This window comes from Pelodiscus sinensis, chromosome 2 (assembly GCF_049634645.1).
Source record: "Pelodiscus sinensis isolate JC-2024 chromosome 2, ASM4963464v1, whole genome shotgun sequence".
NCBI lineage: Eukaryota > Metazoa > Chordata > Testudines > Trionychidae > Pelodiscus > Pelodiscus sinensis.
In genome coordinates this window covers 174,328,390-174,892,513 of record NC_134712.1, presented here as the reverse complement: position 1 = coordinate 174,892,513, position 564,124 = coordinate 174,328,390, and the positions used below count along the sequence as shown (strand labels likewise).

The window sequence follows — 564,124 nt, the reverse complement described above, 5'->3', positions numbered from 1 at the left end:
GTGGCTGTGGCAGTTGCTTAAACCCCTGGGTTCTTTTAAATTGATGCTGGAGTCCTGTGCAACATGCTGCAGAGCCTCGGAAGGCACGTTCCTGATGGTGCTTGTGCGGGTGGGGTGGGTGGAGGATCCAGGTGGTTCTGAGGGGGCTACCCTGGCCCCGCCCCTTCTACCTATGATGCAGCCTCTTCCAGGAGTGTGGATCCACCACCACGCACCTTGCATAGGGGCCCGGTGAGTGTTGGCTCATCTGGTGAAGGGGATACTAATGTAATTCCTCTGGATATCTGTCCCTTTGAAGCCATTTCCCCCACCCGTGAGGTCTTTATATTCTAGATCAGACTGGATTCTTCAGGTACCAATAGCAAAATAAAGGATGTTTGAATAAATAGCCTGGTTTTAAACAGGTTTAGGGCTTTTTTCCTGATCCAGCAATGAACAGGACCTGTAGTCCACAGAGGGCCCCAATCCTTAGAGAATTATTGGAAGGACTGGTGTGCTTATTCTGAGCTGAAGCTGTGATGAACTTGAAACTATAAGTTTTTATTGTTATACATTTTGTTCTGTTAGTGCTTTTATCTTACAAGTAAAATAGGATCCTTAGGCAAATTATTCCAGTGTTTAACCAACCTGACAGGAAGTTTTTCCTAATGTCCAACCTCAACCTCCTTTGCTTCAGTTTAAGCCCATTGATGCTTGTCCTATCATCAGAGGCTAAGGAGAATAATCCCCCCCCCCCCCTTGTGACACCCTTTTAGATACCTGAAAACTGCTATCATGTTCCATCTCAGTCTTCTCTTTTCCAAACTAAACAAGCCCAATTTTTTCAGCCTTGCCTCATGTCTCATGTTTTCTAGATCTTTAATAATTTTTGTTGCTCTTCTCTGGAACTTCTCTCATTTCTCCACATCTTTCTCCAAATGTGGTGCCCAGAACTGGACGCAATACTCCAATTGAGGTCTAATGAGCACATAGTAGAGCAGAAGAATCACTTACGACTTTCTCACAACACTCCTGTTAATGCATCCCAGGATCATGTTTGCTTTTTTTGCAACAGTGTCACACTGTTGACTCATATTTAGTTTGTGGTCCACTATGACCCCTAGATGCCTTTCTGCATTACTCCTTCCTAGACAGTCGCTTCCTACTCTGTATGTGTGAAACTGATTGTTCCTTTCTAAGTGGAGTACTTTGCATTTGTCCTTTAGCTATTTCCAATTTAGCCAATTCCAAGAATGAGGTTAAAGAAAAATAGTTTTTTCCCCCAGTGTGAACATTTTGTTCCTAGTGATTTCTTTGGAGTATTCTAGCACTATCATACTTGGAAGTGCAAACTTGATATTGATAGGATAGGGCTAGATGAACAGGAGAGTACCTTTGGCTGTCCCAATAAAAATTGAGCAGATTTTGTTGATTTATAAGTCTCTGAAAAGTATTTGTACATACTCAATAGTTGGTTAGAGGCTTGCTGCTAAAATATCTGAATATTCCCACTGTTCTGAGTATTCTCCAGCGTCCAGGTGCTTCTTTCGAGCTAACAGCAGTGCATACTTGTCACAGCAAGCTGTCACACTGCTATCTTAGGAAGCAAGCACCATTCACCTGTTAAAAAAAATAATTTAACCAAGGTTGCACAAGATCATCCTTGGTAGAGCTGGTACTAGAAACCAGATATCTTATATACCCCACCCAATTCTTATCCACAGAGCCTTTTGAAATGAATGTGATGAATCAACACACTAGCGTGATTGCTACACTTTCTTGGTTAACTTAACGGCAGGAAAATAAGTAAATTTGAGTTTTTGTGTGACCTTTGGAAGATCAATAAAACTCAATTTGCCTCATTTTTCACACCTGTAAAATGGGGATAAGGCACACACATCTTTGTAAAGTACGTTAAAACGAATAAAAAAAAGGGCTATTTTTATTTTATTCTAATAAGATGCTAGTTTTTTGCATTCCAGTGGTAGATAAAATGATTTGTTTTGTGCACTGCCTAGTTGTTTGTTTTGTTTGATGCCAATTAGTTCATTTTATCATCCTTTTATCATTGTGTTCTTTAGTGCTATGGTCAATTCATATACTATTTCATATATAATGAATGTAAGCCCAATAGATTTAAGTTCTACAATTAGAGAAGTATAAGGCTGAGAAGTATTTAGACGCGATGAGTATGTATTAAATATATAAGTGAAGCAGGGCTGGAATGCAAAATCTACTGCCTGAGGCTTGTAAAATTTTAACTTAGCCCTAGGCATAAAAACACTTGACCTGTGTGGGAGATCTAGGAATAACTCTTTACCAGTAAAGTCACAGTTTCGGTGATGTTATGAGAAACTCAATTATGATAGATGACAGTATTATCCAAGATCACAAGACACCTAATTGTAATGGAATGCTGTCCTGTCTTGTGCAAGAGCTCTTGTACAAGAGGGCAGTGTAGACAGGCAACATGAATTTCTTGCGCAAGAAACACCAATGGCTAAAATGGCCATCAGAGCTTTCTTGTGCAAGAGAGCGTCCACACTGCCATAGACGCTCTCGCGTAAAAGCACATGCCAGAGTAGACGTAGCAATACGGAACAAAAAGTCAGTCCCTGTCCCAAGGAATTTACAACCTAATTATAAAACAAGAGGCAACAAAGAAAAGAGCAAGAAAACAATGATACAATCATGCAATGCCTCAGTGTGACACACAGTGGTGGCTACACATTAGTAATCTACAATGCAAGTGTTTTGTAGGCATCATGGCAAAGGACAGTTTTGAGGAAGGATTTGAAAGAAGGTAACGAGGTAGCTTTGTGGATCTTTACGGAGTCGATGTGAGGCAGCATAGGAGAAAGATTGATGGTACTTGTTTGAACATTTTAAAAGTGAGCGGTGGAGGCTGGCATGATGGACTGATTGGAGGTGAGCATCAGTAATGAATGAGAGATGATTGAGTGGGAATAGATTGTAAAAGGCCGTGAAAACTAATACAAGCAGTCTGGATGGAAAGTACTATATAAATGGAAGATGGTGTTATAACCTGGCAGCTTAATGACTGTGTTATCAGTCTATGGATGTAGCCATGGGTCATTAAAGCTCCCATTTGTGGTTCTGTTCTGTGTTCACAAAGGATTTCTAAGTCTCAGTCTTGTCAGGCCACGCAGAATATGTTTTATTTGTGTAAATTAACCTTTTTTGGAGTCTTTCCTAGTCTGCAACCAAATCATCTCACTAAACGAAAAGTATTTCTGTATTTTATCTTCCGGTTTTAGTGACTACAGATGGTTCTGTCTGGAAATCGGTGAAGGGTCATATTTATGTGTGTCAGATGAGAGCTGGTCTTGATAGTTACTGGAAATTTTCAAATGTGAAAGAACTTTTCCATTTGGAAAGATGTTAAGTGCTGTTATCTACAGTAGAGGGCAGTCTGATATCATTTAACTATGAAAACTGCTGCACATTTTCAACTGGTCTTTTTGGCTTGATATGTATAAGGGCAACTTCGTAGGACTTGAAGAGGTAGAAGGAAAGGACTATTGCCTTTAATTAAGCACCACCAAGTTTTATCTAAAATAATGTGTTTTGCTTATGGAAGCTGCCAGATTGATGGCCCTGGAGCATTGCCTGTTTATCCTCAGAACAGATACAGCAGAGGAAATAATGTAAGCTTCCCAGCTCCACTGTAAACATGCACTAGAAGCCTGACCTGGAGCATCATTCTGTGTAGACAAGAGGAATGATCAATCTTCATGCACGTCCTTAGCCTCTGGAAAAGCTCTGAATCCCTCTAACGAGGCTTTAGCAAAACATTTGATGGATTAAGAGCTCAAAAAACTGGAGACTGCTAAAATGGGAAATGCAGTAGTGGTGATGTTGTCAGTGGCAGGGAGGGGAAAGGAGAGTGTTTCAGAAGGAAGTCAGTTTTGGCCACATTTGGTTGTTAGTGAGCCAACCAGGAGGAGCTGGCAGACCAGCAGAGATGTAACAGAAGAGAGGACTATGCAGCACTTTAAAGACTAACAAGATGGTTTATTAGCTGATGAGCATTTGTGGGCCAGACCGATTTCCTCAGATCAAATTGTGGAAGAAAATTGGCATGACCATATTCTTCCACAATTTGATCTGAGGAAGTGGGTGTGGCCCATGAAAGCTCATCACCTAATAAACTATCTTGTTAGTCTTTACAGTGCTGCATAGTCCTCTCTTTTGTTTCAGTAAGACCAGACTAACACGGCTACATCTCTATTACTATTCAGCAGAGATGTAGGATTGTCAGAAGCAAAGAGCATGTTGTCAGTGTAGAGATGTGATCTATTGTGTTCATCTCTCCCTCTGAGACCTTTCCTCCTTTGCCTGTCACTAATGCCATGGTTTCTCACCTACCCATTTGATCCTTCCCCTTCAGATGCTAACTGTGTGTGGCCCTCACTTTTTACACTTACCCCAGTAGCCTCACTCTCTTCTGGCTCTTCACATGTACCCATTTTCCCTCATCTTCAAAATGCTACCAGTGAACATTTATCTCTCTAGCTACAGCTCTATCTCCCTGCTTCCTGGTACTTCTAAATTCACTGAAAAAAACCATTTACAACCATCGTCTCAAATTTCTCTCCTTCCAGTCCATCCTTAAACTGTTTGAATCTCAATTCTGCTTTCCTCAGACCACTGGAATCTTTCCAAATGTAGTTTCTTATTATGTATTACTATTAGACAAAAGGTCTGATATCACCAAAATGAAATTCAGTAAAGAAAAGAACTAGATAAATTCATGGAGGATAGGTCCATCAAAACTTATTAGCCAGAATTGGTAGGAATGATGTCCCTATCCTCTGTTTGTCAGGGGTTGGAAATGGGTGACAGGAGAGGGATCACTTGATGATTATCTGTTCACTACCTCTGGGGCATCTGGCACAGGTCACTGTCAGACAACAGGATATTGGGCTAGATGGACCTTTCGTCTGACCCAAGATAGCCATTCTTATGTTCTTATGGTAGATGACCACATGATGAAGAGTTTTTTTTCTTTATGCACCGCAGCTATTGTTAATTATATTTTTGATAAAACACAGGAAGATGCTTTGGCATCATCTGTCAACTCATTCTCCATTAGTCGGTACCGGATGAATCTCTCTAGTCTGGCATCCTCTGGTACAGCAACATCCATGGTCCAGCGTGATTTTAGTTAGCTGTATGTCCACTTACCATGGGTGTGGCCAAGTTTCTTGCAGTTGCATAAAGTTTGTGTAGAGCCACCAGTCCTGGCTCTCAGTGTTCTGTGCTGTTATTTAGCTACGTAGTAACTAAATAACCAGAATGCTGCTTGCATGTGTGCTATGTTGAGTTCTGCAATTAGCAGACCCCAAGAGAGCCCCCAAAGACCATAAATCAGATAAGGACCGAAGGTTCCCAGCTAGGTTTATTGTGAAGCGAAGTACAGTAATAGTTGTCAGTAGACTCTATTGAACCTCTACACATATCTACCCCATTACAATGGACTCTGCTCAAGCAGTGGGAGGTCCCACAGCCTCTTCAGCTGGACAAAGACAGCCCCTCCAAGATGCCACTTTATATACAGGCATAAACAAGTTACACATCACTCCTGACGTGTCAGGTTACCACCCTGTGATGCTACTTAGATACTACCCATCACTCTGTACCTCATGGTTCAATTAGATCATCTCTGTCTATCATGCTGTCATTTTAGACCCTTTCCTGAACCTGGGTCGGTATCTGTGGGGAGTGTGGGTACCAAGGTATTTTTAACGAGCTGGTGGTACCATCCTTTTGGAATGTGCCTTCAACTTATGACCAGTACCAATTACTGTTCTACACCTATTAACAATTAGTGTGTTACACTCCCAGCCCTGTTCGTGCCAAGCTCTCTGAGCAGGGACCTACTTCTTGCTCACAGCTTAGCTTTCCTTTATTTTAGCCAAATGTTGTCTGTTGCTTGTTAGGCCTCAGGCCACAAACCAGGCCTGTGTTACATGGGCTTTTGTTTCAGGCCCTCATCTTACTACAAGCTCTCATTTACTCCTAAATGTCATCTAAGAGCCCCGTAAGCAATGGAAGTGTTGGTAATGCTGCTAGACAATATTGACCTCCCATGGTTCCACAAATTCTCTGATTTGGCACCGGTCAGGTCTCAAGGGTACTGGACTAGAGAGGTTCAACTTGTAGATGTCTGCAATTATTTAAGGCCCTAAGCACAAAGGGAAATAGATTTACTCAATATTTTCTTTAGCAAATGAGAACACTGTGACTGATTTGCTAGACTGATTTGCTATGTTGGTTTCCAGTGTGTGCATACTGCCAACTTTCACCAGTTTTTTTTCAGTATATTAAAATAAACAACTTTTTTTCAGTGCCTGACCCCCTTTTTTATATACATAGGAAAGAGCCTTTTCATTCCTCTGAACAATTGATAATTTTCTAACACTAGGTGGCATTATATGGAAAGAAATGGCCTGATTATTATTCAGAGTTGTCCAGCACATGCTGCACTGCTGTTAAACCTCTCTCTTGGTAGCATCATCTATTGTGTAAAAAATTTTGAACAGCATTGCTAAGGGTCAAGATGAAATGATACAGGCTTAAAGAAGAAAAATAAAGGCTGTAAAAGGAGATTGTTGGGAAGATAGTAGCAAAACTTGGACACCATCTGTAAATCTATAGAAGCTGTTCAGCAGAATGAGATATTTGGGCTTTGACAACTGCTTTGGTGTGTGTGTGTTTGTGGTGTGTGGGTTTTTTTTTTTTTTTTTTTGCCACTGGCTATTTTAAACACGTGGTACCTCGCCTCAGGATTGTTAGCAGTTATGTGCAGGCACATCTGTGGGAATGTGTATACATAGTGAAATCTCATGGACAAAATAAACCCGATAACCCAGTAGCTCCCCAGCTCACAGAAGAATTATAGATAGTTGAAATACTGATATTCTGTAGTAGTATTCTTGTTTCATCCATTGATAAAGTACCCATATTAGAAGGTAGAACATTTATCTTAATCTCTCTAGAAAAGACAGTTCTTTATATATAAATTGCCGCATCCCCTATGCCATTGCTCTTACATACCCTATGGGCAGGTGTTGGGTGTAGTGCCCTCTACTAATGAGCTTTGTCCACAAAACCTAAGGAAGTGGCCTCACAAAGATCACACCAATGGAAGCTGTTTGATTGATTGCTGCAGGGGTATTCTGCTAGTATTGGGACTTTTATATTACATATCAGAGGGGTAGCCATGTTAGTCAGATGCATCTGAGGAAGTGGGTCTTTGTCCGCGAAACCTTATGCTCCAATACATCTGTTAGTCTATGAGGTGCCATAGGACTCCTTGTCATTTTTATATGACATAGTTACTGAAAAGGGGACGTGGTTGTGATGAATTTTCACTGTGAAGATCCTGGTTTAAGTTTTAGTCTCTAATTGCCAGTATAGGCTGGTAGAATGTTTCTAATACATAGAGCAGGGCATGTACAGAGCAGCCATTGGATCAGAGAAATACAAGTGAAATATTGTCTGTTTTACACACCATCACCATCATTGTGTTCTGCATATCTTTGGATTACCTGAGGCATCTACTCTCTGTGCATGTGTTTGGCTGTAATGCAGCATAAATGTGCTGACATTTAGTATAATCTCAGGAGTTCTTAGCTTCAAACTGAATGTTGCTTGTACTCAGATTGTAAAAAATGGCTATGTAGTAGCAGAAGTTATAAAGGAGAGTCTTGAAGTATTGCTAAACACCAATGATTATCACTTAAAATTATCATAGGTTTCAATAAAGTTACTGTTTAATTTCCTAAGATACTGATAAACACTGTGCTAGAAGGTATGTTACTCAAAATAAGAGCTGCAAGGACCTGGCAGCAGTGGTAAGTGCTGCCAGGACCCTGCACCCACAACCCCATACCTCAGCCCAGAGGCCCCTCCAATACCCATATTCTCAGCACATAAACTAGTTACTAAAGATTGTGATTAACTATTCATGGTCCAAATTCTTATCAGGTGTCTCAGTCAAGAAGACCTTTTCTGCCTTCATACATGTTCTTAGTAATAATCATTATGGTGGTGTTACTGTGCATATTGTGATATGTTTTCCTACACTCAGAATGCAAACAGATATTTTCAGTCAAAATGGTGTTGATTTTCAATCAAGCGCCACAAAACAAAGAACAAGAAAGAACAAAAATCAAGTCTCCAGGGAAAAGCACTCAGTTTGTCTCTTCTTTGATAGTCTGTAGGGACAGCAAACATAAAAATAGTTGCTACTCCTTGCAGACAATAGAGGCCTTACAGATATAAAGGCCTCTATAAAGTAGTATAAAGAAAACGTAGGCATACATTATACAATCATGAGGCATTGCAGGCTACTGAGATGCAGTGTAACAAAGTTTCATGCTTGTAATTCGATTAATGAGTAATGGAGCTAGAAGGAGTAATTCGTGAGTGCAAAGAAATGCCAGTGGATCTGTAGTTTTTAGGAAGTACAAAGTATAGCAATAGACACATGTTCAGGATTCATGTAAGACAGCCCTGATCTTAATTTGAAGCATTACTTGTTCATTGCACATACATTCTAAGACAGAGAGTATGTAACAAGTAGCCAATTATGGAAGAGCAAAGAGACAAAATTTGCTGGCCAGTCTTACTGGTTAAGTTCTATCAAGCTTCCTGATGGGTTGTATGAATGCCAGTTGTAAATGTTGAGTTAGGATACCAAAAAGGACTGACAGCCAATAAAGACAGAGCAATCAAACGTTCTGTTAGTATCTCTAATTTGAAAGCACCAAGTTATTAAATAGAAATCCCAGTAAATGGGCATACACTTTTTGGCATCAGATGTTGTCTTCTAATAAAGTATGGAATCATAGAAGTTTGAGATGGAATATACTTTTTTAGATTATCCTTTCCAGCCTCTACCAGTCCCCTTACAGTATGTTTTGCATATACATTTCTACTGTTTTGTGAAGAAGACTGCGGGTTTCATTTATGTGATGTGCTGTGATAAATGAAGAACAAATCTTGGCATCTACCCACGTCTTTGCTATTTCTCCTCAAGAAAAATGTGATGAAAGCTCTTGCCAAATCCTCAGATTTGCTAACATTGCTTTGTGCTGCTAGAGTAGCACAGAGACCTTAAACCTGCCTTAAGTGGGCAACTAAGGAGTCCTTCAACATGTGAGAATCTTCAATTGGTGTAAAGCTGGTATAACCAGCTTTACAACAGCACCTTATGCTCCTACCAGCTCTCAGAGGAAGTGTTTTGGAGACCAAAGGCGGTGAGACCAGAATGCAGTGTTCTTTGATAATCCTTGCTGGCATAATGGTGTTTGTTGGGGCAGTCCTTAGCCCCTACGTAGTCCTATGATTGAGTGAGTATTACCTCTCCCGCCCCTCAGCTCCATTGCATAGTTGCTCAGTTCAATTGAGTATTGAACCCATAATCTACCATAAACAGGTACATGTAGCCATGATCATGCAGAGCTTTTAAAACTTACAAGAGTGCATTTGCAACTTGCATATAAGCAAGATTCTGCACCGCAGAAAATCTTACATTTTATTTCATAAACATAGGCATCTGCTACTAATTAAAGTAGCAGCATATAATTATACCCTTTCTTATTAGTAGATATGGAGTCTGACAGTTGCTTAGATACAAAATAAGCAACTACAGATTGTCTTTTGCACTTTAACAAGCACAGGGAGCTGGAACAACAGAATTGGAAACTTCTGCATTATCTTCAATAAATGTGCCTAGGGAAAAAATGTTTAATCTCATTGGTAGCTTGTAATTTTAGCTGTAAGTTTGTTCCATTACTTCTTCTCTCTCTTTCCCATAAAATACTACAAACCTAAAAACTCCTACGGAGAGATGAGAACATTTCCTGTGGGGAAACATTAAAAAGAAGGAACATCAGTATGGTTAATGGCCACCACTTTGCTCAGATCCCATCTTCTCATTTCCATAAACATACATTTTTCTTTGTTATTGGCATTTTGAAAGCATTAAAGAGCGAGGCATGTACAGTTACAGCTACCTGCACATAAATCGTAATTTAACAAACTATGTTCTAGCAATTACTATAACATTTAAGAGACAGATACTGCACCAGACTTGTGGTTTTAAGATCTCAGCCAAAACACTGTCATAAGAAGATAAAATAAATCCAGAACCACCCCAACAGAGTCACTGTTAGAGTAATTAATCTTCTGATGAGAACTGCGTTAGGAAGGCACGTTACTGTTGCCCCACAGAATTTAGGTGTACTATATCCTGTGATGTACAGTTGAACAAATGACCTTTTCTTTCCTCACATTCTGTTAATAATCCCCAATTTTTCTTGCTCCAAGAGCTTACAGCTCTGCTGATACAACTGTGATCAGAGTTCCCTTGTTATTAAACTGTAAGGAATGCAACCAGAGTCGTTAATACAGCGATAATCCTCTTGGGCCATATACTTATTTTTCAAGCTCTTGAGAGGGATGCTGCCTGTACACACAGTGCTGTCTGTAATGGAGATTTGTTACCGTAAATCTTTGGAGAAATATATAGCATGCATCTTCAAGACTTTGCATTCTGCAGCACGGTGCAATAGAACTTCAAATTACTTTAGTATCAACTGCTGTAATATTGTAATCACTTGAAAGAATCATGTACTTTATTTTTAAATAAGCTGTTTAAGGGAAGGTTTGATGTCCTCTGCACAATCTTTCCTGCAGAGTGGAGTAAGAGCTGTGAACAAAGAGAACACAATTGCAACGAAGTGCTTCATAGTTTGTGATTCAGGAACGGACCAGTAGGGGGTGCTGTGTGAGCATACAATGAGCATTCTTTTCTGAAGACAGGATTGCCTCTGAGGTTTAGTTTCTGCCAGTTTGGAGAAGTGGAGGTTGAATGGGAAATCTCAAGTTTTCTTTTAATTTGGGCATATCACCATGATCAGAATTTAGGATGATGTTTCATGAAAATCCGAAGATAAAGGTAATAAACAGTAAACTTATTAAATCTGTCTTCTCAATACAGGTATCTTAGGCATTTCTTTATTGTGCTGCAAGCTATAGAACCATGCACCAGTGTAGCATATTGCTTGCTCTGTACAAGGTGATTTGATACAATTATTTTTCAGTTAGCTGGGTGTTTGCCAAGAACTGCTAAATCCTCGATGAGGCCTTTTATGATCATGAATCATTGCTAGAAATGAGTCTGAGGTGCCAAATCCAGATTCTAATTCCTCTAACCTTTCCCAAATTGGGGATATTTGGATATTAGGGTTTTAGCATGGGTCTCTTATTACTGTGCTAACTTGCAGTAATGAGCAACCTGCACTAACTAGCATGATATATTTCAGCTGTGTGGGGCAAATTAGGTTGAAGTCCAGATACATATTAATTAAACCATAGGTTTTTCAAACTGTGTGGCATATTCCCCTGCCTTGGATGGGTTGAGCTTTTACAGCTTAAAACTTAATTTAAAGGGTTCACAGTATTTTAACGAGTTTATTTCCGTGTTGGCTTGCATATCACCAGAGCAGGCAGTGATCTCAGAAACTCTAAGGGGCGGGAGGCCCTTGAGCAGGGGGTTGTTTATTTATTAAGGGTACCTCCTAAAACTATTTGAACTTGGCCCTGTGTTCATGACAGAAGTGTTATAAAAGTTCTGTCTTGGTTTTGATTAGTACAATGGCTCCAAAAGGCCCTCTTCTCCATCTGTGACTTTTTAGTTCGCTGTAATGTACCAATGATCTGTGACAGGTGAAGCAGAACAATAGAGCACCAAGTGGTCTAAATCCTCATTTCCATCTGACCAGCTGCACCATCATATTTCAAAGCTTATGCCATGGCTGTGCAAAAAGCAAAGACAGGGTTCTTCACTTCCCGCACAGCACCGGCAAAGCCCTGATGAGCAGGAACTGTTCTCGTAGTTTGTATCTGATGCAAGCTGGATATCTATTGTTGAGAGGAATTTGCAGGTAGAATCACTCGACTCTCTCATAGCAGTACTGTGCCTAGAGAAGCCAGAGTCTTTTGTGCTCGAGCGGTGTTGCTCAATGAGATTCCGTAAGTGGGGAGAGATGTGTGGGCTGCAAGATGTGTATTTGATCAGTGCCACTCTTATCAACACATCCTTGTGGAGGAAGAGATGCCAGCTTTTGTTAAAGAAACAATTGTGTTACTCTGATTGATGAAATCATTTCTTTGTTCTCTGATAATTAATCCAGTTATCCTGCTATCTCAGATCCTTCTTATTCCCTGTGGAACTCCTTGCCAGAGGATGTGGTGAAGGCTAGGACTTTAACAGGGTTAAAAAAAAGAGCTGGATAGATTCATGGAGGTTAGGTGCATCAATGGCTATTAGCCAGGATGGGTAGGAATGGTGTCCCTAGCCTCTGTTTCTCTGGAGGTGGGTGACAGGGCATCACATGAGGTTTACCTGTTGTGTTCCTTCCCTCTGGGGCATCTGGTATTGGCTACTGTCTGCAGAGAGGATACTGGGCTGGATAGACTGTTGGTCTGACCCAGTATGGCCATTCATATGTTCACATTTGGAAGACAATCATTGAGATGGGTGTGGTGAGTTCATTCCAGAACTACTGGGTCTGTGAGGGCATGACTACACTGCAGTGGAAGTCTGAGCTCAGATGCAGTCTTGAGCCCAACCTCCCCTTCCATCCACCCACAAATCTCTCAGACTTGACTCTACGGTCCCAGGACCCTGAGGGGTATATATGGAAGTTTTGAGCCTGAGTCAAGCTGGGAGCCAGAGTTTGAACCCTATTGCTTTGAAGTGTAGACACAGCTTCTCCATCTTGGGTCCTGAGAGTCTGTCAAAAATACCTCGCAGACCCATGGGCAAGTTTTTTTCTCTCTATCCTAGGAATCATCATTCAACTTCAAGGAAACGGACGCACCCTCCTTGGCATAGTCCAGCAGCTTGGAATGCATTGGAGACAATTTTTTATTTCAGAAGGTTGAAAAAGCTACTGGGGGAACAGTTCTAGATTTGATTTTAACAAATAGGGAGGAACTGGTTGAAAATTTGAAAGTGGAAGGCAGCTTGTGTGAAAGTGATCATGAAATCAGAGTTCATGATTTTAAGGAGTGGTAGAAGGGAGAGCAGCAGAATGAAGGCAATGGATTTCAGAAAGGCAGATTTTAGTAAACTCAGAGAGCTGGTAGCAAGGTCCCATGGGAAGCAAGCCTAAGAGGTTAAACAACTGAAGAGAGTTGGCAGTTTTTCAAAGGGACATTATTAACGGCCCAAAAGCAAACTATTCCACTGCATGGGAAAGATAGAAAGTATGGCAAGAGACCACCTTGGCTTAACCAGGAGATCTTACATGATATAAAAATAAAAAAGGAGTCATATAAAAAGTGGAAATTAGGTCAAATTACAAAGGATGAATATAAGCAAATAATGCAAGTATTAGAAAGGCAAAGGCACAAAATGAGCTCAATCTAGCTAGAAACATAAAGGATAAAAAGAAAACTTTCTACAAATATATTAGAAGCAAGAGGAAGACCAAGGACAAAGTAGGCCCATTGCTCAACGAAGGGGAAGAAACAATAACAAGGAACTTGGAAATGGCAGAGGTGCTTACACAACTTATTTGTTTTGGTTTTCACCAAAAAGATTGATGGTGAAGAGATGCCTAACACAGTGAATGTTGGTGGAAATGGGCTAGGTTTAGAAGTTAAAATAAAAAAAGAACAAGTTAAAAATTACTTAGAAAAGTTAGATGTATTCACCAGGGCCTGATTAAATGCATCCTAGAATATTCAAGGAGCTAATAGAGGAGCTATCATCTTTGAAAAGTCATAGAAGTTGGGAGAGATTCCAGAAGACTGGAAAAGGGCAAATATAGTGCCCATCTATAAAAAGGGAAATAAGAACAACCCAGGAAACCTCAGACTAGTCATCTTAACTTCTGGGCCAGGGAAGATAATGGAGCAGGTAATTAAGGAATTGATCTGCAAACATTGGGAAGATAATAAGGTGATAGGTAACAGCCAGCATGGATTTGTAAAGAACAAATCATGTCAAACCAATTTTATAGCTGTCGTCAGTCAGAGTTTCGGGGCTGTCCTGATGGGTTCCTTATAGGTCCTCTACTCTGTCTGTGATGATAAACTTTCAGTGGCGTGCATACGTAAATGTGCTCCCTTTATGTAAAGTGTTAAACCCCTTGCACTTGGGTCAACACAGTAGATCTCTGAGAGCCCCTGGAAACAATAGATTCAGGCAAGGATGAAACCAGTCGAGCAGGTTTATTGCCAAATGCTATGCATTAACAGTTGTTAGCAGAAAGTCTCAATGCTAAGCCACTGTGCATTCTGCAAGCGTTGGCAATGTACCGACACTTAGCAGGCCTATTGCCAAATGACATACATTAACAGTTGTTAGCAGACAATCGCAAGGCTGAGTCACTGTGCATTCTGTAAGCCTTGGCAATGACGCCCACCTATACAGGTGCCTAATGGATCCTCCCTAAGGTCGGCTGGTACTCACCGTTTGTGGTGCCCTTTTATAGACATATACAAACAACTTAACATCACTTCTTATGTACCAGGTTGCCACTCTCTGTCTCCTGGTTACCACCCCTCACCTTGCACAAGTGGGGCTTCCTTACTATCCTTCATGCTGTCAACTTCGACCTGGTCCTGAACCTAGGTTGGTATGTACATTAGTTTTTGGGGAGTTGGTTGGTACCAAGACATTTCTGCTACTCCCCTCTGGCTTACAATCTGTACCCAGTTCCTCTCTGTATCCTCCATGCTTGACCTAACTTACACAATCATACAATTATCAATAGGGCCTCTTTCTTGGCTTCCGTGTTACTGAACCAGTCTTGCTCGCTAGATTCCAGGCCTGTTGCTGTTTTTATGTTAAAGGCCTTTATTCAGGCCTGCTGACTCCATGTTACCGACCCTCAACTTACTGCAATAGCTCTCTTTAATAGGATAACAAGTCATGTGGATAAGGGAGAAACAGTGGCCATGGTATACCTAGATTTTAGTAAGTATTTGATACAATCTCGCATGATCTTCTTATGAATAACCTAGGGAAATACAACCTAGATGGGGCTACTATAAGGTGGGTGCATAACTGGCTGGATAACCATTATCAGAGAGTAGTTATTAATGGATTACAGTCATGCTGGAAGGGCACAACAAGTGGGGTTCCTCAGGGGTCTGTTCTGGGAATGGTTCTTTTCAATATCTTCATCAACAATTTAGATATTGGCATAGAGAGTACACTTATTAAGTTTTCAGCTGATACCAAGAAAAGAGAAGACCAAGAGGGGATATGATAGTTTTCAGGTATCTAAAAGGGTGTCACAGGGCAGAGGGGGGAAATTGTTCTCCTTGGCCTCTGATGATAGGAGAAGAAGCAGTGGGCTTAAATTGGACATTAGGAAAAACTTCCTAATTGTCAGGGTGCTTAAACACTGGAATAAATTGCCTAGGGAGGTTGTGGAATCTCCATCACTGGAGATATTTAAGAGCAGGTTAAATAGACATCTGTCATGATTCTTGGTCCTGCCATGAGGGCAGGGGACTGGACTAGATGACCTCTCGAGGTCCCTTCCAGTTCTAGGATTCTAAGAGAAACAACAACAGCAGCAGCTCATATTGGGATTGTATTCTTTTATGGCTCCCCTGAGGAGGAGCCTGCAGCAGAGCCTGCAGGAGACATAGAAGGGAAAGAAGCTGCCCCAGAGACTGGTAAGTTTCTACTTCTATTTTAATATTTGTTAACACTGGAAAGAGGCGTTTTCATTCTGTGAACTAAGTCAAAATTTTAGAAACCTCAGTTAGCAGCTAACGGTGGATTGTTTCCCAATGACTTAGCTCCTCTGTGCAGTTCAAAGTGATGACCAGGGAATGGAAACAGTAAAAAAGCCTTGGTTATTAATGTGAAGTCTGTTTGTTGAAGTGAAATTTCTGGAGGAAGTTTGGTTGTGTCCTGGAAGAAGCTTAACCTTTATGTAGTGAATGGTTTGAGAATGGTCCAATAACAGATATTATCGCACCTGCCTTGTCTCTCTCATATCCTGGGATCAACATGGCTAAAAAAAACCCTGCAAAAATTATTTTGCGTCATTTGAATTTTTAAAATTCTATTAAACACTGTCCATTAAAAATTAATACAGCTTATCAATACAGCTTATTTTTAATAGGTAAGTTCTACTGCATTATGGCACAATGGTAACATGAGTGGGCACAACCTTAACTCCCCAAAATCTTAAAAGCAGGGAAATAAGGTAGGGGGAAAGATTTGTGATTTTCTTCTCACCTTCATATTGCCTAAAACACTGTAAATAACACACTCTAGTGCTAACTTCCATCTCCAACAAATCCTAAAAGCAACACTTGCATCTGCTTCATTAAACTTGCCCTCTAATGCAAAACCTTAACAGTTATCTCACCAAGGCTAATGCAGACAAACTTTTCAATGCATGCGATATGTGATAATCAGCTATGCTGATCTGTTGATAGCTCTCTCTCTCTCTCTCTCTCTCTCTCTCTATATATATATATATATATATATATATATATTAGACATGAAATGTCTGTCTGTCTGTCTGTCTGTCTGTTTGTGCAAGAATGCCTCCTAAACAGTAACAGCTAGACCCACCAAATTTGGTAGGCAGTTTACTCTTACCCTACCCTAAAGCAAGATCAGGGTTTGGTTGTGCCAGGAACAGGGGAAATGGGTGTTCCCCCCCCAATGTGAAAAGGGAGGGGCAGAAAGAGGAGGGATGCGATCCTTACACTTACCACTGGGAGCAGCGAGTGGGGATGGGAGACTTCAGAGTGAGCCCTGGGGACAGCCACACCAACATGAGACTGACCGGCTGGGGATGGGGCTCTGCATGTTGACTTCTATGGGTAAGGTTCCCTTCCCCCTTGCAGCTACAGGGTCTGGGCATTACCCCCTCCCCCATGGGGCCTCAGGATTCTCCCCCTCCCCCCTGCTTCCTCATGCACATGAACGACTTCACCTGGAGTGTGGGGATTTCCTTTGAACGGCCCCGCCTCCTTAGGGGAACCCCTCTCCTCCCCCCACACCATTCCTCTCAGGGCCTAGACACTCCCCCTCCCGTGCTGCTCCACACAGGGTCTGGGGATTCCCTCCCCCCACGTGTGCGTCTCCACATGGGGCCTAGGAATGCCCTCCTTCATCCTCCACCCCACATCACTTCTCTCAGGGCCTGGGAATTCCCTTCTGTTCCCCAGGTGTCTCCTCACAGGGCCAGGCCATGCCCTCCCCCGCACACACAGCTCCTCCTTTTAGTTCCTAACAAAACCCAACCACCCATTTCTTGAGTTACATTGCAGAGCAATGCTGGGTAAATCATCTAGTAATTAATATAAAGCATTTGAACATTCCTGATTTTTAATTCCCTCCTCTTATATCTAGACTTATCCCTCTATTACTATACAGCAATTAAATATCTTTTTAAACATCTTACATGTATACCTGGGGATACATATATTGTACACCATAGTTAAAAGTTTAAGACATCCTTGGGATACTGGAATTTCATCCATATTTACCTAAATGTAAAACAATCAACTAAATGTTCATTTTATGCCGAATGTTAGGAAAGTGTTCACCTTACGTATGATACATTTAATGACATTTATTTCAACAAATTGCTTAAATGTGAACAACTTGTATTCACATTGTCACCTCTGGACTTTCAAAAATTGTGAGTTGAGCTGCAAAAATTCATGAAATTAAAAAAAGAATAAATTTGGGTTTTTTATTTGCCTTCTATTTTTGAGTCTTTAAAGTGCACTTGGGCCACATTTTCAAGCATTTATCTGCAGCTATGAGAACTTGAATCTTTCTTCTTTTTTAATGAGATTCTCAGAGCCACCAGACTCCAGAAGTTGTAAGAAAAACAGCAAATATCACAAGATGCTCAGTAACACAGTGAGAGTTTTCAGCCTATGAAATGGAATAGCTGAATAAAAAACCCCACACTTCAAAAAAAGCAATGCCAGTTATAAAAGCTGCAAATGAGTTGGTATATTAGATGTAAATAATTCAACTTCACTTAAAATAAAAAAGACGAATGCACTTTTACTGAGCAAAATACTAGTGAGCCAATTTAAATTATAGCTATGTATCTATGTATGTGTGTTTTCATGCACTCATGTGCAGATGCATTCAAATAACATAGAATTTACTGCTGTGTAGAAGCCCAATATGTGGGCATCACTTATACTCTCGAAACAAGTAATAGAGCATAAGCAGTGACTCATCCTGTTGCTGGTCCTTTGCACAAAGGTGAATTTCACCCATACTGTACAGAAAAAAGCCCCACATTACAGCATATTGATAAGAAATATTTTTGTGTGTGAGGGATATCTTTATGTGGTAAAGTGCTTGTGTATAGTAGTAATTCACAAGAAGATCAGATACTTTATATAGTTAGGATTTCAGTGAACATCATTTTCACTTCAGAAGACTTCATAGTTCTAGTGGCTTTTAAAACCTATTCTTAATTTAGCAACCCTTAACTGCTCCTGCAGGTCTTTTAATATGAAGCTATTCAGCCTACAGAAATTACAGCCTACACTTAAGTGAAATACATTCTTTGAACTGGAAATATTGTAAAGTGTACAGACTATATCAGCTGTGCCTGTGCACTCTCCATGGGAACATTCTTAACATCATTAGGATACATTTAAAAATTGAAATACAGATGGAAAAGCTCTAGTGAACATGCAGAAAGTGCCATCTTTATGCATTAGTAGTTTAAAAATACTGACCCAGTTTTCAGTTTGATTTTTAAGTCTCAAAGGAGGCAAGTTTGAAGTGTTTAGCTTCATCCATCTGAGTAAAAATTTTTGGATCAGAACATGTAGGGAACTTAGGTCCTGATCCTACTATCCGATCCACATGTCTGTGCACCTGCAAAGATTGTGATTGCTGGATGGGCGCCTGAGTCTTTTCCTGTACTTGTGTGACTAAAAAGTGGGTGAAGTAATTTTGTTGCAACTTTTTTTCCCTCAAATCGCTTATGGTTTGAGACCTAGTAATGTTAACACCACACAATATGAGAAAGTTATGAGCACCCTGGAGGAAGAGCTAGAATGAGAGTTCAGTGTTCACTAATGTCCCCAACAGCTAACAGGATTTGGCGCCTAGCTGCCATTTGCGTTGTTGAAATCTCCCTCAGCGCTAATCTAGTGGCTGTGAGCCTTTTAGAGTTAACATAACATGGAAGGACCTGCCAGATGGAGGAGAGATTTCCATTGTTGGTGCTTTATGTAGTCCCTATTTTATTTCTTCTAAGCGTTGAGCTCTTCAAGAAGTTACCTGAAGCTATCTGAATCAGCCATCAGCTGAAGCCCCTGAGAAAGAACTCCAATAGAAATGTGAGAGAGCTAATAAGACCCCTGCCCTTGGAATATATGAATAACTTGGAGACAGTGGCAGATTTAGAATTAGTGGGGCCCTATGTTCAGCTTCATTTTTGGGGCCCCTTGGGGACCCAGCCAAGAAAAAGAACATTCACTCTTCCTGTCCCGCCCATTTTTCATTCTTTATTCTTCATCCTCTTCCTATATTATAAGTAATACAAAGTAAATGAAAATAAAGTGTGGTTCCTTGATTGTTTTTGTAGTCTAACTCCCGCCTCCCCACAAACTACTTGAGGATCTCAGTGGACCACTTAATGATCTTTCCAAATATTGTTTGTACCATTAGCTAACTATTGTACAGTGCATTGGATAAGAGTGCTTTATAAAATAAAATATAATAACCTTTCCTTCCCCGCGCTTCTCCCAAGCCTTCCAGCCCATGTTCACGCTGCTTGTAGCTTCCTGCCAGCTCTCTTGAGGCTGCAGCCTGCAGGGGAGCCTCCCTGCTCTCCTGCCTCCCCACAGCCTTCTTTACAGAGGGACTGACCCCCCCCCACAGAGCGGCAACCCCTTGCTTGGGGGGGTGTGGGTGCTGAAGCAGAGCACGGTATGTTTCATTGTAAATCCACCCCTGCTTGGAGACTGTAGCTATACAGTCGTGTGAGGCCAAACATGAGAGGGAAAGCTGGGGATAGAGGGGAATAAAATTCTAGGGGTTGTTGGTGTGCCATGCTCCCTTATGGAAGTGCAGTAGCCAGAGAAGAATATATAGCCTGGGTGATTTTGAAGGATAAGACCTGTGCATCCATATCTCATTCTCAGTTCAGTCTCCATAGAGTCAACTTCACAACTGGAAATCTTCATGTGCTACGTTTTCACCTTGTCAGTGGGACAGTACTGGCTATGTGAGTTATGCCTCATCATTCAGTTTCTCACTCTGGGCCAGGTTTCTCTTCCAGTCTTTCTGCCCTTCAGACCAGGGACTGCAAAGACTCATGGGAATGAAAATTAAAACTCGACAAGCTTCTCAGAAGGCTGGTTTTAGGGATTTGGTTTGAGTTGTGGACATCCAAAGGGAGCTGGGGACAGTAGAAATGGTATTGCCTTCTTTGATCACATGGTTTTCTCCTCTTCAGGACAACATGGTCAACAGAGTTAAAAAGGAGTTGTGATCATTTCCTCAGGCAGGGGCATCATTAACAGTGGGGACCCCCTTTCCAGACTTGCCTTTGCCATCCAGTGCAAAGCTTAAAGAAGTAAAATGTAATCTACCTCCTACTGTTTAGCTGTATTTATTTCCATGGCCTGCAGCACCACTAATCTCCCTAGAGCATCCAAAGCCATTTATTTTCTATTCTCTGCCTGAGGCCTTGATAGTGCACCCTAGAAGGCTTTGCTCAAAGCCTGGCGGGGTGTTTTGGGGATGTTCCAGGCAGGCAAGGAAAATAAATAGGGAACTTTCACTGTTGAATCCACAGCTGGTGTTTTGGCCTCCTACATCTATGCATATGTTTTCAGTTTTATTAAGCATTCACAGACACATCAGGAACTATCTGGTGGGCATACTTACTCTACATAGTGGAGTCCTTGCTGATTGTATAGTCCTTCTAGGAGCTGTTTGAATGACATCAGCTCTTTTATAAACACAACAGTAAATGTTAACGAGGAGAGTAATTAACCATTGCAACAATTTTCCAAGTGTGACGGTGGATTCATCATCACTGACAATTTTTAGATCAAGATTGGATTTGTTTTCAGAACTATCTGCTCTAGGAATTATGGTGGGGAAGTTCTAAGGCCTATGTTATGCAAGAGGTCAGAGTAGATGACCACAATGGTCCCTTCTGGCTGTGTAATCTATGAATCCATAAAACAACACTACCTTTTTCTTTAAAAAGAATTAGTAATTGAAACTTCTAATGTTTTCTAATAAATTAGGAAAATACATAATGTGCTGATCCAGCTTTATTACTTTTCAAGTCTGAGGTGAACTTGGAAGAAAGAAGGACATGGAAGGAGAACACATTTTTACTCATGCGACTACAGTTGTGGGATATTGTTCAATTCTCTAAATGATTTCTTTGCTTCAGTCTTCACGGCTGAGGACGTTAGGGAGGTTTCCAAATCTGCACCGTCCTTTGTGGGTGATGAATCTGAGGAACTGTCCCGGATTGAAGTGTCATTAGAGGAGGCTTTGGAACAAATAGAAAAACTTAATGGTAACAAATCTCTGGGACTAGATGGCATTCATCCAAGGATTCTAAAAGAACTCAAATGGGAAATTGCTGAACTATTATCTGTGGTTTGTAACCTATCCTTTAAATCGGCTTCCGTACCTAATGGGAGGTAGCCAACGTGACACCAATATTTAGAAAGGGCTCTAGAGGCAATCCTGGCAATTACCGACCGGTAAGTCTAACTTCAGAACTGGGCAAATTAGTCGAAACAATAGTAAAGAATAAAATTGTCAGGCACGTAGAAGAACATAATTTGTTGGACAAAAGTCAACATGGTTTCTGTAAAGGGAAATCAAGTCTTACTAATCTATTAGAGTTCTTTGAAGGGGTTAACAAACATGCAGACAAGGAGGATCCAGTAGATATAGTATACTTAGATTTTCAAAAAGCCTTTGACAAGGTCCCTCACGAAAGGCTCTTGTGTAAATTACATTGCCATGGGATAAGAGGGAAGGTCCTTTCTTGGATTGAGAACTGGTTAAAAGAAAGGAAACAAAGGGTAGGAATAAATGGTAAATTGTCAAAATGGAGAGGGGTAACTAGTGGTGTCCCCCAAGGGTCAGTCCTGGGACCAATCCTTTTCAACTTATTCATAAATGATCTGGAGAAAGGGGTAAGCAGTGAGGTAGTAAAGTTTGCAGATGATACCAAACTGTTTAGGATAGTCAAGACAGAAGCAGACTGTGAGGGACTCCAAAAAGATCTCACCAAACTGAGTGACTGGGCAACAAAATGGCAAATGAAATTTAATGTGGATAAGTGTAAAGTAATGCACATCGGGAAAAATAACCCCAACTATACGTACAGTATGAGGGGGGCTAATTTGGCTACGACAAATCAGGAAAGAGATCTTGGAGTTATTGTGGATAGTTCTCTGAAAACTTCCACACAGTGTGCAGCGGTGGTCAAAAAGGCAAATAGGATGCTAGGAATTATTAAGAAAGGGATAGAAAATAAGACCCAGAATATCTTACTGCCCCTGTATAAAACTATGGTACGCCCACATCTTGAATTCTGTGTACAGATGTGGTCTCCTCACCTCAAAAAAATATTTTGGCCTTGGAAAGGGTTCAGAAAAGGGCAACTAAAATGATTAGGGGTTTGGAATGGGTCCCATATGAAGAGAGGCTAAAGCGACTGGGACTTTTCAGTTTAGAAAAGAGGAGACTGAGAGGGGATATGATAGAGGTATATAAAATCATGAGTGGTGTGGAGAGGGCAGATAAATAAAAGTTATTTATTAGTTCCCATAATAGAAGAACTAGAGGACACCAAATGAAATTAATGGGTAGCAGGTTTAGAACTAATAAAAGAAAGTTCTTCTTTACACAGCGTGTAGTCAACCTGTGGAACTCCTTGCCAGAGGAGGCTGTTAAGGCTAGGACTATAACAGAGTTAAAAGAGAAGCTAGATAATTTCATGGAGGTTAGGTCCATAAAAGGCTATTAGCCAGGGGATAGAAATGGTGTCCCTGGCCTCTGTTCATCAGAGGCTGGAGAGGGATGGCAGGAGACAAATCACTTGATCATTGTCTTCGGTCCACCCTCTCTGGGGCACCTGGTGCTGGCCACTGTCGGCAGACAGGCAACTGGGCTAGATGGACCTTTGGTCTGACCCAGTACGGCTGTTCTTATGTTCTTATGTTCTCTCAGGCTTGTGTCTGGTACGTACGAGCATAACAAGTCTGTCAGAGGAGCTGATACAGATACACTTCTGCTTGTGGCCATAGGTGATTGGGGAAAGTTCAGCTCAAGACTCAGCTAGCTAATTAATTTGATGAATGATGAGTTTTGGGTGGTTAAATGGTCTCAGCCATAGGAAGACTTTACTTCTCCTTGAATTCAACACGCTCATTTATTTAATTGATTGGGTGCTTAACAAATATTCGATCATCTTCCTTGAATTTAGGTAGTGTAGTTTTATGTTTTTACCAGCTTCTGATAATCTTCTTTTAATTTTTTTTTAGATTTCCTTCTGTTGCACTAGCATCAGATGGTTACAGTAGTGGGGGTAATCACGTATATCAGCCACTAGCATTTCAGCTGCTATGCCAGCTAATCTTATTCTGGGTTGATGATATCATGGTTAAAATAGAGTCTGCCTGTGTACAGTAGCTATCCTACTGAGGCTACCAATGATGGAGCTGTAACGGTGAGAATTTGAAGAAAGTTTTTATTGCAAACAAGTTTTAACTTCTTCTCCTGTAGTAGTTTAAATGGACAAACTTCAGGCAAAGTAGTTTTTTTCCAATATCTCTCTCTGAAAAATCAGAGAGAAGAATTTGATGTTTGTCATACTAGTTTGAAATCTTGTAGACCATGTGCTCTTCTGTGCAAGTGACAGTAATTACTCGCATGGAGATATAGCAGGAAATATTTAGTGTATTTTTAAGTTTCTATTCATTCAGCTTAACAGATGAAAAGAAGGAGCCAACAATAGGCCAAGACCCGGCTCTTCATAGATCACCAGCAAGCTCTCTATGGAACACAGTTTGAGGATCTCTATATTAGCTTAGCTTTGACTTCTTGTATGACTTTTTCTTGTAGGTACTTTGGCCCAGATCCCCAGTGATATTTAGGAGCCTAACTCACATTGGTTTCACTGGAAGTTAGGAGTCTAAAAGCTTTTGAGGATCTTTTTTGCCTCTCTTCCCAAAGAAACTGTGATGAATGGGAAGGGCACTACCCTTTTCTGCACATCCCAACCATTCAGTTAACTCAACTTTCTGTAAATTTAGTTAACATTGGGTCCTTGTGTGTCTCCAGGAATGTTAGGGAAGAAGGAAGTATTGGCAGGAAGCTAGGAGAGCCAACGAGGTATACGGGATCTATCGGAAAAGGCTTTCTTTAGCGAAAGATCAGCCTCTAGACTGCCGCTTTTCTCCGACAAAGCTCTGTGCTGAAAAAAAGCGGCGGCCATTTTTATGCTAATGAAGCATAGGATAATTAAATCCCCTCTTCATTAGCAATTTCGACCTGCCTAATCTGCATCTCTCTGCCGGCAGTGGGGTGCAGTGTAGACATACCCCAAGTGTAATAATCCCACTGATGCAGGAGAAAACACAAAAGTTTGATTTGTCAGCTAAATCAATGAGATTTCTTGAGGAGTAAGGTACTATTCAACATGAGTACAGGGAGTAGAATCTGGTCCAAAGTCTCTATGGGTATGTCTACACTACCCTCCTAGTTCGAACTAGGAGGGTAATGTAGGCATACCGCACTTGCTAATGAAGCCCGGGATTTGAATTTCTCGGGCTTCATTAGCATAAGCGGGGAGCCGCCATTTTTAAATCCCCGCTGCTTCAAACCCCGTGTAGCGCGGCTACACGGGGCTCGAACTAGGTAGTTCAGACTAGGGTGCCTATTCCGAACTACCGTTACTCCTCGTACAAGATAGGGACTGTAGGTTTGTTCTTAAGTTGAATCTGTATGTAAGTCGGAACTGGCGTCCAGATTCAGCCGCTGCTGAAACTGATCAGTTTCAACAACGGCTGAATCTGGACGCCAGTTCTGACTTACATACAGATCCAACTTAAGAACCCCAGGCTCCGCGGCTTAGCTCTGCTTTGCTCCGCGTCCCCCTGGTCTGCAGACCAGGGGGACGGGGAGCAAAGCAGAGCAAAGTGGCGGAGCACGCGGGCAGCTGACAGCCCACGCGTCTGGGCTGTCCGCTGCCCGCATATTCCGCTGCTTTGCTTCCTCTCCCTTGTCTGCTGGAGACCAGGAAGAGGGAGGGCCCCGTTCGTAACTGCGGATCTGACATAAGTCGGATCCGCGTAACTCGGGGACTGCCTGTACACTATAAATTAACTAACATGACTCATTCCAGGTTGATTAATTTGTGGCTTCATCCAAGTGCTACTTGGACCTGGTGACTGTGGAGATCCTGGTGTCTGCAGGTGCTCATGCTGATCTTCTTTTATCCCCAGCTGTTCTTCATTTGAGAAATCAAACTTTGTCTCCTGTATCAAACAGCATCTGGGACATCTCAAGTGTTTCAAGTAAATCTTGATGATTTCTCTGGTACCTCAGGCTGTCTGTTTCCATAATAGATGATTGTGGCATTGCTGTAAGATAAGTCTTGCTGTTTTCCAGCTGTCATCTTCTGACCTCAGGTGGACTGGTATCCAGCTGTGAGCCTGGTCAAGGGTTTTGAATGTCTATAATAATGCAATATTTTCCTTTTCCATTTCTTAAGCTATTTGAGTAAGTGTGGTATTTGATTATCTTTGAGAAACTGAAGTCTAGTGGGAATTAAAATCCTAGCTTGACGGTCTATTAACATTTGTGCTGGGGAAGACAGTTCTCCTCTTGGTATATTGAAGATTAAACAGGGCTAGATACAGATCTTTACCGCTAAGTTTAGCTTTCTTAACAATATTTTTCACTCCCTGAGTAGCTCTTTTGGCCATCCTGTTACACTGCAGGTATTTTGGTGACAAGCGTAGTTACTATAGAGATAGGTGCTACGGAAAAACCTCAGACGGAATTAATGTACTCAAACTGATAGATCTTAGTAAATCCTAAAATTCTGTCCTTGAGGACAGACATTCATAGTCAGTGATCAGAACCTCTGGAATACTGCACATGGATGTGGCAATTTGCACTGTACAGCTGTTTCTGTTTGTGAGGTATGGACGAGAGTATTAGTAAATGAGTTTTTCTTTTAGATTCCAACAATTCCCCTACTTAGGTTATGTTATGGTCTGCTTGGGACTTCATGGTCTTGAGTCAACTGTTTTGTTTGTACTTTTTATAAGAGATTACATCTATTCTGTGAGCACGTCCACTAGCTGAGCATTTAGCCCAAGTCAGAAAAATCACTTTCCCCTTTGCTCGTGCTTTCCATTACCTAGGTAGCTACTATGTATTTCAGACCTATCTACTCTAGGAAATGAATCCTTTGATGAAAATGGGTTTGGAAAATGGGCCCTTCTGAGCCAGTATCGAAAATTGGTTTAAGCCTGAGCTAGTATAGACTGGATAATACTGTTACCAATATCAGCTGAGAAAAAATGGAACCAATTCCAGGTCAGTGCTTCTTTATCATTGCTGTTGACTTGCCACCACTCAGAGAAATCTTCCTCACTGAAGCTTTAAAAAATCCAAACTTCTGAAGAAAGCATCTGGTGGTTGGATGGTGATATATGTAGCCAAGCAAAATAGAGAATTTGTTGTATTTGGGGATTGCAGGGGAGGGCTGCTGCGTGAATTTATTTTTCATGGATACATTTCTGTACTACAACAAAAATAAGGAGTTTACTATATGGTAAAAAGGGTTGTATGACTGCATGTTAATTGGGTGCCAAGCCTGCAACCCATATCATTGCCAGTAGACACTGTGGAGTGAAAGACTGAAACACTTGCATTTGTTGCGTGTAACATTTTTTACAATACACACCCCTTAGCCCCTGAGGATCCATCTATAGACCTTATACTGTCATCCACACTACTAGAGGCATAAATAGGGCAAATCCAGAACTAGAGGTGCTTCAGGGGGTAGCTGAGTTAGTCTGTTACAGGAAAACAACAACAAATACTTGTTAACAAAACAGAAGATCTCACTTATAGAACTTTTAAACTGAAGTTCTCCAAGATCTTAAGTGTAAATAATGGCATCACCATTTAACAAATGGGAAACCAAGGCACAGGAGTTAAACATCTTGCCCAAAGCCAAACAGCGTGTCAGTGGTGCGGCTGGAAAAAGAACCAGTCCCTAGCTCCTCTGCACAGTATCCTCCCTGGATTTACCAGTGATTTGGGGATAAACAATGAACAGTCATCAAAAGCATACTTTGATATTGCAGAATTTCATACTGACACTTTTAGAGGGTAAAACAGAGGATCTGAAGATCAATTCATATGGGAAGTGTGTTTTTTCTAGCCCTTTGCTTTTTCTAGCCCTTTCTCATTCCTCTCTCCCCACCCCATTCTCTGAACTGTGAAGGTGTTTGAAGTTTTCTGCATTGTCTGTCATCCCTGAGGATGTGAATCGGCAGCCAGAGGATGGACAGGAAGTTTGTGTTTTGTGGTTTCTTTTTAGGGACATGCCTGTCCGGAGGCAGTTTTCCTTTTTAAGTAGCAGGGGGCCTTAGCAAGTGGAAGAAAGGTGTTCTTGACAAGGCATGATAAAGGACATGTCTGGTGAAAGCAGCTAGGAAGTTCCCCCCTCTCCTATTTAAATGCCTTCAATTGTGTGCTAATGGGGTCTGTGGCAGTGGGAGTCACCTACAAGCATCCCTGGGAAGAAATTGGGCCTTGGAGACAGTTGGAATAAAATATGTGGCTGCCTTAGACTCTTTTTTTCCCCTTATGTCCTCATCTGAATTCAGAAGGGCTGCTTTTCTGTTTTTGACCATAACTACAGAGAGAATCAGCAGCTATCTCTGGTCAGGCCTCATTTACACTGCATATAGAATAATATTAAGTATCGCTATGATATGCCAGAGCTTTAGATAACATAGTTGTGTAACCATGGGGAAATATAGTGGGGTTTGGTTTTTTTTGCAAAATTATTTATTCTATTCTGTTCCGTTCCTTGGATTGTGCCCGTCATCATGGCATCTAAATGCAATTGTTTATTTCCAGAGTTAAAATAAATGAGGAGACTAGCCTCCATTATGAGGTTTTCTCTGTGTTCCTCTGCTCAAAGGAAAAGATTAGGTGGATGTGCTTTCTTTTCCTTTTAAATAAATAAATACACATTATCTACTATGCCATACCCTACTTCATGAGAAAAACAAGGATAGGGAAGTGAAGCCAGAATATGGTGTGGTTCCTCATCACACGTTGGATTGTCTACATTAGGGATTCTTAAATTATTTGACAATTAATTAACTTATGTGAACTAACACTTTTGTATGGGCTGGCTGGATGGCTTGCCCCAGGATACAATTCTTTGCTGCTTACCCTAAATATGCTGTACTAGTTATGGTTTTCTTTGAGTTGAGCCATAGTGTACACCACAAATGGTTGTGTCGGAACAAAAGTTTGTGGAGTTATTGAACTTGAGTTAAATGTCAGACTTGAGTTAAAACACTCTAGTATAGTCATATCCTTAGCTATGGTGGGAGTGATTTCTATCCTTGGGCCATCACCTAAGAAAGATTTGTCACCTGGGCATACAAATTTCATCCTTTCAATAGACAGTTCAATTTGTTTCTGAGGAATGGGGATGTCAAGAGAGAAGTGGTCTTTTTGATATCCTGGCCCCAGAGCATTTAGAGAAAATCTCTTCTTCAGTGCTTAGCTGAACAGTTAGCCATAGTGATCATTTGCCATTTGGTCTGTTCCCGTGCAACCTCAAGGATTTGACAGCCTGGAACAGACTTGATGGACCCATGTAATAAGGAGTCTGTCTCTGGGCCACCTTCATCTCTCGGTTGGTGGGCTTTTATCCTGGATGTTACAAGCTACCCAAAGAACGGCGTTTACTGGAACTTCTTGTAGCATCTGTGAGACATGTCCAAAAAGCATAAGGTGTCATATGCAGAAATGGCCCCAGTAGAATGTAGACTGGAGAAACCACAAACATCTGCATTATAGATGAAGTCATTCCACTCTATGCCCAATGCATGATATCGGCATTTTGTGTGGAAAGCCTCCTACTTTGCCCAGTGTGAGCAGTGTAGCAGCCATGTTTTGCAGCCATATAGCAGGATAGGGAAGATACTGCTCCAATGGAGTCAGAACTTGGTTGTTGTGCTGAAATGATATTGGTTCCATATTAGTTGTAAACCACCAACGGCAGATACTGCAATACCAATTCAATGGAGAATCTTCATATGAGAGTGAGAGGAACAGGTCAATAAAGAACCCAAATAGCAAAAGCTGGAGACTGCTTTGATAGTACCATTACTCAGAGAGAGGAGTTTCAGGTGTACCTGATCCCAGATTTTGTAGCTTTGTCTGTGACTATAAAACACAGAGGCAAATCTCAGTCAACTTGAAAATATGGATTTAGATATTAACTTGATTCAGGGTTCTGAAGGGAGATAGTGAAGAGAATGTAGACTGGCATTTGGGAGTGCTTCTAAACTAAAGAGGTGGAGCAGAGATGTTGCTATTCTGTGTACCATTTCAATTTTTCTCTGGCCTGATGCTCTGAAGTTGATTCAAACAACATTGCAATAATCTGGTTCAGAAGTAACTAGGGCATGCATGATCAAGACCAGGTCATGACCAGTTTTTTTTGTCTTGTAGCCAGAAGTGGTAGGATGCATTTTTCTTGGATGATGGTATGTGTGAGGCAAGAGACAATAAAACATCTGTAGAAACACCTTTGAACTGCAGGGCGTCTTGATTCATTGACATAAGTCTGGGTAATGGAGGTAGTTTGGTGGTGACAAGCTATTTAAAGTGTTTTCCCTCCTCCTTTTAGTTAGGATTTAACTTCAGCCATCTTTTTTTCATTGATGCCATGAGTGATAAATGGCTGTAATCTTTGAACAGATTACCCCAATGTTTTTGGTTCCTGCCTGGCTAATTTGCCCACTTTGTTATGGTATCCCAGGAAGATATTGTGTGACACCTGTGTACGTGATTCATTGCACTTTTATAACATTTCCCAATCTTGAGTGCTTTGAGTACCATTGGGGGACCCTTTAGGATTTCACTTTCTCCCATTAAAGATGACTACAAGACTGTAGGATTCTAACTTTATCAGCCACTGAGCTCAAAGTGAATGAAAGAATTTTCTTCAGGTTCCCATGGCTCTAATCTCAATAGGCTTTGATAATATAACAACCAGGAAAGGGCAGCATGTTGTGATTGACAGTTTAATATTACCTGCCTGCTGTGAAGTACACTGGCCAAACTAGAAAACCACAAAGTAGAAATTGTCTTTTTAACACTGATAAACAGGAAAAAAGTAAGAAAATATTACATCTTAACTGTAGTTTTCTGCTGGGATCAGCAAATCTGGTTAATCTTTGAGCTATTCCTGTTTAATACATCTCCTAGCCTCATAATAATTATTTCTTTAACCCTTAGGTGGTTGATTCTTCAATCTGTGACTGTGAGAAAATTGCTCAGCAGCCTAACAATGCCGGTTTTTACCCATTTTCATTATATGAACCAATTAGCCAAACATATAGTTTAAGTGGTTTTAAACTTATTCATTATGTGCTCAACATTTATTATGAAGGTGGCTTTGTGAACTACTCCACTCCCATTTGTAATAGAGCAGATCGCTTTCCCTGCCATTTGTGGTCATTTAACACCCCTGTAGAATGTACATGGAAAAGTGATATTAGGGGATTAGTGGGCATTTTTTAAAGATATCATTTAATGCAGAATAACATAGAGAGATCCAGAGGCAGTGCCAAAGCTGCCATCCAGCCAATCAGCTTGTTCATGAAATTCCAAGACCAATGGTGGCTAACCTCTGATGTGTTGCTTGCAGAGTTCTCAGTCAGGCCTGACTAAACAGAAAAGAATAAAAAGATCTCATGAGGGCTGTGTCTACACTGCACCCCTTTTCCGGAAAAGGGATGCAGATTAGACAAGTCAGAATTGCAAATGAAGCGGGGGATTTAAATATCCCCCACTTCATTTGTATAAACATGGCTGCTGCTTTTTTCCGGCTCGGGGCTTTGCCGGAGAAAAGAGCCAGTCTAGACGGGGATCTTTCAGAAAATAAAGCCTTTTCCGAAAGGTCCCTTATTCCTCTTAAAATCAGGAATAAGGGATCTTTCAGAAAATGCTTTATTTTCCAAAAGATCCCGTCTAGACTGGCGCTTTTCTCCGGTAAAGCCCCGAGCCGGAAAAAAGCAGCAGCCATGTTTATACAAATGAAGCAGGAGATATTTAAATCCCCCGCTTCATTTGCAATTCCGACTTGTCTAATCTGCATCCCTTTTCCGGAAAAGGGGTGCAGTGTAGACACAGCCAATATGTCTTAATCAGCTGATGACAGAGGCAATATAGCTGCCTACAGCAGTGGTCTCCAACCTTCATACACCCAAGATCACTTTTTAAATGTCAGGGCAAGCCAAGATCTATCCCATCTCTTCCCCCAAACCACACCCCTTCCTAGAGGTCCTGCTTTCTCCATTCCCCTCCTCTCCAACATTTGCTGTCCCCACCCCTTACTCATTCTCACTGGGTTGAGACAGGAGGTGCGGGCTCTGGGGTGGGAAAGAGGGATTTGGGTGTGGGAAGGGGTGAGAGGTGCAAGATCTGGGAGGGAATGTGGATGCAGGAGGAAAGGGAGAGGGAAATGCTGGCTCAGGGAAGGAGCTCCAGGCTGGAGAGTGTTGTGGTCAGGTGGAGGGTTGTGGTGCTGAGCAAGCTACACTCTCGTGGATCTGTGGGTGCAGGAGTTTGGGTTTGAGTATATGAGAGGCTCAGAGGAGGGGCAGTTGGATGTACGATGAGCTCAGGGCACAGGTTTGTGGTGTGTGGTGGTGCAGGAGTGTTGTGACTGGGGATGTGAGAGGCTCAGGGGGTTCAGGTGTATGATGGGCTCAGAGTTAGGATGTAGGGGTGCAGGAGTGTTGTGCTGCAGCCAGATGGGGGCTTGGCTGCAATTGGGGGCTTGTTGGTAAGGTTTCATTTTTAAGTAAAATATTATGTCCAACACAAAATGTTTCAACATTGTCTTTATTAATGGCAGGAGTGGGGAACCAGTTTTGGGTCAGTGGCCACTGACCCAAGGGAAAATCAGTTAGGGACCACACAAGTGAGATTAAAAAACCTCCCTCTAAACCCCACCCCTCAGCCTCACTGATGTAACCCCAACTGAGACACCTCACTCCCCTGGCATTCCAGCCCCATGAGGGGAAGGGTAGGTAGGACTGAGGTTCAGGGCCTCAGGCCAGATTAACTCTTCTGGGTTTCCAAGGTTAGTGGATTTTGTACTCCTGCCCCAGGCTCTGAGGTAGGGCAAAAAATGAGGGATCCAGTGTGTGGGACAGAGCTTCCAGTGAATGGGATAGGAATAGGGGGTGCAGAATCTGGGTAGAAAGTAGGGTACAGGACCAAGCTGGGGGTAGGTGTCTGGCCAGGAAGGAGGGGGCAGGAGCAGGGTGCTGGTGGGTGTCTGGCCAGGGGAGAGGGGGCAGGAGTAGCTTGGCCAGTACCTGGGTATCTCTGGGGTAGGATCTGCAGGCAGCGCTAGAAGAAGCGCATTTGTGCCTCCTTTAAGAAATCCAGCCCCCTCTGGATCCTGCACCACCATCTTAACTACTGCCCCCCCCCCCCCACACACACCTCCCCGGAGCATGGGAAAGGAAAGGAAGACAAGAAAGCCCACGCTGTTGTGGGGAGGGGAGGAGCATGTGCTTTCTTGTCTTCCCGTGTTGCCTTCCTTCCTGAGGCATGCGGGGTGGGGGGAGCAGGAGGATGGGGAGGAAGGCTCTGAGCCAGATCTGGCTTCTCAGGAAGTGTGTGTGCTGCTCCTCCCATTCCCACAACAGTGCATGTGCTTCCTGAGAAGCCGGATCTGGTGCAGAGCCTCAGGACTTCTCCCCCTCCGCCATGCCACAGGAAGCTGGAGCTAGCTCTATTTTTGCAAGGGGTGGGAGGCTGTAGTACCAGCATGAGCTCCTCATTGCAGGTGGGGGGATCAAAGTAGGGGGCTGGGAACACTACCTTGCGATCAACTGGCAGTGCCCCCGCGATCGACCAATCGATTGTGATCAATGGGTTGGTGACCACTGGCCTATAGGTATTGTGCTTGAAAGGTATGAACACCAAAAAGGAGGGGACATAGTTCAGGGTCATCCAAGGGGGTGTTTATCTAGGAGATGTGGGATGAAATTAAGTAATGGATAATTTAGGCAGAATATAGGGGGGAAAAATCCTAACATTGAGGTCTATGAGAAGGTAGAATAGTCTCCAGGGGGGTGCAGTGGAGGCTCCAATGCTTGAGAAGTGTAAAATCCAAACCAGAGAAAGTACTGTAAGACTTTACAATAATAAATGACCAGATTCACCAGTATATTCCATCTGCTTTGTGCTGCTCTGGCAAGCCGAAACTGCTGTAACCCTGGCTTTGCTGGCTCTGTCACTGGAGCAGTACAAAGCAGATGGAGTGTACTGATGAAGCGTGCCAATGAATGATATTTTAGATGATTTATCACTTTCCATGGAAGGATCTAAAAATATTGTACAGAGTCTGAAACTTGCCGAAGGCTATAAAGAAATCTAGAAGGAATTAAGGAATAGAAACCAGATTTTCTGAGGCTCTAGCCTTTGCTCTTACACTTGACACTGGGCCTGATTCGCTAAAATGTTTACTCGGGTTTTATGCCAGCATGGTGTAAAACTGTTATTATTCAGTGGTGAAACAGACCCTTTGACCCTAATGTAAAATCTTGCACTAGGAGGGGGCTACAATTGATATGATTGATAGGCCTATCAATAAAGGCTTATTTTTCCTATAGCACTTTTCATCTCTAGATTCAGAAGTGATTTTCACTATTAATTAAGTTAGACCAGGTGTGGGCAATAATTTTTTGCTGGGGGCCACTTCAAAAATTTCTGAAAATTTTGAAGTGGCCTCAGGCTGCACTGGAAGGGGAGGGGAGAACTCTAACTACAAGGAGGGGGGAACACTTTAAATAGCTTGTCACCACCAAACTTCCCTGCTTTCCCACCCCCAGACCATAATTGGTCTGGGGGTGGGGGAACACTTTTGTCCCCCATCCCCCAGAGGTTCCCCCTATGAGCCCATGCCCCTGGTGGTAGGAGGAGACTTCATGGATGTTCCCCCTTCTGCCCCCAGGCCAATCAGGGTTTGGGGGCAGGGGAGCACACGAAGTCTCCTCCTGCCCTGTCAGGAGCACGCAGCACACTTTCTCCTGCCCCCCAGACCTACTTGGCCTGCGGGCATGGGAGCGGCAGGGCCTCCGTGGGCTGGGTCAGCCTGTTTGGTGGGCCAGAACCAGTCTGCAGAGGCCCTTTTGCCCACCCTGACTTAGACTCAAAGCAGCCCTCTGAATTAGGTAAGAGGTATATAGGAATAACTTCATCCGCCACTGAAATGAAGCTTTCTCCTGTGTGGACTGCAGCAGCTGTTTAATAATTCTCAGGAACTTGACATAACTTAGCTACCTGTAATGATGGTAAACAGTCAGAACATCGTTTCCATGTCTCATTTCAAACAAACAAACAAACAAACAAGGATGTGCCCTTTAGCAGGAGGTACCTTCTAGCAATATGATATTCCTTAGAGAGAGATCTTCCACATACTGAACCATCAGCACCACTTCCTGGAGCACCTAGACCTCTATGGTCCCTCGTGGTCTCTCATTCAGCCTAGCCCTGTGAGATTTGAAAGGATCACAGAATAGTGTGATAGAATAGAATGCTTTCTCTAACTTCTGTGATTCTGTTATTCTAGTCTGATGGGGGCAATGTGATCCAGGTTGCGGGAGAAGAATAATTTGCCTTAATCAGTACACTTGAAATAAACTAAGAAAGAAAGAATAACCCTCACATAAATATTAGTTGGGAAAAAATGCTATTTGCATAAGATGCATTATTAGTGAAGACACCGGACAAACATTGGCAGCTCTTAATTATGTGCACGTTAATGATATATACCACTTTAGCTGAAGGAACATCCTAAGTCTAGTTCCTGTCTTAATTTTTTGCTGTGCTGTTTGAAATGCTAATGAAGCCAGAATTCTCAAAGGTCATAATCTAAATATACTGGGTATTTTTTAATTTAGTTTCAAAACAATTAAAATGAGATTCAGTTCCTAATTTTGCTAACAATGTTAGCTTTTCTGTTAATTACTGTGGGTAGGAATGTGTCCTCAAACTGGTCATTTGCAGAATGGAAAGGCACTTTATTTTCATTTAGATCACTCCTTAGTGTTTTCTTCTTGGGATGTTCCCCCCCCCCCCCCCCCATTGATTGTGTGAAAGAAATGGCAGTGGGTGGGGGGGAGGGGGAAGAAAAGAAAAGTGCAAATTTAGCAGAACCCAGCACTGCATTTTCCAGGAGCCATTTATCATCCTTAGAAAGTTTTGGTTCTTCACAAATAATAAAGAAAAGGGTTGTTAATTGCTATATTCAATTAATTGACAGAATTGTGTCATGAAAGAGGGAAAATTTCTGCATTGCCTTTCCTGGTGACACTTGAAGGTTGTTCTAACCTTTCTGTGGCTGCTAAAATAGGAAATCATCACTTCTCTCTGTTCATTGTTAATCTAGTGGCTGACTTTTTTTTCATTTGTTTTTAAAACTATTAAATGACGGTGAAGTGGCAATTCACGTAAGTGTGAAAAGAGGAAGGTAAAGAATGTTTCCTTTGATTTTTATAATGCCACAGTCTGGCAGGCAGGCAGGCTCCATGTCAGGTTCTCCAAGCCTGGCTCTGCAGGCAGCAAGCAAATCCAGGTGGGACCAGGGAGAGCAAGTGACAGGGTGGAGGGGGACTGAATAACGGAGAGAGGTGGGGGAGAGAAGTGAGCCAGAGGTGGGGCCAGGAGGAGGAGGTTTGGGTGGAACTTCTGGGGAAGGGGCGGGATGGTGATATCCAGTTTTCAGCAATTAGGAAGTTGACAGCTCTAGGCTGAGCAGAACTGCTCATTGCTGGCAGAAACCCCCACACTTAGCCCTTGTATCCGTCTTGGAGCCTGATACTGCAGCCTCCCTCTCCCCACATCAGGTTCCCTCTGCCTGGAACAGGCCTTATCTGCCACCAATGAGCCAGGGCACCTGCAGCCACACACAGAGTCTCCTGGCTCTGGCTGAGCAGGGGCTGCTGGTGGTGAAAAGACGCTCCCCTAAGGCAGCTTTCTTTTGTTAAGAGGGCTATGCCTGCCCTCTGACTGCCATCCCACAGTTCCAGTGTCCGTGGGCCCTTAGACCCTTCAGCTGTCTGGAGGGAGGGGGAGCAGGGAAATGGTGTGGGGGCTGCTCTCAGGCACACCAGCTCCCTACCCAGAGCAGGTGGAGGCCCTGGGGCCCCCTCAGTGACTCAAAGTCCCTGGCCAGCTCTGACTTCTGGCTTGCCTGGGAGTGGGCTTCCCAAGAGGAGAGCAGAGGAGCAGTAGGCACGGACAGTTCCAGGGCTCCTGAGGGGGGCCAAGTTGGCTGACCATTGCCCCACACAATGGTCCATCATTGTACACAAAGACAAAAGAAGTAGGACAGGGAATTAGATTTAAGTTCCAGACTAATGGCCTGACCCTGAAATTGTTCTTCACCTCTAAGATGCTCTACACTTTTGTGTTTTCATCAACTGGAAAAAATTTGATTGTTTAAAAAACTTCTACTTCACTTTAAGGGAAAATGTAGAGTTTTAGCAGATTTGGCATATTTCGTAAACACATGTTTAGAGGATCAGAAGGCATGGAAATGAAAAGGGTAAAGTAATATGGTGTGGACACTTATTTACAAAAAAAAAAAAAAAATCTACTTAACTGAGTCAAGATCCTCTCAGTTTTTTGGCAAAAATCCCTCCATCTTCTTGTCTTCCAAGCTAATTATGGATTTTCATGAGCACACTTTGCTAATCAGGTTTAATGATACTAAACCAACTTCCCATTATTATTTTCTAAGGCTGTGCTGGAGACATGCCACATTAACCCAACAGAACAAAGCACCTAGAGAACAGAAAACACACTGGAGAAACAAAACTCATATTAGGAGCTGTGGGACTAGTCCCTTTTACAATATGGCATATCTAGGGATTTATAAATGAATATAAAACAACAAAAAGCTATAACTGCCCTTGAGGGAGCCTATTACATTAAAGATCAAATTTTGTGGGAGAATTGGTCTTGACTTGATCCTCATCGTTATTGCAATGTCCAATTGAGTAGACTAATAAAATACCAATCCATGTTGTAAAACACTATTACAATACAGGACATTATATTTTTCATAAGGATTTCTATACTTGCATATGTAGTCACCACAGTCTTCCTTGCAACACAGTTACATGGCACCCAGTTACATGAACCAGAACCATTCCATCAGATGGAAAGAAACATGTTAAAGGGCTCAAGGGAAAGCGGACCTCCCCTTGTGGAGTTCCTCTCCTGTCTCTCCATTAGGAGGCACAGTTCCCCAGAGAATAGTGTTAGGTGGAAAGTGTTAATGACAACCATCAAGTAGGTTTTTGATTTGTAAATAGTCACAGGCTGAGTTAGATACAGTAGATGTGTTTTTTAAAGACTTGTTCTTTCTGAATCAATGGAAGAGAAATTAAATGTCTTTAGTGAGAGCTGGAAGAGAGGAGGCTACTGCCCAATGCACTGGACTTCATGGCAAGGCCTGATCAGATGCTAAGCCACATGGTCCAAGTGGGTTCTCTGAGTGCAAACACAAGGGATTGGGGATTTACTGTCAACCTAGGCATAAGCACGAGGGAGGAAGCCAACAGAAAATAAAGAGCCTGCAGCTAGCAAGAGAAGCAGTCATGATTGGAGCCAGAGAGAGTCCTGAGTGAAGCTATGTCTAGAGTGCAGGCTTCTTTCGGAAGAAGTTTTTCTGGAAGAGATCTTCCGGAAAAACTTCTTCCGAAAGAGAGCGTCCACACTGCCAAAGCGCATCGAAAAAGCGATTTGCTTTTTCAAAAGATAGCTTCCACACTGAATGGATGCTATCTCGCATTTCAGCTGTGATTACTATGGATGGAGTGGCCACTAGCCTAGGGCACCTGTGCTTTTTCCTCTTTCCTCTTCTTTCAAAAGAACTCCTTCTTACCCATCCACACACGCCTTTTTCTGAAAGAGCTCTTTCGGAAAAACACTTCTTCCTCGTAGAATGAGGATTACCAATGTTGGAAAAACTCCTCGGTTGTGTCTACATTGGCAAGATTTTGCGTAAAAGCGGCCGCTACTAAAAAGGTGTGTGTGTGTGTGTGTGTGTGTGTGTGTGTGTGTAAAACAGCATTTTTTCTTCTCCATAGTAAAGCTGCATGAAAGCTAAAGTTCAGTTCTAAACTTTTGAAAGAACCATAACATCCTGTTCAGTGGTACAAACATTTCAGAGTTATGGAAAACCTCCATTCCCGAGAGGTTCATGACCCTGAAGCGCCCTGTTCATTCTTTGTAAATAAACAGGATTGCATAAGAATATACCCAATGCTTTCATCATTTGCTCTACCCAACAGAAAAAATCCAGCAAGGAACCAAATTTTAGCTAGCTGGTGAGTCCAAAAAAAGGCAGCAAAAGGAATGGATAGCGGTGGGACACCATTTACTTTCAAGACCTTGTGTTTCTATGCTGACTCTAGACCCCGGCAGCCCCTCTCCTCTGTGTTTGTAAGGAGAACAGCCGTGAGGGAGACGGGGTTGTGTGGAATTATTACATCCTGACATTTTTTAGCTTAGGCTGTACAGGATGAGTGGTGGTGGGAAGTGATTTACATCACCCCTGTCACTCCCACTCTTTCGCTGTCCCTGCCATCTTCTTCCTTGTGCACCCCAGATTGATGGAATGGCTTCCCGAGAGAGAGAGAGAATATGTGAGTGTGTTGGGGGGAGCAATCCAGGGGAAGGGAACGGCACTAAAGCAGATGGTTGTCCTCCCCCTCTTCTCAATTTCTGCATAAGAGTGGGCAGATTCTTGTGCAATCTTGGATGACCTCAGGCAAGAATTGCAACTTACCATTTAAAGGTAATCTGCACAAGACACACAAAAGCACCACTTTTTGATTTTTTTTTATGTACAAATAAAACAAATAAGAAAAAAATCTATTTATTTTTTAACAGTTCATCTACCTTGGAAGTCTCTCTAGATGATAGGGGGTTTGATAGGGATATGAAATCACAGATGCCACATAAAATTAAGTGGTTTAATAGAGATGGGAGTAAATTTTGGTCAGACGGTTAAAACTCTTCTGGATGTTAACATCTTAGTAATGTCTTTTTGAAAAGTTGCTAATGAGATTGTTTGTTTGTTTTTTGTCCTAAAAAATGCCCACCCACCCACCTACCAACTTTTACCCTTGTCTGGATATAGTTTATCAAGGTATCCCCATACCTTGGTTCATATACTCACACTAAAGTCAATGGGAACTTAATCATGAGCTTGGATGTGAATGGAATCAGACTATAATGTATCATACATATATTTATGTACACACATTTACATATATCCCCACATACAGACTATTTTTAATCATGGAAAGTAAATAAAACTATATATGTGATACTATTTGTGTCAGTTATGCCACAAGTCCTACAATTAATTGGACTCTGATCAATAGACTCAAGTAGAATAAGATGAATCATGATAGATAGCATTGTACAAAAATCTTGCATTCAGGAACTTGAAATATAGCAGAAATAACCTACTTCCTCTGCAATTTAGTAAGTTTATTGTACTGTGCGTATGTAATAGGTACTAAGTTGCTATAACTGTAGTAATCTACCAACACTGAACAACTTAAACAAATAGAACTATGCTATAGTATGCCATCAATCTTATCTCAATAGTTTAGAAAAGGAATCCTTTTTCTTTGATAAAAGACCCATTGGTCTTGTGATCTATAAATCATCCTTTCAAAAGAAGCCCTTTGAAATATCAATTCCAAGTATACTCTCAGAATATCATTTTATAACTTTTTTCCAGTGATGGAAGATAATCCTCAAACCCATCAAAAAGGTAAATCCATACCATTTTTCACTGAGTTTCGCAACATTAGCAGAAGCTCTCTAAAGGCCCAGTATTCCATCTCTTTTCTTCTATAGCTTGTGAATTAAGTCAAAAGCATGGTGTCAAAACAGCATTTCTCAAACATGTCAGGAAGGGTGGAGTGATAGAAATGAAAACTGATTCAGATAAAGCAGGGCTCTTTCCACTAGAAAATTCTCAGTCCCTTTCATGTGAACCTGGAACCAATTTATTTTAAGAACTGATTTCCCAGTATTAATGTGCTTTAGGGAATCCTCTAGAATGCTTCTTCTCCAGTCTCTTTCAGAGACCTCATTTATTAAGTCGGTTTTACAGATTCCTTATAGACTGTTAAATATTTGATGTCAGCCTGATGCTTTGGCTTTGCTCACCTGTACCTGAATATTAGTCTGCTCTTCCAATAACAATTCTGTGTAGAAATTAGAGATGGACTGAGGAGTGCTCTCTGGAGTAGATTTTTGGTGGGAGTCAAAGTCTGGATTTGTGGTTGAATCAGAGGTTATTGCTTTGAACCATCACAAGCTAGTTTTGAGACATGGTTGCCCTAAGGGTGAAAACATTAGCTATAAGATCAGTGGATTCAGCCAGATCACTGCTACTTTAGCTGGCAGAAATTGTCAGATCAATAATACATTACTTTTGTCATCTCATCTAGATGCTTCAAGAACAATTATTTTGTGGGGTGGCATCTGTATTCAAATTAAAACAAGGAATTTGTCCCAGTGTTGTAATTTACAATAAACTATCCGCAATCTGACATAATTTGTTTACGAGGCATATTCATTTCCTTTGAAAAATGGAATATGGAAAGCCTCAGTGCTGTAAGGCATCCCATTGTGGGGCCATCTTAGTCATTATGATCTGTATCAGAAACATTTCTTGTTCAAAATTCTGCTATAAGCATACAGGGTTAGACAGTGGGTGACTCTTGAAAGGGAGGGAGAGAGCACAAATAGCTGGATACAAGTATGAGGCTTGCCCAAGACCATAACTCCTAGCAGTGCTGTTGTCTGCTAAAGTGCTGAAGAAGAGAATTGCTGTGTTGGTGGAACTGTACGACACTATTGGCTACCAGTATTTCTTATGGCAAGCATTAAAAATTAGGAGCCAAGTCCTCAAAATCACGAGATTAGCCTAAAACCAATGAGATTTAAAAAAAAGTTGGGATTCTTTTTATTAGTTACTGCTGTTGGTGCATGCAGCCTCCTTGTTTTCCAGCTTCTCTCTGCAACCAGAAAGAATACAAACTTATTTTTGTTAAAATGAAAGTTGAGGTTCTCATGTAATAATCTGCATCTGAGAGCTGGGACTTTATAAAAAACACGCATAATTGTAAATCTCTCAATATAATTGTGAACCTAGGTAACATTACCAGAGCCGTCCCATCCATAGGATGATTCTAGGCAACCACCCCAGGTCTCACACTTGGAGGGACTCCATGGCAGCTGTCCCAATTGTCCCCCAAATCAACATTAGCCCGAGGGCCCAGGGCAGCCTGGTGGATTACCTGGTGGGGCTGGTGCGGGATGGCATTAGGGGACTGATTTCCCCCCCCCCGCAACCTCCTATACTCAACATTGCAACGGCAAGAGCTGTGGGAATTCAGCAGTCTGCTCCACTTTGCCACCATCTTTCAGCTGGGTCAGTCCCCTTCACTGTGGCAGAGGGAAATGGAGCATTCTAGCTCCACCCCTGGCCTGTCTGCTCCACTTCCCCGAGCAATGCAGGGCTTGGAAGAACAGAATGGGCTGCTGGATTGCTCCACTTCCTGTGGCTCCCACCCCTGGGGTGGATGTGCTGCTGTTTCCCCATGCCAGGGCCTCTAGTAATCCCCTAGCTTGCATTTACCAGGGGGCAGTGGCTTCGGGGAAGGAGTGCATTGGAGTGGGGGGTGGCAGAGCAGGGGCAGGAACTAGCAGGATGGGGTGGGTCTTGAGGAAGCGGTGGAGTGGAGATGGGGCAGGGTGGAGCAGGGGTGGAGCAGCGCCTGAGGCAGGAGGGTGTTGTCTTGCACTTGGGGTGAGGTGGGGGTGCTGCCCTGGTCCATGAGCCCCTCTCCACCCAAGGCCACAGCAAGATGGCATTTATAGTTTTCTTCGGCTTGGAGATTATATTTCATCTTTCTCTTTTCTTCCTCTTTTAATTCCTCTTTTGTTTGTTTGGCTTAGTGCAGCAGGATATTTTGTATAGTTTGTGAGATTAAAATGAAGAATTGTATCCAGTTTTACCTTTTCCAGTTATAACACATTAATAAAGATCCTTGACCTTTTAATTTCCTCACAAGAACATCCAAGCACTCTAAATCTATGAAATCATATTTTTAGATGGATTGGAGGGGTCATATGTAATAAACAGTGGATCAAATACTTAGAGGAGTAAACAGTTCTTCATATCTTGTAAATCAGCACTGCTAAATTGTCATGTAACTCTACCAGCCTCATCATAAAATCTGCTTATTAACCTGTATAATGTATGACCTTTTTTAAAAAAACAAACAACCTATTGCAGGCCTGTTATGGAATCACTGCCTTTCTTCTGACCAACAGCTCTACCCATTTTCACTCACTCTAATAAACCCTTCTATATTTTTTCTCTGTCTAATGAAATTCCAGATCATTAGGTGGTATGCAAACTAAGCCATTTGCATGCTACTGATAGATTTTTCACAGTCGTCCCAAAGGTGTAAACCAACAAAACTAGAGTATGATGTCCGCTAGGACACTCTTTTCAATATTTGCTTTTGATGTTTTTATAACCAGCAGTGAAGTGTACTACATTCATGTCAGATTTGCTAGTTATCTGTGGCATGCTGTCTGAGCTACTTATCAAAGGGTTAATTTGCAGGAAGGTAGCACAGTCTGCTGCATAAGATGTGAGAGCTCTTGTACGGAACTGCTGAATGACCTTGGGAAGGTCACTTCTTTTCTTTGTGCCTCTCTCTGTCTGTCAAGCAGGAAGCACAGTGCTTGCTCAGCTTCATCAAATGACTTGAGATGAATGGAGAACAAAGTGTTTATTATTTAGCTTCGAAAAGAGTTTGGCAGCAGTGTCACCTCCTCAGGGTACAATTGAGAGTTTCCTTAGCTGATATAATGCTTGCTCCTGTGCTTTGGTGCTGGTTATAGCGGTCCAGACTATTTCTTGAACCCAGAGCTGATTATGACTTGCTGATCCTCTGTCCTATACAGCTTCAGCTGTGGTGCATCTCCAGACTGCATGGGAACCCTCCCCCACTCCAGCTGGGAACTAGTGGAAAGCAACAGCAGTCTGGGCCCCATTCCTCTCCTCTTCAGAAAGCTTCCTACTCTGGGATTGGTGGTGATGGTAGCAACTGGAGTTCTATTCCAACCAAAAGCTCCATCTTCCTGGGGAAATATCCCAGCCCATCATGCCACCTCATATGGTACAAAGGAATCCTAGCTGGAGCAAGAACTTGTCCATAATTCCTGTGGAAGAATCATAGACACTAGAACTGGAAGGGAACTCAAGAGATCATCAAGTCCAGTCTCCTACCCTCACAGCAGGACCAAGCATCAGCTAGATCATCCTTGACCGGTGTCAGTCTAACCTGCTTTTGAATATCTCCAGTGATCGAGATTCCACAACCTCCCTAGGCAATGTATTCCAGTGTTTAACAACCCTGACAGTTAGGACGTTTTTCCTACTGTCCAACTGTGACGGGAGAGAGGCGCCCTGCACTCCAGTGCCCTTGGAAGCCGCATATGCGGCGGCTGGTGAGCAGGAGCCGGACACTCCAGAGCGAGTGGCGGTGTGCGGGCAGGAGCCGGGCGCGCCGGGATCGGCTGCCCCGTGATTGGCTAGCCGAGACGCCCCAGGAACCAGTGACTGGCGGTGTGCCGACGGCTCCAGGGCGGCAGCCGCGGCAAGGCGCCCGGGCTGGCTGAGGACCCTGTATGACGTCACCCCAGGGGCGGGGCTACCAGGCGGGTACGCTGCCCAGCCGGAAGTAGCCTCATGCACCGGCGGCGGAGCCCCCCCGGGAATAAGCAGCGGGCGGGTTTAAAACGTGGAGGAACAGCGGGAAGGGGGGAGGCCCAGAGAGAGCCCCCCCCCCGCACTGCAACACAGCGGATGGGACCCAAGCCGCGGAGGTAAGCCCCCGCACAGACACGACGGACGAGCAGGGTGAGGAAGTAGCCCAGGGCGGGCAAAGGGAGCCTGCGGGCTGGTGCGTTTCGGCAGACGCCCCGCCAGTCGGACCGGACGCCACAAGTGTTCCGAGTCCTTAGGGCCCTGGGCTGGGATCCGTGAGAGTGAGTGGGCCTGGACCCCCCTCTCCCTGTTACGAGAGTTCAGGAGGCCTCTATCTGAGAAGAGACCCCGTGGGTTAAGACTGTGACTGGCTAAGAATGCCAAATGGTGGTCTACAGGGTGAGGGGAGCACAGTACTGGGGGAGCGAGCACAGTACTGGGGGACCCCGAAAGACTCTTCTACACCAACCTAAACCTTCCTTGCTGCAATTTAAGCCCATTGCTTCTTGTCCTGTCATCAGAGGTTAAGGAGAATAATTTCCCCCCTTTCTCCTTGTAACACTCTCTTAGGTATTTGAAAGTGGCTGTCATAGTCCCCTCTCAGTTTTTTTGTCTCCAAACTAAACACACTCATTTTTTTCAGTCTTCCCTCATAGCTTATGTTTTCTAGACATTTAATCATTTTGTTGCGCTTCTCTGGACCCTCTCTAATTTCTCCACATCTTTCCTGAAATGTTTGCCCAGAACTGGACACAATACCCTAGCTGAGTCCTAATCAGCACAGAGTGGAGAGGAAGAATGACTTCTCATGTCTTGCTCACAAAACTCCTGTTAATGCAGCCCAGAACACTCTCATTAATGCATCCCAGAGGAAACCAGAGGGATTCTCCCCCTTCAGTGTGCCCATCATTTCTGTTAAGTGCATCTGAAATAATCTTGTTTCTAATAAAATCAGTTGTCTCACTAGTGGATGACTAAATGCTATGCTCAACACACTGGAGTAGTCTTGCAGCTTGTGTAGTCATATATATCTATGCAAAATACATGTAAAATTATAGCTATTATGAACTGGTCGAATTTTACACCCTCTTTGCATATAAGTAAATAACTACACGAGGTGCCAGATATTGGAGAATAAAATTCTATTACCAGATACATAATAATCTTCTTCCTGTGTTTCTGTGATAAATGGTCTCTAATTTATTTTCCTCAATTCAGGTTTTTTTTTCCATTCTTTGCCATGGGCTTTTGTTGTTCAAAGATCTTTTTCCAGATCTCAGTTTTCTGCCTTCCTCATGGCTACTTGCTTTTAAATATTCTAAAAACAATGAGTAGTTCTGTGGCATCTTAGGGTATGTCTACACTACCCTCCTATTTCGAAATAGGAGGGTAATGTAGGCATACCGCAATTGCAAATGAAGCCCGGGATTTGAATTTCCTGGGCTTCATTTGCATAAGCGGGGCGCCGCCATTTTTAAATCCCCGCTCGTTCGAACCCCATGCCGCACGGCTACACGCAGCACGAACTAGGTAGTTCGAGCTAGGCTTCCTAGTTCGAACTACCGTTACTCCTCATTCCACAAGAAGTAACCTAGTTCGAACTACCTAGTTCATGCCGCGTGTAGCCGGGCGGCACGGGGTTCGAACGAGCGGGGATTTAAAAATGGCGGCGCCCCGCTTATGCAAATGAAGCCCGGGAAATTCAAATCCCGGGCTTCATTTGCAATTGCGGTATGCCTACATTACCCCGCTAGTTCGAACTAGCGTGGTAGTGTAGACATACCCTTTGAGACTAACAACAATATACATAGTATCATGAGCATTTGTGGGCAAAACTCAATTCATCAGATGATGAGCTGGAGTCTACTCATTGTTTTTAAAGTTACAGACTAACACGTCTGCTCCTTTGAGACTTAAATATCCTAGTTTGCTTCACCATTAGTGCAGATCTCAAAGGTTTGACCATACATTCACCACTTGAATCTAGAAATCAAGACTTTTCAATTAGTAAGGTCCATCAGTAATTCTTTTTGTCTATGGAGTTCATCTTCTTTAGGGGCAGTAGTTGCAGAGCTTCAAATTGGTTATGACTCATCAGATAACCAGGCAGTGTTTGTCTTTCTTTCAATTTGTGTTTCTTTCCCTCCCCCCACAATCTGATTTTGTCTGTTCACTGGATTCAATTTTCTCATGCTTTATAATCTTTTTGATATTCAAACCATTTCATGAGGAATCTGGAAGAGGACAGAACACATCCTCAGAAAGCCCACTTACATGGCTGGGTACATGGGTTATTTTTTCATCTGACAATTTCATAGGAAGCTTCAGGGGGTAGCCAAGTTAGTCTGTAGAGAAAAAAACAACAAATGCTCTGGCAGCACTTTATAGACTAACAAAACATGTAGATGGTATCATGAGCTTTCGAAAGCTCTTGATACCATCTACATGTTTTGTTAGTCTATGAATTTCATCCCAGAAATTCTTCCCTTATACCTTCCTAAGAATGGTATCCTGGTAGATCATGCACCTTCCAAAAGAGCTTAACAGAAAGCTGTCATTCACAATAATTTCTCCCAGGGTGTCTTAAAGTACAGTAGAACAGAATTTGGATCACTTTCAAGTCCATAAAAGCAGTTTCTTAATGCAAAAGTCTGTTCTTGAGAAAAAGAGAAGTGGATTTCATGAAACATAATGGGTCTTTAGCTTCTGTGCTTGCTTTTTTTCTTGAACAAAACCGCTTTACCATGAGACCCTGAGCAATATTTGTAAGGATTGTGCACAAGTTCTGTGTCCTTCTTAGGAGCCACAACTGTCAATTTTTGATCAGCCTTACTTGAAATAATTGGTTATGTCTTCACAGGAACTTAGGAATTACAATATTAGATCAGACCAGTGATCCATATAGTTCACTGTCTGACTGTGACCAGCATGAGATGCCTTAGAAGAAGGTGCAACAAACCCTGTAAGAGACAGTAATGAAATAACCCTCCCAGAGGATATTGTTTCTTGACCTCTGAAGCTTTAAGCATGTAAGGGATAGAGAGGAGGCCCTGTACACCCAATGAAAACAATAAAATATTCAATTTAACCATGGTTGCTCTCACTACATTTTTTTAAATCCTACTTAGTGCTTGGACTCCAGGATTTTGTGGCAATGAGTTTAACAGGTAAATTATGTATTGTGTGCAGTATTATTTGCTTCTATCCATTTTAAATTTGTTGCCTGTCAATTTTGTTCAATAGCTCCTTGTGTATTAGGAAAGAATTGGTCTGAGTTTCTGATTTACGGTTTCTGTTCTAGTCCTTGTTTGACATACCATCCTCATTTTATAAAAACTAATTGGTTACTTTGCATGAAGGAAGCCTAATTCTGTTCTCCCTTCCACTCCAGGAAATCAGGAATAACTTCATTTAAGTTGGTAGAATATTACTGTTGCAAAACTACTCTGCGTGCTGTCAGGATAGGATCAGACTTGCTTCTTCCCAGAGACCAGGACAACTACTCAAACTACATTAATTTCTTGGTTTGGGACCCAGACTTGAAGAAATTGTTTTCTTACTTCTCTTGCTACATGCTTATCTTCAAGCCCTAATGTTAGGGGCTTATCAGAGACTCTTACCAATTATCTTTCAAGGAGCTTTCCCCACTCTGAGGTGGAAAAAGCTCCTGATCCTGTCCAAATATATTTCCTTAAATATCAGTGTCTATGCATTAACACGTTAGCTGTCTGCCTCAGCATGAATCACTGTGTTATAGATGATCTCAATAAGATGCTTATGGTTTTAGTTGTGACATTTGTTCTGCTTAATTGAAATAATTTGAAAACCTTCTAAAATTAGATTTTATTACCCATTAATACCTGGGACATTCCTTCTTCAATTATTTATGTGCCTTACAAGTTATTTCCACATTCCTCCTAAATTTATTGTTATAAAATATGGCTATTTTTGTGTGTTCACATAATAATGTGCCCTTCATCTGAGATGAAATCCTTGTTTTCTTGCTTTCTATAAAAAATATTTCCAAAGTGCTATAGAATGCATAGGGTTTACTTGAAACACATTGGGTCATTTCAATCTCTTTTTTGTATCTGCATTATTCCTTTGCTGCAAGAATAATTTCTATTAAAATGTCTTCCTTCATATTGTAGCCTGCTCATTGTTGTAACTAATCTAATGTTTTGTGCTAGTTGAGTGAACAATGGATTATAAACGCAGCTGTATTGTTCTGATTTAATACACAGGCCGCATTATGTTCTTGTTCCAACTCTCCGAAATCACTGAGGTTTAATGTGTGAAATAGAGCCAGACTGTGCCCAAATAGCTTAGCTTACCAGTAGGTGAGCACTCTAACACAATCTACCTTCTCAAAGAGTTTACATTAGAATTGAAAGTGGAACAAAAGAGAAAACGGAAGCAAGGGTTCATAAATATAACAGCATTCTGCGCTCAGAACCTTCGCTGAAGTCTTATTTTTATCTGCTGAAATGTTGCTTCCTCTGCACACAGCTGTCTTCTGGCCCTCTTATACATTTGATATAACATATAACAACGGCTTTCAATGCTTAAGTAACAGCAAGTCTCAATACTAGCTGGAGCTGTGAAAACTCTGCATTTTCCATTGTTTGAAAGTCACAACAAAATCAAGGCATACTTAACATTTTCAAACATGGGAGCCTAAAGTTGAGTTCCTAAGTCCATATTCAAGTACCTGAGTAGAAGTGGCTTGATTTTTTTTCAAGGAAACACAGCACTCACAAATCCCATTGACGTCACCTTGGAAAAACAGATTTATTTTGGGGCGTCCAAATGTGGATTTAGGAGTGAGATTTTCAACAGCACCTAAATGATCTAAGAGCCCAGGTTCTCCAAATACTAAATTGCTTAAGTGACTGTTGAAAATCCCACTCTTAGAAGCCTAACTTTAGGCATTCAAGTTTGAAAATCTTATGTGCAGGGTCAATTTCTCTAGTTTGCCAGAACTTATGGGCAGTTCCTTGGTTCTTTCATTAAAACCCAATGATATTTTGGTATTGTGTGCTAGGAGATCTCTGATTAGAACTAAGAGCCTTACTGCTGGGTGGGCAATAATGTTGCAGGGATGGCAGCAGCGTAGGACGATGGTTGTGTATGGGAAGAAACAGCATCACCTTCCGTACAAAACTTTCAGGTAGGCCTGCCAACAGTGGGAGGGAAGGGGGCCGTTGTTCTGGGATCTGGGGTTCCTACTAAGGCAGCGGCAGTGGTGGCCAGAGCCACGGGCCCTTTAAGTCCCCATTGGAGTGCTGCACACTCCATGCGACGCTCAAGTTTGGAGGTGGGGTGCACAGCACTCTAAGTGGTGTGAAGAGATGGCTGCCCCAACCCCTTCTCTTCCACCCAAGACCCCGACCCTTCCGGGAACAAGGAGCTGGCCCCTCCTCCAGGATGCTCAGCGGTGGCCCGTGAAGGCTGGCAGCTCCCTTGTTTTCAGGCATGTAAACCAGACTTCACGGGAAGGTGACACATTTTTTTATTTTAATCTAAGAGTTAAGCATTAGTATTCATTAAAAAAAATCTTAGTGCTAATCTTCCTGTTCGTTCTTTTGAAATGTAATAAGTTTAACGTTTTTTTCCTACTCCTATACAAGTTTTTAATATGCCTCCTACACCTCTTTCATTAAACACTCTTTGATTTACTAATGCGTAATATATGCTAGAAATCAGCTTACCTGATTGCTATCCATCATCTGGCATGTATTCTTCTCTTATCCTGCAGAATAGATTTCCAAATAAGTCTTAAATGGGACTAATGTGTGACAGAGGCTGGCATGGGCAGGACTTGTGCGTAGGATGAATTTCACCTAAATTTGTGTTGATACTAAGCAACCATCCTACTTGGAGCCCTGCCCAAGTACCTCAGTTCTTATCTTTCATATCCCCAGTATTTCTGTTACTAGCCTTTCCTGAGATTATCATCTTGTTGTAAGGCCACCAAGGGAGTAGGCTGAGTATACAAACTGATTTGTATTTGTAACCTAAGAGAAGAATCAAACATGCAATCCCAGGGGAGGCGGATTATGGTTTTGTGAGGCCTGGGGCCAGTCAAATGGCTGGAGCAGGTGGGGAAATAGTTGCTCCCATTTTTCTGACCTCTAGGCACAGGCACCTTTGGCCAAGTGGCTAATCCACCCTGAATCCCAGCGTGAAAGGCTAATTAACTAATTTGGTGTGCGCCTCAGCTCATAAAATAGCCTCAGTATAATAATACAAAGAATTCTGGTGTTGTCTTGCTGTGGTGAATCAGAAGGGATTTAACAATAAACTTAGAAATATAAAGCAAATGCATCATACAGTTGTAATGACTGCCATATTGGCAAAATTGAACCAGGCACCTCTGGAATGAAAAGCATTCGTCTCAACAGCTAGAGCAAAAGAAGCAGCATAACCAATAGGGACATGTAACAGATTCACAGTCTTTCTGGACTGGGAACAGATGAGGAATCCTGACTAGTGAGATGCACAGCATTAGTTGTGAAAATTAGTTAAAAAGTTGGTGAAAACAAAAGAGCTGAAATGTAGACTGAAGCCCAGGGGTTGGGGGATAGGATAAAGACACCCCAGCATCAGTGGGAGATTAATTCCACAAAGCAGGTAGGTATCGCATAGGGAAATGATCATCCAAAATTACCCATTTTGGTGATGTTGATGTGAAACTTGCATTGGTTAACTTCATTATGTGATGTGGAGAGTACCAGGAACTAGTGACTCTTTAGAAGTCCTTTCACGTTTAGTTCAAAAAGTGCTTCATGATATTTTTGGTCAGAAGCAATTTGTGTGGGCTTGCCACCCTGCGATTAGAAAATTGTTTCTTTGTGGTCAAATCTCATTGCTAACAAACAAACAAAGCTCAGGTTCATGCTTGTTTTCTCTGGTTTCTATGCTTCTTTATGCATAGGACTAGTGACCAGAGAGCATGACCTCTGCCATGACTTTTCCCAGAGCGCATGGCACAGATTTGAAATGTACAATGAACAACAGCCTGAGTCTGCTGAGAGTCACACAGAGCAAACACGTTACAAAAAGCTTCAACAAAAAATAATTAAGTCACCCAGTGTCAGAATCCAAACTGCCGTCTGCAGTATGATTTGATAAGTGTTAACAAACATAAACAACAAACCAAAATTAGAAATCAAAGAGTTTTAAACAGTCTATGCCCTTGTCTGCATTAGAAAACTGTGCGTTGAAGCACTCTTAAATTGAAAAAAAAAACAGTCTTCCCTTAAGGAGATGCACAAACTTTTCTTATGCAGACAAGGCCAAAGTTTACCTTTACTTCTCATTTGCTTAACTTCCTCTTGGTTCTTCTGGTGTCATGGGTTAATTGGTTCTTTCATCATCATAGGCAATTTGACACCAGATAATTTTACTTATCCTGAATTTTTGCATAAGCCAGGTGGCGCTGTCTGTGGCATTTCAACCACTGGGTCAGTTAAGCCTGCTGAGAACAAGAATCCCTCTGTTTGGCCCATCTGCATTACAGATATTCCATTGGACATTATGTGGTCATAATGCATGACTTATATACCCATTTCATGTCTTGACAAACACACGCAAGCTACCCATCCAGAATTAACACAGAGGACACGTGAGCCACACCACCTTTGACCTCTGTGCTCTTTGAGTTGGGCCATGTCCCATTACGATCTTTGGTTAACATAAGTTATGTGAGCGCTTAGCTACCCCAGTGAGCATATTGCTTGTGCACAGGCATACTTGGCTGCCAGCCCTGGTACTGCATGTGTTCCCCAGGCGTTCTTGCATCCATACAAAGTGCAGTGCACCATGGGGAACTAACCCAGTGTGCCACGTGTTGCTGCCTGGAACATTGCCTTGTGGGACATGTTGGCAATGTGTTGTAGGGAAAAAAGAAGTCACACAGGGATCTCTGGGAGGGTGAGGGTCAAGTTCCCATCCCATAACACCATCCATATCCCATAATTTTTGCATCAGTTCTTTTTTTTAAAAAATCTCACAAACCTGTAAGTCACTTTTGGGTGTCCACCATCTCTGACACGTGCCTGGAACCCACACACTTTTGCACTGTTTCAAGAACATTGAAAATACAGGAGACAGGAACCTCCACTATTTGCAAGCCTAGAGAAAGAATCACGACAGTGGGGGATATGATGGGTTTTTTTGAGCAGAGATTGTTAAAGGACATCATGAAATACTATTCCAGGTTGTTGGTGGTGTTCCCTGAGCAGCTGCAGCAAATGGAATGCTACTTCTAGGCTTGAGAAACAAGCACCGACTGGTGGGAATCACATGGTAATGTACTGCAGAACTTTTGTATGTGGAAGGCCACGATCATGCATCTCTGTGCTTAGCTTGCTCCAGCCTTCCAGCACAGGGACACCAGAAGGAGCCCTGCAGTGGCTGGAGAAGCAAGAGTTAATAGCATACTGGAGGCTTGCAATGTTGGATTGCCACTGATTAGTGGAAAGTCATTTTGGAGTTGGGAAATCCACAGTGGGGGATATTGTCATGCACGTGTGTAGGCTCATTGACAGTCTCCTATAAAGGATTTAGACTGTCAGCAATTTGCAGTAATGGGGGTTCCTGGACTGAGAGGGGCTACATACAGCATGTATTTCCCTATTTGGCACTGTCCACTTGGCCAGGTGAACAGTTAGATATACTTTTTCTATAGCTATGCTGGTGGATCACTGGGGGCACTTTACTGATATCGATGTGCGCTGGTTGGGAATGTTGTTTACATCAGAACGTTATAAGCAGTGGCAGTTTCCCCTGATTGGTAGATTATCATTGCAATACTAAAATGCTCTGAGTGATCAAAAATATGGGGGGTGCGGTAAGAGGGATGGGGCAGCTTCCAGTTTCTGAGATCCCTGTGTGGCAGAGTTCACAATTGGACATTGTGGGACAGCTGCTGGAGGACTGTTGTTAAGATTGACATAGGTCATGCTGTGTTGTGTGCTGTGTTGACCTCAGTAGGTGGACCATGGTTCAGCAGTGGTTGGGAAGATGCTTTCACTGTGGTGCCTTAAAGAGGCACTTAATCTATCACAGAAAAATGTGAGGTAGACATGTGCACAGCTATACTGACACAAAGTGACTAACATTGACCTAACTTTGTAGTGCAGACCAGGCCTTGTGCTACATCCATATCTGTATTTCTTTACCAAGGCCTTGTACTGTGTTTGCATAGGTGTAATTTATGCTCATAAGTGTCAAAACTGTACTCCCAGTAGATGCTTACATTTATGTACTTTAAATGAGTAGCTGGTGAAAGAAAGTGTGAGATGAGTCTAGTGTTCTCTTTAAGCTCTTTATATATTAAAGGAAGTTTTTTCTCCCAGCCTCAACAGAGTCCCCAGAAGAGGAAGAGGCAGCCATGGCCCTGGTCGCTGGGGGGAGAGCTGGGCTTGCTTACCCCGAAAGACAAAGGAGTCGGTGAGTGTAGCGATCAGGGGGCACCGCCTCCTAGTGAGTCCTGAAAGTATATTTGGCCCTAGAAATCATTTATTGGGAAACAAAGGTGCTCTGAAAAGGTTGTGACGCTTCCTTTTCTCCTTCAATGAAAACAATCCCTACTCTTCTTTCCTCTCAATCCCATCTTCAGATTCAGATTTTCCTAGCAATCTGGAAGCAATCTGGAAGTCACTTATACCCATGCATCTACTTTATCAGACTGGTAGTGTATTATATGGTGTAAGTGACTCTATAAAGTGAAAGGCAGGGGAGGGAACAGGCCCCATGTTTCTATGGGAGTGTCTGCAATTTAAAGAGGTTGTTGATTTTGACAGCCTTTTAACTGTCCTTGACCAAATCCACTGTCAAAGGTTAGTGGCAGGTAAGACATCATCTAAAGATATGATTATGTAGGAAGAGATTACAGCACATTACAGGTATCTCACCACTAGCCTGAAAATTGACTTGAAGGTAATGCAGTGTAAAGCCATTACATACAACACCAGAACAGCTAAATGTAATTTTGAAAGTGCCTCTATTTTTACAATAGATTCACCTTCTCATAACGATTTTTTCTTTAAAACCGCAGATAGACCTGAGCTTAGACCCAAACACCTCCAAATCCTGGAAAACAGAGTAATTGTGTATGCAGATAGGAAGTTAGTCATACAAATTACTTAGCTACATGGGCAAATGCTACTTTACACTTGCAAATTTTGATTTTTATATGGGTTGTATGACAGCACATATGCTTTCCCACACGCACTAATTGTTTTTCCTTTTGAAAAACTGACCACTAAAATCTGTCTTGTCTCCTTTGTTTCTGAGGAAAGGATAATTAGGTACACAACATGCCCCCACATAAACATCTACACAGCAGTTAGAACAGCTCCTTAGGGAGATGGGTCTGATGACACAGGAATTGGAGAAGCCCTAACTGGAACTGCCCCCAAATCCTGTAAGAACTGAAGCATGTAACATGATCAAAATACTATATTTCCCTGTTGGCTTATAAAGTAGCCCACAAATAATAGGATAATCAAGTGAAATGTAGGCTTATTAGCCATCTATTTTCACACTCTAGTCAGCTTTAGAGTGTAGTAGAATCTTCTCCTTTGCAGCTTTTTGCATCTGGCACAGCCTGCATTTCTGTATCTCTTTGCCTAGCTGACTTTTTCAATCTCTTTTCAAATCTCATCTAAAAACATAGAATGTTTTCCTTTGTCTATGGTTCAATTCCTCTGCTATTATTTATTATTTAGCTAAGCTGTATGATTTAACTGTGAAGCACTCGCAGATATAAGTTGTGTAAAGGAAATCACGCTAAAGTAAAGTTGTATCAAATATAAAACATTTATTAGGACATGACATAATGCGTGCAGCAGGTGTTATTTGCTTCTAATCCAGCTCAGAGGCAGGACACAATCAGGACCCCTTTTGTGGGGTTATTTATTATGAATGATTTATACAGGTTTGCCAATTACAGTGCAGAAGAACAGAGCTGCAGCTCCTTTTGTCTCATAGCTGTACCTCTCCCCATATAAAACACTTGTCTCTGTCTGTTTAGAGCACTTAGTATTATTGCTTTGAAATGTGCAGGAACATTCTGGCCTTTAGAACTAGTGAAAATTCAGTGTTTGGGGTGCAATAGATTTTGAGGCAAATCATTTGTTCACTATAACTTGTTATGGCAACAATCCCCCTACCTGGAGTAAGTGTTACACACCAAATATCGTACAGTGTGTAAGAGCCCACGGTCAAGATAAATTGTCTTAATAAACTCTTTTGCATTTGGTCAAGAGATGACAATAAACTTTGGTGTGTGTGAATTGGCAGGTGGATCAATAATCTGCTTCCTAAACCACTCAGAATTACATTAAACCACTCAGAAGGAAAAAGCTTATTGCAGTTAATCTCTCACATTAAAGTCAGATGAAGATCCAACTCTGATATACAGAAAGGGGAGTTTCAGGGATATGCCAAATAGTTTGCCAAGAAAAATATTATATTTCTTAATTTATACTTTATTAAGATTTAACTTGACTACACTAGTGAAGAGGGGGAAGCGTTAGGTAAGGAGAGCTTAGGGTGGAACACAGTAGCTGTCTAACAGTTGTTTAGGTAATACAATTAGATTACTTATACAGCAAAACAAAAAGTGATGGGCAAAATCTGATGCTGAATAGTCATGGGCTACGTCTACATTGCGCTCTCTTGCGCAAGAACATATGCAAATGATACGTGGTGATGAATATCGCTGTGCCACATTTGCATACTTAATGAGCCACCATTTTGTGCAAGGGGCTTTTGCGCAAGAAGGAGCAGTCTACACTGCTCCTTCTAGCACAAAAACTCACTCTTGCGCAAGAGCCGTTCTGCCACTTATTTTCAGGTAGAACTGTTCTTATGCAAGAGGGGGTTTTTGCGCAAGAAGGAGCAGTGTAGACTGCTCCTTCTTGTGCAAAAGCCCCTTGCACAAATGGTGGATCATTAAGTATGCAAATGAGGTGTGGCAATATTCATCACCATGCCTCATTTGCATATGTTCTTGCACAAGAGAGCTCAGTGTAGATGTAGCCTTAGTGTAAATAGGCAGTAGCTTCAGTGAGGCTGCACAGGTATAACAGAGGGCCAATTGTAGCCCTTTAAAGCCATTTTATAGCTAAAGAGAGACTGCATTTTAGGCCAAATGCTGATGGAGTTGTGTTATAGGGTGCGGGATATACTAGATATTGAGCACCGCTTCAGCCAATTTAACACTGGCCACTGGCCTGGCCTGTCTTAAGGATGGAAGGGATAGAAAGGTAGGAGAGGAGGCTGAAGGACCATTGTGTCTGCTCTGTACTCAGGACATGCAGAATTTTGTAGGTAGTTGAGGAGTTTATTCAGTTGAATTCTCCATCCCTATATAGCCCTGAAACCTGATGGGCCCTGTTTCTCTGACCACCTGACTTGTTCAGTCTCCATGGGTGATTGGCAGCTGAGGAAGAATCAGCAATATGTGGTGCAGTCCAAGTGGTGCTGAAGGCTGGTGGGGAGAGGCACAGCGTAGTCCGAGTGGTGCATGTATGCTCAATGACCAAGAAACATTCATTTTCCCTGGGGTGAGAATATCATTTAGAACTTGCAGTTAAAAGAAAGTTGAATTAAAAATGTTTGGTGTGGTTGCAGTTTAATTTAACTGTTTTCAATAGATTGGTCAACATTGCCCTGCGTGAGTGCTATCATTGATAGCAGTGATAAAGTCTCAGAGGGATAGCTGTGTTAGTCTGTAACTTTAAAAGAAATGAGTAGTCCAGTGGCACATTAGATACTACATATTTTATAGTCATGAGCTTTTGTGGGCAAAACCCACTTCCTCAGATGAGCTGGAGAAGAATAACAGTAACCCAGAATTTATAACAGAAAAAGAAGGAACAAAGAAGAAAAGGTACCTATCAAGTGTAGGATCTGTGCTAATGAGGCTAATTAAGTGGGCTGGAAGTGTCCCATACATAGCTTTTGATTTAAAAATGAGGTGTTAAAACCAGGGAAGGCTGGTTTATAATGCGACATCCAGTGAATGTCTTTGTTCAAGCCCAGGGAAACAGTGTCAAATTTGCAGATAAATGTCAATTCTTCACTTTCTGTGTAACTGGCTGGTGAAATTCCTTTGTAGAAGAATGTCTACTTTTAAATCCATTAATGAGTACTCAGGCAGGTTAAAATGTTTCCCTACAGGTTAATGTGTGTTACCATTTCTGATGTCTGACTTGTGTCCATTTATCCTTTGTCATAGAAACAAATCAAATGTTATTATGAAATGAATGCTGATTTATTAACCCAAATGATGGCTTATTATTGTGTAGCTAAGAGATTCCATTTCTTCAAGCTTAGCCTTGATTCAGGAAAATACTTAAGTACTGGCTTAAGACCTCTTGAACTCAGTGGTATAGAAGTACTTGCTTTGTGGAATTGAGGCGTTAATCTGCAGGCACATCCTTCCTGATACTGATCTTTCTTTCTTGTCTTTTGGTTTGGTCTGATGTGGTGCAAAATTAACTTTCAAGAAAAATTTCCAGTGGCAGTTTAGATTTCATTAATATCTTTGTTCCCTATCTACCTTCCTTTTTTTAGAGATGATTTTGAGCTCCTGATCTGGATTGAATTTCCACAACATTTGAGGGTGTTTGTATCTTGATTTTTAATTTGGTTTATTGAAAATGTGGCAGTAGTTATAACATTCAGATCTGGCGCTGAAATTCTAAAAAATTCAGAGGTGTTCGGGTCTAGATTTTTGCTTTAATCCCATTTTATAAGTTAAATGACTGACCTTATGATAATTAGGTTACCCCCTACATGTGAAGGTGCCTGGGCTTGATAGCTTTCTTTTTTCACAGTTTTGTTATGTATACCAACAACCAGTGTTCAAAGACTGCTGCATGGGAAATGCTCTCCAATGCCTTCTCAGTCACGCTTCTCTTGTCTGTCACCGTGATCCCAATCGACAGAAACATCTTGCATGAACTCCCCCGTTGCCCAGTGGAAGAGCAGATCACTGCAATGCCTTTTCAGTCCTTTAAACTTTGAATATCTGTATTTCCTTATAGAAAAACAGAAACAAAGTCGCTTTGATTTTTTTTTCTAATGAGAAAACTTAGGCTTTCTATTCACATGCTGAACTATTTTACAAATGCTTTTGTGTTCTTCAATAATTAACAGACCTGTAGAAAACATACGTCCTAGCTGAATTGGCACTGGAGGCTTCAATCCAGTGGGAATGTTTGGGCTGTGTCATGCATGTGATGATGAGCGAGGGGATGAGATGAACATGGGGTCATAATCCCACTTTCTATTCTCATTGATTGGTGAACCAGAGGAGCCACGTGTGGGAGCAAACGTTGGAGCCAGTGAGAAGGTGTAACTGTGGCTGCTTTTCTGAAGGCATGAGGTAAACGTAGAAAGAAATGCATTAGCCAGTCCTGCTGATGCACTTCTTTCTGCACTCTCTCTTATGCAGCAGGAGTTTTGAAACTCACATCATGCTGGATCCTGATCTGTTTTGTAATGCCTCATGATCTTTACCTAGAAATTGCATCTCTGGGTTATGTAAGGAAACACTTGTGGTCTCAATACAATGTGGTTCTCTTAGAAAACACCCTAAATGTCATTGTGTTGCATAAATAAAATGCTAACATGTGGGGTCTTTCATGAGTAGCTAGATTTTCTGCCTTGACATTAGAATTCCTTAATACTAAAATGCAAGGTATTCAAACGTTGTGGAATACGGTATTACTAAAAGCTACCTGGCAAAAAGAAAGCAGGTCTTAAGGACATGGTCTTAACTTTAAATTATGTATAGGGAATGGCATTAGCAGAGTCTGGGACTTGATAATATGCTATAGGCCCTTGCACTTCTAGGTAACCAGGTCAAAACTGGATCAAGTCAATAATAATCGAAAGTCCTTTCCACTTGATGGTTGCTTAGCAGCAGTTGGCAGCCTCTATTTATGCAGCTCTCAATATCACAGAAACTACTTGCAGTAGAGGAACAGAGAGACTGAGGAATGAATGGGTGCAGAGACTATGTGACCCTCTGATGCCTGCAGGTAGTTTCTGTGTATCAGTGCCGAGGCATGCTCAAAAGACAGGTGGGGAAGCTTGTTTAGCTGTTGTCCATGCAGTATCCATTCTGTGAATAAAAGAATTTTGGAGCTCTAAATTCACTTAACTTTTTTAAATACATATATATATATATATATATATATATATATATATATATATATATATATATATATATATATATATATATATATATATATATATATTTAAAAAAGTTATTTAAAATAGAGTGAAAGAACCAACCTCTTTGTTCTTACAGGGATTTGAGCTAGGAACTTTTTGGCATGAACATCCAGGAAGTCTGAGTTAAAGATGGTGAACAAATGGGAAGTCACAGGAGGAAGCATACAATTTTAGTTTTCAAACCTCACTTTTTGGTTGTTACACTAATGTAATGAAAAGATAATTAATGAGCCAAGGTTATTAAACCCTAAAGTTTACTGAGATCTATTGGGATTGCATGAAAAATGTAATTAAATCAAGCTCAGATATCTTAATTTGTAGCTGAAAATGCCTCCTACACAGTTTGATTTTGTCCCCAGTTTTAAACTATCTTGAGAATAGGGTTGTTCATCTTTATTGTTTTGAAAATTACTTTAACATCCATTGTCTGTTCTATTACACCCATAAATACCAGGTCATAAGATTACAGTTCAAGTCAACTCTGTGCCCAAGACGACAGATATGTTGCATCATTATTAAAACTCACATCTGTTGAAATTGTTTAGCTACTAGTGATATGAAGTCAGCAAACAGACATCTACTCTGAACTTTAAAATACCTGATAGTCTACACCTCCAGAACTTCCCATGACTGATTTTTGCTCACCATTAACTGTGTGGGCATAAACAGTGTTCTGAGGTGTCATTTCAGCCTGTTAATGAATTTGGGACTGTGTAAGAGAAAATTCCATTTTTTACAACAACAAATATTCTGTATTTCTCTTTCTTTTTTCTCAATCTTCACCTCAGTTTGGATGAAGAACATTGATCCATCTATTCTAATGTTTACTTCAGGCAGCAGCCTCCTTTTTAACTGCTCCATGTCAACACTTTGGGTCATCCAGAGGAAGGCTTGCAGCAGGAATCACTGGGTGAAATTCTGAGGCCTGTATTATGTGGGATTTCTGGATGGATGATCATAATGATCTCCTTCCTGGTCTTAAAAGCTATTAATCTCTTATGTGTGAAATTCAAGAGTCCCAATTCTCCTCCCTCAGCCCATAAACAACTCCCATTGAAGACATTAGTAGATTCAGATGCCAAAGGCAATAGATGCAACCACAGAAGAAAGTTCTGAGGGATAGGTTTACCAGAAGAGAGAAATTTATTCAAGGTAATATTGACATAATCAGGAGAAAATGAGGATAACTTGCAAGGGCTGGACCTAGGTCAGTTTCTGTTTTCAAGCCAAAAACTTATTTTATTTTTTAAATTTTAAAATGGCTATTTATTGTATAATTGTGCACCGACCCTTTCTATTAATGAAGACTTAAACTTACTTTGTCCTTACATTTGTTCTTTTCCATTTTCTCTACTCTCTATCTTTTCCTATCTTCATGAGACCATTTCCCTTTCAGTACAGGCAGTCCCCGAGTTACGCGGATCCGACTTATGTCGGATCCGCAGTTATGAACGGGGCTTTTCTCGCCCCGGAGGACTGGAGCGGCAGGACGCCGAGATGCGCTGCAGTCCCGCCGCCCCAGTCCTCCGGGGCAAGAAAAACTGCTCCACGTCTCCCTGGTCTTCTGGGGGGGAGCCCCCCCCAGCAGACCAGGGAGACCGGGAGCAAAGCCTTGGAGCATGCCCGCAGCGGGACAGCCCGGGCGCTTGGGCTGTCCCGCTGCGGGCGTGCTCCAAGGCTTTGCTCCCCGTCTCCCTGGTCAGCAGACCAGGGAGACGGAGCAAAGCCGTGGAGGACGCGCGTGGTCCTGCCACCCCCGTCTCCCTGGTCTGCTGGGGGGGCAGCTAGTGCCCCCCCCCCAGAAGACCAGGCTTTTCTTGCCTACGCCTGGGGTAGAGCAGCTGGGGCGCTGCCGGGTTGGTCCCGCAGCGCTGCTCCTCAGCGCTAGTGTACCAACCCAGCAGCACCCCAGGTGCTCTGCCCGAGGCGTCATGATTCAGCCGCTGCTGGTCAGTTTCAGCAGTGGCTGAATCAGGACGCCTGGGGCAGAGCAGCTGGGGTGCTGCTGGGTTGCTCCAGTAGCGCCGAGGAGCAGCGCTACTGGAGCAACCCAGCAGCACCCCAGCTGCTCTGCCCCAGGCGTCCCCAAGTCAGCCGCTGCTGAAACTGACCAGGGGCTGACTACAGGAAGCCCGAGGCAGAGTTGCTCTGCCCCGGGCTTCCTGGAATCAGCCGCTGATCAGTTTCAGCAGTAGCTGACTTGGGGACGCCTGGGTTTCTTAAGTTGAATCCGTATGTAAGTCAGAACTGGCATCCAGATTCAGCCACTGTTGAAACTGATCAGTTTCAGCAGCGGCTGACGCCAGTTCCAGCTTACATACAGATTCAACTTAAGAACAAACCTACAGTCCCTATCTTGTACGTAACCCGGGGACTGCCTGTATCCTTTCAGCACATGCAGAATTTGTTTCTCCATACATCTTCTTTCCTCAACAAATCCACTCACACACACACATATAATATCCCCAATCCCAATCTGTACACACAAAGGACTTGCTACAATGTCTCTTTCCTCCACCTTGCCCCAAAATGTTTGTACACACATCTTCCCATTCCATGCAGTCCCTCCTGCCCTATTCCTCATCCCCCACAGCATATGCAGTTTCCTCTCCCCTAATTTTCTCAGTCCTCTACATGGAGGTTTCATTCTTCTTTCCCCTCCACATCATATGTAATATGCAAATTGTTCCTCTCTCTTTTTCCTCCCCTTCTCACTAGGCCCTCTCTCATCATGGTCTCCTTCTGTTCCCCGCCACTGATTCTTTCCCTCTTTCATTATTCTCTCCTCAGACTGTCTCTCTCCATTTCCCTGAACCTAGAATCTATTCCCCCCTTCCCCAGACTAGGACCTTCTTCCTCCTCCTTTGGCATGTTGTCGCTACTCCCCTTTGCCTTTATCTCTTGGTGGTTTCTATAGTGACATAGTTCTAAATTTTATAGTGACAGAATCCTGGAAAAATTCTCAATTTTTGTCACCACGTTGAGCATCATTGCCTGGGTACGGTCTCCTGTCCAGGGTAGGGACAGCCCAGCATGTAGGGAGTAGGGCAGAGACTCATTGCCTGGAGATTTCACAGCACCTGTGTAACGGGTCAACTCACCAGCATGGCGCCTTCAGCTAGATGACTTGGGGAATTAGTTGGCTGTTCCGGTGAGTGCCTTCCTTCAGGTGGTGTCTCCCTATGTTCTCTCATTAGCATGGCATCCTCTTCAGGACACTGCCCTCCGGCAGTGCCCACTCCAGTCTCTCTCTGCGCCTCCTTCCAGGGTGTGTGTGTGTTGTTGATCTTGCTTGTACAACTCCAGGGTCCTCCTTACTCCCCAGGCCCCCAGTTCTTTCTCCCCGGGAACACCCAGTTCCCCTGGCCTCAGTGCTCCACTGCTAGTCTCCTCTAGCCCCTGCCTCCAGGGCAGACTGCAGTTTGTATCAGCCACTCACCCCAAGCAAAGGGTGTGGACCTGCTACCTCTGCCTACCAGGCTGCCTCTCACAGCCTTGCCTAGCGTGGCTGCCTCTTGCAGCCCCCGAGGCTTCAGGCCTTATGGCCTGGGGCTTCCTTGGCCAGAGCCTCCCCTGCCCTGCCTTCTCTACAGGAAACCTCTTGCTTCCTGGCATTCAGGTCCCTACTGCTCTCCAGCTAGAGCAGCAGGCAGGTCTCTCCAGTCTCCCTCCAGGAGACCCTCTTTATATCCTCCAGCTGGGCCCTCATTAGCTGCCTCAGCTGGGTTCTTCCCTTTCTTTCACTCTCAGCCCCTTAAAAGGCCAGTGCAGGACAAATGCCCTGTCACAACCTGGTAATATTCCATGACAGGGAGGAGCAACATACTCTAGTGAGTGGGTTGCATAAGTGGCCGTCTATCTCACGGTACGGCTACACGGCAGGGCTAAACTCGAAATAAGCTATGCAACTTGAGCTATGTCTATTTGTAGGTAAGCAAAACAACCCCATGAACCTGAGCTCCCAGTGTGATGCTTGTCCCAAAAGGCTAATACAATTCTTGGAAGTACAAGCAAGGGAAAACAAGTAGGAGTAAGGAGGGTGCTTATGTCACTTGTGAAATCTCAGCTGTAATATTGTCTCCAATCTTGGTGTTAAAACTTCAGAAAGGATATTGAAAAGATGGCGTGGCTCATAAAATTGCTACAAGAATGATTTGCTGTCTGGACAACCTCACCTAAAGAAGTTTAATCTATTTATTTTGCCAGTGATAATGTTAAGAGATGACTTCATCACCGTCTACGAGGCCCTACACAAGAGGCTGTTACGGGACAATAGAGGTTCTCTGGAATTTAGCATGGAAAGGCATAACGAGATCCAGTGGGGGCAGGTAGGTGATGCTAGATAAAGTAAAAAGCTGCATGTTTCAGTGTCAACCATAGAAACAAGTTATCAAGAGAACATGCTGGATTCTCCATTACTTGAGATCTCTGAATGATAATGGGAGGGATGTTTATCTAAAAGATAAACTCCAGTTCAACCACAGGCTTGAGTTTCATGCAGGAATTACGGGTGAAATTCTATAGCCTGTGTTATATGTAGATGAAATTATGCCAGCCAAGTTTTTCTCCACAGGGAACCCTTTCAAAGGAGTAGACGAGGGACAGGGCCATGTTTGCCATCTGGAGATAAGTGCCAAGCAGACTCAGAGACCTGTTCTCTTCCCTTCCCTGTTCTCTTCTCTGACACACATGGCCAATGCTGACTTACAGGGTGGTGGGAATGTCTTCTGATTCAAGTATTGGGTTGGGGGGGGGGGGGGAGGAGAAGGAAATGGATGGGTAGGAGGGATAGATCTGTTGGATGAATTAGGAGAGTGGGTGGGTCCTTAAGATTGGCCAGTAAGGCATAAATGGGACCCATGGAGTGAAGTTAATGGGAGTCTTATCCTATGGGAGGAGAACTGGGTGTTAAACAGTGTCATTTTCCATTATTGTAATGTGTGTTTAGGAATGGATTTTATGGACCCATATATAAGATCAATATGGGGTTGAGCTATTTAAATGGATAAAAGAACAGATCAAAGTCTGAGGCCACAGACAGAGCTTATGAGAGAGACACTTTTTGGATGAAGGTGACATGAAGTGTCAGAAGGACCAGTAGTAGGGGACATTTAGTTTCTTTACTGGTTACCTGAAAGAGGAGAAGTGAAATAAGGAGACAAAATTTGCACCAGATACCAATCTGGTAAGAAGAAGTGTCTGACAGTGAGAGTTATATAGCAGACACAGAACCAAAAGAACAAGGCTCAGAGAGAGACTAGTTTAACAACAGATCTGGGCTTTATGAAAATCAGCCAAGAAACACGTTAATCAATGAGATGAGGAAGAACATGGAGATTTAGATACTTCAATTTAATTCGCTGGAGAAGATTCTGTACAAATCTAGTGTAGATTGAGATCTTTGAGATCTTTTTGAACAGTGCTTAAAGATGTATAAACAGAGTTATGAAAAATATATTAAGGCAAATAATTATAGTAGCTTAAATTCTAAAGTTCTTAATTTACTTTTTATTCACTTCTTACTCAGGTGAAATTCTCATTGATTTAAATGAGATTTTTGACCGTAAAAGGTTTTGACCTGATGATTATACTGTTGTAAAAGAATTAATGAGGCCTCATTTGGGACATTGTGCTCAATTCTGGTCATTTTATTATGATAATTTTCCTGAGTAGAAACTGACAAAAGAACTGGATTAATGATTATGATGCTCTAAAGGGAATGGTTCTGATTGTTTTGTTAGGAAAGTGAATGGTTATTACAGGGATGGCGACTATATGAATATAATGGTTTACCCTCAAATGACTCAGGGATGTTGGCAACTTAGTCAAACAGAAAAGCTACAGAAGCAAGGTCTTTGGGAAAGAAGAGGCTAAGAAGGTACCTCTGATATACAGCCTACACTGTTCTGACTGCAATAAAGTGAAAAGTATCTACGTTGCAGGCAAGAGAAACTATTTTGGATTAAGTCACATGCAAAATCAGGCTTAAGAATATAAGAATGGCCATATTGGGTCAGACCAAAAGTCCATCTAGCCTCATATTTTGTCTTCCAACAGAGGCCAAAACCAGAGCTTCAGAAGGAATGAACAGAATGAATCAAATGATCCATCCTCCATCTCCTATTCCCAGCTTCAGGTTGACTGTGTGTTGTATGAAGAAATACTTCCTTTTGTTTATTTTAAAATTGCTGGCTATTAAGTTCATTGGGTGATTCCTAGCTCTTGTGTTAGAAGGAGTAAATAACATTTCCCTATTTCCCTATTTACTTTCTCTACACCGGTCATGATTTGATAGATGTCTATTGTGACGGGGCGGCCCTGCCCTGCACTCAAGCCTAGGGAAACCACCTGGTGCCGGGGGAAACCACCTGGTGCCTATTGGGCATGCTCCCAGGGGAGCCAAGGTACAAAAGGCTGCAGGCCTGCTCAGAAGGGGCAGACTGCAGCCAGAGCTGGAGCTAGCGGCCAACCGCCCGAGTCGCAGACCGGACCGCCAGAGAGGGAGTCGCCAGGCCCGCTGAATGCGCTGCTGCCAGGCCCAAGCCGGGCTCGACCCCAACGACAGAGCCGCCGGCCGACCCCCCCCACGACCCAGGGACCGGACCAGCCACTGTCAACCCCGACGCCGACTTGGGAAGTGCCACGACAGCCACCCGACTCGCGCAGACAGGTGGGGCCGCGACGGGCCGGGGGCCGGGGGTAGGAAGTGACCCAGGGCAGGGAGCCCCTGAGGGCTCGGTGCGTTGCGGGGAGGAACCCGCCACTGATAGGGCCCTGGGTTGGGGCCTGGTGGAGAGGGAGGGCCTGGGCCCCCCACCTCTCCTGCCCAGAACCCCGGTGAGTGGGGGCTCCGCTAAAGGACTAGACCACAAAGCCTGGGTATTAAGGACTAGGCCGAGAGGCCGTATTTCCCCTACTACAGGGGCCGTGTATGCTAAGCCTAGGCCAGTGGGCCGTATTTCCCCTAATAAAGGGGCATTGCACTTGGGGACTAGGCCCGAGTGGTCTGAATTATGCCCCAGATGGGGGCAGCCACCCCGAATGAGAGGGGAGCCCCCCGACACTATCATATCCCCTCTTAGGGCACGTCTACACAGCAGGGCTAAACTTGAAATAAGCTATACAACTTGAGCTACATCAATTGCGTAGCTTAAGTAGAAATAGTTTATTTCAACTTTGGGCACATCTATACAGCACTTATTTCAAAATAGAGCACGCTTCCCCTGACTTTCCTTACTCTTCATACATTGAGTTTTATAGATGTCGGCATAAGAAGCATGTTATTTCATATTTATTTCAAAATAATGGACTTTCTGGGTAGACGTGCACTATATTATTTCAGAATAAATTATATTATTCCATGTAGATATGTCCTTAGTCATTGGTTTTCCAAGCTGTAATGTCCCAGTTCTATTAATCTCTCCTGCTCCATACTCCTTATTTTAGTTGCTCTTTTTGGACCCTTTTCCAATTCCAACATATCTTTTTTTTTTTTGAGCTGGGGTAACTATACCTTCATACAGTATTCTAGATGTGAATGTACCATGGATTTATACGGAGGCACTATGGAATTCAGGCAGAATTTCTCTACACATAGGGCAGTCAGTATTATAAAAGTGCCACTCATGACTCTGTAGTTAAGGCTGAGTTTTGAATTTAAAATGAAGATTCAACTACTTTGTTCCATACAAAAAATGCAGCACATTTTCCTCAGGTTTACAGCATAAATGATTTTCTTGCTAATTTACAAGTAAATCAGTTAATGAGTTAAAATTAATTAAAAATGAGTCATTTAAGAAACATAGCCGCAAGTGTCAAACCATTATTTTGTTGTGAGTGATTTAATAAGAGAATAATGCTAATACTTTATTTCCCATATGGTTAATACTAAATGACTTATGCACTAGCTACAGCTGAAGGATTTTTTTCACATTAATGGTAATTTTTGCTCCTGTGTTTCCTACATGAAAGTTTCTTTTTCAGCAGACTCCAATGAATAATATTCTGTTGTACAGAACTTCAGGAAAAATGACTTTCTTTCAAAAAACACTGCAGGGAGGATACAGGCTGCTCTCAGGAACAAAAAAAAAAGCTATTTCATAATGGCCACCAACACCCATTGCTCCCTTTTCTAGTGAAGCCAAGCTATTTTAAGATAGTGGCACCTGACTGCATATCTGGAAACCAATGTGTGCATGCCTATATGTGTGCAAGGAAATCTGAGGGGGAAACTCGTGTGTATGTGAGAGCCTAGGAATGTAAATATCACAAGCTGGGGGAAACTGTCTAGTATAGTGTCTGCTTTGCACTCTCCCACAGCACCTGGAGTGTATTTTTGAATCTGACCCTAAAAGGTAACCTTTACAAAATTAAAAATTAAAAAATTAAATTTTAATGAAAAATTAAAATTATAGGAGTATGTTAAATAGTTAATAATTTCCCACAGGGAAAGAGGCTTTTTAGCTAGGGGAGACCCCATAGATACAGTAAAAAAAGTGGGTGAAAATATTTTAAAAAACAAGAAGTATAATTCTCATAAGAAGGGATGGTCTTTGGAAGGATTATATTTTATAATGCAAGATGTGCAGGATTGATTAAAAGGAATTAAAAAGTGTTGCAGACAAATGTACAGAATAAAGATTTCAAGGAAGAATATAAGCTGCTAAAAATAAATTGAAAAAAACCCTCTTTCAATGCAAAACCAAATAGTAGCAGTTTTGCAGCACAATTAGTCAGTCAAAGCAGTCAATTAAAATAAATATTGGACAGTCACATAACTTTCTAAAGTTGCTGGCAGCCATTAATTGGAAATGCAGCACACGTTTCTGTGTTTTTTCTTCAGCCTTCACTCTTTGCTATAGTTGCAGTTTCTGTTTCATTAGCTATGGTGTTTTTATTTACTTTTAATCTCCATTTCTCTATGAAGATCATTTGTTGTGCTGGCAGTGCTATTGAAAGCATGACTAATAGTCCCAAGCTTCTCCAGCTTAGAACAGGGCTGGAGAAGAAGACTCAGGAGAAGAGGGGCCCATCTCATCGGCTGTGTCTAGACTGGCAAGTTTTTCCGCAAAATCATCTGCTTTTTGCGGAAAAGCATCCAGCCCAATCTAGATGCGGTTTTCCGAAAATGCTTTTAACGGAAAAGTTTTCCGTTAAAAGCATTTTCGGAAAATCATGCCAGTGTAGACGTAGCCATCATGTTTGGTGCCCTACTCCAAATTCCCACAAATCATTTAACTCCAGGATTTTGGTCTGGTACACCTCTCGCTGAAATTTTTCTAGGACAAAGTACTGATCTTGTAGGAGGCAATTTATCTGTAGCAGCTCCGCATTTCCCCTTGCATTCTAGTTTTCCTGCCATGGTATCACTCACTAGAAATTTTTGAATCAGAATTATGTTGAAGGAAACCTCGCCTGTTGGCAGTTAGAGCTTTGGAATCAGCATCAGGAGAAAAGACTGAAGCTTTTGCTCACCTCCCTTAGGGCTGGAAACTTGAGAGCTGCTGTGAATTTCTGCAACAGTGTATACAAACCATGAGCAAGCACCAAGAACTTTGAAAAGCACTGTATGAATTGCTAAAGGGAATTTTATCCTCACTGGTGAAGGATGACTTGATGTTGTTTATAGAGTAGAAATCTTGGAAAATAATTTTAAAAAACCAAGAAAATTGCATATGTTTAATGTAAAGGAAGATTGAATTATAAGAGGCTATGGGTGATGTTTGCTATTTTTTTCACTGTAGCTGGGGAAAAACAATTGCTATTACTAATGCAATTGAGGTTCTAGATGGGATACCTGGCCAACTTGCTGATATTGCATGCTCAAAGGATTACTCTTTGCATGAAATATTAAGTTTACAATGTGTATTTAAACCAAATGATTTCCACTGATTGACGTATGATTTATAAATGCCCACTTTATTTGCAAATTTTATTTAAATAGGAGTTAACTAAGATCTTAAAATGCTTGACTTAAGATATGTAAATTATTACTATTTATTACTTGTATCATGCTAGAAGTATACAGAGACATAATAAGCGATCATCTCTACCCTGGTGAGTTTACAGTCTAATTAAAGACAAGACTCAACAGGGAAATGTAACAAAAAATGTGAATGCATAAAGGAAGTGAGCTGAAAATAGTAATAAAAACTTGCGTCCACATAGGGTAGCTATGAGCAATTAGATAGTTTTGAGCCAATTAATTTGAAAACAGCAATAACAAATACATTATAAGACAAATATCAGAAGTCCCACTGGATTCTCTATCTAGCCATTGGTCGACAGAAGTGGATCTTGAGGAGGAATTTGAAGGAGGATAGAATTGTGGCTTCACTACAGGATCAAGTTTGTGCATTAATGTGTGCTTGACATGAGCCCCAGACACAAATTTTGTGTCTGCATTCAAATTTCAAACATCCCAAAGGGTGAAGGAGGGAACTGGGGATTTAGACATGGAGGTTTGGTTTTATTGTGACGATAGGGACTTTCTTTGCAAAATTTGGATTTAGTTTGGTGTTTGGATTTTGAACAGCTTCAAAATTTGGGAATGTTTAGATCTTGTTTCCAGACGTGAGACCAGCTCCAACATAAATGTTTGTAAAACTAACACTGGGCTAGATTGTCCCTTTTGTTGCAGCCCTTCTAATCGCGCAAAGGAGCCAGAAAGGAGTTTGAGCTGAACAGCTGGCACAGATCATGGGCCACCAACATCTGAATTGTGTCCCATCTGGCCTGGCATAGAGGGTATGTCAGGGGCAAGAGGTAGAATGCACTGTGCTCCAGCAGTCCCAGCATGACGTAGCCTCCTTTGGTATTGCCTGCTAATGTAAGTTAGAGCAGCTCTGGGGCTGAGGCTGACACAGACTGGCCCAGAGAATCAAGGAGGCACAACTGGCTCCATGATGGGCCTCACCCCTATCTCCTGTACCAAGCAGATCTCGGTGCAGAATTGTATCTGAGCTATTAAGGCTAATGTACCCATCTTTGTTCTCTGTGTATTGTATTCTGAGGGTCCATTTAGTGGAATAAACAGGCAATAACTTAGTTTTATTCAGGGAACATACTCTAGCTCTGCACTAGTGTAACTGAGATCAAGTTACACTAACAAATTGCTAACAAATAAATACAACTATGATATCATTGGTATTACAGAAACCTGGTGTGATGGGACGCACGATTGGAATGTTGGTATGGAAGGGTACGGCTTGCTCACGAAGGACAGACAGGGAAAAAAGGGAGGAGGGGTTGCCTTGTATATTAAAAATGTACACACTTGGACTGAAGTGGAGATGAACGTAGGAGATAGCTGTGTAGAGAGTCTCTGGGTTAAGCTAAAAGGGGTAAAAAATGAGGGTGATGTCATGCTAGGAGTCGACTACAGGCCACTAGCCAGGTGGAAGAGGTGGATGAGGCCTTTTTTAAACAATTAACAAAACTATCCAAAGCCCAAGATTTGGTGGTGATGGGGGACTTCAACTATCCAGACATATGTTGGGAAACTAACACAGCGGGGCACAGGCTTTCCAATAAGTTTCTGGACTGCATTGGAGACAACTTTCTGTTTCAGAAGGTTGAAAAAGCTACCAGAGGAGAAGCTGTTCTGGATTTGATTTTAACAAATAGGGAGGAACTAGTTGAGAACTTGAAAGTGGAAGACAGTATGGGGGACAGTGATCATGAAATAATAGAGTTCATGATCTTAAGGAAAGGTAGAAGGGAGACCAGCACAATTGAGGTAATGGATTTCAGGAAGGCAGATTTTGATAAGCTCAGAGAACTTGTAGGTAAGGTCCCATGGGAAGCAAGACTGAAGGGAAAAACAACTGAGGAGAGTTGGAAGTATTTCAAAGGGACGTTGTTAAGGGCCCAAAAGCAAACAATTCCGCTGTGTAGGAAAGATAGAAAATATGGCAAAAGACCAGCTTGGCTTAACAAGGAGATCTTGCATGATCTCAAAATAAAAAAGGAGTCCTATAAAAAATGGAAACTAGGACAAATAACAAAGGATGAATATAGGCAAGTAACACGGGAATGCAGGGGCAAGATTAGAAAGGCAAAGGCACAAAATGAGATCAAACTAGCTACAGGCATAAAGGGAAACAAGAAGACCTTTTATAAATAAATTAAAAGCAAGAGGAAGACCAAGGACAGAATAGGCCCACTGCATAGTGAGGAGGGAGAAGCAGTAACAGGAAACTTGGAAATGGCGGAGATGCTCAATGACTTCTATGTTTCGGTCTTCACCGAGAAGTCTGGAGGTGTGCCTAACGTAGTGAATACAAGCAGAGAGAGGGTAAGTTTAGAAGATAGGATACACAAAGAACAAATTAAAAATCACTTAGGAAAGTTAGATGTCAGCAAGTCACCAGGTCCTGATGAAATGCATCCCAGGATACTCAAGGAGCTGATAGAGGAGGTATCTGAGCCTTTAGCTATAATCTTTGAAAAGTCATAGAAGACAGGGGAGATTCCAGAAGACTGGAAAAGGGCAAATATTGTGTCCATCTATAAAAAGGGGAATAAGAACAACCCAGGAAACTACAGACCGGTCAGTTTAACGTCTGTCCCAGGGAAGATAATGGAGCAGGTAATTAAGAAAATCATATGCAAACACTTGGAAGGTAATAAAGTGATAGGGAATAGCCAGCATGGGCTTGTGAAGAACAAGTCATGCCAAACTAATCTGATAGCTTTCTTTGATAGGATAACGAGCCTTGTGGATAAGGGAGAAGCGGTGGATGTCATATACCTAGACTTTAGTAAGGCATTTGATACGGTCTCGCATGATATTCTTATTGATAAACTAGGCAAATATAACTTAGATAGGGCCACGATAAGGTGGGTGCATAATTGGCTGGATAACCGTAGTCAGAGAGTTGTTGTTAACGGTGCTAAATCCTGCTGGAAAGGGATAACAAGTGGAGTTCCTTAAGGGTCTGTTTTGGGACCCGTACTGTTCAATATCTTCATCAATGATGTAGATATTGGGATAGAGAGTACGCTTATTAAGTTTGCAAATGATACCAAACTGGGTGGGGTTGCAACTTCTTTGGAGGATAGGGACATAATTCAAAATGACCTTAGCAAGTTAGAGAAATGGTCAGAGGTAAACAGGATGAGGTTTAATAAAGAGAAATGCAAAGTGCTCCACTTAGGAAGGAACAATCAGTTCCATACATACAAGATGGGAAGCGACTGTCTAGGAAGGAGCATGGTGGAAAGGGATCTAGGGGTCACAGTGGACCACAAGTTGAATATGAGTCAACAGTGTGACGCTGTTGCAAAAAAAGCAAATATGATTCTAGGTTGTATCAACAGGTGTGTTGTAAGCAAAACTCGTGAAGTCATTCTGCCGCTCTACTCTGCACTAGTTAGGCCTCAGCTGGAGTACTGTGTCCAGTTCTGGGCGCCACATTTCAAGAAAGATGTGGAGAAATTGGAAAGGGCACAGAGAAGAGAGACAAGAATGATTAAAGGTTTAGAGAACATGACCTATGAAGCCAGGCTTCGTGAACTGGGCTTGTTTAGTTTGGAAAAAAGAAGATTAAGGGGGGACATGATAGCGGTTTTCAAATATCTAAAAGGGTGTCACAAGGGGGAAGGAGAAAATTTGTTCCTCTTGGTTTCTGAGGACAGGACAAGGAGTAATGGGCTTAAAGTGCAGCAGGGGAGGTTTAGATTGGACATTAGGAAAAAATTCCTAACTGTCAGGGTAGTCAAATATTGGAATAAATTGCCAAGGGAGGGGTGGAATCTCCCTCTCTGGAGATATTTAAGAACAGGTTAGATAGACATCTGTCAGGGATGGTGTAGATGGAGCTTGGTCCTGCCTTGAGGGCAGGGGGCTGGACTCGGTGACCTCTCGAGGTCCCTTCCAGTCCTATGATTCTATGATTCTAAGTCTGGGTTGGAGGGAGTAAGCAATGGGTCACATATGCTTTGTGCCTTAGTGTACATCAAGACTGGTTGTGCAACATTTATACCTCCAAGATAGCATGTAAATTAAGGAGTTGCACCATAGTACAGTTTACCACTACTGTATGCATATATGCATTCTTCATTTTTCATGCAGTGATTTAACTGGGTCTGGTGAGGCAATGAATAATTGTCATGCAGTTGTTGTGGATTTTTTCATATTTTTCCTTTGTCTGGAATGTTTTGTTAAAAAAAAAAAAAGAGAGAATGATCTTCATATAGGAATTTGGATGCCAATTGGAACAAAAAATATATTTTCAAAATAAAGCCGCCCATGCAAGGTGATCAGATAATCACTGTTACTTAATTCAGTGCCTATAATCACCAGCTGATTTACCAACTGACCAAATGTTCCTACCTAAATGAAGACATCTTATACCATGGGTGGTGGCGGGTAACATAGGCTGGAGGATGCTATGCCTCCCCAAACAGTCTGGCATGGTCCCACCCACACTCTGCCTCCAGGCCCACTCTCCTCTTGCTTCCTGTTCTGTACAGCTCCAGGCCTTCTGTGCAATGGCCCCAGTTCAGGCTTGACCGCACTTCCCATCCTCCCAGTGCTCCAGGGCTAGGGAGCTTGCTGCCATAGTGCCCACCTTCCTGTCGCTCTGGAGCTGGAGGTGCCGGGGATGCGATAGCCACCCTCCTGGTGCTCTAGGGCTGGTGTGCTAACTTGGGGGCAGGGGCCTGCGGCCATGGTGGGGATCTCTGGGGTCCGGTGGGGCTTCAGGTGGAAAGGGCAGGGCCTTGAGCAGGGGAGGCAGGGGCTGGGGGCTAACCTCCCCCATCTGGTGGTTCTCATGTAGCCATCCCCATACTATGCCCTGAATGCTATTAAACTGTGGTTCTGGCAAATTGTCTGATGGGACAAGTTACTGCAGCAAGGTCCCCTATTAAAAAAAATGAACCCGTTATAGTGTAAACCTGATTGTCAGGATCTGTTTAGCAGAAACTCATGCTTAAATGACATTTATTTATGTCTTCTCAGGTTTTACCAGAGGGCAGCTTCTGTCAACCTAGTTACGTCAGTGTGCACACTACAGCCCTATCCTGCCAATGTAAGTGTCCTACTACGCTGACATCATGACTCCACTTCCACTAGTGGTGCAGGGCTTAGGTTAGTTTATTTAGGGCAACAAAATGTCTGTATAGTAGTTACTTCAGCTATTGGCTGTCTTGTCAATTTCACTGTGAAACTGACAAGAAAGCTGGGAAGCTGGAGTCTTCCTGCTCCCCACCCCCGTCCCCCGCCCTGCTCCCTGCTATTCGCTCAGGGAGTGAGAAGCCAGGGTGACTTCTAACTAGAAGCAGGGAGCCAAGAGCCCGGAGTGGGGAGGCAGCTGGGCTCTAGGAAGGGAACTGTGCACAGTTGAGAGCCCTGGCTCTGAGCTCCTCCCCAATCCCCTTCTCCAGTCAGTGGAAGCTCTCCCTCCCATGGGTTTTACTGTGGTAGCTGTAAATCGACCTAGCAGGGTAAATATGCCCTCTGTGCTTTCCAACTGGCTGCCCCTAGCCTCAGTAATTCTGTTTATCAGAAGGTTTCTGGTGCCCCTGAGGCTTTTGGATAAATGGTATTTATACTGTATTTGAATTATGTTGGTCACTTTCTTTCCTTGTTTGACTTTTCTAAGCTATGTAACCCCACCCCAAAATATGTACAGTTTGCAGTAAAGACAAATGTAAGAGTTGCATTTAAAAATGTTTCAGAGGGCATCTGTTCAAGCAACGGAGGAGATTTACCACCCCTATGCTCCAAACTATAGTTTTTCATCTGAGGAATGTGTATTGATTTTTGTGAGGCTATTTTCATCTTGTGTTCATTTTCTGTTGTTGGGTTTTTTCCCTCCCAGCTTTCTTTGGCAAGCATGTTCAAATGTATTAGTTAAAAAACAACAACAAAAAAGAAAATGAAACTGTAAAAGCCATGAGACCTACCTAAAAATCCTGCCTAGCATCAGTACTGCATTAGTGTAAATCATGATTATGACCAGCAGAATGTTACAGTATTTTTCTTTCTTATCTTACTGGACTATCAATCTATCAATTATGGTTACATAACTCTAAACTATAAGGCTGAACTAGGGACTTAAATGTTTTTCATCAGGTAGTGAATACTTCACATGAATCTACTACACAGAACTTATTTACTTAGGTTACAGAGCCTATGCCAAAACCCTCTTCTGAGAGTATAAGTACTTTTAATCTTTATAGTATTTTACAAACGTTCATTTATTAATTCTCATATCACTCCAGAGAGAGAGAGAGAAACAAATATGATTATATCTGTAATAGACTGAGAAACAGAGATGGAGAGGCTAAGTGACTTTCTGAATGCCACAGAGGGAATCCGTATCAGAGGTAGAATTAGAAGTCAAGAGACTGACAGGTTGTGAAGGCCAGAGTCATGAATTTGTATATTGGCTGATTAAGAGTATCAGGTTTCCGTGAAAAGCCCATATTATTTATATCTTTTTTTGAGAGTCAATATGAACATTTTGTTGCTCTATCTCAAATGCAGTGACATGAGTGCAAGATTCAGTAGAATCAAATTGAGAAGAATGCAGGGTATTTGTTACAGATGTTAGCCTAGAGTTTCCTATAATGACATCTCTATATAAATGATAATTCAACAATTCTATGTTAGAATTATCTGATGGTGACAAAATTTTCAGACTCAAAGGTATGGGGATAATTAGGCCTCTTGTTAATCATTCTGCAGCTTTTTCCTCCTCAATGAAATGAGATTCACACAGATTAATTACTACCTGCTATAAATAAACTCTGAGAACAGCAATCTGCATAGCAGAGGCAGAGGGTAACTGTCATTTAATATATCACAGCTTTCCAGCACCTGTTCTCCCAATGCTGTTACCATGGAAACCACACTTTATAAGGGAAGCTATGCATAATTAGCATGAATCGAGTTCTATATCAATCAGAATAATTCGGAAGAATACTAGGAGCACAAAAGCGAAGGCAGAGCTACTTGTCTCAGTAGGAAGGTATCAGACCTCTGCTGTGTAGTAAATAGGGAGGCAGATAATGCGGGAAATCAGCAGAATTTGCAGTTGTGGGGTTACTGAATTACACAAAAGCAATGTTACTTTCATAAAGAAGAAAACTATGTTTCGTTGAGTTTCATTGTAAACTGTTTAAAAAGGAAGGGCACTGAAAAATGAAAAAAAGATATAAAAACACTCATATACTAGCATTAATGTCCAGACACAAATCAGGAAATTCCAGGAATTTCACTGATAAAGCTGTCAGTTTTGCAACACTGGTGTGACACAGGCATGCTGGTTACTTCCTTGTCCCAATCATCTGACCTGCAACAGGGTTACAAGGATACATAAGGCACAGTTTTCTGACTTGTGCAATATCACAGTCACAGTGTTGTGAACTAAGGATGGAACAACAGCTTTAACTTCATTTGTCTTTGTCAGTTTGTGTCACAAACACAACTTTTAAGAGACGGATTTAATGGATTTTAAAATGTCTTTAAAAATCAAAAGCAGTTTTAAAAATAAGTGGTAGGAGAGTGTGTGCATGTGTGAGAAAGAATGAATCTTCAGTTAATATAGTCTTGGCTCTGAATCTGTTGAACCTTATATAATTTTAATGCAACTGTTACAGTACAGAGGCTGCTTCACAGTCTTTGTGGTAGTACACGAGAATGTCTTTGAATTCTTAAGGGGTCCAATTTGAATGCAAGTGTCAGTGCATAGCATTATATATTCTGTACTAAACATAATAAGCACTAATGATAAGATCCATCAAAAGGAAAAGATGAACAGAAGGAATTTGAGCTCTTATCTTTGTTAGTGTTTCTTGGCATAGGAAATAGTTTCAAATACAAAGGCCAGTACACTAGCAAAAGTTTATCCAGCTAAAGTACCCCCCACTTATATGTAAGATGTCTAGATGTAGTATGCTGTATTGTCTCGACTCTTAAAAGATGTGTCTATTGAAATTACATCAGACCAGAAAGATTTGTAGACCTTGTACAATGGGGCAGTTGAAGTTCTTTCATGAAACCAAAATGTCCTTTGATACTATATAATATGTAGTTCAAGAGTTTACTTTAGATTGAACTAAATGGGAAATGGAATGAAAATCACAAATCGCTTCAGTTTATTTCAATGGACTTTCATTCCATGTTCTGTGAAGGTAAACTCCACTTATCTCAAATATTTTCTTCATCCATAAGCAGATTCCACTCTAAGTGCTGCACTACAAATTGATTAGGTCTCCTCTTCTGTTTAATGAAAGCAGGAGGAGAAGAGAAGTTTGTTGACCAATATAACCCGATAATATGTATTCGCCTCAGCATAAAGCATAAATATTATTATAGTTATGTGGCTTAGTTTGTCCTAAAACTTTACTACACACTTGTTCACTTGTGCTGAGTATCCCATAACAAATTACGTTAGTTGAAGAAAGCTTTGGCTTAAGTAGACGGAAAAGTTGTCAGGTTCAGGACATATATTTTACCATAGCAACATGTCGGGCAAGGCCTGCTGATGGTGGAAGGAGAAAGGGGGCAATTATCATGGGGCCTAGCAATTCAAAAGAGCCCCAGGCTACTGACTGCCACTACCACAGGACTGATGGGGTCCAGAGCTCCGGGCCCTTAAATTGCTGCTGGAGCACCACGTGGTATCCTTCAGATGGCTCTGAGGGCTGCCTAGAGGGTTGGGGGGGGGGCCTGTGTGGCACACTCTGGGTGGCACTGAGGGCTGGGTGCCCCCCAACCCTGCTTCTTCCACCTGAGACTCTTCCCCTTCTGGGAGCATGAAGCTGCTCCCCCCCACTTTGCCCAAGAGCCTGGAAAATCTGTCGTCTTCCCCTCTCCCCCCCCTGCCCCGGGTAGGATGTTACCTGCATGGTTTAGTATCTGGAATACTAATAGCTGAAACAAAGATAAAGGAACAGAACAACAAGTAAAGGAACTGGGGCAAACTGACCAGTTGAATTTGAGTGACTTGTTAAATGAGAGCATGTACTGTGCATAAGGAGAATATAACAATACCGCATCTAATAGTTTCCTGGAGACTGGTATTGTGTAGAATCCTTGCCCTGTACTACATTATTATTGGCTCAGAGCAGAAAACCGGACTGATACTGGTTATTTACGCCCTTGAATATATTTATATTTAATAATGAATCAAAGAGTGGCCAAGCAATTAATGATACCATTTATTCAGAAGTTGTTGCTATTCTTCACCTCCACCCACCCCAGTGGTTGGAGGTGGTGGAGAAAAAAGTTGACATGGTTAGTTTCCACCCATGGAGTGGAGGCTACATCTTGTTTTTTTCCCATGACTATGTCAGATAAAGAGACACTGAAAATGATTCCCCTACCTCTGTGGCAAGGGTTGCAATAATTTTTGATGGGGGGGCCACTCCAAGATTTTGGTAAGTGGTCAAAGGCTTCACTTTTCTATGGAAAGGATGCAGGGTCTGAGTCAGAGGCTGGGTGTAGAAGGAAGCTTGGATTCCAGGACAGGATATGGGGAGTGAGAGGAAGTTTGGATGAAGGAGGGGATTGTGACTTGGGAATGGGGATTGGGATGCAGTTGTCCAGGAGGGGGCTTGGGTGCAGGAAAGGACTCTGGTCTGGAAGAGTAGTGTAGGAGGGGATGCAGTTTCTGGGAAGGAGTTGTGATCTGGAAGAGGGTGGATGCAGAGGGTTTGGGTGGTGACATGGGGCGGAGAGTTGGGGAACGGGTGGGGGTGAGGCACTAGGTGCAGGCTTTGGCTGGGAGGTACTTAAGTGGTTCCTGGCCAGCAGCCCAGCAGGACACCAAAGCAAGACCTTTGCCTGCCGCAATCCCAGGCTGCTAAAAACGGCTGGCTGCTCCCTCCATGTGCCTCTCTGCTCTGTGTGGAAGAGACTACTATGCACAGCCCCCACCCCCAGCCCAATATCTCAGCTCCCATTGGCTGGGTGTGGGGGCAGTACTTGAAGTTCCTTCCCCTGCAAAGGATGCGTGGCAGCCAGGGAACAGCCAGTCATTTCAAGTGGCCTGAGACTACAGCAGGCAGAGAGGCTGCCTTGGGTTTTGTCAGGGTGGGCTGTGGGCTGGATCAAAAGGCTTGTTGGATCAGATCCAGACCTTGAGCCGTATCTTGTCTGCCCTTCGTCTATGGGGGCTAGTATTGTCTCCAGCTTAGAACATGACGGTCAAAGGGTGAGATGGTCCATTATGCCTGATGCTTGTGGGGAGGGGGAGAGAGAATGCCGCAATGAAAAGTTGGATTAAAGCTATAGTGAAGCATTGCTTATAGGGAATCCTCACCATGCCAATTCTGCACCTGTTACAGCTGGAGGGGATAGGGAGCAAGAGCCAAAGGTCATTAATTTTGAAGTCGCTTGAGTACAGTTTCTATGTCAGCATTGGTAATTATGCCACCACTGATCATTTTAGCACTAACATCCAGGTGATATGCCTTTCTCACAATCTCTAACTGCATCTCGTTACTTCCAAATGCCCAAAGTCCTGATTGTCCCCTAAGTAACTACTGGCTTCCCCAGCGCCTCCTCTGATATCTTTTGTATTGGAACCCTTTGAGGAGGAAGCTTAATAACAGCAAAGGTCGGGATTATTCCTTGTCAGTCTTCCATACACCTCACATTCACTTATTTTCTTCCTCCTTTCTCACCTCCTCTTCCCTTGGTGCTTCCTGGGAATTATAGTTTCTGTACTAGAGGCTACAGGAATCACCTAGGAAAAAACTTGCCAACACGAACTGGGGTAGCTTTCTGCCCTAGCTATGTACACAACAGATATATGTTGTCAGTACAGTGACACATAGGTGCTGGAACTAGAGAGGCTCGGGCACTCTCACACCCCCGACTCAAAGTGGTTTCCATCATCTACAGGGTTTACATTTGGTTCAGTATCTCTCAGCACCCCATTTATATACACAGTGTCCTAGCACCCTAGCCACAGCAGGCACCATTTGAGTACTTCAGCCCATTTAAGTCACATTAAGAAACTTTTTAAACTGAATCATCATGTATGGATCTGACATTTATGATCCAATCAATGTGTCTACACAAATTCACTTCATTAACATAATAATACTACCGCTGGTCAATAAAAGTGCTTAATCCTGTAAAATATCCCATTGAACTCTTTAGTACCCCAAACCCAGAAAGCAAAGAACACCACTAAATTATTGATATTTTAAAAAACAGCTCTGTCCAAAAGTTATGACTCGGTTTTAGTATGCTTCAGCCAGTTTCATAAACCTCTTATAATTGGAGTTAACTCTGATTTACAGTGGGGAAACTGAGAGAATTGGGGCCCTTTGTTTCTAGCTTTGCAAAACATTTGGTAATTGTGCTGATATGATAAGTGAAAGAGAACAGGAGTCCTGTGGCACCTTATAGACTAACAGATTTATTGGAGCATACGCTGTGGTGGGCAAAGACCCACTTTGTCTTTGCCCACAAAAGCTTATGCACCAATAAATCGGTTAATCTATAAGATGCCACAGGACTCCTTGTTGCTTTTGCATATTCAGACAAACACGGCTATCCCTCTGATACTTGAAAGAGAACAGTTCAGTAAGAAAAACCCAATGGCTACGTCTACACTGCAGGCTTCTTGCTCAAGAGTTATTTTGTGCAAGAGTGCATCCACACTGCCATGTGCTTTTGCACAAGAGATGTGGTTTTGCACAAGAGCATCCATGGCAGTGTGGACGCTCTCTTGCACAAAAAGCTCTGATGGCCATTTTAGCCTGTTGCCCATCCATGCTGCCTTCTTGCACAAGTACTCTTGCACAGAAGGCTTATTCTTTGTGGGGAGAGGAATAACTCTTGTGCAAGAAGCCTCTTTTCTGATGCTTTACTGTAAATTTACTTGCGCAAGAATGCACGTGTAGTGTAGACGCTCCACAAGTTTTTGCGCAAGAATGCCTGTTCTTGTGCAAAAAGCCTGCAGTGTAGGTGTAGCCAATATGTATGTGAACATAAATGTAGAAGAGAATGTCTCTGCTGCATTAAGACTGAAGGAGAATGTGGAGATGGACAATTAGAAGCCCTTTTGAACCCCGACCAAATTATTCTGTGGTCCAGTAAAGCTGCCTGCTAGATTTTCTCTGTGTGTCTGCTTTTGATGAGAACAGCTATGTATTTTGACCTTGCTATCAAAACCAGAGTGATTTTGATTATGTATAAAGTTGTCTTGAAAAATAACAGTATTTATTTGTGCAAATACCACATGCATATTAGGAGGAAGAGGATAAATAGGAAGTTCTGATGCTTCTGAGCAAAGAACAATATAGCTATAACAAAGATTATTATAAGAGATTTTTTTTAGGGTTTTCTAAAGATGCTAGGTTGACAGTACTGGAAATGGGCACCCTGCATTTATCAACAGAAAAAACCCCACCACGGATTGGGCACATCCTTCTCACCACTCCACCAATGTACTTCACATTGACATGGATGAACCACCACACTGTATGAAAGAATAGTTCATTCTTTCAAAGTCTGGGCTTCTCGTCTGAATCTAGTTGTTGTAGAAAGAACACGTGTATAGTAAGAACTGGATTGAGACCACTAGCTCCTTTCATGCAGGTTACCAGGGGTGGTGAGTTATATGGGCCCATAGTGCCTGTGCTCCAGCAATATTCATGGCCGGTGGTTTGGCTCCACTGACGTTCAGGGCTGGGTCTCTGCCTGTTGCCCCCATTCCCCTGGAACATTGCTGCCTGTGCCTTGGGCAGTGAGTGGCTGCCCTGCCATTCAGCACTGTGCTCTCTCACCAGCTGCTGCTGCAGCTGGCTACAATAAAGGGAGCAGTGCTGGTGGCAGGCTGAGGCAACTGCTGTGCCTGTGGCGGAAAGGAGGCACACACATGATGGCAGATCCACCCTCTTTCTCCCCTAGCATTCACCACAGTGGGAGTAATGGGACATCCCCGGCCTGAGAGGGGCTCTAGGAGCATGTGAAGTGACATTGTTGTGGGACGAGTGTGCTGCTGGTGGTAAGAGTCTTAGGGGGAGTGCTCTCTGGACTCAGCCCCAAGGCATCAGGCCTGCACCCCAAATTCCTCATCTCTATCCCTGCTCCACCTCAGATCCCTTATCCCCATACACTCCAACCCTCTGTCCCAGCCCTGAGCCCCCTCCTGCACTGTGAACCCTTCATCCCTGGCCTTACCTCACAGCCCCACCCCAACCCTCTGCCTGAGCCCTCAGCCCCACCCAATAGTCCACACCCCCAGCCAGAGCCCTTATCCCTCACATCCCAACCCTCCAACCCTTTTCCCTACCCTAAGCTCCCTCCCACCTTCCAGAACCCTTGGGTCTACCCCATTAATTTTGTGATGTGCACCAATAGAGGTGATTTGTCAGACATCACCTCCATATTTGTGCACGTAACAAGATTCATTCTTCACAAGTTGATATTCTAAGTTGGCATTCTTAGTTAAATAAATTTTGCTAACAGTCATGTGCAATATAGGGAAACTGTAAAACACTTACCGCTTCCAGGCCATTTTTACACTTTATATATATATAAAATCAGCTTTCTAGGCAGGTGGGGGAAGCAGAACTTGGACCTGTTCTGGGCACCACCAAAAACTATACAGATCTGCTGCCCTTTCTGGTTTACCTCATAAAACCTCTCAAACAATGATAATCTTTTATGACTATCAACACTGGCCACATTTGAACCCATGAACTCAAGATCAGAGCCTCCTTATCCTATTACCAATCTGTCTGTGCCAGCCAGTGTGCTTGCAACAAAAATTTAATCATAGTCTCTGCCTAAATTTAATATATCTTTTTGAGGAATGGAAGGAACATTCAAAAGTCCATCACACTCTGCCCTTACAGTTATTGCAGCAGACCTGTGTGAAGGTGACAAATCCTTTCCCTTCCTAATTTAGGAAATTAGGTACCAACTCTTCCACAATCTCTCTGCTGCTTTGGAAAGCAACTGCAGGAAAGCAGCCACTGCTGAATGGGGTCATCGGTAGCTCCATACAATTTTTTTTGGTGGAGCTTTCCACTCCTACTTGAGATGGAATGTTGTGGGGGGAGGGTAGAATCCTGTTTTATTAACAATAATGGATGCAGCAGGCAGGCAGAGTTCTAGGAAAGAATCATAGGGTCGGAAGAGACCTCAGGAGGTCATCGAGTCCAACCCCCTGCTAAAAAGAGAACTTTATTTAATATGCAGAGGCCAGCATACTATCTTGGCAGTCCTCTGTTTGTCACATAGTAGATTGGACCCAGAATCCCACGTGCCCCATTAAACTATGTCCCCCTTGAAGCATGAGCCTTTATCTCCAGTTCCACTCACCACATCGCCTCCTCATGTGACTATATGCAACGTGCTGAATCACAACTGCTGACATTTTTTCTTTCCTATTTTCTTTTGACTGCTCTTAATTCCTTCATGTCCAAGGCTGGGAAATGATGGACTTAAATATGAAAAAAATGGGTAAATCACATTCACAGCTGTAAACTTTTACTGAACATCTGGGTATAAATATTGTCCCTGTGTCACCATCCTGCGTATGCCAATATTATACTAGGGTGACTACATTGATTGAAAATTAAAATTGGTGTAGCAGAATAGTGACTCGTACCCGTGATTCATATATTTTGCTATTTAGCCCCTAAACAACTTGCTAAATCTGAGCTCCATCTCCCAAAAGGTTGGAAAAGAATGTGAGCTGAGTTGCACAGACCCCTAAATCCTCACTTGCCACATGCAGCAGGGACACTTTAATTCCTCAGTTTATGGGGTCTGCCCCTAAGAGAAATGTGATGAATCATTATCTTACTTCATTTACATAATTCTTGATTGATGTTATAAAACTTGAAGAAAAAAACCCATAATTAATGATCATTCTAGAATAACTCAGCATTTTATCTCCACCTCTTACTCCCTGCCTTTTATACTTAGGAAGGGGTAGAATTTTTAAGGTAGCAGTGTCTGTTTGACTTACTTCACAAAGTCTTCTGTTATCAAAGTGGGCACACATTGCTCTTTGCTTTTATTGCTAATGCGATGGATTCAAGGTGATTCCCCGTTACAAGCCCCATGCAAGTTATTTACAACCACAGCAGAGAGATCAAAACAATGCTGTGTTAACTAGCTTCCATTGACTTTTCAGGTTTCCAGTAAGAAAAATGTTATTAGCTCACGGTGACCCACATGCTGTGCATTTTGATGCAGATTTTCTTTACACAGTCAGAAGCATAGGAGTCATGGCTTCTGAAGGGGCTTAGATCAATACCTGAAAGTGATGAAGTCATGTCAGCAACAGGATCAGCAGGCAACACATGTGGCCACTGCCCTGTGGTATCTTCCAGAGAGGAAGAGGAAGTGCCTTTATAAAGAGCCTCAACCTGTACATGCATTTAATTAAAGCTTTTGATAAGGCCTACAGTTAGTTAAAATAATAGAGTGTTTCTGGAAGAGTTGGTGACCAATCCCATTTTGTACTGTGATGCGAGCACTAAGCCTTGATGCCCCTACAGGAGGCTGGATGCCTTGCCACACCCAATGCCGGTGAGAGGAGCAGAAGAGAGGTCCTCCAGGCTGGATAGAGTGGCTACCTCCACGGTGGCCAATCGGGGCCCAGCAGACAAGTCTAAAAGAAGCTGCTGGGCTAGGGCCTGACAGTTCCTTATAAGAGCTTGACCTAGATAGATCTATGTACTGACTGGGAGAACAGCAGCACCGTGGACAGCTCCGAGTGAAAGCTGAACTTTAGGCCTGGGTGAGGCCCAGGCCCAGTGGCTGAAGACTAGCTGCAAGCTGACTATGAGAGTTGATAGCACCCTGGACAGGGTCTATTGAGAACCTAGCCTCAGAACCCTGAAATGACCAGACAGAGCAGCATCCTGGGCAAGTGGCCCAGGGAACAAGGAAGTACCAGACAATGGAAACTTGTAGCAGGCACCTGGCCAGGACCCATAAGCCACATCAAGGGGGTAAGAAGAAGCCAGGTCCTAGGCCACATACTGACATTTCCTCTGCCATGGACGGCCAGGCAGAGATCTTACCAGACACACCTTGGCCACAGAGGGGTGCTCATGAGGGTGGACCCCTTTACATATACTTATTGTAGTATTCAGCCAAGTGTTGCTATTCATTATTTGTATTGTGATAGCACCTACAGTCCCCTGCCCCTTATGATTATGTGCTGTATACATAGGTGGTGAGTGAAGGTAGGGCTGGGGGAGGCAAGTAGGCATTCTGGGGGTGGAGTATGGGTGGGGTCAGGCTGACTGTTTGGGAAGGCAATGCCTTCCCATGCCTAGCATATGTGCCACCACTGGCTGTACAGAACAAAGACATGTCCTGTTCTGAAGGGCTTAAAAAATCAAAGTATTTTCCTTCCTTTTATCTTGTGCAACAACCTGAGCAGCTGCTACTATTGCCTGGTTTTTTTTTTTGGTGAATTATAATTTAGGAGTAAATTGTACAGCTCATGAAAATGAGAATAACATTTCCAGCAAGGGCAGAGCACAGCATTGGCAAGCAATGACCAGGGTCCCTCACTTTGCTCTGCTGCTGTGCTTTCAACCTCAGCTGGGACATCCGTTGCTGGATCTGGCTTATTCTGTCATTATCAGAGACATCCAGTCTAACTCAGCAGCAGGACCCAGTAATCTGCTGCCAGGTCCCACTGATCTACCATATTAAACTTCAAAAGGGTTTCTCATGCTTACTTTGCACACTGTGCCGTTGATGTGGCATTGCAAAAATGGCTCAGCTGTGGAAGGGCTTCATCAAAGTTTCGTGTCTGGATTCAGAGAGTTGAACTTTAACCAAACCATGCTTACCATGAAGCATTACCTCTTGATCTGTCTCTTTGTAATGAAATGTGCCAAGACAGCAGCTAGTTCTATAGTTTTCCTTCAGCAAAATCCAGCAAAATGTCTGTACGCAATTTCTGTATTATAGTCCCTATTTATAGCTGCAATTAAAGAAACAAATACCAGGTTATCTTTCTACTTTCATAATTACTTCTTTGAAATAATAACTGCATTCCAGGTGTTTTCTAAAATAAAACCACCTGGGAAATTGATTTCAATTAGAAGTGGGGGAAAAAAAATACAAGCTGAAGTGGAGTTAAAAAAAATAAATACCCGACACGCTTTTCTTGGAGGGTACTTCATTTAGATAATTACATCTCGGCAGTGTGAACGAACCATTGGCAATGGTGCCCTTTAAAGAATGACATTCACGATACATTAATCCGCTGAATTCCAAGGCTGCTTAACAGGTTAAAACACATCTGGAGGCAAAAATACCTGTACATTCTAAACAGGAATAGATAATTTTTTGTTAAGCAGTACAGATGCTTGTTAAGCTGAAGTAGTAGTGTTAGGAAACCTGAGCATATGCATGTAAATACATTTAAAGCAATTACAAGTTTAGAGTGTGTGTATCTGTCTTGGTGTTCAAAAGAAACATGAGTCTATACTCTCAAAAGATGGTAGAGAGTCTACTGGGAACCACACTTACATTTTAATGATCCATTGCAGACATTTCTCCTTTTGTTTTGTATCCCCCTGTATCTCACTCTGCCTACTCTCTTTTTATTGTTTTGTGAACATCATGCAGCCCCCTTTTTTCCCCTAATGCTTGACAGAGGTAGCAGGGGGATGCCATCTGCAGTGAAATATGTGGAAGAGAGCTCATAGAGACCTGCCAGATCTGGCAGCCTTCAGCAGAAAGTCATGCTCATTAAAGCTGCAAGTTTAAAAGTGAACTGCATACTAACTCCTCTCTCATTCTTTAGTTCAAGGCCACCCCGAAGATCCTGCGGCAGAGCTCACAAGAACATACAACAAGGCATAAAAACAAATTATGGAGGTCACAACTTTTCTTACAAATATTTCAAAATACATTTATTGACACTAGTGATGTTAGGAGTTGTCATTAGTAAGATGTGACTGTAGAGGTTTGGGATTTTGGTTCAGAGACGCACCCAAATGTTTATGTGAAACTTCTAAAGCTGGGCTATGAATTTCATATGAGAAAGCTGGTAATGCTACAGAAACACAATTTCTTATGGCCTTGATGTGCTGTAGTCTGGACCATGATTGGAATTGGGTAATAAAGAGAGAATGGCAAAAAATTAAAAATAAATGTGATTCTCTGGTATGTCCTCTCCAGTGAGCTGAGTTTAGTCTTGTTGTCTCAGTCCCAGGGTAAACCACTAACATTTGTGTCCTGGTATAAACATGCATGTAATGTCTAGACCAGCATTTACATTTGCGTTGGTTACTGTGACTAAACTGGCAATTCATTAACTCAAATTTAAATGGGACCACGGACTTAAGTCTAAGGAGTGTGTGTATGTGAGAATCTCATTCAGAGTCATGTGAGTGAGAAACAGAATTCAAAACAGGCAATCCAGTAAAAATACTGTATGTTTGTGTGTGTGAAACATTTCAAATGGGGCTGTGCTTTGACACATGGAGGGGGTAGATACTGTTATATATATGAGAGAGTGAGAGAGAGAGAGAGAGTGTGTTATCTTCCAGGGAAAGATAAAACATTCATCATTATCCAAGTAAAATATACATTCATTTACTTTAGACATATTTTTCATAATTGCTCTTCCTTTCTTTGCTAATAACTGAAGCTATTTGTATTTTCATAGCCTGCCTTTTTCTTCCTCTTTGATCCTGCAGTGAAATCATAGTGCTGGGTTATTTGCGATATTACAATCATTTCCATGGCAACAGACCAATGTCCAAAGCACAGGATCATGACTTCAGAATGGGATCAAGCAGAAGGATATAAAGCCTTATTAAAACACACACTTTGGTCAATAAGAGTAAAGAGAACTCATACCAAAATCCATTAATTTTATTATTCATTTCCCTTGACAAGTTAGCACTAGTGAAAATGAAAGTGCCCCCTTTAAAGGATCATTTGGTTTTTGTTTGTTGGTTTTGATCGTTCAGACTTTGATTTTAATGGTGTTGGGGAGACTTGAACTAAAAGGCAATCCAGCAATGATTAATTCAAGAATTTAAGGGCCTGATTGATTGTGCAGCTTCCCCCGTTATTGAGTCACACTTACACAAGTAGTACTATTAAGATCAATGAGACTGTTTGTAAAAGCACTATTCAATGGGTGGAATTCACACTGGCAAAAATGGGTCACTGTGACAGACTGCTGCTAAGCCAGAGCTCTGTCACTACAGCCTGGCTGAAAAGGCCCATTGAAAACAGCTGAGCAAGCCCAGGCCTGAAGGGCTAATGGAAGCAGCTGTGGGTCTCATTAGCCAGAGGGCTATATAAGGCAGCCAGAGGGGAAGTAAAAAGAAAGGAGCAATGGGAGGAGCCAGGGTGTGGCTGAGTGTGCTTCCCCAGGCAGAAGGAGAGACTGTCTCAGTTTACTGTAGTCTAAAGCTCTGTAAATAGAAGATGGTGGGAAACTGACAATAAAAGGCATGGGTGACTGCACCAGAAAGGGTTTCTGGGGCTATGTCTACATTGGTGGGTTCTTGCACAAGAATAGCCGTTCTTCTGCAAAGCATCCACACTGCCCACCTGCTCTTGTGCAAGAAGATTTACAGTAAAGTATGGGAAGAGAGGGCTTCTTATGCAAGAGCTTCGCTCTTTTCTAACAGGTGTAAGCCCTCTTGTGCAGGAGCTCTTCTGCAAGATGACAGTGTGGACAGGCAACAGTGGTTTCTTGCGCAAGAAAGCCCTATGGCTAAAATGACCATCAGAGCTTTCTTGCTCAAGAGAGTGTCCACACTGTCATGGATGCTCTTGCGCAAAAGATCGCGAAAATAGCGATTGGGGCTTTTTTGTGGAAAAGCGTGTCTAGAGTGGCATGGACGCTTTTCTGCAAAAAGCGCTTTTGTGGAAAAGCGTCCGTGCCAATCTAGACGCTCTGTTCCGAAAATGTTTTTAACAGGAAACTTTTCCGTTAAAAGCATTTGTGGAAAATCATGCCTGTCTAGACATAGCCAAAGTGTATAGCTTGAAATTCAAACACCCATGAACAATATGGACAGTGAGCCTTAAGTACCTTGCCCTGGTTGAAGTTATGAACAATGTTCTTCAAAATCTCTCTTTGTAGAGTTACGTTAAAGAAACAAACCTAACCCAAGAACTGCTGCCTGCCCCTTCCTTTGGAAAAATGAAACAACCCACTTTAGAAAGGGCCTAAAAGCTAGACTGGAGGATTTTTGGTTGTGATCATGGCAGTTATAAAAGTCCCCCCTTCTTGCACAAGAGGCTTGCTCCTCCTTGGACTTATGCAGATGAAAATCAGGAGTAACCACACTCAGATCAGTGGAATGACCCGGGTGTAGTGCTGATGTATGTTAGAGAAGAAACAGGCGACCCAGGAGCAGATGGGGTAAATGGAACTGATGTATTGCCCATGCACGTTTACCTCGAACATTCAACACAATGTCCGAATGGCAACAAATTGGCAAACAAACATACACACTGTTCAGTGCAACCTTCTTCCAAGGCTGCCAGGAGAAAGAGAAATATATGTTTAAAAGATAATGGCAATGCCTATTCTGGCTAGACCCCTTACCCACTGATGTATAGTCATCCCAGACCCCTATTAATTTTTACATATCCCAACAGTGTAAACAAGAAGGAAAGTCAGGCCCTCATTTCAGTGTGTAAAGACAGCAAGTAGGTGTCAGTATCTCATCTCCCATGGATGCATGCAGTGATTTATGCACAGAGCTCCCCATTAGTATCAGGGGAGGGGAGGGAACAGGTATTTACATTATTAAGCAGGGCTTTTTCTCTGATGCCTGAGGCCAGTGAGCATAGGGCATATTACTAATCCTGTTGTGAAGGAGACAGAGGAGAAGAAACGGCACAAAAGGAACAGGAGGGAGAAAACAACAACCTCAAAATGTATGACACGGAATTTTTTTAGTTTTTTAAAGCCAAGGATTGTTTGATAATTGATCTTGTTTAGCAGTTTTGATGCAGTGGTGCAATCGCATTTTTAAAACCGTGGGGGGTAAGAAGACATGAATCCTAGCGCTACAGTTGGGGGCACATAAAGGACAATAAAAAGTTGAGGGTGTGGGAAATGAGCACCCTGCATTGCTCCCTAGTGGTGGTTTGAAATCTGAAGGAGCCTTTGATTACAATCCAGTTTTCAACACAGGAGCATTCTGGAAACACTGCCACAGCTCTTGCTATTTCCTCAAGTTAGTTTCTCTCTCTTTTCCTTTTAATGGAATCAGGGAAGATTAATTTTTGATCTGGCTATTGGGCTCCTGCCTTCACATATATTTAATGTGTCTTCAGACATCAGCATTCTGCCTTTTCCCTCTGAAATGCGAGGAATGAAATGTGAACAGCTTCTCATTGTAACCCAGAGCCAGGAATTGCATCAAACTGGCAAGTGTTAATTATTATTAGGCAGATGCATATAGGCCCAGCACAGAGTCTATAGTCCCTCTATAGTCTCATGCTTCCCATTTCCTTTATTGATTTGCCTGTCTAAATGAGTACTTCTCAGCTCTGTGGGAGTTTTCCAATTAGATAAAAGGCAATTCATGTCACCCTGCTGCCGCACTAGTAACAACCATAACCAAGAGAGCACACTGAGGACTTCTCAGCAGAACAACCTAGTTTAATCAAGGCGACCCCCTTCAGAGCTACCTCATCTGCAGGACATTTCTCTTAATATGCAATCCTTTCTTTATTAGAAGTTTAGAATAATGGGCTGCAGCTAACCTAACAGCTGTGGTTGAGTTTTATAGGCCAACTATATGGTTAGTGGAGAAGATGCATGAGCTTCCCTTCCATAGGCTGTTTTTGGAAAGTGCTGCTTCTCAAATGAGAGAGTGGGTGTTGTGCACACGGCTCAGTGCACTGCTCCAATCAAAGCTGCCAGAGGCATGACCCTTTTTTCAAATTAGAACAAAATGTCTCAGAAGAATGTGGCTGTTGCTAAAGGAACGTTGCTGCCACTGTGAAATCTGCCCCTTTGAATCTGACAACCTGCTAATGCACAGAATCCAAAGGAAGTTGTACTCTGAGTTCTGTATCTTCTGGTGAAGATAGATATAGATTCTGAGTTGTGGTGTGGAAAACGTGTCCTCTCTGATGTTCAGAAATCTTTGAGCATATATATCTATGAGAAAGAGAATGTGTATGTGACAGAGTACTCCTGACGGGGATGGGTAAATGTTCCATTCAGCTTGGGGTTGGGTTCCATTCTGTTAAGCATCAAACAATTCTGCTGCTTTCAGCAGTGAAAGTAACTTAACATTTCTTATAGGTCCTGTCCTATTGCAACCTGGGTCCCTGCCAGCTCTTTAAATAGCTCCCTGCTGGCTTTTGCTGCGCACCAGGGTGCACCTGCTTACTTTCACCTTTGATCCTGATCTAAATCCTTTGAATTTCCTTTCCTACAGGCTCATTTTAACTTCCTCTGCTATGTGCCTTGCCTTCCCAGCTGATCTGACAGCAGCCACACTTGGCACTTGATGACTAATCTTCTTGTCTCTGACAAACTCCCAGCACTCAGTGACCCTGACTTTAATGCACCCAGCCCAGACTCCTGGCAGCATGTGACTCTTCCTCCCTATGAATACATGGAGAGGCTTGAGACATTGTGTAGCCTCCATTCCCAGTAGAGTCCCAGTAATCCTCTTGTCTCACATATCCAAAACTTTGGTATTGCTCCTCAACAGACTTCCAGCACAGTCTCTCTCATTTTGGGCCAACCTGTGGTATTTGCCAGTGGCTGGAGTAGAGTAGAGTGTGGAGTCAATCCATCCCAGTACTCTTAGGTATATGAGACAGCCCAAGTTAAACCATCCTTAGATAATGTGCTAGGAGGAGGATTGGCTATGGCTCGGCTTCATCCTAGCCCCCTTTGGGGAACATTGTGGGAAAAGTTTCCAGGCTTCTATATGCAAGATATGTATAACAGCAGGAGCAATTACCTGTCAATTGTAGTACCCATATTAATGAAGCTAATTAAGTGAGCTGGATCTGCCCCATTCATAGCTTTTGATGTGAAAATGTGAATTTCAAAGGCAGGGGAAATTGGCTTTGTAGTGCTATAACCAGTTAATGTCTTCATTCAAGCCCAGAGTAACAGTGTCAAATTTGTAAATGAATTCCAGTTCCACAGATGCTCTGTAATTTGGTGGTGAAAATCCTTTGTAGAAGGATGGCTACTTTTAAATCCATGACTGAGTGACCAGATAGGTTAAAATGTTTTCCTATAGGTGTATGTATTTTACCATTACTGATATTTGATTTGTTTCTATTTCTCTTTTATTGCAGGGATTGTCTGGTTTTGACGACATATATGGCAGAGGGGTATTGCTAGTACTTGCTGGCATATATCACATTAGAGGCTGTGCAGTTGTATGAGCCCCTGATGTTGTGGCTTATGTGGTTAGGTCCTGTGATAGTGTTGCTTGTATAGATATGTGGACAGAGTTGTCAACGGGCTTTATTGTAGAGATAGGTTTTCTGGGTTTGTGGTTGCTGGTTCGTATTTGCTTCAGGATGGGGAGGGGACTGTCTATAGGTGAGGATTGGCCTGTCTCCCTAGGCCTTTGAGAGTGAGGGATCATTTTCCAGGATAGGTTGGAGATTGTCAATGATGCACTGGAGGGGTTTAATCTCGGGGCTGTAGGTGTTCTGTTGTTTTCTTTGCTGGGCCTGTCTTGAAGTAGTTGACTTCTGGGTACTTGTCTGTCTCTGTCAATCTGTTTCCTCATTTCCCCAAGTGGGTAGAATGTTATATATGTTTAGAGAACATGCTTATTTGGACCCCACTGTGCTTAAGTACTTTCTCAATATCAAGTATATTGCATAAAGACTAGAGGTACACTCATTGCAGGAGTAACGGTAGTTCAAATTAGGAGCTTTAATTCGAACTACCTAGCCCGTGCTGCGTGTAGCTTGTGTAGTTTGAACTGCGTGCTGCGTGTAGTTTGAACTACCGGGCATTTAAAAATGGCGGCACCCGGAAACATGCAAATTAAGTCTGGGATATTTAAATCCTGGGCTTCATTTGCAAGTTCGAATAACTACATTAGCTACCCTCGTTCACCCTTTATGCCAGTGTAAGGTTTGTCATATTTTGGCTTTTTATTGTTAAAGTTGAAGGGCACTGTCATGGGGCAGACACTCACCACCACAGTGCCTCCTGCTGATAGCACTGGGAATTAGCTTGAAAACAGGGCACCTCCCTTTGGTGGGTGTCCCTCCATGTCCTCACTTCATGCTTCAGCTCCAGACCCACGTCATTGTCGGACTGCAGTGTTCTCTTCAGGACACTGCCCACTGGCAGTGCCCACTCCAGTCTCTCTTAGCCCCCTTTTGGGAAGGGGGGGGGTGTTTATCAGTCTCTGCACTTTGGGGTCCTCCCCTCTTAAGGAACCCCCAATTCTCCTAAATCCGCCTTGCCTCAGTGACCCACAGACAGTCTTCATCTAGTCTCTGCCACAGGGGCAAACTGCAGTCTGCAGTGGCCACTCATTGGCAAGGGGGTGTGAACCTGCTGCCTCTTTTTAGCCTGGTTGCCTCCCTGCATTCCAGGACACTCAGGCCTTGAGGACAGGCTGGAGCTTCCCCAGCCCTGCCTGCCTTTCTCTGGCACTGCTCTGTCTACAGCCCTAGTATCCCTAGGCCTTGTCTCAGGCCCTGCAGCCTGCGAGTTAGGTCAGGCCAGGGCTTCCCAGCTGTGCCTGCCTTTCCCCAGCACTGCTCAGTCTCAGGAAGCCCCCAACTTCCCTGGCATTCAGGTTCCTCTGCTCTCCACTTAGAGCAAGAGTGTTTCTCTTCCTCCCTCCTGGAGTCCTTATTTATGCAGCTCCCAGCTGGGCCCTAAGGTCACGTCTACACAGCAGGGCAAAGCTTGAATTAAGCTACGCAACTTGAGCTATGTTAATCGCGTAGCTGTAGTTGAAAATAGCTTAACTAGGCTTTTGGCACTGTCAATGCAGCAGGAAGTCGAAGGGAGAACACTCTTCCTCAGACTTCCCTTACTCCTCGTGAAATGAGGGTTACAGGAGTTGGAGTAAGAAGTCCTCCAGCTCGATGTTATTTCAAAATAAAGGCTTGCAGTGTAGACATGCTCTTTGTTATTTCAGAATAACGTTAGTTATTATGAAATAACGTTGCTGTGTAGCCATAGCCTAATTGGCAATATCAGCCTCAGCTGTGGGCTTTGATTTCAGCCTTTTCTCAGGGCTGTGTTTTTCCCTTAAAGGGGGAGTGTGGGGGTAGAACTCCCATCACAGACACAATAGCTGTAGCATCCCTGCTGCTGGGCTTTCTACTCAGTCTGGTACTGAACAGGCTTTTCTACTCAGAGATGTCAGAAAGTGCAGTACATTCCAAATAGCATGGCATTTCCAGTCTGAGGTGCCTGGCATGCACCATGCCGCAGTAACAGGAGGCTCTGGTTTCTTGAGAGCACAGTGTTTGAGTATGATTCTGCAAACCTGACATGGGTGAGTAAATGTTGCCGAACACGAATAAGGATTGAATAACAATACTGCTTGTTGGCCAGCATCTCTATGTGGGTGTTTGAACAAAGTACCTGCTTAGGCATGTAGGGTTGCCAGGTGTCTGGTATTGACCCAGACAGTCCGGTATTTTCGGCTCCTGGCAGGAAAAAAACAACAAAAAATACTGGACATTTTAGGTATCCGGTATTTTCTGAATTTTTTTTCCCTGCCAGGAGCCAAAAATACCAGACACCTAGCAACCCTACACACACTCAGCAACCGGGCCCAGTCCCTGACTTCCCTCCCGGGCACCCCAGCTCCCTCTGGTCCCTCCACTTATTTGGTTCTGCAGGGGAACTGTCTTCTGGCTCGGATCAGGAAAACAAGATGGTCACTGGCAAAAAGCCTTAAAGGCTTTTCTTAAAGGGGCCATGCTGTTTTATTGTTTTGTTTTTTTGCTTAATAACTCTTGGGGTCCTATTTTTTTTTCCAACAACTTTGGTCTCCTCCTTTATTTCCAACAGATTTTTTTCCCCTGTGTTTTTTTTTTGGGGGGGGGGGGCGGGGAAGTGTTGGGTATTTTTGGTTAAACCATCTGGCAACCCTATAAGGATGAGACATTTCTGATGAGTCATCTGAACACATCCCATGTCCAAATCATCAATGTAAAGGGCTCAGTACTATAGCCTTTACTCATTTGAGTAATCCTCTGAACTTTCCTCTGCTATACTTTGAGGAGAATAATACCATGACAGCTACAGTACAGACCATACACTCAATATTTATTAGACAAAAAAACCAAACAGTTAATGAAGTGCATCTCATTCATTTCTTTTCAATAACAACATCAAGCAATCTGCAGTTTGTCACTGACAGGGCAAATTTTTACAAATTAAGGTGGTGTAAAAACAACCATTATCCTAATCCTAATCCGATTCAATTAGAAACTTTTTAAAACAAACATTCCTCTGCAACATTTGCAACCCACATATTATGGCAATCTGTTAGAGCATGAGACATGGAAAGTGAAACTGACTAATTATTTTCATTGTTCAAATTGAGAGAAGTATAAAAAATAAATATCATAATTAGAGGCTGAAAATTATTTAATTATTGGAGTCTCAAATGTTGTTTCTAATAGAGTCAAGGAAATCTTTTGTTTGAAACAGATATTGAACCATTTTAACTGTATTTTTCACAATCACTTTATCACTGTTTTTTAACCTTAAAAGCAGAAGGCTGGGAACAGGAACAGGAAGTATAAGAGGTGGGCCTTATGGATCAGTTGATCAGGAGCTGCTGAGGAAGATGGGTGGTTGCAGCTAGAGCTGGAAGCAGAATTCCTAGAAGACTTTAGCTGTCTTGAGGAGACTGTCCATGTACCAGGACTGCCTGATATGCCCGATGCCAAGGATTTGTTGTGATTGCCACTTGCAGTATATAGTAGGGAGATGATGAGGCACACCTGACGGGGTCTCTGGGAATCAGCCCAGGGAACCAGCCTACCATATGGCTGTGGAGCTACTGGAAACATAGTGGTATGTTGTAGATGGATTCCCTACTGACCCAGTGGCAGACCGTGCTGCCACTGTTAGGGCTCTGAGCTGGGGGATGCGTGGGGTTAGGTGGGTCTGTCCCCCCCCGTACCCAGCTCCTGGGCTGGACTACTCTCCCTGATTAGTTCAGGAGACCTGTGTTCCTTGGGAACCCCTTACCTGAGAACTCTAGTCAGCTTGCTGGGTGTTCAACCCCTGCTAACACCCTTGACTGTGCTGGAGTCTCTGCTTGGGCCTCCCGGATCACTCACAGCCTTACCCTACCTGTGGGTTGGGGCCAGAGAATACTAATTTCCCCATGTACTTAACCAGTTGTTTCAGGAGGGTATGTAGCAAAGGGGCAGAAATGACAGCAAGGGAGAGGCCCATTTCCATACCCCATCATTGAGGATTTTTAAGAACTGGTTGAACAAAATACCTGCCAGGCATGGTAGGTTTGTTTGGTCCTCCAAGTCTTACATTCTGTGCTTTTATAAAGAGAAGATGTTTAGGTACCACATAATAATAATAATAATAAAAAAATGATCCAGGTTACCTTCTGATTCAGAAATTTGCTCTAGTGTGTGAGGAAGTGAGTGAGGAAGATTAAAGATCAGCATTCAATTAGCAGTTTTATGGATACTACTGTGGATGATAATAAATGGAGGCTTTCAATAGAGATGTGTACATGTTTCGGATCAGGGAAATATTAGAGCATGTGGCATTTCAGACCAGTTGTATAAAGTTCTAAAACTTTTCCATTATTGGACCACAGGGATGATGCATTTTATTTCTGATAGCCAGAGGGAGCTTCAATGGGAAGCTCATATTGAAGATATATTTTATGAGCACAGGCTATGATTTTGGGATGTTTCAGGTTAACGGGAGGATGGGCTTTATGTTAGAATCTAGAGAGCTAGAACAACCTCCTCGCAGGGCCTTATTCTGCTTTTATTCAAGTCAATTGCCAGTGACAGGATCAGATGCATTGAAATTTACTCTGTGCTGCTGAAACACGGGAGGGGAAGAACACAGGCAGCTTCTTCAGATTCGTGAGTAGCTGGGTAGTAATCTCATCCTCTCTGGATTGGGCACAAAAACCTGTAACACCCTGACCCATGAGTCACATTTGCTGTAGCTGAAGGTGAATGCTTCTCTATTTCAGAACAATTCCAAACTGCATCTGTCTGCATAGGTGTGGGAAATGCTACTGGCCCCGCATACCGGATTCTCGGCTGGTTCTGAGCTGCTGGCACTGCATGCTGGGGCTTTTCTCTGCCTCAGCTAGGGGGACAAGGGGGCTCAGCACCCGAAATTTTAAAAACGTTCCCACACCACTGCCTGTCTGCAAAACTCTTAGTGCCCACCCAGATGTATTGCCAAGAGGCACTGGTTCTTCCCTTAAGGGATTCGGAGGCAATAAGCGCACACATTCGGTGAAGGCTTAAAGATTTTATATAAGCAAATATTAGGGTAAAATACAATGCTTAATATTAGACTAAAATACAATGAAGCAAATCTTAGAATAAAATACAATACTTATTAATCCTAAGCAAACCTCAAAATAAAATGCAATGCTTACTAAAACAATTCAATGCTTATTAAGCCTAAGCAAACCTTAGAATAAAATGCAATGCTTATTAAGAAAGTACAATACTTATTAAGCCTAAGCAGATCTCAGAATAAAATGCAATGCCTACATCCCTTCTGCTGCCGGGAACCCCTTGAAGAAGGATAGCAGATGGACCCCAGTGGCCAATGCATAGCACCTTTTGCGGCTTTGGTCTACGCCAAGGTTCCAGTGTTAGGAGTACCCTCAGCACTTATATACTGTTGGATCTACAGTAATCACCCCTGTTTTGAGAACCTAACAAGATCGTTGATACATTGCATATTTTCCCCCACATCCAATAATTAGCTTGTTGATACTTTGCATATTTTCCCAGGCCTAATAATTAGCATTATCAGGTGGGAAACATTCAGCAAAGATAGCTATGTGATCTTCTCAAGTCCCCCTGCACTCCCATACCAGGTGCATGGCTTTGGGACCTGTTCCAGAACTTGTTGAAAGTCAACAGTGCATTCCTACACTGTACCATCCTGAGCAAACAGCTCACTCTTTGAGAATAACAAAAGAATAATAAGAAGTGAAAAGCACAAATGGCTGCCTAGAGCATCCAGGCCTGTAAGAAAATGCAGGCACAAAAGGGAAAGATTGTGGTACACCACCTAATTTCCTCAACCTCACAATTGTCTTCCGCATTTCCACTACACCAGAATACTTTCTGCTGACAGGATAGAACAGGACACATCTACTGGCATCCCCATTCCTCATAGCAGCACTGTCTAGAGCAAGATTTGGCCCATAGAATTTAGTGATGGAAAGAACCTATTAGGTAAGTTAGTTCATGACTGACTAGTTCATGATTGTTTCCTACAGTGTATTTTCCAGTGTTTTGTCTAGTTTGAGACAAGTGATAGGGCTTCTACTCTGTCCCCTGGGAGATATCTTTCAAAGTCTAATACACTTTCGTGTTTGGAGACCTTTCCTGATATGCAGCCTAGATTTTTACTTGTTTAATTACAATTGGTAATTGTAAAATGGCAATGGTAATTATCATAAATGTCTTCAATTGAAAAATACAGGTGCCAAATCGAAATTTAGATGGCACTTTAAAATTCCCACTGAGGGTGGGAAATAGAGCTAGTCAAAATTCAGAATACTCATTCCATGGGAAATTCTAAGATTTTGAAAAATGCTTTTTTACTAATTGGAACAAAAATTGAAAATTGTGTGGTGTAAATAAATAAAATGACATTAAAAATATGAAAATAAAAATACAGAATTCAAATTTTCATTTAGAATTAAAACATTTTTTCAAAATGAAATGACTTCTGTATTTTTTGCATATTTTAAAGTCATTTTATTTTTAAAAATGATTTAACGTCTCAGATTAGTATTGAGTTAAACATTTTATTTTCTTCTTCAAATTGGCTTTTGGTTGATGTTGTTATGGTAAAGTTTGGCACTTGACTTGGTATCAAACGGCCTGCAGAATGTGTCAGTTTTGTGCAATCAGTATTTTCTGATGGAAAAACTATTCCTTCCAAGAATTTCTGACCCTGCCTGGTAGGAAACTTGCTATAGCAAAGTGACAAATAACTGAAAGCTGGTTTTGCGATTGGTGTTGGAATTCCTTCTTGCTGAAAATACATTGATATGTCACTCTGTCTACTGGATACTTATGAGCATAGTTGGGTGGATTTTTTTCCTGTGTATAAGGCATAATCTGAGGCAAGATGAATTTTAGATGCTATTACTGTCATTAGAAATGCAGCACATCTGGTATAGGTTGGCAAGTGCTAATCTTGATAGAGTGCAGCCATTATTTCAGCTCTAGTGCATTTTAATTGTGCTTCTTTTGTCAAACATAGAAACAATTCCAATTTTTGACCAAGGTCTCTGTTTCTTTATATAATATATGCTTGGTCCTGCTGTGGAGGCAAGGCACTGGACTTGATGGCTTCTCGAGGTCCCTTTCAGTTCTAATATTCTATGATTATATACATCAGGAACATAACAAAACAGTTGAGCTATGGCAGCTGATCTGCTCTAGCCAAATGAGCTACATATCTACATATCAGAGTAACTGGATGCAATTTAATCACTGGTGATGTATAGGAGGTCAGACTAGATGATATAATGGTCCTAACTTCTATTTATCAATGTTAATAGCCAAGTATAGAAAATGTGTGTCTGTATTTTTTAAGCATAGGTCTATTATCTGATATTCCAGGATACATTTACTACTCTAGCCCACAACAGTATTTAAAGGAAGGACATACAGTAACAGGAAGGGAAACTAAATAGTGGCCATTCTTCTCCACATCTATAGCTGGGAGGATTTGCAATTCATAGCCAAATCACCATAGTAGAGGACAATTTCAAATGCACAAAAGATGAGTATCAACCTGCACTGCTGAACTGGGGGCTCAAGAGATAGGAATTTCTGAGTTTTTATCTTGACTCTATTGTTTAGTCTCGTAACATCTCTATTGCCTTTTTCCAACTGTACAATAAGGACAATAATACCTCTATCCAATGCAACCTGAGGATTACAATGAAATGCACTCTGTAAGCATATTATGTTATTTTTCCATCTTGAGACTAAATACAAGATAAACTTCTCTTAGAATATTTTTCTGGAACCGTTTTCCTCTTTAGAATGCCTGTGCTTATTATACATTGGTAATTTAAAATAGCAATAGACACAATAGTGCAGTTCCAACAGAGGATTGAAGCTCACTAACTGAGCACTTCTAGTAATAACCACAAAAATGGCTGCTCTCCAATTTCTTGGTATTGTAACCCTCCTGCCAGGTACAGCCAGCAGCAGCCAGGGCCAGTATCTAGGGGTTCCTCCCCAACCGTCCAACACAGAATTGGCTTGAGCCCCCCTCAGTAACCTGGGAAATTCACACACCACCCCTGGGCACCTCTGGGAGGCAATGCTTCCCCATTTGCAAGCACCCAGTCAGCGTGTAGAAAATAACCTTTTAATAAAAAGGAGGGAAGTAACTTGGCATTAATTTGGGAAAACGCCACAGGCATAGTTGATAAACAAAACCATGAGTAACAGTCCCACCGCAAGTAGGTTGAGCAATGTCCTTTTCTTCTTAGGTTCTTAAATCTAGCAACCTGAATGTCCTCTTCACATGCCCAACTCTTCTCTGCATCCCCTCACAGTTGTTGCCCTTGATCAGAGCAGATCTAGAGTTCAGAGGAGCACCTGCAGAGTTCACCTCCCATCCAGAGGTGGCGGGAGGTAAAGAGGCATCTTACTCCACTGGTCATGTGCCATCTGCCTGCCCACTGCTCTCTGCTGCCACCCTGCTGGCTGTTCATCGCATTTCTTCACTGCCACCTGCCATTCACCTCTTGGCAGTGATGTCTGCCCATCAGTCTCAAGTGATTTCAACTCCCACTGATTGCAACTCTTAGCAGGCAGGATGGAAGAAACACAACTCCAATGCAACTCACATGGGAAAGAGGCGCTTAATCAGAAGTCTCAAACTCCCAGCCCACAGGCCATCTATAGCCCAAGCAGTTCCACAGTCTAGCCCAAGTGCAGCTGCTGGCACATAAGTCTCTGTGGGCTGGAGGTGTGCGCCAGTACCCTTCCCCCAACCCCAGTCTCTGCTCTACCCACACTCTACCTCTTCCTGCCCCTGCTTTACCCTTTTCCTCCCCCATTGCACTTCTTCACTCAAACTCCTCCCTGAGGGATGTGGCTTGGGAAATGGTGACAGTGTGGAGCAGGATGCTGAGTTGCTCTGCTTCCTCATGGTTCCTGCTCTTGTGGTGAGCTTGGGCGGGGGACAACTCATGCTGCCAGCTCCAGCCTACCCAGGGTCCCACAGGCTAACCTGAGTATGGGGGATAGCCCCATCCATGGAGCTGTTGGGATGGCCACCGCAGGGCCCGCAAAGTGTAGGGTTCAGGGAGGCTGCCCTGAACCATCCTATGGATGGGACAACTCTGCACGTACTTCCCTTGGGACAAAGGGACGTTCTGGCAGCAGTTCAGAGCTAGCAGCTGGAAGCTGCTCCAGCCCCACTATGTTGCCAGTGGTGGCAGTGTGGGAATAGGACCAGGGGATATGCAGAGTGGAGCCCACAGGCCAGCAGGTAGTACCAGGAATATGCACTGGGGGTGGAGTGGGAGAAATATGCGGAGACCCCCTGCTCCTCTCTGAGGAGCATTTGTGGAGTGGCACTGGCCTTAAGGCAAACTGAGTTTGAGATCTCTACTCTTAATGATGCCTAATTAGCTCTGTTCTTTGGTCAGTGGAGGGCGACAGGTCAAACCAGTCTAGGCAGGGAAAGGTCTGCAGTCTCCTGACCAGAATAATCTTCCCTTACCCTCTCACTCAAAGAGCTCTGAAAGTTGAGCCCCTGCTTAGGAAGGTTCTTTCTCCTAACTTTGAGCCCATCACGTTGGAATAATTTAGCACAGTTCTACTTTTCTGAAGCTCCACGCAATTACAAACATTGGTAACTCCATTTTAGCCATCCCTGCATTTAGCATCATTGCATGGGTGTATTACCTATTCTACCTTTATTGGGTAACAAGAGTAATGAAGATGTAGCATTCCGGGCTTCAGCCCAGGTTAGCCTTGAGTCCCCTGTGCACTTGTACTGTCAGTGCAAAACAAACAGAAGACACCACTAGCTCAGATGTGGTGCACAGCAGGGTACAGTTTGGGAAAGCTCAGATTGTCTCACCATGATCATTTCGTTGTTAGAGAAGCAGAATTCAACCTCCTTTTCCTGAGCGGTCCAGCCATTTTCATGGTGTGGTCATTACTGCATTCCCCACTTGGGGGTTATTTTATAGCAGCTTTTGCCCTGGCCCTGCATGCTTCCTTGGCAACTGGCTCTTTAAAAGTGGAGTGTACCAGGCAGCTGCAGCCCTAGGAGACCATTCTAGGTCTAGGACATTCTAGGACAGTCGCAGGCCTGGAGTCCTTCCCGCAGGACCAATAAGTATTTCAGAAGCTTTTCAGATATATGGTCCTAGCGTCTTTCTCAAGAGGTGGCCCATATTCACAGTACTGATGAAGGATAGGAGGAGGGCTGGGTTGAGTTAAGAACTTTCATCTAAGCCAGAAGGGTGGCAAGTGGCTTAAAAACAGAACAAAAAAAAAAAATCTTGGTAACCAAGTTGTTTTGGGGAATTTATTCCTTCCATGCTAGACACAGAGAATATTATTTCCAATGGGCAGTCAAGTACATCTTAAAGGGATTTATTTGTATTAGGGGAGCTTCTTTGGTTTATCACAACTTATACTTGATCCTATAAGTGGATTGTCTTAAAGTGGTGGTGTGTGCTTACATGCTAGCTTTTTAAAAAACATTCTTTTTAGAAACCATGCTCCATATGCACCACACTCATTTCCATATGCTTTTCCCCTCATCAGGATAACTACTAAAAATGGAACTACCATCTGAAGTCACAATGGCATTTTCTTTTTACATAATTTCCTGTTATATAACCTTGGGCTGAGGAAAATTCTGCCCTGATTTACACCATTGTCATCAGAGGGGAAGCATGAGAAGGAAGTCCAGATACAATAACTGATCCTTTAATCCCCGGAGGAAAGAGCAAGAATGGATGAGCTTTTTTTTTTTAAAGCCACCTGATTCTCATCCCACTTATCCTGCTATAAATCAATAGGCTCACTACTAAGACAATTGATTTACACAACTATAAATGAAATTGGAATCAGATACAAAAATCCTGTTGTCTTGGAAATATCCTCTAGTGAAGGGGAAATGGAGAGAAATGCAGCTCATCTTTGGCATTATCTCAAGTATATCCTAGTTCTGTAACTAACTTGTATGGACATTGCCTAACAATTGGATGGCTTTATGACTAGCTGGCCTGGGATGCCATCACACAGTAGAGATGGCATCCTAGACTATCCAATTATTTTAATGTTTCCCTTCAGATTGGAATGTTATGTTTCACGTAATAACTAACCATATGACATCCAAGTTCCTTCGGTAGGGTTTGAAACAAATTTATAATACCTTAATAAGAAATAGATTGTTAGTACAAAAAGATTTTGTGACTATTGATTTATGTACACTGAATTAAAAAGGCTAAGCAGGGGTCATATAAAATATTCTTTAGAGGATTATTTCATATAGATGACATTTAGGATTTCCTCATAAAGCCAGCTTTGAATCATCAGCAGTTGGTTTGCAGAAATTTCCACTATGCAACATTTCTGTCAGCCCAGAAACTATTCTGTGACTTTCTTTGTGTTTGGCTCCCTTTGGAACTTCATATTTCGAAAAAAATCTTATTTTTTCTGAAGTTTTCAATGAGAATAGTCAAACTAATAAATTCAAGTCACTAACCCACCATTTCTGTACTGCCAGGGTTTTAGACAGGACTATTCTTCCCATATATTCTGGAATAAAAAATGAAACCTGTTTAAACATATTAATAAAAAGAATCATTTTAACTGGGGACACAATTCTTCTTTCAGACTCCATAACAGTCCCGTTGATGTTGGGAGAACAAAATACTGAAGCAGAAAATCACTTTAGACCAGCTGCTGAACTGATCCATTTGTAATTAAGGAATTAAGATCTGCCATGTAGAACTGAGAAATGGCTTAGTACAATGACATTGACCTAAATCAGAAGATAATACTTTTACAATGCTCTGAAAAAGGGAAGTGCTGTGGAAGTCTTAAGTATTTTCATAATTTTATATTCTAATAATAGGTTTTGCTTTCAATGAAACTTAAAAACGAAAAGTTTTCTTCCCTGTCCTATTGACTGTGGAGTCCAAAAGAAAAATTGTTTTAATAAAGTTGGACTTCCGTTATTGGTACAAATGCTTTTTTTGGATTGACATTAACAAAAATTTCTGAAGTTCACTAGCATCTCAGGAACAAAGAGAAGCTGCAGCAGTAGCTAGGGCTAATTGCCAGAGAAGGAAGATACTAACAAGTCTTAGTTTCCTGAATTCTGTTATATAAACCTTATGAAACAGTGTTAATTTCAGGATTCATTTATCCTCTTTATTCAAGGTAGTGCAATATTATTTGGCTGTGATCTGCTTGATTTCTGAGTAAGGTGGAATATCTGGTGGACATTGGTAAAGAAGAGTCATCACTTGAATATTCATCTGTTCACTAATGTTGTCTCTCTCAAATGACATAGACACAGTTGTAATTTTGACCATCTGATGGAGGTCCACATTTGCAATGGACCCAGCACATCCAGGTTTGTCAGGCTTCTGCTTTAGACTGTTCCTAGGAAGAGATTTTTAGTGCTGCTAATAACGTGGGTGAAATTCCACTGGGCACAGCTCTAACAGAGTTTTTTATTTTTTCCTTGAAGCCATATCAGTGCTTTTGGCCCATCTTCTCTCCAGCTGGTGTGGTGGCTGGTATCTTTAGCAGTGTAGTCTCTTTGACAAAAGAGGAGTATCTTCCACGTTGTTACTGTTACAAATCTGTGACATGCGCTGTGCAGCCGTGATGGATATCTGCCATCCTACTCAGATGCAGCAGGTCGGACAGGGTCCAGGATGATCATCTCCTGAAATACAATCTCCAGGATGATCAATCTCCTGATAGAAATGCAGACGTGTTAGTCTGGTCTAGCTGAAACAAAAGACATAGTTCTGTCTTTTGTTCCTGAAATATAGGCATCCCTGTCACCGAAGCCTAAGGAAAATCCTCTATTTGTTCTTTTTGCTCTTTGTAGTCATAGTTTATTTTTTGAGAATGAACTCTGGTATATTATGATATGACAGATCTCCCAACCTTTTCCATTGTGATTCTCTTTTTTTGTATCCTACAGTGCATTCCAGCTTCATATTCAATTACTTTGACCCTGGTCTCTTCTTAGGTGAGCATGCCATTGATGTTCATGCACTTGATTATTTTTTTTACCCCAAACAACCAGCATTTGCACACACTTCAGATTCAATTACACTAAAGCAAACCTTCCTGCTTTGTATATTGTCTTTTTATTGTTCTTTCTCCTTCCTAGTACAACTGCTCTGAATAACCATTCTGACACTCTTGCTATTGAAGTTATTAATAGACCAATGGTAAATGGCTCTCTCTTTAAATAAAAGTGCCATTAACCTTGAGAATACTGTATGTTGGCTGACATTCTTCAATTAATTTTCTTTATGTAATATCTTATTTAAAATCACATTTTCCTTTAACACTTTTTCTGCTTTTAGGAAGGCGTGCATTTGCTGTCACCATCCTATAACTTAAATGCACCATGCACATGTTTTAACTATAGGAAGCTAATAAACAGGCCATAGCACACTGCTTTGCAAAGGACTGGCCTTTAAAACAAAATGTTGACATCTTGGTTTCTGAGCCTAAGCAGGGAGAAAGGTCAATGAGATGACCTTATATATCCCATAGAGCTGTTCATATTCCACAAGTGAGGACAGTGAGACATGTGACATGGTCTCTGGTCCCAACCTAGAAACTGATCTCAGAGACGCTCTCTGTAGTCCAAGGGTTTGCTGTACAACTGGGGCCTTTTTCTCAAGCTATTAGAAATCCCAGTGATGTCAGGCTCTGGGCACTGATGGAAACAGGAGTGGAACAGATTATTTCTCTCTGTGTTCCAGCCTTTTTGTCCCATCTCAATGTAGGGTTGCCAGATGGTTTAAAAAAATAATGGATAAAAATTTGTGGGGAGGGGGGAGGGAGAGAAGCACCGGTATTTTCATTTTCTCAATTTGTTTACTGGAAACAAAGTCCAAATACTGAACTGTCTGGTTCAATACCAGAGACCTGGCAACCCTACCTGAGCGGAGCAAAGAAGCTAGAATCTGTTCACAGCTGCCCACTGGAGAATACACTATCTTAATGTCACCATCACCACCACCACCATAGGAAAAGCCAAGATGGCCAGCTCCTGTGTCAATTCCCCCTCCATCCCAACTTAGACTTTGGCATAGAGTGTATATTGGAGGCAGACACTGAAAGGGGGCGGAGGCGTGTGGTAGTGCACCACAAATTCTTAACTACTGTTGTAAATTAGTTAACGTAGTTAGGGCAGCTGGAGCTTGAAAATCAGGGAGCTGTAATCATCTCTTCTCACATGAAGGCAGACAACTAAAAAGTGATCCCTTTTACAAATACTTGTATACAAATGCTGAAAGTCTAAATACTAAGATCGGTGAACTAGAGTGCCTGGTATTAAATGAGGATGTTAGTAGACTAGGCATCACAGAAACTTGGTGGGATAATGACAATGAATGGAACTTGGTAATACCAGGGTACAAAATATATAGGAATGACAGAATAGCTTGTGCTGGTGGTGAAGTGCCACCTGTGTAAAAATAAGCCTAGAATCAGATACAGTAAAATCTTAAATGAAATAAATAGTACCATAGAACGTCTATCCATAGAAATTCCATGCTTGAGTAATAAGAGTATAGCAGTAGGAATATACTGACTACCTGACCAGGATGGTCGTGATGATTTTGAAATGCTCAGAGTGATTAGCGAGGCGTTAAAACTAGAAAACTCAATAATTATCAGCCAGTTGTAAAGTATAGTAGAAGCAGAAGCCTGCAAAACAATCAGTGGGACCACTGTATGATTCAGAGGAGCATTTGAGGAAGACAAGTTATTGTGGAGAAGCTAAATAAAATCTTTGCCTTATTCTTTACTGCAGCGGTGGTGAGTGATTCCCAAACTCTGCCACCCTGCCTCCACCTGTGACCCCAGCCTTGGCCCCCATACCCTTCCCCTCCCTTCCCAGCCCTGGTGCATGCTTACAGGGGTACGGAGGGACATGACCCTGAAAAGTTTGTGGGCTAGTGGATAAAGAGTATGCAACAACTTCCATATGAGGTGAGATTTAAAAAGATGTAGACTATTCATCTGAGAAAAGAGACAAGTAAATGTGAATATGCTAGGCTAGAGTCTATACAATCATGGATGGTCTGACCTAGTATGGTTGCTCTTATGTTCTCTTCTGTGCTACATGGACCTTGCTCCATATTTTAGGAGCAGATGAAGAGCAACATTAGCTTTGATCCCAAATCCTTAATAGGGACTTTCTTTTGTCGGATGTGACTGCTGCTAATGTTGCCTATAGCCGACAGAAAAACACAGAAGACTGTGCTGGGAATTGGGAAATACTGATTGACCTGAAAGGCAGAAAAAGGAAAGTAAGGAGTTAGTGCTGCTACCCAGGCACAGCTGGTTACTCTAATATCTTGCATGAAGTTGTGACCAGGAACTCCATTCAGGAACCTTTTCTCAGGTTCAGAATTCTGAGCTTATGCCTACACTACTGCAGAAAGTTGACCTAAGGTACGCAACTCCAGCTGTGTGAATAATGTAGCTGGAGTCAACATACCTTAGGTCCAGTTACCGCAGGGTCTAAACTCTCCCAACCACTATTCTTACTCTTCTCATTGGGGATAGAGTACAAGGGGTCAACAGTATAGCGCTTTTCAGTTGATTTGGTGTATTGTCACTAGACTCGCTAAATCGACTACTGGTGGATCGATCTCTGAGCATCAAACCCCGTTATAGTGTAGATGTAGCCCCAGATTCAGAACTAACCTTGATGAATTAGAGGTTACCACATGCCATAGGTCTTCAGCCTTCTCCAGTTTGGTTTGTGAACATTTAAAAATAAATAAGGGAAACATTAGAGAATCCAACCCAAATCAAAATTCCACCAGATGCCTGTTTGTGTGGCTAAAATGGGGATATTACATTTATTTGGGTAAACGGGGACTTTTCAATGTAAATTATACTTGGGTCAGGGTAATGAGTCAATTTAGAATGAGGTTGGACTGTACTATTATCCTCAGAATGATTGACTGTCTGAAAGTTCACAAACCAGGAAGCGTTTCACACCTTTACATAACTTGTTAGGTTTATTTGAATAAAAAACCCACATTTTTTCTCATCATAATTGGCATTTCTGCGTCTCCTGCTGGTGAGACCCATCTTGCTTAAGAAAAAGGTGATATAACTTGTGACACAGTGTAGGAGGAGTTTTCATCATGATTTACTAGAGTAGTTGGACACTTGGATTTAAATATTACACTCATCCTTCCTTACAAGCTAGTACTGATAAATTTAAGGTGCTTGCATTTGTATCTGAGCTGATATGTCATCGATCCCTAGACAGACTCTAAATAAAAATGTGCTTGGGAAATTATGACTGATTAAATGCTAGTATATTAACCAAATTAGTGCTGTATGAATGCACATAGTTTGTTGTATGAATTATGGACATTACCACTGACCTATTGGGGTTGTTTTGGACAGTAGAAATGGCAGCAGTTGATGGAGGAGAGTTCTTGCTTCTATCCCATCTCAGGCTCTGGGTGTTCTAGGATTTAAACCATTGAGGTACAAAAATCAGGACATATGGGATAATCCTGAGCCAATAAAACTGGACAGGTGTGTGTACTGAGCACCTTCACAGATTTCTCTTTATGACTTAGCTGTCCCGCAAGATCAAGATAATTTTATCCTTCCATGATATCAAAGTGTCACTGGACTGGCTGACCAGGCCTTGTTCTCAGCAATACTCTAATTCAAGCCTATGGCACTTTCCTGAAGCTCATAGGGAAACCTGGGCCCACCTTCTACTATGGGTTCCAACCCAGGAACCATACATACCATCATCAGTCAGGGTCTGCACCATCACGAAATCCTGCCACCTTTCCCCTGTGCTGCACCCATTCTACCTCTATCAGGGTTCTTCTCCACTTCCCTCTAGGTAAATCCTTCCTTCAAGGCTTGTGTCCTACGACTCAGCTCTCCTTCTGGGTTCCCACCTTTCCCTCGCAAAGCCCGGAGAGTGACTGCAGGCATCCACACTGAAGCCCCTTCTGCTCTTGTGTCCTGGATGTATATAAACCTGTCTGCTCCTACCCAGCAGGGCTCCATCCAAGCGTTCTCTCTAAGGTGCACACCTGCATGGGTACATACAAAGAATTTGAGGCCCACCTCCTCCTCAGAGCCACTCAATGGCGGCTCAGCTGCTCCAGGGCAGTGCCATGTGGTGGGTGGCTGCCCTGCCCCAGGAGCAGCAGGGCAGCCACCACACGGCCCTGGCCCTAGCTTCAGCCCTTCCCCAGGATTGGAGTTGTGGCCACGTAGCAGGTGGCGGCTGCTCCGGAGGTCATACACCTTGTTAATTATTCCTTGTTTTAGTATTCTTTCTTCTATAACATTTTACAATATATATTTGTTAATTACTTGGGTGCCACAGTGGCACACAACCGTACAAGCGCACATGACCTCAATATTGATGCACAAGAGAACTCACCCCGCTCACAGATGGAAAATCTTAGAGGGAACCCTGCTCCATCCTCAATTAGTGTTTGCCTATCAAGTCTAACTCTTCTTCAGGTGTGACCTACCGTGTTACTCAATTTTCGAGCCACATTTGTTCTTTTCTGATTAGTGTGGTTTGCACATCCTGTCACTGGTGGTAACCTTAGTGTGCTGGATCTCACACAATTGAGGTGATTTTATTGCAGTACTGTTACAGAGCTCCTTTTCCCTTTCCATTTCTGCTCATTCGGGGCCCATCCTAACTCTCGGTGAACTCAGTGAGTCATTCCATTGACTTTGGTGGCATTTGGTTCAGGCCTTTGAACAGGAACTGTTATATCTGAAATGTCCAGACAGAAGTCACCCCTCTGCAATCTGGGTGCTAGGGATACCCTTGCAGTGATATAACTGCTCTCAAGTGGTGACGTTTGCCCCTGTGCAAGATTAGCAGCAATCCTCTAGGAAAAAAAAAACTTAAGTTCCATTTCATCTCTAATTTGAAGGCTTAAGTCAGGTGGGGGGGACCTTTTTTGGGTCAGGGGCCACTGAGCCACCAACAAAAAAAAAATCAGTGAGCAAGTGAGCAAACCCCCCCCCCCCCCCAAACGAACAAAATCCCCTCCTCGCTGATGTGGCCCCTGACTGAGAAGGAGAAAGACATTCCCTTCACACAGCAGAGCCTGGCCGGGGGGGAAGGGAGGAGGAGGGCAGCAGACTAGTAGATTTTGTGTGCTCCAGCCCCATAGTAGGGCAGTGGGGCAGGGGCTGGAGCGCCAATGCAAGCTCCCCAATGCGGGAAGGGGGAGAGCCCTGAGCCTCAGGGGCTGGATCCAGACAAGCTAGGGCCCAAATGCAGACCCTGGGCCCGAGGTTCCGCACCCCTGGCTTAAGTGGAACTTAAGTGTTGCATAGGCCTTTGGAATGGATTTCAGTCATGGTGTACAAGTACTATACTAGAACTGTCCACTTTAGCTTTAAATGCAACAAATATAAAGTTAAGAAATGTATTTGACTTCATAAGCAAACTTTAATCTTCCTGATGAGCACATGCAACATAGGGCAGTACACAAAAGAAAGAACTACCAGGGCAATGCTTAATTGTACTAAATCTCCACATTAATTCATAGTCCAGTGATATATTGCAATAGTCTGATGAAATAAACCACTTGGAAGACCTGGCAAATCTTGAATTGTGTCTTTTTGCTGTTAATATTGCCATATTAAGCGTTATATTACTGTTGCTTAGCACCATGGATTGGATGTCAATAGAATGTCTCTTGATCTGCATCCCTGAGGGGAGAGGAGAAGCACTTTTACATCTTGGTTTTATTTTATTGTTAAAGATGAATGGGCAAGCTTCTGTAAAACTTAGGAGAAATAAGGTCTGTCTCTATAAAAAAGATTTTCCTGGCTGTGCCACAGAATGACATCATCAGGCTCTCTGTAACTTTGTTCCTTGCTGGGGCTATATATTCTGTGTGAATTACTCTAGTTCTGCAGTGTTTTTCCAACAAGAAAGGTGCACTAACTCAAATCCTTTCTAAATGCCAGTGTTCTTTTAACTAAAACATGTGCCTGTATTGGTTCTATCTTCCTTCTTGGCTATCTTTCATATCTATTATTAAATCCCATAGTATCGGGATTTCAGAAACTTAGAAAGGCATGTTTGGCTCACTTGCCAAGAAGGGCAGATGGGATTCCTGGCATCTGCTCATTACTGATTTTTGATTATTCTGACATTATATTATAGCCTTGGCTGTTAAGACTCCCTGTCTACCTCCTTGCTCCAAGCTTTGGTAAACTTGAATTCTGGAACAGCTGGATCCTTTTTGTAAAGCAAAATCTAGGAGTCTCTTGGATCCTAGATTCAGCAATTTCTTCCTGCTGGACTTTCATGTCTGAGTGTGGCAGACAGTATTGGACTTTATAAATCTTTCTTTCCAGTCATGTCTGATAGATCTCCTCCTAGGTCTTCAGAACAGCAATTTGCTTCTGGCGTCTTGCTGGAGACTTCACTAAGGTTTTGTAATCCAAAGTTTAGTAACTTGAGAGAGGGATATGCACTCTGTGAATTGGATTATAAATGTAGGTTGCAAAATTTTCTGCAGTCAGAATCGCAGTGGGAAATAATTGCTTTCAAGGGAAAAAATGAATATAAGAAGATAAATGGGGGCTAGCCATTAATGCCAGTGTAGTCAGCCCATCTGTATGCAGGTCCAGGTTTTCCACTAAAATCAGAGTGAGCACTAAATATGTAGAATTTGTTCCATAATAACAATCGTGATAGACTGACTCCCACATAATATCCACCTTGTCCTTGTTTTAGGATAACAACCATCTGTGTTCCAAACTAAACATGTAACCTATTGATCTAGGTTTAAGCTTTCCTGAAGAAATGGGATGTGTGCTTCTCCTGGATACATTAGAGATGGAAAAGAGCTATTAGATTATCATGCAAGTCCATTTCCCTAGCAATACAGGATAGTTCTCCAGGGAACAATTTCTAGTATATTGCCCAGTTAGCTTTATATACCCTCAGTAATGAGGTTTCCATCACTTCCTTTTGGAAACTATTCCACAGAATAATACATCTGACCATAGGAAATATTTTTGGTTATTCATCTGACATTTTCCCTTTCCAATTCCCCTAATAGAGCTGAGGTGGTATTGACCCATAACCAAGGAAAAAGAAAAAGATCTGGGAATTACCAGGGGACCATACCTGTAAAACTGATCAATTTTTGGCTAGCAAATGGTGCACAGCAACATTGTGAAAGTCGAGCTCACCAGGTGAAATTCTACTGACTGCTCAAACGAGACAAACTACTGGAATGCATGTAAGAGTCAGCACTGATTTCTGACCACTGATTGCTAATCAGGGGCTATTCCCAAGTGTAGAAAAGGTTTCAATTCTATGCCATTCTTCCCTTTGGGCCACTCTAAATAATGTTTGTCAGCTTTGCTCTTAAGCCCCTTTGAACATTTGCAGGCCCTATCTGCCCTTCATCAATTTATACAGATTTAGCTCTTTTAATCTTTCTTCCCAACTCAGTATCTCTAGCACCCTGCTCCTCTTTGAACTCTATCCAATTTGTTGACATGAAAACAAATATAATAATGTCCAGGACTGAAAGCAGTATTGCACATACAGTCACTCTGTAGTCATAGAAAATGGGACTTCTGTCTTCCTTATTTCTAAGATACGGCTATGATAATATCAAATGATAAATTTATATTTTTTCACCGGAATAGCTCAGTTTTTTGGCTCTTTCAACTACTTGATAATGTCAATTTGGACAGTACCTACAGAATGACAGGAAGCCATTCAAAAGCAGGCTGACTAGCTAGAGATATATTATTACCTAACTGGTTCTTACTCAGGAGTTGTAATGAAGTGTGTCTCCTTCAATAGAAAGTCCAGTAAAGCTTTGATGTGAATATAATCTTCAGAAACATTTGCAGAATTTTAAGCTCTCTTTTGGCTGACATCGGTCCTAATGCCCCAGCTCCAACTTAATGAGATAAATTTCATTGTTGGAGCCATGTTAGTTTCAGGATATTAGAGAAAAAAGATGGGTAAAGTGATATCTTCTACTGGACCAACTTGTCTTGGAAGAAGAGCTCTGTATACCTTGATAGTCTGCCTCTTTCACCAGCCGAGGTTGGTGCAATAAGAAATATTATTTCACCCACCATGTCTGTTTGAGACAAATGATAGGGGATAGAACTGTGACAGTGAATGCAGAGGATAAAACAAAGCAAGCATGTTTTAACCCCCCCTCACTACTTTCCTTTTGCTGAAGGCTCCCTTATGAATTCACTGTAAATAGTTGCATCTGATGCAAATAGAAATTCATGGTATAGTTTAGCTTTCCAACCAGGAATGCTCAGTGACCCAGTAGTAAAACCTATTACAGTGAGGCCCGCTGACCAGGGTGAAAGGGGACAGTTGCCCCAGAGCCAGTTACCTGTCCTTAGACCAGCCAAGGTGTAAACTTAGACAAAGGATGAACTGGAGCAGCACTGAAGCTAATTTATTAGTATAGATTCTTAATGGTACAGCAATACTCACACACCGATCACATTTATCCTGGCAGTTTGGAGGCAGGCTGCAAGCGGCCAGAGTTAGTTTCGATTTCACATGTGGCTGAAACTGGCCAAGTGACAGCCTCCCGGAGATTTGACTGCGAGGTGGCGAAATTTCCTGAAGTCCCTTCAGATCCGTGGGAAGGCTCTCCTGCTTCCAATCCTGAATTCAACATGCTATTACAGCTGGTCCTAGAGAACTCCACCTGGTACAGCCATTTAAACACTTTGCAGAATTCTTCCTTAGCCATAAGAGCAACACATGCTGAACTGCCTTATGAGTGGGTGTTTCTCACTCATGCTTCCTCATGCACTCCATTGTTACATATTCATAAGCATGAAAACAATTGCAATGTGGTTTGAGCAAGCATTTAACATCATTGGGGATTTTCCATTACTGTACATAACAGGAACTAGTCAAACTACAGCTAAAAGGGCAAAAAGTATGGTGGGGGAAGGGAAGGGCCCTGGGTCTGGTTACAGGGCTTGGCAATTCAAAGGGGGCCAGGACTCCCAACTGCTGCCACTGCTAAAGCAGCAGTGGAGGCAGCAGTGGAGGCAGCTGAAGCCCAAGTCCTTTAAATTGCCTCCGGAGTGCTATGCTGGGAGCACAGCATGCTCTGGGTGGCTCTAAGGGCTGGTGGGATTAGTGTGGTGCACCCTGGGTGGTATGGAGGTCTGGCTGCCTGAGGCCCTGCCCATTCTGCCAAAGGCCCTGCCCCTTCTGGGAATGTGGAACCACCCTCCCCCCGCCCTGCCCAGAGGCCTGGGAAAGCTGCCAGCACCCCTGATTAATCATTCAGTTATCACATTCCATGCTTGGAAATATGTAAAGTGCTGTTCCTCCAGATCCACCTCCAGCACGGAGTGTCCTGCTCCCCACACTATGCGGCGAGCCAGTCCCTGGTCAGATTGTTAATGAACAGCCTGGCCAGGGACCCCCTTCCTTCCCCCCTGCCTCTGGCTGGGCTGGCACCCAGGGAAACCTCAAAACTCTACGGCCCTGAGGAGTCAAGCCCTGCATGTGCCAAAGCCCCACGCAATCAACCAGTAACAGAGAGCTTATTGATTAAGTTATAGTAATTCCATGAAACGCTGCTGTGTTTCGATGATTTAGAGAAACACTGACCTTTACAGTAGTGAAAAAATAAGCTGGACATTTGGATTTGGTTCTGGGCACATTAAATCTCTCATGGCTGATAGAGACCCAGGACAACTTTGAGACATAACATATCATCTTCACTTAGACATGCATAAAAAAACACAGCAGTATGCTCCCAGTTGAAATAAGTTTCTGATTTTTTTTTTTCTAGTAAATGTTTATCTGTGTCTTTGTGTTTGGAACATATTGGTGTAGCTATGTAGGTAACTGAAACATATGATTTACTAATCTTTTCATGCTGAGAACCACAATTAAAAATAAGTGATTTTTATCTCTGAGATAAAACACACTTCTTTTAAAGTATTATACACACTAGCACCCAGGGGAGGCTGTTATGTCATGTCGAGATGGTTTTCTTCTTTCACTCTCAAAGTTCTCCATCTGCCTATGTTAAAGCAATTGTCTTTCAGAAATGAATGAAGCTATTTCCTGACAAAGAGGCAGTGGAAGAGGAAGAAAAACACAATGTATCAAGCAGTAAAGAAAATTATATAAATATGATCACTTGAAAGAAAGAAACACTAAACTTGCATCAATCGAAAGGCATTTGTGCAAATTGCTCCATAAATATAAACAGCATAGACTGATGTGATAAGTAAAGACATTTAAGACTGAGATGTTTTATATACAACTCTGATGCTAATTGTAGACCAAAAAGATTCTGTTTATAAATGCACTACATTTTTGCTTATAAAATAAAGATACAAATGGCATAGCCTAAAGCTGTTATACTTCTGTACTGGCTTTGAGTGGTTCCTTCTGTCCAGGCTCAGAAGGACACCACTCAGGATATGTCTACATTGCAGAGTTTTTTCAGAAAAATGGCCATTTTTCTGAAAACTTCACTTACATCCACACTGCAATCACATTCTTTTGACAAAAAGTTGAAAGAACGGAGGGTTTTTCTGACAGTGGCAAACCTCTTTCTACAAGGAAGAATGCCTTTTCCAAAAGGGGTGTGTGGAGGCGGAAGAGGGTTTTCTTCCAAAAGAAGAGGCCTCCAGGAAGTAACACGGGTGCCCTGGTGGACACTTTAATCACAACTCTATAGTTCCTGTCTCTGGCAGCTCTTAAAAATGCAGGCACCCTAGACAAGCCTGGTGGCAGGAAGCCAGCCCTGGAGCAGCACCCTGACCACGTGGTTCTCCCTGCCACAGGCCTACTCACCCATGGCCCAGCCACAAGCCCTCTAAGACCTCCCTGACCCTCACAGGGAGCATGACCAGAGCTCCTAGGACTCACCAAGATGTACCAAGTGGTGGGCACCCTCCTGGTCTGAAGTGGAGATCCTGTCTCTCCTTGAGCTATGCGGGGGGGAGGAGGAGGAGACCCTACAGGATCTCCGCTCCAAACGCCGCAATGCAGATATCTATGGCCGGATGGCCAAGTCCTGACAAAGTGTGGACACCCACCCTGGACATTAGATCAGGTCTGGAGTAAGGTGAAGGAGCTCCACCAGGGCTATGCGAGGGCCAGAGAGCACAGCTCACGCTCCAGGGCAGGACCCCACATCTGCCCCTACTACCAGGAGCTCCGAGGTGATCAACTCCAGCCTTAACACACCCATCGTTGCCTGGCCAGAGTTTGGGGAGGAGGACGACAAGGGATGGTGGGAGGAGGAGGAGGAGGACACAGCGATGCTGTCCCTGGAGTCGGTACCCGTGAGCCTGTGATGTGTCGTAAGCATCTCTTGATACTGGGGAGAGATCTTCAGGTGAGTGTTCTCAGTTTGTCACACACACAGGGTGGGGGAGGCGAGTGCAGAGGGGATGGGGTGCAATCATCACTCAGCTTGCTGGGGCTGGACATCATACTGCAGTCCATGCATGTGGAACCACGTGCAGTGTTATTGTGCACCACACAGACTTAACAGGGAGCCCTGAGCATCCCTGTCATCCTGCTCACAGGCTGTGGGGAGGCCCTATACATATCTGGCCCAGGGGGTGGGACAGCCTGCCACCACCAGACACCGCTGGAAGCAGGCTGGGAACAAGAGCACAGACACGACTCCATGTACGCTGAGGAGTGCCGCACACAGCACATGGGCATGCCTGCATGCTTCAGGAACCACCTGCTCTTGCAGACAGCGTAGCTGGGTGTAGGTGTGTGTGCACCACATTGAAGGCCAGGTTGCTCCAGGCCCCTCTCCCACCCATGGGATCCCACTGTGGCTAGACAGTTCCCTTCCCTGCTTGTCATGGGACAGGGGGATGGGAGGGCGGGAAGCGTGGTCCCCTGAGCATCTCGGGGTCCCTGTGAGGCAGGGCCTGCTGTGCAAGCCACACATGGCCTTGCTCATGGGACATCACTGCCCTCGTCTCTGAGGACTGTTGCTTGCTGCTCAAACAGGAGGGCATGGCCTCAGGGGCAGTGTGTGTGCATGGATGACTAACCACCTCTCTCTCTTGTCCTCCATAGCTAGACCAGACATCACCTGAGGGGCGATCCACACAACCTGAGCCAGCCGCCCAACCCAGGGGGAGCTGCAAGTGCAGGAGGGTCCATGAGGACCTCATGAAGGAGCATGTGGCCATCCTGCATGACATGCAGCAAACCCTGGCCTAGAAGGTCCAGGATGATGCCGAGTGGCACAACCACATGTGGGACCAACTTGTGCGGCAGCGTGAAAACTTGTGTGCCACCATCCAGGAAGTGACGGCACACCTGGCTCCTGTCCCCATGCTAGCCCTCCCCACTCCAGCTCCTGCTGCCATGCCTATGCCTCCTCCCCTGGCCCCCTGCCATCCCAGACCCTGCTCCAGCCCCCCATCCTGCCCATCCCCCCCATGATCCCAGGCCCCAGCCACCCTTGAGTTCGCTGAGGTCCCTGGGCTCAAGGTGGCTCTACTAGCCACCCCACATGCCACTCCCAGCCCTGAGCCTCCTCCTTCCCCCCCCCCCCCCAGGTTCTCTGCCCCCTTCCTACCCAGTTACTCTTATTAGGAAAAAATTAACAAGTTTTTGTTGTTCCACTCAAAACTGGTGTCTTTATTGGGAGTACAGGGAAGGAGGGAAGGGAGGGGTTGTGGTGGGAAAGCCATAGGGGGGGCAAGACAATGGTCCCTAATGGGGAGACCCTGGGGAGACTTACTGGGGTCCTTGAGAGAAACTCTCCCTCAGGGCACCAGCCGGTCCCACCTGTCAGAACTGGTATCCGGCCTCTAGAATCATCTCTCTACCGGGGGGTGCAGGTGCAAGGGCATTGCTCCTGCATCCAGGCAGAGGGACTCACTGATGAGCTCGGAGTCAAGCTGGGGAAGGACCATCAAGATGGTCTGCACAAACTACTGCAGAACCTGCAGCTTGGCAGTGTGGGGCCATCGCATGCCCAGAGGCAGCTCCAGCTCCATAGCAAAAAGAATGCTGTGGTGTCCAAAAAACAGGCAACCACGGCATGCACGGCAAGAGCTTTGCTGTCCCTCATCAAGGTAGGCAAGCACACAGCAGAAGCAGAGAAACAGCTGTCCAGGGGGGTCCCTTTAAGCACTCATCTCAGATAGCTTTAGGCAACAGCACCCAGAAGCAACTGCTGACCTAATGCCCTGCCTGAACTAGTTCCAGGTGGCCTTACATGCGAGATAGTGTCCAATCAGTGTTTTGAGAAAGCAGATCACTTCTTTGATGCACTTTTGCAGTGTAGACGCTCTCTTTCGGAAGAAGTTTATCCGGAAGATCTCTTCTGGAAAAGCTTCTTCCGAAAGAAGCCTGCAGTCTAGATGTAGCCTCTGGCTCAACTGTGCCAGCTAGCAAGCCGGGAATAATCAGTTGGGAGGGGCTTTGTCAATGGTGCACAGCCATGGCCCTTTGGGGTGGGGCTGGTAACAGCTGCCTATTACCTCAGCTTCCTCTTTTGGTCAGGTGGTAACCATCTTCAGGCTCTAGCCCTGTGGCTGTGGAAGAGCAGTTAGCAATCTTAAGCTCAGCTTCCTTGGCTGTGGCAGACAGCAAACCAACACAGGCCTTCTGGCCTCAGTTGGGTTGGCTGTGCACTAGGGATGGAGCTGGTGACAGGGATAGGGTGACCCAGGCCCATCCTACTCCACTGAATTCTAGCCCAGGCCCTTCCAAGGATGAGTGATGCTGCCACTTGGTCGGCAGAGACCTCACTATAGCATGCTGACTCAACTCCCAGCACCACAACCAGCTGAAAGTCTGATTTCCCTGGACACCTTCCTACCCTAGTCTGTTCATAGGTCTCTGTCATTCATGAGACCTCCATCTCCATGGGGTTCATAGTGGATGGCAGTCCCAGTAGCTCTTCTAGATATTCAGTGGATGGCAGCAAGGCAGGGATGTCTGCCTCTTTCACTGATTGCATCCCAACTAAGCTGAAGGCCCAGATTCTTCTACTTCCTGCCTTCCCTGCTTCTGGTGCAGGGGGTGGGCTTGGCCTGGCTCCACCCAACATAGGTGGTGGAGAGTTTCCTCCCGGTCAACATCGGAGTTAGGTCCTTCACCTCACCACAACTTTGGTCTTCTTATGACTAAAGGGAATCCAAGCCAAGACTCCAGATCTGAATTGTTTTCAACTTTGGGGGAATGCTGTGGAACAGAGGTGCCAAAGAAGGCCTGAATTTTGCCCTGTTGCTGTAGTCAAATCCTTACCTCTGAACATCTCGAGCTTTGAAATCGCTGCAGTGGAATACTGTGCTCCAGTCTGTTGGGGTGAAGGCCACAAGCACACAATAAAACCAAGAGAAGGGAGAGGCTCCTTGCCTAACTCATGGCTATCCAACATGATCTGTTGTGGTCCCACTGTCAGAGCTAGAGGGAAGCGTACAGAAAAGGCATAGAGGGATCCGCCCTTAAGAAGGACAGACAAGCACAAACAATGCATACGAAAATACTTGAACTACAGAGACTTGTGCTGTCCAGCTTGTGCTGGGCACTATGGAAAGAAGTGGGGAGGTAGCTTGTTGGAGCCCTTTACAGTTCCCTGATTCTTTGCCATGGTGCAGGCTACAGAAGTTTGGGAGTTGCTTTAAATGACACCTGCTAGTATAATGCCCTTTGGGCCCTTCCCTGCTGGCATCAGGCCCTTGTCCTGGGCATTATGGAAAAATGACCTGCTTGCCCATGCTAGGTGTTCCCCAGCAGGTGATGTGTGAGCACAGTGCTGCCTGAGGGGTAAAAGGGGAGCAGCTTGAGACAGAGAATCTTCCCTTCCATCTCCAATTCTAATAGTGAATTTGTGAAATATAATTTTAATAAACTTGCTTTCAATTAAATCGCACATTATGTCTCTTCAACCAGATCTATGTTAGTTTTGCTCCTGGCAATTATGCTTGCATTTCATGGAATGCATGCACAGTGTGTACGTTCAAGCACTTCTGAAATATGGAAGGATAGAAGTGGATGTCTGAAACTGTAGCAAAAGGCCTGCAACCTCAGTGTTGGACAGAACATCATCCTGGCTTTTGGGGCCAAATTCAGTTCTCATTTATACCTAGACCCCACCCCCATTTTAACCTTGCCCCACAGAGAAAACTAAAAAAGGTTCTCAGGTCAATATATGACATTTAGGACTGCATTTTCAAAAGAGTTCAGGGCTAGCTTTACAGGGTCTCAGTATCCATAGCTGGATTCAGATTTTCTAAAGTGCTCAGCATCCCATGTACTGAGCTCTCCAAAAAATCTAGCTCTAGATGGAAAAAAAATTACTGGTGAGTACTTCATAGTGAGCAAGGATGGTCTTGTGCTAGCCTAGGGCTTGTGAGACTTGCATTCAATTCCCTGCTTTGTCACAAATTTCTAACATGACCTCGGCAGGTCATTTAGTTTTACTGTGCCTCTGTTCTCCCCGTCTGTAAAATGGGCATAATGGTGTGTCCCTACCTCACAGGTGTATTCTGGGGATAAATAAGTTAGACCATGAAGGGCTCAGATGGGATTCAAGATAGACAGATAAAATACGTAAGTATTATATGCCTTATGGGCAGGTGACAGATATGTGCATTTGGTGTAAGAAGCTCCTGGCCTTCAGAGTCCATGTAGGGGCTTTGGAGACCAGAGTGGTTGAAATGGAAGAACTACAGGGGGAAAGAGAGGTATGTAAATGAGACTTTCCAGGACACAGTAGAATGGTCACACCTCTGATCTGACAGCCTCAGTGCTGCTGAGAAGGAGGAAAGACTCAGGGAAGGAGAATATTGAACTGGAGCAGAGTGAAATGACCCCATAGATAGGACCCTCCTTCCAAATTATGTCATGGAATCCTCTCACGCTGATGATACCTGTCCTGGAATGGGAACTCCAGTTATTAGGAACAGATAGGTGTTAGTAATGGGGAATTTGATCATTAGAACGCTAGACATCTGGATGTGTGATGATCAGGAAAACCATAGGGTGACTTGTCTACCTGGTGTGAAGGTTGAGGATCTCTGAAGACATCTAGATAGACTTAGAGGTAGGGCTGGGGAGGAGCCAGTCGTGGTATATGTAGGCACAAATGACATAGGGAAGGATAGGGGAGAGATCCTGGAAGCAAAATTTATGTTGCTAGGTAAAAGATTGAATTTCAGGACATCCATGGCAGCATTCTCTGCCATGCTTTCTGTTCCACACGCAGAGCCACTTTAGACAGAATTGCGGGGTCTCAATGCATCAATACATGCTGGTGTAGCAAAAAGGGGCATTCGATGTATTAGGAACTGGGGAAACTTTTGAGAAAGGGGGAATCTATGCTGCAGGGGTAGGGGACATTTATTGGATTGGGGCCGTTGATCCTCAGAAAAATCAGTTGGGGGCCACACACAAGTGAGAAGCATAGAAAACACCAAACCAAATCCCATTGACATGGCCCCTGACTGAGAAGGAGAAAGACACGCCCCACATTCCCCTCTCTCACCAGAGCCTAGTGGGGTACAGGTTAGTAGATTTTATGTGATCCAGCCCCATGGGGAGGCAGCGGGGCTCTGGAGCACCAGTGTGGGTTCCCCAATGCTGGGTGCGGAAGCCCTGAGCCTCGGGAGCTGGATCCAAGCAAGCTCAGGACCATGTCCAGGCCCTGGTTCCCCACCCCTGCTATACAGGAAGGATGAGTTTCACCAAAACCAAAGTGGCACTTAAAATTAAAAAGGTTGTAGAACAGTTTTTAAACTATAGGCTGGGGAAAACTGATGGGTGTGAAGGAGCACATAGTTTGGATAGACCTATTCCTCAGGGGAGGATCTATTAATGAAGATTCTCTATGTCCTAACAAGGAGAAGAAGATGAAAGAGGATAAAATATGAGTAGGATCTGATGAGAAACAGCCAAATGAAAAAAGTCCCATTCAGTTACATAATATAATGACAGCTAAAAAATGACAGGTTTTTGAAGTGCTTATATACATATGCTAGAAATCTAAATAATAAAATAGGTGAATTAGAGTGCCTCATATTAAATGAGGCTATTGATATAGTATAATCACAGAAACTTGGTGGGATGAGAATAAACAATGGGACATAGTAGTACCAGGGTACACAATATATCTGAAAGATAGAACAGGTCATGCTGGTAGGGGAGTGGCACTATATGTAAAAGAAAATGTGGAATCAAATGAAGTAGAAATATTAAATGAACATAATCGTATCATAGAATCACTATGGATAGTAATTCCATGCCCTAATAATAAGTATATAGCACTAGGGATATATTACCAACCACCCAACCAGGATGGTGATAATGACTGCTCAGGGAGATTACAGCGGCTATAAAAATAAAAAAAATCAGTAATAATGGGGGATGTCAACTATCCCCATATTGACTAGGTACATGTCGCCTCAGGACGGGATGCAGAGAGAAACTTTCTTGACATCTTAAATGACTGCTTCTTGGAGCAGCTGGTTCTGGAACCCACAAGAGGAGAGGCAATTCTTGATGTAGTCCTAAATGGAGCACAAGATCTGGTCCAAGAGGTGAATATAGCTGGACTGCTTGGAAATAGTGATCATAATATAATTAAATTTAGCATTTCTGTGGTGGGGAAAATCATTACAGCAGCCCAACAGTATAGAATTTAATTTCAGAAAGGAGACTGCACAAAAATGCGGATGTTAAACAGAAATTAAAATGTACAGTGTCGAAAGTGAAATCCCTGCAAACTGCATGGAAACTTTATAAAGGCACCATAATAGAAGCTCAAATTAAATGTATATCCCAAATTAAAGAACATAGTAAGAGAACCAAAAAAGTGCTACCATGGCTTAATAATGAAGTAAAAGAATCAGTGGGAGCCAAAAAAAATCTTTCCATTTAAAAAGTGGAAGTTAAATCCTAGTTAGGAAAATAGAAAGGAGGATAAACTCTAGCAAATGACATGTAAAAAATCAATTAGGAGGGCCAAAAAAGAATTTGAAGAATAGCTAGTCAAAGATTCAAAAAGTAATAGTTTTTTTATAAGTGCACGAGAAGGAGGAAGCTTGCTGAACAACCAGTGGGGCTAGTGGATGACTGAAATGCTAAAGGAGCACTCAAAGACAATAAAATGTTTTCAAAGAAACTAACTGAATTATTTGCATTGGTCTTCATGGTTGAGGATGTAAGGAAGATCTATCCCTAAGAAAATGTAGAATAAACAGTCTCTTTTTAATGTATGCTATATATATCTAAAATCAAGTATATATAATTATACATTTTTGTCCTCTACTCACCAAGGGTATGTCTAGACTACATGCCTCTGCCGACAGAGGCATGTAAATTAGACATACCGACATAGTCAATGAAGCTGGGATTTAAATATCCCCCGCTCCATTAGAATAAAAATGGCCGCCACGTTGTGCCGGCTCAGCTGTTTGTCGGCACAAAGCGGCAGTCAAGACGGGGATTGGTCAGCAAGGAAAGCCTCTGCCGACCGATCCTGTGGGTGGGCTTAAAGTTTTTTGTGTGCTCCATACAGGCGCACACCTTAGAGGGAATACTGACGGAGACCAACTGTTAGAGACACTGCAATCGACTGGTCGATCATAATCGATGGGTTGGAGACCACTGAACTAAACAGTAATAAGTTCTGAAGGAACTCAAATGTGAAACTGAAGAACTACTAACTATAGTTATAACTTATTATGAAAAACAGTTACTGATAGCTTATGTGATGCCAATTTTTAAAGAGGGCTCCATGGGTGATCCCAGCAATTACAGACCAGAAATATTTGCTTTCAATACCAGGCAAACTGTTTGAAACTATAGTTAATAACAAAATTGTCAGACATACAGATGAACATAATTTGTTGGGCAAGAACCAACATGATTTTTGTAAGGGAAATCATGCCTCACCAATCTACTAGAATTCTTTGAGGGGGTCAACAAGCATGTTGGAAAGCAGGATCCATTGGATATGGTGTCCTTAATTTCTAGAACCTCTTTGACAGGGTGCCTCACCGAAGGCTTTTAAGCAAAGTAATCTGTCATAAGATGAGAGGAGCACCCTTTTATGAATTGGTAACTGCTTAAAAGATAGGTAACAAAGGGTAGGAATAAATGGTCAGTTTTCAGACTAGAGAGAGGTGCTGGGACCAATCCTATTCAACATATTCATAAATGACATGGGGAAAGGAGTGGCAAAATATGCAGATGATACAAAACTACTCAAGATAGTTAAGTCCCAAGCAGACTACAAAAAGCTACAAAAGGATCTCCCAGAACTGGATAACTGGGCAACAAAATGGCAGAAGAAAATAAATGCAAAGTAATGCACAGTGGAAAACACAATCCCAACCATGCATATAAAGTGATGGGATCTGAATTACCTGTTACCGCACAAGAAAAAAAACTTTTGAAATCATTGTGGATAGTTCATTGAAAACGTTCACTCAGTGTGCACTGGCAGTCAAAAAAAAAAAAAAAACAAAAACCCAAACAAACAGAATGTTGGGAATCATTATAAAAGAGATAGAAAATAGTACAGAAAATGTCATAGTGCCTCTTTATAAATCCATGGTACATCCATATTTTGAATGCTGCGTGCAGACGTGGTCACTCTATCTTAAAAATAAACATTCTCCCCCAAAACACCATATATTGGAATTGGAAAAAGTTTTAAAAAAAGCAAATAAAATGATTAGATGTATGGAATGGTTTCTGTATGAGGAGATTAATAACACTGAAACTTTTCAGTTTGGAAAATAGATGATTAAAGGGTATGATTGAAGTCTATAAAATCATGACTGGTATGGAGAAAGTAAATAAGGAAGTGTTATTTACTCCTCATAACACAACAACTAGGGGGCACCAAATAGGCAGCAAAAGGAAGTGGGGTTTTTTTACACAGTGCTCTATCAACATGTGGAACTCCTTTCCAGAGAATATTATGAAGGCCAAAACTATAACACGGATTAGATAAGAATTAGATAAGCTCACAGAAGATAGGTCCATCGATGGCTATTAGTCCAGGAGGGGCAGAGATGGTGTCCCCAGACTATGTTTGCTGGGGATAGGTGACAGGGTATGGATCATTTGATAATTACCTGTTCTGTTCATTACCTCTGGGACACCTGGCATTGGCCAATATCAGAAGGTAGGATACTGGGCTACATGGGCCTTTGGTCATGTTCAGTATGGCCATTCTTGAGTATGGTAAATGTCAAAGATAATGTAGGACTTTTCAGGAGACAATTCCAGGCTCAGAAAGCACACTTTCCTAGGTAGTGTGCAAAGTAACGTGATGAAACTTTCTATCCACTTCAGTGTATGTGTCAAAAGAAACTTTCTGTTGGCCTTTTTTCCAAGTGAGCTTCTGAAAATATATGCCTATACAAGAAGATGCTTTGAAAAGAGTGCTGAATGAGATATAGGCTGAAGCAAATGTAAGGAGACTGTTAGCTCCTTACTAAAACTCAGTGGGAGTTTTTGGTTGGCCAGCTCCCAATACCAAAAGGGGAAGGGTCCATGAGAAATCAGGGCCCTGAGACTGACAGACCCCAGGGACAATGGGAAGAAGCCAACATGCCAGGTCTGCCTGATTGACAGGTTGGACAGGCCAATGGGGGAATTAAGAGGCCAGGTTCCATTCTCCGTGTGTGCTGGGATTTTCTGGGTCTGAGTCAAAGAGCGAGAGAGCTAAGAAGAGTAGCAATGGGTCTAGGCTGCACTGAGGAGCAGACCTGCAGTGACAGAGCTAGAGGCCCATTCAGCCCACAGAGCGCAGACCCTGTGAATAAGTGGGCTGTGCTCATGATACTATCTACATGTTTCGTTAGTCTATAAAGTGCTACCAGACCTTTTGTTGTTTTTGCAGTGACAGAGCCAGACACACACAGCCCAAGGAGTGCAAGCTGTGCTAAGAGGCAGACCTACAGTTACCAGAGCCAAAGGGGTCAGAGGAGCAATGCAAGGAGCTGGAGGCTGGCAAAGCAGCACAGTCTGCAGCTGGGTGTGGTGAGCAGCTGGGACCAGCAAAGGGGGGGAAAGAGGATCTGGGCAGGGAGACACCACCAGCCAAGAGGCCCTGCAGGCCAGACTTGGAGAGGAATTGTAACTCCAACTGGGAGAGGGGTCCTGCCACCTAGAGCCTGAAGTTGCGTGGTCACTGCCAGAGTGAGCATGTCCAACCTGCAGCCCCCCCTGCAGCACAGCCAGGGCCTGAGAGAGAGCCCTGGGACCTATAAGGAACAGACTGTGAACTGTCCTTATACTCTACAGACTGCTGTTTGTGATGTCCCCGTGCTACAAAGCAGGGCTATGTGTTCTCATTTAACCTTTCTCACTTTTTCCTTATTCTTTTCTTTTTAATCAGTTGCTATTTAATAAATTGTATTTGCTTTGAACTGTATGTAATGGTCACTGGGTCAAGAAAGTGTGAAGAGAGCACCCTGGAGTGGGGACAGTCTAGCCCCTGCCCTAAGTAACTACAAGGTCAGGGATTAAGCCCCAGAAAACCTGGGCTCAGCCTTGCTGGGATTTTGAGGACTCTGCTATGCAGGAGAGTGGAAGGGGAGCCCTCAGGATCACAGAGGCCTTTGGGTAAAAGAAGTGGGAGTGGGGACTCAGATCCTTTTGCTGGTCCATTTCACCGGGGTAGTATAAAACCCAGGAAAGTTCCCCACAGTAGCGGGACCATTCCCCTGCTTACACAAAGGAAGGTGAATAAGGAAGAGAAAACGTTTCAAGATGGCAAACTCTTCAAAAATTGTTAAAGCTGGGGCCTGCTTCCTTAAGGATCTAGGTCCAGGTGAATGTGCTTGTGTGTGTGTGTGTGTGTGTGTAATGACATACTAATCACAGCATAATTACTTCATCTAAGCCTATGATCTTGAGAGAAAACCCAGACTACTCTGTCATGCTTGCAAATGGTGTGATTTGGCATCTGTGTGAACTACTTGGCATATCTTAAAATACTCTTTGCATGTCTTATTTTCAAGACTGAAGAGTATGTCCAGGGGCTGAATGGATTCACCAATCTACTTTTCACAACCCAGGAGTATGGTGGTTCCCAGGAAGACTTTTTAGGATCTTTTTAAAATCAATATTCTCTATAAACTACCTATTTTCCCTCTATTTGTGTTTCTTTGCTGTTCCATCCTCCAGTTTTCAACCAGCTTTTTTTGGTCTTCTGTTCTGTTCTTTTTTCAGTTGCCTTGAAGCTCTGATGTCTGACAGTAAACTCCAAAATAATTTAGCTGCTGATCAAATAATGGAGTAGCCAAACAATGTAGGTTTGCTAACTGATTATATGTGATTTTTGCCTACCTACCCACATATGAATATTGGTTAGAAGCTGATCAGAAGTAAAACAATTATATTATTCCTTACTGGCTGCATGTTGTCAGTGCTTTTTTTACATACGACTAAAACCAAACCAAATTGAAAACCTCACATAACAGGTAAAATTTTCCTCTCAGCTCCACATGATGGAGCTCAACTGATTTCTTTTGCTGTCAATGTTGTCAAAACTCCCATTGGGTATGTCTATACTACAAAGTTAATTCGAACTAACGGACTTTAGTTCAAATTAACTTTGATAGGCGCTACACAAGCGCTCCGCTAGTTCGAACTTAATTCGAACTAGCGGAGCGCTTAGTTCGAACTAGGTAAACCTCATTCTACGAGGACTAAGCCTAGTTCGAACTTACTAGTTCGAATTAAGGGGTGTGTAGCCTCTTAATTCGAACTAGTGGGAGGCTAGCCCTCCCCAGCTTTCCCTGCTGGCCACTCTGGCCAACACCAGGGAAACTCGTATGCCCCCCTCCCGGCCCCAGGCCCCCTTAAAGAGGCACGGGCTGGCTACGGTGCCCGTGCTAGGTGCAAGCCTGCCAGCACACAGCTAGCAGACCCTGCACCTGGCACGGCTCGAGCCAGCCACCCAATGCCCCCCAGCCCTCCCCCTCTTCCCGGGACCAGGCTGGTGGCTCCCGGGAGCTTGCCCAGGACCGCAAGAGGCGGGCACCCGCCTGGTCTAGTGTGGACATCGTGGACCTCATCCATGACCTCCGCACTAGGCACAGGAAAGTGGCCGTCTAGGGCACGAGAGCTGCCAGCCTGGCCACCCAGGAGCAGGTGTGCATGAAAATCAAGGTGGTCCACTGAGACCCCTGACCCTGAGCTTACAATGGCCATACGGGGTCAGACCAAAGGTCCATCTAGCCCAGTAGCCTGTCTGCCGACAGCGGCCAACCCTAGGTACCCTGGAGTGGATGGACCGAAGACAGTGACCAAGCCATTTGTCTCATGCCATCCCTCTCCAGCCTTCCACAAACTTTGGGTAGGGACACCACTCCTACCCCCTGGCTAATAGCACTCCATGGACCCAACCTCCATGACTTTATCTCACTTCTCTTTAAACTCTGTTCTAGTTCTAGCCTTCACAGCCTTCTGCAGCCAGGAGTTCCACAGGTTGACTCTTTGCTTTGTGAAGAACAACTTTCTGTTACTAGTTTGAAGCCTGCTACCCATTCCTTTCCTTTGGTGTCCAACTCATTAGTTGGAATTAACTGTTAATCCTCGTCGAATGAAGAGTAACAGTTAATTCAAACTAACGAATTAGTTTGAATTAACGTTTAACTGCCGCGTCTAGCCGTGGGCAGTTAGTTCGGACTAAGGGGGATTTAAAAATGGCGGTGCCCAGGAACATGCAAATGAAGCCCAGGATATTTAAATCCCGGGCTTCATTTGCAACTCTGGTTGCCCTCATTTGCCTACCCAGTTCAAACTAACAAGCTAGTACCCTAACTGCTCAGTGGATCTGAGTTAATTTTCCTGGTAATTAGTTTTTCTACCACTCTTAAAAAATCTTTAAATTCAAATTGCAGCATAAACATACTTCTCTCTATTTGAAGTTCCCACAAACATTATTTACTGGCAGGAAGGATCTGTCCTGAGCAGAGTTTCTAACAGGGTGAGTTGATGCTTCCAAGATTACACTGGAAGAAAGGCAAGGTGTTAGTCACTAAGAAAATCTAAAAGAACTTTTAATTTTTGTTATTCATGGCTCTGGAAGTGATCAAGCCAAGGGCCTGAGTCTAATCTGTGCACCGCTCAGTGATCCCACTGATGTGCAGTTTTTCTTTTCCATGCCGAAAGCCAAAGACAAGATAATATAGGAATGGACCATGCAGTGTGCCAGGAATGAAAAACTGGTTTATAGGTTGAGGAATATGATTTTTTTTTAAATGGAATCTTTTGCTAGATAAAATGGCATAAAATAGACTGCTCCTTTCAATGTAATCCACTGGCAGGATTCTCCAGTTGCTCATGGCTTCTGGCACCATACTGGTGGTTCAAAGCAGTCTAACTCTGTTTAATGGGCCGGCAATCTGTAGCACACAACTATTGTCATAGGGTTGATGACCATGACAAAAGGGAATGACTTGAGATATTGCTGTGCCCATTTGTTAGGATAACCCTGGTGAGTGGTTGGCAACTCAGGTGAAATAGAGTAGTCTTCAGGCTGCACAATTGTGTTCTGGGAACTGGCCTAGCATCCAGTGGCCCCAGGTTCAGGGGCAGGGCTGAAAACGGAATTGCTAGGACCCTGGGCTGAAAGGCGGAGGAGCCAGGGACTTTGGCAGCTATTTAAAGGGCCCTGGGCCCCCAGCCACTACAGCAGCGGCAGGAGCTTGAAGTCCTTTTAAATCAATAGGTGCCTTGGCAGCTTTCACTTTTGCTCCCCTCCTCCACATCAGTGGCCCTGATCAGAGGACTTGAAATATGGCATGATCCACATTATCACTGAGTACAACTTAGCTGCTTTGGAAGAACTTGGCTCCTAATGTTTGTAAAAACAAATCTCTGCTGATATTCTTTGTATGTTAATTTTAATAAAGGATTTTTTTTCAAAGTTGATCATTCTAAAGATAATGCAGCTGGCAGCTCCCACCCTACTGATCAGCCATGTTCTCTGCACCACAACTGTCGCCACAGCACCTCCTCACTCAGTCTCACCACACAGAAATTTGTTGCAATGGTTAACCTCAGTAAAAGAAACAATGGCCTGACTCTTTGCTTAGTTAGATTGGCTTTACATATAGCACAGGGTGTAATCAGACTGAGCAATTGCTTAGGGCTCTGAGCAGTTCAAGGCAGAATCCCCCCCCCCACTAGCTTTTTATTATATGTGTTGAGGGTGTGTGTGTTTGTGCAAAACATACCTGCACAGGGCCACCAGGCGGCTAGTACCATATCTGTTTACACTCCAATGCCAGCTCTGATTCTCATCAGAGTGTGATCAAGAATGAAGTTCATAGGGGTTCAATCTGTAAATCTGGATTATCTCCATTGACTTAACTGGAAATAATACTGGTGTAACTGAGACTGGAATTTGGAAGTCAATGGGTGCCGCAACTTGTGTCTTTTATCTGCAGACAGAACTGGCCCATTATGGCAGCTGTAACAGAAAGTTTTTAAAGGTGTTAAAAATGTATGTTATGGTTGAACTGGGTACCTAAATTTAGATCAGGGGTGGACAATAATTTCTGATGAGTGATCAGGGGCCGCACTTTGCTATGGAGGGGCTGTGGGGTCAGGGATGGAGGTTGGGTGAAGAAGTGAGCTCGGGGTAAGAGATTTGAGTCCAGGAGAGGATGTGAAGTCTGAGAGGTAGTTTAGAGTGAAGGAGGGGGTTGTGACTTGGGACAGGGAATTGGGGTGCAGGGTTTGGGAAGGGGTATGGGTGCAGGAGAGGATTCTGGCCTGATGGAGTGTTATAGAAGCAGGTGTAGGGTCTGGGAGGGAGTTGGTGTGTGGGAGTGGGATGCCAAAGGCAGACTCTGTCCAGGGGGCACCTACCTAAGAAGCTCCCAGCCAGCAGCAGTCTCAAGCAGGCTTCCCTGCCTGCCAGCAGCCCCAGACTGCTCAAAGCAGCTGACAGTTGCATGAGGCTCTATTTGATGTGTGGGGAGGCTTTTGTGTGCTGTTCTCACCCCCAACAAAACCTCTCAGTTTCTATTGGCCAGAAACTGGCCAATGGGAGCTGAGAAAACATGCTAAACTTCCCCCACCCAACCAATAGGAGTTGAGATATTGTGCTGGGAGTGGGGGCAGCACACTAAGCCTCCCTCCCCTGCCTCTAAAATGCAGACTACCACAGGGAGCAGCCAGCCACTTTGAGTGGCATTACTCCATGTCGCAGGGACGGGACATGGGTCGGATTAATAAGCTTGGCTGCCCCTGACTTAGGCTAGGTCTAGACTGCAGAGCTCTGCCGTATCCAGGGAGTGTGTCCGCTTTTTCAGAACAGTTTCTGAAGAAGCAGACGTGTTCTTTTGGCATCCCTTTATACCTCTCAGTGAGAGGAATAAGGGATGTTCCAAAAGAGGAGTTTTTTCTGAAATTTGGCCCCATGTAGATGGGCCAAATTTCAGATAAGCCTCTTCTGGAAAAAAAGGGGTTTGCAATTCGCATATCTTTTTCTGACTTTTCTCTGCAGTGTAGACATAGCCTTAGGTGCTTTCCAAAAGTAATCAGGTGACCAAATATAGATTTAAATACCCAATTTTGAAGGCTGGGTCTTTCATGCAGATGAGAAAGTTCGTTTAGCAGATAGGTCATTGCATTTGCTCCTATACATATAAAACACACAAAGGAAATTACAGACATGTTTGATGGGTGGACATATGTGAGGGGACCAAAGTGGGCAGAGGAAGAGAGATGTGTGGTAAAGAGAAAAAAAGTAAAATAAGGAGCAAGGAATAATAAAGAGTGAGAAGAAAAGCAGCAAGAGAGAAAGATGAAGCAAAAGCATTAATGAAAGTTATTAGGCTTGCATTTATTACCAAATAGGGAAAACTTCAGAATTTTCATAATGGATCTTGGAACTCTTGTTCAGTCAAAACTCTCAGTGGGAATTTTGACTAAGGAAGCACTTTAGAAATAACATATTGACTCTGCTCGTTTGCTAACTGCGTATCTGGCCAGGTGGTGTAAAATCCATTGGCTTTATTAAAAACAGTGAGAATTGCACCTGTGTAACTGTGAGGAAAATTTGGCTCAGTCTCTTGTTACATATATCCTGCTTGTGAATTCTATCCATTTCATTCCTATGGAAAATGCTGAATATGATGGACAACTAACTTCCCCGAGATTAGCATATTTCCTATTGCCATCTAAGGTAAAAGATCATTCCAGCGCCTGAATTTTAGATTCTAGTCAGACGTTCACCTCCCAGCATATGAGTCATTCTCGTTATTATGCAAATATCATCTTTTACCTGAAGGCAAATTCATGCCTCTTAATATTTAAATTCCATCTAGTTTTCATTGATCTCTAAACAACATCACATCTTTGAACTTTTCTTAGCAACATTTTAAGGGACAAAAAGTCTCACTTTTTCCTTCTTCTAATAATGGGATTATTGGCTAATTTCACTGGAGCAAAGAATGTTCTTTCTCTCAGTACAGACAGCTGATGAAATCTCAGTTTAAATGTTAGAAAAATTACAATGTCATTTACATCTAGTTCACGTCCTTAAACAAAGAAATATTCGCTAAAAGACTATAAGCAGATACAAAAACAGCAGCAGAAACACTGTCTTCAGTATTCAATAAAGCCATTCAGCAAATGAGTTAAAATTTAAACTTAAATCAACAGTTTTCTGCAGTTTGTATGATCAAGGTTATAGATATTTTTTCAGAATAAATATTTTATTTTGAAGAGCATATGCTAAGCACTTAGAGCTAATTTCACCTTAAACCTATCTACTGACTTCTAAATGTCATTCTTGGACTATGTAAACAGTTTCAAAGTTGAAGATACTCTTAACTAGTGATGAAAGCAGATGGAATGTCTCTATCGGGTGTCCTTTAGATATCGGTTTGTTAGGTTGATATATCTCTGCCCAGTGCAAAAATAATTGGAGTAAATTTCTCCTTTAGGGAAAATTCAGTAGTTGCAGAAAACTTGTCAGCAGCAAGTCCTCTGCAGATATTAAGATTTTAGTACTAAAAGCAACACTGTGCAAAGGCAGAGATGTCAAAATCTTTTTCTTTTTTAATTATCTGCCTCACAAATGTATCTGCTGGATATGTGGCCCTGAACATCTGCTACTCTTTGACAGTGGCAATGATTTAACTTGTCTTTGGGGAAAAACAGGTTTGTCAAGTATTTATATTTTTGTCATGTCATCACTTTGGCTTTTGTGTATGATGCCATTGAGAGGGCAGCAGTGGCTGTTTTGAAGCTTTTAAAAATACAACGATGTCTCTGGCTATTTTGTTTTGAATCCGAATATGGGAGAATAGCATATAACAGAGAGCCAAGAGTAATAATTAGAAAGATCTGGGTAATAAAGCAAGAATAGATAGTTCTTTAAAATGATAATGACATTTCTTATATGTGCCAGTGCTGTTATGCAAGAACAAGCTTACCCCACAGCAGAAAATTCAAATATAATTTCCAGGTCCTCATTTTTTTTAGTATATTGTGCAATTGGTCTGACCTCATGAGGGATCTGACTATCAGCTTCCTCTGCCAAAGCCTCTCATTGGATCAGTCAGTCAGCCAACCTGAAACCTTCTGGTCTGCCCTTTGCCTGTAACCCTCAAGTTATACTGTCTCCTAATCAGACACCTCCTCCTAGCCAAGCAATCCTCATGTCTATCCCCTGTGAAGTATTTTCAAATCCTAGTTTGGTGTTTTTAATAAGAGTTTTATTTCCACTTATTTTTCTCTTTGACATTTTCACTTGTGTGTCTATAAATTACCTGGTTATTGGACTTTCGAACTCTTGCAGTACAATTGCCAGCTGTAACCTTAAAAAAATCCCTCTCTTAATGGATGTAGTGAAATATATCACAACTTTCTACTTTTAGTACCACTTCTTTTTTTACAAGCTTCTAAGTGAACATAGTGCTCCAAAATGCAGGGAATTTGCTGTAGGATGTAGGCTTGAACCAGACAGAATGGAAGTTGTGACATGAAATCTCTTACAGAACTCTCCCAGTTCCTCCTGCTGCTGTCTTGCAGCACACCCTGTTATTCCAGTCCCGGGCTCTATTTGAGAAGAGGTTGGCAGTTTTGTGGAGTGTGTGACGGGGGGACTCACCCCCGCACTAACGGAGGCAGGGTCCACAGCCCCGGACCCCGCGCGGAAGATCAGTGGGCGCCGGGGAGCCGGCGCAGCGTGGCAGGGCAACCCGCAGAAGCGGGGAAAACGAAAATGGCGGGTGCGCATGCGCCCAATAGGCAGGAGGCTAGCGGGGGGGCTTTAGGACCCAGGGAGACGGCGGCGGCCCCAGGAAGGGCGGGGGCGGGAGAAACGCCGAGCGGGGAGTTTAAAATCAGGGGGAAAAAGACAGGAAGGGGGGAGGCAAGCGGAGAGCAGGGGAGATTCTGCTCTCAGCCTCCTCCGCAGGACGGATCGCCGGACCAGCAGGGGACCCAGCCCGGAGAAGACCCGGAGCGGAGCCGGCCGACGGGGACAACCGAGGCGGCCCGGAGAGGGCGGACGGGGAGCCCTGCGCTAGGAACCGTGCCGGACCAGCCAGCGCCCCGGAGCAGCGGCGCGGTGGACTCGGCGCTCGGAGGAGCCGCCGGGGGAGGCGGCGAGGACGTGAGAGAGAGAGACTGACAGGCGTGGACCGTGGGGACGGCGCATTAGAAGCCGGGGGGCAGGGGCGGATCAGTGTAGCGGCCCTTGAGTTGGACGGGACCTCAAGGCCCCAGCAGGCCACCCGGTTACAGAGTGCTCAAATAGATGTTAACCTAAGACCAGAAAACTTATTTTTGCTTGTGATCTAAATATAAAGACAGATCACCAGCTGATGCCAGTTGACTTCAACTGAGGAATCAGCTTCAGGCAAACAACCATAACCAATATTGCACGGATCCCCTTAGCATAAGACCACACAGTTAAAGCAAATTTTACGGTGGCATCAAGATCTGTGGGCTTGATTTTGCTCTGATTTCCTTCAGTGTAAATCTGATACTTTACTGAAGTCAATGGAGTTTCAGCAATGGAAATGAAATTAGAATTAGGCTCCATATGAGAGGCTTTAATACCATATTTAAATGTGGCTCTGATTTTCACAGCCCTGGGTGACAGATGCAGCAGAAATCTTGTGCATTCATTTCTGAGCTGAGAGCCACGTTATTTTTCAAAGTGACTGAAAATCTCTGGTAATATAAACGATATATTTTGCGTCCTAACACTGTATCCATCTACCACCCAAAATTATTTAGACCCTCAGATTTAATATTCTGTTGGCAACATACTAAAGGAAGATTTCAATATATTTTTGCAAGATTTACTTTTAATACATAAAGATATCAGAGCTTTGTAAGTTATGTTCTTTAGTTCAGCAGTTCTGAAACTTTGGGTCGGGACTCCAAAGTCGGTCGTAGGCCTGTTTTAAGGGGGTCACCTGGGCTGGTGTTAGTCTTGAAGGGTGGGGAAAGGCTGAAACCAAATTCTGAGCCCCACTACCCAAAGCTTAAGCCCTAAAGCTTTGGCTTCAGTTTTTGGCCCTCTTTCCAGGGGCAGTGGCCTTGGACGTGGTCCCTCTGCCTGGAGTCATGTAGCAATTTTTGTTGTCAGAAGGTTGTCGTGGTTCAATGAAGTTTGAGAAACACTGCTTTAGTTTGTGCTCTTAACAATGATGATAGCAAAGTATTTTATTTTTGTCACATACTGGACTGTTATAGTGTCTATGTATCCTTTGATTAATGTTTTGGAACACTGTAGCACAAAATGAGTCCTCCAGCTGACTGTTCAGTTTAACATTATTTTAGTGACTTCTCATTGGGATGCAAGGAAGGTTTTTGCTTATCATATTTTAGTCAGATTCAGTATGATCTTTACTCACTGCAGTTAATTGGCTCTGAAAATGCCTTTGTCTTATTTTTTCCCACCTTCTCTCAGCTGTCAGTAGTTTCCACTTCATTTTTGGGCATAGTTTAACTTTTAATCATTCTCATTTAATTTAATTTTAATCTGGCTTTTGTTGCCACATCTGCTATTGGATCATGGACAAGCCCCCTAACCATGCTGTGCCTCAGTGAATCCATCTTTAAAAAAGGAGATATAAACACTAGAACTGATTATTAAAAGCACTTTGAAGATATAAAGAATTATACAAATACGTATTTTCATTATTAATGCTTAAAAACTGAGAAGGCTAAATGTATTCTTTAACAAAAACTAGTGGGTGATTAAACCATTCATAACAGGCATACTTATTATTTGGATGTGTATGAGAATATATAGAGAATTATTATTTTCAAGAATAGAAAAGACACAAATTGTATTTCATATTAGTGTGAATCAGGGGAAGAGTCTGTTAATGTCTGTGAGGTGCACTAATATAGCAGTGGTAAAAATGAGGCCCAACCTAGGTCTAAAGTCTATACATAATGTTAAAGTTTATTCTTGCCTTCAGATCTGTAATTTTTTCTGGTGACCTTTCAGAGTTTTTCCCCTTGAACTCCTATTAGCTGCATATTTGATGGCATAAAAGGCTGAGTAGGAATTAGAATTTGTTTCTTGGTATTAATTGCTTGAATATGGGTTGCTTTTTTGTCTATTGTCTTTAAAGTTCATTCCTGTTCAAAGTGCGGGCTTTCAGTTACGTTGTGTGAAAGGGCTTTTAGCAGGGGAATGATATTGTTTGTGAATAGGAGGACGCTGGTCTTTGATCAGCAGCTTTTGTGCTTGTTGAACATCCTTGTTCTGTTCTGTATGCTGTGTATGTGCCTGTGGGCTCTTGATCTATGCGAGTGAATTTTGTTCACTGCGATTCTTGTCACAGTATTATGCAAAGCTTGTTAAATTGCAGAAACTTTTTTCCCTCTGTTAGTTTCTCCTATGTTATTCTAGTGACCTCTGGCTGAGGTATAGACTGTATATTCCTTATGTGCTAATGAGCTTTTGTTTATGCCAGAAATTTTGGTTTGTCCTAACCTGTACTCTAAATTTATCTAGGTTACTGCACTATATATTCAGTTTTGCAAACTCTCTGTTTCTTTGCTGTCTGCTTTCCATTACATACACAAATAAATTGATATTGAACTGACAGAAAACTAATAACAGCTGCCCTCCCTTGACAAATATCAAAGTTATCAGGACAAGGGACTGACATTCTCATATAGTGGCAGCCATCCTTGCTGAGTCACAAAGGTTTCTCTGTACTAGACATTTTGATTCCAATTAACTCAAGATAGTTAATATATTGGTAAAAGCTGGTGTGGACATTTCCCAGAGGTGTTGTGTCAACGTGTAAGCTGAGGCATTGTCTTCCCTGCTAAACAAAGGTGTGTTTTTTAACCTTTGGGGAACTAATGTGTATGAGCTATCCTGAGATGAAAACTAGAACAGGTAAAGATTTTTTTGACTTTTTTTTAAAATCTGAAAATGGCAATTTGTTGAAACTGACACTTTTTGTGGAAATGTATCAATTTTGATACATACTTTCATTGGGAAGTTTTCTCAGGTCCAAGGTGGAATTTCTGGTAAAAAAAAAAAAAAAAGAGAGAAAAATGTGAGAGCGCCCAGAATAATCAGCAGTGGTCAGGTGCAAAACCATGCTCTGTGATCTGTGTCTTCCACACCCTGATTGAGTGTGCTCACCATTATTGACTATTCTGGGATCTGTCTGTCTGTTTTTTTCTCTCATTTTTCATGAAAAACTTTGGAAGGTTCTGATGTGTGGGTGTGTGTGAACAAAACCAAATGCTAAAACACTGACATTTTTTCACCAAATGGCACTCCTGCATTCTGGCTAACCCTAGGAAAAACATAACCAAGACAAGGTGCTTTAATTTTACCTTGAGATAAACTAGGGAAGGTCAAACCCAGGCAAGGGCAGAGGGCTCACATTGCCTGGTTTACCTCAGAGTAAAAGTCAAGTGTTTCTTTTCACTTTTTTTTTTAACCTTGAGATAGTCAAGGGATAAAACTCACCTTTTTCTTTTTTAAATAGTGAAGACAAGATCTTAGCCTTGGAACAAGCATACATGTTTGCATCTTGGAACAAATGCTTAGCAAGTATCTATGCTAGCCTTTACACATGTGTTAAGTACCTCATGTTAATTGGCAATACCACTTGAAGTAAAAAAGCTAGGTGCACATATCATTGTTTACCAGCCTCACTTCCTGGCTGCACTGAAGCTGATATTTGCAGTAGAGGATACATTTGCATGTAAAGCGCATTGTTGAAGGTGTTGGTGTCAAACACAGTATCATTACTATTGCTGTCTCAGTATGTTCTCAACAGTACAGCATTACTTGTCAATCAAAATTAAATTGCTACTGTATTTCTATGCAAACTCATTCACAACCAAGCAACCTGAGAAACAGAGTGAGAAAGAGACAAGAATGTTCAAGAATGAAAGCCAACTCCACTACAAAATCAACAAAACCATAGTCGACACAGCGTGCTTACTCTTTTACAGTTAAATAGGCAACTGAGGCAGGAAACAGAATTTCTAACATGCTAAAGGCCTCATTTTAAGAACTTTGTTCACTTAAGCAGAACTTTTCTCTCTCAGTATATGAACTATGAATTGCATTCTGTTTTCAGTTATTCCATCTGAGACAGCATCAATTTTAAACATTAGTTACTCTGGATTCACACTGGTACAACTGAGAGCAGAATTTGGCTCTATATGTAAAATACTAGGATATTGTGAGGATTTTTCTAATTTGAAAATAAGAAGAGATGATAAAATGGGAGGGAAACATGATTTTTTCTCTGAATGAGCTGGCTGAATTATCAAAATCCTACTTTACACTTTTCAGAAATAGTGGACCTGATTCTGATTTCACTTACATCGCTTTTTTTAATTGGTGAAAATGTATTGACTTCAGTAGAGATAATCTTGATTTACAGTTGCATAACTGTGATCAGAACAGGGGCTTTACTTCTTATATTTAGAATTACATATTGATTGAAAAAACACAAATCTCATGTTATGGTTTTTAAAGATCTAGCATTATACAAGTATACATAATTAACAAACAATAAAAATTATTCTACCATAATCATATAATCATAGAATAATAGAACTGGAAGGAATCTTGAGAGGTAATTAAATGCAGTTCCCTGCACTCGTGGCTGGACCAACCACTATCTGGACCAGGATGAGTGCAGGAGTTTGTCTAACTTGCTCTTAAAATCTCCAATGATGGAGATTCCACAAGCTCCCTACACAAATTAATCCAGTGCTTAACCATCCTGACAGTTAGGAATGTCCAACCTAAACTTCCCTTGCTGTACTTTGGGCTCATTGCTTCTTGCCCTATCATTGAAAGGTTATGGAGAATAATTTTTCTCCCTTCTCCTTGTAATAAGCTTTTAGGTACTTGACAACTATTCTCTTTCCTTTCAATCTTCTCTTTTCTAGCCTAAACAAACCCAGTGATTTCTTCCCTCATGGGTCATGTTTTCTAGATTTTTAATAATTTTTATTGCTTTTCTCTTGGCTTTTTCCAGGTTGTCCACATCTTTCCTGAAATGTGGCACCCAGAACTGGATACAATACTCCATCTAACGCCTAATCAATGCTGAGTAATGCAGAAGAATTACTTCTTGTGTCTTGCTTACAAGACTCTTGCTAATATATCCCAGAATTATGTTTGTTTGTTTGTTTGTTTTTTGCAAGAGTTTTACTCTGTTGACTCATGTTTAGCTTGTGGTCTATTATGACCCGCAGGTCACTTTCTGCAGTACTCCTTCCTAGACAGCCATTTTTCATTTTGTGTGTGTGCAACTGATTGTTCATTCCTAAGTGGAGTACTTTGCATTTGTCCCTATTGAACTTCATCCTGTTTGCCTCAGACCATTTCTCCAGTACATCCAGATCATTTTGAATTATAATATGTAATATAAGTAATATATATAAGTAATTTTTAACTTCTGACCTTACCCCATTTTCACTGGCATTGACTAAGTGTCCAATTTTCAACAACCTTCTGGGTGAAAACTAAAACAAAAATGTCATTAAGCATTTCTGCCATTTCCACATTTTCTGTTACTGTTTTTTTTTCCTTTTTATTGAGTAAGGGGCCTATCCTGTCTCTGGTCTTCCTCTTGCTTCTAATATTTTCTTGTTACCCTTTATGTCTCTAGCTACTTTGAGCTCGTTTTGTGCCTTGGCTTTTCTACTTTTGCCCTTACATGTGTTGTTTGTTTTTATTCAAACTTTGTAATTTGACCTAGCTTCCGCTTTTTGTAGGATTCTTTTTTTTTTTCATTTTTATATCATTGAAGATCTCCTGGTTCAGACAGGGTAGTCTTGCACATAATAATACCATTTATGTATCAGTGTATAGGTCAAATCCTCAACTGGTGTAAATCACCACAGTACCAATGACTTCACTGGAGCTATTTTGATTTTGACTGGTTGGGGATCCGTCCATCCATTCATGTTCAAAGTGCTGAACATATGTACAAACAGCCCCACTCTATGTTAAAATCCGAACTATTTTGGAAGCTTTCCATATTTCATCAAGTACATTTAAAATTAAAGCTCGTGTACATATATGAATTCTTCTGAAGTAATGAGGCGGGGTAGGGTGGAATGGGAAGAGAGATCAGATTTGGTCTTGAATGTGGCTGACCCTTGCCTAACTGACTGCATCTATTATTGGAGTAGGATCATGGAGCTCATTCTGCAGTGTTTCCCAGCCATGTGAGCAGTGGGCCCCATTCCTCCTGATTGGCACAGCTTCCAAGAACACACCCCTTTCATTAGGGGACCCAGCTCAAGGACCTTGTTAATTCTTTAAAAGTAAAAACAAATCTCAATGGCATTTAGGTATGTACTTGATTCAATCTTGCCATGTCCCCCGATGCTACATGAGCTTCCCAATGGTGCTCACACAGGTGGTAACCAAGAGTTGTAGTGAGATGGTGACCCTACATTGTCTGACATAATTAGGCAAAATTCTGCTGGCATTTATTCCCATGATGTCTGTGGAGCTACTTCTAATTTTTGCTGGTGTAACTCAGGGCTGGATCTAGCTCTTTCTTTTTGACTTGTTTCACTTTTAATTTAAAGGTTGATTGTTTCTTCTATCTTAGGCTGTGTCTACATTGGCGCGATCTTGCGCCAAAGCGGTCGCTTTTGCGCAAAAACATTTTGCCTGTCTACACTGGCGGGGAGTTCTTGCGCAAGAACACTGAAGTTCTAATGTGTGAAATCAGTGCTTCTTGCACAAGAACTATGATGCTCCTGCTCAGGAATAAGCCCTCTTGCGCAACTGTTCTTGTGCAAGAGGCCAGTATAGACAGGCAACATGAATTTCTTGCGCAAGAAAGCCCGATGGTTAAAATACCAGTGTAGACGCTCTCTTGTGCAAATACTTTAACGCAAGAACTCTTGCGTTAAAGAGTATTTGTGCAAGATCATGCCAATGTAGACATAGCCTTAGTGTTTGGATACATGTTGCTCGGAGCTGACCACATGCAGCTATGTAACATAAACTATAGTCAGGGCTCTGTAACTGTGTGGCAGTGTAGACCAGCGGGGGTGTAATATGCTCATTATTTCAGGCTAACTAATAATCAGTACTTCTATCTGGTTGCCAGTTTTTACATTTGTGCGTTGAGACATCTTGAACAAAATGTTACTGAGAACATTTCTGCAGTGTCTTGCTGACTGAATACAAGGTGCTGCCGAGTTTGCCATCTGCCTGCACGCTCACAGTGGTAATTATATCAGAGTCTCACAAGTGCTGGAACAAGAGGGATGTCAAATGCACTTTCCTTCTTTTTGAAGGTAATTTTCATTTTCTCAGCTCATTTGGAACTGCATATGATTATCAGCTGCAGGTGTGAGAACAGCACACACACACACAAAAAGATGCAGAGAAAGAGAGAAGTCTGAACTCCTAGTGTGGCCAAAGAAGAGCACATATGCTAATCTTGGCAATTTTAAATTAAGTGCCAGGCTGGAAATATTCCTTCATTATTACTGCACTTATTTTTGACTGCTATCTTACGGTCTTTTTTATTAGTCAAATAGCCACAAAAGCATGTGCCTTTGTTTGAACGGAATTTGGAATTATATATATATATATATATATATATATATAATTGGAAAGCTACTGGAAAGTGAATCTGTACCCAATTTCTGTTGTTCTGGTTGCTGCTGTTGCTTGGGTTTTAGTTTCTAAAGATTATAGAGTTAAGAAGGTTGGTGGATAGCAGGGAAGGTGATTTTGTCAGCATGAGACATAACTTAAAATACAGACTACAGGGCTGTAGACAAACAGGATATAGTATAAGGAGGACTGGTAACTGTCATTGCTTTCATTGGGGAAGGGAGATGTCAATATCCTGTATAAATCATCATCCCCTGCTGGTTGATAAGGAAGAGCAGGGAGGTTAATGTAGATAGACAACTCTGATGTCTCTTGACATCACCAAGAGAGTTGTCAGGTGGCCCAAAGAAGAACAGGCAGGCAAGAATTGATCCTCATCTTAGGTAGTATTTGAGGAGCTCTCTGGATTGGAACACTCCCAAACTTTTAGGAAGTTTGGATCTGGATCAACAGCAGAGCCGTATTGCCACAGTAGGCTGATCAAGTCCCTAAACTCTGGGAATGATTAGAATGGGATCAAAATGCTGTGGCTAGAATCCATCTCATGGATGTTGTGGGAAAGAAACTATGTGGGAAGAACCTTGCTGACAGTCCTCTTCCCTAGTTAAGAGTATCAGGTGCCCCAGATATTGAAATGAACTTCTGGAACATCTTTCCCAGCCCATGATCCAGGCGAATTTTCTCTTGATTTAGACTGCAAATGGCCAACCAACATGTACTGTTCAGATACCTTGTCTAGCTTATCTGAACTGAGGGCAATATCTTCTTGCATTGCTGTCAGTGAGTGTTCAGACAGTACTGGCGAGTTGTTGTCATAAGGGAAGACATCTCCACTTGAGGCTTTGTTGGAGTCTGTGGAAGAATGTCTCCCTCCCATAGAGTATGAACCTTCTGACTGCAGCATCTCAGGGCTTGTTGGCTGGGAAGCTTTCCTTCTCAGCAAATAGTCCACAACATCCGGGTCCATCTGTAATAAACTAATTAACACTTCATTTTGAAGGTTGGGGGAACCATGAAAAGGGTTTAATAGTTTTCAATCATCCTTTGTGCAATGGCAATGTTTGCAGTACTCTCCTCAGCTCGAGCTGAACTCTGAGTTCTTTGTCTGTAGACATTTGCTTGTGCAACAGGTTAGGCCCAAATATAATGGCCAGGTTCAGTGATGTCATTTTGTTCCCAGTAACCTCCTAGCCATCTTTGTCTGTGCTGTCTTCTGCATGGCTAGCCACTGTAGAGAGGTACTGCCGGAGTCTGTGTAGGTTGTCACAGTTTCAGGGAAGTAGAAGGTAAATAAGAAGCTGTAAGGTGCTTAGTTGTTCATCTGGCTCTAATAAGAGAGTGTTGATGAAGGTGGTGTAAAGTTCTTTGGTGAGAAGTGGATCTGGCATGTCTCATAGAAATTCCTTTAATAAAGCAGCAACATCTTGGATGCTGTGTTGTTCTTCTAGCACAACATCTACACCTTGGTCAAACTCTTCCCGTAACTGTCTTACTCTCTTTTTTGAGCTTCCAACTCTGAATATTCCCACTGTCTGAAGACCATGTTTTTCTAAATGCTGGCAGCAGCTATCTACAAGCCGAGAAAGTTGTCTGTAAATAGGGGTCAGACTTAGTTTCTTATCCCTTGTCTTTTCTTTCTTGCTTTGAACTTCTGCTGGCAAAAAGAGTTGTAGCGCTTCCAGCAGTTGGGAGTGATTGTCATGAAGATCTGTGATAGAGTCTACAGACATTGCGCCCCTTCTTCTGGCACATGGTGCTGGCTCTGGTGTGTTAGGGGAAGTGGATTCATTTGGAGTTTCCGAGGTCGAGCTAAGAGATGAGTTACTGCTTGAGAATTTTTTGTTCTGTCTTTTAATTCCAAATTGTAATAGAGAGGCTAAAAAGTCTGACACATCCTGCTCTTTTCTGTGAGAATCCTGCTTGAGTTTGTAGGCTCGGTCATTAGCAATCACTTGGGACATGGGCATTCCAAAAGACATGGGATACAAATTCTTTGTCTTTATTTTTTTTCTCCCCTAATGAGTCCTATTTCTTTCTTAAGGATTTTTTTTCCTCTTTTGTCCATCTTGTACCTCTCCCTTTCTGTGACACTTGCAAAAAAATTGACATAAAGGTAGGCCACTGGCTACTGTGCTAGTTGGTTTTCTTTTCTTGTGCTCTCTCTTCTATCTGTCTGTCTTTGGGAATAATAATCTGACAACCTAGGTCACAGTCTTGCTGCAACTGATAAAAAGCTACTTTCTGCAATCGGGCACGTTCCAACTCTGAAAAGCTTTGAAGGGGAACCGACTTCAGCCGAACACTGTGCCCCGACATGCTGTTCCATGTGAAGTCACCCGCGTAATGAAGCGTTGGCTTCCTGTTAAACACCGAGTCTCCCATGGCTGTGGGTGGTCCCCCCCATCTGGCCTGTGGCTGGCCCTTGCTGCCCCTTCCCAGCGCCCCAGCAGCAGTACCCGGGAGCTGCAGCAAGTTCTGGCCACATTTCCGCCCCTGCTTGCGCCGCAGGACCCTAGCAGAGCAGGAGGAGCTGCTGTCCCAGCGCAGCTGCTGGAGGGGAGAGGGGGGTTAATTCCTTCTGCACTTGGGGCTGGCAAGAAAGCAGCTCCTCTGCCCCAGCCAGGCCTCCCCCTGATTTTCCCTGATTGGTCTGTCCTGGGAGGAAGAGATTTTCTCCTTATGAGGTGAGCTGTGGAAGCTGCTGACAAACTGCAAAGATCCCGGGAGAATCCACCGAAGAGAACCAAACCATTCATTTTAAATTTGGGCCCATAGCACTCTCTGTGCAGGGCTGTAAGGAAGTTTTGTAGAAGAGACTTCTCTTGGACATTGCCTTTTGAATCACCCTTAGAGGAAATCTTTACTGTCCAATCTCTGAGTCTTCTCCAATATGAGTATTGCCCCCACCCCATTGCAACCTGCCTGGCCCTGCCTCCTTATTTCCCAGCCCCACAGAACACCTTCTTCGAGTTCTTGGGAAGAAGATGATATTGTGGAGGTGTGGCTGTGAGATTATGTAGTGGGCGAGATGCACACACAAAGGGCCCTTTCCATAAGTGGATTTTGAGGGGGGCACAATTTGGCTCAGAGAGATTCAGGCTTTGCCCCTGGCAACATGTACACTAATGGGATAACATATGCTTAACTGTTGCAAGTAAGGGTGTAGCTACACTACCCAGCTTGTTAGAACTCTTTGCAGGTTTTCAGACCCTGGGTTTGTTAACCTAAGGCTTGAGTATTGACACTCATTTGTAACCCCAGGTTAGCAATGATTGAGTCCTGAGCCCCAACATAGGGATCCAGCATCAACACTGCATTATACAGGTCTGAGTCCAACCATCCCAGGACTGTGCTAGTCCTTTGTTCGTGATGCAGTGAGGGAAAACTTGACTCTCCATCACACTTGACTGTCCAGGGGACAAATAAAGAGGGTCTGTGGGATTGTGGAATATTTTTGGCATACACCCAGTACACAAACCCAGTGGTATCCTGTCTATACTACAAAACAAAAGGGCTGGAACGTTGGGTCCTGGCTTGACTGAGGCTTTCACCCTCCACTTTCCTGGGGTCCTGGAACCTTAATGCCATGTCTTGGTTTAATATAATTTGTGGTGTAGATAGTAAGGGAATTAGACTTGAGCCAGAGTTCAAACCCTGAACATGTGCTGCACTGTAGACATTTTTACATCCCAGATGTGGAGAAATTGGAAAGGGTACAGAGAAGAGCGACAAGAATGATTAAAGGTCTAGAGAACATGACCTATGAAGCCAGGCTTCATGAACTGGGCTTGTTTAGTTTGGAAAAAAGAAGATTAAGGGGGGACATGATAGCGGTTTTCAAATATCTAAAAGGGTGTCACAAGGAGGAAGGAGAAAATTTGTTCCTCTTGGTTTCTGAGGACAGGACAAGGAGTAATGGGCTTAAAGTGCAGCAAGGGAGGTTTAGATTGGACATTAGGAAAAAATTCCTAACTGTCAGGGTGGTCAAATATTGGAATAAATTGCCAAGGGAGGTGGTGGAATCTCCCTCTCTGGAGATATTTAAGAACAGGTTAGATAGACATCTCTCAGGGATGGTGTAGGTGGAGCTTGGTCCTGCCTTGAGGGCGGGGGGCTGGACTCGATGACTTCTTGAGGTCCCTTCCAGTCCTATTATTCTATGATTCTATGATCCCAGCAGCCCGAGAGCTGCAAGCCTGAGTCAGCCAATATGGGCCAGTCAAGAGCATTTTATGACAGTGTAGACATAACCTCTGTGCCTAAATGCTTGCAGATTCAGGGCCTAAGTGATTTGACTAAGTTTATTCAACAGATCTGTGATGGAGGCAGGAAGAGATGCTGACTTTTCTAACTCCTTATTCCATGTCACAACTGAAGTACTACTCTGAAATTACAAATTTATTTTAAGAGCTCCAAATAATTCGGAGACACCCAAAATTCCTTTTTCTTTCAATAGGTGAAACTATTTTAATTCTGAACTTCATTTACCATTCAGTAGTATTTGAATCACATTTTATTTTCTTTCCAAAGTAAGACTATTGCAGCTGATTATTACAGACAAGATTACCAGCTAACAAATGGAAACTGGACCTTTTATTTACTACACGTTGAATCTCTGAAATCAGGGCCTCTGGAAAAGCGGCTGATTTTCCAGAATAACTTGCCAGTGTAGACACAGCCCTTGTGTACACATTTAGGTCAGCATGATGCGTATGTCTGTGAAATGCTACCATTTGGATCTGTTCATATTTTTCACCCACTTTGTAATCATGCAAATGACTATACCGAACGTAAGGTGATGGTGAATTGGGCCCTCTGTCACCACAGAATTTCTGGAACCTGGGACAAGAGTCCAAGTCAAAGAGTGAACCTATATCTCCTGTATGGCAATTGTTATGGACCCACATGGTTGGGTGTCACTCCTCAGCCTTTAAATAGTTCCTTGGAGTTCTTTCAGTGTGACAGACCTACAAAGGGCCCTGCTCTTCTTTTAGGGTTGGCCACGTGGTCACAATGCTTCAGAGACTAAGCCTCCAGCACTCCTGCTTCATACTGTGAGCTCTGCTCAGTGAGTCAATTGGGATACTCTTTTTTTCAGAGAATTTTTGCCTTCTTCCAATTTGATTGCCTCTCTGCCAGTATGTGTAGTGACACTAGGCAACCTTTTCATAAAAAAGTCGGGTTTATTAGCTAACTGGAACATATAATCAGGAAGTCCTTAGGTTAGCACAGAGAAGCAAAGTCAAAGACATAGACCATACTTCCCTGAGCCAAGATGCTATGAGACCATCTTGGTTTCCTCTCCCAGTCTCTCTCTCCCATTCCCAACTGAGTTTTTTTGTCTCTCTAGAAGCCAGCTCTTATCCTAGACATCTGTGTCTTCTCCATCCCTTGGCTTCCTCCTCTTGTGTTCTCATGTTCATCCACTGGAGCTTCCCATTTTTAGGTGTCAGTTGTCTGGTTGGGATTTCCAGTGGCTTTGCCTCCTCTATTAATATGAGTGGGTGTCAGCCAGGCCTTTAACTACTCATTCCTACCCAAACAGACAGATATATGACACAATTACCTCATGTTTCCAGCTCTGTGCCCAAAGCAGATTTTGAATCCTTTTGCATCCACTGGGTAGCAATTCCTAATTAGGTCAGTCCCTGCCATGCAAAGCGTTCATAAAAATATTACAGAAAATTCTCATGTCATCACACTCATGATGAGCCATACTTCTAGGCCACCCAGTTGGCCATAGTTTTTCATGCTTTAAAATAACTAATATGTCTAAACAAGACATATGCTAGAGCTAGATGAGTTTTTTTAATATTATGGGCCTGATCGAAAGCCCATTGAAGTCTATGAAAATACTCCTATTGACTCCAATATGAAGTCCTCTGTGGCTAAGTAACTTCCTATAGACTACCAATGATCCATGGACTAGAGTTTGGGAACCTTCACTGTTTGGTATTCATGATATTAGTTATTATATAATTCTGTCATTATGTACTAGATATTGTGGCTCCCTGTGCTAAGCAGGATAAGATGCCTTGGGCTTTGCAGATTGGCTTCCTGCTGGAGGAGAAATCCATGAGACAGACTCTGGGTAGATAAGCTTCAGAGGGGTAGGCGAGTTAGTCTGTACAGGATAAACTTAAAAAACAACAAATAGTCTGGTAGCACTTAAAAGACTAACAAAATATGTAGATGGTATCATGAGCTTTCGTCATCTGAAGAAGTGGGCTGTGCCCATGAAAGCTCATGATACCATCTACATATTTTGTTAGTCTTTAAAGTGCTACCAGGCTATTTGTTGTTTTTTAAGTTTTTTCTGGGTGTATGCTTAGTGTGACTTTATTTACACATAAGCACCACTTTTAGAACAGAAGTAGTTACAAAGAATACACAGGAATTATCTTTTCAGGCACATAGCCGAAACAAGAACTCCTTTGCAATAATTGATTTTAGTTAGGTTAAGGCAGACAAATCTCTGTTGCTACTTTCCCTCAAAGATCTATCAGAAAAACAACATAACCCCCCCCCCCACCACCACCACCCAAAGTAACACAGCATTGTCTTCCAAGACTAAAAACTGGTCAGATGCTAAAAAACAAAAAGAACGTGTAAGAGCATGTGTAATAACCCCCAGCTGGTGATCCTAATAAAATAGACAACTTCAGATAGAGGTCTAACTGACATTGAGGTAGGCATTAGAGGGGTTGTATCAACAATGTCTGGTGTGATTTTTTTACTTGAGCAAACAATAGAGGACAAATTATTTTATAACTATTTGAAAGCAAATTTAGATTCAGCTGTTTGCTACATTTTTATGTTCACTTTCCATGAACTAATGTGATTATTCACCATAAGAAAATATCAACATGCATATTAATTTGTAAAACAAAACAAAACACCCCCCCTACATTTGCAACCAGTACCTCATTGGCTGATCACCCAAAGAAGGAAACCAAAGCACTTCCCAGAGTACAGGCAGTCCCCGGGTTACGTACAAGATAGGGACTGTAGGTTTGTTCTTAAGTTGAATCTGTATGTAAGTCGGAACTGGCATCCAGATTCAGCCGCTGCTGAAACTGACCAGCGGCTGACTACAAGAAGTCCGAGGCAGAGTTGCTCTGCCCCGGGCTTCCTGAAATCAGCCACTGATCAGTTTCAACAGGCTGAATCTGGATGCCAGTTCTTACATACAGATTAAATTTAAGAACCTCAGGCATCCCCAAGTAAGCTGCTGCTGAAACTGATCAGCGGCTGATTCCAGGAAGCCCGGGGCAGAGCAACTCTGCCTCGGGCTTCCTGTAGTCAGCCGCTGGTCAGTTTCAGTAGCGGCTGACTTGGGGACGCCTGGGGCAGAGCAGCTGGGGTGCTGCTGGGTTGGTCCAGTAGCGCCCAGAGCGGCGCTACGGGACCAATCGGCAGCGCCCCAGCTACTCTACCCCAGGCATCCGGAGAAAAGCCTGGTCTGCTGGGGGGGGGGGGGGAGGGACACTAGCTGCGCCCCCCCCCCCTCCCAGCAGACCAGGGAGACGCGGAGCAGCTTTTCTTGCCCCGGAGGACGCAGGCGGCGGGACCCTGGCGCATCTGGGCGTCCCGCCACTCCCATCCTCCAGGGCGAGAAAAACCCCGTTCGTAACTGCGGATCCGACATAAGTCGGATCTGCGTAACTCGGGGACTGCCTGTACTTGTGAACCATACCAGCAGAATGTCATACCACAGCATAAATTTTGAATTGTATTTTCGATTTGCAGTTGTTGCTTGATCTGCAGACCAAGAATTAATCACTGAAGAAATTTTGAATTATGAATAAATGCTAGAATTCCACAGCCTGTGGACAGCTATTGATAAGAGAAAAAGGTGAAATTAATCAAATAAATTATTCATTATGAATTATTCACCCAACTTTAATTATAACAGCATAGGTAGAAAAATAATTAGGTCTGAACCGTGCTGAGCTGATCCCTCTGATAGATTGTATCTCACATGCACACACAACACATGGAAATGCATCATGAGCACACTTCCTAGGAAATAGTGCCTATTTTAATTATAGCTTCACATAAGACTGATGGGTTTGAAACCCCTTAATCTTATTTTAGTTCAGGCCACTAGATAAACAGGAGTGGTAGCAAATAGTTGTTTGACTTTTTCCTCCCTTCTCATTTAGTTTAATAGCTTTAAAATGTTTTCTTTCTGCATTAGAGAGAGCACTAGACTATTGTGTAACTCAGGAGAAGAGTGTCAAGGAAAAACAAAACCAACCAACTAACCAACCAACCAAAAAAACAAAACAAAAAACAAACAAACACCCAATCCAAATCCTTTAAACCAAAAATCCATACTAAATACCTGCCAAAGACCTCCCATTTCACCAACTACAAAATCTCTCTCTCTCAAAAGCAGTTAGTTATATAAAAATAGTAGCCTATTTCTTTGCCAGCTGTCAAGGCCTCTGTTTCCTTTCTGAGAAGGCAGCATTTATGGATGTTCTTTGATTGACACCCTCCTCAATTCTAAGATGGAGCAGGGAGTGAAAGAAGAATGTAGCATTTCTCTGATGGATACTGAGACCCTAGCAAGAACGTTGCTTAGCAACCTCCATGGTGCTGCATTTTGGAAGAGTGGGGGAGAAAGCAGCATAACATACAAATTAAGGAGAATTTATTAGCTTGCTTTTTAAAAGGTAGCCAGAGTGGAGAACCACTGAGCAATTTTATCTCCAAGTTCCTTAACTGTCTGGTAGGACTGGATCTGGCAAACCTTATGAGATCCACGTGAGCAGTTCCATTGAAGTGGGACTATTCACACGAGCAAGGCATGCACAAGAGAGTAAACAAGATCTAGTCCTCTAGTTGTCACTTTTACCCCCCCCATCTAAAACGGTAAATTCCTTTCCATGTGTTTGGTTCAAAGCAGTTCAGTACTGCATGGTTCTTACTTATATTAAAAAATTTTTGAAAATGAATGGTCCTGAATAGGGATGTTAAATATCATGTTAATTGAATAGTCGATTAATCTCATGAATTCTTATCGGTTACTTGACTATTCTATAGTCCCTAGAAGTGTGGCTGGCAGCCAGTGAACTTCAGTCCCTCTCCCTTGCCACTCCACGCTGCTGCCTCTTTATCAGAGGCAGCAGTGTGGGTTACCAGGAGGGAGCTGGTCCACAAGGGGAGCCAGTTTAAAAACCAGCTCCCCTCATGGATCTGTTGCCCCACACTGCTGCCTGTGATACAGATGCAGGAGCATGGGGTGGCAGCAGCCCTTGTCTGGGGTGGAGGGCTAAGCTCCTGGACCCAACATAAGCAGGAACTGTGCTGGGCTGCCTGCTCACCTGGCTCCCAATACACTTTAAATGCAGAGCTGCAGCAGGGATAGGTCCTGGACCCGGTGTGAGCTGGGCTGCTGGCCAGCCTACTAAAAAATGTACTGGTGTGGGGGAGGGAGTGTACGTAGCCTATAGCATTAACCTATAAGCTTTTGCTTATCAGTTAATCAACTACACTATTACATCCCAAGTCCTGTAGCACCTTAATAACTAACAATAAAATAGAGATAGTATCATGAGCTTTCGTGGGCACAACCGACTTCTTCAGAATTCATGTCATCTGAAGAAGTGGGTTGTGCCCGTATACTATCTATATTTTATTTTTAGTCTCTAAAGTGCTACAGGACCACTTGTTTTTATGTTATTTTTTTTTAAGTTGCAGACTAACATGGCTACTTCTCTGAGACATATTATGTTTATTACCTATAGGTTCACATCCAAAACCATCTTCTAGTTGCTGAAGGCTTGTGAGGGCAACACATCTCACAGCAAGGGCTAGCAGTGCTTATGGTGCTGGGTTGTGGCAAGCCGAGGGTATGAACAGTGAAATGTCATAAACAGTGCTTGTTAGGCTGCTTCTGGAATTTTTTTGCTTCTTGTTGTTTTACTAGATTAACCATGTGAGGGCATTGTTCGGAATAAATGTCAGGTGGAAGTTATTGGTGGAGCAGTAACATAACAGAACTAACATTTATTTGTGTGTGTGATTGCAAGAGAAGGCTCTTTGATGATCTTGTTAAAATCCTACAAAGAAGTAGAAACACTATATTAAAGCATACGTGAATTAGTAATATATTCATGTAATCTGCCTGTGGCAACTTTTGTGGACAGCAAAGAACTAGATGGTCCTAAACACAGTGGAATGGCTATTGGAAATTTAAAATCCTTCATGTTTGGGGATTCATTCCAAGGGTGAGTGGCATCTACAAGTGGCACACTCTTGTATTCATCTTTGTCATAGGTCCCCTCTAACTCAATTTACTCGGCTGCAAAAATGCCCATCATTCAAATATAAATAGCCCAAGCTGCTAGCTTCCTCTGCAGTTAAGTTTTAAAGCAGAATGTGGCCTATATACAGTTAGTATAAAAGTACTGAAAAGTGAGGAGGACAAACAGGAAGGGTGATGGGGAAAGAGGAGGATTATGTGTATGTTACCACTACCTTTGTGTCATTCAGGAATCCTGGCCCTTGGGTTAGGGCGAAACCACATCATATCCTATTAATAAAAATAAAATGATGACAAATAAAACATTCTTAGAAATATATTTACATTAGATTTTTTTTGTCCTCTGAATATATTACACTAGTGACTTTTGCACCATCCTAGCAAAATTTACACTAGAGGGAAATTGCTAGTCATTAATATACAATAAGATTTCTATTTCTTCCTCTTGAATATCAGGTCCCCAAATACCACATACCAGCCCACAGTATGCCAGTGACTCTGGGACTTTATAATGCTAGCAAATTGGAATGTACTCTTAGTGTTTTTTTCCTGGGTTATATGAAATCAATCAGCACTGCAGGAAAGGAAAAAAAACCCAACATCACGTATTAGTCAACATCAAAGCATTACAAAACTCGGATTGCCACATGCTGAATACAAATGTGGTTAGAAGTGCTCAGATATTGCAATCAGATAGCTTTGAATGTCAAATGAAATTAGTTTGGGAATCTGCTAAACCCCTTGTCTTAAAGCACATTGGTACATAAATCCCCTTCTTTTACTTGATTAGTCCAAAAGGCTATAGGGTATATTATTATATAACAGAAAACATGACCAAAGTGTTAGTCATTAGCTTCATTGAATGCAAACTCCCCAGGGTTCTCATTTATTCTAATTCCATATCTTCTGAATGGAAAGCAAGTCATTGCACTTAATAAATAAAAATATACTTTATATCATTCACATTTGTTTATAAATAATTTTTTTTCCAAAAAGATCCCTTGAGAAATTATCATCATCCCTACTAGTTTGCTCAAACTGAATGTGATAGCAAAATAAAAATATAGTTATTACATGCATAATAAATAAGCACTATGGACAAAACTGTTTTTGTTTCCATTAGATGATAAAATCCTTCTTGTTTGACGAACTCTCAGATAATAATAACGTTCAACTCTGAGAGTAGATTTCTTTCTCAACTTAATTAAATCACAGAGGCTCATCCTCAGTCTAACTTTGACAAGCTGCTGCTGCAGCAGCAGAGCCAGCTAATCAAATGTCGCTATAACCTGAGAAAATTATAATGAAAAGTGAAGGCTTTATAGTGCAGAGACATTGATGTGAACACTGGAAGAAACACAAGCTCCAGTTCAGGAAAACATCCGTAAGCATGTGCCTAAGTCTCATTGACACCAATGAGACTTAAATATGAGCTCAAATTTAAGCATGTCTTTAAGTGCTTTTCTGAATTTGTTCCATCATCCTAATGTGTTGCTGCAGTGTAGTATGGAATTCTGGATTCTCATATGCATGCTCTTGTTGGAGAGGTTGCTGCCACCATAACATACCATACCAGAAAAATAGTAATGCAGAATCTTTCATTGCAAATCATTATTTGACAACTTATTAACTGGTCAGTACACACATTAGGGCAGATCTTGTACTGGTGTAAAGTGGCATAGCTCCATTGACTTCTATGGAGTTACATTAGGTTATACCAGACAAAGGTCTCCTCAATGGAAAAGTAGAGGAGACCATATTGAACTCCTTTGAATTTAGTTGCTTAACTTAACCTTGCCAATTGTTCTTTATGAGGTGCAAAAAAAGTCATAAAACAAATAAAGAATAACTCACTTGGGATTTTTTACATGATAGTAGTAAGGGAATACAGTTTTACTAACCTCAAATTCGCTTATAATTTATGCCCTTAGTGTAGCCATATGCTCTTAAACAGTTATTGAGATCCTTCCTAGAGATGGTTACATATCAATATTTGGTTAAACAGTGTCACCTTATTTACTTTAATGGTCTAATTCTATAACCTGTACTTGGGCGAGGGTGCATTACAAAAAAAATTCCAGAACAAATCTGTGAAGACCCTGAAGACTCATTTCTGTCATGATCCCTACAGCATCACACTTGAAAAACCAATTGAGAAGTAATTTACATCATATTTGTATATGTAATTGCTCCTTCTACCCTCTTGGTTTGCTTATATGTCAGTCTTTAGATCATCAGATCTTACGGGGAGAGATAATGGGTTTTGGATGGAAAACACATTTTGAATGCTACTGGATAAAAAACCAACAACCCAATAACCATCCATGCTTGAGAATTGTTTGCAAATACCGGGCCTATATTTATAAAGTATCTGGGATCTTTCTGTATCAGAGGCATTATATATTATCAGTACAATTACTGTTATTACCATAACGTACAATACAAATACAATAAAATACATTATACTCTTCCAGTTTGCAAATAACAGTAACAGGACAGAAGAGAAAATGATAGAATTCAAAGATGAGGCTGGAAAACAGGGAGCTTTTTGGATCTGTCTAAAGATGTGGTTGACTCTCTATTTTACTTCGGTGCATTTGTGCTCAGGAGTCAGCTTTTGTGTGAGAAAAAAATAGAAAGACTAAATCAGCACTTTTCCTTCCACCCAAGTTTTGTGTATATGTTGCAATTAGGGTAACAGATTATACCTCCAATTTTAGAAAATTTTCTGTTTAAATTTGCAAGTACATATACGCCTCTACAATATCTGACATCTGCTCATGCATGCAAATAATTGTTTTGACACTATGACAGTTGCAGAGAATGTTTTTTAATTTTTGAAACATGTCAGACTGGTAATTAGAGTTTAATTCCCATTTGCCAGTGACATAGATTTTTGAGTCAGGCTTTTTCTGTCTTTTCAAATCCATTCTTCCCAGTCCACACTTGACACTTCAAAACACTCAAGGTGTCTCTGTGTGACTCAAGCTTTTTCTTACTCAATAGCCTACCCTCGATTTTCCTTACTACTACAAATCAAATTGTTTCTGGTTGTTTATGGACATTGTAATGGTTTTGAGACTTTTTTTTAAAGAAGGATGGTCTTATGGTTCATACACTGACCTAGTTTTGAGCAGATTTAGATTAGTTTCTGCCATAGAGTTTCTGTATTATTACTAGTCATTTGTATTTCTTTAGCCTCAGGAGAGTAACTAAGCCAGAGCCCTGTGGGTACACACATATAGTAAGAAACATACCCTGCCTCAAAAAGCATACAAACCAATAGATGAGACAGACAAAAGGTGTATATGGGCAAGGGGAGTGGATAAATTAAGTGATTTACTAAAGGTTATCTCTACTTTTAGAATGAAAAGGTTTTGGCAAGGACTGTAATTTACTATACGTTTGCACAGTCCCTATAGCAATGAGGTGGGGCCGTCTGAGCATTGTTAGTATTTTTACTGTGTGAAAATGCTAAATATACACTGCTGCCTCAAATACATTAAATAAGCATTCTTCAAAGGGTGAGGCTGATCCCCTTACTGATCTCTTCCAGGTGCCTTGAGTGAGTGTAGCAATAATCATGCTGCAGAAACAGCCCCTTCTCTACCAGCACCTTCATCTCTAACTAATTCTCCTCTGTCTTTCCCCAGTGCTGGGTTGGCCTCTTATGGGAACTGTATCCCAGAAGGCTTTTCTAGTGCCTGGTTCTCTAACTGTGGCAGAGACAAGCAGCTGAAATTGTTAACAGGCCAACTTGTAAGAGAATGCTGCTGACTGCATGTGCTTGTCTTCCAGCTGGTAAGTGTTCTTAGCTCTTCCTGGGTTTTTGCTTTCTTATTTCAGCAGAACTGATACATCATGACAGGCCCTGTCCTACAAACATTAATGCACCTATGTAACTTCTCATGTGTGCAGTCTTAATAACTCCATACAGGCAAGACTCTGCTAATTTATGGCTCAAAAAGGCCAAAGGAAACTGGTAAAAGTTAGTTCATTTTCCTTTAATTGTTTTCTTAATTAGGACTTAGTAAATGAGGATCCATTGTTTGTGTTAAGAATATTTTGTGGATAGCATTTAAGTGGTTCTGAAATGGAAATGGGCTAGTGTGAAAGGGAAAATAGAAGGGCAATCATAGTTCATGTGTTTTAAAAAGGCCCTGTGGTCCCTGAATATATGTAGGGGTATACACATACTCATGTCATATTCTTCTGGAGAGATTGTTACTCTTTGTGTTTCCCATCAGTAGAAGCCTCCCCATCTCCCCCCCCCCCCCGCAAAAAAAAAATTGCTGGACTTTAAAGAGAATAATCTTAGGACTAAAGTTTCATAAACCTTCCTAAAAACTTACAGCCAATACCATTCTGGGTACTACTTGTAAAACTACAACTTAAAAAGTGCTTCTGAGCGCCCCAATACAGTGTAACCTATTGGTGGATGTGCCTTTTCCCTCTGTGCCTGATTCCCCAGGTGATAGGAGTCTGTAAACTTGGAGCTTTGGATCAAGTTGCAGCAGCTCAGGTTTTAGATCTGTCAGTCCCTTGTTTAATCCTGTGTGTGCTGGTCCGAATGTCTGCTGTCACAATAGCACCTGCATCCAAAGGTTTTGAAATTCTTCATGTATATTCATTGATTAAGCCTCACAACATTCCTGGTATGCTAGGATGTATTATTAATCTTCTTAGCTATTATTACTTAATAAGTGAGGCATAGAGGTAATCTATTAAAACCCTGATCTCTTGACTTCCAATCCTTTGCTATAACAATTAGATAATACTGCTTTTGCTGGAAAAAAAAATCTGTATTGTAGGGTTCATTGTAGTAGGCATCTTATTTCTCTCTCTTTTCCCATGAAAGCTCTGAGGGCTTTCAGAATCGCTTTGTAGAAAAACATACAGATTTCACTCAAAAACATCTCTGACTGACAAGCTTGAGGCTGCATCGATAAAAATCAAATGACCTGGATGCACTTGTGACTAAGCTGGTGTAATAACTGGATAAAGCAACAGTGTCCACCATACTGGTGGTCTCTTTGGAAGAGTTCTGCCTATTACCAATGAGATAAGGTGTCCGGAAGTTCTGAGTAGGAAAAACATAGTTCTCCCAAGAAAGACCCAATCACTGTAGCCACTTCTATCACTTTGTAAAGGTGTCTGCTTGAAAAGTTAACTTGGGAATCTGAAAGGGTTTTAAAGTGCAGGGGGTGTGTGTGTGTGTGTGTGTGTGTGTGTGTGTGTAAAAGAGAAGTAAACAGTGACAGAGGCACATGGCTAGCGTTGTCACCTTTGCTGCTGTGGATGGGTGAGCAGGACAGGAGTTGGGTCAGCCTCTGGCACAATTTAAAGCTGTTTTAAATATGTTTACTCAGGGTTGTACCTGGTTGCCAATGGCTCAAATAAACTGTATTACCAGCTAGAGCAGTGATTAGAAAATACCAGCCCATGAGCCAGACCCGGTTTGACCAGGTTAGTCCCTGGCGGGCAGCTACTGTGGCTGTATTCACCAGTGCCTCTGCAGGTACAAGCGATTGCAACTCCCGTTGACCGCACGTGGTCATTCTCCTCCTATAGGAGCTGAGGGAAGTAGTGTCCCAATCCATGACACTTCCCGCAGCTCCCATTGGTCTGGAGCAGTGAGCCACGGCCAATGGGAAGCTGCAAGCACCTGTACCTGTGGAGGTGCATGTAAATACAGTGGTGGCAGCCCTCCAGGGGCTAACCCACTCCCAGCTAGTGATTCCTGCTATGCTTTATTTCCCACTTAGCCTGCCATACTTCCTCTACAGCTCCTGGCAGATGGGGTTGTCTAGAGCTGATGTTGCCTGCTTTGCTATGTGAGGGAACCCTTCACTTGCAGTTAAGATGGCTTTATGGTCCCTTTGTGACGGGCTCCCTGGCACCATGACAATATAAATAATAATAGATAACAAGATTGTCTGTCTGAGCTTTGCAATATGCACTTACAGAGGCACCAACAAATTCTGTTTTTTAGTCTTGCTAGTTGTAGTCAGCTTCTCAATGCATTAATTTTGTATCTTGTACCATTACAACAGAAAAATGTGAGGGGGGGGGAGGGAGAATACAGAGAGTTTATGGATGTCTTCTCTTTCCAAAAGTTCAACAAAACTCAAAGGCCTAGGAAATAGACAGAATTAGAGCTATGTCCTGTCTCTGTACTGTTCACCCATTCCTTTCCACTGGGTGAACATACTCATTTCATATAGTCATTCTTACCCTTTCCCAGTGACTATTTAAGCATTTCTTACAAAGTTGAATAGCTTTGATAGGAGAGATTCTCTTCCTAGAATGCTTCCTGTAGCACAATGGAGACGGTGCTCACCTAGGAGTCTCAAAGTTCCTCCCCTGAATCAGGCAGAGGAGCGACATGGAGCTGAATTTCCCACATCCCATGTGAGTACCCCAGCCCCTAGGTTATTGGGTGTAAGGGCGAGAAACCCCACCACTGTATTTTGTGCACAGTATCACTGGTAGGTATGTTCTTAGCTGGCCTCTGAGCATTGAGACTGGATCTTGCTGCCGGTGAGGCAGGGCATGGAATACCAGAAGTTGCAGTTAGATGCCCAAATCCTCTGTGTAAATCTACCCCCAAAGAAGAATAGGCTGCATAAACCGAACACCTGCTGCAGGTCTTCAGCTACCATTCCACTCTACCTTTTTCCCCATGCATCACAGGTTTAACATACTCCCACTGGCATACCACAGAGCTGGAAGTATTAGTTCCTTGGATAAGCCATTGAACACTGTGAATGTTCCCACTGTATCACAATTACAGAAATACAGGCACTAAGTGAGTTTATGCTGATCCACTGGGAACATTTTTAGAAAGTTTAATAGCCCTTAAAATTTCTCATTTCTAACCTGTCATGGGGTTGCCTAGAGGCTGCTCATTTTGCTGCACTATAAAGCATGTAGGGAATCAGGAATCTGGCTCAAGACATCATTAAAACCTTCTCTTTAGGCAGTAATAGTCACATGCCATATAGGTCGCTGTGCCCGTTTCTTGCTGCACGTACCGTGGAAACACAGCAGCATATTGCAGGACTTGAAATGCTTCTGATCTAAATAGAAGGGCTTACAGAATCCCATGTAAAGATTATGTGAAATGTTCACCAGAAGGAATAAATAAAACACATCTGATGTTAAAATCTGCACATGCTGCATGTGCAAAAGAGATAAAAATATGGCTTTTGTTAATAACAACATTAGCTATATCATTTGTGATTATAGAAGGTTGAACCCCTGGAACACAAACAGAAGCAATTCCTACTCTTCATAAGCCATGCTTATGACCGCATGTAGAGGACATACTTTGCTGTTACCAAGTTTGCCCATTGTTTTAGGGAATGCTCATTTATTAGGGTTATTCTGCTGAGGGGCGGAGTGTTGATGATTCTATCAGTGTGCTGCTTGTGATTGAACCCTCTCCAACAGAGCTGCACGACCCCAGACAAGAGATGCCGCAGCTGGCAGCAGGGCTGGCGGTAGTACAGCCGCGTGGCCAGAAGGAGCTGAGAGCATGGGACTCTGGTTTCTGGGCACAAAGGGGCCATTTTCCTTTCTGTTGGCCACAGTGGCTTTGGGAATCGAACCTTGCAGAGCCCAGTGTTGATCTGTGGATATCCACATCTGTGGGTAGATATTTGTATCCATGCCGTGCTGTACCGATAAATAATTTATTACTATAATTGGTCTAATAACTGCTGAGCTGGGTGCACGCAGGCCTGGGTTTGTTAGCATCTAGAGCAAGGATTTTCCCATCAGGTAGTGCTTCCCTGCTTTGTGTCCCAGAGTTCAGTGCAGTTCCTGCCTAGGACTTTCTGCTCTCCATTCTGTATGCTAATGGAGATCCCTTTCTGTCCCATCTTTAATGCAAATGTGGCTAGGGGTGTTTCCAGAGGGGTTTGTGTGTCTTTCCCCTCCCTTTTGATGGCTTTTTGTAAGTCTGTCTTCTGAACAGCTTGAGTTCAAGCAGAAGCGGGTGGGGTGGGAGAGGGAGGTCTTTCATGACTCAGGCTGGATACTATGCCTGGGTTCCCCAAGAGGAAAGAGCTGGTAGGTAACACTTCATGCTTGCCTCCCTAGCACAGCTATAAATAGCAGTGTAGTTCTGGCACCAGGAACTGTGTAGGATGCATACTGGAGCCTTAGGGTATGTCACCTACATATCTCTTCACACACCCAAGAAGTGTATCTGATGTCTGCATTGCTGCTGTTAGCAGCATAATGTTCTGTCGCCCTACTCCTGGAGCCTTTCCCTGCTTCAGAGAGACTCCAGTAGCGAGGAAGGTCTCTGGCTGGGAAAGACTCTGCTGGCTCCCTGCTGCACGGAGCTACGCACCCAAGTGTGGCTACAACCTGCATTTCCCTGCAGTGTGGAGCTACACGCGCCTTGTGTGTTGCCAGGAGTGCAGACAAGGTCACAGAAGAAAAGCTCTCAAACAGTTGGAGCTAATTCTAGTCTATTAGCCCCAGCCTCTTGCAGTTTTATCCCGAGAGCTGTTGAGAACTGTGCACTGGAGTCAGCAAAGGACATAAAACATGCTTAATGTAAAACATGAACCATGTCCCTTTCACTTCAGCAGCATTACTCCCGTGTGTAAACTTAAGAGCACTCTTCAGTATTTTGCTGGGTAGGGCTAAAGCATGTATAAGCCTATGATGCATTTATGAAGAAAAAACTTGTCATAGTGTAGTATACATAGATGGAAATTGTGAGACTATTGTACCACTACTCAGTGGTGGAAAGACAGAAAGCTGTCACCTCCCTCAAATTGTGGTGAGTGTAACACTGGTTCACATGGAGCATACCAATTCAACTCTGCAATGCTTCAGAACATTCCATTCCCCTTCATTTGCACCTCCACATCCAGACCCTCTCCACCCCCCGGCTAGCCCAGCTCTTCCCTCTTGTCCTGTGTACCCCACGTACAGGCTTGCTGCCCACCTCCCCCATTCCACCTCCAGCTTAAACCCCACTCCCAGCCCAGTCATGTTCCCCCTCCCGTCCCTGGGCTTTCTGGGTGGGAGTTGCCAACACCATCTGCAGTGGGCAGGAGCGCACTGGTCAGGTGCTCCCGTTAAAGTGGTGGACACACACACACACACCTGCCATGTTGCTTCCCTGACACTACAGATTCTGGCTAGTTCACAGAAGGAGAACAGCCTGGCTCGCTCCTCATGTCCTACCTAAATCCTTGCCCCTCCCTGCTTGATCAAGGCTTCTGTTCGGTCTCTGGAGCTGAGAGAAGTTGCTGCTAGTTGTGGCAGGAGGGTCTGGCAGGTGGAGTGGGGCCTGGGTGCCTCTCAGCCAGGTGGGCAATGCACATCTGGGCCTCATTTCTGTGGCTTCAACTTCACTAATGAGTCCTGCCTAGAGCCACCCGTGCACCTGGACTCTGAGTAAGATGGGCTCCTGTGCACCTGCATGGGCTATTCCTCCACCCCTGCAGCAGGCAGACTAGAGAACTAACCTAAACAACCACTGTTAATGGGAAATCCAACTGCTATTAAGAAAGGCGTTGATTAGCAGATTCAGAAGAGCTGCACGGAAAGGTGGTTACAAACTTCAACACCCCCTCCGTGAGCTGACAACTCGAGAAAGTTCTGTTGCTAGGAGACTGCAACCACAAAGGGTCATGTTAATTCATGTTTTTTATTTTAAACAAGAAATGTTGATTAATGAATAGATTTAACAGATTCCTATGTTCAATCTCTAGTCCTGTATTGATGAAAGATCAAAGTCTGGGGGTACTCTAATTTGTGCTGATGCACCAGTTGGTCAGAGAGAAGACTTTTTTGGGGCAGGGGAGGGGGAGGGGGAACAGTCAGGTTCTGGTTCCCATTGCTTCAAGGAACATTTAATTATTTAGACACAGCAGAATGGCTTCAAAAGGCGAGGTTGAGAGGCCACTGCCCAGTGGTTGAGGTGGTCTCCTGAAAGGGAGGGGGAGCCTTAAGTTCAAGTCTCTGCTCCATGACAGGCAGAGGAGAGAATTGAACCGGGGTCTTTAAGCACTGGCTAATGGTTGTGGGAGGATTCATTTGCTTAAGTCCTTTCACCAGAAAAGCTAATCTGGTTGGTTTAGGCACCTAGCTCCAAGACAGGGCTCACAGCTATGAGTTCCAAATGGAGATGTGCACCTACCTCCCCCTGAGGGATGGAGGGCTTAGGTCAAACCCCTCTCTTCAGTATCTCCTTAATGGATAGTTAGACACTTCCCTGCTCAGTGTGGATTCCATTCTAAGGCACCTAAATCTCCCATGATTTGGATAGGGAGTCTTGGGCACCTAACACAAGGTTACGAATTCTTCCTGGCAGCAGGCACTGCAGAGCTTAGCAGGACAATAGGGCAAAGGGGCTCACCCTTTTGAGAGCACCCCTTTGTGGCTGAGAGCGTATCTGTAAGGTCTCTGCCTGGCTGTTCTCTGGGAGTACAAGTATCCCAGAAAGCTTTCAGGCTGTTGGTCTGGGACCAGGTGGCTTTTTACCCCCCTGTCATGGTTGGTGGTGGGGAGTGGTGGCAAACCCAGGCCCACCTACTCCTCTGGGTCCCAACCCAGGGACACTGTAAGTAGCAGTTGCTTGTTGAGTATCACTGCTAGCTCATTTCCCTGGGTCTCTTCCCCAGGAAGCTGCTTGGTGTAGCCTGGGGGGGGGGGGGGGGGGGGGAGATTTTTTTTTTTTTAAGGTTGAAAGCCACTGACCCACAGAATCAGTTGGGGGCCATGGACAAAAACCTCCTCCCTGCTATGGTGCCTGACTGAGAAGCAGAAAGACACTCCTCACATTCCCCTTGCATACCTGGGGAGGGGCGGCAGCCTAACAGATTTTGTGTGCTCCAGTCCTGAGGTGGGATAGCAGGGGGCTGGAGCATCAGCACAGGCTCCCAAATGCGGGGGATGGGGCTGAGCTGTGGGGTGGGTGGGATCTAGGCAAGCTGGGGTCCGTACTCCTGGTCAAGCCCTTTCTCTCTGGGCTTTGTGGTCAAGTTCTCCCTGGACCCTATCCTGGGTTCTTCAAGGTAGTGGTGTCTGTTCAGGGCTAGTCTTCAGCAGCTGGACCTGAGTTCTGATCAGATTTGAAGTCCAGCTCCCACTTGGAGCTGTCCAAAGTGCTGCCTGTGGCAAGCTCCAGTAAGGAACTGCTAGGTCATGGCCTAGCAGTTTCTTTTATATCAGCCTGCTGGGGCCTGACTGGCTGTAGCAGAAGCAGCAACTCTCTTCTGCTTAGAGGACCTGTTTTCTGCTCTTTTCCCTGGGCTACCCCACCCTGTCATATATAGTCAAATCCCCCTTGTGAATCGCAGCCTACTGACTTTATTCTTCCAATGTAACATTAATGAACTCTCAAAACACTTGCCTGGGCACTCATTAATGGATCTCAAAGATGGATCCATGACTGGATCACAAACACCGTGTTATTTCAAACCAATTTCAAAAGCCAGCTTGACAGGGAAGCTACAGAACTTAATTTCATTTATGAGTTTTGATTCCTACAACAGAAGTCTAAACAAAGACAGTGGCTAGATGGCCTGCTACGTTCCACATCCTAATGACCTAAAAAAACCAAACAAAGGGTACTTAAAGTGGGTACTAAGAATCCATATCAGCTTCATTTAGCACGGGCGCTCTAATTGTCAATTTCTTTCCTGTTTTTCTTCCTTTTTCCTCCCACATCCCTTCTCTGTGCTATTTATTTGAAAACTAGACCCCTTAAACTCCATTCATTGGAAGAAGTGAGTTGTGCCCATGAAAGCTTATGGTACCATCTACATTTTTTTGTTAGGTTCTTGGGTGCTGCAAGACTATTTGGTTTTTTTTGTTTTGTTTTTTTTCATGACACAACAATGTTGAAGACATACACGTGAAAGTGATGAAAACTATTGAAGGCATACATCAGTGGATTGGGAGCTTTGTGAGGCTTTAATAATGTACTCCTTTTGCTATATTTTGACAGCATTAACAATAACTCTAGCAGCCTGCAGACTGCTGTGCCATATAATAAAATAAATACAAATAATAATGGATGTAGTATGACTTTAAACCAAATGCATGTAAATAGAAGGAGGCTTCTAATGCATAGTAAAAGGTTTGGGGAAAAACAGAATGACCACAACATCAGAATAGACTGTGTGGTGAAACTTTGTATTAACCAGAATATAGCTCAGTGAATGAGATGCACAGATATGGAGTGAAAATGATGAACAGTCAGGTATGCATCAGAATTTTTCCCATTCTTTTGTTTTTCCTCAGCTGTCGGCAGTAATCTGGGGAGAAAAAAATCCCTCTTGTGATCTCATTTTCAAACCAATTACTGTACATTCGGTAATGTCACTGCTAAAGCCTCACTGCTAAAGCTCTTAGAATAAGTTTCTGTGCTACTGCAAGCTTCCTTTCTTGAGGGAGGGTTTTGGGAATTCAGCAATGCTCTGCTGTGATGATAGGTACGTGCAATTTCCTGCACCCTTGTAGGATTCCAAGTTCTGGGCTGGATTCTCCTCTCGGAATAGTATAACTCCATTGGCTTTAGTGGAGCTTCTGCTCTTTTTCAGAGATGCAAGTGGGAGGGGAACCAGGCCTTCTCTCCCCTACCCTCCCCCCCTTGTCCCTGCAGTCCTGTACCACTGGAATCTTTCATAGTATGTACAGTAAAACTCCGATAGCCTGGCATCCAACTGTTCAGCACTCCCGATACTCCGGCATCAAAATGCCAAGCGCTCCTGACCAGCTGATTAAAAAGCCTGCCATTCAGCACATGTGCTGGCTGTAACCAGATGGAGCATAAGGTTGTTAAACTGTGCAGCTGTACCAGACCTCCTGCTTCTCCAGCAGATCTGATAATCTGGCACCATTTAGGTCCAAAAGGTGCCGGATTATCGGAAGTCTACTGTATCAGTAAATTCCAGAGTGTTGCCTGCTGCTAATCTGAATCTTTTTTCCGAATTGAAATGAAAATTTGTAATAAAGTTGACTTGGGCCCCTTCCTACTACTTTTACTCATTCAGTCTGAGATGTTATCACTGATTGCAAGTCTGTTTCATCTATATACAAAAAACAGGACTATGTAGCACTTTAAAGATTAACAAGATGGTTTATTTGGTGATGAGCTTTCGTGGGCCAGACCCACTTTCTCAGATCAAATAGTGGAAGAAAATTGTCACAACCATATATACCAAAATCTTCTTCCACTATTTGATCTGAGGAAGTGGGTCTGGCCCATGAAAGCTCATCACCTAATAAACAATCTTGTTAGTCTTTAAAGTGCTACATAGTCCTGTTTTTGTTTCAGCTACAGCAGACTAACACAGCTACATTTCTATCACTCATCTATATACATCTCACTACTTGCAGAGCAGAGATACTATAATCTTATCACAAAAGCAAGTGTTTGGTTTGAGAAGGAAAGAATGTTTATGTTGAACATTTATGCAAACAGAGACTAATCAAGTTATAATTGGCTCTGACTAGCATCCCCATAAGTTACAATGCTGTTGCAGTGGAAAGGCATTCACAAAGGTGTGAAATTCTTTCTTGTGTTTAAAACATGGAAGAAAATTAAAGTAACTTCCAATCTGATTCATAACCTCCAATGCCTTTTTGGCCATAAGGGTATGTTTCTCTCCTTCCACCCCGGCCCCCCAAAAAACAACCTTCCAAACACCCAAAATGATTGGGACAGAAAGTAAATCCAGTAACTGATTGATCATTGTAAGTAGAAAACTGAATTCCACAATTTAATTAAAAAAAAAATAAAAACTATTCCACCATAGCACATTAGTCATCGATTACATTAAATGCTCCTTTCCCTATTAATTACCCACATATGTTTAATATTAGGACACTGTAACCTTTGGAATTGTGGTGTCATGTAGAATAATGCGTGGGATGTACCACTACAGTACTGTTATTAAATAGATATTATGTTATATCTGTATGCACGTGTTAAAGTTACATAGCCAGGGGTGATCTTTGACGATCCTCTCACTGCTCAGATCTTGGATATTCTTTATCTTCTGCTAAAGTATATCTTCAGCTGGGTGAAGGAAACCTAGTCTCCCTCTTTGTGAATTTCTACCTGTATTTTTTTTTCCCTCTGTGTAATTAATTGCAGGTCCGAGTTTTCACCTCCACATTATATCATTTATACCAGCAGTTCAATCACTGGTACTCTGATTTGTGCCGAAAATTCCACTGCAGGTACCCCTCCCCCTTGCTCCCTCTCCCCCCCCCCCCCCCCCCCCCGCAAAAGTCCTTGTAAGAAAAAGAGGCTGCCACTCTTCTGAAAATGTGTCTCAATACCACAAAAGACTAAATCCTGCTATTTGGTTTGGTAATGCAAGATAGAAGGGAAAAAGGAGAGAAGAAAACTGGTTTTAAAAGGGGAAAAAAAATTCCTAACAAACCTTATAATGTGTTACTTGTAGCAATTAGGAGAGAGTTCTTTAAAAAAGCTTTAAAAGCTGTTAAAAATATCAGCATCATTTAAAGCCTTTCCAAGAACCTTCAGTCCTATCTTATCTTACCTTGTTACAACCTTGTCTTGTTCATTTTATGTTGCTGCCCAGACAATGCCCTGGGGTGCTAACACATGCTTAGTTTTGTATCTTCTCTCAATTGGATGCTGCTGCTGACATCAGATACAGATCTGAATGTTTCCTGGAAAGAGAATCCAGTCCTTCCTTTCAAAGATCTGTCTCTATGTCCTGAAGTAGTAGTAATGGCTTTTCATTCTTTAAAAAAAAAAATCTCATTTACTTTGTTTCTTATAGCTTGATGAAGATTTAGCAGCAAGCTGGTGAATCCATGTAGCTCATTTAACAAATGCAGGCTTGGGGAAAACTCAAGGTCATGACTGTTCTGAATAAAAATAGTGACGTAAGAGGTAAAAACTCAATTCTTCTGTTTTTCTAGAAGTTTTAAGCACAAACTTAAAGGGTTAGGACACAAGATGGAGGTGAGTGGGGCGGTTTTCTCCCGGTACCACATGACTATTTGTCCATATCAAAGTACCACCAGATAACTGGGAGGCCATTACTGGGAGAGTGTAGGTAGCGGAGACCAGTGAGGAACTAGCAGCAGGTTATTCCAAATCAGGGTTGCAGTGACTTGTGGAGCTAAAAAGACAAGTATTAACAGGTCTCCCCATGCCTGGCTTTATCTAGTACTCTAAGCCCCATATTTTTCAGTTTCTAAATTTATTCTTTATTGCAAAAGAATAAATGTTAACATTACCTTTAGATTTAGTCATGTCACTTCTGCAAACTTACCTCTCTGAATCACTAACTGAACTCCACAAAAGGATTTTATCTGCTGATAACTTTTCATTTGAGAGATTTAAAGTGCCAGGCGATATTAGCTCTAGTTCGATGAAATCATTAAATTCTCACCTTAAATCTCACATACAGGAAGCTCTCATCAGGGTCACATGAGCAAGCTGATTGTATTAGTCATGCTACAAGAGTGATGTACTCATTCCAGTAAGTTCACTGTATTTATGCTGAAGTATGATATATGATAGGATACTTCAGATTTAACATGATATGGTTTCTTTACTTCAGTGTTTTTTACCAGTTATATTCTCTGTCACTGTAATTTATATCACTTTTGCTCTGCTGTATGCATTCTGTAGTCTATTTTCATCTTCCTTGCTGTGCTATTTTTTTCCCCTACAATAAAGAAGTATGCTCTTGTGTATGTGTATTACAGAAGGAGAGTAGTCTCTCCATAGTTAAACTTTCTCCAATAGACCCCCTTTTAAAAATACCTCCTGTAATTTTTTTTTAAACTAAACCAATTTTATTGAAATTTTACATAGATGTTTTTTCTCTGCAAGATTCAAAGGAAATAAGATAAGGGATTTGTAAATGACATTGAAATGAAATGTTTGAGCACTTTTAGAAGTCTTCTGTCTAATCATAACCCAAAATCATCCAGATAGCTTGACAGAGAGAGATACCTATGGACTTTACACACCTCCTATCTAAATATGTAATTGGTACCATTTGCTACCCTTTTGGGGTTATGTTTATCCATGGATTAGGAATTCTGTATGCCAGTTTGAATTGGCTTTAGGAAATGAGTATCACTAGATTAAAACATTTGTTATTTTATTTCATCCATTTATGATCCTTATCTGTGCACCTCCATAATCTGAATAAAGTTACCGCCACAACTCCCTTGTGAATTAGAGAAATTTTATATTCCTGTTTTATCAATGGTGAACTGACGCTCAGAAAGACTCAATGACTTGGTCAGGGTCTCACGAGAAATCAGTGGTAGAGCCAGGTATAAAGTGCAGGTCTTTTGAATCCCAGTAGAAAGCGCTTCATTTCAGATTTTGGTGGCAAGGAGCAACTTTAATCATGAATCCAGGGGCTGCTTAGGCACTGGAAAACTTTAGGGTGTTTTTTTTTTGTAGGTAATTTGGCCATTTTAGCTGACAGAAGTCCTGTATCTAATCTACTATACAGCTGAGAGAGTCTGTGCGTTTATCTGTTTGTTCAAGAACTCCTCCTAAACAGTAAGAACTAGGACCATCCAATTCAGCATACAGCTTCCTCCTGTCCTAACGTAAAGCAAGGTAAGGGTTTGGTTGTGCTTGGAATGGGATTGTTCTCAGAAAACCATACAGTAAAGAGACAACATCATCAGGCAGGTAAAAGGGCAGGCTGTGTGTGCACCATCCTGCCCCCAGGCTTCCTTTAGGATCAGCAGAGGGGCTGAAATCATCTCCTCCATTCTGGCTGCTTCCTTTCATCAGGGAGTGAGTGGAAAGTGCACAGTTAGCTGCATTCCTCACTCTGTGTGGGGAGCGCAGGAGGCAGATGAACTTGGACCTGTGCCGTGCAGGAGACATGAACCCTTCCCCTAGCTGTGCCTATTTGAGCTGCAGCAGCCACGGAGTGGTGCTTCTCACTTGACCCCAAAGCTGCTGCAGTGAGAGAAGGCTGGAATAGTCCTTTCTCCCTAGGGCAGCCTGCATACTGAACCCCTCATCCCCAGCTCCACGTCAGAACAATGCTTTCAATTAAGCATGTACATTTTCATTTTATTTTCCAAAAAGATAGGAGCCAAACAATGCCAAGTATATCTTCTAATTACTATATAAAAGAAAGTCTAATATTTATTTAATTTTCTATCTCAGCTCCTAATAATACATTCCTACTTCTTGTGCCAAGTCACTTAAGGGACACTACTAGGTTTAAAATTTTAAACCTCTATTCCTTAGTTTGTTACTAAATCTGTGGGGAGAAAGAGAGCGTCTGAGCAGTCTAGTGGACTGAGTAGATTTGAGAATCAGACACCTTTCAGTTTTATTTTCAGATCCGCCACACACTGTTTATATAACACCTTTTATTCAAAGATTGCTAAATGCTTCACAGACCTGAATTATGTCTCATGACACTTTTTTTGTTACAGTAAGCATAATTATCCACACTTATAAATGGGAAAGCTGAAGCCAGAAAGGTTAAATGGCTTGATGCATATGTACATAGCATGAATGCAGGCAAGAGTCAGGAACAGAACCTACATCTCTACTGACTGCATCCTATGCTGAATCTGCCAGACCAAACTCTGCTTATGTAGGTCACTTAACCTTACCAGGTTTCTGTCTTTCCTACACAAAAACATAATTCCCTTAGAGTTGATATTGTTAATATTTAGCAATAACTTAAGGGGGAAAAACACAGTAAATATAGCTAATCCTCCCTCTTGAGTCATTTGGATTCTGATAGTGCCTATAGGCCCCAGCCAACTTTGGGGGGGGGGGGGGCATTATGCAAGGCGCTGTATACAAACGTGGTAGGGGTTGGCACCTTTGACAAAGTTTACAGATTAGTTTTACTCGGTAACGATGATGCTTACCACTTAACTGGTTAACCATTTGCATCCCTAGTCAGGACCATTCTCCTAGGTCAAATAGCTGGTTCCTTTATCTCCTTAGGTGTGGAGAATAAGACTTTGGGTGTTTGCCCCTCCTTTTTATAGTTTCAATCCCTCTTTAAAAACATGACCATCTGAGAAACGAGAGAGGGGTTGTGGAGAAAGGAAACTTCTTGATGCTTCTTTGTCAGGACACAGACCTCTGTCCCTGAAACCCCTTTCTTGCCAAAGAGTGGCTAGTTGGTAGATGATGGCCCATCAGCTTTGTTGACACATGGATGGGGCATCCACTTGTGCTTTGTCTCTGAAAAACTGCTTAGCTGCTCCCCAGACTTATCTGGGAAACACATGTCTGTCATGATTTCCTCTTACTGTTCATTCATTAACATACCATGTTGCTACGTGCATTTTACCAGTATATTGTAGATCAGCAAGTTGAGTTTTCAAATGATCTCACCAGGCATGCCTCATACAAAGAGTCTTATGATGGCGCATAGGATTGGGGACTGCAACCTTTTCAAACCAAAGAGCCAAACTAAATCAAAATTCAGAACAAATTGTCGATGAAGAGCCAGTATAAGAATGGCGATTTGCATGACTGACAATATACAACTTAATATTACTAATAATTGACATGATGATGAATAATAATAACATAAATGAAACATTGTACTTAGGACTTTGCTGCTGCATCTTTTTGCACATTTCTTTGAAGCTTACATCATAACTGGTCAAACTCAGCTTTATGCATGCATTCTGGCTGTCTTCTGTCAATCTTCTGTGCAAATTACCTTTGATGTGATTCAAATGAGAGAGCCTGTTCGCACACAGAGATAGAGCCAAACATTGAGAGCAAGGCCATGCTGACATTCTGCCTGATGTTGTCTGTGACGGGAAATTCTTTTCAAGTTTACAGATTCAGATTATCATCATGCTCCAATTTCTCCATGTCAGTCTATTTGTGCAGTTTTGCTAATTCTGAACCTTGTTGAGCAAGGCATTCTAAATCAGAATTCAGCTTGACAGATTTTCCACCCAGATATCCAACTCCTTGAAATCTATTTCCATTTCCAAATCACTGACTGAGATGCTTGGAATGACTGTCAAAGTTCTTCAATTGATGCTATGGATGCTATATGTGGACAAATCATAAACTTAAAGAAATCACTGTGTTTTTGCAAAAGTAGTCAAAACAAGACTTGAATGCCATCAGGAGCTCAAACAGACCAGGCAACGCTGTTATTTGGATTCTCTCTCTGATATGAATGTTTCATGATTCATAATCTTTTGAAATGTGTGAGTCTGCTTCATCTTGATATCTTTGATGAAGACAGTCAATTTTGACTCAAATCTAAACACTGCCTGCTGCAGAGTCAGGACTGTATTTCCTTGACCTTGTAGCTTAAGGTTTAACTCCATCAAATGACCAGTAAAGTCGATGAGATAGTAAAACTTGAGCAACGAATAGTCTGAAAGCTCACCGTGTTTGACACCATTCATATCCAAAAATGAGTTAATATTGTTAATGCAGGTGGCAAAACATTACACAACTTTGCCACGAGATAACCAGCGAGCATTTCTGTGCATTAGTAGATCTAGGTATTCGGATTCCACTTCCTCAAGCAGCGACTGAAATTGACAACAGTGATCAAGGGCTCGAGAGAGAATCCAATTGACAATGTGAATGACCAGTCACATAATACTGTGAGCAATTTTGTGGAATCAAACTCAGGAAAGTGCCTTCTGATGCACAATGCAATGAAAGTTGAAAAGTGGGTGGGTTAGCTATTCTGACAAAAGAGAAAGGCATCATCTCAGTTTGCCAACAGTGCTAGGTGTACCGTCCATACACAAAGATGCAAGATTATCCAACTCTATTTCTTTCTTGCTTACAAAGTTCATCAGTTTTAAGGATGTCTTTGCCCCTTGTTGAGTTTTTCATTGGTAATATTGCAATCATTTCTTTGTGCACAGCATTTCCACAGATATATTGCCCCAGAATACACAACTATTGTCACATGTCAATTGTCTTGTTCAAAGAAAATGGAAAAGTAAGTAGCTGCACTCAAATTTTGCATTTTGTTCCTTGTGGAGCTGATAAGCCATTTTCACAGGTCTGCCATGAACTGTTTTTGCCAATAAAGGTGTGTCTTGCATTTTCTGTGAATTTTTGTCCTTGTGAAACTATCAAATAGTTCATGACCAGACTTTTAGCATTGCATCTCTTCACATAATCCCCATCAGTGAAAGGCTTCCCCTCTTGAATAATGCTGTATGAGCCTACAAAATTTTCAGAGTTTAACTCCTGTTTTTTGACCATGCCAGTAGGCTATTTTGTCCAACGGGGGGGGTGAGGGGTGTGTGTGTGTGTTGCTGCAGCTCCTTGCAGGCTTTTCCCCATCATCCTTAGGGTATTTTGTAGCAAATGCTTCATGGTGGTGTTTTTGTTTTTTGTCATGAAACTCGGGTTTGTTTGTTTTGTTTTGAGAATACAGGCAGTCCCCGGGTTACATGGATCCGACTTACATCAGATCCCTACTTACAAACGGTGTAAGGCAACCCCACACTAGCTCCCCCCAGCAGACCAGGGAGACGTGAAGCTAGCGCCCCCCCCCCCCCCCAGCAGACCAGGGAGACGCGGAGCGGCTTTTCTCAGCAGACACCTCAGCTTGAGAATAAAGGACTGAGGGAAGTGAGGTGTGGGAGAATAAAACTGAGCTCCGGAGAAATGTTTGGCTACAGTTTCCCCTACAATATGTACCAGTTCCGACTTACATACAAATTCAACTTAAGAACAAACCTACAGTCCCTATCTTGTACGTAACCCGGGGACTGCCTGTAGTCTCTTGCTACAAATGTGGAGATCCAGATCTATGAACAAATACAGTAAAACCTGTGCTATCCAGAACTTTAGCATCCGGAAAACTGTAGAAACCAGCAAATTTTTGACTTTGGGAAAAGCATCCCCCCCACCCCCAAAAAAAGGAAACTGGCCCTTTAAGTGCTCCTCAGGCATGTAGCACATACCTGGGAGAGGGGCGAACGGCAGCTGGAAGCAAGCATCTCAGAGGATCCTGTGTGCCCCCTCCTCCCTCTGGCAGGCTGTCCCCACCATCTCCATCTCTCGCTGGCCCCCAGGCTTCTACTCCTCCCATTCTCCCCCTCCCCCAACCAGGCCACACCCTGCCATTCCTCTCCCCCCCCGCACTCATGGACCCCCTTAGCAGGCCACATCCTGACCTCCACATGGCTCCTTGCCCCCCCCCTGTAAGCCCTGTATGGCTCCTCCCCCACCCCCACCCCCCAGATAACCAGAATTTTTAGGTGACTGGCATGCCAGATAACAGCACAGCTTTTACTATACATACGTGTCTGTCTGCTCTTTTTGAAATGTTGGTACTTGTCATCTTTCTCTCCCCTTCCCCCTGCCATTTTACTGTTAGGGGGTGACCGTGTTCATCATCATGTATGATGATGGAAGGATTTCTTGACCAATCAAATAAAAAGAGAATATACATGACCTCCTCTCCCCCCCCCCCCCCCCCCCCCGTGAGTGGAGAGGATGGATGGTTGTTAAAATGAACAGTTAAAGGTGAAAGAGAGAGAGAGAAAGACCATCTTGACGTGAGTAATTGTGTGTGTGTGTGTGTGTGTGTGTTTTTTTTAATTTTGAATTTTTCATTTTAATCTTAAAAAGTTGTGTATTTTGGGAATGACAAAAGAGCCATATTGGTTCTGTACTGAGCCATAGGTTGCAGACCCCTGATATAGGGTATGAATATAGGGGTGCATTCCATCACAACTTCATCTGCATAAACTCTGATCCCTGGAGAGAGGCCTTCTGCACAGACTGAGAACCAGCACTTGGTGCCTTAGTATCTGGAGCCTAACTGCAAAGCTGTAAGTCAGTTGTGTTCTGACTTTCCAAGCTATCTAGGGGTTAACATGCCAGTTTGCTGTGGTACGTGACCTAGAGACATAGCAACGATACTATGAGGGTGCACAAATTGATGGGGACACAAGAACAGCGTTAAGGCTGTCTGCAGTACCTTAATTTGGAATGACCATGTTTCCCAATGCCTGAATTTTGTCTTTTTAAGTGTAACCTTAACTTGAAATCTCCAGGCTTTTGGGCTTTTCAGCATTTCAATTAAGGCTTTTTCAACATAACTTACTGATAAATGTTTACCATTCCAGCTTCAGCGAGTAGTTGTGCTGGTATAGCTGTATAAAATGTATTGCTCAGGAAAATGAGGGGGCTCATAGCAGGCTAGAGCTAAGCTAACAACGAGCCCTCACATAGCCCCACTAATGCATCTCTAGTCCAGAATTGCAGTTCCCCTGCCATGTTTTGAAGAACAACAAACGCAGTGTACCCTGGCATGTCTTAGCCCATAAATGTAATTCAGAAATATGGGAAACTGTGTTCTGAATCTGATGGCCTTTTTAGTCACAATTACAGAGACAGCATGAGTTAGAAAACATCTACACAAGGACATAGACACTAATCAGACCATTGGATATTTGCACTATTAATCCAAATGTGGATGAGCTTTTTGGCTAACAGTTTTTTCCCTTAAAAGAATGCTAGTGTTATAACACTATTTTAGAGTCTACATAATGGATTGTAATGTGCATCTTTATTGTCACTTTTTAATGATCAGAATATCTCACAGTTTTATATGGGCCCCTATAGACCTAGTGAATATGAATGATGGAAATGTTTTTATTTGGCTGCAGATGAAAACACTTTAGCCTGGAAAAATGGTGTGCTCAAGTGCTTTGAAAATGAAAAAGGGGATGATGAAAGAAGATTAATCCCACCCGAGAGGGAGAGAAGACATTCAACCTCCATCTCACATTTCTCTCATTTAATTCATTTTTTTTCAGGCTCAAACCCTGCAAAGTGCAGAGTCATTCCTCTGGCATGCTGAGTGTCCCTCAGCTCTCACTAACATGAATGTGTATCCAGGGTATTTGGCACCTTGCAGGAGATGCTCAATACTTTATGCTGTTTGGTACTATCCTCAGTAAAATGTCCTGCATTACAAGAAAACATTTGGCCTCATGCTTTAGAACAAACTAGAGAGACACATAGTCAATTAGTCAGAACTCCACAAACAAAGAAAATTTCCAACAGTTTTTGAAGTTACTTCTTGGAGAAAAGTCTCAGTAAATAGGCAGAAAACAGTGTAGCCTGAAGGTCAACCATCTCTGGCATTCTGGATGGAGCCACTCCTATACGATGGTAAATGGGCCTGGTTAAGAAACTAATGGGATAATTTCAGTGGCAGTGAACATGAACTGAATCACTAGCAGTTCCCTGAGTGCTCTGTCCCTAAGCCCTCTGTATAAAGCTAGAGGAAACTTTCCCCTTCATATGAACTTCAGTATTGGTCCAGAAGGAATGCTGGTCCCCTAAGATACATTTGGGGTGTTGTTTCTCCAAGGTGTTGAAGTGGTTTGGGTGAATGGTATAGAGACAAACATTGACTATTCTAACTGGCTCCATTCTGATCATACCCATAACAAGGAAAATTGTGTATGTAATTTTCCAGGCAATAAATTGATACTCTCTCAAAGTTTCTGATTTAGGGAGACTTTTATCTGCAAGAGACGTTGAGTGGGGGGTGTGTGTGTGTGTGTGTGTGTGTGTGTGTGTGTGTGAAAATAGTGTTCCTACTACCAAAAGGCTGGAACAGTACCAGCAGAGAAATGCATCTTGTGCTTTTATTACATATATTTTTAGTGTTAAGTGAGAATTTTGCCACCATCAAAGGTTTTTTGGGGTGTGTGTGTGTGTGCGCGCGCGCGCGTTTGGTTTTTGTGTGTGTGTGAGTGTGTTCAATTAAAAAACAAAACAAATAATTTGAGAGATGAAAATAGCTTTTTTTCCCTCTAATTTAGTAGTGGTGAAAAGCTGCTCTCGGGAGTGGCTTAACTTTAAACGCTTTTAATAGTAGCATATGCTGAGACTTACATCTACGTAAACAGCCCTGTGTTGTTCAGCTCCAGGAGAGTGGCTGTGTTACAAATGACACTGTTTGGAGTGAAGAGAGTTTTTACTAGCTGGCACATCTTTAGTTCCAAAGATATTGTTGCATAAGATCCATGCTTGTCCACTCACCTACTCCATGGAGTATTGGGATTTCATATTGCACAGCTAAACCTCTACCTCTTGCTTGAGAAAATTCAACTTTGGGAGTTTCCAGCGTCTCTTGTGATAGAACTCACATAACACTAAGCATTTTGGCCCTTTAAGGCACTAGTAGTTAAACATAATGCTCCCTTTCTCTCATATACTTTCCCTCCTGTGCTTCTGCCATGCTACACCTTCTAATCACTCCCTGATTTGCATGGGTAGTGAGAACTTCTTTGCCTAAGCAAGTATAAAAATAGACTAGATATAGGTAAACCTGGTAAAACTATCTCTGTACAAACAAATCCTAGACTTAGACAAAGGTCACAGACAACTTCAAAAACATTGAAGTAAGTGTGTCTGTATGATGATTCAGGTCAGAATTTGGCCCAAGTTTGGACTATATTTTAAAATGATTTAGCAATGAGTAAAAAATCAGGTGCCATTTGATTAAGAATTAGCTGACAATTTAACCCACGTAGCCTTTAGTATTGTATTTTCTTTTGTATTTTCAAAGACACAGGTGAGTTACGGTCTATATCAAACTGGAACCCGGCAATGAGAAATTCCTTTGGAAAAATCCCAACCTCAACTAATTTTGCAGATTTGTTTTTGCAAAAGTTTCCCTCTTGCAGTGCGAGGTAATTCTAGTGCTCAGATACTATGATGACTGCCACTGTATAAATGACAATAGATAGATCCTGCTATTCCTAATTAACATTTCTTATTATGTCAGTAATTAATTTTAAAGTCAAGAAGTATAATCTGAGACTCTAATGAAAGATCCACATTCTAGCAAGCAATGAATGTACATATTCATTATATCAGGAAATCAAACTGGAGCAAGAGCCAGTCTATTTGACATTTTGTAAGATGTAAATTGTCCTACTCAATAAACACGAGATTTATGTGAGGATGTGAATGATGCTTGCCTGCAACAAAAATATAATCTCTCTCATGAGGACTAGTTAATGCCAGACATCAATTAAATACAGTTCATTAGAACCACTGGGTAACCTTATTTTTTGTCTGGATTTGGGAAGCTATCATCAAAGGACAGATTGAAGGCCACCTCCGTAATAATCTGCACTTTTTTATTCCTTTCAGCTGATGGGCTAAGTGAAGTAGTACCTAGCTTGTAAAGAAAATAACCTTTTCAGGGAGAGTATATGTGGAAAGAATAATAATAATAGGAAATGATTACATTTGTGGTAGTTGCAACAGGTGTGTGCCCTTAGTTAGCCATGATATTAGTGCTGACATGATAATGGCTGACTGATGCATCAACTTCCCCTTCCCAGGCATGTACCATTGATAGTGTTAGATTTTATAGGATGTTGTCCCTTCATGCTAGATTTCAAGGGGTAGACTTACAAATGCAAATTGGTAAAATTTGTAGAGGCAATAGACAAGGCAGTGAAACCCTCTCTCCCACCCTGCCCAAACCAACTTTCTTTGACCAAAATATTGTTTGAAATTTGTTAGGAAGTTCCTTACTTTAATTTTAGATAGCTTGAGTTTTCATTCCTTTCCTGGTTGTGACCAACTCTTTCCTGCTCACAGTCTTTTTGAACCCAAAGAGTAAGGAACCTGATAATGCTAGCCAAGCAAGATCTCCTTTACCTTAAATACAAGGGGCCGTATCTTTTCGGCTGAGAGATATTTAATTAGCACTAAATGATGTGGTTGGTTAGGCTGCATTGAAAGAGAGAAGTCTTTTATTGAGTATACGGAGGGGCAGTGTAACCTCCTGGGAAGCTTGCATTGTCTGGTAGCAATCCAGCCACCAGCTTGCATTCTGTTGCATCAGACTATGCCCTTTCTGAAATTTGACCCTCTTTCTCCATTCCCTCTCATGCTTTTATAGACCAGGTTCTACCATGGCATCTCAGGTATGTTTAATTTATGCAGTAATTGTGTCTGTGTGGTGTGGTGGTTATTTATTTTTTTCAAGCACCTGGCGTCATTGTAGCACCAGGGTGGGAGAAGAGCACCACTGGATGATACGTTCATGGCATATAGAGAAGTTAGACACAGTATCAATAGCTATATGGAAGGGCAGGGCTGGCAGTTCTGTTCCTTTTTTCCCACTGGGAAGGATGGTAGAGAAAGAAGCAGAATGGACAGCAGCTCCTCTAGCTGCTGTATTGCCTCAAGCCCTCCCACCCCCAGGTAATGGGGGGGGGAATAAAAGAAGAGGTCCGGGGATGAGGTGGGGCAGAGTCACAAGGGGTCACATGCCCCCCCCCCCCCCCCCCCAAGCTGGCATGAGCTTTTTACTTGCACCACTGGCCCCAGAAGATATGACTGGACTGGTGGTGGGAGGTGTGTGTGTGTGTATGTGTGTGTGGGGGGGGGGGGGCTAGGACCTCTCCTCTGTTCAGCTGTAGGCATCCTGTAACAAGAGCAAGGACCAGCACAGACTAGCTTTCCATAGCCATAGTAAGGCACGTTTAATGAAAGCATTCCCACAGTGCCACGCTGAGGTGCTCTGCCTGAGTCTGCCCTGTGATAGTAGAATGCTTCCAGCCTCCTCTGCTAGAGCTCTGTTATCCAACTGCCCATTGCAAAGCTAAAATCTTGCCCATAAGGTGTATATAAAACCAGTCACAGCTTGATGCATAGCCTAATGTGTGTCCAATCTCCAGCAGCACGTATCACCTAATCCTTGCATATATTAGAATTTTTCTGTTTCCGTGGCATTTTAGAGTAGAAATTCATGTTTGATACTGTAAAATGAGAAAAAATTAGCAATGTTGATTTACTGAAGAAATTATTTCCCCTAGGCAACTCATGCCCTCATGTAGGGGGTTCAGTGTTTGGGTTTCTGTTGCTTACCATGCTCCCCAAGTCTTTCAGAATCCTTTATATATATAAATCTGCTTTGCACGCTTTTTTTTAATTAGTAGTAATTGGACAGACAGACAATCACACTTCAAAGGCAAGACATCATCTGTTGAGGTTTTGGGGCAAGAGGGATACACTGGGAATGGCATAAAAGCAACCCTCATGAATACATCAATCAAAACAGAGGTATTTCTAGAAAAAAGTTTTAAATAGTCCTGTTAGCGAACTTCTTGAGCTATACTTGAAGAACTGGCAGTAATATATTTGGCTTCAGAGGTATAAAGTTTTATTGTGTTACCTGCCTTGTCATGCTGTCAGCTCTCCTGGCAAAATCGGTAAGGCCTTGTCTATACTGAAAGATAAAGTTGAATTTATTAAGGTTGATTTTTCTAGCACCTGATTTTGTAAAGTAAAAGGTACATGTCTCTACTGAAAACAAGAATTAGCCATAGTTCAACATAGTGCATCCCCAGTTGGGTGGCTACCATCAGCTTTCAGAGTGATGCACTGTTGGTAGCTATCCCACCGTTTCAGATGCCCCTTTGCCATCTGGGTTTTGTTTCCAGTGTTCCATGAAACAAAAACTGTGCAGCAGATGGTTCTGGGTACGTGTTCTAAGCCTCCCATAATGCAGTCATCGCCTTCTCTCCGCCCCACCCCCCCGTTTGTAAGCAGCCGCAAACCAGTCTTTTCACACCCTATTTTCTTCCTGTTAGGCAGATGCCATAGCAGGGTTAGCATGGAACCCGTCATGGAACAGCAGAGTATTATTGAAATCTGATAAACCATGGCACACCTTATGCTGGAGTATGCCCAGGGCCCACAGGAATGAGAGAGAATCTTGGAGGCCTTCAACGTATTTGTCTATCAGGTACCTGAGTTGAGTGACCGGCAACTGCCAGCGGCATTTGATCCTCTAGACACATGAGACTGGTAGGACTGCTTAGTGATGCAGCTATGGGACGATCAGCAGTGTCTGCGAAACTTTTGCATACATACGGCCATTTTCATGGAAGTTTGTGAATTGTTTTCCTCTCCCCTTGAAGGGCAGACACACCTGAATGAGACCTGCTCTGACAATTGAGGAGTGAGTGTCAATTGCCCTGTGGAAGCTTGCAATGCTGGACAGCTACTGGTTAGTTGGGCATCAATTCAGAGTGGGAAAATTTACAGTGGGGGGGTATAGTGATCTATGCAGCCAAAGCAATCAGTACCCTTCTGCTATGGAGGGGAGTGACTTCAGGGAAACATATAGGACATAGTGGAGGGCTTTGCCTCAGTGGGGTTCCCTATCTCTGGTGGGGTGACAGATGGAGCACCCATCTGCATGTTGACACCTGACCACCTTGCCAAGGAGTACATAAACTGCAAAGGTTACTTCTCAGTAGTGCTGCAGGTGCTGATGGATCACAAGGGCCATTTCACTGACATTAATGTGGGCGGGTCGGGAAAGGGGCATGATACACACATCTTTAGGAACTTCTGTCTCTTGAAAAATCTGCAAGCTGGAACTTTCTTCCCAATCAGGAATTAATATTGAAGACATTAAAAAACATGTAGGTGGTATCATGAGCTTCCGTGGGTAAAATCCACTTCTTCAGATGCTAGACGATTTGTTTTTTTTTTTTTTTTAAAGTTTTTCCGGTTACAGACTAACTCACCTACCCCTCTGAAGCTTTTGAACATTGGAAACATTGAAATGCCAATAGTGATCCTTGATCCTGTGGCTTAGGAAACTGTACAGAAGAAGCCTGGACCACAGTAAGGAGCAGTTCAACTACAGGTTGAGCAAGTGCAGAATAGTGGTAGAATGTGCCTTTAGGCATTTACAGGGAAGGTTTCGCAATCTGGGCAGACCTCAGCAAAAGCAACCTTCCCGTTGTTGTGGCTGCCTGCTGTGTGCACCATAATATCTGTGAGAGTAAGGAGGGAAGTTATATGGCAGGGTGGTGAGACATAGTGCCCAGCCAATAACAAGGAGCAGCTAGATACCAGGGCAATAAGGAGAGCACAATGAGAGGCACTGCAAATCAGAGACTTGGAAACACAGATAGCAATATGACAGGCATGCATGTTGCGCTTAACCAGGTGCCCCTCCATTAAGTGTGATTGCCTGTAAGGTGCCCCCCCACTTCAAGCAATAAAGAGACTGTTCAGAAATCATGCATTTTTATTTTAGGGAGTGCAGCAGAGGCAGAAAGAAGTTCAAGGTGGTAGCTTTGAGGGGGAGCGGAGGAGGGAAATTATGGGTTTTGCTCTGGGATGTTCCTGGGTGTTGAATGTGAGGCTGCTCTTGATCCCTCCTCCCCTCACATTCTGCCTCTTCTGGGAGAGGAGGCTATGGAACTCTGTGCGGAGGGAATGTTGGTCTGCAAGGGCTGAAGGGGGTACCTGTGCGTGTAGCTGTCCTGGAAGACTGCCATGCGGCTTATCCCATCCTCTGTGGCTGTTGAGACTCTTTTCTGGTTCATCACCTCCATTTCCCTGCATGCTCTCTTGACCTCCATTTGCATCTCCTGCAGCAGCATATTCCTCCACTCGCTTAAGTGCTCTCTGTCCAAGTGGACAGATTGGATTTGCTCCTTGAACATGTCATCCTTAGTATAGTTTTGTCTTGGATTTGTGCTAGCTGGCCAGCTGGCAGAGCCAGGGTAGTGTGCAGCATGCTCGCCACTGCACTCACTGTAACAAAAAGTGAAGGGAAGACTTTACAGGAGATACATTATCAAGTGTAAAACCTAATCTCTTAGCACAAAATGAAGGTCTGTCTAAAGACAATGGGGCCATGTTATGTGCAAAGCCACAGTTAACCTTTTAAGCACCGACTGTGCAGCGGGTACACCACAGGTATCTTAGGGGAGCAGCTGGACTCAGTTTGGAGGCAAGCATGGTAAGGGACAGGCTGGGAATCGCGCCCATGGAGGCGAGGGGGTCCAGCCATGGTGGCAAGACAGGGCAGGCTAGGGGCTCATGTGGTGACTATGTGTTGGCATCCCCAGTGTTCCAGGAGAGTGCAACTTTCCCTTTCCGTAGGAGCATGCAGGCAGGAGGTGGGAGCTCAAGCCATGCTTCATTGGAGATGAACAAATGGAGGTTTACTGCAGAGGCATCAGTTAATAGCGTCCCCTACTTCAGCCAGTTTGCCATGCACAATATCAGTCTTCTGCAAATCACACTGAGTGAGAGCAGATTGAATGTGACCATAATCCTGGACCTTATGTGGCAATGCTTTGTGCTGCAATGACACCAGACCACTTACTGCTGGCTTGGTGTGGAAAGGGGTCCCACCATGAAGGATGGAATGAGGCAGGCCTCCCCAGAAACTTTGTAAGAAGGATGAAAGAGTTCCTTTATGGGAGTTTTATGGAGATGTGCAGGGAGGATTCCTCCTTACTCTGCAGACATATTAATAAGCTGTTCTGGGGACCCCCGGCTGTGCAGGCAAAGTGGCTGCCACAGAGCACCCACAATTGCCGTAACACACTTGTAGCATGATTTAAAAATGTGAACTCACCAGAAGTGCCTTCCTCGGAGGTAGTTCCCAGCTGCAAGATATCCTGGGAGGAGGGAATTGTATCCAAAGTAATAAGTCCCAGACTGTCAGTGAGATCGGTTGCCCCACTCGCCTGCTGACCATTCCCCTCCTCCTCCTCTTCCTCATCCATACTGCCCTTCATGCTGCTGCCTGAGGCTGCCAGAGGAGTGTCTTGGAAGGAATTCACTGGCTAGGGTAGCTGGTTGGGCTCCTTAGGATTGCATGCAGGTGCTCACAGAAGCAGCATGTTTGCGGTGATGATCCAGAATGTCCTTTTACCTTCTTTGTCTTCGGTTACAACTGTCTCAGCTCTTTTATTGTCACGCAGGACTGCTGGGCATCCATAGAGGAGAAAGGCTACACCATGCACTTTGTATACACCATGCACTTTGTAATCTTGACATAGATCTTGGAGTTCCTTTTGCTTGTTTGCAGATCTGCAAGAACAGATTCCTCTCCCCACACAGTAATTAGGTCCTGGATCTCCTACTGCTCCATGCTGGTGCTGGTTTATGAGCTTGGACATTCATGGTCAGGTGTGCAGCTGAGCTGTGCTGCCTGCTCTGAAGTCTGCTCACCACACAGGAAATGAAATTGAAATTCAAAATTTCTCAAGGTATTTTCTGTTTGTGGGGCTGCATCTACAGTGGCCAGTTTTATGCAAGAACATATGCAAATGAGGCATGGCTATGAATATTGTGGTTCCTCATTTGCATAATTAATGAGCCACCATTTTTAAGCAAAGGGCTTTTGCACAAGAAGGAGCAGTCTACACTGCTCCTTCTTGTGCAAAAACCCCCTCTTGTGCAACAGCCATTCTGCTGCTGAAGTAGGAATAAGATCCTCCGGAAAAGGGCGCTTTTTCCGGAGGATCGGGGCCAGTGTAGACGCTCTTTTCCGGCTTTTCTAAAAGCCGGAGAAAAGCGGCGGACATTTTTATTTAAATGCCGCGGGGGATATTTAAATCCCCCGCGGATTTCCCTATTACGATAGCTGAAATTAACATGCCACTTCCGGAAAAGGGGCCAGTGTAGACGTAGCCCCTGTGAAAAGCAGGAGTACTGAAATTGACTTTAATGGCTCTTAAGTTTGACAGAATGGGCTTGGTGATGTGGACTTGTTCAGAAAATCGACCAAATGCAATTAAGTTCAACCTAAACTCCCAGTGTAGACCAGATATAAAAGGAACATATTGGATGGTGCTAACCTCAGGAAAATACTTAGCTTGCCCTTTTTTGCAGGGGTTATTCCAATTCAGATTTCTACTGCAGGGCTTTGATGTAACAGGATCGAAGAAGCAAAGCATTTGTGGGTAGATGTTCCCACCTCAGAACAGAAGGAAATGAGCAGTTTATTGATGCTGGATTTTGTGTTTTGCTTTCCCCTCATTTCTGGCAGCTTTCGTGCTGGATGTATCTGATGTTTTTCTGCTTTGTTGGCTGCTGCCTTGATGTGTGAGACCTGTATCCCCCATGCCAATATCATGTCCCTTGTGATAGAGCAGAAACAGTTCAGTTGTAATTAATAAATAGAGAATTCTTTGCTGAAACCAATCCATACAGACTCTATAATTCTCTCTAGCTCTAGCTTCCAGAATAATACAATTCTGTGCTGCCTAGGGTCTCCAGCCAGTCTCCCTCTAACATCTGATTACTTAGTCCATATCTTCTGTATATACAGTACAGTTTAATGACTGCAGACAATATTGCCAACTAGTAAGGTGCAAAATGGGATGGAAAAAGAGTGAAATAGAAGACTGGTTACCCCTTTCCTGCCTCTTATCTTTTTCCCGGATGAATTAAAAAAGATGATCTCACTACAATATCTATCACATCTTTGCTGTGAGGTTGGGGAAAAAATTGCTGATATTTTGTACAGATTACACAGTGTGTTCAATGAACTGCAGATTAGTTAATTTACTGTACTACTGCTGCTACAGTATCTTAAATCATATATCACAGGACTATAGGAAATGTGACCGTATCTCAGAATCTGTTCTTTTAAACGTCTGTTTTTAAATGGCTTTCTCCAGATAGGATCAAATCTTGGGATGGCACAGTTAGCTGATCTCTCTTCTATATACTATGTTTCCACAGAATGCAACTTGTGGTCCTCATCCACTGATGTTTAACTAACTGGTCCATTGCCAATTTTGTAAAATTGCGCTTTTTTTTTTTTTTAAACCATGGTAACAACTGTCACTAAACATATCCTTGTGCACTTAACTTAAATCTAAATATTCCACAATTGGGTTTCAATTTTTATTTTTGAACTTGTATTAAATTCCTCCCTTTCCCAATTATATAATGGATTTGCTCCCTTCCCCAATTATATAATGGATTTGCTATCACAAACATAAAATGACAAGTTGCAGTTATAATACATACCTGAGATAAGACTTGGGGCCCTATTAATGGCCAGCAAGCTTTCTATTTATATACCTCTCACAACACTTACTACTTTCACTCATGCTGAGCTTGTCACTCCCATTGTGCCTCTTCAAAGTTACTCAGCTCATTAATCCCCCCTTCCCTGCCTCCCATGAGGTCTTGGGAAAGAACATGGCTCACCTCCTTTGGTATCTTGAAAAGTGCTAATTTAAAACCCCTGTATTTGTAACAGTTGAATCTGTGCAATTGAAAAAGTACATTATGGTACATTATGGCCATTTGTCATCAGTCTCTGGTGGTCTTTTCACCAGTTCATGTGATTATACTCCTGTAGTATTATGGTTCTTGGCAATGCCTTGGAATGCAGATTAGGAGACTACTAAATTTGGAGGCCTAAGATTCTCACTGAGGGTGCATCTACATAGCACCCTAAACTTGAAATAAGATACACAATTTGCATTATGCTTATTTTTTAAATTTGGAGCATCTACACAGCGCCAAATTTCAGAATAATGTGCTATTTTGCACCATCCCTTATCCCTCATGCAATGATGTTTACCAAGACTGTGAAATAGCATGCCAGTTACAGTAGACTTCCGATAATCCGGCACCCTTGGGACCCAGGTGGTGCCGGATAGTCTGGCATTTCTGATAATCAGGAGGTACTCTGGCAGGGGTGGGTCTCGTTGGAGGGGAAGCGGGAGAGGAGGTGGGGGTGTGCCAAACCCTCCCTCCTGCTGCAGGGAGGCAGAGCCTGCGAGCGGTGGAAGAGGAGAGGCGGCGACAGGCAGGCAGCCGCATTCAGGATGTTCTGATCAGTTACACTCACTCCGGCTGGATCCACAGCCGACATGCAGTTAATGTACCTTTCCTCTCTACTGCCTGGAGGAGGGGGGGCAGGGGAATGTAGGGGTCGGTGGGGGAGGGGGCGGGGGTGTGCCAAAGCAGCCGCAGTCAGGACGTTCTGATCAGAAAGGTACATTAACTGCGTGTCGGCTGTGGATCCAGCCGGAGTGAGTGTAACTGATCAGAACGTCCTGAATGCAGCTGCTTTGGCACACCCTCGCCCCCTCCCCCACCGACCCCTACCTTCCCCTGCCCCCCCTCCTCCAGGCAGTAGAGAGGAAAGGTACATTAACTGCATGTCGGCTGTGGATCCAGCTGCAGTTAATCAATTACACTAACAACTTGAAGCAGCTGCCGGAGCACTTCCGGGTTGCAGTTGGTGCCAGACCATCAGGCGTACCGGACCACTGGATGCCGGACCACCGGAGTTTAACTGTATTTTGAAAAATACTTCACAATAACAGGTGGCTTGTGTAGATGCGGGGTAGCTATTTTGGGATACCTCTGGTATCTGAAATAGCCATGCAGTGTAGACGTACCCTTAGGTTAGCATTTTTTTCACACTTCATTTGCATAATCTCTTCTGATCCGTTTTTGCGCAAGGGGTTTTTGTGCAAAAGCATTCAGTGTGTATGTTTCTGTTTTGCGCAAAAATCCCTTAGAGGCATAAGGATCTTGTGCAAAAAGGTTTTTTTGCACAAAATGGAAATGTTCACACTACATGTTTTTGCACAAAAACAGATCGGACAAGATTATGCAAATGAAGCATGAGAAAATGCTAATCAGTGCTTCATTTGCATTGCCTCTTCTGGCAAAACCCGGGTATCAACTGTGCAAAGAGAACTATGTAAACAGACACATGCCCATCATTCAAACCTGTGTTTGGAGGCACAGAGAACTCTTGTGTGGTTCTCTTTACGAAATCAGAACCTTATGTCCTCCCTTGTAGTAATGAGCAGAGAGAAACCATGCATCCTTTTCTTTTAAAATGAGAGGAACATACAGTGAGTGCAAGAGCAAAGAGACATTCTAGGTAAACAAAAAAGCCACGCATAGAAAACAAGATAAAAGCACCTGTACTGCACAGGTCTGGGTATACTTGATCACCATCCCATACTGTTAGATTTGAGAATAAAAAATTCTTGTAAATAGATATGCCTGTGTTTGATTTTATATGAAAATGTGCAGTGTTAAATCAGCCATGCCTTGTCTTATTTCTTATCCATGCTGGGACCAGATTAGAGGATGCAAGCTGGGTTGTCAAAAATTACATGCAGGATTTTACAAATAGTAAAATAGGGTTCTCTAAGAACATCTGAGCATTCTACAGTAATTGGCTGCAGTGTTATAGTCTGCAATAGCAACCCTGCAATGTTGAGCTCTATTATTGCAGAACACTGCAGCATTTTTGGGCGAGGGAAGTAGTACGTGATGCTGTCAGTGAGACGCAGGCAGTTACTATTGGTACCTTAGTGGGTAGTATCAAACAGCAGGTTTTCACTAGTATCGCTGCCCACATAGCGCTCATGCTTCTTGGTGTCATTTTGTTCTCAAAAGGAAACAGAATGATTGAAGTGTATGACACAGTCGTGATACAGAACTCTCAACATTATTTTTTTTAAAAAGCCCCACTACATATTCAGAATTAAATTAAAATGAAAGACAAAACTGACAGCCAAAAACTTGTCTGAGGTCTCCTTTCTCTTGTTCTAATATATTCAATTTGATACAAAAGAGAGATCCCATTCATTCTGTGCTGAGCTCCAGATGATCACCAGCATTTTTTTCCCTGAAGGCTTTGAACCACGAACATGAATAATATTAGGCCACCTACACATACCTGCTTTTGGTTACACACAGTCAGCTTGGTTCACTTAAATAAGGCTGCACTATGTTACTGAAGATGACATTGAGAGCAGACTGGGGCTACTAACTTCTAAAAGAAGATAGACTGGATAGGACGGGACTGTCAAGGGGAGTTCCACCACTAGGCAACTGGTGAGAATCTTGCCCAATCTGGTAGTGACAGATGTTGGGTGAGTTCTATGAAATAAGATGCTGGTCTCAAGTAGACAGGGATCCATCTTCCTCAAACCGCCAGCACAACTGGAACAAACTCCATTATCATGATAGTAGTATTAGCAAAGGCTAAGGTCTTAATGGGCATAGCATGTGTTCCATCCAGGACAAAACTGAGGAAGAATGGAGTGGCTTGAGTTACCCTTCTCTGTGCCATCCCTGGCTGAATGGAGGACTTTGTCCATTAGGGCTGTTGAACTAGTACCTTCCACATATTACATGGGGAAAAATGAAATTGATATTGGGGCTAGTTCACTAATTTATTTGAAAGATACTATACATGGAATTTCTGCAACTACATACATGGAATTTTTGCAGTAGGTGGTTGGTCCTACCTACCGCAGGTAGGTTTTTGTTTTGAAAACCCCTGTAAAAATAGTTGTATTTTCAGGTTGTCTTCTTCATTGGAAGCCAGCCTAAGATGAAATGTTTTGATGCATTGCTTCAGTAGCCACATTAGATGGATATAGGACTTTTCTTTTTTAACCCCTCTTGTGAATCGCTACCATTGTAGCCCTGTTTAACAATCCTTTCTGTTGAATATAGCAGAGAATCCATGTTTGTACCATGTCTAGTGGTTCTGTTTTGAGTTATAGATACCGAGATTTAATTTTCTTATTGTTTCATATTCTTGAGCAAGCCTGTGTATAAATTCAATGAAGGAGCATTTCATTGTGCTTCTCCAGTGTCTGTAAGGCCAAAATATAGAAGGAGCTGGCTCTGAAAGGCATATTTGGATCTCAAGTGGCAAGCACTTTCCTCCTACGCGGGAAAACTGTGAAAAACTGAGATGCTGGCATGCATAATAATACTCCTGAGGGCTGGAATTTGTTTTATTTTTTTAACCCACACTTCATTTTGGCATTTAGACTAAATACAAAAAAAAAACCCTTCTGACACAGACTATAAAAAACACAGACTAAACACTTCACACTACTTAACTTGCGGTATTTCAAAGTATTCACTTTAGAGCTGCAGTGTTTCAGATAAGTATATGTAGCCCCAGACAGGACTTGAGTCTCATCTCACACAGCTTGTGCCCCCAATGTAACAGTGCTGACTTCAGTGGTACTGCAGATTAAGAGGGACATCAGGCCCTGAATGTTTTTACACATTCTTCTACACCACCATCTCACCATGAACAGGCCAGAGTCTAATATTCTGATTCACATGGAATACACCTTTATTACAGGCCTGAAGCAAAGCCAGTTGAAGTCAATATAAAGATCGCCAGTGATTTCAATGGGATTTGGAGAATGCCCTAAATGAATAATCTCATTTTATGTCAGTAAGACTTCTTATGAGGCAGGATATCACAAAGGGCACTGGGGTCTGGCCTTGTGTAATGCTAAGATAATGGATATGGAGGGTAAGACTAGTTTAAATCCAAGCCTTCAATTATGCAACAGTGGTTGCTTCTTAAACCAACAACAACAGAAGCCCTGAACACTTACTACAGTATTTGAGTTTACTGGGATGTTTCCTATACTCAGGCTAGGGAGAACTGTTCTTGTTTGGCAAATATCATGGTGCAGTGTGTTTGTTGTAGCAATCAGTGTATAAAACAAAAAGATGATAAAAAATCAAATTTAAAAACAAAGTGTAAATAAATTTAAAACTTCTAGCTATGGTTCTACTTCTCCATCCTACACCTGCTTGTCTGGTCCTTTTAATCTCTGCTGCTTCTTAATTGACTCCACCAGAAGTTTAAATCTGCAATGGTATGAGGGTGAGTCCTTTAATATCACAGGCCCATAGCTGAGTACAGACAAAGCAAAAATACAATGTTGTAGGGCTGGAGTGCATCTGATAGCAAGCCTCTCTTCTCTTCTGTTTGGGAACTTCGGGCTCCAGGTATGATGCCTGCTTGCCTCCTGCAGAATTTCAAATAAGTCCCCCGTCACTGGCACTCTCCAGGCTGCTCCTGGGATGTCTCCTCCACCATAGCTTCCGATCATTGCTTTTTCTCCTTTGCTTTTCCCCTCTAAAGCGTTGCCTTCAAAAGGAAGTTCTTAGCTCTTACATTTTGAAAGCTTCCTCAGCAATGTTAACCCAACTGATAGGGTTGAAAGGAGACCTGCCTGACCTCCAGCTTTTAGCTGAAAGATCAAGCTTGTTGCTCTCTTTCCTCTGGCTTCTGGATCTGTCTTTGTGGTCAGCTGTTCATATCTATCTCTGTGTGTGTGGAGGGTGCGGAGGGAAAATCTTCAACACTTGCCTGCCACTAAGGGCTGCTTGACCAGCTGCTGTTGGGCATGGGGGAAGCAGCTAAGTAGCTCAAACATTTTCTCCCTTACCACTTGCAGGGAGCCTTCTGTTTGTCTTTAAGCTCCTTCTCATCCTCTTGGCTGTGCCCCATTGAGCTGTGTTTGCAGCCGCGGAGCTGGGAAGCTGAAAGAATGTTGCTACAGCTGAGAGCGGCACAGCACCAAGAGGTGATGGCAGCAACTTTCTTCCTTCTGCTAGCGATCTTGTGGGGAAAGGGAAAGGAGGAGAAAGAGGGTCGGGGCAGCAGAAAATAATGGCAGAGTCGCAGAGAATAAAAGAGTGGAGGAGGATGGTCTAGGGGTAAGAAACAGAGACCTTGAAGGCAGAGAGAAGGGGAACAGTGGAAGAAGAGAGACATGAGGAAGGAGAATGAAAGAGAAACGAAAGACAGAGATGCCGCTTGTCCCACAGGGTAGGGGATAGGGAACTGGCCCCTGAAATTGCTTATGGGTGTGTGTGAGGGGAATGTGTTTATTGTCAGTGCTTGTAGATGTGGAAAGAAAAATACGTTTGTCTTCCTGTAGGTGAAGGATGTATTTTTTTATGCATATGGGATATCCTCTAGTGTAGTTGAAAGCTTGTTATGGGACTGCTCTCTGGACTCCAAGTAATTTTGCTTCACCCCTTATTTCTCTGCACTCGTTACGGGGTTACACTCATTGCAGAGACACCTCAACTCTTCAGTACTTTCACTTAAAAATTCTAGAGACCTTCTGAATCTGATTAACCACTGCACACAACTGCAGCATGAGCTGGGCGTTTTCCTGAGCCTGGAACCATAGTGAAGGTAGTTTTATCTGCTCTGCCATAGGAGCTGCCATAGTTGCTGTGAAATAAGGCTTAGATGTCAGAGAGAATACAGGAATTGGACTGTTCTACAGTGACCCATGTGCTTGTCCAGCTGATGACAAACCACATGAAAATACTTTTGATACAATTAAGGAGAGGTCTAGTTGAGTCACTTGGAATACAGAAGATAATCATTCTCAGGAATATAAAAACTGCTATACTTGTTCAGATCAGTGGTATCTGACAGTGCACACACCTCAATTCTCTCATGGCAAGTTCAGAAAATACTGAAATAATCATGCATCTGTCCATAGAGATTCTTCCTGACCCACATCAGTTAGCGGTTGTCCTATGCCCTGGAGCATGAAGATTTATATTTCTTATAAACATTGCTTATCCAATCTTATGTAACAGTAGATATTCACTATCTATGTATACATATTTTTTCCTTTCCTTTCCTTTCCTTTCCTTTCCTTTCCTTTCCTTTCCTTTCCTTTCCTTTCCTTTCCTTTCCTTTCCTTTCAACAGAGAGATGTTGCTCCCCAAAGGCTGAAGGCAACGATTTTGCTCTTATTGTTGGTAGATATAAGACTCTGAATGGGAATGATTTAGTTCTTCCATTCTCCTCCCCCTGTACCTGTTTTGGTTGCACAGGTTGGACTTTCCTAGTTTGGTACTGTTGGGACCTGACTGGTCCTGAATGAGGGAGTTTGCTGGACCAGGAAAGGTCAATTCCATCCCTCTGCTGATAGACACTGGCAGAGCCCGGAGCCCCATCAGCAGACCTAGTGGAGCTCCTTTGCCCCCAGACTGCCAGCTCGCAGCTCTGCTGGCCAGTCCGTGCTAATGCAGAGGAGGGCATTCGGCTCTGCTCACCTTAGGGCTGCCACAGCTCTAATACCCAAGGACTTCTGGGACTCCACTGTCCCAGGATGCTGTGGCTGGGCTGTTGTAGCGCTCAGGCACCAACACTTGCCGCAGCTCTGGGGTGCTGGGGCTCCCCTTGCTGGGCTGCTGAACTCCCTTATTCTGGGGCAACCACGGCTTCCCACTCCTGCACTGACAGGGCTCAGAGCATTGGGGCTGCTGCGGTAGCTGTGGCTCTGCTCCTCAGAACCACCAGGGCTCCGCTCTTTGGGGCCATGAGGGCTGCTGCAGCTCTGTTATCCCAGGGCTTCCGGGGACAACCCCACAGCCATCCAGCCATCTGGTCCAAGGGCTCTCTGGTCCAGCAATATCCGTGGTCCTGCCGGACTACAGATGTTGTTGGACCAGAGAGCCCCGGCCAAGAGAGGTTCAGCCTGTACTAACAGTACACCGCCAAATGTAAAATTCTTGCATGATCAACATTCCACTCCCTCTGATTCTTATGAGCGCTGCTTTTTAACACCCAGGAGAAGCTAACTGGATAATGAACACTGCATGACAGCTTTAGAAGACCTGTCTTCTTAGACCCTTATTTTGCAGCTATTATAATACCATTTTTTTTCTTTAGTCCACGTACAACTGTCATGTTTCCACCTACTTGAAATAATGATGTTTCAGCACAGAAACTGCTGATTTTTGTGAGCTTGAAATAGCATTTCCTGAAACACATCCCAAGGGCATGGACATCACATCTCATTTCAGTCATTGGCCTTATGCCATGTCTATGTTGGGGGCATAGTGAACAACATGGCTGGCAATATGCTGGTGTCACATGGTGCTCTTTCTCCAGCCTAATAGTGCTGCTTCCTGGTGATCTCAGTGTCAAAAGGAAACTGTAGTCTAACTGAAGAACACTGACCTTCTGATAGATAAAGCAGCATGGCCTGGAATATGCTGGGCTCATTGCTAATCCTGGGTATTCAAACAGCAATGGCCATTGATGCTTGATACCTTCCATCTTCAGCTAGCAAACAGAATCTGTCCGTTTGTCTTGGACAATGACCAGGCCACAGCAGTTTGTACCTTTTTACTCTCCAGAATTCACTATTCATTCTAGCTCCTAACAAGAAGCTGAAAAACAAGCTAGAGCTTATGCATAACACAAACATTCATCTTCCTCTGTTCACTGCTAGATCCCCTTAAGTGTCCTGATGCCAATCTACAAAGCCTTTAATAAAGCAAGCCCATGTTATTGCAGAGGTAATCTCTTTCCATCTCTTTCACCTACCAGTACAAATATGATGATCTGGGACAGTCTGAATAACAGAGCCCAGATATGAACCTGAAGGAGCCAGAAGAATCTTCTCCACTGTGCAACGCCAAGCCTCTGCAATGCTCGTCCAGTGGAGATCAGGAGGAGTTATGCCCTTCTCACCTTCTGATGAGGTTGCAAGACTGTCCTAATCACTGACAGGTTCCCCCCAAAGTGACAGAATAGAAGAACACTGTGGCAGTGTGTGTAAATTTAGACCCCATTGGTTAAAACAGCGTTGGACAGAGAATGGCTGTTCCTTCCAGTCACATTCCACTGTTTTGTGGTGATAAGCACTTTAGAATTTGGTGGCGAAGGGCTGAGGCATGCCAGTGGGAAGCTGGTCAGCACTGAACAGAATAGTGATGAGAGGCGTGCATGCTCCAGCTGAAAAAATACATGTAAAGAGCACTGCAGGGACATGTACTACCTGGGACCCACAGAGACCCTCTGCCTAGTCATCTTCTGCAAGCTGTGTCTAGACAACACCCTTTTGTTGGAATAAGCTACGCAATTTGTGCTACGCACATTGAGTAGCTTATTCCGAGTCTAAATTGAAAGTTTATTTTGAAAGTTGGTGCTGTCTACACAGCACCAAATTTCAAAATAAAGCACTATTCCGACAAATCCCTTAACCCTCGTGGAACAAGGGTTACAGGGATGCCAGAATAGCGGGCCCACTATTTTGGGAAATAGCAGTAGCTTTTAAAGACCCAGCGTTGCTATTTTGGGATGCTTCCAGAATCTCGAAAGAACAACGCAGTCTAGATGTACCCATAGTCTCCCCAGGAACCCAGACAAACTCTGCTTCACCTACTCTCTTTTCCTCACACCTCAGGCTTGTTGATCCCATAGTATGTAAAGTGCTTTGGTCTGTAAATCTCTGGCATTCATCATGCTTGCTGCAAGGGAAAAAAAAGCATTTTCTAATGTAATCTGTGGTCACATCTAACTTGCCTATTCTCAGCAGATTGTGCGCAGTGAACTTTGCTTATGGGAGATCACATTATCCTCACAGGCACAACCACCTTGGAATCCACCTTACAGTAATACTCTTTTAATAAACTCCATAATAGGTATTCTGAGGAGTGGTCACAAATTGGGTCCTGCAGCAGAGATTAAAAAAGCCGGCCGCCGCTTCAGGTTTTTTTTCTTGTATCTTGTAAAAGCAAAGGAGCGAGTTAGCTTTTTCCCCTTGCATGCTTTATACTCTGTTGGTATTTCTCTGGATCCTCATTTCTCATTGTGTTGAAGTGAACAACTCTGTCCTGGCAGTGAAATCACATTTACAGCGTTTCACAAAAGAAAACATTTGCCCTTATCTGGTTCCTGAAGAAACGAGTCGCCCAAATCATGTTATTTATTGTTGAGGCACTTTTTCACTTGCCCTTTTTTATTCTGGAAAGGGATTTTTTTGCCCACTGTCTCTTCCTCTGTCTCCTTGGCACTGCACAGAAAGAGTGTTCAGAAAGATGCCGTAGTTTGCACTGTTTGTTGGGGTGTGTGTGTTTGTTCTTTTTTTTTACCACTGAAGAAAACAAAGGGAAAATTGAGCAGATTTCATATCACGTACAAAAGAGAATTTGTGTAAATGTCATACAAAAGCAGTAATGCAGCCAACATTCTCAAATATAGAAAACAAAAATGTTACTGGAATCAGCTTCTGAAATGAAAGCATTCTATAAAATGGACTTAACGGAAGAATCTGGCATACCAGCAAAGTTAGTATAGAAAATATTAACACAAATAGCCAATGTGGTTTGTGGGACAAATTGAGACCACCTGTGGCCCAGAGATACTGTATGCCCTAGCAGCGAAGGCATTTTAAGCATGAAAGAACATTACATGCTGGGACCTGTAGTTCTGTAGGCTGCACTGCCATATCTAAGAGTGGGTTTGATTCTGCTCTCATACTGATGTAAATAGTAATAACTCTATTGAAGTCAAATGGAATTACACTGGGGTGAAAAACAGTATAAGAGGGGATTCTGGCCTAGAGGTGGGCCCAAAATGGGCTCAGATACAACTCCAGATTCTCTCTTGTTTGTGATGGGGTCAAAACTGCGATTTGAGCGTGTCCCATTTAAAAAATGGTCTGTCTCCAAAACTAGCTGCAAATGACTGCAAATTTCAATTGACTGACTAAATGTGTGACCCTGTTGTAAAAAAAATATATATGATTCTGGGATGCATTAACAGGAGTGTTGTGAACAAGACATGAGAAGTCATTCTTCTGCTCTACTCTGTACTGATTAGACCTCAGTCGGAGTATTGTGTCAAGTTCTGGGCACCACATTTCGAGAAATTGGAGAAGGCCCAGAGAAGAGCAACAAGAAGGATTAAAGGTCTAGAAAACATGAGCTATGAGGCAAGGCTGAAGGAATTGAGCTGGTTTAATTTGGAAAAGAGAAGACTGAGAAGGGACATGATAGCAGTTTTTAGGTGTCACAGGGAGGGGGGGGAGGAGAACAGATTATAGGACAAGAAGCAATGTGCTTAAACTGCAGCAAGGTAGGCTTAGGTTGGACATTAGGAAAAACTTCCTAATTGTCAGGGTGATTAAACACTGGAATAAATTGCCTAGAGGAGGATGTAGAATCTCCATCACTGGAGGTATTTAAAAACAGGTTAGACAGGCATCTATCAGGTATGATCTAGATGGTGTATGATCCTGCCGTGAGGGCAGGGGACTGGACTTGATCTTTTGAGAGCCCTTCCAGTTCTAGTGTTCTATGATTCAGAATTTTGTTATGGGTCTAACTCGAGTTAAATTTCAGGGCCACTTCAAAATTCTCCATTTCATGCAATGGGTGTGACCTTCTCACTTCTTATAAAGTTGCCAGTATAGTCCTAAAATTAGCAAGTTTTGGGGGCATGTGGGTTAAAATTATAGGCACAAACCAGCAAATCTACATCTCTAAATAGAACCTAGATGGACCAGGAGCTCCAAATTATTTGCCTTCTCTTTTCCACTGTTGATGATGATGGTTCCCTTATGCTATTGTTCCACAGACGATGATGGTTCCTTTATGCTATTGTAGTGCTTTTGTAGACCACCTAAACTTAGCACTTGTTGCAGAGTAGCTGATCCCTTTGCATAGACTGAGCCCATGTCCTGAAAGCATGTGCGCCCAATCCAGCTAATCAAAGAGGGCTGGGCTTATAAAGGGCTGCTAGGAGGCAGGTCGGGAGGAAGGCTTGAGAGGAGGAAAAGTCACAGATGAGTGGAACTAACACCTGTGATAGGTCCATGGGGCAAAGGAAGGGTGCAGTTGATTGCGATAGGGAGCTTACCAGGAGCTGAAGTGCCAGACACACCTGGGAAGGGTAGTCTTGAAGCCTGGGGTTAAGAATGAAGTTGAGACTCTCTTCCATTTTGTGTGTGTGTTAATCTCAGTCAAGGAAGTTAATTTTCATAACAGAGACTAGGCATGGCAGTGCATGCTTTGGAGCTGGGGAGAAGCACTAGTGGCCGCATAGCGCTGAAGTAAAGCTATCCTACAACTTTCTTCTCAGTACACACATCTGAATGATCACATGGCAATAGCAAGGTTTGGCTAAACTCCTTTTGCCTAACTTTAGACTCACTCAAACAACATGATTTGGATTTGTTTTTACTCTCTCCAGTCTTAGCTCTTCTTCATCTTTCACCTTCACTGTACTCTTCCTTCCGTTCACTATAGGCACCTCTCACCATGTTTGCCACCAGAAATACAAACTGAAAAAGGAGTAGAGAGGCATGAACTAATGAAAGATATAAACACTATTGTAAATTGGTGATGTTCCTGTCCTCCTAACACCGTGGTCGCCAACCAGTAGATCGTGAGCTACCGGTAGATCTCAGGGGCTTTAAGAGTAGCTCTTGAGCCCTCTCTGAACTGCGTGCCCCCGCAGTACATTTACATTAGATTTCCTCATTTGAGGAGCAGCTACTCACTGAGCAACAACACAGGTGAGTAGCTGCGAGGAATGGTGGGAGCTGGGAGGTTGGGAGGGCTGAAACACACCGGCCAGCTGACTGTGGCTTTCACAGCTGGAGCTAGGCGCAGCCTCCCTGGGCTCAGCGCAGGGCAGCCGGGCTGGAGGGAAGAGAAGCAACTGCCCGGCCAGCTGGCCATGGTGCTCAGCCAGGGTGCACCATGCTCCACGTGAGCTGGCACAGAGGAGAAGCTACCTGGCCTGCTGGCTGTGGCGTTCAGCCCAGAGGAGGCTGAACCACGCTCCAGCTGATTGGGCGGCTTCCCCTCTGCACCTGCCCACATGGAGCTTGGTGGCACTCTGGCTGAGCACCATGGCCAGTTGGCCGGGCAGCCGCTTCTCTTCCCTCCAGCCCGGCTGCCCTGCGGTCAGTCCAGAGGGAGCGCGGGTCGGAGGCTTCCCTCCATGGCTGGTGTAGGGAACTCCCTGCCCCCAATCTTGTTCCCTCTCCTCTGCCCCAAACTTGTCCCCCACTCTCCTGGCACCCTGTTCCCTCTTCCTTGCCACCCCAACCCCGCTGCAGAAACCTGCCCCCCCCCTGCAGAAACTTGTCCCCCGGCACCCTGCCCCCCCTGCAGAAACCAGTTCCTTCTGGCACCCTGTCTCCTACTACAGAAACCTGTCCCCCTGCTCTCCTCTGCAGAAACCTGTCCCCCCCAGCACCCTGACCCCTGCTGCAGAAACCTTTCCTGGCACCCTGCTCCCTCTCCCCTGCCCCCACTGGCACCCTCCCCAGTACTGTGTCCCCTGCTCCTAAATTACTTTTCTATGGGTCAGTGACCCCTGACTCAAGGCTGGTTCCCTGCCATTCTCATAAATAAAGACAATGCAGAAACTTTTTGTGTTTAACATAGTATTCTATTTAAAAATGAAGCCTGGCCAACAAACCCCCAGTTGGGGCCAAGCCCCCATCTGGCCACAACCACTCCTGCACTCCCCCTTCCCCAGACCCTAGATCTGAGCCTATCAAACACTGGAACCTCATGCCCTCAGCCCCTCACATACCCCAACCCAAATTTCTGTACCCTCACATCTGCAAGTCTGTGGCTTGCTTAGTATCCCAACACTGCCCAGCCTGGAGTCCCCTCCCCGAGCTAGTGTCCCCTTTTCCACCTCCTCCTGCATCCAGATTTCCTCCCAGAGCTTGCACCTCTCACCCCTTCCCACACCCAAATCCCTCATTCCCACCCCAGAGCCTACACATCCTGTCTCAACAGAGCAAGGGTCCAGCTAGACTGCAGGAGTTCTTCAGGATTCTGGAGCTATCCCAGAAAAACTCTTCTGCATCCAGGGTTGCGTTTGTTCTTCCGCTGCTTTAGTGGAAGAGCAAACAGGCTCTTTTGGTTACCCCTATATTCCTCTTTCCACAAGGAATAAGGTGGCTTGCAAAAGAAGGGTTTTTTTTCTGACATTTGGTCCAGTGTAGACAGGCCAAATGTTGGAAAAACCTCTTCCTACAGAATAATAATAATAATAAAAATAAGCAGCAGTATAAGGATTGGGGATAGCAAGTGATGGAGAGGAGGAGAATAGAGAAGGCGGGGCTTCAAGGAAGGGGTGGGGCAGTAGATCTTGGCTTGGTCTGTCATTTAAAAAGTGATCTTGGGTGTAAAAAGATTGGAGACCACTGTCCTAACTCATGGATGTGGACTTTGAGCATTGGCTAAATTCATGCTGTTGTACCACCTTTTCTTTTGAACTTACCTTTATTTGTGATGTAAACAAGTCTTAAGGAAGCAGGAATGTAGTATAGTGATAGAAATGTAGCCGTGTTAGTCTGGGGTAGCTGAAGCAAAATGCAGGACAATGTAGCACTTTAAAGACTAACAAGATGGTTTATTAGATGACGAGCTTTCATCATCATCTAATAAACCATCTTGTTAGTCTTTAAAGTGCTACATTGTCCTGCATTTTGCTTCAGGAATGTAGTGTACTTATAAACATAAACCTTAATTCCAAAGAGCCCTTTTGACTTGGCACAGTGAGCATTTCTACCTTTAGGACCTCTTGCTCTCTCTTGCCTGGGGGAGACTTCCTTTTGGCATCCATGTTTGAGTGTAGCTAATGAGACCCATGTGGTCTAGCTATCGCTGTGTGTCAGCAGAATAGTTCTGCAACCCAACTCCTCCATACAAGATCTTGTGTCCTGACAGTCAGTTATAAGTATATAAATCTGATATAGGGCACCCACTTGTGCCGGCCTGGCTACTGAAGATAAGAAAGTTCTAGCTATAAAACATGACACTAAGCTGCAATTTTTATTTAAATTAAACCTTTTTTGAAAAAAAAAGTGTATTGCAAGAAGTAAAAGGCTCATAATTTAGTTTTGCACACTGCAAGACCCAAACATGTTTAGGATAGCTTATCAAACTTCAGAATCCATGGAGTTTGCCTAGTCCTCCTGATAAGCATTTCTTTCTGAAAAATGTGACACATTTGAAAATGGACTTTTTAAAAGAAAACCTTTTATAAGCTTATTGCTGGGGATGACCATATTAATTAGCTTAGCATTTAATGTCGCTAGAGCTCTTGATCTTCTGAGAGAGGTAAATAAATATAAATTCCATTTTATGGAGCCTAAAGTGAAGCAAAGTAGTTGTGACCTCCGCAAGACTACAGAAAGTGTATATATTAGAGTTAGATGCACAGGAGTTTCTGGCTCCCATTCCTGTGCTCATACAGCTGCACAATTGCTCTGTTTTAATTGTGCTGAAGAGTAGATTGTTAGTGATATAAGCTGTGTTGGAGTACAGAGTAAAAAACTGCCATATTCTTTGTATGATTGTTAAATCAACATTAAAGCAAAGGATTTTTTTGAATGAACATGAACCATTCTGTTTAAATATTAAGCTGTAAAAATGGGTCTTTTGACTGCTGAAACATTAGTAAAGGGGAATGGAAATTTATTTACAGTCTCTTTCATTAAGTTCCCACATTACCTGTATCACAAATTATGACACTTTTTTTTTTAGCAAGCTCATAATCACCAGCAGTATAAGCCAGGGGAGTATTACATACAGTTAATCCACTGTGCTAACCTGTTAAGAGATCTCTGTGCTAGTCATGCCTTTGCATTGTACATGCTCGGTGACTGTGAGAAAGCCACTTTGTGTCAACTTTTCTATGTCTTGACTTCAAGATCCATATAGTGGGTATTATTATATTTACCCACTTTTCTAGAGCCTGCCTCCTACAAACAGTATGAATGGTATGCAACAGATGGGAAAGGTCACATCTGCAGAAGTGTTTGACAAACTGGGGCTTTTCAAAGCCAAATACATCTCTCTGGCTATGTCTACACTGACAGCTTCTTGTGTAAGAACAGCCATTCTTCTGCAAAAACTTGCCGGCTGTCTACACTGCACGAGCATTCTTCCAGAAGTAAATTTACAGTATAGCGTTGTAAAACACGGCTTCTTCCGGAAGAGTTATTCCTCTCCTCATGAGGAATAAGCCCTTTTGTGCAAGAGTTCTTCCAGAAGAGGGCAGTGTAGACAGGCAACATGAATTTCTTGCGCAAGAAGCCCCTATGGTTAAAATGGCCATCAGAGCTTTCTTGCGGAAGAGAGCGTCTACTCTGCCCTGGATGCTCTTGTGCAAAAGCACACGACAGTGTAGACGCTCTCTTGTGGAAGAGTTTTTGCACACGAACTCTTCTGCAAAAGAGTTCTTGCGCAAGAAGCTGCCAGTGTAGACGTAGCTCAGATCTATAAAGTTTTTCTTATTGGGTGACACAACGACGTTGTCATGCTCTCTGGCCACAAAAACGGCCAGAGAGAGTGGGGTAGGCGAGTGTGGTGAGCATGGGGCACAACCTGCTAGTTGATTTTAAATGTCATGTAGCCACTTTTGTAGGGATGTCCTAGTGAATCCTTGTTTAGCTTTTAAGCACAGTATTGTAAATTGCCATGACTCTGCTATTCTCTCCCTTCTGCAATTATTTAAGCTATGACAATGTTAGGTCTTGTTGGAATGAGAAATGTCCTCACTTGTGATTACATATCACTTATGTGCAGAATCTCTCATGTGGTGTTTGGTCTCACCATGCATGTGCATCCTTCACATTGTTGCAATGGGGATTTGAACCATTGTCCCAAGGCAGGAATTATAATATGTAAACCAAAAAGGAGCCTTTGTTCACCTGGGGCTGTGCTGAGCTTTTCACAACTGGAGCTTCCTCACTCTGGATTGCTCACAAGAGTTAAATATGAAAACCAGGTATGGGCAAGTCATCCAAGGGCAAATTTTCAGTCCTGGCCTGTGATTTGCTGTGTGCAACTAACTAGTCCCTCAAAAATGGGACTTAGTCTTAGGCAAAATTTTCTTTTTCAGACTTTATGGTAGGATACCGAAATGCCCAATGCATTGGCTTGAAATGGGATAAATCTCACATAAACTGTTGTGCATATGAAAGTAGGCATGCAAAATAAGAGGCTGGGGAATAAAAATGTGAGTTAGGATTTTGCTTGCATGTAACACAAATGGCATGGTATGCAAGAAAATATTTCACTTATGGATTTATGTTCTGGTGCTACATATAGTGTGTGTGTGTGTGTGTGTGTGTGTGTATATATATTATGCACATATTCTATATACATATATTAGTTGTGGATGAGGATGTTTCACTGAATCTTAAATAATATCTTGAGTGCTGAGAGAGAATGAATCAATTCTTCTGTTGAATATACAGTAGCAGCTAATCAACGTGACAGTTTTTTTTTTTTTTAAAGTAGCATTTGTAGCACATTAGCAAAGCATTATGCACCTCATTATGGACAGACTATAGGAATGCGATGGTGAAAGGACGGCTAATTACCGATGTTCAGACGCAGCACTTCCTACAGATTGGATGGGATAATGAAATTAGTCAAGCATACATGTTGAATCAGCCATCAAAGGTCAAGGAAAAATAAGCAGGACATGTGTGAAACTCTGAATTCAGAAAAGCATGCCGTGCAAATTAATGTCTGCAACTTGGCACTTTGTCAGCGCTTGACAGGCCTTTAACAACCATGTGCATGTGTCTGCATAGGTGTGTTAAACATCCCCATGTGTGAGCAACTGATGGTGGGAATAGGGAGAGATTGTGAAGGAGGCATCTAAACTCCTAACAGGTTTAAAAGAAAACCTAACCAAAGGGACAATGGTCTCTGTCAACCATTTAAACAAAATGTGTAGTCTTTTATTTTTCCTCCTCTCTGAGTTGTGCAGAAAGAGGCAGTATGAAAGGGTGAGACTGGCAAAGGTGTGTGTATGTGATTTCCCAAGAGCTAAACTGCTCCTCTATTTATTTATTTATTTATTTATTTACTTACTTACTTACTTACAGTTCTGCGGACAAAAATCTTTGCTACTTTCAAACCTATGTTCCGATGAAAGAGTTTTTAGGCTAACAGGCTTTGTTACTCTTTTTGTCACTGTGGATCAAGAACTGGCTGCTGGTTTATTTTGATTAGAAACAAAAATCCATAATGTTTTCTAAGTTTTAAAATTATATATCTTGCACATATAATTTTGCATCCTTTCTCAGTAGGATCTCTGCTAATGCAGAGGACTTCTATTTTGTCACAAAGATAGCTTTACAAAACTAAGTTACCATAACAACCAAATGCAGCTTTTAAATCCAGAAACTATGCTCTCCTGCTAGTCTGTTTTTTGTTCTGTTTTGTTTTTACTAATATAAAAAGAGAAGACAGGTGATGTAGATATATACATAGACAGATACACATTCCAGGGCTGGACAGGCTTTGGAGTCACAGTTCGGATTCATTCTGGAGAAATATCCAAAATTTTGCATATATTTGTCCAAAGCCCTTGCATCTGCAGAACTGGTAACAAGAAGAGGAAGAAATTTTGTCTTCACCTGCTCATGTATCAATTGATCTCCCTCTTTTTCCTCATATCCTTTTTGGGAAGCCTTCTAACAGTGCCAACTAGCACCATTACCGGGTTATTGTTTACTTTCTGACTTTGGGAATCCTAATTTTCGTGACTTCATGTGTTACAAGGTCTGACTCAACACTGCCTTGCTCCTTGTGTGATAGTTTATACCAGTGCAAAGTAGGAGTAAAATGCTATCAAATCAGAAAGGCAGCTCTTTATATCTACTTTACATAAAGGCAAACAATCATTCAAGGAGCAAGGCAGTGTGGAGAAGAAAGCCCACACATTTTAATAGTGCATTAGTGTCTGACATATAAGAAGCCTGTGCAACTTTTAAATGAGTTGGATGTATCTATGTTTTATATTCTGATTGATGATAATGTGTCAGAGGAAAAACAGTGAATTACGCTTATACAAAAGTCATGTATGGTTGGCTTTTTCAAATTCTGTAACTTTAGAAACATGCTGGCACCCTAAAAACCAAAAGGACAGGAAATATACAATTTATATACTAGAATCTGTGGTGGCTGAGTAGAGGAAATCCATAAAGTTTGGAACTTCTTTCTGTAATCTACAGAAGGGTAAATTACAGCTACCTCTCAGCTCTCAAAGACATACCTATTCAAATTCTAGGCTTAACTCTTGGGGCTATACAGCTATTTTATGCTCAGTTGTTGGCAGAATTTGACTATGGAGCAAGTATAACTGGCTGGAGGATCACTTCATTATGGGGAAAATGCTTTATAGCACGGAGTCAGTGTATCAACTTCCACAGTATCCCTACTTTTCTGCTGGTGTGGCCCTGTGCTCTCTAATCTCCAGCTGTGATTTCAGCTCTTTGGAGCTGTCCTTAGCCAGTATAATAAAAAGCAGCCTTCAGAGTGCTACATCACATATGAGGTGATAAGCCATGGTACTCAGGAGGCCCAGAATCAAAAGAATTGTATCTGAACAATTTTCCCAGTGGCTTTCCCATAATCTTTGCTCTGTGCTCCATGGCCTTTACTAAGCCTTGTCTATACTTAACCCTCAGAAGACTGATTTTTCCAGGGTTTGATTTAGTGGGTCTAGAAAGGACCTGCTATTCAAGTGCTGATGGTGCCCTCGTTGACCCTGGTAGTCTATGGGGTCGCGAGGTATAAAGGAAATTGACCGGAGAGATTTTCCCATCAACCTCCCATAGTGGGAATTCCATGGAAATTTGACTTAAGACATGTCGACTCCAGCTATGGTATTCACATAGCTGGAGTTGCATATCTTAAGTCGACTTTCTCCCCCAGTGTAGACCTGGCCTGAGAATCTGGACCTATGACTCAAATAAGAAAACACCATATGTACTGACTTCTCAGCTTATTCCTAATGTGTTTACTAAGCAATATGTTAACTTTAGCTTCAAATCTTTTTTGTCTTGAAGAAATACTGCTGGCTGTATTGATAAATAGTCAAATGAAATAACATAAAGGCAAAAAAGCCAAACGAATCACACACAAAGCTCCCTCCCTCCTCACAACTCCATCTGTTCTCCTCAAGGAAATTATTACAGTGTGGGCTCGACTCAGAGCGCTCAGAGAAAACAAGCTGGTACGAGCTATTAGGAAAATAACCCTATTTCGATTTTGAGTCTAAAGGAAGAACCCCCCCCACTCCAATAACCCTCCCCCCATCTCTATTTAGAACACTCACAGATTTTAGAACCAGAGTAATTTTTCTTGTGTGTTTTCTTTTTAAACCTTTCTGATTAAAATCTGTCAGAACTTTAGATGAAAAGCTTTCTGGTGTGTGGTATAATGATTATTTTTTTTGAAGACGCTGAAGGCAGCAGGAGTGAAAACTCTGGGAAAAATTCTGTCCTGAAGGCTAGAGCACTGTACATTGCACACATCCAAGGGTAGCTCTGTTGCCTCTGAAATGCCACTGTGTGTGTGTGTGTGTGTGTGTGTGTGTGTGTGTGTGTGTGAAGTTTTTAGAAAATAAAAGTGCATTGCAAGTATCTGATCTTGCAAACTGATCTGTTATGTGGTGGATCTCTGCACCTTTGTAGTGCCCTTTTGTAGTCAATGATTGAAGTCTACCCAGACAGATTAGTCTGCAGGATTAGAGTTCTAAGTGTCCAGCCCTGAAAAGTGCTGTGCATCCTAACCGCCCATTGAAGTAATGGAACTGAGGGTATTCAGCACCTCACAGGTTTAGGCCCTTGATTTTGTTTCCAGAGTGAAGGGGAATATTGTAACCATATTAATTCTAAGACCTGGTTCCAAGCCAAACAATTGTGCTAGGATACTGTGCTCTTTCAGAGCTCTTGCTAGCATGGGTAGGCACATCCATTTAAAAGTTCATTTGGGTATTACAGATGCTGCAGGTTCTCAGAGTTATATCCTGGGATTAAAATAGGGAACATTACTAGAACTGGTAAACCCACTCTGGTTCTAGGGATATAAGTGAATCCCCTCTACCCAGGCATAACAGGATTTGATTTGGATACAATAAAACCAGATTAAAACTTAAAACAAACCAAGCATTTGGGGGAGCATGAAAGAATGCAGTTAATGTCTTTCCCCATTATGCTGTATTTTGACAAATCCCCCTGTACTACTTGGACCTCTGGGGGAAAGAATCAGAAAGCCTGCAATTCCATGAGGATAGTGGTTCACGCAGTATTTCCAGCTTAGACAGAAGCTGGATGTATCAAATCTTTGAGAGCCTGTGCCTGGGCGATTTTGAGCTCCATTTTGTAGATTGTGAGACATGGGTTAGGTATCATAGAAGACAAGGATTAGAAGAGCACTCAGGAGGTCAGCTAGCCCGCCCCCTTGCTCAAAGTAGGACCAACTCCAACTAAATCATTCCAACCAGAATGTCTGGCCTTAGAAACCTCAGAGAGATTCCACCACCTTCCTAGTGAAAAAGTTTTTCCTACTATCCAATCTAGACCACCCCACACTGCAATTTGAGACCATTGCTCCTTGTTCTGTCATCTGCTACCACTGAAAATAGCCTACTTCTATCCTTTTTAGAATTGACCTTCACATAGTTGAAGACTGCTATCAAATCCCCCCTCACGCTTCTCTCTGTGGACTAAATAAGACCAGTTCCCTCAGCCTCTCTTCATAAGTCATATGCTCCAGCCCCCTAATCATTTTTGTTGCCCACTCTCTCCAATTTGCCCATGTCCTTTCTGTAGTGGGGGGCCCCCAAATTGCATGCCATATTCCAGAAGTGGCCTCACCAGTGCCGAATAAAGGGGAATAATCACTTCCCTCCATCTCCCGACAGTGCTCCTACTAATACAGCCCAATATATTGTTGTCCTTCTTGGCAACAAGGACACACTACTGACTCGTATTCAGTGTCTTGTCCACTGTAATCCCTGGGTGTTTTCCTACAGAACTGCCACCTAGCCAGTTGCTCCCCAGTTTATAGTAATGCATTGGATTCTTCTGCCTTAAGTGCAGGACTCTGCACTGTTCTTGTTCAACCTCATCGGGTCTCTTTTGGCCCACTCTTCCAATTCGTTTACATCACCTTGGATCCTCTCCCTACCCTTGTCTCCCACTTAGTGTCATCTGCAAACTTGCTGAGGGTGCAATCCATCCCATCGTCTGCATCGTTAATGAAGATTTTGAACAAAACTGGACTAAGGATCGACCTCTAAAGCTCTCTGCTTGATACTGGCTGCCAACGAGACATTGAGCTGTTGATCATTGCCTCTTGAGCCTGATGGTCTAACTAGCTTTCTATACACCTTATAGTCCATTTAGCTAAGCCATACTTCTTTAACTTGCTGACAAGAATACTGTGGGAAACCATATGTAAAGTTTTTTACTAAAGTCAAGACATCATATGTCCAGCACTTTCCCCCATATCCACAGAGCCCGTTAGCTCATCTTAGAAGGCAATTAGGTTGGACAGGCATGACATGCCCTTGGTAAATCCATGTTGACTGTTCCTGATTGCCTTCCTCTCCTCTGAGTGTTTCAAAATGGACTCTTTGAGGGCCTGCCCCATGACTTTTCCAGGTACTGACCAGGCGGTTGTTCCCTATATTCACCTTTTTTTTAAAAGATATGTACTGGATTTGCCTTTTTCCAAATCATACAGGAACTTTCCTGATCACCAGTTTTCAAATCACCCCTCTGGCTCTGTAATTGTATCAGCCAACTTGCTCAGAATCCCGGGATGCATTAGATCCAGCCCCACAGGCACATGAATGTCCAGCTTTTTTTTCTCACTTTCCCTAACAACCTTTTTGTTGCTAGCATACCTGGAGAAATCCTCCTTTTTATCCTTCACATCCCTTGCTAACTGCAACTCCAATTGTGCTTTGGCCTTCCCGGTTACACTCTTGCATGTTTGAGCAACATTGTTACAGTCCTCCCTAGTCTTCTCTCCAAGTTCCTACCTCTTGTAAGCTTCCTTACAATGTTCATTGTTTTCTCCACCAGTTAAAAAATAAGGTAGTTCTTCCCTAGTGTCCCTCAAAGAAGAAAGAAATCAATCTGCTCTTTCTGTGGTACTGGAAGAGTTAGAACCATTTTTAATCTATGGCCAGTCATTAAAAAAGATGCTGTTATCAAGCTAATTAAAAAAAATCTAGCAAAAGAATAGACTCCAGCCTTGTACACGGTGTACAATTAACCTTAAATGAGTGAGGAAGAGAAACAGCAAATTAACAAACCAGTGGCTATTATTCAGTTTTTACGCTTAGCTTTCCACTAACTATTAATCAGATGGATTGTTACATGCTTTGGGATGCTTAGCCGACTTGCAGTATCAGCACAAACCAGAATCTCGCCAAGGAGATCACACTGTTTCAGAAAACATCTGAAAGAATTTATAGCTTGTGAATTACAAAAGCAGCTCTAATTAGCCCCGAGAGGCAGTTACATAAGAAACACCAAGAACATTGTCTAGTCATAGCTGCTTCCTTCTCGCGATTTTTATGAGAGATTCTGGTAATGCCTGTTCTTCAACAACTAGAGTCAAGAGACCTTATGGCTAATAGCACTCCTGAGTAAACATTGTTCTGTTTGCAATCCTGCAAGTGTTAACTGTGCTTTAAATCAGAAGATACTACAGTCACTTGGGAAATTTTTAACCCGTCTGTCCCCCCGCCTCCAATGAACTGGTAGTTTAATGGTAATCAGACTTGTCCATCTTTGCTGGATCTTTGCACCTGTTGTGATAGTTGCTTAAAAAATGTATGTGAGGTTTTCAAGGTATCTTTCCCCACCATCCTGCCTCCCAAACTCCAGATGTAGTAATCCTCCTTGGTGCTTTTCTTCTGAGGTCTGATCCTGCACCACTGACAACACATGGAGCTTTGCCATTGAGGAGGGGAGACAGGGAGAGGAACCAATTTTTCTTGGATAATTTCTAGGTCTCACCAGCTCCATTTTAATTCCAGATTTGGCCAGATTTCATTATATTTGGTGGCAAAGGTTCGAGAGGAAATGAACAAACAATATACGGGGAGACTGAACCTGAAAACTTCATACATGTGAATGATCTCATTGAAGGGGATTACTTTCATGAGTTAGGGTCTCAGAATCAGGGCCAATTGTTTGTGTTGCATTCCTATGACTCTCTAATGCCTGTGAAATAAAAGTAATCCTAGGTTTGGTATGTGGACAGTTTTGTGTGTGAGTTCATGTGGGTGAGAAAATACGTAGGTGATGTCTCAGAATTTCTTACTCTGGATATGTCTTAAACATCAATCATTATTGGCATCTTTATTGCCTCTAATAATTATACAAAGCCTATATAAGTCTCAGAGGGGTGGCCGTGTTAGTGTGTATTTGTAAAAACAACAAGGAATCCTGTGGCATCTTAAAGACTTAGGGTATGTCTACACTACCCCGCTAGTTCGAACTAGCGGGGTAATGTAGGCGTACCGCAATTGCAAATGAAGCCCGGGATTTGAATTTCCCGGGCTTCATTTGCATAAGCGGGGCGCCGCCATTTTTAAATCCCTGCTCGTTCGAACCCCGTGCCACGCGGCTACACGCGGCACGAACTAGGTAGTTTGAACTAGGCTTACTAGTATGTAGACATACCCTAATAGATTTGTTTGGGCATACGCTTTTGTTGATCACAACCACTTCATCAGATGTTCTTAAGGTCTATGTAGGCATTCTCCATTAAATGTTGCTAGTTGTCTTTTAAAGTTCCTGGGCTGGTATGCATTGTGTTGCAATACCACACTTGTGTGTGTGGAGGGAGGGGGAGTGGAAAGAGCAGGAGTCTTGTCACAGTGCATCTCCCTGCAAGCAACTTTCCCTCCAGCTCCCATTGGTTGGAAACCGGGAAATGTAGCCAATGAGAGTTGATTGGGGGGGAGTGGCATTGGCAGAGATGGGCAGTGTGCAGAGCCGCATGCCTTCCAGTCTCCATCCTCCGGGGTCACAGGAGCATAGTGGCCCTTTCTGGAAGAGGTATGAGGGTGGGACCTGCCCCAGCCTTGCTGTGCTGCCAATCAGGAGCTGTCAGCAGTAAGTGTTTCCCGGCAGGTGGCTGCATACCAACCTACAGCTCCCTCCTGTAGCCAGAACCCTCTGCCCCAGCTTGATGCCCTAGAGCCTGCACCCAATGTCTCCTCCGGCACCTCAGTCCCTGGCCCCAACCCTGACCCCCCTCTCAGAGCCTGCACCCCGCCCCCTCAGCCTTCTTCCAGAGCTAGCACCCTACACCCCCTTCCTGGATCCCTGCCCCAGCCCTGAGCCCTCTTTCAGAGCCAGCATCCCTTTGGCACTCAAGCCCCATCCTGAGCACCAAGAACCTGGCCCAGTCTGACCTCCATTCTAGAGCCTGCACACATACCCCCTCCTGCACCCCAAACCCTGTCATGTACCCCAAACACTTGCCCAGCCCTGAACCCCTTCTCAGAGCCAACACCCTGTCCCCCGCCTGCACCTCTGGTCCCAGCCTTGACCCTGCTCCCAGAGCCACATCCATACCCCCTCCTGCACCTCAATCCCCTACTCCACCCATGACCCCCTCCCAGTGGGGGAAAGTGGCCATGGAGTGAGTGGGGCACGGCTTCAGGGAAGGAGCAGGCCTTGGGAAGAGGCAGGATAGATCTTGGGCATAAAAAGCTGGGGTCCACTGTTCTAAGCTGTGGTGACTGGCATCCTATCAAAAACTAACTGAATAGCACACATCCTGAGAACATTTCTAAAGATGGGTCAGCTATTCAGAAAAGGGAGCTGCACAGTGGAAATACTCCCCCGTCTCCTCCCATAGCGTCATGGATAGGCTGGTCTCTGACGAGCATAGAACAGATCTGTCTCCAACCACCTATTCCTTTTGAGGTGCTGAGCTCCCCCTCCTCCCACTCCCACTGATTTCCTCAAAGTCAGCATCTCACACCAAGGGCTCTAGGATTCTAAGAAAGCAGCAGATAAATAGCGATACATTCTGCAATGGTCATTCTGCTGCATCAATAGATATCATTAAAAAAACAAACAAACCTTAGAGCAATTGTCTCTGCTGAGGATTTGGTAAAATAAAAGCAACAGAGCATTATGCCAGGATCAGTGTCTCTTACTGTACTAGACAATAAATTACACTGTTTCACATTGATATTTACTTGTCCATAAATGCAGCAGCAAATTTATCTATCAGCAGGAAACCATTATCCTATGACAACATTCTAGTCCAGTGATATTAGTTCTTTCTTCTGTTAGCTACTGGTATTCATCATACTTTGAGTATTGTGCAAATTCATTAGAACAAGCATTCATTGTTTTAAAGAAGCCTCAGATTTGGGCTAGCTCCCTCTCCTGGGTACTGACCAGGCTGCTCTTCAGCCCATGCCAGCAAAGAGTGGATTTCACATGCCTAGAAAGGCATTCCCTGTTATAGTAGCTTTATAATAATTTCATAGCATTAATGAGCATTCACAGGTTGTACAGATTCCCTGAATCATCACAGTGACTAATTCAGGCCTACTGTCTATGGTTTGCAGCCATCATTAAAGGGGAGTTGATGACCTCAGTAGATTGGAAGGTTGCCTAACTCCCAAATAGCCCAATCTGACTATCTCATGCATTATTCCCACACTTTGCTCTTGGAGCACTACTTTACCGGTTCAAGTCAGGGCCTTTTGGGAGTGTTTGGTAGTATTGATAGAGTTAATGGCAACTTTGACAGGAAAAAACTCCATGTTTACCACTTCTTTGAAAAATGCTATATATCTGAGTCTCATGTGGAATACGAACTGCCATTTTTGGGCTTCAAGTTTGTTTCACATGTAATCCAATCCTCGAACTGTGAAAGCAGCTGCCCATTCCCTGGAGGAAACAAAAAGAGAATACTGCATAGTGAACAACTCTCTCTGGCCTCTGGAACCGCAGTTAAAAATAGATCAACTCTGCAGTGCTGTGTTGATTGGCTCAGGGGTTTTCTTAGCTTGGCATATTATGGAATGCAGAGCTGATATTAGCTTCTCCTGTGTGGCTCTGAAGCTGGAATACCCAAGGAAAAATTGATGTGAATTCCAGAGGATTCCCTGACTTAGGGCATGTCTAGACTACCCTCGGCTTCTGAAAGACAATATGCAAATTTGCATATCTTCTTCTGATCCCTTTTTTGGAGTTTTTTTCAGGGGAAAAAAAGAGCAATCTACAGGGGGTTTTTCACACAACTCCCCCCTCTTTTGAAAGAACTCTGTAAACTGCATTTTTGAGGAATAAGGGTTCTTTCAACAACAACAACAACAAAAAAAAAGGGGTGGGGGTTGTGCCAACACCCCTCCCCCCCCCACCTAGATTGCTTTTTTTTCCTGAAAAAACCTTCTCTGAAAAAGGGATCCGTAGAAGATATGCACATTTGGGCCGAATTTTCATATCTTCTTTCGGAAACCAAGGGTAGTGTAGACATGCCAGTTATTTCTTGAGGCTCTTCTAGAAGATAGTTTGGGGTCATTATCCTTTGTTATCATTATTAATCTTCTCTGCCTGGAAGGGAGTGTGTAGAAATTGATAGTGCTCACCATTTGATGGATTAGGCTTCTGTCATTGATGCATCACACGGTCCACCATGGGAGTTTGGCTGAATTTTTCTCTGCCAGCACACCAGTAATCTGTTGCTGAGCAGAGGTGGTGATCTTACAGCAGTCATGTTAATACTGGTAGTGAAAATGGTTAAGGTAAGAAATAATAAATTAACTGAGAGATATTTGAGATGCCTTCAGAACTCCACAGAAAGACTTAAAAGCTGCTTTAGACCTTTCAGCATATTAACCAAGGAGCTTAATGCTCAATGTGCTTAGAGTAACTCAAGTGATGAATTGAGACAATTGTTACCATTTCACAGAGAATCATTTACCGAACCTTTTATCTTCAAGGCAACAGTTCCTTTGAAAGATATTGACTTTTTTCTGCGTTGAAATGGCTGCCATTTATTCAGCTGGTATAGCAGCCTACAGCAGGACTACTCAACTTTGGAAGCCCCACAGGCCACAGTGATACTCACCGCACATGCCGAGGGCTGCAACTTTAGTGTGGTTGCATATACATGCAAATATTTATGCAAATAGCTTCTTTCACACCGACGGGCATGAATACAAAGATTAAGCCTTTAAGTTGTGGTGCTGGACCCAAACGTGGCCAGTGTGAGTCAGTGAGCATGTCTCAGGCTCTGCCCACAAGGCTAAGCAACCAGCATTTCCCACAATGCCCCAGCACTCCCGGTACCTTCTCCCTGGGAGGCTAGAAATGCCGACACCCTGTACCTGTCTGTTCCAGCCAGACCGTCCGCTTGTGCCTTCAGTGCTCAACCTGCCTGGGAGACACCTCGCTGTTGTGGAGCATGTTCCCAAGGGATCTCACCCATGAGTCATGTGTTGAGCCCTGTGTTAACTCAAACCGCACCGCGAGCCACAAACAAATGGGTCGTGGGCTGCATGTGGCCCAGGGGCATGTGTTAAGTAGCCCTGGCCAAGAGGGATTAACAGCAAATGGGAGGGTTGAAATTTGGTTGACTTCTAAACCATGTGATTTGAAAATAGAGTACAGCGTGGTGTGCTTGGTATAGTACAAAGCACAGGGTCCCTGTCCTGCAGAAAGCCTCAGATACCCTGGTGAATGGTGCACTTTAAGAACCTACAAAGATGGAGACAAATACAGCTGGAAGCTGCCCTCCCGTGAATCCACTTCTACACATAGATGGAATGAGGGCTGTGGTAGAGGGCTGCTGACATATGACATGACATATTGCTTATCGTGGTGAGCCAGATTAACTGGGCAGCAAGCAGACCATCTGAGAAGAGGTCACTTGCACTGGATGTGGGTCAGAAGGCTGATTGCCAGGAGCTGTACGATTAGACCTGAGCCTGTGTGTGTGCACATCTTCATACTGTGAATGCCTACGGGCATGAGGAAGATCATATGGTTGAATGGGAGGGGCAAAGAAGGCACTGGTGGGAGTTAGGGAGAGCATACAAAAAGTATGGGCATGAGGCAGGAAGAAAACTGAAAGAAAAGGAGGGAAGGCAATGGGTGAGAGTGAGGGGAAGAAAGATGAGAGTGCCTGGCCAAGGGGAAATAGAGCCGGACAAGAAGGGGGGGGGGGAGGGAGAGGACAATAAGATGGGTTTGTTGGGGTCAGTAACAGGAAGGAAAACAAAGACGGGAAGGGGGGGCAAGATAAGTTTAATCATTCAGATAGGAAAGGTTGCTGACAAATCTTAGGGCCAGCAAAATGGTCTGCAACTATTGAATTGTGAGACTGTCGGTGGGTCAGGAGGGTTACCAATTAATAGTCTAGAGCAAGAGAGGTGGTGGTGTACCTTGAAACCAGAATTCCAGTGTGCTTTACATTGGAGAAGCTCAGGAAGAAAAATGTTTGCAGTCATTTCTATGAATCGTTAGCGATGTTCCTGTCTGTCTTTCCTGTACTGTCACTTGCTTCTCTCTTTAGGGTTCCTTCCCCTTTTGGTGTTTCACTGGCTTGTGGTATGGTCGTGCAATCTTTACTCAAGCACATCTCCCATTAATTCTCAGATTCATGAGTGTTTTGCCAGAGAGCATCTTGAATTCTTACTGCTATGCTCAGGGTATGTCTACACACCAGTGTAAGCCCAGGCTTGTTCACACACTAATAATGTTACTGTAGGTTTAGACTCAGGGTCCCAACACCCAGTAGGATAGAGGGTTTGAGTCCATGTTAAGCTAGGACCTAGGGTCCAAACCCCATTGCTTTCCTGCATGTACGTGGCCCTGGCTTGACTCAGGTCCTAGAAATTCACCAGATGTATCCCAGAGTTCCTAGTGGCAGAGAAGCAGTGCTACAGGCAGCCAATTCAGTGCCTGGCCGCATGCACACTCTCTGCTTCTGATCCCCCTTGCTGCAGTGTGGAGCTTTCCCGGAGCAGGGAGCAAAAGCTGATAGATAGGAAGTGGCTGCCAGCATGTTGGGGGAGGCATAACCCGCCCTCTTCCAGGCCAGGCTAAGCTGGGAGCTCTGCCACTCACCCTCCCTACAGGGCTACCACTTGTTCCCTGTTTTCCCTTTGCTCAGCCCCTCCCCCTGCCCTCTCTGGGGCTGCATGTGCAGAGGCATCCAGGCAGTGTGCACTGTGAGGGTGGTGAGTAGGAGCCAGACCCACAACTTCTCCACGGCCTCCTGGGGGTCCCTGATGCCTGCCTCCTGGAGTTGGGGGGGACAGAGATAAGTGATCCCCTGGGGGGACTCTGGAGCACATTGCCCTCTGTGTCCTGGGGATGTGCTTCACCACTCTGTGGCCAGCAGCCGCCAGGCTGTGGTACGTGTGGTTTTCCTCTGAAATCTGTGTTGTATTTTGAACTTCAAGACAGAGTAATATATGATGAGAGAACAACCAGCCAACCAACCACTCACTCCTTCTCTGAACAGCTCAGGTTACACACTCAGAATTGCCAGGTTTCCTTTGAATAGACCGGGAGACTGAGGTGCTAATTCTCCTCAGAACCAGGGGCATACTCGTGGCCCTGCCAATGTATCTCAACCAAGCAGTGGAGAGCCCAGTTCTCAGATTAGATGGTAGTTCAGTGTAAAGCCTTCTCCAATGGAAGTCATTCTAGTGAGACAGACCCCAGAGAAGATGATAATGCAGTTTACATGCCAATGGCATAGGCAGACGGGGACACTTGGGTGGGCCCTGATTTAGGGTGGACGGGCAATGACAGAAGAGAGGGGCAGGAGCCATCGGAGCCATTTCTCCCCCTTCCAGCCCCTTGGAGGGGGGCAATAGATGCTCTGGCCTGGGGCCCTGAAGAAATGGGGAGCTAAAGAAAAGTGAACCCCCACTGGCACTAAACTCCCCACCTGAGGTAGGGGGCTTGCCCCAATCTGCCCAGCACACCCACTGGGGAGTGGGGTCAGGCCATGGGGGCTTGCCATGCTCTACCCACCTAGTGCTCCTGCTGGAGAATGGGGTCTGGCGGCAGACGCTTGCCCAGCTCCAGTGGGGGAGAGAGGGTCGGGCTGTGAGGACTTGCCCTGCTCTGGCCCTGCTGCTGTAGAGTAGGGGGTTGGAGACATGCAAACCCACATGCCCCAATCCTATTCCCGAGCAAAAGCATGAGGTGGGAGGAGCAGGGCAAGTCCCAGAGCTGACTGGGGATCTTGGCAGGACTGCTGGGTGGGTGGGTGGAGCAGGGCCCAACCCCCTCTCTGGCCCAGGCCCAACCCCCTCTCCCCAGTTGCAGTACTGGAGCTGTGCAAGGCATGCACTGGGGCAGGAGCAGAGCTGGGTCGGGGGTTGGGGAGGGGCTGAAGGGTAAATGAATAGTCCACAGCCCACTCAGTCCCACCTAAGGCTATGCCTCTGTTTTGTGTGTCTTGTGGGCCCCTAAACCCATCATTGGCACCGCCAAAGTGAGGAAACAGGGTGGGCAGTAGAGTTTTCACACCATGCTCCACATTCCTAGGGCTAGAGTATCAATGTTATGGAGCTGAAACAAAAAACAGGACTGTGTAGCACTAACAAGATGCTTTATTAGACGATGAGCTTTCGTGGGCCAGACCCACTTCCTCAGATCAAATAGTGGAAGAAAATTGTCACAACCATATATACCAAAGGATACAATTTAAAAAAAATGAACACATATGAAAAGGACAAATCAAATTTCAGAACAGAAGGGGGATGGAGGGGGAAGGGGGTGAAGTAAATGTCTGTGAGTTAATGATATTAGAGGTGATAATTGGGGAAGCTATCTTTGTAATGGGTAAGACCCCCCACCTCCATCCCCCTTCTGTTCTGAAATTTGATTTGTCCTTTTCATATGTGTTCATTTTTTTTAAAATTGTATCCTTTGGTATATATGGTTGTGACAATTTTCTTCCACTATTTGATCTGAGGAAGTGGGTCTGGACCATGAAAGCTCATCACCTATTAAACCATCTTGTTAAAGTGCTACATAGCCCTGTGTTTTGTTTCAGCTGCACCAGACTAACACGGCTACATTTCTACCACAATGTTATCGAGGGTACTGGGCACTCTAGGATATGGCTACTTTGTCTCAGTTCTTTGCACTGTAGTGTAGATGCCGGAGCCCTAAGTTTGAGCATGAGTCAGACCATTCTTAATTTAGAATTAAAATACAATGTAGACATTCAAGCCCAGGTTCCCTGACTCCAGTCCCACTAACTCTAGGCTTACATTGCTGTGTAGACATTGTGAGAGAAAAATCAAGTAACTTCAATTGTCTCTAAGGATGGACTGTGGAGGAAATCAAAACTCTCTAAAAGAAAACTGATGTAAGGGTTAAAAGTTTTCAAGGTCTCTCTCTCTCTCTCTGCAACAGAGAGAAATCATCTTAACTCTAATCAAGACCCTTACAATGCCTCCTATCTCAGGCAAAATGCAGGACTATGTAGCACTTTAAAGACTAACAAGATGGTTTATTAGATGATGAGCTTTCGTGGGCCAGACCCACTTCCTCAGATCAAATAGTGGAAGAAAATAGTCACAACCATATATACCAAAGGATACAATTAAAAAAAATGAACACATATGAACCTATCTCAGGTTCATGTCTGTCACAAATTGTCATATAAACTCTTATCTTTGTCACAGTTTGCCTTATAGACTCCTCACTCAGGTTATCATGTGCCTTTGTACTGTAAAACTTACTTCTAGAACTTCTGGTGTGGACAGAAACATCTCAGAGTACTTCTGCTGAGACTTTGATATGTTAAAGAAAACAATCAACAACGAAACTGTCTGAACATCCTGTATAAAGGATCCCTGAAACTGTCTCTCAGGGCTGTTGCTGCTCTCAGTCTGGTAGCTGTCAGCTTGCATGCATGCATGCATGCGTAATAAAGTTTTCCTTCTAGATTTCTCTCCTGCCTCACTGCTTTGACCTCCAACCTCGGACCCTTCTGGGGACTCTGTACCCCAGGGAAGCGAGATTTCCCCAACAACATACACTTCAAGTACTACAGATCCATCATTCATCAGATTGTCAATTGGTAATATGCAACTGAATTTTTTGTTCTACCTGCTTTTTTTTTTTTTTAAAGACTGTTGGTAGTAAATTGTAATACTAGCACACAGCATTCAACAACACCAGATCAATTTTGTAAAGGACTTTTGAGATTTACTGATAAAAAGCACAGTGTAAGACCTATATACTAATATTATTTATTTATTAAACATGCTCTAATTAACTCTAATTGAATGGTACTCCCAACATTAAGATCAATTACTATCTACATTTATTTCACTTAACAAATTTGTACCTAATTGTGTTGGCAGTGGGTGAAACACTGTACTTTAATTAATTAAATGTTAGCTATTTGTCAATTCAGATTAAATTGAAAATGACGGCCGCTCAAACTGTAAATACAAACACTAAAACCTTTTTGATCTAACAAACTGATATACAGGAGAACACATCAGAGTGAATTGGCTGGGTTGCATCATAACTTGTAAAACTTTTCAAACTTCTTTGGTACAGGTTGAATCTTTCTAGTCTGGCACTCTCTGCTCATCTGAGGAAGTGGGTGGGTTTTGCCCATGAAAGTGCACGTGCGTTCTCTCTCTCTCTCTCTCTCTCTCTCTCTCTCTCATATATATCTATATAATGTGTGTTAGTCTCTAAGGGTATATCTACACAGCAACGTTATTTCAAAATACTTATTCCATGTCTGCACAGCAGACAGTTATTTTGAAATACTGTCAAGCCTGAAGGACTTCTTATGCCTATTCCTGTAACCCTCATTGGATGAGGAGTTAGGGAAGTTGGAGGAAGTGTGCTCTATTTTGAATTAAGTGCTGTGTAGATGTTCCCAATTTTGAAATAAGCTACATAATTGATGTAGCTCAATTTGCATAGCTTATTTTGAATTAAACCCTGCTGTGTAGACGCATCCTAAGGTGCTAAAGGACTACTGGTTGTTTTTAAAGTTACAGACTAATATGGCTATGGCTCTGAGACTTGTTACACAGAAAGGAGTAAATCCAGCCTTTGAAGATCAAGCTGAAATTGGGGGGAGAGCTTAGTGGTTTGAGCATTGGCCTGCTAAATCCAGGGTTGTGCGTTCCATCCTTGAGGGGGCTGTTCAGGAATCTGGGGCAAATCTGTCAGGGATGGTATTTGGTCCTGCCACGAGGGCAGGGGACTGGACTTGATGCTCTCTCAAGGTCCCTTCTAATTCTATGAGATAGTTATATCTCCATATAAACTCACATGCTCATTATTAAAATCACAAATTCCCCTCCCCCTTTGTTTGGTACTATCTGTATGTGGCTTCTCTTTTGAAAGAGAAATTATATAAATCTTCTGAGCAATAGGAGACCCTAGGAATTTTGATTACTTTCAAAATATTTTGAGAGCTAATAAAAATAGCTAACATGCCATCTCATGTTGATATTTTTTCCCCTTTCCTACAGTAACTACTTTCAGAGCTGGGGTTGTGGGGAGTCCTTCATTGTCACAGGCCTTAGCAATACTGCTCTGGTACTTGTGGCTGTGAAATGCATTTCATGCCTCATCTGTTACCTAAATGAGATGTGAAAGCAATTCACACCTCGTTTACATTTGTGCTGTTTTATAGAACTGGATAGACACAGTTACACTGAAAGTAATGGAATGAGGTCACCTACCCAGTTCTCTCCTTGGATTGAATCCATATGGCCTGATCCTCTCAGTTCACCAAATTGAAAATGAATCTGTGTCTCTGAGGCCAGCTGCAATAAAATACCATCAGTAATTGTCTATATTTTACAAGGGAAGTTGGCTGTTTACTGGAAAGAAAAAGTTAGCTATGCATTTATATTACATATGTGGGAAATGAAGGATTCTGTCTGGATTATAGGTAATGTAATCAATGTGGACAAGCATGAAAAATAACCAGCCTGATTTGGGAGGCTAGAATGAAAAAGCTGAAATGAAAATAGTGTCCACTGGCTACTTGGCATCTCTTTTATGGCTGTGTGTGTGTGTGTGTGTGTGTGTGTGTGTGTGTGTGTGTGTTGGGGTTTAGAAAATTGTAATAAGGCATCTACATTGCAAAGTTTGGCTCAAGATGAGAACAGTTCAAAGTCCAAGATGTATTTGAACCAGAACTCCAGATCCAGAGTCAGCTCGGTCATCTGTACAGATTTAAGCTCGAAAGGCTGGATTCTTCTTTGTCTTGTCCCTTTGCAAAAGGAGCATAGGATGTTAACTGGCTTTGTATACCTCTTTTACGTGCATGTAAATAACTACATAAGACAGGGGAGGATCAAACCCTAAGTTTATAATGGTAAAAACCTTCATTCCTTCTTTCATTTTCAGACACCCAAGTGCTTATTTTAAAAAAGAATGAATGAAAATAAAGTTATTGTGAGGGTCTCATTATAAAATTCTGTTTAAATTAAGAAAAAAGGACTTTTAACCAGAACAAGTGAAGTGTGAATAAATTATACCAAGGCTACATTAAAACTCCCCATAGAAAGTTATAGTGCTGCAAAAGGAGCATTTCATTTAAAAAAATATGCTAATTCTTGTAGTTTGAGAATGATCCCTTCTCCTCTTCTTTAAAAATGAAAGTTTATAACTCTTCCTAGAATCTTCTCAAGCTGGCTGGGGATGAACTTCCTTTTCAATAGTTCATTTCTCTTCAATTTATTTCACGTCATCAGCTAATATAGGCCTAGAATTGAAGCCAGGAAAGAAATACATGGTGCCTTCTAAATCTGACCTCACTGTATACCCCATGGAACAAGGGTGGCAGGCAGGAAATCCTTTTTCTTCCCCTTCGAATGACTCTTACAAATGTTTGGGACAGTCTGTGTTTCTCACTGATCTGGGTCATTTATCTTTTTTTTTTCTTTTTTTCTTTTTTCAGACCATCCCTGGCAAAAGGGGTTGAGATTCTTCTCCAGAATCAAAGATGTTACTAGCTTTTTTGCCTTCCCAAGCCCTCAGGCTACATCTACACTGGCGAGTCTTGTGCAGGAACATATGCAAATGTTTATTTTCAGGCAGAATGGCTCTTGCACAAGAAGGAGCAGTTAGATTGCTCCTTCTTGCGCAAAATGGCAGCTCATTAAGTATGCAAATGAGGCATGGCAATATTCATTGCCGTGCCGCATTTGCATATGTTCTTGCGCAAGACTGGCCAGTGTAGATATAGCCTCAGTGTCTTGAATTGGAGATTTGACTCAGATCCCACTGACATCAGTGGAATCATCCATCGGCTTCACTAGGTATTGGACCAGTTTCAAACCACATTTCCCCTTCTGTATAACAAAACAACAACCAGCCATCCAGATGTAGGTTTGGATCTATAGTAAATGAAACAGACAAACTTAAAACAACCCAACAAAAAACAACAACACGTATCTGAACTGGTAAACTTTTCACAGTGTTGTTTTGGGAACCTCCAAAGTGTACCATGCTGAATGAGACCCATGGTTTGTTTAGTTCATTATCCTGTAGTAGCCAACAGCAAATGTTTCAGAGGAAGATGTGAAAGCTCCATATTGGATAATTTTGTAGTAATGTGTCTGGAAGGGAATTCCTTTCTAACCCCAGGCAGTTAATGGTTGCCTTGTGTTCAAAAGCATGAATACTCGCAGCCTTTATAATTCATGGATAGCATTCTTGATATTCTTGTCAATTTCTAATTCTTGCTTGAGCTCTACAAAGATCTTTGAGTTGATGCTGTCTTGCAGCAGTGACTTCCACAGGTTAATTTTGTGTGTCAGACATGCCTTTGGCCGCATGTTAGGGATTGAACCAGGGACATCCAGGATACATTTAGACTACAGGCTTCTTTCTGAAGAAACCTTTTTCGGAAGAGATCATCTTAAAAAAAACTCTTCCGAAAGAGAGCATCCACACTGCAAAAGTGCATTGAAAAAGCGATTTTCTTTTTCGAAAGAGAGCATCCAGACTGGATGGATGCTCTCTCGCGTGTAAGTGAGATTGCTATGGATGGAATGGCCACCAGGGCACCTGTGCTTTTTCCTCTTTCCTCTTCTCCCGAAAGAACTCCCTCTTCCCCATCTACACACACCTTTTTCTGAAATAACTCTTTTGCAAAAAGGCTTCTTCCTTGTAGAATGAGGATTACCAATGCTGGAAAACCTCTGTTCTTTCAATTTTCTTGCGGAAGAACACAATTGCAGTATGGACGTTTTGTCAGAAAAAGGGCTGGCTTTCTGACCAAACTCTGTAGTGTAGACATACCCCTAGATAGAAAAACATAAGCTGTTACAACTTGAGCTAAGGAAACAAGCCTCTGTAGCTGGCAGTTGTAACTACTCATATCATCTGGATTGGCACAGGGGAACCTATAACACACATACTCACCAATGGTTATTTACATGTGTTTGTAATGAAACTGTCATGAAACCTATTAACAGAATTTTGCTCTGTTACAAATAATTATTTTACTGCCCAGAAATGGTAAAGAATTCCCCTTTTGACTATACGTGGGAAATGCACACAAAGCTCCCTCTTTGTATTTTTATGCTTTATCTGCTGGCATTGTGAAACAATGAAATTACAAGCAGAGGTGTGCACATTCTTGCTGACCTCATCAGTGATACCAGTGCATAAGCAACCAAACAAACAAGACTAGTTTGGCTTAGAATAGAAATGTTACTGGCCAAATGGAAAAGGACCAAATCTGTCACGGAAGAAGTGTTATTTCCAGGCTTCGTAGGGGGTATTGCAAACAGCAGAGAGTAAGAATCAACACAATGAAAACTAAAAATATTGGTTTGCAGCATCAGTGTCCCTTTAATGTTTGCCTGCTTGGTTTGTATTTCAGCTAGCAACTCAACAGCCTGTAGAAAATGTGCACAGCCATAACAGCCAGAAGGCATTTTCTGTGCATGAAATGCGAATTGATTTCCATGCTGGAGGAAAAGATTCATGGTTAGGAGGAGCAATGCTGAGATGACACTGAGAAGCTAAGGAGTTCCCTGACAGCCAGGTTTGGGAAACCGCAGTACCTCCAGTTCAAGTAAAAATGGAGCTGACTAGTGAGGAATTGGAGAGAAAGGATGACAGAGAGGAGGATTGGCAGTTTGTAACCACAAGAGGCAGGAGGGGAAGGTAGCATTCTACATGGTTGAAGACAAGTGAGGATGGGAGGGATGTGGTCTCAAGAGAAGAGAAACAGGAGGAAGTCCATACAGCTAGCAGTTTGAGATTGATAGCAAGCCTTCAGTATTAAAACTATGAAAGATCGTTCTCAAGATCCAGTAAGTCCAATGGAATGGAGAGATGTATCCGGGGGCAGCTGAGCCCAATCTGTTTTTTAAAAAAATCAAGTTTTCCCACAAAGAGTCCTCTAACTATTCAAGGAAGACAAATGATCCTTGCTGGAGAGTCAATATTCAAAGGAATTGAAAGATCATTATGCAAGGAAACGGCAGATAACAGGACCGTGTTCTGCCTTCCTTGAACCAAGACACAAGACGTTACTCTAAGATTGGATAGTCTTTTGAAGTCAGTGGGCAAGGATCCATTGGTAATGGTTCATGTGAGCACTAATGCCACTGTTCATGGGATATCTTGCAGATAATAAATTACTTCAGGGAACCTGGAAGTATGGTGAAGCAGAATGTTAAGAGAATTTTCTCTGAGATTCTTCCTGTCCCATGAGTGGAAAAAATACAGCCTGCAGAAGATTCTGAAAGTGAATTTCTCTCTAAGTGGTGTAGGCTATGTCTACACTACAGAGATTTTTTTAGAAAAAAATGGCCATTTTTCCAAAAAGCTTCACTTACGTACACACTGCAATCGCGTTCTTTAAAAAAAAAATGGAAAGAACAGAAGGGTTTTTCCAACAGTGGTAAACCTCTTTCTACAACAAAGAACTGTTTCAGAAAAAGGCATGTGTGGATGGGGAAGAGGGAGTTCTTTCGAAAGACGAGGAAAGAGGAAAATGCACAGGTGCTCTGGTGGCCACTGCGTCCATAGTAATCAGAGCTTAAATGCGAGATAGCGTCCATTCACTGTGGACGCTATCTTTCGAAAAAGCAGATTGCTTTTTTGATGTGCTTTAGCAGTGTGGACGCTCTCTTTCGGAAGAAATTTTTGTGGAAGATCTCTTCCGGAAAAGCTTCTTGTGAAAGAAGCCTGCAGTCTAGACGTAGTCCCAGGGTGAAGGGCTTTGATTTTGTGGAAGATTGGGCCACCTTCTATGGAGAAAGGTGGATATAGAGTTTGAATGACCTTCATCTTAGTAGAAAGGGAACCAGGCACCTATGGGATGGGCTAACTAGAGTAGTCAGGAGGGTATTGAAATAATAGCAAAATGAGAGGGTAAAAAGGGATGTTGAGAACAAAATTAATCCAGGAACCAAAGAACATGAAGAGAAGAAATTAAAAAGAGGAATGGGAATTGTTCATTTATAAGCATATCTTTGATATAGTATTATTGAAACCTGATGGGATGAGTCCCATAACTGGAATGTTAAAATCAGTGGTTATAGCCTATTTTGGAAGCATTGAGTGGACAAAAGAGGAGGGGTTTGGCTATCTATACAATAATGCACTTACCTGTTTCTGAATCACTGATTGCTCAGAAGAAAATATTGAATGCTTTTGAATCAATGCCTAACAGATAAAGCACAAGCACTAAGTTGATGTCCGCAATGGACTATTAAATCACGCTAAGCACCTTCTTATGCACCTATCTATAATGTGTAGGAAAACAAACCAAAAGCATTGCTTGATCATGGGGGACTTAAATTTGAGTAACACATTCTGGAGGTTTCATGCTGAGAGTATTAAAACATCCTTGGAATTTCTAAACATTATAGTTGACAATTCCTTACTCAGAAGGTGTTACAGCAAATATAGGGGATTTCTTAGACCTTGTCTTAACAGATAATAAGGAACTGATCACATAACTAAAAATTAATAGGAGCTTAGGTACAAGTGTTCACATTTATAATGTGCAAGCAGAATAAACTCCAGAGTAGTGACATCTATACTTGGTGCTTTAATAGAGCCAGTTTCATAAAACTGAAAACAGTTATGAGCCAAATCAGCTGGGAGGAAGAATTTAATCGAAAAATGTGACTAATAATTGGGGAATTTTTTAAGGATGGTTTACTAAATCACTCCAAAGTCAAAATCTCATAATCAAGGAAGGAGGACATGCTGCTTTAAAAAAAAATAGTTGAGAGGAAGTGAAATAAAAATAATATGTTACAAATTATATATGGGAAGTCCAATGATGATAAATATAAATCAGAAATTATAGAAAATTGATAAGGGAAGCAAAGGGACACATGGAAAATCTATGACCAGCAGAATTAAGGGCAATAAGAAATAGTATTTGAAATAATATTAAGAACAAGAAGAATCCCAACAACGGCATTACTAGAAAATAATGTACAATTATTAATAACAATGCAAAGGCAGAATTGTTCAATAAATATCTCTGTTCTATTCCTGTGAAAAGAAAATGTTGTCTACTCATATGGTAAGAACACTTTCTCTTCCACTTCTATCCCTGGAGGATGTCAAACAGAAGCTACTAAAGTTGAGACATTTTTAAAATCAGCAGGTCCAGATAACTTGTAAGAGATATCCAAGAGTTTTAAAACATCAGGCTGAGGACAGTTAGTGATGATTTAAAATAAGTCTTGGAGCACTAGAACAGTTCCAGAACATGGAAGAAAGATAATGTTGTTCCAGCTTAAAAAGGTTAGATGGAATGGCCCAATTTATAGGCCTGCCAGCCTGACATCAATCCCAGAAAAGATCAATAAGAGACTGATACCTTCCTTTCAATTCTTTATTAACTCTGATGTGTAATATAATTAATGCAAATCAGTATGGGTTAATGGAAAACAGATCCTGTCAAACTAACTTGGTATACCTTTGAGCAGATATGCAACCCATCTTGTAAAGAGACTTAGGCTTTTATAAAACTTTTGACATTTTTGATTAACAACTAGAATTATATAAAACTAACATGGCACACATTAAAGGGATTAAAAATCGCTAACAGTTCTCAAAATGTAATTGTAAATGGGAAATTGTCGTAAAGAAGGTATGTTTCCAGTGGAGTCCCTCAGAAATCAGTTTAATATTTTTTTTTATCAAGGACAAAATAATAATTTTCATCACTGACAAAGTTTGCAGAGCACACACAAATTGGGGGAATGGATAATGAAGAGAACGTCACTAATGAAGAGTGATCTGGATCACTGGGTAAACTGGGTGCAAGTAAGCAATATACATTTAAATATGGCTAAATGTAAATGCAGACATCAAAGCACAATAATGTAGTCCAGATTTACCGGATGTGGGATCCTGTTCTAGGAGCAGTGACTCAGAAAAAAGATCCGAGTATGTAAACGTGAGCTCTCAGTTTGACAGGGTAGACTACAGAGCTAATAAGAACTTGGGGTGGGAAATCTGACATAAGTATAGAAAGATGATTTTACCTTTCCAGTTGGCATTGGTGTGATCACAGCTGGAATACTGCATCTGGTTCTGCCGTCTGCAATTCAATAAGGATGTTGACACATTCAAAAGGCTTCAGAGAAGATTCCTAAGATCAACTAAATGATTAGAAAATAGCCTTTATAGTGATAGATGGAGCTCCTGGAATCAATTTCACCTAACAAAGGAAAAGTTGATTACAATTTCTAAGTTTCTACATGGGAAACAAATAGTTAGTAATGACCACTTCAGCCTGGGAGAGACCGGAACACTATGGTGCAATGGCTGGGAGTTGAAGCTGGACAGATTTGGGGTGCCTTTAATGTCTGTGTCCATTAGGGTCTCTCTTATGGGCATCTTCCTATGGGAATAATGCTATATAGGTAGGCTGTGTCTACATTGCATGATTTTGCGCAAAAGCACTCGCTTTTGCGCAAAAACATGCTGCCTGTCTACACTGGCGGGGAGTTCTTGCGCAAGAACACTGACGTTCTAATGTGTGAAATCCGCGCTTCTTGTACAAGAACTATGATGCTCCCACTCAGGAGTAAACCCTCTTGCACAAATGTTCTTGCACAAGAGGCCAGTGTAGACAGGCAACTTGAATTTCTTGCGCAAGAAAGCCCGATGGCTAACATGGCCATCGGAGCTTTCTTGCACAAGAGAGCGTCTACACTGGCACGGATGCTTTTGCACAAAAGCACATGCCAGTATAGATGCTCTCTTGCACAAATACGTTAACGCAAAAACTCTTGCGTTAAAAGTATTTGTGCAAAATCTTGCCAATGTAGACATAGCCACAGTGTTTCTAAGGACATGCCCAGTCTCCTCCTACTTTCCACCTGCCCATGCATCCCTGTCCGTGCATGAGAATTCTGCCCCCGACCAACTCCCAGTGGGAATTAGGTGCCTAAATATCCAGGGAAACTAGGCCTCTGTGTCCAGTGGCTTCTCAAGCACCCACAGTGCTAAATGCAATCATGCATGCACTTACCATTTTCTTTGTAGTGTATATTGTATTCACTTCATTGCTGTTGAAAGAGATGCAAAGGTTTAACACCATGATTTCTCTCCCTTTCCCTTCTGCCTATTTATCTCTCAATTTTTGCTGCTTCTCTTAATAGTTTTCCTTGCAAGGTAAGCCTCCCTGGAAATATTGTTGGAACAGAATGTTCCTTCAATATGAATTAGGAGACATTGTAGAAACAAGCTTCTTGCAGCATTTTCATTGATGTGGAAAATCTGTGAGGACAAATTATAGTGTGTGGATTCACTGGATGTGTTTTCAATGAACCTTGCAGAATGAAAGGGTGGGAGTTTCTAATTTTAAAATGAACTATTTGCCCATCCCTGAAACAACTGAGACCGTCAATGTATTTTGTAGATAAAAAAGGGTCAAAACACATAGATTATTTTTGTAATTCCTAGAAGCTGAGCTCCTACTAAGGTCTGGACTCTAATGGTTTGTACCTTGTATAGCATCATTGACTTATTTCTATACATTTTCTGAACATCAGTGAAGAATACCTGAAGCTCTATGTGTGGCTCGTGAATTAATTATTTTTTTTGCTAATGCATGCCCTTTGTAACCTCAGGGCATGTCTAAACTACGTCCTCTTTTGAAAGAGGAATGTAAATTAGGTAAATAGAAAGTGCAAATGAAGTGTAGATTTAAATAGCCCATGCTTCATTTGCATATTTGCGTCCTAGCGCTTTTTCGAAAAAAGGTTTTTCTAAAGTGATAGCGCAGTCTAGACATGGCTCTTTCGGAAAAAAAAACAACCCTTTTTCAAAAGAATCCATACTCATTTTTTCAGGAGTACGGGTTCTTTTGAAAAAAATCCCCTCTTTCGAAAGAACCGTGTCTAGACTGCGCTATCACTTTAGAAAAACCTTTTTTCGAAAAAGTGCTCGGACACGAATATGCAAATGAAGTGTGGGATATTTAAATCTGTGCTTCATTTGCACTTTTGATTTGCCTAATTTACATTCCTCTTTTGAAAGAGGAATGTAGTCTAGACATAGCCTCATTGACTGTGCAGAACAGTTTATGGTAATAAATCAGTGGAGATACATGGGCGTGTAAGTCAGCTGAGAAGGTGGCCCACTTGCTACAAATTCTTATGAGGTTGATGTGAAGAACGATTTGGAGGTAATAAGAGGGTAATTTTAAGTTAAAACCCAAGATATGGTTCTGAATAAATTCTCTTCGTCACCGGGTTTTACTTCCTTCAGATATTTGTGGTTAGTTACATCTCCTCTTAGTCACTGTTCAGCCAAGCTATATGTATCGAGTTCTTTTAATATAGCCTCCTACAGTATGCTGATCCATTCACAAGTTTCTGAAAAATCTTGTCTTTGAAGTTGTTTCAGTTTGATGTAGTTCACAAAATCAATGCTGGAACAGTTTGTTCATCTTCTCTGCTCTGTTCCACAGTTGTAGTGATTATGTGTATGTAAGCTAGGAAAGACTGTTCAATGTCATGAAGGAATTGGCTTGAGAAAGTTCTTCAGGTGAGAATGAAGGTAAAAAGTAAATAACGACTTTCAAAGTGATGGTGTAAGGTCCAGGATTTGTCTCACCATGCATTTATTTAGAGTACTAGTTGAAGATTTCCATCATCTCTTGGCTTCTATTTGCCAGTTTTCAAGGAGGTTCTCTAGTGGGACCCATGCAACATTGTGGAAGCATTGCTCATGCCAGACTCGCATACCAGGACTTCCAGTCAGTATCAACAGGCAGAGCTGAGATCCACAGAGAGGTACTGAAAAAGCAGACCCATTGATATAAATTCCATGAGCAGCATTCCCACGTGATAGGCTGAGTTGGCAGCTGCAGTGTCATAGGAAGAGTGGACTAGTGAGGAGACAGAAAAGAGGAAGCAGGAGGAGAAAAAGCAGGAAGCGAGATTCCTCTAAAAGAAAACTGTGGAGGGGAAGATGGGCGAGTGACAAAGATTTACAGAAAAGGGGGCCAGGAGGGGGAGAGAGGGAGACCAGTGTGTGGCCCAGTAAAGGAAGAGAACTTGATTACTGAGCTAAGTAATTTTTAATTCTACCTGGGGGAAAGAAGTGTTTTTCTGTGTTGTCTGGTGTAAAGGACAAAAAGATAAGCCTAAATCCTGGGAGAGGATAGGCTTAATTTGCTCCTAGCCTCCCAATGAAGCATTCTATGCCTGACTTCACACACAAGGCTTCTAAAATGACTGAGATAATGTAGTCCCTTGCCTGGTAGTCAGGATTTCCTTCCTAAGTCACCCATTTCAAAGGAGTCACTAAAAGTTTATGCTGCATACTTTTCCCCACAGATCACATTCATTAGGGGTGTGTCTAAACTACATGGCTCAGTCTATGGAGCCATGTAGGTTAGGCTGATCGGCAGAGGGAAACGAAGCCACGATTTAAATAATCGTGGCTTCATTTAAATTTAAATGGCTGCCGTGCTCTGCCGACCAGCAGATGATCAGCTGTTTGTCGGCAGATCTGGGCAGTCTGGACGTGCCACTGTCGACAAGGAAGCCTTTGTTGACCGGTGCAGGTAAGCCTTGTATTGTGTAAACTGAATTACATAGTCAGATAAACACAGAGGCTACGTCTACACTGGCCCCTTTTCCGAAAGGGGCATGCTAATTTTAAACTTCAGAATAGGGAAATCCACGGGGGATTTAAATATCCCCTGCGGGATTTAAATAAAGATGTCCACCGCATTTTTCCGGCTTGTAGATAAGCCGGAAAAAAGCGTCTAGACTGGCCTACTTCAAAGTAGGAATAAGAGATCCTCCGGAATAGGGCTTTATTCCGGAGGATTGGGCCAGTCTAGACGCTTTTTTCCGGCTTATCTACAAGCCGGAGAAAAGCGGCAGACATCTTTATTTAAATCCCCCGCGGATTTCCCTATTCTGAAGTTTAAAATTAGCATGCCCCTTTCGGAAAAGGGGCCAGTGTAGACATAGCCAGAGAGAAAGATCAAGCCATTTCAGCTGGATGATACCAGATACTGCATCACTACCAAAGCCAAAACCATTATGTTGAGAGCTCCTTACAAATTATTATGTAATGGTGGGAACGGATTTGGAGGCACTTAAAACCAATGTTTGCATGGTGCTTCAAGGTACAAGGGTATTCAGGTTCATCTGATGTCTCTCTTTAAATAATCACTTCTCACATCTGTCCTTTCTGGATTTAAAACAGCTGCTTCTTTTAAGTGTCTGCATTTTTAATTATGCAGGGACATGGTTTCTGGCCTCCAAACTCCTATCATTACACCTCAGTGACCTGAATAATATCTCTGGCTACAGAAGTGATAAAGAGTGGATGTGTGTCTGTTGGGCCCTGGTCTCTGAACTGAAGTATTGGAGCTTTCATTTTGTTAGTGTGAAAATCCTCGCTATGCATTCTGTCATTTCTGACCTCGTATTTTGTTACTGGACTGTAATCTCCTCTTGCTTGGATCACCAAAAGCTCTCAGGCCATCTTTGCATCAGGGGAATGTGATACATCACTAGAAGATATCCTCCAAAAGGGACATCATTCCCTGACAAAAGCTTCCCCTTGTCGAATGGACAAAAACATGCAGGTCAGCTACCACCAATGTCCCAAGAGCAGCAGCAGTACACTTACCCAGCATCCTTAGCCAACTTATACAGTATTTCTGGTTAATTAGCCCAGAGAGCAGTTTTATAATTAGCAATTTCCATTTTAACACTGCATAGTGCTGAAGGGCGCAGTTTTCACTTACAGTTCATTCCCGGTTGAACAGTGATAATTTGGCTACTTCTAAATTGTCATGCCTTTTTTATATAGTCCAAAAACATTGTCTGCAATTCATTAGAGTAGAGCTCTGTCCTATTTCATTTAGCCTCCAATGTTAGTTTACCCTGTTCTTCTTGTCCTTCCTCCCCCCCCATCCTTTGTCTGAACACACAAAGTCATAAATCATGAGCTTTTCATATAAATAGGGAGACTCTTAGTCAAGCTTTTAAAAAAATGAGTCAGTGGTGGATTTGGTGTGTTACAGGGACTCCTCCTGTGAAAGGATTAATTAACTTGAGTCTTAGTGTGTATGGAAAACAAGGTCTTGTAACAATGGCTGTGTCTTTGACTTAGTGCCCTAGATAGAGGTTTTCAAAGAGCATCTGCCACTCATCTGTACTCTTCCTATTAAGATTAGTCTTTCCCTTCCTTTCTTTTAGTTTCTCTCTCTTTGTTTTTTGTTATGTTTAGTGGGTTGCAGTGAAAAGCCACATTTTTGTATAATATTTTCAAGAATGTGCCTAGAATATCTTTGTTGGGCAGAATAAGATAGAAAAAATTCTCCTCTTGAAAGCAAGGCCCAACTTATGAGGCTAATAATTGCCTTCTCAGCGAGGCAAATCCTGAAGTCCTTTCTTAGGCAAAGTTAAATTCTGTGGAAGCTTTACCCAAGTCAAGATAGCAGGATCAGGCTCTCTGCTAATGGAAAGCCCAGGTCTAACTTCGTAGGGTACATCTAGACAGCAGGGCTATTTCAGGATACAGAGGTATCCCGAAATAGCTACCCTGCATCTTTTAAAAGTGCCCATTATTTCAAAATATTTTTCGAAATAAAGGGCGTGCTAATTCAGCATCCCTATAACCCTTATTCCATGAGGATTAAGGGATGTGTTGAAATCGTGTGTTATTTTGAAATGCACAAATTGCATATATTATTACGATTGTAATGCAAATTGCATATCTTATTTTGCATTTAGGTTGCTGGGTAGACACACCCATAGCATTTTATTTCTTTTCATAGATTGCATTTCCTGTCATGTCAATTGAATTATTCCTCCTGCTTCCTCAGCTGAAATGTTGCCCAGGGCCAGACTCTGCTGAATCAACTACATGGGTGCATCGCGGGCGAGGGCATAAGGAGCCATTGCCTCCCTTTCACTGCTTTAGTTGCTCAAATATCCGCATATGCACTAGGGATGTAGAATTTTGATTAATTGGCTACTCAAATAATCGATAATTTCCATTGATTATTCCATTTGTCGGGGCGCTCGCTATCCCCACTGTGCCTCTGCCTTTGAAATGCAGCAAGAGCCACTCGGGACCCAGCTGCGCCTCTGTATCCCCGTCCAACCCCCACAAGCTTACACACCATGGAGACAATGCTGGGGGGAACTGGCTTTTAAGCCAGCTCCCTCCAGCACCAGCTCCTGCTCCCCCCCCTTGTTGCCTCTGACATAGTTGACTACTCTTTTTTACACCCTAATATGCAAACACCTGTGCATGTAGCCAATAGATTCTAACCATGGATTCTATCCTCACACTATTATTTATATTAGAGAGGCCTCAATGGAAATCAGGCCTCCATTTGTGCTAGGTACTGTACAAACACTTAATAAAAGATGGTCCATGTCACAAACAGTTTTCGGTCTCAGTAGACAAGCTGGACAAAGGTTGCTGGGGGAATGGTGTGTTCATCTGGATGGAATATAGGAACCCAGTGAGTCAAAGGTGTTAACAGAGCCCTGACGCTGTTCCACATTAAACAGTTTTAAATAAGGTTCAGGGTTTGGTGTAGACATCTCAGCCTACTGAGTACTATGGCAGAGACATTATTAAATATCCCTTTAAACTTTTTATTAAAGATACAGGGTCAAAGCATTTGAAACACCAAGTATTTAAGTAAGTCTTTCCCTTTACCCGCAACACTTGTACCCTTTCCCTTCAGGTGTAGAAAATCTTTCTAAGAAAAAAAACCTCTCCTATTTGATAGCTTCTAGAAGCTATGGCAAGACAAACATGCACAAAAAAGAGGAGACAATAACAGCTAGGATGTCTATCTTAGTATTGACTTTCACTTGCAATCTCACTGCTGGAAAAACACAGGCCTGGCACACTGTCGTGGCAGCTATGCCAAGGCCTAGGGTGGCCAGGTGTCTGGTTTTCGACTGGAACGCCTAGTCAAAAAGGGATCCTGGCAGCTCCAGTCAGCACCACTGACCAGGCCATGAAAAAGCCCAGTTGGAAGTGCAGTGGGGTTAAAGCAGGCTCCCTGCCAGCCCTGTCTCCACGTGACTCCTGGGAAGTGACTGGCAGGCAGGCCCCAGGCCCCTGCGGCTCCTCGGTATTCAAAGGCCAAGGCAGCACCATGTGCTGCTGCTGCTCTGACCACCAGCTCCACACACCTATTGGCCAGGAACTGCAGCCAGTGGGAGTTGTGTGGACAGTGCCTGTGGGAGTGGGCAGCATGCGGAGCCTCCCTGCCCCCACCCCCAGCATCCCTATGCCAATCAACCATTTCCTGGGAGCCACCTTTAAGTGCTGCCTGGACCCTGCACTTCCCCTTTGCCTCGGCTTCTTGTCCCAACCTTCCTGTTCCAATCCTGAGCCCCCTCCTGTGCCCTGAGCCCTTCGGCCTCAACCTGGAGCTCTGCCTGCACCCCAGAGCCTGCACCCCTGCTGCCCTTCCAAATGGGCTTTTAATAACCTGGTCAGCGGTGCTGACTGGAGCTGCCAGGATCCCTTTTTGACCAGATGTTCCAGTCAAAAACCAGACACCTAGCCACCCTAGGCCTTGGCATAGCTGCCACCACAGTGTGCCAGGCCTGTGTTTTTCCAGTAGTGAGATTGCAAGTGAAAGTCAATATCCTCTGTGCTGCCAACACCCAGCCAGAATCCCAACCCCCCTGCTCTATAACCCTTTGCACAAGCCTGGAGCCCTGCCCCACACTCTGAATCACTCATTTCAGTCTCCACTCCAGAGCCTGTACCCCAGCTGGACCCCTCACACTTCCCACCCCACATCCAACCTCCTGCCCCCCTCCTGATCATTCTCCCACTCTCCAAACCCCTCATCACTGGCCACACCCCAGAGCCCACAACCCCAGCCAGAGCCCTCACCCCCTCTAGTATCCCTGCCCATTGCCCCTTCCTGGTGAAACTGATGAAGGGAGAGGGGTATCGAGTAAGGGGGATTGGGCCTTAGGGAGGGGGGAGTGGAGCAAGACAAAAAGGTTTGGTTATGTGCTCTTAGAAAGATGGCAGCGCTATTTAGGGCATTTGGCTCCCTCTCTGGTCACAGGCTCAGAGCATTGCTGGAAAACAGGCAGTCTTGGCTGGCTAAGCCAGGCTCTTATTAGATAGATGAAACAAGGAGAAATACGGTGGGGAAGGAAAAGGATGCAGGAGTTAGAGGCAACATTTCACATCCTTGGTTGCGTTTGGGATTTAATCAGAGCCAGGGGAAGTGGCTATGGCTTCTGGTCCCTCTCTTGGCCCAGTCCGGTCACAACATGTCTCAGGATCAGGGTGACAAAGGCCAAATGGTGTTAGGCTAGAATCCAGGGTCCCCAGGAGAGGAGGAGGGTGGCAGTGGCAGTCATGATGATGAAGCTTGCTCTTTCATTTGCTCTCAATAAGCCAGCGTTGCATTCACTTTGCCTTCTTATTTTCCCCAAGCAGTCTTTTAAAAGGACCTCAAAAGGGAGCAATGGATGCATCAGACCATCAGTATTTGGTCCATAAATTAAGCCAGCAGTGAAAGTAACTTAAAATTTCTTACAGATACTGTGCTATTGCAACCCGGCTCCCTGCTAGCTCTTTAAATAGCTCCCTGCTTGCTTTTGCCATAGCGTAGCCAGCTCTTGTTGGAGCTGTGCACTGGAGTGCACCAGCTTACTTTCACTTCTGAATTAAGCCTCATTTCTGACCCACTAATTTTTGTTCCAGTCCCACACTTCCTTTATCAGCGTCATCTTACTTGAATTATACTAGAAGGGCCTTTGGTTTGTCTGTCTGTCTTCTCTCCCTTTTGCACCTTTCCTCTCAACATTTACAATTTTATTTATATATAAAACTTTTTCACTTTCCTACAGTTGATCTTACAGTTAGGGTAAGTTTTTTGTAGACCTAATTATTACAACAGGAAACAGAGGCATCACGAGGAGAAGTGATTTGTCCATGGTCACAATAGATCCATGGCAAAATTAGGAGCAGAACCCAGGTATCTTAATTCCATTCCTGTGCCCATGTTGCTGCTCTTGTGCCAACACACGTGCTAAAAGCAGAGCGCGGGTTATATTGCTCATTCACCAAAAGCCATGTGTGCTGAGATGTACAGACCTAAAAAAGAAAGTGAAAGGGAATGTAAAATCAATTGTGCCAAAAATCTGTGCCATGATTTTGAACTTCAGTGCATCTGAGATAAAAGATGGAGGCACCTCAGGCGAACGAAAGAACAGCGATGCTGTTCATTACATCTCCAGGCTTTGTTCAGGCGACCACTGCCAGGCCCACTGCCAGGGGTGAATGGGAGGGAGTTGGGTAAAGAGAGCAACTGCCCTGGGGCCTGACAATAAAAAGGGCCTGGAGCTTCTGGTTGCTGCTGCTGCAACCGCAGCCCCGAGTCCTTTAAATTACTGCTGGAGAACCATGTGGCACTCTCTGGGCAGCACTGAGGGCTGCCGCGTCCCATTCCTTCTGCCTGAAGGCCCTCCCCTTCTGGGCATATGGAGCAGACTTCCGCCCCCCCTCCATCTTGCCCAGTGACCCAGTGAGGCTGTCTGCCCCACTGACCACAGCAGATCAGTTGTTTGTTGCAGGAAGGGCTAAAGAAACAAAGGATTGCAGCTAGATAAACAAAGGAGCAATGAGAGTGTGGGAATAAAATAGGAAGCCCATCTTATACATTCAGAGCATCCTCCTCTGCCTCCATCACTTGGGGATATATAATATGAGCGAGAAGACCACTGAGACCTGTGTTCCTCTTCCTGCCCCCCAATAAAACACTTGGGGGGGGGAAACCAACACATATTGAATTACTTTATGCCAAGCTGTTGTGAAAATTTACAATGTTTTGGAGCAAAGAATATGCCTCCATTCCTAGTTGTCTGTGTGATGCCACATTGGGCTGTCGGATAAAGCATCAAGATACAGTAGTGAATCAAAGCCCCTTAAATGAATTGTTTTGTTTTTGCTCATTGCCTGCTATGTGCACCTGTGCTTCCTTCCCTTCTCTGTGTTTGTTTTCTTATTTAATATTCAGCACATCAGGCACAAGAAGATGGGAGGAGAAAATAGATTTTTAATGTCCATTCTGGTGTAACTCTTAAGAGTAGGAGCATACACACTGGAGCCGTGAAGAGACTGGGGAAAAATACACTTAAACTCACATAATAAATGAAGCCAGGGGATGCAGGCTGGCCAGCTTTCAACACAGAGTCTCCCATACTGCACCCAAGTGCACTGCCAGCAACACCACAGATGTACACTGCGTGAACAGATGCAAATGTGCTTCTGAGAAGCAGGGATTTTCTGATGGCTCTGTATCCATGATACACTCACCCCAAGGTGCATGTATACTGCAATGATGTATTTTAGATTCTCGTTGTTACAGCTGCCTGTGGAGCTTTTGTACTGAAGCAGTTGAACATACCTAGAAACTTGTAAAGGAACTCGAGACCATCACGTTGTCTGGAGGTTCACTAAGTTGCACTTACACCAAGTGAAAGTGATGAATGTTGTGGAGGGGAGGAAAGAGGAAGGTTTAAAAAAAAGCATCCTCACTTCATAGCAAACTGATTCTTTTTCTTTGTTTGATGGCATTAAGTGTCTGAACTGAACCAGATTGCTTTTTGGCAGCAGCAACTATCGATACAGCGAATTTGTCCTTCCCAGGGAAAGTTAAAAAACCACATCAGAAATGGTTTTGTCAAAATCCAAGCTCTAAAAGGGAAATGAAATACACACCTATTATCTTTCCTTTGTAATCCCACAGTATTCTACCTAATGGCTCTGAACCTGGCCTGCTGACAGAGGGAGACAAAGGGACAACTGCCCCAGGGCCTGGCAATTCAGAAGGGCCCGGGGCTCCCAGCCACTGCTACTGCAGCAGGGATGGGGGCCAGAGACCTGGGCCCTTTAAATCACTGCTGGAGCCCTGCGCAGAGTGCTCCAGGGGGTGCTGAGGTCTGCTGAGGGAGGCTAGCCTGAGCCCTGCCCCTTTCCCCAAGGCCCAGACTGGTGAAATACCATCTAGCATCAGTGACTGGTAAGGAGACACGTTCAGGTGACTGACAAAAGTGCAGTCCTTACGCTGTCCTGAATTGCAAGGACTAATTCCAGCTAGCAGCCATTGGCCCCTCCTTCTACAAATGGCAGTAGAGTGGCCATAAACAGACTCCTTTCTAAAACACACTTCCTAGAACTCCCCCTTGTGGCAGCATTCTTCTGCCTGAGCCCAGTCTGGCCAGTACCGTAAAGGCACAATCTGATCTCTTATTACTGTAATGCAACAACTAATATATCGCCACACATTCAATAGCCAAACATTTCACTTCTCCATAAAGATTGTGGGCCAATCTTTTGCTGGTATAGAGCAGTGTTACCCCACTAGCCATGCTGATGTTAATAGAACTAATCTGATTCACACCAACTCAGGATTTAAAAATAAAAATAGAATATACTCACTTTTATGATCCCCAAATATGGATATACAGTTTATAAAACCAATATAGACAAAAATGATCAAGACTATTATAGGCTGCAGCTTTGTTTCTATGGAAACATGCTCATTCTCTTATCCCTTTCTTTTTTATGTTAGCCAATTTAACTGCTCTATCCTTTTAATAAAACTCCTCCTCATTAAATGCACAGTTGCAGTTCTTTGTTGAGAAGTGTGGGCCGTGAAGTATCAGCTTTCTCATCTGTTTGCTGAATAAAACCCAGATCCCTAGAAAAGAATGTGGAGGAGGGTGGGGGCAGAGGGAAAAAAATAATTTAAAATAAACCCCTCCATTCTGATAGCCACTACATAAATTGGTAGTAGGTATGCAATCTATAAACAGGTATTTCTTCTTGCCATATTTGTTCCATTGTATTCTTCTGCATTATATCACGTTATGATCTGGCCCCTGGGCATATGACTGGGAGCAAGTTAGAATGGTTTGATATGATGTTAGTTACCAATAAGATTTAAAAGAAGGAGTTAGTGGGCAAGGTGGGTTGAGCTGGCAGTCGAGAGGGAGTTAGAGTTTGCAGCAGCTGTCTCTCACTTTTATTCTTTGATTCTGAGTTGCTCTCTCAGCCCCAGTGATGGGGCTTCCACATTGAGAACTGCTAATAAATAACCCAATTCCCCTTTGAACACCTCCTGCTAATGACCATGGAGGTTTTATTTGCTGTTCCTGAACACTCTGCCCTGTGCCTGGCTCCCTTCCCCAAAGGAAGGCCCCGTGGTTTGTACAATAAACAAACACACAAGCCCCTGGTTTATTGCATCAAAACTGTTCTACCTTCGGGCATCACTTATTCCCATCTGCGCGCTCATTAATTTAATGATGGTTTTTAAACACTAATAACATCCATGCCTATATTGTCACTTGTAGGTACAACCTCATTCTTCCTCCCCTCCCCCCACTGTTCTGTGAGCACTGAGCATTATGTAGCATGCCAGAGATATAGCATTAAGCATATGGCAGGCAGGGAAATACCAGTCACTTATGTAATAGATATTACAACAAATGACAGAAATATTTCCATATTTTAGTATATTTGACATTTGAGTATGATGTCGCTTTTGGGACCTCCTGCCAAGTTACATTACAACAGACTCCACCTACATTTTGTCTTGGTCTCTGAAGTTCATCTCCTAACAGTGCAATTTGTTCCGCACAGGCGGGCCCAGCTCTTCAGTGAGATCTCTCTCTTTTTTTTTTTTTTTGTCAAGCAGCATGTCATCTTGTGGTGGTGTATCAATACTACTAATAAATAATAGCCCTCATGTTGTTGCTTGCATGTGTAGGTGTAGAGCCCTGCAACTCTGCGGATAGACACTTTATATCTGCAGGTATGTGCATCCGTGGCTGTGAGTGCGGATCTTTGTGGCTCATTTTTGCAGATATGGGTGTGGATGTGGACACAACATTTTGTATACACGTAGGACTCTGTATGTGCAAAAATTGTATAGATGGAAGAATGACCATGGAATTCAAACAAAGCTGAGTGCATTGTTTTATTTTTCCTCCCAGCCACTCGGCATCAAGGAGCGCTGTCAATATTGCCCCCTTCTGTGCTTCTCCCATCCTTAAACTTCACCTCACAGTGTCTGACCTCCTGGCCCAAAGAACCTGGCTGTGGCTTCCAAGGGAGATCACCAATGATGCCTTTAAATCAGGGGTTACTAGAGAGCTACACACATCCTTCCTGCAATGCAGTGGGTCTGCTGTAATGAAGCAGTGCCCCAAGCTTGTTGCCTTGATGGTAATGCTGCTTCCATCCCCAAACCAAATCCTTTAGGACACAGATAGCTATGTCTGTTGTGAACAAGATGCAGCCAAGGCTAGGCTCAGGCAACTGGTGTAAGTTTCTATATTGGTTGTGAAGCAGCGGTAAAAACCCTGCATCTGAGTGCTATCAGGGATAGTAAGCCATATTGTCAATTGAAATCCAGACACTTCACTTCAGTCAGACTCTGGCCATAAGGGGCCAGCAGACAGAGGAGTGATGGAACAGAACTCTGCTATGCCTCGCTTCTGCTTATGAATGGTCCAGCTTTTGCTGGGACTAGCCATAGTTGGCTCAGGAATCCCTGGCCACTTCTCCGTGCCCTAATGCTTTTCTCTACCCCACAACAAGTGCTCGAGCCTGGTATGTTTAGCAAGGTGGATGCACCTTCTCTCAGGGCTGGACTGAGACCATTAATTTGTTCCGCATGCTTTAGGCCACTCACAAGTTGTCTGAATGTGACAGCTCAGGCTACGTCTACACTACAGGGTTTTTGCTCAAAAACCCACGGTGTGTCCCCAACAAGCATGTTTTTGAGCAAGAAAAGTACAGTAGAATGGCAGAACAGAGGGCCTTTTGCGGTTTAGGTATACCTTTGCGCAAAAAGGTGTGTGGGGACACTCAAAAGGCGCAAAAAGAGCCAAAGCACAGGTGCTCTGATGGCCATTCTGTTAATGGCCATCAGAGCTTTCTTGCGCAAGAGTGTCTATGCAGTGTGGACACTCTCGTGTGCAAAAGTGCATTGCTTTTGTAGTGTGGACGCGCTTTTGCACAAGAAGTTTTTGTGGAAGATCTCTTCTGCAAAAAGCTTCTTGTGCAAAAAGCCTGCAGTGTAGACTTACCCTCAGTTACTACTGATGTGGTTTGAGTTCAGATTGGGAAAGGCTTTTGTGTCCCAGTGCCAGGGACACGGTGTCTTCTGAGACTGTCAGTCTCCATAGAGATACTGATTTAATTCTGAGGAAAAAAAAGTTCTGTTATTTCTTGGATACCATTTTAGATGGAAAAAAATAGATGATCAAATACATTATTTACATTATTGATCTTGCTCTATATCTATAATTTATCTATATCTATAATGAAAAATTGTTCTCCAATAATCCTAGATCCCCTTTATATTTGACTGACTGACTTACTCCTCGTTTATATCACAATGTTCACTTCACTCATAGGCCTCTCTGTTGAAACAGCCAACATATCTGCCAATATAGATTCATAGATTTTTTTTTTTAAAGGTCAGAAGGGAAAAATTATGATGATCTAGTCTAAGATCCTGCATAACAGAGGCCAGAGAAACTCACTCAGCAATCACTGAAGTAAGGTCATAATTTCTGTTTAAGCTATATTACTTAGAGCCAGTGCTACAGAATTATTCCCATCTGTGATATTGTTTTCTGAGTTATAACCAATTGTCCATCATGAACTAGACTGAATTGGTTAACTTATTTCATATAAACTATTAATCTGGCAGCTATTACAGATCTTGCCTGGATTGTAACCAGCAGCTTTGAGATAAAAAGCCTAACACCGACATTCAGACGCCTAACCCTCCATTTGCGCAAGTAGAGCGTTGCTTTTACAATGATTCTCACATGTAATGTAATTGAGAAAAATTCTGTAGAAAAAGAAACAGTAAATATGGAACCAGTAATTTCATGTAAATGCACGTCTGAGATGAAAGTCCAGAGAAAAGGTTAGTAAACAGCAGGTAAACCTAGGTTAGTAATCATTTGTGTTAACTCCTAAGGAAAATAGATGTATCTTAATTTGATAGACCCTTAGCAGCACACACTGGGTATTAGGGCCCAATCTGTGGCTGTCCTGGGCCCCACTCGTGCTCTGGATTCTGAAAATATTTTGCCACATATGCAAGTTATGAGATGCACGTTTTTGATTTTGCTATCTAATATCCTTGTGCAACACCCTCCCCTCCCTTTTTAATCGCTCCTACCTACAATACAACATCTTTTGTGTCAATCACTTTCTCTCCCCCCAACACCTCATAGCTGGTGTACCCTTTCTGATCCCTCAAAATGTAGAGCATACTTGCCCATAAATAGATTTCATACCAGATCTTCCTGTTTGCAGATATTAGTGGTTGCTGTGTTTTTCTCCCTCAACTTCTGAATCTTTGTGGCCAATCTTCATGATTCTGTCACAAATCTCCTGAAGTTAGATGCTTTGCTTGAATCCCTTATTCCTGGCATTACGATATGTGTGTAGGAGGGGGTAGTCTTCTCTTAATAATAGTAGAGCCCAGTGGTCAGTCCAGCCTGTTACGTGTCATATTCCTCAAAGGGGATGAGAGCCATATCGATATCTATATTTATGGAGCTGCGGGGTATATGGATAGAGAGGAAGTGATCCCAGGAATGAGTGCTTGGGAGGAACCCCTGTCATTCTCTCTTTAAGGGCCTGAAGCCAGGAGCCTTGTAGTGAGGGTGTAGTCGGCAGAGGAAACACATGGGGATGGGAATGTGGAGTCATATGCCTTCCAGATTTCTGCCAGGGTTTACCAGCTAGCTTCCCTCCACATGTGGCAGGAAGGGGCTGCTGAGGGTAGAGGAGGCGACCATTCCTGGGGGTAGGGATTCAAGCTGTTGAGGGAGTGTGATCCTTTATATTGTGCCCCCTCTCAGCAGCTACTAGTAATTTTGGGTGCCTCTCTCCCCCGGCCAAGTGGGATGAGCTGGGAAATGGGGACCAATATAAAAGCTGCCTCCTCACTCATGATAGGGTAGGCACTAGGAGACATCAGTAAGGCTGGGCTACTGTGCACTCTGAAGTCTGAGGGCTAATTAAGAAAGGAGCCAGATGAGGGAGAAGCTGGCAAAGGCCAGACAGCGAGCAGACTCTTCTGGAGAGGAAAAACCAGGAAGGGGGGGGGGTCTAAAAACAAAGCCTATCTCTGTACATGAGTAAGAAGACTCTCCAGAAGGAAAGAGCCAGAGATTGTTAGTGGGGCTGAGCCTTGGATGGTGGCAGACCCTCGGTGTGTATGTGTAAGCTCATATTTACACATATGGCTGTTGTTAACACATGAGACCATTAAGGAAGAGGGATGTTCCTTTGATAAATAGGCTTGTCTGGACTTTACTAGGTGAAGGAAGTGATGTTGGGCAAGGCTCAGCTCATTTTGAGGTGCCATGCCTGGCTGAAAGTGGGTGCACTGTGGCATTACACTGAGAAACAAAAAGCTTCGTGAAAGTCTCTAGCCCTTAGGATGGTGTGGAAAACGTGTAGAAAACCTAAACACTCAAATCACAAGACAAGTTTAAAAAAAACAATGTTTTTATATCTCACGATTTGTAAAACAGTTGCATGATTTTGCGGGTATCAGATTCTTCTTTTTAACACTTGGGGTTGGCCAGTCTGTTGCAAAACAACATTACTGTTGAATATCATTTATTGACTTTCCCTTCTTTTTGGCAATGCTCTATTTTCAGTTTGCCTTCAGTTTTCCCTTAAAAGTGTTGAATAAGGCTTTTAAAAACACCTTTTTAGTCAGTGTTTGAGGGTGGGGAAGCAGAAGGGAGCTAGTGGAAAGAGTTCTACCAGGCTGCTTCTGCTAGAATAGATAAACTTAAAAAAAAGCAACACAATTGTGATGGTATGTCATAAACTGCACTGTTTCTTTCTCTGTTATTTTAACTTCATCATAATTAACTCTGCATGGAGTTAATTATGTTAGATGAGTCTAAGTCTGGTCTCCAGTTTCTGAGCAAACTTTGAATTGAGGGATAGAGATGAATGTTTCCTGCCTCTGTAACCCACCAGTCTTCAAGAGAAATTGATGCCATGCATCCTAAAAATGTTTCCATCAGTCAATAGCGTGACAGCGTTGAGTTATCCCGTTGTACTGACACATACACAAATCTGTTTCTCCATGGGGATTAGAGTGGTAACAGATGCCGCTAGTGTCATTTTTATACAAAGACAACATTCTGGCCCTCCCCACCCAGTAAATGAAGCTTTACAGAGGCAGTAGTTATTTGAAATCAGGCTCAAATGATCAGAGAACAATCGGATGGAGTGTTGAGGAGGGCTAACATTATAGTGTGTCAGGGGACACATCATGCAAGTTATACCCTTAAAGGGCTCTAAGGAAAAGTTTTAATCTCCCCTTGGATGGGTAGAGAGAATTACTAGGCTCATAAGGGAGTTAGGCACCTGACTCACTGGAAAACAATTGGAGTTGGGTGCCAAGTTCCTTTTAGAAATCCCAGCTCCAAATTTCTGCTCCAAATCTGAGCATCCATTAACTTCAATGGAGATTGCTTTCCTACTCCACTAAATTCAATGGAAGAAAGCCTAAGCCCTTGATTAAGATAGAATGTGATGAGGGAGGATAATAATGATAAACTGAGGAGGAGGAGAGAATGACAAGACTTCTAGCAAAGATATAACACAGTTGCTTGGGGCTAGTAAGGCTTAGCCTTTGGAGATTCAGGAATCTTAGGTCTCACAATTAAGGTTTATGCAATTAACAGTATCTGAACTCCCTTTGCTGTGGTGTTTCAGTTGTACTCTGTAGCTTTTACATTCTTCATGTGAATAAAGATAAAAGCTTCAGCTTGTTGTATATTCCAGTGTGCAGTTAGCAATGTCCCCCAGGCAGATAGCAAAGAAGGAGGCTTTTATTACGTCTTTTTTTTCTTGAGTCATCTAAAATATCAGACTGTCTCTAGTCTTACACAGGGGCACAAGAAGAGCGGGCCACAGAATCATGGTGGAAAGGGGGTGCATTCTCTCTGGCTTCTCAGAGAAATTCTGGCCAAGTCAGCTAGAATGGGTGGTTCTTTCTTCACCACTATGCTAAAAGCTGTGGCTTTGTCACAGCCACAATCTCGCCCCAAATTTCCACCAGGTGAGCCATAAAAACAACTTCTTCAGCTTTGCCACTCAGAGACCTTACTCTATCCATTCAGGTCATTACGCTCTCTGCAACTACATAACCCACTTAATTTCCCCTCGGTGATTGCCTTGTAACATACAAAACATCCCTCCAAATTGATTCATTCGGCAGCAAAAAAGCCTCCGTCTATATGTTGAATGATGAGGCAGAATCTGATCTTCTGTTGAATTTCTCATCTCAGTTGAGATGGGAATTGGACAAGGTTGTGAAGGGCAGCAGGTTAATAATGAGTAACTCAAGGAAACTGGCCCCGGGCAGGGAGAAAATAGCCCATCATGTAACTCTTTCACTCTTAACTTTCTGAGTTTTTGGTGTTGCTTTATGTATCACACTGTGGTTCAGTACTTCTTTATGACTCCATAGTTTAATCACCCATTTCCAAATCCCCCACACTGGATATTTTATGATACCTAACCTTCCTACCTGTGGAATACTGTTAATTTTTTTCACTGCATCCACAGCTTCATTAGCTTCAGCATAAGACTTGTTAGCGTGCCGTATGCTTCTGAATTATGATTAAGCTTATAATAATAGCTGAGACATCTGTCCACCCAGAGCAGCAGGTATATCAGCTTGGCTAGTTCCTTTCTCCAGAAGGAGAGCCATAACAATGGGCTAAATGAAAGAAAATGAGGCAGCAACGATAATTGCAACTAACCTTCAACAAGAAAGTCAAGTGTTCTGCTAATAGATACTCACTTCGGAAGATTTTTCTAAAGAGAAGTTGTTAGACAAGGGCTCAGATACTATGGGGAAAAAAGCCATGCAATTATGTGGCTATGCAGAGGCACCAAGAAAAAACAGTGCTAACAAACTAATCTTCATATATTTTATTAGCACAAACACTTTTCACTTTCTTCTTTTATATTATGGTACCAAGAGCATATAGGGGATGTGTGTGCGGGGGGGGGGGGGATGTTACTTGCTTATGGCCATAGGTAGCATTAAGTTCCTGATTCAGAAAATTAACCACATGCCTAACATTAAGCACGTGAGTAGTTCTGTTATCCTGAAGTTAGGTGCATGCTTCAATACTATGCTAGCAGAGCATAGGATGGGAGCCATAACTTTTCTCAGATGGTGTGAATAAAAAAAGGGCAACTACAGACCTACTGAGACAAAAGGAGCGAAGACAGTGAACTGGTGGAAGTGACTAATGCATGAGAGGAAATAACTTTAGTATGGTAAGTAGTGATGGAGATACATTCTTATTTGGGGCTCTATTAACCTGTTTTGCAGGTAACTTAAGACACTCCTTTATAAAGGCATTTAGACAACCCAGTATTTTCCACCATATAAATGAGTTTACTTAAACCGCAAAGTAATAAGCCTGATGGAACCCTGAAACTATTAACACTAAACTCACAGACATTCGGACTATGGTAAAATGCAGGCATCTCTAGGATAAATGCTTACTCTGACAAATCTTACATCACCTGCAATAGCTTAAAACCCTACAGAGAAATAATTCTTTATCAGTGAGCTGAATGTTCAAAGCTACCTCAAATATGTCAGACCATTCTAATCACAGCAGTGAATAGTTTTTCTTTATTACTTTTCTCATCCTTCAAAACAAATCCTATATATTTGAATAATTTTTTTTATATACCTGGCTGAAACAAATGAGTATTTTCTTAAAAATCTGGAGTGTGTCTCTGTGTGTTTATAATGTATTACTTGCTATGACATTAAAGGAAAATGGGTTGTTAAATTAACCTATCAGAAAAGACAGAACAAAGGCACAGATAAGGTGCGTCTGAACAGTCAGTTGCAATAGCCAGGTTTATAGTTGTTATCTCGGGTCACCTCTTCACAGAGTCATTTTACCAAGACTGAGGAGAAAAGAGAGCAAAGGGGGCACTAAGTCATTTCAAGACTCTGGATCTAGGGAAGGGTGGCGGTTGAGTGAGGGTATATCTACGCTGCAATTCTAAACTCATTGTTGACCTATGCCACCTGACTTGGGCTAAGGGGCTGCACAGTTGCAATGTAGTTATTTGGGTTGGTCTGGCACTTGGGCTCCAGGACCCCTACAAGATGGTAGAGTCCCAGATCCCAAACAGTTAATCCCCCCATTAGACTGAGCCAGCTGGCATGGACCGGCTGTGGGTTTTTAAGTGCAGTATAGATGTAACTTGTGTCCAGGCACAGGGAAGAAAAGTCAGTGATCGTTGACCGTGGGAAAGGGGCCCACAGACATACTCAGTTTGTGGTTAGTTGGGGTGTAAATCTACTCTGTAGTATATGGCTGTGCACTATATCTGTGTGGCTCTGTTACTGTTCATTAACAGCTCCCTAGTGTGTTTTGACCTAGATGGCTTTGAAAGGGGATATCAGAGTAAAGTGTACTATGAAATGGTTAGTGCATGGCAGCAGGGCCCACATGGATGCTTAGCATGCTAGAGGCTTACGTGGAGAAGATTTATACCCTGCCTTACTGCAAACAACGTGCTGTGGATGAGCCTGCTATAAACCAGACAGGGTGTTTCTCCTAGCCAGAGTGGGCATTAGCTAGGGCGAGGGGGAGATGCAAAGGATTAAGGTGTAGGTAAGACTCAGGAGTATAGTGATCTTATTATGTGTCCTACCTGCTGGGCACCTTTTGAGGGCACTGAATAAAGAATGCTTTCTTTTGAGACTCTGTTATTGAGTCAATCTACTCAGCTTCCTGGTCGCAGGTCCCTGGAGTGCAGGGTTGCTACTGTCACGGTTCAGGGCAGTTGCTACTGTCACAATTGCACCTATATCCCTCCTCTGCGGTCCTGCCAGGACACCCACTGAGGCTTTCAGCTTCCCAGCTGTCACCTCCTGATGACATGCAGCTCTCCCCCCTGACCAGCATATTTCCAGGCTTTATGGTCCCTTGCCTATATTGTGAATCCCTGAAAAGACCGGCTGCCTCAGCTTTTCCTTCTCTTCAAAGACTGCCAACAGCATAATCACTTGCAGTACGTTATGGCCTAGCTGTCTCTAGGCAAGCACACTTATTCTTAAGGCAGCACTACAGAGAAATCATATTTAAAAACAATAACAGAACCTACAAGCATGTGAATGAGCTCACCAAAGGTGTTCTGACCTCTGCGGGGGAACAGGCCTTCAAAGCCGACCCAGGTTTTTTTTTTTTTTAAGTATAGGGACAGGTTCAAAATGCTTGCACCTCAGAGCAAGCACAGCCATAAATCTGTGTGTTGTACTCTCATGTAGTTGGTGTGTTTGATCTTGGCCTTATGTAACCTAGTGATCAGCAGACACTGGGTTTTTCCTCAGGGTGTAGCTTCCAAGAGATGAAGTCTGGAGATGAAAAGTTGCCTTTTCTTCCTCCCACGTATTTCTTAGGAATGCCATTTTGTTTATCTAGCACATTGTTTCAAAGAGTCCTTGGATGCTCATGAAGAACCCAAAGGTTTACATTCTCTGTATCTCCTAGAGAAGTTACTAACAATAACACCCAAACATTTGCATTTTTACCATTATGAGCTCCTAAGATACTTAAACTGAATACAATGTGATCTGTCCAGGAAATTGCCATATCTGTCCTAGTTACCTGTAATGTACAATAAACTAGGACATCCGGGAAGATGCTGAACCCATAATACTGTACAGCTGGACATGGATACTGAGCCCCCTTACAGATTTCCTGGGATAATTACCTCAGAAAAGGGCTTACAGTGCAAGGGCTTGCAGCTCTCTACAGCAGTTCAATGTGTCCTTGTTAAACATAGTTGGGAAACAAGTGGGGAGCAGCCTAGAAATCCTTTCACAGGATGTTTGGGCCACAGGGTTCCCCTCTGGAGTGAGATACAGGTCACCAGGCCTTTCACTGGAGGGGTGCACTTGAGATGCAGTAAAAGGGTCTGAGGTGTAGTTTGCCCTGGATCCATGATGCTGCTTCTATTTCTTCTGTCCTTTATCAGAAACTACCTGGGATACTCCAGCGGGCTTTCTTTCTGCCAGTCTGATGTCTTTGCATGATGTTCATGCTGCTGCCTGAGGTTTCAGTTTCTCAAATTGGGAATCCAGAAATGTTAAATGTGGCTAACATGACCAGAGGGGAGAGAGAGAGAGAGAGAGAAAAAATAAAGTGAGTGACATGCAAAGTATGTTTAATAGAAGCCCTTGGACCGGAAGCACTAGAAACTAGAGAGCTCACTATTGACACCTGCTGGTAAACAAGAAGGAGCTGATACAGCCTCAACCTGATGAGAAATTCAACAGGACAGTATCTCCAAGGCCAGGGAGAAAGATTTTGTTTTTGCTAGCAGCTAGTGATGAGCAAGGGGAATTGATTTGACTCAGCAGACCTGGGCACGAGAGAGAGAGAGAGCAGGAGTGGAAAGGGAATGCTGCTTATGTCCTGGTGGAACTTCATCTCTAGTGCCAAGAGCTGGTCAACTCTTTTCCCCCTCTGAAGACTTTGTAATGAGAGAGTTTTTGTGAGCAAGACGGCTTTGAGGCAGGCAATAGGGTTCAAAGGGGCTTAGCTGAAGATGCAGAGGGTAGGTCTGCCAATCCACCAGATTAATCTTGAATTGAAGATCACATCATGTTGATGAAACCTCCAGGAATGCGTCCAGCATTCCCAAGTTTATTCTGTATCCATCTTTCCCCCAAGAAAACTTCTCTTTGTATACCACCAGTGGTTGTGCAGGGGAAGTACTCATTTTTGGAGGATATTTGTTTTTTCCAGGTTTCTTGGTAGATACTCAAGAGGACATTATTAAGCTTTTAGAAGGAACCTTTTGATAATGTGACTTAGGTGTAGACAATGTAACCCACACACCTAGTGTGGTTCACTGTCCGTTGTAGTGGCACTTAGACCACTTACAACAAGAGATAAAAATGAGTGAGCTCAACAGTGTAAGCTGAGCACCAGCTGGCTTTATAGTTCAAGCTGTAGAGGCTCCTACACTAAGCTCTCGAGGTCCTAGATTCAAATCTGCTAACACCTCCTGGCAGAGGGGCACCATGCAGGGGTACAGCAATAGAGATTTAAAAATATAAGTGTCTAGAGAAGTTGCTGAGCAGTTTCTGAATTGCTTGTTAGCTCCATTTAGTGGAAAACAAGAGGAAAAGAGTGGCTGCTGAGAGACAGAAGGAGAAGGTTGAAAATGGTGCTGTTTAATGCACAGCCCTGCCCTAGATTGTACACACAGATGTCCTAGATGACCCATAAAAGAACAGAAGAGATCAGTAGTCCCAAAGCAACTTTACTATCAATGCGTGAGCATAAGCTTCTCTGGAAAGGCAAACCATGCTTTTTTGTTTTGTTCCAGACAATTCTTTGTGATGCATAGGGGGAAAATCATCCCAATAACTTTTATTATTTTCATGCAAGGATGTTGCTTGAAGCCATAAGCCTAAGCAAGGAGAGTTCATACTGTTTCATAGGATTTGGACACACTCCTAGATCTGGCTGCTGCATAACTGGAAGAACTGATAAATAGATTTTTTTAATTAAGATGATCTGAACAGCCTTTCCTTCACACACCTAATAATTTCACACAGGAGTCTGCTAGGTCAGGGTCCAGCTCTTTAACTGCCATGTTCCTGATGTAATTGACTTCCTAACGTCATTCCCCAGTTTGTGTCCCAAATAAAGCCTCAAGTCAGCAATCCTACTGTGCTGATTTCAGCAGAGATATGTGAAGGCCCTGGAGTCTGTTCACAAAGTCGTTTGCAAGACTGGGCCAAGGGCAGCTCTTCATTACTCTTAATGATACTGAGGTCTAAATAGTCCTTACTTCTTCAGGGCTTAATGCAAAACCAACAAAGTCAGTGGAAATGCTCAGAGGGAATTATTCACTTCAGTAGGAGGTGGCTGACGCTGATTAAATACATATACGTTTTTGCAATGAAACAGGATTGCTTTAAGGAACATTTATGTAAATGATGAGACTATTGTTTGCCAGGATAGCTTCACTGTGTGTGTTAATAGGTTTCAATAACTACAATCCTATGGGTCACCCTCTGAAATAGGAATTCTTTTCATGTGATACGTTTGATTCCATGTGCTAAATAAGTTTGGAGGGAGCATATCTAGCTTTTGCGGAAGAAGCCATATGTAGCAAGCAGATGACTCTCTTCACTATACACCCACTGACCTGTTCTTAGTGGAATTTTAGCAGGAGGCGTTACAGTCTCCCCCACTCTGTGTGTTTGTATGCAAGTCTCAATCAAATGCAGACAAAATTGCTTGCTATCTATTTCAGGTATTTGTGTGTGTGTGTGTTCAATAAGATGACAATGCTTCAGCAGTGCTTGTGAAACTTCAGATGCAAATATAAACCAGATGCTGCATATGTAGCTGGTGCTAATAAATTAATTTCATTTGTTACCCTGGGAATAACTAATTCTAAGCACTTCTGAGTGTCTGGGTTTCTCCTGCCCATGTCACCACATGGCTTCTCCCAGTTGTGCTCAGAATACAGCAACACACGGCATTGCAACAGAAATCTATGAAACCTGCGTGTGTGCCTTGCCACAGAAGGGTAATAAAAAGATTGGAAGATTCCAGAAGAAATGTGGTGTGTGTATGTGGGAGGAGGGGGATTATGCCCACTCAAATCCAACTGCAAATTTTCTATGTGTGGATACTTTGTCCTTCTGAGTGTCTTAAAAAGTAAAACAAAGCTCCCAGCAATAATGTCATTTTACTGCTTTTTAATAAACTCGTTCTAGAAATATATAAGAAACACCAGATCAGGGGTCAGCAACCTTTTCAAACTAAAGAGCCAAACTACATCAAAATTCAAAATGCCCATTTACATGACTGAAAATAATATTGATAATTGGCATGACGATTAATACTAGCTTATATGAAACATTGTATTCACAGACTTTAATGGGATTTCTGCTGCTGCATCTTTTTGCACATTTCTGTGAAATTTACATCACTGGTCAAATTCAGCTTCATGCATGCATTCAGGCTGTCTTCTGTCTGTTTTGAGCGCAAATTACTCTAGATATGATTCAAATGAAAGAAAGCCTGTTCACACATATAGGTGGAGCTAAATAGTAAAAGCAAGGCCAAGCTGACATTCACAAGGTGTTATGTGGTGGGAAGTTTTTTCCAAGTTTGCAGATTCCAATTATCATCGTGCTCCAATTTCTCCATGTCAGTTCATTTGTGCAGTTTTGCCAATTCTGCACATGATCAAGCAAGTCATTCTAAATCAGAATTCAGTTTAACAAATTTTTACACCCAAATATCCGGCTCCTTGAAATTTGCTATTTCAATTTTCAAATCGCTGACTGAGATGCCTGGAATGACTGTCAAATCCAGTTCTTCAACGGACGCTTTATGTGGATGAATCATAAGCTTAAACAGAACACTGTGTTTGCAAAAGTCAACAAAATGAGACTTGAATGCCATCAGGAGCTTAGAAACAGACCCGGCAAGCTGCTGTAAATTAAGGCTGTTATTTGGATTCTCTCTCTGATACGAATCACGAAACATTCATAATCTTTTGAAATGTGTGAGTCTGCCCATCTTGATATCTTTGATGAAGACAGTCAATTTTGACTGAAATCTAAACACTGCCTGCTGCAGAATCAGGACTGTATTTCATTGCTCTTATCGCTTAAGGTTCAACTCATTCAAATGACCAGTATTGTCGATGAGATACTAAAACTTGAGTGACGAGTAGTCTGAAAGCTCACCATGTTTGACACCTTTCATATCCAAAAATGAGTTAATCTTGTTAATGCAGGTGGCAAAATGTGACAAAACATTGCCACGAGATAACCAGTGAACATTGCTGTGAAGTTGTAGATATGGGTATTTGGATTCTACTTCCTCGAGCAGTGACTGAAATTGACAGTGATTAAGGGCTCGTGAAAGAATAAAATTGACAGTGCAAATGACCATCCCCTTACATTTCTGAGTTTGGTTCCACAAAATTTCACACAAAGTACCTCCTGATGCACACTGCAATGAAAGTTGAAAAGTGGGTGGTTCAGCTGTTCTGAGAAAAGAGTAAGGAATCACCCGAATTTGCTAACAATGCTAGGCGCACCATCTGTACACACAAATGCAAGATTATCCAACTCTCTTTCTTGTTTACAAAGTTCATCACAGTTTTAAGGATGTCTTTGCCCTTTGTGTGCAATCATTTCTTTGTGCACAGCATTTCTACAAATATATTGTCCCAGAATAGACAATTGTTTAATGTCACATATGTCGGCTGTCTTGTCCAAAGCAAATGAAAAGTAAGTAGCTGTACTCAAATTTTGCATTTGTTGCTTGTTAATTTGAAGGGCCATTTTCACAGCTCTGACATGAACTGTTTTTGCTGATAATGGCATGTCTTGAATTTTCTGTAGAATTTTCTGAATGTCAAGATTTTTGTCCTTGTTGTGAAACTCCTCAAAGATATTCATGACCAATTTGTAGCGTTGCATCTCTTCACATAATCCCTGTCAGTAAAACGCTTCCCCTCTTGAATAATGCTGTATGAGCCTGCAAAATTTGTGGAGTTTAAGCTCCCACCTTTTTTTGACCATATCAGCAGGCTATTTTAATGTTTGTTTTTTGTTGCAGCTCCTCACAGGCTTTTTTGTGTGTGTCATCCTCAGTATTTTGTAGCAAATGCTGCATATTTTGTCATGAAATGTTGTTCTAAATTCAATTTTTTTTTTGTTTGAGGACAGTCTCTCACTACAAATAAGATCCAGATTTCTCCACAAATGCGTAGAAGTCTGTCCACTCCTTTTGAAAATTTCAGTACTCATCATCTCTCTTTCTCTTCGCCATTTTTACTGTTAGGGGGTTACAGAGTTCACCGTCATGTATGATGATGGAAAGGTTTCTTGACAAGTCAAATAAGAAGAATATACATAACCCCCAATGAGTGGAAAGAATGGATGGTTGTTAAAATGAACAGTTAGAGATTAAATAGACAAAAAAAGACTAATTACGTTTGACATGAGTAATTACAAGTTTTTACAATTTTGAAATATTTCATTTTAATTAAAGTTTTGTATTTTGGGAATGACAGAAGAAACATATTTGGTTCTTTACTGAGCCATATTTGGATCTAGAGCTGTAGGTTGCAGACCCCTGCCCCAAATGACCTAAGAAATGTAATGGGCACCAATCACAGCCCACCTGAAACAAAAGATTTCAGTGGAAAACAAATAGAAGATCTAGTCCTTCAACAACTTGTCCTGTGGAGCTGCTTGTACGGTTAAATCCCTGAATGCAATGAAGCCAGTGGAATTTTTGCCTTTGACTTTAAGAGCATCAGAATTTTGCAGTATGTAAAATTAAGCTGATGCCTAAGTCACTGCTGAATCAAGGCCTAGCTTTGACTCTGTAGTTGGCAACCACCTGCATCTAGTTACAGATACAGTAAACCACACTATGTCTGTGACCTTGTAGCCATTGGCTATGCGTGCACCCCTTGTTTGAGGAGGCTAGCCCTCTGTCCCATCACTTCTGCCTGAGGCTCTGCCCCCCTCTGCCTCTTCCACCACCCTTCCAACTCTTACCAGATAGCCCGCTGGCACAGACTTGACTTGCAGCTGTGGCACAAAGCAGTCCCGAGCTCAGACCAGTCCACCAGTGCCTAAACCAGTTCAGAGCAGCCCTGACTCATTGCCAGTATGTTTTGGACATCCACTGTTTTGTTTCTATGCACTTGAAACTAACACCTGTTGGTTTGATTTATACCAAACTCACCACTTAAATCTCTTTCAAAATGCTATGAGACACAAAGTGGGTTATCTTTTATTGGGACAACTTTGTTGGTGGGAGTGAGACAAATTTTGGAGCTACACAGAGCTCTTTTTCTAGTCTGGGAAAGGAACTCCCAGCATCACAACAAATTGCAGGGTGAAACAGACTGTTCAAATAAATTGTTAGTCTATATTCTAAAGGACCAGTCAAGGTATAGTGACCTGTTAACATCTCTGCAGTCATAGGACAAAGAAAAAGAGGGGGAGTAGGTATGGACAGATGGTTGTAATAAACTATAAATCTAGCCTCGCTGCTCAGTCTATGATTTTCTAATATCCTGGACGGACATGGTTACAACGACACTGTATACAACAATGGAAGATATTGAATTTAGCCAGAAATTTAGCAAAACATCATCCCCCTCTAAGGTCTTGCATCTCTAATCCTCTGACCACTGCATACCACTCCAACAGGGATTGAACAGACATCAGATGTATGCCCTATTACAACAATCCGTAACCCACTAACCCCCTCTTTGTTTTGTGACTACAGTGTTGTCAGTGGGTGACTCTACCTTGTATGGACCCTTACTATAAGTGCAAACTACTTATGCTAAACAATCAGTGCCACCTTGTATTTTGCTGTGATGCTGGGACCTCGTTTTCTGGAACAGAGGAAGAGCTCTGTGTAGCTCAAAAACGTGTCTGTCTCACTAACAGAAGTTGGACACAATATATCCTTGTATCTCTAATGTCCTGGCTGCACCTTCACTGCATAAAAAATTACTATCAGGCATTGGTCTACAGCAACACCAGCAAAATCAAAGAAAGATAGAATTTCCAGGCTATGTCAATAAACAGCAACAAACAAACAAAATCCATTTTCCAAATCACCTTAACTTTTCTGATTTTTACCAAACTTCTCAGAATAAAATCTCTACACAGGAATGGGGTGCAATATGTAAAATTACAACAAGATAATTTTTCCTTCGGAGAAGTTAGGGAAAATCACTTGAAACCTTGATTTATGATGCAAAAAGTCAAGGGATTGCACTAGTTATTTAGACAGATAATTGTTAGATTCAGAGAGTATTTATAGCTTCATGGTCTTTCATCTGCATGTACCGCCTATCCTGGTAATTTGTCTGAAGTGCAGAAGAAACACTAAGAGTTCTAATGATGCATCTATTAAAAAGTCCCATCTGAAAGAACAGCCTGTGTCAAAATTATTATTATAATATATTATTTGTATTACAGCAGTGCCTAGAGGGCAACTGATTCACAGCTGTTGCAGTAAGAAGTAATGAACATTTATCAACAATACCTCTATCAAATTATGGGAATTTATAGCAGATATTTGCGCACTGGATTATTGGTGAGTTGAAATTTCTTTTCCTCCAGATATTTGCTGTTCTGTCAAGTTATAGTCTGGCATGTTGTGTGTGTCCTGGTCCTGTCATATTACATCATGATATGTCATATGATGATATTAAGAGATTGCATTATCATCCTGTTGATGATTCTGCTCCCCTGGGGAGCATACATTGCAAATACAGCTGCACGAGTTGATACTTCTGAACACCTGGCAGTTCCTGAAGTAGTATTTGCTGAGTAATGTGCTGATGAATACCTGCTGTATAGTGATAGCAAACAGGTCCTTCCTGAAGTGCTAAAAGCTTCTCGAATTGCACGAAGAACGTCAAGGTGTAGGACTCTGGTTACAGTTCTAAATCATGATGATGACACTTCCCATTTTTTCTGCAGCTCTATACTTCCTAACCTTTCATGCATTACAAGAAAATAAGAGGGGTGTGTGTGTGTGTGTGTGTGTGTGTATATATATATATATATATATATATATATATATATATATATAATATTTAGCTGCCTCTGATCTTGTAACTTCATATGTGGTTAGTCACCCATTCTCACAGATTATGAATGTGGCACTTTGAAAACAGTGAAATGAAATTCACAGCTACACCATCACAGCTTGAAACTTTGTAAATGAACATTCATAGCAGGGGCCCTCAATATCCCTTTTATAGATATGACTGCAACTACAATTATATGCTTTTTAACTGCTATTCTGTTGAAAGCCCCAATCTCCATGTTTTCTCTGTGCTGTTCTCTAAGGCATGAGCCTTCTAATTCTAACCGCCCCAAAACTAAAACAAGAGGAAGACGGGCTATGGCATAAGCAGGGAGCCAATGAATATAAGTTATTAAATTATAATATCTGAGTTACAGCATTTTGAAACACATTTCTTAAATATAAAAGTCTTATTTTTGGCATTCCCAACAGCAAAAGGGCATTTAGTTCAAGGGAGCAGCTTTTGTAGCTAAAGGCTTTTATCTCTGAAAAAAAGCAGATCCAAAAAAGAGAATTTGCTGCATTGAAGAAACTACAAGGCAGGGGGGAAGCAGTTCTTTCCCCCTAAACCTTTAATAAGTTTTGTTGACAGGAAGATGACAAGTGTCCCATACCGCTGGACATAGACAGGCTTACAGTGAAACAGGCTATAATAGACAACTCCGAATCCCTAGAGATACAAGACAGTTGAAGTGAATGACACCTCATGTCAACTTATGCCATACCAATATGTGTTTCCTCTGAGTTTTAATTGAGCATATAATCTCATGACATGTTATCCGTCTATAAAATAAGCTTGGTGTTTGTGTGGGGAAAGCCCTACATGGAGATGACTGTGTTTCAGAAAATATCAAATGAATAAAATACAAGGACAATGACAGGTCTAAGGTGTCCTGGGTACAGGATTAGCTGCACCTCTGATTCCTTCATCAGTTTCTCTGAGTGCAGCCCCACAGGTCTGAGGGTTCAGGAAAGGTAAAAACATTGGTTGGAATCTCACCTTTCTGTCATTCTGAGGCAGGCCCTCTGACAGGGGAATAAAGAGGAATGGGGGCAACTGCCCAGCAATTCCAAAGGGTCTATGGCTCCCACCTGCTGCGGCCACTGAGGCCCCACCCGTTCTGTGAGCTTGGAGCTGGCCCCCCCTCCTTGCCCAGGGGCTCAGCGAGTCTGTTAGCCTCAGAGCAGCGAGGCTATGTCTACACTATAGTTAAGCAGATGCAAGTTACACCGAGGCTCAACCAGAAACCGCTAGAATTACAGCACAGCTCTCCTTGTGTCAGTGGACCATGTCCAGAGTTGGTCTGGCCCTGACAGTGAGAACAGTGCACTGTGGCTAGCTATCCCACTATGCAGCTCATCACCGTATGCAGCTAGAAGTTGTGGGAAGGCAGAATGAATCACAGGGTATCATGGGTACAGGCTCAAAGTCAAATGATGCAGTTTTTCCTGTCCCATCATTCCGTGGGCTCCCGAATATTTTTCACCCACCTCAGTATACTGCCTATCCCCAATATCTGCCTGAAGGCAGGAACCCTGCACTGCTCTATAGTCTTATGGTCAGCATTGTGGATACAACAAGGCAGATCATGTATTCTTCCATGAGCTTTGAATCTGTGCAGGAGTCTGTGGTGCTGGCCCTGCTCTGTGCCACAGAAAGAAATAATTCAAGGTTCTTTTTGGCAAACATGGAGCAGCTTCAAACAGTGGAGCATCACTTTTGGACTCATGATACAATCACGGGGGGGGGGGGGGGGGGGAATCTCACCATTATGCAGGCCTGGGATGATGAGCAGTGGTTACAGAACTTTTAGATGTGGAAAACCACTTTCCTGGAACCATGTGCAGAGCTTGCCCTGGCATTGTGGGCCAAGGACACCAAAATGAGAGCTGCCCTCTTGGTGGAGAAACCTGAGGCCATCACTGTGTGGAAACTGGCAACTCCAACGTGCCACTGGCCAGTTGCAAATGAGTTCGGAGGCACGAAGGTCACTGTGGTGGTTGCATTCATGCAAGTGTACAAGGCCGTTAATTGCACCCTGCTATGAAGGACTGTGACTCTGGAAAAGGTGCATGAAATAGCAGATGGCTTTGCAACAAAGGGATTCTCTAACTTCAGTGGGGCATGCCTATCTCAGTTTTGGGCCCAGACCACCTTGTGATGGATTACATCAGTAAAAAGGGGTACTTCTCTATGGTACCATAGGCACTTGTGTATTGCCATGATTTTTACTGATCTCAATTTGGGGTGTTTCAGGAAGGTGCATGACACACACATCTTCAGGTACACTGATCTATACAGAAAGCTGCAAGCAGGGACTTTCTTTCCAGACCAGAAGATTCTAATGCAGGGGCAGAGGGGAGGGGGGGGGGGGCAGAATGTTGGAATGCCATAATGATCCTGGGAGACCCAGTGTACCCCTTACTCCCATGGCTTTTGAAGCCTTACATGGGAAACTGAGATGGCAGCAAGGAGTGCTTCACAAGAGGCTAAGCAGGTGCAGAATGACCATTAAATGTGTGGCTGGCAGATTAAAAACTCACTGGTGCTGCCTCTCTGGCAGGTTAGACAGAGGAGAATATTCCCAAGGTCCTAGCCAATGTTCCCTGTAATGTTTTCCATCTATGGAAGAATTTTTTCATCCATGTACATTTTAAGTGCACTGAGGCATCTCTGAATACGCACCACCAACAGAAACAAACAAACAAAAAGTGCCTTGGGTGCTCTGCTTATCAACTGGCAACATTTCATAGAATCATAGAATCGTAGGACTGGAAGGGACCTCGAGAGGTCATCAAGTCCAGCCCCCCGCCCTCAAGGCGGGACCAAGCTCCGTCTACACCATCCCTGACAGATGTCTATCTAACCTGTTCTTAAATATCTCCAGAGAGGGAGATTCCACCACCTCCCTTGGCAATTTATTCCAATATTTGACCACCCTGACAGTTAGGAATTTTTTCCTAATGTCCAATCTAAACCTCTCTTGCTGCACTTTAAGCCCATTACTCCTTGTCCTGTCCTCAGAAACCAAGAGGAACAAATTTTCTCCTTCTTCCTTCTCCTTCTCCTTCCCTTTTAGATATTTGAAAACCGCTATCATGTCCCCCCTTAATCTTCTTTTTTCCAAACTAAACAAGCCCAGTTCATGAAGCCTGGCTTCATAGATCATGTTCTCTAGACCTTTAATCATTCTTGTCGCTCTTCTCTGTACCCTTTCCAATTTCTCCACATCTTTCTTGAAATGTGGCGCCCAGAACTGGACACAGTACTCCAGCTGAGGCCTAACTAGTGCAGAGTAGAGCGGCAGAATGACTTCACGAGTTTTGCTTACAACACACCTGTTGATACAACCTAGAATCATATTTGCTTTTTTTGCAACAGCATCACACTGTTGACTCATATTCAACTAGTGGTCCACTATGACCCCTAGATCCCTTTCCACCATGCTCCTTCCTGGACAGTCGCTTCCCATCTTGTATGTATGGAACTGATTGTTCCTTCCCAAGTGGAGCACTTTGCATTTCTCTTTATTAAACTTATTTGAAACTCTGCTGAGTGGCCACACAAATGCACAGCTTACCGGGGACACTGGTCATAGCAGCCTACTGTGGGCTGCATCATATTGGCCAAGATAAGGGTGAAAAGTTTACCCAGGGTGCAACATGGAGGCTGATTGCCTGGCAGCTGATTTTGAATGGCCAGATACTAGGGATATTAGAAGAGTACAATGGGGGGAGGGCTATTTAAAATCAAGGCGCCTTTTAGACACCATATTGACAATGAGCTCCAGTAATGAATCTTTCTATAAGCATTCTGCCAGGCCCTGTTAACTTGCTGCCTTGCATGGAAGCATTGATGACCATGATTTGTAGTCTGCAAATGTGCCAGTAGCCCCTGTGTATTCATTTCAGCAGCAACTACCATGTGCAGGAGACCAGTAAAGATGGATTATCTTTTAGAGAGTTTTTTTAATTAAACAGCAGTAACCAACATACAGAAAATGCTTTCTTGAAATGGACATAACAGAGTGGAGCACTCTCTTGGTGGAGGCTTGCAAAGCTGTGTGTGAATCCAGCTATCATTTGGGAAGCTGTCTAGAAGGGGAAAGTGAACGGGGTAGACTGTGCCGAGTTGGAAAGATGCAAGGAATATTTGGGATTTTTATTTTGGCTCTTTATTTTAAATTTTTTATTAATTGTCTCTCTCCATATGCGGCATCAGGATTGGAGTACCACTCAAAACATGTCCTCCTTGCGTATGCTAGCTTGCTTCTTTATCCTTGAAATCCCTAAGGCCACATACGTGGAACCACAATAAACAAAGACTTGAGAGCAATCACACCATTGAATCATCATCATAAAATTACATTTTTTTCTCACCGTCCTTCGTAATCACACAGCTTGGCACACGCCCTACACCTAGTGAGTTCAGCCTCTGGAGGATTCCTGTGCAATCTCGATGTGCATTAGCACCCTTTCCTACAGGTAGCTGCACAGGGGAATGTGAAGCTGGTGCAAACCCAGCTAGACTCGTATAATTCTATCCGTTAATCTACTTTTAGCACGTAACAAAGCAACAGAGAGCTTTAAAACCAAGCAGTATCAACTCATAACAAGCACTTTCCAGAGCTCTCCTGCATCATGCACACAAGACACAGAGTACTGGGTCTGTCTCAGATACTCTAGAGTTGAAAAAAGCATTGGCATGGTATCAGACAACTTGCTATGGTACCAAACAACTCTATCGCTTCTTTCATTTCATCCTCCAATTTCACTTCCTTGTCCATCACTTTGTTATTTGGGTTGAGTATACTGACTGGTGTTACCAGTCCCACCCCTCAAAGTATCAATGGAGGTGGGGGTCTCCCATAAGGAACTGGGCCCGCCCTTAGCGAAGTGGCATATCTTTGGAGCAGCAACAGAGAGATGATTTGACACTCTATGCCTGCCTCAGCTCCTCCATCATCTCATGGCACTGATGTATGTCCTGTTTGTAGCCCTTATCCAGAATGCCATGAGCAATCTTCCATCGGCATCCAAGCTCCTACTGCTGGAGTGGAGCTGGGGCTGCACAGTCTCCTCTCCTCACAGAGCCAGCCAATGAAACCGCTCCAGTGTATTCCACATGGGAGAGTGTTTGCTGCCTGGAGATGGCATAGTCAGCCAGAAAGAGTATCTACATTGACATTGCATCAAACATTTATATGGTTCCTGCTGAGGTGCTTTTGTTACGTTGGCAAAGTAGAAGAGTTACGTTGGCAGGAGGAACGCTGTAGTGTGCACACCTCCACTGCTTTGTTGCCAAAAGCTGAGGTTGGTCAATAAAACTGTAGTGTAGACAAGACCTTAGACTGGTCCTGGGTTACAGTGCTCTGTACATTGATTATGCTGGCCTGACTGGTTTCAGAACCTGTAATTCTTCCCTTTGGGAGTCTGTGACCAATGGTAAATTTAGTGACCATTCTTCCTAAAACCAAAGCATTGTTTCATCTTAACAATAGGATCAAAGCATCATGTAAGAAAAAAAGGATATAAAATAACAAAAGGTTAACAACTCCATGACTGTGAAAGCAGCCTAGGAAGGTCTAGCTTCCTCAGCCCCTCCAGGGGGTTGTGTGGTGTGCTCTCTGCAATGAGCTCCTACTACACACTGTTCCCCCTGTCTAGGGAGAGAGACTTTTATCCAGAACTCTTTTTTCTTTGTTTTCTGGGTGTGATGGGGCAGACAGAGTCTGACCTGCCTGCTGAAGGCCTTTCAGCACCCTGGCCAGCAGCAGGAGCAGTGGAGAGGTCCTCTGAGCAGGGTAGAAGGGCAGCCTGGACTACAGCCAATCAGGTTATGGCGCGCTCACAGATGGGACTGAACCTGTTACACTGGGCTTTGAGCCACTTCCCAAATGCAGTTTGGTGAGCTTCTGGGAGGCTGAGCCAACCTGTTTTGGGGCCAATTGCTCTCCCTTAATGTAACAACATCCTTCAAAGTGTTTGGAGTCATTGTTCTTGTTTGCTTGTTTTTCCAGTAGTCTGCTCTTCAACTAACCTGTACAGTAAATATTCTAATAACCTGGTCAATGTGTAGTATCCATAAATTATTAGAGAGCAGCCCTCCTCCTTTACATAATCACTCTTTCTTTCTTGGGGTTCATATTCTCGGCGTGGCTCATGACTATGAGTGCCTACCTCAGGGTAGATGGTTAAAAATAGGGCAGACACAGGTGTGTTCTCCAGTTAAATTTCACCAAGCCAGTGCTCTCCTGGATCGCTATGACAGTCCTTACCACAGAGTCACAGACAGTCTCCTTAGGCTCTCCCAGACTATCTTGCCACCCAGACAAACTGGACTTGCAATAAATATAAATGGTCACTTACACACAATATTCAGGCTGCTTCCAATACCAAGAGCCTAGTCACTTATGCCAGATCAATTGGTTCCCTAGATCTTACACAAAAATATCACCTGTACCTAGTCCTGTAATAAATTATCTGAAGGTTTATTAACTAGGAAAAAGAAAAAATTGCAGGTTAAAGCAAGCAAATGTACACACAATGAGTTATCCATTCACTCCTAAGAGTGACAGAGTGTCAATTCAAAGTGTCGTTCATAGCAGACACAGTATAGTGTCTGGCCCTGTCAGAGTTCAAACAGCAAAGAGAGATGGAAAATTTTCCTGTGACTTTTATTTCCCTCATTCAACTTCCAAGTGCAAAGGACAAGTTTCCTTGAATGTAACATTTCCAAGATGCGACAGAGCCATTAACCAATCCTTGCAATGTTTCTTGATGGCCCTTTTGTTTTTGGTAATCATTCTGAATGGGTGGGAAGGATGATTCCTGTGCCTGCCTGGCTTCATAAATTCAGAGCAAACATTTTCAAAGTTATAAAGCAGTACTTACCTATGTCTTACAATAGGAAAGACCAACATTACAAGTGAGATTAATGCACACAGCAATTTACAAGCATTTCATAATGTCTAAACACATTCTTGTAAGACTAATAACTCATTTGTGTGTGAAAGTATTTGGAGCAAAATGAACACAGAGATGAACTGGTCTGGTCTCTAGTTATACATTTGCCAGTTCTTAACTAATACCTACAGCATGGGCAAGAGTTGGCTTCTGGCCTGCCAGTGTCACACTTGTGTAATTGGTGTTACAGTACAGACTGGAACAAAATACAGGACTATGTAGCACTTTAAAGACTAACAAGATGGTTTATTAGGTGATGAGCTTTCATGGGCCAGACCCACTTCCTCAGATCAAATAGTGGAAGAAAATAGTCACAACCATATATACCAAAGGATACAATTAAAAAAAAATGACTGGAAGTATGGTTTGTTTGATCATACATGCCTACTGTAGGTATGTCATTGTTACTGAGGAATACATGTAATCAGCTCTGTTGAATACACTAAAATACTAATGAAGGTACTGCTGGACAGTCAGGGGTTCGAGACCTATCCCTATCCCTCTCTCTCTTCTCCCTGACTCATCCGTCATGGATCTTGAATGGCTCCCAGTGGAGCTGATTATTTTTTGCTGTCAGTGAAAAATGTCAAACCAGAGAATTTACCCATGTCTGCATGGCACATTTATTGAGAAGAAGGGTTACATCAAGCACATAGCTCCCACCTTAGACATAGCAGCACATTAGAAACTATACATTCCTTGAAACGAGTCTCTCACAAATATAAACAGTTCCTGTGCTCGCCCCACACAGTGCCTGCCTGGCAAACAGAACAGATAGGAAATGGAAAAAAGTGTTTTACTCAAAATTCAGTGTTTTGAAGTTGTCTCCATATTTAGGGCCTGAAATGGAACCAATTTTGCTCCCCCACACCCCGCAAAAAAAAACCCTTTTGCATTACATTTTTTGTGAGGGGGTGGGATTTTGATTTTTTTTTAAAAAAATGTATCTTCTCTTCTTGTCATTGAGTGCAAAAAAGTAAATTATGTCCAGGTTGATGTCTTTCATTTTGCTTTTTCTGGTTTAAAAATGTGTCCTTGTCCTTTTCCCATTCTGGAACTTTATTAACTTCAGGAACTTTGGAAAACTGTGGAAAACTAACAGAATGGCAATGCTACACATTTTTTTTTCTTTTCCCACTCACTTATTTGTCCAAAGCTGAGGATGTTTATAAAGAGTTTAACTGGGTCTGTGGGTTCCATTGATGTAAATGGGAATTCAGCTCCTTGATGCTTTTCAAAATCCTACACGGCACCTATCAGCATCTTCTGGAACCTGCATACCTTTGGAAATCTGTTCACAAATGACTCTGGCTTCATTCTGGTCCCCATATGTCAAACTACACACCACTACACAGTTTGGCACAGCTGGCAACCTCAGCTCAACAGGTGACTGACACAACTGGGAAAAGCAGGTTGTGCTGCTTGTCAGCACTAGAGTACATAGTCAGCTCAAGACATTGATGTGTTTTGCCAGAGCAATGTGAAGACTAAATTGTTAAATGTGACCTGTAAAAGGAAAAAAACCTTTGTGCCAGGTCCTCCTTTTTTCTGAATCTATATACTATATAAAGAAGGCCTTAAGGGATGGGGGATTTGTTTGCTTTTAAAATCCTGTCTGTTTTTCACCTTACAAATAGCAGCAAGCACATGTTTTGGGTTTTGTTTTTTACTCGACAATTTAAATATGCACTGGGATGGTGAATTCTTTGCACAGGTTTTCTCCTAACTGTGATCATCAACAACAACAAACAACCAACAAATATCAAAGTTTTAAACAGTCAGAATAAAAATGACTTTCTCCTCTCACTAATCAGGTTTCACTTTTGTGGTACTTATATCATCATCTGGCTAGTTCTGCATTTGGGCATAGAATTTTTCAGAATTGATAAGGAATACAATTTTTCCAGGTGTTCAAGGCCCAATAACGAAAGCTGTCATCGAAAAAGGATTTAAAAGGAAATCAGACACACACACAAATATGATATTAAAATGCTGAATTGAATGGGAGTGGTACATCTAACCCGCCTCAACAATTTTGAAATCCGGGCCCTAAGTGATTTAGGAGCCTAAGTTTCATCGACGTTCAATGATCTTTAGGTTCCTTACAGACTGTCATTTTTGAAAATGGAACTTAGCCTAAGTGACTTATCAGAAGGTATGTCTACATGGGAGCGTTATTTCAGAATAACTGATGTTATTCCAAAATAACATAGTCCATGTCTATGCAGCAAGCAGTTATTTTGACATAATGTTGAAATAATGTCGAGCTGGAGGACTTCTTACTCCGACTCCTGTAACCCTCATTTTAGGAGGAGTAAGGAAAGTCAGGGGAAGAGTGCTCTAACTCAGACTTCCTGCTGTGTAGATAGCTTATTTCGGCGTTTGGTGCTATTTCTACATAAGTTGCGTAATTGACTTAGCTCAAGTTGCATAGCTTATTTCAGCTTCAGCCCTGCTGAGTAGACATGCCCCTAAGACATATTTATATTGCAACAAAAGACCCATAGCATGGCTGTGGCTGGCCTGGCTCAGCTGACCTGGGCTGGCAGGGCACAGGCTGCAGGGCTAAGTACTGCAATGTGGTTGCTTGGGTTCAGGCTGGAACCTGAGTGCTGAAGCCCCATGACTGGGGAGGGTCTCTGTGCTCAGACTCCAGTCCAAGTCCAAACATCACACTGCAATTTTTAGTTCTGCAAGCTGAAGTCAATTGATCTAGGCTCTGAGATGTAGAGATTTTGCTGTTTTTTACGGAAGCATAGATGAACTTTTAGCTGCATTTGAAATTTTTACTCAAGACCTTAATTTTGAATGTACAAACTGGAGGGGAAAACAACTTTTAAAATCAAAACCAAAATATTTCAGGCTATCTCTCTATATGTCAAAGAATAAAAAAACCCTCCTCTTCCTCTCTTATTTGCAAGTCACCTTTATGAGGAACTTGAGATTAGGACTGCAGTCCATTAGAAGATCCATGAAGGGAACCAGGATGGAGGGATGGACCAGAATAAAATTCATTGGTAGACTATGCAGATAAATTCCTGACATTTGTGTCCTCTTTGGGGGAAAAAAAAAGTTGCTATTTTTGATTCTTGAAGCACATGATGACACACATCGTTATTTACAAAAAATGTCACAAATGTAATTTTCACTAGCCCATAGTAGTTTTGACAGCCACACAAATAATAATGATTCACCCAGGTACCTACCTAATGTCCCATTCTAAGGATCTTATTTACAGCTTGGACTATATGACAGAGATCCTAGGGTTTTGCAATAGATTCTATTTGCTATGTCTGTGCTGCAGTAGCTTCCAGAATGTGCTTTTGTCTTTATGAATATTCACTTACGTTGACTGGCTTTTCTTCAAATACACATCATGGATTGTTCTGTGTTTCATCATGACAGAATACTGAATCTTCAGTCTGCCAAGGAGTGAATTGCTAATGAAGAACCAAATGCCCTACAGTTTTTACTTCATATTTTCTTTGTCCTTTTATTTTATTTTGTCCTTACAGGAAGGCTTTGTCTACATTGTCTGATCTAAAGTGCTGTCAGTTATAGCGCTGCTCACAGAGCGCAGCAGTGAAATCCCTGATGTGTGTCCACGCAGTTAGCTGCCACCACAGTAGCTTAATTATATTTGAGACACTTGCAGCAGCATTCAGGGTCTTTCTCGACTTCAGAGATATCCCAGGAAAAACTCTGCTGCGTCCAAGGAATGCGCCTGCTCTTCCAAATTTTTTTGGAAGAACAGATGTGTTGTTTCAGCATCCCTGTAAACCTTGTTTTACAAAGGAGAAGAGATGTTCTGAAAAAGGAGTTTTTCCTGATATTTGGCCCAGGGTAGATGGACCAAGTGTTGGAAAAGCCTTTTCCAAAAAAAGAAGTGGAAAAAGCTACACAAATGGCAAAATTGGAAGAACTGTGTAGTCTAGACACAGCCGCAGAGTGGTGCATTCTGGGCTGCTGTCCCACAGAGCACTACTTCCCATTCTGCAGTGGAGGCTTTTGGGAAGGTGAGGCAGGTGTTGCAGGGCATCCTGGGTCCTATCTCACTGCCCTGCGGTGCATAACTTTACAGCCCAGCAACCACAGGGCTTCTGTCACATTTCGTGCCATCTTTCAATGGCTTTTGTGCTGTGTGCTCTGCATCTTCAGTCTGTAGGAATAGATTGCAAACAATTGAAGAAAATGCTGATGGGTTTCACTAATCCATCATGAATGGTAGCCAAGTTATTCCTTAAGCTGCAAAATGATGATGAATAATCAGACACTCTGAGCTTGCACACAGCGAAAATATGACACAAGATTTCTTGTGGCATTTATGGTGGTGCTGACCACAGTGGAATGCCATTTTTGGGCTTGTGAAACAAGCAGTGTGTGATGGGATCATATTGTTATGCAAGCCTGGGATGAGGAGCAGTGGCTGCAGAACTTTTGGATGAGGAAGGCCATTTTCATTGGGCTGTGTGATGAGTGCAAGGATATCAGAATGAGAGCTGCCTTGCTAGTAGAGAAGCATGTGGCAATTATGCTGTTGAAACTGGCTACTCTAGAAATTAATTCATCAATCAGTTTGGAGTGGGAAAGGTGTCCATTGGAGTCCTGTTGTTGGAAGTGTGCAGGACCATCAATTGCATCCTGCTCCAAAAAACAGTGACTCTGGGTGACGTGTGTGAAATTGTGGATGGTTTTGCACAGGGGCTTCCCTAATTGTGGGTGTGGAAGGGAGGAAGGGGGAAAATAGCATGCATATTCCAACTCTGGCAGTGGACTAGTACATTAACTGAAAGGGATATTTCTCTATGCTTCTCCAGGGGGCTTACAGAGGATGAGAAGCTGGATATAAGTCAATAGTGTGCCCTTATAGCCAAGAGGACTAATGGCATATTAGAGTGCATTAGGAGGAGCATTGCCAGCAGATCCAGAAAAGTGATTATTCCCCTTTATTTGGTTTTGGTGAGGCCACATCTGGAGTATTGTGTCCAGTTCTGGGCCCCTCACTACAAAAAGGATGTGGATGCATTGGAAAGGGTCCAGCGAGGGCGACCAAAATGATTAAGGGGCTGGAGCGCATGATCTCTGAGGAGAGACTGGGGGATTTGGGTTTATTTAGTCTGCAGAAGAGAAGAGCGAGGGGGATTTGATAGCAGCCTTCAACTTCCTGAAGGGAGGTTCCGAAGAGGATGGAGAGAGACAGTTCTCAGTAGTGACAGATGGCAGAACAAGGAGCAATGGTCTCAAGTTGTGGTGGGAGAGGTCCAGGTTGGATAGTAGGAAAAACTATTTCACTAGGAGGGTGGTAAAGTGCTGGAATGGGTTACCTAGGGAGGTTTTTAAGCCCTGGTTGGGTTGATTTAGTTGGGATTGGTCCTGCCTTGGGTAGGGGGCTGGACTTGTTGACCTCCTGAGGTCTCTTCCAGCTCGACGAATCTATGTGTGTTAAAGGGGCCACAACCCACAACCGCATTTTTTTTTGTTTTGTTCAACAACTTTGCCCCGGAGTATCGGCACTTTTTTATTTTATTTTACCCTAACTTAAAGCAAAGCCAGGGTTTGATTGTGCAGGCTGGTCTGGAAAGGTGCATGACACACACACCTTTCAGAACACCGGCTTGTTCAGGAAGTTGCAAACGAGGACTCTCTTCCTGTACTTTTCAGGAGGCATAAGGGATCTGTCGAAAAAGGCTTTCTTTCTCAACAGATCCCCCTCTAGTCTGCCACTTTTTGCCAACAAAGTGCTGAGTCGGCAAAACGCAGTGGCCATTTTTATGCAAATTAGGCACGGGGTATTTAAATCCCTGCCTCATTTGCAATGTCGACCTGCCTAATCTGCATCCCTCTGCCGATAGAGGGATGCAGTCTAGACGTACCCCATGTGTCGCCAGGCAGACAGGAAGAGGACTTTCAAAAATCCAAAGGAATGCAAAGGGTGGGCCTGAGGGTTGCTCAACTAAAGGCAGCGTAATAGAGTTCAAAGGGATAACCAGAGATGTGAGAGTGGGCATTGAGGAAGAAGAACCAGAGGCCAGTCACAGCACTATAGTATACCACAGCTCCCACACTGGCACCCCTGCACTGTATCCAGAATCTCTACACTTCTCATCAAGCTTGTTTACTTGATCGCTGCCACTCTGGAGCTAGTGTGCACAGCGGCCAGGTCTATGCTAGGTCTTGAAGGTCAGGATAAGGTGTGCAACTCCAGCTGTGTAAAATTCATAGCTGGAGTCCGCTTGCCTCAACCCGAGGTTGGTGCAGTTTTCATGGAGGGAGGCTGACAGGAGCAAAATGCTTCCATTGGCTTCCCTTACTCCTTGCAACTCTGAGGAGTACAACTGCCGGCCTGAGCTGCCCTCAGTATTTGATTTATGGGTCTTATCTAGACCTGCTAAATTGAATGCCAGAGGAGCAATCGCTGGCACGGCCAGTGAAGACATGCTCTAAGTGCCTTCCCAGTGTGGACATCTCAGGAATTACAGAGCTGGGAGCTGATTTACTAAATGATGAGCCTAAATGATGAGGAAATACATGCACTGTTTCTTTAAATCTATAGTACAAAGCCAGGAAGGAAGTGTCTTGGCAAAGAGTGGCAGAAGAGACAAGTATTGATAGGGATAACACCATTTTCATCATTATAATAAAGACTTCTTATTTAGTGTAAGAAGAAATTGACTCTCTGTGATTCTTTATTATAGTCATATAGCAAATGCAATCATATATATCAGGATCTTCTTAGGTAGGTAATTCCCACATTGATTTAAACAGAAGTTTGCCTTTGTGAAAGCTGCAAAATGAGTACCCGAGTCTCCTTTCATATCAATGCAAGTCAGAATAATCGCCACTGAATTTAGTGGTGTTCTACCAATTTAAAAACAGCATGAGGGGACAGTCAAACCTTGATGTCTCCAATAACTTATATTGAACCAAAAATTTCTGAGCCAAACTCCTCCTTTGACAAAAATGGTTTGAACTGCTTAAGATTCAATATCATAATATGGCCTTCTGTTGACTGCCTTTTATGTATGTAATATATTTTATTATTTCATGAACAATAAAACACTACAAATAAACATCACAGATAAACATCAAAACAGAGCCACTCTACAAAAACAGATGATGCACAGAAAATTAACTCCAGACTTGCATGCAGAAGTTAATTATGTAGGTTTCAGATCTCATCAGACTTACTGGTTAATTGCACTTTCAAGATACAAGGCTATCTCTCTTATCATTTGTTTTAAAAGCATTTTAAGTACTCTAAATGTACACGCTTAAACTTAAAGAAAAACATGCTTGCTGTGTCAAGGGCTAAGCCACCTGTGATAGTTTTGTTCCCATATTATTTAAACAGACCCCATACTAATAAACAAAAACTTACAGCCATACCCTAAACTGGCAAAGCTATTTTAAAGTCAATGGGACTGGACTTTTTTACACCAGTTACCTTTTGAAGTAATGTCACTCTGCACAGGCACCATTGCAATCTGAGAATATTTCAGCTCTAGTGGATTCTGATTGTGTGAGAGCAACAATAGCATTCACCTGAAGTCTACACCAGAAAGTGAATGCTGGAATTAGGCTCCATTCTACACCCTTCCTGAATAACAAAAAAATAACAGCAGTAGCCCAATGACACTACATTCTGCCTGATGAATGTGATATAAAATATTCCTGATCCCTTACCTCTGCCAGAGGAATCATCTCAGTATCCTACTTCAAGCTCTTTTAGGTAAGGACAGTCTTGCATAGAACACTGGACCTCAAGAGGTCACTGAGTCCAGTCCCCTGACCAAGCACCATCTAGATCATCCCTGATAGATGTTTATCTCACCTACTCTTAAATATCTCTAGTGATGGAGATTCCACAACCTCCCTCCTCCTTTATTCTGTCTTGAGCAGTACTGAGAACATTGCCAGTATTTAAATAAGGATGATTTCTACCATGGATAATTGCTGTGTCCTGTCGGGATATTGTGTCTGCTGGTGATTTCTTTCTCTTCTCTCTGGCTAGGTCTAGACTGCAGGCTTCTTTTGGAAGAAGCTTTTCCAGTAGAGATGTTCCAAAAAAACTTCTTCCGAAAGAGAGCGTCTACACAGCCAAAGTACATCGAAAAAGTGATCTGCTTTTTTGAAAGCTAGCGTCCACAGTGAATGGACACTATCTCTCATGTAAACTGTGATTATTATGGATGGAGTGGCCACCTGTGCTTTTTCCTCTTTTCTCTTCTTGTGAAAGAACTCCCTCTTCCCCGTCCAAGAGCACTTTTGGAAAACGGCTTCTTCCTTGTAGAAAGAGGGTTACCAATGTCGGAAAACCCCTCTGTTCTTTCAATTTTTTTTTCTAAATGAACATGATTGCAGTGTGGACGTAAGTGAAGTTTTGTCGGAAAAACGGCTGTTTTTCCAAAAAACTCTTCAGTGTAGACATACCCTCTCTTCTGTTTAGTCTGATGAAGAAATGTTTGTATAACCGTCAAATTTAAAGCCCAGTAAAAGTTTCCTTTGGTGCAATGATCTATGTTAATATTCTCTACTCTACCGCCAGGAAAAGTGGTCTGGTTAGGTTGACATATTTTCCTGCATTTTCAAAATGTTATCTAAGGCGTGTGTGCGTGCGTGTGTGTGTGTGTGTGTGTGTCTCAGCCTTTTCCTTTCTGAGCCTCCCCCATCCCCCACATGCTATACAAATTCCATGGCTCATCTGTACAATTGTTTTACTTCATGTGACAGCCAGGGCCAATATTAGGGGGTAGCAAGTATGGCAGTTGCCTGCAAGGCTGTCCCTACCAGTGCTTATGCCCTATGCTGTCCAGCACTGGCATCCCTGACCCTACAGGGAGAGCAGCTGCCTTATGGTGGGGGACTGCTTGGGCAGAAGCTGTGGGGCGCAAGAGGGTTGCCAACTCTCCCAGACTGGAAACCATTTGCTGCAATGGTATCCGATCTGTCTGGTCCAGGAGAGTTGGCATCCCTGGAGCAGGGCAGGGAGGGTGACTCACCTGATGCCTCCGGGCTGCAGGTGAGTAGTAAAGGCAGCAAAAAGCATGAGTATGGGCCAGAGGATCAGAGAGTGGCCATGCTGCCAGGCAGAGAGCAGTGGTACTTTAAAAGGGAAACATCTGCTTATCTCCAGCTGCTGGCTGTGTGGCTGCCCCTGCTCCACCAGAGACCTCTGGCCCACACTTGCATCACTTGTCATTACCTGCAGAGTGGGAGGCTGGGTGCAGAGCCATCAGGGAGGAGATGATGGCGATGAGAATAGGGGCTGGAGGAGCCCAAGGGAGGGCCTCTGGGGCATGACACTGCTCACAGATGCTTAACATCCCATCTCTCAACATATGCAGCGTAGGGCCCCAAATGCCACAGATTTAGTGGTGCCCTATGTAGCATATGATTAAGGATGGTCCTGATTGTCTGAGTCCCATGACACAAAGGGGCACCATGAATCTCAGTTACTCAGACTTTGTCATCTCTTGGTGGCGGGGCACGCAGCCCTGGGCTTTGGCTTTCTTTCCTGGGTCCCAGCAGGTCTAATGCCCTCTACTTGTTGGCCCCACAGAAGACACCCCCCCCCCCCCCAGTTGAGAACCCTGACTTAAGGGATTTAGCTCTAGGACTCCAATTAAAGTAGCTAGGAACCACTCCGTTCTCTCCCTGAGCATCATTTTAGAAGTGTAGGTGATTGTTTGGGCAATGGATGCTGAAAACAGTGTTTAGTACTTCTCCATTAAACCTCTTCTCAAGTGGTTCCTTCATTTAACTCAGAGGTCTCAGACTCACAGACAGGGAACCATATGTGGCCCAAGCAGTTCCACAATCCAGCCAGCACATGGGTGCTGGCACATGAGTCCCTGCAGTCCTGGGGAGATGTCCATACTCTTTCTCCAAGTCCAGCCCCTGCTCTACCTTCCCCCTCCCATACACTGCTTCCCTCAAGCCCCCTCCCCAAGGGATGTAGCTTTAGAGATTACTGGTGGGGAGCCTGATGTGGGGAGGCAGCAAGGGTAAGGTCCCCCATACTTACTGTGGTGACAGGCATGGCAGAGAAGCAGAGCAATGGGCCATCTCCTGAGCCAGCTTGGTTGCTCCACTTCACTGCGGTGACAGGAAGCTGAGTAACTCAGCCCCAGCATGGGCTGTCTTGGGAGATGATGGTGGAGCAGAGCAGGTTGCTGTGTAGCTCCATTTCCCCATGACTCTTGCTGCCGGGGTGAATGCAGAGGTGTCTGACCCCTGCGGCAGGCCTCCGCTTGCCCAGGGCCCCACGGTCTAACCTGAGAATGGAGGACCATCCTGTCCAAAGGACAGTTGGTATGGCTGCTATGGTGCCAAATTCTGGTTCAAATTCTGATTCCACTATTTTAGATTTCAAACTACTATGGAGAGGGGTCTTCTGGAAAAGTTCTTCTAACAGTGTGTCAGCTTGTAGCTTATAAAGATGTAGCACAACATCAGTATAAACATTATTAATTGGAAGCTTCAACTTTTTTCATGAGTTTTTTGCCTATAATATTTCCTCTCCTTTCCCCCCAAAGGGAGTAGTCAGATAAATGTTTGCAAACTGTGGGGACTCTTTCATTAGCATACTCTGTATTTTTCTGAAATGCAAACTTCTTTATAATGGGATTACAGATGTCTTATTTTATGGGTTTTTTTTTTCATTCAGAATTATTCTGCATTTTTAAAAGGATGAATGTGAGAAAAGAGGATCACTTGTGTCTGGAGGCATGGGCATAAATTCCTTTCCCTAATTTATCTCCACTGAAAAAAAATCGGGATCTCTCTGTGGCTATTCTTAAAAAAGCTCCGGTGTCCCTATATTTAGTTCTGAATACTTCTGAACAGGCCCGCGACAGAGGAGGGCAAAGGTGACAGTTGTCCCAGGCCCTTTTAAATTGCTGCCAGAGTGCTGCTCCATATGCCAGTATCACTAAGGGCTGGGAGAGAGGCATGCAACACTCCAGGCAGCAATAAGGACTGACTACCCTTGTCCCCACCCCTTCCACCCTTGGCCCCGCCCCTCTAAGAATACGAAGCCAGCCCTCCTCGACCTTTCCCAAGGTCCTGTGGAGGCTGTTGCCTCAGAGGCTTCTAAAAGAGAAATCTCTTGGACACATGCAAGGGTTGAGTTTGGATGAGTTTAAGCATGCCAGGAACAGCTGTTTTTGATTTGCAGTAGGGCAATTCATTTGTGCTAGGGTTGAGCCCCAGAACAATGAACTACACAAACCATGGCCACCGAACTGGTACACCTTTTCTCTCAGGTGAGCCATCCTACAGAAATCCTGACAAACTAAGGGACAAATTTCATGCCGCAACTGTTAAAAGAGATATGGGCACTTCTCACAATAAAGCCCCGTTAAACCTCAGTTTACCATTCTCAAACTGATGACCTGGTGGAGAGGTTTAATCGGACTCTAAAGAATATGCTGAAGAAATCTGTAAATAATGACCCTTGTAACTGGGGCTAACTACTGCCCTACTTGATGTTTGCAGTACGGGAGGTACTCCAGGTCTAAATGGGGTTCCCGCCCTTTGAGCTGTTATATGGCTGATGGCCTCAAGGGATCCTGGACCTTCTCAAAGAGACCTGGTAAGAGTAAGCCTCCCAGACCCAAAATGTAATCCAGTGCGCAGTACAGATGCGGGAACGACTGGGAGGAGTGGCCAGATTGAGCAGGGAAAATTTAGGAAGAGCTCAGTTAAACCCAGGCTCGCCATTATAATAAAGGTGCTCAGGAAAGGCTCTGTCAACCTGGAGCCTGGGTCTTGGTGCTGTTACCCAGTTCCGAAAGTAAACTTTTGGCCAAGTGGCAGGGCCCTTATGAAGTTATACGATGAGTGGGTGAGGTGGACTATGAGATCTGCTATCCCCATAAGAAGACGACACAAATCTTTCATGTGAACTTATTAAAATCCTGGAGGTCTATGAACAGGAGGCCCTGTTCATAGACCCCCAGGAAATACCAGAGGACTTAGGCCTCGAAGTAGAACTCCCGGCCAGCCCTGCTGTTGTACCTATGGCAGGCTGCTTACCTCCACAATTGCAATGGCAGGACAGGAACCTGTTGGAGCATTTCAACGATCTGACAGCCAAACCCAAACACAAGACCGGTTGAGTTCCTGAAAAGCTTCAGGGGACCCTAGAGCAAGAGGTTTGGGCACTGTAAGAGCAGGGTGTTATTGAAGAATCCCAAAGTGGTCCTGGTACTTAAACCGGAAGGTGCCATCCGATTTTGTGTGGATTTCAGGACACTGAACGCAGTCTCAGAGTTTGATGCTTATCCCTATGCCCCATGTAGATGAGCTCTTGGTCCAACTTAGGAAAGCATGGGACATCACCACTTTGGACTTAACTAAGGGATGTTGGCAAATACCACTTACAAAGACTCATGAGAAAAAACTGCCTTTGCTACCCTACTAGGACTCTTCCAGTTTGTAACTACGTCCTTCGGACTCCATGGGGCACCAGCTATTTTTCAGCACCTAATGGATCAGGTGCTGTGGGCAGTTCTCAGCAGCCTATTTAGATGATGTGATCATCTTTAGTGAAGACTGGAAATCACACTTAACTCATGTAGCAACTGTTCTGCAGGCACTGAAAGAAACTGGCCTCACAGCGAACCCCAAAGAATGTAAATTTGGCATGCAAGAGACCAGGTATTTGGGATATCTAGAGTGGAATGGGAAGATACAGTCCCTAGAAGACAAAACCCCTGTTCCAACAACAAAAAAGCAGATACAGGCCTTCTTAGGGATGGTCAGTTATTGCTACCAGTTTATTCTGCATTTTACAACTCTGGCAGCTCCATTGTCAGATCTAACCAAAGCTGCTTCACCAAATGCTGTAAATTGGACACCAGAATGCCAAAAGGTGTTTCAAAGTGTAAAAGACATTGTAGGGCACCAACCAGTGTTTCGATGCCCTGATTTTTCTTTGCCATTTATTTTGTACACAATTGCCTTTACAGTAGATTTGGGGGGCTGTACTGTGTCAGAACTTCCAGAGAGCAGAACACCCTAACCTGTATTTGACTAAAAGTGGCACCCAGGGGAGACCAGATACTCCAGCACTGCCCAGTGAATGGCTAAACATTCCTGCTCTGTGGTAGCCCTGTGCTACTACCTCCTGGGAACCCCGTTCCAGCTCATCACAGACCATCCACCTTTGAGGTAGCTACAGGATCTGAAGGACATAAACCCTGGGACTACACGATGGTATCTGGCATTGCAGCCTTTACAGCTGGACATCGCCTGGGGTCCCAACACCGGAATGCAGATTTCTTCTCCCAGGCAGGTGCAATTACTGATTTTGGGGACATGCCCCTACCAAACTTTTCTCCACGGCCTGGGCTCTGACTGGGAGGACAGCAGCACCTCAGCCAGCTCTGAGTGTGAGCTGAACTTTAGACCTGATTAAGACCCAGGTCCAGGGACTGAAGACTAGCCACAACAGGCTATAAAATGCTGCAGAACCTGGAACAGGGCATTGAGAACCCAGCCTCAAAGCCCTGAGAGAGAGAGAGAGAGAGAGAGCAGGGACAGAGCAGCCTCTTGGGGAAGTGGCCCAGGGAGCAATGAAGCATCAGGCACTAGAGACTCTGAGCAGGCAATTGCTACTCACAGAGTACATGGGCCAGGACCCAGAGGTTCTCCCCCCCCCCCCCAGCAGCCACAGCTCGAGGGCAAGAAGATGTCTGATCCCATGCAACAGACTGGAAATCTTTTTGAGAGCATCTTCAACCCTGGAGAAAAACTGGGCCAAAAATTGCATTTGTGCTCTCTGCCACGGAGGGGTGCTCATGGGTCAGTGAATCCTGTACAATGGCATATGCATGAGAATAGGTGTGTTGTGTGGGCATTTACTCATATGTGGGCATATTTTTCCAAATGACAAGGAGCTGTTTTTCTGGGGGTCTAAATGAAAATAATTATGGAGGAACAAAATATAACCTGGATACAATGGGAGCCTGCCTGAGGCAGCCAGTCACAGTTCAAGAAGCTGCCTAACATTTACAGAGATGCCTGTTGGGAAAAGGAACAATGTTTGTCACATTCAGAAGTCCAAATGTGATGCTTTATTTCCTTGGTTGCTGGAAACTCCAGTGATTTCTCTTTCATCTCCCCCTTCCCTATTCATTTCCAGTTATCAATGCCAACCCAACTAAGATCCAGCTTGACATTTGGAACCAAACTTTGATCTTAATAGTAGCATCACAGGGTCTCCGATACCCAGTAGAATGGACAAGTGCACTAATTCTCTCAGCAGCTGTGCTAACCTTAAAAGCCTACCTAGTAGGCACAGTACAATCAAAAACTAATCAGTAAAACCAAGCTGGGATTTGGTGTCAGGGGCCCACAGATGAGAAAAGATGACTGTGCAAATACAGCGTGGCTTTGTGCCTCTCCCTCCCTGAAATCCTTTCTAAATCATTAGTATCTCCACAGAATAGTGATTGGAAGCCAAGGCAAGCCCTGTCAGCCTCTTTGTTAATCCATTTAATTAGTGGGAAAGGACAAACTCCTCTGATCTGAATGCACCTATCCTACTGGCAGGGATTTTTTTCATATTTCATTTTGGATGACTCTTCTCAAAGGTTGCAGGCAAATTGCCTTTTTGCTCAAGAAGCTTTTCCCCAGTAATATCATTTTAAAGTTAGAGGATGGGTGAGAAACACTCATAGTACCCAAAAATTCTTTAGAAAGTGGTGCAAGGGAGGGTAGGAATGACTCGATGTACAACCTGCACAGTCTGCGAGATTCCCTCCCCCTCCCCCCCGCCTGGCTTTGAAAAAAAAAATGGCTGCAACTTGTCACAGAGGAACAGACTGTCAGACATCTGCCTCTTGCCTCATTTATTTATTTATTTAAAAACCGCAGAGAGCCAACTCTCCACCTCAGAGTGCCCCCCGTTCCCTGAACACACCAAATGGTGGCTGTTGGCAGTGTATTGACAGCTCGTTAATGAAGGAATTCTTGACAAAATGACAACCTGTGTGGGATGCGGTGTGAAGCAGAATCCTCCCACAAACCAGTGCTCAGTAATTAGCAGGTGGTGAAAATAGCAACTAACTGCTGCTGAGGAGAAGGGACAAGGGAGGGGTGAAAATCTCCTAAACTAATTATAAAATGCAGTTCATCTTTGCACAGCAGTTCACCTTTGCACAGTTCCTCTTAACCTCCCCCTCTACACACACACACCAGCTTTCAGAGTGTCATTTTTATCAAGCTTTTTTGAAGGGGCTCTGAGGAATCTGCTTTGACAATTTGACCCCCAGTGGAAGTGAGTTGTGTCTGCAGAGAGTCATAGTGAGCTGGATACTAAAGAATCGGAAATGTAAGCAGAGACTGTGTCTGAAAAATGAGACGAGGGGGATTAACATTTTCCCCAGTAGGCTCAAGTCTGGTTCACCTTGGTCCTAGATCTTTCCTTTGCATTGATTTGTGTTCGACCCCTTCATTCAGGAGGCACAGGAATAAACCACAGCCATCTGTGCTAAGTTGCAGCACACTCATGTTAGCTTTAGGTAGCAATGTATAGACTGAACCAGTTCACAAGGCTCATCGGTTACAAAATAGGTTCTGCAAACAGATCCATTTTTGAACAGTGGGTGCTGAATGAAAGCTCAGTACCTGCAGTGACAACTGTTACCTCCACAATCACAGCATCCAGGTGAGCAGGCACCAGTATAACAGCAAAATCCAAACCCAGGCTTTGGATTTACATTTTGCAAACCACCACTATCTTCCTAATGGGCCAAACCAATGTTCATGTTCTTATTGAAAGTAGATCTGGTTTAAAAATATTTAAAAAAATTATTCCACTCTTTCTTGAAATCTTGTACTTGCTTGTTATAAAATAGTGAAGAAACTTTTTAAAAAATTGAAAAAATTCTCACTGAATGGTTCATATTCCCCAAAATATTAATTAACATTTTGGATGGTTGTTTTGGGGGGGGAGAGGGGGTTTCCTCTGCTGTTAGAATTCAATTCCCAATGAAAAAATCAATTGAAAAGCCAAAGTTTGAATGATCAGCATTATTATTTTGCAGTTTGAATTAATTTTCTGTTGGCAATGATGTCTTTCACTGTTTCAGATGCTAACACATTTGTACAGGCTTTGCTGTGGTTTGAGAAATGCAACAGACTGACGTAGAACATTTCTATCCTCTGCTTTTAAAATGAGGAAGGGAGCCCCCTCAATCTTTGAATGGTCCTAAAATAATTTATCGGAATCATATAATGTTCATCACTTTTTTACTTCAGAGAAACACAGTGTTCTAGCTTTTTTTATACTTCATCTATCACTGCTAACTTTTTTTCCTGCTTGTGGCTTTCATAGTCATGGCTGCTCTTTTAAAATATTAGAACAATTACGGATAACTAACTAAATACCCATTGCCTCTTGAGATGGATGCAGCAGATAGATAGCTAGGTTGACTCAGAATCCTCCACACTAGTTCTGTATACTGAATTCTACAAATGTTTTTTGATATGCATGGAAGATTCATGTTGAGAATTATTTGTTACATGAGGTCAAGAATGGACACCGAAGAGAACTTTTTTTGTGATAGAAAGAGTAAAGTCTTCTCTTTAGACTAGATAATATCCTGTGATGTTTCTATAACTTGGTGCACTATTGAGATAAAAGAGGCAAAAACCAGGTCAGAGGCATTTTCTCCTCAAAAGGAGAAGATATAACAGAGCTGTGAAGTAAGAATTTGCAAAAAGATAATCTTATTTTTATGGTGGTATTGGCCTTTATTTACTTATTTATTCTGATTTCAATGGAAAAAGATGTTTTTTGTTTTATGGGTTTTTCTGCAAATGTAAACCTGACTTGCTGAAAGATGGTGACATTACGCAGTCACAGTGGCCAACTTTTATTTGTGAGATGTGTGTGTTTCATATTTGGATATTTATCATATTGGTTAAAGAGAAAGGAATGTGTCGAGGATAATGGTGACATTAAACTTGTGAATTCTCTTATTCGCTCTCAAGAACGTCACTTTGTGTACACAATGTTCAATAATTAACAACAGGGGAGGTGAAAACAAATAGTTTTACAGAGCTATGAGGTTGAGGTCTTGAGGGATGCTCTTGGGTTCCAACCAAGATAATATGTAGGAAGCATAATGAAAAATTGCATGGTGGGATCAAAACATTGAGGGCTAAAGTGCTGGATCCACAGGAAGTGTACATTCTGGCCTTACATAACAGATTTATGATGCAATTGAAAATGTAACCTGAATACCAAGTGACTGATTAACAAGGTTTGTTATATTGCATAATAGTTCAAAAAGGAAGCATTGAAAAGCCAACCACAGTATTTAAAGATGGAATATATTGTTGGGGTCAACCCTGCGTTAACATAGGCACGGACCTGGTGATTTCATATGCTTTTCCCATTGGAAATTTCAATGTGTAGGTATAAAGCCTTCTCCAGTGTTTGAAGGCAATAGGATGCTTTTGTGATATAGCTTGCAGAGTCAGGTCCTTTGCTTGGAGACAAATATGGAGGGCCTCACTGATGTGAGGTTTTTAGTCCTTGGGGGAAGCCAGTGTCTTCACTACTAATATAGCCCAACTTTTCACTTCTGTTGCCTGTTCAGGAAGTAGAACTGGCATCAGTTTGAGGGAAATGCAGAGCAGGTAAGAGGCAACTGCTAGAGAAGGGGACTGGGAATAAGGGGTTGATCCTGTAGAGGACTAATGCTCTGATCCCAATCAGCAAAGCACTTGTGTCTGTGTGCTTTGCAGGATCGGTGTCAGAGCGCTCAAGGACGTTACAGATGGAGCCCACAATAAGGAATGATTCTCATATCCTTCCATTGTGTCATGTTGTCCAGAATCAAGCTGAATTACAGCAGGTAAAATCTAAATATTCACCTGGGCTATGCAGTTGGAGTATTCCCAGTACAGAGATTGGAATGTGTGATCATTGTGGAGTGTTCTGAGGCAATGCCTGTTCATAAGTATGAGATCTGTTCAGCTGTTGTTCAAGAGAAGATTTGTTTTTTTAATGACGCCTCTTAATAAGCCTATTAAAATGTTTAGAAAATATGTGTGTGTTTTGTTTTAGTTGTTCAGACTTTAAGCAGGGCTGTCTGTAGCTCAAGCGGCTGATAAAAGTTTCATATTTTAATTTGAAATTTATGCAACATGTCAACTCCTTTTCTGTAAGGGGAACGGAACTAGGTACAATCCTTTTCAGTTGAATCCTAATACGTTCATTCATGGGCCCACACCCATTGATTTGGTGACACTGGGACGGTAAGTATGGAATGCAGAGGTCTATCTGTGGCTTTTTTTGGCAACAAAAATCTTCTGACACTCAGCCATCAAAATATTTTTCCTTATAGGAAAACATTTACTTTTAGACTAGAAACAGATAAATTGTCTCTGAGTTTGCCCTACTGAATATATTAACATGTAACTAGGCCTGCTGAAGGGGCGGGGTGAGGGGTTCCAAAGGGAGCAACCACCCCAGAGCCTGGCAATTCAAAAGGGCCCGTGGCTTTTGGCCACTGCTGCTACTATGGCAGTGGCCACAACCAGAACCCTGGATGGCACATTCTATTGGTGCTATGGGCTACAGGGGGAAGGCTAGCCCCCAGTCCCACCCTTCAACTGAGACCCCTCCCCTTCCGCTCAAGGCCCCACCCCTTCTGGGAGCACAGCCACATCCCCACCTTGCACGGGGCCCTGGCACTTCCCCCCAAATGTAACAAAGGTCTGACAAATCTTAAATATGTGAGGTCACTAGAATTATGTGCATTGTGTCTATGAAATACTTTGGAACTGTACAGATTGCGTATCCTGTTCTTTATGTGTACAAGTCTGGAGTTATGCTGGTTGATGGATTGGCCCTGATAGAGGAAGATATTTATGTACTAACCTTAGATATAACTATATATGGCCGAGTAGTTCCCCTGAAGTCAATGATGCAATTGATATACTTAGTCATGCATGTGCTTAAGTACTTTCCTGAATACCTAAGTAACTTGTGGTAAACATGGTAAAGCGAAACTGAGGCTCAAAGAGTTGATGGTAAAGAGAAACTGAGGCTCAAAGAGTTGATGTGGTCCTCGGAAGCACTGTAGCCTAGTAGATTAGTCATAAATCTAGCAATTAGGAAACATAATGTGAAATCTTGATCCCACAGAAGTCAATGGCAAAATTTCCATTGACTTCCATGGGGCTAGAATTTCACCCTGGATATTTGTAAGCTTACAGTGATGAGGATTACAAGGCCTGCAAGCATAGTCTGGGATGTGCAAGTGCTATAAAATCCATTGTGTGCTACATAGCTTAGAGAGAGAGAGTCTGTAGCTCATGCTATGGATTTAACATTGTGAAGATGGAGAGGTCCAGTGTGGCTGCTTGAAGCAATCACATTCTAAACTGACGCTGCCATTGTTTCTAAGGTCTACCTTTTGACAGGAGGAATAGCTTCCCCCTTGAGCAAATGTACTGAGCAGTAGCTTTGATTGAGCTAGCATGCTGTGGACACAAGGATGGCAGCATGGGCTAACTGCCAGAGTATATACATGGGGGAGTTGGATGGAATTATACATGGGGCAGCTAGATTGTGCCACCATCTGTGCAGCCATGGCCATGCTGGTGTTTTTAGTGAATTGCTCAATCAAAGTATGATCTGTAAATTACTCTACTGGAAAGGTATAAATGTACCCGGAGATCTGTAGCAGGAATTTAGGATTTTCTCATCCCCAAGTGCAGCAACTTTGAAGATTTTTTAGCGTTAGATTGGTTATAACTGGGATATAAGTATGTTTTTAAAAATCCATATTTCAGAAAATATAAAATCTGAGGATATTCTCAGATGAGAATAGTTGATTAAGATGGCAATTGTATATTTATCAAATTAGAGTAACCGTTTTAGAAACTCAAAATTATAATAAAGCAAACAAAAAATTCACCAAATATTTAAAAGAGAGGCAATCCATAATTTAGGTGCCTTCTCCAAATATTCATCTAGCCTCAGTATCCTTGGCCCAATTTCCCCATCTAATATTCAGATATTTGCCACAAACCACCACTATCTTTAATTAAGTGATCTATCTATAATCTCTGCTTCTGTGGACCAGAGGTACTACCTCTTCTTTCCACCTGGTATCAGTGGCACTGGAACACTTTTAATAGTGCAAGTGCTCAAAGCAAGCTCCTGTACCCCTATCCATAGCCCACCTCCCCAAAGCTGAAGCAGGGCTATGACTCTGGTGGGGGGATCCAGAAAGGAGTAAAGGGGTTGAGGGTGGGCCACAGCTTGGGCAGGCATGAGGCCAACAGCCGGGATCCCCTGTGGGGTCCCAGAAGTGGAGGGTGAAGGTCTAGGAGTAGAATCCTGCATGAAACCTGGGGGTGTTGCAGCAGCCCCCACAACCTTACTTCCCACACCTATGCCTGGTCTGGATGAGGAAGCACCTTACGTGCTTCACATACTGTGCCTCATCCACCATCCTGCAATGGAGCGAGAAACTCTTCACTCTCCCAAAATAGGCCTTAACATTCTACTGTCTTACATGCACAATCCTGAACTGTAAAATCCTTGTTGCCAGAAAGAGGAAGGCAGAGTAGGTACAAGGTATATCATTATTATACAGTGAAGGACTCTAGCAGTGGATTTCCTATGCACTGGAACTGGTTGGTCAGAGGAAATATGGCTCTTGCACTTCACTTCAAATGCTTTTGTTATGCTGGCTCGAAAGATTATATGTAGTTAACATTCTGTTTGCAGCTTGGGTCTCTAAATTTTATATTCATACTAGAAGATCTACCATGCATTCTTGGATCCTTTTTTATTTTTATTTTTTGTTTTTATCATTTAATTTTCATTTTTTGGAAAATAAAATGAAAATGTACATTCTTCATTGAAATCATTGCTCAGAGGTGTGGTTGGGGATGAGGCTGCCCTGGGGGGGCGGGGGGGAGGAAACTACCCCAGCCCTCTCTCACTGCAGAAGCTTGGGGCCAGGTGAGAAGTGCCTCTCCACGGCTGCTGCAGCTCCAGCAGGCAAAGCTAGGGGAGGGGTGCATATCCCCTCGATGGGGCAGGTACAGGTTCGTCTGCCCCCTGCACTTCCCAGCCAGAGTGAGGAATGCAGCGAACTACGCACTTTCTCCGCTCACTCCCTGACAAAGGGGAACAGCCAGCAATATCCCCGTATGAATTGGGAGGAGCTTCAGCCCTCCTTAAAGGGCTGGGGCAGTCCTGGATGAGGGTGGGGGGTGCCCTTCCAGCCAGCCCCTTTCACCTGCCTACTGATTCTTTCTTTTTCCTGTATTCTTTTTCCTGTATGCTTTTCCCATTTCAAGCACATCCCATTTTCCTGGCACAACCAAACCCTTCCCTTACTTTAAGCTATGATAAGAAGAAGCTGCCTACCATATTTGGTGGTCCTAGCTCGTACCATTTAGGAGAGTTCTTGAGCAAACAGAGAGACTCTCTCAAATATATAGTAGATTAGTAAGTGGCATCATTTTCAGAGTGGCGGTGCTTCCACAGCTCTGTGTGGTTGAAGTCAGGGGGATGTGCTGAGCATTCAGCCCTTAAGAAAAGAATGCCACTTAAATGTGGACAGGAGAGCCCAACTTTGTGACCAATTCTGCCTTAATTAAGCTCAGGTACAAGAAGTAACTTTGCAAAAGGTTCTAAACATAATACTCTCCTAAATCTGGTCCTTAGCGCACTGGCTATTTGTTTGGTTCCTGTTGGCCCAGCATCAGCAGCCTGTCACTGAGTTCTCTTTTGTGCAGGCTGCCGACCTGCTTGCTGAACTTGAGCCTGCAATTTGATTCAGTTGAGATCTAATCAGCTGTGTAGACCAGGTAATGAAAAGAGCAGCAATCAATAAACTGGCTGTTTTCTCTGAGCATTCCTGACTCGTGCTGCCGAGGGACACTCTGTGAGTTGGCACCTCTCAATCTGAATGTGGGGGTCTCATTTTTTTTCTATTTCCATTGCATAAATGAGAGCCCACCAGCAGGCCACACTATTTATCCCCCTGCCTGCTCCTGTCTTTGTGCCTGTGTGGATGCCATAGTAGTAGTTTCTCTTTAAAAAAAAAAAAAAAAAAATAGTACGGTCACAATGCTTACAAGGTATGACCAGCTGACAAAGTCGAGGCTGGTGAGGAGCTGAGATCTCTGCTTAATGTACAGTAACTTACTTTTCCCCCTATTTCTCATCATGCCCCCCCTTTTCAGCTCTGTGTAATCCAGAGGGTGAGTTCTTGAGGGCAAGTGTTCACTGCATGCCTGGACAGCACCTAGCACAATGGACCCGGTGCTGCAGTGTAGCTACCAGTAATATGGATGGTAAGAGACCTTTTCATTGCAGTGAAACACACATGTGATGCAGAGGATAAGGCAGCCTCACAAACGTATGCAAGTTAAAATATCTTGGCAAGCTTGACCTCAGAACAATACCATGTTGCAAATATGATTACCTCTTCAAAGCATGATTCACAAATGAAGTACCCGGACAGATCAATAAAATGAGTGTCCTTGTTTTATAAAGTGGTTAAATGAGTTGCTCAAAACCACACAACACCCTTCTGGAAGCACTAGGATTAGAATATAGGAGTTCCTGATTCCAGCTCACTCTGTTTGAAGATCATGCTGCTGGGTCAGATATTTGTTACTATATACTCTCATCCACTTTGTATCTCATCATCTGAACCTTGCAATTGGTTCCTCCAAACTCCGAGGCTGCGTCTAGATTGGCATGATTTTCCGGAAATGCTTTCAACGGAAAAGCTTTCCGTTAAAAGCATTTTCGGAACAGAGCGTCTAGATTGGAACGAACACTTTTTGCGGAAAAGCATCCGTGCCAATCTAGACGTGCTTTTCCGCAAAAAAGCCCCGATCGCCATTTTCGTGATCGGGGCTTTTTTGCAGAAAACAAATCTGAGCTGTCTACACGGGCCCTTTTGCGCAAAAGGGATTTTTGCCTGAACGGGAGCAGAATAGTATTTCCGCAAGAAGCACTGATTTCTTACAGTAGGAAGTCAGTGCTTTTGTGGAAATTCAAGCGGCCAGTGTAGACAGCTGGCAAGTTTTTCTGGAAAAGCGGCTGATTTTCTGGAAAAACTGGCCAGTCTAGACACAGCCCAAGGGTTTTGAGTGTCACCCATTGATAGAGCCCTGCAAATCCATGGATATCTGCTTTATATCCATGGGTATCCATGTTCGCAGATGCCAGTGCAGATATCTGTGACTCATTTTGGTGGCTACAGATGCAGAGACAAAATTTTGTATCTGTGCTGGGCTCCACTCATCATCATTTGTAGATTATTTATGTTTTGGAAAAAGCATGGGCCATGACATCAGTGGGTGTATATCTGTTTTAATCTATTGAAGTGCACATTTTACATTGATTTACACCAGTTGAGGGTCTGGCCCAATATTATCTATGTTTCACTCTGTACCCAACATTTATATAACAGGAAAGGCACCTTTTGCAGAGTCACTGTTATGGTAAAAGTAAGATGAAAAATGTGGAGATGTGGGATGTTTCCTTCACCCTAGTAGCAATGTATTAATAGTCTCAGCATTATTTATTTGTTTATTACTGATGGGTGCATTTATGCAGAGAGAGAGAGTTTACATCAAATAGTTACATTTCCTACCACATGTAGTAACACTATATATATCTTAGTAGGCCAAAATACTCAACTCCAATGCATTTCAGCACTGTGCTGTAGGAATTACAGCATTTTGTGGCGTGCTCATCACTCACCTATGTTTTGGCTCTAGTAAATTATACAGTTGAACCTCTTTATGCCGGCAACCTTGGGAAAAAAGGTATGCTGGATTAAAGATTTTGTCAGGGGGGTCTGGGCGTGAGGGGGATTGGAGTGAGATGCTTACCTAGCACCTCACTCCCGGGACCACACTGTCTCTCCTCCCCATCATCACTCCTAAGCACAACCCCCTGCCACTATGGGAGTGATGGGGTAAAGCTGCCGGGGATGTGCATCACTGCCCTGCCATTCCCCAGCTAAAGGGAAGGAGTAGGGGCAGTGCACAAAGCGCTTCCTCTGCAGGTGTTCCTAGATTAGGATCACCCAGAGTACAGAGGTTCAAGTGTAATATGCAGTTTGTGCCTTGAAATTGCTGTCAGGTGGTACAGTCTAGGTGACATATTTTAACCCACCCTTTAAAAAAAAAAACCCTAAAAAACAAAGTATGAGAGTGATGTGCCATAAAATTTTAAAACCACATCTTAGTTTTTAGGTGAATTATTTGGAATTTGTTCTCCATAGCTATAGCCTGGTGTTGAGGGTGTGGAGTTGTACCATCCCAGAGGATGCACTGGGTTGCATCCTGTCCCCAAGGTACACCTTCGTGAGGTGAATCTTCCTCCTGCTACATGGTCAGTAGTCATAGAATCATAGAATAATAGGACTGGAAGGCTCAAGAGTCAACGAGTCCAGCCCCCCGCCCTCAAGGCAGGACCAGTCCCTGCTGGCTGATGAGTAAGGGGATGGAGCTGTGGTCCTGCCTGCCACTTATCACTCCCTTTCTCCTTTGAAGGCAGTGCCTGCCCATTGGGGAATTAGGGATGGAACAAATCCACTGGAACTCTCTTGAGTGTAGGGAATGGAATTCTACTTGCCCTAATTTTACGTGAGTGGTATAGGTCAGAGAAGACTGTTTTCTCTCCCTGTGTAGCTCTTGCCCTGTGCTCCCACATAAGGGCCAGGCAAAATGTGCTCTTGCCAGTAAGGCTGTGTCTAGACTACATGCCTCTGTCGTCAGAGCCATGTAGATTAGACACATAGGCAAAGGCAAATGAAGCCGCGATTTAAATGATCGCGGCTTCATTTACATTTACATGGCTGCCACGCTGAGCCTTCAAACAGCTGATCAGCTGTTTGTCCGCTCAGCGCGCTAGTCTGGACGCTCCCCTGCCGACATCAAAGCCCTTTGTTGGCAGCCCTGTTATTCCTCGTGGGATGAGGTTTACTGGGGCTGCCAACAAAGGGCTTTGATGTCGGCAGGGGAGCGTCCAGACTAGCGCGCTGAGCGGACAAACAGCTGATTAGCTGTTTGTCGGCTCAGCGTGGCAGCCATGTAAATTTAAATGAAGCCACGATCATTTAAATCGTGGCTTCGTTTGCCTTTGCCAAAACAACAAATCTACATGGCTCCGTCGACGGAGCCATGTAGTTTAGACATACCCTAAGTGTCTATGGGCTTAGACCTGAGGTTAGTACTGCACTGGGCTAGGGTTGTGTGAGGATCGGAGCACGGGAATGTGGGAACATTACCAAATGATCTAATCAATGGCAAATCAATTTTTCTCCATTTATCCACACACATGAAGAATAGTGATGTTCTGGAAAATACGCAGGCACTCTGTGGGCCCATGAGAGAGAGCATTCATTGAAGAAGCGAAGGTGATGTTTCTGTGCAAGCGATTTGTCCTTCAGTAAAGCGAAATTGGGTGTGTGTGTTTAAATATGCTTTCGTTCCCTCTCGCTCTTACATGTGACTGAGCTAATCCCAGACAGCTAGCAGTTTCCTTCTTGTTGCCATAGAAATTACAGAATTGTATACTGGCTGTATCACTCTTAGAGACAATGGGTCTGAATCTCCTTTCAGTCACACTGGCATAAATCCAAAACAATTCCTTTGAAGTCAGCAAAGTATAGAACTGCGATAAATGAGGAGAATAAGCCCCTGTACATTAGGTTGTTGCATGAACAGCTGCAAATTGTGTAATTATTTTTGCAATATTTTGAACTCTGGATCCTTCTGCTACTGGAAGTAATAAATTATATACACTAGCTATCTGCAACATATCAACAGGGTCAATTTTCCAAATATGGGTGTATTATTATTACTACAGTTACTTAGGATTTGTATTACGCTGGCACCTTGGGTTCCAGCAGATATAGGGGGACCGTTCTATAAGGCCTGGTACAAATGCATTGTAAAGACCATCCCTGCTCAGAAGCATTTACAGTCTAAGTAGACAAGACAGATCTATGGTGAGAGAGAGCAAACAGGCACAGAGAGGTGAAGTGATTTGCCCAATATCATGCAACAGCTCAGTGGCAGAGCTGGGATTAGAATTCTCGTCTCCTGACTCCTTGCCCTGCATGTTCTCCATTAGACATCACCCACAAAAATGAGTGTTGTGAAATCAATAATGGCTAGTTAGGGGCTCAGTTAGCCAGTTCACAGATACTGATATCCAGGGGTGCTGACAGCATGCATGGGCACCAGGCTAAGGTTTGTATGGGGGCCTGGCTCCATGCTCCTGGAAGAGGAAGGGCCTTGGATGAAAGGAGTGGAGCCCGGAGTAGCCAGCCCTCTGCATCACCTGGAGCATGCTGCTGTCTCCTCCCCATCCTGTGTTGCCCAGAGCATGTGGCATAGTGCTCCAGCGGCAATTAAAAGAGTCTGGGGCAACTGCCACGTTTCCCCCTCCTCCCTCCAGTGAAACTACTGATATCCAGTTCTCAAAATCAGTGTATGGATCCAAATCCTATGGGGGCATCTCAATTAATGGCATGTGACTGTAACATTCAACTAGATGACTGTGGGTTCCACTGCTGCTGGAATTCATGAATTGGAAGTCTGTTGATTGTACTTACTCTAAGCAAGGAGAGAATTTGTAAAAAGGAAAGTGAAAGAGGGAAAAAAGATTGAGAGGAGTGAGGGAGAGAAATGAGCTGTTGATTGAACTACCTTATATACTTTTATTATGTTGACTGTTACATACCAAATAAGATCAGGGTCCCATTGTGTTCGGTGCTGTACTAAGATAAGTGGGAGAATGTCCCTCCATAGAAGAATTTTCAGTGCATGTAATGGAAGATCCCCAAGAATAAGTGTGATGGGGTTCCTCAAGTTCAAAAAATACCCTTCTTGTTTACACACACAAAGGTCCATGTGTTGTTTCAAATCCAGCTGTTGTACTTACATTTGAACACTTGACCCATAGGGCTCATTCCTGCTCTCTAACCTGTAGCGCATTCAGTAGGTATGATTTTGTCAGGGCTGTTCCCCACTCTGGCATGCTGAGTGCAGAAGGTGGGGGCCTGGACGAGACCTTAAAAAAGTCTATAGAAGCCTCTATAGGCTTCTAAAAGCTCCCCAAGGTTGCAGATTTCCTGGCTTTGGGAAGTAGCTGCCACCGTCAAGTAATTTAATCCCTGATAGCCAGGAAGAAACATTTGGATTTCTCCCCAAAGGTACCCCAAGCTCTTTTGCCACAAGAGAGCTTGAAAAAAAAGAAACAAAAACCACAGAAAACAAACTGTCTCTGATAGCTCACCTCTCAGGCGGGGCAGACACATACACAGACCTCCTGTTATCTTCCAGGACACTAGAATCAAATCGTTGCCTTAAAAAAGGTGATTTGATTGACAAAACAAAAAGGTATACTTGAGAAACCGTACTTGGTTGCTAGGTGTTACAGAGCAATGAAGAAAAGAGCAGATTAAAACATAGAGGGGAAAGAATGGGATCTGTAGCACAGCTCAGGTATGGTGAATGGGGGAGAGAAGGCCCATGGAGTTCACATAGAGAAGTTTAACCAAACAACCAAAACAAAGAAAAATACCCTGATCGTGACTAAACATACATTTCTCTGTCTACTCATGATCTGTATTGATCCATATTTCAAGGCCCAGTTCATTCCCATGTCCAATATTCCTTGTAGGCATAGTAGTTCTCTTTGATGACTTCATATTGCCTCTTCCAGCTCTCAACTTAGAACTCACACAAAGAGAAAGGGCAGCAGGATTTACATTTCAGCACTTTATCCCATCAGCTTTCCGGGCTTTCTGCCAACCCCTTTCCCCGCCTGCTACCTGCGTTTAACCCTTTAGTCACCAGGTGCTGGCCAGGGCTCCGCCTATCCATCACAGATTCCAAGACACCCAGTGTTGTTGTTTACTTGATGGAGGCAAGTCTGAACATTCTGAATGGTATGATCGCTTCTCAGGGCAAAGAAGCTCCAGGTTTGCAAAGAGCAATGTAGAAATGACTTCAGTCATGAGCAGCAGTGATGACCTATCCCTAAGATGAACAGATCCCAAAGGAGTATGGATGACTCAATGACATGGGCACAATCAGAGCAGCATGACAGTAGACAAGACCCATGCATGCAGCTACTACCATGGGAAGCCAAAGGCATTCATGAATAGGCTGAAATCTCTGGGACAAGTTTCACTTCTGTTAGTCAATGACCCCACACTCTGCTGAAGACCTTGCCTGCTAGAATGGATGTGGTGGATTTCAAAAGAGACTCTCCCTCTCTGGGATGCCTGTGCTTCCCTTCCGGGTGTTCTTACTCTTAAAAGGGAACATTTGCCTTCTTGCATCATCCCCCTGTTTCAGAGGTGGTGTATTGGAATACCTGACTGCTTGGGGGATATTTGGTAGGACCCTAGTTCTGTGTTAGTATTTCAGTACCTATTTGCCCATACCTAGGAAAATGGTGCTATAAAATGTGCACATTGGCATTTCTTTTTTAATTAACCAATGGAGGAACTGCCTGTCAGCAGTGCTAATTGTGAATATTAATGGGGTCCAAAGACATTAAGAAGCTGTCTCCCTGTATGAGCTACGTGTTCTGTATCAGCTTTATTGTGAGTGCTGCAGACCTTCACATATGAGCCATCTGTAAACAATACAGCTCCTTGACTCTTTCTATTTATTTGCTGTCAAAGAAAAATTAATCTGACCCATCTGCAGCTGGACTTGTTTAGACAATCTGATTGCCTCACAGATACCAGCCATTCCTGCCCTAGGGATGGCAATCTTTCCACATGCTAATTAACTGAGGACAGAAGAAATCCTCACAACACATTCCCCTCTTTGTGCCTGCAGCTGTAAATTCAGAATTAGGGTAGTTTGTGGTGATATAGTGTTGGGAAGTGTCACAGAAGATTTGCATCTACCACTGATTTTAAAGGAACCATGCACATAACTAGGGACCAGATGCTGAAACAAAACAAACCTGGTTTAACTGTTAAACTTAAGTTGGGGGTGAGTGGTTCCTTGTTTCTGCTGGACAAAAGCAATGGAAGAACGGAGGCTCTGGCGAGTACCTTATTATTTAAATTTCACTCCCCAAATTTGGACCCTGATGCTGGAGTTCTTATGTGATTAGTCAGAGATTAGATGCAATGGTGATGGCTGGGCACCATAGTTCCTTCTAAGGTGCACGCCTGCAGGGCTGAGCACAAAAAATTCCTGCGTGGCAGTTCTAGAAGGTGAGTGGTGCAGTGGGTTTGGTGGCAGCAGGTGGCTGCTCTGGTGGCTGGCTGGGGCCACGTGGTGGAGGGGCTGCTCCGGAGCCTGGGGCTGCTCACAGGTCCAGCTCCAGCCCTTCCCTAGGGCTGGAGTGGTGTTCAGGATTGCACAGTGGCTGCCTAACTGCTCCCTGGGCGGGCCATGTGGTGGATGCCCAAAGCTGGAGCCGGGTTGTGGTGCGGCTGCTCCTGAGGCTGGGACCCCCTGCATCTCTCTTCCTCCCCCTCCCACGTGTCTCAACCCTCAGAGTCCCCCTATTCCTCCCAGGCCTCTGTCCCCCCTCTCCCCACATGTCATTACCCCACCTCCAGCACCTCACTCCCTACAAACTCTGGGTGCTGGCAGTAGCTTCCCTCTGCCCCAGGTGGGGGAATCACAGCCAGCCCTGGGAGGAGCAGTCTGGGGCAGTCCCTGCCTTGCACACAGGCTGCCCAGGGAGCAGCTCTCCCTGGAGGGATGAAGGGGACACATCTCACCTTCTCCCCATGAGGTGGGGGGAGACACTACCTGGGAGGGTCTCTTGGTGAACAGTGTCTCTGGTGGGTACCGCAGTGGCACACATCTGAACAAGTGCACATGACCTCATTGTTGGGGCACAAGACCTAACTCTCTCTGCTCATGGATGGAAAATCTTAGAGGGAATACTGCTGGGTACCGTATAAATACCTCAGATAGATGAAATATATTCTAGTCTAGACTAGAAGTCCTAATGATTTTCAGTTAGACTAACTTTCATGAGTAAGAGTGGGAGGATCAGCCTATAAATAAGTTAGTCTGCTAAAAGGAACAATTTCTATAACTCCATGTATTATATTGCACAGTTTGCATGAGAGAAAAATGGTGATACTCATTCCTAAATAGAGAAGAAACATATATAGTGAATGCAAATAATATAAAGCCTGAGATAATATAAGAAGGGGTAAAGGAAAAGAAAAGTTCTGTGAGAATCTCAGTTTTGCCGACTCTTGTGACTTTTGTCATGAACCTCATGACATTTAACGTTTTCTAGCAAGTTCCATTTCCTGGATTCTTAAAATTATGGGATAATCTCAGATTTTTTAAAATAAAGTTTCTATCCCTTGTGTTTTTGGAGAAAAGCCTCAAAATATGACCTCTAAATGCTCAGAATCCAGAAGTAAAGGGGGGGAAAAAAGTTAGGTTCTTTTAAACCTAATGATTTCCAAGCCAATCTCATGATTTTTATGTCTGACTGATATATATATATTTTTAACCCATGGGGTTGTCAGTGATGAATGAACCCATGGGATTCATTCAGGGTGGGTGAAATTTGCTCTCCCTTGGAATGAGCTACAGGGCTGATCTCCATACCTGGGTTTTCCCACAATGCCTACAAGTCCCCAGTGTACTCCTCCTTCTATCCCCAACCCTCACTTCCTGACAGAATGGTTGTAATATTCTTTCTGCTGCTGCAACCAAATCCCTGAAATGCTCTGCTTTCATCCCTAGTGCCAATTGTAATGCTTCGACAAGAGTAAGCCATGACAAAAGTGTATTCTATGTTTCTAACTTGAAACTATCCTCTTTATTTAGGAATGGCTCTACAATTCTGAATCTGACTTTAGCTATTTTGCTAATAAGTTTCAATTCAGTGTCTCAAGTACTCTGTGCTGAGTATTTTAAAAATAATCATTTTGAAAGGAGTGAGAGCACTTCTACTCAGCAGAGGTACAGCTGAAATAAGCTGTGCAATTGGAGCTACGTCAATTGTGTAGCTTAAGTCGAAATAGCTTATTTCGGCTTTTGGCTGTCTATACACAGCAGGAAATCTGAGTTAGAGCCTTCTTCCTCTGACTTCCCTTACTCCTCGTGAAATGAAGGTTACAGGAATTGGAGTAAAAAATCTTCCAGCTCAACATTATTTCGACATTATGTTGAAATAACTGCTTACTGTGTAGATACGGACTATGTCATTTCAGAATAACATTAGTTATTCTGAAGTAATGCTGCTGTGTAGTCAGCCTGACAGAAGGGAACTGTTTTTGCTTTCAGTTGTGTACCTGTTGGATGTGTGACTCAGATCCAGAGTGTCCAACAGTTTTAAACTGAATTTGCAATTATTTCTGACATTTGTAGTTCCTAGCTTCTCAAGGATGGGTTACTAAACAACTTACTGTTTCCTGGATATGTACTTGTGGGGGATCAGCTGTGTATGTGTAAACAGCAAAGTCAGAATGCTCAGATGAAACCTGTAAAATTACTTGAATGTCTGTGGCAGTGAGCAAGCACTATTTAAATATATCTTACAGTGGCAGCAAAAAGGCAAATCAAGCATAAATCCATTTCCCAATTTATATGAAGAGCACTGTTCCCATATAACACATTTTGATCGCTTTTGTTTAAAATGCAATGAACAGCGACAGTGGCAGAGTAGCACCACAACCAAGTCAGTTAACACAATTCCTTGCAAGAAATCTTACTGTAGAGTGAAAGAATGCAACAAAGAAGGATAGTATTAATCTACTGAAATTACTTAATGCTTCAGCAGCATCACATGGGGCATAAGATACTTTCAGTATAAATAAGGCCCTAAAATAGTTGAATGTATCTCAGACAGAATGAGTGCTACTAACACTGCTATGGTTAGTTAGGAGGTTATGGCAACTTACACTATGACTTTCTGATCCAAGTATCTATTACAGAAAAGAAAACTTAGTGTGTCAGCCTTAACTCTGTCCATTTGAGATGACCGAGATTCAGACTTCTGGAGCGTTTTCATTGCTTGTAGCCACAATTCAGTTCTGGTGTGATTCCTCCAGCAATAAGATAAACCACTGAAAGAAAGTGAGGGGCATATAAAATATGACTTTGTTCCTCTGCATGCAAGACATACCCTTCATTAACTACATCCTTTGTCATGTTTCAGTCCATTTGGTCTTGGGTACGTCTACACAGCAACATTATTTCAAAATAACTAGTGTTATTTTGAAATAACTTAATCCGTGTCTACACAGCAGGCAGTTACTTCAAAATATTGTCAAGCTGGAGGACTTTATACTCTGACTCGTGTAACACTCGTACGAGGAGTAAGGGAAGTCGGAAGAAGAGTGCTCCATTTCAAAATAAGTGCTGTATAGACACTCCCAATTTCAAAATAAGGTACGCAGTTGATGTAGCTCAATTTGTGAAGCTTATTTTGAGTTAAGCCCTGCTGTGTAGACGTACCCTCAGGGTGAAGCTGCCCTTTACTAACACCACAATTACAAAAGCAACAACAGTTTATCCAGTACAGTGCACTATTATGTTGAGGCATCTCAAGGTGCCATACTTTCCCACAGTATTAAAACAAAAATGGCATTCTATAGAAGGTAGTTAATATTTAGTTAAAAAACCTGCAAAAAGATTAAAAAATAAAGTCTTAAATTTAGTATTTATCTAGGGGAAATTTCTGATGTCAATATTAGAGCTGATCAGAAAATACTTTTTTTTTTTTTCATGGAAAATGTCTAATTTTTGGTGAAAATTTTAAAAAAAATATCAGAAAAGGGAAAATTTAAATGTAGAATGGCCACCACTGTGACTCATGGGAATTGTAGTGCAGGTATCTTGTGATCCCATTCTGTGCTATGTTCCTAGCTCTGTGGACTGTGTATTTCTTGCTGTCACATGCTTTCTTCTCTGGCTAAGCTGCTCCTGTGAGTCATAGAAAATGTAGTCCAACTGAAGAGCCAAGTACAGAAAATAAAGTCTGAATCACAGATTTTTGTTTTTCTGGTGGTGGTGGTTGTTTTTTGAGAAAAAAAATATGGATGTCATGTTCTTAGAAGTCTCTGATGGGTCAGTAACTAGTAAATATATAGGAAACAAAGGATAGGAATAAATCGTTTTCACAAGTGGGGTTCCCCAAGGATCTGTACTTGGAATGTGTTTTTCAATGTACTCATCAGCGGTGAAGAACCTGCAATTTATGGATTGGCTTGCCTTGATTTGGCCTTTGAGGCTCTGGGTGAGCTGATGTCAGGTCAGTAAGGTTTTTTATTTGTTGCTTCTGACTTGTGTCTGACTACTGACTGATTTTTCTGTTCGTCAGTGGCCCCTGATCTGAAAAAGGTTCTTCACCCTTGTATACATTATCTGGAATAGGGGGTAGATAATGAAGTTGCAAAGCTTGCTGATGATACTAAATTATTTGAGGTATTTAAGTCCAAAGATGACTGTGAAGAGTTAGAAAGGGATCTCACAAAACTAGGTGACTAGGCAACAAAATGGCAGATGCAATCCAGTGTAGATAAAGGCAAAGTAATACAGATTGGAGAAAATGTAATCCTAGCTACACACAAGAGAATAATGGTGTTTACCATAGCTGTTTCCACCCAAGAAAGATCTTCTAGTCATCATGAATAGTACTCAGTATGCAGTAGCAGGGATAGATAAGGGAGAAAATATCATAATGTAACTATATAAAAAAATCTATTGTATGCTCACGACTTGCACGTGGTATTTGTTTCTATCTTAAAATCGAAATTGAAAAGTTACAGGGAAGGGCAAAAATTATTAGTGGTATCAAACAGCTTTCATATGAGGAGAGATGAAAAAAACTGATCAAATTTAGAAAAGAGGGCATGTACTCGAGGTCTATAAAATCATGAATGATCTGGAGAAAGTGAATACAGAAGTGTTATAGGAACCAAGAGTCTCCTGTGAAAAGAACAGGCAAAAGGTTTAAAGCAAACAAAAGACCTTATTTCTTCAAAAAACACACAGTCTCCTGTGGAACTCATTCCCAGAAGATATTATGAAGGCAAAAAAGAATCAATTAGTGTGAAATACCAGGGTGCAATGCAGACCGAGAAGCTGTGTCACCCCTGCCCTCTAACTTGAGATGTCCTTTACAATGTCTCACTGCTATAGACTCCACCTTGGACTGTTCACAAGCAACCTCCACTATGCAAGTCATTCTAGCTATGCCTGTGTCAGTGCTGCAGCCAGCCAGCAACACCTTGGCTCTTATGAGCCTAGGTTTTATATCAGGGTGACCCCAACACCTTTCACATTTTGCCCCTACATACTTATGTTACTTGTTTATATTCATCCTTTGTGATTTGACCTGTTTTCCACTTTTTGTAGGACTTCCATTTGATTTTTAGACGCTGCCCTCCATTTTTGGACCTATGGATTATGAGTGTAATAATTCTACATCTGTGAAATTCTGACCCTATTGAAGACAGTGCAAAAATGTTGGTTGGCTTCTACAGGGCCATAATTTCATTTCTGATATTCAAGTCCATCCAGGTCCTGGGATATCTAAGGCTATGTCTAGACTGAGGCTTCTTTCGGAAGAAGCTTTTCCGGAAGAGATCTTCCAGAAAAACTTGTTTTGAAAGAGCGCATCTACACAGCAAAAGCACACCAAAAAGGTGATCTGCTTTTTCGAAAGATAGTGTCCACATTGATTGGATGCTATCTTGCATTTAAGTTGTGATTACTATGGATGGAATGGCCACCAGGGCACCAATGTTTTTTCCTGGAAGTTTCTTCTTTCAAACAAACAAACAAAAAAAACACACCCTCTCATCCACACACACCTTTTTCCAAAAGAGCTCTTTCGGCAAGAGGCTTCTTCCTCGTAGAAAGAGGTTTACCACTGTCGGAAAAAACCCTGAGTTCTTTCAGCTTTCTGCTGAAAGAACGCAATTGCAGAATGGACATAAGTGTAGTGTTCCCGGAAAAACAGCTGTTTTTCCTGGAAAACTCTGAAGTTAGACAAACTCTAAGTGGCCTACGCTGTGGGAGCAAAGTTTTGAGTGCAAAACAAATATCTGCTTATACCTGAACTGAATTGTAGCTTGTAGAACCATAGTTTTAAAAAATGAGGCCTTAATGTGCATGAATTGTGTCAACAAAATGCTCATGTGAAGGAGCAAACCCATAATTGTGCAAGCATGCACTTGGAAGAACAAGTATAAGTATTTGTGTATGCATCTTGGTCTACCCAATCACCTATTTGTGTTTGTGTGTGCATATTTTGTGGGCACAGTTTAGGCATCTCGTTTTTTAAAAAAAACTCTCAGGGTATATCTACACTACAGCGTTATTTCAAAATATGTAATTTCGAAATAATTTATTGGATATTCCGAAATAGCATTTGGCTATGTCGAAATAGGGCATCCACACTGAGTGGAAGCTGAATCGCATTTAAGGGCAGCTGGAACCAGGTCCGGCAGGGCATCAGGTCAGGAGTTACTTTGTGTGGCTTCTGCCTGAGGTTATCTGAGGCCTGTGCTTAAAGGGACCCCTCCCCCAGATGGCTGGTTCTCAGGTTTCCCTGCTTGCTTGCCTACCTCAATGAGGGACAGCAAAGCATTTTGTCTCTGCGTGCTCTGGTTGCCCTCACTTGGGACACCACAGTACTCTGTAGCATGGAGCCAGAGCTGCCCCTGGGCACTCTGGTGCTTCTTGTGGACACGTTGCTGTGAGCCCGGCTGCACTTTCTGCAGGCTGCCATCCAGGAGGTCCATTGGGGGGCTGTCAATATCCAGGAGGCCCTGCAGGAGAGCTTCCATCTTGAGGAGCACTAAGAGCTTCCCTGGTCTGCCCCACTGGGGGCTTGAGCCTCATTCCTCCCTCACGTCCTTCCACTTACCCCTCCCTAACCCCCCTTCCTGATGACAAATAAAATACATGTATTTTCATGAACATGAAAACTCTCTTTATTTAAGAAAAGTGTAGGGGGGAATGAAACTCTGGTGAGACTGGGGAAAGGAGGTGGGAAAGGGGAGGAGAGAGAGTGGGAGAGGTGAGGGGGAAACCTGGGAGGAGGGATCTGGAAAGGGGAAGCAAGGAGAAGAAGGGGGAGAGGAAGCTCAGGGTTAGGGGTCTCACCAGACCAACTTGATTTTCATGCAAACCTGCTCCTGGGTTCGCATGTGGCCTTTGGTGGCCAGGCTGGCAGCTATCCTGCCATAGATGGCCATATTCCCCCGTCTAGTGTGGCAATCATGGACATTGGGAGCATCCCCCCCAAAACCTGAATAAGATCCATGATCTCCACCCTGGACCAGGAAGGCACCCACCTTCTCTGGGCCCTGGCAAGCTCCTAGGAGCTGGAAGACTACTCCTAGGGAGCAGTGGAGGGCTGGCTGCCAGTGGCTTGCTGGCTCATGTTTTGGGGCCACTGAGTCAGGGGCAGTGACTGCTGGCTGACTTAGAGTCTACCCCTTCTAAGGGCTCTTGGGAGGTGAGGAGGGAGAAGAGTGTTCTTGGTTGAGGGCAGAGTGGCCACCAGGGCACCCTGGGAAGGGCTGGAGGCCCCCTATTTTGAAATAAGCATCTACACAGCACTTATTTCAAAATAGAAATTTCTAAATAGGCATTATTCCTCATGAAATGAGGTTTACCAAATTTGAAATAAGCTCTCCACTATTTCAATTTAATTTCGAAATAGCGGTTGGCTTGTGTAGACGCTAGTACAGTTATTTCAAAATAACTTTTATGTGTAGACAGGCACCTGTCTACCCAGACCCAGTCAGTCTACCCTGTCTGGCTTCCACCCTAGTGATGCCAATACTGTTTTCTGCTAAATTTGTATTAAACTCTGACTGCTGATGAGCCTGGAGCAAGAGAGTACTATAATGTGATTTTAGTGGAGCAAATAATGAGATGTTTATAAGTGAGGAGCAGCATCTACTGATGCCAACTATCATTATTACTCTATTAATATTGATCTTAAGCCTTTGCATGGGGCAATATAAGTTCTTTAATTAGATCCTGGTTTAAACTTCTAGGCTCTTGAGGGCTTCCTGCTGTGAAAATAGTTATGGGAGGCACCTTGGCAAAAAGGGTCAGTTCAGAATTATTCTCCCACCACCACCAAACTTGTTTTTAGCATGATAACCACTGTTGGAGAACTAGACATGTCTCTCTCAGTAATTTCTGTGACTCACTTCCTTTTTTCCCAGTGAATTCCCTTTCTCTCAGGCTGCTACTCTTGTCAGTCCTGCCTATCCTTCACTATTAGGGAAACTGTGCTTATGTAAATTGGAAACAATGTAGAGTACATATGTATACCATTATTATTTTTTGTCACTGTTCTTCCTTGCAGTCAGTTTCTCCAGTAAATGAGGCAGAAAGCTGTCAGCAGAGGTCTGAGAGAGAGCACAGAGGCAGAGTGGGTGGGAAGGAGAGACAATGTGTTCTGTCACAAAGAAAGAGGTCCTAACTTCTGAGGGAAAGATTCAGGATGAGTCTGTATAATCTCTCCTGGGTACTACTAGCACAGATGACAAAGAGGACAGCTGTTGTGTAGGATGAGAACAGCCAACAAGTATCTGGAAGATTTGTTCCAACAGCAAAATCGACATCCATCCTTTTCTCATTTTCCCAACATCAGAGGCAAAAGAAGAGCATTTTAACTCTGTTTGACTTGCAGTGTCCTGAATTTCTTTGTTGGATGGTGAAGGGGATGGCAAAGGGTCTCACATGTTCTGAGGTGAACTCTTGTCAGAATTTGCCAAAATATTTTTATATTTTTACAGTTTTGTGTTACATTCCTACAGGGCTCTTGACTTAAAATTTAAAGCTTCTATGCAATGACTGTGGGACTAAACAGAGAAAACCATTACCCGAAGCAGTGAGGGTTAATATTTCCATAGTTGCTGGGATTGATGTATTCATTCATATTGCTAGATCAAACTACGTTTAAATTATAGCTGTGCCCCAAGGGCCTAGACACAGTTCAAGACACAGTACACACACCTAGCAATGGGCAGTTCAGAGCTAATCTTGTACTCTAAACAGACAAGACAGAAGAAGTGTGGGAGAAAGGAAATACCATTATCCCTACTCTATGAAGAGACATGGAGAGATTAAGCCTAAATTCATACCGGAAGCCTTTGTCAGGGCTGGCAATTGAACATTTCTGTCTGATCATCCAGGCCAATATTTTAATCACAAGTTCATCTTTCTTCTCAACTTCATACGAATTTCTTTGAACCAGTTTGTGGTATGCAGTGTGCGGGAAATTATTCTTAAATAACCCTGAAATATCTTGACATAAGTGTGTAGCTTCCTCATTCTTCTCCCACTCTTTAATCTCCCACAAACCTATTGTTGATTCAAGGTCAGCTGATTCCTTTACTTATACTGAATAGTTTTATTCCATGGGTCAGCTTCTCAGCTTCTTGAGCATTGCAGAGCTCAATTGACTTCAATAGAGTTAAGCCAATTCATATGAGCTATGGATTTGGCCATACAAGTAGGGCAAGGATTCTTTGATAGGGCTACTTGCTGGAGTACACAGAATGGGAAAAGTTGCCAGAATCTGTCCCTCACCGAATAAAAAAATTGGTGTTTGTAGCCCGAGCCTTCAGTGTTGAACATATGAGCTATCATTTTCAGTGGAATAGATGCATAGGAAACTCAGAGCAAATATCTCCAGTGGACAATGATGAGACACGAGATGGGATACTACAGAGAATTCTTTCCCAGATGTCTGGCTGGTGGGTTTTGGGACTGGGAAGAAATTTTTGCTGGGTCAGAATGGCAGATGCCTGAGGTTTTTTTTCCTCCTTACTCTAGTGGAAGTGGTGGATTCTCTATAACTTGGAGACTTGAAATCATGATTTGAAGACTTTAGTAACTCAGCCAGAGGTTAGGGGTCTGTTATAAGTGTGATGAGGTTCTGTGGCCTGCAATGTGGAGGAGGTTAGACTAAATGATCATGATGGTCCCTTCTGTCTTTAAAGTCTATGAGCTCCAAATGCTGTAAACATGGATCATGTTCTGGTGCAGACTTAAGTGAATATTTAGCACAAAAGAAAACAAACCAATGTATCCAGTAAATTCTGCCTCATTATTTTTGTTTGTGGATATCCTCAAAGAGATCTGTTTCCTCAGATTTATTGGTAATTAGAAATTCTTGATAAAATTGTTTGCAGTTCTTTTTAACTCTGATTTTTTTGCAAACAGTTCTCTGCAAGTGTACAGAATTCCTACTGTGCGGGCTTGTTGTATATTTCAGAAAAGTGCCATGTTGGCAGACAAGTACCATGTGGTCAAATTATCTGCTGGTGTAAATGGAAGACCAGAGAGCTGTGCCAATTTAATCCAGCAGGGAATCTGGCCTGTATTATCTCTGTTCCCTAATTGGATGAATGTGCAAAAACTAAGGAAGTGTGAGAATGGCTCATGATAAAATCAGAGGAAATTTTCCCCAGGTATCTCTTTTCAGTATTCACCTGTCTCTACTCTAGAGAGTTTCTTTAACTCTTGAATGCTCTGGTGAAGATGTCCACCTGAAGTACTTCAGGTAACAAGTATGCAGTATGTGAGAACACCTTTTGCAACTGCAATAACTCCCTGGGCTGACCCAAGTACTAGCAGAACTCAGTGAGCCAACTGGTCATCATCACGTAGCTTCTACCTTGTTCTCTCCCTCTTTCCGAGTTTACTATGGGCTTCTGCTTTCAGATCTAGCATTCAATATATTGTGTGTTGTCTGTAAAATCTCCCATTAGCATGGATTTTCAGTGCTCTCCCGAGCACCCCGGAGAGTGAGATTAAATTTAGATGAGGATGGAGAGCTGAAACTCAGCGGTTGCAATTCCTATTACCCAATTACAAACACAGGTTGGAGAAGTAATCCTGTGTGCTCAGTTCCATCAGGGTCTCAAATGATTTCAAACACACATACAATTTTCTCATTCAGTTGAAGCCTGTCTTATTTCTGCTTGAGTTTCATTTGTTTCTCTGATTTTTAGCACAGGAGCAAAACAGCACTGGGACAATCGTGAAAAATGTTTTGTCTGGGATGCAGTAAAATTGTCTCTCAAATGTGGTCTAATATTACTGTTGGGGGAAATGATCTTGCTGCCATCATACAATATGTATCCCTAGAAGAGTCCAGGCAAGTTTTAGAGCCTCACATTGGAGGATATGTACCAGCTGCCTAAATAACCCAGATTCCTTATTTTGATGGTTTGCCTCAGAGTTTGAGACAACATATTACTAGTTTGAGACAGGCCTGAGCTATAAAGTTTAGACCTAATCCAAAGTTTCCCATGTTCATAGATAATTAGGGTCCAGCAATTTAGTTCAGTCCTGTATTGACAAAGGGGCTAACTGTGACGTTTGGATCTGGAATTTACCTTTCCCTTAAGAATGGGCTGCCCAGACCCTTTTTTATGCACTGAATACTTTATACAGATAAATATTCACATGCAAAAGACTCAGCATTTAAAACCTAACAACATCAGTGCTCAGATATCCTTTTGAGAAGTGTAGTGTTAGATTGTTATGAGCATACTTATTTAAGGCATAATACATATTGCTACAGTAAAAAAAACCAAGAACTTTGGAACAGACTTCTATCTTAGAAGATGTCAGGCTGTCTTTCTGGACACTAGTATATGAGGGTCTTGCCACCATGTTGTGCAAAGTCTTTGAGGCTGCATCTAGAGAGTGGCACTATTTTGGGATACTTCTGGTATCCTGAAATAGTGTTTTCCGTGTCTTTACAGCATGCCCTTTATTTAGAAATAGCTTTCAAAATAACAGGCGCGCTATTCTGATGTCCTCATTCTACAAGGATTGAGAGATGTTTTGGAATAGCTCCGTATTTTGAAATTTGGCGCTACGTAGACAGCGCCACATTACAAAATAAGTTATTTTGAAATTAACTCAATATAAGCTATGCAAATTGCGTAGCTCAAATTGCATAGCTTATTTCAAGCTAAGGGTGCAGTGTAGCTGCACCTTGAATGTGCACTGGCTAAACGTCAGTGTCAGTGATGACTATTTCCATACTTAGGGTATGTCTACACAGCAAGGCTAAATTTGAAATAAGCTATGCAACTTGAGCTGCACTGATTGCGTCTATACAGCAGTTATTTCTAAATAAAGCACTCTTCCCCTGACTTCCCTTACTCCTCATGAAATGTGGTTTATAGAAGTCGGAGTAAGAAGCCTGTTGTTTCAAATTTATTTCGAAATAACAGGATTGCTGTGTAGATGCGCACTCACGTTATTCCGAAATAATGCTGCGGTGTAGACATAGCCTTAGGGAGGCACAAGCACAATGTTAGAATTCTGAGCGTAAGCAAAGGCCAAGAAGCCTTGTTTGGGCTCCATTACTTCCACTTACTAATGATTCTATGGAGCACGGGGCATGGGTAAATGGGGATTCAACTTTTCATGTCATGCGATTTAAGAAGTTGTCTATGGCTAGTAAAGACTGGGTTTATCCAATTGGTTTAAAATACTGAAGGGGTTAATAAGTTTGGACCAGATCCTCAGCCAGCATAAGATGATGTAGCTCCATTGAAGTCAGCAGAGCTATGGTGATTTACAGTTAAGGAGCTCTCACATGTGTTTACCTATATCCACTTGTAGTAAGTGGGGGAGGGGGAGTTAAAACCTGAACTCATGGATATAAAGCATCATTAGAGAATCTCACTATGTATTATTTTTTTACCTTTTGATATAAAATAACAATATGGCGTCTTGTATTTGGGAAACAGATATTCATATATTGTTGCAGAATAAATCTAATATATTATTGGGAAAATAATACAACAATATTTGTATTACAATTTTATTTTAACAACCCTTTTATAAGAGATTTCATAAAATGTCCGTATGTCTGAAAATTAAAAAACAAAACAAACCTCTTCCCCATCAATATGCAAGCTTATCTGGAATATATTCAAAGCCAGGTTCTTCCTCTGTTTTAGACACTACTCAGATTTTTCCTTGTTAACACTTCTCTTTAGACACTTTGGCCAGAATTGAAATACGTTTGCCAGCTCCAAAATAAATGTTGTAATAAATACAGTGGTGGGTGTGTAATCTTCTCTGTCTCTCTTGCGCAGACATGCACACACAGAAATAATTTACCGGTGCTATGAAACAGCTTGTGTTGAAATCCTGGAGGGGGGTAAAGGAGATGTTCTATTAACTAACTGTAATATTGTTATTTTGTGGTAAGTACATCTTTTGCATCTACATGACTTATCTGTGTTAGAACATTTGGGGCTTCTGTTAGTGAGTTTATGGTGCAAAGGGCCTCTGAGCAATAATTTCCTGTGGAATGAACAGGGGAGAACGGTGGGAGGGGAAAACCAACAACAACAGACAAAAACCTCCACAGCATATTTTTCTATTTTTCCCCTCTCTGTTTCCAGTACTTGGCACCATGGGACTCAAATTTTATTACATGTCTTATTGGTATAAACAACAGCCGGATGAATAAGGCGCTCCATTCTACTGAGGAGACTAGGAAGGAATCAAACCCTAAATGGCACAAGAGAGTTTCACTAAGCTGTAAGCTCTTTGTGGTTCAATACACCGTTTTGTCTTGTGAAAAATAAAACTGACAATGATTGTTCTTGACATTTTTATGCATATTCTGAGATAGCTGAATCATAAAACCTTTCAGACATCCACAGGTTGGTTCTTCTCTCACTCAGACTGGTACAAATCAGAAGCAACTTCATTAAATCAGTGGAGTTACACAGCAGTAAAACTAGTGTGACAGCAACATTACGGAACTTTGTGGTAAGTTTTTACATGGAATGAAGAGAGCCTAATACTTTGTGTTCCTCCGGACCTGGATGAAATTTTCCCCCAGCCTTTATATGGTGGAGATAGCAGTGATGCATTTAGTTTTAGTTATAGTTAATGTTGCACAACATTTTTCATTATAAAACTTTTTGCCCATTACTTATAAGTTTGGCAAAAAAATTGGGCTGAAATTTTTCATGCCAGTTAGGTCTCAATCTCAAGCTGAATTCTTCTGAAAAGCTCCAGCTGCATCTGAAAACAAGCGTAGAGGGAAATATGTAGTTTTGCTGATATGAAAAATACAATTCATACCACTGTTTTGTTGAGAATATCTGCTGTCTCTATACTTTGGAACAGGTCCTTGAAATTTTTCGGTGATGGAGGGTAAAGGTGGTTACCCTGACATTAGGAATTTGTTTCTTGTTGCTCCCTGTGAAAATGTTACAAGCCTCCAAAAACTGTCTGTACAATCGTAATTCAGCCCACTTGTGCATATGCTTTATCATAAAGACATTAATTACTTTTACAAACTATTTCTTCCATAGAAATCCTTCCTCATCATTCTTGCTTTTTATCCATCACATTAAATGTGTAGTCCAGCACTTATTTAGCACATACCATCCAAAACCTGTACTGAATGCTAAATTATTAATTTCCTAGTGGCATTTCTATGGTGTTCCCCCATAGTATCTGAGAGCTTCACAAATATTAGTGAATTTATCTTCACAATACCTCTGGGAAATTATGTAATATTGTACCCATTTAAGCAACTGTGGAATTGAGAGACAGAGAGATTGAGGCCAAAATTGTTAAATGTCACTAACTTTTGATATTTGCCTTGAAACATTTAGAGCTGTGGTGTCCAACATGCTAGCCAGCTACTTGGGTGGTTGAGTGCGGCTAGTTGGCTTGAATAGTTCACTTCACAGTGGCTACTGCTTCAGAACTGGTTGGACAGCACAGATTTAGTCTTACTTTTTCTTTTTTTATAGCACTTTTTGTGTTCATCACAACTCCAGTCAACTTCAGCTGTGCCTGTGAGTGCCCAGGAATTCTGCAAATCTGACTGCAGGTCTTTCACATTTGGCACTCAGAAAATGAGAAACTCATAATTAGTGGCACTTGTGATTTGGTTTAAGTGACATGCCTAGCATCACAATGTGGAATTCTATGGCAGAAGAAGGGATAGAGTCAGATCCGAGTATGTGAATAGCTGAATCCTGATTCTTTCTTGAGTTTGGAATGTTAATGATACACATAACAGGAGGACTTGCAACAGCTGCATTTCTTGTGGTTATCAAGGTTGCTGTTATGAATGGGTGGCTTAGACTAGACAAACTAAGACTTATCTACCTTCACTTCTCAAACCTTCATCCAAAACTATATTTCTTTTATTTAATTAGATTTATTTTTTTGTGAGTGTAAAATGTTCATCTAAGTTTCCCCCCTTATTTTCATTGAGTGGGTTTTGTATATTTCTGAGTTTTATCAGATCTTTCCAGCAACTGGTGCTGGAAATCTCAACAGATTAGGCCAGTTTTGCAGATCCAAATAATTTAATATATTTATCTAAGCTTGTGATAAATAGCCAAATTTGAGCTGCTTTTCTGAAACTTCTGAGATTCCCCCATGTGAAATTGTTGTTCTCCTCTGTGGGGTCTTTTATAGGAGCCAACAGACACTACTGTTTTATTTGTTGTTGTTTTTAAAATCAGATGAATGTCCTGTGTGTTGCCATCTTGTAAGCATTCTACTTATGACACTGAAATCAAAGGCAAAACACCCATTGCAGGAACAAGTAACAAAGCAATGTTGTAAAATTATACCTAGTGTGTTCTCTTGGATTCTTGTAAACAGGCATTTAATCCTTGTAAGGCAAAGAACAAAAGGTGTTTTCCTTTGTATAGGCTATGGTATGATTTCAAATTCTCACCCATTTATGAAATTATCTATGTGGACTCTAGGTCAAATTCTATCCTCCATTATATACTTGTTCATGCCTCTCAATTTCAGTGGGTTTCTATTCACATGTGTATAATAGAGGTTAGATCTTGATCCACTGGACTTTGATAGTTTCAGGAAAGTTTGGAACTCAAATGTTCATTGAGGACAGCTATGTATGTATGGGGTGTCTAAGGCTAGGGGTTGGAACTGCACCCATATCCGCATCTACAAAAATCTTCCTCAGAGTTTGCAATAAAAATAAATAATTTTTATGTTTTATGCCTTGTATTTTTCAGAAATGAAGGTGATTTCTGAGAGTAGCAAGTGCTTTTTATTTATTACATACAAGTACCAGGAGTGCTTTTTATTTAGTACATACAGGTACTGCTATTCATTTTGCAAAGTTACATGTCTAATATTCTATTTGAGCAAGTATATCTTGTTTCTCCAATTCTTTATAACTAGTAAAGATTCTTATTGTTTAGAATGAATAAGATTTTTTGTGTGCGCGCCAAGAGAAATCATTACACCTTCTGGATCAATAAGCAACAGGGCCTTAATTAAAGTTGCAGAATGAAGTTGGTTCTAGAAATTAAACTCCTCCAGTACCTAAAAGGGAATAAAATCTGTTTTCACTTGGGTATTGTTACATCATATTATAGCTAAATAAAAGTAGAAGTTAACCTTTGCTTTTAGGGCTTTAGTTTATCCTTCATAGCACTGCTTTACAATGCGCAAAATTCGTGAATTATTGTAAAATTATGTTCAAGTAGCCTAGTATTCGGTTAGTTTAAAATACAATAAAATGTGCACAAGCTGTGAGTATTCTGCAAATTAAGTAAACTCACAGTCTATACAGGATGGAATTGATTCCTTTGATAAGTGTCAGGACAGGTTCCATGCACCACCTAATCCACGTTAAATTCCTAATTTCAGTTATCAGAACAAATCAGCAAAATAACAGGAGCAACATACACATAAAGGGTGTGTCTACATAGCATCCTAAACTTGAAATAAGATACACAACTTGTGGAATGCAATTTATGCGATTTATTTTGAAACTATTTCAAAATAGCTTATTTTGAAATTTGGCCCATCTACCAAGTGCCAAATTGCAAAATAATGCGCTATTTGGAGCCATCCCTTATCCCTCATGCAATGAGGTTTACCGGAATGGCGAAATAGCGTGCCGGTTGTTTAAAAATTTTTTTCAAAATAACGGGAGACTTGTGTAGATGCAGGGTAGCTATTTCAGGGTACCTCTGGTACCCTGAAATAGCAGTGCAATGTAGATGTACCCAAATAGATTAACGTAAGAAGTTAGGAGTATTTCTGTTACTTTGACGTATTCTCCCACCTCAACCCAAACATCCCAGATCCTCAACCCCTCCCCAAAAGCTCTATCAAAAAACGGCTTTTGCAGCAAGCCCAAAAGGTTAACATGTCTGGGCTATTTTGACATAAGTTGCAGAATCAAGGGGACCTCCAGAGAATGCTATGTCATGAGCACCCTCTGCTACTCTGAGCTCCTACCCTGACTGCAGTTGTGACCATCTGACATGGCATATTATTTGTATTACATTTGATGCCTAAAAATATGTCTAGATGGCAAAAAAAAAAATGCAGCAGGGACTCTCAGAGCTTGATTCTATGGAGTTGGGCATGGGTCTTTATGCTGAGACACTGAAAATAGGAATGTAGACATTGCCACCAGGTTGGGGCTTAGAAACCTGGGCAAGGGGGTGGGTCTCAGAGCTTCTCCAGCCTGAGTGACAACATCATGCTGCTAGCCCCGGTCTTGGGCTTGAAGACTCACTGCAGTGAGTTTTTGTTTGTTGTTTGGTTAGTTGGTTGGCTGGTTTGCTATGTAGACATACCTTAATTGCCCAGCTGTGCTTGGTGGGCTGTATGTACACAGAAATGGTTGGCTGTGTGTCTGTGGCCAGCAATATGGCAGTAGATCAGACTAGATGCGTATAATGATCCCACGTGGCCTTAAAGTCTCAGAGTAAGAGAGGGGGCTCTTAGCCTCCATAGGGCATAGCATGGGAAGTAGAAATGAAATGTAGCACGTTGCAGGCAGATGGGTCACTAAGCCAACCCACCCTCCCACCCTTCTAGCCTTGCATTTACACTTCCAGCATTGTTCCTATATATATATATATATATATATATATATATATATATATATATATATATATATATATATATATATATTCCTGTTTCATCAGGCATGATAGAAATATAATGACTGATAAATATATGACATCTTAGAATACTCAGAGCAACTAAGGAGATATCTGAGCCATTAGCGATTATTGGTTGACTGAATCCAATATTTGAAATAAGAGGGATCTTTGAAATCGCTGATACTATTGCAGGAATCCCACAGCAGACAGGCTGTGCATATTAAATATAATTTCTATGGTGGTTTATTTATTATCAGTGAGTCTGTCTGACATGAGTTTCCTTTAGAGAAAATGAAGTGACTTGACACAATGTAACCTGACATAATGTGATGTGATGCTGTAAATAAGAGATGCCATGGATAGATCTAGTGGATAATTTGAGACACCACCTGTGGTATGCATGAGCTGGCAGGCAGCGTACTGTGGTTCACTGACTACTGGATTGCTTTCAGTTAGGCCAGCAAGCTGCCTCCTGAGGCACAGCTCTTCTCCCCCACCCCGGCAGACAATAGACTTCATAACTACTCCATGCACACATTCTTTTGTCTTCTCAGTTTAGGATGGAGGGCTGATGCAAGAGCACAGGTGTTGAATGAGGGAATCATTATACGCAGTCATCCAAGGAAAAGATCTGTCTGTTCACTGACTGTGTTGCTACTGGACCAAATGTAGTTACAATAATGACGGAAATAGCAATAGTAGACTAAGTCAGTTCTTGCTGTCTGACACGATATCTGGAGGGAATGAATCCAGTTCAAGTTTTCCAACACTGCTTAACCTTCAGAGATGAATTTAGGAAGAAGCCTCCAACTACAGCTGACAGCAGCAGCTTCAGTTATATCCCACAGCAGTTGCAGACAAAACAATCTACTATTGCTGAGAGTGCATGGAATAACTGACAAGAACTCCATTAATATTATCTAGCCAAAGGTCAGGCACAGTTAGTAGAGGACTAATTTGTGCTTTTGCTTCAAGCTCTAGCCCAGCTGTGCCAAATTTGGTTGCCAGACTAAACAGCTGCAACCTTTCTCCTTTTGTCTGAAGAGAGCAGGGAGAGATAGGCCTCTTATGGGTATGTCCGTACTGCAGTTAGACATCCAGGGCTGGCATATGCTTGTGGGGTTTGGGTGAAGGGGCTGTTTAAACTGCAGTGTAATATGTTTGGACTTGGCCTGGATCCTGAGCTCTGAGACCCTGCCACCTCCCAGGATCCTAGAACCAGGGGCCTAGTCTGAGCTCAAATGTCTACACTACAATTAAACCAACCAATGAGCCAGAGTCAACTGGCATGGGCCAGCCATGGGATTTTAATTGTAACGTGGACACACCCAGCTCCTCACACTTGAATGGGAGTGTGAAGAAAATAATTGCTCCTTCTTCTCTCAAATAATATGGGGAAAGAGACAAACTGGAGAGTGGGGCAGGAGGTGGGGCCCATCAACAGGGGTAAGCAAGTGGGGTAACTGCCCCGGGGCCTGATGATTCAAAAGAGCCCAAGGCTTCTGGCTACTGCTACGACAGTGGCAGTGCCAGAGCTCCAGGCCCTTTAAATTGACACTGAAGTGTTGCTAATGGCTGGAAGCATCTGGCCGGTGCTGAGGACTGTCCCTCCCACCCCTTCCAGAAATACAGAGCTGGCCCCCCTCACCTTGCTGAAGGACATGACAATTCTTTTGGCCCCTCCGGGAGGCAGGGAAGGTGGTAAGGAGTGGGAAGGAACAGAGACTTGCTTATTCTTCCCCTTTTTGAGGATGGAGTTGAAGAAAGAAAAAAGACTTTTGCCAGGCTTCAAGGTGGAAGTCACTAGTAAACAAAGATAGTGAGTGAGGAAGCTTAGAGGGAAAGAACCCTCTAAGAATTCAGAGGTATAATACTCTTAAGTTCCAGAAGACACACTTAACTCTGGTTAAGAAAATAACAGGGAAATCTCCTGGCTTGGTTTCCTACTGAAGGGAAATTCTGTGATGTGGACAGGAAGCATTTTTCTTTAAAAAAAGAAACTCCAGAGGTAAACACATCCAGGCCACTCCCTCTCCTTCGGGTAACGAAGTCCAGCACCAAAGCCTAGTTCTTAGAGAGAGAAACTGCCTCTGGAGCTTACTCTACTTAGCGTAGCATAGAGAGTAGATTTCCTAGCAGTTGTGCAGTCATTCTTCTCCCTACACAAAAGAATGTACACCTCAAAACTAACTACTCACACAAATATTTCTTTTCCAGTTCTCAGTGCGGATCTTTAATATAAATTCTGCATTTACTTCATAGATGTCGTCTCTATTAATATTAGCATAGCACTAATGCCTTCATCTAAAGCCTACTGAAACTGATGGTAGCCTTTCTCTTGACTTCAGAGGAGTTTGGATTAGGCCCCAAGTGTGTAGTGCGGGACTGTGATTTAAGGGGGATGGACACAGAGTTGGAGGAAGGGTGTCAAGAAACCTCTGACTTCTAATATTGGCTTAGTGTGCAACTTAGGCTGTGTTTACACACTACTACTTATGTCAGTGTAACTTATGTTACTCAGGGGTGTGAATAAAGTCACTTGGAGTGTGAATAAGCCACACCTGAGTGATATAAATGACATCATCCTATGCACCAGTGTGGACACCACAACACTGATGGCTTATTAAGTGGATAGGAGAGCACTCTCCCATTAGCTTAGAGCAGCTACGTAGAGACCTTACAGTGGTGCAGATGCATCGACGCAGCCATGCCACTATAAGCTCTCTAATTTAGACACAGCACGAGTGACCAAAGACAACTCTCTGCACTTCTCTTTCGCCACATTTAAAGTGGGCTAACAGTACATGACTACAATAGTGTAGATCAGTGTTTCTTAAACTGTGTTCCGTGGCACACCAGTGAGCAGTGAGGCAGTCAGAGGTATGCTGGGGAGAACAGAATTCAAAATGGCTGCCCTTAAAGGGGCAGGTGACCTTTTTTCCCTCTAACTTCCTCCCAATCCTTTTTTTCCCTGACCTTTTTTCCCCCTCAATAACTGTCCCCCGCCCCCCCTGACTTTTTTTAAAATTTATTATTGCTCAACAAAAAATCTTTGGTGTTAAGGATTAATGTTTGATGTTCCTCGGTCTTAAAAAGTTTAAGAAACACTGGTGTAGATGAATTAATTTTGGTTTTCATAGCTTTCTGAATATATAAATTGCTCCCATTTAATGGCTGTGTCCCCCCCCCCCCCGCCCGTTGGCTAATCCCTGTAGAGAAAGTGATGAGTTGGCTACAGCCTTTAAACTATGTGGCTAAGGTTCTTTATCTCAGGCAGTCGGGCACATGCCTTCAGAGTCAGAGAGCCTGGGTTTAGTTCCTATTGCCAATAACTCATCCAGGGACTTTGCATTGCATTCCCTAAGAGCTAACCTTTATTGCTGTTCATTGTGCATCAGAGTTTTTTGCTGTTCTCCCTTTGCAAAGTGGTTAAAATCCATTGATATTCCCCTCTTCTGCTTCCTTGGGTCCCTTTAGAGACATATCTGGATATTACATGGGTTTATACATGTTTTTCTGACTCACTGGAGGATAAATACATTGTTTTCAAAGTTGTAATTATCCAAGTGCATTATTAAATAAAACAATAATTATTTCAGTACAAATGTTTTCAAAACCAACAGGCATAAGAGGAATTGAAATGTTCCTGTTTTCCCCCCTCTCTTGCCCAGTGTTGCTTGTGATGTGTGGATTCCTGCCCATATCTCTCAGTGATGCGCATTCATCGTGAACATAACAAATGCTCTACTGTAGGCGGAGATGAGGCAGGCTGGAAACAACTGAGAGGGCAGATCTTTGCCTAGTGTAAATCTGTATAGTTCTGACTCTAATGGAACTAGTTTATTTTACATTGACTGAAGATCTGATCCCTTGGCTCAAGAAAAGACTGAAGAATAATATCTCAGAAAAGCCAGATTCCTTTCTTAACTGCCCTTCCCCCTTCTAGGCTCCTACTTCCCCCAGCTCAGAGATTAATTTAGCCTCTAAGCAAGCTCTGGTCTCTTCTCACCTTACCTGCCGAATCCTTTGCTTGCCCAACCACCATAATTTTGTCTTGCACTTCTTTTTGGCATAACACACTCCATTAAACCCACTTTTATCTGGGCTTTTCTCCAGTTTCTGTCCTTATTAACCCATGGCAAAAGCAGACATCAAAGGAAGCTGGTGCAGTTTCCTGCTTGGCTGCCACATGTTGGAACAGCTGTTGCAGACAGGGTGCCATACGTGAATGTTTCTACTGCAGAGGCAAGCATTTTGCCAAGGGCACATTAGAAGATCTAGAGGACTGCAGTTTGGCCACTGCAGATGAACAAAAAGGGGCAGACCAAAAAGCAATGCTTTTGTTTAATACAGAGGTACATTCATATGCCATGTTGGACTCTGGTAGTTCTTCTGAAGGGTCACATCATACTAACAGGTGGAAAAGATAATAGAACAAGCAGGGGGAACAAATAAATTGGAGATTTTTTTTAAAATGGCAAAAGATCTTTGCCTAAAGCAAATAATAATTTAATACATTAAAATATCAGCTCAACATTACATAGTTATCTTTACAAATGAAAGCTGATGTCCAGCTCTCCTTACTCCTCTTTCCTACTCCTATAACCTTTTTTTTCAGGTAGCTGGCTGACCTAGAGGTGTGTATAGTTCTGGCTTCAAGTTTGGCAGTCATCCAGAGCTCCATAGACTTGACCTTGAATTCAGCTTCTGTTCTGAATTTAACGCCTTTTCCAACATCCCCTGAGGGCTGGCTGGGCTCCCAAGGCTAATCTAGGCCAGCACGGAAGGGGTTTGATATGAGTTGGTATCAACCACACTGTTGGTTTCAGCAGGTTTAGATTCTGATCTGATGCACTCACCTAACCCTGCTTTCGAGGCAGCGAGTGTTACTCCAGGATCAGGATTGATACAGCGCACACAGAGAGAAATTAGATTAAAAACTCTCTGGAAAGTTATAAGGTAATGCTGCTTTTTTTTTTTGTAGAATGCAGAACGAGAACCTCCAAACATGTGGGGACAGGGGAACTGGCTGCTTCCTACAACAACAAGGCAGAACCTCATGTCCTCCACCACTCCCCACTTTTGTATGGTTCTTTTCAGACTGACTAGTGGCTTCTGGCAGTGCTGGCACACTTTGCTACAGTGCCTGCTAGCCTGTAAGTGAAACCAGGGAAATTGTCCTCCCCCCATTAAAAATGATAGCTTGCAGTGCCAACATAGCCCTCCCTCCATTACAGATTCTTTGAGATGTTCATTGAGTCCAGCCTCCGGACGTCTGGATGCTGCTACCTCAGTGAAGGATGAGGCAGCTGCCCTGTGATGGCCTAGTTACTGATCCAGTAAGACCCACATCCAGTCTCTGTATGTGCAGGGATGCATAGGTGTTGTCTAGCAAAGCAAATGCAACCTCCTCTTACCTTCCAGGACTTTTGCACATTGTCTTCTAGCATGTGACTTATTTCTGAATCTTTCCAGGCTTTCCAACTGCTTCATCTCCTATGAGCCTTAAGCCAAAATGGCTGATCTCAGCTGAAGATTTGTTTTGAAAAGCTAGAATTTTCAGTCAGTCTCTATTGATACTGGGCTAATTAAATGAAAAAATGGACGGTTTTGTCAGAGCAGGGAGAAAAGATGGACTAGGTTCTGCTTCTGAATCTGCTACCAATTGCTGTGATGCCTTAACTGAATTGCATGCAGCTACATTTTTCCATAGTGGCTAGTTGCTTTGTGCACTTCAGTTTTTGATTGCCCACCTGAAGAGCCCACACACCTGGTTTCCAGGGAACACCCACAGTTCCAGATGACTGCAGCTGGATTTTTTGGGTGCTCAGCACAACTGAAAATAGGGCCAGTTGTCTCAAAACTGAAGTCTTTCACATCCAAGGCCTCTTTTGAAAATGCTGGCAAAGGGGAGTGACAGACTTGCTAGGCTCCTGGGAAAGGCAGGGAGGCCTGGCTCTGCCCTCAGAAGGGTCAGGGCCTCAGGCGGAAGGGGTGGGGCTGAGGCTGCCAGCTCTCAGTGCCACACAGAGCTCATCGCACAGTGCTCTCACAGCAATTTACAGGGCCCCGGGCTCCGGCTGCTGCCACAGTACCAGCAGTGTCAGCTGGGAGCTCTGGGTTCTTTCGAATCACCAGGCCCTGGGGCAGTTGTCCTCTTTGCCTCCACCCCCATTGGCAGGCCAGTGTTGGCATTTAATCTACCTGCTTGGCAATTTGCTCATGTATCCAATAGATCCAATACTTGCTTCAGAGATTGATTCTGTGGCATAGCTGGAGAGTAACTGGTCTTAAGATCTTTGCCCAGGACATTTTATTAGGAAAGATGAGAGTCTGCACAGAAAATGTGTTATTCCCAAGAATGTAGCACCATATTTGAATCTCCTTCAAGAAATCATAAAAGAGGAGAATGAAAAGAGAGCTGAAGTGGAAATATAAAATAAAAGATTTTCTTTATTCCAATCTTGTAGCAACTGGTCAACAAAAGGACCTGTTACTAGTATAATTAGAAGCTGGAAAACAATAGGATGAAAGAAATCTTGACATTTTTGTCTTACACTATTCTTTATCCTGATTTATGGTTGTAGGGGAGATGAAATAAGACTGTAGTCATGATAGTAATTGTGTGAAATTGTTCTCAAGCAGGATTTAAAAATATCAGTGTAATTAAACTAATTATCCTTTTTTTAAATTCAGGCTGGTGTCACCTATTGTAATTTACACGTTCTGTCACAGAAACAAGTGGAGCTGAAAGTTCATGTGTTTGCTTACTGCTATCCATAAATCTTCTTATTTCTGATGTGCATTAATGAAATGCCTATTGGCCCCTAGCCATGGACTAGTATCTGAGGGTATGTCTACGCTACCCCGCTAGTTCGAACTAGCAGGGTAATGTAGGCATACCGCACTTGCAAATGAAGCCCGGGATTTGAATTTCCCGGGCTTCATTTGCATAAGCGGGGAGCAGCCATTTTTAAAACCCCGCTGGTTCGAACCCCGTGCAGCGCGGCTACAAGGGGCTCGAACTAGGTAGTTCGGACTAGGATTCCTATTCCGAACAACCGGTACACCGAGGTGGAACGAGGTGTACCGGTAGTTCGGAATAGGAATCCTAGTCCGAACTACCTAGTTCGAGTCCCGTGTAGCCGCGCTGCACGGGGTTCGAACCAGCGGGGTTTTAAAAATGGCGGCTCCCCGCTTATGCAAATGAAGCCCGGGAAATTCAAATCCCGGGCTTCATTTGCAAGTGCGGTATGCCTACATTACCCTCCTAGTTCGAACTAGGAGGGTAGTGTAGACATACCCCAACTGTGCTAGGTGCTGTATAAAGAGAGAATCGATGGAGCCTTGCCCTAGAGAACATTTCAGCTTAACTAATGCACACTCCTATCCCCACACAAAAACAGCAAGATAAAGTACCTGATCTAGCTGCCAACTGAAGTCAATTGGAGTTAGCTTGGGTCCTGGGCACATGACATTGGTAGTGCAGTTGAGTTTGAAAGAACAATTGGCTTTGTGATGATGATGGGGAGGGGGGCGGGGTGGACCCAGACTTGCTGGGCCCCTGGGCAAGGTATGGAATGACGACTCCGTGCTACTGAAAGGGGCAGTCCTGAGAACCACCCAGAGAGTGGCCTGTGGCAGTAGCTGGGAGCCCCAAACCCTTTTGAAACCACGGTCTGGGGCAACTGTCAATGGGCCTGGATGGTGAGACCATGGTAGCAAAGGCTTCAGCTTGCTTTCTGAGGCAAAAAATGAGTAGTAATGTTACCGTCTTTTAGCGAATATACCCCGCACCCGAGAATAAACCGCACCCAAATATACCCCATGGTTTTTGTAGTTTGAGTAAAAAAAATCTTGTGTACTCCACGCACAAGTATAACCCGCAGGGTATACAAGACTTTTTTTCAAACTGTGTGGGGGAGAGGGGGCTTCTACGGGGTGGGGAGGGAATTAGCCACCCTCCGGACAGGGGAGCACTCACCCCGCCTGGTTCCCGCGCAGACGCACAACCTCCGGGAGGGGGAGCACTCACCCCCCTGGATCCTGTACGGCTGCACAACCTCCAGGTGGGGAAATGAGAGTGCTCTCTCATCCCTTCCAACAGCTGTGCAGCCTCTAACCTCCGGGTGGGGAGCGCTCATCTCCCGGTTCCTGTGCAGGAGCGCTGCCCCAGCCCCTTCCTGCAGCTGCGCAGGAACCGGGAGATGAGCGCTCCCCTGCCTGGAGGCTGGTGGCTGTGCAGCGGGGGAAGGGGCAGGGGAGCACTCACCACCAGGTGAGTAAAAATATTTGTGTATACCCCGCACCCGAGTATCCCACACGGGGGGGGTGCGGGGTTTGTAAAAACTAATATAACCCGTGGGTTATATTCACCAAAATATGGTAGTTCAAACGAAGGGGTTTGATTCGAACTAACGTTTCCCAGAGCACACTTCCTGGTTCGAATCAGCTGGCGAGTGGAATAGCACACGGGTGAGATTATGCTAATGAAGCGGGGGATATTTAAATCCCCGCTTCATTAGCAATTTCTGTTGGCTACATTTGCATCCCTAGTTCGAGCTAGGGAGCAAGTATAGACATACCCTAAGGAATTAAGAGCCTCATCTATTTGGTCAGCCCCAGACAAAGAGAATGATGGGATTTGTCTCTCTCTTTTGTTATAGTTTAACCTTCATTTTCCAGCAGTGGGTATGATGGACACAAAGTAGAGAGGCAGAACTCAGTTATTCACATTTTAGTTCCATGCTCTTATAGTAAAGGTTTGCCCCTGGTGAGCCAGATGTCTTTTTTTTATATAGGTCTTTTTGTTTAAGACCTAAAACTGTTGGGAAAATATGAATTGAAAGACCTTGGGTTCACAGAAGATTTCTCTATTTTTTGATTGTTAGTGGAAATGAATGTGAATAAAGGTTTAATCAATGTGTATTAACTTGTATGTGCATTGTAAGAAGCAGCTGTATAGCTTTCACATTCCCATAGTTACAAATTTCATCAAAATATGAGAGCAAAAACAGATTCTGCACTGATATATAACATTCCACATCTAACCTAATCCTCCCAATTAGAGCAAAGAAAACATCATAGTTCTTTACATTAAAAATACTTTGCACTTAAGTGATTTGTTCAAGGTTACTTAGAGTTAGTGTAAAAGCAAACCTAGCAGACTCTCTTCTGTAATTAGCAGACAACATGGTTTCACTTTCCTAAACTGACTTTTGCATAAAACTTGAAAAAAGGCATTTTTTTGGTCAGAAAACTGCTAGTCAGTGTGGCTATGTTAGGCGTACCACATAATGAGTATTATGAACATGTTGTTAATAAAATATACATCACATATCTATAATGTATAAATGTTAGGAACTTATGTTAACAGAGTATATAATGCTCTTCCCACAATTGTGTTTACCCATTTCAAATAGTCCACAACACTTTGCAAATCTGAAGTCAGCTTTGGCATTAGAAAATAGGAAGCCTGTCAAAGCCAAGACACATGAATGTGTCTCTCTACAACCAACTGGTTTGGAATGTAATGTCCAAACTGAAAATGAGAGAAGTAAAAACAAAACAAGTTAAGGAACTGTAATAAATGGGTGAGGTGGATTTTAATAATGTAAAATATTACGCCGCTTGTAAAAATCATATACAGGCAGTCCCCGAGTTACGCGGATCCGACTTATGTCGGATCCGCAGTTACGAACGGGGCACTTCCTCTCCCTGGTCTCCAGCAGACCAGGGAGAGGAAGCAAAGCGGTGGAACGCGCGGCCAGCTGACAGCCCAGACGCGTCTGGGCTGTCAGCTGGCTGCGTGCTCCGCTCTGCTCCCCCCCCCCCCCGGTCTGCAGATCAGGGGGAGGGGGAGCAGAGCGGAGCACGCAGCCAGCTGACAGCCCAGACGCGTCTGGGCTGTCAGCTGGCCGTGCGTTCCGCCGCTCTGCTGTGCTCCGCTCTGCTCCCCCTCCCCCTGATCTGCAGACCGGGGGGGGGGGGGAGCAGAGCGGAGCACGCGGCCAGCTGACAGCCCAGACACGTCTGGGCTGTCAGCTGGCCGCGCGTTCTGCCGCTCTGCTCTGATCTGCTCCCCCTCCCCCTGGTCTGCAGACCTGGGGGACGGGGAGCAGAGCAAAGCCGCGGAGCCCGAGGGCAGCAGGATAGCCACGGCGCATCTGGGCTGTCCCACTGCCCGCGTGTTCCGCCGCTGTGCTCCCCGTCCCCCTGGTCTGCAGACCAGGGGGACGGGGAGCAAAGCAGAGCAAAGCCACGGACCCCGAGGGCAGCAGGATAGCTACGGCGCGTATGGGCTGTCCCGCTGCCCCCGTGCTCTGCGGCTTTGCTCCGGACGCCTGTGGTACAGCAGCTGGGGCGCTGCCGGTTGGTCCCGTAGCGCCGCTCTGGGTGCCACTGGACCAACCCAGCAGCACCCCAGCTGCTCTGCCCCAGGTGTCCCCAAGTCAGCAGCTGCTGAAAATGACCAGTGGCTGACTACAGGAAGCCCCTGCCCTGGGCTTCCTGGAATCAGCCGCTGATCAGTTTCAGCAGCAGCTGACTTGGGGATGCCTGGTGTTCTTAAGTTGAATCTGTATGTAAGTCAGAACTGGCGTCCAGATTCAGCCACTGTTGAAACTGATCAGTTTCAGCAGCGGCTGAATCTGGACGCCAGTTCTGACTTACATACAGATTCAACTTAAGAACAAACCTACAGTCCCTATCTTGTACGTAACCCGGGGACTGCCTGTAATAAATACCAGTGATGTATCTTTATTGCAAAACTTCTGTGTAAGGTAAACACGCTGCAAGATAAATTTGCTTTCTAGAAAGAGGCTATGTAAATTGTCATTTGGTACCGTACTGTTTTGTCATTAGAGAATAAATTTGGCTAAATTTGGTAATTTGATCTTAAACATTTTTAAGAGTGATCCTTCAGTGTAGTCAAACAATTGGTTTCACCTTTTAGTCAATAAAATGAATGCATACTTACTTATTTGTGGGTAAGGAGAATGATTATTTTCAATCTTTTTTGACAATTTGATTACTGCCCCTACTATGCGTTTTGCATTTAAAAAAAAATCACTTTTGATCCTCTAGTGTAAGCTTCTACATGCCCATTTTCTAGAACTGGTGACAAATTAAACTATTAATATGTGAAATGCTAAATATGTTTAAATAATGCTAAAGGGACACTGTCAAGAAACTAAGGTACACAAATTGATTAAATGTGAAATTTTAATAAACAACCAAAAATATCCTGAGGGTTTTTTCTTTCTTACATGAGAGGGTTTCATTCTCTCTCATTAAGAAATTGAAAGCCCACATCCTCCTCCAAACACCAGTCATTGGTTCTTCCTGACTCTGCAAGATTTTGCTTAGAATCTGCAAAGCCAGCCTGCACAGATGGTAACTCCCAACTCCATAGTTGCATTAGTGATGCTGATGAAAACCAGTAGGGTCATGTTGTCAGCTTGTGATTTTCATCGCAATTTGATGATAATGGTTTTCTTAAAGATTTGGCTCCTAGAGACGTGGAATTGTGGAATTCTCAAATTTAAAAACAACAATGTTTCTATCTCTTAGACTTGTAGAGGAAAAACTTGAGACTGTGAGGCTTAGAGGCTCAGGGAGCAAATAACAAGAATCTTTCTGAATCAGACAGGTTCCCAAAATTCTAGGTCATACCTCCAAATGGGATAGCAGCAATCACTAGTGTGGGAAGGACACTACACACTCCACACAGCATGATCTCTCATGTAAGGTGGTTTTATTGGACACTTGGTTTTAGCAATTCTATGTTATGATAGAATCATAGAGTACTAGGACTGGAAGGGACCTCGAGAAGTCATTGAGTCCAGTCCCCTGCCCTCATGGAAGGACCCAGTACTGTCTATGCCATCCCTGATGGACATTTATCTAACCTGCTCTTAAATATTTCCAGAGATGGAGATTCTACAATCTCCCTGGGCAATGTATTCCAGTGTTTGACTACCCTGACAGTTAGGAACTTTTTCCTAATGTCCAACCTAAACCTCCCTTGCTGCAGTTTAAACCCATTGCTTTTTGTCCTATCCTCAGAGGCCAAAAAGAAAATTTTTTCTCCCTCCTCCTTGTGACACCCTTTTAGATACCTGAAAACCAAGATCATGTCCCCCCTCAATCTTCTCTTTTCCAAACTAAACAAGCCCAATTCTTTCAGTCTTCCTTCATAGGTCATGTTCTCTGGACCTTTAATCATTCTTGTTGCTCTTCACTGGACCTTCTCCAATTTCTCCACATCTTTCTTGAAATGTGGTGCCTAGAACTGGACACAGTAGTCCAACTGAGACCTAATCAACACAGAGTAAAGAGGAAGAATGACTTCTCGTGTCTTGCTCACAACACACCTGTTAATGCATCCCAGAATCATGTTTGCTTTTTTTGCAACAGCATCACACTGTTGACTCATATTTAACTTGTGGTCCACTATAACCCCTTTCTTCTGTACTCCTTCCTAGACAGTTGCTTCCCATTCTGTATGTGTGAAACTGATTGCTCCTTCCTAAGTGGAGCACTTTGCATTTGTCCTTATTAAATTTCATCCTATTTATCTCAGACCATTTCTCCAATTTGTCCAGATCATTTTGAATTATGACCCTATCCTCCAAAGCAGTTACAGCCCCTCCCATCGTGGTATCATCTGCAAACTTAATAAGCGTACTCTCTATGCCAATATCTAAATCCTTGATGAAGCTATTGAACATAACCAGCCCCAAAACAGACCCCTGTGGAACCTCACTTGTTATACCTTTCCAGCAGGATTGTGAACCATTAATAACTACTCTCCGAGTACGGTTATCCAGCCAGTTATGCACCCACCTTATAGTAGCCCCATCTAAGTTGTATATGCCTAGTTTATTGATAAGAATATCATGAGAGACCATATCAAATGCCTTACTAAAACCTAGGTATACCTCGTCTACTGCTTCTCCCTTATCCACAAGACTCATTATCCTAACAAAGAAAGCTATCAGATTAGTTTGACATGATTTGTTCTTTACAAATCCATGCTTGTGCTGAATGAGAAATGGGTGCTTGCAGTGTGTATTTTGATGAAAACCAGTAGGGTTGCAGGTCTGGATTAGTGTTTGCCAAATGAAAGGGAGAAGAGAAACTAATAAGGGAGAAGTTTCAGAGGGATAGCCATATTAGTCTGTTTCAGCAAAAATAAAGAAGAGCCCTATGGCACCTAAGGATATGTCTACCCTGCGGGACAAAGTCGAATTAAGATACGTAGATGAAGTTGCATTAATTGCGTAGCTGAAGTCGAAGTAACTTAACTCAGCTTTTGGCGCTGTCCACACTGCAGGAAGTCAAAGGAAGAACACTCTTCCTTCGATTTCCCTTACTCCTCATGGAAGCAGGACTACTGGCATCAACAGGAGCACACCTTCAGTTTGAATGAGCTGTCTTAACTCGACTGCTAATTCGAACCCTGGAAGATCGACAGCAGCAGCTTTGATCTTCCTCTGCAGCGTAGACGTACCCTTAAAGACTAACACATTTATTTGGGCAGAAGCTCTGCTATGCTGGAGCTCACTTTGTCATGCATTTATTTAAGTGGGCTCCAGCTCATGAAACCTTATGCCCAAATAAATGTGTTAGTCTTTAAGGTGTCACACAGGACTTCTTGTTGTTTCATATTCCAAACAGGGTGTTGCATGTGGTATAAAGCAAAATGAAAAGTGTCTCTTTACAGCTTTTTGGCATAACACTCAAACCCCAATACTGGTATGCAGGTCTTATTTTGTCTATACACTCCAGCAGACATGATTCAATCAGGTACTGCAGGAATCCTTTGCTTCCTCTGCAGGTCTGGGCCTGGACACCTACATGGAGCCCTACTTACTCCAGCATGGCTTTGAGTTGATGAGGTCTAAGACAGGACATCAGCTGCTGAGTGACCAGACTAGTATCCAAATGATAACTGTGGCTCAGATAAAATCAAATGTGTGAACAAGCAGAATTTATTAAAAGGCGGGGAGGGGCAGAGAAAGTAGCATAAATATAGAGTAAAGTCTCCTTGGAGCTCAGAAGACAACCAGGCATAAGTGAGAGATGACTGCTAAAGCTTGATTTAGTTTAATTTTTGTGGCGTTTTCTTTTTTTCCACCATCCTGCTCCTTAAAAGCAACAACCTGAAGTGATTCAAGTACCTACTGCAGGACTTTTATAGAACAGAATACCCATGCTGCCTCAGTGCCCGCTGGTCAATGATTGCGGCTCCTGTGATTCTTTAAATTAGTCACAGATTGGCTGCTTGTGGCCTAATAGCATCCAGTTGACAGGAAGCTGCTTACAGACTCATTCTCCTTCCTAGGAATAAACTGGGATTATTAGCCTATTATTTTCTTTTCAAGGTGATGGCTTTTATCATGTGCTGTAGAAGAAAAAGAGAAACAAGCTAAACTGGATTAAGGGATTGCTTTTTATACCTAGTATTTTTTTTTGTCTGAACTGTTGTGGAGCTGCAACCATGCTTTTCCACTCTTAATCTTGTCAAGCACTAAAAAAATAAAAATGATAATAAAAAAAGAAACAATTGGCCTCTCTCTCATACTGAGAAAGGATGGAAAAATAGAATGTCATAGCTGATAGAGAAAAAAAGAGCAAAAGCACATTAATTATCTTTCATAAAACACCCAGAGCACATACGGGATGAAAAGATTAATGCTCACTGCAGTGCTGAAATGAAACATTTTAAAGGGACACAGCCTCAGACTCTTGAAGAACAGAAAGAATGGAGTTCCTTTTCATGAGTTCCTTGACCAAGCAAAAGCCAAGCGTATGGAAAGACAGCCATTCTGCCATTGCCTTAAATGTGCAGCTTCCTGGAAATCCTTTCTCCTCTAATTCCTGGTAAATAGAAACAAATGAAATGAAATATTCAGACAATCCTGTTGAAAAAAGAGAAGGATTTGTGGAGCTTTGTGTATTGGAACCCTCCTGAAACCAAAGCTCAAGCTCTTTGGAAGTATCATCCAATTTAGGATGGCGGTGCCATAATTATTCCAGGGCCAAATCATTCGCTATACAGAAGTCAATAGAAACTGCCAGATATTCCTCACTTTGGAAACTCTGGCTATTTATTTACATGCCTAATATGGGTGTGTGCAGTTCCAAATCCCCAAAGTGTCTGAAAAGTTCAAGTCCCGTTGTAAATTGGTAGATGAGATTTTTAAAAATGCTATGGCATGTGACTCCCAGATCATGCAGGCATTTCTGAAAAATCCCACTCTTTCCTAGATTAAACACTCAAATGTGAAAAATCTGGGATTTTTTTTGTAAATCCCAAATTCTTTAAAACCATTCTCCTAATGTACGTATTTCACTATGCTGGTTTTCTTTTTGAAATGGTATTAACATAGAGTAACCACTATGAAGTTCCAAGAAAACCTTTGTTAGTGGTCAAAAACTCACGAGCAAACCATTAGCTGTATATCATAACGGGAAATAAAAGGCCCCAATCCTGCACATGGTGCAGTGTGATTGAGTCCTCCATTGGCTGTGGTTCAGTGCAGGCTCAGAGGCCCACAATTTGTAGGATTGGTGACTAATGTTGTGGGGAAAGATTTCAGTCTCTGCCTAGTCCAAGAATGATTATCATAAGCCACAGCAAACAACACATTTTAAAATGCATGCTAAGTGTGTCCTTTTAGTGGCATTACAATAGAACAGTTAAAGAGCATAGTTCCAAATGCACAAAGGAATACACCAAAGTATGGAATTTTTCACAGGATGGAAATAAATGGATAAACAATAGAAATTACTTATCTGTGCCGTCTTTTAATGTCTCATACAGTTTAGAATTTTTGATTTACCTTTCCACCTTCATTAGAAGCAGCAATTAAAAAGTGGGCAATGAAACTGTTCAGACATAGAAAATTAAATGAAGCTTTGAAGGCATCACTTTAAGCGCCTGTTAAGTTAATTGTCTGTCATCTCTAACTAAAAAAAGAAAAGAAAAGGTGACTCTTTGATGTGCGGCTACAGAACAACGGGAAGGACTATAGAATTCATGTTTTAGCCTCTTGGAACAATGTTTCACTTAATTGTATTTCTGTACATTTAACCCCTTGCTCACAGTGGTGCCGTATACTCGTTTCTCTTCTGCAACACAACAAGAGTTCACAGTTTGATCCAGTAAATCTGACTGGCACAAGCAGGCCTACCTCATAAGCAATGGAGCTCTTCTCCAGTGCAGGACTGATCCCCAGAAGGGAGTCCTTCCAGTCTGTTCTGTGGGTAGTGCATTGCCACTGATTGTCCTGTGCCTTTGCAGCACTGACTCAGAGAGAAGTGTGTCCTGCTGAATTTCTGCCATTTCTTTCTTCAGAGTCCTGAATGAGAACCTCACACCCTCTCCATCCCCTTCATGCTGAGTTAAAGGGCTAAAGAGACATAAGGGGTTGTAAAAGCCCCAGTTCCATCTGAAGGAAGGTTCCCCCAGCCACAGATCCTGGGGAGGAGAGCTGTAAGGCAGTCCTTCTGAGGCCCTTCTCACAGGCCCTAGCATAGAACATTCAGGCTGGTAGAGGCATTTCAAGGAGTGGCAGTGGCCTATAGTTTCATAGAGAATTTGGGTAGCACAATGGCTTGTTGGGGAGCCCCTGGAGGCTGCCATTACAGGCCTTGGCAACCTCTGGAGCAGCACAGGATTGGGAAAGCACAAAGATGGTTGACTGCCTTAATCTGTTTTTCCCTGAGGAGTGAATTCTGCCCCATGTAGTGCAGAATTGTGCCTTGTGAGTCTTCCTTGCAATCCTCTGAGCCAAACCATGATCGAGCCTGACCCTGTCCTCCGTAACTTTTTAAAACAACCTCCAACTGTTTGTGCTGGGGAACCAATCTGATCTCTAATAAAGTGGGCAGGGGTAATGGACCTGAATGATTTCACAGGGTTTAATAAGAAGTACATTAACCTGAAACATAAGAATGGACAAAGCATTATGTTTGTAGCTACAGGGGCCCGAGTCCTGATGACACTGGATTTGGAAATCTGCCTAGAACCACTTGTCAAAACTGTTTCCCATGTTTCAGCACTCTGCATTTTAGACACTCCTTATACAAGTCCTTCCAATTACAGACTCACCACAAACTGTGCTTAAACAATGCAATGTAACTTGCCCCCCACCTCCCCGATAACCAGTGCTAATGCCCAGCTATATATGAGTTGTGGGCATATTCCACACAATCTTTTTGCTTGCCTTTTATTGTTTTATTTTTGTTTCTTCTGTGTTCTCTGTGGTAGTTTCATGTTTTACGACGGGGGGTAGAGTTTTGCTTTGGCTACTGCGAGAGCTAGTTTTTGAGGGCAGCAGTGGTAAAAGCTTTAAGCTATTTATGTGGAGAGGAAAAAAAACTGTGCATATCTCTGTCAAGAAAGCCAACAAAGATGCTGCGTTGTCAAACCAGATGGAGATCACATTAGTGCAGAGCTGAGGGCTCTAGGCGGCTGCCGCCACCATGCTTGCCAAACTGGGCTAAACCACAGGGGGCAGTGCATTGCAACAGGCCAGCTCAGCCACAGCTTGACACCTGAAACAGCAGCTCCACCAGCTTGTTTACGTAGCTGCCAAGCTTTGTGCAACTCCATGGGTGATATCTTATGCAAATTATGGAATGAGCTTGTGTGTATATTTGCAAAATATTTTTCACGTAAAGCATATTCCTTCCGGTTTTTTTAAATGTGAGGATTTAGTACCTCAGTTGGTCCCCATGTCCATAAGCATCATAACCGTCATTGGCAGAATTTGAGTTTTATTTTCTTACAGTTTCAAAAAGAGAATATCAGTGTTTACTTTTAAGCATTTTTTGACTTTTCTCAATTTAAATTTTCATGGTTGTGGGAAATCATGGGGGCTCATTTAGTGACAGTAGTGGTGTGTCTACGCTGCAGCGCTATTTCGGGATACTTTTGGTATCCAGTAATAGCTATTCCATGTATTTTTAATTTTTTTTGAAATATATCAAGCTCGCTATTCTGATATCCCTGTAAATCTTGTTCCACGAGGATTAAGGGATGTTTTGTAATAGCAATTTATTTTGAAATTTGGTGCTGGGTAGACAGCACTAAATAAGCTGTTTTGAAATTAACTAAAAATGCAATCTGTGTAGCTCAAATTGAGTAGCTTATTTTGAGCAACTAGATGTTGAAATTCAAAAAGGTAAAGCTTTGTAACTTAAAATACAAATTGTCAGTATCATATATCAAAATATACCAAACTCTCACACTAATAAAAGTTCTCAAGTGGCAACTTTCTTACTTTACTGTTTATGAATTTGATTATTATTGATAGAAATATTTTAGTCAGTTTGTTTGAGTACAGTGAAATTGATGTTGATCAACATTTAGCAGTACAAAACTAAGCGTTCCAAGCCTAATTATGAAAGTCGTTATCTTGGTATATCCCCTAGCATAGATGCAGTTATACTAGTATAAAAGTGCTGTCATTGTTATTGTTCCTACATGGGAAAAAGCTTGACTGATTTAAGCTCTTCATTACCTGTACAACTAAGTCCACACTAGGAAGGAATTGTACTGATTTACCTCTGTTGTTATAGTTAAATAACACATTTTGTGTGTGTAGGCAAGCCCTGAGCTGAGTTGAAATCAAACTGGTAATCTATAAGTGGAAAACTCTAGAATTCATTAGCAATGCCCGAGATATCCAGAACAATATTAGCACTTTTGAGGAATCTTGAAGAATGAGGCTTGCATAATGGAAAGAGAAGTTTATTAAACCAAGTTCTGACCTGTTTGTATCTGACCCAGGCAGAATTTTGCACACTCTGGAGACACAAGCAAAATATCCTACACACAAGTCTTTGTGTCTAACACATTCAATAAAGTGTTGCTCCTCAGCCCTGTTCCTAGCAGGACACCTTTCACTAGCCACACTTTGAACATTAAAAATACAGTAAAATAAATGCACACAGCATCCAAACTTAGTCATGTCTTATTCTAAGGCTAATTGCCTTGCACATATAAAAGTTATGTGAAGATATTTTTGTAGAAGCCTCTCTCGCTCTCTCTCTCTCTCTCTGTGTGAATGACTCTGTATTAGGGTTTTGTACCTATGCCCATCATATAGTATCTGAGTGCCTTCCATATAAAATCAATAGCCATTTGATTGTGAAAGGTATATGAATGTGAATCCATGTTCTCATGTACGCAAATGAATGAACATGTAAGTATGTATATATGTTACAGTAAGTGCACATGGAAATTATTGTGCACCAAACTTTCCATTTCCATAGTCTTCAAAGGTTGCAGTTTTGTTTTTACAATTAGAACCTTTCTTTGACTTCCCATCCTTTTGAACGTGTAGGATTTCACATGAAACTAGAACACTCGTTTATGCCTCTTTAAATGTGTGGTGGTACATGTGCACAACCTTTAAGTTTTTTTTTTTAATCTAGGAATGTTTTATTGACAGACTCCTATTAAATCAGCCAGCATTTAATATTAATAACATGCCTAATGGCTCCAGGAAACAAACTAATCCATTAGAGTTTTCTTTGTAACAGACTTCCCCTAAAATATACTGAGACTTGTGGTGAGAAAAAGAGCCTAAAAAAGCCTGCTAAGAAAGCTTTTTAACAGCTCATAAATCTAGTACATTGCAGTGCCTCTGGGCACCCCCAGTCTTCCACATCAGAGATGCAAACATTAAGGAAATTAACATTTTTTCTAATATTTTGTTTTCATTTAATAAGTTATTGGTGAGACAATTACAAGAGGCCCCGCACATTTGTTGCAGTCTTGTGTGGTGGTTTAAGATTTCTAAGGCCTTTGAGAGTCCTATGCCAAGATGAATGTAGTTGCAGGGTCAGGACCTAAATCTGTCATGGATCAGTTTTATAGAGTTTTCTGAACTTAAAATGGTTTGAGCTTCAGTTCTGTATCTTTGTGCCTATTTAGATATTGGCAGGATTATTGTGGTCAGGTCGTAAAAAAAAAATGACTATAAAAAACCCCAACAACATTGTAGGGGTCCATATTTAGATATCAATAGACTATAAAAGGAACTAAGGAAACTCTTAAAAACTGCTAATTGGAACCATATGAACTTCTGCCACCTCTCCCCCTCACTTCTGTGTTACCAATTCTCACAATACTGCTGTTTTTTTTCTGAAACATCCTGCCCCGAAATCATGTCCTCATAGGAGACTCTTAAGTTTTATTTAAAAATATAAGTTTCTAGACCTTGTAGTTGTTAAGAAAATGTTAAAAACACAACCCTAACGTCTTAAAAAATTAAACATTTGAAAAACTCATGATTTTAAGTCAATCTCATGATTTCAGAAGACTGACTCATCATATTTGAATGTTTGGGACTGGCAATGGTAAAATTTAGCTACATGGAATGGAGAGTTGGTTGGAATTGTTGGAACCATATATGTGCATCACACAGGAGAAATTGGCCGTGTTTCAATACAACCAAAGATCTGGAATTTTGATCATTTTCATCTCTTCCAAATAATTAACATTGTCAGAATTTAAGGTACATTTTCTTTATGCATATTTTGCCTTTTTATATACGTGTCCTTCACAACAAGCCTATGATAAAACCATGACATAACATGAGAACAGCCATACCTGGGTCAAAGGTCCATCTAGCCCAGTATCCTGTTTTCAAATAATGGCCAATGCCGGGTGCCCCCAGAGGGAATGAACAGAACAGGTAATCAAGTCATCCGTCCCCTGTCACCCATTCCCAGCATCTGGCATCATTCCTGCCCATCCTGGCTAATATCCATTGATGGACCTAACCTCCATGAATGTATCTAGCTCTTCTTGACACAGGTTATAAAGTGATGTCTGCAGTTAACAGTATTAATTTTAAACCTCTCTTGCGACTATATCTTTGCAGGAGACGAGATATGAACAGGACTCTATTTTGAACATAATTTTCAGAGGGAATCTCATTTTACAAACATAAACCTAAATTGGCTATAGTGCAGCTGCTAGGCCAAGCAACTCTGTTGGCCTGTGACCTAGGTCCTGCTAAACAAATAACTGACCAGGGACACAGCCAAAATATATAGCTTTATTCTATGCAGTCATCACCTCCATTGTTCTCAGCATACGAGCTAATGTCAGCGACACTGTAAATTTTACACTAAAACATGAGACAAATCAGGCAATTTGCAAAGTACCGGAAAACATCTGTTGGTGTGAAGTCCACATTAATAATAGCTTAACTGAGCTTATTTTATTTTCATCTCTGTACGATAGAAGGGTAAGGCTGATGCCTCATGTTCTAGCACACAGGATATGGAAGTTAAAATTGGGATTCTCCAAGGGAAGGAGCCTTGTAAGGGTGAGTCAGGAGTTCTGGATTCAATTCCTGGCTTTGTTTCTATTTGTATGACCACGGGCAAATTCCTTCACTTGCCTGTGCTTCTGTTTCTCACCCTATCTGCTGTCATCATTGTCTGTTTAGGACAGTGAGGGGCAAGGTAGGCTAGTGAGGAGGCTGCACAAGTGGCCCTCCTTCATTTCAGTGGGCATCAAGATTGGTACAACCAAGATAGTTTTCTGGGATAGGGTAGTTTTGCTAACTGCACTTCTGTATCTTGAATTTACGGGGTGTGTTGATGGAACTGTAGCAGCGCTTGGATTGGATGCAGAGGGAGCGCATGACTTTCACAACGTTGTGTGCAATCAGCATTCACCTCACTTCATGTGCCCTTGCTTTAACTGTATGTCACTTTTGTAATTCAGGTACAGAAAAAAATAGGTGGACAGAACCCATCAGAATCTGGCAACTCTGTGCATGGGCAACGGTAAACAAAATGTCTTGTGGGCCACACACAAAACTCCAGTGGGCTGCATATAACTCTTGGGCTGCAGGTTGCCACCACTGGTTTAGACTGTAAGTTCTTTGGAGTGAGGACTGTCTCTCAAAATATGTTTGTGTGGTGCCTCACACAGCGGGGTCCCAATCTCCATTGGGGTCCCTAAATGCTACTATAATGTAAAAAGGAAGATTTCAGGGCAAGAAGTCCAACCTGAACAGTATTCTAAAAACAGATTAACATTTTAGAACATAGTTTATATCATAAAACACCACAGCGTGCGCTCACACACACACACACACACGCATGCACGCACACACACACGCACACACAGTTTAATAAAGCTTCATGAAAATCTCATTTCAAGAAAGAGTCATCACTTGAAAAAAAAATTTCCAGTGTCCCAAAACATAATTCAAGCTTCCCAATTTTGAGTCAACACAGCTTGTATAAATGCAGCCTTTTGACATAAAAACAACTTGAAATGCATTGAATTCTGTGAGGCTAGCTATGTCCTTGTGACAGCTACCCACAGTGTACATTGTTCTGGAAATATCTGAAACCTGGCACACAAGGATTAAATCAACCTGGCTTTCTTCTTGGCACCTTCTCCAATCAGGCTCCTACTAAGCACACAATACTGCTGCTGACTACTAACACTCATAATGACACATTTTTCTTGCTGCAGCAGATAAATTTAAAAAAAAAACTCTTCTCAGACTATTTATGGATCTTAATAAGGCCTTTGATGCTGTGAATCATAAAATCTTTTCAGAATGACTTGTTTCAATCAAGCACTTATAGGTTTCTGGCTGTTTTGTACACCTATAGTAATGGCTTTACCATTGGCTTTACTGAATGAAATTAGTGTTCAACTGCTTCAGGTGAAATGGAGGGGTTCCTGGGTCCAAATCTGCAAGATGCAGAGCACCCTCAATGCACACTGAATTCCATTGGAGCTGCAGTTGTTCAGTGCTCTGAATGAGGTGTTCAGTTGTACACAAAGCCTAATATTATTGACATGTTATAAAGAATAATTGAGAATATGAGAACAACTACAGTAGTAATCCTGTAGCCCCTTAGGGTATGTCTACACTACAGCGCTAATTCGAACTAATTTAGTTTGAATTAGTTAATTCGAACTAAGCTAATTCGAACTAACGGATCCAGACTAAAAAACTAGTTTGAATTAGCATTTTGCTAATTCGAACTAGCATGTCCACATTAAGTGGACCCTGAACCGGGGCTAAGGATGGCCGGAAGCAGTGCCAGCAGGGCATCAGAGGAGGACTTAGAGCGTGGAGATGCTGTCTCAGGCTAGCCGAGGGCTGCGCTTAAAGGGTCCCAACCCCCACCACGGACAGACAGTTCTCAGGGGTGCCCCGCTTGCAAAGCAGCCCTGGCTTGGATTGCCTGGACTACCCACACTGGTCACATCACAGCACTCGGCCATCAGTCCTGCTGCACTTGCCGCAGGCTGCCATCTGGGGAGAGGGGGCAATTGGGGGGCTGCAGGAGAGTTTCTGCCCCCAGAAGCCCGCAGAGCCAGCCCAGTCCTCCCCATCGGGGGCTCGTGCCCCATTCCTCCCTCACCTCCTTCCACTTACCCTTCCCTAGCCCCTCTTCTTGATGTACAAAATAAAGATAACGTGTCTTCCAAAATGGAATCTGTCTTTATTGAACAAAACTGGGGGAGACTGGGAAAAGGAGATGGGAGAGGGGAAAAGAGAGGCTAGGAGATGGGAGGGCAACTAAAATGATCAGGGGTTGGGAACAGGTCCCATATGAAGAGAGGCTAAAGAGACTAGGACTTTTCAGTTAGAAAAGAGGAAACGGAGGGGGGACAGGATAGAGGTCTCTAAAAGCAGGAGTTGGGTGGAGAGGGTGCATACAGAAAAGTTCTTCATTAGTTCCCATAAAGAAGGACTAGAGGACACGAAAGGAAAGGAATGGGTAGCAGGCTTCAAACTAGTAACAGAAAGTTGTTCTTCACAAAGCAAAGAGTCAACCTATGGCTCTCCTTGCTGCAGGAGGCTGTGAAGGCTAGAACTAGAACAGAATTTAAAGGGAAGTGAGATCAAGTCATGGAGGTTGGGTCCATGGAGTAGTATTAGCCAGGGAGTAGGAGTGGTGTCCCTGCCCAAGGTTTGTGGAAGGCTGGAGATGGATGGCACGAGACAAATGGCTTGGTCATTGTCTTCAGTCGATCCCCTCCAGGGTACCTAGTGTTGGCTGCTGTTGACAGACAGGCTACTGGGCTAGATGGACCTTTGGTCTGACCCAGTATGGCCATTGTAAGCTCAGGGCTCAGGGTCGGGGTCTCAGTGGACCACTTTGATTTTCATGCAAACCTGCTCCCGGGTAGCCAGGCTGGCAGCTCTCGTGCCCTAGCCGGCCACTCTCCTGTGCCTAGTGCGGAGGTTGTGGATGAGGTCCACGATCTCCGCACTAGACCAGGCGGGCACCTGCCTCTTGCGGACCCGGGCAGGCTCCCGGGAGCTGCCAGCCTGGTCCCGGGAAGAGGCGGAGGGCTGGGTGGCAGCGGGTGGGTGGCTCGATCCGTGCCAGGTGCAGGGTCTGCTGGCTGGGTGCTGGCAGGCTTGTACCTGGCACGGGCACCGTAGCCAGCCCGTGCCCCTTTAAGGGCTCTGGGGCTGGGAGTGGGGCAGACGAGTTTCCCTGGTGGTGCCCAGAGTGGCCACCAGGGAAATCTGGGGAGGGGTAGCCTCCCACTAGTTCGAATTAAGTGGCTACATAGCCTTTAATTCGAACTAGCTAATTCGAACTAGGCGTTAGTCCTCGTAAAATGAAGTTTACCTAGTTCGAATTAAGCGCTCCGCTAGTTCGAATTAAGTTCGAACTAGCGGAGCGCTAGTGTAGCGCCTATCAAAGTTAATTCGAACTAACGTCTGTTAGTTCGAATTAACTTTGTAGTGTAGACATACCCTATGAGAGTAATTAACCATTGAAACAGCTTCTCTAGAACATGGTGGAGTCTCAATTACTTGCAGTCTTTAAATCAAGCTTAGATTTTCTTCAAGAAGATATACTGTAGTTCAAACAGAAGTTATGGGCTTAATGCAGAAGTTACTGCATGAGCTTGTTTGTTCTGTATTATGCAGGTCAGATCTAGTAATGCTAATGGCTTCTTACTGGCCTTAAAATCTATGCATGGAGAAATTCAAAAAGGGAGATTTGTCTTGGGCTCTCAAAGCTTTTGCAAATTTCAAACTATGGACCTAGAGACTTGTCTAAATTCAACATCAGCATGTAGTAAACCAGAGTGTTAGTCTACAGTTTCAAATGCAAGTACATTGAAGCATACTATGGAATGTTTAGAACATCACAGAACTGTCTACATTGGGACAATACTGCACAGCAAACCGGTGTGCTATCGATTGACACCCTGACTTGCCATACATGAACACCCTATATCAGTGTTTCTTAAACTATGTTCCATGGTATACCAGTGTGCTGTGAGACAGTTGAAGGTGTGCCGCGGAGAGCAGAATTCAAAATGGCTGCCCTTAAAGGGGCAGGTAACCTTTTTTTCTGAATAACTTTCCCCCTGACTCTCCCTCCCCTCCCCCAGACTTTTTTTTTTTTTTTTTTGCTCAACAAAAAATCCTTGGTGTTCCTCATAAAAAAAAAATTGTTTGGTGTTCCTTAGTCTTAAAAAGTTTAAAAAACACTGCCCTATATAGACAAGCTCTGCATGCAATACTGTTTTAAGGCCAAGAGGCAGTAAAGACATTTGAAGGAAGATAAATTCCTAAGTGCTTTGGAAAGTGAGAATTAGGCTCCTAAATCAGTTAGGCGTTGTCATGCTGTGTGCAACAATACCCAAATACCTCTAAATATCAGGGCCAAAGTCATTTTTGAAATATGATTTAGCCTACAAAGTCACTGGTGCTTTTGAAAATGTTATCGTGGATCATTAAGCTCTCTGTTTCCCTATCTGTGTATAATCTACCCATGACCCCTCACATGAATGTTTTATGGAATAGCTATTTGTGCAGTCTTAAATAGGTGCTATGCAAAATTGAGGCAATACTGCAAAATTAGTAAATGCAAAGGTATTCTATGAATATGTCTGTGCGGAGATGACCAATGACTGCTGATGGTAAGAGGGGCAGGGTGAAGGCAACTGATTTTAGCAGTGTTACTGAGCATTCTCAGTCCATGTGAACACATGCAGTTTGATCTAAGCAGCAAATTGATGGGGATGCACCCCCCGTCACCTATGTTTCCTTGAATTTTTAAATGACTGCTTCAGGAATGTATGCATCCAGTCTTCAGAGGGGTCACTCTTAATGAATGTTGCTGTGTTCTTGTAGAATAATGTAATTTAAATAATTAAAGAAAAATAACAAGGATCTACTTGTAGTTATTTCTTGAGGAGAAGAATAATCTGAAAGTCATTGGATAAATATTGTTGTGACTTATTTGCTCATCAGTAGACTTGAATATTTTGAGACCTATTTCTTTAGCCTTCTATGTACCATACTGGGTAAAAAAAAATGATGAGAGAGGTTTTCTGTACTGAAACCAAAAAATATTTCTGATTATCACTCTCAATTGAATTTAACGTGTGCTAGTATTTTTACCAACTCTTGCACAGCATTTTAGGTCTAAAGCATTGCAGTTCGTTATCATGAGTGCATCAATAATACACAGTTGTTGTACCCTCAACTTCTTGATGTCATCCCGAAAAGCTACACTGAGGAAAGCTTCTTTCCTTGGGATTCCACATCTTAGTGTATTTTCCTCCTAGAGCTTTAAAAATTAATGTTCATTGTCTCTACACATACTGAAAAAACAGTGGTAAGCAGTAATGCTGAGAACTTCTAATCTACAAAATGCTTTTAAACACATTAGCGAATTAATATTTGCAAAATCCCTGGGAGGTATGTAAGCTTAATTATCTTTATTGTATAATCTGTTGGAATCTGAAACGGTGGGACTCTGGACCCAATACAGCAATCCTTGCTCATCTGAATCAGTCCCAAATTCTAACAAATTGAATTCTTAGGTGACTTGTTAAGGCCACATTGTCAGAGCTAGGCTGAAAAACTCCTGCTTTATAACTCTTCTGTTCTAACAGCCAGTCTTCACACTTGCAGAAGGCCTCTTTCAGACATTAATTTCCTCCTTCTTACTATCCATTTCAGTGCATTAGTACACCCTTTTGGAGCCCAATAGTGAATGAACATGAGTGTAAATAGCTGTTGGCCTTGTTGGTCTGTTGGTCTTTCTTGGTTATTGCTAGTTGATTTTTATTACTTTCCTCTGTAAATCTTGCTTAGGAATTAAGATATATTTAGACTTGGCATATTTATGATGATTTTATGGCTAATATGTTTTTAAACTATTTTATTTAAATTTTCACAGTTGCAAAAATAATGACTTTTAAGCATTTTTTTTCTATTTTTGTCAATCACATTTTTTTCACAGTTGTAAATTATGGGCTGAGATGTCAGACAATAATTATGTAATGACAGACATTTGTATTCCTTTAGTCAAAATGAAGTAACTACGAAAGTGCAAATTGTTAACCTCACATGTCAAAATACACAAAGTAAACATCTTTAAATCAAATTAATAAGTCCTCAAGCAGCACTTTTTCTTTCTTTGCTTATTTATTCATTGGTTTGTGGGTTTGTGTGTTTATGGTGAAATTGACATTTATTGATATTGACTGATAAAAATCTAACACTTTCAAACCTAAATATATATATTAGAAAATAGTGACAGGACAGTGATATTTTAATAGACTCTTGTAAGTAATTTGGTACCTAAAATATTTTAAAACACTTCCACCTTATTCTCCTCCTAGATATAATTAATGACTCTGAAAAAGATTTGGGGCAATGGTGGCTCATCAACTGAACAGGAGTTCCCAGTGTGATGCTATGACAAAAAGGGCTAATTCAATCTTTGGATGCATAATCAGGAGATTGTGAAGGTGGAGCAGAGAGGTTATTTTACTTCTGAATTTGGCACTGGAGGGACCACTGCTGGAATACCATGTCCTGTATTGGAATTGTATAATGGAATTGGAAAAGGTTCAGAAAACGGCAACAAACATGATTAAGGGTACAGAACTGCTTCCATGTGAGGAGAGATGAATAAGACTGGGACTTTTCATCTTGGAAAAGAGATGAAGAAGGTGGGATATAACCAGTAGTGCATGTAGCAGCATGATATTTATAGTCAGTACGATGTACTGGAAAGATATCGAACTATCTCCAGTCCCCCCACAGAGCTGCCTCTTTTCCAGCTCCATCTATATGGAGCCCTACAAGAAAACAGGGCTGGGGAGGGGTGAGAAAGCTGGGTGTAATATGGCAGCCAGAAACGCTGCTGGCATTCTGCTCCTTTCCTTGTGGCTCCTCCCATCAGGGAAAGGAACAGAACGCCCAGGCCTGCTCCACCAGCCCTGTCCATTGGCAGGGGTGACGTTGTACAGAGCTGGGAGAGAGACAGTTCCATGGAAGGGCAGAAGGCCAGGTTGGACTTCTGTTCCTTTCCCTGCTTGCAGAGGCTTCGGAGAAAAGAGCAGAACTGCTAGTACCTCCTCTGTCTGTTGTACCACCCCCAACTCTCTCCCACAGGCAACGTGGGATAGGGAGGGGAGGGGAAGAGCATGGGTGTCCTGGGCTGGGAGCAGGGTGTAGTCACATCAAGGGTCATGTGCAGAGGTCATGTGCTCCCCCTCATTAGCTGGTAGTGTCTTCCCCGGCCATCTTCCTGGTACTGGTAAGACATTTATTTTACTTATACCACTGGATATGATAGAGGTTGATAAAATCATGACTGGTGTGGAGAAAGTAATTAAGGAAATATTTCTAACTCCTTCTAACACAAGAACTAGGGATCACCACATGAAATTAATTAGCAGCAAATTTAAAACAAACAAAAGGAAGTATTTCTTCACACAGCGCACAGTCAACCTGTGGAACTCTTTGCTAGAGGATGTTGTGAAGGCCAAGATTAAACAGGGTTAAGAAAAAAACTAGATACATTCATGAAGGATAGATCTGGGAATGGTTATTAGCCAGGATGGGCAAGGATGGTGTCCCTAGCCTTTGTTTGATCAGGATGGACCACTTGATGATTACCAGTTCAGTTCATTCCCTCTGGGGTACCTGGCAACTGTCAAAAGACAGGATCCTGGGTGAGAAGGACATTTCATCTGTCCTGGTAAGACCGTTCTTAAGTTCGGGTGTCTACAATTCCAGGAACACATATTGATAAAATTGGACGTGGTTCAGAAAAGAACCACAAGAATGGATTAGAGGATTAGAAAAGGATTAGAAAAATATTCCTTATAGTGATTGATAAAAGGAACTTGATCTATTTAGCTTGAAAAAGAGAAGGTTAAGAGGTGACTTGATCATAGTCCACAAGTATCTATATGGGGAACAAATCTTTGATGATAAGCTTTTCAATCTAGCCAAGAAAGGTGTAACAGAATCTAGGGACTGGAAATTGCAACTAGACAAATTCAGACTAGAAAAAAGGTATACATTTTTGAACAGGAAGAATTATTAACCCCTGGAATAATTAACGAAAGGTCCTAATAGATTCTCCATCACCTGCCATTTTAAAATGAAGCTTGGATGTTTTTCTAAAAGATGTGCTCTTTTAGGAATTATTCTGAGGAAGTTCTATGGTCTGTGTTACAGAGGAAGTCAGATTAGATTGGTGGTTCTCAAACTGTGGGTTGGGACCCCCAAATGAGTCATTTTAATGGGGTTGCTAAAACAAGTGTTTGACTTGCTGGTGCTTGGGGCCAACGTTGAAGCCTGAGCCCCACTGGATGGTGGGATGTGGTTTCACCTTCAGTCCTGGGCAGTGGGGCTCAGGTTACAGGCCACCTCCTTGGGGCTGAATTCATTGGGCATCTGCTTTGGCCTCCCATTTGACGTGGTTGGGGCTCAAGCTTCAACTTTCCCTCATGGGGTTATGTAGTTATTTTTGTTGTTAGAAAGGGAGTCACAATACAATGAAGTTGCTGGATTAGATAATCAGAATGGTCCCTTCTGGCCTTGCAATTTATGAACCTATTCCATCCCCTTTTTAGATGCAGGAGGAAGAAAGGAAGTGCTCATTTGCTTGATTATTAGAGTGCTCTCAGTAAACAGTTGCAATATTACAACGCTCCATAGAGAAGAAACCAAAATGGGAATGATGAAACTATTATATTATCACATACAAGGATTTGAGAGCAACAGTCCTTGAACTGTTTGGCTTTTGTAAAAGTAGGAGGGATTTGTGTCCCTCCTAATAATCCTTGTTAACAAATCATGGGCCTTCACAGCTATTCTAGAATATCTACTTAGCATTTTAATATCTGAAGCAATGGAAATATTTTACTTGCCTTATTACACCACAGACAGAGCAAGGAAATTTAACATCCGATTTCATCTTGCCAGAGAAGTGAGTCACCTGGCTTTTTCACCCTGTGTTTCAGAAAAGCAAGTTTACACTTTTATACAGCTGGCTCTGTTTCTGAGTTCACATCATTAGCTAAATTTTTCATCTTGAATCATCTTGAGCAGATGAGTGGCCAGATTTATTATCACAGAAATTAAGAGCTTGATTTGGGATTCTCAGCAAAAAACAAACACATTTTCATTCCACATGTCAGAAGCACTTGCTCACTTGCCTGAGCTTCCTGATGTGACTCTAAGAAGTTCTTTGTAGGTCATTGGCTTGCTTTCCAGTAAAGATGTAAGGTGTCACTACTGCGGTGGTTCCCGAAATAATGAGAATTTCAAATCCTTGTCTTTTTCATGGCAACCACACACAGTGCAGTCCACAAAGGCATCAATTGGACAATGACAAATATAGTTTGCATTAGTTATAGTTTTATTGTGAGGCTTAAGAAGAGTTTGACAGCACTCTGCATGATCAATCCAGAATGTGCTGGGTCCTAGCTGTCTAAAAGTGCTAGCAAGGTGGGGGAAATGAATAGACGGTTTAAATTCTACTTTATTGTAGCACCAGTACATCCAAGGGTTAGTTATTGAAGTTATTGAATCCAAGGGTTAGTCTCTTGCAGCCCATGGTACACTTATTGGACTTCTACTGAGAGTAGGTCCATGCTGCATTTGGAGGTGTGATTGCAGCCTGGTAGATATACCTGCGTTAGCTTTAACAGATAACAATAGTGGTGAAGTTATGGTGGCACAGGCTTTAGCATCAGCTAGCTATGCGAGTACATACTCAGGAGGACCAATGGCCTTGTACAGGCCATGCTAAAGCCTGGGCCACTGAGGCTCCATTTTATTTTTAGCATGCTAGCTATATTAAAGCTTGTGTGAGAATGCCCAGCTGAGTTACAACTCACACCTGTGATTGCAATGTGGAGATACAAATGCTTAGTAGTAATGGATATTCTCCAAAGACCCAGGCGAGAGTCCTAGCCACTGGACTATCCTTCCTCTCTGGCCAGACTCCAGGACAAACAAACAACTAGGAGGATTCTTGCACATTCTCCAAAAGGATGAAGCATTGTTCTAATCTGGCAAAAGACTTCAGGCACCCATTACTCTTAAAGCAACAGGTCAGTGCCAAGTTTTACAAGAAAACTTTTTCTCAGTTCTATGGCCGATCTTTCTAATTTGTATATAGATCAATAGCGGTGTCACCTTATACTCACTACATGCTACCTTTTTGTAAGACGGGTCAGGTTCTATTTTTCTGCTCCTGAACTGTCCACACTCACTGTGCTGGAAGCAACACCTCAATACAGAAATGATTGGGTGAGATGTATTGGTTTGTGTTATGCAAGTGATCACAATGGTCCCCTCAGGCTTGCAAATCTGTGGATTCTCTCTCTCCTTTCTCCAGAACTATTTATAGCCTTGTAGAATTGCTTTCATTAGTAAAGCAATTTCTGCTTTGTTAAAGGAACCTTTTATATGTCATTATGGGAAAGAGAGAAGGGGCAAAAGGTCAATAGAACCAATAACAATAGAATATTTACAGTAAGATTAAATCAATCATTTTTTAAAGTTTTTTCCCCTCTGGAATGATCTAGCTGAAACTGCAGTCAATTAAATTGAATTAGTTCTCAGGAGGGGCAAAGAGAGATTTTAAAGGATGAACCATTCTCGCAAAATGATATTAAATGTTTTAAAATAATGTTCTGATTCTAAAGGGTGTTTATAAATGTCAGAGGTAACGTATCGATTTAAAACCCAGCTGATTCTTCCACAGTGCATGGGAGATGTTACTTAGCTTTAACTAATAGCATTGATTCACAGTGAGGATGATATAGCCAACTTCTGTGTCCAAAAATATCTCTCTTCCAAAAAGAAAAGACAAAAAAAGCTTAGCAGTACTGCCTGCTGCAAAATACCAACAACTGGTCTTCTAATCTTCTGTGACACTAAAACACATGTTGAGGGCTTTGTGAAGAGAATAAATTAATAAAAACAAGAAATCAGCTTTGGAAGCCACCATGCCAACATTGTCTGAGTTTCTAATCAATGAGAGCCTATATTTATCACCGTCTTCTATGATAGCGACTGCAAGGTGCTAAGAGTTTCCAAATATTCATGAAAGGACAACCTCTCATCTAAGGAGCTCACAATCTATGGACATAGACAAGAAGACTGAGGTTAGGGGAATGTTAAGTAGGGTATTTTTATATCATCCATCCTGTGAGATATTCAGTATCTTTAACTCCTGTTTGTGTCATGGGAAATTGAGTTGCTTAGTATATCATAGCTTGACTATGGTATTTCCCACAGTGCTCCGTATGAGTCTGTCTGCTGCCATTGAAATCAATGGTAAAACTCCCACTGACTTCAGTCAGAAAAAAGCTAAACCCACACTGAGCACTTTGGGTGAAATGAGAAGGCAATGTTGTTGTTTTTTAAATTTTCTACTTATTTAAGATGCAAGGACCTGATCTTGCTTCCACTAACGGTAATGTGAGTTTTGCCATAAGCCAGGGAGAATGGGAGCAGGACACAAATTATTAACAAAAAGTGAATAAATAATTAAGGGTGACATGTAAATCAATATAAAATAGTAGAAAATTAGTTGATTTTTCAATATTCAATAATTGGTATGGACATCCTCCCGTGTAAACACTTTCCGGGATGAAGGTTGAAAACAGGGCTTCCTCTTATGAATATGTGAATACTTGGTTGTCTGGGCAGAGGAAAAGATACCTGAGGTATGTACACAGTTGCTACTTCACTCACATGAAAGGTACATTTTTGAGAGGGCAAACATAACACATCAACATAAGAGAGTTTTTCCATTGACACTCTGATAGATCAAAGTGACCCAAGATGATGTCAGTGCAACTCTCTTACATGTGTTGACATTCTATTGGCTTCCAAAGATCCATGACTGTGATTCAATTAGCTTAAAAGGGTTGTTATATTTTTAATGCAGCTGTTTTATATGAAGTTGTTATAATGTTAGTGCTGCTACATTATATCAGTGAAAGATTTTAAAAATGCATTTTTTACAACTTTTTAATAGGACTTTTTTAATAAATGAGAGAGAAATGTAAGTAGCAGCCAATCTTGTAGGCAGAGTCAAAGCACATATACAATGATGAGTAAAAAGAGAACTTGTCAACACAGCAAACAAGAGTGCTTAAAAGGAGGAGAGTTTATGTTTGGTGTAAGAAGTGAGGAATAGTCATCTTAAAATAAAAAAAAAATCTACAGTCAAGAGACAGAATTATAAATATAGGGAGAATGAGCAACCTCATAACAAGTCCTTGCCCATATCTTTAACAAAAATGAACTCTAAATCTTTTTGATTATGGGAAAGCACAACTAAGACTACTGATTAGATTATATACGCCACAAGATGGTCGCTACTCCTACCATTCTCTTCCCCAATTTTAATGTGGATTGCAAGTCTCTCTTGTGGGAAAAGCTAGGTAGTTTGCTACCTATCAGCCAAAATCTAGGTTTGCTGTTCAGAGGAAATTGAAGTTTTACCTCATAATGTATGCTATTACAGTTCATTAAATTGCAGGTATTTATTAAAAGAAACATCTTGCAAACAGTTTTCTACAGAGCTCAGATTCCACATTTCTCTCTCTCTCGCACTCTCTTGTTTACCAGGGACTTTACTCCCTGCCTAGAACTCTTTATAGCAAATAGTCATCTTCTGACTGAATAATATTTTTCAAGGCATCATGTCATATTACACATGGTATCTCTTGTTCTCTGACTCTGAAAGCGAGTCTACACAACAGCGCTACAGTGATACTGTTGTAGGACATCTGGAGAAGATGTGCTATGCTGACAGGAGAGTACTCCATCCTCAGCATTATTATATCACACTGATGAGAAGTGGATTTATGTCAGTGGGAGATCATAACACACAGTGGACAGTGAGAAAATTCCAATGCTTAATGGAGGGAGACTTTTTCACAACCCTGAGGCCAAGTCAACACTAGACCTGGCAGCTTAGCTTAAGGTACGCAACTCCACCTACGTAGAATACTGGAATTGGCTTACCTTCAGCCAAGCTTGGCAGCATCCCCACAGTGGGATGCCAACAGGAGCAAACTCTTTGCAAGAGTGGGAGAACCGGATGATGGTGGGGGTGCCCTCTGAGTTTGATTTAGCCAGCCTTAACTAGACTCACTAAATCAAATTCTGGAAGATTGATCGTGGCAGCATTGATGTTCCACAGAGTGAAGACATGTCTTGTGTGTCATAAGTTAGATTGACTTGGGCTGTAGTGTAGATCTGCCCTGAGTGCCTATTCAGAGAAGAGGTTTATTTTTCTAGCTTCTTCCTTTCCTGCTTTTACTCTCTTTTCTCCATATCCCCTTTTGGTTCTTTTTGGACCAAAGGTTTGTTGAAGAGATTGTTTCCTTTCTCCAGCATAGGACTGAGCAGCGTCAGAGTGAGCTCTATCTTGACAGGAGACCCAATGATGGTGTAATTATCACTTTCTGGGGCTTAACAATCTTTTGTGGGAACTCAGGTATTTATCCTGGAATTTCATTGGAAATTTTGAGCTATTTTTCGCCCTCATACATATGTTAATACATTATTTCACACATTTTCAAGATGCTTTGCAGTTGCAGGGCAAACTTTACATCTCTGGGTGGTGTTTAAATAAATTATCTTCATGGAAAATGTATAAATCTGTTTTTAAAAAGAGTAGTGAATACATTCAGTGTGACATGAATCTGACATCTGCATGGCAAAAAAAAGTGCAAGTGCATTATTCTATTTTTGTTGCAACAGTTCACAAAATATACTTGCAAACACGATTGTTTTAAATTACCATCTTTATTATGGTGTTTCTAAATAAGATTTCCATTTGGCACTTGAGTACCTGAATGTGATATTATGAATGTTTCCCTATCCCCTAATGTAAGGTATATATTTTGAGATCACTTTCATATTCTAATTTTCATCTGTCACTCAAATTTGTAATTCAGCACATTGTTAATTATGCCTGTGTCAAGACACAGATGCATAATGCTACAGTCATCCTCCCTCCCCACCAATCTGATCCTTTGTCTTAGATTTTTGCTAGGGTTTTATTATTCTACTGATTATTTATCACCTAATTTATTGTTTAATCAGGGTATTTGAGATTTCACATTAGAGATGTTTTTAGTAGATCAGCACTTGGGCTTAGAAATATTATATTGTTTTAAAGTTTATTAAAACAATATCTTAAGATACAAAACAGAATCTATGAATATTTAGTGTGTTAAATTATAAAACTTTTATTATTTTTCCAGACCATTTGGAATCCAGGAAATATTAGAAACCTCATTAGAAAGTCTGATCTTAAAGTTTTACAACTAGTTTTCCAGATGAAAGAAATCTGAAAATAAAACTAATCTTTAGTGCATGATCCAAAACCCTTGAAACCAATGAGAGTTTTTCTATTGACTTTAATGGGCTAAAAACCAGGCCCCTTAATTTTAATCATACAATGTTAACTGGATCACCCTTATCCACATGCTAGTTGTCTCCCTCATATAATTCCAATACATTGATGAGACATGAGTTCTCTTTATAAAAGTCATGTATAATGGTTTGAGAGTGCTAAACCAAGCTCTTCTAGTGACTATATCTGGCTAAGGTGTTTATATAGAACCATAGAATCCTAGAAATGCAGGTCTGGAAGACAGCTCAAGAAGTTATCAAGCCAAGACCACTGCGCTGAGGAAAGCCCAAGTATACCTAATTTATCCTGGACAGGCGTTTGTCCAACTTGTTCTTAAAGAACTTAAAAATAAGGAACATAAACACAAAGGTATCCTTCCTCCTCACTGTCTTTGTAGCTATCCATTCACCACACCAGGCAGAACAAAGGAAGCAGCCATTAAACATATGAAGGTGTCCTGGATTAACAAGTTTGGTCAGTAAGATTGCCAAGAGTATGTAGTGAGAAACACTTTACCCTGAATTTAACAGTTTATTAAATTAAGCATTAGTTGTATTTTATCTTTATTTTTCTTGTGACCATTTCTGACTTTTTATGTCTCATTATTTGTACTCACTTGAAAGCTTTGGAGTTAACTTTTTCTAGATATATAATCCAGAGTGTTTGAATTGAAGTGTCTGAGATACTCCATTTGAGGCATCAAAATCTGTGCATATTATTTCCATTGACAAAATAATGGATTTACATAAATTTGTATTTCCACAAAAAAGGGCTGGGCAGTACATGATGTACATTTCTGGGAAAATCTGGCACTGGGAAGTGTGCTGGAGTCACTCTGCAGTATAATTCAGGCTGATAACAGCAGGGAGCAACTGGCACGCTGTCAGTGCATACACATGCAACTGAGAGTGATTTATATGCTAGAGGCTGGTTGTGAGTTGTCCAGGAGTGGAAGCAACAGTAGTAGAAGTTTTTTTCACTTAATCATTTCCCTGACAGTGCACTTATGCACTTTAGTCTCTCCTAGTCTCTGCCTGTGGTGCACACAGCATTCTAGTCTCCTGTGGCTGTACTGCGGTCTGGATTGTTGGGCTGTGTGTGTCAGTGCTGGGAGACATTAGTGGTCTGTGATATGGAGAAGCTAAAGACTAGATGATCTGATGGATCATTCTGGCCTTGAGCTCTGCAACTGTATGGGTTGTCCTGAAGAGGGTGAGAACAAAGGTGACCCAGGGAACAGAGATTAGAATTCATTTTCAAAACCCGAAAGTTTAAAAAACAATTGGACGTGCATATCCCAAAATTAGAGGATTAGATTTTCTAAATGATTATATTCAGGGAATAGTGATCACATCTATTAGTACATGCTCACATGTATTGCATAGATGAAGAATGATTTTATTCCACTCTGGAAACATAGAATTTTCATGATACATTAGGATACATGATACATTTTTTTGCAATGGAATTATTGTCTCTTCTATACATATGATCTGTGATACCTTGAAGGCTGCTTGGAGAGGTTGATAATTAGCTACACCACTTCCTAGAGAAATAGCTGGGAGATTTTTAGAAGCCTTACACAAATGGATTAGGATATTATGCAAATTAGTTTCAGTTAGACTCTAATTTATCTAATTTAATTTAATTATTGAAAAAACTAAATCTTTGAGAACAAAAAAGAGAAACCTGAAAGGAGAAGAAGGAAGGGCAGGAAAGGTGTTGGCATATAGACTGTACCAATTTGATATTGATGGATTTATAGCTGCCATTCATGGAGTAAATGCAGCTCCACGCATTCACCCACCAGGCATAAGTAATGACTTTTTCTATAAGGCTCTAAAACAAGCAGAATTAAAACCTTAGGTCATAGGTGAAATAATTACTTAACTGAATTAAGCTCAGTTGCCAAATAAGGTTATATTCTGTTTTAGAACACCTTATACTCAGCTAAGGGATCCCAGTTCTTACATGAAATTTAGGTTCTAATGTGTTGGTCTCCAACCTTTTTAAACACAAGATTACTTTTTGAATTTAAGTGCATTACAGGATCTACCTCAAGCCCCAAACCCTTGTCCCACCTCCTTTCTGCCCCTTCTCTGAGGCCTGTCACTGCTCATTCCATCCTCTCTCCCTCATTCTCCCTCCCTTTCACCAGGCTGGGGCAGAGGGTTGGGGCGCAGGCTCTGGTCTTGGGCTAAGGGATTTGGAGTGTGAGGGGGTTGAACTGAGCCTGGGACAGGGAGTTGGGGTGCAGGACAGCGCTCAGGGTACAGGCTCAGGCTTGAGGTGCAAGAAGGGCTTCATGATTGGGGCAGGGGATTGGAACTGGACACTGCTTACTACAGGTAGCTCCTGTGTGGTGATACAGAGGGGCTAAGGCAGGCGCACCCTTGCACTGGCCCTGCACCGCTCTCAAAAGCAGCCAGCAAACTCTCTCCATCCCAGACCTTAGCGAATTCAGGGAGTTAATAAGTAAGATCCCATGGAAAGCAAATCTAAGGGAAAAATGTTCAAGAGAGTTGGCAGTTTTTCAGACACACACCATAACAGGCACAAAGGAAAACTGTCCCACACTACATAGAAAAGTTAGGAAGCGTGGCAAAGGACCCACCTGTCTCTTAACAATAAGATCTTCAATGATCTAAAAATAAAAATAAATCTCATAAAAAGTGGAAAGTAGGCCAGATTACAAAGGATGAATATAAACAAATATCACAAATATGTGGGGACAGAATTAGAAAGGCCAAGCCACAAAATGAGCTCAAACATGCTAGAGACATAAAAGGTAACAAGAAACATGAGAAGCAAGGGGAAGACAAAGAATAGGATAGGGTTGTTACACAATGGACAGGGGATAATAACAGAAAATGTAGAAATGGTGATGCTGGCAGTTACAGGTTAGTAATTCTAACGTCAGTACTGGGCAAAGTGATTGAAAGTGTAGTAAAGAACAGAATTGTCAAATACATAATTTGATAAGGAAGAGCCAACATGGATTTTGTAAAGGGCAATCATGCCTCATCAATATACCAGAGTTCTTTGAGGGGGTCAAGAAGCCTGTGGACAAAGGGAGATCCAGTGGATACAGTGTACTTAGATTTCCAGAAAGCCTTTGACAAGGTCCATCACCATAGGCTCTTACGTAAAGTAAGTTGTCATGGGATAAGAAGGAAAGTCCTTTCATGTGCTGATAACTGGTTAAATGATAGGAGACAAAGGGTAGGAATAAATTGTCCGGTAACGAGGGGTGTTCTCAAGAGTGTAGATTGGGACCAATCCTAGTAATCATATTCATTAATAATCTGGAGGCAGGGTAATCAATGAGCTGGCAAAATATGCAAATGATACAAAATTGCTCAAGATAGTTAAGTCCAAGGCAGACTGTAAAGTGTTTCAAAAGGATCTCACAAAATTGTGTGACTGGGCAAAAAAAATGGCAAATGATAAATGCAGAGTAATGTATATTGGAAAATATAATCCCAACTATAAATATAAAATGATAGGGGCCAAATTAGCTGTTGCTACTCAAGAAAAAGATCTCGGAGTCGTCATGGATATGCTTCTGAAAACATCCCTCAATATACAGTCAAAAAAGTGAACAAAATGTTGGGTATCATTAAGAAAGGGATCCATTACAAGACAGAAAACATCATATTGTCTCTCTTAAAATCCTTAGTGTGCCTGCATCTTCAATACTGTGTGCAGAGGTAGTTGTCTCATCTCAAAAAAAAGATATATGAAAATGGAAAAATTTCAGAAAGGGACAACAAAAATGATTGGGGGTATGGAAAGGCTGCCATTTGAGAAGAGATTAATAAGAATGGGACTCTTCAGCTTGAAAAAGAGATGATTGGGAGGCTATGATAGAGGTCTGTAAAATTATGACTGGTGTGGAGAAAGTAAATAAGGAAAAGTTATTTACTTCTTCCCATAAGACACGAATTAGGGGTCAACAAATTAAACATCATTTTACATATTTTAATAAGATGTAAAGTCACCCATATTGATTTATATTTTAACTACAGCTTGCTTTGTATATTTAGAGAGGTAGTTTGTATTGTTGAATATATTCTGTTTAATAAGAAATCAGCCCATAAAACATGTATTAGAGTGATTAAAAGGTCAAATAACATTATTCAGTATTGATTCAATGTGACACTTGTATTATGGTTTAATGCAGGTTAAAGGAAACATTACCAATTGATACGAAGTGGCTAGCTCATCATCAGAATGTTAGGTACCTTGAATACATAGCAGTAGTTATTTTCCCATTATTATCCTCACCCTATATCTAGCATGAGTGCTGAAGATATCACAGGTGCCACTTGTGAAAACTCAGCTACTGTAGCTCTGAACCAGGACCCCTTTCTCTCTGTAGTTTAAGCATTTCTGTTGATACCTGAAAGTTTGAATGCTTGTTTTGAGATGTCCTCCAATAAAGACATGGGTATGGAAGTAAAAGCAATGTCAGGAGCAAGATTAGAGATGTATGGGTGGGGGTTTTGTGCTTGTCCTTAAGCACTATTCCTGGAGCATTAGACTTTTGAAGGCTGTATTCCTGGGTATAATTGTGTATTTGCGGTATGGAGGTTAGGTGGGCTCTGGCTGGTCAGAGGTACTAGATGTTGTGATAGCCATATATATCCAGCAATAAACCAAGACACTAATAAGGAAGATGTAACCAGCCAATGAAAATATTTTATTTTGTTATTTCTGTGTTCTTTCAAAGTATTAAACCTTTAATTTATTCCTTGGCTATTCAAGCAGCTCATCTCAGAATCCTATCTACATGGGTGTGACTTGTAGGAAGGATGGGTCCAAACCAAAGCCATTATCATAACCCTTCCCTATTGCGCTTTGATCATAATCATCTCTGGATTTGAGTTTTCAAAACTGTAGCTAAGCCAATTTGAGGACTTCAAATGGGTGCTGAAGCTTTTGGGGGCTCAGACTCTCCATTATGGAGTGAGGTGGGTGGGAGAGGGACTCTGGTTCGGCCTCATGAACTCTAATTGGAAGAGTCAACATGGTTGCCCGTTTCATTTGTGGAAAGCAACAACCAGCCTTCTTCCACTCTTCCTCTCTCTTTCTGAACACGATTCCTAAAGTGGAGCCTCCTATGGGACATCCCACTACCGACTCCTCAAGGCCTGCAACTGGTCACCCTTAGATGCTAAGCAAGCTTGTGGGAGTGTCCCACAGTCACAGATTTTCAAATATACCTGCGGGGTGATCCATCCTTACCCCAAGCTTCCGCTTCCACTCTGCCCCCTTCCACAGGTATACCCAACCCTTGCCTTTTTCTGCCCCTGCTTGCCCCTTCCACTCTCTTGCAGCACTTCCCGCTGAACAGCTGAAAATTATGAATGTACTGAGTGAGGTGTTATGCCTACCTCTTCCACCTCTCCAAAAATTATCTCACTTTTGCTCATCTCTGTTTGATATAAAGATAAAACTTTTGTGAGTGTAAAATATTATGTTGGATTAGCTAAGAATTCATTCACCCTTTGGAGAGGCTTGGAGCAATGTTTCCTGTTCTTAGGGGATGGAAATTAGGTAACATTAGTAATTTTTTTTTGAGATTTTGACAATCGCTTTCACACAGGGCTGTGTCTCCACCATCTCTGTTGATTTCTCCTGAGGGACTATAGGAAAAGACCATGAACTCAGCCCTCAATTCAATATGCAGTTAGACTTGGGCAATATTTTTTGAAATGAATAATTTATTGGCTCAAAAATGCAATGTTGTGTCTATTGAAAATATTTGCACATTTGACACAACCTCACGTGACCCCAAAACACTTTGTGGGCAACATTTATGAAATTGGAGAATGAGGTAGGCCTTAGAGAAGATAATGAATCTATAGCGTGGTGGCTAGAGTGCACCAGCATTCCACGCCAATGAACTCTGTATTCTTTATACACAGTGGAACAACTTTAACAGCAGAGCCTGTACCACAGTGGAGTGGCAAGAGCACATGCCTGCAACATGGGAGAACCTCCTTCAAATCCCTTCTCCAGATCAGGCTGAGTAGTGATTGAATCTGGTCTCTTCTAGGGATGTTTGCATGTACCTGTTTTCATGATTAACCGATAAGCTTGGGTTCATTGGTTAATCCTAATGGTTACATGCACCCCACCCTTGTGAGAGTTAGGACATTCAGGGAGCTGGCTCTCTGAACATGCCGGCTCCCATGGAACTGCCTCTCCCTCCCGCTCCCTGCTATACCACAGAGGCAGCAGCAGGAGGAGAGCAGGCAGGAGCCAGTGCTTCTGAGGAGAAGGCTTAAAAGCCGGCTCCTTGTGAGCATCGGCTCTCGCCTGCTCCCCGATTGTAAACATGTAACGGCAAAAAATTTCAGCAGTTACACATTTACACAAATACACGTCTTTTAATGTCCCTTGTCTCTTACATCCTGGATAAGTGCTCTGAAAATTGTGATTCCTAATATCCTTTGCTTTTAAGAAAATAAGTTTAAAATGCAAATGAAATGAAATTGCGTTTTTTGCCTGACTTGATATGAACTCTTTTCAGTTCTTTGTCTTGCTGGCAAAACAAATAAGCAAACAAACAAAATTCAGCTTTGTATGTGGGGGTATTGCTATATTGGTCCCATGATATTAGAGAGACAAGGTGGGTGAGGAAATACCTTTTATTGGACCAGTTTGTCAAGAGCTTGTCTGTCTCACTAACACAAGTTGGTCCAATAAAAGATATAACTGATAGAGGAGGTATCTGATAGAGGGAGCTGATAGAGGGAGGTATCTGATAGAGGGAGCTGATAGAGGAGGTATCTGAGCCTTTAGCTATGATCTTTGAAAAATCATGGCAGACAGGGGAGATTCCAGAAGACTGGAAAAGGGCAAATATTGTGCCCATCTATAAAAAGGGAATAAGAACAACCCAGGAAACTACAGACCGGTCAGTTTAACGTCTGTCCCAGGGAAGATAATGGAGCAGGTAATTAAGGAAATCATATGCAAACACTTGGAAGGTAATAAAGTGATAGGGAATAGCCAGCATGGGTTTGTGAAGAACAAGTCATGCCAACTAATCTGATAGCTTTCTTTGATAGGATAACGAGCCTTGTGGATAAGGGAGAAGCGGTGGATGTCATATACCTAGACTTTAGTAAGGCATTTGATACGGTCTCGCATGATATTCTTATTGATAAACTAGGCAAATATAACTTAGATAGGGCCACGATAAGGTGGGTGCATAATTGGCTGGATAACCGTAGTCAGAGAGTTGTTGTTAACGGTTCTAAATCCTGCTGGAAAGGGATAACAAGTGGAGTTCCTCAAGGGTCTGTTTTGGGACCCGTACTGTTCAATATCTTCATCAATGATGTAGATATTGGGATAGAGAGTACGCTTATTAAGTTTGCAGATGATACCAAACTGGGTGGGGTTGCGACTTCTTTGGAGGATAGGGACATAATTCAAAATGACCTTAGCAAGTTAGAGAAATGGTCAGAGGTAAACAGGATGAGGTTTAATAAAGAGAAATGCAAAGTGCTCCACTTAGGAAGGAACAATCAGTTCCATACATACAAGATGGGAAGCGACTGTCTAGGAAGGAGCATGGCGGAAAGGGATCTAGGGGTCATAGTGGACCACAAGTTGAATATGAGTCAACAGTGTGATGCTGTTGCAAAAAAAGCAAATATGATTCTAGGTTGTATCAACAGGTGTGTTGTAAGCAAAACTCGTGAAGTCATTCTGCCACTCTACTCTGCACTAGTTAGGCCTCAGCTGGAGTACTGTGTCCAGTTCTGGGCGCCACATTTCAAGAAAGATGTGGAGAAATTGGAAAGGGTACAGAGAAGAGCGACAAGAATGATTAAAGGTTTATAGAACATGACCTATGAAGCCAGGCTTCATGAACTGGGCTTGTTTAGTTTGGAAAAAAGAAGATTAAGGGGGGACATGATAGCGGTTTTCAAATATCTAAAAGGGTGTCACAAGGAGGAAGGAGAAAAAATTGTTCCTCTTGGTTTCTGAGGACAGGACAAGGAGTAATGGGCTTAAAGTGCAGCAGGGGAGGTTTAGATTAGACATTAGGAAAAAATTCCTAACTGTCAGGGTGGTCAAATATTGGAATAAAGTACCAAGGGAGGTGGTGGAATCTCCCTCTCTGGAGATATTTAAGAACAGGTTGGATAGACATCTGTCAGGGATGGTGTAGACGGAGCTTGGTCCTGCCTTGAGGGCGGGGGGCTGGACTCGATGACCTCTTGAGGTCCCTTCCAGTCCTCTTATTCTATGATTCTATGATAACCTTACCCACCTTGTGTCTCTAAAAATCAGTTGGGCATTTCAGGATGATTTGAAATGATTTCCCCATTTCCTCGCTCAGTTTTATCAGTTGAGCTAGCAAACCAACACATTAGTTTTTGCATAGCTCTATATACAGAATACATACTCAGATACCTGTTCAGTAAAGGGCAATCATTGTAATTGTAATTCAGTAAAGGGCAATCATTGTAAGCGTGTTCTTTTTGTTAGTTACAATCAGCACACCTACCCCAGAGTAATCTCATTTTTATTGGTTGAAATTGCCACCATATCTTTCTGTATGTCTGGATAGTGCCTTTCATAGCTATGTCCGACTAGTCTTTTGGATATACAAATAATGTTCACAGGGAGATATGTAGTGTTGCATGTATGCCATGTGTCGCATGACTAAGTAACATGCATAGATACTGATGTGAGACAACATTGTGCTGTAACTACCACCTGGTCAGTTCCAGATTTGCCAGATCCAGGCATAAATAACACATTTATGTATACAAGTCAGGCATTTGTGCATAAAATGTAGATGCAAGCAAAATATAGCTCTTTGGGCCAGGGGCCATCTCTCATTCAGTACTTCATCTGAATTAATGGGTTCTGATCCTTATTTGGACCTTATAAGAGCTCTTCCCCATCATTCCCTCAGCACATCCATGCAGGAGGCTACAGATACTGAATAGGCTTTGGAGGAGGAATATCTGAATTTCACTGTACACTGGATAACACTGGTAGGAGGCAGCTGAAGTACTAGAGAGAAAGAGTCAGAAGCACTTACAACTATCTTAGTGTTGGCTCATAAGCCACTACTTAGCAACTACTTCCCTTTATCTTGCCCTGTGTGCAAGAAACATTATATCTTACAGTGTTCTGGTGCCTCCTGACTTTACAAGCAGGGCAGTGCATCTCCTCCCTTTCCTCACTATGTTGATGAATTAGCCTTTCAATAACTATCAAGCATTATTTTCTTCCATGGTAAATACTGACCTGTTATACACCCTTTAATCTTTCTTAATCTCTGTTAATATTTACCTTTTCATTCAATACATATTGAAAGCTCAATTCAACCCAATGTCACATTTATAGTTGAACCTCTGCCATTCTGCTCTCTATTTCAGTGAAGTTTGTACCAAGGTGTGTGTGTGTTTCGGGGGGGAGGGAGGAAGGGAGAAGTAAAGCTGCTGTTGAAGTACTAAGTGTTAATGAAAATGGGGTTGATAAGCTCTTTCAGTCCTCCTTCTGTGACTTGATATCTTGTTCCATACCTGTTTACATCTGTGCAAGAGCTGCAACAATAAATCAGTAAACTATGCTTAAAAAAAGAAAAAGAGTTGGACATTTGAGGGGATTAAGCAATGAAAACAAGAAACAGTAAAACCTTGGAGAAGGTATCTAATAGTGGAAACGAAGACATAGGACCCTGTGCAGTAAGGCAGAATGATTTAGGACAAAATGAAGGGACATTGGGGATACAGATAATAGTGGGTCTGGCCTAAAAGAAAAGTAGACTGGAGTCTTGAAAGCAGACAGCAGGACTTTGGAACCCAGAGGAAAAGGGTGCTGGGCAAAGCCAAATTCAAAGAGCCTTCTAGAAGGATTCCTTGTGAGATTCATTCATTAGAGAGACATGTTTAAATGGGTGGCCAGCCTGTGGCTCGAGAGCCACATGCGGAACTTCAGAAGTTAACATGCGGCTCCTTACATAAGTACCAAATCCAGGGCTGGAGCTACAGGTGCCAACTTTCCACTGGTCTGGAGAGTGCTCACTGTTCGACCCCCAGCTCTGCCCTAGGCACTGTCCTCCTCCACCCTTTCCCCTTAGGATCATGCCTCTTCCTACCTTCTCCACTAAGGCTGTCACATCCATGCTTCCTCCCATCCCGTGTCTCCCACTGAGAAAGAGCCGATCACGGTGGGCAGGAGGAAAAGGAGGGGGTAGCCCTGATAGGTGAAGCTACCGTGGGCAGGATGTGCTGAGAGCGGTGGTGGGGAGATGATCTGGGCTGGTGACATAGAACTGTTGCTCTTTGGCAATGTGCATTGGTAAATTCTGGCTCCTTCTCAGGTTTAGATTGGCCACCCCTGTGTTTGAATATTCATGCCAAGAGATGCAAACTTCCTTAGTCATTCCAGAAGTTATTCCTACCTATCTCCAAGTACAGGAAGCAGCCCGACAGGATGTGTCATACCAATTAACGACCCATTTTCTTTTAAGGAAGGTCCTGTTCTTCAGTCCTTTTAATATTGGAGAATTTGTTGACCTATGTTCAAAGTAAAGTGATACTCAGTTATGGTTCTGAAGGCTAGCTTCTTATGGAATCTTCTGTCCAAATGAGAGGATGTGGAATCTGTGAACTAAGCAACTCACCCCACATTGCTGGCAGAGTGGCATGTGTGCCCTGGCACCACATGGGGCAAAAATGGAAGATGAATTAGCTGACCATGGAGCTAATACAATGCGGTGTATTTCAGATACAGACCAATTCATTAACAATGGAGAATCTCCAGCAGCACATGTGTTTACTGTTAAATTTTGAAAGCTTCACCTTCCAAATGCTCAACCCTCATACTTTTCTGGTATCTGCCTAGATCCCTGAACTATCATGACACTTTCTGCTGTGCTAATCTCCAGGGCTGTGTTTAGACTGGCAAGTTTTTCCACAAAATCATCTGCTTTTGCGGAAAAACTTGCCAGCTGTCTACACTGGCCGCTTGAATTTCCGGAAAAGCACTGACTATCTCATGTAAAATCATCAGTGCTTTTCCGGAAAAACTATGCTGCTCCCGTTCGGGCAAAAGTCTTTTTCCGAAAGACTTTTGCGCAAAAGGGCCAGTGTAGACAGCATAGTACTGTTTTCCGCCAAAAAGCCCCGATCGTGAAAAAGGCAATCGGGGCTTTTTTGCGGAAAACCACATCTAGCTTGGCCACGGATGCTTTTCCGCAAAAAGTGCTTTTGCGGAAAAGCATCCTGCCAATCTAGACGCGCTTTTCCGAAAATGCTTTTAACGGAAAACTTTTCCGTTAAAAGCATTTTTGGAAATTCATGCCAGTGTAGACGTAGCCCAGTTGTTTAGCAGCAATGTAGAAAATTTGTGAGAAAGGTGGCTGGTGTAATCAAACCAGGATATATTTTTTTCTTTCCTGTAATCAAATAGACAAATTGCTATGCAGGGTAGCACCACATTATTGCTGGAAAGGCCTGTCCAGCATGCGGTTAAACTAAAACTGGACCATCTGTGCCAGATTTCTCTATGAAATCTTGAGTCACAGAACTGCCACTGCTATGCAATGTGGTCAGGACTGAGGAAATGGAGGTGGTTGGGGGTTCCTGCCACCTGTGCTCATAAGCATTTGTTGAAAACATACTTTGTGGGACCTAAATAAAACTGTTAGGCCCCAGTCTCCCATAGATGTGTGGGTTTCTGTCTATATCCTGGCCTGGTGCAGTGGGGAGACCAGGGGTATGGGTGTTGGAGAGCAGGCCTACCCTGCATTCACCTCACGGCAGCAGCTCTTGTTCTGGCTCTGCACTCTGACCCACTGGCTCTTGATGCTCACAGATTTGCTGTGATGGACCCCTCTGAATTGGGGAGAGGAGGAGGTGCTACCCATCTGACCATCTAAGATGGGGAGGAGGTGAGGGAGGAAAAGTTCACAAGCCCTGTGTAATACTCCAGAGTGAATATGGGAGGCTGATGCTGGGGCCTAAGGGGGTGAGGTGTGTGTGTGTGTGTGTGTGTGTGTAGGGGCAGTCCCTGGGTGAGTCACAGCAACTGGCGCAATTAAAGAAGGGAGAGAGGGGTTGGTGCTGCCAGGAGTAGGGTCATTTGGGATCATTTGAGGTACAGACGGGCATGGGTGTCGGGAGCAACAAAAGGGCCCTGGGGAGAGTAAGGGTTGGTGGAGCAGTGGGGGGATGAGACGGGGGGTGAAGAGGAAGGCAGAGGGGGAGAGCAGATATTTGCAGATGACAGGGGTGTAGCCAAATTCTTAATAGGTGGATTTTTTGGGATTGGGACTGGGGGACTAGGGAAGGGATTGGTGGGGATGTGGAGCTTTGGGGAAAGGAAGCAGGATGATGTTTTAAGAGAGTGTTTATTTGTGAGGTTGTGTGATATAAGTGTAAGCAGAGGCTGAACTGCTGCTTGCGATCAGCCAGCTAAAAGGAGGGGTGGGTGTGCCCGCTACAATTGTTTAGCTTTGCAAGGAAATTAACTGTTAACTGTTGATATGTAAATACAGCTCAGGAGAGAATCCGAGGTGTGGCTATGTAAATCCCATTCAGCCAGGACTGATGGAGGGTCAGTGTTGGAATGGAATGTGGAGAATTGTAAATAATTTGGGACTGTTGTGGGGGTCACTAATCATGCTACCCCTAAATGTGGGAACTGTAAAACATGCCACCAGTGCTTGCAGGAGAGACACCACCATCATGGTAAGAGATCTTGGAGGAACAAGCCTTCCCCCCATCCAGAGTTGAGTGAACAGAGCTGGGGGGGAGGGTTAAAGGGCTTGAGTCAGCCTGCTTCACACCTGCCAGGTGTGAGCTGTAAGACTGGCCCAACCTGCCTTCCCCCTCCCCCCCCCCTTTATTTTAAGGACAGACCTAAAGCAGGCTCCCTGAGGAGTCTTTTCTTTTGCTAGTCTAGTGGAAGCTGGATTCCTTTGCCAGTCCAGCTGGTGGCTAAAGAGTTGAAATCACTGAGAGCTGAAATCACTGGTTTGGCTGAGAGTCAGACCCATTGCAGCCAGTGAAGCGGCGGCGGCCAGCAGAGTGGCTGGTGGGAATCACTGGCTGGTGGTGTAACATGGCCGGTAGGAGCGGCGGCAGGAGAGGAGCAGCGACCAGCGTGGCGCAGAGCAGAGGCAGGCGACCAGCAAAGCGTCTGGTGGCATGGGATGAGACAGTTGGTGGAGCGTGGTGGAGTGTCGTAAGGTGCTCCCTATCTATCCTTCCACCCCCATTTCTACTCAGGTTGGGAGGTGAAACCCTGTGGTTGAACTTAGGGACTCTGGGTGGCATGGAGCAGGGACAGAGACTTTTGGGGAGTCGGACTCTTTGGACTTCAGGTGATTCTTGGCTGGGGTGAGGAGCTTAGCTCATGTTTGGGTTATGAACTCTGTTTGTGGTGTTTCCTCCAAGTTAATGCCGTATGACTTCTCTCTCTGTCTCATTAAATGTTTCTTTCCTACACTCAGACTCAGTGCTTGTGAGTGGGGAAGCATTGCCTCTCAGAGGCACTCAGGGGTGTGTGAATTTCCCAGATTACTGGGTGGTGGCTCGAGCCGGTTCTGTGTAAGATGGACCCCAAGATATTGAACCCAGCCCTGGTTACTGCCAGGCCTACCCAGCAGAAGGGTTACATAAGGGTAGGTTTCTTTGGAGAAAAGTGTTTGTGTAGTGAGAAAGAGGGATAGATGGGGGTGTGACAGGAGGAAGTTTGAGTATATTTGGGGACAAAGGGCTGTGGATTTACATGGAGTGGGAGGGATTGGGGTGAGTTTACCTGGGAATGAGGTAGCAGGGAGGAGTTGGTCTTTTGGCCTTTCTCCATCCCTAAACTTTTCTAATTGTACTTCGATAGAGAGAGTCTTCTGCTGCGTCCTGTACAAGGTATGGAGCCTAGAAGTGCCAAGGAAATAATCCATCAGTTTGAGCTTTCCTTATAGCTACTCATCATTCAGCAACCTATCAGTCATTTCTCGAGCCAGATCACATGTAGATCAGCACTATGGCTTGTTATGCACATTAACTTATCACAGTGTCTATTTGTAAGAATTTCACATTTCTGATGTCTTATGAGAGGTTTGACTTGACTCAATCAGGCTGATCCAACAGGTGGGCCTTGTAGCAGACTCAGAAATGGGAAGGATCCTGTGTATCTGCTGAGTCAAATCCAGCAGTTTGAGAAACTATAAGCCTGCTAGTTTGACCCTAGTGTATGCATAGAATAAATTTTGAAAAAGGAAGTAGTTAAGGATGTAGCTATAAGGAGTAATGGGGATAAGATACAACATGGTTTTACAAAGGGTAGATTGTACCAGACCAACATGCTCTCTTTCTGTGAGAAGATAACTGAGGTTTTAGACAAAAGGAAATGCAGTAGATCTGAGCTACCTGGCTTTCTGTCAGATAGCTGGTACAGTTCCATATGGGAAACTATTAATGAAATTGGAGATGATGGGGATAAACAGGAGACATGAAAGGTGGATAAGGAACTGGTTAAAGGAAGGACAATGATGAGTCATAATAAAAGGTAAATTGTCAGGCTAGAGTGAGGTTACTAGTGGAGTTCCTCAGGGATCCATCTTAGGGATCAATCTTATTTAACTTTTTTATTAATGACTGACATAAAAAGCAAGAATGTGTTAATAAAATTTGTGGATGACACAAAATTGGGAGGTATTGCCAATATGAAGGAGGATAGGAACATCACACAAGATCTGTATCACCTTGAAAACAGGAGCAATAGAAAATGTATGAAATGTAATACAGGTTGGACCTCCCTGGTCCAGCACTCTTGGGACCTGAGCTATCCCGAACCAGGGAGTTTGCCAGTTCAGGGGAGGTCAGTGTTCCCCTGCTGGCTGCTCGCTCCTGGGCTCCTCTCCCTGGGGCTACCTGCCCTGGCCCTCTAATGCTGGCCCAGCTCATGCTGCTGCCTGCAGGCTGCCTCAGCATCCCCTGGGGCTCCCAGCCAGGACCACCCGGCTGCTGCTGCTCCGCTGCCATAGGGTGTTCCGCAGGGTTTCCTGGAAGGGGCCGCCTGGCCACTCACCACTCTGCTAGGGCAGGCCCCACTGCGGCAAGCGATTCCCTGGGGTTTCCCGATGGGGCAGCCCACCTCTGCCATCCCCACTTGGGGTTTCCTGGGGTTCCAGCAGGGGCTGCCTGGCTGCCACTGGCTGTGCTGCTGCCAGAGGTTCCCTGACCAGGCTTCTCACTGCCAACCCCCACTCTGCAGCCTGGGGTGCCTTGGCTGGGGCAAGGGCTCCCCAGCCATGCCTGGCCTAATTGATGTTGGGGGGTTTCCTGGCCAGGTCAAGAGCTCCCCAGCTGCTGTCTGGTGCAGCTACTGTTGGTCCAGCCAGAGCTCCCCAGCTCCCATGGTGTGTCCTACTGCTGGCACCAGTGCTCTTTGGTCAAGCAACATCTGTGGCCCTGCCGGACCATGGATGTTGCCAGATCAAAGAGTCCCAGATTTGGGAGTTTCAGCCGGTAATGCAAAGTGGAAGGTTATGCACTTAAGGACTTACAGGAATTTTTGCTGTAAGCTCAGGACATATCTGTTGGAAGCCATGATGGAGAGGAAAGGATTGGGAGTACTAGCTGATGACAAGATAATTATGAACTGCCAATACGATGCAACCATGGAAAAGGTTAAAGCAATCCTCGGATTCTCGGGGGAGGTATTTCTAGTACACGCCAATAACTCCTCCACCCTGTCCAAAAACACCAGCCAACACAGCCCTGCACCAGGAGCTATGGGGAGGGAGGTATAAGAGTTAGCCATGCCAATTTTATGTTCCTGGGGCCTCCTCCTCTTCTACTTAGCCTTACTGGGGAATTCTCCAGAAGTGAAGCAAAGGGAGCAGTATAAGGCAGAGAATATGCATCGAAGTATAGATCTTGCCGTCTTTATCTTTTCAAAAAGCTTTTTGGTCCTCAGATTGCAAAATCTGGATGTAATTGCTCTATGTGTTTGTACAATGGAACGTGACCTATTTGGGACCTGGAGATACTGCTGTGCTGCAAAGGAACACCATACCTTTAGCTAAGTAATAAAAGATAATTCCTTTATCTACTGGTAATCAGGGGAGCCAACTGTCTTGCCAAGCTCCTAGGCAAGGTGGGGGAACCTGGTTTTATGCTCTCACAAGGAGCGGGGCCTTGGGTGAAAAGGATAGGGCTGGAACTGCCAGTGCTCAGAGCCACCAGGACGGCAGCGTGCCCCACCCACCCCTCAGCACTGCCTGCTGTGTGCCCTGCAGCATTCCAGCAGTGATTTAAAGGGCCTGGATCTCTGTGTACCACCACTGCCTCAGTAGTAGCTATGCCATCCAGTACGCTGACCATACGTCCCAATTTTTTTGGGAGAGTTCTGAATTTAAATACTCTGTCCCAGTGTCCCAGCAAGTAGTAAAATGTCCCAGAAAGCCCCACAGGACATTTCACTACTTGATGAGGACACTGGCTTGCGGGAAGAAGTGGCCAAGAAATGGCTCCATGCCATAGCTCCTCTTGAGGCGGCAGAGCTGCCTCCTCCTCCTCCTCCCCCCCGCAGGGTGCATAGGCAGCTCCATTGGAGCTTTTCTGGTGGGCAGCTGGGCCGGCTTCTGGTGGTGTGCAGCCCCTCCCTGCCTCTGTGGGATCACCTCTTCTACTGTGTGGGGTCCTGGTCTGGAGGCACCACTTCCTCCTCCAGGCTGTTTGTTAGTACAGTGGTTGGATGGGTCCAAGACAAAACCTGGCAGAGCTGCTCCCGGACCTCTGTGCCTGGGAACCCCTGCAGGAGCCACTGCAGGGCAGAGCATGCTCAGGCTCGACAGGTGCCGGGACTGGAGTGGAGGCCGCTCACGGTGCTGTGTTTAGTACTGCGGTCTCGGTTCCTGCAGGTGGCCTTGGCTCCAGCTGTAGTCAAGCAGAAGCCACATGAGGCACATTCCAGCAAGGGCAGCCTCACCAGAGTGGGCCTTATGTAGCTGCTGCTTGGCTCCAGCTGCAGCCAGGGTGCCCACAGGGACTGGGATCATGGTACTAAACAATAGCACCATGGGCGGCTTCTGATCCAGTCCTGGCATACAGTCCCACCCTGGAAGCAGTTAGGGCTTGGGCTTCTGGGGCTGTGACCACGGTACTAAAAATAGCACTGTGGTCCTCACTCCAGCCCCTGCAAACTGCTTTCCATGTTGAAGGCAGAAGGTGAGGAAATGGGCAGCATGAGAACTAAGGGGGAGGTCAGAGTGAGGAGAGAGGTTTTGTGCTGAGAGAAGGGGGGGGGGAGCAGAGTAGGAGAAGATAGGGGAAGGCACCAAAGAGCAGGGTGGAGGAGAGACAAATGCTAGAGGGCTAAGAGGAGACAATGAGGAACAGAGCGGGAGGGGAGAGGAGGTGTGAATGGCAGTGGGAGAAGGGAGGGGATAGTGTGATGCTGGGAGAGGAAAGGGGGGGACAATGGGGGTAAGAGAGGAAGCGGAGAGGGGTTGAAAGGAGGGGTGGGCATGAGGAAGGAAGGGGATGGAGCAAGTCGTGTGAAGGCACAGAGGGGCATGGGGGGAACTAGGGCAGAGGGTGGTGAGAGGATGGGTACTAGGGAGAAAGAGAGAAAGGAGGGCAGGGGCAGTGAGGGAAGGGGGAGGCACCAGGAAGGTGCAGGGGAAAGGAAAAGTGCAGGTGCTAGGGAATTATGGGGGTGAAGCAGAAGGGCAGATACGTGGAGGGGAGGGATGGGCACCAGGGGTTAGAAGAGAGAGGCAGGGCAGGTGAATAGAGGGAGGTGTTAGGAGAGGGGATGGGGAGAGAGAGCCGATGATCAGAGTGGGACTAGAGGAGGGGTGGGCACAGAGGGAAGAGAAGGGCAGGTGCACGGGTCAAGGGGGATGGGGAGAGGGGCAGGTTCCCAAAGGGCTGAGGGGAGTGAGAAGTCAGGAGCCAGGACAGCAGAGGAGGGTGAGGTGTGGGAGGGCAGCAGCAAACACCAGGGAAGCAGATGGGGCAAGGGGAGGATAGGAGAAATGGCAGCGGAGGAAAAAGGGAGAGACTTATAAGATATTTATTAATAACTTGGGTGCCACAGTCGCACACATCCAAACAAGCGCACATGGACTCAATGCTGGTGCACAAGACAAAACTCACTCTGCTCGTGGGAGAAAAATCTTAGAGAGAATACTTCCCTCAGCCTCTCCCTACGACTTACATTGTACTAAGTTGGGTTAATGCAATTGCAGGTTAGTTGCATGGGGGAATTCTATGGGGACCAAACCCATCCTTATTGGTAGAGGACAGTAGGAGGTCACATGTCACCCTTTACTTCTGTTCATGTGTCCATCTTGACCCAAGGAGTACTACCTCCAGGGATGGGACTCTTTGTGCCAGGGGGTATGGTGAACAGAGGTCAGGGGGTGTGGCAATGGGAGTCAGGGATGTGGCTAACATGTCCCTAATTTTGTTTCAGAAAATATGGTCACCATACCGTGCTCCAGGGCAGTTGCTCTGTTTGCTTCCCCCCAGTCAATGGGTCTGTTGGTGATAACATGCCCCTTTATTCTTTGAGGGGCATTTGCTCAAACACCACCTAATACCTATCTCATGTTGTAGTGTGAAACAGGAGCTAGGACCTGGGAAAGCTTGCGATGGGAACATAGCTCCTGAACCCACTCTTTTTGAATATGTTCCTATTTATATGAAGCAAGTTTTCTTTCCTACCTAACTTCTGAAAAGATTCCAGAGTACGATATCTAGTAGAACCCTACTGAAATTCTTTGACCCATAGTAAAACCTTCTATAAAATGAAATATTGCACAAAGAAATCATCACTGGGCTTTCAATATCTCCTACTTTCAGCCCCATGAATGCTACGCTTTCCTAGTAGCAGGAATTAGACACCCTTTGTATTGCTTTAGCTTCATCTGAAATGTCACGTCTTATTAAAAACCTTCCCAGTAGGATTATTGGACTGAATTTACACATTTTAAAAAAGAACACAGTAGTTGACTCTCCAGTCTCCAAGAACAAATCGTTAGCCTGATAATATATTGTTTGGAGAAGTCAATTAGGCTTAAAATAAAAAAGGGAATGGGCAAAATTTTAGTAACAGCTCGGAGATTTAGCCTTTATTGAAATGTGTCAGAATAAAAGAGCAATGAGGGAGCTGGGGATGAGTGAATGTTTGGTATCTGCCTGCACAAAGATTTGGGCCTGATTGAATCAACCCCCTTGTGACCATGACAGACCCATTATGTTTGCTACAGGTTGACTGGTGTAATTGTTTTTTTCAGAGGTTATCAGCATGTTCAATCAAAAAGCTAATATGTGCATTATTGCTTTGCTGGTTTTTAAGCTCTTTTCTCATTATAGACATCAATCTTGATTAAAAGCAGTTCTCCAAATGTTTAGTTCCTTTGACACGAAGTGATTCCTGCCTTTTCTGACTGTTACCAGAGGGAAGATATCTTCATTCAGGTTAATTGCCAGAGCTGGATGTTAAATGCAAATACCGGTGCACTGCTTGAGGTGAAAATTTAAACAACAACAGAACAAAGAGCGGTTGTTAAAAAAGTCCTTAACTTCTGTATTTACCAGAACTGCTCTAGTTCCTTTGGCATCGCAATGTGATAGAGAAAATGGAATGAATGTCATTTGGAAGATGAGAGAGAATGGTGCAGTTTCTTGCTTATAGAATTTCTATTTTCCTAATGTTAAAAAAATGAGCAGCGGAGGACATTAAACAGAGATGAGTATTAAGATACATGAATTATTACATTACAATAAAATAGACGCATGAGACAAATGGTATACAATCATTGTTCACATGTAGGCCGATTCTACACTTAAAACATAGATCAACCTAGCTGCATGGTCCTGGGTGCATGCCCCTAAGCTGACCTTCGCCCTGGTGTTGACACTAAGAATGTTAAGGAATGGGCATTTTCCCAATCGTCTAGTCGATACAATTTGTATCGATTACACAGTTAGTCGATAAGGGGAGGCTCGCTCTGGGACCACTGTGCCAAAACATTTTAAATGTAGTTAGGGCCCCAAGGCTCTTACTACATTTAAAATGTAGAAGCACAGCGGTCCTGGACTGGCACGAGCCGGGACTGCCGGGGCCCAGCTCGCGCGAGGTCCAGTAGCCTCTGTTCATGGCATCAGGGTCTGGCCATGGACAGGGGCTGCTGCTGCCTCTATCAGATGAGGAAGGAGGCAGCACTGGCTTCGGTTCCCCCTCCTCACCACGTCTCATACAGAGGCAGCAAAGGGGGGAGGAGGGGCAGGAAGTGAGTAGTCGCGACTCCACTTGACTACCCAGTTAGCTAAGGCTTATAAAGTAGTTAAGTAGTCAACTACTTGCTTACATCCCTAGCTGACATCATTCTGTTGAGGGAAGAATTAGTTACTGCTTCTTGAAGGGAAAGATTTACTGCAGGGTTAGAAAAAAAAACCTTTTCTGTCATTGTAGCAAGTGTCTTCACTACAGTAGTTCAGTAGCACATAATCTACCACAAGCTGAACCATAAATTGTTCAAACTGTTAATTATCATCCCTTGCACATTTGTACATTGTGAATTAGTTTAATCTCAATTTCTAGCGGTTGCAAGTTGTTTCTTTGTCTGCTGGAATGAAAAATCCTCTTTTATCAGATTTCTGTTCCCCACAGAGCTACTTGCAGACTATGACCAACTCACACCTTAAACTTGTATTTGTCAAGCTTAATAAATTGAGATCTAGGAGTCTTTCATGGTAAAGCTTGTTTTCCAATCCAATGCAGTACTGCAGAAACACACAGCTGCCAGCATTTGTAGTGTAGCCACATCAGAAACAAAAACAAGCCTGCGATCTGAGCAGTGGAGCCATCTCCCTGTGCCTGTGCAGAGCCCTGTTTACTCCAAAGTGAATTTCCATGAGAATCAGGTTGCCAGAGTTGAGGGAACACACCACAAGTTTTAAAGATGGTTTAAAGGACTTCCTTAATCATTCATTCTCATTTCTCTTTTTTTAACCTTCTTCAATTTTTCAATATCCATCTTGAATTGTGGAGATCCACGGGTATTCCATCATTTGTCCTAACAATGGAAAATATAGATGCGTGCAACCTCTCCACTACTATTTAATATTCCTCTGATTGATCTCTTAAGCAAGGGACTAAAACTCCTATATAGCCCCTTCCCGTTGCAATTCTGTTATTTTTGGCAATTTACCATTTTCATCAAGTAAGATACCAATACCACTGATAGGGTTCCTTTTGTTTCTAATATATTTTTTAAAACCTCGCTGTTGTCCTTAACTCTTGTTGCTGTAAATTTCTTAGTCCCTTTGTTTCCCTCATGAATGTTCTACAAATTATAGCTAGTAATTTATATTAATTGCTATCCACTTCCCTTTTCCCATTTGATAGCTGTGCATGTTAATGTATCTATGCCCTGATCCACACTAAGGAGTTAATTTGAAATATCTACCCTTGTTTCAAAGTAACAAGCAGAGCGTCCACACTACCAAGACCATTATTTCGAAATAAGGGGCTGGCTATTTCAAAATAATAACTCCTGTTTTCCATGAGGAATAATGCTTATTTCACAATAGTTATTTCTAAGTGGTAGTGTGGATGTTCCACTACTGCTATTCTGAAATAACTACTCCCCAGAGTCATTCAAAGTAATTATTCCGCCAGTACTTCTTGGGGCTCTTAGTCAAAGTAGTGCGTCCACATTAAGTAGTGCGCCTGCCTCTGAGTAATTTCAAGGCTTCCCTGTAGTGTGCACACTATATTTCAAAATAGTTATTTTGAAATAAATTCCTAATATAGACATGCCCTATATCAATTTCACTTCTAGTTTTCACTTCATCTCTAAGCCAAGTTTGTTTTTAAGCCAGAATGACCTTTCTCCTTTGTGGCTTTTGGATATAAATGATCCTAAACTGATCCCAATTATCATTATTAAATTTCAGTTTAAATTCTTTATTAAAGCTGATTTCATTCATACTTTTTTACTGCTTTGTGAAATTGGCCCTTTTAAAGCACCAAATGTATATATGTTATTTTGTTTGGATTTTATTTTGCTTACACATAAGTGCAATGAATTTGTGATCACTTGAACTTGAGAAACTTAAACCTGTTCCTATTCATTTACGAGAACCCAAAAGCAATCCTCATTTAAACTGAAATAAGACTTGAATATCTTTTTCCACTGGTATATTAAATCAATTGAAGACAATACCCTTAGTTCAACCAATGCAACTCTGAACGTAGACATGCAGATTGTAATGAGATAGCAAGATATAATAAAGTTGTATTTATCCTTTTGATCATTCTTTCACTGTCAGAATGTTCTATAATGTTACTGAACCACATGCTCAGTATTGATCCCAGCTAACCTCAGATTAATAAAAGCGGCAGTAGATATATTTAATTGGATGTTGCCCAAACAATTTTTGTTCTCCTGGTTAAATAATAATTTTTAAAAGTCAATATTCTGAGCTAGGTTTCAACAAAGATATCGACAAACGAGAGACAATCTCACTTAAAATATTGTACTGTTTTGAAAAAATTTACTGTTTCCAGTATTGTTGTTGTTTTTTTAACAATGATGAATTCCATTAAAATGGTAACATTGTATATGAAAGAGTACACATTTTAAAGGGTACATAGTGTACACCTCTGCTTCTTATGCCTCAGTAATTTTTTGTTTTCTGATTAAATTAGTAAACTTTCTTGTACACACATTTGTGCCAAGCACTCTAATATATTTTCATAAACATTTTGTTTTCCTAAGCAGTATATTTTGCTGATCTCACTCACTTCATGGGGTTGTCTTTAGACTTCAATGGATTTATTTAGGTTTTGTATAGCTGTGTATGAGAAGTCTTTCTAATCTTTAACTGCATTTGAGTGATTTCTTGAACGTAACTATTTTAAGGAATCATTAACTGAAAATAATTATTCTTAAAATAGATTTAAGAAAACCCCACGCATGGATCAGAGGTAATCCTGTTTCCTTTTTGTGTATTTTAGTATCGTCTCTTGAATTTTACAGTTAGAAGCCAAAAGTAAGGGAAAATAATACTGGTGGAAACGTTATCATCTCATGGTGGGACCAGTATGTAGCAGACTTAGATTGCCAAGTAACAGATTGTATCTCCCAACAATATTTGCTACTATGGTGAAACTAGAATGTACTTTCTACAAATACAAAGGGGGCCAGTTTGAATATTGTCCAATTTTATACAGGCCTACAATTACATAGATGGTATCTATTTCTTATGAAGGGGAGGCATGACTTTGTAATTTTATATTTTACAATTTTTTGATAGTTTGTTGAGTTTTATTTTTGTTTTATTTTGTTGTTAAATCCATGTAAGCTCCATGTTTTCTGATGCTTTACATTCTTCAGTGCCTTGGCAGGAAACCTAACACCAGGCTAGAGTTTTTCTCTTACTTCAGTTTGTTGCCTCTGTTTTAGTGCCACTTATAATTTGTATCTACAGCCACTTAGTTCCATGCCAGAACTTTAAGGGTCAGAAACTGAGACTGGAAGTTTTAATGTCTTTTTCAGTGATTGCCTATGAGATTGGACAGCAAAGGTGCAGATGTGTGATGTCCTGCTGATCACTGAATTGCTCTCAAAGAGCTGGGAGCATTACCTATGCAATATTCCTTATGCCAGCTGGCGTGGGGAACAGCAGTCCCTTGCTAGGATCAAAACTAGGTCTTTTGTATGGCTGCCAGACTGATCACTGATGCTTGATCATTAGGTCAGTCATACTGTGTTTTCACTAGTTTGCAATCAGGATTTTGAGATGTATAGCAAAATAAAGCCTGCCAATGAGCAAACTCTATGTGGGATATTTCTATTTCCCTTTGCTGTAACTTGGCTAATTTATATTCTATACCTCTGTCATTGAGCACAGTGCCAAAGAGCATACAGGGGGTCCCCTCTCCGACTAGTCTCAGCTAAGAGGCCAATGCTTGGTTGTGAGGGAGCCACTCTCCCCGCTATTGACTCTTGGTATAGAGGTGAAGGCAGAGAGAACGCTGTCCAGCTGCTTGCAACAGCTCCCACTGAAGAAAAAACAAATCACAAAACTAACAATGCAGCAAAGTAAAGGCTTTCTAAATTGAATGTGGAGGCACCCCTATGAATGCTGGTACTCCTCAATTTGTGAGGAGTAAGGGAGGTTGATGGGAGCAAATGCTGTGAAACTGGTGCAAAATAATGAATTAAGGCACATTGACTACATCTACACATTGGAATTTAGCTGAAGTTGTGTATTTTTTAAACAATTAACAAAATCATCCAAAGTGCAGGATTTGGTGGTAATGGGGGACTTCAACTATCCAGACATATGTTGGGAAACTAACATAGCGGGGCACAGACTATCCAATAAGTTCTTGGACTTCATTGAAGACAACTTTTTAATTCAGAAGGTTGAAAAAGCTACTGGGGGGAAGTTGTTCTAGATTTGATTTTAACAAATAGAGAGGAACTGGTAGAGAATTTGAAAGTAGAAGGCAGCTTGGGAGAACGTGATCATGAAATCATAGAGTTCATGATTCTAACGAATGGTAGAAGGGAGAACAGCAAAATAGAGACAATGGATTTCAGGAAGGCAGATTTTGGTAAGCTCAGAGAGCTGGTAGGTAAGGTCCCATGGGAAGCAAGACTAAGGGGAAAAACAACTGAAGAGAGTTGGCAGTTTTTCAAAGGGACATTATTAAGGACCCAAAAGCAAGCTATTCTGCTGCATAGGAAAGATAGAAAGTACAGCAAAAGATTGCCTTGGCTTAACCAGGAGATCTTGCATGATCTAAAAATCAAAAAGGAGTCATACAAAAAATGGAAGCTAGGACAAAACAAAGGATGAATATAAGCAAACAATACAGAAATGCAGGGGCAAGATTAGGAAGGCAAACGCACACAATAAGTTCAAACTAGCTATAGACATAAAGGGAAACAAGAAGACATTCTATAAATATATTACAAGGAAAAGGAAGACCAAGGACAGAATAGGCCCATTGCTCAGTGAGGAGGGAGAAACAGTAACAGGGAACTTGGAAATGGTAGAGATGCTTAATGACTTCTTTGTTTCAGTCTTCACTAAGAAGTCTGATGATGAAGGAAGGCCTAACATAGTGAATGCTTGTGGGAAAGGGGTAGGTTTAGAAGATAAAATAAAAAAGAACAGGTTAAAAATCACTTCCTAGACCTGATGAAATGCATCCTAGAATATTCAGCTGATAAAGTAGGTATCTGAGCCTTTAGCTACCATCTATGAAAAATCATGGAAGATAGGAGAGATTCTAGAAGACTTGAAAAGGGCAAATATAGTGTCCATCTATAAAAAGGGAAATAAGAACAACCCAGGAAATTACAGACCAGTCAGTTTAACTTCTGTGCCAGGAAAGATAATGGAGCAAGTAATAAAGGAATTCATCTGCAAATACCTGGAAGATAATAAGGTGATAGGTAACAGCCAGCATGGATTTGTAAAGGACAAATCATGTCAGACCAAATGGATAGCTTTCTTTGATAGGATGATGAGTCTTGTGGATAAGGGAGAAGCGGTGGTTGTGGGATACCTAGACTTTAGTAAGGCATTTGATACGGTCTCTCATGATATTCTTATCAATAAACTAGGCAAATACAACTTAGATGGGGCTACTATAAGGTGGGTGCATAAATGGCTCGATTACCAGAAGATAGTTATTAACGGTTCACAATCCTGCTGGAAAGTGGGGTATCACGTGGATTTCCTTTTCCGACAGCCAGCATATCCTCTAAGTTTGCAATATTTTGTATTCAGCCACCCTTACATTAGACTTTGAATGTAATTAAATTACATCCTTGCAGCCACCAATTGACGACAACTGTCATGCTAACTTGATCTTTACAATGGAATTTGCTATCCCTACTAATTTTGTAAAAATGTGAACTATGCAGTGGGCACTGGGCTTAGCTGTAAATTCATCACTGCAACTTCATGACATCTGGATTCTCATTGTGTATTTTGCTTTGTCCTTCCCGGTTGTCTCTAGATGCATTCAGTGTGCACAGGGAACTCAGTGTTGATATAAAAAGACACAGAAATTCATAGCTAACTGATATTTATTATGCTTCTTGTCCATTTGTGCTGAATTAGATTGGCCTCCTTGTTTTCTGAGGCAGCAAAACACAAAATGGAAATAAGAAACTACTAAGAACTTATAATTTTGTAACAACCTGCTGTCATATTAAACTACTAAGCTAAAATTTGGTTTACATTCTGAGTTTTTGCTATTACTATGTCAGGGTATGTCTACGCTACCACCCTAGTTCGAACTAGGGTGGTTAATGTAGGCAACCGAAGTTGCAAATGAAGCCTGGGATTTGAATTTCCCGGGCTTCATTCGCATCTTGCTGGGTGCCGCCATTTTTAAAGCCCCGCTAGTTCGGACTCCGTGCCCGCAGCTACACGTGGCACGGACTAGGTAGTTTGGATTAGGCTTCCTAATCCGAACTACCGTTACTCCTCGTGGAACGAGGTATACCAGTAGTTCGGAATAGGAAGCCTAATCCGAACTACCTAGTCCGTGCCGCGTGTAGCCGCGGGAACGGAGTCCGAACTAGCGGGGCTTTAAAAATGGCGGCGCCCGGCAAGATGCAAATGAAGCCCGGGAAATTCAGATCCCGGGCTTCATTTGCAACTTCAGTTGCCTACATTAACCACCCTAGTTCGAACTAGGGTGGTAGTGTAGACATACCCTCAGGATGTAAGTCTTTTGGTATTTTAGGAGTAGGCATTAATAATATTAGTGACATTTTTGACAACTTTTTCATTGAACAAATTCTTATTCAGAGCCACTGAGATATTTCCCAAATTCATGCTGAATTTGCTTTGAGTCTGCTGAAGAAAAACAAAATATTTTGATGTTTCACAGAAAACTCGTAACATTTTTGAGACAAAGTATTTCAACTTTTTATTGTAAAATGATTTTTTTATTTTAAACTAATACTTCAATTTTATTTCAAAAAGGTAAAAATTTAGCTTTTTGCTAAAAAAATCATTTTCAAGCAAAATTCATTTTCAAAAATTTATTTTCATCAGCCATTGAATTGAAAAATGGATTGTTTGCACAGCTCTAAGTTCTGTAAAACACCAAACCATATTTCCCTGTCAGCACTCCTGTGACTGAACTCCTTTGGAAGACTACATTTCCAATAGGGCAATATGGATTTCCTTCTGACCAATCTTTGCATATTCCTTCATGGGAATTTCATGACTCTAGAAGCATCGTAGAAGATATAGACTGGCTAGGCACTAGTGAGAGAATAAAGTGTTCCATCAGCCTGCCTCAGGCCTTGTAAGTGACCTACCTCAAATCACCATTAAAAGACAGATTTTGGAGATGGTCAAACACTTCTGCCACCTTAGTAGCCAATTTTTTCAAAGGGCAAAAATTGACAGCAAGGTCCAGCACAGGATCCAATATGCAAATGCCTCATTTGGTAAATTGCTGTACCACATTCTCATGGACCGTGACCTATGGAGGGACACCAAGATCCATGTCTATAAGATAATTGTTATTTTTATACCCCTTTATGGCTGCAAAACCTCATGACAGCATCACAGCAGTCTGGAGAGGTGTCACCAATGATGCCTTTGGAAGATCCTTTGCATCAAGTGCCAAGATCATTGCACTATCACCAGCATCCTCACTGAAGTCAAAGTCACAAGCATTGAAGCAATGATCCTCATGCACCAGCTCTGCTGGGCTGGGCGTTATGTGCAAATGCCAGACTCTTGCCTCCCAAACAGTGGCATAGCCAGAAGGGACCGACTTTGGGTGGGTGGGTGGGAAATTTTGGGGGGCTGGCTTAAGACCAGTGCCCTGACCCCACTACCAGCTGCAGCACCATGTGGAGCAGGGTAAGCTCCAGTGCCCCGACCCTGATCACCAGCTGGAGCATTGGAGTGGAGCAGGATAAGCCCTGGAGCCTAGACCCCACTCCATGGATAGAGTTGTAGGCAGTCTTGGGGGGTGTGTGTGTGTGTGTGTGTGTGTGTGTGTGTATGCAGGATAAGGATGGGCCTGAAAGCAAAAAGGGTGGACTATGGCCCACTCAAGCCCACCCATGGTAACACCCCTACTCCCAAAACAAGCCCTCTGCTCCCAGCTCACTCATGGTCAAAGGAAATGCTACAAAGACACACTGAATCATGTCTCAAGAAAACTAATGTGGGCATCCCACATTGGGATGAGCAAGCCACCAACCATTGCCACATCTTCCATCAGGCAGTGGCCCACTTTGAGGGAAGCTCCTAGCCCTAGAAGCTCAGGAGAATGAGCGAATGAGAGAGAAAGAGAAGAGGAAGGAAAAAGAAATAACTTTCTCCCAGCAAGCAGTTGGCTCATTGGGAAATGCCTCTACTAACTGCGGGAGGATCTGAGGTTCCAGGTCTGGATTCCTGATTCATCTCAGGACCCTTGTGTAAATCAGTGGTAGAGATCCTCCTCATATTGAGGGATCACCAGTGATGATGCCTCTGAGGGGACGTGGCCCAAAGGGTAAGGAGATATCATGCTCCTGAACTACAGCTCTCTTGGGGTAATGAATATGCTACTATAGGAAAATTTTGAATTTTGCTCAGCTCTACCCTTTGTCTGTAAAAGCTCAAGAAAACAGGGTGATGAGAAAGCAAGTGTGAAAAATCTGGTTTTTTTTTGTGGGGGAGGAGTTGTGTTTATAAGATAAAACCCCCAATATCAGGATGTCTGGTCACCCTGCAAGTAGTATGACCTCTGGCTGCTATCTGATGGGACAATACCAACTTAGCAGCAGAATTGTTTTTCTTAAATAAACTCTTTTTGCAGCATCTTAACACGGATATATTTAGAAGAAAAAGTTATATAAAAGCACATTTTCTTCAGCTTCATACCATATAGTCAAGTGCATAATAGTAACCAAGATCTCCATCATGGTCTTTTGAGTCAGATAAGAACTGATTGTTAGGTGCTCTGTGTCTCACCTTGGGCAATTAACTGTCTGGGCTTATTCTGATCTGACTAGTAAATGGCCACAACACTGATTTTAATAATCCATTATACTAGAATTGGACCACAGGAGAATGCAAAGGCTAAGATTATTTGGTCTAGAAAGGAAAAACGTTGAGAGAATTTAACCGAAGCTCTTAAAAGCTATAAAGAATAGAATGAAACTGAGCAGTTGCTGCCTTTTGCCTTTCTGGTACACTGCAATAAAAATAAAAACCCTGTGGACAGAGCTGTGCAAAGGACAGAAGTTTCATTTTGTGAGGGATATTGAAAGTTGTCTGTCTTATGAATAAGAATGAATACTGAAATTTTCAAAATGCTCAGCAAAGGAAAAATAAAGTAAAAAAAAATATTTTGAGGTCTACCCAAAAGTCTTTTACGTTTGACTTGGTTGTATTCTACTGTAATAAAAATATGTAAAACAGCAAAATGAAGTCATTTCAAAATTTAAAACAAATCAAAATGTTCAGAAATTAAAAACAGGACACTGTTGACAGCATTTTTTCATGGTTTTCTTTCAAAACAAAATTCTGCCAAAATCAGCTCAGTTGCATGAAGCATTTCAATGGACCTGTATACTCTGACAAAATATGGTTTCTGTCAAAGTTTCGTCAAGCATTTCTGTTTAGGGGCCAAGAGTTGCTGAGCATTTGCAGGTTCCAAGGTGTAGCTGCTGAAGGCTGGCACATTTGGTTCATATTGACTATGGACACTAGGAACAAATTTGGAAGCAGTGAAAAGGAATGATACTTAGCAGGTTGTGTAGTCACTTCATGGAAGTTTTCATGGGCCAAATCCAGAAATCCCTGCTCAAGACCCATGAAGATCGATGACAAAGACCTGAATCCACAAATGGACTTGAGATGTTGCAGTGCTCAGCTTTGCAATGTCAAATTGTTCGGTAACTTAAGTCACTGGAATCCTGTGTTTGGTGTTCAGTCTCTCCATACAAACACAGGGAGAGACAGACAGCTAAGAATGAGATTCATAAAACTCAGAATACTAGCCACGTAGCCTAGACAAGAGCAGATGCTGATGAGAGGGTTACCTAAGCACTGCCCCTCTGGGGACTTGGGTACCTAAGTCTGAGCTGAAAGAAGTTGCCTTCCTCTGGTTGGGATCTACAGCCATGAACCCTTCCCTGTATAACTTTTGGTTCAGTGATTAGTGTGCTCTCCTCAGGTGTGGGGGGATCCAGGTTCAGTTCTCTCATCTGTCTGATGGTGAGCAAGGATTTGAACATGGGTCACCCACTTTTCTGGAGTGTGCCTTAATTACTGAGCCTATAGGATATTCAAGTGTGGGGCTCCCTCAGTCTCTCTCCTTGAAGCTTTCCCACTTTGGAGAAGTAACTAGTCATTGAAACAAGAAGGCTCAGGCCTTGGGGGTCTTCCATCTCCCAGGTGAATGCCCTGACCACCAGTTACGAAGTCAATCTCACCCCATCTCTTGGGCCAGTAACTATGATGGGGAAGCTGAGTAAGCCCTCGTCTGCACTAAATCCCGCTGTTGATCTAATCTATGTGACTTCAGCTATGCAAATAGTGTAGCTGAAGCTAACGTACTTCTCATGGCCTGGTATATGTAGTAAGCTCAGCGGGGGCTGCTCTCCCATCAATGCTGGCTCCTCTTCTCATCCTGGCAGAGTGCCAGCATTGAAAGGAGAGCACTTGGCGATCAATTTGTCCCGTCTAAGCAGATGCAATAAATAGATGTCCAGTGGATCAATTGCTGCAGCCTCATTCCCTGGCATAGCGGAGAGAAGCCCTAAGGTGTCTGATGATCTCGTTTGTGCCTGAATGTTGGACAGAGTGCCAACATCCCTTTGTTCGTCGGGGTCGAAGCGGCTAGTGATAGAAGTGAGAACAAGACTGGGGACTTCAGGTTTTTTTATCCCCATAATGGGGCAAATTTCCATTGACTTCATTAATCAGTCCTTAAATAGTTATTTTCCTCCATGGAGTTAACTTGGTGTTTTAAAAAAAAAACCAACAATAACAAATTCCGCCCTTGGCTCTGCCACTGATTTCTATTGACAAGTGCACTTGTTACTGTTGTACATCCTAAAGAAGTTTCCTTGTTAAAGGCTGAAGGTTAACAACTGAACTCAGATTGTCTCCAGTGAAAGAAGCTCAATTTTCTTGAGCTTATTGAAAGCAATCTGCTCCAATGTAACTAATTAGAGTAAAGAATACAAAATGTCAGGCTGGGCCAGCACCATCTCTTGTATTCTCAATTACATGATGCATTTCCATCCTGCAATTTTGTGAAATCATTTAGTTCAGTCTATCTCTTTTCCCCCCCTTTGTAAAAGTAAAGCTTGCCTGAAAATGGAAACTCATGCGCCATAGCCATAAAGCAGGTCTGATATTGCTGGCAATGTAAAGTGCAGGATAGGACAATCAGATTCTAGTTTGTTTCTTGATGGATTGATGGCAATGAGTTGACTCTGAGGTGACTCAAAGAATGCTGAAAACAAGGAGTACAGAACTGGGATCTGTCATGATGACAAATCGTTTGTATTTTTTTAAAGTCATGTTTGTTTCACCGTCACAGATTCTTTGTGCCATGTGTCTTGAGAGAGCAACCATTGAGGGATCATTTTTCTCTCGCATAGATCCATATAGGAGACGATTGCTGCTTCATCACGTAGAAGAAATAGGCCTTAGCTGCAACATTCAGCTCAGGTTAGCTGTTTCTGGAGAGTGGTGGCTAACTTCAGACACCCAGATCTGAAAATGTTGCCTGGAACTTTTAAAGTGGCAATGTGTTGAAAAAGTTTTTCTGTGGAATATAAGAATATATTTGCCTGTGTTTGGCTGAACTCCCCACATAAAGGCCTCCATTTCTCGAGTCTATAGGGAAAACAGTTTCTTTCTTGGGCTATGAAAGCATCTTGAATTTATAACCCTCCTTCCACATCCACATTATTCTGATTTTAAGTAGCATTTCAGCAATCTCTGAGGGAGACATCTCATGATAGGCTCATTACCGGTGTTATCAGGAGCAACTCTGTTTATCTCAAAGATTTGTGCCCATTTATGCCTGCATCCTAAAGATTAGGATGGACTAGAACTCAGCTGGGACTAAAGCATTTTCAGTTGAGAGGATCCAGCTGTGGAACACACATGCTGGGGAGGTTAGCTGAATTTAGAATCTGGCCATCTTTAAGAAACACTGGAAAACTTTCCTGTTTGACAAAAACCTTTCCCGAACAACATCATCCACCTTCTCCCCCCATAATCCCAGCCCTAGAACCTGGTATGGGAAAAGAGGCAGAGAGTACACTGAAGTTCACAATGATAATCTATTTCAGTGGTTCTCAAACTCTGGGTTTTAAGTGGGGTGTCAAGGCTGCTGTTAGAATTGCTGGACTTGGGCTACTGTCCGGGGCTTCATCCTGGGTGGTGGGGCTTAGGTTACATGGCCATGTGATAAGAGGGAAGGTCCTTTCTTGGATTGAGAACTGGTTAAAAGACAGGAAACAAAGGGTAGGAATAAATGGCAAATTTTCAGATTGGAGAGGGGTAACTAGTGGTGTACCCCAAGGGTCAGTCCTGGGACCAATCCTTTTCAACTTATTCATAAATGATCTGGAGAAAGGGGTAAGCAGTGAGGTAGTAAAGTTTGCGGATGATACCAAACTGTTTAGGATAGTCAAGACAGAAGCAGACTGTGAGGGACTCCAAGAAGATCTCACCAAACTGAGTGATTGGGCAGCAAAATGGCAAATGAAATTTAATGTGGATAAGTGTAAAGTAATGCACATTGGGAAAAATAACCCCAACTATATGTACAGTATGATGTGGAGAGGGCCGATAAAGAAAAGTTATTTATTAGTTCCCTAAATAGAAGAACTAGAGGACACCAAATGAAATTAATGGGTAGCAGGTTTAAAACAAATAAAAGGAAGTTCTTCTTCACACAGCGTGTAGTCAACCTGTGGAATTCCTTGCCAGAGGAGGCTGTGAAGGCTAGGACTATAATAGAGTTTAAAGAGAAGCTAGATAATTTCATGGAGGTTAGGTCCATAAAAGGCTATTAGCCAGGGGATAAAATGGTGTCCTTGGCCTCTGTTTGTCAGAGGCTGGAGAGGGATGGCAGGAGACAAATCGCTTGATCATTGTCTTCGGTCCGTCCTCTCTGGGGCACCTGGTGCTGGCCACTGTCGGTAGACAGGATACTGGGCTAGATGGACCTTTGGTCTGACCCAGTACGGCCGTTCTTATGTAGGTTACAAGCCCCACATCTGGGGCTGAAGCTCTTAGGCTTTGGTTTTGCTCACTCCTCTCCAGACCAGGGTAGTGGGGTGCAGTGTTTGGATATATTCCCCTCCCTACCCAGGGTGGCAGAGTTCAGGCAGGCTCAGGCTATGGTCCACTCTCCTGGAGTCATGTAATAATTTTAGTTGTCACAAGGGGGGGTCACAGTGCAATGAAGTTTGAGAGCCCCAGATCTATTTGGCATGCATGGTGCTCTGATACTCTAGTTATAGGCAGGCAACACAATACCCACAGGCAGAGTGAAATGGACCTCATTAGCTTGTTTGTGTCATAATGACTGCTCCCCACTTGCCATGTTCTGTTTCCTCCTTTACAACTACATCATTAACATATTTCAAACCCACCTGAACAGAGAGTGCTAAACTTTAAAACAGACACCAAAAACCAGATGCTTAAAAAAAAAAGCAGCACAGAATATGCAGGGAAAAAATAACTCCAGGGGCTTGATCCAGCTTCTCTTGACAGGTGAAAGTGAGTGCCTGAGAGTAATTAATCAATGTGAACTTTCCAAATGTATCATCGTTAAAACACACCTGTGCCAAACAACTTTGTGCTGATCCTGCTAAAAATGTGCCGTGTGTTCGTTAGCCATGAATATTTCTTATGCCTCATCTGCGGGAGGGTGGAGCGGGTAAGGCCAGGAAGCGTGGGTTGCTCTGATTCATGCTGAGCGACTGCTGTATAACCTTGGCTAAAGATCTAATACGTAGCTGTTCTCTTTTTTCAATCTAAGTTTTCAGTGTGAATGGGGGCTATACATGAGCAGTGCTGCTCTTCCCCCAGCTTTGGGTACCTCTCTGTTTCTGCAAGTGGATTTTAAAAAGAGTTTGATAGAAGGTAGTTTGACATGGTGTAGTGTAGTCACAGCCAAAATTTAATTTTGATCCACTCTGCAATCTGGCCCAATTCCAATGACTATCTCAAGTCATTTAGCTAGATAACTATGGGGAACTCTGTGGGCTAAATACCTCGGCACTTGACCATAGATTAGGTAGCAGTGGCCTGGACCTTCTCAGTGACTGTGTGAAGTTGTATCAATGGTTGTGGTGGATGCTTGGGAGGCACATGCCCAGATGTGTTACCAATTTTGGTTGGACATATTCCTGCAGGGTTCATCACCTGCCATCATCTTTAATTAAAGATTCATCTTGGAGATTCCAGGATAATCCTGGAGGGTAGGCATCCCTGTGCAGGCTTCTCACAAGCAGTTATTGGAGACAGCTTCTCCCCTCTATCTGACTGTGGCCTTAAAAGTCCTCTTTTGTTTATTGTTGGTATTCAGAGCTATGCCCAGTGCCAAGATTTCTTTAGTATAGGGCCTTGTCTGTGGGACTTATGAACTGGCAAAGGTAGCCAGAGTCCAAGTATGGCAATATTCAGTTATTAGCATCAAAGTTTCTGGTTTGTTTGTTTAATCAAGCCTATAATCTAATGTATTTTGTTTTATTTTTTGGTTGCCAGCCAAGATTGAGAGTTCCTGGGCATATGGTGAGGCACCGATTCACTGATTTTATTGTTAAGCTACAGGCTGACTCAGATATTTTGCAATTGTTTTATGAAATGTAAGATATGCTAGGGTATGAATATCTGATAAAATCTAGATGCTGCATCAGCAGCATACATAGTTCATAAAATAACGTTTCTGTATCAAGTGGCATATTCCAAAGCAAGACTGTTTTAGCATGTAGAAATGTTAAAGTTGAAATATCCCCACAATGCTCATGGTCAGGGATTTATAGGGTCTGTGAAATCCTGCAGAGTATCCAGGAAAATCAGCATTACAAATTACAATACACTTCTCCCACAGGTGCTGCACTTTTCAGCTCTCTCGACTGTAGCTTATTTGTTGGAAATGGGTACATTAGATTTTCAATTTCTGAGAGTCAGCAGTAGTTTTGGGTGCTTGCAATTTTGTAAGATTGTCAAAATAAAATATCAGAATTTTAAGCATATAAAGTTGCACTTTTGAATATCTCCAGCCACCTGGCACCAGCAGTAGTAGCAGCTGAAATACAAGGAGCTGCTGCTGCTGCTAAAAAAACAACCAGAGCAATTAACAGTGTAATGTGAACAATGCTGAGAATTTCATACACAGTTTGACAGCACCAGTGCTCTCCTTTGAATGGCAGCTTGTGGTATCATAGACCTTGTTTATAAACTACCCAGTACCATAATATAAAGAAGGACAGGGAGTAATGGATGAATCCCAAAAGTGTTCGGGCACGACTTCACTCGCCGCACCAGAGATTGATGTCCTGCTGTTCGATTTAGCAGGTCTAGTATAGACCCGTAAATAGAATGCTGAGAGCAGCTCCGGCCAGCGCCTGTACTCTTCGCAGTTGTGAGGAGTAAGGGAAACTGACGGGGGTGTTTGCTCCCATCAGCCTTCCATTGTGGAGGTGCTGCCAAGCTCGGCTTAAGGTAAGCTGACTCCAGCAACATGAAATAAGTAGAAGACATGCCTAGCACTTTTGAGGTTCATTCATTACTCCCTGTCCTTGCTTATATTATGGTATTTGGAGCTGCATACCTTAACCTGACCTTCCAGGTCTGGTGTAGACCTGGCCTTAGAAAAGAACAGGTGTCCCAGAGGTGGATGGAGTAGGAGGGTTCTTTATTGCAAATACTCATTCTGTCGTGGACCCCCCAAACTATGGATCTGAGTGAATAACCAATTAACCACAGGTACACCTTTTTATCTTAGTATGTAAATACACTTACTAATTACATCATCCCTTAAGCCCTAATTTACTAATGTGAACACACATATAATGCATAATCATAACCATGTGATTAATATACTTATACCCACTTCTGTTTAATGTTTACAGCTTTTTAGCTGAAGCAAACAGTTTTGCATTATAAACTTTGGCTGTGTCTAGACTGGCAAGTTTTTCCTCAAAATCATCTGCTTTTGCTGAAAAACTTGCCATCTGTCTACACTGGCCGCTTGAATTTCCGCAAGAACTCTGACGATCTCATGTAAAATCATCAGTGTTCTTGCGGAAATACTATTCTGCTCCCGTTCGGGCAAAAGCCCTCTTGTGCAAATCATTTGCACAAGAGGGCCAGTGTAGACAGCATAGTACTGTTTTGCGCAAAAAAGCCTCGATGGCTAAAATGGCGATCGGGACTTTTTTGCGCAAAAGTGCGTCTAGATTGGCACAGATGCTTTTCCACAAAAAGTGCTTTTGCGGAAAAGCGTCCGTGCCAATCTAGACACTCTTTTTCGAAAATGCTTTTAACGGAAAACTTTTCCGTTAATAGCATTTCCGGAAAATCATGCCAGTGTAGACGTAGCCTTCTTGAATCAGCAACTTATTGTGGGAGCTGGGGGGAAGGAGCTGTGACCCTGAATATGTTTCAGAGTGGGTGGGAAGGAATGAGGGGAGGAAGATTACATAGAGATATAGACAAAATATTCATTAGAAGTTATATCCTTGGTACAGCTACATGCTTATCTATCCTGAGCAAGCAGGAAAGGAGGAAAACATGTCTTTAAATCAATAGGGTCAGTGCCTGCTCATGCTATACCCCCATCGCCATTGTAGCGAGTAGTCAGACCCCTTATTTTATTCCTATACACCCCAACAAAGAGGTTAAAAGGTGAGGAGCCATATTAACCCATACAGGTGCCATGAGGTGTAACTGATACCTCCATCTGCCAGTTGGTCTGATACCCCAGAGGCCATTCACCCTGAGAGAGGGCAGGAAGTATTTAATTCACACCGGGAGATTCCTTTGCAAGTTCCCACAATTCTTTGGAAATGTTCACAATATTTACTATTTATTTTTAAAACCTCAGCTCTTAGAGCCAAGTGCTGTGTAAGAATCTCAATCTTCCATAAAGCTAAGCTTCTAACTCTTGGGGGGTATGTCTACACTACCCCGCTAGTTCGAACTAGCGGGGTAATGTATGCATACCGCACTTGCTAATGAAGCCCGGGATTTGAATTTCCCGGGCTTCATTAGCATAAGCGGGGAGCCGCCATTTTTAAATCCCCGCTGCTTCGAACCCCGTGTAGCGCGGCTACACGGGGCTCGAACTAGGTAGTTCGGACTAGGGTGCCTATTCCGAACTACCGTTACTCCTCGTGAAACGAGGTGTACCGGTAGTTCGGAATAGGCACCCTAGTCCGAACTACCTAGTTCGAGCCCCGTGTAGCCGCGCTACACGGGGTTCGAAGCAGCGGGGATTTAAAAATGGCGGCTCCCCGCTTATGCTAATGAAGCCCGGGAAATTCAAATCCCGGGCTTCATTAGCAAGTGCGGTATGCATACATTACCCCGCTAGTTCGAACTAGCGGGGTAGTGTAGACATACCCTGGTTTCTAACAAAGTCTTGGAAACGTGAGCGCTAAAATCTCAAAACCCTGAAGGGAACATTTTCCCCAAACATACTGTTTTTTAAAAAGTCACAATTTTTCAGTCTTTGGGGCACCTCACTCCTCATTAAACCTTGGGTTGGAAATGTTGGATTCCGTTAGCGCTCCAATGGTGGAATTTCTAAGCAAAGGCTATGAATTAAAGCCCTGATATTCTGATCTCAGTGGTTAAGAGACCAAAACAGCAACCAGCATTACCCAAAAATGCTACAGTAGTGTAACTTCATTGTTTCATTTACTATGAACCCTCTATTCATATTTAAATAGTATGATGGAGAAATATTTAGTGGGTGTGTATGTAAATATGTATATAATATTGTATTATTCTCAAAGAAAAAAGACTGACCAAATATTATTGTCTTATCAGCAACAAATGTTTAGTAACATAGTAAATGCACCCAGATAGGCTAATAACTTAGATTGGTTAATAATTAAATCACTGGGTGTGCTGTAAAGTGCCTCAGGAGACACATTAAAGAGTCACTTGTGAGCCTCAATCTGGGTATCACTCAATTAATGTATCTCCATGCCACTCTGTTCATACTCCTCTTTGGTTTGTGTTGCCCATGTTTTGTCATATTGGATGAGGTGCAATGGTGCAAGTCTTGGTTTTCATTTGTGCACTATATCTATATTGTGGATTTGCATTAGTGTATCTACTTTAGAGTAAGACATTCAAGGGCTAAAGGGCAGGTTTATTTAGTACTTTGTTTGGTCCAGATAAGAATACATACATTCAAATTCTTAGCAAAACTAGCCAGGCCTCTTGGGTCTACAGGACCAGTCCAGAAATCCTGAGTGTGTCAGCCACCTTCTTCTTCTTGCTGGGCCAGAAATAGCAGAAAAATCAGTACACTTGGTATCTGAAGATTTCACTTTGATTGTTGGTAGAACCAGGAGGTTCAGAGGACTGAAAAGAAAAAAAAAGGTGAAAGGTCTTGAACATTGACCAAGGAACCTGACTGAAAGAAGATGCTTCCACATGTCCCAGTACCTCACTATATGGTCACTAGACTTGTGAGTAGACATACTTGATGAGTCCCCTATGTTTCCAAGCCAACTGAGTCTGTGTAGAGTCCAGCCTTGTTTCTAGCTCTAGACACACTGCCAGGTTCAGATTCTTAATTGATGCCCTTCCTTAGATGCGGTTTACCACTGTCCAGCCACTCTAGATCCCCAAACCAGTGTCTGAGACTGAGTCCCCCAGTTGCTTATACATGGTTCCACATAGGCTGTGGATTCTCTGGGGTGTGAGTGTAACCCCTTTGGGGACAATGCAATGGTACAGCAAAGAACACAGGCATTGACAAGGACATTCTTGCCCATGTTGACTTTAGTCCGAAAGCACTTGAAGAGGTAAAGATTTCTGAATGTAACACAAGACTCAAGATGTGCTCGCCCCTCATCTGAGTTCATCCTTTCTGTGGGTCCATGGTTTGTCAGAGCAATTCATACTGGGCAGAGTCTGTTCTACCGCTTCCCTCCAGTCCTGCTTATTTGTGGTGATGGTCACATGAGTGGTCTCTCCCCACCACAGAACAGAGCCCTGTTTTTAAATCTGGCCTTTCATTTCCGAGCCATGTGGTCACACTGAGAAGTCCAGATCCACCCGTCATACCTGCCCCCTTTGCAGATCCCTGAGAGCAGAAAGACTTGTTCCATGGGACTGGGTCAGTAGTTGAGAGAATCAAAGGTGATGACTCTAGATTGCATTCTTGATGGCTCTGAGTTCTAGACCTTCAACAAGATGCCAAGCAGGGCAGCTGTCTGATAAGCAGCATAATAGGCTTACCCCATGGCAAATTCAGACTAGTACTCAGTGCACAGTACAAAACCAAATGTGAGTCAGGCTTATCCTGCTCTGTCACACAAGCAAATCAGTGTTGTCCCTAAAGCTTTGCTGCACTTGCCTTTGCTTCACCCTAGAACTTCCTCGTAGGATCTTGCTTCTTCAAGGCCAGGATAAGACATGATGAGGCCCTAAGCTATGTCAAGTTTAAGAAGCCCCATAACATTACCAAAAATTGTGTATTATTCTAATAGAAAGGACAATGAAAATAGAAATAATAACGTTTTAATTTGCATATATACTGGTACATAGGCAAGGATGCAATTAAAAACTAGCAATTTTATTTCTGTATTTAGAGGTGTAACCTGAGGTCCCTGAGATGTATCTTACTTAGCTTGTGCATAAATCTGGCACTGCCCTTCTGCCTAGCTTCTGGTTACAGTTTGAAAATATGGACACATTGGCAGCCTCCATTTTGTAAAATAAACCTCTTCCAAGAAGTCAGTCACTTAGAGCTGGGGCTTTAAAGGCCTCTTTTAGCAGTCCTTATTTCACAGATAAACATTTTTTATGAAAGCAAAAGTTATTTTATTAAAACACATTTTCTCCAAAGAGGAGGGAATTGAGACACCATCTGTCCTGCTCTTGGCTCCCATCCAGCGCCTTCAGACGAAAGCCAAATTAACAGCAGCATTCCGCCCCCTCAGTTCTCAATCTGAGCCTTGCACAGACTCTTTGGGAGAAAATACCGCCTCTGCAAAGACATCTAAAAGATTATTTTTTTAAAGTGTATAACTAGAATAGTTAATTCACAGGCCTTTATGAATTTCTACTTCACCTAATATTTTTATCTGCTCAATTTAAAGGTATCTTAGGGTTTTACACAACCACCCATTGCTGGAGTATCTTAGCACCATCTATATAAAATCAATAACAATAGGGAAGATCCCCCACAGACTTCTTGAAGTCTCTGGGTCTCCTCACTGTTTGGGTATATAAAACAGAATTCTCCTTGGTTTTTGTATGGTTAATTTGTATTGTTTTGAGGTATTATTTGGTTGGCTGGGGGTATCAGAGGAGTTTCAGGGCTTTTATGAAGAAAGGTTTTGTGGCATTTCTTACCGTCAGACTCTGGATTCTCCTAATTCTCTCTGGAGGTTTAGTTTTCATAGAGACCAGCACTGTATCTCAGCACTTTGGTCTAGGCCTTGGGATCAGCATCCACAGAAGTGCAATTGTCTAGGTGGTTAATAGATTTCATACAGTCTTCAGTGTAGCAGGGACTTCATCTGCTAATTGCCTTGAAGATTAGATCCAAAATCTTGACCAGAATGTGAAAGTGATCTTTGAGATAAGACCTAGCCACAAAATACTATCCTCTCCTTTTGAGGAAGTTTTTAATACCTGAAAGGATATAGATGAACAATATATCCAAATTAGTTCTTCTGGCTTAAATAAAAAGGTGTTGTTTTTAAAGGGCCTTAATCATACTAAGACCATACTGGTTCTCAAAGTGTGGCCTGTGACCATCTCAGGTGGGTCATGGGCTCGGAGCTTGCGGAGAGCGTGTTCCAGTGCTCAATCCCTGCAGCCCCCCCCTTTCATGTGGTTGGAGCACCAGTGTTGGCTTCCTGCTGTTGAGGGATGGGGTGAGCCTCATAGGCTAGCTCATGGTGGGGAGGAAGCGGCTCCATGCACTGCCACTGCTGCTCCTCTTCCCCTTGGTGGCTGAAGGAATGGCAGTGCAAGGAACCGCTCACCTGGAGGCTTTTTCCACTGTTCCCTGTGGCTGGAATTTCAGCCAATAGGAGCATCAGGGGCGGTGCCTGGGACCGGTGGGAACAGCCAGACCCCTACCCCATCTCCCTCACACACCCCCTTATCTGACCAGACCCTTCCCCCCAGCCCGCTCCTGCACCTACCTGCTCCTACCTCTCACACAGATTTCACCATCCTACCTCCTTCTTCACCCATTTTGTCATCATGGGTATTTGAGTGGTGATCCACAGAAAGGTTTGCGTTGAGCAGAGTGGGCGATGGGCCAAAAAGTTTGAGAAGCACTGTACTAAGAGATGAAATAATTCCTCCACCTCTGGATTTTCTTTTTCTTTTTTTTTTTTAAATCCCTGGGCCTGAGTCTGTGGTGAATAGATTTGAGGGAGCAGGAGAGAGCTAACATTTGGGTAGTGGTATCAGTGGACATCCAGGTTTGGGTGATGCTGTGTAGGCAAGGTGCCGATGGTAAGATTTATGGATGGTGTAGCGGCTTATCAAGCACATAACTTTCATTGGTCAGTATAAAGTTGAGGTTCTGATGTCTATTTGCTGAATGTAACACATTGGCTGCTTCTGCTTGTGACCACCGTTCCAAACGCTGTCTGGCATTTCCTAAGGTTTATTTCTTCCTGTTCTAAGTTATAGAGGGACACCTATGGGTGGTCAATATTACTGGTAGTGCTGATGGGCTGGGGGTGCTTTGGGTACACAGACAGGACCATAACTACTCAACAATCACAGCAGACTGAATTAAGAATAGTTGTTTTTGACAGTGCATCAGTTGCCCAGGTAATAGCAAGTGTGCTCAACACCATGGACAGTGTTCTGTGGAGAGCATGGAAAGTGGAGTAACAGGTCAGAGGCATTTGGGGAAATAGTGGGATAGGCTGCTTGCATCTGGAGGTGATACTGGCTCCTCTTTTCTTACTGGTGGGAGTGGATGGGTAGCAGAGGATAGGGAGGGGTGCTGCTTCCAGTGTTCAGGTTCAAAACTCTCCTACTTCAGAAGTGTTGGGAGGGAGCTAGGGAGGCAGTGTGCCTCTGGATATCTGCTAGAAGGAGGGTTGGTCTGTCTGCTTTATTCTCTACATTCTATAGATCTCTGCACATATTTCATCCCAGCCTCAACCTCTTCAGATATGGTTCTGCCCTGACAAGTAACTCTGCAGGAGCGGGAATGTGGGGTTCCACATGTATTATGTCTCCACGAGTCAGATCAGATTAAGCTTTTAAAAGTAAAAATATGGCTTTTAAACTCAGCCTGGCATCTCCAAGACAAGGTGAGTTGCTTCCTTCCTGTGTCCCATCCCCAGAAATAAAGATGCTGCTCCAGGAAATTCTGCAACAGCTCTGCTGATGATATATGAACCAAACCAGAATAGAATCACAGTCTCTCTCCATGGCTGTATCTTCTCTGGAGTGCTCAAGGGCTGGGGTTAAGTACAAAATAGTAAAAACGTAGTTTTATAAAAATGACTACTAAGTACAAGTCAAAACTTATTTAATTATTCAGATTGCTTGAGAAGAGATATATGGGAGCACTGTGGAATTGGGAAGTGCAATTGCCGATTTACCTATTCATTTTTTATCCTAATTACACCTTCATGATCTGCCTAGCAGTAACTATTGCACCATGTGACATGTTGGTTAATCAGTGTTACTTTCCGTAAGAGCTCCCATCTAAAATAGTGCTGCAGAATTTCCTATGGTAGCAGTCTGACAGTCTTTCTTTACTGTCAAAAATAAGTCTTTTAAGCACCAAAGAAAGATTGACTGGAGTAAATGCTGATTGTGTCCCCAACAAATGTCCTAATGAGGCACGTTCATAAGACCATCTCAGCTTATCAGGGCTTTGGGACTTCTAATATTTGGTCTTATTTCTTACCAAATTGGGAAAACTGGAAAGTTGCATTTGTCTTCAACCCCTGCCAGAAAGATAAAAAATGCTATGTATAAAAAAATGTATAAAAACTGCTGAAGAGTTCCAGAGTACAACTTCTACTATGGTGTAAAAGTACTATAGTATTATCTAGTAATAGTCTTAAAGTCCATAGCTTGGAATGCTATGCATAATACAGTTACAATAATCTCCTCTAGAGCTGGTAAAGGCAAGGAATTCAGAGGCTATAGAGGAAATGAGTTAACTATTTACCTTGCTGCATTTTTAATATACAGTATGAATAACAAAAAGCCTTGTAAATACTGTAGTTAGATATTCTGCAAACACAATAAATAAGGACTTATATGCTTAGGAAACAACTTATTTGTATTGCTGAAAGCTGACAAACATTGCAAATATTTATGCTGCAACCACAACTTTAATAAGTGTAACCGGCACAATGATCATTTTGAAACTCTGTGAATGATCCAAAACTGCAAAGTATAAACTCATAGGTAATTCCAGTTCAGTACAACTCTTAAAATTCAATACAATTTAATATTTGAAAATTACTGTTTCACACTTAAGGTTTTTTATTGTCTATTTTTTGGGTTCAATCTGCACTTCTCCTCAAGTAACACTCCTAGAGTACATCTATACAGCAGCGTTATTTTGAAATAACACAGTGTGTGTCTACACAACAAGACATTATTTTGAAATAATGTTGAGATGGAGGACTTCTTACTCTGACTTCTGTAACCCTCATTTCACAAGGAGTAAGGGACGTTGAAGGAAAACTGTTCTTCCTTCGACTTCCTGCTGTGTAGACAGCGCCAAAAGCCAAATTAAGCTATTTCGACTTTGGCCATGCAATTGATGTAGCTGAAGTTGTGTATCTTAATTTAACTTTTTCCCTGCTGTGTAGGCATATTCCCAGTGATACTAATTTAATTTGATCTCAAGAAAAAGGGACTATCGCAAACTACCTAAATAAAATATTTTAAATCCTTGAAATAGCAGCCACTTATATGTAGGATTTCAAAGGATAAATGATAGAGCACATTCCTTTTCATTCCAATCAAATATCAAAATACACAAATTAGCTGCTCTTTCCTGCATTCATCACTCAAGGAAAACTCTCCATGTTGCCAGCAGGTGTTTTCCATGAGTAAAAAGTGAAGGACAGGGTCCCTAACGTCAATACTTTGATTATCCTTCTTGGATCTGATCCTGAGATGGACTTAGGAACTGCGGGGTGAGGATGGGGGTTGGGAAACAGCCACACTGGGCCCTTGGGCAAGTTGGGAGGGACTGGCTCCGTGTTCCTGGAAGGGGTGGGGACTTGGGCATAAGGCGGGGGGGGGGGGGAGGAAGAGAGGAAGGGGCTGGAGCAGCCAGTCCTCAGTGCCATCTGGGGTGCGCCACTAGGTGCTCCAGTGGTGATTTAAAGGGTATGGGGCTTCAGGCACCGCTGCTGCAGTAGTAGCAGCAATGGCAGGGTGCCCCAGACCCTTTTTAGCTGGGCCCCAGGGCCGTTGCCCGCTTTAGGCCCCCTCGTCAGGCTGAGCACCTGCAACTCTGATTTACCTCAGAAGGAATTGTGGGTGCTTAGCAGCCATTAGTATCCACATTTTCAAAGGAAAAGGCAAGGAGAAATGTTATTCAGTCAATGTGTTGTATACCTGCAGTTAGATAGTTGCAATGTTCACTGTAGAAAGGCACAGGAACAAAGTGTGTGTGTGTGTGTGTGTGTGTGTGTGTGTGTGTGTGTGTGTGCGCGCGCGCGCGCTGGTGTGTGTGTGTGTGTGTGTGTGCGCGCGCCTTGTCAGTAAATCCTGTTTGGTTTAGCCTGTCTTGTGTGGCTCCCCATTTCTTTGAGTAGCCTAAACTGAAACAATACCTGTGTCCAAAGTATAAGCAAGCTAACAATGGCTTTCACATGGAATAATGTAAGCAATGTGCTGGGAATTTTGAAACTGAAAGCACTGCAGAGAATTGGACTAGGTGGAACAAGTTGGGAGTTATCTGGGGCAGATAAATGGGCTGCAGCTCAGAAAACTGCTCAATGTCTAATGTGTTTTGGGCATAAAGGTAGCAATATCTACAGAGCATGGGTCTCTAATGGCGAGCTCTCAGAAGCAGATAGGCCACAAAGAGCTCATATAGCCTATGGTTTTCCAATGAGAAACACCTCCATGCAAAGGAAAATTTTCTGAGAGAGAAATAAGGGACCTTCTAAAACAACTGATAAGCGAGTGACCCCCACAACAGTTGATAATAAAAGCCTGTGCGTCCACAAATGGGGATGACATGCTGAAGAATAGAATCATAATGGGATCAAACTCAAAAGAAATACCAGAAAAACTACTAATGGAGGAGAATTTAACAGTAAAAAAGCCATTAGAATAGCCAGTCACAACAGACATGCAAAGAGCAAATGAAATACATGATGTGCACATAATAAAGGGAGCACCAGCAGGGCACCCGCCTCATGCAGCAATTAAAAGGGAAGTGTACAATAAAGGCATAGGAACAGTGGGTTTGTAACAGATGTGCATTGCATCATGCAAAGCAAAAAGAATGCCCATCTGTAGGGAAGATATGCACAAAGTACTACAAAGCAAACCATTTTGCAAAAGCACGCAACACAGGCAACCAGAAAAGTGCAGGATATGTAGTGGATGTAACTGAAGGAGGAGTGGCATTTCACAACAATGACACAGCATTCTTTTTGGCTATGTAGGGGGGCAGAGTGGCTGCCCACGGACCTGGAGGAGGAAGAACCCCTCTGGCCACCATGTTGGGCTGAAGCTGACCCTGCCCAGACACCTGGAGGTGGGGCCCAAGCTATAAAAGCCCAGCCAGCAGACCCAGTCAGGGCTGAGCCTGCAAAGGGACCAGAGGCGTGCTCAGGGCTTCTGGCCTGGGAGGCTGGAACTGAGGCCTGGCTAGGGCCTCCTACCTTCCTGGGGCCAGAGGCCAACTACCTGCTTCCTGCATGGGAGGCTGAGGCCTGGCCCAGCCTGCCTACATTCGCCGACCTAGCAGAAAACCCAGAGGGCCAGCCTGATCCCATGCTCCAGCCCCTGCCCAGGTACCGGGAGAAGCAGTTGCTGCTGCCAAGACCAGATGCTCGGCCCAGGACTCCGACAGAGCCTGACCCTGAGGCCTGGCCCAGACGCCTGACGCTGCCTGTACCAAGAGCCCAGCTGAGCCCCACAGACCTGCGAGCCACAGAGGACTGGGCTGGACTGCTGGGACCCCAGTGGGACGAACCTGCCATGGACTCCATGAGCACCCAGCCAGGAGGCCAGGTACCAACTGAGGGGGAGACGGAAAATAGCCCAGGGCTTAGTGGTGGTTGTTAAATGCCCCAAGGCTGGCGAGTTTCGGGCTGGAGACCCCGCTGAGCCTATAGCAGCCTGCACTGCTGCTCCTAGCGGCCTGGGCCGGGGCCCAGTGGAGTGGGTGGGCCTGCGCCCCCCCGCCACCCACCTACCGGGTGGCAGTCTCCCCCCTCCGTGCCACCGCCACAGGTGATTGGCCTGCACCCCTTCTGAACAAGGAGCCCCAAACTTGTGTTTGCTTGTGGCCACACCCTGAACCAGGACCTGGTCTCCCATTGAACTAGACTGTAGTTGTTTGTTGCCCCACCCTGACTGAGGGCCAGAGCCTCCCAATCTTACTGTGACTGTTTGTTTGTTTGCGGCCACGCCCTAAACCAGGGCCTGGCCTCCCTGCTGAACGGAACTGGGTTTGTTTGTTGCCACGCCCTGAACCAAGGGCCTGGCCCATGTATAAACTTACTGTGTTTGTTTGCTGCCATGCCCTGAACCAGGGCCTGGCATATCAGTAAGACTAAGTCGGAGTTGCCCATTGCCACTCCCTGAACCAGGGCTTGGCCTATCCTCAAACGGGGCTTTGTGGACTTGCGGCCCACCCTGGAACCAGGGCTGGGCCTATGTAGATACATAGACTTGGTTGTGTGCTGCCCACCTGAAGGAAGGCCGGGCATGAACTTGGGCTTGCCTTAAAGGGATAGTGTAGTGGGGCGGAGTGGCTGCCCACGGACACAGAAGAAGAGGAACCCCTCCAGGAAGGCAGGCAAGCCAGCTACAGCTAGAATACAGAATGAGGAAAATGATAGCAATGAAGCATAATGAACTATGCTAATGGGTCCAGAAGGCATACCCCACAAAATTGAAAATCGACACTGGGTCTCAGATATCCTGCGCCCCCGAGACAAAATTTATGCAAAGGCTAGTTCATCGTATGACCTATCACTTGTATCAGTGTGACTAGCAGAATATGGAGGGTGTCCATTTCACACAGTGGGGAAAATGCAGTGTTAAATGCTGATACAAAAGAAGCATAGAACTGGAAGGGGACTGACAGCTTTAAAATAATTAAATGTAATAAAAATCCTACTCACAGCGGAATCCATAAAAGCACATCTCACAGCAGAGGGAATTTAGAAAAGATTTCCTGACATGTTTGAAGGCACTGGATGTCTACTAGGCTATTGTAAAATCAAGCCATCTATAAATGCAGCCCCAGCAGCATAAGCAGTGTGATGACTGACATTAAGGCCCATAGTGGAGATGGAATTCTGGTGTATGGAATTATGGATGTAACTGGAAAGATGGAGGAACCATTGGAATGGGTTAGTTTGATGGTTTGCAGTAGAAAAGAAGACTACTGGAGCACTCTGGGGCTGTGTCTCACTAGCACAATCTTGTGCCAAAGTGGCCGCTCTTGTGCAAAAACTTGCTGCCTGTCTACACTGGCTGGGTGTTCTTGTGCAAGTAAACTGACGTTCTACTGTATGAAATCAGGGCTTCTTGCACAAGAACTATGATGCTCCCGCTCAGGAATAAGCCCTCTTGCGCAACTGTTCTTGCACAAGAGGCCAGTGTAGACAGGCAAAATGAATTTCTTGTGCAAGGAAGCCCAATGGTTAAAATGTCCATAAGAGCTTTCTTGCGCAAGAGAGCATCTGCACTGGCATGGATGCTCTTGTGCACAAGCACATCTCTTGTGCAAAAGCACATGCCAGTGTAAACGCTCTCTTCTGGAAGAGTTTTTGCACAAGAGCTCTTCCGCAAAAGTGTTGTTGCGCAAGAAGCTGCCAGTGTAGATGTAGCCTGTGTGTACAAAGACGTTCAAGACCTAAAGAAAGCAATAATGTGTGATATAATTTACAGGCTATCTGTCTAATCCACACACCTAGAGTGCATCTAGATTACAGGGTATTTTAGAAAAACAGCCATTTTTCTGAAAAAACTTCACCTATGTCCACACTGCAATCGTGTTCTTTCGAAAGAAAATCAAAAGAATGCAGGGGTTTTTCTGACACCGGTAAACCTCATTCTATGAGGAAGAACGCCTTTTCCAAAAGATCTAAAGTTTTACACTGTGTGTGGACACAGAAGAGGGAGTTTTTTCGAAAGAAGAGGCCGCCAGGAAAAAGCACAGGTGCCTTGGTGGCCATTCCGCCCATAGTAATCACAGCTTACATGCGAGAAAGCGTCCAATTAGTGTGGATGCTCTCTTTTGAAAAAGCAGATTGCTTTTTTGATGCACTTTTGAAGTGTGGACGCTCTCTTTCGGAAGACTTTTTTTGGAAGATCTCTTCCGAAAAAGTTTCTTTTGAAAGAAGCTTGCAGTCTAGACGTATCTCTAGTGTGGTTTACTGTTCCATATAGTGGCGCACAGATCACGCACAGCGAGAGATAAGAGCAAGGGAGCTCTATAGCCTAAGCTGAGATGCAGCTGGCTTTATATTTCAAGCTGTAGAGACTCCTACACTAAGCTCCAGGGGGTCCCAGATTCAAATCTGCTTGGTGGCAGTAACATCTATAGCAAGTGTTCTCAGTGTGCTAGGCACTTCATCTGCATTCTGGCAGATCAGAAGACAGAAACAAGGTATCAATTTCCAACATGGTTTGGTAGATGGTGCTTCAACAGAATACCCGCTGGTGTATCATCTGCACAGGAGTTAAGAGGAAAAAGTTATACAAACTATTAGAAAGATTGACAGGAGTCAAGGTCATTATTAATGACTTTTGTGTAGCTGGCAGCACCAAAGAGGAACATGACAAAAACTTAATGGCACTACTCACAAGAGGGATTATTCATAAGAACAATTGAAAACTGAATAACAGCAAAATGCAAATCAGCACAGAACAAATAAATTGCTTTGGTCCTATCTTTGAAAAAAGAAAGCATCAGACCTAGTTTAAATAAAATGAAAGAGATACAGCAGTTACAAAAGCATCAACCTTCCTAAAATGATTGGAAACCATACTAGAGATGACAACCTACCTGCCTACCATGATATATACCAAATAGAACTCTCAATTAATCAGTTAACTCATGCAATTAAATCAAATGAAATTAATAATGATTAAAAATTAATAGTGGTTAATTACAGTTTTAATAGCACTGTTAAACAATAGAATCTTTTACAAATGTGCAATTTACAAATGTGGAATTTTTTTTTGTTAGATACCTCTACTCAAAAACAAAAACAGTGTAAAACTTTAGAACCTACAAGTCTTCTCAGTCCTACTTCTTGTTCAGTCAACCACTGAGACAAACAAGTTTGCTTATATTCATAGGGGAAAATGCTGCCTACTTCTCATTTACATCACCTGAAAGTGAGAACAAACATTCACATTGCACTTTTTGTAGTTGGCACTGCAAAGTATTTGTACCAGATAAGCTAAACGCTCATATGTCTCATCATGCTTTGGCTATCATTCCATGCCTATGCTTGTTAAAATGAATAATGCATTAATTAAATTTGTGACTGAATTCTTTGTATGTCTGTTCCTCTGTTTTACCTGCATTCTGCCATATATTTCATGTTACTGGAGTCTCAGATCACAACCGAGTACATATTCACTTTAAGAACACTTTCACTGCAGATTTGACAAAACGCAAAGAAGGTACCAATGTGAGATTTCTAAAGGTAGCTACAGCACGCGACCAGAAGTTTAAGAATCTGAAGTGCCTTCCAAAATCTGAGAGGGATGCGGTGTGGAGAATGCATTGAAAAATCTAAGGGGAAATGTAAACAAGAAGCAGGCAGTATTATCGCCTGCAAATGGAAATACATACTTGAGGAATTGATTGAGCAAGAAGTAGGACTGAAGGGACTTAAATTCTAAAATTTACATTGTTTTATTTTTAAATTCAGTTTTCAGAACATAACTGCATTTGTAAGTTCAATTTTAATAGTAAAGAGAGTGTACTACAGTATTTGTAATACAGGAATTGAAAAATACTATTTTTACAGTGAATATTTAATCAAAAATAAATGTAAAATGAGCATTGTACATTTTATATTTTGTATTTTAATAGAAAGCAATATATCTGAAAACATCGAAAAAGTAGAAAACATCTAAAATATTTAAATAAATGGCATTTTATTATTGTTTAACAGATTAATCATAATTGGTTTTTTAAATTGCTTGATCGAACAATTAAAACGCAATTAATACCAAGATTAGAAGAAATCACAGTACCTCTATTAGAACTGGGGGAAAGAATGCAGTGAGTGGTACTACAGGAATCTGAAGAAGACCTTCTAAACATGAAGGATGCCATAAGCCTCAAAACAAAACTAAAATACTACAAAGAAAACAAGGCAATAACACAACAAGTAGTGCAAGCACCAGTTGGAGCAAGATAACTGTAGGAAGGATCTCAAGTGGTAAAAACATCCAGATTGCTGATGCCAACACACACAAAAATACTTAAATAGAAAAAATATTAGCCATTGTTGCTGGTGCCAGAAATTTATCAGTACCCATATGCCCTCACTGTAACAGTTTAAATAGATCTCTCTCTCTCAGCCCCATACACTGCTCCGCATACACAATACAGAAAATACTCCTGACAAACCTCTAGCTTCTGTACCACCAAGATATCAATGTATGAACTTAAATCTACAAATGTATGATTTGAAAGTGAAAGGGACCATGCACGATAAATTACCTGGAATCTCTATCATTGGTGTTTTTTTAAGAGTAGGTACTTAGTTCTGCCATGAGTGCAGGTGACTGGATTTGATGACCTCTAGAGGTCCCTTCCAGTTCTATGCTTCCATGATTCTAAGGCAGAGGGGGTCATTAACTCCTTTCCAGTCATAGGATAAAAAGTGAGCTTAGCGAGTTACATTGTTGTAATAGGCCAACATCTTTGCTGAGTCCGTGATTTTTAGTGTCTAGCACATTTATGACTTTAAGCTTCCAGGCTCATTTTTTGAAAGTGTAGTAAAGGTTTCTTTAGAAGGTGAGGACTGGTAAGTCAGACATAGAGTGATGGCTTTGTGAAAAGTGTTTACCCACAGGAAACCACATGTCTTCATCTGGATCATTTTTCTGTGTGAAACAGAGGCCATTTTACATCCACTTTACCTTGAATGACTCCTGAGAACAGGGATCATTCAATAAGCAGCCTGCAGGCTGGATGCAGTTCACCAGGGTTAGCCCCTGGCAGGCTTCCACATGCTTTATTTACCTGAGCATCTGCAGGTACAGCCGCTTACAGCTCCAGTTGGCTGCAGCTCACCGTTCCTGGCCAATGGGAGCTGTGGGAAGTGGTGGTGCAGAGCCTAAACAAAGGCAGCACTGTTAAGGTCCTTTAAAATACTGTTGATGGGTAGCTGTTTATTTTAGAGGGCTTAAAGTGTTCACTATGGAAAGTTTGTGATATTCGCATTTATCTGATGTGAGATTAGAATAAATTTATAAACAATGCAGTAGTATTCAGAGAGAGGCGAGATGTTCTCTATTCAGCTGCTTTCCTGTTCTGCCACCTCCTTCCCCACATATAAAAACTAAAAAAAAAAAAAAGGTTTTGTAAATCTGGTGAATGCCAAAACAAGAAAAATAATTTGCTTTAGATAGGGAGAGACTGTGGTAACATTGCTGGGGAATTTAATGGCATTTTCCTCTGAACATAAAGAGGAGAAAAGAAAACTTTGGATTTCTCCTTGACTTTTTGATGGGTAATATTTGGGTTTGTGATTCAGTTGCTTGCCCATCTTCAGTAGGTACAATGTCCCTGTAATATTGGACCACATTCTTTGCTTGTATAAACTGAGAAGGATTCATACAACTTCAGGGGAACTGCATTAGTTTATACCAAACAGTTTGGCCAGTATCAGAGTATGAATAGTCTGCTATGTGGATCCCCTCCTAAAAATGACTTTCTCCAATTAGTCATAAAAAATAGCACTTGAAAGGAACCCTTTTGTCCCCACACTTGCTAGATAGTTATAATGGGTGGACCACAAAAGCTTGTGCTTGTTTTATGCAATCAAATGTAGATGGTTTCTAACTCTTGATGGAGCCAAGGATGAAAATCTTGAGGACAAGTTTTCTTATGAAGTTTTTGTTGTTTTTCCTCATGTGATTGGATAGGAGACACAAAGCACAAAAGGAAGTAAAAATGAGTGGAAATAAAAAGTTGAACTTTTTCAAACTTCACATTGATCTTGGGTCTCTCATTGGCCAGCCAAAAATTGACACACAATCAGGGACCATTTCTCAACATTTTGGCAGCCAAATGGAGCAGCCTGGAGAGGAATAATGTTGGTATCGAACAGGCGTGCAGTCTGGCCCACCGACAAGGTGGGGGCAAAAAGGGTAACTGCCCCAAGACCTAGCAATTTAAAAGTGCCCAGAGCCCTGGGCCTTTACATTGATGCATGAGTGTGGTGCTCTGGGCGGTTCTTAGGGCTGCCTGCGGTGCCACATGGTGTGTTCTAGGGACTGCTGAGACTGTGGGGGTGTGCCATGGTCCCAGAGGCACTGAGGGCCCGTGGGCCCCAGCACAGTCCCGTCCCTTCCACCTGTGGCAGTCCCTACACCTTGCCCAGGGGCCTGCTGAGGCTGTCAGCTCCCTTGCCTGCAGTAAAGCACAGTATAAAGTGGGAGGAGGCATACTGCCCCTGAAGAGGAAAAGTTGGCCAGCATTACTATTGCAAGGCCCTATCGTGTTGGGCTTAGGTTTGTTCGTCAGACAAAACAGAAGAATCACAGGCTACTGCATGAATGTTGTCCCACTACAGATGTATCCCCCCAGCATGTAATCTCCAGGGTTGTTAGACTGGACTGCAGTGTTCACTTCACAAGGTGTTAATGGCAATCTAATCTCTTACCTTCACTTGGAGAGTGAGGTTTGGCAGACTAAACATTCTAATGAAAATCCCAGGAGCTTCCTGTTTACTCCATCTGCCTCCTGGGTGTGTTGGTCTGAGTTTTTCAGATTATTGAACTGACAGCTGACTCTTCCCCATGTCTTTTACCTTTGTTGGGGGCTGCTGGGGAGAGGAAAAAGTAATGCTTTCAGTTCCACATACAGGGCAAGTTAGGCAGACTGGCAGGGTCTCCATGCATGGCATAGAGAGGAGGGAGTTAGATTTATTAGAAACTAGGGAATTTTTATGGAAAGGAAGAGCTTGGACAGAAAGGGAAGGCTCCACTTTAAACCAAAATGGAACTGGATTGCTAAACAAACGGGGGTAGAGGGCACTGTATGACTGAGATACTAAAGGAACACTCAAGGATAAGATGTTTGTGGAGAAACTAAATGAATTTTTTGCATTGGTCTTCATAGCTGAGGATGTGAGGGCGATTCCCAAACCTGAACCATTCTTCTTATGTGAGAAATCTGAGGAACTGTCCCAGACTGAGGTGTCCTTAGAGGAGATTATGGAACAAATTGATAAACTAAACAGTACCAAGTCACCCGAACCAGATGGCATTCACTCAAGAGTTCTGGAGGAACTTAAATATGAAATTGCAGAACTACTAACAATAGTTTGTAACCTATCCTTTATTTAAGCTTCTGTTACAAGATGATTAGATCATAGGTAATATGAGGCCAATTTTTAAAAGGACTCCAGAGGTGACACCAGTGGTTAACAGACCAGTAAGCCTGACTTCAGTACAGGGCAAATCATTTAATTTTTTTTAAATAGTAAATTAACTGAAAAATGAATTTTGGGAGCCCTGAAACTATTCACAAATTCTGGTTAAATATGGCAAATAGTTTTGTCTGAAATCAATTTTTCACCCCAAGAAATTAAAATAGCTCATTTTGAAATGAAATACATTGATTTTTCTTTTTGCAACTATCTTTCATTTTGAAATATAACTGTATGTGAAATGAAAAAGTGAAAACATCCAGGAAAAAACCCCAAAACTAAAACGTTCATTTTGTTTGATAGATTTTCATTTTGGTTGTATTTCAATTGAAAGCTACTTTATTTTAGTTTTTCTTTGAGTGTGAAGAACCAAATTAATCAAGTTTTTGTTAAAAGTTTTTTTTTTCCGGATTTTTTTGGTTCAGCCTGCTTGGCTCCAGTTTAGAGTTCCTTGTTCTTCAGAACTCTGATTGTCATTTACCATCTTTAGTGTAGATAGTTTGGTTTCATTTGCCTTAATGGTGGTTGTTTTTAATTCCCTGAATAATAAAGTACTTACAGATAGCGTCTTAAAATTTTTTTTACAATCTCTCTTAAACCTATTAAATCTCTATATATATTTTAGAAATGAAATGTCTGTCTATCCATCTGTTTTTGCAAGGACTCCTCTTAAATGGTGACATTTAGGGTCACCAAATTTGGTAGGCGTCTTCTTATTACCCAGACTTTAAAGCAGATTTATTACCCAGACTTTAAAGGGTTTGGGTGTGCCAGGAACATGGGAAGTGGTGGGAATGGGTCTTTTCCCCTCATTATGGAAAGCAGGGGCAGAGAGGAGGGATGTGATCCTCACATTCAGCACTGGGGGCAGTAAGCGGGATTAGGACACTGCAAAGTGAGCCCTGGGGACAGTCACACCAACATGAGACTGACCAGTTGGGAATGGGGCTCTGAATGTTGCTGGCCACACCACCTTCTATGAGTAGGGTGCCTTTCCCCACCTGAAGCTACAGGGCCTGGACATTATCCCTCTACTCTGCTATGGAACCTGGGCATTCTCTCCCCTTCCTCCCCACCTGTGGGAGCCTGCACACTCCCCTTCCCCTGCTCTTCCATATGGGCATGTGGACATTTCCCTCCCCCCGCTGTGAGGCTACTATGGGACCTAGCGATTTCCCCCTTCCCAGTACCACTTCACCCAGAGTTTGAGAATTCCCTTTGACTCCCCCCCATGCCTCCTCACGGGGCTGATTCACCCAGGGCCTGGGGATTCATCCTCCCCTCCTCACTGGGTTTGGGGGTTCCCTTCCCTTCCCCCCCTTCCCACACCTCCTCTTTTGGTTTCCCAGCAAAATCCAACCAATCATTTCTTGAGTCGCACACCTGAGCAACGCTGGGTAAATCTGCTAGTGCATTAATAAAGATGAAGAAAACTAAATGCAAGCAGAAAATTGAGATGATTTGTTTTTTGCAGCTAGAGTGAATCATTTGGAATCTACAAACATGTCATTTGGATTGCCCTTTCAGACTGTGAGTGAAATGGTCCAGCACCATGGGAAAGAAGACTCATGGAATGAATGTAGAATATATTTTTGGCCTTGTTAAGTTTTTCTTATACAGAATTCAAAAAATAATTGGATTTTCTTGGGCTAATTTTATTGTGTATCATTTCATTTCTCTTCAGGAGAGATGAAATAAAAGGAAAATTTCCATAACAATAGGACAGATTTAGCTTACAGAACATAAATCACTATGTCCTATTAGCCAATTGTGGACCTTCCTAATTACTAACATTTTGCCTTGTAATGCTAATTGGACAGACTGTCATAAAGTCTGGACTTAAAGTCATATACTTTTCCTCAATTTGGCTTTGTGGCATGTTTGAATATACTTTGAAAACTATATCTGTAAGGGACAAAGGAAGAATAATGACAACTATAAAGATCTCTCTCTCCTTATTGCTTTTACGCTAGGAAACAAAGTATCTTTCATCATGTACCTTAAATGATGTACAATATAATTAACCGATGTACAAATATATTCTGGAATTAGGATCATGTAAAACTTAGTGGTTTGGATTTGTTGAGGGTTTGGCAAATGCCATTTTTAGCATTATGATTCCTGGCCCCCGAGTTTTTTGAATTACAAATTAAATAAAAATCAAAGGGAAAAGTGGCCAAAACACTTATTTTTTTTAATGCTTTCCAAACTGCCCCTTCAGCCATCTTCCCACCCAACAGCCTTCCCATATTCTCCTTTGTCTCCAACTTAGTTGTATCGATTCTGTTACTTTCAGTCTTTGGAACCACATCTGTTCTTTGTGACAATGATTCTGTATCCTGCCTGGCTACCCTGGAACTCTTCCCAACTGCAGATTCTTTGTCCTGGAATCTCCTCAATGTAATGTACCGGCTCTAAGAAAATGTGGTGGAAATTGATCTGTTTCTCTCTCCCTGCTACTCCTGCTAAAAGCCATCCTTTCTCCCTTGCTTCCATGTTTCAGAAAACTTTGGGATCCTCTATCACCCAGGCTTGACATCTTGACATCAGCTTGCCCTTCCCTTTTCCTTATGTCTAGGCTGTCACCAAATCCTGTCAGTGGTTCCTTTACAAAATCTCTAAAATATCTTTTTGTGTTTTCCCCAAAACCATATAAAACTTGCCCAGCCTGTAGTCATCTCAGCTTAAATTTACAAAAGAGATTGAGTTTTGGATACCACCATTTTTAAGTGTCCAACGTGAGATGCTTTTCAGGTCTCTAGTGTCCTGGATTGCTCAGCATCTGGTCTCTGAAAGTCAGGCCTCTTTAAGGAGTTCCCAGTTGAGCATTCAAATCACGAGTTGCTTTTGATATTGCCTCAAGCCTAGTAGTAACTATCTGTATTCCATTTTGCTCCCTTCATGTTCATACAAAGTGCTGCTTCCAACATCATTTTCTTCTGTTGTCTCTTTGGCTGTGTCCAGACTCAGGGGTTTTTTCGAAAAAAGTAGCCTTTTTTCGAAAAAACTTCACCTGCATCTAGACTGCAGCCACGTTCTTTCGAAATTAAATCGAAAGAATGCAGCTTTTCTTTCGATGGCGGTAAACCTAATTCCACGAGGAAGAACGCCTTTTTTCGCCTCTTTTCGAAAAAAGGCGTTCTTGAAAGCAAACGGGGCTTTTTAGAAAGAGAGCATCCAGATTCACTTGCTGCTTTCTTTCGAAAAAGCAGCTTGCTTTTTCGAAAGTTCCATGTGCAGTCTGGACGCTCTCTTTCGAAAGCGGCTTTTTCGAAAGTATCTTTCGAAAAAGCCTCTTTTGAAAGAGGCTTGCAGTCTAGACATAGCCTTTGAATTCCTCCATTGGCATCTTCCAACCTTCGACCTCAAGCTCTCAATGTCTCACGCCCAGCATTAGAAGTCGATGTAACTCGTTCTTTGCTTATATCTCAGCTCACATTTCCTACTACTACTCTTCCCATTGGCCGAGAGGAATTGGCAACCTTTCTGAAATCTCCTTTTGTATTCTTCTTCCACACCATTCTTTATCCCTTTCTCCATGCTACCAAATATGCTCAGAACACCTTTGCTCTTCTTATACTGCAAATAAATGCCCTGTCTTCAACCCCTCTTTAAAATATGCCATACAAGAAGCCTATTAATGTTAAGCCACCATGGAAAGAAGCTTCATATAAACCTAAAACATTCACCTGCACTAGTCAGAAGTAAGACCATTATTTTCTTATTATGTTTATTTTGGACATAAACTATATTATCTATCTTTTGATTTTTAAATCGCATTGGATATGGAAAAATCTTGCATTTCTGTTTTTAATCATATAACACAAACTATTGGTGTTCAATAAATAACTCAAATTAAAAATAAAATACCTTTTTGGGGTGTGTGTGTGTGTGTGTGTGTGTGTGTGTGTGTGTGTGTCTGTTTTGAAACTACGTGAGACGCTTAGGGAATTGGGAAGATTTGCAAGGGAGAATCTCCTAAAAGGCCAGGAAAGGCAGGCTAAGTATTATGACCGAAAACCCAAGCTCTGCGTTTTCGCACCTGGGGACCAAGTGATGTTGTTATTACTGGCTCGCAAGTTGAAACTCTTGGCTAAGTGGCAAGGGCCTTTTGAAGTAGTCAGGCAGGTGGGCCAGGTAGACTATGAAATTCTTTTAGCTGGGGAAATGGCTAAAAACACAGATTTACCACATAAATTTATTAAACAAGTGGGTGCCAAGAGAGGCTTTGTTATTATGCCACAGCCTCCAAAGGCAGAGCTAGGACCTTGGGTGGGGGAGACCACGAGTCAGTCCAGAGTCACCCTGGGGGAAGACCTAGAGCCCCAGCAAAGAGGACAGGTAGGACAACTTTTGCAAGAATTTCCCCATGTAATATCCAATAAGCCTGGCGGACGACGTGAACCAGCTATCATATAGAAACACAGGCGGGGAAAAAGGTGAAGGACCAAATACGACTCCTGCCCAGAAAAATGTGGGAGCTGGTACATAAGAAGTTGCAGGCAATGTTCAAGCTGGGAGTCATAAGAGAGTCTAAAAGTAAGTGTAGGAGTCTCATAGTTTTAGTCCCTAAGCCAGGAAGGGCCATACGGTTCTGCATAGATTTTCCAAAAGATAAAGGCGATCTCGAGATTTGACGCGTACCCTATGCCCCGGGTTGATGAGTTACTTTCGATTAGGTCAGGCCTGGTATATCAGGACCCTAGATTTGACAAAAGGGTACTTGCATATACCATCAACACCTGCCTCAAAAGAAAAAACAGCGTTCTTGACCCCTTTTGGCTTGTACCCGTTTATTACAATGCCCTTCGGGCTACACGGGGCCGTTGTTACTTTTCAGCGATTCATGGATCAGGTACTACAGGGACATTCTTAATACGCTGTGGTGTATACAGACGATATTGTTATATATACTGGGTCATGGACTGAACACTTGAGTCACTTCCGGGCCATCTTAAGGTCCCTCGGGAAAGCTTCCTTAACCGTTAACCCTGGGAAGTGCCATCTGGGAAAGGGGGAGGTCACTTACCTAGGCTACAGCGTGGCGCATGGGAAGCTCAAACCAGTGATAGATAAGATACAGGCATTACAGGAATATCGGGCTCCAGCCACCAAGAAACAAGTATGCTAATTTTTGGGACTGGATGGGTACTACCGGAGATTTGTACCTTGATTTGCAACCCTAGCCACACCATTAACGGATTTAACAAAGAACGTGCAGCCAGAGAAAGTTCGATAGTCAGATGAGTATGAGAGGGCCTTACAGAGCTTGAAAACCTGCCTGACCCAAGCACCTGTTCTTTCATAGCCTGCTTTCACCAAACCTTTTATTTTGCAGACCGATGCATTGGAAGTAGGGTTGGGTGCCATCTTGGCTCAAGGGACTGGAGAGGGAGTGCACCCAGTCCTATATTAAACTTGTTTGACAGACAAAAGCGATACTTGACGATCAAAAAAGAGGCCTTGGCCATAAAGTGGGCAATCGACGCGCTACGCTACTACTTGCTAGGAACACATTTTCATTTAGTTACAGACCATGCTCCGCTGAAATGGTTGAACACCATTAAGGAGACAAATACATGAATTATGTGATGGTACCTCTCCTTACAACCACACAACTTTGATGTGGCACACTGCCCAGGAAAGACACACGGTAACACGGATGATTTTTCACACGTAGTAAGCGAAGAGGATGAGGAAAGATTGACCGAAGGAGGAAATTTAAAGTGGTTTGTGTGTGACAGGGTGAAAAACACTCGCCACTGGGTCGGAGCCACAGCTGAGCGGCGCAGTTGGCGGGCCCTGCCCCCATGCTGAACGGGCGCAAGCTCAAGCCAGTGCCAGGCATTTTAAATGCCAGCAGAGGGAGAGAAAGGGGGAGGAAGGAGGAGTCAGGCCACTGGCGGGAGAAATGCCGGCTTGCTTGATAGAAAGGGGGAATGTTTCCCCCTTACTGATCATGGCCGAGCAGGTTGTGAGTGGCCCAGAAGGGGCTGAGCTCGGGAGAGCAATGGGAGATTGAGCATCGGCCCCTGGAGACAGCCTAACCGCCCAGGCACTGGAAGGACTCCAGAGCAATACCGGGGTGATGGGCTGGAGGAGAGACCGCTCTGGAAAGGTGCCACAAGGGGTGAGCCCGGGTGGGGGTAAGAAGAGGCCCAGGGCGGGCTGAAACATTGAGTGGTTGGCGGTTTCAGGGACTGCCTCCGCCAGCCAGGTAGTGGCAGTTGTCCCTACCTTAAGGGCCCTGGGCCAGGATCCAGAGGAGTGGGAGGGCCTGGGTCTCCCTACTTCCCACCCCATCGAGACGAGAGACTGAGCCTGTGCAGACAGGCAGATTAGTCAGCTACAAGACAAGATATTGTGCATGCCAGGTATATCGGGCCGAACTGAGGACCCAGGGGTGACCAAAGGTGGCCAGGGGATTAGGACTACGGAATATATGGAAGGAAGGACCAAGGAATTGGTCCAGTAGGCCACCTGTAACCTAGGAGCAAACCCTATTAAGACAGGAAGTCGCCCAGGGACGGGGATCATGGGTAAAAGGGCATTGGCCCTGCAGTTCCAATCCTCTCCCCACTGCAGGGCTAGAGAAAAATGGGAACCGGCTCACACTGGGTCACCCCGGATGGGGAGGGTCCCTGGGGTGATTCCCAACACTACCCATTCACAATAATTCTAAACTTCCTGCTCCTTACCCCACCAAATCATGGAACTAACTGCCCGCGGCTACACGAGGTGTAACAGTTAACTCGAACTAAGGACTTAGTTCAAGTTAACGTTTGACTGCTGCATGTAGCCGCGGGCAGTTAGTTCAGACTAAGGGGATTTAAAAATGGTGCCCGGAAAGGAAGATGCAAATAAAGCTTCATTTGCAACTTCGAATGCCTACATTAGCCTCCCTAGTTTGAACTAGGGAGCTAGTGTAGACATAGCCTTAGAGAGAGGTGTGTCCAAAAGCAAGGAGGATGTTGTATGAAATTTCATAGACTCAGTCTGGTTTTGTTTCCTCACAAAAATTTCAGACCACTTTATACCTGCTGTGAGAGTATTTGACAGAATCTCTGCCAGCAGGTGCAGAAGAGTTTATAATTTCCCTGAACACAACTTTGAAAAGAAATAAATGTTGAATTTTATTATATGGCACTTTCTGGAGGGCTGAGGTTTGCCAGTAGACAGGTAGTGCTTTCATCTGATATGAAAGAAGAACAAAGACGACTATTCGCAGACATAAACATAAATGCTCTAATATAAGGTATTTGTTTAAAATAAAATGTTCTATTCCAACCTCATAATTTTCCCCTATGTTATGACCCGTCCTCCAGTAGGCACCATACAACTAACCAGATTCCCCAAGACATTCAAACCTCCCATGCTGAGCTCTTATATCTGAGAGAATTTTCTGAGAAATCTCAAGCAAAAAATTACTAGAAATGTTTCAATTTAAACAATTTTGTTTTCCCTGGGAGGTTTAGAACCCATTTAAAAAAGGGAAAAAAAATGTTGAATTGACACAATGAAATGAATTTTTTTTGTTCTGATTTAAAATGGTTTGGTTTTTGGTTTAAAAATACTGAAATAAAATGACCATTTTTAAGTCAATGTGAAATTAAAATTGCTGATGAGAAATTTCCTTCAGGAAATTAAAAAAAAATTATTTGGAATTGACGTTTTCTTCTGGCAAAGGCAAAAACCAGTGATACAACCAGCCCACTGTGCAATACTGCACACGTGGTATGTGGAGAGCCTGTATTTCTGTCTGTCTGAACCTTCATTGTCCTCTCTGGTTATACTATCGTTGATACCAATGGGATTATAGGACTGATAGGTAAACTGAAATCTTTCAAACTAAGTGCTAATCATTATACAGTGTATGTTTCAATACATTTATTTCATATAATGCTTCCTTTTGTGTGTCTGTACTTGATCGGTCAATATAGCATACAAGTGAGTTAGTCCATTACTTAATTAAATACCACTGTATTCTCATTAATTGCTTTCATTAGTAATACTAATATACTTGTATAGGTGTCTTTTATTTTGACTTATAGACGTGCCTGTTTTTCCATGTATTGTAATTATTTTTTCATACCTACACCCTTTCATAATCATACTTTCTCCGTGCTGGTATAAGGAAATGTAAACAGAGGAGCCAGTTACTGCATACATGGCATATTTGGTCTAGTCAGAAAACAGCAGATAATGAAATAATTGAATTGGACAGCCATGTGAGATGGCCAAGAGCTAGGTTTTCAGTTGTCATTCTCTCTCCTTTCTCTCTTCTTTACTATACTTTGTTCCTGATCCTCTTCTAACACTGATGTAAATAAGGAATAACTCCAGAAGAGTCAATGGAGTTAAACTGATGTAAAACCAGTGTACGTGAAAAGAGAACATCTTTTTCAATTACTGCATATACATTTGAAACAGGCATTTCTTTTGTCAAATCATCCAGTACCCTGAAGATTGGCTGTATCCTTATCTTAGTATATATTTTGCACCTGACTGCCTGCCTGTCTGTCCATCCATCTGAGTGTCCATAGGTTCAAGAACGTCTCCTGAATGGTAAGAGCTAGGAATACCAAATTCAGTATTCAGCTTCCTCTTACCACATCTTAAAGCAAGGTAAGGGTTTGGTCATACAAAGACAATGGGATTAGCCTGGAATTTGATTGTTTCTCATCATTTGGAAAGGGTGGGGGTCTGGTAGAAGGAACAGTTATTCAGCAGATTGACCACAGGGGGGCAGCAAGCGGCCAGAGATGGGGACCAGGACAGCTATAACCCCATTGAAACTACAGGAGGCCTGGGTAGAGAATGGTACAGCTATCTACTATATATTGTCTGATTGTGTGTCTGTTTGTCTGTCTGTCTGTCTCTCCCTCAGCCAGGGAACCTGCACCCCTCACCTGGCCGTGCTTACTGCTGTTGCAGCATCTGCTGCGGTGGGATGAGAGGGCTGGGTTGTCTTCTGTGTCTCTGGGGGCAATTTGCATACTGAACCCCTCATCCCCAGCCCTACCCCAGAACAATGATTTAAACTAAGAAAAACAAAACATATTTAAGTTAAGGACCAGAGCAATGCTGGGTAAATTTTCAAGTCTACTCTATATTTTTTTGAGTGTGTGTCTGTTTAAGAACTCCTCCTAAACAGTAAGAGCTAGGACCACCAAATTTGGTAGGCAGCTTCTTCTTATCATAACTTAAAGCAAGGGAAGGGTTTGGTTGTGGTAGGAAAATGGGATATGCCTGGAATGGGATTGCTTCTAGTAAAATCATGCACAAAACATATAGAATCACCAGGTAGATGACAGGGGCAGGCTGGGGGCACTCCCTCTCCTGGTCTGGAACTGCCTCAGCTCCAAGCCTCCCACCCTCAGGCTACCTTTAAGGAAGGCAGGAGGGGGCTGAAGCTTCCCCCTCCCCCCTCCAGATTATTATGTGGGTGTTGCTGGCTGTTCCTCTTGATCACTGTCAGGGAGAGAGGGGAAAGTGCACAAACTTATTTGAGTTAAGGACCTGAGCAGCACCACATAAATGTGTTAGTTAATCGTATGAGTTACAGTATCTTGAAGAGAATTTAGCTCATTATTAAGCCGAGAAGAACTGACTATTGTGGGAAAGAAAGTGGAATAAAGTGAGGTTGTTAAAGTCAGGTTTGCAAATAGCTGCAGCCAAGCTCAGAATTTGCATTTAACATTTGAACACAGAAGAGCTAATAATAATATCTGTTACAGTGAAACATCTGTTAGACAATCAGAGCTTGAATTAATGGGGAACTCAAAACAATGAGCTAAAGGTTACAAACTAATTAGTTTAATAATTTACTCAACTAGTCTCTCCATAGCTTAGATTGCAACTGGCTTCCACTATAAAATCACTCTTTAAGCACCCATAGATTTTCAGGTTGAGAAATTGGTTTGTTTTGAAAAAAAAAAAAACACTTTATTTACTCTGAAGGCAAAGACAAATATTTGTGCAAAGTTTGAAGAAAATGCATCACACTGTTCTTAGGTTACATGTTATTTAAAAAAAAATACATGGATTTGAAATGTTGACTTATTTCTTTGTGTCTCACTAGGTCAAAAAGACTTGTTATTACTACATATTTTCCATATAGTTAAATCTCCTTGGAAATTCATGCTCCATTGGTTTTTGAGCAGGATAGTTTAGAATTAAATGAAGTGATTTAGACATTTTTACCATTGCCGTTAGAAGAAACAAGATCTGATTATTTGGCCTGAATATAATGTAGCACGCACAATGAGGCCAGATTGTCAAAACAGATGATTATGTTGGGCTCTTTTTGCGTTTTAAAAAAAAAAATCTGACAATAATTTGGGTGTCTAAATGGGAGCTGTTTTCTCTTGCAAATGTGGCCCTGGCATGTGTAAACATGTTGCTCTTTACTAGCCTATTGCAGAAGAGGCCTTTTATAGGTACTAGCTAATAAAGCTCTCTGTCGGTTGTGTGGTAGTCCTCTGGAGCTGTAGCAGCTCAGTTCCAGACCAGGCTCAGTAGATGACTGTGGTTGATGATGGGATGGAGTTAGCCTTTCTGTAGATGAGATTGTATAGCCCTATGAAAAGGTTTCTTTTGCACCTTCTTGTAAACCTCAGGTTTTCAAGTCTTTAAAGTGGTGTGCCTGACAATTAGATAGTTTTAAGAAAACTATCAGAGTGCCTACTTTTTGAGAATAAACTAATTAAGAATGGCTTCATTTGGAAACTTTTGCAAAATGTGTGTCTCCATCTACTCAGTGAAATTACACCTGACCATGAAGTCTGATACACTGAATTTGACAGGGGATCAAGCCAGAGTCAATTTTCAAGCAATAGTTTCACACACAGGAAGATAACACAATTAAAACATTTATTTTTGAACCCTGCATAGCACTCATATAATTATTTCTTCATTTAAAAAAATCGTTAAGTGGATAATAAATATCCCTTCTTTGATCTGCAGCATGAGTTATATATATTTATTATGAGTCTCTCATTTATAGGAGCTTGTGCAAGAGCTCTGTGTGTGAGCCAATTAACAGATAGTATTCTTTTTCATATTGTTGGATCCATGGTTTTCCCAGTACCTAATAACTGTATGATGCTTCCACTGAGAGCTTCTAAATACCTCATTTCACCCTGATGCCTCTGTAGAGAGGATCCCTGGTTTGTTACACAGAGACTAACTTCATTTTCCATGAAAATGGATAGCCAAAGAACCTATTGGTGCTTAGATTCATTTAAGTGTCAATCACAGCCATGTTGGCGCTCCCATATTTAAGATGGTGGTGCCCAAGATGTATGGTATTGTTTCTATTTTCCTTTTTAGACCACCTGACCTGTGGTGTTGTGACACTATCAAAAGAACCGTGCTATAGTCCTGAAGAGAGGATTGTACAGTGTCCCATTAAAATGGTTAATGGTTAACCTAATAATGGCTCTAACATTGTTTGGTCCAATCCACAAACTCTAGAAGACTATTGGCATCAGGAGCCAGTTGTGGTATTGGCATACTAAGCAGCTGCTTAGAGTGGGAGATTTTGCCTAAGGCAGCAAGGCTCTCCAAGCCAAACCTGGGCAGCTCATTGACAGTGTGCCCAGTCACAACTCCACTCATTCACATTTGCCTTATGTTTGCAACCCCTCCTCCCCATCCCTGACCTTTGTCTCATGACAGAGAGGCAGCTTGACCAAACCTGAGTGAGTGGTGCTATGACCTGGAGCTTGTTCCCCACCTTCTGCTTTAACCACAGAAAGCTTCACATGCTCCCCCAGAAAGTTTGATGTGCTTGCTAGACGAGAAACTCTGCTTGAATGGGTAGGTGGGGGGCAGCACATTGAAGTCTGGGGTGGGGTGGCAGGTAGTCTTGGGCAGCCTCTGATTGGCATGCAGCCTGGTGGGATTTTCATTCAGCATCCTAACCCTTGTGTGAGCACCCTTTTTAAAGGGTCTACCTACATAACTCTTCATTTTAGTTTTAGAGGGTCATGCCTCATCATCAAGGTTGAGACACATTAGCAGGGCTGTATGGGGATGGTTACACTGTTGCTGTTCCTGCTATATCTGTTATGTGGGGATGAAGTTCACCCTTGTAGAAAAGGCCCCCACAGGAGCGAGGTACCAATTAAGTCCCTGTCAAATCCTCAGAAGTTGTCCCCAGTTCTCCTCAGATGAAAATAGCTGCTCTTTCTCCAGAGCTGTTCATCTGGCACCTTTCACTAGCACTAAAAATTCTCTCAAAAGGAGAGTTAAAAACAGAAGAAAAAGATTTCAGCTTTATTCCCAGGGGGTTCTTTTTTCCCTTGTTACACATTGTTGCATTTTGATCGTTGCCGCATGGCTCCCAAGATTGTCATACGTGTTAGCTGTCTGCCTCACCAATACCCCTTAATATTAGTCAGCAATGCAGGGAGCAAGGACTTTTAATAATTCTCCTCACTCCAGTTTAGAAAAGAAGCCTGCTTCTATGACACAGAGATTAAAGCTGGTTTCCCCAGCCTTTTCAGAAATGTACACATTGAGCTCAGTGTGATATTTGCTTCGTAGTGGCACCATTCAGTGTTTTGTTCCAGTGCCCTTCCAATTATTACTGTATATTAATTTTGATTAGACAGGAGGCTGCTTTGTGAGTCTTGACTTCCTGCCAGTACAATCAAGTGTGAGCCATGGGAATGAAAAGCAAATGTTACTTTCAAAACCTCTGTGAGGAGTATATTATTTATAATTTATACTAAAAATATATATTTTGAAAGATTAAATATGTCTTTTCTAGTACAGCAGGAATTAAAACAGGACATTTTCCTTACTCTAAACGGGGAGGATCATTTTAAAGTTAAGAACATATGTGTAGAAATTATCCTCTTGATTTCTTTGTTGTTGTTTTCAATATTCCACCTTCGTATTCTGCTAATTTCAGGGCAACTGCTCTTTCTATGAAATGACAGTTGTTGGAAAAATTAGGGGACACAAACCAACCAAAACTACGTGTAAGAATAGCTTAAGTTTTCAAGTGTCTTATCTCATAATGTGCCATAAGAAATTCAGACAGGAATTAAATCAGAAAAATTCCATGGCCTGCGTTATGCTGGTCAGGTTAAATGATTACAATGGTCCCTTCGGGCTTTATAATCTAGGAATCTATGAATTCTGATTGTGAGTTCAGCCTTTGTCTTTTTTTCTCCCTTTATTTTTTTGGTTGAAGTTGTTTCCAGTTCCTCATTCACCTCACACCCTTTTTCTTGTTGAAGACCACTGGCCTGTCACATTATACCCCGGAAAGGCATAAAGGCCAGGCTGCATGTGGTTCAGCCAAACCCCACAAAAATTGGGCTTGTTTCAGGCTTAATTGGTTTGTGAGTGTGTGTTGGGTAGTTTTGGATTATAGCTTGTTGATTGTGGCTTTTTTTTTTATTGGCTCCTGGTAAGAGGGTGAAGAATAAGCAGGGGGAAGAGGGCAAGTGAGGGACAAGCAGGGACAATGGTGGCAAGGGAAGAGAATTCATGGGTTCTAAGCAGGCCCAGCACAGTCCCAGAACCCAGACTGTATGACGGGGAGGTAGTCACATAAAGTGTTTGGGGTTCTTTAGGGATTGGCTGGTTTTGGTCTTGTTTTGAAATGGGAATAGATTGATTTTTGGCTTATTGTGAAAATTGGGCACTTAAATACAGTGTGAAAGTTGGCAGCCCATGCTTTTGAAACCAAACATGTTGACTCTTGTATTGGTTGCTTCAAGGAACAGGAGAGAAATGTCTATTTCCTGTATGAAGGCATGATAAACTGCGGTTATTAATACACCACTACCCCAGCAAAATTAATCATATTACATATAGAAAGTATGTTAAAGAACATGAATGAAGTTGCAAAGTCAGGCATTTGAAAATTAGGAAGTGCCAGATTTATAGGTTCCTCCGCAGCTTTAATTCTCCCTTCTTGTGTGACCTTCGTGTGCACTGAATAAGTCAGAGGCGGGCAATAATATTTGACTGAAATTTCTGAAGTGGCCCCAGTTTGCCCTGGAAAGGGTCGAGCCTCAAGTGGAAGGGGTAGGGCCAGGACACTTATGTGCTTCCCGGCCATAGACCCTGATTCTGAACAGCTGGCCATTCCCTCTAGGAGCCCATGCCCCTGGAGGTGGGAGGAGACTTCGTGCATTCTCCCCCGCCCCCAGGTCAATCAGAGCCTGGAGGCAGGGGAAGCATATAAAGTCTGCCTCCACCCTGCAAGGGAGCGCCATGCTTAGAGTTGCTTGCCAGCTGAGCAGCAGCTGGCGGTTGACTCTAAGTGCTGAGCTCCTTGCAGGGCGGGAGGAGACTTTGCGAGCTTCCCCTACCCTCAGGCCAATCAGGGCCTAGGGCTAAGGGGAGCATGAGAAGTCTCCTTCTGCCCTGCCCCCATCCTGCAAGGAGCATGCTGCACTTCTAAGTGCCACATGCTCCTTGCAGGGCAGGGGCAGGGCAGAAGGAAACTTCTCATGTTCCCCCTCCCCCCTTTCCCAGGCCCTAATCGGCCTGGGGGTGGGGGAGCATGAAGTCTCTTGCTCCCTGTCCTCTGGCGTGTGGCACTTAGTCAACCACCAGGGTTGACTCTAAGTGCCATGTGCTCCCCTGTCCCTAGGCCCTGATTGGCTTGGGGGTGGGGGAGCAGCAGGACCGCCTCGGACTGGATCAACTGGAGGCCCTTTTGCCCACCCCTGGAATAAGGCAAGGGTCACGTGGAAAAACGTGTATGCAATTATGTAATTAGACTGTCATAAAGCCCATGGTTAGCGGGGCTCGAGTTAGTAGATCTGTCAGGGAACCCTGGGGTTGAGCACAGTGGTAGATTAATGTATAGACCAATGGGCACCATGTCCAGGGGCCATGTAGCCAGACAGGAACCCCCCTTGTAACATCCATTTTTGCTTGCCTGGAGCATACAGGGCACACAGAGCAGAAGGCCCAGGCTGTGTGACCGTGAATGGCTGTAAACAGAGATATGCCAATTGCTGACCAAGAGGCTGCCAAGGAGTGTCCTTGACTTAACCTATATTGATACGAACACACATCCGTCCGCGGGGGGAGGAATCTCTCGCCCAGTAAAAAAAAGTCTAGTACTCACAATTTAGTTAACTCTCTTGCAAGTGTAAATTAACTTGTAACTTGCTTGTAAGAACTGGCGCCACAAAACGGACCAGTAGAATTTGGCCTCTTAGATAAGAAAGAGGATATGGGCCCCCAGGGGTATAAAGATGGGTCCAGCAGCACATTTTCTCTGAGTGTCAATCTACCATCTATCTGCTGGTCAGGTTAGGTGTTTGATCTCCCGAGGTTCCAAGGGGACGCCCACCTCGTATTTGTCTTTCCTAGGAATTGAGAGACCGTCCCTGGCCTGACATGCTGGAGTCAAGAGGCACAGAAAGGGGTAAAAATTGTACCTGGATGTGGTCCTTTGCTTAAGTATATATATACATAGCGTTAGAGCGCTTTAAAGATTAAGCTGTCACTTGGTACCATTATTTCTATTTTCTATCTTTACCTTTTTCCTGTAGTCATTTTTAAGACCTATCTATCTATCTATCTATCTATCTATCTATCTATCTATCTATCTATCTATCTATCTATCTATCTATCTATCTATCTATCTATCTATCTATCTATCTATCTATCTATCTATCTATCTATCTATCTATGCTAGCATTTAAGAAATAGAGCAATAGCCATTGTAACCATATGATTTATAAGCTTCTTTAATAAACCTGTAACTGTTTAAGCTTTAACCTGACTCCTTCAGTTGCTGTAATAGAACCAAGCACAATTTAAAAGAACTTCAGGTGGTCATAAAGGGACAGGCATAGGAAGAGCTTGGGCGTTTGGATCTGTGTCACTCCCAGGTGACAGATCCGTTGGGGCACTTTTCAGCCTTCCCTAGGCTGCCCGCTGCGAAGGAACCCCTGTATTCTAGCAGCTAAAATCTAAGGTGTAATAAGCTCTTCCTATATAACGGGGCATCTGTTGGCCTGCTGGCCACCCTCTGCGACGGAACCCCGGTCCTAGCAGTAAAGACATGGACGTTAAACCTTTTCTCGGAAACATACACACACACACTGCCCTGACCGTCGGCTGACAGACCACTGAGGGCGAGCCAGAATATATTTAGACATGGCAGAGCTTCTTGTGCTAGAACTTTGGCCTGGCTCCTGTTCCTCCTCTTCCCTTCAAGGCTCCACCACTTGGCCAAGCCAGAAGCCAGAGCTGGGCCATGATAAGAGCCACCCATGGAGTCCAGGTCACAGTCTGGAGACCTGTACCATCTCTCTCTCTGGGCAGGAGGCTGTGGTGCCCAAGAACAGTCCCCCAGCCTATGAGCCCATCCCTCATCTTATCAGAGGATTGGACTCTACAGCCTTGTGGGGGTTCTGGGCACCTGGGTCTGAACCCTAAGTTAGCACAGTTATTGTGTGAACACTAGAGAGGGGGTTGGCTTGACCTGGACTTACATTTCTGTGTAGATGTACTTATTATATACTGCTTGAGCAAGGCTTCCCTCAAACCATACATCCTCAGCAGGGTTTGAACCCTGAATCTTTAGCATTTCTGCTCAGATCACTGATACTCATGCCAATAAGGACTAATTATGCTTGTTTGGTAGCAAGAGAAGGCTTTTGATCCCAGACTGGGTAGGGTAGGGTGGGGGAGTTGATCAGCTAAGTCCCTCTAAGCTCCCTCCAGCCATGCAGCTGCCCTGTTGAGCCCTGCACAGGAGTTCAGGACTGCAGTGGGGAGAAATGCCTCTCCTAAGCTCCAAAGCTGCCTCAGGTGGAGCAGAGGTACCTCTCACTGCTAGCCCCAAACTGGAGTTGCCGTGTCCAGAGCAGGAGCACCTCTCCCCACTGGCCTCTAATCAGAGCTGCCCCCACCAGGGGAGAGGTGTCTCTATTCTCTGGCCCCAATCTAGAACTGCCACAGCTGGCATCTCCTCCATATTGGTGCACGTAACAAAAGGCATTCCGCACATGGACATAAAGAATTAGAAGGAACACTGTTGTCCATTAGATCCAGATGTTGATCCTGTGGGTAGTTGAGGGGACCCTAGTCTGTCTCTCTTCTAAAACACCCCACCCTCACATCATCTGTCAGGTTCCAGGCATTCTTAGTGCTATGTGTGCTGCTGCTGCTCCTGCATTAGTTGTGGCCGGAGCTTGGGGTGAGAGTGTTTATATTCAGTGGTTATTTTGGAGTGCTGTCAAAACATTCATGAGGTATGCAAAGGTCAGTTAGAAGTGGCAACAATTTCCGTCTCAACAAAACTTGAGAATTTCAAGGGATAAAGCAAAGGCATTTTTCTAGTTCGAGGGCTTTCCCCTTCCAAATTTCAAACTCCAACTGTAAGGTGATTCTTAGAGAAAGGGTGCAAGACTCTTTATAATGGAAAGTATTTAGCCACCTGAATAGAGCGGTTGCTACCAGTTCCCCTTGCAATTAATATTTCATTAGGCCAGAGTTGACTCAGCACCTTGCTGCAAATTGTATATCAGAGTTAGAGACTTTTAGGGGTGATTTTTAAATCTGGGTTGACAAAAGCTGAGATTGCTTAAGAGGAAGCATATGAATGTTCAATAACTCTAGGGAAAGAGGAAGGTATGGAGCATCTAACATTGCTGTCTAGAAATTATCCTAGCCAATTTTTCATTACCATTGATGAAACATCAAATAAGTTTCGGCTAAGCTACACAATATTGAGTTGGTTTAAGGCAAGTAAAAAGAAAGACAGAGAGGATTTGGGTCTACAAATTTTTTTCCCCTCAAAAGATAACATTTAAAGGCATCCTACTGAGAATTCACTGGATCTTATTCTCTCATTGATATTGCTCTTGTACCTGTGAAATTCACTTCACGTCGATGGATTTGTTTCTGATATAAACTAGTGGGAGAGGAGACTTAAACCTAATGCTTTATTTAATAGTTGCAGGAAGTAAATTTTGTTGGATTTTTTTAGATGGCCCCTCTATGTTTTTATTTTCTTTGTAGAATGGCAGCTATCAGTGACCCCTTGTTCTTGCTGAGACTGAAAGCAGAAGAGCTAAAATATTTAAGACAAGTTGCTATGCTTTTTCTGCACAAATAGATTCAGGGAGTTCCTGAAATCTCACAAATGTGTCTGCTCATGAAATGTTGCCTGATCAGCTTTGCAAACTCCAGAGTAGAACGAGTTTACATTTTTGAGATTCTTGAAATTTTGACAAATATCCCCCAAAACTTTTAATTTTTTCCCTCACAAAATAATATTCATCCATTTTTTTTTAATTAGCTCTGCTGAAAAGTAGAGCTGGATGACATTTTTCAGATGAAATGTTTTATGCCAAAAAAATGAAGATTCAGTGTCACTGAAATATTTTGTGAATTGGTGTTTGTTTTCCTGAACTGTTTTGAGCCAAAAAGTTGACTTTTTGCTTCAAAATGTTTTAAAATGTATATTAAAAGCAATCAAAAGCGGCCAAAATGTAAATAAATCATTTTGATATTGGCATAATGAAATGTTTCATTCAAATCAAAATGAATTTTTTTTGTCTTCTCAACTGTCCAAAAAATTGAAAAAATCTAGTTTTTGATTCAACATGAAGCATTTTTGATTCTTTCCCAGTGTCTAGGAATTGCTTACGCCACTGCTCAAGAGTTTTTGATTAAGATTCCGAGCTCTCAGAACTTACGCAACTCAGAACTCCTTAGCTGCTGATGTTCTCTCACTAGAGGCCCACATCTGCATGCATATTACATGTGGCAAATACCATTGACAGACTTGCCATGTCAAAGGCAGTGTGGAGGTGGAGCAGTGCTAGCTAGACCATTGCTTGCTCAGGGTTGGCCCCACAGACACCTGTCTCATCTGAGGGTTGAGACATGAGGCTAAATATGGGTGGTGCTTTGACCCTCATGCACTCGCAATGCCACTCAATTTTGAGCCCAGCCCAATGTCATGATGGAGGGCCAAACCTGAGTAGGCAGTGCAGTGGCCAGCATTCCTCCTCGTTGTAGCTATGGTGGAGCCAGCTCTCTCCCTGCTAGGAGCCTTCCAAGACTCACTTCTACTAGCTCACATCCCCTTTACTCTGCCCACGGGACTCACCCAGCACCAGCCTGATGCCCTGCTGCAAGTGCAAAGAGCTGCAGTGACTGCCTGAAAGAGGAGTGATAGGGAGCCCTGGCTGGTACTAGATGAAAAATTTCTGGGGTGCCCCTGTCATTCACCGGTAATTTACAAACTTCCTTCAGTTGCCTTCTCTTCTGGAACTATGCAAAGCAATCGAAGAGGAAAAGAGCCAAAGATGGCAGAAGATGTTGTGTACTGAGCCTTTAAACAACAATAGGAATCTCATAAGGTAATCAGTAATTTCAGTTCTTTTCCATTCTGTGAGTGATTTGTGTCAATGACATTTCCACTAAGATACAATTGTCACCTGGCAACTACAGAGCCCACCTAATTTCAAAACACACAAATGTACTTAATCTCTCTAAATCCCCACACTGTTCTGGAGACTATCAGATCTGTGTCGCCTGCCTGCTCTTGACTTTTGAGAGATTTATTTTTCCACCGTGGACAGAAGCAGTGAGTTTGATGTAGATATTAGCAGGTGTGTTGAACAAACCCAGAAGAGTGCAGGGTTTTCTTTTAATTTCCTCTAAGCAGCAAGCCTTTCTTTAACGGTATAAATCAATGAAATACTTGACATTGTTCTAATCTTGTCTTATTAACAGATGTCCAGCATTTCCACTCCTCCGCCCATGCCGTTTTATAAGAAGCTAACCTGTGGCCTTTGTGCCTTTTTATTTTTTAAATACAGAGCATGCTAAAATGAAAGCTTGATTGACAGGCTGGTATATGTGCAGCAGCATTTGCACATCTATGCCTACATGCACATATGCAGGCAGAAATCAGGGATCTGCTTGTGCACATCTGGATGGGTGAGAATATAACAGTCATTACCCAGGATTAATTAAAAGAAATAAGGCCTTATGCCTCTGCATCTTGGGCTGACATTCCCTGCCTGGGAGCTGCGAGTACACTCATACCCGTGGTTTAGGCACAGATAAAAATAGGTAATATGCACTGACCTGAGTGAGCTACAACTCATTTGTTCCTAGGAATTCATCTGGGAACAAATGAGTTGTGCACTCGGGGGACTGAAAATCACAGCGTATACATGCACCGATGCTGGAATTGGCAGGAACCAAACAAATGAGGAGCAACAACAACAAAATAACAAAGGGGGCTAGCAAACTCACACACAATTGCATGTAAAAACATTATTCTCACCAAAGAATGAAGAGGGAGGTAATGCTACCGCAATGCTGCTCCACACAATCAATCATACTGAGTAATGGTCATCTTCCCTTTTTCCTGTTCTGGTGGCGATGTAGGGTAAATAGAAACTCTTTTCCCTTAAGTGAAATCTGTGAGCTAACGTGGTAAAAGTGGACTGATTGGGACTTCCCTTTCCCTCACATGTAACAGAATCACAGAAGGGACCTCAAGAGGTCATCAAGTCTAGTCCCCTGCCCTCATGGCTGGACCAAGTACTGTTGAGATCGTCCCTAACAGGTGTCTGTCTAACATGCACTTAAATATCTCCAGTGGTGGAGATTTCACAACCTTCCTAGGCAATTTATTCCAGTGTTTAACCACCCTGACAGTTAGGAAGTTTTTCCTAATGTCCAACCTAAACCTCCCTTGCTGCAGTTTAAGACCATTGCTTCTTGTCCTGTCATCAGAGGCCAAGGAGAACAATTTTTCTCCCTCCTCATTGTGACACCCTTTAGATACTTTAAAACCGCTATCATGTCCCCCCTCAGTCTTTTCCTTTCCAAATTAAACAAGCCCAGTTCTTTCAATCTTCCCTCATAGGTCATGTTTTCTAGACCTTTAATCATTGTTGCTCTTCTCTGGACCTTCTCCAATTTCTCCACATCTTTCTTGAGATGTGGTGCCCAGACCTGCACACAATACTCCAATTGTGGCCTAATCAGCACAGAGTAAGAGCGGTTGCTCACAACAAACCTGCTAATTCATCCCAGAATCATGTTTGCTTTTTTTGTCCAAACTAATCACACCTGGATCCTATCTTGATAAGGAAAAAGTATATGTTCAGTTGTTGACCTAATGTAATTATCTTGTCTGCAAAATGGTGTGTCTTTTATGTCTGTTATATCTACATAACTCTCTTGATGTAAAATTCTAGTAGAGACAAGGTCTAGGGTACTTTTTACCCCAATGTAGCTAGTCAGTGCCAACCCTATCCCATCCCTGGCTAGGCTACAATATAGCCATTTAAATATGTATTATATTTATTAGCCTGTATCGTTATGGGAATATTCAGTCATGGTAACATAACTGAACTAAGCAATTATAAAACACACCTCTTTTTTTTGCCTTAAGCAAGATATATCTCCTGAAGCCAACTAATTTGAGAGTAATAATCTATTCTATGAACTTTCAGCTACTTCTAACCCAATGCATTCACAACTTCCTGTTTGCCCCCATTTAGTTGGAAAGCATCTTTATTTTTGGATAGTCTGCCAGGTATCTGAAAGCTGCATAAACTAAATAAGAAAATAAATGTCAAGAACAATTTTAACCCAACACATGCAAAGTTTTATTGCAGGTCTCATCTAGACAAGTCTGGTTTTCTGGATTGTTTCCCCTGATAATCTCAGCTGCGGTTCTAATAGGTGGGTGCTGTTTTGAGAGATTGACAATAAACCTACCAAAGTGTATGTTGTTATCTCCAAAAATAGCACAAGAGAATCAAGATTTTTGTTATCAGTATGACAAAGTCCTGCTTAATTTCTCTGTTGTGGTGTTTGAAAGGATTATTTGTAACTCTTTTGATGTCATACAAAAGAGTATCCAGTATAAAGCCCTTCTGTCATTCATGGCTGCATATGCATTAACATGTTGGTCATCCTGATTATTCATGGAAATAATAGTAGAGATTTTAAATGTCACCTTCATAAGAGCTTCCTAAATTGCTAGTTCAGTCACTTACATGAAGAGCCCCGTGCTTGTGCATGAAAATGGACCCATGTGTAATGTTTGCAAGCAATTTGAAAGGCACCTTTGAGGTCTTTGCCCTCAATGTGCTTGTAATGTGAATGTATGTCAGAGACAGGGCTTGGTTAAGTAAAAGATATTGATGCTGTTGTTACTATGACCAGTGTATGTGGCAGAGCCTGTCGCATTTTTAGTTCCAGAAACAGATCAGTGAAAAATGTGTCCCTAAGATGACAGGTCTATAAAATATGAAAATTTTCATAAGTTGGCTGGTATTCTCATCTTCCTGGCAGAGAATAATAAAACATATTTGCTAAGGAACTATCTCTTTTAATATATATGATGTCTGTGCACATCAATGCCTTGATTGAGGAAGTGATTGTTTCATTGGTTAACCAGAGTGACTGTGATATCTGGTCCTTTTCCTGCATCTAAATGAACACAAGAAATATCAGTTCTTCGGGAGTACAACTAGAAACATATCTGATTATTGTTGTACATGTGTGGCAACATATGAACCAAGAAGGAAACTGTCTAATTGATATAATGCAGTGGAAGACCAAAAGCTCTTTTATTCTGTGACATATAATACAGTTTAATAGTATGATACAAAAGTATTGCACTACTTGAAGCATTTTGTATGATACGTATACCACAAATTTTTCAAAGCAACTTAGTCCTGTTTTAAAAAAGGATTTAGGCACTTAAAGTCCCATTAACTTTCAATAAGACAGTAGGCGCCTTTCAAAATGTTATCGGAAAATTAGGTAGCAGGAGTATCACTGATAGGGCAGGAATACAGCAGTTAAGAGACACTAGCGCAGCAGGAGTGAGGAACCTTTTTTGGATCGGGGCCCACTGACCCACAGAAAAATCAGTTGAGGGCCACACACAAAAACCCCTCACTGATGTGGCACGCAGCTGAAAAGTAGAAAGACACACCTCACATTCCTGTTGCACACCAGAGCCTAGGGGGTGCAGCCTATTAGATTTTGTGTGTTCCAGCACCCTGGTGGGGCAGCAGTAGGGCTGGAGTGCCAGGAGATTCTCCAGTGCAGGTGAGGGACTCAGAGACTCGGGGGCTGGATCCAGGAAAGCTGGGGGCTGCATCCAGCCTCTGGGCCTGAGGTTCCCCACCCCTGTACTAGCGTTTAGATTTTTTTTTACAAGGTTAGGAATCCTAAACTGTAAAAAAGAGATGGATTTAGAAATGGAATTTGAAATGTATCGGGGCAAATAGAGTGTTTCAGATAGCAAGGGAATTGTGGGAAAAGAGTCTACAAGACCTGCTTACGTAGCCATGGATGGTGAATAACTGTTGGTTTATGTGCAGGGCTGTTTGGGCTCCCTCCCCATCAGTCAGGATGGCAAGCCACGCCCCCTTGCTCATTACAGTCCTTCTGTAATACCTCGATTCTGTGGAGAGTCAGCTCAAGGTTAATGGGGCAGGCCTGCAATCAGGCCAGGCAATGGTAGCAGTCTCTGCCTGGGGCCCACAGCAGGAATTAAGCAGGGACTCTGGCCTCTGAGAGGAAGCCCAAGCCATGTCCCATCGATTAGCCTAAGGCCCTCGTTTAGGGCAGGGCCGCAGTCAAGGCAGAGCTGCAGGGTGGAATGTCATGGAGAGATGGGGGTGACATAGGCCCTCCTACCCCAATGTGCCCTTGCTCAGGGCCCTAACAACAGGGGAGTGGACCGCCACTGGGCCAATGAGGAAATCTGATTATAATGTGCTGGCTGGCTTGTACACCATCACATAGCTGAACCCTATTTAGCTTCCCTGGGATCCATGCAAGGGCACCTGGACCTTGGAGCAGGCATTGACCTCACTCAGGTAAACAGCAAGCAGCAGTCCCAGCAAGTCCTTGCTGTTTGCCAGCTCCAACAGTCCCTCTGGGGCTTGGGCACCCAGGCAGCCTTCATCCAATTCAGCAGCAGAGGTGGTGGTGGTGGGGAGGAGATGTCCTGCTCCTCCTCTAGCAGTTCTCCAATGGAGCTGGAGGACTGGCCTTTTATAGCTCCACTTCCTATTTCTGTCCCACCTCTCTGCTTCTGGCAGGCTGGCTATGAATATCACCAGTGGGATCTATGTCAGCAATGCCCTTCCTCCATGTATATTGGCTAAACTGGAAAGTCTTTACGACAGAGGATCAGTGGACACAAATCAGATATTTGAAATGGTAATACACAGAATCCTTTTGGGGAACATTTCAATTTGCCTGGGCAAAGTGATCCTTACTAATGGATCTCAGAGTGACCATATTATTACAAAGCAATTTCAAAAATCAACTTGAGAGAGAAGCTGCAGAACTTAGTTTCATTTACAAGTTTTACATCTTGAATCGAGGTCTGAACAAAGACCTGAACTGGATGGGCTGCTACATTGCACACACTAATGACATAAAAAGCTAAGCATTGGATACTTAGAGCCTGCTCTATTAGCCTCATTTAGCATGATACTTTGACAATATTTTTTCCCATTTTTTTCCTTCTCTTTCCTTCCCCACCCCTTTTCTTTCTCTGCTATTTATTTGTATCCTGGATCCCTTAACTCCATGCATCTGAAGAAGTGGGTTGTCCCCACGAAAGCTCATGATACCATCTACATTTTTAGGAGCTTCAGGGGGTAGCCGAGTTAGTCTGTTACAGAAAAAAACAACAAATGGTCTGATAGCACTTTAGACTAACAAAACATGTAGATGGTATCATGAGCTTTTGTGGGCACAGTCCACTTCTTCAGGTGACCAGAGTTAGTTAGTCTCTAAGGTGCTGCAAGACTATTAATTATTTTAAAAGTTTTTTTCAGTTACAGACTAACACAGCTACCCCTTTGAAACTTCTGAATATCACAGTTCAGCCAACCTGCGGGCAGACATGGCTTGCTTCCTGTCCATCAAGGTACAAAGCCATTCCCCCTTGCCTAGAGTAAGGAGTAAGGAAAAAGAGATCAAGGAATAAATTGGAAAACAGGTGAAGTGAAAGAGAGGACCAGTCAAGTCCATGAAGACTTGAGAACTAATTCTACTTTTAGTTAATAATAAACCAGAGAAATGCAAACATCAGTGTTATACTGGTGGAAATGGAAACAGAACAAGGCCCTTAGAAAGAAATCATTTTATTGGGTTCTGGGCAGGAAGCCAGTAAAGATTTCTGAGGATAGGATGCTATATTTGCTCTTGTGGGTACCGTAAATCAGTGTTGTCACGGGCAAATTGAAACTTGGGGTGGTATGTTTAAATAGGTTCTCTAATTCTGTTAGCTCTTCTAAATTCATTTTAGATTACATCTTCCATAGTTTGTTCTGCTTTCTATTTACTTCTCAAAGGTTATGTTTACATTTTCTGAAGGATCCTGGGGGGAAATATCCCCCTAGATTCACACTCATTGTCTCAATTTTACTAATGGAGATTTTTCATGTGGATCTGGCATAGAATATGCTCCTTATGAAGGTTAAACCTTTCTGGCTATAGGCGTTGATTTTGCCTTGTGATACTTTCTGGTAAATTCAATGGAAACCACACTGGCAGTAATGGAAATTGAGTTCTTCTTTTTATGAGGTTTTTAAACAATGAAGACCCCTCCAACTATGTACTACCAATGAAAAACCTTGCCCTCTTGTTCAATTAATTAATCTGTAATTTCCCCACATTCAAAATTCTCGTTAAGGAGTCTTCTTTCACACTTACATTGTCTATAGAATCTTATTCTTCCTTGATTTTTTTTCATGGAGTACACAACAGCTAATTAATATAACTCAAAATTCAGAAGTAAGTGGTGTATCTTTTTTTCCTGCCTGGATCTAACACACCTAGAAAAGTTTTTAATAAAAGTCAGAGAAAAATTAATCTTTTTCAGATTTCACGTTATGAAAGTTGGCTATGAGAACCAAGATATTTATCCAAGATTTTATTATGAGAGGGGATTATCTCCAAGTCCAGCAGCATTAAAGCATGATATTCAGCTAGAAACCTTGTTTTTAAAGACATGACACTTATGATTCTGCATTCCCCACAAAGTAACATTCTGGTGAAAATGATCATGTTTTATTCTTTTCCAAAGAGTGCCATAGAAGGAATCTGGGAGCATGCTTTAGGGCACTCACAAGAACAGAGTATGCCAGCTACTTCATTAGCAGATTCTTATGAAGCTGTTCATGGAATTACTTGATTTCTTTTGCTGGATATGAGAAACCTAGAAGTCTTCTTGATGGACAGAATCCTAGAACTGGAAGGGACCTCAACGGTCATGGTGTCCAGTCCCGTGCCCAGAAGTCTGTGCTGAGTTTTTAATGTTGCTGTTCTAAACTTTATCAAAGGCTGATTAGATGTCACTCTTGGGGTACCACATTTCAGATTTCCAGTGCAGGAAAAGGAAGCTGACCTACCAGAAGACTCACGGATTCTGGTAGTTCTGTCCTACAGCATGCACCACAGGAAGTGCCTAGACATGTAGAAGCCTAATCAAGCTATATGACCTAACTTAAGAGAAGCATGGATTGCAGAAGGAGGCGGTCTAGGAAGAAGACAAGTTTCTCTTCTACACAGGAATGGAGGGGGAAGGATTTCATGAAGAAAAAGAAGGAAGAGAAATAGCGGGGTACTTTTTTTGTCTTGTGAGGCAAGACAAAGACTCAATACACTTGTTTGCCTGGGCAACAAAATACATTGGGTGAGCATTCCTATCCAATGAGAGAGGGTTCTTTCCTCAGAGATTTCATGGAGTTGCCAGAAAAAGTTAGTGGAAGATTCCACAGAAATCAAGTTATGGAATACAATGCATTTTTTTCAGTCTTATTATTGTGCTGTAGTTTATCTCTTCCCTACAATGTAAGCTTGGGGCTTAGACTCAAGATTGAGCCCCATCACCTCTTCCATCTACACATATTTCTGTCTGACTCAGGCCTCGGCCCCAGGGTGCAAAAGTGTGGATAGGTTCAAACCCAGGTGTCCTCCATATGCTTTATGAAAATTAGCTTATGAATATGCCTATTTCAATGGTGTCTTGGGCAAAATGCATTATGTATCATATCATTTTTCAGGTTATAATCTGCTGAATGTGTATATTATAGTTCTGGGCATGTATCCTGCTTGCATGTGAAGTTAAGAATATGAAGTGTGAAACTTCTAAATGTGTTAATGAGTCAATAGTGATACTCTGGAAACATAATTAATAGTCTTGTTTTTCCTTTAAGCCTCTATTGTGGTTGGTCCTGCCAGGACATGTGGCCAGGCAACCTGATGAACCATAGAATAGAATCATAGGGTTGGAAGAGACCTCCGGAAGTCATCGAGTCTAGCCCCCTGCCCAAAGCAGGACCAAAGCCAACTAAATCATCCCAGACAGGCCTTTGTCAAGCTGGGACTTATAAACCTCTTGGGGTAGAGATTCTACCATCTCCCTAGGTAACCCATTCCAGTGCTTCACCACCCTCCTAGTGAAATAATTTTTCCTCATATCCAACCTAGACCCCCCCCTTACTGCAACATGAGACCATTGCTCCTCATTCTGCACTCTGTCTCTATTGAGAACAGCCTCTCTCCATTCTATTTGGAACCTCCCTTCAGGTAGGCTATCAAATCCCCCCTCACTCTTCTATAGACTAAACAAGCCTAAATCCCTCAGCCTCTCCTCATAAGTCATGTCCAGCCCCCTAATCATTTATGTTGCCTTCTACTGGACTTTCTCCAGTGCATCCACATCCTTTTTGTAATGGGGAGCCCAGAATTAGACACAGTACTCCAGATGTGGCCTTCCCAGTGCTGAATAAAGAGGAATAATAACTTCTCTAGATCTGAAGGTTCAGGGGGTAGCTGAGTTAGTCTGTACAGAAAAAACAACAACAAATGGTCTGGTAGCACTTTATAGTCTAACAAAACATGTAGCTTCTTCAGATGACCGGAGTTTTGAGTTTAGGATGTACAGACCTGAAATAAATAGGAGAGAAGGTGGCCAGGGATGCGGGGGAGGGGGGAGAGAGATGGAGCGGAGGGTATAGAAAATTCAGGAAGGTAGAGGGAATTAGTAAGTATCTGAAGATTGGGAAGTTAAAACGAAGCAGATAAGAATCAGTCAATTGATAGTATCCTTTGAGTCTACACAAAGAGCTATTTGCACCTTCATTGACTATTAGGTAGATAATGTCTTAACCATCCTTCATCACGATTGAGTCCATTAGCATGAGAATTGAATTTGCGGATGAACTCTAATTCCAATGCTTCTTTTGTGTATCTGGCTAGTAGAATTGGTTTGTGACAAGACAGCCACTTGAAAATCTTTTAAACCGTGATTAGGAAGATTAAAGTGTTCCCCAATAGGTTTCTGTATGTTTCCCTTACGTATATCTGATTTGTGTCCATTGATTCTTTCCCGCAGAGACTGTCCAGTTTGTCCAATATATATATAGCAGTGGGGCATTGCTGGCATTTGATGGCATAGATCAAATTAGTAGATGTGCAGTCAAATGACCTTTTGATTTGGTAGCTTATGTTGTTGGCTCCAATGATAAATTTGCTAGGTATAGATATGTGTGTAGAGTAGGCATTGTGTTTGGTTGCAGGGCTGGGTTCCTGTAAGCATATGATGTGGTTGTGTGGCATGGTTACCGGAAATAATTTGTTTCAGGTTGGAGGGTTGTCTGTAAGTGAAAACAGGCTTTTCTCCCAAAGCTTCTGAGACTGAGGGATCATTTTCCAAGATGGGTTGTAGATTGTGGATAATGTGCTGGAGGGGTCTGAGTTGTAGGCTGTAGGTAATAGCAAGTGGAGTTCTGTTGTTTTCTCTTTTGGTCTGTCTTGAAGTAGTTCATGTCTGGGTACTTTTTTGGCTCTGTCAATTTGTTTTTTCATTTCTCCAGGTGGGTATTTCAGTTTTAGGAATGCTCTATAAAGAGGTATAAAGATCCTCTGTAAAGATCTGCTGGCAGTGCTCCTCCTAATGCATCCTAATATGCCATTAGCCTTCTTGGCTACTCAAGGGCACACTGTTGACTCATATCCAGTTTCTCATCCACTGTAATCCCCAGGTCCTTTTCTGCTGAACTGCGGCTTAGCCAGTCGGTCCCCAGCCTGTAACAATGCTTGGGATTCTTCCGTTCCAAGCGCAGGACTCTGCACTTGTCCTTGTTGAATCTCATCAGATTTCTTTTGGCCCAATCTTCCAATTTGTCTAGGTCACTCTGGACCCTATCCCTATCCTCCAATGTATCTACCTCTTTTCCTAGCTTATTATCTGCAAACTTGCTGAGGGTGCAATCCATCCCCTCATCCAAGTCATTAATAAAGATTTTGAACAATAATGGCCCTAGAACTGACCCTTGGGGCACTCTGCTTTATACCAACCAGACATCGAGCCATTGATCACTATCCATGGAGCCTGACAATCTTGCCAGCTTTCTAGCCACTTACAATCCATTTACTCAATCCATACTTCCTTAACTTGCTGGCAAGTATACTGTGGGTAACTGTATCGAAAGCTTTGCTATAAGTATATTATGTCCACTGACTTCCCCATGTCCACAAAGACAGTTACCTTGTCACAGGTAGGCAATCAGGTAGGCAATCTGGTTGATCAGGCATGACTTGCCCTTGGTGAATCCATGCTGACTGTTCCTGATCACTTTCCTCTCACTTTCCAAGTGCTTCAAAATGAATTTCTTGAGGATCCCCTCCATGATTTTTCCTGGGACTAAGTTAAGGCTGATGGTCTGTAGTTCCCTAGATTGTCCTTCTTCCCTTTTTAAAAGATTGGTTCTTTTTCCAATTATCCAGGACCTCTCTGATCACCACACGTTTTTCATGAGATTTCCACATGTTGGAATAGACCCTGTACTTTTTCACTCAAGGTGAGAAAAGTTTGAATGAGGCACAAAGAATTCTTGCTTGAGCAAAGAGGATATAAAGGTGGGAAACCAAACAATAGAGCAGTTGCCAGATGCCAGGAGACCCCACCACTTATCACCCAACATGCCTGCTAGAAACATTTAAAACTGAACAGGGGAAAGAATTGGGCCCAAGCTAGGAGGCTGCATAGCTTGTGAAATAAATTAGAGCTAATGTTAGGGTAAAAATTTTCATATAACAAGTTTCTTGATCTATTAGGCTTAATTGGCATGTTTAGTTTATTTTGGCTTCATAGCTTAGTTTGATCTGTCTGTTTTCACTAGCAATCACTTAAATTCTACTTTATATTTTAGATAGTTTATCTGTTTGATCAAGAACTCCTTCTAAATAGTAAGAGCTAGGACCACCAAATTTGGTATACAGCTTCCTCTTATCATAACTTAAAGCAAGGTCAGGGTTTGGGTGTGCCAGAAAAATGGGTGTGCCCAGAATGGGTTTGCCTTTCATAAAACTAAACAGAAATGATACACACCAAAGCAAGTACAGTTCTCAACAATAGCATAACTGAACAAATGTTGAAAGAGACTGAACCAAGATGAGCCAGAAAAATAGGATAAACCTGCAACAGGATTACTTCTGAATAAACCTCACAGAAAAGAGATAAAACGGAGAAATTTGGAGTAGTGCTTTGTTTTGGCACAACTAAACCAGTGCTTAAGATTTGAAAACTAGAAGAAAATGTTATTGGAAACCTAATTGACAATAGCCCTTTTTTGTTAATACATAGTGAATGACAGGAGTTTATAGAGATGAAGAAAAAATACAAATGAGGAGATCCCATTTAAAAAAATTCACCCGAAAAATTTTAACAATTGTTTTTTAAAGAAATCTGAAATAAAAATCTAAAATAAAAATAATGTATTCTTGAAAAAAATCAATAATTTTAATTAAGCACGTGTATTTTCCTTTTATTTAAAAAAAAACAACCCTTAATTGTGTTAAGGATCTAAGAAATGCTGAGTAAATCTGCTAGTACTTAAGAAAAACACTTTTGTTTCTTATCAATCCCAGTGTAAATAATTGTTAATGGGGGTGGGAGAAGAGCAACAACTGTGTATAATTCTCATTGGTAAAGAGGGTGAATCTTATGTGGTTTCTCTGCGTAAAACTTTCATAGAGTAAGACAGGTTCATTTGGGGGTTTGGTCCCTGTTGGAGGATTGTGCTCCTGGATGCTGTCAAGACCCTAAACTGAATCCTCCCAGATATGAGCAATTTCAGCTTTTGTGTTACTCTGCTGAAGAGTTACCCCAACTCTGTACCTTTGCTGGGAAGACCAGAGGTTTTGGCACAGAGCGGTGGGTGGCCCCGGAAGGCATGTAGGTATGCTCAGTGGTATGATCAGTGCATTGTATGACAGCCCCAATGGGACCACTGATATCAAACCCATCATACAAGGTTCCTCTGGGACCTGGGCCTAAGCACCATCATTTTGAAATGCAAACACAGCTCGGGCCCAGGCACCCTGAACTTGGGCTCTAAGAGTCTGCCAATACTGTCGCAGAGTCAGGCCAGTGCTATTTGTCCTCTCTGTCCTAAGAGTAGCCAGTTGACTCCCAGGAAATGGAAGCCATCCCCCTTATTCAAGTTCTGCAACTCAGCATTTAACCCTTCCAGTTCATGGAGCTGCAGACACATTCTCCTGCACTTACCATAACGCTGGCAAGTAGAAATCCTTTGCCAAGTGCAACACTTCATGGTTGCAGGAGCACAGTGAGAGTCTGATGACTCTCTGGTGTGAGACTAGTGATAGAAATGTAGCCGTGTTAGTCTGGTGTAGCTGAAGCAAAATGTAGGACAATGTAGCACTTTAAAGACTAACAAGATGGTTTATTAGATGATGAGCTTTCGTGGGCCAGACCCACTTCCTCAGATCAAATAGTGGAAGAAAATAGTCACAACCATATATACCAAAGGATACAATTAAAAAAAAATGAACACATATGAAAAGGACAAATCAAATTTCAGAACAGAAGGGTGATGTGTGTGGGGGGGGGAAGGTAAATGTCTGTGAGCTAATGGTATAGCTCACAGACATTTACTCCTCCCCTCCCCCCCCCCGCATCCCCCTTCTGTTCTGAAATTTGATTTGACCTTTTCATATGTGTTCATTTTTTAATTGTATCCTTTGGTATATATGGTTGTGACTATTTTCTTCCACTATTTGATCTGAGGAAGTGGGTCTGGCCCACGAAAGCTCATCATCTAATAAACCATCTTGTTAGTCTTTAAAGTGCTACGTAGTCCTGTATTTTGTCTCTGGTGTGAGGCAGCAAAAAGCTTTGATTTTTAGCAGAAGCACCAGGAATGAAAGCTTGTCTGACTCATCAACAGAAGCTGATCACTCTGGGACCAACAAGCCCACAACTACTCCGCATTTATAAATACAGTCAATTTAAACTACATGCAGTTCATGGGTGACTAAATAATTTGTCTGAAAAATGGGGAGGGGAATAGGGCAGGAAGGTGTCCATAAGCAATTCAGAAGTGTACTGAGCCAGGGAGGGAAGAATCCAGTGGCATGGCTGTAGAGTTCTTTGAGAATCTGTACTAAAGATCTCAATTGGTTAACACATTACAAAGGCAATTTCTCCTCTCTGAGTATTCAGTTCTCCACATCAAATGCTGTGAATGAGCCACTTCCACTGTGACTTGATTAACTTCATTAACAGAACCAACTTATTCCTTATATATAGCCCTGACACAGGACTCCTCGTGGTTTTTGCAGATACAAATTAACACTAAAGTTCCTCTGAGACTTTTCACCATGCAGGAATATTGTTTATGCTCACTACGGATAAATAAATCACATGCCTGAGCATATCAGAAATCTCTGCCACCACTTCTCACAATGACTTTCCAACCCCAAACTGTTTAGCAAAAAACCAACAACAGTCCAGGGTAGCCAGCTGGGAGATGGTTATAAAAACCCACTTTTGGACCATTGTGGCTACTTTCATGCGTGTCATGACACTGGAGGGTCAGTACACTCTGCCCACACTCTAGAAATACAGGTTTCTTCATGCAAAAGCTCTGAACCCATTGCTGATTATACAAGGTCTGATGTGTTCCCAGTAGTCTAGACTTGTGGCTCTGCCTCAGAAGTAATAGTCTTATTAGGGAGCGTCAGTGGCTATAGAAAGTGCCATGAGCAGCATCAGCAAGTTTGAGTCTTCCCTTCTCCCTTGTTAGCTGCATCAGGTGCCATCAGTGGGCTAGAAGCTCTGCCTGTTTCCTGAAACAGGAGAGAAAACCCAAGCAAGAGACGGTCTTCAGATAGTGACTCCTCCATGTTTCTGGCTTCAGTTGCTGGGAGCATGCAGACTAAAATGACACGTCAGCAGGATGCATTAGTGGGTTTTGACAATTTATTGCAATGTACGGCGTGTACAGGCAAGTTTTCCCACACTGCACTATGAACAAAGTTCTAGAGTGGTCACATTTGGAAGGGGGTGCTAAGTAGTTAATTTGTTAATGCAGGGGCCCCAATTGAATGTGGCTGCTCAAGCCCTGGGCTTTCAAACCTCCAGTCTGCAGACTTGAGTCCCACTATCCCAGAGCTTACCATGCAGTGTCGACATACCCTTAGTCAGCCAGTCACAGTATCTAATGGCCGAGTGCATCACACCCATCCAACCTATAGCTAAAGCATACATTCAGTTGGAACACACCATTATCATTGCTTATAATCACTTCAGTATCTATGGAGAGTGACTTTACCTCTACTCAATCAGTAAACCAAATAAATAAAAACATTGCTAATCCCTAGCCATTGATACAAACATTTTTAACATCAAAGTGATCTCTGTGGCTGAATCTAAAATTCACATAGTCTAACCAAATACTCACATTAAAATTTGCATAATTCAGTTTTTAGAAAATTATTTCAGAAAACAAAATAAAATCAAATGAAGGTGTGGCGAGATGGAGAAGATCAATAGAAATGGACATTCTTCTTTGCACAGGTGAGTTACTGAATGGAATAATTAATGGTAATCAAATAAAGAGGTGCACTCACCAATTTGCATACATGTAATGTATGAATTGAATTGTATCTGGACTGTCACCTTGTCCTCCTGTCAAACTGTTTCTCTGAGAATTTTGTTCACCTACCTTGACTCATCTTTAAGGTACAGGAATATGTGAATTTTCTGACCTGCATGAACTGAGCTGTCTTACATTTTTTATTGATAATCAGTATAGGTATAGCTTCAGTTAAACCCACAGAGAAATCTGCAAGAAACAAACAAAAGGGGCACATAAATATGGTGTTTTTGTTCTGAATTCACAAAGGTTCTTTCATCTACACTTGTAACGATATAAAGGATATAATTTAAACCCCCAACTACAGGAATTTCAGTGTCGAGGAAGAATCGTCGTGCATGTCTTAGCTCTTTGTTACTAGATTATTGCAGCATTTATAGACCCAAATCCTAAACTCTTTACACAAGTATTCTTTTCATTAAGACCAATGAGAGTTTTGGTTTAGTTAGGATTTTTAGATTTGTTCCAGCAACTCATATTAATTGAAGCAGGGACTGGAACCTGGGTGTTTCTTCTCCCTAGTGAGTGTTCTGATCACGAGACTATAGAGAGAGAGAGAGAGTGTGTGTGTGTGTCTCTCTCTCTCTCTCTCCCTCTCTCTCTCTCTCTCTCTTTGGTCCAGTGAGTATTTCATTATTTATACAAAGGGGGAACAGCCTGATCAGGAGATATTGAACAACCCTCTACACAATACCAAATAGTCTGGCAGTTAAGTCCCTACTGGGAGTGGAGATTTGGTCCTGCCTCTTGCATCTCTGGTGAGTGCCCTAATCACTGGGCTGTGAGAATGGCGGGGGAGGTGGCACTAGCACCTCGACCTCCTATTTTTGAATGTCACTGAAAGTCCTCTTGTGGATCTTTAGATTTCCATATCAGGGATATCATTGCCTGCTGAATGCTATCAAATTGTTTTAACATGCTACAGAAAGTGTATTATCTATTAAATTTTAATTAGTTTGTGGAGTAATGTCTTTTGAACCATATTGGTTTCATCTTTACTAAAGTCAATTTTGCTCTTCCATAATAGAAGTGCATCAAGAATAAAGGATTTTGAACTTGCTGCTGGCTGCTATTTTACCTCTGTTGGAGTTTTTAATGAGAGAGAGGTACAGTATTCCATGTGGAGAAAGAAACCTGTGAAATGCTTTGGAAAACTGGGCAATTCAGCCATGTTAGTTAAATCAGGTATTCTTTATTTGCTCTTCTGAAAATAAGAGCCTATCTTCTGTACCGTTGGCCTTTGGGGAGCATGGAAGCACTTTTTTGAAAGAGGAAGGGAATAAAAATGAGATTAAGCCACAGGGAGTTGGGGAAGAGGAGAAAAAAAATCTTGGAATAGCAATGTAAACCAGGAAATATCTTCAGAGCAAGTGCCTCAAGGACAGATTTCTCTTTGTCACATTCTCCTCACATAGGACTCAATATAGCACACATTTCAGCTTTAATAATTCTATTATGTTTAAATAGAGCTAGTCAAATACAGCCATATTATTTTGAGAATCATTAGTTTAACTCTTTACATTAATTGACTGTTATTACACTTTACTGACAGGTGTGATGACTTGTGTGTGTATGTGGCCTTCCTGCTCCTGGTTGTGTTTCCTGGTTCCTGCTCCCTGAACTCAGTCTTCTTAGGTGTGTCTACACTGTACCCTTAGCTCAAAATAAGTTACTCAATTTGAGCTACTCAAATTGCGTAGCTTATTTCGAGTTAATTTCGAAATAGCTTATTTCATGAAACAAGATTTACAGGGATGTCTGAATAGCGAGCCCTTATGTTTCAAAGACATGGAATGGCTATTTTGGGATACCGGAAGTATCCCAAAATAGCACTGCAGTGTAGATGTACCCCTTCAGTCCTTGTTTAAGGCTCTGTGTATGCACACATAGTGTTGGATGTGTGTGGTTATTCAAGGCCTGCTGCTACATATATGTTGTTCAAATGTTGTTGACCTGACTGGTTCATGGTTATTTCATGTTCTGATTGTGAACCTACTTATGTACCTTTCTTTGATTTTGGGTACTGTTTATTGCTATTCTGGGGTATACATTATGGTGATGGGTACTTCTATTCTGCAGTATATGCTGTCTGCATGTCTTAGAACCATACGACTGGAAGGAACCTTGGGAGGTCATCTACTCCAGTCTCCTGCACTCATAGCAGGACCAAGCATCTAGACCAGGGGTGTGTAATAATGTTGATGGGGGGTGGGGGTCACTCCAAGTATCTGGTAAGTGGTTAAAGGCCTGCACTCTTCTATGATATTAATGGAGGTGAGTGCAGAAGGAAGCTTGGGGTAATGGATTGAGGTGGAGGAAGGGGATGTAAGGTCTGGGAGGGAATTTTGGTAAAGGAGGGAGTTGTGACCTGGACAAGGGTGTGTGGGCACAGAGAGGCTGCATCTAGACTGGCAAGTTTTTCCACAAAAGTAAGTGCTTTTGTGGAAAAACTTGTCAGCTGTCTACACTGGCCGCTTGAATTTCCACAAGAACACCGACGCTCTCATGTAAGATTGTGTGTTCTTGTGGAAATACTATGCTCCTCCCGGTCGGGCAAAAGCCCTCTTGCGCAAATGCTTTTGTGCAAGAGGGCCTGTGTAGACAACGTGGTATTGTTTTGCGCAAAAAAGCCCCGATCGCGAAAATGGCGATCGGGGCTTTCTTGCACAAAACCGTGTCTAGATTGGCACGGACACTTTTCCACAAAAAGAGCTTTTGTGGAAACGCATCCATGCCAATCTAGATGCTCTTTTCCGCAAATGCTTTTAACAGAAAAACTTTTCCGTTAAAAACATTTGTGGAAAATCATGCCAGTCTAGACGTAGCCAGAGGGTACAAGGACTTAGGCTGTGATCTAGGGCAGGGGATTAGGGCGCAGGGACTGGGACGGGCTATGGGTGCAGGAGCAGGGTGCAGAGGGTTTGTGTTAGGTCAGGTAGGGGTGCAGGAGAACAAGCAGAGGGTTGGGCGGGGGAAAGGAGGGGTTGAGGTGCCCAAGGTAGGTTTCTCAGCCAGGCTCCCTGCCTTCCATGCCCCCACAAGCTGCAGTGGCCATACATTCTGCTCGGAACCATGCAAGCATGGGGAGAAGGGATATTCTCCTGTTGATCTCGTGCAATGAGAATGCCAGAGAAATTCAATGAAAGGCAAGTCAACTCCAGCTATGCTGTTCTCATAGCTGGAGGTGCAAATCTTAAGTCAACTTTCTCGCATAGTATAGATCTGACCTGAGTGATCAGTCCAGAAGAGTTGCAACAAGCAGTCCTGAATGTGGCTCATGGCCAACATTTGGGAGTTACAAAGATGAAGGAATTCCTCTGTAATTATGCATGATGCCCAGAGCTGCACTCAAACATAGAGTGCCATATGAAGATGCGTTCAGCTTGCACAATGCATAGTTCTTCTGTTCCTCTGTGCCCCCCTTCTCCCCTCCCCCCGCCCGCATTGAATCTTTCCACTATTCCATTTCCTTGGAGATCTGCTGGGCACTATCTCCACGGAAATGGAATAGAGGAGAGATTCCGTGGGACTCGGAAGAAGTGTGTAGCTTGCATACTGGAGGAATGTTGAGATGCACTCTTCCCTATTACATCAAGTCATGATTTATATGACTGTGCCCCTAGGCGCCACTGTATTCATCCTTTACACTCCACTGCAAGAATATTTGTACAAAATGTGCCTTCTCTGTATCATATAAAACATGATTATTAATATAATTGTAAAATCTACATGTTAGTCATATATGAAGTTACGAATTCCCTTTATATGGGTAACTAGAGCATGTTTCAGACTTGACATTAATATATCAAATGGGTCTTTCCTAAACAAAGGAAAGTGGGTGTCCTCAATGTACATGTCAGTAGTAAATGAACCCATTGAGCTAAACTAGAGAGAGTTATCTTGATCCTGAACTCAACAGATGGAGAATTAACATGGTTCCTGCACCTCAGAGAGAGACAGGAAACTGAATGTCCTTTGGGGATATATAGACCAGACAGAGATTCCATCTTCAATCATCACTTTAGGAGACAAAGCAGCCGAGTGATTTGATCTCTGTGATAGGTCTTGGCAAGGCTGGCCAGGAAACGGCTGGAAATGAGACTGAGAGAAACTTTCCTGAAGAAAGACTGAAACAAAAAACAGGACTATGTAGCACTTTAAAGACTAACAAGATGGTTTATTAGGTGATGAACTTTCGTGGGCCATCACCTAATAAACCATCTTGTTATCTTTTAAAGTGCTACATAGTCCTGTTTTTTGTTTCAGCTACACCAGACTAACACGGCTACATTTCTATCACTATTGGACAAAGACTGTATCTTTTTAGATTAAGTTTTAGACTTTTAGATGTGTGTTGTTTTATTTCCTTCTAACCATCCCTACTTTTGTCTTTTACTTGATATCACTTAATCCATTCTCTTTTGTTTAATCAATTTGTTTTGCTTTTATTAAAAATCATCAGTGCTGTGTAAATTCAGTTAAGTGTGTGCATCTAGAAAGCTGACAGGATGGAGTGTTTTACTATCTCAGAAAAGGCAGTGAACCAAATGCTTTCTCTGTGAGGGTCCAGTGAGAGGAACGGCTTTCTGGAGTAAGATGATTTTGGTGCATATTGAGGGCTGGAAAGGTACTAACGTCAACCTAAGAGGATTAAGCAGGTTGAGCCAAGCCAAGATGAAGCTTGTGGGCTGCTGACAAGCTGTTAAGGTTAGAGCTTTAGACCAAAAATGTACCACCATAAAATACAAGATATGGAGTTAAAAAGCAGATGGTGACCAAGTCCCTTACTGGCCTGGGTGAACTCCAGTATGTTACAATGATATTCAGAGTGTACCTCATGAAAATAGTAGCAAAACTATCAGCTCTTCAACTATCCTATCTTCAGCTACAAGTTATCTTTGCTGGCAGGCAGTGTTCATCCAACCCTTTTGCTGTCTTTGGAGCTGACTGATGTGACCAGAAAACATAGGCATTTCAGGAAGTGTATCTATGCAAAACACCAGGTGTTCTGTCTGGACAAGAAGTGTATATTAGATGAGGGTCTGGAAACATTTTTTATACTTATGTGTGATCTTGAAGGCTGTAGGGTATGGAGTGTGGGGAGTTCATTTACGACAGAGAAAACCCTTTGTTAACCAGTGAGATACACTGCCTACTGAAAGGGATGTAGATAGGCAGAAAGAGCATTCTCTTCCCTATCATGATGATACGTAGCCAGTTGGGGAAGTCACACCCCAGCATTAGCATACACCTTTTGAGCAGATTCAGAGGTATCACCTGGACCCTCTGGCCAAGCATTGCAGAACTTTTTTGGGAGAAGATGATATAGAAATGATAACTAGTGTGTCTTACTTTCCTATTTCCTACTCCTGTTTTGTTTCCTGGTTCCTGCTCCTCAAATTCAGTGTTTTTGTTTAAGCCTGGGTATATGCCTCACTGTTGCAAGCCCACTGCTACACATCTGCTACTACACATCTTGCTATCATGTTTTATTCAAACTTTTACTGACGTACTTGGTTCATGGTTACTGCATACTTTGATTGACAACCTACCTATGTGCCTTGCTTTATTTATTTATTTATTTATTTATTTTTAGATTGCTATTCTGGAATGCATCAGAGTATAGCCCCTAAATATTCTTTTATGTCCCACTATTCCTGTTGTAAGTGCGTCTTTGCACTTATCCAGTCAATGAGCAGAAGCAATGTTTTGTGACTTATGTGACCAATCACAACTGAACAACCTATCCTTAACAGTGAACTTGCAGAGAACTATTTCTAATCAGTCCACAGAATTTTTTTTTAAATGACAACAAAAAAAGTGCTGAATACTTCTGAGTAACAGGTAAACGAAAGAGATAGCCATCTGCTTGTGGTTTTTCTGCAAAAGAAAGAAGCTGCATTATTATTTGCCTGATAAATTATTCATTGTGAATTATTTGCCCAGCTGTATGGCTAGACAGAAACAAGAAGTGACAACAAGACTGCTTATTAATAGATTCCCCAATCTATAATAAGAAATTCATATACTGCACTCTTCTTTTTTGTGCTAGGTCGAATAAATTTGAGTCAAATTTTAAAATTACTGGGGAGAATAGTGAGCTTGACACAGGTTAATTTTATACTTGCCATGAGCTCTTGCATCGAAAATAACAGCTTGTGTGGTTGCAGCCACATTTTATATGCCTGTTATGAGATCTCATGACAGGATTGATAGAAACTCATGCTACCATTGTACAATACATGAGAAATTTGAAATTATATCACCTGTTGTTTTCCTTCTCTCTTTTAATAGATTGTACTTGTAATTGATTGTGTAGGAGAAGGTTACACAGTTGAGACACAACCAGTGAAGTAATTAAGAGAATAGAAACCACATCGGGGTGAGGGCTGGAGTTACCCCCATCCTATGCACTGTCAGCCTCACTCCCCTCTTCAAAGTCTCTATTTCAGAAGGATCAATGAATATTTTCACAGGCTGTTTTAAAACTAACTATAGTAGAATCCCTCTAATAAAATCATAGAAATATGAAGCTGGAAGGGACCTCAAGAGTTTGTCAAGTCCAGTCTCCTGTGCTGAGACAGGACCAAATAAACCTAGACCACCCCTAACAGGCGTTTGTCCAATCTACTCTTAAAAATCTCCAGTGATGAGAATTCCACAACCTCCCTCAGAAACCTATTTTAGAACTTAACTGCCCTTCCCATTAGAATGTATTGTAAGCAGGGCAATAATACTTCTATTGTGGGGAACTTTTCCTGTCTTCTGTGCTAGTCCAGGGGAATTGGATACCAAAAGGATCTGAGTCCTTGCTCCCACTCCCTTTGGCCTGCCTGACCTCAAGGAATATCTTCTACTCCTCTGTGTGTCAGAATCCTTGCAGCCCAGACCAGGCTGGTCTCAGGATTCCTGGGGGCTTACCCCTACCCCCCACTTTTGTCATGGTCACTTAGGACAAGGGTTAAGCTGTCCCTACTCTGGGTACTCTCTCCACACCATCCACTTCCCTAATCTGATGATCACTACATTGAGTTCAAACCACATATAATGTATTATAATAAAAAAAAGAGAGAGAGAGAAAATGGAAAAGGGTAAAAGAAACAAGGAACCCCACCCTACAGACACAGAGAATAGCACAAATAGCAATCTCTGGAGTGTAAGCCTATTCCTCTCACAACTCAGTCCTCCCTCCCAGGACCAGAATATGCTGCAGTGATGCCACGGATAAGACACCTGTTCCGGCAGTGGCTAAAGGCCCTCAAGCACTAGGTGAGAGGGACCCTTCTCCACAGTATGGGGCCTCCTGTTGGGTTCACATTCTTCCTTCAAGTCCTGCCTGTAAAGGCACTTGTCTGACAAAGACTCCCCACACTGGGACCTCGCTGCTCAGTATTGACACGTCACTCTCCCTAGATGCTCACCACACTTATTTATAGTGTTACTTTGGCACAGCTGGTACCTGCTATCCCAGCTCTGGTACCACAGCATCCTGCTGTAGGTTAGCTCTGGCTCACTGTTGATGTGGCTGGTCTGATGCTGCTCCAGCTCCTCCACTGTGGCTCCTCTGCTTTCAGTCCAGCTTTGCCTTTTGCGCTGCTTCTTGGGCCCCTCCTTTTTGGCTGCTGCTGTTCTGCCTCCAGTTTTGCTCAGGCTGCTGCTCTCTTTTTAAGCTCTGCCCCAAGGGCAGAGTTTTGAGACGATGGGACGGGGGCACAGCTGTGCACACCAGGACGCAGCTTGCTCTTCATCCTGTTCCCCGGACTATCAGAGAGCAAGGCGTAAGTACTTGCATGCCATGATTTACTCCTCTGCCCTCTCCCTTCACCAGCTAGGTGCGAGTACTTTCTCCTCCCTCCCTGATAGGCCAGGGAACAGGATGAAAAGCAAGCCGCTTCTTGGTGCGCATGGCTGCTGCCCTCCCTCACCCTCACAAAACTCCCCCCTTGCTCTGCCCTACTCTGTCCCATGCAGCTACAGCTCACACAGAGGAGAGTTCATGGGGTCTATGACTCCCTCATTGGGCTGCCTGTTCTATCAGTCAGACTGACTTGGAGCATTGCCCTCTTCCCACTGGCACTGGGGACTTTCAGTCCCAAGATTCTGATTTTGCTTTTCTTTTGGTATTTAGAGATGGCCAACCCCACTCCTCCTCCCCCACCAAAAAAACAGTAAGTTTCAGTAAGGGGCCAACCATTACTGAAAAATTGTTCATAGTCATCTTAACATTGCTGAAAACACTTCTCAGTTTCTCCTTTTTCTCGCAAGACTAAACATACCCAGTTTTTTAATCCTTTCCTTGTAGGTCAGATTTTCTAAATGTTGTATAATTTTTGTCACTTTCCTCTGGAAGTTTATCCATATCTTTCCTAACTTGTGGTTCCTATAGTTGAACACAGCCTAGTAGAGTGGGACAATTACTTCCCATGTCTTTCATATGACACCTCTGTAAATACACCCCAGAAAGATTTAACCTCTTTTGCAACTGCATCACAGTGTTGACCCATATTCAGTTTGTGATCCACTATAAAATCCATATCCCTGGCAGCAGTAAGTTCTCTCAGCTGGCTATTCTGAATTTTGTAGTTGTGCATTTGATTTTTCCTTCCTAAGTGAAGTTTTTTGCACTTGTCTTTGCTGAATTTCATCTTATTGATATCAGACTCGAATTTGCCAAGACTATTCTGAATTCTAATCCTGTCCGTCAAAATCCTTGTAATCCCTTCCAGTTTGGTGACATAAGAACGGCCATACTGGGTCAGATCAAAGGTCCAGCTAGCCCAGTATGCTGTTTGCCGACAGTAGCCAATACCAGATGCCCCAGAGGGAAGGAACACAACAGGTAGTCATCATGTGATCCTTCCTCATTAGATATGTCCTCCCAGTATGACAACAAAGCACCGATAATGACCCTTTGAGTATGTTCTTCCAACCAGTTGTCCTTCCAGCTTATAGTAATTTTATCTAGACATTTTCCTCTTCTTTACTTATTAGGATGTCTTATAAAAAGCCTTACCAAAATCATGATATCTCAAATATACTGCTTCCCCACTACCTGCTAAGCCAGTGTGATGTGGCACCAGTCCACTCTGGGCAACTAAGGGTTAAGGAACAACACTGGACTAAGCAGCCCTGCCCTGCCACACCTGCAAGAGATGCATGGGCTGGAGGAAGAGTTAAAAGGGATCAGAACAGCTCACTTGGAGATAGGCCAGGGAAAAGAAGAGACCTCTAGCTTGTGGCTCCTGAAAAAAGGACAAACAGGATCTGTCCCCTCTATTACTGCCTGAAGGTGCCTCCCTGAGAGAAGGGACTGGCTTCATATATACCCTGTGAGAGATGCATTTGCTCCTTCCACATACTAACCCAGTATACTGACCCCTTCACACTTGCCTGTATAGCCTGCAAATTGTGTACAGTAGGAAGTGGCCCAAGGAGAGCAATCAGCTGCCCCAGCCTTAGGGTTCTTCTGTCACCATCAGCTGCCCCAGACCCAGATCCTGGTGAATTAGAAGGGTCTGGGATCAACTGCCAAAAACCTTTCTGGAGCTCAAAGGCTGTAAGACCTGACCACTAGGCAATGCTCCCCATGAGTGAAGGCCATCTGAGCCAGAAAATCTGTTGAAGAAGGAAATGAGCTTGATTTGTTTTGGACAAATCAATGCTTGCTGCTCCTAATAATCATGAATTTCATGAGGCCCCAATGACTTATATATTTATCTAAATGTTCTTTAATCTGGTCTTTCTGTATTTTGGGTTACATTCCTTTCCCTTTGTTAATATTAATGATATTGAGTATCTAGTCACCATTAACCTTTTAAGTGGAAACTGTTAGGCATTAACAGATCAGCCATCTTGATGTCATCAAAAGCTCTCTTTCCCTGCTAAGTAGAGGATTTACAGTTTCCTTCATCTTTCTCTTACTCCTAGTGTATGTAATGATCATTTTGTTATTGCCTTTTCTGTCCGTGACTAGGTGTAATTATTTTGTACTTGGATTTCCTTAGTTTGTCCCTACATGCTTTGACATTCTTTTGCACATCTCTTTAGCAATTTGTTAATCAACTCTAATATGGCTGTTTCCCAATAACTTTCTAACAGAAAGGTGTCCATAACACATTTCAAGATCTAGCTGGAAATTTTCTTTTGTCATGTTACTTTTCCAAGAATCATAGAACCATAGAGCCGGAAAAGACCTCAGAAGGTCATCAAGTCCAGCCCCCCGCCCCAGGCAGGACCAATCCCAGCTAAATGAACCGAGCCAGGGCTTTGTCAAGCCAAGACTTAAACACTGCTAGGGATGGAGACTCTACTACCTCCCTAGGCAACCCATTCCAGTGCTTCACCACTCTCCTAGTGAAATAGTTTTTCCTAATATCCAACCTGGACCTCTCCCACCACAACTTGAGACCATTGCTCCTTGTTCTGCCATCTGTCACTACTGAGAACAGCCTTTCTCCAGCCTCTTTGGAACCTCTCTTGAGGAAGTTGAAGGCTGCTATCAAATCCCCCCCCTCCCCACTCTTCTCTTATGCAGACTAAACAGACCCAAGTCCCTCAGTCTCTCCTGTTAGGTCATATGCTCCAGTCCCCTAATCATTTTGGTTGTCCTCCGCTGGACCCTCTCCAATGCGTCCACATCCTTTTTGTAGTGGGAGGCCCAGAACTGGACACAATACTCCAGATGTGGCCTCACCAGAGCCGAATAAAGGGGAATAATGACATCTCTGGATCTGCTGGCAATGCTCCTCCTAATGCAACTTAATATGCCATTAGCCTTCTTGGCTACAAGGGCACACTGTTGACTCATATCCAGCTTCTCATCCACTGTAACCCCCAGGTCCTTTTCTGCAGAACTACTACTTAGCCGATTGGTCCCCAGCCTGTAACAATGCTTGGGATTCTTCCGTCCCAAGTGTAGGACTTGTCCTTGTTGAACCTCATCAGATTTCTTGTGGCCGAATCCTCCATTTTGTCTAAGTCACTCTGGACTCTATCTCTGCCCTCAAGCATATCTACCTCTTCCCCTAGCTTAGTATCATCTGCAAACTTGCTGAGGGTGCAATCTGTCTCCTCATTCAGGTAATTAATAAAGATATTGAACAAAACCAGTCCTAGAACCGAACCTTGGGGCACTCTACTAGAAACCGACCGCCATCCTGACATAGATCACTACCCGGTGGGGCCGGCCTTCTAGCCAGCTTTCTATCTATCTTATCATTCATTTATCCAATCCACGTTCCCTTAACTTGCTGGCAAGAATATTGTGGGAGACCGTATCAAAAGCCTTGCTAAAGTCAAGGTATATAACATCCACTTATTTTCCCATGTCCACCGAGCCAGTTACCTCATCATAGAAGGTAATCAGATTGGTCAGGCATGACTTACCCTTTGTGAATTCATGATGACTATTCCTAATCATTTTCCTCTCTTCCAAGTGCCTCAAAATAGATTCCTTAAGGATCCCTTCCATGATTTTTCCAGGAACTGTGGTAAGACTGACCGGCCTCTAGTTCCCTGGATCGTCCTTCTTCCCTTTTTTGAAGATGGGCACTACATTTGCCTTTTTCCAATCATCCGGGATCTCTCCCGATCTCCACGACTTTTCAAAGATAATGGCCAAAGGCTCCTCAATGACATTTGCCATCTTCATCGGTACCCTTGGATGCATTAAGTCCGGACCCATGGATTTGTGTACGTTTAGCTTTTTTAAATAGTTCCTAACCTGTTCTTTACCTACCAAGGGCTGTCGATCTTCATCCCATCTTGTATCACTTAGCGCATTAGTCCGGGAGCTGACCTTGTCCGTGAATACAGAGGCAAAGAAAGCATTGAGTACTTTAGCTTTCCCCACATCATCTGTAACTAGGTTACTTCCTTCATCCAGCAGGGGCCCCATGCCCTCTCTGATCACCTTCTTCTTGTTAACATGCCTGTAGAAACCTTTCTTGCTATTTCACATCCTTTGCCAGTCGCCATTCCAATTGCACTTTTGCCTTCCTGATAACCCCCACCCCCCGGCATTCTCAAGCTATACATTTAAACCCCTCCCTGGTCATTTGTCCAAGTTTCCACTTTTTGTAAGCTTCCTTTTTGTGCTTAAGTTCACCAAGGATTTCCCCTGTAAGCCAATCCAGTCTCCTGTCATGTTTGCCTCTCTTGCTACGCATCGGGATGGTTTCTTTCTGTGCCTTCAATAAGGCTTCTTTAAAATACTGTCAGCTGTCCTGGACTCCTTTCCCCTTCATGTTAGCATCCCGGGGGATTCTGCCCATCAGGTGTCTGAAGGAGTCAAAATCTGCTTTTCTGAAGTCCAAGGTGTGTATTTTACTGTTCTCTTTTCTTCCTTTGGTCAGGATCCTGAAATCTACCATCTCATGATCACTGCTTTCCAGGTTGTCACCCACCTCTACTTCCCCTATTAGTTCCTCCCTGTTTGTGAGCAGAAGGTCAAGCTGCGCACGTGCCCTGGTCGGATCTTTCAGCTCTTGTACCAAGAAGTTATCCCCAATATTCTCCAAAAACTTCCTGGATTGCCTGTGTACTGCTGTATTGGTTTCCCAACAGATGTCAGGGTGATTAAAGTCCCCCACGAGAACCAGGGCCTGCAATCTGAAACCTTCTCTCAGTTGTCCGAAAAAAGCCTCATCTACCTCTTCCACCTGATTCGGTGGCCTGTAGTAGACAACAACCACAACATCACTGCTGTTGTTTGCACCTCTAAACTTAACCCATAGATTCTCAACAGGTTTGTCTCCCTCTATATACTGGAGTTCAGAGCAATCATAGTGCTTTCTTACATATAGTACAACTCCTCCTCCTTTTCTCCCCTGCCTGTTCTTCCTGAACAGTCTGTACCCTTCCATGACAGTGCTCCAGTCATGTGAGTCATCCCACCAAGTCTCTGTTATCCCAATTAAATCATATTTCTTGGACTGGGCCAGGGCCTCCAGTTCTTCCTGTTTGTTGCCCAGGCTTCTTGCATTAGTGTACAAACACCTCAGATAACCAGTTGATCACCCTATCTTCTTCATTCGAATCAGGGGTTCTCCTTTCTTGCTCGTTCCTCTTTGCATTTCTTCCCGGTATCCAAATTTCCCGCTCCCCTCAGGGTTTTGGTCACCATCCCCCAACGAACCTAGTTTAAAGCCCTCCTCACTAGGTTTGCAAGCCTGCCCACGAAGATGCTTCTTCCTCTCTTGGTTAGGTGGATCCCATCTCTTCCTAACAATCCTTGTGCCCAGGACAGAGTCCCATGGTCAAAGAAACCGAAGCCCTGTCTGCAACACCACCTGCGCTACCACGCATTCACTTCTTCAATTGGACGATCTCTGCCCAGTCCTTTCCCTTCAACAGGGAGGATGGATGAGAACACTATTTGCGCTCTGAATTCTTGGATCCTTCTTCCCAGCGCTACATAATCTGCAGTAACCCGCTCAAGGTCATTCTTGGCCGTATCATTAGTTCCCATGTGGAGAAGCAGGAAAGGGTAACGATCCGAAGGTTTGATCAGTTTGGTAAGCCTCTCAGTCACATCCTGAATTAGAGCTCCCGGTAAGCAGCACACCTCTCTAGATTCCATGTCCGGACGACAGATGGATGGCTCAGTCCCTCTTAGGAGGGAGTCCCCGACCACCACCACCCATCATTTTCTTTTGGGGGTGGTGGCCGTGGAACACCCATCCTTAGGACTATGCATCCCGGGCTTTCCAGTAGGTGGTGTTACCTCACGGTTTCTTCTTTGTGAGGTCCCTTCCAAAGCATTCACCACTGCAGAGCCTGTGGAGAGAGCCTGAAAGCGATTACTTACCTCTATAGCATTGGGGGATTCCTGTGCTGGCCTTTTTCTCCTTCTAGAAGTTACATGCTGCCAGTTCTCTTTCTGGTCCCATACTGCCCTCTCCAGCGCTTCTGCCTGCCGTGCTTGCAGGATTAAACGCTGCCTTCTATCGAGGATGTCTTCATCCTCTCTGATCGAGCATAGGGTCCACACTTGGGCCTCCAGTCCTCTAATTTTTTCTTCCAAAATGGCGACCACCTTGCACTTAGTGCAGATTAAATCCGTTCTTTCTTCCAGGAGGAAGACAAATATGGCACACGCTGTGCAGGTAACAACAGCAGACCTATCACCATCCATCCCTGCTGTCCTGTTCGCAAGCTCCTTGGTCACTTGCTCACTGCTTTATAAAGCTCTGGAGTGCCTGAAAGTCCCTCCCCCTACCAAGGCTCAGCCAATCAGCAAAGGCTTTTCCCTCAAGAGTCCTGTATCTGCTTCTCCTTTACCAGGAGAACTCCCACTCGAAACTCCCTGTTAGCAATCACCTAGTTAATGTTCCCTGCTATTACCAGGTCTTGTGATTTGGGTATTTCTGTTTTTCTAGAAATGCTTCATCCACATCCTTCTCCTGATACGGTGGTCTCTAACAGAACCCTACCATGACATAACTTCCATTTTCCTCCCTTTTATTTTTACAAAGACTCTGTCACCTGGCCTGCCTAACATCTTTTTTTGTGCTGCAGAACAAGTGTAGATATCCTTGACACCATCTCAACACCTTCTTCCTTTTTTCTCTGCCTGTCCTTCTGCATAAGTGAGGCCCCTCTATACCTACTTTCCAGTCATGAGATTTATCTCATTAAGTCTCTGTGTTGCAAGCTGTCATAATTTAGCTTGTGCACTATTTCTTCTAGTTCTTCTCCATACCCCTGCATTTGAGCAGATTCCCCCACTGATTTTCCTCTCGTTGTGCCGATTGTACTTTTTTATTCTCCTTCCCTGCCCTCCCGCATCTAGCATTCTCTCAAGTTTGGCTTTTTTAATGCTTACCTGTGGGCTTTTGTCACTGGTCCGCTGAGAACCTACTTTAAAGCCCCTCTTACTCTGCTTGAGATGGTGTGCTAAAAATAGTAGTGTGGGATACTGTGGCATGGAAGCTGGCTCAGGCTAGTCACTTGAGCTTGGAGTCAAGGGATTGGACAGCCTTCAACTTGGACAGCTAACCCAATCCACCAACCAGACCAAAAATGTCCACATGGATTTTTCCAGGGTTCTAGAGCAAGACTGTCAGCCCAGACTAGGTGGCACCATCCCAGATACAGTGTAAACATACTGTATCTCGTACACATAGTTAGAAACTTTGCTACCAATTGCATCCATAGTTCACTGGAAGTTAAAACATGAGAGATTTGTTATCTATAAATTATTCCTGAAGAAATGGAGGCCATTACTGAAAATCTGTCCCTAAAATGTCTGTATTAAGAAACGGACAGAAAGTATGCTGATAAACTGAAATTACTTTAGGTTCTTCAGTGGTTAAATTGTCTCTTGAGGGTTTTTTGAATGGAAGGACTAGATAATAATATTTTCATTATTTAATCGTGTAACCTTTATTGTCAATTATTTTAAATGAAATGTAATGTTGATTATTCATCTGCCTCATGTCAGAGGAGGACATAAAGGGGAACTGTTTGAGGGTGGCATGGGCAAACTCAGAAGATGAACTGAGGAACTATTTTTTGAAAGATCTAGCTGTACTTTTTATCAGATGCTTGAAACAAAATAGAAGTGGATCCCACTGTATGACTCCAACTGGAAATCAGCTAATTAATAATGGCTAGATTGAAGGATAAATCGGAGTAACTTGATACTTATTCACCTTAAAATAGATTATTAATAAAACACATCTATATAATTTTGCATATTTGATTGTATCCTCCTCCCAAATTTTATGTCACATCATCTTAGAGTGAGGTTTTTCAAAAGTACTCATTGCTCAGTATTGGCCTATCACTTCTACTGAAGATAATGGAGGTTTTACTGTTGATAGAACTGTGCTCCCATGAAAATCAATACTGAACACTTCTGCAAATCTCTGTCTTAAATTGTAAGCTATTTGAGATAAAGGCCCCATAACTTTCTAGGTGATTATACTATCCCTTAAGCATTTGGGCCTTTGTGCTAACGGTGAAAATTGTATGTTGCTTCAATATACATATTTACTATCAATAATTATTAACAACAAAATATTTTGTATTGAGCAAGCTGACAATCAGGAATGGTGGTGAAGCAAGTCTTACATGAGAAAAATGTATCACAGCCATAAGTGACTGACATGTGATAAAACTAGACAGAACCAGCGTAAGACTTAAATACGCTCTCAACTAAATTGCTTGATCACTTACTCAGAATTAGTGTTCCCATTAAGCAGTAGTCATTTGTACTAAGTGTTATTAGTGTTGAGCTGATTCCCTGGGAGAAATCCCAATTAAGTAGAGTTATAGTTAGAAATATACTTGACCAGAGTGTGTTGACAAGAACACGTGATACTACTTCACTATTGTAAGAAAGTATTTCAAAATAAATAAAGCGAGTGTTAGATTTGGAATGTTTCTAATGCTGTGTATCACTTTCTGATGTATTTAATCAGTCAGTCATAATTATATGTAAAGTGCCATTTTGTCAGAATTGAACTGATCTTCTACCTGTGTGCTGTTGCGTTAGTCAAGTTTTATAATTTGGATGATACATAATGAAGTTCTCTTGATTACATAGTTTAATAGAAATAAGTTGCATTCTAAAAATCACCAAATAAGCTAGCTTTCACACACTATTACATGCAGGCCTGTCCTTTACATCCCAGGGCTTTGCCTGAGGCCAAAATAGTCTCTAACAATCCATCATTAACTTCTATGACGAGCACGGGGAGTCAGTGATTGTTAGAATTAGCCATGATATACTGCTGTCTTTATAGTGTCATTTAAAAAGTGCTGTTACACCAGATTATGCATCACTGATGAGTAAAGTAAATGACTATGCATAACAGTAAACTGGATCCATAGGTACTTAAAGACAATGCTATGTTGTATTAATTTGGACCCTTACCTAATGTCCTAAATGCCTGCTAGTGCAATCATTCACTCCTGGGTAAGTGTCACATTATATTGCATGAATCGCATAAGTGTTTCTATTTTTGCCTGCAGCCATGTTGCAAATCGCTAGGGGGGAGTCAGAATTTGCAAACAAGCCTGATGAATTGAAAGCAAGCATAGTGTATAGGTGAGTTGTTGCTCTCCTATTCTGATGAATTTAATATGTATGCTTTCATTTTAAAAACATGAAGCTTTTACTTCACAGATTGTAAATCCATTACTGGGCTCATACCACTAATAGCACAATCCATGTTGCTTTGCCCATTTTGTAATGTACTCATTGACTTGATGTATTATACATTGTAGTTAGGACAAAGTATAAACAGTGCACACTTGAAGAGTCTGTCTTTTCATGAACTGGTGAACAGCCGAATGGGTACTTTAAATAAGATAAATATATCCTATGGATATTTTCTAGAAATAACTCTCCCACTAATTCATATCACAATCAAAAGAAATGTGATGGATTTGACAGAAATGGAAGATTTCCTTCAAGGAGAACTGATCAAATGTGATTTGTTAGTTTAATAGCTGCAGCAGTGTATAATTTCTATGTTAGCTTTAATTTCTTCATTATTAGAGCTAGTTGATTATTTTTATTTCAGAATTTGGATGCTGATTTAATTCCATGAAAAGCTCCCCTATTTCAATTTTTCATCCCAATTCAGGATTAAACCAGATGCTAGCATATCAGCATTTCCCACAGGATATAAATTCAGATGATTGCTTATTTCTACATCTCTCTCTTTTTTTTTCTCTCACCAAACATTTTTAAATAGGCAATGTTAGGATGTTCAAACACATTCCCCTAGTCACTAGAAAATTCTGTAATTAGCTAATTGACTGGAAAGTTGTTGGTAAGTCTTTGCCTATGTATTAACATTTATTTTTCCTCCAGAAATTGATGAAGTGTGGTTGAAATTCAGATTGTGTATGAGACATAGATTCTGCTGTATGAACTTTGGTATACAGTGTTATTGCACTAGACCATGTTCCTTCTCATCAGCTTTCTGTTTAGATTCCAAATAGTGACACACAAAAATTACTCTCAATTGATTTATGAGCAAGTTATAAGTTAAACTCAGACTTCATATTGGTTCTGTGAAGATACACTATCTAAACTGCAAGTTGAAACATTTTTAAGCTTGAAAACCATGGACGAAATAGTCAGTAAACTTAATGGCTTTGCAGAGGTGCACCCCTCTGTGTATACCCTGGAGGAATGGTTGCAGAAGGAATGCAGTCTGTTATGTACTCTTTGAAAAGTACCACATGTGCTCTCCCTCACAGGGTATGTCCACACTACAGCACTAATTCGAACTAAATTAATTCGAATTAGTTAATTCGAACTAAGCTAATTCGAACTAGTGCATCTAGACCTAAAAACTAGTTCGAATTAGCATTTTGCTAATTCAAACTAGCATGTCCACATTGAGTGGACCCTGAACCGGGGTTAAGGATGGCTGGAAGCAGTGCCGGCAGGGCATCAGATTAGGACTTAGAGCGTGGAGGTGCTGTCTCAGGCTAGCCGAGGGCTGTGCTTAAAGGGACCCGACCCTCGCCCCGGACAGAGTTCTCAGGGATTCCCCGCTCGCTTGTCTAACTTGATGAGGGACAGCAAAGCAGTCCTGGCTTGGAGTGCCCTGAATGCCCACACTCGGACATCACAGCACTCAGACATCAGCCTGGCTGCACTTGCCGCAGGCTGCCATCCGGAGGGGGGGGTCAATCGAGGGGCTTCAGGAGAGCTTCCACCCCGAGGAGCCCGCAGAGCCAGCCCTGTCCTCCCCATTGGGGGCTCGTACCCCATTCCTCCCTCACCTCCTTCCACTTACCCCTCCCTAGTCCCCCTTCCTCATGTACAAAATAAAGGACACGTGTTCAAAAATAGAAACTCTCTTTATGAACAAAACTGGGGGAGACTGGGAAAAGGAGGTGGGAGAGGGGAAGAGAGAGGGTGGGAGAGGGGAGGGCAACTAAAATGTTCAGGGGTTTGGAACAGGTCCCATATGAAGAGAGGCTAAAGAGACTGGGACTTTTCAGCTTAGAAAAGAGGAGACTGAGGGGGGATATGATAGAGGTCTATAAAAGCATGAGTGGTGTGGAGAGGATGCATAAAGAAAAGTTCTTCATTAGTTCCCATAATAGAAGGACTAGAGGACACCAAATGAAATGAATGGGTAGCAGGCTTCAAACTAATAACAGAAAGTTCTTCTTCACAAAGCAAATAGTCAACCTGTGGAACTCCTTGCTGCAGGAGGCTGTGAAGGCTAGAACTAGAACAGAGTTTAAAGAGAAGTGAGATAAAGTCATGGAGGTTGGGTCCATGGAGTGGTATTAGCCAGGGGGTAGAAATGGTGTCCCTGGCCTCTGTTCATGGAAGGCTGGAGATGGATGGCACGCGACAAATGGCTTGGTCATTGTCTTCAGTCCATCCCCTCCAGGATACCTAGTGTTGGCCGCTGTCGGCAGACAGGCTACTGGGCTAGATGGACCTTTGGTCTGACCCTGTACGGCCATTCTAATCTCAGGGCTCAGGGTCTCACTCGACCACCTTGATTTTCATACAAACCTGCTCCTGGGTGGCCAGGCTGGCAGCTATCCTGCCGTAGACGGCCACTTTCCTGTGCCTAATGTGGAGGTAGTGGATGAGGTCCACGATGTCTGCACTAGACCAGGCGGGCGCTCACCTCCTGCGGCCCCGGGCAGGCTCCTGGGAGCCACCAGCCTGGTCCCGGGAAGAGGCGGAGGGCTGGGTGGCAGCGGGTGGCTGGCTCGATCCGTGCCAGGTGCAGGGTCTGCTTGCTGGGTGCTGGCAGGCTTGCACTTGGCATGGGCACCGTAGCCAGCCCGTGCCCCTTTAAGGGCTCCGGGGCCGGGAGGGGGGCAGAAGAGTTTCCCTGGTAGTGCCCAGAGTGGCTACCAGGGCAAGCTGGGGAGGGTTAGCCTCCCACAAGTTCGAATTAAGTGGCTGCACAGCCCTTAATTCGAACTAGTTAATTCGAACTAGGTGTTAGTCCTCGTGGAATAAGGTTTACCTAGTTCGAATTAAGTGCTCCGCTAGTTCAAATTAAGTTCGAACTAGCGGTTTGCCTGTGTAGCACCTATCAAAGTTAATTCGAACTAACGTCTGTTAGTTCGAATTAACTTTGTAGTGTAGACATACCCACAGTGACTTGCCCCACCAGTTGGTGTGTTTAATGCTGCCAGCAGAACTAGACACTGAGATTTGCCCTCTTAGAGCAAGCAAGAGTTTAAGACTTTGCCCTGCTACAGAGGTACAATTGATAGTGAGGTTCCCGGGAGTCCCCATATTCCCCTCCCCATGAAGTGCCATGCAGAACTGACTGCAGGGTATGGATTTTTTACTGAATGGAGAAGAGAAAATAAAAGTAGGAGAAACAGAAAAAGTGGAAATGCATAAAATCTCTGTAATAGCTTATATAAATCTTTTGGAAATATCTATAGAAGGAAGTTACTTACTTCATGAAATTCATTATTATTCTTATCCATTTGAATTCAAAAGCCCTTAAGCAGATGCTGTATGTTTATGAATGTTTCCAGTCTATTATTTTTGAGGTACATACACTATAGTGCCCTTTCAAATTTGAATGTCACAAATGTGGAATCTGTCCAATGCTCAATATTTAGTCATGAGGAATCCTTCCAGTAGTGGAGAATGACTTTCACAGCAACTGTGATAAAAATGATTGAGTGTTTTTATTTATCCTACACAGTTTTAAAAATTTAAACACAAGCATTAGACCAACCCCGCTCCCAAATCATCTTAGTGAGAGGTTATCTATTTTGTTACAGTTCTAAACATTGCTCTAATGAAAACCTTAATGTACACTAGGGCACATGTTATTTTGCAACAGTGCTTCTTAGGGACAGTAAACACTCCAACACATACAGGTATGTGGTGGATTGTTTATCTTTTTGAAGCATGTCTTGTCATATTGTTATACAGTCAAACCCTTCCATCTTTTACAATGGGTGTATGGGGCTTTGACCTGGCAGAACTTATTTGCTTCTGCCAGGAAATAGGGGAGAACTTTAGCAGCTGTGTTCCAATGCCCCAGAGAACAGAAGTCTTGAGCAAGGCCTGTGGATCCATAACTACGGATAGACTACAGAGAAAGTATACTGGCCAGGAGAGCGAGTTGCAATTGTATAATGGCTTTTCTGCATTCCCCAGACCCATGAAATCCCCTGTGATGGGGTGTATCAACCCTGCACTGAAGCTAATGGAGTTGCCTTGGATAAGCTGACTAAGAGGGCCCCAGTCCCACAGCCATGCTCCAACTGGAGGCTAACTATAAAAGCCTCTGGAGCTGGTCACTCTGGGCTGACTACTGAAGGGGAAGGAGGCACTGAGGGAGCTGAAGGGCAGGAAGCACGGCCCCTGACCAAGCTGTAGCAGCTGGGCCGAGAGGGATTACCAGAGAAGCTGTGGAACTAAAGTGAGAATTCGGGGAAGACATCTGCCACATAATGGTAGGAAGTAGCCCGGGGGCGGCAGGAACTGGTCCCCAAGCACTCAGTGTGTTGCAGTAGGATTCTCTGCTGAGTGAGCAGTGGGCCAAGCCAACAGGTCCCTGGGCTGGGACCCTCTAACTCCTCCATACATACCCCCATGTGGAGGAGTTTTCACTGCATATATGGACTTAGGCCATGGAGCTATATTACCCTGAGTAAAAGGGACTTTACATATGGACTTAGGCCACAGGCCATATTACTCTGATTAGGGGGTCTTGTACATGGACTAAAGCCACTGGGCCAGAAGACCCTGAATAGAAGGTTGTGTGCATAGACTGAGGCCACTAGGCCATGATGCCCTGAATAGGAAGGCATATACTGTGACTGAGGCCACTAGGCCATAATACTTTGAATAGAGGGTTGTGAGTACATACTGAAGCTGGTGAGCCATCCTGTAAATAGACTTGGTGACTTTCAAGTCACTTAATCGAAGTGGATTAGGCTTGAGGGGCCTCCAAGGGTTGGTTGCCCCTGAACATCCCAGCCACTCAGATCTCTTACTTGTACTTCAGTTTGGCCTGTAACAAATGGAACAAGTTGTAGTTGTATAACTTCGGTGGGTTTTTTGTATTTTATGTTTAGGGATATGAAAATCTGATCAGAAGGGAACCTGATGGTGTCCAATGAGATGTACTGACTATACACCAAAAGTCCTGTCACTGCATGTGCGGGAGACCCTCTTGCAAGCCCCTGCTCAGCCAGAGCCTGTATTTCATGGGTAGCAGGCAGGCAGGCAGGCTCCACATCAAGCTGCAACTCCTGTTGCTGCCCCACAGCAGAGGAAGCTCAGATGTGGTGAAGTGGGGATCAGTGAGAGATGGAGAGGATCCAATAATGAAAAAAAAGGAAGATGACCAGTGAATGACTCAGGGAGATGAGTGACTAGAGGACTGGGCCTCAAGGGAAGAGATCGAGCTGGGACAGGGCCTTGAGTTGAAGAGGCAGTAGGGGCAGAACCATAAGGGCAACAGGTAAGGCCATGGAGAAGCAGCTATATAGGGGACAGGTTTTCAGCAGCTAGAAAGTTAACAATCCTATTGTTAGCTACCCAGCTGGCTAACGTCCTCTCTGAAATATACACTTGGAATTCCAAGTGTCTACAGGTTTGGAAATACAGTATCCTAAACTTGCCTAAGCATTTCTATCATTCTTTAAAGGAGATTGAATGAAGCTATTTATTTTGCTGAGGTGAGGTAGCTCCATAATTAATGTTTAATAGTTAAAGTTGAAAAAGTTAGCTAACTAAGCGAATCCGAACATGCATTTTTTTTATAATGGAGCTGCACATATTTAATACATTTAAAAAAAAAAAAGAAAGTGAACACAGAAATAGGTTCTAGAATCTAGATGAGTGACGATTACAACACACTAATATTGGGAATGTCTCAAACGGCTGCTGCAGAAATAGCAGTGGACACAGGCAAAAAATAAGAAAAAAAATGAAATGTGGATCTTTTAAGCGGTCTGTGCCACCCAGAAGCAGTGGAAAACTGGAGTCATAACAGTACAGCACTACTCCTAAAAGTGAGAAAAGATGCTGAAACATAGTTTAGCTTCTTCAAACCCTACTAGGCACAAGGTTTGCCTCTTACTGTGATTGACACACAAGTCTTGCAGGCTTTTCAAGACTGTTCTCAAAACTGAAACTTTTAAACAACTGTGCAAGAGTTCCACATTGTCCTATACCAGCATAAAGAGAAAGAATAAAGTCTATATGGTAACACAGCATTGCCCCATTGTCGCCCTTTTCCCTAGCCAAATAATGATTATTTAAGGCTTTTTTCTATAGGTCTTTCGTCTAAAAGTGTTTGGACTAGTGGATTTTGGGCTCAGTGTCACTGGATATCATGTGATGTTGAAGAGGGATTTGTGTGTATTTGGAAAATAGCTCTTGTACTAAAATGTTTAAAATTTGCCTCTATTCCCCAGTCTTATTTCATCATTTAGATCATCTATATCTTGATTCCCCAGGCTCATCCACAAGGGGGTATGATTCTAAACTGTTTCTTTCCTGTTTATTTTTAATATCCACAGTTCTCATTTTTCCTTTTCAGTTTTAAAATATTAAGACTCTTATGGGACCTCCTTGAAATTGTTCATATTGTTCTCTGGGATCTCAGGGAACAAACTCTTTTGCAGAAAAAATAGGGATGACACTTTTTGGGGGAGAAGTGGAGAACCTGTAATTTTTCAGTATACAAATGAAGACCCTGGTCTTGCAGAAGAAGAAGATTACTCATATGAGTATCTCCATTGGCTTCAATTTATACACATATGTAAATGCTTGCAAGTGGTCATCACCATTTCTTCTAAGCACCCAGTCTTGTTAAAAATGGCTCACCATTTCTCCAATTTCTTCTGACATAATTGGGGTTAGTTAATAATGAATTTAGGAGTCGAAGTGTTAGGTCTTTGTTCTCCCAAAGACAGTTCTTCTTTCTTAGGAATTATTTCTATGAAAACAATATTGAAATATGGCATACTTTCATTATGGGTTATGTTCATTTACATATCTGTGGGGCCTAACATCAATAGTCTGACCTTTGATCCCAACCTGATCTTGAAAGGGTTGTGCTTAGGTATAAACTATAATATATGTGCTTACACTGCTAATGTTAAAGCTCTAAAGCAAATAGGGAAACAAAATATGCACCAGTGTATTCATATTTAAACCAGCTTTGCCTGTTTTAAAGGCCTAATGGAACTAAAGTTAGTTTGTTAGCATGAGTGTTTGACCTAAGGTTATAAGATTTAGCAATATATGCCTTGTGATAACCAAGTCAGCAGTTTAAACTTGAAATAATGGGACTTGTGGAGGATTGTTAGCTATATGTAACCCGCAGGGCCAACAGCCAACGTAGCCCCAGGGCAAGGTGTAGGAGGGGCTCGACTTCACATCCCAGAAGGGGAAGATCCAAGAGAACAAGGGGCAGGGCCAAGGACAGTCTGCCCTTAGCGCTGCCCAGGCTGCGGAGCACTCTCCCTCGGCACTCAGAGCCCTGTGGAGTGGAGTTATGGCAGCAATTCAAAGGGTCCCAGATGTCACCACTGCTGCAGTAGCAGTGGTCTTTGAATCACTGGACCCTGGGGTACTTGCCTCCCATATGTAAACCATGAGGTTAAAACATGTGGTTACCTGTGCTAACACAATATTGATGCGATAGCTTATGTTAGTCATTAGAACCCCAATGATGGTTTCCCAGAACATCACAAATGGACAGGAGGTTCATTGACAATTTGAATATAGTCACCAGATATATGCAGGTGTCCAGGAAAGGAGTGTAAAATCAAGTGTATTTGTCAGTTGTAGTGGGGACACTGGCATGACAGGATGGCAGAAGCTTGCTTGCCACATAGCTACTTACGGTGCTTCCTCCACTTCCTGTTCTTGTCATCTTCACTTCTGATGGTTTCCCTAATATGTGCAATACAAGGGGTCATTTTGCTGTGCTTATTGTGTTCTCCTTACTTTTTTTATAACTGCAATTCTACTTATTTGTATGTAGGAGCTAATAAAGTTTGAATGTTTCTATGTGTGGCTCACCAATCTCATCCTTACTAATCATCTTATGCAGCCACCTGAATAAAGGGCCTGTGGTTATTAACTTGCACATTTTGCACCCAAATCAATCAAGAGGCTACAACCCTGTGTGCACCATAACTACTTGGAGTTTTCACTTTACATCATAGGTTTATTTTACTTCCCATTCTAATAGTTTGTGCCTGTATTTGTGGAATTGTGGTTATTACATTTTAATATTTCTGGGGTTAAAATATTATCTCACATGTAAACATTCATTTTGCTTTGCAGGGAGTAGAGGAAACAAGTGTAGGATAATAACTTTCATTACTACAAGGAGTGCATGGGCATTAGATTCCATTATAGTTACTAACTTGTTAAATTTTAGGCTTAGAAAGGGAGCTTGACATTTGATTATAACAGAATTATCTAGTGAAAAAGGAAAAAAAATCCTTTTAATGAGCACAGTTCTTTGCCCCGTTATACAATGATCAAGACACTTGGCTCTTACTTTTCTAGTGTCATATAACTTTCTGTACTCAGAGTTTAAAGTCTAATTCCACTTATATGGGCATCCAATATTAGAAACTGAAGAACAAAATATACTTCCTCTTCTCACCTTGCAATTCATATCCTATTCATAAGCCCTGTTTTTTCCAGAATAAATTGCTGTTAGTTTACCTAAAATACCCAGCCCCACTCAGATGACTCAGACACCATCTCACCCACTGAGGACTAAATTAAAATCTCATAAATAATGTGTTAGCATACGTGTGTGTTTATTTCCTAGCATTTATTTCTAAATAGTTCTTGTGACTGGATCACAATGCATAGCTGGAGAGTCCCAGCATAGTCTTTTTCTTCACCTTGGACAGAGTTTATATCACGATGGTACTTATCACCGTGAACCACTGGGTCAAGGCATTTAGGATCACCTGAGCAGAGATTATACATCAGCTAGGTAACCTTTGGCTTACTTATATTCTAGTTTTTCTCTCTTCTCATACTACAAGCTTACACCCCCAAACGGTGACACACCTGAGGGGGTGAAAATCTTGCCCAAGTAACAGCAGTGATTTTGTTTACATCTGTTTTGGAAAGCACAGTAATATGTGGTTCAGTCTAAAAAGTGTCTAACCATGCTGATTGTGTTCTACTGATATTTATATGGAATTTACTTTGTAAGAAAAGAGTATTCTCCTTAGCTCCTAATGCTAGCCATCAACTGACCAGGCATCTGAGACTCAAGATGGGTGTTTTCATTTGGCACTTTATCACCAATAATAAGTATTCCATCATGCAAACTCATCAGCAGCTAGTCCTGGACAGCCCCAATATCTTTGCCATCAGTGACACAGGTACACACTTTAAGGATAGAACCTTGCTTTAACGTTTGGCTGCTTTGACTAGTCAAACAAAATGAATCCATTAGGTAGTCAAAATTTTACCCTTAAGGTTCCAAACCTACAGCACTGTCATTGACAATCTGAAGACAATGAGGCTGCATATATGAAAGGGCATGACCTGGTCTGCAGAATCTCTGTTACGAATGATATGTAAAATGGAAATTGGCTGTTAGCTTATCCCAGTGCTTCTTTCAGCTCTAGGTTGAACAAGACTCTTCCACCTCCCTTTTCTCCAGTTCTATGAATGGAGAAAACCCCTTGCTTTCTTGGGCAATAGATCCCACTAATTCACATACCCATTCTTGTAGATCTAGTTTTTTCGTCGTGAGTCCCACTTATTCATTTGCATGGCTGGTAAATCTTTGGCAAAAATTATTGCAACAGGAGGAGGGAAAATCTCGTTTCTACATAGGTTTGTAATACTTCAAAGGTAGCAGACATGAACATCTCCTCATAGCGGAATCTGGAGGCCTGTGTACATTGTACTGTAATCTCAAAATTGCTGTAACTAATTTGACCCAACTCTCTCTTATTGGCAGGGGGGAGAGAGAGCATCTGATATTGTAGAAAACAGTGCAGCTTCTCAGGATATTGAGCCACAGAAACCTAACACTGAAACTTCAATACCAATAAACCCTTTCTGGTGATTAGCAGTTTCACATCAGTGACTGTAATGAGATTCTAAAGTACTCTCTTTCATCAAAATATATCTAACAACTGTCTTCATAAAGCCAGATAATTACATCCAGGTTCATTATCGAAGTATTACATGTTCTTCTCTGCTGCTTTTTTCTTCTACCTGCAACAGTCATATTTGGAGTGTTTTTTTTTCCTTTGGGTTTATTTTAGTCTACTGGCAGAATTTGTTTTCTGAGCATTAGATCTTTTGAGTAGAACTTTCCATTCTTGTTTTTAAACTTAAAAATTTTAGCCCACAAGCTTGAGTGCATAGGAAAATCTTCTCCTAGGTACACAGTAGAGAGGTAGAAGGTTAAATCTCTTACCTTGACCACAAACCCTCAATCAGATAAATGTCCTTACTCATGGCTTGTAGCCTTCATCTTTTCTACTCCAATAGCTTTCAATAGCAATGCAACTTTGGAACTTAGTGTTCTAGAAGAAATTGATACAGAAGGCAACATTTTTGTGATATACTTGCAAGAAGGACTATGTCACAGCAAGAGGCCTTATGAACCTTTTTGCTATCAACATTGGAGGAGTGTCTAATATTTGAGCTTCTTTAATGCATCAAGAGTAGTGGAAAATCAAAAGGAAGTTTAGTGTGGTTAAGCAACCAAAAATTCTGACTACGTGACTAACCTTATCCATATGTCTTTGATATGCAAAACAGAACAGGGAATCAATGCTTTCTTGTGAATACGGTTTGTTGAGCAAATTCTTACAAAATAGTGTTGAAAAGCATAGTTTCATTGAGTTGGAAATTTTCCACAAGCAAAGATAAGGAGGAGGGTCTGGATGATAATTTAACTGTGTGCATGGGGAGGAAAAAACAGACCTTAGAGACATTATGCAGGAAAAAATTGGCAAGATTTAAATGTTACCTATATTTGTGGATCTAGAGAGAGGCCACATCAAAGAGAGCATCCACGTTATGGATCTGAGTGACAAGAGGGATGATAGTATTATCCATGGTGACAAAGAAAGTAGGGAATGGGAAGAGAAAAAAGATAGGAGTAATATTCAGAGCTCTCTTTTTTGTCATGTAAAGTTTACAGTTCCATTCTGGACCAACCTAGCATAATAACTGCTAACAGGTATTGCCTAAAAAATGATGGTCAGAGACCAAGATAAGTGAATAGATCAAAAGAAAACTATAATTATTTTGAATTTAAGAAGTTTTCCATGAATATATTCCCCTGAAAATGCTAGAAAGCTGGCTGTGTAATACACACGGTTCTGGGATGCAAATCATGACTGACATGGACGTGTCATTTCCTCATGGGAGAATGCTAAAACTATTACTTGCATGCGTGTTACCGTGTACATTTTATCCTCAGTATTATTGACTGAGGTGCAGCCTCTGTATATGTATGTGCGCATATAATACTCTATTCCCTTGTATCATTTGTATTCACTATTGCTACTCCACATAGACCACAACAGAGAAGTAATATTAATAGGCAGTTTGCTCTTTCCTGAACTATGAAGATGAAAGGAATTCTTGTGTGGTGAGATGTCGCTGTATTTTTTTCCACTCTGAAATTCCCCTTCCCCCATTCATTGAGGTACTTGAGCACAAACCTAACTTTAAGTATGTGAAGTTAATGAGACTAGGTATGTGTTTAAAATCAGATACATGCTTAAATACTTGATGATTCAGGCTCCATGTGTGTGTAGTCACTGGAACCTCACTCATCTGTCCTCAAAGGGATAAGGAAGCAAATACTTTGAGTTAATGGTGATGGATATGAATAATAAACAAGAAAAAACCCAAGAAAACAGAAGATTCCCTTGTAAAACTTTGTCAGAAAGGAAATGGTGCTCTATTTTAACTCATTCTCTTTTAAAATCTGTCAACTTCTTTTTAAAGCAAGAGTAATTTGTGGTGATGGAAAGATCCTTTTTCTCAAACAGTGCCAGACATCTTTATATTCACCTCATGATTTATTTATTTATTAAGCATGGTGATGGTGGTGGAATTGTGTCCTTTTATCTGGTGGCATCTTAGAAAGGGGAACAGCAGCAAGGAAAACAAGAAGCAAAATGAAATTCTGCTGAACTTAGTGATTCATGAACACTTAGAACATTCCAAAATTTTCATTCACTCTAGATAAGCACTCAGAAGTTTAACTATTGATGGAAATCTATCCATGAACTCTGTTCTGCTAAGCTGAACTAGAAGAATGAGAACAGAGATTTACAGAGTAGTTCTTCTGTTCTGTCTGATTTTGATGCAGATAAGCAGCGCTCAGAAATAATAAAAAAAACTTGGAGAAATAGTATGTCAATACTTTGTCACTACTCCTGTTGGAATTCTGCACCTGTTGCATTTGGAACTATAGTACTGTAGCAGAGTTCCAACAAGAATACTTTGTAACTTTGGCTTGCGTGTGTGTTAAATTTTTTGACTGGATCCTATGCTCCTGCTTATAGTATTGCTATAATGTCTAGGAGCCACCGTCCTCGACCAGGATCCCATTATGCTAAGTGCTATATAAAATCAGAACAAAAAGTTTGTGCCTGGCCTGCCCAAAACTCTTTCATCCATTCTTTAGTTTTTTAAAGTGATAAAGTCCAGATGAACATACTTTGCCTAGCATCAAATTCATTGGTACATACTGGGTTTGGAAATGCTCCTTTGAGCTGAATCTTATCTAACTTTGCTATAGTGTTTATTTGGGCTCAGATTCACAAGGATCATTAGGTTCCTAACTAGGTTCAATTGATCTCAGTGGAAGATAAGAACCTAAAAGGCCTTTGTGAATCTCTGCCTGGGCTTACTCCCACAGTATCTAAGGCTATGACTACACTAGAAAGCTTAGAGCAACATAACTGCACTGATGGAGCTACGCTGCTGTAAGCTCCCTAGTGCAACCACTCTTACGTGATGGGAGAGAGCTTCCCTGTCAGCTTAATTACCTAGCCCCTGGGAGCAGTGGTATGTTGGCAGGAGTAGCTCTCCTGCCAGCATAGCACTGTCCACGTTGGTGCTTAAACCAGCATAAATTATGTCACTCATGGGGCAGCTAATTCATACACCTGAGCAACATAATTTACATCAACGTAAGCCGTGGTGTAGCCATAACGTAAGACTTGAGAACTTGGGCTTACTTTATTTTTTGTTTTTAAAGAAGATCCACAACATTCAAATCATATTTTGAGTTGGCAAAAATGTTTTTAAAAACTCAGGAAGTTTGCAAAACCTCGCCCTCCGCTGGGCTCAGTCACTGTGATCTAATCGGAGTTCTTACAGAAAGTGGCAGATTACTGCCATCAAACTCTTTAATTGCTCCACTATGAGACAAGTGCAGATTTCCACCTGACACCATGCAGAGCACATTACTGTATCCACACAGGTTATTTTTACTTGACACACTGTGTCCTTTTTAACAATAGCATTCCAAAGCAAATTAGCCTTTGTATAAAATGCCAACAGCACTCAAAGGGCACCCTACCCTCCCTGTTCACAGGAGGTGTGGATTATGCACTCATTCTCCCTCTCCACAGTATAGTCAAGTACAGGTTGGGAGGGGGGAAGTTGGACCACTATGACAGACTTGACAGGTGCAGAATCAAGATGCACAAAGCTCCCCAGCCTTACCATCTGGGAGACAGCTTCTCTTCTTTGGCTTTGCTGCTGGGGCATGATCTGCCGGCTGCTAGAAAACTTGGCCTCTTCATCTGTTGTTTGGTTGTAAGGACCTGCTTGTTACCATATGGCTGTGTTTAAAAGAGAGAGAGAAGATTAGGCTGCAAAGCAACTGTAAGAATTTTGTTTAATGCTGTTTTGTGGTAAAAGTGGGTTGTTGGCTTTTCTCTTGCACAGTCATTACAGTTACCGGTATAAGTAGGTGCACCTGTGTCCTTTCAGCCCCTGTCATTTGGCCACAAAGTTGTTTTGCTTTGAATCAGCCACATCTCAGCTTGGCACTATAAAAATCCTGCATATTTTAGGGTGCTTAGAGAGAGGCCTTCCCCCCCACCCTCTTTCTGAGCACTTAAAACCCAGGGTGGAATGGAGTGAAACAGGATTTGCTTTGATGGAGATGTTTTGGAAAGCTCGCCAAGCTAGTTTTATTGATCTGGTGAGTAAACAACAGAGCTTCTGTCCTCTGCAAGTGGCTAATTCCATCATATAACAGAAGAGAATCCTTGTAGCAGCCTCCGCAACAACCAAAAGAGGGTATTTTGCAATATAATAATTCTGTCTGTACGGCTGAAGGAAGACAAATGCTTTCCTTGTTCCCTGTGGAACTAATAAAAAAAGGCAGGTAGAGGAGCCTTGAATAATTATTTAACCATCTTAAATATTTATGAGCTACAGAGTATGGTACATACAATTTAAGATGGGGCTGAAAATTGTAGCATACAGCAACTTATTGCACAGAAGCTAAAAATACTTAATTTTCCCCCTTTAAAATAAAAAACATTGATCCCAGACATGTCTCCAGCTAAGAGAGGGGCAGTACCTATAAATTAGAGAGGAAGAAATAATTTTTCACAGGTATAGACTAAAAAAAACTATTATAAGAACAAAATATTTGCTAAGAGATTATGATACTAATTTTCCATTGTTTTTCTTCTTGCTGAAATCTTTGCCCTGGGCTGAGCCAAAGTCTGGGGGTGTCTGTGCTATTGGTTAGATTTTCAAGTTTTGGCATATGGTTTTTGTGCCATAAAATTATGACTTTATAGCTAGAAGCCCAATTAAGGCTGGGTTAAAGACTTACCCTTCTGTTTCTTCACTGCACTTTGGAGCTGGTGTTCAAAGTATGAAATCTTCCTTGTCTTCCAGACACTATCCTCCACATTCCACTAAGCATTTGCCAAAGCATTCTCTGCTCTGCATATGGCTTCCCAACACACACCCATTAGAGGATGTTTATGGAGAATTTCAGGCTGTTTATAATGTACAATCATTCCAGCCATCAAAACCTTAAAAAATGGGAAAGCTTCTGGCCAGAATAACTTGAATGCTGAATTGTTCAAGGTAAATTGTGAATAATTTACTTCTACTTCCCTTCCCCGCCCCTGCAATTCACATCAGTCTGAGAAAGGAAAAAAAGTTATAGATGAGTGGACCAACAGGGTTATAGTGAAGATACCAATGAAGGGAACTCTCCATTAGTGTAGTAACTGGCAAGGTTTCACACTTTTATCAATGCCAAGTAAGGTATCATTTTAGACTATAGTGTATATCAGAAGCAGTTGATAGCATTCTCAGAAAGCATAAGCTGGTTTTCAGAAAGGGCATGGATGCACAGACCAGATCTTCACTCTGAGACAATAGAACAATCTCAGAGTGGCAACAGCAACTCTACATAAACTTCATAGACCCTGAGGCTATGTCTACACAGAAGCATTATTTTGGAATAACTGATGTTATTCCAAAATACCATAGCCCATGTCTACACTACAAGCAGTTATTTTCACATGTCAAAATGATGTTGAGCTGAAGGACTTCTTACTCCGACTCCTGTAACCCTCGTTTTAGACAGCACCAAAAGCTGAAATAGGCTATTTTGACTGAAGCTACATAATTGATGTATTTTTGGTTTTAGTTCTGCTGTGTAGATGTGCCCTCATGAGAAGGCTTTTGATAGTACCCAAAGGACCAGCCTATCGCACATTCTGCAGGCATATGGAATCACTCTCTATAAATCAACATTGTCAAAATCTTCTGTTCCAACTTTACAGGAGGCATTGATCACAGTGAACTCAGTTTTGAAATTAAAGCAGGAGTTTGCTTTTGTGTGTGTGTGTGTGTGTGTGTGTGTGTGTGTGTGTGTGTGTGTGTGTGTGTGTGTGTGTGTGAGAGAGAGAGAGAAAAATATATGCAGCACTGCCATTAACTGGGTAATGCAGCACAGAAGAGAAGATGGGCCAAAGGCATTAAACAGACACCATTCTTGTCCCTTGATGACCAGGATTTCACAGATGATCTCACTCTCCTATCACATACTCAACACCATATACAAGGAAAAAAACCAACAACTTGACTCAATCCATTCAGCCAGCAAATTGGAATGTAATATCAACCGCAATAAGACAGCTATCATGACGTTTAATGCTGCCTAACCTTTACCAGTATGGATAGAGAATCTTGTTCTCATCAATGTAGAAACATTCACATTGGGCATCATCATCAGCCAGGATGGTGGAACAAGCCAGAACATCCAGAACAGAAACAGTAAAGCTCATTCAGGAGCTATAATACAGTCCGGAAATCATCAAAATAGCACACTGGAACCCAGCTCAGGATTGATCAGAGCGTCATACTTCCAACAGTACTTTGTAGTGCAGCGTGCTAGGGTATGAATTGGCCATATTGTTTTCATTCCAGACATCTGCCTCAGAAACACTCTATATTTTTGTCCAGAATAGTCTCAAACCAAGACTTATTCACACAGTGCAGCCAAGAAGATATGAAGCACCATCATTACCAGGAGGCACGGGAGATGGATTGGTCATGCGCTTGGAATGAAAACCGATATTCCATCACCAGAATAGCAATAACATGGATAACTGAAGGCAAGTGAAAATGAAGCTGCCTGAAAACAAGATGGTGAAGAGCTGTGGAGGCTGAACTGAAAAACCCGGGCACAGCTGGGGGAACAACTGAAGGACTTGCCAGAAACCGATAAGAATGGAGGAGCTTCGTTGCTGCCCTAAATGCAGGTGTCTAGGAATCAAATAAAATTTCACATGTAAAGGACTTCCCGAATCATGTGCTAAGTTTAGGCTAAACTTAGATGTACTGGCCTCTTCTATATAGGATATGTGCTCAAGATGAAATTTCTCAAGAGATTATACTTAGCCAAGTTTATAAAAAATTAAAATGGTCTTTATACTGAGAAGAATGGTTAAAAATTTTAAATTAAGTTCCACTTATGATTTTGGCTGAGGACAAGTCTTCATATTACACTGTCAAATCAAATTGATCTTCTTTAGTTTCTCCCATGAATTATTGTATGACAATATAATTAAGTGTAATTTTTTTCCCCATTCCCAAATCTTTGCATCCATTCTTTGCATTTCACCAGCACTTGAAAATGCTTAATACCATAAGTTGAAAGGTCATGTTCTGGCTGAGGTTTTATCCACAGTGCAACCTTGATATGACACTATAGTTAAAAGGTCCATGGTCTTAGTCTATAGAGTAACCGAATATTACATCAGCTGTTTTATCCCTGCTGCACTGTTGGAAAAAATCTGAACCCGTCCTCACCTCACTGCAACTAAAATACTAGGTATTGCTCATACCTGGTATCATGTAAATAGTGAAATATGTGCAATAACAGGCTTTCTTTTATTGGAATGCAAGTATAGACAACAAGCCTAAGAGGTGAAAGACATTCACTTTGAGCAGGAGTGGCTGAATATGCTTCCGAACAAACACTTGGATGTGGAGAACCTTGCAAGTTGCTGGTCCCACACATTGATTTGTATTGTTGCACAGATACTCTAAGAGGCGTTCTTTCACTGAGAGGGTGAGTATTGGATGCTTATTGGCAAAGGAGTGTAAATTGTTGTCTTTGTAGCTTAGCTACAGCATCAGCATCTGGAACTTGTTGGAAAGAGAGAGAAGGAGTGAGGGGAAGGGAAACATGCTTTCCGGTTAGACAATAGGGACTATCATGCTCTCACTTATACAAGGTCAGAGAGGTAACAGCTGAAGGAGCACATAATAGACAATCTGATGATAGTAACTAAGGAAATATAAAAGGCACTCAATTTCTCCCCCATTTGATAATGCTGCCTGAGGTGCTGTAGATCAATTTAGTCATGGTTGTTGTTAGGAAATTGCTCTTGTTTGATGTTCCACAAGCAGATCATGCAGTTTCCTAGGAAACATCCTTTTCCACTTAAAATCTAATTCTTTTACATTGCTTGATCTGATGACTCACCCTGCCTGACTTTACTTCCTTTTACCTATTAAAATGTACCTACCAGGTGGAAATCCACTACCTGATAGGGATTTTAGTCCTTATCACCTCGGCCTTTGATTAACTCTTGGGGTGCCTCCCAGTCATCCAGATGGTGTGTGCTGATTTGGCAAAACAGAATTAATGGGAGTGATTGCGTGAAAGAAACCCCTGTTTAATTGATTTTCCCACTAATGGAACAGTGTGTCTTCCTATGTCATAGAAGGAAAAGAACTCACTGCACAGTCATTTTCCCTTCATGTTTCATGCTGGAATTTATTTTCTTCTTTTGTAAGAAGTAAAGGCATGAGCCATGAAACAACTTGGATGCCTAATCTGCAGAAATAATTGCTTAAATCCCTATGTACAGGAGAGACGATTGCCTTCGCGGGCAAGGTGGGGAGTGGGGAGGGGGCTCTGTGCTTCTGGAAGTGGCGGAGCCTTGGGCAGAAGGGGCAGTTATCCCTGAGCACGGCCTGCCCTTGCAGTCCTCCAAGTTGGCTGGAGCATGCAGCACAGTGCTCTGGCGGTGATTTAAAAGGCCCAGGGCTCCAGTTGCCACTTAATAGACAATCTTTGACTCACTGGGCCCCCCTTTGTCCTCCCGCCCCCCCCCCCGGCGGCAATATCTACCTTGCACATGGAACCAGATCTGGAGGTGTGCTCAGAGGCTACATAGTTCCTAGCATACAGCACGGGGGACAGAATGCGGGACAGCTGAGCATAGGGCAAGCAGGATCAAGGTTTCAAGCATGAGAGAGAGAGAGAGAGAGAGAGAGGAGGCAAGGTATATTTGGGAAGACATCTGCTCTGTAGAGGATCTATCCCCTGCCACTGAGAAGAACCAGCCACTATCTATCTCAGGGGTGGTTAATAATTTTGAAAGGGAAGGGACTTCACAAATTTCTGAAGTGATTGCGGGGCACCCTGGAAAGAGCAGGGTCTTGGGCAGAAAGGGTGGGGCCAAGGTGCTTCCCATGCTCAGACGCCCTGATTGGCCTTGGGGTGGAGGGAGTGCGTGAAGTCTTTGCCCCCACCCCGAGCACCTGAACAAAACTGCCAGCTTCCCCCATCCCCAGTTCTCAATTGGCCTGGAGGCATGGGAGTGGCAGGGTGGCTGTGGGCCAGATCAACCAGCTTGGTGGGTCAGATCCAGCCCATGTAGGCTGTCTTGCCAACACCTGGGGTAAGGGATTCATGTGCAGGAGGGCCTGTGAGGTCTGGGCGGGAGTTTTGGGGAAAAGGAGGCAGTTGTTACCAGGAGCACGGGACTGGGGTGCAGGGGTTTGGGTTGTGACCTAGGGCAGGAGTGGATTGTCATGTGGGGCAGAGGATTGGGGTGCGGGGTCTGGGAGGGGGCATGGGCTCAGGAGGGGGGGCAGAGGGTTTGGCTAATATGGAGTAAAAGTGAGGGTCAGGAGCCTGGGGGGAGAGAGGGATTGGGGTGCCAGAGGCAGGCTCTGGCTGGGAGATTTACCGTTGAAACTCCTGGCCAGCAACCCAGCTTGTTTCTCAGGCAGGAACCTGTCCCACTCCCACCCCCACTTCCGCCCCAGCTGCAAGGGCCGTATGCTTTGTGAATAAGAGCCTGACGAGTGGAGGAGTGGTGCATCGCATGCTGCCTGTTTTACAAACAGGCAGTTTGCATTGGCCAGAAACCCACTCCCTTCCAGGCTCACGGTTTGGGAAACACAAATGGCCCAGCAGCCACTTTTCTGAGTGGCATGAGGGGATGGGGCAAATAGGGAAGTCTGCCTGAGACTCCACACTGCATCCACAGGCTGGAGCCGGTGGCTTGGTGGGCGAGATCTGGCCTGCGGAGGGTGTTTTGTCCAGGCCTGATCTATCACTAAGTGGGTCAGCACTGCTGTGTCAATACTGGCCATTGGACTCTTCCAGTGGCTCACCACACGGACTGCTGGCATCCTCCTGGATAGTGGATCAATTCTGAGAGGCCATAATTTGCATACCAGGCACCCAAAAGGAAAACATGGTGTAGGTTCCCTACATTGTGGCCTTCACATGTAAGTAATTGATGGAATCTGCTTGGGAGACCACATCATAACCCTCAGGACTGCGTAAGTAGACACTGCAATTACATGATGGATCATGTAAATAATCCTGGTGTGAATAATGCCAGGTTATATTTCGTGGACACTGTAGTAATGTGCTGATGTCGTGCCATGATGCATATGAATAGTCACAAGGCATGCTGAGAGGGATGTTTGTCGATGGAACATTTCCCTTTGGAGTTAGGAAAAGTGGATGTAAGACCATGATCCTCCAAGGCATAAAGGCTTCTGACTTTCATGGAACTCAGTGGAATTTGGGAGCTGCACAGCTTGGAGAATCTGGATCCAGGTTCCCTTCTTCCATTCCCTCCCATACATTCTCCTTTTTCTCCTTTCCCAGGCATGCAACCACTCTCCATTCAGAACCCATCATGGCGGATCCTAACATGGAGACAAGTATCTAAACCCTGCTCCATGTGTCATCCTTCACCCTGGGGACAAAAAGATCCCATTCATTAACCCCTCAAATCTGACAGAGGACAATCATGATCATGGGATAGAGCCTTTAATATCTTGCTGATGAAGCAGCTGTACACCGCAGTACAGCCCCACAAAGCTATGTAAGATTGTGCTGAAGTGCAGTATTTGGCATAATATTGCTATTCAGTGTAGCATTTCTGTTCCTAAAAGGCCGCACAGAGAGAGAGGAAGAACATCAGCAGCAGACTGCAGCTGCTAAGGAGAGGTGATGGTGGGGTCCACAATTAGCACATGTGCCAAAGCAACTGTCCTTTCTCAACAGCAGGAGAATATGGGAGCAAGTCCTGCGAGAGGTGTTCTATAGAATCAGCAGGTATCTGCAGCTTTAAAATGGATCTTAGCCAAAAAAAAAAAAAAAAGAGACAACTTCCAGAATGTATGGGGAAAATGTACTTTTCTTTATTGTTGCACAAATTGCTGGGAGTATGTGTGTGTGTGTGTGTGGGGGGGGGGGGTGTTACAGAATTAAACAAGGTGTATTGAAGTGAACAATTCAGGTCACAACAAAATACCTAAATCGAGGTTAATAGAAGGTTAATAAAACTACTTTGAGTTAAAATGCCAGTCACATGCTTTGTGTTAAAAGGCATAGGGATATGAGTTAAAAAGAGAAAAGATGCAGTGCTTTTGGAGCTAAAATGCTAATGTTGACAGACTCTGATAAAATGGCATACATGTTCAACTCAGAGATAAAATACTCCATAAAAAGAATAAAATAAGGCTTAGTTAAAATGGTTGAGTAAGGCTCATAACAGTAATGGATTTTTTTAAACAACTAACAATATCATCCAAAGCCCAAGATTTGGTGGTTATGGGGGACTTCAACTATTCAGATATATGTTGGGAAAATAACACAGCAGGGCATAGACTATCCAATAAGTTCTTGGACTGCATTGGAGACAGCTTTTTATTTCAGAAGGTTGAAAAAGCTACCGGAGGGAAGCTGTTCTAGATTTCATCCTAACAAATAGGGAGGGACTGGTTGAGAATTTGAAAGTGGAAGGCAGCTTGGGTGAAAGTGATCATGAAATCATAGAGTTCACAATTTTAAGAAAGGGTAGAAGGGAGAACAGCAAAATAGAGACAATGGATTTCAGGAAGGCAGATTTTGGTAAGCTCGGAGACCTGATAGGTAAGATCCCATGGGAATCAAGACTGAGGGGAAAAACAACTGAGGAGAGTTGGCAGTTTTTCAAAGGGACATTGTTAAGGGCCCAAAAGCAAGCTATTCCGCTGCGTCGGAAAGATAGAAAATATGGCAAAAGACCACCTTGACTTAACCAGGAGATCTTGCATGATCTAAAAATAAAAAAGGAGTCATATAAAAAATGGAAAGTAGGACAAATTATAAAGGATGAATATAGGCAAACAACCCAGGAATGCAGGAGCAAGATTAGAAAGGGAAAGGCACAAAATGAGCTCAAACTAGCAACGGTAATAAAGGGAAACAAGAAGACTTTTTATAAATACATTAGAAGCAAGAGGGAAGATCAAGGACAGGGTAGACCCACTGGTCAGTGAGGAGGGAGAAACAGGAACAGGAAACTTGGAAATGGCAGAGATGCTTAACGACTTCTTTGTTTCAGTCTTCATCAAGAAGTCTGAAGGAATGCCTTTCATAGTGAATGCTAGTGGGAAAGGGGTAGGTTTAGAAGATTAAAATAAAAAAGGAACAAGTTAAAAATCACCTAGAAAAGTTAGATGCCTGCAAGTCACCAGGGCCTGATGAAATACATCCTAGAATGCTCAAGGAGCTGATAGAGAAGGTATCTGAGCCTCTTTCATCTTTGGAAAATCATGGGAGACAGGAGAGATTCCAGAAGACTGGAAAAGGGCAAATATAGTGCCCATCTATAAAAAGGGTAATAACAACCCAGGAAACTACAGACCCGTTAGTTTAATTTTTGTGCAAGGGAAGATAATGGAGCAAGTAATTAAGGAAATCATCTGTAAACACTTGGAAAGTGGCAAGGTGATAGGGAACAGCCAGCATGGATTTATAAAGAACAAATCATGTCAAACCAATCTGATAGCTTTTTTTGATAGGATAACGAGTCTTGTGGATAAGGGAGAAGCGGTGGATGTGGTATACCTAGACTTTAGTAAGGCGTTTGATACGGTCTCACATGATATTCTTATCAATAAACTAGGCAAATACAACTTAGATGGGGCTACTATAAGGTGGGCGCATAACTGGCTGGATAACCGTACTCTGAGAGTAGTTATTAATGGTTCACAATCCTGCTGGAAAAGTATAACAAGTGGGGTTCCTCAGGGGTCTGTTTTGGGACCAGCTCTCTTCAATATCTTCATCAACGATTTAGATATTGGCCTAGAAAGTATGCTTATTAAGTTTGTAGATGATACCAAGCTGGGAGGGGTTGCGACTACTCTGGAGAATAGGGTCATAATTCAAAATGATCTGGACCACTTGGAGAAATGGTCTGAGGTAAACAGGATGAAGTTTCATAAAGACAAATGCAAAGTGCTCCACTTAGGAAGGAACAATCAGTTTCACACATACAGAATGGGAAGCGACGGTCTGGGAAGGAGTACGGCAGAAAGGGATCTAGTGGACCACAAACTGAATGTGAGTCAGCAGTGTGATGCTGTTGCAAAAAAAGCAAACATGATTCTGGGATGCATTAACAGGTGTGTTGTGAGCAAAACACGAGAAGTCATTCCGTTCTACTCTGCGCTGGTTAGGCCTCTGTTTGAGTATTGTATCCAGTTCTGGGCACCACATTTCAAGAAAGATGTGGAGAAATTGGAGAGGGTCCAGAGAAGAGCAACAAGAATGATTAAGGGTCTAGAGAACATGACCTATGAAGGAAGGCTGAAAGAATTGGGTTTGTTTAGTTTAGAAAAGAGAAGATTGAGGGGGGACATGATAGCTGTTTTCAGGTATCTAAAAGGGTGTCATAAGGAGGAGGGAGAAAACTTGTTCATCTTGGCCTCTGAGGCTAGAACAAGAAGCAATGGGCTTAAACTGTAGCAAGGGAGGTTTAGGTTGGACATTAGGAAAAAGTTCCTAACTGACAAGGGTAGTCAAACACTGGAATAAATTGCCCATGGAGGTTGTGGAATCTCCATCTCTGGAGATATTTAAGAGTAGGTTAGATAAATGTCTATCAGGGATGGTCTAGACAGTATTTGGTCCTGCCATGGGGGCAGGCGACTGAACTCGATGACCTCTCAAGGTCCCTTCCAGTCCTAGCATTCTATGATTCTATGGCTAAATAAATGTCAGAATGGGACATGAATGCTTTGGAAAAGGGTAACAGGATAGTGGCGTTCATGTTAAAAAATGCTTAACAAATTTTTACATTGAGGCAGGTTCTCACCAGGTAGTGGTCTGGAGAGTGCAAGGAGGAGGATAAACCTGGAAAGCCATAATGGCTCCGTGTCTCCTTTTCCCACATTTTACTTGAGGAGCATCTGGAGAACTCATGCAAAGTGGTATCTATCTCCTCACTTCTGGTCACTTCTCTTTGGTCCATGGCAAGCATGAGAATATGTGTGGAGACTGGGGGAGGGAGGGTTCCCCCACATTTTTGGGACCATGCACATGTGTGTGGACTGTGGTGAGGGAGGGCCTGGAGATGGACATGGCAGAAAAGATCTCAATGGAGATGGGGGAGTCCTGGAGGGTTAAGGGTCCAAATTGCTGGAGGAAGGTTTTCGGAGAGACTGCTCAAGATTTGGGGCAGAATGGCTTCTTCTAGGAGGAAGGAGGGAGAAGGAGAGGCCCCAAGTCTAGGGTAGGGGGAAACTGGGAAAGGCATGGGTCAGGAAGCAAGTTGGGACCTAGGGAGGAGGACAAGGAAGAGAATGGGAGCAATACTAGGACATAAAGGAGGACAGGATGAACACAGGTGTAAGAACATGGGTTGGATAGGTCTTGCCTGATGAGAACAAGATATTAGATGAGAACTGACTAAAGAGGTTGGGGGGAAAGGGAGGAGGTCCTGCATAAATGACATAGGGAGATAAGGCAGAAATTGTAGAGGGGGGCACAACATTATGGGGGGACGACAATGGACAGACATCAGGAGTCAATGGGTAAAATTAAAAAGGAAAGAAAGGGAGCAATGATCCAGTATGTGCCTTTGTGCTTTCAATGTTGGGAGATAGTTAGAGCAGAGTTTCGACAGTTGTTCTGCACAATAACTAGTGTGTGAGGATCTGGTTTGTGCCTTCTTGAGTCACAGCTTCTGGTAGGAGATCTGCTGCTTCCTCTGACTGGCCTAGGCAGCTCCTCATCCAGTATGCAGGCATGAATCATATGGTAGGCCACCTATCTCATGCCATCCACTATGTGGGATTTTCGGTGCCTAACATCAGTTAGGAGATTGCAGTATTGCTGAGGGTTTTTGGATTAACCTAAAAGTTAGGTGTCCAACTCCCTTCATGGATGTCAATAATGACCAGAAATTATATTTTTTTCTGCATGCATTGTAGAGTTTATTCCTTTTCCCACCACTGTATCAGTTTAATTGCTTTATGGATCACCTTCCGGGCATGAATCAAATGACAGGAATTGATGTTGGTTTACCTGAGGCAATCAAATTATTTCAGTGTTACACATGTTGCAATCTCTGTTTGGAAAACAATATCTCACTTCTTGGGTCTGGTTCTGAGGTGAATATCATGAAGGGGACCTGTGCTGAATGGAGAATTGCCAGAGTGAAGGGTAAATACACCTCTGTCCATGACCAAAGAGCAGTGGTCACAGAACAAGTTAGCAGTTGAAGCTTCTCATGCCTAATGAAATCAACAGAATCACTGGATAGAAAACCAGCCCTAGAGTTTATAGTTACCTGTTGCTTACTCTGTGTATAAAACCTAACAATTTTCAGGTATCTAATGAACCCCTGTAGCTAAAACATTTATAATCCCATGGTCTTGCACATTACAACTTTCTGAAATCCTCAGAGGGCTGCATTTTTTATTCTACTTCTGTCTGGAGTCAGGTCACGATATTCTTGCTATCTTCCGGTGCCTGTGATTACACCAATTGTCATCATACCGGCAGATATGCAAAGAGTTGTAACTAATATCTCCAGAAGATGCAGCTTCCCAGAATGACAGCACTATTGGTTTAATGGGGCAATATTACTGAATGGGTACAAAATATGACTCTCTTTGGCCCTGTTGTTCTTTTTAAAACTGGGTGGGTAGCAAAATTCCCATCCTGCCTTTCAGATACCAGCTACATTCTCAGCATTTTCTTTTCCGAATCTGTTTGTAAGAATCAGATCTGTTCACTTATCATTTCCTTCTGCTCCCTTTTACCTGGACGTATATATATTTGGACTCCTTCAGCACATGGCTTGTTCTGCTGCAGCTGGTGAGTAGGCGGTCTTACATAAAGCTATGTGGAATACTTGAGCCTTCTTTCTGTTTTTAAGAATATTTCCTGCATTCTAAAAGTTAGGAAAAATAACAAAGGGTCCAAATTTGACTAAATTAAACATGAATAGCTTAGCAGACACTCTGAGAGTTAACATTGGTATTGGGTGACTATAATGAGTGTGTGAATGAGTCAAAGGAGTGACTTTTTTATTAAGACCTTTGCAACCTCATTTCAGGTGCTACCTAGCTTTCCTGTTAAACATTTTCTCCATTGATTGATGGTCCAAAGAGATCATTATGGTCAGGAGCTTCTCTATCAAGCCCATACCTTCTGGTTTGAGTAGCCCATACCTTCTAGAAAGATAGCTGGTCTCAATTTAAAGACTTGAAATGATGAGGACTCTAGCTCATCCTTGGGTAAGTTGTTCCAATGTTTAATTTGACTCTAAATTTTTTTTCCACTTTGAAACATGAAGACATGCAAAGGATGGCTTTGGTTCAACATTTCCTGCTTGAAAAATGTTGATTAGAGGTGCTAAGGGTGGGCCCCTCTGAAATTTTTCTTTTACATTGTTGGTAAGGAGGAGAGGCTGGGAAAGGAGAGAAGACGAAGAAATGAATGCATTATTTAATTATGCTGTCCATGCTGTCGACCCTTTGTCTAAAAACCCTTGCCCAGCTTTTTCTCACACACAGAAATTGGGACCAGTCCTGCAAGAAGCTCTGTGTGAATGAGCTCCTGGCACAGCTGAACTGAAGTCAGATAGGCCTCTCTCCCCTTCTCATGTGGTGAATATCCATGAATCACTTTGCAGGATTGGGGCCATAATCTACGCATGTCTATTTGGATAGAGTAGCTCTGTTGCACCATAGAGACTAACAACAATATATAGTCTTGTGAGCTTTCATGGGTAAGACCCCCTTCATCAGATGAGTTGGAGTCTGGATGGATGGAAACTCTCTTATCCACTCAGCTACTGAAAAAAAGCAAATAACTGGCAGTATATTGAATATCAGTATTTTTGCTGGTTCTGCTTTGTGGAGATGTGCCAGGCATGCATCAAAAATTAATGGTAAACAGACATAGCAGCAGGAGCAAAAAGCAGGCAGTGTTTTTAGCTGGGAACTCATATAAGCAAATGCTTACACACACATTGCAACAAGCCCTACCAGGATCCCGTTGTGTATCCAAAGCGTTACTGATTTTTATCACCCATCTGATTCGTATGCTCACATTCCAAAGAGCGATGATGATCAGCTATGTATAAACTCAGACAACTGCTGAATTTGACAAACTTCCCAGCAAGGTCTGCTTCCCTCTACTGAAAATATGTAGGCAAGGCATTCATGCATCTGAGTTGTGCACATGAGGAACACACATGAGGGGCAGACAGCTTGAAGCTCATATCCCCCCCTCCCCACACACAGCCCCTTTATGCTAGTGCACAATGGTGAATCTATGCTGTGAACAAATATCTCCTTTTCCTCTTTCAGTAATTCCTGCCATGCATATAGGACTGTGATGAGAATGACATAAAGGGTATGTACAGGCCAATCTCCCTCTTACTGAGGCCTCATTCACTTCAGTGGAGCAACACTGACCAACTTTTAAACCAGCTGCTGATCTAGTCACATATGTCTAGTGAATGTGAGAAGCCTCAAAAGATTTTCTTGTCCCCTGGAAAAAGGACACAATAATCTTGTAACACCTAAACCTAAGACACAACTCTCCCACCTTGCTGAACAAGAAAATAAAATGGATCATTTTTTTATCAATAGTGTCTGCTGCTTCATATAAAAATGACAAGTGGCATTATAAAAAGGGATAGCCACTGTGAAATTAGAAAGGAAGGATAACTCCTGTAGTTTTAAACTACACTGAGGCTCTAGAATTGTCTTCTCCTGCCCATATACATCACAGATAATTGCCATGTATTGCTACATGCTGGTTACATGACATCTGGCTGCTGTATGTGTCACTTCTGAGACTGGCATAGCCCAAGCACAAAGCAATTTGCCAGTCTAATTTCTTTTCTCCAGTCTGACAAGCCCTTCATGTTCAAAATTGGAGCAAGTTGTATTATAGGATTTATTTGTTTATAATTTGAAATGTGCTGAATGTTTCAGCAGAACTTTGCTAGCAGAGAACAAAGGTTTTTCCCTGACCCACGGGTCAGCTGAGTAATTCACAGCTAAAACCACTGATCCACTGCAGAACCTGAGTGTCCAAGTCACTGTTAGCTCTCAAGAAAGAAAGTGCTGAAAGAGGAATCATTTATAAATCTGTGCAAATCTCAGCAGTTTTGGCTTGCAAGTTCATGGACACCTTTTCTTTGTTTCAGAGTGCATGAGTCACCCCCCTTGAGTTAACTCGAAATGAAACTGCTGAATTTCATTTAGTTCCACATCAAAATCAGACCATGTCTTGCTTCAAATATTTGAAGACCTTTTGATGATCTTGGGTTCATTGTTGAGGCTTTAAAAAGTACAAAAATAGATAAGTTTTTGTGAGGTTTTGGTTTTCCATGAAGCTCTTGATTAAAGCACTAATAATTTATAGTATGCATATGTGTGTGTGTATAATATGAATATACTAGCAGGAGTCACCCGGTGTTGCTCGGGAAAGTGGAGGAACAAAATTTAGAAAAACAGTAATCCATTATCATTTTTTGAATGGTAGAAAAGTTGCACTGAGTTCTATTAAAATATATTTTAAAAAGTATAAAACAACCAATTTTACATGTTATCATCAAAAACTGTATTGTAAACTATATTTTTTCATTATTCTTAACAAATATGTACAAATTTTTTCCACTTCCAACTCTTGAACACGCAACATAGAGTTGTCCATGTGAAAAGCAAGATGTCTCCAAATCAAATCCAACTACTTTAAGTGACTGTCCTTGCGTTGTCAGTATACGTTATTGAAATATAAGTTGACAGTTGAAATAACTGAGGTGAGGAGCCTTAGGGGAGGGAGCGGGAAGGGAGCCACGTGCCTGCCGCCAGTGCCCAAGCCCGCCCTTCGCTTCCTTGTCTCTCTGTCGGCCTTCGTGAGTGACTGGCCCCGCTGCTTCCCCTGGGAAGCCACTTCTCCCCACACTGCCAAGCTCCATGCAGCCCTGGGGAGAGGCATTGGTCTCTCATCTCTTCCCTCACACAGTCCCTTAAAACCTTCTCCTGGATGACAGGTTTATCCCTCTGCTGGCCTTAGTAACCTCCTGGATAAAAGGTTATCCCATGCAAAGTTTGGTTGCGGTAGCTCTTATAGTGTCCAAGTTATTAGCAAACAAACATTCTCCTTTATGTATTAGATATGCAATATGTAAATCCTGCCCAGCTGGTATGGTCCATTGATTGGAGTTCAAGAGTCAGGAGGACATCTAGGTCCTAATCCTTGTCTTTATATTTTTGCTGTCAGAACAAATCACATCACTCAAAACCCAATGAAGCTCACAACTCATTGGAGGAGTGTAAATTCTTACTGACCTCAGAGGGTGTTATGGAAGGAGTCACCAGATGGTGCTGTTAGATATGGTCTGGCTACTCTTTTAACTCTTCATCGTCTGTGAAAACAGGCTTGCATTGTTCTTGAGTTTGTGATGTGGTTTTGGGTGGGGAGGGAGATATAGCAAACAGCCTAGGATATTTTCTTTTTGCCCTAATCTCTCTAACTTGTCAAGTAGTTCCCTTTATACTGGGTATTGTTGTTTTGTCTGAGACTCCGGAAAGGGGATTGCCTAGTGTGTATGGAAACAAGCTTCATAGAGGGTAGGCTGACTTGGAACACATCTTTTGCTAACATATTATAGAGTACGTACATGTCTGTCTCCCTTAGCATAGGTACAAACAGCTGTGTAGACTGTAAGGCACAGCTTACGTGAGTAAAGATGCCTGAAAGAAAGGTGGGGGACTGTATGTGAGTATGTGCCCTACATGGCTCTCTAACTTGCCCAAACCATACTTCTCTGTCTTCACTACCTCCTTACAGCTGGGGGCTTTTCCTGTGGCACTGAAGGACTTCATCAGCTTTCCCCTCCACCATACCCTTTCACTGGCAACGGTAGCTACATGCTGTAGAGTGAAGGCATCCAGCCTTTTGCAGTGGTGTGGAGTGTAAATGTAGCCTAAGACTATACTGAGTCTTCATGTCACTGACCTCCAGTCAATTTATAAGGCCTTGATATCTGCTATCACTCAGCAGAGAAGCAGCCGTATGTTTGAGTTTCCTGTATCCCTTGCAAAAAAGATCAGTTTATTTCTATACCTCTGACTAGAGCTGATGGGAGCGGGGGGAGGGAGGACGGCACAATATTTTTTTCTAAAAATGGTATCATGGTTTCCATTTTCTAGAATTTAACATGGACCCACTATTCATTTTATTGAAACCATTATCAAAATAATTAGTGAACATTTTCTTTATTGTTAACCTTTCCTAGATTTTGTCAAACTAAAATGTTTAGTAACAGCACTGAAAATCACCAAAAAATAACTTATCAGCAGTTGAGCTTTTTTATTTTTCAACCAAAAATGAACTTTTAGTTAATGTTTTTAATCAACTCTAGAGGTGATTCATCAAGAGGCAGAGGAGAGATTGTGGAAACCATTGATTGAACTGATATAACTGCTATGAATTTTGTACAACTTGTAGCTGGCATGTGATTCCTTACCTATGCTTTGTGTGGACTCTATTTTCTTCTCTACAGCTTTGATGTGATTGTACATGCAAATGTATAAGTTAGCTCAAAATTTGTTTTTAGAAGTACATGCAGGCAACTCCAATTTAGGAATGTCTACTTCCATTGACCTGAGTGTGAACTATGTACAAGTATTCTGAAAGCAGACTTGACCCTATGTGTGCAGTATTTCTCTTGGAGAGCAGTAAAACTATCGTTGGAATATGATGATGTAATTATAGGGTGTCTCTTTCTCCTGGAGGGTAAAGGAAATGTATTTAGCTCCCATTATTGCAAAGTCAAGCAATTAAATATTAGGAAATGCCAGAATTAAAGTTGGCGTTACAACTTTAATTCTGTCTCCATTATGATATAGCCTATTAATCACAAGATCACATGCTGTCTTTAATACAGGACTCCTGTGATAGTCTGTATCCTTGTATTCACCCCTTACATGTTATTAATGAAGATCTTTGTGCAAGTATGGATTGTGAGTTATCATTTGAAAACTGATCATTCACTAGTCAAGATTATCCTGATAAAATACAGGTAGTAACACTGAGCATAAAGTTATATGGTTGCGCTGTATGGTGTCATTAAGACATATTCTAAGGCTTTGTTTAAACTGAGTTGAAAGCACTGTGACAGCAGTGCTTTAACATGGGTGTCTGGTTATGGCACCAGTGCTGGGAGAGAGATCTTCATAAGGTACTTCATAAGGCGAGTAGCTAACAGCACTGGGATCCTGTTTACACTAGTACCTTACAGCTCTAGAACTTGCTGCACTTGGGGGAGGGGTGTTTTCCATACCCATAAGTGAGAACATTACAGTGGCAGTAAAGCAACGCTGGAGACAAGCCACAAACCTGGAGAGTGGTAAAACAGGTTTCTCAAAGACAAAAGATAAGCTGAAACAAAAACCAGGACTATGTAGCACTTTAAAGACTAACAAGATGGTTTATTAGGTGATGAGCTTTCATGGGCCAGACCCACTTTCTCAGATTTGGAAGTGGGTCTGGCCCACGAAAGCTCATCACCTAATAAACCATCTTGTTAGTCTAGTCTAGCTGAAACAAAAAAACAGGACTATGTAGCACTTTAAAGACTAACACAGCTACATCTCTATTACTAAAGATAAGCTGACACTTCAGCCAGGTATAAAGAGGCTAAATGGTCTATGACATGCTTAACTTGCTATTCATTAGCAGGAGAAGGGACATGGTGAAAAATCTGCATTTAAAAAAAAAAAAACCAGCAGCTTGGGATTCCCATCCATACAGACTTTTTGTTTTCTGAACTTCAGCTGGAGGAGCCTCTCAAGGAAGGGAAAGAACTGTAAGAAGAGAGGGGAGGTACTTCAAATCATTCTGTAGTGGGGCGGCTGCCCTACTCTAGTTGGAAGAGGTTAAAACAGGCTGGTGTAAGTCTTATCCAATCAGGGAGATGCTTGTAAGAAACCAATCAGATGACAGCTTCCTAGGGCAGCCCCATTTATAAGGAGCTGCTCAGCAGAGCAGTAAGACGTTGGATGGGTGCAGGACTAGTTCCTTGAAAGAAAGCACCCTGGATAAAGCAGTGCTGGGCCAGAGGAGCTAGAGAGGGAGGCTCTGGCCTGATACCTCCCAGGGTGAGTCCTAGATGCAAGAGGTCATGGGTAAATGGCCCAGGGAGTGAGAGGCAGTAGAGGGGGGAGAGGAGGGCAGCACAAGGGTTCCTCTAGCGCGTTCCTGGGTCAGAATCCAGACTAGTGGTTTGGCTTGGCCCCTGCCTTCCTCTTTGCTCTGCACCTAGCCACACTGAGGGAGTGGTCTTTATGGACTGTGACTTGCCTCTGAGGTGAGGGGCTAGACTGGGGTGCCTGTTGGCCATGGTGGCAGAGGGTGAAACTGAGGACTGATGATTCTCCCCCCCTCCTGTCCCCGCCCTGCAAGTGGACATGAAAGATTGGTTTAGTGGGTACAGCTGGGATGTAGGGCAGTGTCCTGAAGAAGATGACGTGGCCTCAAGAACAATGTGAGGCAAACAGAGATAGCAGACCAGTGGAGCGATGACGGATGAGATACCACCCAGAAGAGGATGACCTATAAAGTTCAGAGCTAATTCTATCAGGACCAGCAGGAGGCACCTGTGCAGGGGAGTCCAACCCTGTTACACATCCTCCCTCTCTTTCTGCCCACAGTACTCACAACACTGAAGAACAAAGGAATCAGCATTGGACTGGGGGAGGAATCCTAAATGAAAGAAGTTCAAGCTAGCAGGATTGCCAGAACATGTGGTAAGAGGGACCTTTCTTTGATTTCACTCTAGCTTGTTAAAGTCAGCATTAGTTGCATTTTACTTTTATTTTCCTTGTAACCCATTCTGACTTGTATGCCTCATTACTCTTGTTCATTTAAAATCTATCCTTTTGTAAATAATGAACTTTTTTATTGTTTTAGCCATACCGCATGGTTGCACTGCAGTGTTTGGGAAACTCCATTTGGGTAGTACATATCTTTTTCTATTAATGTATATGAGCTTGTATTGTCCAGGAGAGAGCTGGGCTGTGTAATAGATACATTTCTAGGGAAAGTCTGTGACTGGGAGATTGCTGGTGTTGCTTCGTAGTGTAATTCAAGAATGGCTGGCTGCAGCACTCATGCAATATGACTTGGAGTAACTTACATACTGGAAGTTCTATGAGAGCAGACCAGGCATGGCTCCTTTAATGAGAAATTATTCAATATTTTATTTTATTTTATTTTTTCCTTCCTGTTCAATGTGTGTGTCTGTTTACTACATTATTCATACCCAGCTCTGAAAGAAGAATTATCAGTTTCCTCATAGTCTTATTTATGGCACTCATCACTGTAGAATCTGAATGCCTCACAAAAATTCATTTATATGAGGGGAGAGAACATTACAGGGTGAACCTCTCTAGTATAGCATTCTCTGGTCCGGCAACATCCATGCTCCAGCATGATTTTAATTAACTGGATGTCCACTTACCATGGGTGTGGCCATTTTCCAATGTCCCATAAAGTTTGTTTACAGCCACCAGCCCTGGCTCTCAGGGTTCTCTGCTGTTATTTAACTCTTAATTTATCCCTAAATGTCTTCTAAAAGCCTGGTAAGCAGTGGAAGTGTTGGTAATGCTGTTAGACAATATTGACCTCCCATGGTCTCGCATATTCTTTGGTTCAGCACTGGGTAAGTCCCGAGGGTGCCGGACTAAGGAGGTTCAACCTGTATTTTCATTTTATTTTATAGATGGGGAACTGAGGCGATGTAAAAAGTTTCCACTAATTTGGGGTGTCCGATTTGACCTATCTAGGACCCAGTTTACTCAGCACTGTGTAGCACTTTATATATTCAAGCACAGCTCCCACAGACTTCAGTGGCAGCTGTGAATGCTCAACATTTCTGCATATCAGACCCCAATGGGGCACAAAGTCAGGCACTCAGAAAATGAGGAGTGCACAATTAGTGACCACCTGTGAAAAAAATGTGTTTTAAGTAACTTGCTTAGAATCCTATAGGATCTCTTTGGCAGAGGCAGTGATAGCATCCTCCTCTCCAGTGCTGTACTCAACTGCCTTAACTAGCCTTTCTCTTTCTGCATTTGCTGGCTTCATTTACTACGCACTTGTGAGCTTCTGCAACAAATGAGTCACAGATCCTACATATAACTGCTTCCATCACTACTCACTCCTGATTTTTTCCCAGAGCAGGTCCATTCTGTGCACTAAATGAGGCAGCAGTCCTGTAATAAACATTGCATATGATAATGTAATTAAAGATTGTATCACAATGCATATACACAACAGTTGCAAAGCCCCTTCTAATGCTGGCCTTTAAGGGCTTTGTACCCTTAATCATACTCTCTTAATGTATTTTTTCTCTGTGTAATTTCCTAGGTTTTTAGAAAAGCAAGCTGAAAATAACCTAGAAAATGTAATCACATGGTATCACACTGATATGCGCAGGGACCATTAGCAGGGTTGGATTGTTAGATCTACCACATACGCCTCTGCTACTTGAGCTAACAGAAGAACTACAACTAGCACTAGAGGGGTTGGGACAATTTGCCAATGAGTTTCACAAATATTTGCTGTCAGCAGAGGAATGGTGAGACTCAGGCATCTTATGTTCTATTCCAGGTTCAGACTCTTCTGCCCTGACTCTGACCCTCACACTACGCCATCTTGACTTGGCTCCTTCTGCCCCTTGTCTTCCAACCTGTTGTAGGATTAGTCCTATCTCTTCCTCATGCCTCTCTCTTCACTCTAGTCACAGTCCCATTTTCCTCCCTACTCAGTCCTTGTCTCCAGTCTTCAGGTTTTTCTTCCCAGTCCTGGGTTCCATACACAGCCAGATACATTTTCTTCTGCCTTGTCCTCTTCCCCCAGCTCTCCTGTCACAGCTTGCCTCTTTTTTCACCTCTCTCTCCACCAACCAGCATGCAGTTCCAGTCTTCTCCACAACAAGACCCTCCCTCTTCCCTCTTTTATCCCTCTGCATTTGACTCAGGCAGCTTCAACCTTCATACTGTCTGAGAAAGTGGAAGGGAGGTTTAGACTGAGTGCACAGAACAGAAAAACTCCCTGTGCTTTCAGTTCCACTGCCCAGCCCTGGCCTGGCCTGGCCTGCAGCAGCATGGAGCAGCAGTTGCAGAGAAAGCCCTTTTCAGCCCAGGACTTGACCATGCTGTAAAGACTTAGCAAGTTAGCATCTGTAAACTGTCATTTTTCAAAGGCTTATAATTTGGACAAATTTGGGCAGCTGTATATGGCCAAAATGTATTTTTCAGTAGCCTTATTTCCAGGAACAAGTGAACTATTTAGAGTGAACATTTCCTAATAAATAAATAAATGATGCTAAGGCAGAGAACTGGAATGGAAAATTTTGGCTCAAATTACAAATGTATAAGCTACCTGGAAATAGCAGAGGCAGTCTGGTATCCTTGTCTTATAAATCTAACTATAACAAATATGTGATTTATCTGAACTTTAGACCTCTCTCTGTGGGAGATTTAGATTGTGTTTAATTGTTTTGGATAAAGATGGGAGTTAATTATATTCCAGTTCTGGCTCCCTGTCTGTACTAACAAGCTGACTGTAATTCCTTCAGGCCTTTTGCACAATTGTTCTGCAGCTTTTTCATTCACATTTAAGGGAGCTTTTCTTTCCTGCACCACCTCTCCTTTCAATGCCACTGTTTCTCAGTATACACGTTTTATTTTGTTTTATCAGGGAAAGGGATGCTTTGGGGACTTAATTCATGGGCCCTTTCATTTCAGCCTGACATTTTTTGAGTAGAAGAACTCAAAACCTGGACAATTTTTGGTATATCTACATACCCACTGATATTGTACAAGCTGTCTTAGCTCTCTCAGGATTCCTAAGGTATCCATCGCTGTGATAGCTACATGCTGGATTGATCTGATGATAGCATGGTTATTAATATTTGGATCACTTCCTATCCAGTAACAGCACATTTTCAGGACAGGTGAAATCAGAGCAACTGAAAAACAAATCTCTACAGCTATCTGTGCCTCAGAGACAAATATAGTCTGTATCTCCAGAGACATCCCGCATTCCTCTTGCTGCCATTCTTTGTAAAACGGAGCCTTCATCACACATACTATGACAATGTGTATCTTCCCCTTGAGCCTCCTTCCAGACATCAGGGCTTGGGTCATCTTGTTGCCCAAGAGACCTTATCAGCTTGACATTGCTTTAGTTGGAGAACAGCTATATGGAAATGAGCTGGAATGCAGCATGCGGTCTTAAAATGGTTTTAAATTCTGTCATTATCACAGTTTAACATGAGTTTGGGATCCTTTAATTACTCCCTGGAGGGAAAGAAGTGATGAACTGAGTAGATTGAGGCCTTCCACTAAACCTGACACCTCTCCATATTCTAAACATGGATATTAGTTCTGCCATCAACTTTAGCAACATAAGTTTCAGTTTATTGACTTTCTGGGGTCAGTGGAAGTTGCGGGTGCTCAGCAACTCCAAGGCCAGGCCCACAGTGGGTCATATTACTCACAGGTCTGATTCCACTGTAGTCAATAGACGTCTGGATTGGAACTGGCAGTGACTGTTGCATTTCTAACCTTTCCACTTGGTTAGAGACAAAGTATCATTTTCTTGTCACCAACCCTGCTAGTGCTGTACACAGTGAGTAATCTCATTGATTACAGTGGTGCTAATCACAGTGCACAAAGATAGATATGGGTGTAAGCCTTTGCAGGAGTCAGTGCCTTAGACTGTATTCTTTAGATCACTCTACTTTCTTCTGTTTTTATTCTGATCTAGTAAAAAGACAGTTTATCCTTTATCACTAATGAAAAACTTTTTCCAACATTGCTCAGGCCTTAATTCAATTAATATTTTTTCATTTAAATCATTTCTGGGGTGGGGCTGGGGATAAGAGGTTCAGTGTACAAGCTGCCCTAAGGAGAGAGGGCACCCCCAGCCCTCTCCATAGCTGCTGCAGCTCCAGTGGGTACAGCTGGGGGAGGGGTGCATGTTTCCTGGCTGGGGCAGGTCCAGGTCCAGGTTCATCTGCCCCCCTGTGCTCCCCAGCCAGAGTGAGGAATGCAGCAAACTGTGCACTTTCCGTCCACCCTCCCCCACCCCCCGGAACAGAGAAAAGCCAGAAATTGTTCCCATATGAATTGAAGGTTGCGAAATTTCAGCACTCCCGGCCCTCCCTAAAGGGTGTGTGGAGCGGGGGTGAGGGTGGGAGGCTTGGTGCTGGGGCAGTCCCGGCAGAGGCACCCCTTTCAGCTGCCTGGTGATTGTCTCTTTTCTGTGTGGTTTTATGAGAAGCAATCCCATTCCAGGGATGTCCCATTTTCCTGGCACAACCAAACCCCGACGTTGCTTTAAGTAATGAAAACAGGAAGCTGTATGCCAAATTTTGTGGTCATAGCTCTTACTGTTTAGGAGGAGCTCTTGAACAGAAAGACAGACACATTCTCTCAAATATATAGTAGATTCCTGAGGTGTCCAATTCTCTCACACTCCAGTACCTTAATTTTTCTACAACATCCCTTTCTTCATCTCTTCTTTCCCTTTTTATTACGGAAAAAAATGTGAATCCCGTTTAAAAAAAAACATGTATTTTCTGAGTAGGTGCTTGTCTTTGAAGCATCTGTAATCTATCAATGGCAACATGGTCTAGCACAGTGTTTTTCTGCCTTCCTAAACTGTGTCAGGGAGATCTCAGGGCTTGGCATTGGTCCAAGGAGCAGCTGTTGCGAAACATTGCTCTAGCAGATATGGCACCGGGCTAGGCTTGGTCCTATTTCTGCCATTGCCTCTGACCTGTTGTGTGACTTTGAGAAAGTCATTTCAGTTCTCTGTGCCTTTTCTCCATCTGTTTTCTGTCTTTTCCAACTAGATTGCAAACGTTTCAGGGAAAGGACTGACTCTCCCTTTGTGATTGCACAGTGCCTAGCACCATGGGACCCTGCTCTCAGAAGGGAGCAGTAACTGCATCCATGATATTAATAATGACAGTAAGGCAACTGAATAAAATAGCCTGAAACCAGCAGGGTTCAGTCCATGATAAAATGAAACCTGCAATTTAGTCTGCAGAGATTGTGGAACTGAATGAGCTTCTGCAGATTTTCTTGAAGATTAGAGTTTGATGAACTTCACCTTCAAGGAGGGAGCCTTAACTTGTCTCTCATCAGAGGGCCCTTCCTATGTTTTTGGTGGAATTGAGACTTTTGTTTTGCATAACTATGTTTGAATAATAACTTTAAACTAGCTAAGCCAATTTTGCTGAAACTTAGAAAAACAGTTTGGGGTTGACCCTACACATAGGAAATTTCAGCTGAAGAGAGTTTGAAAAAGTGCAGAGCAAGTGGAAAAGAGGGTTAAAATGGAAGTGTGACATAGCCTTTGCCTACACTGCAGAACTATCCCCATGTAAAATTCAACAGGAGATCGGGAATGTGAAGCTTTCACTTGGGTGTAGTTAGCTGAGACCAACCCTTTATGCCCCTCTTGGGGATTACCTTGACTACCTACATAGAGCTAAAAACTACAGTGCTTTGTCTCGCCTATGTTTTTACACTGAGATGTTGATGTAAAACCACACTGCTTTTGTAAGGGATAGTCTTAGTCTTAGCTGTAGCAATCACTACCAGACAGTCTGATTTGGATGGAGTGCTTAAGAAAATGGCTTGACTGCAGGAAATTGATATAGGAAAACCCATTTGGTAATCCTGATTTATTTATCTTGTTTTCGTGGTGCTCAGTAATTTTTGGTGAGTGGCTTTATTTAGGGTCTCAGGACACCTTTAATTATTCAGCAAAGCATTGAGAAGCACATGCTTCTGTCCTTCCCTGTTCAGCAGAACACTGAAACACCTGCTTAAAACCTAGTAATCGCAAGCTACAGTTGACATTGATTTCAATGGGGCTTAAGCACCCGCTGAAATTCTTTGCTGAATGGGGATGAATTACTGAACTCCATTATGTGGAAAGTGCCTGTACACTGTGATCAAAGAAATATTACTGTGACACCCTAGCCCCTTGCTTATTTGCATTGGAAACACCTGAAAGAAAGGTAGGTTACACAACAATGTAAATTACTTTTCCCTATGCCTCCTTTGTGCATGCTGGAAATAGATTCCCACACAGTTGTCAATTAGTTTTATTAATAGATAGTCTCTACATGTGTGTGCTCTGTGTCACAAGACTGACATTCCTAATGCTGCAACCTTTTGCGGGACCAATAAGCCACACTGTCTGATTCAGAAATGAGTCTCCATGGAGCTAATCGGCTTTGTTTTTGCCTTTAAGCACTTGATGGTTTTTTTCCTGCAATGCTGTCAGAGCTGTGGGTTGACTTTAACTGAACTATTGATTGACAAACTAATGTCATGGGGTGGTCTTATAAGCTATATAGAGACAGTAACTAAAATTCATACAATGGAGGGGGGAGGAGCTGTTTCTCATTAGAGTAGCTTTAGCAACTGCTAAGTCTCTGAATATTTAAACAGTTGCTGATTATTGTAGTTACTGTGGGTCTGACCCCTAATGTACATTGGTGTCTTTACTCTGTGTTGTGCTGCCTTACATCAACTGTAGGACTGGCCTATTTAGACCCTTCCCAAAACAGAGTGTTTATTCTGATCAAATAATTGTAATTGGCTGCAACAGGCCAACAAAAATCCCAAGTACAATATTACAATAAATGCCAATAGACTCAAGCACATATTCATTTCCTTAATATAGCCCCTGTTGCATGCAATGGTCCTTTGGACAGCAATATAATACAAAAATAAACATGGAGATAAGCTGGGTGAAGTAATAGCTCTTATTAGACCAAGCTTTCCAGCTCCACAGAGTTCCTCTCCAGGTCTGAGGAAGGCAATCGGTGTTAGAGATAAATAGAAGGAGGAACAGATTGTTAAAGCATAAAGAGTTTATACAACATGAAGTAGGCACATAACAGCTCTGAAGTCATAGGAGAAAGGAGAGTTAGGCCATGTCTACACTAGCGAGTTAGAGTGGCACAGCGGTACCAACGCATCTCCGCCACTGCAAGATTTCTTGTGTAGCTGCTCTTTGCTGGTGGGACGGCCTTCGTCAGTCAGCATAATTAACCCATCCCCAACAAGCGGCAGTAGCTACATCTATGGGAGAAGCTCTCATGCTGACAAAGCACTGTGCATGCTACCACTTCTGCCGGTGGAATTTGTCACTCTGGGGTGTGGTATTTGGATACTCCTGAGCAACGTACATTTTGCCAACCTGAGTGGTTGTGCAGACATGGCCTTAGTGGGTTACAGATTACTGTAACCAGACATACAGCGAGTGTCGCTGTGGAGTCTGTGACTTTTGGTTATAAATTTATGGCTAGGTCTACATTACCGAGTTAGACTGACTTCACTTTGTGTCTATGCTATGACCTTCTTCCCACTGCTGTAAGTTACCCACTACACAACCTAATAACTCCAACTTTGCAAGAGGCATGGTGCATAGATGGAGTTAGGGAGATGCAATTTCTGTGTAGACATGAAGTGCTACAGAGGTCCAAATGCATCAGTGCAGCTATGTCACTGCCATGCATCTGGTGAAGACACTTTCTATGCCAACAGGAGAGCGCTCTCCCATCAACATAATAAAAGCACCTCTATGAGAGATGGTAGCTATCCCGGTAGGAGTGCTGACACCACCAGCACTTCAATCAGTGTAACTTACATTGCTCAGCAGAGTGACTTATTCACACCTGTGAGCTACATAAGTTATACTGACAAGTGGCAATGTGTACAAGCCCTTATTTTGCCTGTTGGCTGTCAACCATACAAAAGGTTTACAGCTGGAGCCCTCTCATCCCATGGCCAACAGCCTGAGTTGTGAATCTGTTGTTTGGAAAATTCTGGTATCACTTTGAGTTAGGGTATGGCTATACTGCGCGGCTATTTCGAAATAAGCGATTCCAAAATATCTTATTTTGAAATAGCACATCTACACTGCAGGGAAGCCTCAAAATTAGTCCGAGGCAGGCTTCCCTAACGTAAACATGCTATCTCGATTCAGAGCCCCAGGAGGCACCGGGGAGGAATAACTTAGAATGGCCCTGGTGAGGGGCTATTTTGAAATAGTAGCAGTGGAGCATCAACATACACCTTATTTTGAAATAGCTATTTCAGAATAGGCGTTATTTCTCATAGAATGAGGTTTACAGATTTCAGAATAAGCCATCTGTTATTTTGAAATAATCCTAAAATAATGGCATGACTGTGTAGACATTCGCATTATTTTGAAATAATGCTAGTTATGTCAAAATAATGGTGCAGTGTAGATTCATCCTTAGTGTGACCTGATCTCTGGGGAGCAAAACACCTTCATAAGACAAGACTGGAAGCTTAAATTAATTATTCTGCTAAACACCAAAAATCATGGACTAAAATGAGATATTGGTTTTATGTCTGATTACAACAGTCTGTAAGGCACCAACTATCTTTACTTTCTGATTGCCAGAAGTGTTAGAGACAATGTGGGTGAGGTAATTTTTATTGGATCAACTTCTCTTGGTGAGAGTGACAAGTTTTCGAGCTTATACCGAGCTTCAGATCTAGGGAAGGTACTCAGAGTGTCACAGCTAAACATGAGGAAGAACAGATTGTTTCCCACAAATAGGTAACACGTATTTCAAGGCACTGTTTAAGGTGAAGTGGCCCATTCACATCCCTTCATTCATAGGGCAGAAAGCAACAGGGAAGGCAGCTGCGAGGGTGGGGGAGAGGAGTTGTTAGTGGGCTGTGAATGTTCTAATAAGCCATAAATCCACTGTTGCTCTTCAGTCCATGATTTTTAGTGTCTAGCAGATGTACGAATTTAAGCTCCCAGGCTCATCTTTTGGAATGTTGTGTGGGTTCCCTTTGAGAATGGGGATGGAGAGCTTAGATATGGTGCAATCAATGGCTTTGTGAAAAGCCTCCACCCACAGGTGATGTGATGCTTTTGTATCCTATCCTTTTCCTCTGTGAGTTCATTCCAGAGTGTAGTGATTATCTGGCTTCATTCACAGAGTTGTTACTAAGGCATTTAGTGGGGGTGAACCACATATTGTAAAAGGCATGTGTAGGAGCCATGGCACCTCAAAGGTTGCCAAGAAGCATAAATTGCCCATTTTGTTATGAATGGCTTCTTTCAGTATATGTTAACTTCTTGTGTAGGGGGTTGTAGAGCATGTGTGCAGGGCTGCTGAGTTATATGGTCCATGGTGTTTGGGCTCCAGGAATATTCCTGGCCCAAAGGGCCCTGCTCCAGCAAAGTTTGGGGCTGGATTCCTCTGACCCAGCTTGCTACCCCAGTGTGTTTCCCCAGCCACTCCAGCTGCCCCTGGGCAATTGAAAAGCACCTGGAAGCCTCCACAGTCACCACCAGCAGTGGAGTGGAGCTACAGTGGCTTGCTGACTGCTCTAGCTCTGCACCCAGCTACCAGCATGTCACTGTGGCTACTGAGTGGGGTATGTGTCTCTGACCATTACCCCTAGCCCGAGTGCCCTGGCAGCCAATGGGAATTGCATGGAGCAATGCCTGCCAGCAGCAGCACACAAAAACCTCCTACCTCCCTCAGCCTGGAAGCCACTGCTGGAGGGTGGTGCTGCAGGTAAGCACCACACCTCTCAAAGCCCTTCCCACTCTCCCTTCTACTCCTCAATGCCCTCCAGGAGCCTGCATCCCCCCCCCCCTGCTCACAGCCTGCACCCAGATTCCATCCCAGAGCCTGCACCCCAGACCCCCTCCCATACCCAAACTCCCTCCCAGAACTTGAGCCTTCACCCCTCCTGCACTCAAACACCTTCCCAGTGCCTTAGGTTTGGGGTGCGGGGAGAAGGGAGTTGGAATTATTCGAGACACCAGCAAAATTTCTACAATCTTGCCACCCCTGCATGCATGTAGACAGAGGTATATGTAAAACCATAGAAGAGTTGTGGGCTGAGGAACACGTTTTTCTCCAAGCACAGTAGAGTTTCCATCTAGGCCAGATGAAGAAGTAATAATGGAACTTTTATTCTTGACAGCTTTGTTCACAGTAGGAGGAAAATTCCTCAAAATCAAAGGTAAGAAAAAAAATTATAGGCTTCCAAGATGACAAGGGAGATCTGGCAGTCAATCAGCAGGATAACTACACTAGTTGACAGAGTGAAAGATGGCTCCAGATCCACCAGCACGCCTATCTGTATGGAGCCACCTGCCATAGGAGTGAAAAATATATTCAGGGCTAGCTATCAGATTCAGATAATTGCTATACAAGCAACAATTTTACAAGTAGTCCAACACACAGGGGTTAAATGGTCATCACCTAACTTCCAGCAAACTGCAGCCATTTTCTTTTTCAAGAGCATGCTTATCTAAAAGAATCTTAAAAAGAAAACTAAAATACTCGGTGTGAGGATTATATAATGCTAGGATTGCTAAACTTAAACACTGTAGATGCACATTAGTGATTGCATTTAAAGGAATAATTGCATGTGGCACAAAAAAACCCACACTATGTTTTGGGACTGATGACTGACTGAGGTAACTACGATTTTTTCACCTCTGTGCCATGGCTTTAAATCCAGCCCCAGTTGGGAATGGCTCAGACTTATGTTTGGATGGCTCTTTAGTTATGTAGTAACAATACAATGAGTTTTGGTCTCAATGCAATGTCAAGGGAATGCTCCACAAAAAAGCCACCATCACTTGCACTCTGGTTGGCAGTGAGGTTGAAGATTTGGATGGCCTCGAGGTAACACTAATCTTCGTACCCTGAGGTGCTCCTGGAAGCTTTTGCTTTTTGTACCCACGTTGTAGCAGATGAGACCATGATGCAGTGTACTGAACTCCTTAAAGCAAATAGCAGAAAAATGTTCCATTTGGTTTACTAGACGTGCCATAGCCTGCCCTTCTTGAATGCTAATTAAGGCTCTTAAATAAAACACATAGCATTCTAGGGCCTATGGTTAATTTTTAGGTGATGGTTGGTCCTAGTATTTTAATGAGATTCCATAGGGTGTATCTAGACTACATGGCTCCGTCGATGGAGCCATGTAAAGTAGTGTATTCGGCATAGTCAAAGAAGTGGGGATTTAAATAATCCCTGCTTCATTAAAATAAACATGGCCACTGTGCTGTGCCAACGATTAGCTGATCTGGCACAGTGTGGCAGTCTAGACGTGGATCTGTCAGCTGGGGAAGCCTTTGACGACCGATCCCTTAGTGTCTAGTTACTACAGGTGTCAAGATACATCTATTCCTTTCCCATGTCTGATCTCACTGTGGTTACAATTGGTTTCTAGAGTTAAGTGAGATGAAACCAATGACTTTATTCATGAAAAAATAACGGGTACAACATAATTTTTGTTTTCATTGTGATAATACAATGATATTTCTATTGTCAGCTGCCACTGCCCCCTCTTCAGAAATAGTTATTTTTAATATATTTTTTCATTTGTTAACATAGGATGTTAGCAGTGACTGTAGTTCAGTGCCGATAGTTTTCTCAATAATTTGATAGGTCTACAAAGTTCCATATAGTCTGTAACACTCTTAAAATCCTGTCTCCTATACAAAAATATACAAGACCTAACATCAGGTATAAAATGCAAGAAACACTGGACCAAATTGGAGCTGCACATCCATTCCAAGAGCAGAAGTTGCCCTTTTGAGAAGTGGCCTAACAAGCAATGAAGTTCCTGTATTGGCTATATATGATAGTGTGCCTGTAACATAGAATGCTCCATTTATTTGACAGAAAGAAGGAATGGTTGAGCATTCTATTTTGTAGCAGAAAGGAATGTGTTTAATTGTTCTAGAAATGAGGTTTGAACTATATCCAGAAGTGAGTTTCTGAATGCTTCTGTGTAATGATAGAATCATAGGTTTGGAAGATACTTCAGTAAGCCATCAAGTCCAACCCCCTGCCCAAAGCAGGACCAATCCCAACTAAATCATTCCAGCCAAGACTTTGTCAAGCAAAGACTTAAAAAGCTTCTAGGGATGGAGATTCTACCACCTCCATAAGTAACCCATTTCAGTGCCTTACCACACTCCTAGTGAAATAGTTTTCCTAACATCCAATCTAGACCTCTCCCATGGCAACTTGAGACCATTGCTCCTCATTCTGTCATCTGTCACCACTGAGAACAGCTTCTCTCCTCCATCCTCTTGACTTACACATTGTTGACTCATATCCAGCTTCTCATCCACTGTAATCCCCAGACCTTTTTCTGCTGAACTGCTGCTTAGTCAGTCAGTCCCCAGCCTGTAGCAGTGCTTGGGATTCTTCTGTCCCAAGTGCAGGACTCTGCACTTGTTCTTGTTGAACCTCATCAGCTTTCTTTAGGCTCAATCCTCCAATTTTTCTAGGTCACTCTGTACCCTATCCTTACCCTCCAGTGTATTTACCTCTCCCCCAACTTAGTGTCATACACAAACTTGCTGAGGATGTAATCCATGTAGGTCCCCTCGTGTAGATAATTAATAAAAATGTTGAACAAAACCGGGCCTAGAACTGACCCCTGGGACACTTCGCTTGTTATTGTCTGCCAACTAGACATTGAGCCGTTGATCACTAATGGACAATCTAGCCAGATTTCTGTCCACCTTACAGTCCATTTATCTAATTCATACTTCTTTAATTTGCTTGCAATAATATTATAGAAAACCGTATTGAAAGTTTTGCTAAAGTCAAGATATATCACATCCACCAACTTCCCCATGTCCACATAGCCAGGTATGTCATCAGAGTGATTCACATAGGATGATGAAATAAAAAATTCAGATTCAAAATATATGGCAGGATTTAAAGAGTAAGAGCTCGATTACTGACTTCTTATGTGACCCTGTGCAAGTCACTCATTCTCTTTGTGTCCTAGCCCCTTAACCTATAAAAACTGAGATAACAATACTTCCTTTATCCCATCCTCTATGATTTTACACTTTTTCAGGCGATACTGTTTTATTGTGATTTTGTGCGGGACCCAGCACAATGGGTTCCTGAAATTTGTTGAAGCCTGTAGGCATTATGAGAATATTATTCCTAATATATCTACCTCATCACTTAACCTGAGTCTTTGAAACAGAATTATATGTATACTGGCAAAGTGATTCATATTTGGTGTGTGGAGGGGGTACTCATAACCCATTTCTTCAGCATCTTGAAAAATCTCCCTTAAATTTGCTAGTGGTTTCCTGTGTTATACAGACTCAAGTCATGGAGAGGCTAACACATCAAAATAATAAGCAAATATTGACTTCCTCCAACATGTTTGCTTCACTGAGCTAATGCATGTCAATGGATCGATGCAGTACTCACAAATCTACGACTCTATGGCAAGGTAGAACTGCCAGGAATGGCTATCTGTGGATGTTAGTCAGAGAAGGGAGACATTCTGGCAAAAACAGGGGAGGGAGGGCAGGAATTTATGAAGTCTTTGGTTTAATTATTTAAAACATAATTGTACAAAAATATCATTTGAACATTTTAATAAGTTCTGAAGCATTTAGTACATGAAAGAATCCATTGTGCAGACATGTGTTTGATTCTCTTAAATGGACTATTCAGCGGGGTAGAAATATTCAATGCAAAAGTCTCCTATAATGCAACATTTTAAGAGGTAACAGATAAGTCAGAAGCAAAAGTTAACATTTTGATAGCAAAAATAATTTCACCGGATTGTACCAATTTCATAGAGCACTAATGGCCTTGTTTCAGCCACACGTTTAAACACACTAAATTGCCAGATTATTACAAGGTTTAAAATCAGTATAGTTCCATTAAAGTCAATGAAGCTACAATAATTTGCCCCAGTAGAGAATGTAGCCTAGCGAGTTTTACTCAGTTAAAAACTTAACATTATGTCTGTGAGGGTTGAATCACAGATATCTTCTTGGGGTTGTCCCCTGATGTGCTGATCATGCCACTGACACCCACCTTCTTGCTCTCTGGGCCTCCCTACTACCCTGTCCTGCTGGGCCTAAAGCTCTGGTCTCCCCCCAGTAAAGGTCAGAGTTGGGGTAACCATCCCCCTGAAGAGCAACACAGATGCTGAACCAGTTCAGTAACAGGAGAGCTCAGCTCAGTATCAGGGTTCAGCACCCAGGAAACCAACCCTCAAAATGGACCGAAACCTCAAACAAATCCGTCTTACCCTGTGTAAAAGTTTTACACAGTGAAAACTCATAAGGTCCAATCACTAATCAATGAAAGAGACAAATGCACAGAGGTTGCTTTCCCTACTCACAGGTAACAATTATTTACACTGGGCCTGAAAATAAACAAAAATGTTTTTATTAAATATAAAAAATAGGATTTAAGTGTCTGCTAGTGAAAAGTCAGCTCAAAGTAAGTTACGAAATTAAAATGAACAAAAAATGCTAGCTAGTTCTAATCCACTAAGGAACTTGTTCCATGCAAATTCTTATCCTAAACAGCTTTTCTTATCTCAGGTATAAAGTTTCAAGCTAGAGCTGATCTTTACTTTGACCTCGGTTGACAGCTTCTTCAAAGTTCTTTAGGCCAGGCGGTTTCAAAGGCTTGCTGAAGACAAAAGACCGATTATTCCCGATTGCTTAAGTAGACTTTCCCTCAAGATGGGAACCTTTTTTTCAGCACCCCAAATTCCTATGGAAAAATACCGTGTTCAAGATTGGTTCCAGTACCAGAGTGGCACAGTCACATGTCTTTCTAGGACCACCCACAGGTTGGGCTTAAAGGACAAACATGACCATCCCTTGGTCGTTGATTTGAGCACTGAGTCGTTAAGTACCTGAAGTATCACTAATGGCCCTCATTAGCAGATTTAGAATTATAAACAGATTCAAACTTCAGATTTCTAACTTCACATACAAGAATGATATACAAAACTAAGATACTCAGATTCAGCAGATTGTAACTGTAAAACTGATATGTTGCATGACCTATTTTGCATAAAGCACATTCGAGTTATGTATATTCATAGCCATAAGCCAATTTTCATAAAACATGGGGGAAGCCCCATGACAATGTCTCAATGGGATTTGATCATGTTGCAGGTTATGCTTTTAGAAAGCATGTTTGACAAGTAGTTTTGAAACAAATACCACCCTGAAACCAAAATATTAAAGGGTCTATCCTTCTCTCCCATGTGTATGTGACTTATTTTAACACTAACAGGAATTACATGTTTGCATCAGTGAGCACACAGACTCCCCCTCTGATATCTGTATTTTCTTTTGAGAGTGGAATTAGGGTGTACTATCACTTAAATTTAGCTTATAAATATTTTAAAGTCTGTATTAAATCATTAATCATATTTTCTTCAACATTTTTGACAGGAACATTAGCTTTGCACAGAAATTCCTGATTTTGATGCTGGGTTTCATGATCTCATGTGACTCTCATTGCATCAGTGAATGATTGCTAAATTGCCACAATCTCACACACTAATCATCTTCTAAAGAAATTGTTCCTGCTGTATGTGCAGAACCATGCAAGAGACTAAGGTCTTGGTTTTAATGTGTTCTTAAAAAAACAAACAAAAAAAACACACAAACCTCCCCTCCCCCCCCAAACAAAAACCAAACCAGGAGTGAAAAAGCAACAACATAGAATTCTTCATGATCATAACAAACTGAAGCAATGACTTCAAGAAATATTAAATCTAAGTTGGGGGTTTAGAGTGGAGTTGTTGTGTAGCAGGGGTGTGTATGTGTAGTTTTTCTTTTTATAAACTTGCTAACAACTGAGTGAGACATCAAGGCAGCAAAGAAAGCCTAAAGAATCATTAACATCACTGGTTTGGAGTCTGCAGGAATCTGTGCCATTCCAGAAGAATGTGGATCTTGTTGAAATATAATAAGGACTGAACTTTCTTAGGTTATTTAAAAACCAGGGTCCTGACCACTTGCTGTCAGTGAAGATCCCTTGGCACCTTTTGCACAAGTTAGAGGTATTAGCCCATGTGTTCTGACCAAATTCCAATTGGCTAATTACATTTTTCTTTCTTCCTGAATTCCCCCTGCTGTTTCACTTGTATATGGTATTCTTTGTGCTCTTTCTTGAACTATTGTGTAGTGTTGATGTGAACTACCAGAGGTCCCTTTCACTTCATTGTCGGTTGAATTTCAATGGTGAATGAAAGGTGTATGATAAATATATATATACAGGTATACATTATATGTAAATGTGATCTCCTTGTGAAACTGTGACCTCAGGTGTAAATAAATCTATTATATACCTTTGACTTACTTACCTGCCTCTTGCTCTTTATTTGATCTTTCTTGAGATTTATTTTAACTTTCTCCCCCTGTCTTCATTAGCCTTATGAGCAGCCAATCTTAAAAAAAAAAGTCATCCTGATACAAATATTTGCACAAATGGTGTATTTCTCAGATAAAAAATATTGCTTCCACTGGGAAAAGACTATTCTCAGCTTCACAATGGGAGAACTCAGAATTGGTTTCTACAGCTGAATGGGCTTATGGTAAAGATGTTTAACTTTGTGACATTTTTAGTATTGCTATCTGAAACTGTGTTGATAAAACAGAAGAAAATTCAGGATTATGTTTATCATAATCTAGACATTTTTGCAGGAATGTGTCTATTTCAACTACATCTTAACAAGAGAAAGTTGAAACATTGTTCCATTCTTGTTTCAATAACTCTGAAATCATTTCAGCTTGCTTATTTTCATTCATTTTGTTTTGAGTTTTGTATAATACTATTTTTATTTTATATCATGCTATGTTAGGTATTGGAAACAAACCATCTTTAGTTTGTCAAAATGAAACATCTCAATGGCTCCAAATCTATTTTTATTATATTTCATTTTGCAGCCTTTTTCTGATTCAGAACAAAAACAAATTTCAAAATGTTGGAATTTCCAGTAGAACTAAAATTCCAGTTTCTGAACAGCCTGGTATAGAAACAGTTTTTAAAAGTCATATTTATAGGTATGTTTATATGTGAACTTCCTTTCCCTTAGAGGTGGGATCCTAATAATCAAGATGCATAGTTTTATAGGTGGTGAAATATCAAAAATCCTTTATTAAAAATCTATGAAACATTCCTATTTTTTTCTGTAACACATGTGACACATACAACCTATAAAGTAGTGTGGAGTAAAGCTTTTATTGGCACTTTTTTTTACATGCTTCACCATTCTTTAGTGATGTGGTCATCCTGAATTCAAGTCAGTGCAATGTTTATATCATGCCCGCATGTCTATTCCCCTTCATACCGTATAGCTGCCTAATTTCACAGTGCTCAGATGGGGCTAACTGCAGTAGAAGCTCTGTAGTGTGAATTTCTTCCACAGACTGATTCCTGCAGAATCCAGGCAATAATCACCCACGGGCAGCTATGATGGTCTGGTCAAATGATTAGGATGCCTGACACATGCTTGCTGAAACAGATTTTCTATGCTCAGCTGAGGACAAGGTGGGGTCTCATGGAGGGCAGAGGAAGCGCTACAGAGACATCCTTAAGAACACTATGGTAAAGTGTGACATTGACGCTGATACCTGGGATAGGCAGGTAGAGGATTGGGTAACCTGGAGGACCACCATCAAGAATGGTGCCCAGCACTTTGAGATCAAGTGTTGTCTCCATGAAGAAGATCAGAGCGCCCAATGTAAGGCCTCCACTAGTGCTGCTGATATTTAGTTGGCTTTGAATTAGGCTCAAAAGGCTGACTATGACTGATTTGGTCTGGGAGTTTTAAAATAACGAGGGCAAAATTATACCTTTGAAGTATCAGTCTGACAACTTTTCTTCCTTCAGAGCTACTTTGCACAGCCACATCATAGGACCAAGTTCAACTGCCATGTAAATGGAAGCAAAACACTGAAACAAATAGAATGGCTTACTCAGCACCTTTGAATTTGACCCAGACTTTAAAAAGACCCTCCAATTCTCCCACAGCGAAGTGATAGGTCTGTGAGAAGTTTGGGAAATGTCTCAGATTTTTTTCTCTTTTGCGGAAACATTCTGTGACTTTGGCTCTAATCTACAGGGAGAGATGATGAACATAACACCTGTCAGCAGCTCAGAGCAAATGTTGTTGGGAAGTTTTAGTGTTTTATTTTAGAATTTACTTTTAGTATTTTTGTTAAAGTAGTTACAAGTTCTCTGCCTACTGTCTGCCTGAATCTTTAGCAAATAAGCTATATAGACCTGTGGTACAAACCACATTTTTGACTGTTCAACTTACCAAAACACTCAGCGGATAGGAAGGCCAGTGGTATATGAACCATGATTAGTTTTGGTTCATAGCTATAAATCTACACCATCTGACTAGTGCTGCTGAAGCTTCCTTCTAGCAACAGTCTTTAGACCAAAGAGAACTCTATTACTACTTTGTGACCCAGCACATGAAGATGCAAAGTTGACTTGATTTCCCCTCACCACCCACTTCTGAATCCAGCCTGGCATTGCTTAATACACGCTGTAATAAGAGGGAGAGTACTTCACCTGCTCAATTCAACCAAATAATTTTGCAGTACAACCTATTTATTTTCTGCTCCTCGTGGTACATTGGTGTCCTCTTTCTTAACCCCATATTCTTTGTGAATGTTCACCTAAGAAAATCATCTGCAATTAGAGGGGTGTATATTTCTCCAAGAGCTTTTCAAAACTGTTCCCTAGACCCTCCAGTTATTCAGACTGGGAATTGTGTGGGTCTTAAGTTTCTCTTATCCCAGCAAGTAAGAAAAACCACTTGTGGATTACAAAAGTTGATATGAGATGCCAAGTGAAGGTGAACTAACACCAGAAACAAATGCAACACATGACATGGTATTGAGAGATGCTTGAGCCAATTCTTGGCAAATAATTAAGATCTAGCCTGAATTCCACCTTATCCTTTCTGGGTTGCAGTCCTAGTGTTTTGCTTTCAATTATCAGAGTTCTAGTAGGTACATGAGCCCGTGGAATAGCCTGTGTCTTACAAATTAACTGGGTGTAGGCACACACATTAAAAAGTTATTTACATTGCAAAGTCAAGTATTCAAAAGCCAGGAAATGTCAGAATTTCAGTTGTCCAGGCAACCTTGATTCTACCTCCTGGTCTATCAATCCGATACAGCGAGAGAAGCAGGGGTTCTGTGGAAAAAGCAGCATGTGATCCTATAATGAAAGACTGTATCATAAGTCATACAGACTAAAAGGAAGAATCTGGCATTTCCAAACTTTTGAGTGAACTCTTCTCACAATGGGGAAATATCTTGTTTTTTTTTTAAATATAATAGTCTCCTCTATCTCCCATGATGAAAGTCATAAAAATAACCTTTCTTTTACAAACATCTAATTCAGTGTTAAAACACTTGCCACTCTAAAGATAACTGTGTCATCAGCAGATCTGTGCAGAACATTTTAAAGGTTTGTTTTTCTGTTTAGTCCTCGACAGAGAATCCTTACCACTCAGTACATGTCACATTTATCTACAACACAATGTCTGAAAGAGTGTATCCATGTTTGAGGACAGTATAGCTGTGAGCCTGATTTCATGGCACAATTATCAAAAGCAAAACAAATGACTGTAATTTTTAATAGAGCAATCCATATCACAACTTATTTTTAGAAGTAAAAGTATCTCCAGCAAAGTTAAAAGGAAAAAGTTGAAGGGACACAAACGGTATAAGCACAAATTTGGTTTACTTTACCACCATTATAATGGTATATGGAACAGATTTGGGTTTTGTATTTAGCTGTGCTTAAACTCTGAAACTGTTCCAAAAACATTGTGGATGTTGTTACTTCTTCTGTTAGAGACACTGCAAAGCCAGCAGAGGGAGCAAAGTCATATTAGCAACAAACGCTCTTCCAAGGACTGAATTCATATTATTGATAACATTAATAATGCTTGATGACAAACATGGAAGCAAGTATGCACTATATATTACCTTATTCACCCTTAAAAGTTGAAGGAGCAGTGAGAGGAATTAGTGTTTGTTGGTGTGAAAGGAAGAAAGTAGTAGAGGACTATTTCTTTCCAAGCTCACAAGAGGATAATTAAAAATACAAATCAAAAACCACCACAAAAGTATGCATGTGTGTGGCATCTTTTTCTGGTGGTGTTTTCAACAGTTCTTTGCATTTCCATAGCAACTGTCATCTGATGATCTCAAAGAATTTTTATAAATATGAATGAATTAAACCTCACAAAACCTCTTTATGGTTGATAATTATATTTTACATTGGTAAACAGAGGCAGGCACAGCCTAAGTCACTTTGCCCAGAGCCAGCGGCACAGCTAGGATATGAAATTGGACTGCTAGTTCCCTGTTCTATCCCTAGAAACATCTCCTCTTACATCTCTTACAAATGGTAAGACTTTGGCATAACTATTTTAAGAGGCAATTGCTATAAATCAATTTGCCAATTGAACAAAAATAATTTGCTGTAAACACTCCACTTCAGCTTAAACAGACACATCCAGCTGTGAGGCTGCAAGCAGCCACCCTGCTAAAATGCTTTTGCACTATACAGGTTAGTGCCCAGTGGATTTAGTTGTATTCCCACTCCTAATAGCTCCTACCTGGCTCCACAAATCCCAGTGCACAGACCTACTGGGAGCCCTATGGGACTTGACTTGGAGGAGTTTAAGGATGTAGAATCCCTGTTTGGTCAATCTATGTTCCATCCCATATAAAACTCACCGTTTCTGGTGTGACTACTGGTGTGTAGGGTTGCCAAGTGGTTGAAGCAAAAATACCGACCCTCCCTCCCAAAAAAACAGGAAAAAATTCTGTTGAAGAGGGAAAAAAGGTGTTGAGAGAGCGGGAAAAAAAGACTCCAAGGACTTAAGCCAAAAATAAATAAATAAATAAAATAGCATTAAAACAGCATGTCCCCTTTAAGTGCAGGGATAGGAACAGGGGAGAAGTTGAACACTAAGACCAAAGGGAAGCATTGCTTCCTCTAGGTCTTTTGGCCGGCAGCCATTTTGTGCCAGCAGCCTTGGGGAACCAGGTAAGCATGGGGGCTGGGATTGGGAGTGTTGGGAGTCAGTGGGGGACTCAGGAATGGGGGGAGGCCGGGTGCTGAGTGTTTGTAGGGTTACCAGGTGCCCAGCATTTTCGCCTCCAGGAAAAATTCAGAAAATACCAGACATTTTAGGTGTCCGGTATTCTCTGAGTTTTTTTACCGGACAGGAGCCGAAAATACTGGACTATTTGGGTGAATACTGGACAGCTGGCAAACTTGGTGTGCTACCTCAAAATTCACTGTCAGTAAGAAAGAAGATGCCCAAGGGATACGAACAGCCAAAACACATGCACTTATATTTAAAAGTGAATATGAGTTGAATTTTTATGTCAGCGTTTACCCCACTCTGCTTATGAAAAACTACAACCCCTGAATATTATCCACTAAACACTATACACATTGTTTGGTTACAGGAGGCACAAAAGTTTGCACTGCTATGTGTATGACAGGAGTTTACTAGTGTTCTTATTGGCCTGTAAAACTACAGTCACGGGCAATGTTCCCTCTAATTTTGTCCATCCATTGTGGAATATTTTTTTTCATGGGCACTGAAGCATATGCAGATGTGCACCATCAGTAGAAACACATGCTGCTGGCTGTGGGTGCTCTGCTAGTCAACTGGGCAGCATTTGAGTCTCTGCCAGGCAGCCGCCCAAGCTCTCCGCTTACAGGGAACACAGGTGACTGGGCATTTGTGGATGTCCTGTCTTCTCCAGTACTCCACAGATGCTCTTCTATTTCACGTACAAACCATCTTACACCTCTTGCCCTCTAAAGTAAACCCCTTTAAATCAGGGTAAAGCCATATCCCCAGAATAGTGTACTGTAACATTTGATAGTCTATTTGATAATCCACTTTAAACAGATGTGTTTATTATGGCACTTTATATTATATTATATTATTATATAATAATATTATTATACTTTATATTATATTATAATAATATTATACTTTATATTATATTATAATAATAATATATTATACTTTATATTATATTACTTTTTATCACTGTTTTAAGTTTCAGTATGGCTTGGGCAATATGGATATTAGTAATCTATATCAAATCCTGAATATTTTACAGTGTTTGTGGGAGGGAAAAAGGGTGAGTTTTCTATCTCCCTCCCCTACCTCTCATTCAAAGAAATATAATGATAGGCCTCCACATTGAGGTAGCAGGTTCAGCTCTGGCTACCATTCACCCACCTCATCATCCAGCGAACAGCTGCAGATTCTTGTCACTGAGCTCCGGCCCTAAATGCACTGAAGAGTTTAGCAGTCCAGTTGGTGTGCTTTTAAAAGACTAGGCTCACTCATTCACAATCCAGAAAGTTTGGGGCTGGGGAGCGGGAGGGGAGAAAAGGAGGAGGTTGGATTTAATGAGCTGACCACCTGCTCTTGTAATCCTCATCTGCAAGCTATATGAGCCCATGAATTCAGACATGGCACTTACAGGCTTTGAGCTTATTTCATAGTCTGCTAGCACAGTCAGAAGGAATGTGACTTCTGGAACAGAGATGATACGTCCTGGATATATTGGCAGGGCAAGCTAATAAACATTTTAATAACAGTAGCTAATTCGGAGTGGGGTGTGGGTTAGGAAGCGCATAGGATTTCTTCTTACTTTGGTATTATTTAGGAGAGGGAGAACCTACGTTTCAGATCTGGGGTTCATTGAATCCCTAACCTCCAGCGAGGACATTGCTGTTATCTCATGAGAGAGACATGAAGGCTGTTACAACATCTGCCTGATTGAGCTCATATTTCTGGGATGGACTGCAAGGGAGAGGGTGGGGGCAGGAACACTAACTAACTGAACAGGCAAACAGACAACTAGGGTGGGGCTCCTATTGGATGGCCTTGTCAGCAGTATCCTCATTTGTGATACGATGGTATCTTGGTCTGAGTCTCAAATTAGGAGTGCCTCACTCAAGTATATGGCCCATGTTCTGTTCTATGGCATAGTCCTGCTCTGTGCAAGATAGAAGGGGGCAGTCATGACTTCCTGATTTTTTTTTTGCACTGCTCCATGGTAAGTTAGAGCAGCCCACCAGCTGCTCTATCTTCTGCCAGCTGTCTGGGGTTCCTAAAGGGCTATACACCATCTGAGCATTGGTGGAGCTCATTCACATACTGCCCGGACCCCCACATATCCCCACATAGCCAGAGTTGGGGGCTATGATTGATTGATATAGGAGCCATCTAAGTTGCTTTATGCAAGCTACAAGTTCCTCTATGCAGCTCTTTGGCACAAGCAAGCATTTGCTATTTACTTGGTAGGCTCTGTCATTATGAAGAGTCTGAATCCATTCATTAGCTTCACATGTGCCTGAAGAAAATGTCACATCTAAGGTATTACAACCCAGTGGGAAACGTACAGCCTTTACATAGATGAAACATGGAAGAAAATCCCAACGTTCAGAGCAAGACCCCTGTGTGATGCTTTCCTACTATGCATGCCTGTGCAGATGATTGCATTTGATGCACATGTGGGTTCTCTTGTTCAGGAAACTGTATCCCCTATTATTTCCCTTTTCCTCTTATTCTTCAAATCTAACAAATCATTGTTATGAGTAGATGGGGGTGGCAGTTGCATGATTTTCTGGAAGTGACCAATCTTTAATCAATTAACATGATTAAATCTTGAATTTATATGTCATTGTGAAAGAACTTGCTGGTTATGAAGGACACGATAGCAGCATTCTTACACCATTATCTTGGCTAGCTTCTGTATTTGCATTCTGACCCCCTACTGTACGATGCGAAACTCTCTAATTTGCAATATGGGTACAGGGCATCCCTGCTTTAAGTTACCTCAGTATACATCCATTCTGCACTAAATTCATTGATGCTTGTAGGAACTGATGCGTTATAAGTCCTCCCATTTCCCACTCTTAAGTGAGGAAAAAAAAATTGCACAAATGAAAGTCAGCCACAGGAAAAAAATCCCTGCTTTAAGTTGTTTTGCTGTAAGTCCAAAGTGGTTTTTTTTGGAACATATCTTGGACTTATAGCGGGGACAGCCTATAGCACTTAGAAGCAATTTTCCCAGTCACATCCTAAAATGTATCTATAGAAATAAATAACCAGAAGATGTTATATAAGGTGAGAAATAGGGACAGATGGCTTGTAGTGAAGATAATGGATTGGGACTTAGGAGCTCTGGGTACATTATCCAGCCCCTCTATGGACTTCTCCTGTGACTTAAAGTAAATCACTTAATCTCTCTGTGCCTCAGTTCTCCATTGTAAAATAAAGTTATACTTGTGTTACTTTCACATAAGAAATGGTATCATTAGAACCTGTAACACTGCATTCCATATTTAAATAGAAATATGTTTTTGAATGTGCATAACTCAGTTATGCTGTATGCAAAATGGGGCCTATAGCTTTTCATTCAAGAACTTGTAATGCCCTGAATGTGTATATTCCATTTGTGTACCTATATCATTCTTGTTTGTGAAGGAAGTCTAAACTTATTAGTGGTTCTTTAGGAATTTAATCGCCTGATGCTTAAGACAATGATCTGTAAATAGTCTTGTTTTTCCTGTATGCCTAAGCTATGGTTGGTCCTACAAAGACATGTGACCATGCCAGCTGGTGCTGGACTCCATCTTGAATTTTGTACTTTCCAACATGGGTGGAGGGAATCGAAAAAAGACTTCTGACCCTGGGGAAATTATATATAAGGAATGGGAAACAAACAATGATTGTCTTCAGCTGGCTTCACAGCTGGCCTCCCGGAGAGAATACATGAAAACATCTGGGGGAAAAAAAGAACTCTAAGGACAGGGAGAGAGAAGGTGCAAGACCCAAGTCAGAAAAAAGGTCAGCTTTGACCTGAGAAGGACTATACCTGAAATAAGAATTAGGGTGAGAATTCATGATTTGTAACAACTTCTCTTAGGGTATATCCATACTACTAAGCTTTAGTGACAAAATGTTGACACACCAAAAAATCAACAAATCATCAGAGGCTGTTCATGCTTGTTCCCTCTGTCAATAAATCATGTCCACTTCAACAGTGTACACAATGCTCTTTGGGTATGTTGTGGAAAGGCAGAGATGATCCCTGTGCATCTTGGGATTTTCTCCGCATTCCCCCATGATTTAGATAATGGCATAGAGAGTACACTTATAAAGTTTGCAGATGATACTAAGCAGGGAGAGGTTGCAGGAGCCTTGGAGGATATGGTCATAATTCAAAATGATCTGGCCAAATTGGAGAAATGTTCTAAGGTAAAAAGGGTGAAATTTAATTAGGAAAAATGTAAAGTATTCCACTTAGGAAGGAACAATCAATTTCACACATACAGAACGGGAAGCGATTATCTAGGAAAGAGAACTGCAGAACGTGTTCTGAGGGTCATACTGGACCATAAGCTATATATGAAATAACAATATGATACTGTTGCAAAAAAGCAAACATGATTCTGGGATGCATTAACAGGAATGTTGTGAGCAAGATCCAAGAAGTAATTCTTCCCCTCTACTCTGCACTGATTAGAACTCAACTGGAGTATTGTGTTCAGTTCTAGGAACCACATTTCAGCAAAGATGGGGACAAATTGGAGAAGGTCCAAAGAAGAGCAACAAAAATGATTAATGGTCTCAAAAACATGACCTGTGAGGGAAGAGTGAAAGAACTGGGTTTGTTTAGTTTGGAAAAGAAAAGATTGAGAGGAGACATTATAGTATATTTAAAATACCTAAAATGGTATTTACGAGGAGGAGGTAGAAAAATTATTCTCCTTTTAACCTCTTACGATAAGACAAGAAGCAATGGGCTTAAATTGCAGCAAGGGAGGTTTAGGTTGGACATTAGGAAAAACTCATAACTGTCAGGGTGGTTAAACACTAGAATAAATTGCCTAGGAAGGTTGTGGAATCTCCATTTCTGGAGATATTTAATAGAAGGTTGGATAAATATCTGATAGAAATGTAGCCGTGTTAGTCTGGGGTAGCTGAAGCAAAATGCAGGACAATGTAGCACTTTAAAGACTAACAAGATGGTTTATTAGATGATGAGCTTTCGTGGGCCAGACTCACTTCCTCAGATCAAATAGTGGAAGAAAATAGTCACAACCGTATATACCAAAGGATACAATTAAAAAAATGAACACATATGAAAAGGACAAATCACATTTCAGAACAGGAGGGGGATGTGGGGGGGGGGGGGGAAGGAAGGAAGGTAAGTGTCTGTGAATTGATGATATTAGAGGTGGGGAGAGTGGGATGTCTGTGAGCTAATGGTATTAGAGGTGATAATTGGGGAAGCTATCTTGGTAACGGGTAAGATAGTTTGAGTATTTGTTCATTCCTTCTCAGAGAGTGTCGAATTTTAACATGAATGACATTTCAGAGGATTCCCTTTCAAGTGCAGATATAAAAGGTCTTTGTAGCAGAATGCAGGTGGTTAAGTCATTGAGAGAGTGTCCTTTCTGGTTAAAATGGCAAGAAACTGTTTTTTCTTTGTGATCTTGTCTGATATCTGTTTTGTGGGCATTAATCCTTTGGCGAAGTGTCTGAGATGTTTGTCCAATGTACATAGCAGATGGACACTTTCTGCACATGATAGCATAAATTATATTTCTGGATGCGCAGGAATATGTGTTCTTGATCTTATAACTCACTTGGTTAGGTCCAATAATGGTATCAGCAGAATGAATATGTGGACAAAGCTGGCAACGGGGTTTGTTGCAAGGGAAGGTACCAGGGTTGGTATTAGTGTGGTATGTCCTGTGGTTGTTGGTAAGAATCATCTTGAGGTTAGGTGGTTGTCTATAGGAGACTATGGGTCTGTCTCCCAGAGCCTTTTGGGGTATGGTATCCTGTTCCAGTATAGGATGTAGTTTCTTGATAATGTGTTGGACAGGTTTAAGTTGGGGGTTGTAGGTGATGACAAGTGGTGTTCTATTGTTGGTTTTCTTGGGTCTGTCTTGAAGTAGATGGTTTCTAGGTATTCGTCTGGCTCTTTCAATTTGCTTTTTTATTTCTCTGGGTGGAGAAATAAATTATGTACCCATAATATCTATAAAATCTTTAAAGCATACTATGCCATCATACCTGGCTTATATCCCTCACTTGGAGAGATGTCACTCATTCTACATATCTTACTGGAAACCTCAGAAATTCCCCTTTCCATAAGTATAAAGCTCCTATGTATATTTCTATCTCTGAAGGAGTGTGAGAAATTTGTTGGTCGTATAGGATAGTCAGGCTGCAGTTGGGGGAAATTACTGTGTTAAGGGGAAAGAATGTTGTGGGTTTTTTTATTATTTTTTTTATTTATTTTTTTTAGTGGAGCTGTCTGGAACTATTCAGGAGATGGAAATTTATAAATAGTAGTATCTAGAAATGTATTTGTGAATGAAGTCCAACAAAGGCAATCAACACAATTTTATTACAAGTAACCACTTTTGTGTTATATGGTTAACATCTTTTTTTGTATTACATGCATGTATCTATAGAAGGGCACTCATTCTCATTATATGTTACCATTATCCAACCTAAATCCTGAGGCAGCAAAGCACTTAAGTGATGGGATTCCCTTTGAGTCCTTTTCCATTCTTCTGATCCATAACTCCTTGTCCAGTTCTGGGAGAACACTTTATCCGTTCCTCTGGGATCCAAAATGCTCAATTCAACTCTGGAGTTCATCACTCAGGTTTCTTTATTTGACAAATACAGAGCTATGCTGAGTTGATCAGACTCAAGTGCAGGGGGTGAGCATACGGTGTACTGCACATCCAAAGTTACACAGACAATCTTTTCCTTAATATATGTTTGGATTAGCTTGGTTACTTTGCTGGAACCAATCCCTATACAGCATGTGCTGTTCATGTGGAATCTGATCTTTACAATCCAGGTTTGCCTTGTCCCATAGCATTAGGGTATTGCTGCTTATCGCAGGGTATGTCTACACTACCCTCCTAGTTCGAACTAGGAGGGTAATGTAGGCATACCGCACTTGCAAGTGAAGCCCGGGATTTGAATTTCCCAGGCTTCATTTGCATAAGCGGGGAGCCGCCATTTTTAAAACCCCACTGGTTCGAACCCCGTGCAGCGCGGCTACACGGGGCACGAACTAGGTACTTCGAACTAGGAAGCCTAGTTCGAACTACCTAGTTCGTGCCCCGTGTAGCCGCGCTGCATGGGGTTCGAACCAGTGGGGTTTTAAAAATGGCGGCTCCCCGCTTATGCAAATGAAGCCCGGGAAATTCAAATCCCGGGCTTCATTTGCAAGTGCGGTATGCCTACATTACCCCGCTAGTTCGAACTAGCGGGGTAGTGTAGACATACCCTTAGCTAGCAAAGACATCCTGACTTAGAATATTGTTTGTCAGGCTTCAATTTATCTTCCCAATGATGGCCACTAAAAATAAATAAATAAATAAATTGAGGCATGTTACTTATGTCGTCAAGCCAGTCCTACATGAAGCATGTGTAAATTGTTTTAGCTCCATTAAAGTAAAAGGAGCTCTGATAATTTACACCAGCAGAGGATCTTATCCTGCACCACTGAGCTTTACTGTTGATTGAAGTGGGTGCAGGGTCAGACACTCAAGCAACTTCAGCAGGACTTAAAGTTAAGCACTTGTTTAAGTGCTTTGATGAATCAAAGCCTACTTAGGAGGGAGGGGCATTCACTGTTGTGTCCATGTTTCTCCTCTTTGTGGAAGCTAATCAATAGCTTATGCCTCCTCTTGGAGAGGGAATTAAGGAAAGGATGACCAGGTAAGTGTATAGATCCCACTTACTAAATACATTGACAATATCAGTCTGAGTTTCTCTGACATAACACTGAGGGTAGAAAAATTTCAGTAGAAAGAATTTGTAACCAAGGTGCCAATTTCACTGAAGTGTGATACAAAGAGGGTCATTGGGCTAGTACTTTGTTTTTTTATTAAAAACAAAAAATAATTATCTGCCTTTTTTCCCCAATCACCTGGAAAATATTTTTATTTCCCAGAAGAAAGGGGAGGGTGAAAATACCAATGACCTCCTCTGTTAAAGCAGGAAAAGCAAACTAAATTGCAATGATCTTGTTTGGATGTTATATATTTAAATGGTTTGAGAGTTTTGTTTTGGGTTTTGTATTTGAAATCAGGGTTCAGTCCTTATATTTTCTATATTTAGATTAGTGGTAGCCCACAGAGTTTGGAGCAGAGGGTTTGGGGCTGTGGTTTTGGCTTGTTCTATAATAGGGAAAAGAAGAAGCCATGAAATTGAGACCTGAATCGTGATCTAAACTTCCCAAAGCTCAAGGATTTATTTTGAACCTACCTGTAATTGAGAGTTTACAAAATAATAACTGTAAGTAGCTTATAGGTTGTCATATACAATACAAGAGTTAGATTACAAGATTTTCAGATCACATCTTTCCATGTGTTTGTACAGCACCTAGCATAATGGGATCTCAATCCAGGTTCGGACCTTTGGGTGCAACCACAGTACAAATGATAAGTTTCTGGCAAAGTGTCTTTTTAATTCAAACTTTCCTTTTTCTATTCATCAAAACGAGGAACTAGGAGTTCTAACAACAATCTGAAATGCAAGTGATTAAACAGGTGAGCATGTGGCATAATGGAGCTCACATGAATAGAGACAAGGTGGGTGAGTTAAAATCTTTTATTAGACCAAATTGTTCCCACGTGATCTCTGTAATATGTGGGGACCGACATAATTAGAACAACACTGGAAAAACTCATATGAGTAGATAACATTTTGCATACCCTGTTCTGACTGTACAGGCAGTCCCCGAGTTACGCGGATCCGACATAAGCAGTTACGAACGGGGTTTGCTCCGCGTCTCCCTGGTCTGCTTGTCTGCTGGAGCCCAGCAGACCAGGGAGACGGGGAGCAAAGCCGCGGAGGACGCCGGCAGCGGGACAGCCGCGGCGCATTGGGGCTGTCCCGCTGCCCATGTGCTCCGCAGCTTTGCTCCGCGTCTCCCTGGTCTGCTGGTCACCAGGGAGATGCGGAGCAAAGCTGCGGAGCACGTGGGCAGCGGGACAGCCCCAACGCGCCGTGGCTGTCCCGCTGCCGGCGTCCTCAGAGGCTTTGCTCCCCGTCTCCCTGGTCTGCTGGTCTTCAGTAGACCAGCGGACCAGGGAGACGCAGAGCAAAGCCGCGGAGGACCCGGGCGGTGGGACCGCGATGCGTCTCTGTCCGCTGCCCGCGTCTCCCTGGTCTGCTGGGGGGGGCGCAACTAGTACGCCCCCCCCCCAGCAGACCAGGCTTTTCTCCGGATGCCTGTGGTAGAGTAGCTGGGGCGCTGCCGGTTGGTCCCGCAGCGCCGCTCTGGGCGCTACTGGACCAACCCGGCAGCACCCCAGCTGTTCTGCCCCAGGCGTCCTGATTCAGCCGCTGCTGGTCAGTTTCAGCAGCGGCTGAATCAGGACAGCTGGGGTGCTGCTGGGTTGGTTCAGTAGCACCGAGGAGCGGCGCTACTGGAGCACCCCAGCAGCACCCCAGCTGCTCTGCCCCAGGCGTCCCCAAGTCAGCCGCTGCTGAAACTGACCAGCGCTGACTACAGGAAGCCCGAGGCAGAGTTGCTCTGCCCCAGGCTTCCTGGAATCAGCGCTCATCAGTTTCAGCAGCAGCTGACTTGGGGACGCCTGGGGTTCTTAAGTTGAATCTGTATGTAAGTCGGAACTGGCATCCAGATTCAGCCTGTTGAAACTGATCAGCGGCTGATTCCAGGAAGCCCAGGGCAGAGCAACTCTGCCTCAGGCTTCCTGTAGTCAGCTGCTGGTCAGTTTCAGCAGCGGCTGAATCTGGACGTCAGTTCCGACTTACATACAGATTCAACTTAAGAACAAACCTACAGTCCCTATCTTGTACGTAACCTGGGGACTGCCTGTACTATGTTTGGATGTGCACAACTCTTTGGTTGTTTAATGGAAAGGTGAGGGCTTCTCACTGGGGAGAGGGGAGTATTGGTAGTAGAAAGATGTTAAAGAAAAAGCACATGCTATACTTAAGTAGCAAAACATCTTCCCACAAAGAAATCATTATAAACTGAGCTCTGCTTTAAGTAAAGGAATGGCAAATGCACAAGGGAATTGCACCGAATAAGTGAAAATAATTGTACTTTTGTCTACATCCCCAAAGTTGAGGGCCCTAATTGTCCCATCAATTGCATGCAACCAACTGGCAGGCTGATTGGCCCAAAGTTCAGGCATGCAGATGCATGGTTTCTGTGTGAGCAAACAGGAGAGGAAAAGTAGCCATCGGCAGCATCCCTATAAATCATTGTGTGTGTCACTCAGTGAAGAAACAGTTATTTTCTGGCTGTGTTTTGGGACAAGACACAATTCATTCTGCCACACTTAATCAGCAATCAATAAGATTTGGTCTTATGCAGTTCATTGGAGACTTGCTCAATTAGCTGTTACAAATGCTCTCCTACCCCCGCCCTGCTTCCTGAACATTTCATGACTTGGGAATAGTCATTTGTGTTTGGATAGCATTAGAAGTTTTCTGTATTATCCTAGTAGTGTGATGTTCTTCTTGTCACTAATTATGTAGGGTAAGGTTAGATGATGAGTTCTTAGTAATCTCAAAGCGTGGTCGGAGTTCACATTAAATTGTTTTGATGTTTAGATTTATAATTTACTGTACAAGGTGAAAGGTTTAACATTGCCAAATTTTGTGTAAATATCTGTTCAGATTACACTCCCTAAAGTGATCAGGCTTCCAGAGTTCATGTTGATTGGATTTGGAACTACACTCATGAATGTATTTTTCTCTCAAACCATGGTTTCACTTTTAAGACTGTCCCCAGAAGCGATAATGGAAGAAGCCATTTGAAGGTTTGGTTCAGAAAAGCAGTAAAAATAAGTAGAAGTTAAAATGCTACCTGAACTATCCAGCCCTTGAGTTTTCACAGCTGAACTGGAATCCTTCCCCCCCCCCCCCCCCCGCCCTCTTCACGAACAGGTTTAGGGTGTCCATTGGATGAACTGCACCACAGTTCATTTAGCTCTGTGAGGTCAATGCTTGTAGTACGAGTTGGCTTTCAGTAGACTCAGAAATGCATTCTCTCTCCTCTCTTACTTAATGTTTGAGTCAATTACCTGATCACAAAGCTGATGGAAGCCAAAACAGGAGTTGTGAGATATAAAGATTCCTCTTTAGAGGACCTTAAACATGTGACATTGGCTTATTTGGAGAAACTACTTGAACAACCACAGATAATGCTAGGAGAGCTGCAAAACACTACAAAATCTACATGACTTAATATTTAATGGTAATAAAATCAAAGCCATGCTTGCTTCCTATAAAATGGAAATGAATAATCTACCAACACTTTATGTAGAGGGTAATGATACTGATTTTTGTCACAAACAAGTAGATGCTTAGACAATCCTGGAAAGTTTCAGTCTTCCATCAGTCATGGACACGATGACTGCAGTGGTGACCCATATCCAACATACAAAAGAAGGTGCGCTTTTACAGAAGGTTTACAGAGCAGATATATAAAAAGTAGAATGAAAGGCTGACCATGAAGGAGGTTGAGAGATTCAAATCTGAGAGGTTTAAGACACTTAAATCCTTCTCTACAGATTCTTGCCAAAGAAAGAAAACTTGCAAGGGTTGTCCAAGGTGGATGTCCATTCCTTACGCCATCCCCAGACATGGGAATCTGGTGCTGTAATCACAAAGTAAAAGAAGGAAAGAATAATGCTATCAAGACATTATTCCACACAGTAAAATTATTGACTTAGTGTGACTGGAAAAAAAAAAGACATATGGTGGCATTTCCAAAGAATGTAAGGGGGGGAATTGTAGAAGCATAAATGGCAGATGCACACCTGTCCTTTGTGCTTTGAGAACCTTTCCCTAAGTAACTTAGCTAAAGTTGATTTTCAAATGGATTTATGCTCCTAAACCATTTAGACACTTTTGGAAATCCTACCCATAGACAAGATTAGACAGCAATTCTTGCATGTTAATCAGAGCTGGTTGAAAAGGGGTGAAAATATTACCTTTCTTATTAGTTAATATGTTTTCTAAGACATTGCATTTTCCCAGTCTATTTTGGTTCTGTCCCTCAGAGTAAGCCATTTATAGATCTCAATTCTGCTCACACTTAATTCAGTGGAAGCTTTACCAATGCCCCTAATGGGAGCCAGATTGGTCTCATAATGTGCTCTGAAAGAACAAGCTGTTTTATTGCTTAATGTGTTAAAGAGCCAGGTCATGAAGTACGTTGTCATCTTTAGGACATTCCAAGCTTAGCTCTGTTGAATGTACATATCAGTGCAACATGGAAGAGTTAATAATCAATTTCTACTTAATGAATATATAACCATCTTATTAAATCCACAGAGAATGTGTATTTAAGTATACTCAGGGCATTTTAATTTAAAATGTTACCATAAAATCTGTAAGTGGAATTAGTGCTTCTCAAATTACATTAGCAGAAAAAAGGGGGCATGGATAGTTATTGTTAGTTAAGCCCACATTGATGGGATCAAGTGTAATTTTAACAATATTCACATTCTATATATATATATTTGATATCTTGCAGTTACAATGCTCACTAGCAACTTACTTCTTTCTGTGTTTGAATATGGAGAGTGTTTTTAAACACTTTCATTGTTCCATCAAATGAGTGAAATATTGCAATGAAATTGTCTAGTTGCCTATGGCACAGGTTTTGTTACAATGTGTTCTATGGAGTGACAGAACAGAATTATTTCACCATGTGTTTGTTTGTTAAAACCTTTTTATAGAGTTAATTTCTCCCATTAAACCAGTCTCAGAAGAGTGCTCTTGATTTGCTTCCAGGTGATGAAAATGCCTTTATTTAATACACTGCGCATGGTCACAGTTTGCAACAAGTCCTGTATTTTCATATCAGATCACTGCTGCTCTGGACAAATACTACTGAGAGTCGCAGGGTTTGTTTTTTTTCTGATCAATTTCCTGCCTCTGTCTTTCCCTCTGCCCCTCCAAATTAGGCTGGACACAGCTGCTATGTTGGGGGGACACAGCTGCTTTTCCATGGAGTTCTGGAAGCTATAGATCAGACATCCCAAATTTTTACCCAGACATGGCTAGGCCTGCCCACCTACCCACCTTTCTCACTCCCTACTATGAGTAATTGTCTCAAACATTCCACTATCACTAACTCAACAGCCTCTTTCCCTTGTGGCCTCTACATTCTCACCTTGTTACCCTTCCAATTTCTTTTCCTTACCACATCCTTTGACCTTCGTGTCTGGGCAAACTCAACAACCTGCTCTCTCCATTTAATCTCCATTCATAGAATCATAGAATAATAGGACTGGAAGGGAACTCAAGAGGTCATCGAATCCAGCCCCCCACCCTCAAGGCAGGACCAAGCTCCGTCTACACCATCCCTGAGAGATATCTATCTAACCTGTTCTTAAATATCTCCAGAGAGGGAGATTCCACCACCTCCCTTTGCAAATTTATTCCAATATTTGACCACCCTGACAGTTAGGAATTTTTTCCTAATGTCCAATCTAAACCTCCCCTGCTGCACTTTAAGCCCATTACTCCTTGTCCTGTCCTCAGAAACCAAGAGGAACAAATTTTCTCCTTCCTCCTTGTGACACCCTTTTAGATATTTGAAAACCGCTATCATGTCCCTCCTTAATCTTCTTTTTTCCAAACTAAACAAGCCCAGTTCATGAAGCCTGGCTTCATAGGTCATGTTCTCTAGACCTTTAATCATTCTTGTCGCTCTTCTCTGTACCCTTTCCAATTTCTCCACATCTTTCTTGAAATGTGGCACCCAGAACTGGACACAGTACTCCAGCTGAGGCCTAACTAGTGCAGAGTAGAGCGGCAGAATGACTTCACGAGTTTTGCTTACAACACACCTGTTGATACAACCTAGAATCATATTTGCTTTTTTTGCAACAGCATCACACTGTTGACTCATATTCAACTTGTGGTCCACTATGACCCCTAGATCTCTTTCTGCCATGCTCCTTCCTAGACAGTCACTTCCCATCTTGTATGTATGGAACTGATTGTTCCTTCCTAAGTGGAGCACTTTGCATTTCTCTTTATTAAACCTCATCCTGTTTACCTCAGACCATTTCTCTAACTTGCTAAGGTCATTTTGAATTATGTCCCTATCCTCCAAAGAAGTTGCAACCCCACCCAGTTTGGTATCATCTGCAAACTTAATAAGCGTACTCTCTATCCCAATATCTACATCATTGATGAAGATATTGAACAGTACGGGTCCCAAAACAGGCCCTTGCGGAACTCCACTTGTTATCCCTTTCCAGCAGGATTTAGCACCGTTAACAACTCTCTGACTACGGTTATCCAGCCAATTATGCACCCACCTTATCGTGGCCCTATCTAAGTTATATTTGCCTAGTTTATCAATAAGAATATCATGCGAGACCGTATCAAATGCCTTACTAAAGTCTAGGTATATGACATCCACCGCTTCTCCCTTATCCACAAGGCTCATTATCCTATCAAAGAAAGCTATCAGATTAGTTTGGCATGACTTGTTCTTCACAAACCCATGCTGGCTATTCCCTATCACTTTATTACCTTCCAAGTGTTTGCATATGATTTCCTTAATTACCTGCTCCATTATCTTCCCTGGGACAGACATTAAACTGACCGGTCTGTAATTTCCTGGGTTGTTCTTATTCCCCTTTTTATAGATGGGCACAATATTTGCCCTTTTCCAGTCTTCTGGAATCTCCCCTGTCTGCCATGATTTTTCAAAAATCATAGCTAAAGGCTCATATACCTCCTCTATCAGCTCCTTGAGTATCCTGGGATGCATTTCATCAGGACCTGGTGACTTGCTGACATCTAACTTTCCTAAGTGATTTTTAACTTGTTCTTTGTGTATCCTATCTTCTAAACTTACCCTCTCTCTGCTTGTATTCACTACGTTAGGCACACCTCCAGACTTCTCGGTGAAGACCGAAACAAAGAAGTCATTGAGCATCTCTGCCATTTCCAAGTTTCCTGTTACTGCTTCTCCCTCCTCACTAAGCAGTGGGCCTACCCATTGCTCTCTTGCAGGTCTTTTAGGGTGCATCTACACAGCACTCTAAACTCAAAATAAGATATGCAATTTGCACTATGCAATGAGGGTTACAGAATAGCATGCCTGTTATTTTGAAAAATATTTTGAAATAACAGGCTCATTTAAAAGATGTGGAGTAGCTATTTCAGGATTCCTCCTAAAATAGCCCAACTGTCTAGACTTTAGTGTCCCGGTTTCTTCTCTTTAATCACCACCAACACTTCTCACTCCTCCTACCCATTTCCCTACAATACAATTCTCTATGGATATGTCTACATTTGCACCCTCTTTCGAGAGATGGATGCAAATGAAGACATTCAAAATTGCAAATGAAGCCGGGATTTAAATTTCCCACGCTTCATTTGCATATTCACATTATGGCGCTATTTTGAAATAACAGATGCTTTTAAGATATGGTTATTTCGATAGAAAACCCTTCTTCTGAAATAACCCTTATTCCTCCTACAATGAGGTTTACCAGTTATTTTGGAAGAAGGATTTTCTTTCGAAATAACCGCGTCTACACAGTGTTTGTTATTTTGAAATAGTGCCATAATGCGAATATGCAAATGAAGCACGGGAAATTCAAATCCGTGCTTCATTTGCAATTTTGCTCAGCTGCATTTGCATCCCTCTCTCAAAAGAGGGTTCAAATGTAGACATACCCTGTGATCTCCAGGCTCCGGTCTATCATCTCCAGAGGATTTCTCTGCAGTTCTTGACTCTAACCTCCCCACCTTTACCTTTTTTTTTAGATAGCCTTATTTTTTTTTAAGCCCATCATTCATCTGGGAGCTAGGACTTTGCCAACACCTGCCCCATAGAAGATTCTGCATGTGGTAGGAAGGGAGGAGTACAGAGGCTTGACCCAGCTAATTGATATATCTATGCCTAGGTTAAATAATGGAGAGCCTCTGCTGTCTTCTGCTGTCCCTGCCACTCTGCAAGAGAAGGAAAAGAGCCCTATAACTGGCCCTACTGCTTCCAGGGAAAGTGGACTCCTTGCTACAGTCTCTTTGCCTCCCTAGGAGAAAGAGCCTAGAAACATGACTCAAGTAAGTGGAAAGGTCATGGGGGGACCTGATGTCATGGTGCACCTATGGACCCACACTGACTTCATCTGACTGCAGTGGCAATCATCTGCTCTATAGCCGCCCAACTCTCCCATTGCAGACTCCAATCCATTCAGCATTCTGCTTTTTAAATTATTTTACCCACCTGCCAATCAGACTGTCATCCCCTGAGTATCTCTGCTTTGATTTCTTTTGTCCTTACATATTTCTATTACTTTCTATTACTAGATGAAAGGACAGAATAATCAATAAATAATGTAGGAAACAGAAGAATATTTATGTTCTGTATTTGGGGGGAGGGAAGATGATGCAGTCAGACTGTATGATCACACTCTTTCTAATCCACTAGTGTCTTAGGAGGCTTCTAAACAGTGGCTACTAAAGTGAGACATTTTGGTTTGCTAGACCATTTCATGTTGATTGTCAATGTGTCATGGAACACCAGGCAGGTTCCAAAAGCCTGGAAAAAGAAAGCTAATATTGTGCCTATATTTTAAAAGGGTAAAGGGATAACATGGGTAACTATTGACCTGTCAGTTTGCAGTCAGACATGGGCAAACTAATGGAGCTGCTGATACAAGAAAAGGTTAATAAAGAATTAAAGAAAGCCAGTATCATCAATGCCAATTGGTATGGATTTATAGAAAACAGATCCTGTCGAACTAACTTGGTATCCTTTCTTGATGAGATTACAAGTTTGATAAAGGCAGATAAGGATAATAGTGTTGATGTAACATTAGACTTCTTTAAGGAATTTGAATTGGTACTGCATGACATTTTGATTAAGAAAACTATTACACTATAAAACTAACAAGGCACACAGTAAATGAATTTAAAACTGGCTAACTGATTGGTCTCAAAATGTAAGTGTAAATGAGCAATCATCGCTGAATGCATGAGTTTCTAGTTGGGTCCTGCAGGGATTGGTCCAAAGCCCTATGCTATGTAAAATGTTATTAATGACCTGAAGGAAAACATAAAATTCTCACTGATAAAATTTGCTGATGACCCAACAACTGGGGGGAGAGGTAAATAATGAAGATGAAAGGTCACTGGTACAGAGTGATATGGATCATTTGGTTACCTGGATGCAAGCAAACAATATGCATTATATGGCTAAATATAAATGTACACATCTAGAAACAGAGAATGTGAGTGATCCTTAGAGGAAGAGGGGACTCAATCCTGGGAAGCAATAACTCTGAACAAGATTTGGGGGTCATGATGAAGGATCAGCTGAACATGAGCACCTGGTAAGATGCTCTGGCTGAAAGGGCAAATGCAGTTTTTGGATGCATACACAGAGGAATCTTGAGCAAGAGAAGGGAGATTATTTTACATGGGGCTTACATTTGTTCTTTTGTTTTGTTTTTGTACGGGTGTGACCACTGCTGGAATATTGTGTCCAATTATGGTGTCCACATTTCAAGAAGAATTTAAATTGGAGAAGATTAAGAGAAGAGCTCCAAGAATGATTAAAAGATTAGAAAATATGCCTTATATTAACAGGCTCAAGAAGCTCAGTCTATTTAGCTTAACAAGAGTAGGCTAAGAGATAACTTGATTACAATCTATAACAAATATTTAATCTAGCAGAGAAGGTATAATACAACCCAATGGCTGGAAATAGAAGCTAGAGAAATTCAGACAGAAAATAAGGTGTAAATTCTTAACAGTGAGAAAAATGACCCATTGGAATAACTTACTAAGGGTCATGGTTAGGGTGACCAGACATGCTATTTTTAAAGAGACAGTCCCATATTTAAATGTTCCTGTAGGTGTGCTAACTTCTTCTTTAAAATGGGCAGATCATCACATATTTTCCATCTCTTCCCCCACATCACTACTGGCAAGTCCTGCTGCTGGTTGGATTCTTGCTCACCAGCTGCCTACAAATCAGAGGTGAGCGTGTGTGCAGAGGGAGGAAAACGTCCAATGAGCTGATGCTGGGGTGAGTGTGCAAGTCTGGTGGTCTGACAAAGCTGCGGTGTGCAGGGCCACCCACTCCTCTGCTGGTCCACTGGTACAGTCCCCACTGTGGTGCCGCTTGTTGGCCAGCAGGCCCTGCACTGCCCCATTTCCAGCCAGCGGCTGGTCAGTGCAGACACAGGCAGTGGTCACTTGTATGACACCTCTGCTGTCCACACATTGGCCCCTTCACGTGCTGCCCTTCTGCTCCTCCTCTCTGTGTCCTCCCCCTATGGTGCCCCTTCACCTCTCCAGCCCTACTGCTCTTACAGTGGGTTTGTTCCACTCCCATCACTGCAGAGAACCAGCCCCTGGTTGAAGCACTGAGATCACCCACCGCTTGGCTGGCAGGCTCCTTCCTTCCCCCACTGCCTCTGGTTGGGCAGGCACCCTGGGAAAGCTCAAGAGACTTTGCCATGAATACTGGCCTGCAGGAGCCATGTTCTGAATGTGCCAAAGTGTCTCATAGCACTGCCATGGGGAAGTTTCTCCACCCTAAAAACTGAGCTCTGGAGTGGTGGGGGCAGAGCAGGGGATGCAATTTATAGCCTGTTCACGTCCTGACCCTGCAGGCTCCACAGCAACCCCCATGGGGGCTTAGCTCCCTCTCCTCATGCCTTCCCCCACCCTAGCTTCTGCTCTCAAGTAGTGTGGGGATGCTCTGTCCCCTAGGTATGGCTCCCCTGCGGAGTCTCCTCTCACTAGGTTCATTGAAGCTGCATCAGATGCCCTGTGCCCTGTTGTTCAACACATCCTTAGGGCTTAACTCCTTCCTGTCCATGCTATAGCCAGAGGAAAGGAGGTGGCTGGGTTATGTCGGTGGCCAGCAGGTGTTAGTTGCCTTTCCACACTGTGCGGGCAGGAAGGGACAAGCTGCTTCTAGTGTGTGTGGGGAGAAGACATGACCTATGCAAAGGCGTGGGCTAGGTCATCCCTACTCCCCACTCTCATGCCCCCAAATCCCCATTGCAGGAGAAAGAGTATGAAGCTGTGACCCTGAATTCCCCCAATTGTCTCAAGAAGATGTGGCATCAGGTACCAGGAGAGGTGGGTCCATCCCAGGGGCCCAGCCAGGCCTGGAGGGTGGAGAGCACGGGGCAGCTGGAGGGTGGAGAGCACTGGACAGGGAGGGTTGAGGTCAGCTGGTCATCCCCACTTCAGTTTGAGAGAGGTGTATGGGATTGTGTGTGTGTGTGTGTGTGTGTGTGTGTGTGTGTGACTTCTTCCCATGCAAACTTTAAAGATAAGAAGGTAAATAAAAAGACTCCAGTTACACAGTATTTCTTTTTAACAGGGGCTCAGCCAACCTGATGTTAAGTTGAATGTTTGTACTGCATAGTTCTGATTGGTTGCCACTGAACTCACTTTTACCAGGTGTCCCATATTCAGCATCGGGAAATGAGGTCATCCTGCTCATGGTGGATTTTCCATCACTGAGAACTTTAATATCAAGGTTGAATGTTTTCCTGAAAGGTGTTCTCTGTCAATTAATTTGGGGAAGTTCTAAGGCATGTGGTAAACAGGAGGTCAGACTAGATGAGCGCAATGATCCCTTTTAGCCTTGAAATATATGAATCTATTAATTCAAACTCTTCTTCCTCATCTTAACTCTCTAAGGACATGTATGGCTCTGTCCCAACCTAATTCTCATCTTTAGTTGATGGTCCCCCATTCGTCCCTTTTGTTCTGCCATTTCATCTCGGTTGATTGCTTGCCAGTCTTTTCCTTCCAAGAGTGGTTTTTTGCCTTTACCTTGGAGGTAGCCAATAAAAAGGATCTAAACAATCCACTACTCAGGTACAGAGCAGAGGTCATGACAACCTTGTGTAAGAAGAACACACCTCATGATCTTTCACAGTTGCTAACCTTGTTTCTGCTCCACCCTTTGTTTATAACCCCTTACTGAGGAAAGTCTTACGCACATTGCATGCAAGTTATGGGTTTGTTTTCATTTGTAAAAAGTCATGCACATTGATGACACTGTATAAATACGAAAAATTTATAATAGCCATAGCTATGTGTCTTGGCTATGTCCATTATAATTTTTTTCTTTTCTTTCTTATGGTCAAAACTTTTGGGTAGCATTCATTTGGAAGGGGCAGGTATGGTGTTCTGAGGCAAAAATGCACTGTACAATGAAGAGTGCTAGTATCATTATACCCTTAAGTCATTTGGATTTGTGGGGCTAAAAGGGGCAGATTTAAATTGTTGGACCCCAAGTAATTTTGTTTAAGAATTTTTTTGAAATAGTCAGTTTACAGACGCAAGAAATGGTAGGTCTGCTCTTCCTAATATTTTCTGGTATAGCCAACTCAGGGGTGTGGCTTAGATGGAATATTTTATGTATTTTAGAAGACACCATGGCCAAGACCAAGCAAAATAATCACAGTTGCTAATCATGGCTATTTGAGTACAGGTTGAAACTCTCTAAACTGAAACTCACGGATGTTCCAAGAGCAGAAAGTCCAGGTGAAGAGCTAGTGCCTGCGACACCTGCAGGTTGGCAGGGCAACAGGAGTCCAGTGCACGGCAATGGGAGCCACACACTCCAGCGGTGGTGGGGCTGCTCAGTAGGACAGCAGGACCCTGGTGTGTGGACACAGTGGGACTACCAGGCATGGCAGCAGGAGGCAGGCATGCAAGAGCCACTAGGCTGCCCAGCATGGCACCAGGAGGCCGGCACATGTGCAGGGTAGCAGGAGCCAGCGAGAAGCCAGCAGTTGGGCCAGAGATGCAGGGGGTCCAGAAATGACCTTTCCTGGTCCAGGAAAATCCCTCGTCTAGACCAGTCAGGTCCCCAGGGTGCCGGACAGGGAGGTCCAAACTGTATTTTACAAAAAGGAACATTAAACAACCCACATTACTGAACACAAATGATAACTGGTTACTTCACTTATAATCTTCTCTCTATAGCTCTCCCTGGAGACCTTTTATCAGAGATTGCACTGGCGCAAGTTTAGTGCAGGTGGACCTGTTAGTTATTAATAAATAACTAGCTAGTTTATAGCTGTCAAAATAAGCAGACTTTACATCCTGTGAAACTGAAGTTCATTTAAGGAACTATCTGAAGACAGATGATTAACCAATATTAAGAATTTTAAATATAATTAAATCCCACTGTTTCTCTGTTTACCAGTGTTTGGCCTCTATCTCTGCAGCATTTCATGCTCTAACCATTTAGTGACAAACTGGAGAAGCTGTTACTCTTTGAAGTCACAATAATGTTTCAATATTCCAACAAAGTCATTACATGAGTTTTAAATTGAATCCTTTTACAATGTCTTTGTTAGCTTCTCATCAGTCCATGTTGAAGTTTTGTAGAAATTTACCTAGGTTAGTTTCTTCTTGAGTCTTCTGTTTTTATCTCTGTGGTAGCTTGCCCATAGAAATGGGCAGAATGAGAGTGGAGTGCATAACAGGGGTATGTGAGTGTGAGCTCACTGAGGATATGTCTACACTAGTCACCCTAGCTTGAACTAGGGTGGCTAATGTAGTCATTTGAACTTACAAATGAAGCCTGGGATTTAAATATCCCGGGCTTCATTTGCATGTTTCTGGGCGCCGCCATTTTTAAATGCTCAGTAGTTTGAACTACTCGCCCGTGGCTACACGTGGCTAGGTAGTTTGAATTAAAGCTCCTAATTCTTAATGCTGCGTGTAGCCATGGACAGGTAGTTTGAACTACCGGGCATTTAAAAATGGCGGCGCTCAGGAACATGCAAATGAAGCCTGGGATATTTAAATCCCGGGCTTCATTTGCAAGTTCGAATGACTACATTAGCCACCCTAGTTCAAACTAGGGTGGCAGTGTAGTCATACCCTGAGTCTTTTATACCTTTCTTATTGTCATGAATTTATTAAAAAAAACCTCACTTTTGTCATGCTTATTTAGATGCAAGTTGGTTGCTGTCACTCTTACATTGGCTCCTTGTCTTTGGAGTTGGCTTAGATGACACTTTCAGTTTCTGAATATTTAGTCTGTTTAATGAATATGCAACAGTCCTTTAATGGCCTTTGTGATTCTCCTGGCAGGAAAGATTCAAATAACTTTAAAAGTTAGTTCTCTGTCTTTTTATTGAGACCATTTTCTGGGATTTTTTTTTACTTTGATTAGAGTTTGACAGGAAATGAAATTCTATTTTCAGGGAGTCCAACAATTGTTTTTTATATAAGAGATTTTAGTTCTCAAAGCAGACTCTTAGAGCTAAACAACACTTAAAAAGTCTTTAGTCTAGTTGTTGACTCTGGAATGAGTCAATTTCTGGAATGATAATGTAACTTAAATGGTTTCTTATATAACTAATTACTCTAGCGCAAATGACCTTGCTATATTTTCACATAAAACATCTTACTACTCATTTAACAACATCAGGCAGTTATTATAGGAAGGATTGCTTGCATTTAGATACAAAATATTTTCAAATATACATATTAAAAGAAGCTTATGCCAGTTAAAGTATTTGAGAAACAACAAAGGTTTCATCTTTCAGGGGAAACATAAACTGGAAGTAACATGTATCTTCTGTAAAACATTTCTGACCATAATTGTTCCCCAGTTTTGAGACTGAAAACTTCAGTATGTTTATAAAAGAAATCAATTTCAGTAAGGATATTTCTAGAGTTTCTTGTGTGGATTTAAACTCAAGTTTTTCTTTAGGCAGGTCTATACTAGGAGAGCTATAACAGCAGAACAGTGCTGCTATAACACATCTAGTGAAGATGCTCCATGATGACTGGACACTAGAGGTGTTACATTTCTATTAACGGGCTAATCAAGTGGTCGATGGGTGGGGTGGGAAACTCATTATCCTGGCTGCTCCTCTGCCACAAGGGGCTCTTACTACATTTAATAGGCAGAGGCACAGCGAGGAACCCAGGGCAAGCAGCGTTTCCTGCTCACGCATTTTCCTGTTCCACCATTTTCTGCTGTGCCTCTGCCTCCCCTACCACTCCCACCCCCCACGGAGCTGGTACTGAGGAGAATTCGCTTTTAAGCTGGTTCCCCCCATCACTGGCTCCTGTTCCCCACCCTTGCTGCTTCTGATACAGAGGCAGCAAGGGTGGGGGGAAGCGAGAAGTCAACTTGAGTACCCGATAAGCCTATACTTATCAGGCAATCGACTAGCCGACTAGTCACTTACATCCCTACAAGACACTGCTCTCCTGTCAGCATAATTATTCCATCTCTGTGAGAGGCAGACGCTATGACTGTGACAGACATTCTTCTGCTAACATAGCATGGTTTGGACAGCACTTAGTTTGCTGTAAGTTGTGTGGCTCAGGGGTGTCTTTTTCATACCTCTGAGTGACTAAGGCTTTGTCTACACTTAAATGTTTAAAGCACAGCCATGGCGGCACTTTAAACCGAAAGTGTGGCTGTGGCATGAGCACTGGGAGATCTCTCTCTCAGTGCTCTAAGTAAACCACCTCCATGAGGAGAGTAGAGAACAGTGCTATTCCCAGTGTTAATCTACATTATGGTCTTGTTTGTTTATTGATTTTTAATGCTAGTTCAATTATTAGCTTTTTTTCCTTCTAAAGAAGAAAACGTTTATATTGCTGATGACTTCAAGGGGGTTTGTTGAGAGCCAGCCAGACAATCTCTAACCATGGTCATAGATTATGGACCTCTTACCCCAAAAAGACATACTTCATTGATTAAAAACATTGAGGAATCCTGGGCCACAGATCTGTTTTTGCAGATACATACTAACAAAATAACACACTACTTCACTGAGACTTGCATTCCTTAAGGGCACATCTATACTGCAGGGGAAAAGTCGAATTAAGCCACACAACTTCAGCCACGTCAGTTACGTAGCTCATGTCGAAAGAGCTTAACTTGGCTTTTGGCGCTGTCTACACAGCAGGAGGTCAAAGGAAGAACACTCTTCCTTTGACTTCCCATACTCCTCCTGAAACAAGGGTTACAGGAGTTGGAGTAGGAAGTTCTCCAGCTCGCCATTGTTTTGAGATAATGGCTTGCTGTGCAGATGAGCATTTTGTTATTTTGAAATAATGTCAATTATTCCAAAATAAAGCTGTTGTGTAGACATGTTTCTTTAAAGCTCCATTCCATTCATTGTGCGTGCCCGTGCAATGAGTATGGGTTGCAGATCTAAGCCCTTATTTTGTTAACATTTGAAATTGCTAATAATAACCACAGAAATGGTGATGCAATAACCTTCCTGTATCTGGCCTAATGTGTATCTCCAGAGACCCTGGTGAACACAGTGGTGAATTGATTTTAAAGAGAGTGGGCATTTCTAACTTTTTATGTGAGATTAGTTAGAGTTTCAGACTCCTACTTAACAGAATTTGATAATGTAAGCCTGGAAGTGTGGCTGTAGTGTGTTTGTGTATATCTGTCTATCAGGGCAGATTCCATTATGATTATCTTTCTTGGAATTCTTCCTACTGCAATAGTATAGTAGTATATGGAGATATACTTTCATAGAACTGGAAGGAACCTTGAGAGGTCATCGAGTCCAGTCCCCTGCCCTCATGGCAAGACCAAGTACCATTCCTGACAGATTTGCCACAGATCCCTAAATAGCTCCCTCAAGGATTGAACTCACAACCCTGGGTTTAGCAGGCCAATGCTCAAACCATTGGGTAGACTATTTAATGAAGAAGGAAAGGGCACAATGTGACTCCCAATTTTGCCTCATAGTTAAGTATACGCTATAAAATGCCTATTTTAAATGGCCTGCAGGGGTAAATGTCACCCTGCCCTCCAGTCCCATAGCAGATTAGCCAAACATGGAGTTGGAGGGCCAGGAAAAAGCACAGCATGTCTTATTCTAAAAGGAGTAATATGAAGCCTGATAAAAGGTTTTTTACTATTTGCCTTAAATACATAAATGCATGAAAAATAAAATAAATTAAAATTAAGATAAAACCCTCCAAAACTTACTTTAGTACAATTTTTCTAAGATCTCCCCACATTCTACTTCCTTCTCAAATCTGAAAGATGATATCTTTTGGTCATATCATAATCAAAGAAGTCACAAACTCATATTAGCTCCAATGTGTTTTCTTCCATATTGCCCCCTACGCATGTAAGGCCCTTTCTCAAATAAGCGGTAAGATTATTGTCCTCCTCATCGTCCAGTCTGTATGATGCAGACAAGAAGTCAACCAACAACGGTGATATATAATAAAAAAAAATTGATTTACAGCCTAGAAAGCAGGTGGAACTGTTTTTGTTTGTGTGTGTGTGTGTGAGAGAGAGAGAGGGGGGTGGGTGGGGAGAGGGGTGCTCAAGCCTCACATACATAATGTAAAGAAGGTTCCTGATAGTTCCAAATTAACTACTCACGTAACCTCATTATCCTCCATCTCATTGCCCTTATCTTCTCTATCCCCGCCATCTTTTCGTTGGTCACATTCACCTGTTGCATACTGAATTAGATTATAATTAGCAGGCTCACCAATGAGAGGGCAAAGGGAGCAATTATCTCAGGGCCCAGCAATTCTACTGTGGCATCGGTGGCATCCAAAGCTCCAGCTCCCTTTGAATTGCCACTGGAGTGGAAGCACTGAAGTCTGGGGAAAGCGCTCGCATGGTCCAGGTGGTGCTGAGGGCTCTCTGCCCCCAGTCCCATTCCTTGCCCTGGAGTTCCTATCCCTTCCAAGGGTGCAGAGATGGCCCCACACACCTTCCCCTAGGGCCTGTGATGGATGCCATCCCTGCTGATGATAAAGCTGGCTGAGAAATGTCAATTAAACAGTTTTACTTTGGAAAATGCCAATTTTATTGTAACCAAAATTTTCTCAGGAAAGATTTCCAATTCATGAATATTTTTGAGATTTTAACTTTTTGGTCTGAGGTGAGAGTGGGACTTTTTTCTGATATCTTGAAAATTTTCACAGGATATTGAAACCATTTCCTGCCCAGTTATAATTACAATGTCTCCAAGGCAGCGTCTGTTTTGGTTTTGGTTGTTCAGCATCTAGCCAGGAAAAATAGGCTTGGACCCAGACTGGGGACTTTACATTTGCCATTGCAATACAAATAACAAGTAGCTTCAGGGGGTAGCTGAGTTAGTCTGTTACAGAAAAAAACAACAAATGCTCTGGTAGCACTTTATAGACTAACAAAACATGTAGATGGTATCATGAGCTTTTGTGGGCACAGTCACTTGAAGTAGTTATAATATTAGTGGTTGGGCAAAATTTCCAATTTTTAGGGTGTTTGTTTCATAGGTGACATTTTCCATCACAATATTTCTCTCCATTTATTAAACCAAGATGTTATAACTGGAAGACAGCTGTACTGATGCAGCTGTGCCCCTATGGGATCTCCCATAGAGTTGCCTTATAACATGAAAGAGACTTCTCCTTGTCTGCTTAACTAAACCACCCCAGTGAACGGAGGTAGCTATGTTGACAAGAGAAGGCCTCCTACTGAAATAGCACTGTCCATACCAGTGCGTTTCTCTGTGTAACTTATGTTGCTTGGGGTGTAGATTAATTTTTTTCATTTATCCCAACGAAAGTGCTAGAGTAGACACATGTGTATTCATCACCGCACACTGTATACAGGCTTTCTGGTAGGCTAAGATAGTACTCTTCATGCAGCCACGTCAGTGCAACCGCAGAGCGTAACATGTAAGTCACAACACAAGAAGGGTGATTATATCCATTACTTTCAGAAACTGCTTTTACAAGTGAGAAAAATGCAGCCTCCAAGGCAGGAAGGAAGAGGAAATGGACGTGACCCTGGCAGAGCTGGAGGGGGTGGTGGAACAGTGATGAGATCCCTTTGCATTAGGTGACTAATACAGGTTACTATGAATATCGAGTCAGTTCAAGCTATGACAGTTTTCTTTGACGTGCTAGGAATATACGGCAGGTATAAATATTTGCTTTTTCTTCACTTTGGAGTCCTTTGGAAGGAATGGAACACTACTTTTCCAGGGAGTACGTTCATATGCACACATATGCCCACATAGTACACATATGCCCACATATGTAATTACTTATCCATATGAAATGCAATCTTTAATCTCCTGGGCCAATCTATTATTGGAGGGTATAGGTGTTTTAGAATACAGTCCATATTTTTTCCAATTATAGTTTATTTTTTTTAAATCAGTTTCACAACAGGTATAATCTACAGTGGGTCATTGAGTCCATTCAAAAGTGATTCCTACTTTGCAAAGTTAATTAACTTTATTAGTGCTGTACCTTGATAGTGCTTCAGCAGAGTATTTGTGTGTCAATTTCTCTTAACCCTACACTACTCATGGAAGGAATAATTTGAAGCAGCATTCAAATGATGACACATTATGAGGTTTAACTAAGCTCTTTTGAGGGGTGGTTTTGCCACTTACTCTTATCAAAGATTTTCAGGCTGATTGCCATTTATTTTATTTTATTTTATTTGCGAAATCCCTGTTAGGACAGGAAAGTTGTCATTCCAGTAAAATGAGCAAGAAGCTCAAAAATACACCAACAGATAACCCTCCTTGCCAAAACCATGATTGCTGCCAATTTTAATCCAAATCCGCCCCCAAATATCATTTTATTAGTACCTTAATGCTTGTTTATTAAGCAAATAAGATACATTATGAAAACTAGGATCCTTTTCTGAAGTACCTGCTCCACCCAGGAAAGAAGGAGGATATGGTTAAAATCATGACCCCAATATATCCAGTATTTCAAATGAGTGGGGATATACAATATAATAGATGCCCATAATGCAAACTTTTGGAACTAATTGTTTATGACTGTAACGTGAAAGGGAAAGAAGTGCCCTTCAAATTTCCATTGAACTGCATTTGTAACCACTAGTGAGGTGTTTTGTCATACAAAATTCTGAATTAACTCAAAATAGTTGTAGGAGTCACCACATTTTAAAAGAACAATGAGACCACATTGGGGGGAAAAAGAGAATTGAATGGTGGGGAAGGATGGGGGAAGAGGAGGAGAAATATCACCGGAGAGGCTATTTGTTTAAGATTCGTGACCCGTTTAGAAACTAGAGAAACCGGAAATATCAGAAGACGCCTCAGACATCTTAAAACCTTTTCCAAATTCTAGACCATTTTTATATAAGAAAGATTCAGATAGTTTGAATAAGTTTTAGAAGAGCATCCCAAGCACTGAGTATTGAAATTCATGTGCCATCAGTTGCCTTAATTCAGTCGTGACAATGGTGCAGTCAGAGGTGAAAGTAGGGTAGTGCATGTTGGTGCACAGCTCTGGTAAGAAAAGGGCCAGTGGATTTAGCACCCAGAGAAAGATCAACTGTTAGCAGCCAATCAGCAACTGAATGAGCAGCCTCATCAGCTGTTTTCATGAGCTGCAAGCCACTCGGCTCTCCCCATCTGGCCAATCAGTTCTTTGACACAAAGTCCCTTATCTCTTTGGTTGGAATTCAGCTGTTTTCGCAGTATACAAAGGCTGCAGTTCCCAGCCTGGCACGGACGTTAGGCAGGTGAGCCTTCTTCCAGGAAGAGAGAGCCAGGCTGGGCAAACAGCCAGTTTTTCAGCTGGTTGCAGTGGCTGTGGGGAAACAGCTTGGGCAGGCTAGTGGCTTCTTGCCTGGCCACAGAAGGCTGGATCTTGGGGCAGAGGGGAGGGGAGGGAGACTGCTGGAAGGGTAGCTAAGCAGATTCAGTGTCTGGCATCCTTCTTTGACATGAAGACTGCAAAATCCCAACTTCCCTTTTCCGTGAGACCCATTCTGAACCTCATAAGTGAACTCAGTAGGTTATACATTTTCTCATAATCTATCCTCAGAGACTCACCGGGAAACATCTGATATTAAAATAAGGAGCACAAGTTTCTTTACAAAGTACCCTTCATACCTTACCCAGACAGCACAAGAGGTAGAGCTAGGCAAAACAAAGTTTCTGAATACTGTCCCTCTTGCACATCCCACACCTCTCAAGTTCCTGTCCTGCCCTGACCCTCCCGCTAGACTTTACCCCACACTTAAATTTTATAAGTAGTGTTATATTACAGCTTCCCCAGCCCTCTGCCCTGAGGCCCTAAGAGAGGGTTGCAACAGAATAGTATCTGTAAGAAATTTAAGATACTTCAGCCCTGGGTGCAGTAAAAGGTATGGGGGCAGTATTGATGTACATAGAAAAGAATTTGAGAATGCTCTTTAAATCTCACAGTATTCATTTCAGTTTGGTATAATACCAAGTATGAAGAAAGTTTGGGCATACAGATCTGATTCCAGAAAGCACGTATGCATATACCAAGAAGTCAATGGAACTTAAGCACAATTTTAAAGTGGAAGCACTAAAATCGGAATTGCCACCCTCTGGGAAATTTTGATATTTTGACATTTGTTTTCATCCCAAATCTGGACAAAAAGTCAAAATGTTAGTAGCAAATATCACCAGTGGCTTGAGATGGAACACTAGTGAGGGAGGACTCTGAGTTACTTGAGAGAATTCTTTCCCAAGTGTCAGGCTACTGGGTCTTCCTCACATACATAGGGTCTAACTGATTGCCATATTGGAGTCGAGAAGGAATTCACCCCATTCCCCAGGTAATATTGGCAGAGGGTTTCTGCCTTTGCAGCTAGAGTAGGAGTAATCCAGAGAGAGTTTAACAGATGGGTGGTATCTGTTGAAGTTGTCATGGAAATACATGATGGAGTTTAAGTCAACCGTTCGGAGGATAAAAGTATCATCATTGTATCTTGAGTGTATTGTTGGGTCTGTCATGCATTTGTCCAGAATTTTTTTTCTAGGTGGCTCACAAAGAAGTTGGCTTATTGGGGGAGCCAACTTAATATTCATGGCTGTTCCCTCAGTTTGGACAAAGGATTTGTTGCTAACTATAAAACTGTTATAGGTGAGGATGAAATGGGTGAGTTTGTCGATGGGTTTGAGATGGATATCTGAGTGTTGTCTATTGTTTTGTGAATAATTAAGGCTGGCAGCTATGTTGTTACTGTGAGGGATGGTTCCTGTTTGGTGAATTACACAGATATAGAAGTTTACAATGCATATATTTGCAATCAGTCATTCTATTGGTACAGATAAGTGAGACTAATACGTGCAGCGTACTGCAAGTTATTTATGTGGTCTAAACACTAAACATATTCTCATCAATTTAACATCTGTTTAAACAATGCTAACACACCAGTGACCTAGAGTGGTTCAGAGCGCTGCATCTGTCAGTCTTCAATGAGGCCCAGGTCTTTGGCATGAGCTGGCACCTGGTCTTCCTCTGTCACACACACATCTGTGACATTTTGGTTCAAAGAATATATAGCATTTTATTTGGTCTTGAAAGAAAAGGCCTAAAAGATCTGGACCAATAGCTAACAACTTTTTTTGTCATCATTGTGTTATTGTTAAACCAAATGGAAGCTTCAGACTTTGCAGCTCACCCATAACATACCTTTTCAGTTGAGGTCTCCTCTGTGCCTGAGGTCAACACAAGACATCTCAAGCACTTAAGTTTCGTTTAAACCTTCTGATAACTTTTGCCAAAGAGGTAGATTTCATCCTTAATGTTAAGCCATATATTCCTTAGAAAATTATTAATTTTTCATAGAAGTTGAGTTGGCTGATATCTCTTTTTAAGAAGCAGGGCAGGATCATCAGAAAGAGAGAGACGGAGAGAAAGAGAATTTTAATCTCCCTTGATAAGTTAGAGGTCATGACCTTTTTGTCTACAAACCGTTAAAAACAAGCAAACAAACAAAAAAAAGGGCTGCTTAAAATTCTGAAAGACAGTGGTTGTATCAAACACTAGCCAGCCTTTTCAACTGCAGGGTTCAAAAAGATCCAGCCATACAATACAGAACTGTCACTCAATCAGAGTAGTTTTATAACCTACCTTTTGAAAGCAATAATTTCCTAAATTCTGTGAATAGATCATCCTTTTTCTCTCAGAATTTAGAAAATTATCCCCTTTTAATGTGATTTTTTTTCATTCAAATGCTTCTAATTATATTACTAGGAAACCAAATTGAATGGAACTATAAAAAGAGACTAAAACAAAAGAAGTCTGAGAGATGTTCTGAATGTCTCAGTATAGCATAGTACCAGGGAAGCAAGTGTTTCCTCATTGGCTGAAAGTAATTACAACTAAAAGGAATATTCAGCTCAAAGTCATATACTGTGCAAAACTAGATTGACATTTTGCATTTACATAGATTTTTTTGAGCAAATGCTTCCTGTTTAATATCTCATATTTGAATACCAGTTTAGGCACAACTTTCTCTGGCAATTTAAATTTAAGTTTAATTTTAAAAACAAATTATAAGCAAAACAAATAGTAAAAGCTATTTAGATAATTTTGAAAGGTTAGAAATCTCCACAATAATAGTGTTTTTCTGTGCCCATTTTTCAGTCAGCTCTACCAGAGAGAGGTTGTTTAAATAACCTTCTGACAGGCCTGCTTTTATCCATCCTCTCGTATTCAAGTTGTCTTATTAAACATTTAATGCATAACATGGCTAGATATTTTATTATTATTAGTGATATTCTATTAGCACCTAAGAGCCCTAGTCATGGACCAGGACCTTGTTGTACCAGGTGTTGTACAAAGCAGGAAACAGCACTTATAAACTATAAAGCTTCTTGTTTAATTGTATTGCATCTGCACTGAAATAAATTGTGCAAACTCTCAGGCAGGGCTGTCCTTATGACTTCTGGTGTGCTGCATAGCCCAAGCACCTGCACTCCCCATCCCCCATCAGGGATCAGGGCAGCTACTCTGCTGGTGGGGGGTGGGTTGTGCTCAAGGTAGTGGAGACAGGAACAGGGCCCTGGAAGTTCAGCAGGAGCTGAGGAGCTAGGGGATTGGGCCTCCAGTGCAGAGCTGGGGTTGAGGGGCAGAGAACTGGGGCTTCTTGAGCCAGGACAGTTGGCATCCATAATTTAGGACACTACTTAATCTGAGGCACAATGGTGGCAGCTGCATATTCTGCTTATGTCTGAGGATGGCCCTGCTCTCAGGAAAACAACTTCCCCCAGCTAGCCAGGATGCCTGTAGGTTTAGCTTATTAAATAAATAAATGAATACCCATCCCAATATATTCTTTGCTGCTGTGTAATTCCTTTTCTTTTCCACTGAATGTTTTTCTCTCTTTCCTTTTGCACCATCCACCTTTACAATTATTACTGGAGCCAATTTTCCATCTATATACAAGAGATTATCCTTCCTTCTCCCATCCTTTAGTAATGGCATTTATTTGGATTGTAAGTTCATCAGGGCAGGGACTGATACTTAATATGTACATGTAAAGCGCTTAGCACAATGGTTCCCCAATCCCAATAGGTGCTCAAGGAACTAATACACTACAGTAGACAGGACGAATGGTCCAGCAGTTAGGGCGCTATTTTTGTGCTCAATCTTGCATGCTTCCATGAATTTCCTATATGAGCTGGGCCAAGTTACCTCTTCTCTGTTCAATTCCTCATTTGTAAAATTGGGGCAATAGCATTTCATCATCTACTGGGAGAACAAGCGTCCCTACATTAAAGACTAAGAGATGCTTACATACTACGCACTCAGGGCCATATAAGTGCCTTAGAGAGATAAATAATCAAGTCTGGAAATATCTCCTCCTACATACCTTTCTTTCCTGTTCAATGTAACTTTTGTCATCTTCTGTCCCATGCCTCTTGTAACACTTCTGAGTGCATTCCCTACCAACGGCCCTGGGAGCAGCTATAAATTTCAACCTCTCCAGTTTATTTGCATGCTGAAGTCTTATTGGATGAAATCATAGCATAAGAAGAGACACCTTAGATAGACATTTCCAAAGTTATCAGTTCTTTACTGTGAATCTATAGATGCTTAGTTTTCAAATTTCACCTCTTCATCGATGGTGAATGATGGAGTCTTTCACAGGAAATTCCTTCACTAATTCATCAAGAACCAGCAAAATTATCATTAGAACAACACCTCATGGAGACTAGTTTATTGGAGGACAAGCACTGAGAAAAGTGGAACAAAAGAAAATATTTACCAGCCTCAGCTATGGAGACACCACACATCATGGCACCTCTACCTAACTGTGGATCACAGTACTCTGTGAAAAGGATAGATAAACAGCGGTCCAGTATCCAGAAGTGAAAATAGGAATACAAGCTTAGTGATAGAGTCTAGGGGAAATAAAGATAAGGAAGTACCAAATGAGAAGTCTAATGCCAGTAGTGTTGGGTCTTTGCTTCGGAGAACTGTCAGGGATGTTACCAAGGTGTCAAAGGAGAGAGGACTCCAAAGAGTAGTGGCAGCAAAGAGTAAAGAACTGCATTCCAAAGTCACTCTGAAAAAGTCTATAAAAGTTTACTTTCAATTATTTTTAGGCAGTGTTACTCCCCCAGTCAGCTATTAGATACAGCAGCAGCACAGCAGGGCTCTTTTCTCACATAGACTGAGGAAACACACATGATGTTTACACAGAGGTGTCAGTCAAGGAAAGCAGAGGGGACAGCAGGATGATGAGAACAAAGCCTGTGCAGTGTGACAGATAAACAGGAAGCTGTAGTGAAAAGGAGAAATTGATATTAGTCAGTTTAAAAAAAAGTGCCATCTTTTAGAGAGCTTGTGCATGTTCTATTGGTAATTTCAGCTCCATAGGAAATCTCTCCCTATCGGGTAGGTGCCTTTACGTTACCTGCCTGGCAAGCTGTGCCACTTTTGAGAATCACGTGACTTTCCCACTCACTTATGGTCACATTTAGGAAAGCATTTGAATTCAAGGTAGCACTCCAGAGCATTCTTAATGGAGCTCATCAGAGATTTTCCATTGTAATTCCTTTTTTTAATGGAAAATGCAGTTTTCAGTTTGTTTCAGTTTGCCACTGAGAAGATTTAACATAATAGTTCACTTTAGGACAGTTCAATAGTAAACTGGATATGCCTGAGGTGGTAACTGTGCCTCGTGTAAGCCACAATCCAGGAGCCTCCTGGACCCATTTTCTTCTAACAGGCCAGGGACCCTGACTGGATTGCCATCTCCCCTTTGGTCAAGTGTTGTCCTGATGAGTGTTCCATGATGTACTGTGGTCATGGAAGATGTAGTCAAGCTGTGGCGGTTGACCCATAGGGAAGAATGGGGACCTGAGGCACTGTGGAAGCCCACACAGATTGAGTTTAATGTTCAATTGACATGAAATAAAACATTTTGATGTTTCATATCGAAAGTTTTCAAACTTTCTGTGAAAGAAAGTTTCAATATTTAAAGTTATAGACTCAAAGGGCTGCAAGGCACCATCATGATCATGTAGTCTGGCTTCCTGCACATCAAAGGCCGCAGAGCGTCAAACACCACTTCTGTAATAGACCCTTAACCTCTGGCTGAGTCACTGAAGTTCTCATATCATGATTTAAAGACTTCAAGTAAGAGAATCCATTATTTACACTACAGGTTGGACTTCCGTGGTCTGGCACCCTCGGGACCTGACTGATCCTGAACAAAGGAATTTGCCAGACCATGGGAGGTCTCCTACCACTGGCCTGCCAGCCCCCTGCCAGCTCCACTTATGGCCCTAGCTGGACTCCCTTGCCTTCAGCTGGCTGTGCTGCTGGCTCTGACTGGATGCCTCAGCCCCAGGACTCCCGGCTGTACTGCCAGACCCCCTTGCCACAGGGCTCCCAGCACTGCCTTAGTCCCCCTGCCATGGGGTTCCAGGATGTGCCACTGGAGCTCCCTGCACCATCAGAGCCCCCTGTCCCAGGTCTCCCATTCTTCCCTGGTCTCCCTGCCCCTGGGCTCTCTGGTCCAGGATCATCAGTGGTCCTGCTGATAGTCCCAGTGTAGGGAGGAGGTATGACCTGTAGTTTTAACTTGCAAGTGTCTCGTGCCTCATACTTCAAAGGATCCCATGAAAGAAATCTTTTCTGAACTCCCTATTAAGGCCATCAAGCACCTCTGCAAGCTCATCATCAGAAAGTTTCCTACAGCCAAGGATACACCAACTCAAAGTGGAACCAGGTCCTGCCAGAACCACATATGCAAAACCTGCAGACATATCTCTACTGCTACAGTGATCAGTGCCATCCACACTGCATGTTTCAAGATCCATGGGTCCTACATATTTGGTGTTCCTCATTCAGTGCCCTAAATGTCTCAGTAACCTGAATGCTGTTATGATTTTTGGTGTGCTGGACCATCAATCCCAAAGTCAAACTTGCCTGGGAGGCAAGAAAGACTGGAGTAAACACAGGGGCAGTCTGTGAATCCACAGTATGGCTGTGATAGTACTTGAGGAGTTGAGCTACTTGACTGTTGAAATGAACAGGACCACAGATGTTGCTGAACGAGAGAGCCCCAGGACAGGAGGGCCAGAAGCTGAAAGCCCTGGGGAAAGGACAAGCTCGTGGTAGGGGGGCCAGGCATCAGCAGCCCGGCGGCAGTAGTGGGCAGCTGGTAGCGGGACAGGAAGCCCATGGGTGATGACCCGGCAGTGGGGTTGTGCTGTGGCAACCTGATGGGGGCTGCATGCTGACCTGGCAGTGGGGACAGAGCTGCAGCAGTTTGGGTATGGCAGCCCCACAGGGGAAGCCCATTTGGGGCTGTGGCAGTGGAGCCAGGGCCACGGCAACCCAGCTGGGGCTGCAGCAGGTCGGCAGCCCAATTGGGGCCACGTACTGGCCAACAGCATAGCCAGGGCTGCATACTGCCATGCTGGCTGCCTTGCCAGCTGGAGCAGCAATTATGGCAGCGGGGCTGGTGCAGCTGTGTAGCCCAGCCAGCAGTGGGGCTGAAGGAGCCAGAGGCGGGAAGGGGCAACAGGCTGAGGGGGCAGCGGCAGGGGATCTTCCCTGGTCTGGTAAATTCCTTCATCCGGGACCTTTCAAGTCCCTAGGGTGCTGGCCCAGGGAGGTCCAACCTGTAGCTTTGTCTTCATGCAGAGCTGCCTGCAGCTTTAAATTGATAAAGTTAATCCAGTGCAAATTGTTGCATGAATTCTTTTATTGTGGTTTAAACCAGCATTATTCAGTTTAGTATATGTTAAATGGGAAAAGGTTTAAAGTAAACTGAAATCAGCCATTCAGAAACATAAACGAGTCTTCCCAAAAAGGACTTATATTGGTTTGACTAAGCAAGTGTGGCCTAGTGGATAGGAATAGACTTGTTCGATTCCCAGCCTTGCTTCTGATCTGTTGGGTGATCATAAGCAAATCACTTTGCAGCTTTGTGTGTCAGTTTCCCCATTTGTAAACTGGAGGTAATTGTATTGACCACCGTTGTCAAACACTTTGTGATCTGGTGCTGAAAAATACCATGTAAGAGTTAAGTGTTGTTAGAAGCTGAAGGAGTTCAGTTAATCGTACGTTAGCAACATTACCATCCTAAAAATCTGAAAGGCAGGCTTCTTGCTTTCGCTGACAACAAGATTGATCCAGCCCCTATTGTGGATGTTTGCTCTTGAGTTTAAGAAGTGTTCAGTTCAACAACTGGCAGCTGTGTTGTAGTTTCACAAAATAAATTACTTAGTGCAGGTGTAACCTACACTTCTCCTGGGTGTGGTGGTGTGTCCCTTCTAGTTGCACCAAGGCCATGTGAGGATTAATGAGATGACCAGAGCCTTAACTAAGGCTTGTGTGGCTTTTAACTCATGCAGTAGAAGCCATACACTGAGATTCTAGGTTCGATCCTGCCAGCTGATGACCAGCATCTATTATTGTTACACATTTTACTTATGCATATATACTGAAGAGTAGCTTTCAGGGTTATACACTATTCAGTTTTCCCCCTCTAGGTTGCAGCACTAAACATGTAAGGTTTTCCTATATGTGAATAGCCCTGAACTCTTAAGAAATCTGCATAATCTGTGAAAAGGGGGAAAAATGCAGGGTTTATGCCAATCGTAATATTGTGTGGTTTCCACCTCTTGATTTGTGAGTGAGTGTTTTACCACATCAAAAAAAAAAGTGATTTCTAGAGAAAATGACCATAATATTGAGCAATTTTTGTTTGTGGCATGATTTTCATCCAAAAATGTGAATACAACGAATACTGGGGCATGCACACACACTGTAAAGCCTACTATGGAAACACTTATCTGCATGCACTGCGTGATTCAGCTGGTTTCTCTGGCTTACTGTTGTTTCATCGTAGAAAACATAATGAAAATAAAATAAAAAGCTTAACCCAGCAAAGTTCCAAAACAGAAGCAGAACTGTTGAGATCACATAACCCTAATTTGCATTAGCCAGAAACACTGCTTGATTTCAGGCAAAAAACTGGTGTCTTGTAAACAGCAATCATCATCATCATCATCAAAATCCATTCCCATTGAATAAATACATTAAACCTCTGAAGAACTATCATTGTGTTACCTCCCTTGCACTTAGGAGAAAAGATTAAACTGGCTCTTGCGTTATCTGTCTTATGCTCATGACAGAAAGATAATCATCCTTAGGGGTGATATATGCTAAATACTATATAACTATTCCAAACTGGCAGCAGTAGCTTCATTCTTTATAGCACTGCTGTTTGTTCCTCCTCACATTGTAAAATCTCTGGACCAATCTCCCCCGCCCTGCTGTTGAAACCTATTACAGAATGTTTCAACTAATCATAAAACATTTAGCTCCCTGAGGAGTTCTAAGTCTTGGGCAAAAAAGTGTTAACCTGGATGCTTAAAATTAGGTTCCCAAATTCACATGCAGACCAAGCACGCTGGAATCTTTGTAAAAGTGGAGGGTGGCACTGGCATGGAAACCAGGGGCCATGCACCCCCACTTTTTTACATGGACAAAGCTCCTTAGTGTTGCTGGAGGCTCCTGAGAAGTATGTGTGGGGGGGGGGGGGGGCGGGAGGGGGTATGGGTGGCACACTGGTGGCTGGACCACTGTCATTTTTGTTCTCCTTCCCCTCTCTGCCCTGAGGCCCCCCTCCTGCTTGGCCTCTTCCCCTGCAGTCCTGCTTGTGCTGCTACTATTTCCCATGAAGCTCCACCATTGCTCCAGCTGTTCTCCTAAGGCCCTCTCCCCATCATTTGCCCTTAAGGCTGGAGGGGTCAGAAAGAAGCACACAGTAGTGGGGGGGGAGGGTGTATCAGGGCAAGAGTGAAGCAGAGTGAGTGGTTGGGGTGGGACCTCATGGGAGACAGTGTAGAGGAGAGAGTGGCAAGTGGGGGAAGAACTTGAAGGAGATGACAGAGTGGAGTGGACAGGAGCGCTTTGAGGGAAGAGGCGCTTTGAGGGAAGTGGGGGCAGGGCAGGGGTGAGGCCATGGCCCAGATGCCAGTGCCTCCCTCACTTATAGGGAGCGTCTGGTGCTCGCATCCAGCCTCTGCAAATGCAGAAGTCATGCATTGCCTATGGCCTGTCTAATTACATTTTTACATGTGATTTGTCAGATTTATGTTCTTTTCTATTTTTCTCAGAAGGATTTGACTCATAATGTTTAAAAGATGATTTTTTTTCTCTAGCCACCTCTCTTACTCTGTTGTTTAGTCATGGGGGCATTTTTAGTTATCTTACTGCTTTTTTGGGTTTTATTTGGGCCATATGTATAATTTGCGCCTCTATTTTGGTGTTTTTAAAAAGGTTCAGTGCAACTTGCAGGCATTTCACTTTTGTGACTACTTCTTTTCATTTCTAGTTTACTAATCTCCTCATTTTTGTGTAGGTCCCTTTTGGAAGTGAAATGCTACTGTGATGGGTTTCTTTGGTAAACTCCTGCCCCTCATGAGGAAGGTTAATTTAATTACAGTATGGTCAATATTACTGAGCCGTTCAGCTACATTCAGTTCTGGAATCAGATCCTGGGCACCACTTAGGTCTGCATGAAGAACGCTCTCCCCCTTTGTGGATTCCAGGAGTAGCTCTCCAGGAAGAAGTCATTAATGGTGTCTAGAAATTTTATTTCTGCATCCTGCCCTGAGGTGGCATGTACCTAGTCAATATGGAGGTAGTTGAAATCCCCCATCTATTTATTTAGCCTCTCTAATCTCCCTGAGCATTTCACAATCACTTTCACCATCTTGTCCAGGTGTCTGGTGGTATATTCTTTCTGCTATACTCTTGATATTCAAGTATGCAATTTCTACCTATAAAGTATATAGTATATTTTGATTCATTTAAGGTTTTTAGTACATTTGACACTACATTTTCTTTCACATATGTGCCACTAGTGCAACCATGGCTGTTATTCCTGTATATTCTGTATCTTGGCATTGCCATGTGCCATTGATTATTATTACACCAAGATTCTGTGATGTCTATTATATAATATCCTCATTTAATACCCAGTATTTGGGAAGTGGCATGGGCCAGGCTACCATTTCCTACAGCTCCCTTTGCCTACAAATGGTGAACTGGAGCCAATGGGAGCCACGAGACTCTGTAGCTGCGGATTTGGTGAATAAACACACCAGAAAAGCCAGTTAGCAGGTTTCTCAAAATGGTTTTGTGGACCACTTTGAGAAACACTACAGTAGAGGAGTGAGCCACAGGGGGAAGAGACTCATACCAGAGACAAATTGCCTAAGATTCATTTTAGTCTTGGAGGCTTCATTGGTTTGAGATGGGGTGGGGAAAAGAGGAAACCTTAAAAGATGATGGCATGGAATGAGGGTAATTTTACCGATAGTCTGCAGAGAGCTGACTGCTGACTTGACTGGTTGTTTCCAGCAACTACTACAGGTGGTGAGGATATCTGTTGCAAATAAGAACCTGGAGGCCTCTCAAAGCAGCTGAAACTAGGAGAAGTCAGACTGCAAAACATCAGCATATAAAGGAATGCTATCTGGTTTAAAAACAGATTACACAATAGTAAGTTGTTCAGGCACTTGTATTTGCACTTTCTAGTACAAGAAAAAGGGGTCACCCAACAAAATTAAAAGGCTTCAGATTTAAAGCTGATAAAACTTTAGAAAATGTGACCTGTGAGGAAAGGTTGAAAGAACTAGACATGTTTATTCTAGAGAAGAGAGGGATAGCTCAGTGGTTTGAGTATGGGTCTGCTAAACCCAGGGTTGTGAGTTCAATCCTTGCAGAGGCCATTTGGGGTAAAAATTCATCAGGGATGGGACTTGGTCCTGCTGAGAAGGCAGGCGACTGGACTCCATGACCTTTCAAGGTCCCTTCCAGTTCTAGGAGATAGGCAATCTCCATTATTATTTTTTATTATAGAAGAGAAGACTGAGGAGGAGCATAACCATTTTCAGATATGTAAAAAACGGGGTGCTATAAAGAAAATGGTGCTCAAATTTTCTCCATATCCACTGAAGCCAGAATTAGAAGTAATTGGGTGACTTTTTAAAAGGGAAAATTAGGTTAAATATTAAGAAAAAAAATTCAAGCCATAATCATAGTTAAGCAGTTGATCAGAGATTACCTAGGGAGGTTGCGGAATCCCTAACTTTTTTTTTTTTAAAAAAAAAAGGTTAGACAAACATCTGTCAAGGATGTTTTGAGTGTGCTTAACCATGCTCAGCATGGGGGAATGTACTACATGACCTCTTAAGGTCCCTTTCAGCCCTACCTTTCTGTGTTTCTATAGAAAATGAATATTTTGTATAACGTATAATTAGCCTGTGGGAGTTACTACCATACAACATTATTAGACATATATATGAATAATAATCATCTGCAGTTACACTAACTAATATAAAAATGCATGAGAAATATCTACTCACCTGGTTCAGCATATAAACCAACCCCACCATGCCTGCGATTAAGAAAAAACCTCCTGGGGTATCTCAAGAGACACACTTTAGGTTTACTTACCTTTTGGTACTTGACTAGAGGTATAGTAGTACCCAAAATATCTCCTAATTGACAGATCTGATGTCATGACACTATGAATGTTTTATCAATCAAAAGGTCTGAAAGTTTGCCAGTGACGAAGTTTTAATTTAGGTCAGCCTATTTTGCAGATATTTCTGCAAAAACCCACCCTAATGATGTTATAAAAAAAACCTTGCTTCAGAGGCATTTAGAAAATGAAAGATTCCTTAAATAATAGCTATTTTAGAGTCACTCACATGTCATTAAATCATTGAAACCAGGTGCAATTATTGCCTTGTAATTCATAGTTGCTTATCATGTTTTTTTTTTTAATTGTGAGTTAAGTTATAAAATTTTTTGTTCTTAAAAATATTTGATTGTAACTTAGACACTTATTTTCCCCCTTAATAACTTCTTATGATGATTTCTTGGGCAGCCCAGCATTTCTTTGTCTGATCAATGACTATTAAAGGCAAAACACTATTAATCTAGCAACTTCAGAGTGAACTTTAAATTTTTTCTGTTGTCACATACACTACATGTGTTAACATAGGAAAGAAAGGTAATACTGGAATGCCTTCAATCCAAATGTGAAAATACCTGAGAATAACCATTTTCTGTGAACGGTAGGATGGAATGTGCCAAGTAGACATATTAGAACAGAAAGGAATACGAAGGTCAAGGTCCTTATAATAAGGTCAAGAGACTGAGTCCATGTCTCTACTTATCTCTGGATTGATGCTCTGAAGGTCAATCTCCTGGTATTCGATTCAGCAGGTCTAGAAACAATAAGGGCACCACTGTTGATGTTAGTATTCCTACTCATGAGGAGTAAGGGAAGTTGATGGGAGCATTTCTCCCATCAACCTCCTGCTGGGGGATGGTGCCAAAGTTCAAACGAAGGTACGTCGACTCCAGCTACACCATGGGTACCCAAACTGGGGAGCGTGCCCCCCTGGGGAGGGCATGAAGAAATTCCAGGGGGGGATGCGAGGCAACCCAGCCACATACCCCCGTCAATCCCACTCCCAAGTTTTGCTGCTATTTTTTTGGGAGGAGCGGGGCGTGATGCCAAAAAGTTTGGAAACCACTGAGCTACACAGTTAACTTAGCTGGAGTTGTGTATCTTAATTCAAATTTATCCTCTAGAGTAGACATGGCCTAAGGATAGTTTTAAATTTTATGACAAAGTCTGACTGTGCTCCTGCTTTCCCAGTTTGTGAACCAACTAGGTTATTTCAGCATTTATTGTATGGTTTTTTAAGTAAATAAAAAGCAATCATTATGAAAGAGATATTCCAGACAAGATTATCAAACTGATCATGTAAATAAGTATTATAGCGCTTTACATTTGTGCTTAACATTGTAATGAAACATGTGCTACCAGGGACTAAAGGGAACCCCATACAGTTCTATCCGTTGCCTCAACATTTCTGACAACAGCGATAAAAGTATTTGAAACGATATTTACCAATTTGACTGTACCGAGTTTTCCTAAAGTTACCCTTTTAATACTAATAAAATAATGAATATTTTAGAGTTTTTCATCTCAAAGGTCATGCATGCTTCACCTCTTTTGTTTACAGATGAATAAAAAAGACAGATGAGAGGGACCATGTGTTATAGTATAAAAGTTTTATTGTACATGATTTGGGATGAGTATGAATAAGTTATACAGGTCCTTTCAGACTAGTGCTAATAGTACTTTAATGGTAATTGCTATATGATATTTGAAAACTGCACTGGAAATGTTTTTGCAGTTGTTTTCTAAAACCAAAATTACTATTTTTATATCCCTTTGCCTGCAACGACAGAGGACAGGACTCAGAAGCAAAGGAAAATTACAGCTAAAGCTTTTAGAAGCCTCTAAACACTCAACCTGTACCCAGTAATTATAATTCAATATCTTGGAATCTTGCAGGTGGAGGCAATCATTTCAGAAATTCCAGTGGAATAGTTTTACTGGCTCCAGCTTGGTCAGGTAACTTTAGGAAGAGAGTACCTACATGTTTGTTCTGCAAGTTTCTGGAGCTATTTGTTCTCAGCAGAATCCAATAGAGCTCAGTAGAAATCACAAGATGACAAACAGAAAAAAAGTTGAGAACAACTGAAGGAGTCAAAGGGAAATTTTCACTAAGGATGTGCTGCATATCCCAGTGAAAGCTGACATTTCCCTCTTTCCAATCATATAAATCTCCTATTTCTGGCCCTGGAGTATTGCAGGTATTTGACCTTAAAATGTCACGGGTGCAGGACTGGATATTGATCATGTTGTCATTCAGGCCGGTATAATTTTGGGGGCTGAATTCACATTTGTGGGATAACAGTAAATCTTACTTTGACAGGTGGGAGAAAAAGGCATCTACATGAATAGTTAAAAAGTTTATTGCACAGAGAATAGGTGACTAAAGGTTTATAATATCACAAAGGTCTGCATTTTGTTATGTGGAAATTACGAGCAAAGTAGCATATAATATATACTATATAGAGACTGTGCACAAACTATTACACATCATACTTTTGCTATGTGTCTAAATATAGCTGGAATCACTTTCTCCATTATTGAAATATTGTCTCTCTGGCTGAACCAAGATGTTGAGCTTTGTTTTGGCCATTTTAGGTGATTCAATGATAATTCACACACTGTTCTTATGATAGCAAAACTTCTCTAATATCAAAGAGTCAGGGCTATATGAAATGCTCTCTTATTAAATTGTTTTTCCCTCCCACTTTCCATCTAACACCTCAAACAAACCTGTAAGAATTGATTGTTGAATACAAATGCCTTCCAAGACATTTGCATTATTTTTTAACAAATCAGCCTCTCAGAATGCTAGACTTGAATACGGACAAACAATTCATCACAGATGACTCAGCTCTTCAGTGAGGAGATATCAACAGTAGAATGGTGATATTTACCATGCACATATCACCCATATGTCTCAAAGACCGAGAAAGACAAATACATTCTTTGAAAAGGTACAAGTTCATCAATTGTTGATGCTGGTACTCAGGAGAGAAAAAGCCTGGTTATGAAGATTACATCTGGATCCAATCTTTTTCTGAAAGTCCTGGATACTCAGATTTGGGGTTCTGGAGCTGAGAGCTGCAAACAGATGTCTGAAAGACATGACCACCTTGCTCATGGAAGATTGTTCCCAAGGTAGTCCCAGACTGGAAAAGGTGATCCAAATCTAGAAAAGGTGTCACTGATTTTGATCCGTATGTAGTGTAAAATATTTACTATTCAAAACTTTCAGAATAGAAATAATTGCAATTTAAAGTATTTCTGGGGTAACTTTACATAGCATTCATTTTCATTTGGCCCAATTCATACCAGATATCTCTGGAACAGCTTACCGAAGAATCTAGATCTCCTGACTCCCATACCTTCACTCTAGCCCCTCAATTCCATGGTTCTTTGTATTAAAGCAATTAGTGTAATTTTATTCTGTTTGGGCAAGTATATGAGAGTTTTCTTCAGAGTGGAACTGTTATTGCTTCAGTGATTAAATAACCTTTAATTTTTTTGGCATTTCAGTCCAGCTAGTTAAGTCTTATGAGCTCATTAGCATTTGGTATTTGATAACTCCAGTGACTATCAAGAACCTCTAAATTAAAATATTTCAGAATCAAAATGTCTTGTCAAGGAATTCAGTTAAAACAAAACAAAACAATTTTTTCTCCCATTCCTCACCATTTATCTTCAGGTTTATTGGTTAATGTTTAATGCTTGGAATGAAAACTTAATAATCTCAGAATGTCATACACTGCTGTGTCCTGAAGTGCTCTTTGCCTCTTTCCTTCTCGCTGTCATTTTAAGTTCTTGGCTAAAGGTTGATAACCTAAAAATCTCTCCCATCCACCATTGTTTAGAAACCTTGAAAGTGACTAAGCAATAAGTCCTGGCAACAAATCATGTTCTATCCATCTTAATGAACATCATTGTGGAAATAATGACCATTGCTCATATACCGGTAGATTAAGTATTTTGCTATCTTGTGCTATTATTCTCTATAAATGCAGGGTAATCAATAGGAGTCATGTTTTAGGAGAAAACAGTTCACTAGTTCTTCATGTGATTTGATAATTATATCTGACACTGAGCATTGGTATTTCCAAATTAAGTGGCTGCTGGTGTCCATTCTCCCTGTCACACTGGGGGAGTTGTTCATCATAAAATAATTTAAAAAAATACAAGTGCTCAGACCCAAAGTTTAGATATATTCAGATCCAAGGTTTTTTTTCAGGCCCATCTATCTGAAAAAAGAAAGCTGGACCAGCACTCCTAGTGTCTTGGGCTAATTATTTCACACTTGGGTTTCTAAAGTTAAGTGCTTAAGTCCACAGCTCTTAATTTAGTGCCTGGATTTTTTCAAAGAGACTGAAAGCTCACAACTGAATGGGAGAGGGGATTGTCGAGTGCCTCTGGAAAAAAAAAAAAACCATTCCTAGTAGCCAGAGTAGGATTAGCAATCTAAATAAACCAGACAGACAAAGGGTGGGAGGGAAAATAAAGGCAGATGGAAAATCAAGTGATTTGCCCAATATGACACAGGAATTCTGTGGTAGAGCTGAGAATAAACTCATGATCTCTTGATTCCCAGTCTATTGTCTTAATCAGAAGATCATCCATCTTCTCTATATAATGAATAGGAAGGCAATAAAATGTAACTAACACAAGTGCAAGAAAATGTTGAGTCACTGAAATGAGAAAATTGCTTTGCAATTTAAATGTCCTTTAATGTCTGTAATAATGAACATAATGGCCCTCCTTGGCCTTAAAAATCTATGAATTTATATAAGAAAAATAAAAAATCCTCAATAACCATCTACCATGGGGGAAAAAGTTTTGGGAAAAGTTCCATTAAAATCAGAATATTTGTCTATAGTTTTACTGCTTCTGATCAATGTAATGGATAAAATGTCCATTCTAATACCATCAGGCCTATGAGTTGTCTTTGACACAGTCAGTCATGAGATGCTGTTGATCCACCTAAGAGACCTGGCAAGAGTTTGACAAGGTGTCCTCTGCTAGCCTTCCCTGACAGATATCTGTTGCCCTTCCTCATCACCTAAAATCTTTATCTACAGACCTCCATAATGCTGAATATTTCCCTTATTTCTCCAGGCTTCCTGGAAAAATTATGACCCAATATGCAGTGGTTGCAGTTTGCAGATGACACACTTTATGTCTACTTCTCAACAAATGCAAAGGACACATTTTTTCCTGTTGACAGTGCTCTGCAGGCATCCTACTTCATCCAGTCACACACTGGCTTAAGTTCTAAGTAACAGAAGTAATGGTAATTGATGGAGGAAGCCAACTCTTGTCTATGTTCTTCTTTAGCACCCGTCAGCATAATATGTGAGTGTCTCATAACATTATAGAGTGAACTGCTCTTCCTCTTTCTGCCTGTCAGCAGAGGCTGGACTTTGTTTTTTGCTTTTTGATAGCATCATCATGGGATGGTTATGTTGACAAAGTGGATTTGTATTTTGCTCTGAAGCTCCTGATGCTTGTGTTCAGGTGGATCTCATCCAAAAGTAAGTTTCATATTCATTCTTGATTTTGACACACAGGGTGTGGTCCATAAAGCAACTCCAAAGTTAGCTACCTCATTCCCCATGGCTATGTCTAGATTGCATCCTTTTTTCATAAAAGGGATGCAAATTAGACGTATCGCAATTGCTAATGAAACAGGGATTTAAATATCCCCTGCTTCGTTAGCATAAAAATGGCTGCCGCTTTTTTTCAGCACGGAGCTTTGCCAGAAAAAAGCGCCAGTCTAAACGCGGATCTTTCGGAAAATAAAGCCTTTTCGGAAAGATCCCTTATCCCATCCATAGTAATCACAGCTGAAATGTGAGATAGAATCCATTCAGTGTGGATGCTATCTTTCGAAAAAACAGGTCTCTTTTTTGATGGGCTTTGGCAGTGTGGATGCTCTCTTTTGGAAGATCTCTTCTAGAAAAGCTTCTTCTGAGAGAAGCCTGCAGTTTAGACGTAGCCAAGGGATACTCACCAGCTCACTGCTGTAGCTATGTGCTGTCAGACCTAGCTATTCATCTGTAGTCATTGCTAGCTATCCAAGCCATATGAAAGAAGACCCTTACTTTCATGATGGCAGCCAACAAAGCTGATTTAAGAAGACCATTGGTCTCCTCCTAAAAGAGTGGGTGCTTGATTGGATCTCTCCCCATACCAGGAGGTAATGGTAAAGGCCGAAGAGGAGTCAGGATCCTGGGATTGACTGGGTCTCTGTCCAATCAGAGAGCTCCAGACCAGGGCCAGTGGGAAATACCCAGTATCTTAAGCCAGTGTGATTGGCCCAACTGCCTGCCACACACCTCCCATGCTGTCCTTAGACCAGCTATTCAGGAACTCATGATTGCCATATGTGCTGGGGAAGGAGACACTGAGAGTAACTCTGGGAATGATGAAGCTGTGGCCAAAAGCCAGGAGGAGAAAAGCAGCATGAGAGGCCACACGTGAGCTGCTCGAAGTCACAGCAACACGTCTGACAGTCACTATGGCAAGTAGCAGACCATTATGAAGAGGTGATAGACCTAGCAGGGCAGGGCCACATGGAGGAGTATGAACAATAGCTCTCGAGACACCTGGTAAGGGAATGAGAAATAGTCACACAGAGCCAGCAGAGGAGAGAGTGGAGTAGCTGGGAGTGGGCTGAGCTGTGGGACTCCTGTAGCCTCCCCCACATACATTTCCCATGCTGCCCTCGGACCAGCCCTGTGAGGACCCATAACTAGCACCACCTGGCCGGGGGGGGGCAGGTCTGGTAGCCCCTGCTCCAGGGAGAAGGTGGGTAACAAATGTTGGGGTTCTCTGGTATCTTCTGGGTAACTGCACTCTGTTCTACGAGGGCTTTTCCAGTCTAGCTCTGAAGCAAAGACCTGGCTAGCCTGGTCAATGGGAGCCCCACCTTGCACTAGGCAGGGGCATGCTTAGCTCAGAGGAGGGTTTTTCTTTGTCTCGTTTCTCTTTTTTCCATGGGAGTGAATGGATCATTCCCCAGGCAAGCATATTCACCTGCTTGGGAGGTGGATTTTAATTCTCTGTAATCTAAATCTGACCATGGAACAGCTTTAGTGACCTTTCAAAGCAGGGTCTCTGCCATAGGGGAAGATTTTGGGCTTGCACAAAAAAAGAGAGAAGAAAATTGATGTGTGTGTGTGTGTGTGTGTGTGTGTGTACATGCGTGCAGGGGGAGGTGCCTGGATACTGCTGTCACAATTTATATGGAACTCTAAGTGAAGAAATAAACAGGTGGGTGGAGCACTGTGCTCTGCACACAGCCCTTCTGGACCTATCAAACCAAAGAGCCAAGTTCCACCACTCTGCAGAAGAGAGGGTTATTGTTATTGTTTAGAATATCTTTCTAGCTGGATATAATAACTAGTGTAAGGATTGCTTTAGGATATTTAAAAACCTTTCAACTGCTCATATTTTGAAGCCTGCTAACAACTTTTCTCCCATTTTTGGAACTGTTCCTCATAAAGATAAATGTTTGGTGTTTTGTGTTTGTGCTCCTTTTTAATACGTTAGTTCAGGATAAAGCTACTACTCCTTTGATAGGGGTAGTAAGATAGCTGGTATTTAGGTGGGAGCACTCCACCTCATAGATGGATTGACATGGGTAAGAAGAGAACTGGGCAGGAGGTAACACAAGAGGGGGAGTTGATTTGGAAGATTCCTTGCCATAGTCTTCAGTGTTCTAGATTGGTCCTGGAAACTAATCTCAGCTGTGATGCTCCTCAAGAGGGAAGTTAATTAGGTTGCTGCCTTAAACCCAATCATAAAATGTTCTAGGGACCCCAAAAGCAAGCCCCTGCTGGTACTGCCTAACTAGGTAGATTGGAGAAAAGGAAGTCCCTTGAAGGCACTAGTGTCCCACTCCTTTCCATAGGTGGGGAAACAACCCCAGCCTGTTCCTCTTCGCATCTCCCTGAGATAATTTAGGGTGCAATTATATGCCAGGAACAGATCTATTGAAGCACAGATTTTATATGGCTCTATTTCAGAGCAAAACCACATTCTCCACTTATTCTGAACCATGTGTTGCCTTGTGCAACAATAAGTTAGCTTAATATATTTTCTTTAAAGCGAGCACATTTAAGGGCAAATCCACCTCATTCTGCAAAATAACTTAATTGCTCAATTACATCTTTAATTACAGAAATAAATATAGAAAAAGTGCTAGTTTGGTGCTGTCTGCAAAAGTAGATGAAACAATGCCTCATCTTTTCTAGGTCACTTTTCTTGTCTTTACTTCTACACTGATATATCAAAAAAATGAAAACATAAACCACAGAAAGAAATTATGATACACAGGTGCAGTGGTTGTTATTGCACTGACAACATGGTGCAGGTTTTGAGGTAGTTGCCATAGCAACAAGACCATTTACAGAACATAATCCCATTAGGAGAAAACATTTTTAAATTGAGCTAATTGTACAGGAGTTTGTTCTGTTACACAACCAGTTATGTCTGTTTTTGGCAGATTACATATGTCAAGATACTAATAACAAACCAGTTAAGAGCATTTCATATTGTCCTAAGTTATTCTCAGAGAAAGAGAGAGAGAGAGGAGGTAAGAATTTATTTAAATGTTTGTGGGTATCTACAGTTCCGACAGGTAAGACGTAGCCAATTAACATTTGTGCTTGTTTCTGTATTAAGGTCCAGTGGATAGCAGGCTTGGTGATAACATAATATCAGTTTGACATTTGGTGCAGAGTGTTAATCTTCAAATTCCAATCTCCTTTGTCTCAGCATGCACAAAATCATTCCTCAGATGGGCCTTTTGATTCCTGAGGCTTTACTCCCTTAGGGTATGTCTACACTGCCACTCTAGTTCAAAGTAGGGTGGCTAATGTAGGCATTCGAAGTTGCAAATGAAGCCCGGGATTTAAATATCCCGGGCTTCATTTGCATCTTGCCGGGTGCCGCCATTTTCAAAATCCCCGTTAGTGCGGACTCCGTGCCCGCAGCTACACGTGGCACAGAGTAGGTAGTTCAAATTAGGCTCTCGAATTAGGCTCTCTAATTCGAACTACCATTACTCCTCGTGGAACGAGGTGTACCAGTAATTCGAATTAGAGAGCCTAATTCGAACTACCTACTCCGTGCCGCGTGTAGCCGCAGGCACGGAGTCCGCACTAACGGGGATTTAAAAATGGCAGCGCCTGGCAAGATGCAAATGAAGCCCGGGATATTTAAATCCCGGGCTTCATTTGCAACTTCGAATGCCTACATTAGCCACCCTAGTTCGAACTAGGGTGGCAGTGTAGACATACCCTCAGATAGAAGTTATACATATGTCCAAGTGGTTTTTCAGGAACTTTGGGAAAATTCTTTCTTTGGGCAATATAGGAGATCTGTCAGTGCACACAGGGCTACAGAGATCATCTGATAGTGGATAAGTGGGAAGGGAACAGATCATAAAAATTATTGTGTATGGAACTCATCATCTCTGAGAAGGCAAATTGGAATTTAGTTAAGAAGGAAAAGATTTGAGTTTATGAAAAGATTAAGGAAGCTAGTGGTTCCTGCATCTGCTAAAGATACTTCATTCAATCTTGTATATTTATGCTTGCTATGTGACTGACTTTTTGCCCTCCTTTAGAGAGAGAAATCTTTCATGTCAGGTAATAGAAACTATAGTCAGAGAAGTCATCCTCTTCCAGAGCATAACTCTCGCGAGTGGCTAAATAACAAAATCCTACATTTAGTGCTTGTCTGGCCAACAAGAGTATTCCAATGAGGTAACGGTTGCCTGGTGTTCCATTTGTTCCATTGTCATTCAGCAAGTAGACTGTGGAACTCTTTGCCACGGGAAGTCATTAAGGCCAAGAATTTAGCAAGATTCAAAAAACGGATTGGACATTTCTATGGATAATAGAATTTTCAGTGTTAACAATAGTTATCAGAGATTAGGTTAGGACCAAATTGTCATGATCAGATTATCTCCCATTATGGACATCTTCCTGTTATGGGGTTGTTACTCTTTCCTCCAAAACATCTGATGCTAGCCATTGTCAGAGGCAAGATAGTGGACTAGAAGGCCTCTACTCTGATGCAGTCTGTTAATGTGTAGCATGTCAAAGGCCCAAATCTGTCCTTGTACCTGTGTAGGGTTCCCGCAGACTTCAGAGGGATTTGTGCAAGCCTCATTGTATGACGGGATGCCAATGAGTGGCAGGGTGAGGAGGCAGGAGGAACCTCAGCGGAAGGTCCCGAGGAAGAGAAGCATGTGATTCTGCACCACTACCCACTTAAGGAAGCTCTCACTAACGAGGCTGAAAAGGACCTTGAGCTGCTGCAGGAACCAGAACCCAAGGTTGGTAAGTTAAAACATATCCCCATTCTCCCTGAAAATACTCCTTCTTGTGTCATTATTCCATGACTGTTTGGAAACCCCATCTTCTGGAGTACGGTACTGGCAACTCGCAACAAGGCAGTTCCCAGAATGTCCCAAAGAACTTTGGGATGATGCCTAAAATGTAACACTACTGTCACATACAGAAAAGGGGTACAATGGCCGTAATATATACCTGTGCACAGTGTATATCCATACCTTGCGCAACATATTTGGACACTCCATATATGTATGGGGTACATGTGCAAGCATTATATGGACTAAACTTGGGAAGCACACGTGTAGACAGAGATTTACAAACCGATTTCTCCATCGTTAGCCATCTTTGTTATGCTTCTTATGTCTCCTCATCCAACATCCTTCCCCACAACTCCACATACGCACATATGCATTACGAGATAATAAATATATCCACAAACTAAATTTCTGCAGTGATGACAGGCAAAAAAAAACCAAACATATTTGTCTCCTATATATGAAAAGCAGGAATACATTAGTAATAAAGGCAGGGAAAAGCATTTCTTCCCCTCTTTGCATGCACTATTGCACACTGGTTTTTATGCAAAAAGTCCAAATAGCATTGTCAGGTTTGCAAAAGGCCCCAGTTTATTGCAAAATAAAATTCATGTTTTAAAACCTATGTTAAATATTACAAGTATTTTAGACTTGGACTATTATCTTGTTCACAAGCTTCCCAGATATTCCATTTGGGAGGTGTTTATTAATGTAGGCTACGTCTACACTGGCCCCTTTTCCGGAAGGGGCATGTAAATTTCACTAGTCGTCGTAGGGAAATCCGCGGGGGATTTAAATATCCCCCGCGGCATTTAAATAAAAATGTCCGCCGCTTTTTTCCGGCTTTTAAAAAAGCCGGAAAAGAGCGTCTAGACTGGCCCCGATCCTCCGGAAAAAGTAGGAATAAGACCCTCCGGAAAAGGGCACTTTTTCCGGAGGATCGGGGCCAGTCTAGACGCTCTTTTCCGGCTTTTTTAAAAGCCGGAAAAAAGCGGCGGACATTTTTATTTAAATGCCGCGGGGGATATTTAAATCCCCCGCGGATTTCCCTACGACGACTAGTGAAATTTACATGCCCCTTCCGGAAAAGGGGCCAGTGTAGACGTAGCCGTAGTGTATAACCTATTTTTGTTCTGATTGCATAATGAAGAGCATTTCTGGCCCACTAATATCACACTATTAGCCACTGAAAATCATTGATCTATTTCTTTAAAAAGGTTAAATGCTGTAAGAATGTGGAAACACACCCAGATCCACCAATCATCTTTTCTCCAAGTTTTTCCAAATCAAACTCTGTGAGCCTGAGGGCCAGTCATTATGTTTGCGATAGAAAAACTGAACTGCTTGCAAAGCAAATCCAAATATTCTTTCCCATGGTTTTTTTTTTTAATCAAGGTTTTTTTTCTGTCAAGTCTTCTAACATGGAACCATAGACTATGCTACTTGATTAGCTTTATTAGGACATTTAAAGGAAAATCTTTAAAGAAAATCATTTTAATATATAAAGTTTCCAGTTTATGGTACTTAGGTCTATAATGTTTACCAACAATTTGGAGTACAAATCCCTGGGAGGTTGGGGGGGGGGGGAGGTATTCACTGCACATCATGTTGCTCAACATTACGTGGATAGCAGGGCACCTTGGCAGCTTTTATAGACATGCTGTTCCTATGCAGTGCCACCATTCAAGCTGATCTGTCCTAATTCAAGGCGTAAATGGTGCTGTTGCCTGCCCTTCTCACAAAGGTATGAACTGGCAATGGAAGGGAAAGCATGTTGCTTTCTTGTGAACATTAGGACACATCTACACAGTAGGGCTAAAGCCGAAATAAGCTACGCAGCTTGAGCTATGTCAATTGCATAGCTTATGTTGAAATAGCCTATTTTGGTTTTTGGTGCTGTCTACACAGCAGGAAGTCCGAGAGAGAGCACACTTCCTCTGACTTCCGTTACTCCTTGTAAAATGAGGGTTACAGGAGTTGGAGTAAAAAGTCCTCCAGCTCACCATTATTCTGACATTATGTTGAAATAACTGCTTGTACTATAGACACAGACTATATTATTTCGGAATAATGCTGCTCTGTAGTCATACTTTTAGGGACTTCAAAGAGGCAGATAGAGAGAGTTCCTTCAGCTTTCCTTTGTGCTATGAGATTCAATCCAGCACTGGCTTGCACCTAAAGCACTTTAGTTCATCTTTTACAATGTAGCTTGTTCTATTTTTTTATACCACCATCCCTATATTATTGATATATTGTAAGAACATAAGAACGGCCATAATGGGTCAGACCTAAGGTCCATCTAACCCAGTACCCTATCTGCCAACAGCGGCCAACGCCAGGTGTCCCAGAGGGAGTGAAACGAACAGGTAACGATCAAGTGATCTCTCTCCTGCCATCCACCTCCACCCTCTGACAAACAGAGGCTAGGGACACCATTCTTTACCCATACTAGCTAATAGCCATTAATGGACTTAACCTCCCTGAATTTATCTAGTTCTCTTTTAAACCCTGTTGTAGTCCTAACCTTCACAACCTCCTCAGGCAAGGAGTTCCACAGATTGATTATGCGCTGTGTGAAGAAGAACTTCCTTTTATTTGTTTTAAACCTGCTGCCCACTGGTTTCATTTGGTGGCCCCTAGCTCTTATATTATGGGAACAAATAGCTTTTCCTTATTCATTTCTCTACACCACTCATGATTTTATATACCTCTATCATATTCCCCCTTAGTCTCCTCTTTTCCAAGCTGAAAAGTCCCAGTCTCTTTAATCTCTCCTCATATGGGACCTATTTTAAACCCCTAATCATTTTAGTTGCCCTTCTCTGAACCTTTTCTAATGCCAGAATATCTTTTTTGAGATGAGGAGACCACATCTGTACGCAGTATTCAAGATGTGGGAGTACCATGGATTTATATAAGGGCAATAAGTTATTCTCCGTCTTCTTCTCTATCCCGTTTTTAACAATTCCTAACATCCTGTTTGCTTTTTTGACTGCCGCTGCACACTGCATGGACGTCTTCACAGAACTATCCATGATGACTCCAAGATCTCTTTCCTGATTAGCGGTAGCTAAATTAGCCCCCATCATATTGTATGTATAGTTGGAGTTATTTTTTCCAATGTGTGTTACTTTACATTTATCCATATTACATTTCTTTTGCCATTTTGTTTCCCGATCACTTAGTTTGGTGAGATCTTTTTGAAGTTCTTCACAGTCTTACCTACCTTGAGCAGTTTAGTATCATCTGCAAACTTTGCCACCTCACTGTTTACCCCTTTCTCCAGATCATTTATGAATAAGTTGAATAGGATTGGTCCTAGGACTGACCCTTGGGGAACACCACTAATTACCCCTCTCCATTCTGAAAATTTACCATTTATTCCTACCCTTTGTTTCCTGTCTTTTAACCAGTTCTCAGTCCATGAAAGGATCTTCCCTCTTATCCAAAACAATTTACGTAAGAGTCTTTGGCGAGGGACCTTGTCAAAGGCTTTCTGGAAATCTAAGTACACTATATCTAGTGGATCCCCCTTGTCCACATGTTCCACCAATGTGAAAATTAACAAATTCATCATTAATATTATTCAGAAATGAGAGCGCCTCTACTGATCAATTCAGAGCCACCTTCCGTGCCAAATCAGAGACAAATGGGTTTTGTTTTTGTTCCTGGTTGTTGTTTTTTTAAAGCTTCGGATAATTTGTAGCAATCACACAAGTCTCCAAGTTGATGCTTCCTGGTTTCCTATTCTATTTGCTCTATGGCAGCATGGTGGAGCTTGTGCTGTAGAAGCCCAGAGTGGGGAAGTAGATAGACCTCCTATTTATCGTTAGCACAGTTCATCAGCATTTACTGAATTCACTACAGTAGGTTGCTGATACCAAACAACAGTACACCTCAAGGCTTCCTACATCCCTATAAGCAGTTTTGCCTATTGAAATGGGATAGAAAATAATCAGGCAGAAGAGTCATAGTCGCCTAGAGTCTGTGTGGGTGTTTGCAGTCATTTCATCGAATCATATGGCTAGAAGAGACCTCAGGAGATCATTGAGTCCAGCCCCTGCCCAAAGCAGGACCAATCCCAATTAAATATCCCAGCCAGAGCTTTGTCAAGCCAGGACTTAAACACCTCTAGGGATGGAGATTCCACCACCTCCCTAGGTAACCCATTCCAGTGCTTCACCACCCTCCTAGTGAAATAGGTTTTCCTAATATCCAACCTTGACCTCCCCCAATGCAACTTGAGGCCATTGCTCCTCATTCTGCCATCTGTCACTACTGAGAACAGCCTCTCTCCATCCTCTTTGGAACCTCCCTTCAGATAGTAAAAGGCTGCTGTCATATCCCCCCCTCACTCTTCTCTTCTGTAGACTAAACAAGCCCAGGCCCTTCAGCCTCTCCTCACAGGTCATGTGTTCCAGCCCCCTGGATGATCTCCCATGCGTCTACATCCTTTACGTAGACAAGTATCAGAGGGGTAGCTGTGTTAGTCTGAATCTGCAGAACAACGATAAGTCCTGTGGCACATTATAGATGCATGTGACGAAGTGGGTCTTTGCCCATGAAATCTTAAGCTCCAATAAATCTGTTAGTCTATAAGGTGCCACAGGACTTCTCATTATCCTTTATGTAGTGGTGGGGAAGGAGGGGGGAGAATTGGACAAAATACTCCAGATTTGCACTTCCCTGTTTAAATGGGGTAAATTTGGCCCTGTTTTCACAAGGCTGGGGTTGGGAAGGTGATATTTTTTAAGTTTGTGTGAGCATGTATATGTCTTCCCTATATGTACTGTTAGGTGGTCATAAGATGCATATTTGAATGTTTTCTGAAGCTTGGCCTTGATCTTGCAATGTGATTTCCATGGGCAGAGACCCCTAACATGTGGGGAGTCCAATTTAAGTCACTGGAACGCCATGCTGTCATGTCAGCACATGTGATCAGGTTGCAGTTTCACCCATCAATAATAAGTGAATATTTTTAACCTAGCTAAATATATTTGTCAACAAGTAGTGAACAGCCACAATTCTGACAGGTTAAGGAAACTGGCAAGATTCCTCTTTCCAGCCTTGCAGCCCAACTGCATCGCTGAACCACAGGTTGTGTGGAGACCGAACAATCAAAGAAACAAACCTCAGTCATTTCATGCTTCAAACAGCATAAGAAAATTGAAGCTCTCCAGCTTTATGTAACAAGCTTTTTTCCTGGGTCCGCTGTAAACACAAAGATCACATCTATTTCTGCTTTTAAATGTAGGTTAACTTTACATGTAAAATAAAGTTATCTTGTTAACAGGAACCAAAGAACACTTCAGGACTCGTGAATGCAAGGAAGCACTTTTCCATGCCTTGTCGCTTGGAATTGCTAGTTTTACACATACAATATTCTTTCCCATTGAGTGCTTCCCTGATTCCTGGCTTAAACAGCTTCTGTTTGTGGCATCTATTGTAATTGTTTCTGTTGGTACCCTTGGCAAGTTTTGAATAACTACTGTACTTTCTGTATAGAGAAATTCTATCTCAGCCTCTTTGAGGCCTAGTGCCTATTTACTGGAAGCTCATGCTCATTTGCTTTTGTATTGGATGCTGGCTTCAGAACATTTTGTTTCTTTTTTTTTTTTCACTAGAATTTCTTATAACACAATGGACTCCCCTTGAGAGAAACTTTTTCTTTTTTAATTATTAAGGAATTTGTATCATAGCTGATTTCTGCAAAGAATCAAATGTTAGTTTGTATTTTTTCAGTGGCTTTCTGCAGCATTAGCAGCAGGTAACGACGGTCAGGAAAATAAAGCATGTTCAGTTGAACCCTAAACTTTGGCAGCCAGAATTTGAGGTTCTGAAATATTCCTATAGATTTTTTTCATCCCTTTCAGTTTTGCATTACTTGGTATATCCTGGTTTCAGTTGGACTTGAAGCAAAGATGCCAGAGCTATCATGAGAGAGTCTCTCTCATAAGATTTCCAGCCCCATGGTGCATTTTCCAGAAGATTGAATAAGATTTAGAAAAGTATCTCAAATGTTGGTTGCTTGTCCACACTTGAACTCAAGCTCTAAATCTCTGTTATAACTTTTTTATTTACATGTACAATAAGATTCTCATAATTGTGTTGCGCGCTCCTAACTGGAAACTGACTAGCTTGTAGCACAAGGAAGGAAAAGTTTTAGACATACTTGGTCTTCATAGTTGTGCCTCTTAATATATATATTGGCTTTTGCTTTTCTTTGTCATTGCTAGTAAGAAAGGCTGGAATGTTTTTCATCAGCTCCTTGCAGATCACTCTTCTGATGGACAGCTCATGGAATATTAGATCTGGCTTCTCAGAGTAAGTTACATTTTCAAGTTTTATGTCCTCAATCATTTGTTTTCCATGTATCCATATTAGCAATATGCAAACCAGTCCAAAAATTAAGCATTTATTTTCAGAAAAACCAAATAATACATAAACTGTGGACATTTATTATATTTTGGGTGAGTAGCTCACAGATGCAATACACCGAGGTCTGTTGTGTTCTTACTGTGTTTTTCTGTGTGTACTGACTTGAGACCAAATTTGTTGCAAGGTCTTGGCATCTAGTCTCAGCTGGGATAGCACAAGGCATCAGATATAGCAATAAAACACAACAGGATGTACATTTGTGGGTGTAATTATCAAGAAGCAAGAAAGGGGTTGTGATCTACTGGGAACTTGTTGGATAAAGAAAGTGTCAGTCAGAGAGAGAGAGTTAGAGGTAGATAGCTCAAAGTTGGGATATACCTCTGAGCTTATTAGTTCTTATCTGAATCAAAACCCTGTGAGGTTTTCCAATCCTATCCTTGGGTGTTCTTATATGGCTTGCTCTAAAGGCCACTGAAATGAATAGAAAGATTCCCATTGACTTCACATGTATTTGATGAGGCTTATTTTCTTTCCTTGTAGTCTCCCTTTCATCCTAATTAGAGCTGCCTAAATATCACAATTTCAGTGTTTCACCAAAAAGCATCCCTTTATTTTCCAAGTTTTCATTAATCTTTAAATAATACAATTTGTTTTATGTTGATTCCACCAGAATTAGACCAATGTTTTCCTAGCAATCATCATCATAACCTAAATTCCAAGAAAAGGGATTCCAGTAGGAAGTACTCTTCTGTTACAACTAAATAAGGCTAGTAGGATTAATTTTGCCTTTTAAAAATATAAATTAGGTCATATACAAAGCTACTCTTAAAATGCTCCAGTATTTTTTGAAATGATACATTCCTGTTTTGACCCATAGTTTTCTGATATGCACAGAAGTTGTCTTAATGGGATATATCCACCCTGACACATTTATTTTAAGGAGTATTTTTCTTATTAGTTATAAATATATAGCTGCCCTAATCTGATTTCTATTTGTTCATTTGTATTATAGTGTGTTGCATAATCCCTCCTCCCCCTCCCCCACCTCTGGCTACAAGTGAAGTACTGGATCTGATGCCAAAAAATGCTTGGTCAAATCTAGGCTTGGACAATTTTTCT

At 42.5% G+C, this 564,124-nt stretch overlaps 4 long non-coding RNA genes and 1 pseudogene across 6 annotated transcripts; 2 read left to right on the top strand and 3 right to left on the bottom strand.

Annotated features, from left to right (window-relative positions):
* Nucleotides 1-41,346: 41,346 nt before the first annotated feature.
* LOC112545959 (uncharacterized) lies at nucleotides 41,347-51,676 on the bottom strand. Its single transcript, XR_003089544.2, has 3 exons — nucleotides 51,505-51,676; nucleotides 49,907-49,947; nucleotides 41,347-41,427 (listed from the first exon to the last, which is right to left on the bottom strand). It is a non-coding gene; the product is annotated as an uncharacterized LOC112545959 (long non-coding RNA).
* Nucleotides 51,677-53,555: 1,879 nt separating this feature from the next.
* Nucleotides 53,556-87,531, top strand: LOC142826815 (uncharacterized). 2 transcript variants are annotated; one of them, XR_012901071.1, is made up of 4 exons: nucleotides 53,556-53,651; nucleotides 63,660-63,781; nucleotides 74,419-74,488; nucleotides 87,212-87,531. It is a non-coding gene; the product is annotated as an uncharacterized LOC142826815 (long non-coding RNA). The 2 variants fall into 2 exon arrangements; XR_012901072.1 differs by lacking the exons at nucleotides 53,556-53,651; nucleotides 63,660-63,781 and adding an exon at nucleotides 65,748-66,123.
* Nucleotides 87,532-129,762: 42,231 nt separating this feature from the next.
* LOC112545967 (uncharacterized) lies at nucleotides 129,763-131,833 on the bottom strand. Its single transcript, XR_003089551.2, has 3 exons — nucleotides 131,747-131,833; nucleotides 131,110-131,345; nucleotides 129,763-129,882 (listed from the first exon to the last, which is right to left on the bottom strand). It is a non-coding gene; the product is annotated as an uncharacterized LOC112545967 (long non-coding RNA).
* An 11,774-nt stretch (nucleotides 131,834-143,607) lies between these two features.
* Nucleotides 143,608-145,376, bottom strand: LOC102462515 (rho GTPase-activating protein 6-like; annotated as a pseudogene).
* An 11,493-nt stretch (nucleotides 145,377-156,869) lies between these two features.
* LOC112545969 (uncharacterized) lies at nucleotides 156,870-563,022 on the top strand. 2 transcript variants are annotated; one of them, XR_012901069.1, is made up of 6 exons: nucleotides 156,870-157,068; nucleotides 256,088-256,205; nucleotides 484,167-484,262; nucleotides 521,393-521,552; nucleotides 556,369-556,573; nucleotides 562,864-563,022. It is a non-coding gene; the product is annotated as an uncharacterized LOC112545969 (long non-coding RNA). The 2 variants fall into 2 exon arrangements; XR_012901068.1 differs by having other exon boundaries at nucleotides 556,369-556,577.
* Nucleotides 563,023-564,124: the final 1,102 nt, after the last annotated feature.